Below are 523,050 nucleotides of genomic sequence, written 5' to 3'. Positions count from 1 at the left end.
ACTCCAGGGAGCACGGCCGTCCCCTCGTCTGCCAGAGGCATCGTCCTCGGGGGGACTGGAGGTGAACTCAGTCTTTTGTGGTGGCCTTCTGGCCTTGGAGTCCGGCAGGAACACGTCCCACACGCAGTCACACACCGTGGGGCTGGCTTCACGCTGCCCTCCGGGGGCAGTCCTGCCATGTTGGCCCTGGCCGTCCAGCCCTTGATCTGGACCTGCAGGCTCACAGGATCTGACACAATCAGGGACTTGATTTTTTGAGAAAAAAATCTTTGAGTTCTGACATTTTGACAGTGGGGGGCGGGGTCTCTTCTGCTTGTGAGGGACCCCTGAAGTGCTGTGCCACAGACACTGTCCCCCGGGATGCTCAGGGACGGCTTTGCCAGGGCAGCTGGCTCAGCAGTGGGAGGGCGTGTGGGAGTCTCAGGTGGGCCACATGTTCTGTGTGGATGGCCGCAGTGGTGGGGCAGGGCTGGCCGTTGGCACCCCCGCCGTGGCCCCAGGCAGTACAGTCTCCAGCCAGGGATGCCAAAGAATCGCAGCTCTGATTCAGGTCTTGATCGTCCATCATCCTTTCCTGTCTTGTGACCACACAGTGGCTTCATCTCAGTGTGTGAGTGGCGGCCCCAGCCTGGGTCCCCGGGGCGTCACACCTGCCAGAGGTCGCTGCGGCCGTGAGGCCGTCCCCTGCAGCCCCGCGGGAGCAGCTCCGGGCGCGGGTGCTGGAGAGCGGCTGCCGGTGGGCTGTGCACGGGTGTGGGCAGTGGTCTCCACTCCTGAGGCACGCACCAGAAACGCCAGCAGGAGAAGCAAAGTGAGGTCACTTTCTTGTCCCCAGGTCCAATCCCTCTGTATCAGCCCCAGAGTCCGCGTGGCCAGGGCAAAGGACCTGGGTTTGGGGTGCACCTGCATCTCCCCTGGTGCCCAGGCCCGCGGAGGTGGAGGCTCTGCTCGAGGCTGGCGGGCTGCTTGGCCGGTCCACGCTGGCGCTCTGGGGTTCCTGTGATGCCGGGAAGCGGTGGCCTCTGGCCTGCCAGGCGGGCGGGTCTCGGTGGCGTGGGCCCGGCCTGCTGGACGTGAGGTGTGGTGGTGAGGGGGCCCCTGGCCCCGCAGGCACCTGCTCCGCTGCTTGCTGTTGGAGGAGGGGCGCCGCGGGCGTGGTCCCCACAAGCTGGTGGCTGAGGCTCAGACGCCACGGGAGTGTGCTGCAGCAGGAGCTGTTGCCAGGGTGTGGCCCTCGTGTCCTCCGTGTGTGTCCTGTGTCTGCCACACGTCCCCTGCATGAGCTTCCTCCCTCTGAGGCCGGCCGAGCCGAGCATGAGACGCTGTCCCACAGACAGAGGGTCTGAGATGTTCTCAATAAAAACGAGCTGTTCCCGCAGACGGTGCGCTGGACTTTGTGCCTCTCCACCCTCCGGGCAGCAGGGCCGGCGCCCACCCCACTCAGGGCCACCAGCCCCAGGTGGTCTTGGTCTCGGCCTGGGCCTCCACTCCACATGCAAGGGGGCCCCTCCTGGACCCCGCAGGGAGGGCTGAAGACCTTGGGGTGGGGTGACGGCAGTGTGGCCAGTGGGCGGGGAGAGCCTTGGCCCTCGACAGGATGACCGTGGGATCCCAGGGGCCGCTCACTCCCGGGCCACGAGGAAGCAGAGGAGGCCCAGTGCCCAGCTGTGTCTCAGGAGGCAGTCTCCAGAGGACCTGGGTCATGACCTCAGTGGGAAATGGCTGCAAAGCCGCGTCATATAGAGCCCCTGGTCTCAACATGCACCCTGACCTCCCCTGGGGAGCCTCCAGGAGGACGGAGTCTGGTGGTGGTCTGGGGGGTGGCAGGGGTCTTCCGCTGGCTGCCATTTCCATGGCTAACGGGGAGGCGTGGAGGAGGGTGGCACCCAGTGGCTGCAGCCCACAGCCGCCCGCTGTGCAGATCGGGACTGATGTGTGGGGAGACCCCACGGGCACCCAGCTGTCCAGGGCAGGCTTGGGGGCCAGTGCCAGCCCTGGGCCCTCTAGCACGCCCTCTCCCGGGGTCAGCACTCCCTGGGGGTGCGGCCTCTGGGTCCCTTCTTCACCACTCAGTTCTCATATTTTCTGGGGATGAACTGAAAACTCACCACTGCGAACATGAGCCTGGTGCCCGGTGCTGCTGGACGGCCTCCTGGCACACACCCTTCCTCTCCGGGCACCAGGGCCACTCGGCTCTGACACTTGACAGAATTCATGAAGGAAGGGCTGGGCTCAGCCAAGGGGCTCAGGGCAGAGCCTCACCTTCCAGGCAGGAGGCCCCGGGTCCCATCCCCAGCGTCCCCAGGGGAGGCCCCGGGTCCCATCCCCAGCGTCCCCAGGGGAGGCCCCGGGTCCCACCCCCAGCTCTGCAGAGGAGAGAGAAGGGCCAAGCAAGAGAAGGAGAGAGCAGGTGTGTTGGCGCACACTGCAGTCCCAGCTCCTTGGGAGGCTGAGGCAGGAGGATGGGGAGTTGGAGGCCAGCCTCAGCAACTTAGTAAGGCCCTATCTCCAACAATAAAAAGGGCTGAGGGTGTGCCGCGGTGGTAGAGCGCCAGCACCCCCACATACACACAAAAGATGAGGGATTTTTAAAGATTTCTGACTTAGTGTCCAGCACCTGGGAGCAGTGAACACCTGGACAAGTCTTTGGTCACTGTCCTCACTGAGCACGTCACCTAAGCACTTGCCTGCTTCTTCCATCACGTCATCACAAAGCAAGAGAGACTCGTTTTGTGAAGTGGGCGGTTCGTCGGATCAGGGCCACGGGTTCAGAATTCTGACTTCATTGCCTCTGGATGTACCTTCCAAGACGTGTTCTGTGCTTCATTCCTCGGTGCCGTTCTTTCAGTGTCCCTGGAAGAGCACGCCAACACTTGGGTCTCCATTGAAAAGTAGGTCACACGTTTTCTGGCAGAAAATGTCTGATTTGGTTCATTAGTTTGACAAGAAGGATCAGGTCACAGGGAACACATTTGCCATAAATAGAATGAACTGAATCTGAAACTTCATGGTTCCCATGAAAGAGCATCTAACACAGTGAGGCCATGAAAGCATCTCGTCAAAAATGGCCAAACCGCTGGGCGCGGTGGCCAAACCGCTGGCTCGGCATGGGTGCCCGCAGCAGCCCGGGGGCTGAGGCAGGAGGGTCGCGAGGTTAGAGCCAGTCTCAGCCACAGCGAGGCGCTAAGCAACTCGGTGAGACCCTGTCTCTAATAAAACACAACACAGGCTGGGGGTGGCTCAGGGGTCGGGTGCCCCTGAGTTCCATCCTGGGTACCCCCCAAAAAATGGCCAAAAGCCAACTTAACGTTTCAGTGTTCCTGGGTCCCTGGACTGTGTCAGGGCTGCCCAGGTGAGAAGGCCCTCCACCTGGCAGCTGCTCCCCCTGGACGGCTGGGGAGGGGAGCCGGTCCTCCCACAGGCCACCTGGGCTCTGGCGCCTGCGTGCGAGGCCCTTGGGAAAGGCCTACAGCGCGTTAGGGCCACTTCATTTCTGAGCACTGAGGCTGGGGGCCGCTATTGGAGGTTCAGATGCCGTCCAGGGACATGCCCCCATGCACCTCCTCTGTGCACTTCCAGCCACACGGCCTCCAAAGGGGCTTGGGAACAGCCCGGCCTCTCGTGCACAAGGACCCCGAGGTGAGCTTCAGCACAGCAGCTTCCCTATGTGACAGTGACTGTCTGCAGTTACCCCTGCAGATCCGGAGCCGCTGGGGCACCTACGGATGGCTCCACCCAGGGGCCCCTCGGTCACTGCATGTCTAGACCTTGATACTGTAGAGAAGGAGGCCGGAGTGAGCGCAAGGCTCCCGGGGTAAACGCGTTTACACAGCCAGGGGCCCCAGAAGAGCCCAGGGTCAGAGAAGACCACTTCCGCAGGAGGCAGAAGGCAGAAGTGGAGGTGGAGAGGCCTGCGAATTCACTTGCTGGCTCTCAGGTGGCTCCCCACGCGGACTGCCTGCCACTCAGTGCTGAAGCTACGGATCCTCAGGTCCTAGGGGACCGGCAGCAGCAGAGGGCCCCGGGCGATGGAAATGGGGAAGGGGCACAGGGGTGGGTGCCAGAGACAGGGAGGGCATGCTGGGTGAGGAAAGGGTGAAGGGAGGCAGGGGAGGGGTGCAGGGGTGCTGGGCAGGAGGAGGGCGCAGACGAGGTTGAAGGGGCTCCCAGGTGGCCACTGGGAGAAACCAGAGGCTTTGTTTACACATCAGTATTTACATTTGACCAGAATCACATCTTCCCTTTAGGGAGAGTCGCATGATAGACCTGCAGGTGAGGGCACCGTTCCCAAAACTCAGAGGTCCTCGCCGAAGCCTGGTCTCCTCTGTGCACTCCCCTCTCTGCGCCTGGGCCTCCTGGTTCAGGGGGTGCTTTCCTCCGCATCCGTCTGCAGACAGAGGTCATCCCAAGCCAGAGCCCAGGGGCATGCTCAGCTGACCCCGGCTGTGCCCAGGGCCAGCAGGGCTGCTGCTGTCCGCCAGCTGCTGGGCCCTTCCTGGGGCTGGTGGGCCAGGGAGACCATGCTGCCGTGCCCTGCAGCCGTCCGCCTGTCCCCCGGCCCCAGACATGGAGAGTGCGTTTCCTCTGATGCTGGCCCAGCGTCCGTCACCTGGAGAACGAGACGGGGCTCAAGGGGAGCTGGGAGTTCATGAGCAACGTCAGAGGAGGGTGACCTCGAATGTCTGCTTTTGCCCAAAACTGCTGGCTCGGCATGGGTGCCCGCGCGTCCGGGAGCTGGGGACTCCGTCCAGGCTGCGTGCGCCATGGTTTACCGCACAGGGTCACTTATGCTGCGTCTCAGTCGGCACGCGACCCTGGGCAGGAACATTTCCAAAACCACGCCACTCGCGGGGTACTCAGGCACCGTGAGCAGGAAGGGGGTCCATCGCCTGCCAGACCCAGCACCAGCCCGCCAGCCCGTGTCCACTGCGGGCCTGCAGCATGCTCAGAGCTGTGCTCTCTGCCCCCCACCTCCTTCCGCCTGGGGCGCCATCCCAGGGCACCTACGTGGTGGTGGTGCAGAGCTGACCTCTGGTGCCTGGGGAGGGGGAGGCCCAGCCCCACGGCTGCAAGGACGCAGCTTGTGTTAGGGCTCAGTGCTGTGGCTGGGACGCTGGCCCTGGTGACACCCTTCCTACCAGGGAACACGTGCCTGGGGGCCGGGGACCTGCCGAAGGCCTTCCAGGTGGACCTGACTCCCTCCTGGGTGCTGGATGGTGAGGCGCAGCGTGAACGTATGTGCCAGAGTGACTCGGCACTGCGTCAGCTGGGGCGGGACCGCATCCCGGCCCTCGACCGCCCAGGAACCCCTGGACGGCCTCACAGCAGAGGCCCGTGGCCTCGGCCCCACCCCCAGCCCTCTGAGAGGCTGCAGGGCTCCAGGGCGCTGGGACAGTTTGGTGGGAGGGCGGGTCTGTCTAAAGGGACCCTTCCCTGGGTCCACCTCTCACCGGGAAGGACACAGTGGCAGGTCCTGTCAGGGGGTCAAGGGACACGGGCAGATTCTGCTCCCACGTGCCTCCGGGGCTCTGTTGCTCTTCAAGCCGGGTCACTGGGGTCTCGGGTCAAGGGTGGGGCTGGACGGCCAGGAAGCTCAGGGGGACTCTCCGTGCAGTCTGGAAGGGTGGCCGCGTCCCTGAGCAGGGAGAAGGTGAGCGCCGCCTGTCCCCAGGGACAGCTGTCAGGGGCTGCAGGGAGACCTCGGCACAGAGGAGGGCAGCCCACAGCGCCCAGTGTGGCACACGAGGCCTGCACAGACGCTCTTAGCAGCGTCCCGCATGGGTGCCCACAGCCAGAGCACCCAGATGGCCAGTCGGTGCTTCCAGGCCCCGGGGCAGCGCTGGGTGCTGGGGAGCAAGGCAGGAAGTGGGTCCAGCACTCAGGGCCGGTGGAAGCAGCCCCTGAGAAGCCCGTCACCGTCACCGCGGTGCTGCTGAGGGCCAGCTGTGGGGACGCCCGGCGGGAGGTGACGAGGAGCAGGAGGTGACGAGGAGCAGGAGGTGACGAGGAGCAGGAGGTGACGAGGAGCAGGAGGTGACGAGGAGCAGGAGGTGACGAGGAGCAGGAGTGGCAGCCATTGCTCCCCCAGTGCGGGCCCCGCCTGGAGCACCCGTGGGAGGGGGTGGGCGCTCTGGGGGCCACCTCTCAAGGAGCAGGCCGCACCTCCGCCCGGCCTGCAGAGGGCCACCTGCAGACGGAGTCCACTTCCTCTGTCACCGGGGAGGCGGCGAGGTAGTGTCAACGCTTCAGGCGCCCGTCACCGACCTCCTAACGGTGACGCAGTGCACGCCATGTCACGGTTGCGTTTGACTCCCACGTTATTGCCCTGTCTGGTCGATTCTGGGGACACGCGGAGGCAGGAGCGTCTTCCTTGGTTGTACACCAGGTGACAGTGACTCACTAGGCCGAGTGCCAGCCCACGTGGGGCTTTGCCTCTGTTGCTTTGTGACTTCCGTCCTCTGGCCGGCAGGCATGTGGCCCAGGACCCCAGAGAGCACAGAGCGCTGGGTCACCATCACGGTCACGTGGCCCTCACCCTTGCCGTCTTGGCGTGGGTCAGACACCACGCTCTGCCCTCCTACGTTCCCCAAGCTTGCCCACCCGTCGCTGGCAGCTGAGGCCGCGGTCCCCACAGCAGGCCTCCGCAGACCGCCCAGCGAGGCGCCGTTCTCCACCGCTGTGCCCAGTGGCCCCATGTGCAGCCAGGGAGCCATGACTGGGCCCGGTGCGTGCAGGAGCTGGCTTTATCTAAAGGTAAGCAGACGTGCGGCAGTGCACGGCCCGAGCGTGCCACCTGGACCGTGTTCTCACTGTGGTGACATGGAGGTGCCAGGCCCCTCACCTCAGATGGTCCCTAGGATCCTCACACCGTCCCAAACCCAGGACGTGCACAGCAGTGGACGCCGTGTTTTGAACCTCACACTTCCGTCCTCCGGGCCCGCACCCGCTGTGCCCGCCAGCTGGGCCTCGGGGGTGGGGAGCACTGGATGCGGGTCAGCTCGGGGTTCCAGCTCAGCCTGGCTCTGTCGGGTGCGCATAGGCACCAGGGTGTCCCTGGGCCTGGTCCGGGCTGTGCACAGGCTCAGCAGTCGAGGACGTGGCCCCTACGGGACTCTGGGAGGAGACAGGACGTGGGGACTCTGGCTCCGTGGCGGGCTGATCCGAGCCTGGGCTGGCACGTGCCGTGGAGGCTCATCTCGTCCCTGACCCCTGCCCTCCCCATCCCTGCTTCGTGCCTGCTCTGTATGAGCCGCATTCCTCCCGGGCCACCACGACGCCTCTGCCCGAGACCCCACCAACCAGGGCTGGGTCCTCTGAAGGCGGGAGCCAAATCACTCTTTCCCCCAGAGCTGTTTTCCTCAGGTATTTTGTCCCAGTGTCGAAATACTCACACAGCTCTACGGTTCCATGGTGCCCACGGGATACCAAGAGATGATTGCACTGTCAGCTGGGTGCAGTGTGCCCGCCTGTAGTCCACCACTCAGGAGGCTGAGGCAGGAGGATGGCGAGGTCAAAGCCAGCCTCAGCAACTAAGTAAGGCACTAAGCAACCCAGTGAGACCCTGTCTCCAAGCAGAATACAAAACAGGGTGGTGTGGCTCAGTGGTGGAGGGCCCTGGTACCCACTCCCCACAAAAAGAATTGATTGCATTGTCAAATCCTTGTAAATAATCTTTTTAAAAAACTATTTGAAAATTTCTCTTGCCCCTTGTGTTTCACAGTTTATTATTGCATATTTGTTACATATAATATTACATATTTAGACATAAATCTATTTACTTTTTTTTATCTTTCTTTGGATTTATTGAGGGTCTCCTAAATCTTTCAGGTTTCTTTCTGGGACTTTAAACTCTGAGAAAAATCTCCGTCATTGTCTCCTCCAGTGTCACTGTCACATGTTTGTCATTTCCTTCCAGAACTTGTGTCAGAGGAAGAAGAGGCAAGAACCACCCTGGACCCACCAAAGCCATGCGTGTCCTCTGCCGTCACCATCACGCCCAGGACAAGGCTGAGCGGCTGCTAAGGAGGCAAGCCAAGGTGACAGTGGGCCAGGAGAAGCCCCCGTGGTCTGCAAAGGTGCCCTGCAAAGCCAGAGCCCAGGCCTCAAGGCCCCGCGGAGAAGGGAGGGGACAGGAGCCCAGGGGCCGGCGCGGGAACACCCCTGCAGAGGACGGGACTCCAAGCAGACCAGGCCTGAGGCGGAAGGTGCCGGAGACGCCGGGGAGGCTGGGCTTCACTGTGGACTTGTGGTGACCGTGCAGAAGTCCACACAGCCACCAGAACTCTCGTTGTGTGGGAGAAGGAACAATGTCATCAGCGGAACGTCTCTGCAGCAGGAGCTGGGGTCAGCACGCCTCTCCCTGCTGGTCCTGAGCGCTTCTCTGGCTCCAGGAGAGGGGTCTCCGGATGATGGCACACACAGCCACCTGGGCACAAAGGCCTCCAGACACTCAGTTCACCTCTACGTCCCTCGCGCCCAGAGACTGTCGGGCCTGACTCCCAGCCATCTGCCCTTTCCAGGGGCCTCACTGAGACGGTGTCCCTCGAAGGAGCAGAAGTGCCTTCTCCAGACTGTGGATCTCCAGGCTCAGAACTCTGCCTTTTCAGAGTCAGCGTGTGAAAGGTGCACACGCTCAACGGGAACGGCGACCCTCGCCCCAATTCCCTGTTCAGAGCATCACGTGAAGACTTCCTGGGCCTTAGAGTGGCTTCTTGTCGTCCATCCACACGGGAGTGTGAAGTCCTGGTGGCTGTTAAGGATTGTGTGCCCACGTCCCCTCTGAATCACCAGATCGTCACACAGAGTGTCTTCAGTAAGGGGGACACAGTTTGGCTGCGGGGAATCTTGGGTAGACAGGCCACATCCTCCATCCCCAACCTCCACTCCTCGTCCTGGTGTGGATATGGTGTGGTTCTCATATGGTTCTGGTGTGGGTTCTGGTGTGGTTCTGGTGTGGGTTCTGGTGTGGTTCTGGTGTGGTTCTGGTGTGGGTTCTGGTGTGGGTTTTGGTGTGGTTTCTGGTGTGGTTTCTGGTGTGGGTTCTGGTGTGGGTTCTGATGTGGTTTGTGGTGTGGGTTCTGGTGTGGTTTCTGGTGTGGGTTCTGGTCTGTTTTCTGGTGTGGTTCTGGTGTGCTTCCTGGTGTGGGTTCTGGTGTGGGGTCTGGTGTGGTTCCTGCTGTAAGTTCTGGTGTGCTTCCTGGTGTGGGTTCTGGTGTGGGTTCTGGTGTGGTTCTGGTGTGTTTCCTGGTGTGGTTTCTGTGTGGTTCCTGCTCTGGGTTCTGGGGTGGGTTCTGGTCCGGGCTCTTTGAGTGTGTTTCCAGGCCCTGTCTCCGCCTGCGTCTCACCTGCTAACTGGAGCTTGTGGTGACGTAGTCTGCTGTTGTGATCTTCACCATCCGCAGCAGTTGGCTTTGTAAACATCGTGGTTGGAGTTCAAATACTTTGAGTCTTCAGATTTTCCCCAGAAAAAAAATCTGTGTCTGCTCCTAATTGTTAAATGTGGGGGAGGGAGAGTGCCACCGGTGCGTGGCTATCTTGGAATCTGGACCACGTGGACTTAGCTGATGGGAGGCACCGACCTCACCGAGCCCCGGGTCCTCAGGAAGGTCTTGTCCGCAGTGTCAGAGCTGAGGCAGGGCATCTCCTGGGCCTCTGCCCACTTCTGCAGCACTTTTCACTCACCCTTTGGCGTCCCTGCCACCCTGGGAAGATCCTGTGTCGCTCAAGTCCAGCAGGTCCTGCAGGAAGCTCAGGCTGAAGTCGGCCCTGGTCAGCTCGTCTCCTGGGCTTCCTGATTTTCCTGCTTGGTGCCTCGAGATGACTTCGTTTTCATGGATCATCTGTGATGTATTTTATTTTTCTTTAAATTCAACCATTCATTTTCCTCAGGAGGGTTGTTCAGTGCATTTCATCAGCCAAAAAATAAAAACCAGAAGTCCCTAGGCGGCTCTCCACCACTTCCTGTGTCCCTTTGGAGTGGACTTGGGGCAAAGTACACGGTGCCGGTGGCTGATCTGGGTGCATGTGCCTGGTGTGGGGAGGTGGGGTTCACTTTGCAGCGATGCCCTGTGAGTCTTTCTGAGCTGGCTACTCTTCAGTGGCCAGCTGGGCGGGCGTCTAGGACAGCTATGTGGGAAACAGCTCTGGGAAGTCTGCAGGAGGCAGTTGCGCCTGCCCTGCCCCTTCCTGGCCTCTGCTTCCTGCTGGCGGAGTCTGCCCCCAGGAGTCAGAGGCCGGCGATGTCCCCACAGCCCTTCAGCTCCACTGAAGCCAGAGCTGTCTCACTGAGGGGCAGAGGGACAGGAGAGGAAGTGCCTGTCCTCTTGGACTGCTCGAGGACAGGCAGGGCAGGAGGAATACCTGACTCACAGGGCAGTGGCCCTGTAGCCACCGTAGAGCTGAGGAGCCAGGAAGCAGGTGGGCTTTGTGCTGACACAGGAGCTAAGGTGGCCAGCATGCCCTGTTTCTGTGGCCACAGCAGCTGCACAGCGGTGTCAGGGTCACTGCCTGTCACTGACTTCTAGGTGACAGTAAGATCTCAGTTTCTAGAGGAGGGGGACCTGGTTATGTGCAGGCTCCCTGCCATGAAGGTTTCTCTCACATGTCACCTGGCCCTGGCCCTTGGTGTCCAGGGTGAAATCAGCTGGGTGTAGCTGGGGTGGGAGTGACGGGCCCCCGCTGGGTGTGCGTGAGCTCAGCTCAGGCAGCAAGGCCCCCAGCACCTGTGCCCCCTGGATTTCAGACCTCCCTGACCCCTGGTCAGTACCTAATTCCTTCCTGGGCCTCCTTGGAAGCTGTCCGATAGGAGAGGGTCCCAGACACCCCCACGCCTGCGTGTTGCTCTGGTGCTGCCTGTGAACATGACTCTGTTGAAGCTTGCAGACTCTTCCTCCCGGCTGGCACTGTCCCCATGCTGTGTGACGCTGACCACAGATTGCGGGTCCTCCACCACAGGGGCATGCTGCGCTCATGATGCCCTGGGCTCTGAGGAGCCCTGACCAAGTGTCTACCTGCCCTAGCACTGGGAGGCTCTTGTCCAGGTAGGGCAGTGAGATCACCAGCTGGGGCCACAGCCCACCCGCCTTAACACCTAACACCTGCAGTGGCCAGTGACTGGAGGGCAGCCAGCCACCGGGGCGAAGGGGACAGCAGACTGCGGGGCAACAGTGTGAGCTCAGGACATAACTGCAGCCAGCGGTGTCTCCTCTGGGAGTTAATGGTGGGAATCTGCTTAGTGCAGACCTGACCGTCCACAGAAACCCGGATGTGCAGTGCGGCTGCAGTCCTCTCAGCTAATGGCAGGGTGATGGGCTGCAGAGGCCACTGGCAGTGGCCCCAGCTGGCTGTCCCTGCCTTGGTGGATGGGCACGGTGCTGCCTGGCCAAGGTCTCTGCCTTCCTGATTTTAGGGCAGACAGGGCACTGTCTGTCCTTCTGCTGTGGGTGGACTGGCTGCTGGGAGCATGGAGCAGGTGCCCTGGGCCACATTTCTCTGCGGATGAGTCTCCTGGGGCCAGGTGCAGGGAAGGGCTCCGACCCGGGCTCAGCACTTGAGCATCTTGCAGACGGGTCACGACAGACCCCAGACAATGGACTGAAGGGAAAGCACTGAGCATCTTGAAAGAGGACCCGGGCACTCGAAGACAAGTCTCAGCTGGGTGGCCCTCCACAACCCACACGGCACAAGCTGGGGACTTTGGCACGTCCCGCGTCACTGTGAGTGGTACTGCAGGACGTCGTCTGCGCGTCCTAACCCTCCCCTTTCTCTCTGCTTCATGTCAAGCGCCTTCACGTGCCCGGAAACTGCCAAGCAAGGGCTGCTGGGCGCGGGTGGGCGCACGGGCGGGCGGGTGCGCGCGGCGGCCGATGCCCTGGCCCTGGCGTTTGCCAACAGGAGCTTGGCTGTAGGCAGCAGCAAGGAGACGCGAGGCCAGGGCCAGAAGGAAGGTGTGCAGGGCTGGGCCTGGCGCTGCCGGACGGCTCTGCGCTGCCCAGTGGGATCTGGGATACCCGTGCGGACGGTGTGCAGGCTGCCTCTCTCTGGTCCGGCCTGTGGCTGTGGACGGCACCTGGCTTCTGACCTGGCTGTGGCCCTTCCCTGGGCTCCTCCGGCGGCTGGCCCTCACTGTCCAGGCTCCTGAGCGTGGAGGCTCACCACCTCCGGGCGTGGCCTGTCCTCTGGGGAGCGCTGCCTTCTGTGTCCCTCGGCCCTCCCACGTTCCCTCTGTGCTGTGCCCCTGGGACACCCCAGGCCCAGCTTTGGCTGCCAGCTGTTAGGGCTCCGGTTTCCTCGTGTCCCTTGGTCGCTAATCCTCTGTCCTGCATCAGGTCTCTTCTGTGGTCATGTAGACCGTCTGAGGTCCACTTCGTGTCATGGGACCCTCGCCCCAGCCCTCACGGAGGCTGTGTGTTGCTGTCACTCACTGTGGCCTGGTGCTGGGCCTGAGGACTCAGTGGGGTCCCTGGTGGCGAGTCCTGGCCCCGTGTCCTGGGCTCCTCGGGAGCAGGCGACAGGCTGCAGGTGGACTGCTGCCCGCCACCCGTGGGCCGGGGCTTGGGCTTGTTCTGGGGAGGCCGTGTCACGGGCACTCATGACCTGAGGCCTGAGCCTTCCCCACGAGGACAGAGCAGCCTGGTTTGTCGTGAAAACACTTTTATTAGAAACGGAGGTTTAATCTGTCACAGGCCATTTCCTGCAGCCCCGGCCCCCTCAGCCGGCAGCTGTGTCGGGAGCAGCGTCGGGCTGGAAACAGCTGGTGCTCGGAACCAGCCCAAGGGTCCTTCCTGGCCATCCCACACGGGCCATCGTCCCCACGGCATCCCCTGCAGAGTCAGCGACCAGGTCACTGAATTCACACCGTGGCTCACTCTGTGCCTGGGCTCGGGTGCCATCACCCCAGACGGTCCCCCCAGCCCCTGTAGAGGGAGGGGGATGGGGACCCCACAGCCCCGCCCACCTGCAGCAGCAACCCCAGAACCTCCCCCTCTGTCCCCGGGTGGGCAGGGCCCTCCTTCCATCGCCCCTGACCTCCCACACCCTTCCACCCTCGGTCCTGCCCAGATTCTGCTCCACGTGAGCAAGTGCCTGGCACACCTCAGCCCCAGGTGCCCAGTGGGCAGGAAGTGGGTCCTCCCTGGACACAGCGGGGCCCTGCCCCAGGTACAGGTGTGTAGGTCAGGGGTGGTGCATGTGCCACAGAGGGGTGTCAGAGCTGCCTGGGGTCCCCCAAACCTGTGTGTGGCTGCCCTGGCCCTGGTCCCTCACAGGGCTGATGTGAGCTAAGGTAAAGTGGGGTCACTGGAGTGGCCCTCATCCAACTGACCATTGTCATAAGAGATCAGGGCACTGATGTAGAGACCACCCTTGAGGGCGCAGGAGAAGCCGCTGTGAGCCCGGGAGAGAGACCTCAGGAGGAACCAGGCCCGGGACACCTTGACTTGCACTCCAGCCTCCAGAGAATTGATACCCGTGTTGTTTGTCACAGTAGCTCGGAGCCAGCACTCAGAGCCGTTGTCCCCGGGGAAACCCCGATAGCTTGGTGCCCCCCGGGCCTGGTGTGGTCTGGGACTGAGCACACCTGGTCCCTGCTGCACCAGTTCCGGGTTATAGCAGGGCAGCAAGGACGTCCGTGCCAAACCCCTAGCAGGGGACCGGAGACCCAGCTGGTGAAGACGTGACGTCCAGGAGCTTAAGTGGCACCTCCCAAACCACAACTGGCCAGGAGACCATGGGCAGCACCTTCTGGGCCTGTGAATGTGCAGGGTGAGGTCAGGGATGACAAGAGGATGCTCTCTGTCACCTGTCACAGTGCCCCTTGGGGGCTCCTCTCTTACTGGATGCAGCTGGGGTCACCTTCTCACTCGGGAGGCCACCACAGGCCTTGGGAGCAGAGGGGTCACCTTCTCACTCGGGAGGCCACCACAGGCCTTGGGAGCAGAGGGGTCACCTTCTCACTCGGGAGGCCACCACAGGCCTTGGGAGCAGAGGGGTCACCTTCTCACTCGGGAGGCCACCACAGGCCTTGGGAGCAGAGGGGTCACCTTCTCACTCGGGAGGCCACCACAGGCCTTGGGAGCAGAGGACAAGGCCTGCTTGGGCCTTGGCCTTCCTCAGGTGTCGTGCACCCTTAGCCCAGGTCAGCCCAGGAAAGGGCCGGATGTGACCACTGGGCTGGGGCCCCCACAGGGCAGAGGTTGTAAGCCCAGACTCTGAAGGGGCAGGGAGGCGTGTCCAGGGGTCTCTCTGTCCTTGCACCTCTGGTTCTGTCCCACCCAAGGAGGGACGTGCTCAGTGCCCTGCACAGCCCTGCATGTTACAGGACAGCTGTGGCCTGTCCCTAAAGGCACCTGGACACTGAGCCATCTGAGGGAGCAGAAGGGCCCTTGTCAGCCTGTGGTCCTGCCAAAGCCAGGCCAGCGGTCAGGTCTGACAGAGTGAGGCCGCGCTGGTGCCCCTCTTCCTCTTCCTGGAGAGACGGTCCATCAAAGCCCCTGTTCTGCGGCAGGTTGGGGGCGGCAGCAGCCGTGGGCCATCCTCTATCCTCCTCTGCGATCCCGTGGGGGCTCCTCCACTGTCCACACACGCAGACCAGCAGCTGCTCTGCTGAGGGTCAGCTGCATGCCCCAGAGATATTCCAGTCATGCCAGGCACTCAGAGCGGCCTCTACATGAAGAACACGTGGAGCCTTTGACAGGACGGTGAAGGTGACACCAGTCTCCAGAGGCGCAGTGTGTCCCCACTGTCTTGGGGAGAGCCAGCTGGTGAGGAGGAACAGTCGGAGGCAGGTTTAGATGGACAGATGCTGGCCACGAAGCTTGCACAGACGATGGCCATGGGGAAGGTGGCCGGGTCTGTCCCTGTCGTGTTGACGTGGGCCAGGATGCACGCGTCTTGACCAGGCAGACCCCATTTCACCCCGAGACGCACGTAAGAAATGCTCCTCCTGAGAGAAGACCCGGCTGCTGACATCCTGACCCCTCGGCACACCTTGCGCAGCAAGCTTGGCTCTGGAAGTGTCCCAAGGGTCACTGACGCTGTGCTCTGTAGTCCAGTCCTTCCTGGGCACTGGACTGCCTGGTGGGCCACTCTGACCCCACCCTGCACCACCACCTCTGACTTCCTGGTGGCTGCGGGTTTGGGATATGAAGGTGCACCCTAACCCTGCACAGGGTCCGGGTGTGCAGCGGCGACTTGGTCACTGCCCCTTGATCCACTGTGGATCCACTTGTCCTGCTTCAAGACTGACCCAGTGATTTCTAATGTGCCACAGCTGGGTGACGAGTCCCCAAGGCTGAATAGTTCATAAGTCACACGAACCCAGAGCTGCAGCTCTCGAGGCTGAGGTCCGAGAGCGAGGCGATGGCAGGTCACTTTCTCACTGGCTGCTGGGTCCAGAGAGGGCTGCCTCTGCTCCCTCGCGTGCCCTCACCCCTCGCAGGGTTCTGGCCACCTTCTGAGGGCACCCCTGGCACTGTGGCGGACCAGGACCACCTGAGGCTTCTGGGGCACGGTCAGAGCATGGCAGATGGCCTGCATCAAGCCCTCTGCCCCAAGGGGCCAGCTCTGTGCGTAGAAAGGAGAGAGACAGAAGAAAAGAAACCTTTTATTCATTCGGTCCACTCAGCAGACCACGCCCGCACAGCAGGGCTACAGTGTCCGAGGCTTGAGCTGCCTGGGGACAGGGAGCCGCAGTGGCTGGCCACTCTTCATGCTCACCCTTAGCAAGAGGGCACACTGGGTGACTGTAGCCCAAGAGGAAGGAGCCATGCTCAAACCCGTGCGATGGTCCGCCTGCCAGGGCAGCTGCCACTGCTGCCCCCAGAATTGAGCTGGGAGCCGTGCCCGGGCAAGGGCCGGCCTGCACAGGGCACCCTGGCCCAGCCCACGTGGGTGCGGTCGTCTGCACAGGGGCTGGGCGGGGCTCTCGAAGGTCCTGCTGAGGGGCATCCAGGGCCACAGGTGCTGGGTGGGCGGCGCGGCCACGAAGGGGCCCGTGGCCTGCAGGTGAAGACCTCTGACCTCCCAGGCTCAGGCACTGCCCAGCTCCCTAGCTGCACTTTGCTCCAACACTGATGGCCGCTTCCCACCTGACTGCTGGCCAGGGAAGGAGCCACGCTGCCACAGCCTCCCCGACGTGGGAGATGCGCAGGCCCAGGCGACCCCACAGGCCCCACAGCCCAGGAGGCCGGCTCCGGCCCGCCTCTCCCACACCAGCTGCCGCAGCCCGGAACACCCCAGGCTCAACAGCCCAGCCGGGCATGACGGGCACTCTGGAGAGCAGGCTGGGCCCTGCCCCGAGCTCCCACCCGGTGCGGCCAGCAGCTCTCGGGTTGGGCCGGACCCTGAGTCACTGCAGCAGTTCGCATGGACCTCTCCGTCTTGAGTATAGGTGCCAGGTGGGGAGACTCTACTGCCATCTGGCTGCCTGGCACAACCCTGAGGCACAACCCAGCAAATAACTGACACTGACCCAACCAAAGCAGGAGCACCTGGACACGTGGGCACCCAACCCGATCAGGAGCACGGGACCCTGCACTTGGCCTTGCCTGGGAAGACCGCCACAGCGACAAACCTGCAAACCTGTCCTCCGGCTCCGGCCACACAGTCTCTCCTGCTGGACACCACGCACAGCCCACTGCAGGCTGCTGGTCAAGCTGATACTCTGACAGGCTCCCTGATGGGCACCACCCCTGCCTCTGCTCCTGGCCAGCCCCCTGCCTCAGCCTCGCCTCATCTCTGTGACCCATTTACACATCACTGTGGCGAGGACGTGTGGCCTGAGTGTCACAGAGCTCAGAAATGAAGACTGGAATGAAGAGCTTGAGTTTGCCTGGCTAATGACGACCAGGTGGCCCACGAGCAGTGAACGGCCACTGATGGAAGTGGCGCAGCCTGTGCCTTTATTGTTCCGTAACTTCTAACATGGTGGACAGGAAGATGTCCGGGTCCATGCTGCTGAGCAGCCCGCTCACCACAGATCCTGCCCGCTCCTCTGGACACCAGCTCTGCAGCAAGACGGCAGCACAGGTCCTGAGGAACACGCTGCGTGCTGACCCAGAGGGCCGCGGAAGCCCTTGCGGCCCACGGCGGGCGGAGGACGTGCAGGACGGAGCTCCTGGGTGCTCCCCGCGCCAGGTCTCCACGAGCAGACGGCGGGCGCTCAGTAGGCGATCTCCCAGTGGCTGGGCTGCTCACACGCCTTCTCCTGGTCTCCACAGAAGCGGTTGTAGGTCGTCTTGGGGTCCAACCCCAGGATTTCCCTTTCCTCGTGGATCCGGAAAGAGAACGTGGAGACCGAGGTGCCGATGAAAAACCTGAAAACGAACACAGGGTCCCGAGCCACAGGGTCAGCACTGGGCTGGCCATCAGTCCCACTGCCAGGCCCACCCTGGCCCCCCAGCCGGTCCCTCCACTGCTCCTCGCAGGTGCCTCTCCTGCACTGCAGATGCCCAAGGCCACCGCAGCCTTGGAGGACTCTCACCACGGCGCTGCGGCCACATAGGACTCCTGTTGAGGAGCAGTGGGATCCCGGGAGCCCAAGGCCCATGCGCACATACACTGCCTGGGCTGGAGGGGGACGGGCACGGGAGGCCCTGCACTCCTCAGCCTCCCGGGCAGGTGGGAGGCCCTGCACTCCTCGGCCTCCTGGGCTGCCTCTAGCTCCTGGGGAGATGGAAGGCCTCTACTCCTCTGCCTCCTGGGTTGGCCTCTAGCTCCCGGGGAGGTGGAAGGCCCTCCACTCCTTGGCCTCCTGGGCTGGCCTCCCTCTCTACTCAACAACCAATTCATCTGAGACGTTTCCAGAGCCAGTGCTACGTGCAGTGCCACACTGGGCTGGGGACCGTAGGCTTCTGAGTGAGTGTGACTTCAGGGACGGAGGTGGGTAGGTAGGGGAGGCTGTGTGGCCGAGAGTGGCCGCAGGCAGATGGGCGAGGACTTACACACAGGAGCCTGCAGTGGGGCTCCCAGAAACCAGCTGGCCGTGGGGCTCTCAGGAGAGCCCAGGCAGGGGGTGAAGCATGAGCTCGGGACTCCCCAGCGCCACTTCTGGGCTGGGACAGACACCTGCGGGCTCTCACCACCACTGCAGGCCACACCTGGGGAGCAGGCGCGGCCGTGACCTGGCCCGACTGAGAGCAGTCCTCTCTGTCCCTCACAGGCAAAGGGCTGAGACAGCACTGCTGGTGCCCCGGTGCCCAGGGACGTGGGAGCGCTGGCGGGGAGCTCACCCCGGTGGGTGGGAGCAGGCCGGCTGCCCACACAGGCCTGAGTGGGCACAGCACCCAGCACGCAGGGGCCATGTGGAGATCATGCCTGCACCGTCCCGGTCCAGCTGGCCCACGATGTCCCAGGTGGAGGTGCAGGAGGGCTACAGCGACCCACAGAGGCCTGGCTGCCTCCCCAAGGCCCCTCCAGAGCCATGAAGGGGCCACAAGCCTCCAACCCTGGGACCCTGCGCACGCCCCTAACACAGCACCCCTGGACGTGAGCCCCACCAGGGCACTGGCCTCCCAGGGCAGGCGTGGACAGGACCAGGGGCAAGGAAGGAAGGGAGAGCAGAGGCCCAGCTGGAGCAGGAACAAGGTAAGTGTGCCTCAGAGGACACTGCCCCTGGAGACCAAGGGTGCCCAGAACTGGACATTATAGGAGATTCCAAGATGGGTCATGGCCAGGGTGCAAGGGACCACCTGCTATGGTCACTAAGACCCCGAGACGCAGGCACCCAAGAGCACTGCTGTGCCCTGCGTGAGCTGGCGGGCAGGTACCTGGCGTGTGAGCAGATCCACTGGTCGATGATGGCGACGCCCCCGTCCTTGTACAGCTCCAGCTCCTCCCAGCTGGGCTCAAAGGTCACCATCTTGGGGAGCAGCTTTTTCAGCTCCTCGTACTCTGCAAACAGAGAGGCTGCTCGTGGGGCCCCGGTGCAGCAGGCACGTCCACTCAGGCACACCATGCGGGTGCCGGTGTGGCTCCGGCCATGGGGAAGGCGAAGGCAGCTCAGCTCTGCCCCTGGGCCACAGTCCCGTCTGCCCAGGGACGGGCCAGCACTCCGAGTGGCCTACCCGTCCTGATGGCGTCCGTGGCCACGAACACCGTATGCAGCCGGTGGGTCTTCATGAGGCTGCGGATCTTCCTCACGGCCCCCTCCAGGCTGGGCACGTCCTTCCGGTGCCCCCAGATGAAGTCCTTTCTTCTCAGGTGGACTGCGAGGTAGGGGCCCCCCAGTGAAGAGCCGGGCTCCACCTGGGGAGGAGGACGGGGAACTGAGGCGACAGGGGACGAGTGTGTCCACGCAGCCTCCCCTCCAGGCCCCAGGGACCTCAGACAGACCGCAGGGCGGCTGAAGACCAGGAGGCAATCACGCATCACAAACCCTTTTACTCAAGTGAAGTCACACTCTGGGAAAAAGGAGAAGCCCTCTAAGGTCTCCTTCCCAGTCACGACTGAGCGTCTCAGCGTCCCAGGACAGCGGCATGGGAGTCCTCTCCAGGCCCCCACACCGCGGGCCGGCCAGCACGCTGCTCGTGGGGATCACGCCACAGGAGAACCTGAGCTTCCAGGGGGAGCCGACAGAGCGTTCACACGTGGTGGTCCACGCGTGCGCTCACACACACAGTTAGATACATCCCTACGTGTGCAAGGCATTTCACGTTCACATAAAAAATCCAAAAGGACGACGCTAGACCAGAATGGGATTTTCCACAGCACTGGGAGAGGGAGGCCAGGCTCCCTGCACGTCCTCAGACGGTGTCCCAGCAGTGCTCGGGGTCTGGCCTGCCCTGCCGCCCGTCACCACGCATGGCAGGAGGAGGTCGCCCACAGGGGCTTCCTGTACTCCTAGAGCAGCCCCCTAGGTGCTGGCCTGCAGTGACGTCCCCTCCTGACTGCAGGACACCGTGCCAAGCAAGTTCCGACGTCTGCAGCACGGCAGGGATCGCGGTGCTTGGGCCTGCCCCTCTGTGGCCCGGCCTGACTCCGCAGCCCTGGAAGGGCGACCGACCCGGGATGACGCAGACGCACCTTCATCTTCGTCCAGTCCTCCTCAAACGGGATCCTGTCCGTGGCGTCGGTGGAGTTGAGGAACCTCCTTCTGAAGCTGTCGCCCACCACCCGCAGGTGTTTGGCGAACACCATGCTCCGGCGGGTCTGTGGGGACAGGTCGGAGCTGAGGGCACAGGCCCTGGGGACCACACACGGCTGCATGCCACCTCGCTGGGGCTAGGGAGAGGCGCCACAGCCTGTCCCGTGCCGCTCCCCTTGCTGACGCCCTGGCACCAGCTGCCCAGCCCCACATGCCCCTCGTCGGCCGAGCAGCCACGCTCTCCGCCTGCAGACTCTGGGACAGGCCCTGCAGGCAGCGCTGCGGCACCGCTGCCCCCCAGCCCGGAGAGGTGCACCAGGCCCTCCACTCCCTGGCCTCCAGCAGCACCCACCCGGAGCTCTGGAGCCCAGCTGGACCAGGAGTCTCTGTTCCACATGACCTGCCCTGCTGCTCCTGGCCCGGCTGCGGCTCAGGCCCACTGTGGGTCCTCAGAGGTCACCCAGGGATGCGCTCCCCACCTCCAGGCAGAATCAATTCCCGGGTTAGGGTCGCACTGGAGAAAACACCCCTCTGTGGAACCAGAGTGTGGCGCAGGCAGAGCTGGAGGCTAGACCACCAGCAAGTCGGGAGAAGAGGAGCCGGAGGACAGCCCTGCCCCAGCATGGAGAGGGGCTGGAGGGCGGAGCGCCCGTGAGAGCCAGGGCCACATGGCAGGGACAGAGGCTCCTGGCCCGGCTCCCAAGCCTGGCCCCGTGTCTCCAGACAGCTGGCCCCACACAGGGTCCAGCACTTCTGCCCTAGGGTGGGTGAGGATCCACTGCTGGTGCCCAGTGCAGCTTCCGGGAGCCTCGGGATTTCATCAGCAGTGGGCAGAAGAGCCGTCTGCAGGTCGCCTTGATGTTCAGAAACTGAACAAATGGACACAATGTGCAGACCTACAGGAGGCAAGGGCCCCGGGCACTACTCACATCCCAGTAGTCCTTCCCCCCGTAATGGTCATGAAGGAAGTTCTCCGCTCTGTCCAGCATCACGGACCTGTTGACAAGAGACGCCCAGCTGACAACCCGTCTGCACCGAGAGCTCAGGGTGCCAGGCCTTGCACCAGCAAACAGGGGGTGGTCTGCAGGGAGGTCTGCGGGGCTCCAGGGGAATCACGGCAGGGAAGGGCTGCCCAGCAGGACACGCGGCTCACCTCAGGGGAGCAAGGGACAGGCGGCTCAGCACCAGGGACTGCCAGCCTCATCACGCCAAAGCCCCAGGAACCCTCCCACCCACCAGAGCACCTCAGGCTGGCACAGGCCCAGGGTGCCCACAGAGACAGGCACCCTGGGAACCCAGGGGGGCACCACGGCACCCACGCAGGACCGGCCCGTCACCTGCAGCCTTTGCTCCTCCCACAGCCAGTCGGCTGAGAAAACTGCAGCTCTAAAGAAGAGCGCCAAAGACCGGGAACGGGAAGGTGCAGGGAGGCACAGGGGACCTCTTCTGCAGATGAAATCTGGTGAGCATTTACATCGGAGCTTTAGGGCACGGCCTTCCTGCACAGCAGGACAGGGCTCCTGCTTCTCAGTGCCAGAGCCGAGACCAAGACTGCACAGTGGCTGCAGGGTCCAGCCACGCAGTCTCAGTCCTGGGGTGGCTCAGCAGTGGCCCCAGCCACTGAGGTTCTGCGTACTGCATTTCCGCTCCCTGCTGCTTGTACGAAGACTTCTCTGTAACAACGTGCCCTGTCTGAGATAGCACTAACCTCAGGCCAACTAAAGGCCACCAACCCTCAGCACAGAGATGACCTGAAAGGCCATGGGGACCACCACACATCCTCACCAACCCAAGACATGGTGCGGGCACTGCCGCACGCTCACCAACGCCCAAGGTGCAGGAGGGGCCCACTGTGCCTTCACCGAAGGCTGAGACCTGCGGTTAAGGGAGGCCACAGCAAGCCCCGTGGCCCCCAGTGTGAGAAAGGAGCCTGCCACGCCACTGCCCACAGGGAGTGGCTGCACTGTGGCCGCCCAGCCCTGTCTCCAGGTCACTTCCTAAGGACCTGGCCGCAGACGGTACAGTGCAGGGACCCTGAGCAGCAGGCTTTCAGGACACACGCCTCCCTGCAGGTCCCTGCTCTGTGCGAGCAGAAGCTGACCCACTTTCCTTCTTTGCTGGACGCTAGGGCCCCACGTGTCCTGTGCCCGCAGCAGCAGCTGTCCACCTCCGTGCTGGACGGCCTTTCAGTCCCCAGCCCACCCTGCTCCCTTCACGCCAACTCCAGCTGCGGCAGGATGCGTTCTGGTTTGGGGACGCCGGGCACACCCTGGTCGGGGTCCACGTGGGTGCTCGTGGGAGGTGTGCTTGTCGGGTCACCGGGCCGCGCGTCCCTCTGCCCACGCGGCCGCGCTCCTGCTCTCCTCTCGGCTCTTGGGGACGTCACCTACACTGTGAGGCAGGCCCTGGGCTGGGCACACGGGTCGCCACTGCCCCTTCAGGGCCTGTCGCCTCCTCCACTTGGTCTTGGGGTGCCGACTGGGCGGGGCTTCCCACAGCCTGTTCCAGAGCCCTCCCACCCCGTCGGAGGCTCCCCGCCCTGAGGCTCCCTGTCCGAGGCTCTGCGGCCCACCTGGAGGGGGGACAACGGGTCCCTGTCCTTGCAAGGTGCCCTCCCCCTGCTCCTCAGCAACGGTGTGGCCTTCTGCTTGCAGCCCTCCTGGGGCAGCTCTGCTCCAACCCAAACGGGTCAGGAAAACTGTGGCAGGAGCACACGTCCAGGGCCCACGTATCCCAGGCCAAGCTCAGGCATGGCTGCTTCTGGAACCCAGAGGTTGTGACCAAAAGGCCCAGTCGGGACAACACCAAAGTGGACCTCAAGAACCAGAAATCCAGCAGCTCCCTCCAGCACCTAGGGTCCGTGCTTCTGTGGGGGACGGGCCTCGTGGGCAGGGAGAATGGGGCTCACTGTGGGCTCGACACCACCTCACGAGGACACAAGGGCCAGGACCACTGGTGACGGTGATGACCAGGGGACGCTGAGCCCTGCACACAGTCGTGGCTTCAGGGGCGTGCACGCAGCAGAACAGCAGGGGCACCTTGGAGCGCCAGGTCCTGGGCAGGAGCGGTCTGTGCACCCAGGCTCCTGAGAGATGCTTGCAACCTGTCTGGCACACAGGGACCTGCCAGGGCATGCGGGGACCCGCAGGACACCTTTGGAAGGGTTTGTGACTTCAGTTTCTCCAGTTCCCGCAGCTACCTGAGGTCTGCAGCTAATCCTGGGCACCCGCTCTCCGGCGTTTCCCTCCAGAGAGGATCACCCTCGCTGACTCACGATCCCGTCCTGGGGGGACCTCCCAGGCCCCTGCCACTCGGCGGTGGTGAGAGTGCTGCCCTCACCCTGCTCTGCCCACAGGGTCCCCCAGCCAAGGGTGCCCTTGAGAGTCACAGATCCACAGGGGACATAGTCACAGAACAAAGCCAGGGACAGGGCAGTATCTTCAAAACCTCTCTGGGTGCTTACAAGCCTTCTGTCAAGTCTAGCCGGCACGCTTTCCACCTGCCTGTGCCCTGGCCAGTCCCTCACTGTCCCCTCTTCACATCTACACCCTGGCTCCTCACGTCACCTGAGAGGAACTCTGGAGAGAAGCCAGGTGTGGTTCTCCGCCAACGCCGGCCAGTGACCACCAGGCCTGGGAATGGAGTGGCGAAGCCTGAGGTTCAGGCAGCGGCCTCCCGAGTAGGCGCTGCTGGCAAGGACGAGGCCGTGCTGCCCACCGCAGAGCCTGGCGCACCCACCCAAACCCGCTGCCCTCTGAGCCTCTTCCTAGGACACCTGTGGCCTCCTCCAGTCCCCTTGGTCCCACTCACTGTGGAAAGCGGCCCTGCGGCAAGGTGTGTGGACGCCAGCATTCAGCACAGGCGCGTGCTGGCTGGGGGCTGCAGGTGGAAAGTGCTGGCACTCACCGGGCTGAAGTGTTTTTCAGGAGCACAGGTGCTATGGTGGACGCTGATCCTTGAATGGACAGACAGGAGACGTTCAAACCCCTGGTTTCTTCGTAACCCCAAAACCATCCCCTGGAAAGAAACCCGCGGGGTAGCTGTTAGCTGGCTTTGCTTTCACACAGGTAACAGCACCCCCGCCCTCGGCCCGGGCTCTGGCACCCAGGAACTCACACCGCGAGAACTACGGGCTTCCCTTTGCTCGTGACTCTGGTCACCGAGAGTCAGAAGAGCAGGAGAGAAACCATGGCTCCAGGCTCTGGGGCCAGAGCAAGGCAACCATGCTCTGCCAAGAGCACCTCTCACGCTTCAGAACAAACGGCTCTGCCACGTCCCACGTGGAGGCTGCTGTGCGAAGGCTACTCCACAGGGAAGCCTTGGCTGGCGATTTACACCAGGGGCTGTGACCACCGCTCCTACACCACACTCCAATGCGTTTAAAAGGCAGGAAGCCAGGCACAGTGGCACACGTTGTCATCCCAGATACCAGGGAGGCTGAGGCAGAAGGATCACAAGCTTGAGGCCTGCCTCAGCAACTTAGTGAGACCCTGATTCAGTATTTTAAGAAGGGCTAGGGATGCAGCTCAGTGGCAACAAGACCCTGCTTCAGTCCCCAGAACTGAAAAGAGAGGCAGGGAAAAGGGAGGGTCCTTGGGAGGGGGTTTTGAGGACAGGCTTAGTGCCCCTCTGCACAGCCAGAGGCCTTTGCTGGCACAGCCCCAGACAGCCAGCAGGCGGCAGGTGCTGGGGAGGCCCCCGCAGGGTGGCGACTGGCGACAAGGCTACCTGTAGTACTCGTGCTTGTCCTGCGAGTACAGCAGGGGCTCCAGGCACGGCCGCTGGTCCACCTTCTCCTCCCAGGAGCCCTCCTTCCACCCTTCCGCATACCCTTGCAGGACATACACCTGGTCAATGAAGGGCCCACCGGACTCTGAAAAAAAACCGAGAGAACAGGGCAGTGCAGCGGCGGCACATCCAGCCCCTGGCTCAGATGGACGTGGATGAGGTCAAGGGCACATTGTCCCCAAAGACGACTGCGAGAGGCTCACACAGCAGACAGGGCAGAATCGGGCCCCTGGCTGGGGACGGGGCCTCACAGGGCTCCTGCCAGGGCCATCTTCTTCCTCTTGCTGCTCCTGTCATCGGGGCTCCCAGCCTCACTGCTCCCCACAGCCTCCCTCCCTCTCCTCTAGCACGGCCGAGCCTGCCCGCAGCTCCCTCCAGCACTGCCTGGCCCCCACGCTGGGCCCAGGGCTCTCCACCGTGACACCACTGCACTCCCTAGCTGCCCCGGTGAGCAGCCCGAGGGCCTATACCCCCTGCTGCCCCCCACACCATGCTGGGGCCACCTGCCACATCCCACATCCCAGGAAAGCTCTGGCCAAAGATGGAATGAACCACTTGGTTACGAGAAAACACACCACGCAGAATTCTGCCTTCCATGTCTGCTGGGATCAGGGGCTCGCAGCTGCGTGGCCAGTGCAGCTCCAGGGCTCCCCTCACCCTGGAGGGAGAACTGTGCCGGGCACTGGGCCTGCCCTGTCGCAAGCTTCACCCTCTCCAGGGAAGGCAGGCCTGGTCCAGCCAGCACGTCCGCCTGGGGAGGCCACGTGTGGCTGTCTTCCTGCAAGGCTCCTGGTCCCGTTCCAGCTGGAGGGATGCAGATTGAGTGGCAGAAGGGAGACACAGCTTTGCCACTTCCAGGTGCCACACACTAAAATGGCCAGAGCCCTGACTGTCCCTTTCCCAGCATCAGAAAACCACCAGCCTGACCTGATGGCCTGGAGGCAATGGCAGCTGGGTTTCTATGACCACAGCTCAGACCAGGGCGGGAAAGGGTGCACCTCACCAGTGTCTTATAAGGCCAGCCTGAATGAGGACAGCAGAAACACAGTGACTCACATGCCAGTGCTCCCAGGATCAACTCCAACAGCACACACTCCACAGCGAGGTGGTGAGAGCCCAGCACTAGGAGAATGGCCCTCAGCGCAGGGCAGACAGAGGCTGACCTGCATGAGGACTCCATCACGCCATACGCGCCACCCACTCCTCTCAGGGTCTCCGGAAAGCAGCAGCAAAGGGCCACTTTTAAATCTATGCTCTCCAACCAAAGTCACATTGCTAGACGTCTTAAATCATGTTCTAATAAACGCTTTAATCCTCAGAACATTAACACGGAAGGAGGAGCAGCATGAAGTTAAAGAGGCAGCTTTACTGAAGTCCTCAACAGTGCTGCAGTGAGACACCATGACCAGAGCCACACTCACAGCCGTCCTCTAGGAGGAAGAAGGCCTCTCTCCCAGGGTGCCCTGTCTGTTGGGTGACACCTGGGGCGGGATGCTCTCTCGTGCAAAGTGACTGTGCCAGCTGTTTAGAGGCTGCGACAGCCGTCCCCACAGTTCAAACCCATTTCCCCAGAGCAATGGTGCCGAGGGTGCCCATGCAGAGCAAGCACTGCAGCTGGGTGAGAGGACGCATGCAGCTGGGCCTGCAGGCCCAGCTAAATCACCACCTCACCTTCAATGAAGTGCTCATACTCAATGACCGGGATGTTTTTATTGAGACTTGGAAGATCAAAAAACTCAGACCAAGGAATCCGGTCCTGGAGGATATCAGGACTCTGCCAGTGATAGAGGCGGCCCCACGGGGGCAAGACGAGCACCCACTCCTCAGTCTTCAGCAGGGTCTTCAGCAGGGAGGCGATGCGGATGTAGACATCCCTGCGGAGGTTGAAGCCCTCCATGGGGTTGACGTCGTACAGAAGGTACCTGTGCGAAGAGCGGAACAGGGCTTCTGAGTGTAGGGCTGGTACGCACCTGCCCAGACGGCTGCCTCAGTCACTGCTCCACTGGGCAGGCTTCAGTTTGCAGAGACGGCTGTCCACCTGTTTCTGAGTGACAATCACCTCAGCCCACAAGCATGACCAGACGTCCTAGTGCCCTTTAACAGCTGGCCATGCCATGGAACCTCAGCCCTGGGCCTCAGGACGAGGGCTCGTCAGGGTTTCAACCTGGTCTAAAGGCCTCTGAGGACCCAAGGAGCAGGTGTCACGAGGGTTAGGGTTCCTCGCAGAAGGGAGAGCCGAAGTACTCACTAATTTACTTAACAGAGCACACTCCTTCCTGCTAACAAAATCAACGTCCTAAACAAAAAATGAGCAGGTTTTCAACACAAATAACTAGTGGACGCAGTGGCAAGGTTTTTCACGTTTCCGAGTTTATTCTGGGTCTGGCAACAGCTGGGTTCTCACGCCCGTTTCTGCCTTCGGCGAGCTGCGACACCACACGTCAGGTGGCTTCTGGAAGGGCTCCACGATGCGCCCTCGACACGAGGGGGTCAGGAAGGGGGCGTCCTGCACTGCCCACGGAGGTCTGGGCCAGTCCCCGGCACTGCGGGGCGCAGGCGGGGCGCAGGGCCGCGTCCGCCGGGCCCACGTGGCCGAGCCGGGCCGAGCGAGGCGAGCCCGCGGAGCGCTTACCGTCTGCGGGAGGCCGCCCGCGACAGGATGTCGGCCGCCGACTGGCCGGGCCAGAACTCCTCGCCCGAGGCCGAGACCGGCGGCCAGGACGCTGCCCCGAGCAGGAGGGAGACGACCGCCAGCGCCGCCATGGCTCCGGCGGCCACGCACTTCCGGCGGCCGCGCCCTGACCCGGAAGCGCGAGCCTATCCCTCCCCGTGGAGCGCGTCTCCCGTGGCGACGGCCGCACGGCGAGGCCCGCTCTGCGCATGCGTCGCTCCGTCTTGGGGCGGGGCCGGGGCCAGTCCTGCAGAGGCGCGGTCTGAGGACGGGCGTGGCGCGGGTGGGGAATGGGCGGGGCCTGCAGGCCAAGTCCTCCAGGGGACTGGGCGGGGCGGGCACCGAGGGGCGGAGCGTGGGCTGTACCGGGGCGGGGAGTGGGCGGGGCGGGCACCGAGAGGCGGGTCGAGGGATTTTCCCAGGGGCGGGGCCGGGACGGACCCCGGGAGTCAGGGCCTGTGCGAGTCAGGCACTCGGCCTGTCGGGTCGCAAGCTCAGCCTGCCTCAGCACTGCCCCCTCCGCCCCCGGCTTCCCCGCGCAGCAGTGGCGGGTCACGCAGCTCCGACCACGTCCTCCGCGCACCAGCGTGGACCTGCGAGACAAGGCCTACGGGCTGGCAGGGCGGACGGAGTCGCGGGGCAAGGCGTGGGGACTGCTCGCGCCTGCCGGATATAGCCCCGCCGCTGTGTTGTGGGCACCAACCCCCGGGGAACACTGGGAACTGGTGCGGGGCACGGGGTTGCGGCCTCGAGGATGAGCGATCCACTCCGTGCGCCATTCTCTGCGGTGTGCCCAGACTCCCGGGGCGCAGCCGTGCCAGCTCGCGGGGCCTGCCAGAGGGGCGGCGATCCCGTCCGGACTGAAGGGTCTCCGTACCTGTGCAGGTGTCGTTGCAACCGTCCTCCAACTGGAGGGACCCTGAGGGGCCCTGGGGCGGGGGGAGGTGGAGGACCGCCAAAGGGCAGCTGCTGTCCTGGAAACGTGTTAGCACCTCCTGTGAAGTGGAGTTGTCTCTGTTGCTTAAGCCGCTTTTACAAGTTCGGGAGGCTGTGGGACAGCTGGACTCAATGGTACAGCCCCTTGGGAAGTTGTTTGACAGTTTCTGTTCTCTTCCAGTTGAATCCATAGCTGGAGTCACCACAAGTATGGCAGCAGGTGAGTTCCTGCAAGAGAGTCCCCAAAGCACCCTGAGCCCTGCTGGCTGGGATTCTGATAAAAGGAGTCCTAAGCACCCAGGCTGTTTGTTTGGGGAACGTGCAGCGCGTCCTGGAGGCTGAGAACAGGAGGAGGTGTAGAGAATCAGATGTAACTGCGTTACTATTACTGTCCTTGATGGAGTCTGCCTGCAAACAGGATATTCTGTCAAGGTATAGATAGGTAACAGCGGACATGCTGGAAAACGAGGTGTCTGCTGTCCTTGGGAGGGCCTACTTGCAAACGAGAGGCTCCTTCAAGGTTTAGATAAGGTAACAGCGGACATGCTTGAAAACAAGGTGTCTGCTGTCCCTGGGAGGACTTTCCTGCAAACGGGATGTTCTGCCAAGTGGGCTAGGAGGGCGCTGAGAAAAATTTTATTATCTGTTCTTAACAAAGAGCAGAGCTCAACATACTCCGGGCCGGGAATAGATTAGCCATGAGAAGCGGATCACTTCTGATTAGAAAGTAAAACTTCTGTATGCTATGTTTAATTAGGTGAAAGACCTGATTTATTGATGTTGGAAGGCTGCCTTCTTTGTTCACAAGACTATAAAAAGATTGCTTGTACACAATAAAGGACCTTTTTTTCCTGCTGCTGCTTTGCTTGCTCTGCTTCTTCTTTCTTTTCCCATGCTCACCTGCAAGTGAATTACTGCAACAGGAGGGGTGCTCTTCCCATTGCATCTGTGGGGCTGAGGACTACAGGCTTGGTCCAAGCCTGCAGGAAAGCCTGCAGCTGGACAGCCCAGGGAGGTCCAAGCATCTGTGCTTCTGGGTCAGGATTTAAGAAGAAAATGGGGCTGGAGTTGGGGTCCAATAGTTTCTTATGTAGCTAAAAACATGGCTACTGTATGACCCAGCTGCTGCACCCTCTGTGTTTACCTAAGAGGTATGGAAACACTTATGCCTGTGAAGACTCCCCCTCAGGGAAAAATGGACACCAAGGAGCCTAGCTGGCTGTGGGGAGCCTCCCGCGCAGACCCTAGTGCTGAGCGCCACCTTCACTGTGGGCGGCTTGGACCGCCGCCAGGAAGCCTGGCCACTCTGCCATCTCCAGCTTGCCCCTGGGCACGCAGCTCCGCCAGCAGCCAGCTGAGGTGACCCCAGGCTGTGAGCCCTTGCCTGCCCAGGCCTCTCGCTCTGCAGAAAAGCAGGCTCCACACCTGCTCCACCCCAGGCCAGGCCTGGCCGCCTCACAGCCCACTGGCCTGGAGAGGGCCCCACAAGGAGTTCTAGGGCTCAGAACGCCCCCAAGGTCAGCAGGCCTCCCATCTGGGGACTCTGGGTTCTTTCCTCTCAAGGAAAACAAACCCCACGCTCCCCCCTGGACAGAGCACCTCCTTGATGAAGAAAACCTTGTACGCCTATGTGTTCCAGTGTGCCCCTCCCCTGTGTGCACAGAGCCCCCCAGGATGGGCTTCCCTGCAGGGTCCTCCCTGCCAGGAGCCCGAGGCGCTGAGTGTTCTGAGGACAACAGGTCCCACAGCAGTGAGGCCCCACCCCAAGGCTGCGGGATGCACTTCTGTGCCTGGCCCTGGTGCATGGTGCAGCCCAGGTGGCAGCTGAGCTGTCCTCACACGGCTCCATGAATCCCCACACCAGGAACCAGAGCAGGCCCCAGAGGCTGCTGTGTCCCTGCCTCTGGGACTGGGGGCCTGGGCCTCTGTCCCTGCCCCAGGCTCCACTTTGAAGGCCCGCCTCCACCTCACAGCGGTGCTCGGCCTTGAGGACAGGGCGGCCCACAGGGCTAGAGGCCATGGCCTCGCACCTCCTCTAAGAGGCTGGAGTCCACTCGGAAGTTGTGGGACTCTGTGCAGGTGGCCTGTCTGCTCAGCCCTGGCGGACTCTGCCCCCAGGCCTCCTGTGCCGCGGTGTCTTCCAGCCTTGCCGGGGCCCGCGAGCCCCCCTCTGGCACCCTCTGCCCACCGAGTTCCCCAGGCTTGCGGTCTCCTTCAGGCTCTGGGAGTGGACTGTTGATCTCCGATCTCGGGCCTGTCAGCGCTGCCCTGGGTGGTTCCTGAGGGTCCCAGAAGAGGAGCCCCTTCCTCACCCACGAGTCTCCAGTAGAGGCCAGGGTCTATAGCCACTGCTGCCATGCCGCCACAAGGGGGCACGCGAGCCCTTCTTGGGGAGCTCCCTGGGCTCCTAGGCCACGGGAAACCCGCCCACCAGAGCCGCAGAGGAACAGACTGGGGATGGCCAGGCTGCCTGGCCGTCTCTCTTGTCCCCGGGGAACCCCCAGAGCTGGCCTCAGGCCTCCAGGCTGCTCTGCTCCCACTCCCTGGTCCAGCCTCGCTGAGGTGAGAGAGGAAGTCCCCAGCCTGGACGGGGCATGTCACTGTCCTGGGGCCACACTGGCTCTGCCCGTGTTTTGATCCTCCTTGGCCCCGGGGCCTCTTCTGTTCCCTCACATCTCACAGGGCCAGGACTGGGCCACCGAGTCCCACCCCAGTGAGCAGAGCCCTGAGGTGGGGAGTCTGGGTGGCTCTGGGAGGATTCCCTGGAGGATGGGTTCCGGGCCGCGGGGCTGGTGTGTGTGCAGCAGACGGGAAGGCGCGAGAGCTGGGTCTCAGCACAGCTGGGGGCAGGCAGCCCCTCGAGTGCCCACTGGGGCACCAGTAGTGCTCTGGGGCGTGGGTGCACTGGACAGGAGGACCTTGGGTGGGGCCAGGCAGCGGAAGGAAAGGGGAGGGGCCAGGAGGCAGCCTGGAGCACAGGGCCTCCCGTGCGTGCCCTGCAGCTCAGGGATGACCATGGGGAGTCCACGGGTGGAGTGGTGGAGGGTGTGGACACCATGCAGAGCCAGGACCCTGAGCTGCAGCCTCCTGGGCACTGTGGGCAGTACATAGGGGCCTGCTTCCCCATTCCCCTCTGGTTGCAGGACCCACGAGCTAGGGTTCTGGATGTGGTGTGCAATCTGTCCTTTCCTGGCCACAACTCCAGGGTGCCAAAGCCTTGGGGACCACCGGCTGCCTGTGAGCTACCAGCAGGGCACAGATCACCCAGCCTCTGCAGCTAAGGAAGGACCCATGGGTTCAGGCCACCAAGTGATCAAGGCACAAAGGAGGTGCTAGGTTCCCTGGGGACACGCTGAAAGGGGGAGGGAACTGTCTGTGGGGACAGAAGCAGGCATGGCAGTGGGGTGGGCTGTGGGGTTAGGGCCAGAGGCTGGCAGCCCTTTCCCCACAAGCCTGGGGCTCCACATCCTGACCGCCCCTGGGGCTCGGGCACAGCTTGAGTGAGCCCCACATGGCCAGGCTGTGACTGCTGCTACCAGACCTAAGGCAGGGGCTACAGGACAGAGGCCAGCAGGGATGGCCAGACCAAGACCTGCCCCACCCCACCCCAAATGCACTGGCAGCTTGGAAGATTCCTCCCAGGGGCCCTGCTTTGCCTCTGGGGCCTGACCAGGTGGGGACAGTCCTGTTCTGCTCCCTGCCTGCAGCGGGGTCTTCAGTGTCTTCCTGCAGGAGGTGCCTCTCGGGCCCACCCTCCCGCTGGAGGCTGGGAGGCAGATTTTCCTGGGGGTCAGCAGAAGGCCAGGAAGGTGGCCGTTGGTTGGGGCTCCCTGCATCCGCCCCAGAGGTCTTTCTGGGATCCAGTCTGGCAAATGTCAAGGAGCTCGTAATTTCCTTGACTTGAACGGAGGCTTATTTATGTTTGGAGGACTGGTTTCAAGGACTTTGTTCTTGGTGACAGCGTCAGGGGAAATGCAGACCCGCCAGGTAAGGGTGGTGTGTCCACACGCCCCGACCCCTGGCGCTCTGCTGGAGGCAGGTCTCGCCAGGACTTAAAAGTCTGGGATGATTTGTGCCCCTCCCCACTGAGGTCACCTGGAGAACCAGAAACATCAGGGTGGGCTTTGGGGGATGCTTCAGACCAGCCCATTGGAACACGGATTGGGGAAGGCATGGTGTGTCCGGCTGTCCCAAGAGTCCCCAAGCTGGCACCAGGTGCTTTGGGGGGACTCTGTTCTGACAGTGGATTTTTCTCAAGCTGACTCATCCTCCTGTCCCCAAGATGAAGTCCGCTTGCTCCTGGTGCATGATTCCCCACGTGGACAGCCTGGTGGACCAGGGTGTGTGTGCCCGAGTCTTGCCGTTAGTTTCTCAAGGTGTCAACAAGCTGTAAAGAATGAGCTGGTTGCTTTTGTCTGTACTGTGTGTGGAAATGCCAGTAACCCTCCGTCACGGCTGGCCGCACCAGGTTCTTACCTGCAGACTCAGAGGCCTGGGCTGGCTCACGAGTCAAGGCTTCAGCCACCCTGGCACGTGGGAGGGCGCTGTTTCCATGTCCACTTGCCAGGGGAGGATGCTAAGTGAGAGTTCCGTCTGTCCAGGCGGAGAAGGAGCCAGGTCTCCAGAGGCAGGTCCTCTGTCTCCTGTTGCAGTGATTCCTAGAGTGACTCTGGGCTTAGGACAGCTCTCTGGGCCCGGTGCCTTTTTAAGGACAAACCCAGACAGTGTTAGTTTGCACCCGGCCATTGGACCAGCCAGATTTCCTATTTCTACTTGAGTCAACTTAGAACTTTGTGTTTTCTAAAAAAAAAAAAAAAATGGCCTCTTTAGTCTCATTTTCAAAATTGCGGTGGTTTTACTCATTTTCAAGCCTCCCCCTCCCCCTGGCCTTTAGATCTGGGGGGCATCTGCCCAGGTGTCCCCTGGGTGGGGCTGGTTTACAATCCACTGCTGCTCCCTGTGGCGGGGGTCCACCCAGAAGGCCCGGGAGGACATGGGTGGACTCAGGTCAGCTCCCACCCGCACAGCGGAGCCCAACACAGGACAGCTGTCAGCACCTGCTCTCCCCGTCCTCAGGACGGTCCGGGTCACCTTCATCCCAGAAGTGGCTCACCTGTGTCTGATGGCCCAGAGAAGGCCACTGAGCATTCTCCAGAGGACACAGCACTTCTGCAGTGACCCACGTGGAACTGTGCCCTTCCACTCTGCCGAGGAAGCTGGGTTGGAGTCAAGGCCACCAAACTCAAGACGAGGGCATCCAGTTAAGGAGGTGACAGCAATGTGCCGCAAAGCCAGGGTCCCGGAGATGTCGCGGTGTTCAGCAGCCAGGCGCGGTGCAGTTAGTGGGGACAGGCGTCTGTGAGACCGACACAGACTTGCAGAGCTCCCCAGAGGGGTGAGGCCTGGGCCAGGGAGGTGCGCTGGCCACGGCTGGCCACGGCCGCTGGAGAATCACAGGGCGCTCGTCATGGCGTCTCCCTGGGGACTCTGCATAGATGGCCGCATCTGGGCACACGGTTCCCAAGGGGCTCAGTCAAAGCCCCAAACAGGGACATAAAATGCTGGGCAGTTTCACATCAAAATGGAATTTATGTCACTAAAGGCAGACGTTGGGGTAGCCTGTGCTGAGCACTTGCTAGAGGCCCAGGCGGGCGGCACTCAGGGGGCACTGGGGGGCAGTCAGGGGGGAGTCAGGGGGCACTCAGAGGGGAAATCGGGGGGGAGTCAGAAGGGAAGTCCAGGGCACTCGGGGGCACTCGGAGGGCAGTCGAGGGCACTTGGGCAGTTGGGGGCACTCGGGGTAGTTAGAAGGGCAGTCAGGGAACACTTGGGGCAAAGGGGCAGTCAGGGGGCACTCAGGGAGCACTCAGGAGGGCAGGCAGGGGACACTCGGGGCACTCAGAGGCGCAGTCAGGGGGCACTCAGGGAGCACTTGGGGCAGTCGGGGGCACTCGGGCAGGCTGTTCCCTCACGGTGTGGGGCATTGTGCTGCAGCGTGGGAACCGCACTCCCGACTTGGGCTAGGAGAAGAAGGGTCTGTATTTCAGGGCAAACTGCCAGAGGGGGACAGATGACGTCTGGGGCCTTCCAGGCGCCTTGCTCTGCCTCTGTCTCTCTTTCTCTAGCTCCCCTTTCTCCGTCTCTCCTGTCTCTGTCTCTGCCTGTCTCTCCTTCTGCCTCTCTCTGTCTCTGTCTTCTGTCTCTGTCTCTCTCTGTCTCTGCCTGTCTCTCCATCTGTCTGTTTCTCCTTCTGTCTCTGCCTCTCTGTCTCTCCTTCTGTCTCTGTCTCTCCTCTGTCTCTGTCTCTCCTCTGTCTCTGTCTCTCCCTCTTTGTCTCTGGCTCTGACTCTCTGCCTGTCTCTCCCCTGTCTCTGTCTCTCCTCTGTCTCTGTCTCTCCCCTGTCTCTGTCTCTCCTCTGTCTCTGTCTCTCCCTCTTTGTCTCTGGCTCTGACTCTCAGCCTGTCTCTCCCCTGTCTCTGTCTCTCCCCTGTCTCTGTCTCTCCTCTGTCTCTGTCTCTTTCTCTCTGTGTCTTCCTCTTTGTCTCTGGCTCTGACTCTCCGCCTGTCTCTCCCCTGTCTCTGCCCGTCTCTGTCCCTCCTTTGTACTTGGGCAGATGCTGCCCAGGGCGCTGCCCCAGCAGGAGTGCCCGGCACGGTGCAGACCGGCCAGCCTGCGTGGCTGGAGGGCCTGAGCTGGTTGGCTGGACGGGACACCTGATTGGCAGGTGCACAGCGTGTGGAATAATCAGCACTTTGGGCCAAAGCTGGACTCCAGGCCCGTGCCCCACACCTGTGCCTGGGCGTCAGACACCCTCTGCCCACGAGGAGATGGGGAGGCGAGGTCTGGCCAGGCCCCTCGGAGACTCCCAGCATCACACCCAGAGAGCCCCGCGACTCGCCCAGGCTGCACGACAGTGGTTGGTCTGGGTGAGCTTTCCCACAGTGGCCGGTCCCTGTGGACGCACAGAGCGCCCGGGAATGGAATGTGTTCCGCTAACCCACGGTTCCACAAACCGCAGCTCTGTCCTGACCCTGGGAGCCAGGGCGTGAGGCGACAGAGGTGCGGGTAGCCTGAGCACCGGCACAGCCTGGGAATGGCCTCCACACGCAGCCAGAACTGACCTGCCTGCCCGCCCTGGCCCCAAACCCCCGTGGCCAGCCAGTGCCCTGCAGTCTGTTAGACAGGAGGGCAGCCTGGGGCTTGGCCCCCAGGACCCCCGCCTTGGGCCACATTCCCTGCCTCCTTCAGTGCCTACCGTCCCCCCACAGAGCAGGCAAAATGAAAAGGACCCCTCCTGCCACCCACCCTCCCTCCCACAGGGCCCTGCCTGCATCCTGGCCACCCCAGCCCACCCTGAGACTGCCCTGGGCGAGGTCAGCGTCCCCTGGGCCTCCAGTGTGGGTGAGCCTGTGACTTCACCCCCCCCCAGCCCACCCTGAGACTGCCCTGGGCGAGGTCAGCGTCCCCTGGGCCTCCAGTGTGGGTGAGCCTGTGACTTCACCCCCCCCCAGCCCACCCTGAGACTGCCCTGGGCGAGGTCAGCGTCCCCTGGGCCTCCAGTGTGGGTGACCTGTGACTTCACCCGCCCCCCCCCAGCCCACCCTGAGACTGCCCTGGGCGAGGTCAGCGTCCCCTGGGCCTCCAGTGTGGGTGACCTGTGACTTCACCCCCCCAGCCCACCCTGAGACTGCCCTGGCGAGGTCAGTGTCCCCTGGGCCTCCAGTGTGGGTGAGCCTGTGACTTCACCCCCCCCAGCCCACCCTGAGACTGCCCTGGGCGAGGTCAGCGTCCCCTGGGCCTCCAGTGTGGGTGAGCCTGTGACTTCACCCCCCCAGCCCACCCTGAGACTGCCCTGGGCGAGGTCAGCGTCCCCTGGGCCTCCAGTGTGGGTGACCTGTGACTTCACCCCCACCCTCTCCTCTGCTCTGTTTCCAGGGGAGGGTCCCGGGCAGGGTGAGTCCTCCCTGTCCCCTTCACCTGGGTCTCATCCCCTGCATCTTCCCTAAGGGCCCCATGTGGGGGTTCTGGTAGTCTGTCAAGGGGGACCTGTGGTCCTCTCCCTGGGGTCTCTGGTGCTGGGCCTGGAGGGCAGGGACCTGCGGGCCACCCCTTAGCAGCTCCGCTCCCCTGCCCCATGTCAGTCCTTGTAGCCGCACTGGTGGGGGCACCTCTCACCCAGAGGACACTGGACCACCCAGGTAAGAGCCATGCCTGCACCTCAGATTCTGCCCGTAGGCCCCTGGAGGTCCCCGCTGCCTGTCAGTCCACCTCAGGGTCCTGCCTCAGGGTCCTGGCAGCACGGCTGGCCTCTCCCCACCAGCCTGGTTCATGAGCTGGAGTGGACTGTTCCCAGGAAGTGTCAGCCCTGGCCGGGAGTCAGACCCATGGTCAGGGCACCTTGGTTCTGCCTGACGTGGACTTGGCCTCAGTTGTCCCTCATCAATGCCAAGAGGCTGGACTAGACCATGGAGTCTGTTAGCATCTGTGTCCTCCAGGACTGTGGACCAAAGGCAGAGTCCTGAGCTTGGCCCTGGCTGACAGGGGAGGGGTCCAGTACTGACCCTGGAGGGGCGGGGCCAACCTGAGCAGGACCTATTCTTGCTGTCTGTGGACACAGGCGCACGTGAAGCCAGAGTGGCCGAGTCCTCTGCCTGGCCGGAGGGTGCTGGGCAGAGGGGGTGCCTGAGCCCTGGGTCAGGCTCCCTCCCTCCCTGCAGCCCAGCTGACCCTGAGCAGAGTGCAGCACAGCCAGGACCTGCCAAGGAGCCAAGGGGCCCCAGGACTGTCCCTGGTATTGTGGGTCATAAGCACCACCCAAGCCCCCAGGGGATGTGAAGTCTCTCCGCCAGCCCACGCTGCTGGAGGGGTCACGAGGACGCAGCCTAGGGACCGGCCTCCCCGAGCCAGCCAGCTCGCGCACCCCCTGCGCCTCCCATTTTGGGCACAGGGGACCAGGGCTGGTCCTGGGCTGGTGTTTGCAGAGGGGGACGGTGGTGCTGGGCTGGGCGGTGGGTGGGGTGGGCACTGGGGCTGCAGCGTCACTGCCGTGAGCGCTGGTGCGCCCTGCCCCTGGCGGATGGAGGAGTGGTACCAGTTTCGGGCTTGGTCTTGCACAGCCGAGGAAAGCGGCAGGCGGTGCTTCTAGATGCTTCCATAGAAGAAGGCCGTGCCACGTGGCCCACCCACTCAGAGGAAGCGTCCAAGCCCTGGAGGGAACTGTCCCCCCACTTGCCAACCCCACCCTCACCATGATGTGGCTCTGGGGACTGCCCCAGACTCTGGCCTCGCACTCTGAGACTGGGCAGGCCCCTCTTAATCAGGTGGATGGAGCGAGACTGAGGTGTGCGGGCAGCGGGGAGCCGGTGGGCTTCTGCCATGGAGGCTCGGGAGGCCGATGGTTTCTCCTCTGTTCCCATGGCCTGCAGTGTTCCCAAGTGCACTCTCGCCCCAAGAGCTGGCCAGGGGACATGGCCAGGGCTGCCGTCCGCTGAGCCCTGGTGTGGCTCCCGCCCCTGGCAGCACAGGAGGGGCCAAGGGCAGCCTGCACAGCATCGACGGGCAGCAGGAGGGACGGCACTGCCCTGCCCCGGGGGGCATGGGGGCCATGGGGTGTGGAGCCATGGTTGGCAGGAACCCGCCCATGTCCCGCCATGCTGGACAGCACCACCGGCCTCTCAAGTCCTGTGCTTCTCCTGCCTGAGGTGGGAGGTCCCCGATGCCTCCTCGAGGGGTCTCGGGAGCCAGCAAACACCTAGGTAATCGTGCTCCCAGAAGTGGACGCCTGGGCCTCAGGGAAGTCCTCCCTGGGGGCCAGCCCTGGCCAGGTTCACAGCAGCACCTCCGCCTGGCCATTTCTGTGTCCCTGAGCTCCTGCAGAGCCCCTGCTGCCTGCCCAGGGAGAAGGGTGAGGGCCGCCTGGCCTGGCCTGGCCTCTGGGCCAGGAGGCTGCAGCCCTGGACGAGCATGTGGCCCTGCTGTGGCAGACCCTCCCCTCCTTCCCGCCCTCGGGATCACGGGCAGCGGCCCCATCATGGCGGTTCGGGAGAAGCTGCACCGTCTTCGTTGCCTGGGCCTCAGCTGGCAGGGCTGCGGGTGGGGCCCTCGGCACCGGCCCTGGCAAAGGCAGCGCTCGGCTGTTAGGCTCGATGAGACTGTGTCACGGCCAGCTCGCGGCTGCCATCCGGTGCTCTGTCCCAGGTTCACGTCACCGTCCCACCCCCAGCACCCCAGAGGGCAGCTGTCTGGAGACGGGTCTCTACGGAGGTCATTAGGTGGAATGGGGTCAGTAGGTGGGTCCTGTCTGGTTGTGCTTATGAGAGGGAGAGCAGGACGCAGCCACGAGGTCGGCCCCAGGAGACAGGGAGAAGATGGTGCCCTCCGACAGCCGAGGAGGCCCAGCAGGAAGGGGCCTGCACACCTGGACCTGGGCCTGCAGCCTCCAGAACGTCAGGGACTCGGTTCCTGTCACTGAAGCCACCTGGTCTGGGGAGCTTCCTGGGGATGCAGTGGATGCCACCCAGAGGGTCCGGCGAGCTTGGCTGCACGTAGCACTGAGGTTCCCTAGGACCGTCTGTCCTGGGGACGGTGGTTTCCCAGTGTCAGAACGCCCCAGTCGTCAACAAGGGGCTGGGCTCACTACTGACCTTGACCCTCCACCCTCCACCTTGACCCTGCTGTGCCCACGGTCAAGGGTGACGCCAAAGGCTCTGCAGATCAGGCCTCTGCAGCCAGCCACGCCCAAGCAAAGCCGCCTCTGGACAGACGCCTGCCTCATGGGGCCCAGGGCAGCTCTAGGTGCAGGGCTCGGACGCGGGAGCACAGCCTCTCCCAGGTTCGCACAGGCTAGCTCCTTTACCCTCCTCGCACCCCACGCTGCAGGTGGGGATGGAGGCACAGAGAGTGCCGTAGTGGGCCGGCGTCACACAGCACCTGAGCAGGAAAGCTGATCCAGAGCCCAGCTCTGTCGGTACCTGACCACAAGGTGCTCAGTGAGTATTTGGTGACGTGAAAGCCGTCAGGGGGCTCAGACCTCAGAGGTGTCTGAGGAATTGCTCACCTTGCGTGGGACGGGGTACGGCCTCTACCTGCAGGCGTCTGCACCGCCACCTCTGCCTTCCGGTGCAAGGCCAGATCCGGGTCCTGCTTCCTGAGGCTGGAGCCCCCAGGGCAGCGAGCCAGCCATGTCCCTCGTCCTTGTGGCCCTGCTGCCAGCAGCTCTGCAAGCTGCTGCCTGCCAGCCCTTCCCACCCTGAGCTGCCAGCTCATGCTCCACACCCCACCCGCCTTGGGGCCAGAGGTGCCACCCAGGGCAGGGTGCCCTTGAGCTGTGAAAAGACAGTTGGTGGCCCGGGGGAAGCTCGGCATGTGCCTGTCTGTTGGAAGACAGATGGGACGGAGGCCAGTGAGGACCGGGCGTACCAGGGGCCATCTTGAAAGCCCAGAGAGCATCCGTCACCAGACACCTAGCCTGCTGGTACTCACACCTTGCCCTTCAGCCTCTAGATCTCTGAGCAACGTGTTTCTGCTCCTCATGAGTTCCCTGCCTCAGGCATTTTGTTATAGCATCAGTGAATGGAGTCAGACAGAAGTGGCACCAAGGAGGCTGTTGCTACAACAAACACGTGTGCGCAGGCAGCTCTGGAGCCGAGGAGGGCGGAGGCGAAGGCGGCGGTGAGGGCAGGTCCAGCGAGGTCTTGGGTGGAAACGGAAGTACAGGAAGTGCAGGCGGTAGCCCCCCACCTAGAGTCCCTAGGATGCTTCAGGGAACCTCAGGACACAGGTAGAGACCTGCCCCGGGGTGGGCCATCACGGGGAGCCCCCCACTCAGGCAATGCACAGTGGCGCCATGGGGGACAGCCCAGGGCTGTGGAGCCACCCGTGGGCACTGCTGGGAGAGCTGACTCCGACCCAGGAGAGCCCTCGGCTGTGGGAGGGGCTGTCCGGAGCCCTGGGTCCTCTCTGTCCCTCACGTCAGGGCATCAGAGAGGCGATCCTCCTGTGACGCCTGGAGGGTGCTGGACACCCTGGGCGTGGGGCCAACTCGGCCTGAGGCCTGGCCGGGCGGGGCTCTGTGGGGACAGTGGGGCACCAGGTTGAGTTGGAGCAGTCTTGCGGCCCACCCGCCCGGCCCCGTCTGGTCCTCCTGCTTCACTCCCTCAGCTCTGGGCGTGGCCTCTGCGGGGCCACCCTGTGACCCACTTCTGCTCTTGTAGGAGCTCCGAGCCCTATCACAATCGCCCTATTTAGGAAGATGCTCCTGAAACACCCCAGTGACAGTGGCCTCCCTTGCAGCCCATGGGTTCTGGAGGCAGCTCTGGTGACGGAGGCTCCAGTGACAGTGGCTCCCTTGCAGCCCGGGCCCTGGGGGACATGGGAGAGCTCTTGTCCCCGGGGTCAGCCAGACAGCCAGTCCTTCAGCCTCGGGCTGCAGCCACAGCTGCCCAAGCACACAAAGGGCCCTTGTTCTCGCCCATCATGTGCCCCAGCCCACTCTCCGGCCTCTCTTGGACATGACTAGGTGCGGAACGACGTCCCCGAGGCCATTCATGAGGAGGAGGCCTCGGGACAGAGGGGCCTCCCCAGCCCCAGCTCACTGCCCAGTTCAGGGGAGGCCACCCTGACGTGCCCAAGATGGGTCCTCGAATCAGCAGGAGGACAAAAGAAGGACCGGCAGGAAGCACAAGTACACCCCCACGCACACGCACAGCGCACACCAGACCTACGTGTGACACGCGTGCAAACCCACTCCTGGAATGCAGGAGCACACGGGCCCAGGTGCACACAGACTCACACGCACAGAAGGCCACAGCCACGAGCCAGCACAGAGAGCAGGGTGCAGGGCCCGTCCCCAGGAGGAGGCCAGTGTCACTGGGCCGGTGCCCCCCGAGGGAGGACCTGTGCACACGCCACACCCTGTGGCCCCGCTCAGTGGAGCAGCTGCTGACGGGGAGGCAACCTCGGGCTCCGCCGCCTGCTGCCCCCGTGGCGCCACGGCCCACTGACCCCCCTCTGCAGCCCCGCGGTCGGTCGGCTCTGCCTGGCTCCCTGCCGTGTGGCCAGGGGAGGGGCTGAGGGGCTCAGCCGGAGGGAGGGCCCTGCCCTGGCTCCCAGGCTCCATGCTGTTGGTCCCACCCTGGACACCCCTCCGTGGATCAGGGACCGCCGTGGAGCTCTTCTCCAAAACCGCAATTACGCAGGCGAGAGCCGGGCCCTGCGTGTTTACAGGGCGCCGAGGCAACGGGAAGAGGCTCCTGTAAACACTGAGGGGATTGCAAAACCACGCTCCCGCGGTGCAGCATGTGCAGCGGGACCTGGGGGTCGGCAGGGCCTCCAGTGACCGGAGGTCGGGGCCAGCCTGCGGCAGCCCTGGGCACCTGGGCACCTGGGCACTGTCCTTCCTGAACCTCAGCTGGCCACTCCCCCACGTGGCTGGGAGGCTAAAGGGCATCTGAGCCCTAGTGGGCAGCGGTGCTGACCCGCCCATGCCCATGACCTCCGGCAGCCCACCCCATGTGGCTCACACAGGCCGCAGCAGCCCTCCCACGCACCTCTCTGCACAGGGCCTGCAGCTGTGGCCCCAGCGGGCCACCGAGGAGAGGGGTCCTTGGCCTCGGCCTGCAGTATCCCCCTATTGCATGTCCATCCCGGGAACCTGTCAGGGGACATTGCTTGGGAAAAGTCTTGGAAGATGTGACCACCTGAGGTTCCTGAGAATAAGAGGTCACTGATGACCTGGTGGGACCCAAATGTCACCATAACTGTCCTCGACGGAGAGAAGGGAGGAAGTAGGACACACAGAGATGCCACATGACTCAAAGGCAGAGATGGAGTGAGTGACGTCCCCCAGTGCAGGGACCTCGGAGCTGCCAGCCAGGACAGTCCTGAGTGCCTGCGGCTCAGACTCCGGGCCTCCAGCGTGGTGAGGGAACCGCTTGTCACCTCGAGCCACCAGTGCGCAGCACTTTGTCCCCACAGTTGGCCCCAGGACACTAATGTGGCCTCTAGCTCTGGAGTCCCGGGACAGCAGTCGCTCAGACTGCTCTGAAGCAAGGGTGACAGGAGGGACGTTCTGACGCTGGGACAGCACTGACTCCTGATCATGGCTGACGAGGAGCCAAGCTCCCGAGTGTCAGTGACATCTGTCCACCCTGGACTTGCACCTTCTCTATGCTGAGCCCCCCTGGGCAGCCAGTCCTGTGTCACTGGGCCGGTGCCCACCCGAGGGAGGACACAGCTGAGACACCCTGGGCAGCACCAAGACAGGCCACCACCTGTCCAGCTCGGTGCTTCCTCCGGACCCCAGGAGCCAGCTGAAGGTAAATTCAGGGTGGACAGCAGAGCCCCGCCCCCCTGAGTGCTGCACCTCGTGTCCAGTTGAGAGAAGGCCTGGAGTGGACGGAGACTTGACAGGGACACGGTGCCCCCGGGAGCCAACACTCCTCCTCCCCACCCCAGTCAGGATCGCTGGACACTGCCAGGGACAGCGCAGGGCCTGAGGGTGAGGAGGGGCCGCCCCCGTGTGGAGATCCTCCGGGAACACGTGTGCAGGCCCGCACACGCGTGTGGCTCTGCGCCAGCGCACACACTCAGCCCCTGCTCAGGGAGGGGGTAGGGCGGGCGACCCAGGCCCAGCATGGGCAGGGGGTGGTGGGACAGCGGCAGGTGGGGGACAGAAAGCAGGTGGGCCTCTGACTTGGTGCTGCCCACTGGGTGGAGCTGGCCAAGTGTCCTGGAGGTGGCGACTGAATCCTCGAGTCCTGTGAGGACCCCACGAGCTAGGGCCCCTTCCCAGGAGCCCCACTGACCCGACCCGTGGGCACTGACCTTTCCCGGAGCCAGCAGGAAGACCAAGACTAAACAATCCCGTCCACTTCTCGTTTCCCAAAAACCTCCTGCCAAAGTAAATAGACGCTTATCAGCTGAGTGGTCAGCTATGGAAACACCGGGCTCGGATATCAGCTGAGTGGTCAGCTATGGAAACACCGGGCTCGGAGGCGGAGGCTCACAGGGCCGGGGGCTGAAAAGCAAACGGAGACTCTGTGGGTGGCTGTGGAGCAGCCCTGGGAGCTGCCCCAGGGGTGGACGCAGAAAGGCCCAGGCGCTCCCCAGGCCCCAGACGCCCCGAGGCCCAGCGTCTCCCAGAACTCACGGAGGACCTCCGTACGCCTCCCGGCTGAAGCTCCTGTCTGACCACAGCATGTCTGAGCGCCGGGCTGGGCTGGTGGACCTGGGCTGAGAGCCCAGACTCTGGCCCTCGGTGTCCAGAGCCGATCAGAAGGCCCCTGCATGGCATGGAGGGGCAGCGCAGGTGCCAGGCGCAGGGGCTCTGCCATCCTGGCCCACCACAACTACAGACGAGGGGCCTCGCCCGGTGGCTGGGGACACCAGCCCTGCCTCCGTCCCCACGTGACACTCTGTGCCCCAGTGGGCTGTCGGCGCAGGCTAAGGGTAGCAGGTCTTGGATTTGAATCCTGAGGCGATGTGCCCCCGGGGGGCTCCAGATGATGGCGATGTCAGCCCACCCTGATGACATGAGTGCCACCAGCGGTCTCCGTCCAGCTGCGGAGGTGGTGGCACAGGCACCTCAGGGAGAGTGAACGGTGGCAGGAGGGCCAGGGGGCCAAGCGGGCCTCCCAGGAGGGACTCGTCGGAGGACCCGCGCTGTCTGACCTCGAGACCCCGGGCACCGTGGCAAGCCCACCTCTGGAGGAAGAGCAGGCAGAGGGTGGGGGAGCCGGCACAGGCCCTGCAAGGCCACTTTCGGGTGTCCACTTGGCTGAGCCCCAGATGCCCAGACAGCAGGTTGTCATGGTTTCTGAGCGTGTCTGTGTTTCTGGAAGAGATGGTTTTCCAGCTGGTGGACAGAGGCAAGGTCATTGTCCTCACCAATGATGGGGCATCGGCCAGTCCACTGGCGACCTGGGAAGAACAGTTACTCCCACAAGTGGCTCTGGACAACTGGACGCCCACACGGGAGGGAATGACTCTGGAGCCAGGTCCTCACCTCCGTGGGACCCAGGTGTGAAGTCGATGACACCGGCAGAAGCCTGCCGGGCTTTCAGGTGCAGCCCCGAGGACCTCGTCCTTGAAGGACAGTGCGTCAGCGGGGTCTGCATGAAGGACGGGGGCCAGAGAAGGAAGAGCAGCCCGGAGGGGAGAGGCCGGGGCAGAGACCCCCGAGAAGGGCCCCTGGCCTGGGACCCGCAGAGACCTCTCTAAACAGCCAAGAGGACAAACAGCCAGTTGAAAGGGGAGGCCTGAGAGCCGCTGGGCAGAGAGGCTGCGGCCGGCTACCACAAGCTGGACACTCCCCGCGCCCAGCGCCGCCAGCAGTCGCACCTGAGCAGCACAGAGACCACTGCCCACCTGTGAGGCTGCCCCAAATCCACAGGCCAACAGCGCCAGTGCCGGTGCCTTCGACCCTGGGGGAATTTAAGAAGGTACAGCCTCTGAAAGGTGGCTCCGTTCAAAACCACAGAACCAGCCCTCGCACTCAGTGTTGAGAGCTACCTCAGGCAGTGCCCACACACGGGGGTTCACAGAGCGCCATGTACAATTGCCAGCGCTTGGCAAATGTCCTTCAGTGGGCGAATGTGTTCATCAACTGTGGTACACCAGATAATGGAATATTACTCAACCCTGAAAAGAAACAAGCTACCCAACATGACGATGCGGGAGACTGGGTCGTGCGTGACTCAGGAAGACGTGAGTCTGAAATGCAGGATTTCCACTGGGTGGCCTTCTGGGAAAGACAGAGCTATGGAGCCTTAGCAGGTCAGTGGGGGCCGAGGGACACAGCTCGATTGGCAGAGGGCTGGCCTCGGATGCACAAGGCCCTGGGTTCAGTCCCTAGCACCATACATACACACAAAGGCCAGAGGTTTCCGGGGCAGGGGACAGGTGGAGCACACAGGTGTCTCCGCACAGTGAAACTCCTCTGCGTGACCAACACAGCCATTACAGTGACCCCCAGAACCTGCAACTCCCAGGGGCCCTCACTGATCTTAACAATGGACCCTCTGTTGAGGTGGTGGAGGTGGCCCCATGGGGGACGCAGGGGACCTCTGTACTGTTCATTTTTCTGTGAACCTAAAACTTCCCTAAAAATTAGTCTGTTTGAAAAGAATTGGAAAGAAAATGTCCCCTTAATAGACGTGTACGTGCATGAGCACCCCAGGGTAAGTAGAGCAGGGTAGATCCACAGATGGACGGCGGACGGAGAGGGCAGGGTCTCCATGGCTCAGGAGGGCCTCCAACCAAGGCCAGGCAGACTGGCCTCGCTTCCTTCACGGTGCCCTTCAAGGACGTTGGAAACCAAAGATCTAAGGAAACCAGAAGGGCCCGGAGCCCAGCCCTCCTGAGGAGGCACCGGCCGGGAGGGGACTGGCCGGAGTCAGCCTTCCACAGACAAAGACCGGAAATGGGGAGGGACGGAGGGAGCCTGCCTCAGGCCTGGAGGAAGCTGGCCAGGGGGCAGGATGGCCCTGCCGCCCAGTGGGAGGCAGCGTGTGGCCGGGACTCAGGGGCAGCGCTGGGCAGTACAAGCCAGCGGTCCCCAAAGAGTGCCTGGCCTGCATGTTCTGTTTGTCACCAGAACAGGGGTCTATAAATCTGCCCAGGGCTGGGGGTCTGCCCAGGGCTGGGGGTCTGCCCGGGGCTGGGGGTCTGCCCGGGGCTGGGGGTCTGCCTGGGGCTGAGGGTCTGCCTGGGGCTGAGTGTCTGCCCGGGGCTGGGGTCTGCCTGGGGTTGGGGGTCTTCCTGGGGCTGAGGGTCTGCCAGGGGCTGAGGGTCTGCCTGGGGCTGAGGGTCTTTCTGGGTCTGGGGGTCTGCCAGGGGCTGAGGGTCTGCCTGGGGCTGAGGGTCTGCCCGGGGCTGAGGGTCTGCCTGGGCTGGGGTCTGCCCGGGGCTGGGGGTCTTCCTGGGGCTGGGGTCTGCCCAGGGTTGGGGGTCTGCCTGGGGTTGGGGGTCTGCCAGGAGCTGAGGGTCTGCCTGGGGCTGAGGGTCTTTCTGGGTCTGGGGGTCTGCCTGGGGTTGGGGGTCTGCCCGGGGCTGAGGGTCTGCCCGGGGCTGGGGTCTGCCCGGGGCTGGGGGTCTTCCTGGGACTGAGGGTCTTCCTGGGGCTGAGTGTCTGCCAGGGGCTGAGGGTCTTTCTGGGTCTGGGGGTCTGCCTGGGGCTGAGGGTCTGCCTGGGGCTGAGTGTCTGCCCGGGGCTGGGGTCTGCCTGGGGCTGAGGGTCTGCCTGGGGCTGAGTGTCTGCCCGGGGCTGGGGTCTGCCTGGGGCTGGGGGTCTGCTGGGGCTGGGGTCTGCCAGGGGCTGAGAGTCTGCCAGGGGCTGGAGTCTGCCTGGGGCTGGGGTCTGCCTGGGGTTGGGGGTCTGCCAGGGGCTGAGGGTCTGCCCGGGGCTGAGGGTCTGCTGGGGCTGGGGTCTGCCCGGGGCTGGGGTTGGGTCAGGCTTTGCAGCCAGTCTCCGTGGCTGTCCAGCTTGTGCAGCGTCTGCTGTCCCTGGGCTCAGCCCAGTCGCAGTGGCCTACTGGCCTTGGGAAGCACTTCTTCCTGCGCCCTGGGCATGCTGAGCCAGTCTGCAGCCTGGCACCCAGGCCCTGTTCCAGAGCAGATGCCCGGCAGTCCTGACCAGGTGTGGGGTGGCCTGGCACACCATGCAGAAGGAACCCTCGGGAAGCTGACCAGGCCCTGGGACGGCTGCCGTGGAAAACCCTGGCGGTGTGTCCAAGGTCCCGTGGTGTGGCTGCTGGATGTCCCTGTGCCGTCCGCAGGGCCAGGTTCCCCGGATCCCGCAGAGGTCTGAGAGGGGTCCGAGACTCCACACCCTCCCAGCACCCGGGGTGCCTGGCTGTTCCAGGACCTGGCTCGGTGGCCCTTTGGTGCCTGGGCACCTGGTGCCGAGGCGAGCTTGCCCAGGAGGTGCCCAAGTGGGCAGTGGTAGTGGACAGCACAGGGTCTCGTGGGGCAGGACTTGGGCCTGCTGTCTGCCCTCCCCCATGTGGGCAGCTGAGGACCTGAGGAAAGGGCAGAAGGCATCTGTCCTCAGCCCAGCCTCGGCCCCTGCAGCCCAGGGCCTTCCTGGACCACGGAACTGCCTGTCGGCGGGCGGGCACCCCGGTGGCGCCTCCTCCCTGCCCACGGAACGCAGCAGCTCAGGTGCAGGACGAGGCCGGCCGAGCCCCCGTGGCTTCCCTGTCCCCACTCTCCACCCCACCTGCACCTGCTCCACAGGCCTCGTGCCCTGAATCTGGAGGGCCACCCACCCTTGGCCGTTCTCCTGGGCCGGGCGGCAAGACCGCACTGGGAGCTGGAGTCCTGGCCACTGTCCCCTATGGCTACTTGGACAGGCGGGGCCAGAAGTCCTGCAGCCCCCGGGAGCAGGAGGGCAGGGCTTCCTCGGACAGAGGGAGGTCTCAGTGGCTCCATTCTGAGACACCTGCCCTTCCTCAGGCAGGGGAGATAGAGGGACAGGAGTGTGCATAGCAGGCTGGCCGGCTGGGCTGAGGCCCTGGGAGCCTGCGCCCACACACAGGAGGTCAGCAGGAAGGAACGGGGCAGCATGGACTGACCAGCTCCCATCTGGCTGCCCTGCTGCCCTCCCTGGGACTTGGCGCCGGCCAGTCCGCCAAGCAGTGAGGCTAAGGCTATTCTTGGTGCCAGTTCTGTGGTCCGGGGGCTCCTTATAAGGCTCTGTCCAGCCTTGCTGTGCCCTCAGCACCCCAGGGTCCGGCTGCCCTCTGGCCGCTGCAGAGCATGGGGGCTGCGGGATCCCTGTCCTCGTAGCCCACCTCACCAGGCCACACTCCCTCTGGTCTCCCATGAGTGACCCTCCTCGGGGGCTCGTGGGGGTAGGGGACGGAGCTGGGCACCATGGAGCACACTGTCCAAGCTGAGCAGCCGCCCGCTGAGTCACGGCCAGAGGAGGCGTGATTAGAGCTTATTTTAGATGTCTTTACCCCCACACCTGGGCTGGGCCCAAGTGATACATGTGCTTTGGTAAGTCCCTCGATGGGGAAATGTCACATGTGAGCCCGCTGGACATTTCCTGAGATGACGGCGGGTGCTTCCTCCTGTGCCCGGCACCAGACGCACAGGACGTGCGTCCATCTGGTATTTCTGCTGTCCCTTCAAGGGGCACCGGGATCGTGAGCACCTGTGGCAGTCGGGACCAGGACCCTGGCTTTGGCTGTCGCCCCCCTCTGAGGCAGGGCAGCCTCCCATGGACCTCTGCCCGTTGCAGTCCCCAGAAGGGCCAGCGTGAGCTGGCCAGCAGCCATGAATGAGGGGCAGGCTCCTGGCCAGGCAGCCTGTGGGCCAGCCATGCCCTGAGGGCTCAGGGGTGGTGACTGGAAAGCAGGCTGAGCCCACGCCCAGGGTGTGACACGCCATGGTGCTGCCTGTCACCTCGGGCAGGCCTGTCCTCAGAAGGGGCGGGCAGGCCATCTCCTGCGCCCAGCAGGGGTGTGGGCAGGGCCTCGTGAGAGCGCCTCTGCTGCCTGAATTCTGCCCAGGTCTGAGCAGGGAGGTGCCCCCGGGAGTCCAGGAACGGAGCAGGCACCAGCCAGGCTGGCCAGTCCCCATCCCGGGGAGAAGCAGCTGTCCAGCTGAGCAGTGGTCCCCTGCCTCTGTGGTCCCTGGTGCCTGCCGCTGGCGTCACCCGAGGGGCATTGCAGGTTCAGGACCTGGGCCCGCTGCAGGGCTGGAGTGCGCGTGAAGACCTCCCCTGTCCACGGGGCTGGAGCGCAATCTCGTCCGTCTCTCAGGGCCCTCCCTCAGTCTGCTCAGGGTCCAGGCCATGGGCACCGGCCGCTGGGCTGTCACCGTGGTAGACAGGGCACAGAGCAGGCCCCTCTCCTCCTGCTGCCCGCACTCGTCCTCCCTGTGTGTGCCCCCTGCGCCCACGGCGTTTCGGGCTGCATGGAGGCTCCGCTGGATGGGGCAGCCTGCTCCTAGGCCGGGTCTCCTGAGGGCTCCCCAGGGCCAGCCAGGCCGGGCCCGCAGGAGGATGGTTGCACTGCTCTCTCCCTCAGCTGCCTCTCGCTCCTCTGGGCCGCCCAGGCCGCACTCCCCGGAGGCCACGGTCCTCTGGGGTCACGGGAGTCCCGGGCGCCCCTCACCTGCTTGCTGCTGGAGCGGACACTCTCTCGTTCTCGGCACATTCTTTCCCAGGACGTGGGCAGGTCTGTGCTGGAATGAGGTGGGTGAGGTGTGCTGGCCCGAGTTCCCCACCCATGGCCTCTCCAGGGAGATGTAGGCCCCGTCCACCCAGGGCCCCAACAGCTTGCCCTCGGCCTCCTGCAGCGCCTTACGGATTCATTTCTCAGCCAGTCCCGGCCACCGGCCAAACCCTGCCCGGCACACGGCAGAGCCAGGGGCCACTTCTCCCGGAAACCACCCCTGGGAGCAGCACTGTGGCTTCCAGGTGGACAGACACACTGAGGCGCCACCTGGCCGGAGATGCCCACGGTGCTGGCGACTCCTCTCTGCTCTGGCTCCCCCGGGTCACCACCCTGAGCTCCTCCTCTAACGGCTGCTCTCGGGACTCCTGCCTGGTCTCCCCTGGGCTGCACACCTGTCCCCGTGCACGCCCTCGGTCCACTCACCTGGGACATCCCTTCCGAGGGACAGAGGTGGGAGAGCGAGGCAGGTTGGCGTCTGCACAGGAGACGTGTCCCAGGTAGCAGTGTCTCATCTCTGTCGCTCCACTGCCCCCGCCTCACCTCCTAGGCCTGCGACAGCTGACCAGGCTCGGTGGGGGGCAGGCCCTGTACTTAGGGGTGTCAGCACCCCAGCACCCAAGTGACCATGACCCCTGGGCTCCCGCCCAGCCTCTACCGGCTGCAGGACGCCTCCTTTTGCCGCAGTCTGGCTGGGCACACAACCAGGAGGTCACGAGCCACGTGTAGGTTCAAACAGGAACCACTTTATTGCCCAAACCCAACGGGAACTCTCTAGCACTCCACGGAAACTCCGCGAGAACCAACGGGAACTCCGCGAGAACTCAAAAGTAGCGGGCACCCGAGGTAGCAGGAGCCGCCTTATTGCTGGACAGCAGAGGTTTATATACACAACTGAATACACAGCTGGTTTCAATCCAGCATCATCCAGTGACAGCGATCAGTCATTACCTTAATAATTATGCACAGCTTAACTTAACCATCGTCATCTTAGTGGCTCGCTGGCGTCACTTCTCAACCACTCCTTCTGGCAAAGTGCCAGGCGCCATCCTGACTTGGTTGTGGCTCTCAACATCCTTTCCCGTGGGTTGTGGTCCCCGTGGGCTGAGCTGCGGCCCTCATCTGCCCTCTGTAGGCTGGGCCACTGTCTCCCACGGCCCTCCTGGCCCTGACCTCCTCTGAGTCGCCCTGGCCACAGCTCTCCTGCTGTCCAGGTCTCTCTGGAGCCCGGCCTTCCTGAGGGGTACCTCTGCCCCCAGCCCCAGCCCCCCAGCCCCTGCCCCCCACCCCCACCCCAGCCCCAAACCCCTACCCCCAGCCCCCCAGCTCCCAGCCCCCTACCCCCAGCCCCCCAGCTCCCAGCCCCAGCCCCCTACCCCCAGCCCCCCAGCTCCCAGCCCCAGCCCCCTACCCCCAGCCCCCCAGCTCCCAGCCCCAGCCCCCTACCCCCCGCCACCAAACCCCAGCCCCCTGCCCCCACCCCCAGGCCCCTACCCCCAGCCCCCAGCCCCAGCCCCAGCCCCCTACCCCCAGCCCCAACCCCCTACCCCCAGCCACCAAACCCCAGCCCCCTGCCCCCACCCCCAGGCCCCTACCCCCAGCCCCCAGCCCCAGCACCCCACCCCCAGCACCCCAGCCCCAGCCCCCAGGCCCCCAGTCCCTGTCCCAGCCCCCAGCCCCAGCACCCCACCCCCAGCACCCCAGCCCCAGCCCCCAGGCCCCCCAGTCCCTGTCCCAGCCCCCAGCCCCAGCACCCCACCCCCAGCACCCCAGCCCCAGCCCCCAGGCCCCCAGTCCCCTAGTCCCTGCCCCCACCCCCAGCCCTAGCCTCCCACCCTCCACCCCCAGCCCCCACCCCCACCCCCACCCCGCCCCAAACCCCTACCCCCCGCCCCCCAGCTCCCAGCCCCAGCCCCCTACCCCCAGCCCCCCAGCTCCCAGCCCCAGCCCCCTACCCCCGCCACCAAACCCCAGCCCCCTGCCCCCACCCCCAGGCCCCTACCCCCAGCCCCCCAGCTCCCAGCCCCAGCCCCCTACCCCCGCCACCAAACCCCAGCCCCCTGCCCCCACCCCCAGGCCCCTACCCCCAGCCCCCAGCCCCAGCCCCCAGGCCCCCAGTCCCCAGCCCCCAGTCCCTGCCCCCACCCCCAGCCCTAGCCTCCCACCCTCCACCCCCAGCCCCTAGCCCCCAGCCCCAGCCCCCCAGTCCCCAGCCCCCGTCCTAGCCCCCAGCCCCCCACCCCAGCCCCTCAGCTCCAGCCTCCAGGCCCCAGCCCCCGCCCCCAGCCCTGGGCCTGTTCTGTCTTTGGGTCAGAGCTAAGACCAGGTGAGCTGAGATCACGGACAGGCCTGTGGCCACCGCTGCCTTGCTGGCTGTTTGAGTCGCTCTCTTGCGTCAGCCGCATCAGTGTTGCCCCGACCCTGGAGGCCGAGGTGGCCGTGACGGCAGAGAAGACGGCCTGCATTGAAAGGGGCTCTGTCCTCCGGGCCAGGCCCAGGATGTGCACACAAGGGCCTTTGTTGTGAGCCTGACCCCAGGAGGCCTGTCGCTCAGCCGGGGCCCCTAGGGCTGTCTGGCCTGTGCTCTCTGGGGGAAGCTGCAGGGGGGGACCCTGCCCACAGCCCGGCCCTGCCTCGCCCCCGCAGGCCTGCTGGCTCCACCGCCCAGCCCCAGCGGGGCCTGGGATCCCGGGAAGAGCTCCTGGCCACACTGAGAACCTCCTGCCGACACTCCCAGGCCTCTGCACCAGGGTGGGCGCTAGCTGCCCGGACTCTGCCTCCCCCAGGTGCGGGGGCCCTGGGCACTCACAGCACAGCATTCCACAGCGCTTAGGCCATGCCCCAGCGCTGCTGCCTCCTCAGGACGGGGGCAGAGGAGCAGGCGCCCCCCGGGGTCAGCGTCACCCAGAGGGCATCCCGAGGAGCCAGGGGCAGGCGGGCTCAGGAGACGGGGGGTCAGCTGAGCCCGGGAGGAAGCACGCAGCTCTGTCCCTGCAGGAGGCAGGACCCGCAGGCAGGTCAGCTCGGCAGGGACGGAGAGGACCACCAGCCACACAGGGGCCAGGGGAGGGACCCGAGCGTGGGCAGCAGGTGGAGACCAGAGGCAGGTGGGGGCAGCGGGGGTCTCAGGGAGCAGGGCCTGCCTGCTGGTGGTGGACAGGTGCTGGGGGCCAGCTCACAGGCGGGAAGGAGGAAGCTTGGGGGGAGGCAGAGCAGGTCTGATGGCCTGGGGCCCCCATGCAGGTCCGCTGCCGCAGGAGAGTCTGGGGAAGAGTCAGCTGGGGTGTGGCCGCTGGGCCTGGGGCTGGGGACAGAAATGAAAACCTGGCCAAAGGAGGGGTGAGGCTGGGGAGGCCGGGAGGTGCCCCTGCTGGCGCCTGCAGGAGGCCCAGCCTCATTCTCACCATCTGGGAAGTGCAGGGGTTGGAGCCCTGGCTGGCTGTGTGCAGAGGGAGGTGACACTGCTGTCCCCTGGGCCAGTGTCCTCCCTGATCCAGCCCTAGGTGACCCTCCCACCAGGCCTCATGTCTACACCTGCACTGCCGAGAGGCCTCGAGGCCGCTGCCTGCCCAGCCAGGCCCCCTGCGTGGTGGGCACTTGGCCAACACCGTCCCATGGCTGGTGGCCATTCAGATGGGGCAAGCAGCGCAGACGGCCTGTGTGTGGCGGGAGCCCAGGAGAGGGAGCCTGGGGGTGGACCCCAAGAAGCGGAAACCCAGAGAACCACATCTTGCCCAGAAACAAAGGCCCTCTGGCTCAGGGGCTCTGCAGCCACACGAGGGCCCGGGGGCGTCCGCTCCTGAAGGACACCCTGAGGGCAGGGCTGCTCCAACCTTTTCAGCTGTCCAAACACAGGGAGCGGGAAACACTTTCAGGTCCCGTGGCTGCAGCTCTCTGAATCACGGAATCCTCGGGAACTGTTTAAGTCTCCCCTGTCCCTAGATGGCAGCGAGTTCGGCTTGCTGTGACGGAGACCGAGAGAAGAGCTCCCTCCCTGAACACCTGGGGCTGGCTTTTGGAAACCTCGAATGTGGAGTGACTTAGACCTAGAGGAGGGTCGTAGGGACAGAGTCCCCGAGCCCGGCCTCCTGAGGCGGCCTCCTGTGGTCCCCGGGAGCCTCCCCCTAGCCAGACCACAGGCCACCAGACCCTGGCTTCCACACACGCCTTGCTGTCCCCGGGTCCTCACTAGGCGGCTGCCTGTCCCTTGATCAGGCAGTCCCTGCTCCCTCACCTGTGGGGAGCTCTGGGGGCTCCCATACCGCACCCCCCCTCAGCCGTCCCACTTCTCTCGAGGTGGGCTGCAGGACACGGCCACACGGCTTCTCTTCTGGAAAGAGCCAGAGGCTCTGTGGCCCCACCTGGTCAGGGCCACGGCCTGGCCTGGCCTCCTCTGCTCTGCTCAGTGGGTGCCGTCGCTAGGCCCAGCAGCTCTGCAGCGGATGGACCACCTGAAGCTCTGTCTCCTGAAGGAAGGAGTCGTGCAGTGGCCGGCCGGGAGCCCAGCGCTGGGCGGTCCCCAAGGCTCGGCCCCCACGGGCTTCTTCCTGGTTCTGCCGGTCGGGGCTTTTCCGGTTGTGATCATCGTCGGGGGCCTGGGTGCCGACTCTGCTTCCCCTTCTCTGCGTTCATGTCTGGACGACTTCAGCAGGGGCAGCACCAGTGTCCAGCTCCTCTGCCGCCATGACTGTCCACACAGCAGCTCCTGCGACGGGCAGTCTGGTTCCCTCCGAGCTCCTGAGGGAGGGTCATCGTGAACAGAGTCCTTGGCTCTCTTGCACTGGGCACGTCTGAGGACTTAACACCTGCACAGATTTGTGCCACCACCCGGGGATCCAGAACAGCCCATCACGTGAATGTCCCTGGATGTCCCCCCCTACGTCCTCTGGTCTGTCCTCACCACTGTAACTTTGTCTTTTCCAGAAGGTTCTATAATGGGCACCCAAGGTCTGATTTCTGTCTTCCTCACTCTGCTAAGTGCCTCTGAGGCCATCCAGGCTGCGTCCACGCTGTTTCCCTCTGCACTGCGGGAGCAGCCTGGTCCTGTTGGCCACCCAGGCGCTCTGGGACCCCAGGTGTCACTGTTAGGGACGCACCTGCTCTGAACTCTCTCTGCAGGTCTCTGGTCAGGAATCGTCATGTGGATGAGCCTGGATACAGCTCATCTCCCTGGATAAAGCCTGCTGTGCGTCTGCTGGCCCTGGGGGCCGCACCTTCCCACCCCCAGCAACACGGCAGCCACCCGGCTTTGGAGGAAAGCACTTCCCGGCCGCTGGGCTCCCCACGCAGGTTTTCTGGGCAGCCCTTGACGGACACCAGTCTGGCCTGAGCACACAGGGGCCAAGTGCCCACCTCGCTGCCACCGCTGGGGACCAGCTCAGGCCCTGGTTCACTTGTGCTCTGCCCACGGTGACTGGGTGAACAACGGCTGGAGAGGTGCCGATGTGGTCGCCCGCGGCCAGGCCTGAGCACCCTGCCCATCCCCCCCTCCTGCTGGGCTCACCTGTGGACACCAGCCAGGCCAGAGAGCCAGGCCCAGGTGGGCAGTCGGGCCCAGGCTTCCTCCTGCACTTTCCCCTTTTGGATCCAATGAAGCAGATGAAGGATCTCGCAGAGGTGGCTCATCGTCCCCGTCTGGTGGCCCTTCCCAGCCACAGTGGGAAAGGGCGGAGGGCGGACCAGGGCTTCTGGGCTAAGCTCGCAGGCTCAAGGGACAGAGGAGTTTCCCTCCAGGGCTGGGCAAGGGCCTGGGGGCCTGGCCACAGAAGAGGGGCGCTGCGGGGTGCGGGAGGAGAGAACAGGTGTGGTGCCCCCGGGAGCCGGGGGCAGGGGGCTCTGCCTACCCCGGGGCGGGGCTCTGCTCAGGCCCCGTCTGGGTGCCAAGCCCCGGGCTCTCCCCCCCACCCCTCTGCCCACAGGAGCCGGGCTGAACCGTGTTGAGAAGACGCGGTTCTTCTGGACTTAGGGACACCTCGGCCACACCCAGTTTTGGGAAATGTCGCGTCCAAACGTCGCCTATCTTGATGATCGAGACTTGGGGACTGTCCTCGATTTTGCCCCCAGCTAGGCACCTCACCCCAGCCTGAGCCTTGGGTCGTCTGTGGCAGGAGCGGCGTCTCCCGATTCCTTCTGGGGTCCCCTGGGTGCCAGTGGGCGCTCTGGCCCTGACCAGCGGCAGGGCTCCCTGGGAGCAGGAATGATGGCCGGGTGGTGGGAGGCCGGCAGAAGGAGGGCCAGGTGGGAGGGGCAGAGGGCCAGGCGGGGACAACCCCAGCCAGGGCAGTGACGAGCTCCTGGAGAGGGCTGGTCCCTGGGCGGCCGTGACGGGCGTGCGGGGGACGCCGGGCCGGGCAGTCCTTTCCCCTTCTCATCCTGCACGTTCCTGCGAAGGAGGGACAGTCTAGACTGTCTGGGCAGCCTTGGCCGTGTGCTCAGCCCAGCTGGAGTCTGTCCACTGCCCCCTGCACCAGCCAGTCCCACGTCGTGTCTTGGGCCAGGGAGGCCGCTCTGCAGGGACGCTGCCCGCCTGTCACCTGCCCATCTGTGGACTCCCAGCGCCCTGCAGATGGGAGAAGGAGGGAGCCCACAGATGGGGTGCTGGGAGCAGCTGTTGGTGTGCCTGGGCAGCGTCCACCAAGCCACTGCCCCCTGCAGCTCCCCGCCGCCCCCCACAACCAGAGCCTTTGCCTGTTGGACAGCAAGGTGCTGTCTCTGTGGAGGGCCAGGCCCACGAGGCCCCACTCCCGCCATTCACTCACCGTGCTGCAGGCCCCAGGGCTCAGGGACGGGAAACCCGCCGTCAACGGAGCTGGCCTCTTACCACCTGCCCTTGTGCTGGGCCAGGTCACGGGCTCCTCCTGGGCTTTGTCTCTGTTCTCAGTCCTTCCTGATGCCCTGTGCCAGGAACCCCCAGCTGCCCACAGGGTCTGTGGGGCCTCAGCCTCCCCTGGGGACAAGTTCTCTTTTGTCACACCCAGGGTGGCAGTGGTAAGCAGAGTTTGTGAGCCAGGACCCGGCTGAGTGGCCACCTCTCCTGCAGAGTCCTAGAAGGGCTTCCTCTGAGGTCAGGTGTCCTCCAAGGCAGGAGGAAACGGGGCCACATGAGCTCAGAGCTGAGGAGCTGCCCCTGCCCTGCTGGCCACAGTGGCCGTGGCGGAAGGCCAAGCATGTGGAAGGAGCCAGGGAAGGTCGGTGGGCCCTGGCATGGCGGGGGAGACCTGGGCAGTGGGCAGCTGGGGCCCAGCTGGGTGTGCGGCTGCAGGGAGGGAGCAGAGCCCCGACCGTCCCCTCCCTGTGCTCAGCCCAAGGGCGTGGGTGGACCACAGCTGGGGAGGGTGGGGTGGGTTATGGGGTAGAGGGCTGCAGGGCCCGGGAGGGCAGGAGGTGCCCTGAAGGGGTCACGGCCACAGCAGCCCATGGGCAGGGCTGGGAGATGCCGCAGTCTGGCTGGGCACAAATCACCAGCCACTGAAGCAGGAACAGACTTTATTTCTGAAAAAAATAAAGGAACAAACTTTATTTCCACCAGCACACTCCACACACGCTCCCCGGGAACTCTCCCAAACGCCACGCGGCTCCTCCAGGAACCACCAACCGGAAGTCCCTCCTCCGGCACTTCCCCAACCAACGCGAACTCTTCAGGAATCCCCGCGAGAGCTCAACCGGAACTCAACGGGAACTCCGCGAGAACTCAAAAGTCATCGTCTTAATGGCTCGCTGGCGTCACCTCTCAACCACTACTTCTGGCAAAAATGCCATGCGTCCTCCTGACTCGGCTGTGGCCCTCAACAGGAGAGACCCTCAGGAGGGCAGGGGCCTCAGCAGCCTTTCTGAGGCCATGTCACTGCTGGCCACCCCAGGCTTTCCAGGTGTCGGGGCTGGTCCCACTGGCCTCCAGCGCCTGAGCAGCCCGGGCTGGCGCACCCTCTGTGGGCCAGTGTTCCCCCAGACTCGCCCATGGAGACGGGCTGGTCCCCATTGTCCTAACCCAGGTGGCTTCTACCAGGGCCTGTGAGAAACATCAGACCCCAACACAGTACAGAGAGCAGGCCCACAGCCCCTCGGGGCATCCCTCTGCCCCATCCCAGAAGCGGCCAAGTGTCACCAGGGTCCTTGACTGAAACCCCCCACCCCCAAGCCCTGGCCTGGCCTCCAGATCACCAAGTGGCCGCAGGTTTCCAGCAGCCGTCAGGGTGCCGGACCAGAGGGCTGCACTCGGCCCCGCTGGGAGCCAGAGGGAGCAGGTCCCGGACACAGGGGCCCCCAGACAGAGCCGGGTAAGGAGACTGTGGCCAGGGTGTGGCAGCAAGAGGGAGACGAGGCCAGGAGGGCAGGCCAGGCCAGCCATGCAGGAGCACCCAGGCCTGAGGGCCTCTGGAGGGGTCACTGTGAGGACAGGGTCCCCTGGCCCCAGTGGAGGGGGTCCAGCTCTGCCTGACAACCTGGGGACTACTCCCTCCATTGCTGACCGCCAGCAGCTCCAGTGTCCAAACCCAGTGGGTCCAGTAGGCATGGCCGGCCTGGGAGCTGGCCGGGAGTGTGTGGTGGGGGTGTCCAGGGCCCGTGGGGCTCAGGTGGAGGACAGCAGCCTGCCGGGTGGGATTGCAGGGGTCCTGTCCAGCCCACCTGTGTCCCAGGACGCTGGAGGCAGGGCCGGGCTGCTCTCGCTGTCCTTTCCTGGTGCTCGGAGGTCCACCGTGTCCATGACGCTCGCTGGCCTCACCCTCCTGGGCTGGGAGCCACGTACCACCTCCGAGTCTTCTGCCCCACCCTGGAGTGGGAGCCCAGGGGTGCTCAGCTGAGGACCTCTCTGCAGTGGCCCCTGGTCGGCCTCGGGGTCTGGCACTGGTCGCCACAGCTGCCACCTGTGATGGGCGTGGTGCCCTGCTCGCCTGCCCGGAGGCAAGACACTCAGGAAGGAAAGGCAGCAATCCCAGGCCCTTCGGACTTCCAGAGAGGGGGCCTCCTGGAGTCTCCGGGTGCCCCCCGGGCAGAGGGGCCTGTCCTCTTCCCCAGGGGCTGCAGGACAGAGGCCCTGTGATGGCATCACCAGGGTGGGGGACCTCCGTGGGTCAGCCGCCAGGCCTGGGGGTGGGGACGTCCGTGGGTCAGCCGCCAGGCCTGGGGGTGGGAATGTGCATGGATCAGCCACCAGGCCTGGGGGTGGGGGCGGGGGATGAAGCCTCCCTCCAAGAGAAGCCCCTGCATTGGACCCACCAAGCCCAGTTAGGTCCGAGATGACAGCAGCCCCCCAGAGTGGAGCTGCCTGTGAGCTGTCCCCAGCCAGGGCACCTGCTGAGCTGCTCTTGGCTCCTGGCCAGAGGAATGGGCGGGGCCAGAAAGCTCCCTGTGAGTCTCTCCACCTGGGCAGCTGGTCAGGAGGCCACGGTTGGTAGCAGGCCGTCGGGTGGAGTGGGACTCCCGCAGCCCGGGGAGTCCCCCTGTGGGCCCTGCACACGGAGATGTTAGTCATGTGTCGGGCTGTGACCTCCCCAAAAGGATGTGCTGGACCCCGGTGCCCATGACTGTGGCCTCGCATGGAGGCAGGGGCTGAGCCCAGGCGCGTCAGGGAGAGGCCTGGGTGGGTCCTAATCTGTGTGATGGTGTCCAGACACAGGCAGTCTTGGTGGCTCATGACTTCAACCCCAGTGGCTCAGGAGGCTGAGGCAGGAGACCATGAGTTCAAGACCAGCCTCCACAACTTAGTGAGACCTTGTCTCAAAATAAAAAGTAAAAAGGGCTGGGGGTGTGCTAGAGCACCCTAGGGCTCAATACTTGTCCAAAGATTAAAATAACGATGGCAATGAACTCGGGTGCTCACTTGTTGCTGTTTTATTCTTGCCAAGTGCGGAGGCTGCTTGAGGAGGTCAGGAAATGTGAGGGTGAGCTTCGCATCAGTGTGGGGTGCTTACCTGTGAACTCCCCCCTGCTCGGCTCAGGGGCAAGGCCAAGCTGCACAACTCCTGCTTAGGAACAACAAAAGCACTTACAAATGCTTAGTCAGTAACTCAAATGGAGAATCACCCCAATGCCCAGTCTCTCCCCAGAAACATCACATGGAAATCTCCAAACTCGACCTTTAAGATGATTGACAGTACCCTTAGGACAAACAGCAGCCTCAGCAGAGAAGGGGCTGGGGTTTGGCGTTGTCTTTGGAGCAGTCTTAGATTTGCAGAGCAACTGGTGCAGCCAGTGCTGCTGTGTAGCTGCCCAGTGGCTCTGTTGCTGCTGTCCCTGCACCTGTTGTCCTGGGGCCTTGGCTGTGACAGCACAGACTTGTTTTGATTACCTGGAACCCCTGGTTTGCTGGGGTGCATTCTGTGTCCCACACTCTGTGGGCGTGGGCGAGTGTGTGAAGGTCTATGTCCACTACTTGGCTCCTCCTACCAGGTTAAAAATAAATGGGTCTGCCCAGCTGAGCGCGACAGTAACAGCTTTGTCATATTTTTCCTTCTGAAAAGATCGGCCTTGGAGGGAAAAGTCCCAAAGGCCAGCTACTGTTCTGCGTCTCGGGCAAGCGTCCACGGCCAGCGCCGTATCTTATCTATTTTGGGTTGTGTTGCCAAATTACAGACGAGTAGCCGGAGGCTGCCTTCCCCGGGGTGAAAGCTGATCCCCACGGGGTCCTCACTGGCTTCCTGGGGGAGCTCTGGTCTCCCTGGAGGGGCCCACAGGCAGACGGGAAGCCTGCCCTCCTCTCCTGCCCTCACCACTGGCCCTGCCTGGGCGTCTGCGCTGCCCCAGAGCCACGGCCTCTCGGCCGCCTCTTCCCGTACAGAGTGCTCGCGGTGAGGAAGGAATCCGGAGCTCAGAGACGGGCGCTCACCGAGAGTCGGCCTCAGACGCCTGCGGCCCCAGCTCCACCTGCCCTGGCCCCACCTGCCCTGGCCCCACCTGCCCTGGCCCCACCTGCCCTGGCCTCCCGACGTCCCTGGACAGAGGGAGGGGAGACAGGGAGAGCCAGGGGTGTCTTCCAGGGGAGGACGGTCGGTCTGGTTGGAGGGGGTCGCTTGCCCAGGTCTCCCTGGACGTTCAAGTCCAGCCCTCAAACCTGGACGCTTCATGTGGGTGTTCACAAGACCACAAACGTGCCCCTGTCCAGCTGGGAGCCTCCACGTTACTCCGACACTGTCTCTCCCTGAGGGCTTGGGGCTCTGCCATGTGCTGCACACCTTCCGCCAACAGAGACCTCTCTGCCCCTCAGCCTGGCGTCCACACGGGGGACACCCTGGCCCAGAGAGCAGCTTTCCTCTTGGTGGTCCAAGGCCCCTGGGGCCAGAGGCGGCCCTGCTGCTGAGGGCGGACGGTTGCTCTCTGAGCCCCTCAGGGAAGGACACCCGGGGAGGAGCTGGCATCTGGTCCAGCGCTCACGCCGGGACTCCACGGCTGGCTGCCCAGCTGGGGACAGAAGCCCAACGCCAGGTGCTACAGGTCAGCTGCTCCAGTCAGGTGTTAGGGCCAGCCGTGGGGCCCTGGGCCTGGCAACTGCCCAGGCGGGGCCTGGCTTGGCCACCCTGGCCCTGCCAACCCGCGTGGGGAGGGGGCATGGGCGGGCGGAAGTGCCCTGCACAGGAGGCCCTGGTGAGTAAGAGCTGGGGTCGTCCCAAGCCACCCACCCGCTCAGGGCTCCTAACCCGACCCTGTCTGGCGGCCGAGTCTGGCTCCGTGCGTACACCTGTGCCCGCTGTGGACCAGGGACCGCGTGTGTGTGCACGCGCCCCTCGGCCGCCCCTCGGACTCACCACCCCCGGGAGTCGGCCTTGTGCTCACCTCGTCCTCTGAGTTTTCCTGCCAGTCACACAGTCACACGTCCAGGGAAACTGGATCATCTGTGGCTGGACACCCAGCTGAAGTGGACGCGGAGCCGGCCTGGTGGTGCCCACCGGTGGTCCCAGCGACTCGGGAGCCTGAGGCAGGAGGGTCCCAACTTCAAGGCCAGCCCCAGCAATTCAGCAAGGCCCTGAGCATCAGTGAGACCCGTCTCTAGATAAAATGTACAAAGGCCTGGGTCTGGCTCAGGGGTTCAGCGCCCTGGGGTCAGCGTGCGTTGGTCTGACGTGGGCGGCCGTTCTCTTGGTTGGATCTCTCACGTCTGTCAATATGGACACAGCGGCCTCTTACCCTGAAGTAGAGGAGCTGCGCCCCCGTGGCCCTGTGAGGTTTAAAGTGGGCTTAGCCAGGACCAGGGCAGGAGACAGCCCTGTGACGCTCACCACGTTGGACTCAGCCACAAGAGAGCGGGAGCTTCTGCGAACACCACTCCCACGGGGTCGGAAGCCGCCAGATGCCTGTCGGGACTCTGACGAGGACAGAACACTAGAGGCACTCACTGGGGTAGACGAAAGAGGACGTCAATCAGCGAAGGGACACGGAGTGTCCACGTGTGAAGAGGTGAGTTACAAGACGGAACAGGGGTGTGGGTCTACTCGATCCCAGGGAGCTCTCTGCAGACACGCGTGAGTGTGTGGCCCGGGTGTGGCCAGGCGTCAGGACGTCTGCGTGGAGACGCGGAGACTCAGTGGCCATGCTGAGCCTGAAGACCAGGGCGAGGGGTCCCACCGGCCCGAGACCAGGAGTCAGTGCCTGGTGACAGCAGTGCAGACGGGCAGAGGGCCCAGGGACACACAGGACACCAGGTGCTTGGTTCAGAGAGTGGCCTCAGCACACGGGAGACGGAGGCTCTCCACATGGAGACCAGCACGTGAGCCGCACCCCCCCACAGTCAGGGCCCAGGAGGACGTGAGCCGTGGCCTGTCCAGACCACGGCGTGGGCCCCTGCGGTGCTGGCCCAGGACCCCGGGTGGACCTTGCCCTTGTATGGGGTCCATGTGGGCTGGGGCAGGTGCAGACCACCTGAGACGAGCTTCAGCAGCTGTGGGGAGGCAGGTGTCCCCTTGCTGAGGAGGGGCTGGAAGGGAAGGACAGGTGTGGACACTGGCAAGCCCCGCGTCAACCAAGAGAATGCGCCTGTCCACACAGAACTCCCCACGGCCACTCAGGGTCTGTGCGGACCCCCAAGGAAGAGACCCCAGGTGGAGTGGCTCTGGGTGTCTGTGGCTCCGGCAGGGTGGCAGGTGACAGGCACAGGATGGACCGAGGCCCTGGGTCCAGGCTGCCTCCAGGCCCCTCTTGCCCCCGCCCCCACAGGATGGGACAGATCCAAGCTCCCCGGGGTCCACTGCTGGCTCCGCTGTGACCAGCAACCTCTGAGCTGGCGCCACGCTCCAGGCTGAGCCGGCTGCTGGGGCAGAGATGACCCCCCTGTCCGTCTGGGAGTCCATGTGACTTCCCCTGCAGAAGCCGAGCTGCCAGGCCAGTCTCCGTCTGGCATGGCTCAGGGTCAGGCCAGTTGACCGGCCCTCTGCACCCACTCAGGCCTCGAAGCAAGGCAAGTCGGGAGACTGAGTTCCAGGAAGGGGACAACTGGCTTGTGGTGACAGGGCTGGGCAGGCACAGTCCAGCTTTGTCCCTGCAGCGGCCTCGCAGGCCTGGGGGCCAAACCTACCTCCTGGCAGAAGCCGAGTCCAGCTGGGTGACCTGGCCATGTGATGTACGGTCCAGCCACTGAAGAGCAGAGCACGAGGCAGGGCCTGAAGTCCCAGAGTGGGGTCAGGGGCCAGGTTTTGTGTCATGGCAATGGCCGTGCCATCCAAAATGGTGCCCGCTGAGCTTGGAACAGCAGGAACTTGACCCTGCCCCTGTGGAGCCGCACAGAAACGAGCCACACACGGCAACAAAGGTTGGTGACTGCATCAGCCTGCTGTCCTACAGTGGGACATGTACAGTTGCAAATAAGGGAGGACAGAGCAAAATGTGCACTGCTGGTGTCACAGGGACCAGGACTGCCCAGGTGTGAGGGACCAACATGGCCCAGGTGTGAGGGACCAGGATGGCCCAGGTGTGAGGGACAAGGATGGCCCAGGTGTGAGGGACCAGGGTGGCCCAGGTGTGAGGGACCAGGATGGCCCAGGTGTGAGGGACCAGGGTGGCCCAGGTGTGAGGGACCAGGATGGCCCAGGTGTGAGGGACCAACATGGCCCAGGTGTGAGGGACCAGGGTGGCCCAGGTGTGAGGGACCAACATGGCCCAGGTGTGAGGGACCAGGGTGGCCCAGGTGTGAGGGACCAGGGTGGCCCAGGTGTGAGGGACCAGGGTGGCCCAGGTGTGAGGGACCAACATGGCCCAGGTGTGAGGGACCAGGGTGGCCCAGGTGTGAGGGACCAGGGTGGCCCAGGTGTGAGGGACCAGGGTGGCCCAGGTGTGAGGGACCAGGGTGGCCCAGGTGTGAGGGACCAGGGTGGCCCAGGTCTGAGGAGACACAGCAGGAAATCAGGGACTGGCGGGGATTCTGAGATCTCCTTGGAGGTGGCAGCTGGGACTTCTGAGCTTTGCGTGTTTCTAACCAAGGACAGGACACCTGTGCCCCTGGACCCCAAGGGCAGCCTCCCAGCCCTTCCTCTCCGGGACCCAGGGCTCTTGGGGCAGGCGGCTGCCTCCCAGGGTGGGCAGGACAAAGAGTGCCCAGCGCACGGTGGTCCTCGAAGGCTCCTGGAGCGCCCTCTGCCTCCAGCAAGTCGCGCTGCCATCCTGCGGTAGGTCGAGCGGCTGGCTCTGAAGGCTCCCAGTGGCCGGGGGTCCAGTGGGCATCGGGCAGATAATGCCCACGACCAGTGGGAGAACATGGAACAAGGTCGGAAGAGCATTCAGAGTCCCTCGCAGGGGCTTAGGCCCGGCCGTGGCCGGGGGCCCTGCAGGGAAACAGAGTGGGCCTTCGCCTGGCTCCCTGCACCAGCCCTCGCCCGCCGGGGCTGGACAGCTCACAGGAGAGCTCTCCCTACAGGGCGTCCAGCGGGCTGACGCACACGGAAGACGGAGTAGGACACCACTCTCCCCAGAACAGGAGCCGCCAGCAGAGGTCCTGAACCTGTGGATCCAGCTGTCCTCAGAGGAGGGCGCCGGGTGCCGTGGGCCTCCCCAGAGGCTCTGCCTCTGACCAGCCCCAGGACCAGAGCCCTGGATTCAGGAAGCGCAGGGATGGAGGAACCTGTCCAGCCAGGCCAGGCGGGCCCATGGAGGCACTGGACGGCGAGATCCCCAGGATGCCCTGGAGACGAAGGGGGCGACCAAGACACGTTGCCCTCGAGGTCGGTGAGGGCAGTGAGTTTGGATCCTGATTCCGATACACACCTACAAACCCTGTCAGAGACGGGCGAGCAGCGGGTCCCGGCATCGCTCTGGGGGGTGCACCGCGACTGTTCACGGAGGGGGCTCGAATCTGGAGTCACCTGGAGCACAGATGCGCTGTGCAGGTCGGGGCCCTGTCCAGCCAACCCACCTGAGCCGAGAGCCTGGGAGTCAGGCTGTACCTACCCACGGAGGGAGGGAGCAGCCTCGGCCCCGTCAGGTGCTCAGAGACGCACCTGGGCCACAGCCGGCCCGCGGGTGGGGGAGACCCCACGTGCGCCACCCTGGGGGCATCTGGCAGTGGTGCCACAGTCCTGTGTTCCCCCGACTGGGACGCACTGAGGGCCATGGGGGCGGGTAGTCCATGGCCTTGGTGACGTGTGCGTGGGACTGTTTTCCTAACCAGAAGTTCAAGGGTCTTGCAAGGCTGTGCCCAGGAAGGGCAGAGAGTGAAGGACGCACAGGGAAACCATGGACATCACTGTGTCTGCCTGTGGTCAGCTGCGGCCCTGATGGTCCTCACCGTGGACGCACGGGGCCTGCTCGGAGACTCAGACCTGGGGTGGTGGCAGGGCCCCAGGGTTGTCACAGCCCCCTTCTGTGGGGCTGCAGAGTACCAGTGCCCAGCCCTACCCCAGTTCCCCTGGGCGCAGAATAGTTGTGCCCACAGCATGTGAAGCCCCAGGAAGCCACATTGTCAGCCTCCCAGGAAAGCTGCGACAAGGGCAGGGGTGGGGCAGTGGGGAAGGCCTATGTCCAGACCTCTTCTCTAACTCCTTCCCACTGTGCAGTCTTGGGTAAGTTACTTGACCTTGCTGGGCCTCCAAGTCCTCATCTATAAATGGGTGCTGTGGCCACCGCAGGGCCTCTGCGTAGACGTACATTTGAAGAGCAAATGGGAGCATTGTCAGCATGTGGCACCTGCCTGCTCCATGTGTCCATCTGTGGTCCCTGGAGTCAGCTCTGGCCTCAGGCCACAGGTCTCTGAGAACAGACCGCCTGGGCCCCAGCAAAGCAGTCAGGCCGCGGGGCCGTGCGCCCCCTGCCTCTGTGAAGTCCAGGAGCCCCTGGGCCCGAGGCTCAGTCCCAGCCTGGAGAAGAGCATTGTGAGCTGTGGGAGGGCCCGGTGCCCACGCTGAGAGGCCTCCCGCTGCTCGGCGCTCTGCAGGACTGCCTGGGACAGCCTTCCCTGCCCAGGAGAGCCTTCCTACTGCCCGGGACAGCCTTCCTACTGCCCGGGACAGCCTTCCCTGCCCGGGAGAGCCTTCCTACTGCCCGGGACAGCCTTCCCTGCCCAGGGGAGCCTTCCCCCAAGCCGCCTTACCTAACCCCAGGGGAGGCGTGGCGTGGGCCCGTGTGCATGAGCATGCGCGTGGTCAGGAGGGCCTGGGGCTGCCGGGCTCCTCTCTCTTCCTAATGAGCCTCCTGGGAACCTGCAGCCCTGGGGGGAGGGACGGCAGGGACAGGGCCTCACGGCCACGCGGTTCTCATGCTGCGGATCTCACAGCCCCGAGAAAGTGTCAGGGCCGCCATCTCTACTCCTGTCTCTCCACTCAGGGCAGCAGCCCCTGGGTTTGAAAATGGACTCATACCCACGCCACACAGGTGTGCACATGCACTCCCACACACCACACAGGTGTAACGTGCACACACCACAGGTACCCATGTGCACACGTACATGCACACAGACACCTGCTCACCCAATCACATGTGCTCATATCACACATGTGTGCACAAGAAGCCCACACATGGCACATGTATGCACATGTACACGCAGCACACACACCCATACCACATGTGTGTCCCCCACATGTTCATGTGACATACCACACATGGTGGCACGTACACTCACACATGTTACATATATGCACATGTGTGCACACCTCACATAGGCATACCACAAGTGTGCCCCCATGTTCATGTGACACTACACATGAATGTACATGCACTCACACAGTGCCACATACATGCACATGTGTGCAACCACGTGTGTCCCCCCACATGTGCACATATATGTTCACGTGACACACCACACATGTGGCCACACATAGGCTCCACATGTGTGCACACATGTGCACAGCACATGCACCCACAGCACATGCATGTCCCCACACACATGTGCACACACATCACACATGCAGCTGCATTTTAACACCCCACACACCGGGTCCATGTGCTCAGCTCATGCCTTGTGTGCACACATGCAAGGGCACATCTCTGCCTGGATTGGGGGACACTGGGCCCCACCAGGGCTGCCTGGGTCCAGCTCTCTGAGCAGGACTCTCCTCCCGGGTCGGCACGGAGGTCCTGCCTCTCTGCAGGACGAGGAGCTCTGACTGTTGGTGGGAGTCACTTCTGGGGGCTCCAGCCGTCATCAGCCCAGGCTCCAGCTGAGGCTGGGAGATGAGGCTGGGGACAGGTCACGCAGGAAGCATCTCTTTTGTGGTAAGCGTCTGGGGCAGAGGCCTTGAAGGGCTCTGGGTCCTCTGCACACGCTGGGCCTTGGTGGGCATGTGGCCGTCACCCAGGACTGTGTGTACAGCCTCAACCTGGGCCGCTCAGGGCCTAGCTGCCAGGGTCAGCCACACCTCCAGGCCTCCCCTTCCTGGGGTCAGGACTGGGCACCCTGGGCACACCGACTCACCTGGGACAGCTCAGTGGAGCAGTGCTGAGCACCTGCTGTATGCGGGTGAAGCTGATGGAGGTGCTGGGTCGGCTCCCCTTCCTCAGCCCTGTCCCGTCTCCAGGGACACCATCCCGGGGCAATCGGCCTGATCCTAACAAGCAGGCAGCTGTGCTGGGAAATACCACAGGCCTTCAGGCCGGGCTTTTCTCAGACTGGAGAGGACTGGGAGAGAGGGAGGCCCTCCGAGCCCACAGCAGGGCTGCCGTAAGGAGCGGGTGACCAGGAGATGAACTGGGGCCAGGAAGGGAGGCCCGCTCCTTCCAGGCCCCTGGAGCAGCTCTGGAATGTGGGACTCACAGACGCTCAGGGCCAGTGGGTCAAGGATCTAACGCTGGGCGGGGAGCTGGGTGGATAGCCAGCCCAGGGGTCTGTCCTCTGTCCCCGCTGCTGACCGAAGCCCCTCTCCAAAGTGGCTGCAGCCCCTGGGCTACAGTGGACAAGAATGTGCTCAGGTGCAGCAGGACCACATGCCAGGGGAGCTGGGGGTCCTGCAGAGCAAGACCCGGGGAGGCCAGAAAGGGCTCTGGACAGCTGGGGGGGCAGGGCGTGGGCAGCTGACGGGCCCCACGGCAGCACTGGGACAATGTGGGGGTCAGAGCTACATGCCACGGGCAAAGGTTCTGCTCCAAAAATTAGAAGGAGCTCAGCAACTTCCTTGAGCAGTGGTTGATTCCCCGGCCAGAGGCCTCAAGCTGTGCAGGAATCCGGCTCCTCTCCCGCGGGCCTCCTGAGAACCTTGGGCCCGAGCCCAGCCGAGGCCCAGGCCTGCCGCCTGCCCACCGGCCCCAGCCCAACCCAGCAAGCCTGGATGCTGCTGGTTCTGTGAGGGGCACCCTGCTTTCCTCCCTGGCTGGGGCCCCAGTGGGGAGCCCCTGCTTTGGGGGTGCATGTAACTGTGTGTGGCCCTGACGGGCTGCCTCAGCCTGCCCCTGCCCCACAGGTCCCTGGGCGCTCACAGCCCCCGCATTCTGGGGACGCAGGGCCCAGGCAGAGGGTGTGTGGCCCACCCTTCCTGCAGGGGCTGGAGGGCTGACCTGCCGCTCCCAAGACCACTTCCTTCCTCCTACACGGTGACCGGCTGAGCTTGGAAAGTCTGACCGGCTTGGCTGCAGCCGAGCTCTTTCCATACATTGGGAGGCTGCACGCCAGCACCTGGGGTCCACTTCCTGCTGGTGGCTGGCTGCCCACCCACGGTCAGCCCTGAGGCCAGCAGCCTGCACAGAACCGACCAAAGCCGGTGCTCCTTCCCTCCAGCTTGACCTGGGGCGGGGGGGGCGAGGCGGGAGAGCTGGTGGGTCCTGGAACCAAGACTCAGGCCTAAGCACAAGGCGCTCTGTGGAGGGTGCTGCAGGAAAGAAGGGCAGAACTCCATGCCCCGCGGAGGAGGCCTCGCGGAGAGGACAGCCTGCCACCCACTCGGCAGCAGAGGCTGGGCAGCTGTCCAGACCTGAGCCCTGCCCCTTCATTTGCTTCTGCTCCTTTCCCTGACCCGCGGCCGAGTCTGGGGGGCTCTGTACTGGGCTCGTCCTGCTGGTCCTCTCCCCAGCCTCCCCCGCCCCTCTCTTCAGGGCCCCCTGCCACCCTCGGCCCGTGGCCATCTCCACCCAAGCACACACAGCCCTTGTTCTCACCTGTCTGTGGACAGTTGGAGAGCCGCAGCGGCTGACCCTGGCTCGGGGACCTGCTGCCCATTCACTGTCCACAGCCAGGGCAGCCTGACCCTGCAGCCTAGAGAAAATCACCCTGGGAAGGCGACTGCTGGCCCCTGCACTGGGCCCCAACTCTCCCCGTCAGCAGAGACAGGGCTCACAGTCACGCAGCACACGCACACACACGTGTGTGCACAGACACGTGTGCAGTCCACCCTGCACATGTGTACGCCATTGAGGGTTGGATCGTGTCCCCCCAGTTCAGTCCAGCCTTGGCCCTGGCAGAGAGGTGATTGGTTTCAAATGAGGGCGTTGGGGTGGCCTAACCAACACATGGTGTCCAGTGGGAAGGGAGACGTGGCACAGTGTCCACGCGGGACAAGGCCACGTGAAGGCCGAAGCAGAGGTCAGGGTGGCGGCCACAGCTCGGCAGCAGTGCGCTGGCCCCGCTGGAGGCTGGGAGGCCTGGACGCGGTCCCCACAGGAGCCATCCCTCCCACACAGGTTCCGGGCCCTGGCCTGCAGAGCGGAGGCCAGCGAGGCCTGCGGTCGGAGCCCGGTGGGTGCTGTACGGGGGCAGCTCCAGCAAACAGACATGGGACTCACGTGAACGGGCCCTCCACACCCCCGCAGCTTCCTACCACATCCTGAGCCCCAGTTTTCTCCCCTGAAAAGTGGGAGCAGTGACAGCCCTTTCCACAGGCTGCTGACAGAGAGATGGGTGCTCTGCCCTGTGTCCAGACGGGGCTCAGTGTCCCACCCAGGTCCTGCAGGTCTGGAAAAGCCTCGGCTGTTCGGAAATTAAGCGCTGCACATCTAAGGAGCTCACGGGTCAGAGGAGAGACCTCAGAGGAACCGGAACACTTTAGTGATGACGATGAAAAGTCAGATGAGCCACCCGGGGGAGGGCGGGGGAGGGGCTCAGGGGACATAGGGGACATGGGAGGGACATGGGAAACTTCAGGTGGCTTGGTATCAGTTGTCTAAGGTTCCTGTGCAGAGTTGGGAAAGGCAAGCCAGCTAGACGCCAAGAGTAGAATAGAAGAAATGATAAAAATCGAAGCAAAGATGGAGAGACACAAGCAAGTGACCAACAGGGAAGGGGACAGTCAGCTGGCTTCAGTCCCAAGATGGGGGACACAAGGACGACGCGCTGCTGCGATCGGCCCCGGGAAGGGAGGCCACGTGGGCAATGGGGCAACAGCGAATTCACCAGCTTTATGTCAGGGCGCCCCGTGGCTCGAGTGACGGAGCCCCAGGAAAGCAGAGCGCGCCCAAGCTGAGGCCAGCGAGAGGTCAGACAGGCACGTCTCGGTCTTCAGCTGGAGGCCACGCCAGGACAGTTCCACTGGTGACTTTTAGAAAGTCCTTAGGGAGAAATCTTTCCAGCCTCACACAGACCATGCACAGAATAGAGAAGAGGGAGGGGTCCCACTGCAGGGGGACCGCACCCCAGCCTGACGCCATGTCTCAGAGCTGGGCCCACGGAGAGCCCCATTGAGCCGAGGTCACGGGAGGTCCTGACCCAACACAACTCAGTCCTGTAAGAAGACGTCACAGTCCATGGGGGGCCTGGAGAGGACACGGGGAGATGCTGCATGAGCCAAGGAGGGGGCTCGAAAGCTCCTGATCCCCTGGCCCAGACCTCCAGCCTCCAGGATGTGAGGCCCAAGATGCCTCCTGTCTAGGCCCTCCCACCTGGGCCTGTTACGATGGCCCCAGGACACCTTTGCCACATCCAGCTCATTTACAAGGCTGAGGGGACCCTGGCACCCACCTGACCAAGGCGTCACAAGGAAAGAAGACCAAGGACCAAATTCCTAGGTGGACGTCGACACAAGACAAAGTGCTGGTAGGTCCCACCCAGCAGCAATGAGGAGCGGACCACACACCTGCCCAGCACTGAGCCCACGGACCCCTCCAAGGTCAACCACGTGGCTCTCCACATTGGCACATCAGAGGGTCAAAACACGTGACTTCAATGAATGCAGGAAAAAACACTAACGAAAGAAAATTCAATACTCCCTATCATAGATAGAAACGAACCAGGCCAAGAACAAAGTGGAACTTCCTGAAGCTCACGTGGGCCACCGCCACACCCACAGCTGCAGTCGGACTGTGGGTGGAGTACCGAGTGCTCCCCCTGCTGGTGAGCGGGGCAAGGCTGTCTCTGTCTCCTGCACCTGGCGCTAGAGATGACGGCCAATGCAATAGAGCAAGACAAGTGGGCACGGGAGGGGTCTGAGAGCCTGCTGCTCCTGAGCGGCTGACTTCCACAGTAGAGCCCACCTCTCCACCTGGCCCTGGGCTGTGGGGGCAGCCGTGCCCTTCATGGAAGCGGGGCAGACTGCCAAGGGCCAGGGGCAGGAAGGTCAGGAGATGCTGTGATGGGGGATTTCTCACGTCCCTGGACACCCGGACCCGAGGAGCACCCCTGGGGCCACTGGTGCACACCATGTCCTGCGGTCACTGAGGGTCTGTAGGAGAACGTCATGAGGCCTGGAGGACACACAGACATGGTGACTCCCACTGACCCCCGCTTTGGTTCCAAAACCCCCCCTACAGAAAGGGAGAGAGTGTGGGATAAAGGAAATGGGACAAGAAGTAAGTGCTCAGCAGCTGGGATAAGAGTTTCCAGAAAGTTCCCTCTCTATTCTTGCATCTTTAATTTTCTTCTAAGTTTTGAATCATTTCAAAATAAATCACTGGAAAAAATGAGAAGAGTTAAGTTGGGAAATAAATAAATGTTCCTTCAAAAGGAAGTGACCATATGTTCACAATCAGAGCAAGTGGCTCCAAGCCCGAGTTCACGGGTGGCTCGCTGTCGGACGTGCTGAGGCTGCACATTCCCAGGCTGACCTCGCTCCCTGACTCGGAAGCATCTTCCAATCAGGAGGGGAACATTCCGGTCTGGCCTGGGTCTCCTCAGGAACCATGCTGGATGGGTGACCACGGGTGTCACCACAGGCCTGCCTCACTCAGTTCTCCCCTGAAAAACTTCAGGGTCACCGTCCACTGGACGAACACCAGGGACAAAAGGCAGTAACTCGGCGGTCGGGAAAAAGAGTTTCCAGAAAATTCCGTCTTTATTCTTTGATTTTCTTCTAAGTTTTAAATTATTTCAGAACAAAGCCTCAGAGAGCAGGAGAGCTGCGGGGTGAGCAGCTCACCTGGGGTGAGCACAAGGCGGCAGCAGGCAGCCTGGGCCAGGCCCCTGAGCCCTCCCACAGGTCAGAGCCCCAGGGAGGTGGCTCCCTGAGCTCAGCCTTCAAGCCCTCCTCCAGTGCAGCCCTCTTCTCCTGAGCCCCTAACAGGAGGGAACAGGTCTCAATCAAACCGCAGCCGTTCACGGTGTTCAGGGCAGGGGCTGTGCCGCGGCATTGGGGTACCTGGGGAGGGGCCGGCAGGCGCCCCGGGTCCTCACAGCATCTTCTGAGGGCAGGACTGAGCCCCGGGCCTTGCCCCTGTTATCCTCCCAAATGCCAAGGAAGTAGTACCGGGAGCACAGTGGCTGAGACGGGGGTGGGCCGGAGAGGCCAAGCACGGAGACGAGGCGGCAGAGTGATGGCCCTCGCATGGAGACCACCTCCAAGGTCTCCGACTGTGGTTGTGAATGAGGCGTCTCCCTCGACTCCTGTGTCACTGAGGAATGCTCAGAGGTGAGATGACTGAACCGTGAGCGCTGTGACCTGACCAGTTTATCCTCGCGGGAGTGGACTGACCAGGGGTAACTGTAGCAGGTGGGTGGCTGGAGGAGGGGTCTCTGGGGCTGCCTGGAAGGGACCCTCTTCCCTGTGGCTCCTTCCTCCCCCACTCTGCTTTCTGGCCACCATGTCCAGAGCAGTGCTCCTCTGCCACACCCTTCCACCATGTTGTCCTGCCTCCTCTTGGACCAAACCTCTGACACCGTGAGCCCAAATAAACTTTCCCTCCTGTGAGGGACCTTGGTCAGGCGTTTTGATCATGGTGATGCAAGGTGGACCGAAACAGAAGTTGGTACGGACAGGGGGGCTGTTGCTGCGACCACACTGACTGTGTGGTTCTGAAGCCCTTGGATCTGGCTTTTAGGAGAAGTTGTTTGGAGGTGCAGACTAGAGAAGTCTTAGAATGGGGTAAGCAGAACTTAATGGTGATGCTAGTGGAGCTCAGAAGACCAAACGCTGATAGGAATGCAGACAGTGAAGGCTGGGCTCATGAGGTTCAGAGGGGAAGGACTATTGGGAACTGGACCAGAGGCCAGTCATACAACATCCCGGCAAAGAAGTTGTCTATATTTTGCTCATTCATGTCCTGAGACTGTGGAGGATGAATTTAAAGATGATGGACTGATTAATCTGCCAGAGAGAATTTCAAGGCAGCACAGCATTCAGGCTATGGTGTGGGTTTTGCTGGTAGCTTTCAGTCAGGCTTACTATGAGAATCAGGAGAAAGCAGAGAAGGATTTTTGAAACTTTCAGTTTGGCCAGAAAATTGTGAGCAACAAGGGACCAAGGAAGGTGTGTTTATTAAAGAGACTATAGCCCCTAAAGAGATGCTAAGTACTTTGCACAGAGACAATAGGAAAGATTGCTGGGGGGCATCTCTGACATTGGCACGACCACCCCCAACACAGACACAAGGTGTAAAAGTGTCTTTGAGAAGAGACCCTAGCAGGACCTGGCTTGCACAGGCAGTGGGGTGGGGGTGGAGTGGGGGGTAGGAGGTGGTTTCACAGGAACTCAGAGGTCACCATAGCCAGGATCCCAGGGAGCCCAGCACTCAAGTGGGGCCCAGACTTTGGCCTCATCCATGGAGGTTCCACAGGAACGCAGAATGCGGGAGTCACGGGGTCACCGAGGCTCCGCTGAGATTTCACAGGAGGCCAGGCAAAGTGCAGCAGGGTCAGAGTCCCTGAGGGCGGCTCCAGAGAGAGTGACGTAGCTGTGAGGGTAAAGCTGAGACTGGAACCGAGACCCCAGGAATTAAGGGATGCAGTAATGCGGACTGCTAGGACAAGCTGCTGGCTGTGGAGGGACAGTCTGAAAAGGACCCAGTGTGCGGATGCGGGGAGGCAGGGGTGCCGAGCTCCCTGGAGACCACATCTCAGTGCATGTCCCATGCTGAAGGTGGACTTGTTTGCCTGGCGTGGGTCTGGTCGTTTCTGTCCCATCCCTTCTTTCTATGGCCTTATTGTCCTTTTTGGAAGGGGAATGGGTACTCTGTGCCCTCTGTTTGGTAAATTTGCTTTGAATTTTTACAGGGACTCACAGCCAGGAATCTTCCTTGAGTCTCAGATGAGCCTTGGGACTTGGACTTTTGGGCCATGTTGGAACTGTTCAGACCATGGACCTTTGGAGATGGACTCAATGCATTGTGCATCATGAGGTGGACATGCGCTTTGGGGACCGAGGGCAGGATGCTGTGGTCTGGGTGTGAGGTGTCTCCCAGGTGGTCCTGTGTAAACGTGGAAGCGTTAGGAGGTGAATGACTGCACTGTGAGAGCTGTGTCCCACTGGTCACTCCTGGCGTGATGGGGCTCACCTGGTGTGATTGTGGGGCAGGTGGGGCGTGGCCGGAGGAGGTGGGCCACAGGGAGCTGCCCTGGAAGGGAGCATTTCCTGTGGCCCCTTCCTCTCTCTCTGTCTCTCTGCTTCTGGGCCACCCTTCCTTGGGGTGCCCTGCTGCCATGCATTGAGGTCTGAGGCCAGCTCACCATGGACTGACCCTCCACGAGCCAGAATAAACCTCTCCTCCTCCAAGTTCTTCTGTTGAGTGTTTTGTTCACAGTGACCAGAATTCTGCCTGATACACTGTCTTAGGAGCTTAAATCGATCATAAATTTACATTATGATCTAAAATCTAGAGAACACAAATAATACAGGAAAATAATACAGGGAGAGGAAGGCACTAGGAACCACGTGGGGGGTGGCCCTGTGGGCAGCACGGGTGGTCGGACTCTGTGTGTGTTAGAGAGAGGGCACCCTGCATTCCTGTGCTGTCCATGGCTCTGGGGATGGGGGGACGGGGGCCGGCCAGGACAGCTCCCACCCTCGGGCCAGCTGTCCACCGTTTCTTATGCCAGGCAGGGCCTCCAGGGTCTGTGGGTTGATGAGTGAATAATCGATCCGAGTCACCTCATCTCATGGCCCCCACCCTCCACACACCTTGTCCCCATCCTTTGTCCCCCTCCTTGTTTCTCCTCCATCACCAGGGCCCCCACCTCAGTGCACAGTCCCAGGGTCGGGTCTGAGCGCTGGCCCCAAAGCTGGACCCAGGCTCTGCCCACCCCCGAGCTGCACGCTGGGTCGGGCTCTGGGTGGGAGCTGTCCCCGGAGCTCTCCTTTCTGCAGAGGCTCCAAGTTGTGTCTTAGATCCTGTTCCCCGTCAGAGCGGCGGTGAGAGACGGCAGAGGAAGAGGGCAGGCTCAAGTGCCCCTCCTGGGCCTGTGGCCACGGGCTCAGCCTGGCAGTCCACCCGTCCACGCCGCTCTCAGACAGCCGAGCCGCCCTGTACGTCTGCCCCTCTCGTGTCTGAGCTTCCCGCACCAGGACAGGGGCGTCCACTGTGAGAGCCGGCCACCGTGGGCTGTGTTGTCCCTGTGTCCATGCACAGCAGCCGGGGCCCCGGGCCCCCTGCTCTTCCCCCCCCTCATCACCAGCACCTTCCCTGTTGGCTGCTCCTGCACGGCACCTGGAGGACTGGCGAGGAGGGCTAGCTGCCCCTGCTGTGGGCACCACCAGAGCCCCACAGTGTGGCCAGGCCACCTCCCAGCCTCGTGTCCCACACTGCCCACCCAGCCCAGCCACCAGGGCCACGAGGGGACCCAGACCTCCCCCCAGGGTCGCCTCCACCAGGAGGGCTCTCTCCAGTGCCCTCCTCAGGCCTCTGCGGGACCACATGCCATGGCCACGGAGGAGGGCTGAGCGGGGCAGAGGCCGAGGGAGGAGTCCAGAGGCAGCCTGGCCCGAGGAGTCCACAGTGCATGCACGGCCTTCTCACACACACACACACACACACATACACACACACGCACATGCACACATGCACTCGCACACATACGCACACACACACATGAACACACATATGTGCGCACGCACACACGCAGACACAGGCTTACAGCGCACACAGCTCCACTCGTGTGCCCCTGTGAGCGTAGACGCTTGTGTCTCCAGGATGCCTGCACTCACAGCAGACTTACCCACAGGCTCTGTGCCCACATCTGTGTGCAGGCCCACGCACACACACACCTTCACCTGCACACACACGTGCCCCCTCCACAGTCTGGACTGTGTCTGGGCTGGGAGCCCTGGGGCAATGTCGCGGGCATGCGTGGGGTGGGGGCCTCGCCACACAGGAGGCACCTCGCTGGGCTGGCCTGGACATGGCCCCGAGGAGGATCAGCCCTGCAGAGGGGCAGGCGTCTGGGGTGGGCATGGTCCCACAGCACTGGGCTGGGGCGGGGAGCCAGGCTGGCCCTTGGTCTCCAAGGACATCTCCTCCCAGCCTCTCTTTCCTCTTGCAGACGGGCCTGCACTGTGTCCCCCCCACCGCTGGCCTGAGTCACCTCGAGGACTGCTGTGTTCCCAGGCCCCACTGACCCAGCTGCGAGCCTGGAGCTGCCGGCTGCCCCCACCTTCCTCCAGCCTTGGCTCCCCACGCCGGCCGCCTCCCCTCCCCCGGGCTCCCCTGCTGGTCCCCGAGCACCAGGACTGCCCCAGAGGACTGGGCTGTGGTCCCTTCCTTTCATTCAGGTGGCCTTTGCCCTCCGTGTGGGTGTCCCTCGGCGTCCGTGGACCCCTAAGCAGCCTCCACCCGCGGGAGCCCCCGGCCGTGGGAAGGTCCTTTACAGCACACAGTCCTCGAGGAGCCGGGCAGCCTCAGGTCTCCGTGCCTGGCACTGGTCTGGAAGGGGGTCAACTGAGCAGGTCCCTGTCCCCATAAGTCTCCCCTGGGCCAATCACACGGGCTCTGGAAGAGTTTCCCTGTGCAGCCGGGTCACTGGTAAGAGACCACTGCCCAGGGCAGGGGCAGCAGGCGCAGGACCCTGGTGGTTGTGTGGAGGTGAACCCCGTGCATCACGGGAGACGCCAGCTCCTGGAGTGCGGGTGGCGGGTGCAGAGGACATGTTCCCAGGTCCTCGGGCTCTGCACTAGAGGAATCCCACCTCCCAACAGGAGACTCCCAGAGCGGTGCCCCCAGCCCTCGGCGCGTGTCCACCAAGACGCTGAGCATGGACGCACACATGAGTCTGAAGGCAGCTCGTCCTCTCTCTGCAGCGGGTGCTTCGCCGGACGTCCACAGTGGCCAAGTTCCCCAGGAGTGTCCCCCCAGCCTGCCTGGGTCGACGCGTGGACACAGGCCTCATTTCCTCCTCCCCTGGGTTCTCTCTCCCCGACTTGGGGCTGCTGGTCTCTCCATGGGGTCCTTCAGGTGAGCTCCCTCTTGGGCCTGAGTGCTGGGCTCCTGTCCCTGTGGTCAGCCCAGCTGGCCTTCTCTCCTCTGCCTGTCCAGGGCCCCTGCAGCTAGACAGGAGCTCACCTTCCTTGTTGGGGGAGGACGGCCGTGTGTCCTCGCCCTCCCTCCCCCGGCCCCGGGTGCTCCGTGGACTTGGTCCCAGATCCTGTCTCTCTTCCATGTTTATCAGATCCCAGGCGGAAGCCCCGGCCGCCCTCTGGGTCCTGCGGAGGCCTCTCGAGCTCCACAGGGAACGGAGGGTTGGACATGGTCTCCCGCCTCAGCCAGGATTGCGCTCCACTCCAGGGGCCTCAGCTGACCAGGAGGGACAGCATCTTGGAAGACACTTGACGGCACTGTGTGCCCTCCCCTAGGACCCCGAGGCCCAAGCCTTCGGCCCACATGGACATACGATGTCCCCAGCCTTTTGCCCGGGTCCCAGGACATCTCCTCTCCCATGAGGCTGCTGAGAGCCACCATCCTGCCACTGGTTCTACGGAGGGAAGGGGACATGGCCATCAACGGGAGGGCACCTTGGTGGCTGTTTCCATCCCACGCTGGGGAGTCACTGTGAATCTTGGGGTTCGCCACAGCCAGTCTCTGGTCAGGCCACCCAGGCACCCCTGGATCCTGGAGGGAATCCTGACTCTGTGGGAGCCTCTTTGAGAACCTCGCCGGGGTCCACGTCCCCCACTGCCTCCTGCCGCAGCCCTCTCTGCCCGACTCCTCTTCGTGGGACACATCTGACGGACTGTCCCCAGACGTGTGGGCTGGTAGTGTTGTCTGCCGTCCCAGTGTTCAGAGGCGGTGCCAGGATCACGGCTCCACATGGAGGGAAGGAAGCCAGGGCTGGCGTCGCTGCTGGGGGCCCCCGCCAGCTGGACAGGAGTCCTTGGGGCTGCTCACCCCGCCAGGGTTCAAACAGCCCGGGTGAGTCACACTCCAGCCGCTTCCTTCAGGGTACATTTCCCAGCAGCCGGGAAGTTCCCGTCTGTCAGGACATGCGACGGAGAGCAACGCAGACCCGGGAGAAGCCGTGACTCAGCAGGCCCCGCCGCTGGCCGCAGGAGCAGGCTGGCCCAGGCCGGGCTCCACAGCTCTCCCAGAGTCCACTCAGCAGCGCCCGCCGAGCCCTGCCGTGTTGGGCACCATGTAGGGACACCCAGGGGGGCAGGGGCGTCCACTCCAGGAGCCCGCAGGGCAGGAGCCAGGGCAGGTCAGGAGGGGGCGAGGCCAGAGTGACGCGGAGGACCAGGACAGGACCCCCCCAGGTGCTGCCTCACACCTGCAGACAGGGCAGGGGGAGACAGGAGGACGGGATGGAAGAGGGGACAGTGGAGTGGAGGAGGAGGATGGTGTCAGGGAGGCCCTGGGCCCCTGGCTGTGGGCAGCTGGCGGCAGGTCGAGGCACGAGGCCATGCTGTGGCATGAATGGCGCTCTGTCGGTGGCAGTGTCCTGTTCCTCTGGGGCTGGCTACACCTGTCCCACCTGCTTGACACACCTTTAGCTCCAGGGGCGCCAGCAGGTATTCCCAGGAGACACACACCCTGGAGCAGGATTGCTGGCCTCGGTGTGGAGCTGCTGGACTTCAGGGACAGCAGGGACTTGTGCTGGAGAGCTGGGCAGATGCCACCTCCTCTGAGGGGCCTAGGCTGACACCACCAGGAGCAGTCAGGTGGCGTCCCGCCCCTGGTGTCCTTCCTAGAAGTCCAGGACCCTGCCATGGGCCCCAGTGAGGCCGTTCTGCAGAGGCCCTCGCCAGGCTGCTGGGGCCAAGTCTCGGACAACCAGGAAAGACCGAAAACGGGCCCCCACCCGGGACAAGGACGATTTGGCAGACAAGCACGGCGGGAAGGCTGAGGACTCGGACAGTGCGTCGTCCACAGCCTCGACCCCGGTTCACCTCAGCTCTGCTGGTCACAGCGGGACAGATGGCGCTGGAGTGAGTGTGCAACTCTTCTTACACAGGAAGTCTGAAGTCACCTCCAGATAAGCAGTTAAATAAATTAGTTAAGACCCCAAGTCTTTGCTGGAACTTAATATTTTTCAGCAAGTTGGGGGGTCCTGGGATTGAACCTGGGAGGACTGTGCCGCTGAGCCCCAGCCCCAGCCATTTTCACGTCTGATTTTGACACGGGGTCTTGCCAAGTTGCTTCGATCCTTGCTGAGTTGCTGAGGCTGGCTTTGAACCTGCGACCCTCCTGTCTCAGCCACCCGGTGGCCGGGATCACAGGTGTGGCCACAGCCCGTTCTCTCAGTGTTTGTGAAGATCTCCACCCAGAGTTTTGGTTTCCGTGGTTTCCCGGGGAGTTAGCTGTGATCGTCTTTCCTTTGATAGAAGCTACCACTTTTCCTGCTTTTAGGACTTTCTCTGTCTTATTCTCCGCAGCCTGTCTCTGGTGGGCACAGCGTCCCTCCTTCTGCCTTTGCCTTGGCCTGGTCAGGGCTGGCTCCCCCGGGAGCAGGCTGGCTGGTGCCTCAGGCCGAGGTTCATGCTCCCCCACCTCCCTCAGACTGGTGTGGGCATGGGCTGATGGGCATGGGCTGGTGGGCATGGCTGATGGGCATGGGCTGAAGGGCATGGCTGATGGGCATGGGCTGGTGGGCATGGCTGATGGGCATGGGCTGGTGGGCATGGGCTGGTGGGCATGGGCTGATGGGCATGGCTGACGGGCATGGGCTGATGGGCATGGCTGATGGGCATGGGCTGAAGGGCATGGGCTGAAGGGCATGGCTGATGGGCATGGCTGATGGGCATGGGCTGATGGGCATGGGCATGGCTGATGGGCATGGCTGATGGGCATGGGCTGATGGGCATGGCTGATGGGCATGGGCTGATGGGCATGGGCTGATGGGCATGGCTGATGGGCATGGGCTGAAGGGCATGGCTGATGGGCATGGCTGATGGGCATGGGCTGATGGGCATGGGCATGGCTGATGGGCATGGCTGATGGGCATGGGCTGATGGGCATGGCTGATGGGCATGGGCTGAAGGGCATGGCTGATGGGCATGGCTGATGGGCATGGGCATGGGCTGATGGGCATGGCTGATGGGCATGGGCTGAAGGGCATGGCTGATGGGCATGGCTGATGGGCATGGGCTGATGGGCATGGGCATGGCTGATGGGCATGGCTGATGGGCATGGGCTGATGGGCATGGCTGATGGGCATGGGCTGAAGGGCATGGCTGATGGGCATGGCTGATGGGCATGGGCATGGGCTGATGGGCATGGACTGATGGGCATGGCTGATGGGCATGGGCATGGGCTGATGGGCATGGCTGATGGGCATGGGCTGAAGGGCATGGCTGATGGGCATGGCTGATGGGCATGGGCTGATGGGCATGGCTGATGGGCATGGGCTGATGGGCATGGACTGATGGGCATGGCTGATGGGCATGGGCTGATGGGCATGGGCTGATGGGCATGGCTGATGGGCATGGGCTGATGGGCATGGCTGATGGGCATGGGCTGAAGGGCATGGCTGATGGGCATGGCTGATGGGCATGGGCTGATGGGCATGGCTGATGGGCATGGGCTGATGGGCATGGACTGATGGGCATGGCTGATGGGCATGGGCTGATGGGCATGGGCTGATGGGCATGGCTGATGGGCATGGGCTGATGGGCATGGGCTGGTGGGCATGGCTGATGGGCATGGGCTGATGGGCATGGCTGATGGGCATGGGCTGATGGGCATGGCTGATGGGCATGGGCTGATGGGCATGGGCTGGTGGGCATGGCTGATGGGCATGGGCTGAAGGGCATGGCTGATGGGCATGGCTGATGGGCATGGGCTGATGGGCATGGGCATGGCTGATGGGCATGGCTGATGGGCATGGTTGATGGGCATGGGCTGATGGGCATGGCTGATGGGCATGGGCTGATGGGCATGGACTGATGGGCATGGCTGATGGGCATGGGCTGGTGGGCATGGCTGATGGGCATGGGCTGAAGGGCATGGCTGATGGGCATGGGCTGATGGGCATGGGCTGATGGGCATGGACTGATGGGCATGGCTGATGGGCATGGGCTGGTGGGCATGGCTGATGGGCATGGGCTGAAGGGCATGGCTGATGGGCATGGGCTGATGGGCATGGCTGATGGGCATGGCTGATGGGCATGGGCTGATGGGCATGGGCATGGCTGAAGGGCATGGGCTGATGGGCATGGCTGATGGGCATGGGCTGGTGGGCATGGCTGATGGGCATGGGCTGAAGGGCATGGCTGATGGGCATGGGCTGATGGGCATGGCTGATGGGCATGGCTGATGGGCATGGGCTGATGGGCATGGGCATGGCTGAAGGGCATGGCTGGTGGGCATGGCAGAGCAGCAGAGAGCACACCTTGCCACATGGCCTTGCTCCAAACCTGGACACGTTTGGTGACACCCTTTCTGCAAAGAGTTTCACAGCAGGGCCAGCATGAGCACGGGGGACCTGTGTCCATGGCCAAGGCGGGGCCCAGCAAGCCATTGTTTCAGTCCCCTGGCCTGCTCCCTCCCAGTGAAGGCCTGCCTCCCCTGCAGGGCGTCGGGAGTGTGTATTGGGACCATCCTGTGATAGGACTTCTCTGCGCACTCCATTCCCCACGAGGCAAGTTGACCAAGCACCCCATTTTACAAAGAAACTAGCTCACTTGCTCACAGCACCCACCAGTTTGGAGCAGAGCTAGGGCTGCTGTCTGGGCCACCACCCCATTCTGCTAGTGTTCAGCAGCTGCACACTCCACCTGATGGACACTCCACCTGATGGACACTCTGAGGTCACACACCCCAGCTGGCCAACTGAGAAGTGTCATCCCACCTTCAAGCCCAAGGCGAGGCCCCGTCTCCCCCACCCATCATCCTTTCTCAGACACAGACTCTGACAGCTAGGGGCAGCCTCTGGGTCCTGCCTGGGGACTGGCTCTCCGCTGGCTGTGAGAACCTGTGCTGTGTTTCTCTGGGCCTTGGAGTCAGGGTTCGGGTCTGAGAAGGGATGGTTCCCCCAAACCCCTTCCTCCTATCGGCTGTCCCTGGTCTGACCTAGACTCACCCTGGAGGCAGGTCTGGATGACCCCCCCTCAGATGGGTGAACTCAGGGACGGATGGAGCCCCTTGAGGGTGGCCAGAACCTCAGGGGCTGAAGTCAGAGGTGCCACTGGGCCCCAGGAGGCTGGCCAGCACTGCCGTGCTGCACAGTCTGCGGCCTGGACTCCCCTGGGGGGAGTGTCCACCAGCCCATGTCAGGATCCTGCCCCTCCTGCAGGGGGCCCAGCCCCGGAGGAGGACCTAGCTCCTTGGTGTGCCCAACCCGATAGGCCCAGGTGGAAGGGGGGCCTACCTGGGCAGCTTGCAGGGATCTGAGCAGCCGGGAAGGAAGGCGGAAGGCGTTCCTGGATCAAGGGCGGGGCCCTCTCACCCTGAGCTAGGCCCAGAGTGTGCACGGGGGTGGGGCTGCCACGGATCAAGGAGCACTGCCCAGAGCAGAGGGACCCACAGCCACGCCAGGGGGCCGTCCTCCTTCCCCTCCCCTGCTCCCCACCACGCTGTGCCCACTGAAGTCCACGGCGCAGACCTCCAGCTCACAGCTGACCACTGGCCACGCTGGGAAGTGCGACAGCAATGGCACGCCCACAGGACATTCTCTCCCCACACTTCATCTCTCCCCAAATTACAAAAGGAAAGGAAAGGAAGGGAGGGAGGGAGGAAGGAAGGGAGGGAGGAAGGAAGGAAGGGAGGGAGGGAGGAAGGGAGGGAGGAAGGAAGGAAGGGAGGGAGGGAGGAAACCAGAGAAATCACTTTGGCATATTCCTGACCCAGCACCAGGCAGGGCCCCAGGTCCCAGCTCGGAACCCCCAGTGTCGGCAGCTCTGGCCACCAGCGGGGACCTTCTCCCTGAGCGGGTCCTTTGGCCCCATCCACCTCCCTGCTCTCTATGAAAGTGACTCAGAGTCCCTGCTGTTCTGGTCACTGGTACCAGCAGAGCTGCCTGGAAGTGCTGGCTCAGCATGGGAGGGGCCAGGGGCCACATGAGGCCCGAGGGCACCAGCTTGCAGATGGGGTCTGAAGTCCATGTCATCACTGCCGTTGCTTTCAAGGAAGTGTGTGGAGCTGGCATGTGCACGAGATGCCGTGCCCGCCCTGTGCCCTGAGCCCTGTGCCCTGGGCCTTGTACCTGAGCCCTGAGTCCTGTGCCCTGAGCCCTGTGCCCTGAGCCCTGAGCCCTGAGCCCTGTGCCCTGGGCCTTGTACCTGAGCCCTGAGCCCTGAGCCCTGTGCCCTGAGCCCTGAGCCCTAAGCCCCGCTCACTGAGCCCTGAGCTCTGAGCCCTGTTCCCTGAGCCCTGAGCCCGGAGCCCTAAGCCCTGCTCACTGAGCCCTAAGCCCCGCTCACTGAGCCCTGAGCCCTGAGCCCTGTGCCCTGAGCCCTGAGCCCGGAGCCCTAAGCCCTGCTCACTGAGCCCTAAGCCCCGCTCACTGAGCCCTGAGCTCTGAGCCCTGAGCCCTAAGCCCTAAGCCCTGCACCCTGAGCCCTGAGACCTGTGCCCTGGGCCTTGACCCCTGAGCCCTGAGCCCTGTGCCCTGGGCCTTGACCCTGAGCCCTGAGCCCTGAGCTCTGAGCCCTGAGGCCTGAGCCCTGAGCCCTGTGCCCTGAGCCCTGAGGCCTGAGCCCTAAGCCCTGACCCCTAAGCCCTGAGCTCTGAGCCCTGTTCCCTGAGCCCTGAGCCCTGAGCTCTGAGCCCTGAGACCTGTGCCCTGGGCCTTGACCCTGAGCCCTGAGCCCTAAGCCCCGAGCCCTATCCCAGATTCCTGACTTCCCTGGAGAATCCCACCCGGGGACTGGGCCTTGGAGGAAGAGAGGCAGGAGATTGCTTCCCCCTCGACACCAGAGCTGGGGTTTATGTCGTAGTCCTTGTGGGACGTTCGCTGGAGCTGGTATTTATTTGGAAAGGAAAGCAAACACTGAAACATTCTCTGTTACCAAATAAAAGCCGCATTCCAGGAAGGACAGGAGGTCTGGGTGGGCTGCAGCCCCAGCGCCTGGCTCCCTGCACAGAGGAGCTCAGCAGGCGGGGGAGGGCGAGCCATCTTCACACAGACGGCCCAGTGGGAACAGCGGGCAGGACCCCCGGGAGACGCACCAGCCCACAGCCCACAGGCCCTGGCCCTTCTGGGGAGAGGTTAGGTGTAGAGTGGCCGTTTTCCCCAGCACAGTGGACCAGGCTGTGGGACGGCAGGATTGCCATCTGAGACTCCCGCCGGCCACAAAGCTGGTGCCCTGGAGGGCTGACCCGGCTCCTCCCCCTCACCCCTCCTGCTTGCCTGCTGCCCCTTGGCAGGGCTGAGGCTGCCAGCCTTCCCTGTGACTTGCTGAGTGGAAGGCAAGCTCCGGCCCTGACCTCTTCCCTCACAGCGGCCTCCCCCGCTCCACGTGGCTCAGGGCGCTGGAGGCTGGCCAGTCTAGGGCAGCTCGCCCTGCCCCCGGCCCCTTCCTTGGAAGCTCCTCTGAGGCTCGGAGTCACCCGCTGAGTTTGAGTCTTCCTCTGGCCGCTCCCGGCCTCCTCCCCACCCTGCAGCCTGGGCTCACCTCTGCACCGTGTCTGGGTGCCCCTCTGGGAGCCTCGGTCCAGCCGCTGGCTGCTCCCCTACTGCCCCTCCCCAAACCAACAGACCCAGAGGGAGGCTCGCCTGCCCCAGCCTGGCCGCGGGCAGGGTCCGAGAGCCGCGTCACCCGTCCCCACAGGCACGGAACAGCCCCTCCCCCCACGTGCACCCTGGGGTGACTGTGGACCCAGGAGCAGCGTCCCCGTCCTCTTTCTCCATCCGCCCAGCCCCATCTGTCCATCACATCCCTCCGTCCAGCCCCTCCCCAGTCACCCTTCCTCTGCGTGGCTCTCATCTGTCCCTCTGCCCGCCGTCCCTCTTCCCCACCGAGTCCACACACCCACCATGTGCACAGCCCTGAGAGGGAAAGGGGGCACCAGGGGGTGGGCCCGGGGCATCCACCGCTGACCACCCCCAGCCCTAGTCTGCCTCTTGTTTAGAGACAGGCCCCCACTGAGCTGCTCAGCACCGCACTGTGCTGAGGCTGGCTTTGACCTCGCGGTCCTCCTGCCTCAGCCTCCGAGCCACTGGGATGGCAGGTGTGGCCCACCGCATCCGGCAGGAGGGAAACTTCTAGGTGTGGCGGGGGGGGGAGCAGAAAGGTCAGTAGTGGGTCGGAAGTCCCCATCTGAAAACAGAACTGAGGGTCTCTGACTCAGGAGCCGACAGGAGCCCGTCAGGGTGGAGACACCAGTAGGCCCAAGGCGCAGGCCGAGAGGAGAGCGTGCAGAGCCCTTCCTGCTGCGGGGTGGCCGGCCTGGAGTGGGGCCACTGGACACTGGACACTGACCAGCCACGTGGGTGTGTGCGCGGCTGGCCTCGTCTCCGCCCAGGCGGCTCAGGTGGTGCTGCTGTTTATCTGCCCACAGCTCCGGGCGGAGTCCTCCCTCTGAGAAGCGTTTTTTCAGTAAAGACACAAGAACTCAGTTCCCAGGCACAGAGCCTCCGAGGAGGACATGCCCCTGTTTTCTCAGGGAGCCCCGAAGCTGCCCGAGCAGCCCGCCCCCTGGACACAGGCAGGCCGACCAGCACCTCGCTCTCGGCACTCCTGGCCCCTCAGGGCCCACGTGGGCACCCTGGCCCCCTGTCCTGCCTCGAGCTCCCACGGAGCTGCTGCCTGTCCTCCAGCGCCGCTCCCCGCATGGCCGCACCAGGTAGCCAGGAGCCCAGGCCTGCACTTGGCCTCTGTAGACCATCTTCCAGGGCCTGCCAGCCCCAAAGGTGACCACCTCTGAGGCCACTCAGTGCCTGACGAGACCGTCAGAACAAGAGGAGCCAGAGACGGGGAGGGGTGGAGGCTGAGGGTGAGGATGTGCATGAGGAGAGATGGGGAGGAGGGCGCTGAGACGGACCAGAGACCCAGGGCCGTGTGGGGGAGGGTCTGCCTGCAGTGGGTGGGCAGGGAGTGAGGCTCTCCCTGTGCTGCTCTCGGCCAGCTTCCCTGGGAGGCCTCTGGGCCGTGGCAGGGGGCTGGCCCTGCCCCAGTCTCCACTTTGAGCCCAGTGATAGCCGAGGGCCAAAGGGACACCCCCAGAACACTGTGGGTGGGCTCCCTCCACACAGCTAGGAAGCAGGCTGCTGCCCGGGCCGCTCAGTCCTGCTGGGGGTTCAGGGGGCAGCAGGGGCTGATTCAGACGCTGATGAATGCCACTGTCTGCAGGACCCCGGGTCCCCATCGCCCCGGGATCATGTTCCCGCAGCCCCTGTGGCGCAGCCTGACGGGCAGTGCTCAGGTGAGAGGGGCAGGCCAGGCAGAAGTGGGCCCCAGCAGCCACATTCCAAGGGCCCCCGAGTCCCCACCCCACCTAGGCTGCAGCTATGTGAGGAATCCAGCAAGTGTGCAGCCCCCAGGCGTCGGGGTGGCTGCCATGGCAACGGGCACCGTGGGGTCAGGCACGTCCCTTTCAACATGAATTCCCCAGCAGGCACAAGAGGCTGGACCAGGGGGCCGCAGAAGGTCCAGCCAGGTGGGTGGCCCTCGCCTGCCAGGTGCTGTCCCCCCGGCTGGGCCTGGGGACACACACCTTTACAGAACTCGAGCCTGCACGCTCGGGCCTCTCGGGTGCTCTGTGGACGAAGGAGGTGGAAGGACATCAGCAGCAGGAGTGCCTCTGTGCCGGCGTCCTCCTTGCCGAGCGGAGCATCCCCGTTTGTCCCACGAGGTCCCACAGCTCTCGACTCTCACGTCCGACTTTGCCCTAACCCAGCCTGTGAGAGTCACCGTGACCCTGGGAGCTCCTGGCTATTTTAACATGAGCGGCCCTGGGGACAGCACAGATGACTCACGCTGTGACAGTGCTCGCTTGAGGTTTCTGTCCCCACGTCATTCTGGGATCCGGCATCCCTGGGTGGGTCTGCTTGGACTCCGTCCACTGGCTTGTGTTTCTAGGACGGAACCCTCTGGAGGACACAGGGGCCCGCCTGCCCCACGGGGCTGTGCCCGAGAGCCCCCAACATGGCCCACAGTGGTGTCCGGCTGGTCTCCTGGAGAAGCTGACCTGAGGCCTCTGTTTAATTAGAGCAGGTTCTTCAGTGCCGCGGCCAGCCCTGCCACGCCAGGGAGCCGCGGAGACACTCAGCTCAGTGCCGCCGAGCCCCACAGCCCTGTCTGTGGGAGGCTGCTTCCGCCCTGGGCGAACTTGCCACCCTGTGATGCCCTCTGCAGCGTCTCTGCAGCCTCCCTCTCCTGAGGGAGTCAGGTCTCAGCACCTTGGGGCCAGATTCACAGATTCACCTGCTGAGTGAGATTTCCTTTGTAACCCCAACTCCTGTGGCACAGTCAGGGACGCCCACAGATGTCCAGAGAGCAGAGAAGATGTGGACTCGGCTTCCTGACAGGCTCAGCAAGGACCGCCAGGCCGGTGCGGTGGTGCCCACCTGTGAGCCCAGCCACTCAGGAGGCTGAGGCAGGAGGATCGCAAGTTCAGGGCCAGCTCAGCAACCTAGCGAGATCCTAAGCGACTTAGTAAGACCCCGTCTCAAAATTTAAAGAATGAAAAGGGCTGGGGCTGTGGCTCAGTGGTCAGCACCCTGGGTTGTATATGTAACATGAGCACATGTGCGTGGGCGGCGTGGGTGTGTCAGTGTGGGCAAGTGTGTGACGGCGAGTGTGAGCGTGGTGTGCTCCCACCCTGACCCAGGCCCCGGGGGCTCGCAGCGACTGCTGTGTCCAGGCCCACGCTGCTTCCCTGTCTGGGCCTGAGGTTCTGCGAAGACCCTGCTCTGCTCACGTAAGGGGGACTGGGCTGAGAGGAGGTGAAGACCCCGCGGTGGACCCTGTGCCCGGGAGGTGCTCAGGCCCAGGTGCAGCCCTCGGGAGCCTCGAGCCCTCAGACTCTGAAGGCTCTGAGCCCATAAGGACTCGCGGGAGGCCCCGGCAACTTCCGAGCCTCACAGCCCAGGGTGGGGACAGGGACCAGGCCAGGGCAGGCCAGGGGCCCGCAGCCACCCTGCCCTCCTCCTCTGTGTCCTGCACAGGCCAGGGATCCAGGAAGGAGGCTGGGCAGCCTGGTCTGCATGGGAACACCCGGCTCTGAGAACAGCTCCGTGGCCCCCAGGGTGCTGCCCTTAGAAGGGCTGTCCCCCGCGGTCCTGTCCTGGGGCCCCCGCACCAGCGTCTGGGGTGGGAACGCAGGCTGGAGAGCAGCTGGGCCAGCCCCAAAGGCCTTGGCTGCTGAGGGCCTGCCGGCTGTCTCCGGCCCCGGGACTCTGAAGCTATTTTGGACATTGGGGTCCTTCCTAGGCAGCCCAACAGGACTGTCCCCGTGGGAAGAAGCCATGGGAGTGAAGGCCAGGGAGGCTGGGCCCCGGGGGCGGGAAGCTGTGACCACCACTGCCCGGCCTCTCGAGCTGCAGAGCCGCACGCGCCCTCCTCCCACAGGGTGGCACTGCCCAGCTGCCCCTTGGCCATGGGCTTCCTGTGGGAACCTCTCCAGTCAGCTGTGGGCTCCCTCAGTGCGGCCCACTTCCTGTTGGCCCGGGGATGCCACCGCGTCCCACCCCACCTCCCTTCCTGCTTGACTGCCTCACGTTCCAGAAAAGGTGCCGTGTTGGGGTGTCTCCAGGCTGTGGGAAGGCCACGTGACCTGCCGGCCACCCTCGCTTTCCCTGTGCGCAGCCCCGGGGCCTCGGTGGCCTGCCAGCTTCTGTGGCTGTCTGTGTGGACGGCCACGAGCTGCTCCGCCGTGTGGGTGTCTCGGGGCTTCCTCTGGGCTCTCCTGGCCTTTGTGGTTGTGAGCAGAGCTGCGTGGACCCCCCACACCCGCCATCACAGGACGAGAGCACCCCACGGCCCTGGGATCCAGGAGGCGTCCAGATCGCACCAAGTGCTCGCACCGGTCGGCTCTCCACCACGGCACCTGGGGACACGCGGCACGTGCCCGTCCACCGCCCGGGCTGCTCGTCACCGTCTGCTCCCGTCACCGTCCTGCTCCCGTGCTCCTGGTTCTGCGGTGGCCGCGGCCCTGGGTCCATGGTGGCGGCCCTCTGTGCTTGTGTGGCCAGACTTTTTCTGGTGTGTCCTGGGCTACACAGTGTCCCTAGGCCTCCTCAAAGCTGCCCTTTGAACCACAAACGCTCTTCCCGGCTGTGCCCAGTGACTTCCGGACCCTCTCCAGAGCCCTCCTCCTCTGGCCCAGCGCCACGAGGACAGAGTCTCCTGGGCTGCTGCCCTCCGGGGGTCTGCCCGCAGGGGGCGGCAGGAGAGGCAGAGGGGCTCAGAGTGCGGGCAGGGTGCGGCCCTGGTTCTCCCTGCCGCTGCGGCCCCCTGGAGTCTGTCGCCCTGGCGCCATCTCCGGCTCTCAGGAGCTGCCAGCACCCGTGTGCCACCCTCTTGGGCTCTTTAAAGTGCCCCGGCCTTTGTAAATACTCTCTTTTTCAAATTCTCCACAAAATATCCATGGGGAGTGTGTTTCTGGTTCTGCTGGCCCTAGTCTGACTGTGTGGCCGTGCTTGCGGAAGCTTTGCTAATCCCAGCATCTCCGAGAGCTGCTCACGCGTCTGCTTAGAATGTGTGGTCTGTCTTTCAAACGCAGGCCCCGGCCCACGACTCCGCCCACCACTGCCCTGCCCTGCCCTCCGTGGGCTCTACCCACGCACAGGTCTGTTTCTGGGCCCCCCAGTCTCGGCACCCATTTGTCCAGCTTCACCACCCTCACATCACCTCAGCCACCACGGTGTCCTGGTGACCCCCAGGTGGCAGGGAAGTCTGCCTTCCTGCCTCAGAGACACCGTGTGCTCTTTGCTCTCTGTGTGCTCTAGAACAGTTCCATCCAGTACCAACAAGCACCTGAAATAACTCGATGCCTTTTTTTTAACCACTGAGCCACATCCCCAGCCCTTTGTATTTTGAGACAGGGTCTCACTACGTTGCTTAGGGCCTCACTAAGTTGCTGAGGCTGGCTTTGAACTTGTGATCCTCCTGCCTCAGCCTCCTGAGTTGCTGGCATCACGGGCGTGTGCCACTGCACCCAGAACTGCGTTGGGATGTTGAGTGGAGGTGCGTTGGATCTGTGTCTGATTTGGGGGAATTTTCATCTTCAGAATATGCATCCCTATCCATGAATATGGTGTGCCTCTCCACGCCCGTCTTACCACACGCATCTCAGTGGAGCTTCACGGTTTTCATTACAGAGGGCTCACACACCTTTTTCTTAGACTTGTCATCAGATACTTGGGTTCTCTGATGTTGAAGTAAACATGTTTTCTCTTTATTTTTGTGGGATGTTTGTCCCTGATGTGCTGAAATTCAGTGGCTTTTGTTCATTCTTCTTCTATCTGGGGACTTGATTAAGTTTTCCTGTGGTTTATGATAGTGTATCTGTTAGTCTTTGGGGTTTTAATGTGAACGAGCGTAGCTCCTGAATGATGACCGCGTACAGCCTCCCTCTCCACTCCTGATGGAGCAGTGGACAGCTCTGTAGGTCCCAGGGCAGATGCCGCAGGTGGCAGGCAGGTTCATGTGAGAGCACACCACCAGGTGTCCCGGCCCTGGCGCCTCCAGGCGTCTCGTCCTCCTGCCGCCGCGAGCTGCCCCATCTCTAGATGCAGACAGAGTGCCCCTTCCGCAGAGCCCTGCCTCCCAGGGTCGCATCGTGCCTGTTTCCTGTTATGACTTTTAAAGTGCCCTGTGCTCCCTGGCATGTCCCACTCAGATGACAGACCCCGTGGCATCCAGCCGCTCTGATGCCATCGTGACACCTGTCCTGCTGCTGGGGATCCTGTGGGAACCTCTCCAGTCAGCTGTGCGCTCCCGGAGGTGGGGACTGGCTTCCTATCATTTCTCCTGACGGGCCAGCCGAGGTGCAGGGCAGCCGTGGGGCACCTGCCAAGGAGGAGCCGAGGGCAGACATGGCCTGTCGTGGTGCCTCCATCCTCGGGCTGCGTGGGGGAGAAGCATGAGGAAAGACAGCAGTGGGGGCTGCCGGCTCCTCTAGGCCCTCAGGCCTTCCTGCCCGACACCTGCCTCAGGGTGGCCACATACGCGCCTGTGACCTCCTCCACTTAACATCGACTTCAACATCATGTAATACTCCCTTAGCTGATGGGCCCAATCTGTCCAACTGTTGACAGGCTCAGGCTCCTGGTTCTGTGTGTGTGAGCCACCAACCCACCTGTCCTGTGCATCCCACGAGTCTTGTGAGCCTGTGCCTGATGGTGCATGAGGCTGAGGGGTGGGAGCATCTCAACATTTTCATGGCCTTCAATAGATACTGCTAAATTGGTTCTCCTTCCTCCCCAGAAAAACCCAGGAAGGACAGTGAGGTCTCTGGTGTGGGGACAGAGGCTGTGCAGGTGTAAAAGGGTGTTTGGATTTCTCACACGAGGCAGACAGAAAACACACCCGTGCACACACTGAGGCACACGGGCACAGGCACGCACAGGCACAGGCATGCACGGCACATGGACACACAGGCACATGCTGTGCACACAATGCCCACACACACATGCACACAGGTGTACACGTGCACACAAGACACGCACACAATTCTTTCGCAGGCATTTGCACATGATACTCTCTCACACACACACAGTTGCATGCACACAGCCCCCTCGACTGAGAGTCCAGAGGGCTGCTGCATTCCATCTCCCAGGGGACACAGTGAGGATGGTGGAGACCCCATGGGGACCACAGCCACCCGCTAAGCTCACAGTGGGTGTCCACCATGGAGGAACTCAGCTCGGGGATGGTGTCCACCGTGGAGAGGCTCAGCTCTAGGTGGGCGTCCACCGTGAGGGCTCCCAGCCTAGTGCCTGCAGGTCAGGAGGTGAGCTTGCAGCCGTCCCCTGGGGCGTGGTGTCTGTGTCCACCCAGGACCTGCAGTGCACTCTGCTCACTGCTGACTACATCCAGGCAGGCTCCTTTCCACCTCCAGTGTCCCCTCGGAAGCCGGGGGTGTCCTCCCGGTCCCCATTCCCACCAGCCACCCCAGGAGACACCTCCCGCCCCATGGTTTTGTGTAGGGGCAGGGCCTGACGGGGCTCTGTAGGAACACTGCACCTCTGCACAGGTGCTCCGCTCCTGGGGCAGGCAGGTAACTGGTGTCCTGCACTGGTCTTTCCCAGGACTCACATTGCCACCCATCAGCACAGGGTCTTGCCTCAACACTGGGCAACAGGGAAGGAGGACACAGGTCTCCACTCTCGGCCCAGGCCAACGGGGCCTTCTGAACGCCGCTGCCCAGCACCGACAGGCCAGGTGGGCCGCAGCAGCTCCCTGTCACCACAGAGTCCACAGCATGTGACAGGGCTGGCTGGCTGCCCGGGGGGCTCCCTTTCACCAGAGCCGACCGTAAGGGGCTTTGCCCTGGTCCGCGCTGCAGGCGGGGCTGGCTGCTGGCACAGCCGTGGGCTCAGCCCAGCAGAACGGCTGCAGACCCTGCAGCACAGCCACTTCCCAGGGCGACAAGTCGGCTGGCAGGAGTGCCCCCCAGGCATCCTGCAGGCCAGGCAAAGGGCAGCAGCCATCTTCCTTGCACGGGGCTGGGCGTTTGCCTTTTCCTCTTCCCTCAGCCACAGAAACCCCTAGAGGGAGGCTGAGGTGGGGGAGAGAAGGGCCAGGCAGAAAACAGGAAAAGGGGAAGCAGATGGGGGGGCAGGGCAGAGCCCAGAGGAAAGCAGGGACAATGGAGTGGGGGAGGCAGGAGAGGGGGCTGGGGCTGGGGCAGCCTGGGGCGCCGTGAGTGAGCTGAAGACAATGCAGCCTCCCCAGACCCAGGGCCCCAAGTCCTGGATCCGGCAGCCCTGCAGAGGCTTCCTGAACCCCCAGGTCTCTCCCGAGAGTCAGGGCCAGCAGCTGTCCCTGTCCCCAGGGCACCTCCATGGCTGAGGAGGAGCTGGGTCTGGATGGCCCCTCTTGCACCCAGAGCTTTCCTAGAGTTCAGTCTACAGGAGAAGTTTGCTGACCTCCGCGTCCCCAGGCTGCAGTTTAAAATCTCCTTCCCCTGTTGTAGGATGCCTGATGCCCGGAGAGCTCACAGTGCGTGTGTGTGGGCTGAAGATAGCCTGAAGGACCACCGCCGTCTTGGCTCAGAGTGCTCCTGAAGCCCACTCGGAGACAGCCTCCTGGCAGGAGGTGACCCCTGGAGACCCAGGAGGCTCATGGAGAAGTGGGGCCAAGAGAGTAGCCACAGAGGGGCACACTGGAGACCCAGCAGCAACCAGTCTGCCAAGCTTAATGCTGGGCACAGAGTCTAACCTCTGGTGGGCCACACAGGAGACCTCTAGTGGGCCAGGCTGGAGACCTCTGGTGGGCCATAATGAAGACCTCTGGTGGGCCAGGCTGGAGAGCTCTGGTGGACCACGCTGGAGGACTGTGGTGGGCCAGGCTGGAGACCTCTGGTGGACCACGCTGGAGGACTGTGGTGGGCCAGGCTGGAGGACTGTGGTGGGCCATAATGAAGACCTCTGGTGGATCAGGCTGGAGAGCTCTGGTGGGCCAGGCTGGAGGACTGTGGTGGGCCAGGCTGGAGACCTCTGGTGGGCCATGTGACTCAGAGTAAGCCCTGCTGTTGGGTGTTGAGCCAAGACCCACTGGCTTGCTCTGTGCTCCTCAGCAAAGAGCAAGGGAAGTTGGCGGTGCATTCGGGGCATTCATCTGGAGTGAGTCCTGAACAGCAGTGCCCTGGGGACCCGTGGGGCTGAAGACTCTGCTGCACCACCCACCTGGAGAAACGGAACTTTCCTGAGCACCTCTCTCCCCACTTCCGGTTGCAGTCCTCCACCTACATCCTACCTGCAGACGTACTCACATATTTGGTTCTGTTTTTTGCACGTTACAAAGGAGAAATCATACTCTGCATAGTCTCCTGCCTTTTCCCACAATTGTGTACACCTGGCTCCACTCACGTTGATGTATGTTTTATATATTTAAAAAGTTGAGATTAAGAGATTGAAGTGGAGACAGGGACGCACAGGCTGCAGTTGACTCTCCTGCACTCCCTGGGTTGCCGTGCATCCTGAGGCTCCCAGGCAGTGGCGGCCAGAGACAAGGTGAGTCAGCGGCTGTCTCCCATGACCTCAGGCAGCGTCTCCTTCCCGGTGCAGGCAGCCTCCAGGGGCCGACCCCACCACAATGCCCTCTGGAGCTGCACGGAGGCTTGAGGAGGCCAAAGCTGCAGGGAGAGTCTCAGCACTGCTGCTAGCCAGCCTGGTCTGAGGGTGCCTCCTGGGGACCTGTCTCTGCAGCAGACCCTTGACAAGAAGTGACAGTCCTGAACTCCCTGGGACTGCAGAAATAGACTCACATGGACCAGCTCTTGAGTGCACGTTGCTTCTGGGCTGTCCTCAGACACGAAGGCCTCCAGCCGGCTAAACGTGAACTCACAGTGAGCCAACGCCCACCCAGGAGCCCGTCCAGCACATGCAACTCAGGGATGCAATCCAGGCAATGCAGGGTGCACAGGGACACTGCGGAGCAGGGCCGAGGGTGCAGAGAAAGGCTGCATGTGCTGGGGACACGATGGGGTCCATGTCCAGGACAAGAGGGGATATGGTGGCAGGAGGGAGCCAGAGGAGGCTCCCCAGGTTAGAACAGGACGGTGACCTTGTGCAGTGAGGGGGAAAGGCAGCCCCCGTGAGCAAACAGGATTCGGAGCAGGACAAAGCCCACCCAGACAGGGGCAGGAAGCAAGTGGGAAGGAAGGAGGAGGTGGCCCTGAGAGCCGGGGGCCCAGCAGCTGTGGTCTACAGGTCATGGACCAGGCTATCAGAGGGACTGAGTTGGAATTGTCCCTTGAACTCCAGGGGGAGGCTGGACTGATTAGTGAGGAGTGAGTTTGGTGGCTCTGCACCACTCTAGCTCAGCTAGTGGGTGGTGGTGAGATTGGGATGTGCAAGGCTCAGGAGAAGCCTCATAGACAAAACACAGGGCTAGGAGCACGTGGGGAGAGAAGGGGGCTCCCTCTTGGAACTGGCCAGGAGCAGGGGCACTGAGAGGGCTGTGTGTGGGACCACACTGAGTGCAGAGTGGCACTCAGAGGGCCACGTGGCTGGCGTGGACTGAGCACGGAATCTCAGGTGTGGGCTGGAACTTCAGCCCCAGATGCTCCTCGCAGCTAGATGGCTCAGGGAACACTGCCTGTCCTCTCTGACTCCATCTCTGAAGAGGGGTCAGATGCCCATCTGGCTCTGCATGCTGTGAGGCTGAGGGCTAGAGGTCCCAGTGCACCCTCCCCCAGGGCTGGGAGAAAAAGACCATGACTAGATTGTGAAGCTTTTGCCAAGGCCACACTGGTACCTGGATGCCGGCCAGGCAGGTCAGCCTAGTCTCTCCGTCTGCTGGGCTGCCCCGAGGGTATTCCTAAAGTCGAAGGACATCCTGACTGGCTCTGTGCCCAAAGGCTGAGACCCAGGGTCAAGTGCAAGTGCCTTGTTGGGACTGAGATCCAGGGGGCAGAGACGGAGGGAGAGCTGTGGCATGGCACCAAGCTGGGTCTCCAACCACAGGGGAAGCTCGGCCATGACCTCGAGGCTCTGCCCCACCAAAGCAAGGAGGACCCTCGGGCTACTGGGACTCCCCACCCTCGGCAGTCTTCTTCCATCAAGCTGTCCGCACCTCTTGTGGGTCCTCTGCAGGGTGTCTTGGTTTTGTTCTATTGTGGGATGCATTTCCATGGTGTGATTGATTGTGGATGGTTTATGAGAAAACTATGGGTGTGAGTTTATCTTATCCCTCACCACTTTTTGTTTATTCTGATGCCTTTGCAGTGTTTGGTCACTTGCAAATACTCCCTTAGAATATCTGCACTTAATTTCTTTCCTTATCCTATCACATTGTCTAGCATCCCCAGAATTGTCAAATATTTATTCTTATCAGATGCTTATCATTTTATTTCTGATGGTTTTTAAATGAAATATGTAACCTTTCACAGTCGATTTTAGATAACTGTGAGAAGACTTTTATCAACTTAAGAAAGCATGCTTTGCCTCATAGCATGAGTTTTTTATCAGTCACTATTGAAATTTACCAGATACCTTGGATTTTACTTACCTAGTCACCGGCTTTTGCCTTTTGACCTGGAAAAGTGGTGACTTGTAGTAATAGCTGTCCTGATATTGTCCCAGCCTGCCATCCTGGATGAGTTGGAGGTTAGTAAATGCACAATGCATTCCACTTGATGGGATGCAGTTCCCCTGGGATGAGGGAGATCAGTCTGTGGTGTGTGCGTGTGTGCATGTGCTGTCTTTGTCCAGTGTAATTTGGAGGGTGTACCTGTCTTGTCTACCAAACTGGAAAATGTCCCAAACTTTCTATAATCAGAAGAACTGACGCTGTGTTGTTAACTATCAAGCAGTAAGAGCTTTGTCTGTGTGGACTTGGGGACCGTACCCTTCAGCTACGCTGCGGCACCCTCCTTTTCATACGGTGTTGACAGCACAGGGGACTTTTTTGCTCTGCTGTTAATGGACTTTGAGGCTGTCCAGGATAGTGCTGCCCTGAACTTTCTTTTGGGGAACATGCATAACCTCATCAATTGGATGCACTCCCCAGAGCGGGGTCCCTGGGTCGGGTAGCTGCAGGCTTCTCTCACTGGACGTGACCAATTTCCAAGTGGTTCTACCACACATGCCCGCAGCAGGGCCATGTGACATCTGGCTGCTCCGTGTCCTCCTGGGACTCGGTGTGGCCTGCTCGCTCTGTCCAGCTGGTCTTTGGTGGGGGGAAGGCTGATGTAACCGTTTCTCACTGCTGTGGACATGTGGGTTTGTTTGGGGTTCAACTTTCTAGCTCTGTGCCCTAGAAATCTGACAAAGGTAGAATGCTACCTAGGGACAGAGCTAATGACAAGAATGACCCCTGCGTAGCACGTGATTTCAGTGCCCCCAATTCAAAGTCTCTCATTTTGGTTTGGATGACTTTCTTCCTCCCGCCCATCGGGTCTGGCTACCACTTCTCGTGTGAGGTACCAAGGGGACCCAAGTTGGTGGCTTTTCCCCCAGATGCTTCCAGGGCACACAGAGACTGCAAGGGGAGACCCCTGATGGAGACCCTCCGAGCTTCTAGAGCTACACGTGACGCGGAGCTGCTGCGCCCAGTGGCTTCACCACCCTCCAGGGCCCTGTCCTTCCATCTGAGCTGCCACTGCAGGAGGTCAGAAGAGGCACTTTGCTGAGAATCAGCTGATCACATGCCCACGGGCGCACCTCTGGGCTCTGTGTCCTGCTGCGGTGATTGGTCCACGCGCCTCCCCCTTTTCCAGTGCTGCACCGTTTGGATCGCCGTGGTGAGTCATGAGATGCGAACGAGCAGTGGACGATTGAAGCCAGGCTGGGCAGCTTCTTCATGGCGCATCTCTGTCTCCTGTTGTTCTGGCTGCTCTTGGTCCTTCGCATTTGTACATGAACAGCCAAGCAGCTGGCTGATGGTTACCCAAGACCCTTGGATTTGACTCTGGCTTGTGTCGTATTTATAGTCCAGGTAAGCGGAAGCAACATCCCAACAGGACTGAGCCTTCTGGTCCAAACACAGGACATCACCCTTTGTCCAGAACGTCCTCACTCTCTGTGACGGTCTGTGGCGTAGGCCCAGAGACCTTGCCGGTATTTTATTACGCTTGCCTCTCTACGGTTTGTGCTTCTGCTAACTCTGTTCTTAGCAACCCGTAAGCCTCTGGTCACTGCTGTCCTGTCCCTGCTTCTGAGTCAACTCTTCTAGTCCCGCGTAAGAGAAGTGCAGTTTTCTCTGGCTCATTTCATTCACCCAAGTTGTCACAAAGGGCAGGACGTCAATTTCGTGACACTGGTGGCCTCCTGTGTGTGTATCCACACTGTGTCCCTCCTCTGTCCTGGACATGAGGTCTGCATATCTTGATCACTGTAAGTAATGTCACTATGAATATAGGGGTACAGAGGACCCTCGATTCACAGGTGTAATTTTCCTGTGGTCCATACCCAGAAGTAGGCGTCGGGATCACAGGAGGGGTCTACTTTATGTTGATGACACCTCCGCACTGTTCTCCATGGTGGCTGTGGGAGGCCATCGTCGCCCGTGGTCTGAGTCACCTCCCTGGCTGGGTGAGAGGCGCTTAGACACAGCAGTGTCAGAGCCTTCCCCACCCTTCTCCAGGTCCAGGGGTGTCCGTGCAGAGGCGTGCCTGGCCACTGCCCTGAAGACCCAGTTGTCGCCCCTGACCTTGGGGTGCTGCCCCCCTTAACCTTCATTGGATGGGTTTTCCCTGGAATTTTTTGTTCCCCAATAAAAGCCCACTCCCTGGAGTGCGCTCTCTCTCCATCTCTCTCGCTGGCCTCTTCTGTGACCTCACCAGGGCGTTAGGTGGCTGGAGGCGGGAGCTAGGAGGAGCGTCTGCAGCTGTGAGAAGGTGATGAGAGTCCGTCTCTTTGACTCAAACTCACTAGCAGTTTCTATGCACCGCACCTTCTTCCAGGAAGCCCGCGCGGGCCGCGTGGCAGAGATGGCTGTGCCAATCTCCATCCATCCTGGCCAGTGCTCACCTCTGGTCTTTTGGACAATGACCATTCTTGAGGAGAGGTGATGTCTCATTTCCTTTCTCTGAGGACTAGTGACACTGAGCATTTTGTCACCCAGCCGTGCCCTGTGCCTCTTCTGGACCCTTTGCTGTCCTTGGCAGGCGGCTTGTTTCATGACTACTGAGCGGCTGGCTTCCCTCCCTTCTGGCCGTCGGCCCGTTGTCCGGGGTGGTTCGCAGCACCCCTCCCAGCCCGCGGCCGTCTCGCGCTCCGCCCACCACCCTCACCGGGCAGGGCATTTTAGTTTGGTTTAAACCCTTTATCTACTTTTGCTTTTGTTGCATGATTTCAGGGTCATACATAAAAATCGTCACCCAGACCAACGTCAGGTGTCGATGCTGTGTTTTCTCCTAGTGCCTTTACAGTGTAAGGTCCTGCTGCTAAGGCGTCCATCCCCTTGGAGCTGGCCTGTGCACCTGGTGTGAGGGAAGGAGCCAGTTCTACTTGCTCATTGCTAGTGCACGGGAGCACAACCATGTCTCACCCTGCCCTCTGTCCTGCACGGTCTGCAGGTTAGCCGAGGGCCCCTGTAGGTCCCTGGGGTCTCTTCATGCAGTCGGCACGTGTGAGCAGGGGCACTTCTTCCTTCCCCACCTGCACACTGTTTCTTCTTGCCTAAGTGTACCTCTTGGCTGATGGTCGATGGCGCAGCACCTCCTGGTTTGTTCCCTATCTTAGGGAAAGCGCATCCGGCTTTTCAGCACCTGGTGTGACGCCAGTGGTAAGCTTCCCGTCCGTGCCTGCATCAGGTTGAGGAAGTCCCTTCCATTCGTAGCTGGCTGAAATTTTGAAATTGCTGAAAATTTAAATGTTTAATTCTGTCATATTCTCTTTCTGTATTTAGAAAATGTTCCTATGATTTTTCCCATTGTTCTATGAATGCAATAAACTACACTTTTCAATATTGCTAGACCAACCTTGCATTCCGAGGACAAAACTTACTGGACCATGGTGTACTGAACTTCAAACAGGCTACAGGTTTTATCTGCTGCATTTTGTGGAAGATTCCTGCACATGTGTTCATGAGGGACGCAGCCCGTAGCTCTCTTCTCCTGCAGGGTCTTTGGGTTAGGGAAGCACAGACTTCTGAAATGATCCACAAGTGTCCCTCCCTGTCTTTGTTTTGAAAGGTCCTCTGTAGATTTGTGATTATTTCTTCCATAACTGTGTTATGACATTCACCAGTGAAGATCCCCGGGTCCTAGTTTTCTTGGGAAGATCTTTAGTTCTGCATCCACTGTCTTTGGCAGATGCTGAGCTATCGGTGTTTTCAGTTCCTCCTGCGTCAGTGTGGATGAAATGTGTCTTTCAGGGAATTTGAACATTTACTCCACTATGTATCTTTTCAGTGCCTGCAGGATCTGTGTGATTGATGTCCACTACTGGCAATCGATCTTGTCACTTCTTTTCTTGATCAGTTTGGACAGAGTTTCTAAAAAAAAAAAAAAAGAAAGAAAGAAAGAAAAAGATCCCAAACCAGTTGGCGTTCAGTTTAAACGCCTTTTCCTATTGCCGTCTGCTCCTACTTCCTTGGTCTCTGTCCTGGTTGTCACTTGTCCTTGCTCCTACTCTGTTGGAGCTTAGTTTGCTCTTTTCTCCGAGTGCCCGAGCCTGGCAGCTGAGGCCACGTCTCTGGGCTCTTTGTCCTTCTCCAGCACAGACATTTAGGGCTGTGAATTTCCCATGAAGCACTGCTCAGCTTCTCCCCACAAATTTTGATGTTATATTTTATTTTCAATGAATTCGAAATAATTTTTAATTTCCCCTTGACATTTCTCTTTGACTTATGATTTACTGAGAAATGAGGGAGATTTTGAAGTTTCCTAATATTTTGGGATTTTCCAAATATCTGCTTTGGATTCTTGCTCCCTTCCGTGAAGCGCTGTGCGTGTGTGTTGCGTGGTGTGCGTACCTCGTGGCCAGAGTGTGGTCCCTCGTGGTGAGCAGGGAGGAGCCCTGGACAGGGCAGTGTGAGGCTGCTGCTGGGTGCGTGCTCGCTCTTCTGGGTGGGGCAGTCCGCTCACGCCAGCTGCAGGCTCCAGATGCATCTGGTGTCCCGACGGCAGGGGAGGGTGAGACGTCCCCAACACGCCAGGCTTCTCCTCTTCTCCTTGCGGCCAGTAGACTGCGTGGGGGGCTCAGAGTCCTGCTGGCGGCAGGTCTGCGATGGCTGTGGCTACCAGGTGGCGGCCCTCCTGTCCCTCTCTGGAGCCTGCCTGCCGGGATGGCGAGCTGCTCGGAAATCTCCGCGGGCTCTTGGAGGCCACGGGCTTTCTTCCTGGCACTTGCTGCTGCTTCTCGAGGCTGGCCAGGGCCTGGGCGGGCCAGGCCAGCGCTGCCACTCGGCACCGTGGGTTGGTTTGGGTGCTTGTTTGTTGGGAGTGGGGCAGGTCTCTCCAAGCTGCTGAGGCTGGCCTTGAACCTGCCATCCCCCGCCTCAGCCTCCCAGGGGACGGGATGACGGGGGCAGCCACACAGCGGGCTCATCCTGAGGCTTTAAGTCTATATGTGGCTTTCGATTTGAACTAGCTTTCTTGGGGACGTTATGTGATCCAGCCTCTTCACTGACGGGTGGACTGAACCTGTCATTCCCCACGTGCGTTCCGGGGTTCCCACAGGGTCTGTTCCCTCGTTGTGTCCGACTCCTCCTGATTAACTGGCCGTGCCCTCTCCCTCCACGGTCCATCCCCACCTCTTTGGCAGCGTTCTGAGGGCTGAGCCAGGTCTCAGGCAGGACGTCAGAGCCATCAGGGTCCACCTTGGAATAGCCCTGCTGCCTGGCCTTGGGCAGGACCGCTGACGGGGCTGTCCTGCCACTTGCTGACACCCCCACCCCTCGCCGCCCTCCGGGACCCCCGTGAGACGCTGTGCCGATTGTCCTCACCAACTGCACCCCCAGCGTGGGAGCTGGTGAGGTCTGGAGGCTGCGCTGACCCCGTGGCTGCCCCCTGCCAGGTGCCCTGAGCCCCGCGGCTCTTCCCCCTCTCGCGGTGCTTTCCCACAAGTGCCCCCTTGGTCCTCCGCACGGCCATCCTTTCCCCGCGGTGCGTGGTGCAGGTGAAGCTCGGGCAGCAGGCTGAGCCAGGTCAGCAGGAGATCCCAGGGTGAGGAGCTGCTTCCGCCCCTCGTCTAAGTAGACTTGGACATGCTGTCACGGAAAGATCTAGAACCCACACTGGGCTCCAAGAGCAAGCCGCGAGCCAGAGTCAGGAACAGCTGCAGGGCACATGTCTGCAGGCCGGACGGCAGTCGGTCCCTCTGCAGGAGGTGGGTCTGCTCGCGGCAGCCTTGGCACCTCCCACGAGGACACTGTCCTCAGGTGGCCCACACGGAGGCCGGGACGGACCAGCCTGACACTCTGCACACTGGCCATGCTGCAGCCACAGCCACCATGTCATCAGGCCCAGGGAGCGGGTGGACCGCAGGGGAGAGCGCAAAGCTGGGACCGCAGGCGTGTGGACTCCTGGTTCGGCTGGACGCCAGCGCTGCTCTGGGCAGCTGCCAGGAGAGCTGGTGAGAGGTGGGCCCGAGGGTAGAAGGGACAGCCGTCCACGGCCAGGAACTGAGTGTCGTCACCCAGCTTCCAACAAACCCAGATTCTGCAATGTGTGGGCAGCACGCGTGTGCCATGTGCCGTGGGCTGTATGTTGTGTGCCGTGGGCCGTATGTTGTGTGCCGTGGGCCGTATGTTGTGTGCCGTGGGTGTATGTTGTGGGCTGTATGTTGTATGTTGTGTGCCGTGGGTGTATGTTGTGTGCCGTGGGCCGTATGTTGTGTGCCGTGGGCCGTATGTTGTGTGCCGTGGGTGTATGTTGTGGGCTGTGGGCCGTATGTCGTGTGCCGTGTGTTGTATGTCGTGTGCCGTGGGCTGTGTGCTGGTGGCTGGGAGCACCGGGGCCTCCCTGTGCTGGGCAGTGGTCGGTGGTGCTGTGAGGCCCTGGGTCTGCGTGTGGGTGTGGGGAGGAAGCTGCGAGCTGCAGGGAAGGATGACCGTGGCCTCCGGCCGGCTCTGCACCGGCTCGGGGTGGACGCAGAGGCTGGGCTTTCCTGTTGTGGTGATGCACCTCGGCTTAGTCACCATGGCAGCCTGGAGAGACAAAGCTCCATGATGCCGGGTCGGGTGACGCCCTGAGGAACACGGACCCTCCCGGTCCGTGAGTCACTGCAAGGCGGTGCCCTGCGGCGGGGCAGGAAGTGCACCTCCAGCGCGGATGCACATGTGAAGGCCTCAGAGCAGGCACTGCAGGCAAAGGAGCACAGCGCCCCGCTCAGCCGAGACCCCCTGCCCAGCGGGCGTCCTCCCCTGGACCCCGATCACACGTGGCACGTGTGATCACACGGAGTCAATTAAGGTCTGTCCTTGGGGCCCAACATTTGCTCCCCATTTCCAAATCCGTCATGATGGATTCTGAGGACTGACTGGCTCCGGCTCTGCGCCCCATGCCCGGCTGCTCAGAGGCAAGGCCCAGCGGAGCCCTCCACGGCCAGGCCGCCAGGCAGGGCCGAGATCTGCAGGCTGCGGAGGCAGCTGCTCCTCCGGGGTCTTTGACGGGTGTTTACTGAGCACCTACTAGGCCCAGCCCCCGCTGGGATGCAGGTGCAAATTAGACATCTGCAGCATCAGGCCTTGCCCCAGGGAGGACCCAAGGGACCGCTCTACAGGGACTCTGCAGGGAGCGCGAAGGCAACAGGGACAGAGCAGACAGAGGGCCACGGGCACCTGCAGAACTAACCAGTGACAGAGCACGCGGCACGAGCTGAGAGCTGGGAGCTGAGCGCAGGGACAGGACCAGCCTCCCTGTGTCTGTGGGCCTCAGGAGCCAGAGCGGCACCCCACACGGTGCGGGGTGCACTGTGTGGTCAGGGCCTGCGAGCTCAGAGTGGGACCCGCCTCGCAGGGGACTTCCCAGCCGCCTCGGAGCCTCTGCGCCGCTCTGCCCAGTGGAACTCTTCCTCCTTCCTGCTGCGCAGTCTCCCCGCCGCCCAGTGGGGTTGGGGTCTGGAGAGGCCCAGGGCCTGGGTTGAAGGTGGGCCCCCAGCCCACAGTGGTGTCAGAGGTGCTGGGACCCTCAGAGGTGGGGCCTTGCGGGGGGATGCCCTAGAGGGGCACCGGGCCCCTGCCCTTCACCTCTGTCTGCTCCTGCCTGCCACAGGGGAGCAGGCCTGCGCTGCCGTGCGCCCCCACCACACGATGCAGGCACAACAGGCCCGGCTGTGGGCGGGAGCCCGGGAGTCAGTGGGCAAAATAAACCTCTCCTTCTTATGAGGTGACTTCCTCAAGTGGCACGTCCCAGCCACAGCCAGCTGACTAACAGAGTGGCCCGTGGCCCGACCCCACAGCTGGAGGGAGAGCACGGCCCCTCCACGTTTCTCACTGTGAAGAGTCACGATGGATTCCGTGGACTGACCCGAGGGCGGGAGGTGGAGGCTAAGAGAGTGAGTCAGAGATCTCAGCCCCTCCAGGGTCAGAGCTGGGGTGAGTCTAGACCAGCTCAGTGTAGACAGGTTTCCGTCCCTCCGAGACCCGGTCATTTCTGGGCTCCCGGGCCAGAGAAGGGGCCTGGCTGGCCGGCTGCAGCCGAGAGGCTTGGGCACCTGCCTGTCTCAGGCCTCAGTCCCTGTCTGGCTCGTCTGGGCCTGGACAGGGCCGTTCCATCTTCTCTCCTCTCCCCCCGCACAGACCCTCAGTCCCCAGGGAGACCCGCTGCTCAAGGAGCAGGACAGTCCCTGTGGACAGGCCTGGGCTGCTGGGAGCCCACTGTGCTTTGGGCACCCTGACTGCCCTCGTCCCCTGCACCCCAGGGCCTTGGCTCGAGTGGTCCTGGTCCTGAACGCTCCCTCTGCCCTGCCTGCCCCCCTTCCCAGGGCCCACAAGCCTCCGCTGCTCCCCACTGTCCAGACCCGGGCTCCTGGACCCTGTGGCCCTTGCCCTGGCCCTGGACCATGGGACTTCTTGTCGTGGGGAGAGTTCACTTCATCTGCTCCTCCCAGAGGGCACAGATGGTGAGCGGGGCCAGCACAGCTCCTGGTTCCCAGGAAGAGGTAGACAGACCCACAGCCAGTGTCCGCCGAGGGACACTTGGGTCTCGTCTTTTTGTGTGCATATCTGTATTCTCTGTTTGTTTCCCACAGTGATCCCATCTTATGTGTAGAAAGGAAAAAATGAAGTTGTAATAGAAAAAAGATGTGACTTCCACAGGAAACACGGGGACACCGAGTGAAGGGACATGCTCGTCCAGCCGCGGGCCGAGTAGGCCCAGGGCTTCACTGCAGAAAGCCGCGGGTTTGCGGTGGCCAGGAACACTTTCTGCACGCAGAGTGCCCGCCGAGAAGGACTCCATGGTGCCTGGCACCCCACCAGGCCACCTCCCCCTGCTGGCCCACAAGACCCCAAAGACGGGCCCTCCTCCGCCTAACAGGGGGAGGAGAGAGGGGACACCACAGTCCCGCACATGGCAGGGCCCAGAGCTGCCCTGGCCCTGTCCCCTGGCTGCCTCCTGGGCCTGCTTCCCGACCCCGCAGCGAGTCACAGGCGGGAGACTCACCTACTGGGCGGGGTGGGGTTGAGTCCCCGTCCAGCACGGGCTACTGAATCGGGGTCACTTGGGTCACTTGGGCTGGCACGAAGTAACCACATAGACACACACAGCAGTGCCTTTTTCTCGGGGGGTTCCGCCGGCTTCTCTGCCTCAGGTGAGAGCCCCAGGGGCAAGAGAAAGACACCAGAGGTGGGGGAGAGCTCGTTCTGACGCCCGGCTTACTGAGGGGAGACATCCGATGCTCCACCCCAGAAAGGGCAAGGGGTAGCGTGACAACAGGCAGGGGCGGGACTCAGCCCAGCGGTGGCGCCCACTCCCAGAGCTGCCCCTCTCCTGGCCGAGCAGAGGCAAGTCCACATGCCTCGCAGCGGGTGCTACGCAGTCCAGGGTGGCCCGACATGGGTGACACAGGGTAGGCCGGACAGCAGAGGAGGAAGACAGGAGCTGTCTGATGGACACATGGGCCTCGAGCCCCAGGCAGGCAGGCCATCCGGATCCAGGACGTGGCCACCACACGTGAACAGGCCCACACCACATAAACTCAGAAATGACAACACGGGGCATGTGCAGACACACACGCACGTGCACACAGACACAAGGGCTCGGAAACACACCACACGGACAGGAACACAGACTCACTGCCCAGGGCACCGCGGGGCCCACCCTCCATCCCCGTCTGAAGCCATTTTGGCAAGAGGGCACCTCATTTCTCTGTTCAACAGGCTGGTCACAGTCCTCAGAGCAGACCACAGGCCTTGGCACCTGGGTCAGGCCTGGAGGCAGTAGACCTGGGCATGTGGGCCAGGCGGATGGGCAGGCCTGGGCAGGCCCCAGGTCCAGGGCAGGATCCAGCCCCAGAGGCTGAAGTAGGTGATGTGAGTGGATCAGAATCCCCAGCAGCCTCTGGCCGCAGCTGGAGAGCCAGCAGGCAGAGGGGAGGTGCAGGAGGCAGAGCCAGGGCAGGTGGGAGGCCCCAGCAGGCAGGCCCAGGGAAGCAGGATGTGAGGCAGGGGGGTGCTGGGGGTCGGTGTGGAGGGGCATGAAGCAGGCAAAGATGGGGATCAATGTGGAGTGACTGGGGGAAAGCTGGGGGGTCAGGCTGGGGGAAGTGTGAAGTCAGGCAGATGCTGGGGGCTGGGTGGGGGATGGACAGGGAGGGGGAGGGGCAGGAGGCTACTGCCGGTTATGCCTCTTTGTGGTCTGGGAGATGAGTCCTGGTTGGGTAGGGACAGTGGGGATGGGCCAGGGTGGGACCCAGCATGTCTGGGAGAATGTCACTAAACCAGGGATAGCTGGGCTTGCTCCTGTTTTCTACTAACTGGGAGGGGTCCCTGTCCAGGGAGGTGATGGATGGAGGGTCCTGGTGTGTGGCAGGGCCAGGAGTGCCACAGAGCACAGCTGCTGGGGCAAGGCCCCGGCCTGGGTGGGCGGGTTCAGGAATGCAGAGCCCACAGTGGAGGGGGGGTTGAAGGCTCCCATGAGAAGCAGCTGACCTCCGGGAGGGGAAGGAGCTCTCCTGAGCCGGGAGGTCATGGAAGGCACAGCCTGCCTCTCACTGCCCCTCCTGGATCCCTGAGGAACCTCCCATCCCTCCAGGAATCAGGGACGGCCTGGAAGTGGGGGCAGGATCCTGAGAAGGTTGCTCATGGGGCTTGTAGGCCCATGTTGGGGTCTGCCACTGGCAGGGAGCCCCAGTAGGAGGCACGGGCCACATGATTGAGGCCTCTGGATGCACTTATGTCCTGGGCCCAGAGCTCATGGAGGCAGGGAGGTCCCGTGGCCTCCACCTCTCCACCTCTCCACCTCCGCTTAAGCAAGCTGGTGGGAGGTGCCCAGCTGCCTCCTCGGCCCACTGTCCTCTAGTGGTAGACGTCTTTGTTCAAATCTCTGACCTTCCCACTGCTCCACGGACTCAGGGCCTAAGGATATATCCCTGGGGAGGCCGCAGTGAACTCCTTCCGGAATGAAGGCTGGGCTTGATTCACTGGACGTTCTGGGACCTTGACCGGAATTTGAATCCCGACCCCGTGCACGCTTTGGCGGCGGCGGGAGGCCACTCCATGCGGAGGCTGGCCACGCACTTAGGAGTGCCAGAAGTCGGAAGAACTGCTGGTCCGTGTCCGCCCCCGCTTGTCTCAGCGGGTCACCAGGTTCCCGGTCCGCCCGCGTCCCTCACCACCCCAGCCCAGGCCGGGCCCAGTGCCCGTCGCTCCGCCCATCCCGCTGTCCCCGCCCCGGCCCGCCCCTGCCCGGCCCGGCCGCGGACGGGCAGGCGGGCGCACAGCGGCTCAGGGCTCAGCATCCGCGGCGTAGACGGGTCGGCTGCGGAGCATGGCGCCAAGGTGCGGCTGGGGGCGCGCGTGCGGGCTGGGGTCTCGCGGGCGGGCGGGGGGCGTGCGCAGCACCCTAACTTGTGGCTGTGGCACGCAGGTGGTCCTGGCTAGCGCCGCGGCGGCGCCTCCTGGATGAGTTCGCCCCCTTGGTCCTCCTGCTCGCGGTCCGCGCGGTCTCCACGGAGCCAGGTGAGACCCCCGGGGACGCAGTCCGCGCGCTCGTGCCTGCCGGCCTCGGGCGCCCTTTGTGCGGGTCTCCCGCCGGCCCCCGGCGGTCCTCTCACCCCAACCCTGCGCGCTCGCCCTGGGTCCCGGGAGGGCTGCTGCGCCTTGGCCCTGCCCACGCGCACAGGTGCCCGGCGGCGGCTGGAGCGCGGCGGGGCGGGCTGGGCGGTGTGTCCCAAGCCCCGCCGCCGGCCATTCATTCTTTGGCCGCTGGGGGATCGCACCTCCTCCGCGTGCCGCTGGACCCGGGGTGAGGGCTGGGCCCCCGGGCGTTGCGAGCTGTCGGCGCCCAAAGCCCCTTGTGTCGCGACCAAACTTGAGCGGCCCTTCGGGGAAGTTGGTGCGCCCAGCGGGCAGCGGGCAGGTGGCCGGCCAGCGAAGAATCAGGGCAGTGGCTGTGGTTGTGGTGTCTCCGGAGACCCCGCGGTACCCCCAACCAGCCCTCCGGGCCTGTGTCGCCCTCACGGCCGCGTCCCCTCCAGCGCCTGAGCGGCCGCAGCGGGTCATGCCTCCCGGTCCTCGGAGTGACCGTGGGCGGTCAGGTCTCTGAGGAAGACCGTGAAGTGCGTGGGGCAGGCTTTGAGTCTCGGACCTGTGGTGGCTAAACCGCAGGGTTTCTCGAGGGCCCAGCTCCAGGCGGCCCGGTCAGCCTTTGTGCGCCGCGCCAGCCTCCAGGCCTGTCCCCGCGCCCGCCACGGTGTCGGGTTGCGCGCGGTCCCCTTTGATGCTGCCTGCGCCGAGCTCGGCCGCCCCGGAACAATACTCTGAGGTCCGTTGTTCGCAGGCCCGCGCTCTCTCCTGCGCAGCCGGCAACCTGTGCGCCCGCCTGCCCTGGAAACTTCCTGGGCCACCTCCTGGGAGCGGTTCCCAGCCAGGGCCCGGGGTCTTCTGCCTGCGGGGGAGCGCAGCAAAGGCCCAGGAGGTGTCCCCGGTGGTGTTTTCTCATAGGCACAGATGAGGAGGGGTGTCCTGGATGAAGGAGGAAGGACCCAATCAGGTCGGTTAGCAGGAGGGCATCACCTGCCTGGCCCAGGCTGCCCCAGGCCTCTGGCCACAGATGGTGGGAAAGGAGGACAGCTGAGGAGGGACGGAAGTCATCTGGGAGGGAAGATGACGTGTTTCATTGTCTGCAGGGGGCTTGGTCACCGGGCTAACCCGAGGAATGGGCCTCTTTAGAAAGTTAGCTGGGCTGGGGCTCAGTGGCAGAGCAGCACCTGCCTGGCAAGTGTGAGGCCCTGGGTTTGATCCTAGCACCACATAAAAACAAATAAAGGCATTGAGTCCAACTAAAAAATACACTAAAAAAAAGTTAGCTCTCTGCTGGGGTTGCAGTTCAGTGGCAGAACCTTGTCTAGCATGTGTGGGGCTCTGGGCTCCATTCTCAGCCCCAGGTAGGAATAAACGAAATAAAGGTCTGTCGACAACTACATTTTTTTTTTAAGTTAGCTACTTTGTAAGCAGGCTGCTGGCACTTGTTGGTTGGAGACAGAGGATTCCTTACTTGTTTATGTCAACTGCAAAAAACCTTGCTCATGGCTCTGAGGTGGGGGTTCTGCTGGCTGGATGGGGCTGTCTATCATGGCTGCAGGGGCTGTCCCCTCTGCACTGTGGTCAGCCAACACTGGCTCAGCCCAGGGCGCATATACAGGTATTTGTGAGGCTGAGGACTCTTTTGTCATCCTGAGATGACAGAGGAAAGGGAAGGCCTTTATGGCCAGCCCCTGCCCCTTGGGAGGCCTCCGTACCAGTACCAAGGGGTGGCCATAAAGGCGAGGGGTTTCAGCCTGTGGCTGGAACAAACGGAATCATGGTGGTGTGGGTGAGCTTTGGCGAGATGGAATCTGGAGCCCTGAGGGCAGGACATGGACGTGAACTCATGACTTCCTAGGAAGGTCCTGGTTGAGCAGGTGGCCTGAGCCACAGCTTCCAGTCCTGAGGACCAGGAAGTCCCCTCCTAGCAGTCAGGAATGCCCTGGGGGTAAAGCAGGAAGTGCTCAGCAGGGGCCGTGCTGCCCCGCCCCTCCCCCAGCACCGCCCAGACCCCAATCCCAGCAGAACCCAGTCCCTGGACACAGTAGCAGCTGCCCTGGTGGAAAGAGGTGTTTTCTCACAGGCACAGATAAGGGCACAGATAAGGCAAGGCGGGTGTCCTCGGATGAAGGAGGGGAGCTGGGTGTTGTTGGAGGAAAGCTCATGTGGGTGCAGCCTGACTTAGCAGGGGTCGGCTTGTCTGGAGTGCACATTTTTTTCTGACCAGAACACAGGCGTTTTCCCCTCTGTGCTGCACTTGACCCCCAAAGGAAGCCCTCTGCTGTTTTATTGCGGGGCTGGTTCCTGCCATCCTCCTGCTTTTGACTGCCCTGTTGTGTATTTCCCCATCAGAAATCTGAGGCCCATGGCTGGTGCCTCTGCACTGGGGCTGCTTGTGGTGTTCCCCAGGCCCCTGGTGTGAGGCATGGGGCAGACTGGCCTGCATGTCTCCCCTTGGAGCCACATACTGCAGAGGCCCGGGGTCTTGGGAGAGGCTTGTGAAGAAGGCCGTGCTTGGTGGGCATGTGCAGAAATCCTGTGGTCATGCCAGGAGCCTGGTACTGCATGCCTCCTGTCCTCAAGCCTCTCATGCCCTAGGTGCCACCCTCACACTGCCCCAGCCCCATCTTTTCATTCCGCCACTGTTTGGTGGTTAGTACAGGCCAGGGCCCTGACCTTCTCCCCAGGCAGCCTGCAGGGGTTGGGCTTGCTGTCCAGGTCTGTGGTGTCCACCGTCCTGGGACGTGCAGGCCCCTGAGTGGAGTCAGACCTGAGCCGGCAGGAAAGGGCTCTGCTCCTGGGCTTGCCCACTGGGGAGTCTTCAGGATTGAGATGCAAGGACCTCGAAGACAGTTTTGAATTTCAGCAAAACTTGTTTTTCAGGGTGCTCCTGTTTTCCTTTAAAGGAAGGAGGAGGGGGAGAGGGACTCCTCCGCAGGGAAACCTAGAAGGAGTGTAACTGAGCTCACCCAGAGGGCAGGCACCCACGCTGGGCGGGCCGGGCAGGGAGAGCCCTGCTCACTCACCACCGCTCTGCTTTACCACCACACACACAGGAAGTCCATGCATGCCTGTGCTCATGCAGACACACATGCCCACACGTGCAAGTACACACACGTGCACAGATAACATTCCCCTATCTCAACGTGCACACAAACACAGGTACACATCCCGTGCAGGCCCGTGCCAAGCCCACAGACAGGACCTGCAGAGCACATGCCCACTCCCTGGATTCACGGCCACGTACGTCCACACACCTTTTCTCCATCGAGGGTGCCTCTTTCTGTCGCCAGCTGTGTCGTTGAAAATGTTGGTTTCTCTGGATCCCTGTGAGGGCCAGGGGACCTGTGTGGGATGTCCAACGTCTCCATCTCCTGCTGTGGACAACACCACTGCCCTCATGTCGGCCCCTGGCTACAGGGGGCAGACTAGGGTCTGGGCTGGGTGGGGAAGCTGCCACCCCTGGATGCAGGGAGAGGGTCCCCACGTGTCCTCTGCTCCCTGTTCAGAGGTGTAGGATGCCCAGCAGCATCTCCTGCCCAGGGCTGTTCCATCAGGCTCTTCATACTGCCCACACTGGGGACCACCTGAGCTCCCCAAGGTCTGGCACTGGGGTGCATGGGTGGGGACCCTTGTCTACTTCCCAGGGGGCCAAAGCCTAGTGTTCTGGGTCACCGTCAGGGAGCCCCTTCGTTTCCCCTGGGAACCTCCTGGGAGGGGTGAGTCGGCTGAGGGGCCTCTGTGCATGGGTGCTGCTGTCCACCGGAGCGAGCTCAGGTTCGGTGGGGAGACCCAGGCAGAGGCAGACAGAGCTGGCTGTCAGATGTGGCCACCAAGATACCTGTGCGGGCCAGTCGCAGCTGGAGGCTGAGTCTGGTGCTGTGTCAGAGTGGACAGAGGCTGCCCAGGGATGGCCTTGCAGAGGATGCATCTGGCTGAGCCACAGTGGTGGGTTACTACTGCTGCTGTGGGCAGCAGTCAGCAGAGCTGGACAACGCAGGGCCTGTCACATACGAGCCCCCAGCCTCAGTGCTGGCGTGTGTGGGTGCCTGTGTGTGTGAGTGGAATTCTGCAGAGCTGAACTCCACGTTCTGCATTGAACATTGAACTTGGCACATTTTGAAATGGAAGGGCCCAGGAAGATAATGGACCGGTTTGGGGCACTGGCCACCTACCCATGGCTCTGCAGCCCTGTCTGCTTGGTCAGACCACCTACCTGCTCTCTCTGAACCTTCTTTTTCCAACCCCGCCGGGGGCGGGGCGAGCTCCTTCTCCGTCCTGAGCAGCAGCTGGTCATTTGTGGAGCCCTTGCCTTATGCGCCTGGGTCCTCCGTGCACGTTGGCCATGTGGTGTATGCGGCATCTTCACACAGGTGCTGTGTCCCCTGGGGACGGGCAGTCCCAGGCAGGCACAGAGCACCGCCAGTTTTGTTCCCCAGCGCTGCCGGTGCTGGCAGGGGGGACGGCAGAGCCTGGTGGCTGGCCGAGGGGTGTGTCCTGGATTGGCGGGTCTGGGCCAACTCCGAATGGCTGTCAGAAAGAGCTTTTGATCACAGAGGCGCTGAGTCAGATTAGATTTGGAGGCTGCAGGCTAATGTCTGCGCCCTGTGCCTGCAGGAGGGCGGCTCCTCCCAGGGCCTCTGCGCAGGCAAGCTCCAGCACAGCTCCGCGGCTCCAGCCAGAGCCGCGATGGAGAACCTGTTCACAAGCCCGTACATCTTTCTGGAATTTCATGCCTGCGGTCGGGGTCACTCCGGGCTGATCCCCTGTGGTGCTCTGTAACCACGGGGGCTTTGTGAAGCGGCAGGAAGGGCAGGGGCCCTGGGCACAGGCTGCATGAAGACCAGGTAGCCCCAGCTCCGCAGGCAGTGCAGGAGGCGCTGGGTCCACTTGGCCTGGGGACTGGCCTGGGTCAGGGGGACCTCTGTAGGGTGTCCCTTGGAGAGGACGCTAAGCCAGACAGAGCAGAGCTCTGACAGGGCCTGCAGGGAGACTTGAGGAGGCTGCACCTCGCGGGAACCCCCTCGCCGGTCCCTTCCTCGACCTGGGTCTGCAGCACGGTGCTGTGTGCTGCTGCAGAGAGTGGGTTCAGGACCAGCCCCGGTCAGGCCCCCGTCGGGGTCCCCGCTCCAGGACAGAGCCTGCCAGCACAGGCCCTTCTTGGTGAGCAGGAGGGCACCTCCCCGCGGGGTGACTGGAGTTGGTGACAGAGCCGCCGGGAAGGCCCCTGAGCTGCAGGGAGCATCTCTTCTCCGGCGGGTCCGACTTGTCCTGCCCCTTCCCGTCCTGGCCGTGGAGAGCTAGGGCCCCATCAGCTGCTGGGAGGCCACGCTGGATGTGCCTCTGTTGACCTGAGTCCAGATGTGGCACGGCCCCAGGGAGCCTCTATCCCTTGTCCACTTAGACCACCAAGGACTTCGCCTTGGAAGGGACCAGGCTGTTCACAGCGCTGAGCCGCTCTGGCCCTGTGAAGCCGAGTTTGCCCTGGGCCCTTGGTGGGCAGGCTCCTGCGAGGGGAGGGAGTACTGTCCCAGGACCCTCTGTGGCCCACGGCAAAGTCCCAGCCCCCTGGTGGCCTGCCGCAGGGTGGGCCTGCCGGAGGAAGGGGTCAGCTGAGGTGGCCTTTCCTGAGGTCCCCTTCTCCTGGGTGAGCCAGACAAAACCAGAGGGATAGTGTCTTTGACCTCTTCCGGCCAGAGCTCGAGAGGCCAGCAGGGTGGAGACTGGCATTTAATGGGGAAGCCACCTGGCCAGGGCCTGGGAGATGATGGGTGTGAGCCCTGGGGGCAAGTTCGGGCACCTGGCCTTTTCCGCTGTGCAGTGTGGGCACCTTCTGTGAGGGGCCTGCTTGCCCCACAGTGGGAGGGTGGACAGCAGTGTGTCTGCTGACCAGGGTCTGAGTGCCCGGCCACGTGGAGCAGGGCGGCTGTTATCTCGGAGACCGGCAGAGTGCCCGGGTCTGGGTTCCATCCAGCTCCGTGTTCTCACGGTCCTTATCTCGGGTGCCCCCGGCCAGAGCTGGGCTGAGTGGTGGGGTGGGGCCATCAGGAGGGGGCTCCCTGCGGACGGGCGACTGGTTTCCACCGGCTCCCAGCCTGCGGCGGCTGTCACCCCAACCCTGGCTCATGTGACGGGTAGAGAAGTGCCCTCCCAGAGCCTCTCTGTAAGCCTCACCAGGGAGGTGAGCGTCCTGACACCTGGGCCGGCTCCATGTGTCCCCCGGGTGGCCCTTTTGGTCTGATGTCCTCTCCTGGTCAGGATACCTTTCCTGTTGCTTCATGACTGTGAATGGGGGCAGCTGGAGCGTCACAGTAGTGTTCGTGGTCAGCCTTTGGCTGGGACATGGCACTCCAGAGGCGTGGCGTTGTTCCTGTCCTGTGGCCCCTCACCCACCCCCCGAGAGGGACCCTGCGATGGCAAGCCGCTCGGGGCCGGCACCCAGGCAGGTGGACCCCGCATGGCCTGGCTCACTGCTTTGTAGTCGGTACCCACAGGCAGGGCACCCCTGGGTGCCGGAAGTCGGCCGTCCCCCTCCAGTCTGCCTTGTGGTGTGGCACGGGAGCTGGTTCTCACAGGAAGCAACTGGGAGTCACCAAATCGTCAGATATTGCCGTGTCGGGAAGCCTGGCCACCTACTTGGCTTCCCTAGGTGGCAGGGTGCCATCTGATGAGATGATGGACAGTCGTGTCATCTCTGGGTGTTGATCTGGCTCTACCCCAAGGGCCACGTGACCTTGGGCATGTTACTCACCCTCTCTGTGCCTTAGTCTCTAACCTGTGGATGGGGATGCAAGGGGGTTCCTCGTGTCCCTGAGCCGCTCCGTGGGGGCATGCAGGGTCAGCAGGCCGTCTCTCAGGAGGCATAGTCCCATATCAACTCCAGACATGAGTCCTGATAGCCCCGCCCGTCGGGGGCTCTGTGATTCCCTGCTGTGGTTCCATCCCAGCCGCCAGGCAGTGCCCCGGGAGGGTGGGCCTTGCCAGGGTCAGGACATGGTCAGGACCAGGACGCAGCTCCTATTCCTACAGGTCATGAGCTGTGCCTGAGGGTTCATGTTAGGAGAGGTGGCTGCCCAAGCTGCCCTGGGCTCTCAGCTATGAGGATGGCTTGGTGACATCGACTTCACACCCCTCTCAGAGGAACCCACGGCCACCTGCCTTCCTCTGCATGCTGGATTTTGTCACTAGCACGCTGTAATCTCAGAAAACAGTGGTGCACCCCTGTAATCCCAGCCGCTTGGGAGGCTGAGGCAGGAGGGTCTCAGGTTCACAGTTAGGTTCAGCAATGTAGCAAGGCCCTAAGCAACTTAGCAAGACCCTGTCTCAAATTAAAACATAGAGGATAAAGCTCCCTGGGTTCAATCTCTGGTACCAACAAAAAGCAAAAAAAACACTGGGCTGCCGCTGTCGCTGTCACTGTCACTGTCGGAGGCTCCTGAGAAGAGGAGCCTCCCCGTGGAGAGGCTGGGTCCACCGCTGCCACCTGGCTTCCTCTCTGTTCCCTGACCCCTCAGCCTCTGACCAGAAAGGAGAGCCATCCTTGACTCTGGTCCCCAGGCACTGGGGAGGGGAAGGCCCCTCTCTGTCCACAGGGATTCCCTGCACACACCCCGAGGGCGGCCCCTTGCGTCACCTCCTTCCTCTGCAGAAGACTTGAGGGCTTGTGAAGGGAAGTTCCCTGGGAAATTCCCCCAGGAGGGCAGGGTGGGGTGGGGAGGGGGGGAGGGTGAAGGGGGGAGGGTGGAGGAGGGGCGGAGGGGAAGGGGGGAGGGGGGAGGGGGGAGGAGGGGGGGAAGGGGGAGGGGGAGGAGGGGGGAGGAGGGGCGGAGGGGGGGCTCTGGACCAGGCAGGGGAGGGTCAGGCTGGCTCCCGTGCACCGCGGCTGGGAGCAGGAGAGGCTCTCTGACGACTTATCCTCTCTGCTCAGCAGCCCCTGCCCCTGGCCCACCCTACAGCTCTAGCCCCCGGCTGTCCCTCTGTCACCCCACAGCAGGGCACATGTGCTCCCACCCCAGCTTTGGCCTCTGACTTGTTGTGTGTCCTTTTGGAGTCATACCACTGGGGGGGACACATCTTGGCCAGGGCTGCTGGTCCCCTGGGGGCCATCAGGATCTTCCTGTCCTCTGGATGGACTGGTGTGCACCCTCCAAGGAAGGGACCCTGCCACAGCTGGCTGGGAAGGTGGCTGCTTGGGTGTCACTCGTAAATGTACCTTTGGGAGCGGTTGAGAATGCCAGGGAGGTCTGCTGTCCAGGAAGGGACGTCCCCCGGCCTCACGCCACGTCCTGTCATCACGGGGACCTCACACTGTGAACCTGCTGTCGGCTGCAGCCTGGCCTGCGGGCACAGCCCTCTCTTGGGGTGCATGAGTCCCGGGCCTCTCAGCTGGACGGCAGACCTGGCAGCGAGAGGGCCAAGGCCAGACTCCAGTGATCTGAGGCTCGGCTGAGGCTGGGACCCACATCTGTGCTCCTGCTGACCAGTGGTGTGTGTGCCAGGCCAAGTGACGGCCCCAGGTTGCCAGCACCCTGCTCTGAGAGCCATCACGGGTCTTGAGCTGGGGAGATGGCCCTGGATCAGTGGGCCTCATAATCCCAGGGTCCTTGCCAGGGACCGGGGTGGGATGCAGAGGTGCTGGGGTGCTGCGCTGCTGGCCTGGAGGCAGGAAGGCAGGGAGGAGGTGCGGGCCCAGCAATGCAGGCACCTCTGGAGGCTGGCGAGGCAGGAACTCTCCCCCTGGGCTCCCGGGAGGAGCGGCCCTGCCCACACCGTGGTCGCAGCCTTCTGACTTCAGGGCTCTAGGGGACAAACTCCGGTTTCGGTTTCAAGCCACTGACGCGTGAGCTTGCTACGGCAGCCCTGGAGACAAGCCAGCATGTCAGGGGCTCATGGTGCCTGCAAGGACAGGTGCCACCGTTGGGGGCCGTGGTGGGAACCTGTGCTGTGTCCCACTCCACCCCCCTGAGCAGGAGCCAGGAACCTCTGGTGAGGCCCTGGGGTCCTGGTGCCAGCTCCTCCTGCATATCTAGGGCCACCGAGGCGAGGGCTCCCCTGGAGAAGTTGATGGGTCCCTGCCCTGAGGACAGTCCCTGATTTTCAGTAGGACCTCTGCCGTCAGGTCCCCAGAATGATCTCCCAACAGACCCTGGCAGAGCAGTGAGGAGCTTGGACACCCAAGCTTGGGCTCAGGGACAGCCGACGGCCAACCGGGAGGAGTGGGCGGTGCCCTGCAGGCTGGCGGCCTCGGTGGCCGTGGCTGGGACTGTGGTTTTCCAGACCCTCCGGGGCTGCCTGGGACCTGCGGCCACACGGCCTCTGCAGAGCAGAGTGGGCTCATCCCAGGTCAGAGGCCGCTTGGTTCTGCTTCTGGACCCTGAGGCGGGGGGTACAAAAGTGGGTTCCAGAAAGTGCCAGCCCACCTCCACACAGCGTTCCCAGCCCTGGGTGCTGTCACCGCCACGGCCAGCGTCACCTGCTTGGAAAGATTTTCACGAAGTGAAGCTGCTGGCCCTGCGCCCGGCCGGCCCTGGTGGGGAGGAGTCAGTTCCGCCCTGGCCTCCCCTGTCTGGAGCCCACCGACTGCCCTTCAGCTATCCAGAATGCTCCGCCAGACCCACTGCCAGAGACACGGGCAGCTGGCAGTATGTGGGCGCAGACCCAGCTGCCTTGTGAAAGTGGCCAAACTGGCCACCCGGAGAGGCCGGCTCAGAAACGTGGATGAAGGCTCTGCCCTGTGCCTTCACGAATGCCTGGGGATGGGCCCTTCCTGAGAGCCCTGCGCCCACAGCCCCGCTCCTGGCTGGGCAGCAGGCCGGGAGCTCCTCCTGGTTCTGCCCTGGCCCTGTGCCGGGAGCAGGAAGGACAGAGCAGGGGAGATGTGTGGGGCTGTGCCTGGGACCTTTGGGGTGCGGTGTGTCTGCGCCCGTCTGTCTGCCCATGGAAGCAGACACCTGCCCGCCACAGCTCAGCGCGTCTGCGGAGCAGCCTGGTTGGCAGCAGAGGGCTGGCCTGCCAGTTAGCTCAGAAGGGACCAGCCAGCCCTGGCCTGGCTCCTGCAGGCCACTTCCTGGCCAGGGTACTGGACACTGTGCAGCTCCCCCTCCCAACTCTGCTGGGCCTCCCTGGGGCCAGCCAGCAGTTAATGGTTGAACTGTACAGCAGGGCCGGCCTCCCACCGCCCCCAGGCCAGTGCTCGCCCCTCAGCCCCCTCCTGCTGTGGCCTCAGTTGTCCCTGGCCAGCTGGCGTCCCTCCTGTGGTGGTGACACTGATGAGGCCCCTGGGCCAGGCTCTCCTGGGCCTTATCTCCTGGTGAGTGCTCAGTATCTGGGAGCATCTGATCTGACCTTCGCCCTCTGGCTCTGATCCCTGCTGCTCTTTAGTGACCAGTGATAAGGTTTTCTTCCCCTTTCTTTCTTCTTTTCCTGGCTGACCCCAATCAGATAATGTGCGTTTGGGGTTGTTCTTTGACAAGGCGGTTCCGGTCTGGCTGGCCTCCATCTGAGGCTGCAGGAGGCTGGCTGCCTCCCCACCCAGGGCGCCCTGCTCTGCTCCGTTCAGCCTGCCAGTCTTTGTGTCTGACCTGACACGAACATCTCCAGTGGGTGGTCACCGGGGCTCTGGCACTTTGTCCCTTTCCTGCTGCCCCCGGCCGCCTGGTCAGTGTTGGTGTCACTGGAGCATCTGCAGCGTGCTCTGCCACAGTGCCCGCTCGTCAGGCCTCGGGTCTCTCCTCTGCTCTCCCACTTCTGAACCTTCCAACACAGGACACCGGGGTGGAGCCTGTTGTGGGCCCACTGGGACGAGGGTGACCCGATTCCTCTCATGAAGGCAGTGGTCACAGTGACCCCAGCAGAGCTGGGCCACCTCTGTGAGACGTCACAGCAAGAGCAGGACGGGCCATGCAGAGGCCTCCTGCTCGCTGACCTCCTGGCCACCCACTCAGCGTCCTGTCCACCATGGCTCTTTCTGCAGTGCCCACCCCTCATCCCAGGCCTTTCCCCTGCAAGTCTTGCCGGGGCCTCTGTGTGGCTGGTCACTCCTGCCACCAAGCCAGCAGAGTCCTGCCTGAGAAGTGTCCACATGGGCCAGGAACTGAGGGGACAGGAGTCCCCGCCATGTGAACAGAACCCACGGCGTTGGCAGAGACGCGGGGGGCGTGGGAGGAGGGGTGCGGAGGAGGCCTCGGAGCCCTGGCTCTCACCCAGGTGGTCTGGGTGTCACTCCCCTGGAGGGCAGTTAGCAAGGGGTCCAGTGGCTTCTGCAGTCGTAGGGCCTGCCAAGGTGAAACTGGCCATTCGGGGACCTGGAGTCCCTGTCCTCCCTGGCTCTGGATGTGACCTTTGACCCAGATGCCAACAAATCAGGGGGCTGCATTGTCCCCCCGGGTCCTGCCGCCCTGAGGAGCGGTGACCCGTGGAAGCTAGCTGGGTGCTGCTGGGGTACGGGAGCCCCTCTCTCCGGGCAGCAGGTGCTGGGCAGAGGCCATCGGTCCTGGCTGGGGCCCCGGGCGTGTGGCTGCTCAGACTGGACTCTCTTCCCCAGGTGCGAGCCTCCCTTGTGGACTCAGCGGGTGTTCCAGGTCGAGGCCAGGAGCGCGCAGGTGCCGGGGGTGTGGGCCGCTCCTCGGAACCTGCGGCAGGTGCTCAGGAGTGGGTCTGACGACCTGGGAAAGCTCTGGGAGTTTTTAAAGTTTTATCTTTAAAAGTCGACATCCAGTGGGAATGCGAGCTGCCTTCGAAACCCTGGGCCACGCCTGGCTGCAGGGAGGAGGGACAGGCCTGCGTGCCAGCCGACGCACGTCGGGCCACCCCCACACTGTGGCCACTGCTCCTGGCCCAGGTGGTGTGACTCGGGAGCAGATTCATCCTTCCCTAGGTGCAGGATTCCAGAACCACTCCTGGAGAACACCGGGCAGGACACAGGTGGCCGGTCCCTGCCCCAGGCGCTGCCCCTTTGGGTTCTCTGTGCTCCCAGGGCACAGACGGGCACGGGCACCTCAGGACCCAGTTCTACTTTCCGTGGTGGCCCTGGGGACGGGCTCTACTCCTACTTGGGGCAGCAGGGGCTCTGCCTGGCTGGCCCTGGGCACCTGGGGTGTGTTGGTCGAGCATGACAGGGCACCTGTCCCAGGGCCGGCCTCAGGGCCTGGCAGGACTGTGGGCCGCTCAGAGTTCAGGGATGGCTCCCTGTGGGTGCTCAGGGCGGCTGGTGGCTCCCATCTTGGCCTCTGTCATTGCTGACTGAAGACGTGACTTCCCTGGGATAAGCCCCTTTGTGACAGCCCTGCAGTCCCCCCCTCGCCCCCCGGCGGGGACAGGTAGGTGGTGGACGGCCCTGGCTGAGGAGGGTCCCCACAAGGCCCGGAGCGACTTCCTCTGCTCTCCTGCTCTCAGCTCACGGTGCCTGTGACTTGGGTCCCAGCTGCACAGGGACCTGGGAAGGCCCCTGTCTAGATGCTGCCCGTGTCCCCCGCTGTATCCCAGAGACCGGGCAGGGCTGTGAGGGGGACGTGGCCCAGGCCTGGAGGCCAGGGCTCTCTGCACACGTCTCTCTCACCGGAAGATTCTGTTCTCAGCAAGGCCTGAGGGACTTTCCACGTGGACGCACTTGGCTGAGGGGCTGCGTCGGCCGAGGGGGTTGAGGTGAGGGGTGACCCGTAGTGCCAGGGCTGGGTTGGTGGAAGCCTGTGGGGGCAGCCACTTCCTCCCTCTCTCCACCTTGGGGCTCCTGCCTGCCCTGGCCCTGGGCTCTCGAGTGTCGTGTGGCCCTGACAAAATCTGCCCGGACACTGCCGTGGGCTCAGCAGGAGTCACTGTGCACCCGCTGCAAGCCCCTCCTGGCTGGGCACCCCGGGGTGTAAAGGTGGACCCGCCCAGGGTCAGAGCAGGACTGCAGGGAGCGGGCTAGGGTACCTGGCTGGGCAGGGGTCAGCAGCACAGGGGTCTCCTGGTGGCCACTCAGGCACAGGTTGGCATGGCTCCTTTGGCTGCCCTGCTCCCTGGCAGGAAAGTTCTTCCCATTGTCCCCCCACACAGCCGCCAGCTCTGGCATGCTGCTGTCCTTTCTGTGGAAGTTGGGGACCTCGGGTCACCCTGTGACACAGGGCTGAGCAGGGCGGGAGGGCGTGTCGTCGGAGGCAGAAGCTCTGCTCCCTTGTCTTTGCCCACTGCCTGGGCACCCGTGGGGCGTCCCCGCCCGCCTCCTGGGCACCCATGGGCAGGTTCCCCCCAGCACAGACCTGCCCCTCTGCATCTGGGCTCTGGTGAGCCCACTGTCGGCTCTCCGCTGCCCTCTCCTGGGCCAGCTCCCTCTGGAGCCTTCGTGAGGTGCCTGGTCAAGGGGAGATTCGGGCTTGATGGTGACGAGTGGCAGCTCACGCTGGCAAGCAGGCCCAGCTCCCTGTTTATGGTGATCGATGTTCTCTCCCTCCTCGGCCTCCCTCCTGCTGCAGGTGGTGTGGACCCCAGGAGGCCAGCGCAGGACACCCTGCAGCAGCCCACGCCTGCCCAGGCCCCACGCCCGCCCAGGCCAGGCCCCATACGGTGACCGGTGCCTGCCTGCGCCTGACCCCTGGGCTGTGCCCGGCTCCTCCCAGGCAGGCCCCCTCTTGCTCTGGCCTCGCTGGCCCCTGACCCCCAGCCTCTCTGTGCTTGTTGGGGCACCGCCATGGCGTGGGCTGGCGAGCTGGGATTCAGGAAGCTCTGGGTGGGGCGGGATGCAGGAAGGCTCCCGGGCACAGTGCTGACTGTGGAGAGGGCCGTGGGGTGGTAGGTGGCTGGGCTGGCTCTGCCCTCAGGACGGCGGTCTCCTCCATCAGGAGGCCCCCCCTCTGCTGGGTGGGGTGTGCGGGCCCTGTGCATCCTAAGCTGGCTGTTGTCACCTGGAGGCCTGTCTGCCCGGCTCTCGTGTCCCGTGGGTGCTGGCCCCTGTTGGTCTGCCAGCTGCAGTGCTGGGCGGGCGGGGCCCAGGAGTGGGGCTGGCACCGCACCTGGCAGGGAGCTCAGGTCTGACTCACCTGCAGGGGCCCAGGCAGGCTCCCTGCCCCCCGACAGCTGCCGGGCTGGGAGGACACCAGTCCCCTGGGTCGGAGCCAAGTCTGCCACCGCAGCAGTCGAGGCCCGTCCGCGCCACCTCCTGTCTGCCACCGCTGGTCCTGAGGTGCACCGTGGCAAGGTGGGGTCAGCCTGGGAGCAGAGGGCTCGAGGGCATGGTGGGCCTCGGACGTGCCACGCAGCGGGGCTGGAAGACAGCTGAGCAGACCGGGGAAGGTGTGGGAGTGTGCACAGGGCACTCCTGGGCCAGGGGACCTGGCCTTGCGAGGACACCGGGTGGCAGTTCCTGCAGGGCCACAGGCCATCTTCTGCAGTCAGGGAACAACTGGACTCTTGACCTCCTCGTTGAGGTCAAGTCCACCCAGCACAGAAGTCACCATTGAGAAGCAAACCATCTGGTGACCTTTGGCACAGTCACCCTGTGCTGTGGCCACCACCACCGGGTGGTTCCAGAGCCTTCTCCCCTCCCAGGAGGAAATGCCACCCCGCCCTGCAGTGGCCCCCGGCCCCAGGGCTCCGCTGTGTCCCTGGGGTGAAGGGACAGCCCTGTCTTTGCGTTGTCTACTCCACACCCCCTCATGGAACCCAAGAGCCCTGGGTGTCTGGCCTCCCAGGTGCAGCCGGAGGCCTCGGCCGTCCCGGCTGAGCATGCTCCTTGGAGTTCTCTGACCTTGAGCTCCTGGACGGGCCTGAGGGGTCGACGGGCGCCGGGGGTGTGACTGCCTCAGCCTTCGCCCTCGCACAGCCTGTCGGCAGCTCCTGAGTCGGGCCAGTCCCTGGCCAGGGGTTGCAGTGTCCAGGTGGAAGCCATCACGGCTCCTGCTGTGTCCCTGGAGTGAAGGGACAGTGCTGAGGTGCCCACCTGCTGTGTGCCCTGCCCCCACCTGGGGCTTCATCCCCCGCAGGCCCGGTCCTGTCTCCGTGGCGTGACAGGAGCTCTCTTGTCCCCTCCCTGACGGCTCATGAGGGGCTGGCACCTGCCTCTGCTTCATGCTCATGAGCCCTGCGCCTGGCAGCAGGTCAGGGACAGCCCACTCCCGGCAGAGTAGACGGCTGTCGGGGCCCACAGTGTGGACGGCTGTCGGGGCCCACAGTGTGGACGGCTGTCGGGGCCCACAGTGTGGACGGTTGGCAGGGGCCCACAGTGTGGACGGCTGCCGGGGCCCACAGTGTGGACGGCTGTCGGGGCCCACAGTGTGGACGGCTGTCGGGGCCCACAGTGTGGACGGTTGGCAGGCTCACTGGGCTGTAGCCAGTGTTTGGGCAGTGGTACACCGTGCCCCTGTCCCCCGAGAGCCACGGTTCAGCTCCTCATGAGGTACGTGATGGCCCCTGAGCTGCTCCGCTGCTGGCACCCCTTCCTGTCCCCCGCTCCTCTTCCTGGACCTGGACCCCACACCCACCCCAGCACCTGTCTCCTGGGCCCCACAGAAGGCCTTTGGTCACCTTGCTGGGCATCTGTGTGGGGCCCAAGCTTTGTGCCTCTGACGCGGGGTGTGGACTCGGGGTCTTGCACCCTGCGGCCCTCCCCGTGGACTGTCCGCGTGGGTCAGTGCTGGGGCTCTGGGCAGGTGGTGTCCCCAGCCCCCTCCCTGGTGCACCCTATGGGAGACCAGCCCTGACCGGCTCTGCTGCCTGAGGGGGGCCCTCCCACGCCCCAGGGGCCTCCCACCTGCCTGTCTGCTGGGAGACAGACTCCTGGGCTTCTGCCCTGGGTCTGCTCAGGCTGCAGAGGAGCGGCTGGGTGCAGGGGGTTCCTAGAAGGACCCGGGCAGGCTGGTGTCCCTGGGTCCCATTACGAAGGCAGATTGGGAACCTGAGTAGTTGTCCCTGGAAGCTCAAGAATGTGGAGGCGGCTTGCGGGGCCTGGGTCTCCTGGGTCCTGGTGCAGACCACCTGCAGGGGTTTTACGGGCTGGCTGACTTCCAGCCCCAGCGACAGCCCTGACGACAAGGTGACCTGCATGGGTCTGGCTGCCGCGGGGGCCAGGCCTGATCCACAGGGTGCACCCGGGGGCAGTGTGGTGGGACCGGGAGGCACGGGAGCAGCGGTGGTGAGTGCCTAGCCTCCCTTGCCGGGCCGGGCCATGGCAGCTCCCGTCGGTTGAGGTTAGAACACGTGAAGCCTGGGGAACGCGCCTGTGGCCTCATGTCAGCCCGGCCGCGCTGTCAGGGGGTGACATCTGGCTTCCAGGGGCTGGTGTGCACGCGGGGGCTGGCCAGGCGGGGAAGGCCACATTCCGCTCATAGCGGCTTATCTGGCTGTCAGGCAGCCCGGGAGGGGCCTGATGCCCAGCAGCCCTCTCCCATCCTCTGGACCCCTCGCCGGGTGCTGCTGGGCCAGGGGAGCAGGGGAGAGTGGCAGAGCCCTGGGAGGGACAGTGCAGGCACCGACCAGGCCAGTAGGAGGCCGAGGGCAGCACCCACCCCACGTGGCAGTGTAGGGGCCAGGCGGGGGCCAGGCCTGGATGCCCAGGGAGAGGGAGGGCTTGCTCTGGGGGGTTCCTGGAAGGACCCTGAACCGTGGCCTTCTCCAGGACCCCAGAGAACTGTCCCCGAGGCCCTGGACAGCAGCCCTCCGAGGTTCCCTCACCTGTGTGGAGACGCTTTGGTTGGACACGGGGAAGGGCACCCGCTAAGCCCTGAGTAGAGAGGGCCCTGCCCTGCACCCTTGGAGACCCTGATGACTGTTGTGGGCATCCGTGGGTCTGCTTGGGAGCAGCTGGTGTCCAGCTTGGAGGGAAGGAAGGTGCAGAGCAGAGCCCAGGCCTCCTCTGTGCTGAACAGGGTGCCCGGCTGAGAGCCCGGGGAGGGGCTGGCCTGGGGCCTCCCGGAGTGGGGGACGGTGCCCTCACACTGGCAGTGCTGGGGCTGGGCAGGCTGTGACCTTGGAGGAAGGTGAGGTCCTCGGTGTTTAGGGCACCTTCAGGGGCCCCCTCTGTCTTGGGGCCTGTGGGGCCTGGGAGTGCCGCGTCTCCTGAGGAGCTCCGAGGGTGACCATGTGGCAGGGTCAGGGTGGAGTGGCCGGGCTGGGAGGGCTGGGACCTCACCCGCGCTCATCTGTTGTGTGGGCGAGGTGGGTGGCAGCCAAGGGCAGGGGGTGACAGGAGGAGGCAGGTGACAGGAGGGGGTGTGCCTTATAGTCCACCCCCGCCCTCCCCACTCTGCCCCCTGAGCAGGCATCTCCCCTCCGCCATGGCCTCTGCCTCGATGCTCTGCCTCGCCTTGGGACCCTGGCTGAGCCTCTGATAAATCCCCTCCTCCTCCACGTGGTTCTTGTCGGGTCTCTGGTCATCAAGATGAAAAGCTAACACCGGACCCCGTGGTCCAGCTTGCCCCAGACCAAGGGGACACGGCCTGGGGGTGACTGAGTTGGCAGGTCAGCTGAGACTGGGGGCTCTGCAGGACTCTACCCTGCCTGAAGCCTGCTGGCCACTCCCCAGGACAGAATCCCACACCACAAATGCAGAAGCTGCCTGTCCACTGCCCCCTCCAGCCCTGTGGCCGTCTGCTCGACCTCCAGGTGATGCTGAGAAACGCTTGCTGCAGGGAGAGGCCCAGACGCACTGTGCTGACCGAGTGGGCTCCAGGTGGGCTCTGGGGAGTCTGTGGCTCCCACAGAGGCTGGTGCTCTTTGGAACTCGGGGTGATGGTGTACCGAGGAAAAGAGCCACAGCTTCCATTTCCAACGGTCGCAGGCTGCCTTTGATGTCGATTCCTGTGCCACATTGGAGCAGGCGAGGGGAACCTCTGGGCTGTTGGGAGGGCCGTGGGAAGTCTGGATGGTTCCGTCTTTGAGGTAAGAAGTTCTGAGGGCTTCGTGTTTGCAGGTAGCATTCTGAGCTCAAGGTGCTGGCCATTAACACCTCTGTGCGTGTGGATGGGTGAGTGCCCTGCTCCCCGGGCAGCCTGGGCTCTGCGGTTCTCTCCACCTGACGGCCAGCCTCCCTTTGACCTGAGGTGACTTCCCAGGCACCTGCGTCCCCACGGCCTGTTTCTCTCTCCTGCCGTTGGGTTCACAAAAGCACCGGCTGGAAAGGGGCTTGGGCATCCCGGGGAGCATGGAGCCCCTCCAGGGATGCCCGCAGGTGGTGGGTGAACTGCCCCTGGGCAGCAAGCTGCCTTCTGGGGCCTGGGCCGCGGTGCCCGCGTGCCGTGGGAGCAGGCACTTCCTGGCTCGTGTGGGGCCTGTGGCCTGGGAGCAATGCCTGCTGCAGTGTGCCCTCTGGGGGCGGGCCCTGTGCCGGCACTGGGGGGCTCCTGGCCTCTGCCTGTGGCTGGGACACAGGCGCGTGTCCTGTCTGACCCCAGGCGGGTGTGTCAGCGTCCCCTGGGACACTCCTCTCCTTACCCTCAGGACACCCTTGGGACGACGCTCAGTGGTCCTGACGGGGACCAGGCGAGGGCCCCCTCCTTTCTGGCTGGACGTCTAAGCAGGCTCTTTGGTGGCTCTCAGGCCACGTGGAGAAGCCCAGCACATTTTTCCTCCAGAGGAAGCAGTGGGTAGAATTTGTCCCTGGGACTTCTGCCCCACCTCTTTAAAGTGAGTGTTGACGCAGGTGTCCTGGAACAGCGTCCTGCTGGGCCCCCCCAGGCGGCCAACCCCGGGACCCAGCTGCAAAGGGATGCTCCGGCTTCCTGGCTGTGCTGGGTGGGGCTGATTTGGCTGCAGGATGACCCCAGGGCCTTTGAACCACCAGCTCTAGACAAGGCTGTTTGACAGGTTGCAGTTTAAGAGCCTGGTACGGAGAAACCCGGGGTCCCAGGAGGACAGTGAAGGAGTGCGCTTCTGGCCCCATGTGGCTTTCTGAGGAGGGTGCTCCACCCTGGGAATGTGCAGTGGGACTTGGTCCTGGAGCACCTGGGACTGAAGGGAAGCCCCAGCCCTGTCCCCATCATGGCAGCCTGGTCCCCGAGCCTCAAAGTACACAGAGGGCAGGTGCTCCGCAGGGAGCTCAGGGGCAGGGTGCTCCGCGGGGAGCTCGGGGGCAGGGGCAGATCCCGTGCTCCTGGGGACTGGGGGAGCAATGCACACCCCCTCTGTGCCCGGCCTGGGGACCTCCCTGCAGACCCACAGTGGAGGGTTTGGGGCCATGGTGGCTGGTTGGGCTGGATGTGGGGACAAGCACGGGGCCCAGGTTCTCCCTTCCATCAAGACCGTGGGAGGAGCAGCCGTCCTCGGTGCCCCTGGGCTGGGCCGCCCTGTCCTGGCAGAGGGGCCCAGTGTGCCCCACGCTTGTCTGTGGGGTGTGGGAGGTGGCCAGGCTTGGTGCACGGGGTGGGCAGGGCAGGCTGGCTGGGACCAGGAGGGACATCAGCTCAGTTGGTGGGAGCAGAAGAGTCTTGGGGGCACAACGTACGCAGCGGGGAGCTGGGAGGTGTCCCGGGGTGCAGCGGTCAGGTCTGCCTGTGAGCAGGGCATGGTAGGTGTCATGAGCACCTGTGGCTCCCACATCCACCCCTGGCACCCCCTCTGTGGGACATGCTCCAAGAGGTGCAGCCTCTTTTATTTTATTTTATTTTATTTTTGGTACCAAGGATTGGACCCAGGGGCACTTAACCGCCGAGCCGCATCCCCAGCCCTTTTTCATTTAGAGACAGGGTCTTGCTAAGTTGCTCAGGGCCTCAGTAAGTTGCCGAGGCAGGCTTTGGACTTGTGATCCTCCTGCCTCAGCCTCCCAAGCCGCTGCCAGCCTCCTTTATGTCAGAGGCCGTGGAGTGTTAATCGGGGTGACCGTCGAGGCCTTCCATCCCTAACCCTGGGGAGCCCTTCCCTTAAACCTGTGTGAAGCACCTGAGTGGCCATTCCTTGCTGTCAGGGCCTGTGTCCAGGGCAGGGTGCCACTGAGCCCTACCTGGTCTGGTGAGGGGTGCCCTGGGGCCTCCAGCTCTTTTTCTTGGGGAGGGAGGCTCCATAAGCCAGCCTGGTCTGGGGCCTTGTGACGCCATTGCCGCTGAGAAAGGGTGTTCACAGGGCTTCATCTAAACCCTACGGAGCACCCTCACCCTTCCTACCCCTCGGGTGGGCAGTGAGGGGAGACCTGGTTGAGAGGTGGGTCAGGACGACCCAGGCGCAGTCTCCCTGAGCGGCCGAGGGGGACCTGTGTGCCGGGCGGGGACTGGGAGGGGTGCCAAGCCGCAGGAACCGGCCTCATCCAGACGAGTGGAGGCCTCTGCGACTTCCTGAGACCTCGCCTCGTGGGACTCTGAAGCTGGGTGGGTGTCCACTTCCAACTTCTCTGGGGCAGGAAGCCTTTCAGTTCGGCAAAAAGGTGGCCTTTGTGGGCGCCCGCTGGCCGGGCTGGGCGGAGGCTGGCCGGCTGGCTGCGGGGGCTGCAGACAGGAAGGGGCCGGTGGAGGAGCAGGGCGGCTCGTGTCCAGCTCGACAGCTGGTGGGAGGGGTGGACCGTCCTTCACGGCGTCCCTGTCCATGGGTCCTGGAGGCAGGGTGTCCTGCGTGCCTCGGCCTCAGCAAGGCTCTGGCTCTGCTCTCAGGGCTGGTGGTGGGGAAGTCCTCCCCAGGAGAGGGAGTGGGCCCGGGCCCTCGGCGCTGCGGTCACCAGGGGTGTCTGCTGCTGCCCCGAACGCCTCTGGCCAGGCTGTGATGCTGACCGACTGCCGTGTGGGGAAAGTGGCCTTTCAGTTCTGTGGGCAGGGCGGCTGGTTACTAGATGGTGTTAGCAGATCTGTCTGCAGCTGGAAGAACCCGTGTGACATGACCTGCAAAGATGAATTCCAGATGGGCGGCCCGGGCTCCCGGTGGAGGGCTGGCCGGGTGGGACGCAGGTCTGTTCAGGGAGGCTCCGCGAAGTGGAAGGCCACTCCGTCCATCCTTGCTGGCAGCTCGCACGGCCGGCGTTCCCTTCATGTGCACAGGAGTGCTTGCCACAGCAGGAGCCGGGCCTGGGGTCCAGAGGTCACAAGGACACCATGACAACTCCTGGCTTCACTTAGGAGAGCGCCTAGGGCCTCTGGCGGGGGAGGACCTTCCAGTCGGGAAGAAGACAGCAGGGAGGAGGGTGCGTGGTGGACACGGAAACGAGAGGAGTCGGAGCTGAGAAGAAAGCCTTCGCAACCGTGTGGCCAGTGGAGGGGACGGCCTGGCCAGCAAAGGGTGCCTCCACAGGAGCTGGCAAAGATGCCCACGGGAAGCAGGGCAGGGATGCGCAGGGGTGTGGGCCGCCTGCTGCGGGTCCCACAGCCCAGCTGAGACGCCCACCTGGCCGGCAGGGGTGCAGGGCGCATGTGCCTCCCGCAGCCGTGGTCACAAGCGACCAGGAGTTCCAGCGCATCCCTCCCCTGGAAGTTGGGAACGGGCCTCACTGCTCAGCCAAGGTGGCAGGCCCAGGATTCCCTCCTGCTCCTCTGTGTCCCCAGGTGCCTGCTCGGTGGCTCTGGCCCCTCCTCGGCCTCCCTGGTGCCGTCTCAGAGCCCTGGGCCTGCCTGGCCTCTCCCACTGTGAGCACCTCCACCTTACCCCGCGACATGTGGCACCACGAAGTCACAGCTCCAAGACACCATGTGACACCTGGGGGCTCCGAACTTCCCCGGTACACAGAGGAAGGACAAAGGCCCTCTTCCCACCTGTGGGTGACTTGCTGGGGGGCTGCCCGGGTCTCACCCTGGGGGCCGGCGTTCGGGGGGCGGGCTCCCTCCTGCCTGCCAGCGCCTCCTGTGTGGCAGGAGGACATGTTGGTGCCTGTGTGGGCAGGTGGGAGGGCGGGAGGGTGCAGGTGCCAGGCTCGTGGGCCGTGGGCAGAGGCCACGGGACCGAGCCAGGCCCTTCTGCCTTACCGTGCGTGCGTCATTTCGGTAATAAAAGTCCACAGAAGAACAAGAGCAAACCTGGCTGAGCTCTGGGACCCCTGGGCCCAGTGCTGGGCCTTGGCGCCCCCTGGTGGCCGCGCTGGTCTGCCGTGTGGGGGTCGGCTTCTCCCGGAGCCTCAGCCGCGGTCAGCTCTTCTGGAGTGGGGCAGGCAGTTCGTCTGCCTTCGGGCCTCCACAGAGCCTGGTGTTTGAAAAGTGCTGCGAGAACACCGACCTGGTGGCCCGCCAGGGCTGGGACTGTGCCCGTGAGGCGGAGGACGGTCAGTGCGTTCAGCAAGAGGCCAAGGGAAGGAGCAGAGCGGGGCATTGAAGCCGCATCTTCCCGCTGCTGGCGACCTTGAACTGGGATGTCCCGGCCCAGAGGCTTGGTCCCCCCCAGGGGTCCTTGCACTCTGTGTGGCCAGCAGCTGAGGCCGGGTGCGCTGGCCAGGCTGGCTCCATTCATCTGGTGAGTGCCTCCCATCTACTCTCCAGCCCCCAGGACTCGGCTCAGGAAGGGCAAGGGTCAAGCCACAGCCCGCAAAAGTGACCAGTGACCCTCTCCAGCTGGCCTGTGCCTCTGGCTGGACTCGGTTGCCTTCTCCAAGGGCGAGCTGCCGGGGGCCGGTGGTTGGTGGAGGACTCAGAAGCAAGCCGCCCAAGCTCCCCAGGGCCCTGTGGGTCTGGCCGTGGGAGGGGTGGGCAGAGGTCTCCTCCTGGGGCAGTGGAGGCTGATCTCAGTCTCTCCCTTCTCCTGGAAATGTGGGGAGGGTGAGAAGTGACCTCAAAGAGCGTGCTGGACCCTAGCCTCCCTGGGCACAAGCCTGCAGGCAGGAAAAGCCAGAGGCTGGGACTTGGGACCCGTGGTCATCGTGTTTAGTTGACATGTCAGGGCTGCCAACGGCACCTGGACTGTTAGAGGACAGTGAGGACTGTCCCCAGGGGACTCGGCAGGGCCCGCCAGGGGCCTGGGGCCGGTGCCTGGGTGTCGGGGCTGGGAGGGGCGTGGGGGCTGCACGGCTTGGACATGGCGGGGCCTGCACACTTCCCCGTCCTCTGGAGGCCGGGGGCTCCCGTTGCCTTCCTGGGCCTTGCCTGGCTCTCGACCCCAGCCCGTCCGCAGAGGCCTGTGCCCGGGGTCGGGGTCCCGTCCTCTGTCTCTCATAAAGACGTTTGTTAGGTAGGACCCAGCTAGGTGATCCCGGAGGGCCTCCTCTCGAGGTCCCTAACTGACTCCATGTGCAGAGGCCCTTTGTCCTAACGGGGTCCCATCCTCTAGTCCCAGGCAGAGGGACGAGGACGTTCACCCGCTGCAGACCTCCACACGGTCTTCTCTCCCCCAGAGGAGTCTCAGACCCTGCAGAGGGACTGGCTGCAGCCCGGCCCCTCTGAACATGCCTCTGACCAAGGCTCCATGTCCCTGGGGCACACACGCTGGCCCGCGCTCACCTGCCTTTGACCTGCAGGCTGCCCACTGCAGAGAGCACAGTCTGGTGCGCAGCTGCCCAGCCAGGGCCGGGCTGCAGTGACTGTGGACGGGGGGGGAGCCCAGGACAGCGGACGCGCAGGCTGGGGTGCTCTGGGGCCCAGCCACACCCTCGGCCTGCTCCTGGTGCCCCTACAGAGCCCAGGAGGGAGGGGACAGGGATGTAGAGGAGCTTCCCCAGAGAAGACTGTGTCCACACAAACCCCTGGGCTCGGCCACAGCCTCACATGGGCAGGACCTGCCCAGGGGCCATCTGGCCACCTAGGGGCACAGCCCTGGGCTGGACGGGGCTGGCCACTGCCTTGACCACTCTGCTGGAGCCTTGTTTTGTCCCCTTATTGCACGTTCTGTCTGTGTGGGAGGCCATCTGTCCTCTGCGTTGTCACATAATGGTCTTGCCCTATGTGCGTTATGGCCCGTGCCCTGCAGCCTGGCCATTTGGCCACCTCCTTAGCGGCGGGTGGGGTCATCGTGTGTAGGTAGCACTGAGCCGACCTGCAGGTGAGCACTTCCAGCCCGTGGTGGGGCTGAGGATCCTGCTGTCAAAGAAGGGACCTGGGTGTCTCTCAGGATGGGTCACTTCCTGCCATACCTGGCCTTGGTGAGCTGGGAGTGTGGCTCCTGCTGGCTCACGGGGCCCCGTGCATGCCAAGGTCTGTAGCTTGGCTGACAGCGGCCATGGCACGTCGGTCGCCTGCTGGTCCTGGCTGTGTCCACCAGGGTGACCCATGGTGCTGGGTGACCTTTGCCGTGCCTGCTTCCCCCCCACTGTGAGGCTGGAGGCCCTGCGAGGTGAGGCTTGCTCTGTCCCGGAGATGGTTCTGGGAAGCACAGCGTGGCCGTGGCACCCCGAGGCTGCGGAGGTGGGCGACGTGCCCGACACGGGTCCTGGCAGCCGGGTGCTTCATCCTGGGGCCCCCTCCAGCCCTGAGCATGGCCGCGTGGGGCGGCCCTGCCCGTCTCTCACCCGTGGGAGCCTGCTGGCCGGAGCATGCCCTCCAGCCTTCCACAAAAAGGGTCTGGTTAATAAGTGACTGTTGAGCCCTCAAAACCAAGTGGGCTGTCTACCTGCTGCACAGCCGCCCCACCTTGCTGCCCGGCAGTCCTGGGGCCAGGCACCACGTGCTGCCAAGGTGGGCCCCGGCCCAGGCCCCCCACTGGCCTCCCAGTCTTGGGAGGTGGGGTCGGGGAGAGCCCTGTTTCCCATGGGCTGAGGGACAAAGCAGGAGGTGACCCTGTGCCATGCTGGTCACCTCCAAGGCACCCTGCCAGCCCCCAGGGAGGCCCCGTGAAAACACTGGTCAAATATTAATCCTCAGGGTCCATAAGAGATGCCGGCCCTGCGCCTGGCTGTGGAGAGGGGCCCTCGACTGCAGACGCAGAACCGTCGTCCTGGTGAACCGTCCACAGGCACGTCCCAGGCCGACACCAGCTTTGGTTAACCCCCGAGACCCCCGAGGAGGCTCTCCTCCCTGCCAGCCTGCTGGGGCTACATGCCCTCCCCTCTGGTGGCCTGGACCCTGCTGGCCAAACCAGCACCTGACCCTTCCACGAGGCAGGCCAGGTCACCACTGAGGATGTGCTGTCCCTCTGGGAACATGCTTCCCCAGGGCCACCATGTGAGAGGCCCCATCCCCATCCCCCAGCCCAGTCTGGGCAGTGGTCACCCTGGTCCTGTGTCCTTTCCTGCTAGCTCTTCCCACCTCCTGCAGCCGCCTCTCTGACCACTTTGCAGCAGGGTTCCCTAGTTGTGACTCACAGTTCCCTGTCCCCTGTGAACCTGAGGACCCAGAGCAGGTGGAGCACACAGTCGGAGCTCAGTACATGCTGCTGACCGTGAAGAACTACTACTGCCCAGGGCCAGCTCCAGCCCCTCTGGGCTTCGGCGCCACATCCCCCAGGGGGCAGGCTGCGTGCTCCCCCTGAGTGGGCTGCGGGAGGTACCCCACCAGCAGCCGGGATCGGGTGGTCCTCCAGGAGGGGCTGGGAGGGGACTGCAGGGCCCCTTGGGTGAGGTAGGCGGTGGTCTCCTGACCAGCACCCGTGGGTCTGGGCACAGCGCACAGCAGAGAGGCTGCAAGTCATTGTCCCCGTCTGAGCCACGGAGGAGGACAGTCCTCAGCCGGTGGGGGCCGCGCGTTAGCCTTATTGAGGTGAGTCACTGCACACGTCATCCAGGTGAACGGGTCAGGGCTTCCGTGTGCCCACCACCTCAGGCAACTCTAGAGGTTCCATCGCCTCAGCAATGAGCCGTGGCCTCACTGCTGCCCCCTCCCTGGCCACTGGCCTATCGTCTGCCCGTAGGTGGCCCTGGTCTGGCTGTTTCACGCAAGACTGATCTGAGGACATATGGCCCTTTGGTCTGGCTTCTACTTGGCATGAGGTTTGCAAGGTGTTCCCGGGTGTCCCACATGGCTGGTGGCTGAGCGGCGTCCATGACTTGGCAGGTGGTGGGCGTCTGGGGGGCTCCACTGTTGGGCCACGATGACCAGCACCATGGTGTACATGCACGTTGGATGCAGGTTTTCCCCTCTTGGGTTGTGCTTGAAGTGTTTTCCAAGATGAGTGGTCAGCTGAGGAATGGCCACGCTGCCCTCCAGCCCAGCAGAGCACAAGGCCCCTCCTGCAGCCCCCCTGCCTGTGTGCTGTGTTTTCCCCTCCTGATGGAGAATCTGAGCGTCTTCTCACGCCCTGGTGGGCAGTCTGAGTCTTCCTGGAGCAAGGACTGGGCCGGTTCTTCATCATTGGACTGATGACCTGTCCTTTATCGCTGTCCCTTGTGCACTGCAGACGGAACCTTTGCTGGACGCAAGCTCTGCACACACTTTTTCCCCTTCGAAGGGCTGTCGTCTCGCTTTCTCGCTGTGTCCTTTGAAGCGCGGGCTCTGCAGTCTAGGAGGCCAGTTGCCTTTTCTGTCTCTTCACTTGCTGCTCAGGCGTTTACTGCTGGATCTCGGAACCCTCTGCTGGTCCAGGCTCGTGCAGCTTCATCCCTGTGGTTTCCTTCTAGACGTTCTGAGAGTCTCATCTCCAGGTCTTGGGTCCATCTGAACTTGGCCTTCCTGTATGGTGTGAGGTAGGGATCTGACGTCATGCTCTTACAGGTGGCCACCGGCTGTCCCAGCAGCACTTGCTGAAGGGACCAGTCTTTCTCCTCTGGATGGGCTCGCCCAGTAGAACTACCTCCACGTGTGTGGGTTGATTTCCGAATCCTCAGTCTGCCCTGGGCCGCTTTCCTTTCCCGGTGCCGTGCTGCCTTGAGGCTGTGGTCTGTAATAGGCTTTGAAGTCAGGAGGTGTGGACCCTTCAGTGTTGTCCTAACCCAATTCTGTGAACTCTCCAGATGACCAGGGATCTGGAATCCCTGGAAGGACACGCTGGTCAAACTGACTCAATAAGAAATAGACCACCTCAATAGCTGTATGACAAGTGGGGAGAGAGTGAGCAGTCCAAGAGCTACCCTGAAGGAAAGCAGGCACACGGCTTCACAGCCTCTCCTGCCAACATCTAAAGACTCAGAATCAGTTCTTCACAAAGCAGCAGAGCGGAGAACCCTTCCCAAATCATTTTTTTGAGACTGGTATTATCCTGATACCAAGACCAAACAAAGGTATTGCACATAGACCAATTTGTTATGACTATGGACACAAAAATTCTTAACAAAATACTAGCAAACCAAATCCAGAAACATAAATAGGATCACGCACCATGACCACGCGGGACTCACTCAAGAAGGCCAGGTGGTTGTTTTAACATCCAGAAATGAGTGGAACCGTGTCAGGTAAATAGTGATGAGCCCATTCTCAGTAGATGCAGAACAGGTATTCGACCATGACCAACAACACCCTTTCATGGAAAAATTCTAAAAGCAAAAAACAAACAAACAAACTAGGGATAGAAGGAATCGTCTTTCACATGGTCAGGAACATCTGTGAACAATCACAGCTGACATCAGACTTAATGGGTAATGGCGGAACAGTCCCCGAAGGCTGGAACAAGGGACACATCTGTCACACCGTACTGAGGCTCTGCGGAGGCCAGGAGAGAGGACATCCACATGGCAAAGCCAGGGGAGACCGCTCCTGTCGGCAGACACCGGGTCTTGTGTATGTAAAGTCTGAAGGCATCCATTGAAGGAGAGTTCAGCAAGGTCGCAGGATACACTTCAGTTGTATTTCTACATACTTGCAATGAACAACCCCAAGCTGAAACTAAGAGATAATAAAACTCCAGGAATGAATTCAACAAAAAAGTACAAAACCTCTACTCTGAAAGCTACCAAGCAGTGTTGGAAGACATGGAGGGAGATCTGAACAGATGGACAAGCACCCAGGTCCACAGGTCACACTGGCAGACTCCCGAGTGTCTGGGTAAGTGCAGCCACATCGGAGAGGCCACGGCAGGCTGACGCTGGTCTTCGTACTGAATTGCACAGGACCTGGAACAGCTGAAACAGTTTTGAAAAAGACCAAAGGAGGTTCGGAGAAGAGCTCTCGGTCTGACAGCGTCTGCTGCTTGGGGTTGTGTGGACGCTTCCCAGAGTCCATGGCTGACTCAGGACCCAGGTCGGTCTTTTCACCTCATGTGAGTGGACGTTGGATTGCACAGTCGAATGGGGCAGCCAGGCACGCGTCCGTGTTCGGGCACGTCCAACCGCAGAGCACCTGTCCTGAGCACGGGGCGGTTGCCGGTACCGCATCCCTGCCGCACTTGCCAGACTGCGGCAGCTGCCTCGCCAGCCGCGGGGGCTCCCTGCCACGTGGGTTTGGAGGCTCGGCAGGAGTGACACCTCCGCGGAGTGCCTGGGGACAAGGATGGCTGTGTGAAGAGCATTTCTTCCACCCTCTGCTGAGTCCCCTGCCTCTCAGGTGGGGCCCGTGGAGCGTCTCAGGAGGACACGGGGAAGGAGCTGTGCTCTCCCAACAGACCTCTCACAACTGCAGAAGAGTTGACAGGACGGTGCACCCGGTGGAGCCCGTCCCCAGACGATGACATCCACCCTCTCCTCCAGGCACGGACTCTATCCTGCCATGTCCACGGCCACACACACGCATGTCCCTCTGTGAGCACAGGCACGTGCAGCACAGCCACACTCGGGCACCTGCTGTGTGCGTGTGCACACAGGCCCACACACACACACCCATGAGCAGTGCGCAGGTGAGAGCACAGGCACATGTGTGCATGTGAAATCCAGAGGGCTCTGCCTGGGGCCACGCGTGTGCTCGCACACCCACGTGCACCTGCACACTCTTTTTCTTGGTGGAGTGAATCTCACCGTCCTGCCCCTGTGCCCTTCACACATCTTAGGACAAGGACGTCCTGCAGACCCACAGTGTCTGGGGACACCTGCTGGGCCTGGCCTGTTTGGTGGGCAGGGGGCACTGCTCCAGGGCTGACTGGCCCCTGGCCGGCCCATGACGTGGGCAGTCTGTGGTTCCTGAGGGAGGGGCAGGAGAGAGGACCATGTCCTACAGGAAGGGTCTCTTTAGGACACAGCTGGCCCTGGCAGGTGTGCACAGCGGGGCACAGCCTGAGGGGACAGCCGATTGGAGGTGGCCGGGAGTCCTGGGGGGAGCCTGCCTAACTGCCTAGCCCAGCCTGAGGGCCCAGGGAGTAGGGAGCCCGTGGAGGCCCGCAGGGACGCAGGAGCTTGGAGCCTGGCAGACGCGCTGCTGGCAGCCGGCAGCGAGAGCCCTCTGAGCGGCCCCCGGCCAGCCTCCTCCCTCACCTGTGGGTGTTCTCCGTGTGTGTTTTAGTGAAAATAGAAGATGGCATTCCTCAGGAATCCCAACCCGGCGGCCAACAAGACAGAACAGACCCGGCTCAGGCAGGCGTCTTGCACCGCCGCGAGTGGGGCCTTCTGGAAGGAGCCGGGGGCTGGGAGAGACGGTGGGGCGGGGAGCACGCCAGTCCCTGTGCCCACGGCGCTCCGAGGGACCATCCCAGGGCTGAGCACCCTGCGGGCAGGCTGTTCCCAGCTCGTGTCCTTGTGACCACATTGCCTGACGGTGTCATCGTGGAGGAGGACTCGGGACGGTCAGCCGGCTGCGCTGCTCTGGCCTGAGGCGAGCGTCCTGGCAGGAGGGTGTGGCGGGAAAGCAGCCTGGCTCACCAGACAGGAAGGCAGGGGCAGGAGGCAGCCATGCAGTGTGACCCCAGGGGCCACCAGGAGTGCCCTGAGGTCACAGAGCCTCCCGTGGATGTCCCTGGTCAGGATGCAGTACTCAAGACCCCATCATCTCTTCTCTGGACTGTCCTGGTCCTCGTGGGCTTCTCCGGGACACCTCATGCCCACACAATGGCCCAGGGACGACTGAGGCGGGGTGCGGGGCCAGGCTGAGCCGCAGAGGTGCCCTGCAGGCCACGGGTAGGGGTCCTAGGAGGCGTGGTAGCAGGGCGGGTCTGGGGCCTCGGAGCCGCGTGGAAGTTTGCCACAGGGAGTGGCTTCCCTCTCCTCCCGGGCCCTGGAGAGGGGACTCCTGCCCCAGGGACCCCGGGTCCCCCACTGCAGAGCCGCGAGTGCCTGCGCGCCGTGTGGGGACTTGCCGTGCCCGGGAGGACCTTGGCAGGGGGCGTGGGTGTCTCACATCTTGGTACCTGCCATTATACTCAGGGGACACTCGGGCTTCTGTGGACAGAGTGACCTCACGTGTTGGGCTTCCCCGGAGGCCACCCACCCTGACGCTTCGTTGCTCCCTCGTCTGTCTTGGCTTTGGGGCGGCAGGCAGGGGTGAGCCCTGTGACAGTCCGAGGACACTGGAGGCCAAGGGAGGGCAGGTGTCGACTGGTGGCACCTCAGTAGTGCAGCAGGTCCTCGAAGGCCAGGTGATGCCCAGAATCAGGGGACTCTCATGACCACCCTGGCTGCACAGTGGACTCGGGAGGGGGCTGGGCAGAGCACGGCGCAGCAGCAGGACAGCAGCTGTGTTGGGCAGCGTCCTGCAGTGGGCGTGGGCGTGGGCCTCTCTGGCCTCAGCCCCCTTGAGAGAGGCTTCTTCCCAGGGTCCCTTGTCCTGCACCCAGATGGCCTGCAGCCGGGTTTCCGACAGGCAGCTCTAGTGCCCAGGGGATCGACGGGCAGCGGCCACTGTCACCATGCACTGTCGCCTACCCACAGAGTCCCGTGGTTCCCCGGGCAGCGGGGGGCAAGAGTCAGCCCAGGTCACACTGGAAGGCAGGCTGGAGGCCAAGGCCTTGCCCAAGTCATGGTGGCCACCTGGTACCGCCAGGAAGGGAGCCCTTCTGTCCACCTGCTTCCACGGAGCCAAAGAAGGGAACCCCACAGGCACCTGGGGTGGCTGCGTGGTGGGTGACCTGCGCTTCACGGCACTGCCCTGTGCAGGGGGGCTGCTCTCGCCCTGGGGTCCTGCTGGGGAGTCGCGATGGATGTTGCTGTGTTGAGTTCCAGTGACTCAGGGCCGGCAGCTTCCTGAGCTCAGTGCAAGGGAGACGCAAGGGCAGAGGACTGGGCCCCTGGGCCAGCCTGCCTCCCCTGCCCCACCCCTGCTGGGCCCCGGCTCCCTGCCCGCCCTCCATCTGGATGTGGGACCCATCTCCTCCTGCTGGGTCCAGTCCATGAGCAGCGAGCACCCGCTGGGCCTCCCAGGTGGCCTCCCCTGAGCCTCTGGGTTGGCCTCCTCGGACCCAAGCAGGCTCCTCACTCCCTGCAGGTCCCTTGAGCCCTCGCTGCCCTGCCTCCAACGGCAGCCAGCCCTGGCCACCATGATGCTCCTGGACAGGCAGGTGCCCACGTGAGCGTGTGAGCGAGGGTGCACATGTGTGCCCACGGACACTTCCTGGTGGCCACCAGTCCTGAGCCTGGAACTGGTGTTCTCACCCCAAGGCGGAGGTAGCTGCATTGCCAGAGCCCAGGTGGGCCTTGTGAGACCCACCCTAACACAGGAGGCCCCTGAACACATGCTGTGCCTCCAGGGCAGCTGGTGAGGTCAGGGCAGCAGGGTGGGTGGGGGTGGGGGGAGGGCGGGCACCCTGCCATGGGCCTCAGGGGTGCTGCATGCGTGTGGGGGCAGCTGCTGTCCTGGGTGCAGCCCCGAGGTTGGTTTCCCACGCCTGGCTCTGCCCAGGTGTTCAGTGCTGAGCACATGACGCAGGGCCCAGCTGTCAGCGGCCCCAGGAGAGCTGTCTGAGCACCAGAGGCATCTGGACGGAGGTGGGGCTGGACGGGGCACCCCTGACATGAGTCCAGGGCCCCTCAAGCTGGCCCGAGTCCCCTGTGCATACGTGCCAGGGAAGGGCCTCTGGGGTTTCTGTTCTGAGATTTCCCAGAGACAGTAGGAGGCGTAAAATCACATTAGCGCAGTGGGTTTTCAAGTGAAGAGACTTCTCTGGGCACTTCCTAGACACCCCCGAGCGTCATGGGGATTAATTTTGGGAACAAGGCCTTGCTGAGGCAGATGTTTGCATATGGTGCCCCTGCCTCGAGAGGGACAGAGCGGTCAGCTGTTTGAAACTGAGTTCTGATCTCAAACAAGCAGCCCTGCCCTTTGGACGCCATCGATTGATGACTACCCTGCAGCACGGCAGGGCCTGGGGAGGGTGGCGGTGACCTCTAGCACATGGTGACCTCTAGCAAGCACATGGCCTGCAAAGATAGGCAAGGGGGTCTCAGGCAGAGGGCACCACTGGTGGGCAGAGCACCAGGGGTGTAGCATGAGTGTGCACGGACCCGTGTGGTTACATGTGAGCATGTGGGTGGGCTGCCAGGGTGCCCTTGTGATCACATCTGAGCCTGTGTCTGAGTGTGTGAGCGTGTGTGCGTGACTACCCCATGAGTGTGTGTGTGAGCGTGTGTGCATGACTACCCCATGAGCGTGTGGGCGTGACTTCCTGTGAGCGTGTGTGTGAGCGTGTGGGCGTGACTGCCCTGTGAGCGTGTGTGCGCACACGTGTGTTCGCTGCCTGGTGCTGTCCTGGCTCTGCCTCCTCCTGGCCTCTGTGCCTCGGTCTCCTCATCTGCAGAAGGCCATGCAGCGCTCTGCAGGGTACCGGCCAGCTGCTGTGAACAGTGCCCAGCGCGGCGGGCCTGGCAGTGGCCTCTCCTCCTCCTGGGCTCGTCCTGGTGCATGCCTGCCACGTCCTGCTTGCTGGCCGTGGACAGCAGCCTGTCTGTCTTCTCTGGAATGCTCTGGTCTCATTCCCAGGCCTCTGACTGAACCCAGGCTTCAGCCCAGGAGCCCAGGCAGGCCACTCCTTGCCATGCTGCCCTCTGTCCTGACTTGGACTGGGGCTCGGGCACTGGGTCCCTCTCTCTCTGGGGGGTCACTCTCTGAGGGTGTGGCCCAGGCTCTGAGGACCCCGAGGAGACCTGAGCACCGGCCTGGCATGGTGACCAGCAGGGAAGTGACGGTTGAAGGGCGGGGTCGTCACATCTTGGGTACAGGGTCAGCCTGCTCCAGGAGGAAATGGGTGCACAGGTGTGGGCTCACCTGAGCCCCGAATCTGTACTGCCAGGGTCCCGGGAGCAGTCCCAGCACCCCAGGTCTGTGCCCTCGCCCCACTGCCCCGGGCTCCGTCTGGGGGGCCCACCTGCCCCAGGCCTCGGGGTGAGGCAGTGTGACCGTTGGGCCAGGGGCAGTCGTGCAGCGAGAGTGAGTAGGGAGGAGCAGCCTCTGCGCCAGCCAGTCCCTGGCTTCGTTCCTACAGAGGTTCCCATCGGTGACGCAGGACTTCACGGACGCGCCAGCACTTCCAACTGCTGGATCATCTCAGCTGGTCTTGGCTTCTCAGACTTATTATTTAAACCTCAAAGTGAGCAACTCTTGGTTTCCTTGCAAAAGCCCATGTTCCCACAGCCTGCCTGCTGGCCAGGGTGGGTGGGCTTCTGGGGAAGCACCTTTAGCACTTGGAGGGTCCCTATGCCGCGGTCCTCTGTGCTCAGAGCTGCTGATATCACAGACACGGGGCGAGGCACTGAGGGAGCTGGTCCCAGTGGGCTGTGCCCCTCCTCTCGAGGATCCATTCCCACCAGCACCCAGGGCCGTGGGGCCTGGCCTCCTGCCCTGCCTGGACCCGCCTGGAGTGGCTGCATATCACAGAGGAGGCTGGTCGGGTGGAAGAGCACCACACTGGCAGAATCTCAGCACCAGCCCCTGCTGCAAAACATCCACCCCAGCTGCTGCTTTCTGGCCACTCTGTGGTGTCCCTGAAGTACTGAGTCTTCCCTACCTGCGGTGGTGTCTACCCACCGCTGCAGCCTTGGGCTGACGTGGGCTCACCTGGGCAGACATGATCCTCATGGCTCATGGCTCACCTGGGCTGACGTGGGCTCACCTGGGCAGACATGATCCTCATGGCTCACCTGGGCTGACGTGGGCTGACGTGGGCTCATCTGGGCTGATGTGGGCTCACCTGGGCTGACATGATCCTCATGGCTCACCTGGGCTGACGTGGGCTCGCCTGGGCTGACATGATCCTCATGGCTCACCTGGGCTGACGTGGGCTCGCCTGGGCTGACATGATCCTCATGGCTCACCTGGGCTGACGTGGGCTCGCCTGGGCTGACATGATCCTCATGGCTCACCTGGGCTGACGTGGGCTCGCCTGGGCTGACATGATCCTCATGGCTCACCTGGGCTGACGTGGGCTCGCCTGGGCTGACGTGGGCTCACCTGGGCTGACATGATCCTCATGGCTCACCTGGGCTGACGTGGGCTCGCCTGGGCTGACGTGGGCTCACCTGGGCTGACATGATCCTCATGGCTCACCTGGGCTGACATGATCCTCATGGCTCACCTGGGCTGACGTGATCCTCATGGCTCACCTGGGCTGACGTGGGCTCACCTGGGCTGACATGATCCTCATGGCTCACCTGGGCTGACGTGGGCTCGCCTGGGCTGACATGATCCTCATGGCTCACCTGGGCTGACGTGGGCTCGCCTGGGCTGACGTGGGCTCACCTGGGCTGACATGATCCTCATGGCTCACCTGGGCTGACATGATCCTCATGGCTCACCTGGGCTGACGTGATCCTCATGGCTCACCTGGGCTGACGTGGGCTCACCTGGGCTGACATGATCCTCATGGCTCACCTGGGCTGACGTGGGCTCGCCTGGGCTGACATGATCCTCATGGCTCACCTGGGCTGACGTGGGCTCACCTGGGCTGACGTGGGCTCACCTGGGCTGACGTGATCCTCATGGCTCACCTGGGCTGACGTGGGCTCATCTGGGCTAATGTGGGCTCACCTGGGCTGACGTGGGCTCACCTGGGCTGACATGATCCTCATGGCTTACCTGGGCTCACCTGGGCTGACGTGATCCTCATGGCTCACCTGGGCTGACGTGGGCTCACCTGGGCTGACATGATCCTCATGGCTCACCTGGGCTGACGTGGGCTCGCCTGGGCTGACATGATCCTCATGGCTCACCTGGGCTGACGTGGGCTCACCTGGGCTGACGTGGGCTCACCTGGGCTGACACGATCCTCATGGCTTACCTGGGCTGACGTGGGCTCACCTGGGCTGACATGATCCTCATGGCTTACCTGGGCTCACCTGGGCTGACGTGATCCTCATGGCTCACCTGGGCTGACGTGGGCTCACCTGGGCTGACGTGGGCTCACCTGGGCTCACCTGGGCTCACTCGGGCACTTTTGGCCCACACCATGAGGTGGAGCCGGGCACAGAGGAGGGGCCTGCAGAATGGTGCTGACCAAACAGAGCTCAGCTCCTGACCCTCCTGGGCTGCCTCGTCCCTTGGGTCCCCAGTTTCCTCATTTTAAGGTGACAGCAGCCTAGCCTGCCTCAAGTCTGGCTTTACCAAAGGCCGTGCTGTCACGGGGGCCAGGTGTCGGGCTGGTCCACCCCTCCCCCCAGCCTCCTGCTGCTGCAGGGCTGGTGGCCCAGGCAGGTAGGCACTGGACATCAGCACAGAGGGTGGGTACTGGGTGGGCCATTCAGGTCTCCTCCATGGAGTGGGCAGGCAGGACTGGCCCTGCCACATGGGGAGAGTGACGGCGGACATGGGAGTGTGACCCAAGCATCACTGCCTGAGCCACAGAGCCTTCTGCGCCCCCGGAGGAGACGCAGCCAGCACGTGCAGCACCTCTAGGCCTCTGGGTGTCAGGAGATGCCACCTGAGGCTGGGGGAAGGAAGCCAGGGCAGGACTCCGTGTGGCCGCAGGCTGTGGGCCTGGAGAGCTCCCTTGCTGGACCAGTGGCAGTGCCCCAGGACTGGTCCCACCCAGAACGCCGTCCTGAGGGCTGCCCGGTGACCATATGGAGCTGAGATGGTGGGGGCCAGGGCCTCAGGGCCACCAGCTGAGGCAGCCCCTGGGCTGGCATGCAGGCTGTGGTCAGTACCTGCCCACCTGCCCATCTCAGGGGACTCAAGGGATTGAGGTATCCCACAGGCTACTGGGCAGTGCCGTGCCTGTGTGCCAGGGAGCCTGCTGACTGTCGATGGTCCCTTGGATCCCAACAAACCCCTAATGTCCCTTTGCCGTCACAGTGATCCCCACTGATGCTGCGTTAGCGTGGACACGCCTGCGGGACCTGGGTGCCCAGGAGAACCCTGGGGTTGGGGAGAAGGGGCTGCTTTCCCCTGGGTGGGGAGGGGACTTCCGATGCAGGGTTAAACATGAAGCAGGAAAGCAGTGTCCACCCAGGCCTGCAGGGAGGTGGAGGGGCCTGGGGTGGGTGGAGGTCCAGGCAATGGCCTCAGGGGCCACTCCCTCCCCGGCCTCCATGTTTCGCCCCTGGGAGGCAGCAATTGCAACAGAGAGGAATTGCAGCAAGTTGAACGGTTTTCAAGTTCCAAGTTTACCACAAGCAGCCGTGGCTGGGGGCCAGGACTTCTGGGTGTGCTTTGCTGCAGGGTGAGGGGGACTGCGGCTGCCTCAGTGTCCCCAGGGGCTGGGAGTCCTGGCCTGAGGCCCCCACGCCTACACACTCCCCAGGCAAAGACTCTAGAGCAAGTTGGGAATTCTGCTGGGCGTCTTCAGAATGTCCCTCTGTCCTGCTTCTGTGGGAAGGAAGGGGTTAAGGTGAATCCAAGGGCACAGGTCACCTTGACTCCCTGGTTTGGGCCTTTTTGTCCTGTGGGAGTGAAGTGTGGAAGAAGGGACTTCCCGAGGAGGCTGGAGAGGGTGGGGAGGCGGAAGGGCGGGCCGGCTGGCTCCTCCTCCCGGTGGCAGAAGACGCCCCTGCTCCTGCGGGCGCTCACAGCCCTGATGGCCCCGGACCCCAGCAGACGCCTTGGCCGGCTGCTGCTGCTGCTCACCTGCTGCCTTGTGCCCTCCTGGGCCAACCTGCTGACCCTGGACTGGCTGTGGTCCACCGACATCGCCGACTCCGAGGACACACTGGTCTCCCAGCCCCAGGGCAGCCTGCCCGTGCAGCCTGCAGCGGCCCCCGCCACACACGTGGCCCCCCAGGATGACCCCGCGGAGCAAAGGACGGCCCCTGCCAGCCCCAGGCCACCCTTGGAGAATCCGAAGGCCGCCCCAAGCAGGGCTCCTGGCGCTCCCATCAGTGCCGCCGCCCCAGCTGCAAGCCCGGACACGAGGGAGGAGAACGTCGCGGGAGTGGGAGCCAAGATCCTGAGCATAGCCCAGGGCATCCAGAGCATCGTCCAGCTGTGGAACGAGGCCACCCCTACCCAGAGCTCTGCTGGATCCACCTCGGCCCCCACGGACCCTCTGGCCCTCGCGGGGCCCTCCGGCCCGCCCGAGGAGAGCGGGACCACTCTCGGGCCTCACAGAGGAGCTCTGAGCTCTCTGGGCACCTGGACGGCCGAGTCTGGCACTCTGGCTGTGCCCACCCAGTCGCCTCCCTCCCTGGACAGGCTCCAGGCACCACTGAGGGGGCACTCGGTGCCACTGGAGTCCCCAGGTAGAGCTCCTCTCTCCTCCGTGCTGGGCAGGGACCCTCCCTGGGGAAGCCAGATGTCCCCAGGGAGGGTCCAGCATCTGAATGGGAAAGGACACTGGCCTGCAGCAGCTGGTCCCAGCCAGCCCCACGGACGCCCTGCGTTTGGCTCGCCTCTCGTGCTTCCCCTGGTGACGGGTCCTCCTGGTGCGCACAGTGCCCTCCCTGCTCTTTCCGCACACCCTGTGGCAGCTTTAACGGGGAACCGTGGTGCTTGGGTTTCCCACGTGGCTGATTCTGCGGGGCCTGGTCTCGCTAATAACTCTGCACTGCTCGGGGCTGGCCCTCCGACTCCCACTGGCCGCTGCCTGCCCCTGCCGCCCACCCTGCCCATCTGCGGCCACCTGGGCCTAGGGCGCTCCTGGCTGCCCAACCATCTCCACCATGAGAGCGGCGAGGAGGTGCAGGCCGCTGCGCGGGCGTGGGGGGGCCTCCTCCAAACACGCTGCCACCCCTTCCTCACCTGGTTCTTCTGCCTGCTGCTGGCCCCGCCCTGTGGCCAGGGCCCCCCGCCCGCCCTGCCGCCCTGCCGCCAGTTCTGTGAGGCTCTGCTGGAGTCACCTGGATGGGGGCCGGCTGCCGGTCGCCTGTGCCTTGCTCCCTGCCCAGGAGGACGGGCACTGTGTGTTCATTGGGCCAGCTGCAGGTAACTGGCCGGCTTCTGGACTCCCCACTCTCCTTGGAGCCTGGCGGGGGGTGCCCAACGTGGGCGCCCATTAGCAGCAGCTGGGGAGGGGGAGGCTGGGGCATGGTGCCCTGAGCAGAGGTCCTGGGTCTGGGCAGGGCCAGGGGGTGGATGTGACCACAGGGGCCCTGTTGCCGTGCGTTGGGGTGTCATCAGGGCCAGTGTCCCCCACATTTCAGTGTGTTCAGTTCTCACCGTGGTCTGAGGTGGCCCTGGGAGACAGGTGTGGAGCAGTGACGTGACTTGACCCAGGGAGCAGAACTCCTACCAGTTTGGGGGGTTCTGTCCTTGCTCCTGGGCATCAGGCTGCACGGTCCCAAGTTGACCCTGGGCGCTCAGCCAGCTCTGCTGAGTGGGCTGCAGGGATGGACTTGGCAGGTCTGGGCCACACCGGGGCCCACTGAGGCCCGGCCTGCTGTGCACACTGGGCGGTCACTCAGCGCAGCCTGTCTAGCTTCTGAACAAGCAGCCTGCCTGTCTTGGTGGCAGTGTCCCCACCCACAGAGGCCCGTCACTCACGGCCTGCCACTGTTGCTGGCTGAGCAGGGCAGAGGCGAGGGCAGAGGAAGGAACAGGCAGGCTCTCCGACCACCCCCGGCACAGGGCAGTCATGACAGGCCCCAGCCGCTGGCCCCTCCCAGTCCCAGCTCCTCAGCGGCAGTTGGTGCCCGGTGACCTTGGCCACTGTACAGAGCGTGGGTGTTCTGTTCTCTCCGTGGGGAAGCAGGCTTGACCCTCGTTCCTGGCCTTTGGAACGGGGCAGCCAGGCTGGACCTGAGCTGGGTGTCTGAGGTTGGGGTTTTGTGTGGATGCCCACTGCTGGCTCCATGGGGGGCGAGCTTGGGTACATCCCAGCATTCTCAGGGCCCAGTTTGCTCAGCAGAGGTCCCTGTGGACGCCAGGCAGGTCTGGGGTGCACCGAGGAGGGCCACAGGCCAGGCCGTGCCAGATGCCGATGATGGTCAGTGCCCAAGCCCAGGAGAGAAGCACACGAGGGGCAGGACTGCCGGGGACAGGCAGGCAGTGGAGGTGGCTCTGGGGGCCCCGTGGCTCCTGCCTGGTGGCTGTGAACGAGAGGGGTGGTGGATGTGGAGGGGTGGGGCGCAGGGCCTGCTCAGGGGGGCCTGGTGTGCAGAAGCCAGGGGCCTTATCTGCATTAGGGACCAAGCAGGGCCACTCCAGGGTCAGCCTAGATTTTATCAGAGGGCAGCTGGAGCCGCAGTAGTGGCCATGTCCCTTAGCCCCCCACGGGGAGCCAGCTCTGGCTGCGGCCCCCACAGGCCACAGCTGGCTGAGCTGCCTGGCTCTGAGCCCCTAGCTGTGCTGGTCAGGGTGGGCCCCAGGGAGGCGTCTGGCAGGAGGGCTTGGCCTTGTGGGAAGTTGCCCATCCAGGCCCGAAGAGACGGTGGGGGTGGGGTGGGCGCTGCCAAGGGCAGGGGAAGGGCCTGGCCCACCTGTTCCCATCTGTTTTGGATGTAGCCCGAAAGCCGTGGGCAAGCCCTGCTCCTGCCGGGTGTTAGTGAAGACCCCCTCTCCTCTGGCGGGGGTCAGTCCTTGCAGTGTGGCCGGGGCAGCTCAGGCCGTCCTCACAGCATCTCACTGCAGTAAGCTGCTAGGACATCTGCACGTACTGGCTGTGTCCCCAGACGGGTCCTGGGGGACCCTTCCAACCCCATAATTGGCCCACAGCGCCTCAGGCCAGAGGTGGGTGGCAGTGTCATTATTCCAGGAGCCCTTCGCAGGCCTGGCTGGGAGACAGGGCGGGGGCAGGGAGGGTCCTCCCTGTCCTGGTCACTCACCCCCTCCCCAGTCTCCTTTGCCCTGGAGTGTGCCCCCATGCCTGCTGGCCCCTGTTGGGCTGGACACTCATACTCCAGTGGGAGGCGGGTGCAGAAGCACAAGGCCATGGTGGGACAGGAAAGGATGGGTGGGGGACCCAGACAGGGACTCAGCCCTCCCCACGCTGGTGCCAGGTCCCTCGGTGGTGCTGAGGTCCTGGGGGGCATGCTGGGCTCTGGTCCTGGCATCAGGAAGTGACTGACTCGGAGCTGGCAGGTCTCGGCTGCATCTGAGGCCTGGGGGGGTTAGGGAAAGTGAGCCCCTGCAGTGGGGGGAGGCCCAGGCCTGCTGCCTCCTCCCCAGGGCCTACCTAGAGCCAGCAGGGCCTCCCTGCACACCTGGCTCTGCATACCACCCTCACCTGCACACCTGGCCCTGCACACTACCCTCACCTGCACACCTGGCCCTGCACATGACCCTCACACCTGCACACCACCTGAGGTCTCTGTACTCATGGGTCCAGCTGGGCTTTTAACCTGTCCCCATCTCTTCCTTAGCCCTCCCAAGAGATTTGAGGGGATGGACTGGTGCATGGTGTGTGGGGACAGGGCAGCACCTGGCTGGACTTGGGGAGGGGGAGGCACCCTGCAGGACCCCTGCACTGCTGGAGCTGGCAGTCAGTTCCCAACTGGGGACTCTTCAGGAGCTTGCTGTGTCTGGGGCCTGTCCCTCAGGCCCTGGGGAACGGAAGTGAGGCCCTGCTGGGTAGAGCCGGTTGCTGCTTTGGGACTCCTGCAGCTGCTGAGAGTGAACATGGGCCTGCCCTGCCTCCAAGAAGCCCCGGCTCCATGGAGGCCGCTGAGCGATGAGTGTGAGTGATGGGTCCAGGGCCATGGCGCTGGGCGCTGGGCCGTGCTCCACACCTCTCCTGCTGCCTCTAAACCCCGCTGGCCTGGGAGGGAAGCCGAGGCCGGGGTAGCCGCTGGGTCCTGTAAGCTGGTGTGCTCCCTGTTCGCCTGAGAGGGAGGGGCGCAGGGAGATGGGCTCCCTGCGTCTGCCTGGGGCTCTTGGCACTTTGGGGGCTCCTGCTGGACACGCTGGGCTGCAAGCATCTCCGGCTTCTCTCAGAAGTGCCCCATCCGTGGCACCTGTGGGACATGTGGAGGCAGGGGAGGGCCTTCGGGTCCCTGGGAGGCTCCTTGTGCTGGCCCAGGACAGCAGTCCCTGCCCCTCTGCCAGGAGCTCCCAGGCTTCTGGGCCATAGGGCGTCCACATCCAGGGCCTCTGGTTAGATGCAGATCTTAGTAAACATTGCTATGCTTTAGGACGCTTCAGTTAGCTCGAGGTTTCTGTTTAACTTGATTCAAGGAGGAGACAAGACCACCTCCTTGGGAAAATGCCCAAGTGCTTACCTCTTGCTCCTGGCAACCTACAAATATTTTTCGTATGATGCCGGCTGAGCCCTGCACGGATTCCCGCCCCTTCAAGATCACGAGCCTTGCACAGCTCATTCTGCCCGGTGTCCAGGCCCAGGCAGGACCCAGATGGTCCAGAGGGCCGGGAACCCGTGTGACTGCAGCACGGACCCCAGGTGTGCACACCTGGCGGCACGGCCACCCGCGCCAGCTGGCTGCGCGTGCACACTTCACTCCTCCCGCATCAGCAGGCACTTAGAGCAGAGCTCACCTGAGCGCAGTCCAGTGTGGCTGGCTTGGGCCACAGTGCTGGGCACTGGCCCCCAGAACACGTTCTCAGGCAGCTCTCGGCCCTTTGAGGGACGTCTCCCCTTCCTCCCCTCCCAGCCCCGGCACCACCTTCGCGCTGCACAGCCAGGCTGTGCTGGTTTCCACACGCGGGAGATCATGCAGCGTTTTCTTCCTGTGACCTTTTTCACTTGTCTGCGGTCCTCCAGGCTCACCCGGTGGCCACAGTGTGGCAGTCCCTCCTTCTTAAGGACAGCTCTGGGTCCAGCACCAGGTTCCCAGCTTCTGTCTGTCAGCCCTGGTTGGTTCTGTATCTGGCCATGAGCTGAGAGCAGCCGTCCCCTGTGCACACACCCGTCAGCTGGTGTGGGTGGTCGTGCTACAGGTGTGCACACCTCTGCAGGTGGTTCAGAGCCCTTCCCTCGGCAGTTCTCCCCTCGCTCAGGGCTGGCATTTTGTTCTTGGTGATGTTACTGCAGATGCATTGTGTCCTAGCCTCTGCAAGTCGCACCTCGTCCTCCTGGAGAGATGCCATCATTTTGTGTTCAACTATGACCTGCCACATGCTGAGCCCTGATAGCTCTCGAGACCTGTCACGAGACCTGAGGATGTCCTGTATGAAGGCCCTGTCATGGGCCAGCAGGGTATCCCTTCTTCCTTTCCCCTTGTATCGTTCCTCTGCTTCTTCTTGCCTTGAGTTAGGACCCTGCTGCTGGCATGGAAGTGGGAGGAGCAGGTGCTTGTCCTACCCCTGGCCTCGGGGTCCACGGCCTGCGCCCCTGAGTGAGGAGCCTGCTGCGGGTTTTCCACAGCGGCTCAGGTGGCACTGAGTGGCTTGTGTCCCCTCCTGGCTGGCCGTGGTGAATGTGGGTTCTCTGCACCGTGGATGCCCTGATCCGCCCTCCATCTGCAGATAGTCTAGCCTGCTGACCTAGCTCCGTCCTGGAGCTCCAGGGTGGACCTCGATGCTTACAGCAAGTGCCCCTGATGCGGTGCTGCCCACTGCAGTGTGCCAGAGCTTTCCCGCAGGCTGTCGGGATTGGGGTGTCTGTAGCTGGGCTTGGTGACAGGCAGATGCTGGCCTCAGATGGAGCTAGGAAGTGTCCTCGCTTCCTCAGTGCGTTTGGCAGAGCTTGGGAGGTGACTTAGCTTTTTCGCTGCTGCAACTAAAAGATCCGAACAGATCAACTGCAGGGAGGGGAGTTCATGTGGGTCCAGGGTTCCAGAGGTGTGAGCCATGGAAGGCCGGCCGCATTCCTCACGGCTCCAGGGGAGGCTGAACATCACGGTGGGGACTGTGCCCAGGGAAGCAGCTCCCACGATGATCAGGAAACAGACTCCACTGTCCAGATACAGATACAGACCCCAAAGCCGCACCCAGTGCCCCCTCCTCCAGCCACCACCCACTCACCCCCTACCAGGACTGAGACCCTTACCACCCCATTTCTCCTCTGAACCTTCTTGCTTGTCTTTTGCCTTTTGGGGACACCTCACATCCAAACTGTGACAGGAGGGACTGGTGCTGGCCCTTGGTAGGTGGCTGGCAGGGGTCTCCGTGAGGCCAGGCCCAGGGCTTTCCTGTGTTGGGGATGCTGGATTTCTCCGTTCCCTCTCCTGCTAGTTGAGATCTGCTCCGAGTCTTTCTTCGTGGTGTGGTCTTGGTCCTCTCGTGTTTCTAGGGTGGATCCATTTCCCTCGCTTTCCGTTTCCCATCGTTGGCTCGCAGTTGCTCTTGCTGCTTTCTCATATCTGCTCTTCTTATTCCTGTAGAATCAGTAACGTCCCCATTTTGCCTTTGACCTTCTGACTTGAGTCTTCTCTCTCTCTTTTCTGGGTTCATTTAGCTGAGGATTTGTCAATCTTGTTGATCTTTCCAAAGAGCCGACTTTGGTTCCATCGATTTTCTCTGCTGTTTTCCTCTTCTCTATTTCATCTGTTTATTTGACTTTCTGCTCTCTTCTCTGTTTAGTTTTCATGAGGTTTGGGCTTAACTTTTCTGGCTCTTTCTTTAGCACTTGAGTAGACTGGCCTCTGGCCTCTGGCCTCTGCTGGTGACCCCGGGCTGCTCTCAGGACTCCCTCTTCTCTGTCTTAAGGAGCTGGAGAGCAGCAGGGCTCTGGGGGGTCCGAGTCCGTGTGTCACCCAGGGGGCAGCTCTGGGGGGTCCGAGTCCGTGTGTCACCCAGGGGGCAGCTCTGGGGGGTCCGAGTCCGTGTGTCACCCAGGGGGGCAGCTCTGGGGGGTCCGAGTCCGTGTGTCACCCAGGGGGCAGCTCTGGGGGGTCCGAGTCCATGTGTCACCCAGGGGGGCAACTCTGGGGGGTCCGAGTCCGTGTCTCACCCAGGGGGGCAGCTCTGGGGGGTCCGAGTCCGTGTGTCACCCAGGGGGCAGCTCTGGGGGGTCCGAGTCCGTGTGTCACCCAGGGAGGCAGCTCTGGGGGGTCCGAGTCCGTGTCTCACCCAGGGGGCAGCTCTGGGGGGTCCGAGTCCGTGTCTCACCCAGGGGGCAGCTCTGGGCCTGTCCCTGCTGCTTCCCCTTCTCGGTCCCCACACGCGTGCTGGTCCTCCTCCACCGTCCTCCAGGGGTCCCCGTGGTCTGGTCCTCCGCTGACCAGCCCTGTCTGTGCGCAGTGTCTTGGCACTGCTCGTGGTGACTTCACCTGACCTCGCGGAGGACTCGGGAGGGACTGCGTCATGGATCTCGGCCTCTGTGCTCCTCAACGCCACACTTCCTGTTCTTCTGCGTCCTGGTGGACACCCCTGCTTGGCTCAGCATTCTCTCGGCGTCCCCACAGCTCCCTCCGTCCTCTGAGCCTCTTCAGAGTGAGGACTCGCGGCTGGTCTGTCTTGGGGCGGGTCTCGGGGACGTTTCCCTGGAGTGGCCTCTCTCCTGTCTCTGTGCGCCTTGGCCTGAGTTGTTCTAGCTGGACCTCAGCTCTGATGATGCCCCTCTGGACGCGGATCTCCCGGCCACCCCGCGGTTTCTGTTTATTCCTTGGCTTGCTCCTGAGGCTCTTCTGGCCCGGGGTCAGCCCGAGGCGAAAGCCGACGGTCTCCTGGGGTCTTGGCCGCGCTGAGCTGCCTGAGCGCGTTCTCCTCGTACCCTCGGTTCCTTTTCAGTCCTTGGTCTTCCATGTCAAGAGGAGAGTAACAGAAGAGGGAGGGTAACAAGGAGATGCAGCTCTGTGCCTCCTGAGGTCAGCAGGGGCACGGGTCCCCAGCGTCTGGGGAAGTGGCAGGCCTGCGTGGGCCAGGGACTCCAGCACAGCTCTCAGGCCCAGAGGCCCGTGCCTGCTGCCTCCAGTCAGCGCCCCCACAGTCCTCCGGGAAGCCACGTTTGAGTGTTTGCCATCAAGAAATCACGTGTGGAGGCGCCGGCACCATCGGGCTAGTGCTACGGCTGACCTGGGTGCCACCACGACTCACCTGGGAGGACAGGCTGCTGTGGGCACCACCACGGTCCCGAGCTGCGCCATGCGCCTTCCTGCGCGGAAACCCGGGCCGGGGGTCAGGACGCACACGTGTGTTGGGGTTCCTCCTATCTGCAGGCCTCAGACTTGGTCCCGCACCTCTCACTGCAACAGGGACGTCTTTGGGGACCATCATGCTGCCCACCGGTCTGTGTGGATGTCACAGGTGGCGGCCCATGTGGGCAGGGACGTGCCATTCTCACTTTGCAGGAATGGATCGGGCCTGCGTCCGGGGACGCCCGTCTCCAGGGAGACCCGTGTGCTCTGGTAGTTTCACCCCCAGGCGCGCGACTGCTGGAGGACAAGTCCCGGCAGCCGGCCCGCCGGGCTCGCTGGCATTGCTCCTGTCACCCAGCTAAGGAACATGGTGTGGCCTCTTTGGGTCCTGGGGCAGCCCTGCCCAGATGGAGCTGCCCTCAGGGAGCATCCTCATGTCCCTGGGCCTCTCCTCTTGTAGGCCATCAGAAGCACCAGCCGGGCAGTACCGGGCGTCGCTGAGGTTGCTGGGCGGGTGCAGCTCTGAGAATTACAGAGGAGTCGGCCTGGACTGCTGTCTCCACCCGGTGACAGGGACAGGCACGTCCCTCAGGTCGGTTTCGGCCCTCTGGTCACAGTGTGGGTCCTCGCTGCTGCTCAGGATGCCTGTTCCTGGAGTCTTTCTTTTGATGTGGCGATTGGGTTCCCTGCTCACCCGGCCTTCCCTCTGTCATTGCCACCGTGTGACAAAGTGCAGGTGCGGGTCTGTGAACCCTGCCGAGCTCAGGAAGTGCCCCTGCTCCTGAGGCTGTCATTTTCTGTTTTGACAGGCTCCTGAGGGCCTGTCGTTACCCACAGGATCTGTGATCACTTTGGCATCGGGGCACCATTGTGGGGTGCACGGTCGTGGCACCTGGCCGGTCAGACGTGCAATGTGTCGTCCCTGTCCCCCGGGACTCGGCTGGACTGTTGACTGAGCAGTGGGTGGTGGTTCTGTCACCGTCCCCTGGTGTTAGAAGTCAGGCAGCACAGAGCTGGGTTTCCCTGCTCCCCGCCTGCTCTGCTCCTGGACTCTCGCGGTCCCCGAGTACGCCGTCCCTGGGAGCGCTGCTGCCCCGCGCGCCTCTCCATGGCTGGCGACGTGAACTCGTCCCGTCCTCCCCTTTATGGCTTCTCGTGGCTCTGGCTCTTTTGCTGCCGGTTCTGGATTGGCCGTCACTTCTAGGTTCCAGGGGACTTGAAATGAGTGTCTTCAAGTTGAGGGTGCTGTGGGCCTCCTGAACCCTGAGCCTGGTGCTTCTGCCCCTGCTGGAGCTGGACCAGGAGGGCAGGGGGCCTCTGGGAGTCCTCAGGGTGGGCCCCTCCTCTGGGAGTCCCAGTGCAGCTTTCAAAAGCTGCAGCTCAGGTCTGGACCATTGTGGATTGGACGGTCCTGGGTGGGGAGGTCCTGGGTGGGACGGTCCTGGGTGGGATGGTCCTGGGTGGGGAGGTCCTGGGTGGGACGGTCCTGGGTGGGGAGGTCCTGGGTGGGAAGGTCCTGGGTGGGATGGTCCTGGGTGGGACGGTCCTGGGTGGGGAGGTCCTGGGTGGGGAGGTCCTGGGTGGGATGGTCCTGGGTGGGGAGGTCCTGGGTGGGACGGTCCTGGGTGGGGTGATCTAGGGCTGGGAAGGTCCTGGGTGGGGAGGTCCTGGGTGGGACGGTCCTGGGTGGGGTGATCTAGGGCTGGGTCGGCCCTGGGCTGGGTCGGCCCTGTGTGGAGGTGCTCGTTAGGTGTTGCTCGTGGGTTCTGGGCTGTGCAGCCATGCTCTGGTGACCCTGAGGCAGCAACACTGGAGACGCCACAGTCTGCCCTGGGCCCCTGCATCTCCTGATGGCCACTGGTGCATAGACTTCTCAGCAGGCCCCGAGGAGCTGGAAGGGGTAAGGGGTGGTCAGAGCTCCCTCTGGTTTGAGGGAAGAGTGCATTTCACAGCCGGTTGTTGAGGTCCACAGTAGCTGCTTTGATTTGCAGTTGGGTATCTCAGAGCTCCTGCCCCCGTGTGTGTTAGAAGTTGTCTGATCAATTCTGCACCCACCTGGTGGGGCTGGTGCCCAGACTCAGCACAGGAACAGAGGCCTGAGTTCCACACAGGCAGGAGAGGGACCTGGCTCTGCTGGTCGTGGGGAGGCTGGTGAGAGCAGGTCATGGCCGACTGCAGCCCTTCAGAGGTGGGTGCAGCTGCGTGGTCGGGGGCTGTGGAGTCTCAAGGTCACATCCCTAGGAAGCCAGGCAGGTGAGCTGGCTCTGGGGGCAGCTGGGGTACCTGGTGCCAGTGCATGGTGTGACGGGGTCTGCTCATTCTTGGGGCCTGTCCCCTGTAGGGATGAGGAGCACCCGAGCCTGCCTAGCGGGGTCTCACTAGCAGGAGACTTCCAGACCTCTGGTAGGGATGGACGCTGCTCTTGGTCAGGATCCTAGTTCGGGGAGGGAGTGAGGGCCTCGTCCCTAGAGATATTCAGGTGGCAACAGAACTCCTGGAAGGGGCTGGGTTCCCTTCTTCCAGGACCTCTGACTTGTGTGCTGGTTTGGGGGACATGGCTGGATGCATGTCCTGTCCCCAGTGACCCTGACCAGGCCCTGTCCTAGTCGTGAAGGTCATGTGATGGTCATGATTCTGGAAGGTGGCACTTCAGCCCAGGAGGTGGGCTGGCTGCAGTCCTGGCTGCCCCCGGGTGCCAAGCCCCTTCCCCCAGAGCCGGGCCCTGGCTGCCCATCCGTGGGGCCTGTGGGGATGAGGCGGACTGAGACTGTCCTGGGGTTTAGGGACTGTGTGAAGCACTGGGCATCCAGACCTCCGCTACTCGCCGTGGTCGACAGTCTTCCCCCAGGCCAGTCCCGAGTTCTGGATCTACCAGGAGGAGGCCACGCTAGAAGGCCCAGTCCTCCTAAGGGGCCGCCTCCTGCCTGGGAAGGCGTCCTCTGTGCTCAGGGGGCCCGGCCTGGGCATTTGGAGGGAGGCTGGCTTTGGTCCAAGTCAGCGGGCCAGCCTCAGTGTGGGCGGCAGGGCCTCCTCCGCTCGCAGGAGAATGGAGCCTGTGAACTTGCTGCCTGGCGTTCGAGGGGCCCCCCACGGGACCCTCAGGAATTTCGAGGAGAGGAAATGGGAGAACTCTGGACAGAGCCAATTGTGTGTCCCTGGGGTCCCTATGCTGCAGTGTGACCCTGCCCCTGCTGCTGCCTCTGGCACCTTGGCACACTGGGGGACACCCTGCTGCTGGAGCAGGCCTGGGGCGCCATCCCCAGCACTTTGCTGGTGGGTTCCTGACTCCTGACCTTAGACACAGGGCCCAGCACTGCTGGTCCAGGGGACTGTCCTAACGGCTGCAGGGCATCTCCCGGGGCCCAGGCTGGCCTGACAGACTTCACTCCCAGCCAGCAGACAGGGCTTAGCTGCAGGCCACAGGGGCAGCCGGGAAGCCCCGACTGGCAGGTCAGGCTGCCCACGTGGCCTGAGAGGTCCGTGAGCACAGGCTACGGTCCGTCTTCTGTGCTGGGTGTGTTCTTTCTGACACAGGCCCTCCGTGGGTCAGGGTGGACGTTATTCCCCTCTGCTCTTCCCTGGCCCCGCCTCAGCCTGGCCCCACGGCAGGGGCTAGCCCCCACAGCTCACTCAGGACTCCGCACACCAGTGACCCTTCCCCAAAGGCCTCTTGCCCATGAGCCTGTCTGCTGCCCAAGGTCCCTCCTCTGTGACTGTTGCCTTCTGGGGAGCAAACCATGCCCACACGTTGGCCAGGGTCAGGGTCTCTAGAGAAGAGACAAGGCCCCGGGCCCAGACCACAGCCCCGGTGTCCAGCCTCTGCCTGGCATGGTGGGTGTTCCGGTCCATGGAGGGTCAGGGTCTCCTGGAGTCCCTCCTGTTTCCAGCAGTGACCAATTCCCCTGGATATGAGGTGTGTCTGCTGCTCCCAGCTCCTGATACCCCAGCCCCTGGGACCTCAGCCTCGGGGAATCAGTGCAGGCCCAGGAGCCATCGTCGACAGGACGGCCCGTGACCTCCTACCCTGGCCTCACTGGGAAAGACAAGAGGAAGTAGGAACAGGTGTCTGTGGCTGCGTCCCCAGCCTGGGCTCCCGCGGCGAGGCTGCTCCCTGAGGGTCTCAGGTCAAATGGCAGAAGCTCTTGACTCCAGGCAGGGCCAAGTGGGCCTGAGCGTGGAGAGTGGATGAGCGAATCATGGGGCGCTGGGGACTCAGGGGACAGTGGGGCAGTCCCTGGGAGTCTGCCTGCCCCCGTGGGTGATGGCGGCACCCCAGTGAGAATGGCCACCCTGCCTGGGGCGCCCGCCCAGCGCCCCGCCAGCGTCGCCACTCCATGTCCAACTCCCAAGCCGGGGGCAGGATTCCTGTGCTGCGGCTTCCGCTCAGAAGCCAGTGAGCCGGAGAGCAGCAGCCCCGTCCACGCCCTGCGTCCCCAGGAGTCTCTTGCTCCCAGGCCGGTTCCCAGCGCAGCTCGCCAGGGAGCGGCTGGGTCTTGTCCCCGCTCCCTTCTTACCCAGGGAGAGGTCGGAGCCAGGGGTGTGGGTGGGGCTGTGTCCTAGCTCCTCACCCTGTCTGTGTCCCCCGCCCGTGGCCGCCATGCCCCCTGCAGACGTTGTTTTGGTCTGGATGAGCTAGGTGATGTCCAGGAGGTGCTGGGTGGCAGAGCCCAGAGGACAGGACGGGCAGACGTCGGGAGGCCCTCGGACCTCGTCCCCCTGTGCCTGCCCGGCCTGCGCGCCCAGCTCCCTGCCCCCTCATGTGCCCCCTCACCCCGTGTCCTCCTCTTTGCAGACAGTGTCCGTGAGGAGGTGGGGCTGCCGCAACTCCTTGGAGAGCCCTCGCCCCAGCAGATCACCCAGATCGAGGACCCCGACGTCGGGCTAGCCTATGTCTTTGGACCAGACACCAACAGCGGCCAGGTGGCCCGGTACCGCGTGCCCAGCCCCTTCTTCCCTGACTTCTCGCTGCTGTTCCACATCCGGCCGGCCTCGGAGGGCCCCGGGGTGCTGTTCGCCCTCACGGACGCGGCGCAGGCCGTGGTCCTGCTGGGCGTGAAGCTCTCGGGGGTGCATGATGGGCACCAGGACATCTCACTGCTCTACACCGAGCCGGGCGACAGCCAGACCCACACAGCGGCCAGCTTCCGCCTGCCTGCCTTTGTGGGCCAGTGGACACGCTTTGCGCTCAGCGTGGACGGCAGCTCTGTGGCTCTGTACGTGGACTGCGAGGAGTTCCAACGGCTGCCGTTTGCTCGGTCTCCACGGGGCCTGGAGCTGGAGCCTGGCGCTGGCCTCTTTGTGGGGCAGGCTGGGGGAGCCGACCCCGACAAGTTCCAGGTAGGCCCTTCCGTCCTGCCTGTGGGGGTGGACCAGCTGGGACAGGGCCGCAGGCCTCTTCTGTCTGGTGCTGCAGCCGGAGGAGCCAAGCCACCTCCCGCCCAGGGCCAGCCGGTCTCTGGGGCCGGCCATCAGGTCCCTGGTCCTCCTCTGGCCATTTGTTGCCTTAGAAGGGTCGCCTGGGCCTTTGAGTTTCTCTGAGACCCTGGGGTCCAGCCGGGGAGGGCCTCTGAGGACCATCTCACAGTGGGATGCCCACCCACCACAGTCAGGGGCCCCTTCTCAGGCGTGGGCTGGGACCTGCAGTGGGCTGAGTCCAGGCTTGGTCAGGTGGGTGCGTGGCCAAGTCCAGGCCCAGCCCCGAGCTGCAAAATGGAAGTTCAGTGGCCCTGGCTAAAGAGCCCTCAGGGGTTTGAGGCTGTGGTGGCCTCAGGCATCGCCCTCCAGGAGGGCACACTGTAGGGGTGGACGGTTCACCCGCGGTTGTGGGCTGGTCATTGTTTTAGCAGATGTGCAACAGCCCAGCGTGGGGTTAGCTGGAGTCCCTGTCTCCTGTGGGTGACCCCAGCGGGCACTAACCACACCCAAGTTCCAGTGCTCCAGACAAGCGTCCCTGTGTGTGCTAGTGAGGCCACGTCCCCAGGGACAGAAAGTCATTATGGACTGACAAGGGCCATTTGTCTGACGTTGCTCAGAGGCCTGGTGTCTCTGGCTTTGAAAGCTGACCTTTAGCCTTTGGCAGGAACTTCTAGCCCCCAGGGCTCAGGAGCCGCCCGGACTTTGACACCAGCTGGGCCTCTTTGTGTTTTCCTTTCGATGCTCACACTGATTGGGGAAGATCAGAGAGCAGTAGCTCTGGCCAGGACAGTATGTGGAACACCTGCCCAGGCACAGCTGGGTGGCTGGAGTGTCCCCTGAGTCTTGTGCATCTTTCACACCCTAACAGAAAAGATGCTCATGGGACCTGGGGCACAGGCCGTGGAGTGCACACCACGTCCCACGGTGCCCAGCGAGGCGGCCTCGTCTCTGGCCTTGCCAGCACTGTGTGAAGCAGGCGGCCAGCAGTACCTGAGTGTGTCCACTTCTTGGACTGGTGGTGGAGGCAAACTTTTATATTGTTTCCACCAATTTGTTGGCTATTTTTACTTCCTTTTTTTGGTGACTGACTGTTAATGTTCTTTTGTGGGGAGTAGGGAGGTCCAACCATTGATTGATTTGTACAACCTCGTCATGTGTGAAAGAAATTGGTCCTTGGTCTCGTGGCTGTAAATCTTATTTCCTAGTTTGCCATTAGCATCTTTGAGTTTTAAAAACCATTGGGATGTTTAAAGGATCTATTCTGGTCTGGGAAGACCCTGTGACTAGCAGAACCTTTGATGGTTGGAAGGTGGAGGTGGAGGGGTTCCGGGTCCTGCATCTGGCAGAGGGGGGCTCGCTTTGGTAGAAGACAGATTTGGTTTGGCACAAGGTACGTTCAGACTCTTGGGAAGGGGTCATCTGAGTCGTGCGATTGACAAGGTTTGGCAGAAACAAGCTCAGAGCTGTGGGGCCCAGGAGGCTGGGGTTCCTGGGAATCCCCTCTGGACGAGGATACGGCCCCTTCTGTCACCGGGGCCTCAGAGAGTCCAGCTGTGCTGCGAAGCTCCCTCCACACAGTGCAGGGCCTGGACAGGACAGCCAGGCAGGACGCCCAGCACGCAGGGTCCTCACTGAGCTGCATGTGGAGTCAGAGGGGTGCTGAGAAGGACTGCGGGACCACAGGAGAGGCAGCCAGAGAGGCCGGCTTTGCAAACCGAGCTGTGCCTGGTGGCCAGAGCCACCCAGCTGGGAAGCAGAGAGCAGAGGAGACCTGGCTGCCCTACTGCAGCTGAGACCCCCCAGCCACGGAGGCATGGGGGCACCAGGGAGCACCAGGGAGGCATGGGAGCACCAGGGAGCACCAGGGAGGCATGGGAGCACCAGGGAGGCATGGGAGCACCAGGGAGGCATGGGAGCACCAGGGAGCACCAGGGAGGCATGGGAGCACCAGGGAGCACCAGGGAGGCATGGGAGCACCAGGGAGCACCAGGGAGGCATGGGAGCACCAGGGAGCACCAGGGAGGCATGGGAGCACCAGGGAGGCATGGGAGCACCAGGGAGCACCAGGGAGGCATGGGAGCACCAGGGAGCACCAGGGAGGCATGGGAGCACCAGGGAGCACCAGGGAGGCATGGGAGCACCAGGGAGCACCAGGGAGGCATGGGAGCACCAGGGAGCACCAGGGAGGCATGGGAGCACCAGGGAGCACCAGGGAGGCATGGGAGCACCAGGGAGCACCAGGGAGGCATGGGAGCACCAGGGAGGCATGGGAGCACCAGGGAGCACCAGGGAGGCATGGGAGCACCAGGGAGCACCAGGGAGGCATGGGAGCACCAGGGAGGCATGGGAGCACCAGGGAGCACCAGGGAGCACCAGGGAGGCACGCACACACAGGGGGAGGGCTCCTTGGCCTCCACCCTTCTCTGCCAGGAGGCGGCATTTTCAGGCCAAGGGCTGGGGGCAAGATGCCACCCCAGAACACAGGGGAACCCCAGACAGGGCCATGGGCAGAGGGAGGGGAAACCACAGGCAGTCCACACCACGCCCGCGACTGAAGCTGCCGCCTGTGAGCAGCGTGGTGTGAGGACTTCTCTGGCCTGGTGATGAGTGGAACTCTCTGACCCTCAGTGTCCATGTCTCCAGATTCCACAACTCTCGTCCAAGTCCTTGGGTGTCCACGGGGCACTGCTGACTTCTTCCCCACTGACCGCCCAGAGGAGGGGGCGGGGCTGCGGGCCACACTCTGTGCTCTGGCGCCCCCTGCAGGCTCCCAGCAGCAGGCACAGCGGCCCTGCAGAAGGAGCCGCATCGTGGTGGGCTGGTCTGCGGGGGGCGCTCAGGGGCCAGGGCTGGGCACATGTGGCGGGGGAGCCCCGGCCCCCTCCATCCTGGACACCACCCCTGTTCCCCGGGCCAGTGCCACAGCCGAGAAGCACTTCTCTAATCCAACCCTCCCTTCCCTGGGAGGTTCTCAAACTTGGTGACAGGCCTGGCGTGGGCCCTGCTGCAGCAGGTCCCTGTGGGTGGAGACATCCTGGACCTTGCTCCAGGCCAGGTTGCTGGCCTGGAGCTGACCAGCAGGAAGTGCCCCTCCTCCCACGTTCCCCCTGAGGGGCCTGGCTCCTGGGTGGCGTGGGCTCCCATGTGTGGGCACCTGGGCAGGCGCCTGGCTCCATGCTCTTCACACCTCCCACGGGTGCACGTGATCACACAAGTGTGCGTACGCCACACATGTGCCCACGCCTCACAGGCACTGGCCAGCCCTCCGTGACAGTTGTGCTCCCAGAATCCCTGGCTGGATTGGCCACCCCTCACCTCTCCCATCACTGTCTAGTGCCTGTCCCTCCGTCCCTGTTGGGATGTGGAGTTCGGCCCTGGCCCCTCTCTGCTGCCCTTGCCCTGAGTAGGGGCCGCCTGCCCCTCAGATCGCCTGTTTACTGTCCAGCGTTATGGAAAGCGAGCTGACCCCTGCCCTAAGCCCTCTTAGTATGACAGTGGTCAAAATGTGCATCTCCGAGTCCATGAGCTGTGGTCTCTGCTCAGGTGACAAGTAGAAACATTAAGTGAAAGACACAGGAGATGCTGGAAGGAGCGTGTGGACACTTGCTGCCCAGTGGGGAGGTCCTCCCAGAGTGAGCTCCAAGACGGGGGTGCTGGCGCAGGCAGAGATGCTGGCGGCTGGGGCGTGGGTGCCTGGCGTGGAGGCCTGGCACCCGGCCACCTCTCGCCAGGTTTCTGACGTGGCGCTGCAGACCCTCTGCGCTGCGGCTCAAGACGCTGGAGCCCTGCTGTCCTGTCCTGTCCACCTGCCTAGCGCGTGTCCTTGGCCTGGGGCCTGTCTGGTCACCCCTGCAGTGTAGCCCCATCCTCGTCCTGGGGTCCTGGGTGGCGTTCCCCATTAGAGACCACACAGAGAGCCCTGCCTGGCGCCTGCCCAGGGAGCCCGAGGGTGCTGGTGAGGCTGCTCGGGTGGCGGTCACCAGGGTGAGGCTGGGTGGTGTTCAGTGGGAAAGGTGGCACTGTGCGGAAAGTCCACCTGGTCCTGCCCAGTGGCCCGAGGCAGGACACCTCTAGCACTTCCTGAAGTGTCACCGCATGCCTGACCCAAACCAGGACCAGGGCTGCTGGACCAGGGCTTTGTCCTCCAGGACGCTCATCCTGTGTGCTCGAGGGCAGTGTGGCTTAGCCCCTCCCTGCCCCCAGCCCAGGTGTCTGTGGTGGGTGGTGCCTGGGTGGCCTCCCCAGGCACTGGATAGGGATGAGAGTTCCCTCCTGGGTCTTCTTGCCACTCGGAACCTAGCCAAGAGAGGCAGCAGGATCCGGGCCTCTCGCACCGGCCGGCGGGTGACCTGAGCAGCCTGTGTGGCTGAGGAAGCCCTCCCGGGCCCCCCTCGCCCTCCTGAGGCGCTGGGGTTGGGCTCAGGCGCTCCAGGCTGGGCGTGGGGCCAGCAGGAGTCTGGGTCTCTGCACCCAGGTACCTGCCCCAGGAGCCACAGTGACCCCTCACCCTCTGTGTCTAGGGAATGATCGCAGAGCTGACGGTGCGTGGGGACCCCCAGGTGAGCCCCCTGCGCTGCCTGGACCAGGAGGACGATGACGAGGATGGGGTGAGTGACCACGGGACTGGGACAGGTCCCCATGGGTGGTGGGGCTGGGGGAGGTGGCCCTGCCCTGGGGTCCCAAGTGATGTGCTGGGGAAAGTCCCCCGAGATGTGCATTGGGTGCCAGGAGCCGGGGACAGCTTGTCCTTGCTGCTGGCCTTGAGCTTCCCACTGGTGACCACGGAACACAGAGCAGACCTCAGGATGCCGTGGGGAGCCCCAGCAGGTCACTGGCAGCCTGGAGGGTGCAGCTGGGCTGCGCCCAGACTCGCAGCACCTAAGGAACAACCCCATGTGTCCACTCCCCTGAGCCCGGCCGAGGCTGGCGGTAGGCAGACGTGTTACCACTTCACGGCCGCGTTTCCATGTGTGTGTGATGAAGCTACTGCTTTGTTCCCGGAGGGAAGTCCAGGATGTGGTCGGATCTTAGCCGGTGGCCAGGACAAACGGCTGCTCAGGCTGTGGGCACTCAACCCCAGCCTTGACACGGAGGTCACTGGTGGGCCCAGATGCTGGGTTAAGTTCACAACACCCTGGCAGAGAGAAGGGCCACCCCTTGGGCCTTCCTGGCCCAGCCAGGGGCGCCGTGGAGAGCAGAGGCCGTCCAGTGCAGGACTCTGTTCAGAGGCCAAGTCCACTCCGTGCTTGTCGGCCTGGGCAGGCAGTGGAGGAGGGCTGCTCCTGAGCACCTGCCTGCCCCTGGTTTCCTTCCCGGCAGCCACAGGATGGTGGCCAGGCGGCAGGAAAGCCGTGGGTCCTAGCCGTCCTCTGCAGGATGGTCCACTTGGTCAGATTAGACACGTCTGCCTGACCAACAGGCGGACACTCAAATGGCCTTACTGGGCTGGGGTGGGCTGTGGTCACACCTCCTTCTTCGCTTCCCCACCCTCTGCAGGCATCAGGAGACTCTGGAAGTGGCCTCGAGGAGGAGGACCAGCTTCGCAGGGAGGGAGCGGTGAGTAGCTGCACAGGTGGGACCTCCGCCTGGGCACAGGGCAGGCCTCTGGCCCTGCCCGGCCCAACCAGCAGTAGGGGGCATGCACACCTTGGCATGATTCCCCATGTGCTCATGCTAATGGGGCATGCCGAGGGCATGTCCACTGGCCTCCATGCTCCAGAGGTGCCCTCTGGCCCTGGTGAGGGGCCCTAGGCCCAGCCCTGGTCACGCCCTCTGGCCCTGGTGAGGGGCCCTAGGCCCGGCCCTGGTCACGCCCTCTGGCCCTGGTGAGGGGCCCTAGGCCCGGCCCTGGTCACGCCCTCTGGCCCTGGTGAGGGGCCCTAGGCCCGGCCCTGGTCACGCCCTCTGGCCCTGGTGAGGGGCCCTAGGCCCGGCCCTGGTCACGCCCTCTGGCCCTGGTGAGGGGGCCCTAGGCCCGGCCCTGGTCACGCCCTCTGGCCCTGGTGAGGGGGCCCTAGGCCCGGCCCTGGTCACGCCCTCTGGCCCTGGTGAGGGGCCCTAGGTCAGGCCCTGGTCACGCCCTCTGGCCCTGGTGAGGGGCCCTAGGTCAGGCCCTGGTCACGCCCTCTGGCCCTGGTGAGGGGCCCTAGGTCAGGCCCTGGTCACGCCCTCTGGCCCTGGTGAGGGGCCCTAGGTCAGGCCCTGGTCACGCCCTCTGGCCCTGGTGAGGGGCCCTAGGTCAGGCCCTGGTCACGCCCTCTGGCCCTGGTGAGGGGCCCTAGGTCAGGCCCTGGTCACGTCCTCTGGCCCTGGTGAGGGGCCCTAGGTCAGGCCCTGGTCACACCCTCTGGCCCTGGTGAGGGGCCCTAGGCCCGGCCCTGGTCACGCCCTCTGGCCCTGGTGAGGGGCCCTAGGCCCGGCCCTGGTCACGCCCTCTGGCCTGGGGTGCCCTTGGCCTCCTGTTGCCCATGAGCTTGTAGATGGCCTGGGGGACAGACAGGCTTTAAACTGCACATCCAGGAGAGGCCTCCCCGCAGGGGCCACAGGGGCTTCCTGAGGGGCCCAGCCGAGCAGAGGAGCCACATTGAGCCCTGTCCCAGGAGGTACAGAGCCTGGACCCCTGGTCTCCCCCCCCAGGCCTGGGCCTCTGTGGGGCCAGCAGTTGGCAGGGTCCCAGGAGGCCCCTGGTGTCCCCCCACAGGCCTGGGGCTCTGTGGGGCCAGCAGTTGGCTGGGTGCCCACTGTGTCCATGAGCCACGGCACCAATGCTGTCCCCAGGAGGCAGGCCACACAGCATGGCTGGGAGGCTGCTGGCCACGGCCAGTCTGTGTCCTCGACGTAGCACAGCCACCTGGGAACCAGGGAGGTGGTCTTCAGAGCAGGCTGCTTCACCCTGGTAGCACCGTGCTGGAGGCTGGGCCAGGCAGATAGTCCCGCTGTGACCCTGAGGAGGACATCTCCCCAGTGTGGCCACAGGTCCCCTGGAACACTGCTGTGTGGCACTGTCTGGCCCTCCCGGGTCCCCACGACCGAGGGGCCTCTGTCCCTGGTGCTCAGAACGCAGAGGCTTGGGGTTGGGGACCTGCCGGGGGCCGAAACCACCCCACATCCTGAGCCAAGGGCTCTGCAGAGGCCGGCCTCCTCCTGGACAGCGGGGCTCTCTAACCTGCGGACGCCCACACAGAGCCATTCCCAGCCCGCCATCGAGCCGTGGCTGCTGGGCACATGCACAGGACCCTCTTCCGCTCCCCTCCGTAGGTCGTGGCCCTGAGACCCAGCCTCCCCCAGCCTCCCCCCGTCACCTCTCCCCCCTTGGCCAGCGGCAGCAGCACAGAAGATTCTAGAAGTGAAGAGATCAGGGCAGGCACCACAGAGGCTCCGCCAGAAGGTAAGACTCTCCTGGGAGAGGTATTGAGCTCACACACGTGCACGCATGTGTGGGGTGTGTGTGTGTGGTGTGTGTGTGGCGGGTGTGGTGTGTCTGTGTCTGTGTGTGTGTGTGTGGTGTGTGATGTGTGGTGTGTGTGTGTGTGGTGTGTGGTGTGGTGTGTATGTGGTATATTTGTGTGTATGTGTGTGTGGTGTGTGTGTGTGTGTGGTGTGTATGTGGTATATTTGTGTGTATGTGTGTGTGGTGTGTGTGTGTGTGTGGTGTGTATGTGGTATATTTGTGTGTATGTGTATGGTGTGTGTGTGGTGTGTGTGTGGTGTGTGTGTGTCTGTGTGTGTGTGTGGTGTGTGTGAGTGTGGTGTGTATGTGGTATATTTGTGTGTGTGTGGTGTGTGTGTGTGGCATGTGAGGTGTGTAAGGTGTGTGTGTGGTGTGTATGTGGTGTGTGTGTGGTATGTTTGTGTGTGTGGCGTGTGAGGTGTGTGTGTGTGTGGTGTGTGTGTGTATGGTCCTGGTGAGGAGGCCCTAGGCCAGGCTCTGGTCACAGTGTGTGTTTGTGTGTGTGTGAAGTGTGTGAAGTGTGTGTGTGATGTGTGTGAAATGTGTGGTTTGTGTGTGGTGTGTGTGAAGTGTGTGTGTGGTGTGTGTATGAGTGTGTGGTTTGTATGTGGTGTGTGTGAAGTGTGTGTGGTGTATATATGAAGTGTGTGTGGTGTGTGTATATGTGTGTGTGAAGTGTGTGTGGTGTGTGTCTGTGTGTGTGTGTGGTGTGTGTGTCTGTGTGTGTGTGGTATGTGTGTGTGTGGCATGTGAGGTGTGTAAGGTGTGTGTGTGGTGTGTATGTGGTGTGTGTGTGGTATGTGTGTGTGTGTGTGTGTGTGTGTGTGTGTATGGTCCTGGTGAGGAGGCCCTAGGCCAGGCTCTGGTCACAGTGTGTGTTTGTGTGTGTGTGTGAAGTGTGTGTGGTTTGTGTGTGGTGTGTGTGAAGTGTGTGTGTGGTGTGTGTATGAGTGTGTGATTTGTATGTGGTGTATGTGGTGTGTGTGTGGTGTATATATGAAGTGTGTGTGGTGTGTATATGTGTGTGTGGAGTGTGTGTGGTGTGTGAAGTGTGTGTGTGTGTGTGTGTGTGGTGTGTGAAGTGTGTGTGTGTGTGTGTGTGTGGTGTGTGTGTGTATGGTCCTGGTGAGGAGGCCCTAGGCCAGGCTCTGGTCATAGAGTGTGTGTTTGTGTGTGTGTGAAGTGTGTGTGGTTTGTGTGTGGTATGTGTGTGGTGTGTGTGTGAGTGTGTGGTTTGTATGTGGTGTATGTGGTGTGTGTGTGTGGCGTATATGTGAAGTGTGTGTGGTGTGTGAAGTGTGTGTGAAGTGTGTGGTGTGTGTGACCTATGTATGTTGCGTTTGTGGGTGTGGTGCGTGTGGTAGGTGAGGACTGTCCCCCTGGCTGGGGACCCTCGAGTGGGGTCTTGGAGGGACAGGCACCTCCCTACCCCCTGCTCTGCACCTGGCAGGCCATGGACTGTCCCCCTGGCTGGGGACCCTCGAGTGGGGAGGGACAGGCAACCCTGCTGTGGCCCTGGCCTCCTGCTCTCCCTCACTTCCTGTGACTCCCCCGTGGACGCCCGCTGGCTGGACCTGCAGGGCAGGCCTGCAGCACCTCAACACAGCACAGTGACTATCTGGGACGTTCGCTGTCCAGGGCAGTTACGAGCCCACGGCTTCGGCGGCTTGGCACCCACGCCCGGTCCTCAGTCCTGTGGGTGCAAGCGGCTGGGCCTGGGGGCGGGACCCAAGCGCGGGCTCTTCACCCCATGTCCTCTTCAGGGAGGCTCTGGGAGGAACAGTTCCTGGGTGTGCAGGTCGCTGGCAGAGCGGGGCTCCGCCCGGCTGGGCCTGGGGTCCCCGATGCCCTGGGGGCGTGGCTTGGTCGGGGTCCCTTTGCGTTGTTGTTGGGTACAGTCCACATGCCCCAGCCGCACTCGCTTCGACATGCAATTTGATGGGTTCTGACCTATGTCTGCCCCGTGGAGCCACCCCACGGGGAACAGTGGACGCTGCAGCCCCAGGGCCCCTGCTGCCCCTTGTGGCCCCAGCCACCCGTCCCAGCAGCTCTCCAGGTAGTGACGACCTCGAGTCACTCAGGCGGGCATTGCCGTGTGGGGCTTCTTGGTGTCCTACTCAAGACTTGTCCACGCCGGAGTCATCAGCAGTCCCTGGCCCCTGTTCTCTTGCTGCATGGTTCTCCGTGGTGGAGGCCACCACCTGTCCATCTGTTCACCTCGCCACAATGTCAGGGCTGCCCCTGGTTTGGGGCTGTGACAGAGGAAGCCTCCTGAGGGTTCCAGGGAGCCCCACCCCTAGGCCTTCCTGGGCAGCAGGTGCAGGCCAGGTGCAGGGTTGGCCCAGTGGCTTGCACTGCCCTGGAAGGCCACTGGCCACTGGCAGCTGTGTGGCTAAAGAGCCTCGGATGCTGCCGCCACCACGCTCAGCCGAGGACAAGTGTCCGGGCACCGACTCAGACCCAGGGTGGGGGCCACGTGTACAGCCGAGGTGGTGAGATTCCCCCGAGGGACTCAGGACGTGGCAGCACCTAGGTCCCCAGGAAGCCTGGGGCTCGGCAGGAGCTGCTTCCCTGCTGACTGCGTGCCAGCGTGGCTGGGCAGAGGCTGCCCGGGAGCCATCTGCAAGCCTGGCCCAGATCCCGAAGCCGGGAGGGCCCGCCCGTGTGTGCCCCTGGCTGGTGGCAGCAGCTGCTCCGGCTGGGGAGGGCAGAGGAAGGGGCCAGCGCCGCTCTGCGTGGTTCCCGTTGTCCTGGGCCTTTTGTTTCTACGAACCTGGGAAGAGCAAGAGACGGATTGGCCAGGCTTCGGCCTAGGGGAAGCAGTTTGCTGACCACAACTGTACGCCGCAGGAGAGGAGATAGCACAAGGCGTGATCCTGGTTGGGTGTCCCCAGCACCACTGTCCCAGAGAACAGGCCACAAGGACACTGAGGGGCCAGCGGGAAACAGGGCTGTGTGGCAGGTCAGCCTTAGCTTTGCCGATCGTGGCCACTGGTCCACAGAGGACCTCTCGAGGTCCTCGCTTGGGGGGAGGCCACAGCATTCACAGAGCAGCGTCATGATCAGTGCCATAGACTCTCAGGTGGCTCTGAAAGAGAGGTGATGGAGAGGTCGTGGGAGAGGGAGGGAGAGATGGGGGAAGGAGATGGGGGCGACGAGGCCGTGGGTGACTGTGATGGCCGTGGTCTGGCTGAAGGCTGTGGGCCCTTCCTGTTGGTGTTTGGTAGATTAAGGGCTGGGAGGGAAGTAAGTGTGGTGGAGCTCTCGTGGGCAGGGTCTGTGGGTTGCTTAGAATGCTGCGTGGTTGTGTAAGGTTGGGGACTCTCCCCTGGGTGCTGCACCGTCCCCCAGGCCCAGGCTCTCCTTGGGAGCGTCCCTGGGGCAGCACAGCCCAGAGCAGGAGGGCAGAGCCTGGGGTTGGAGGCTGACCACAGTCTCTCTGCCTCTCTGCAGTTCAGACCCTCCCTGGCTCAGATTTGGATGGCACTAGCGATGAGAGTGCCCGGCGCCCTGGAAGCAGCCTGGAAAGGGTGAGGCCACTCCCATGACCCTGAGCCTGGGGACCCAGTGCCCTGGGCACCTCCAGTTCCACACACTGTAATTCTAACAGAGCCCCTCGAGGCCCATGCCTCGCCCCATGCCCTGTCCACCCTGTGCTCGAACACACAGCCTTTGTGTTCTGTGCACGTCCATCCCATATCCTCTCTGCTCGTCCACCCCATGTCCTCTGTGCACACCCATCCCATGTCCTCTGTGCACGTCCACCCCGTGTCCTCTGAATGCCCACCCTGTGTCCTCTCTGCACATCCACCCCGTGTCCTCTGTGCACGTCCAGCCCGTGTCCTCTGCATGCCCACCCCGTGTCCTCTGTGCACGTCCAGCCCGTGTCCTCTGCATGCCCACCCCGTGTCCTCTCTGCACGTCCACCCTGTGTCCTCTGCATGCCCACCCTGTGTCCTCTGCACATCCACATCTTGTCCTCTGTGCACGTCCACCCCATGTCCTCTGCATGCCCACCCCGTGTCCTCTCTGCACGTCCACCCCGTGTCCTCTGCATGCCCACCCTGTGTCCTCTGCACATCCACATCTTGTCCTCTGTGAACGTCCACCCCGTGTCCTCTGCATGCCCACCCCGTGTCCTCTCTGCACATCCACCCCGTGTCCTCTGTGAACGTCCACCCCGTGTCCTCTGCATGCCCACCCTGTGTCCTCTGTGCACGTCCACCCCGTGTCCTCTGCATGCCCACCCCGTGTCCTCTGCATGTCCACCCCATGTCCTCTGCACGCCCACCCTGTGTCCTCTCTGCACGTCCACCCTGTGTCCTCTCTGCACGTCCACCCTGTGTACTCTCTGCTCATCCACCTGGTATCCTCTGTGCACGTCCACCCTGTGTCCTCTCTGCATGCCCACCCCGTGTCCTCTGCATGCCCACCCCGTGTCCTCTGTGAACGTCCACCCCGTGTCCTCTCTGCACATCCACCCCGTGTCCTCTGTGCATGTCCACCCTGTGTCCTCTGCATGCCCACCCCGTGTCCTCTGTGCACGTCCACCCCGTGTCCTCTGAATGCCCACCCTGTGTCCTTTCTGCACATCCACCCCGTGTCCTCTGTGAACGTCCACCCTGTGTCCTCTGCATGCCCACCCCGTGTCCTCTCTGCACGTCCACCCCGTGTCCTCTGAATGCCCACCCTGTGTCCTCTGCACATCCACATCTTGTCCTCTCTGCACGTCCACCCCATGTCCTCTGAATGCCCACCCTGTGTCCTCTCTGCACGTCCACCCCGTGTCCTCTGAATGCCCACCCTGTGTCCTCTCTGCACGTCCACCCCGTGTCCTCTGCATGCCCACCCCGTGTCCTCTGCATGCCCACCCCGTGTCCTCTGTGAACGTCCACCCTGTGTCCTCTGCATGCCCACCCCGTGTCCTCTCTGCACGTCCACCCCGTGTCCTCTGCATGCCCACCCCGTGTCCTCTGCATGCCCACCCCGTGTCCTCTGTGAACGTCCAGCCCGTGTCCTCTGCATGCCCACCCCGTGTCCTCTGTGCACGTCCACCCCGTGTCCTCTGCATGCCCACCCCGTGTCCTCTGCACATCCACATCTTGTCCTCTCTGCATGTCCACCGTGTCCTCTGCACGCCCACCCTGTGTCCTCTGCACATCCACATCTTGTCCTCTCTGCACGTCCACCCCATGTCCTCTGCACGCCCACCCCGTGTCCTCTGAATGCCCACCCTGTGTCCTCTGCACATCCACATCTTGTCCTCTCTGCACGTCCACCCCATGTCCTCTGCACGCCCACCCTGTGTGCCCTTTCTAGGGTTCTGTGGCCGCAGCATGGAGAAGAACTGGGTCAGGTCACGTAGCCCGTCTTCTCCTGTCTTTGTCTCCAGGGAGGCCTGAAGGGACAAAAGGGTGAGCCGGGAGCTCAGGGCCTGCCTGGCCCCGTTGGTCCTCCAGGCCCTGCAGGCCCAGTGGTGCAGGGTTCCAGTGCACAGTCTGTCCCTGGGGCACAGGGACCCCCGGGACCTCCAGGGCCACCAGGGAAGGATGGTGCCCCAGGAAGGGATGGTGAGCCGGTGAGTACTGTCCACCTCGTGGTCTGGCTGGAGGTGGGGCTGGTGAGAGTGGACTCAGGCCAGAGCAGCAGCACCCTGGGACCCTGGGTGCCCAGAAGCAGCCATCTGCCTGGGACGGGAGGTGGAAGGGGGTCGGGGTGTGGGAGGTAGGACCTGGGGAGAGCAGCCCCCGAGACCTGAGCTCTGGTGCAGGCTGCCTCACTGTGGCAGAGGGTGGTTCTGGGGCTGGCTTCGCAGCGTGGTCTAAGCTGAGGTGCGCTTTTGTGTTCAGACTCCGGGAGGCGCTGCAGGGTGGCCCCTTGGTTAATGGTTTCTCTTGCACGTTCCAGGGAGACCCGGGGGAAGACGGAAAGCCCGTAAGTCTGCTTTTCTTTCTGAGCCAGATGTTATCACGGTGTCAGGCCTTTAGACCCAGCCGGGGCTATCGCAGAGAAACCGTCTCCAAAGTGCAACTTCACTTTGTGAAGAAAATTCCAGTCTAAGTGCTGGTGGATCCCACTTAGGTGCTGGGACGCTGGGCTGACTGCCAGGTGCCCGGAGGGAGGCGGGGCAGGCCTGGGAGTGGGGGCCTCCGGACCTGGAGTTCCTGCCTGGAGAGTGTTGAAAACAAGGAGGGCCACCTCCAAGGACAGAGGACGCAGGGCGGCAGGTGGAGGGGAACAGCTGGCCAACAGGCTATGCCGCCCAGGAGGCAGAGAGGGGGGCCCCGGCCAGCCCCAAGAAAGCAGGGGCAGGTCTTCCCGCTGGCCAGAGGAGCCACTGGGGACCACTGTGCCCCTGGAGGCAAAGCCACCCGGAGGCGAAGCCACGTGAGGCCCGAGAGGGTCTGGCTGGCATGGTCACAAGCAGTGTCCTAGCCTCGAGTTCACAGGGTGGACACGCATGAGCATCCACGTGTGTGTGGCCAAGCCTCCGCTGTTGGGCAAGGTGTGACTCCCTGGTAGGGATGCCACACGCAGTCTTGTGTGCTCAAAGGGGGTCCCTCGCAGTAGGTGTGTCACCTTCGAGTCCCCACTCTGGGGGCCCCTTGGTGACATGGTGCCATCCTGGTTCCTGGACTCCTCTGTCCCTTGCTCTGTCCTTTGCAAGGGCTCAGGTCCCTCTGTCCCTTGCTCTGGGAGAGGAGCATCCAGGACAGCAGGCTCAGGCTGACCCCAGCACCTTGTCTTCCAGGGTGACACTGGGCCACAGGGCTTCCCGGGGACTCCAGGAGATATGGGCCCCAAGGGCGAGAAGGTGAGTGTGCAGAGCCCCCCGTCCCAGCCTCTGGGCCATGAGCTCTGGTGTGACATGTCTGTCTGGTGTCCAGGGAGATCCTGGGATCGGGCCAAGAGGACCCCCAGGACCCCAAGGGCCTCCGGGGCCACCAGGACCCTCCCTCAGACATGACAAGCTGGTGAGTCCTCTTCCTCAAGCCTGAGAACGGCCTCCTGGTGTCTGGCCTAGGGGGACCACCTTCCTCTGGCTCACAGGGCTTGCAGGGCCACGGCCAGCTCTGAGTGGCCACGGGTGGCCCTGGACCCCTTTGTGTCTTTGGGGCCAGTACAGGGGTGTCCTGCATGTCTGCTGTGGGCAGTGGTCAGGGTACAGCTTGACAGGGCCAGCCTGGTGCTGGGCAGGGCAGGGCCTCTCTCCTAACGACAGGCCTCTCTGGCTGTCCCCTCAGACCTTCATCGACATGGAAGGCTCCGGCTTTGGTGGTGATCTGGAGAGCCTCAGGGTGAGTGGCAGCTGCCTGCTCTCCCCCTGGGCAGGCGCAACAGTTGTGGCCCCCATGAGGCCCAGCAGGGACCCTGGGGTGGGCCAGGCTGGTCAGGGATGAGGTCATCGCTGGGCCGGGCGGTGTGGGCCCTGATGGTCTGTCTCTGTGCAGGGCCCACGTGGCTTCCCCGGCCCCCCGGGCCCCCCGGGTGTCCCAGGCCTGCCTGGCGAGCCTGGCCGCTTTGGCATGAACAGCTCCCATGCTCCGGGACCTGCTGGCCTTCCTGGGGTTCCTGGGCGCGACGGATCCCCTGGGTTTCCAGGCCCCCCGGTGAGTCTGGCTGTCCGCCAGCGGGGCCCTGTCTGCTGGGAACGGGGTCAAGTGCCTACCTGGGGCCCTCCCCTTGCCACCTGGCCTCCCCAGTCCTGGCCCCCAGCCCATTCCTCCAGGTGGGCCATGTATCTGGGCCATTCCTGGGGTCAGAGAGCCTGTGTGGGCCACCCTGTAGTCCTGGGGGTGCTGATGGGTTGGTGGACCTCTCTGGACTGGGCAGGTCTACTGAGCTCACAGTGCCTCCCGGTGGGGACGGAGAGGGGGTGAGCCTCCCAGTGGGGACGGAGAGGGGGTGAGCCTCCCGGTGGGGACGGAGAGGGGGTGAGCCTCCCGGTGCGGACGGAGAGGGGGTGAGCCTCCAGTGGGGACGGAGAGGGGATGAGCCTCCAGTGGGGATGGAGAGGGGGTGAGCCTCTGGTGGGGACGGAGAAGCAAGAGCCTCATCAGGGCCCACTGGGGGCAGGTGGAGCCCCTGTGGCCTGCTGCCCGTCGGCACGGTACCCACAGAGTCATTGCTGCCAGCAGCGTGGCTCCTTGGCCACATAATTCAGTGGGCACGCAGGGCTTCTTCCACAGCACGCTTCTGCACCCGGGTGACCAGGAAAGCCAAGTGGGCCCCCTGCCAGCCGGCCTCTTGGAAGCACGTCCTGATATTCCCAACCACTGCGAGCTACCCGCCGTGCCCCACGGGATCCCTCGTCACTTCTTGTCCTCTTGAATGTGACTGGCAACTTGAAAAGGAGAGACAGGGGCTGGGTGTGTGGCGACACGGGCAACCCCAGACACCTGGAGGCTGTGCAGGAGGGCTGCAAGTTCCAGCCCAGCCTGGCGGCCTAGTGAGGCCCCGTCTGAAAGCAAATACGAAAAGGCTGGGTGCAGCTCCCAGGTCGCACCCCTGCCTAGCAGGTGCCGGGCCCTGGCCCTGGGAAAGGAGAGAGATGGGGACCAGCCCTGAAGGCAGCTGTCTTAGGGCCAAGTCAGGTGCCCTGTGAGCGGAGGGACTCGCCCCAGGTCCAGGGACATGCTGTGCCCTGGCCTCTGGGGAACCTGAGGTGCAGCTGACTGTGAGCCGGCCCCAGCTCTTCAGGGGGGGCACCCAGACCCTCACCGGCTCCTCTCTTGCAGGGCCCCCCCGGAGCTCCAGGAAAAGAGGGTCCACCAGGAAAGACGGGCCAGAAAGGCAGCCTTGTAAGTCACCTGCCACACGTCCTGTGGACTGACCCAGCACCACCGAGCAGCCAGGGGGTGGAGGGACCCTGCACGTTTGGGACAGGCTGGGGACGGGCCGCAGCCTGGGAGGTCTCTTGGGACGGCGAGGAGAGCTCAGGCTCTCTCGGCGATGCCAGGGGCACAGCTTTTAAGGCCGACTCTCCATCTGTGGAGGTTCGTTTTGCGTCTCCGTTGGGTGGGGTGGGAGCTCCTGGGGCTGGCCGGCCTCCCGTGGCCGCGGTGGGATTTCTGTGAAGGAGGCGTAGGTGGGAGGCCCCCTGGGGACAGGAGTGAGGAAGGCCCCCACGGAGCCCAGGAGCCTAGCAACGGGCTCCTCTGGGAGGGAGCTCTCCCTGCCAAGCCCCAGGCCCCACCCAGAGCGGGCCCACGGGCCCAGGAGGCAGCATGGCCGCCCTGGTCAGAGCTGGCCTGGGACATCTGCCTTCCCCTGGCTCCCTCACTGGCCTGGACCTCATGGTAATGCTGTCCTTCTCCCCGCAGGGTGACACAGGCGCCCCAGGACCCAAGGTACAAACGCTGGTGCCATTCTCCATGAAGTGCCCCCCGCGGGTGCAGGGGGCGCTGTGGTCAGGGAGTGTGCTCCTGCTGCTGACCACGACCCCAGCTCTGTCCATGCTGCCAGGAATCGGGCAGGGCCACGCCTCCCCTGGTGCCCCTTGCCCTCGAGTCCTGCTGTCCTGGTGAACACTCCAGGGGGCGGGGGGCTTCAGAGGGGCCACGAGCCGCAGGGTGGGGGCTGCCCAGGCCCAGCAGGACCCAGCGTCCCCACACGGCTTCCCAGGGGGGCACACTCCCAGCCCTGCCCGCACTCTGAAGGGCAGAAGGGGAGGCTGAGGCAGCCTCTGCTCCCCAGGCCTTCCCTGTCCCCCCTCTTGTGGTCCCAGCCTCCCTGGGACAGGCCTGAGGTCTGGGCCTGCCCTGCCGGACCCTCATCTGACTCAGCCAAGCAGCCTGCAGGGAGACCCTGGGCCACCTCCTCGTGAGCCTGCCCAGGGGAGAGGGGCAGGGACAGCACCCTGGGAAGGAGAGGTGCTGCCTGCCAGCTGGGCGGGGTCTCTCCCCCGCTGGCCACCCTCCACAAATGTCCAGGACAGTCCCCACCAAGGCACCCTCCACCCAGAAATGCCCAAGACGCCCAGGGCTCGCCTCCTCGGCTGGGCGTGGTGGGTGCCCACCCGGATCTAGGTGGAGGCAGATTAAAGCAGAGTGGAGGGGTGTGGAACCAGCCCTGGGTGGAGTGGGTGTGAGGGTGGAGCAGCGGGAGGGGCCGGGACGCGCAGGAGACTCTGGGACCAGGGTTGGCCGTGGCTGCAGCAGCCCAGGGCTGGGCTCAGCGCCAGGCACCTGCGGGGACAGTGGGCAGTGGGGAGGGGCTATGCAGAGTGGCCGGTTGCCACCCTAACAGGTGGTCACATTCCTGCCGGTTTCCGGCCAGCACTGGGCTCAGGGTCTCACAACACCGTGTGCCGCTGTCCCATGCCGAGAGATGTGCTGCTTGTCCTGGTTTTCCGAGGAGGACCCTGAGGCTCAGGGAGTGACGTGGCCGTGAGCGAGCGTGCTGTGCCCCGTGCATGTGCCGGGCTCTGGGGAGCAGGCCGCAGGCTCGACGTGCAGCTGCAGGTCTCGCTCGGCCCTTGGTGCTTGTGGTTGAGCGGCCTGGACCCTCATAAGGACTCGCGCTGCTCCAGCGTGTTCGCCTCTGCACTCTGCATCTCTGCAGGACACGTAGCCATCCTGGGGACACGGTGGCCTCTGGGGTTGCTCTGAGACCCAGAGGCAGAGGGTGGTGACACTGTTCTTTGCCCTGTGCAGGGAAGCAAGGGAGACCCTGGCCCTGTCGGTGCTCCCGGGGAGAGCGGCTTCGTAGGAGCCCCTGGTCCCGCTGGACCTCCAGGACCGCCGGGCCCCCCTGGGCCACCAGGACCAGGACTTGCTGCTGGATTTGTGAGTCCTAGCTCCTAGGAGGCCAGCCTGCCACCCCACCTTCCCCTCGGGCAGCTCCAGGCTGCCCCGCTGTCTCGGCCAGCATTTGCCACACAGCCTGGGCTCTGTCCCCGGTGGCCCCCGTGAGCCCTGAGGGGCTGAGGGCTGGCCGTGCCGGTGGCTCCCATGTACACTGAGCACAGGTGTTCATGCCCAGCGTCCAGTGATCACAGCTGTCCTCCTCAGGCCCCTGTCCCTCAGGTCCCCAAAACCCCTCAGGGGACAGCCGAGGCACAGCACATGTGCAGACCAGGCAGATGAGCCACACTGGAGGGACTGTACGGGCCCCACCCCACCAGGGTCCCTGTCACTGCAAAGCCCCCCAAGGACAGCTGTTTCCCAGGTGGCCTGGCCCTGGGAACCACCCACTCTGCTACGGCCCAGCTCTAGTCTCCCAGGCCCAAGGTGGGGTCCTCTCCTCTTTAAGAAGTGTCCCTCTTATGTCCACTCCAGGACGACATGGAGGGCTCCGGAGCACCTTTCTGGTCGACAGCCCGCGGCTCTGAGGGGCCACAGGTACTGCCCATGAGCTGGGGGCCCCTACGTGCCTGTAAAAGGCTCCCGTGGGCCAGGAGCGGCCACAGTCGGGGGGCTGTGTTCCCAGGCACTGTCTACCCTCGGCCCCGCCCCCTGGGGACACTGTTGAGTTGAAAGTCCCAGGGCTGGGACCTGTGTCCCTCCAGAGGGAAATGCAGTGGTGGTCAGGATGGACGAGCCAGGTGGACAGGCCTAGAGGACCAGTCTTTCCTGGGAAAGGAGACGTGGAGTTCTCTCTGTGGCTCTGGTTTGGGGACGTAAGGAACAAGGGCCTGAGCGTGATCTGACTTACACAGAGGGGTCCCGAACGGCATCTCCACCTGCTCTGCGCCACCTGTGACCCGGCAGGATCGGTCAGCCAGGAGGGTCTTGGGGAAGATGGGGCCCTAGTGTGGCGCCAACAGCCATGTCGTCTCTAGAGGTCACTGTCCCCCTGTTAGGAGGTCCTGCCCTGCTCTGGGCCACAAAAATGGCTCCAGAGCACCGTGGCGTCTGGCGGGACACGCCTGGGTCAGGGTCAGCTCACCACTTGCCCTGGGTGGGCGGCTCCACACCAAGTGTTTATGTGGCGGTTTCGTAAGACGTGAGTCTGCTTGGTTCCGGACGGGCAGGGTGGCTTGGGCACCTGGGGCCCCGGGCTGGCCCCGGCCTGCTGCCGTCTTGGGGCGCTGCTCCCCCACAGGCAGCGAGCTTCATCTGAGGTTGCCGCTGAAGTGCTGGTGTCAGGCTCATTTTCCCATGGGAGGGAGGGCTCCGGGCAGGGCGGGCTGCACTGATGCTGTCTGCTCTGCCCCACAGGGACCACCCGGCCCGCCAGGACTCAAGGTCAGTCCCCTGCTTCCGCGCTGCCGGTCACAGCTTTGGTGACTCGGTTTCCTGATCCCGGGAGGGAAACTTGCAAAGTGGAACCAAAGCCTGATGGGAAGACAGCGCAGGGGCGCGGCCCTCTCCCCAGGCCTGCAGGGCTTCCTGGCCCAGGCACCCCGAGGGCACGGGCAGGGGCCCCTGGAGGACCCAGGGACCCAGCCCCACCCCTCCCCAGGCCTGAGCTGGTTCCAGGCAGGGCCAGCGGGGGACCACACGGAAGTCCAGACCGGGGTCCTCGGCCCCCGGGCAGCGGCTCTTTCACCCGCCCCCGTCAAGCCTTCCCCAGCAGGAGCTCCAAGTCGGGGGTCCCCTCGGGGTCCGCTCCGGCCAGGCCCTCCTGTCCCACTGCCCCTTGGCTGGTGAAGCCTTGGGCCAGCTCAAAGGCTGAGCGTTCAGAAGGTCACTTATGCCTCTCTGGGGTCAGTGGGCTCTGCCTCCAGCCTCCGGAACCGTCCAGCCAGGTGCTGCGGGAGCAGGGGGCCACTCAGCTGCCCACTGTCCAGGGCCTCTGCTCTTTGCGGGCTGCACCTGGCACTCAGCCCCTCCTCCACGGCTTGCCCACCCACTCACTGAGTCACTTTGTCCATTTAGGGGGATCCTGGAGCCCGCGGGCCACCTGGGGCCAAGGTAAGCCCCTTACTCAGGGTCAGGAACTGGACCACGTGGGGGCGGCGGACAGGGACCCCGGGAGCCTGTCCTCCCCATACCGCAGTAGATGGGGCCATTGGGCTCCCCCCGTGACAGCCAGGCCTGTGTGGAGGACACGGGTGACAGCAGGGTCAGGTCCCGCACTGCCCCTCCTCCCTGGCCTGCCCCTTTTCCTTACACTTGAACCCTTCCTTTTTTCAGAGGCGGCCCCGCAGGGCACGCAGGCCCAGCCCCGCCCCGTGTTCCCTGGGTTTACCAGCGGAGGGCCCAGACCCCACCTGCGCCCCACGGCCATTCCTGGGAGCCACAACAGGCCTGTGGCCAGGCTTCCCTCCTCACCCCCCCACAGCCCCCAGTGGGTGACAGGCAGCATCACCCCGGGGTGGAGCCAGTGACCAGCAGGAACCCAAGGGTCCTCACGGTCACGGCCACTCTGGGCTTCCTCTTGGTGAGTCTCCGCAGCCCCAGGCCCGGTGGCTGACATGCTGGACCCTCTGTTCATTCCAGGGGGAAGTTGGAGCCGACGGAGCCCGCGGGTCCCCTGGCCTCCCTGGCAGAGAAGGCCCGGCAGGGCCCCCGGTGAGTGACCGTGGTGGCCCCGGGTGTGGAGGGATGAAGCCCCTGGAGGAACTACCCCGGAGGAGAGCTGGCCCACCAGCCACCTTGGGTCTCCTGGGGGCCTGGCCCTGCAGGTCCCCGTGCTCCAGGACCCAGTGTGCCTGCCTTGACCCCGGGGGCCTTGGTGGCTGTCCCTGCCCAGCCCCCGCCTGCCTGGGGACGAACCCCCTCACCAATCAGCGCCTCTGAGCGCCGCCACCTCCTCGTTTCTGCAGGGACCTAAAGGAGACAAAGGGAGCCCCGGAGAACGAGTGAGTGTCCGGGGGCAGCGTGGGGCTCAGGGCCCACAGCGGGTGGACAGTAGGGCTGGCTTCGGGGTGCTGCCCTGGGGGTCTGCACCCACGTGGCTCCAGATGGGACAAGACCCTCAATTTGGCAGGAGTGGCTCTCGGGGCTGGGGCGCAGCATGTCCACACCCACGATGCCCCTCAGACCCCGTGGACTCCGGGAACCACCTCCAAAGCCAGCTGGGCTCTGGGTCCTGGCCAGGGCCGCTGTGGTCACGGGCTGGACTTGTGGCTTTTTCTTCCAGGGTGACCCAGGAAAGGATGGAGTGGGGCAACCAGGCCTGCCTGGGCCCCCAGGACCCCCGGGGCCCGTGGTCTACGTGTCTGATCAGGACGTAAGGACGCTGTGTGGGAGGGGGGGCTGGGGGAGACAGACGTGTGGTCAGCAGCTCAGGTTCCTGATGTCCCTGGAAGGAGCTGCCCTATGCAGAATTAGAGCAGTGATGGGGGTGACCAGCAGGGCTCAGGTCACATTCCAGCACCGACAGCTGTGTGACCCTAGACACTTACTTAACCTCTCTGTGCACAGCGTCATTTTCAAAATGAGGAACACTGTAGTCCTGGGGCACAGGTTGGATTAAGTCTGAGAATGGTCAGAATTGCGCCTGGCCTGGGCCCATCTGAGTACCAGGAGTGGACAGAAGGGCAGATGGGACAAGCACAGCAGTCTGAGAGGAGGGAGGGACGGCTCAGGGCAGACCCGTAGGCCGGGGCTAGGGACCCTGGCCAGGGCAGTGCACGCAGGCACACCTGCCCAGTCACTGGAGAACCCTGTGGGTGGGGCCTGGAATGAGGGTGAGTATCCGGGAGGGGTCAGCGGGAGCCTGCAGCAGAGCTGGAGAGGCGGGCTGACCAAGAGGCTTGTGGCCTGGGAGCCCGTGGCCTGGGGCCGAGCAGTGGCGTCCACCACGTCCCTCTGCCCCGGATGTCCCTGGGAAGGGCCAGGCCAGGGACCCTCGGGATGGCTGCCTGGAAGGGTCCTGCTCCCCTCCCGGCGCAGAGCCCTGGGGCCGGGTCCACTCTGAACTTGTTCTCCCTGTTTCTCTGCCTTCTGCTGGCTGTGGACAGGGAGCAGTGACCAGTGCACCGGGGCCTGAGGTATGTGCTTTTGTCGCTGAGCAGCTGCTCGGTCAGTGGCGGGGTGTCCTGAGGGCGTGGCCGCCCTTGGCTGACGCTGTCCCTCTCTCTGCAGGGCAGGCCGGGCTTCGCAGGCTTTCCTGTAAGTGGCCCCCTCCCGAGCTGGCTGGGTCTGGGGGGTCTCCCGTAGGGCAGAGCAGAGGGGAGCTGCGCGGGCCTCGGAGGCCCAAGGGGTGGGCGGAGTCACTGGACTGGAGGACAGGAGCAGGACTGAGCACCTCTCTGCCCCTGGCCAGTCAGGACCTCGCGATGCTGGTGCCAGACCAGGAGCAGCCGCAGGGCAGGATGTGGGGGTCCTGGGAGCTTGGTGAACACTGGTTCCAGGGATGCTCATTTCCGCTTGGTCTTCCCTCCAGGGACCTGCTGGACCAAAGGGCGACCCGGGCTCCAGAGGCGAGCAGGGCTTCCCAGGACCCAAGGTAAGGGCTGGGGTGCCATCTGCCCAGCTGCTGCCGTCAGCCAGGGGCCAGCATGACTGGCACCCAAGCTTCAGCCAGAGCCAAGGTGTGCTTCTGGTGGACAGCCTTCCTTGACCCAGTGGACAGTCTCCATCTGCCCAAGTGGCCACTCTGGGGTAGACAGAGCCCTAGTACAATGGGGCTGTGTTGCCCCTAGTGACCTCTGAGCAAGCGTGTGGCCAGCTGCAGCTTGGGCTGTGTCCGTGTCCATCCCTGTTCCTGGGTGTTCTCTGCGAGGCCTGGGGACACCATGCCGCCCTGCCTGCCGGGAGCCCTGACCTGTGACTCTGCTGTTCCAGGGGGAGAAGGGAGAGCCTGGCGGTGTCTTGGGCCCTGACGGCAGAACCCTGGGCCCTGCCCAGAAAGGAGCCAAGGTGAGGGCAGCGCCCCCTGCAGGCCACCAAGGAGACATGGGGGGGCTGGTCCTCAGGGAGAGTGGTCCTGGCACACGGCCCCTCCTGCCGCCTGGCCCTCATGGCACTCCCAGGTCCACCTCTCAGCCATGTGGGGCGTGCCTTGCACTCCTGTGCCTGCTGGCCAGTGCTCGTTGTCCCTCTGACCCTGTTGGCTGGGCCTGCCTGCAGGGAGGTGGGGTCTCAGGGCCCAGCTCAGCTGCTGACTCCTCCACTGGCCTGAGCCAGGGCGGTCAGGACAGCGTTGAGGGGCCTGTGCCCTGGGCCCAGCCCAGCACAGCCCACAGCAGGCCCTGAAGAGCGGCTGACTGGCCACCTGTGCGGGGAGCCCAGAGCCCCTTGACTGTTGGGATGGACCAAGAATGTTGGATCCGCAGGCCCAGAAAGACTGTGTCCTTGGCTGTACCTCTGCGTAGGGCCTGAGATGACCTGGCCAGGCCTGGCACAGATAGGCCTCGAGCCTCAAGACCCAGGGCATGCCCTGCCTGTGCAGCTGCCCGGGTGCAGACGCTGTCCAGCAGCCCTGCTGGGTCTCCCGACCTCCCTGGTGTGGCTGGCAGCCCAGGTGCCACCCAGCTTGTAGCTGTGGCTCCGGAACCCCAGGCGGGGAGCACTGCACCACCTGACAGTGCCTCTGTTTTCTGTCCAGGGAGAGCCGGGCTTCCGAGGACCCCCGGTGAGTAGCACCCTCGTCCTGAGCCACTGTGCTGTGGTCGGAAATGACCTCGTCACCTTGCCTGGCTGCTGGGCACGTGGCCCCAGTGCCTAGATCTCAACCGCAACTTGAAACTCAAGGGGCTGTTGGGCGGGACACAGTGGGCGGCTCACAGTGGTGCCCAGCGTTCTGGCCCTTGGCTGGCCCTTCCCTTGGCCTCAGAGCCCCCCGCTCAGAGGTCCTGCAGCCTCAGTGCACATCCTCTCTGCAGGGTCCGTATGGGCGGCCTGGGTACAAGGGTGAGATCGGCCTTCCTGGACGACCGGTAAGCATCTGGGTGTCTGGCCGGGCCTCTGCCCCAGTGGGCAGCAGGCCCAGCCGGACAGGTGCAGAGAGCCCTGACCCACCGCAGGACTGGCTTGGGGAAGGGTGGGCAGCTGACCTCCTGGGCACAGCCCATATCCTGAAGTGGCCAAAGGATATCCTGGGCCTTGTCCAGGGAGAGCTCAGGCCAGAGGACACCTGGGTGTTAGAGGGTCATGGTCTGGTCCTGCTGGGCCAGCCACCTCCCACCCCACCCCCTGGGTGCTAGGGCAAGAAGAAGGGGGGGGGGGCAGCGCAGGGCAGGAAGGAGCTGCCCAGTGGGTGTGGGCGGCTGAGCTGTGGCCCAGCAGCCTGGCCGGCGGGGGTCTGCAGCTGTCCCCCACAGTGCCCAACAGCCCCCCACTGTGCTCTGGCCCAGGGTCGCCCTGGGGTGAATGGGCTGAAGGGAGAGAAGGGGGAACCTGCAGACGCCAGCCTCGGACTTGGAATGAGGGTGAGTGCCCTGTGATGGGTGGACAGGGGTGGCCAGGACAGCCAGGGACAAGGAGTGGCCTGGCCAGCTCTGGGGTCCCCAGTTCACCTGTCAGAAGCTTCTCAGAGCTGCTGGCAGGGTGACCACAGAGTGCTGTCTTCTGACACACGTACACAAAAACACACAGGCAGACACGCACATGTAATGCACACACATGCACACTCCCATGCCACCCATATGTGTATGTGTGCTCATACGTGCACACCCGTGTGCTCACACTCACGCTCCTGTGTGCGCTCAAACGCACCATTCACACATGCACATGCACTCACATGCACACTCACACACATGCACACACACATGCACACACGGGCCACTTGTGCACCTGCACGTGTGCAGCGTGTCAGAGTCGCACATGACCCACGCCCACCGGGAACAGCAAAGCCACGGGTTCTCTCAGGAGGCCCACGCATGGAGGTCTCCTGGGAGTCTGGCCACCCCCATTGTCTCCCCCGGCCTGTGTCTTGCCTCTTCCCTCCCTGGCCACGTCACACAGCTGCTCAGGAGCCACAGGGGTGGGCTGGCAGGTGGGCCATGGCAGGCCTGGGGCTGGCCCTGCACATGGTCCCCTCTCGGAGGGAGCAGGGCTCCCAAGTGGAGCCTCCCGTGCTGCAGGCTGAGCCCCCTCAGGTGAGGAGTGAGACCCCGGTTTGATTGACACACACACCTCCCAGTCACCCCATGACCAGAGCTCTCTGTCACTCCACAGGGCATGCCCGGCCCCCCAGGGCCTCCTGGGCCCCCAGGCCCTCCGGGGGTGCCCCTCTACGACAGCAACGTGAGTCTCCAGGGCCCCACGGCACTGAGTCCCTGCGCCTCCCACTCTCATGCGGAGGAGCCGCCACCTCCTCTCCCTGTCACTGGTTCCAGTCCTGTCCCCAGGGCCTCTGGGGTGGGCTGGGCTGGGGGCTGCATCTGGGGCTGTGGATGAGGAGGCGTGTCCCCCAGGAAGAGCGAAGGCCCAGTAGGGCGGTGACCCCCACAGGCAGTGCGACGCGGCCAGGGCTCCTGACTCCACGCACCTGCCCCAGGGCTCCCCTGATGTGGCCTGTCAGAGGGGCTTGGGGCTTCTGGGTTTGGGGACCCCAGGTGGCTGGTGGCCTTGGTTTCCAGAGCATTGTCCCTCAGAGACCACTTTACCCTGTTCTTTGCAGGCATTTGTGGAGTCTGGCCACCCTGGGCCTCGGGGACTGCAAGGTGAGAGTTCCAATGGGGCTGGGGGACAACAGCTTTCCACAGGGATGTGGAGGACATTGTGCTCCGGACTGCACGCTGCTGAGCACCCACTGGCTGACCAGACCTCCCCAGGTCTCTTCCCAATCCTCAGGGCCCTCCCAGCAGGGCTCCCAGGACCTGCCATGGTGGGGCTACCCTCGGGGGTCCACCCATGTGCTGTCCTTGGTGTGGGTATCAGCACAGCCTGCAGGGTGGGCCTGGAGAGGTGGTGTGGTCCCTAAGGCCTGCAGGGTGGTCCTGGAGAGGTGGTGTGGTCCCCATGGCCTGCAGGGTGGGCCTGGAGAGGTGGTGTGGTCCCCATGGCCTGCAGGGTGGGCCTGGAGAGGTGGTGTGGTCCCTAAGGCCTGCAGGGTGGGCCTGGAGAGGTGGTGTGGTCCCCATGGCCTGCAGGGTGGGCCTGGAGAGGTGGTGTGGTCCCCATGGCCTGCAGGGTGGTCCTGGGGAGGTGGTGTGGTCCCCAAGGCCTGCAGGGTGGTCCTGGAGAGCTGGTGTGGTCCCTAAGGCCTGCAGGGTGGGCCTGGAGAGGTGGTGTGGTCCCCATGGCCTGCAGGGTGGTCCTGGGGAGGTGGTGTGGTCCCCAAGGCCTGCAGGGTGGTCCTGGAGAGGTGGTGTGGTCCCTAAGGCCTGCAGGGTGGTCCTGGAGAGGTGGTGTGGTCCCCATGGCCTGCAGGGTGGTCCTGGAGAGGTGGTGTGGTCCCCATGGCCTGCAGGGTGGGCGTGGAGAGGTGGTGTGGTCCCCAAGGCCTGCAGGGTGGTCCTGGAGAGGTGGTGTGGTCCCTAAGGCCTGCAGGGTGGTCCTGGAGAGGTGGTGTGGTCCCCAAGGCCTGCAGGGTGGTCCTGGAGAGGTGGTGTGGTTCCCATGGCCTGCAGGGTGGGCCTGGAGAGGTGGTGTGGTCCCTAAGGCCTGCAGGGTGGTCCTGGAGAGGTGGTGTGGTCCCCATGGCCTGCAGGGTGGGCCTGGAGAGGTGGTGTGGTCCCCATGGCCTGCAGGGTGGGCGTGGAGAGGTGGTGTGGTCCCCCTGGCCTGCAGGGTGGTCCTGGAGAGGTGGTGTGGTCCCCATGGCCTGCAGGGTGGGCCTGGAGAGGTGGTGTGGTCCCCATGGCCTGCAGGGTGGGCGTGGAGAGGTGGTGTGGTCCCCATGGCCTGCAGGGTGGTCCTGGAGAGGTGGTGTGGTCCCTAAGGCCTGCAGGGTGGTCCTGGAGAGGTGGTGTGGTCCTCTATGGCCTGCAGGGTGGTCCTGGAGAGGTGGTGTGGTCCCCAAGGCCTGCAGGGTGGGCCTAGAGAGGTGGTGTGGTCCCCCATGGCCTGCAGGGTGGGCCTGGAGAGGTGGTGTGGTCCCCCATGACCTGCAGGGTGGGCCTGGAGAGGTGGTGTGGTCCCCATGGCCTGCAGGGTGGGCCTGGAGAGGTGGTGTGGTCCCCATGGCCTGCAGGGTGGGCCTGGAGAGGTGGTGTGGTCCCCATGGCCTGCAGGGTGGTCCTGGAGAGGTGGTGTGGTCCCCATGGCCTGCAGGGTGGGCCTGGAGAGCTGGTGTGGTCCCCCTGGCCTGCAGGGTGGGCCTGGAGAGCTGGTGTGGTCCCCCTGGCCTGCAGGGTGGTCCTGGGGAGGTGGTGTGGTCCTCCTGGCCTGCAGGGTGGGGCCTGTCACCTCTGCTCCCCACGAGCGCCTGTCTGACTGTCCCCATCCGTTGCCACCCCTTTCTGGTCTAGGACCTCTCTTTTTACACAGTGCCTAGAGGTCGGGGCCCACATGGGTAGAGGGGCCCTCAGGTTTCCTTGATGGCACTAGGTCTCTGTTCCCCCAGGGCTGCCAGGACCTTCTGGACCAAAGGGTGACAAAGGAGAAGTGGGACCACCTGGACCTCCAGGTGAGCGTTCTCTGTGGGCCCCAGGCCCAGGGTGTGTGGGCAGCCTCCTGGGGTGGGCCCTGGGCCCTCTGCAGGGCAGTCGCCGTCTGACCCTGCTCTAGTGGGAGGAAGCCCCTTCTCAGGCCATGGATCTGGGGACACCTGGTCAGCCACACAGCTAGGACCTGGGAGGGACAGGGTTCCAGCAAGAGTTCCCCACCATCCCACCACTGTGGAGCAGACAGCTGCCCACCTGCAGCCCAAGGCTAGATCCAAGATGCCCGCCCTCCCACAGTTGGTTCCAGAGAGTGTGCGTGGCCAGGGTAAGCACAGAGGCCCTTCTGTCCAGGGGCTGCACTGGGCCAGCTCTGAATGAGGTCATCCAGGTGGGTCCCTGCACTCCCTCTTCCCCGAGGGGAGTGAGGGTTCCCTGCTGGATCCCTGGCTGGCGCCTGCCCTGACCAACCAGGCAGGCTGGGTGGAGGGTACAGCAACTGCATGACTGCTGGGAGCCAGCCCATGGACGCCAGAGCAGGGGCCGGAGGGACTAGTCGGCCTGCCCCCCGCTGGGGCCACCTCTGAGCTGGGAAGCAGCCCATGCAGGTGGATGGTCCCCAAGGCCTGCCAGGAGCAACAGCGTCTCTCGGAGAAGGTGGTGGGAGCTTGGACCCTCCAGCGTCTGCACACCACACCTGGGGTCTGAGCAGGGACAGGCAGGCGAGGCAGGATGTGACTCTGACCACGTCCAACAGTGACCGAAGGACAAGGTGTAGCGCACAGGGGAGGTTGGTTCTGGGCACTGGTAACTGTGCTGAGGCAGCTGAGGCCACCGAGGAAAGAGCACGAACAGGAAGAGGCCCGCAGAGCGCCCAGCCGGTGCAGAGGATGGGGTCAGTCCAGGGTGCCTATCACTGGTCAGCCAGAGAAGCTACGGTGACGGCAGATGGCCCAGAGGCTCCCAAACCGGAGGCGAGATGTGGCGCCCTCTGCACCCGCACAGGATGGGCAGGACCACTGACTGAGTGAAGCCAAGTGGCCACGCCAGGGAGCTGCGTGGACCCAGCTGGCCAGGTCCAGCCACCTGCCCACATAGGCAACACGTAAGCCAAGTGAACGATGAGGCGTTGAGCCTGGAGAAGAAGCCAGACTGGTCCTCCCTGCCCCCCAGAGGACGTCACCACAGTCACAGGAGCCCTACTCCCAGGGCCACGCTCTGCTCTGCAGAAGGACCCCAGCCCGGCAGGAGCCACTGCTGGCAGCTGGCGGAGCCCAGGGCCCAGGAGGGGGATGGCGCTTCTCGCAGCAGGTCTGCCCACAGACGCCAGCAGGCCACCCAGCCACGGGGTGTAAGGGCGATTTAGGAAAAGCAACGACGAGTCTGAAGCAGTTAAAATTGAGATTTTGAAAAGAAACCGTTAGCAAGAATATTTAAAAACCAATTAATTAGGAGTGAATTTAATGAAACCTGCACCCATTTTCTGTAGTGGACACAGGACAAACGAAGGTGGAGGGGGGTGACCCCTCCACGAGAGGGTCATCCAGGGGTCTCCCACCCGTCTCTCCTCCCCTCTGCAGGGCAGTTCCCCGTGGACTTCCTCAGCCTGGAAGCTGAGATGAAGGTGTGTGACTGTGCTGGCCACATCGGGAGGGTGGGTCCCTGTCCCCGGCTTGTGCCGAGGCAGGTCCCCAAGTCCTCAGTGCTGAGTGTCAGTCTGAGACGAGGCTGGCTTCTGTGCTGCCCAGACAAGCCACCACCCGTGTTCACTCCCCTGAGGGGCATGGGCCCCAGAGGGCACCCTGGGCACCCTGGCACTCTGGAATGGGGGAGGCCTCCCCTGTGGCTCGTGGGGTCAGTGTCCCGCTGCCCTCCCCACCCAGCAGCAGGGCTCTCAGAGCAGCGTTTCCCTCTGCAGGGAGACAAGGGGGACCTGGGGGACACTGGACAGAAAGGAGAGAAGGGGGAGCCAGGGGCCAGCGGCGGATTCTTCAGCTCAAGTGTGCCTGGACCCCCAGGTCCCCCCGGCCCACCAGGCTACCCTGGGATTCCGGTAAGACTGGGCCCCAGGCTGGCTGAACTCTGCCCACCCAGGCCTGCTGACGCCCCCCCAGGCCTGCTGACGCCCACCCAGGCTGAGGCAGCGCCTGTGAGCTCAGGGCCCAAGCCACCCACGTCTTTGTCTGCGACCAGGGTGTGGCAGTCCCCTTGGGGACATAGTGCAGCTCCCAGGGTGGGCACAGGGGCTCAGACACCTTACAGTTATCTCATGGCTGCGTCCTGCCACTGCCCCGAGAATCCCAGGGAGCATGGGCCCGCTTCTGCCTGGATTGCCGAGGGGCCTTGGGGGGCAGGGAGGTGACTGTGGCTCAGAGGCCATTCCCGCTGTAGGGACCCCTGGCTGGCTATGCAGGGCATGACACAGCGTGTTTGGGTTTTTTCCCAGGGTCCAAAGGGAGAGAGCATCCAGGGCCAGCCGGGCCCACCCGGACCTCAGGGACCTCCTGGCATTGGCTATGAGGGGCGCCAGGGCCCTCCTGGGCCCCCAGGCCCCCCTGGCCCCCCGTCATTCCCTGGTCCTCACAGGCAGAGTAAGTCGGGGGAGGTGGGCCTGGGCAGGGTCCTGTCGGGCTCCCCCCAGAGCCACCTGCGTGGCTGCGTGGGGCCACCTTGGCTTCTTTCTTGTAGCTGTCAGTGTCCCTGGCCCCCCAGGCCCACCTGGCCCCCCAGGGCCCCCTGGAACCATGGGCACCTCTTCAGGGGTAAGCTTCCAGGCAGGTGGGGGTGGAGTCTGGGACGCTCGGGGAGGGGTGGCCTGCCCTGGGTGCAGAGGCCGTGGCAGAGGGACTGGTGTGGGCTAGGCCCCACATCGGTCACTCACCTAGGGCCTCCCATGGGTGGCCACAAAGAAGAGTCCTGGCTGCTCTGAGCCAGCTCCCCCAGGGAACCCCCAGAAGTCCACACAGCCCAAGCCACACCCAGGTTAGGCCCTGCTCCCCTCCCCGTCCCCCGGGGCCCCAGCAGTTGCCTCTGGGCAGCAGGAACCCATGCAGCTTGGGTCCCGCAGGTGAGGATCTGGGCCACCTACCAGACCATGCTGGACAGGGCACGAGAGCTGCCCGAGGGCTGGCTCGTCTTTGTGGCTGAGAGGGAGGAACTCTATGTACGGGTCCGAAACGGGTTCCGGAAAGTTCTGGTGAGTTCTCTGGGCAGCACTCTCCCTGTACACAGAGGGCCCGCCAGGCGTAACCTGGGGAGATGCGAGGCATGGGGCTTGAGGAAGGCGAGGAGCCCACGCCCACCCAGCAATGGCCGGGCCCTCAACAGCACCCACAGCAGGGCCAGGTGTCCCCAAGCAAGGCTCCTGCCACTTGTCACTTTTTAAAAACTCATCAAACTACTTTTGAGCATTTTGGGTAAAGGGAAACGACGTTATGTGTGTCACGTGTGCTAGTGCTGGGCACCCGGAGCTCACGTGGGCATCTGTGACGGCAAGCCCCACACCGTCTTGAGGCAAGGCATCAGTCAGGAGAGGCGTCGGGCCCTCGAGAGCCACACGCCCTGGCTCGGCCCTGCTGGACAGGGCTCGGCTTTGTGTCCACATGGTGTGCTCTGAACCCCGCTGTGGGGGAATCCTCGGACACATCTTGGCTGCCCAGCACCAGGGCCCAGCTCCTGTGACACATTGGGGATCACACACCCAGCCTGGGCCCAGAAGACGAGGCCCAGGAGGGGCCCAGCCGGCACTCCTGGGGCCGTGGGGGTGCGTCTTACCTGTGTAGCAAACGTGAGGACCGGGCAGCCAGCCTGTGCCCTCAGTAGCCCACCTCATCCCTGGGAGTCTCTGTCCACCTGAGCTGAACTTCTGGGTGTCCGGGTTTCCATTGCCTGTCCCCAGGCCTAGCCAGACCACGTGGTGCCCCCCCAGGGCCCCTGCTGGCCAGGGACAGGCTGAGGGCTTATCAGCAGACACGGACCGGGTGCCCACAAGTGCCTGGTTCTGGGAAGCACCCTGGGTGGCCTCTGCCCTGGTGGGAGGGCTCATTTGGGGGAGGGATGAGCAGAGGGGGTAGGCTGTGGCCGTGTCAGAGTGACCCTGCTGTTGCCTTGCAGCTGGAGGCCCGGATCCCTCTGCCATCCAGCACGGTAAGGGGATGCTCTCTCTGCACAACTCTGGGGGCTCAGCAGGGGACTCCGGGCCTGCACTGACATGTTTCTGGAATCACACTTGGTGCTTGGAATCCTGGAGCCGAATGTGTGCTATCAGGGTGTCCTTGCTGGGGAGAGGATGAAGACCCACAGGGACACTGCCGCTGGCTTCAGTTGTGTCTGCACCTCATTGCCCTCCTCAGCCTCGCAGTCCCTGGGACACCGTCCTCCTCTGTATCTTTCCTCACCTGCAGTGCTAGGCATGCCCCAGGGCGAATGGGTGTGGGCGGCTGAACAGAAGAATAGGTGGGTTGGTGGGCAGTACAGGTGGGTTGGTGGATGGATGGACATACAGATGGACAGACAGGTGAGCTGGTGATGGCTTGGTGGATGAATGGACAGGTGGATGGATGTATGGACAGGTGGGTTGGTGGGTGAGTGGATGGATGGATGGACATACAGATAGATGGACGGGGGGTTGGTGGATGGATGGGTGGACAGGAGGATTGGTAGATGGATGGACGGATAGATGGATGAATGGACATACAGATGGATGGACAGGTGGGTTGGTGGATGAATGGACAGGTGGATAGGTGGATAGATGGATGGACAGGTGGGTTGGTGGGTGGGTGGATGGACAGGTGGTTGGTGGATGCATGGGTGAATAGATGGATGGACATACAGATAGATGGACAGGTGGGTTGGTAGATGGATGGACAGGAGGATTGGTAGATGGATGGACGGATAGATGGATGAATGGATGGACAGACAGGTGGGTTGGTGGGTGGATGGATGGATATACAGATGAATGGACAGGTGGATAGGTAAATGGATGAATGGACAGGTAGCTAGGTGGATGGATGAGTGGGTAGGTGGATAGAGAAATGTACAGGTGGGTGGTGGATGGGTGGACCATTGGTACCTGGATGGTAGGCAGCTGGGTGGGTGGACAAGGGGTGGCTCAGGAACGAGGCCGTATGCTATGCAGTGCGTCAGGCTGAGCAGAGAGCAAGTCCAATGACTCAAGTATCCAGAGCTGGCTGGGCTCCCACCCCTCCTGCCCCTATACCCAGGGTCCCCCAGGGTCTGGGTGGAGCTCCCTGCCTGTCATCTTGAAGCCACACCCCCTCCAAGTGCACAAAAGGACATGCAGGGGGAGGAGGGTCCTGGTGTGTGGGAGCCCACTGCACAGACCTGCACCTGGACCTGCAGGACAATGAAGTGGCTGTCCGCCAGCCCCCAGTGGTGCAGCTGCACGAGGGCAACTCATATCCCCGGAGGGAGCACTCCTACTCCACCGTGCGCCCCTGGAGAGCAGACGACACCCTGGCCAGCCCCCAGCGCCTCCCCGATCCCCAGCCCTACCCCGGAGCTCCGCAGCACCACGGCTCCTATGTGCATCTCCGGCCAGCCCGCCCCACAGCCTCACCTGCCCACACCCATCAGGACTTCCAGCCGGTGGTGAGTGACCCCAAAGTGGGTACTTGTCCACCTGGCCCCTTAGTCCTCAGGGCAGTGTAAAGGGGGTTGGCAGCCACAGCTGCACTGCAGGTGGGCTTCTGACTAGGCAGTGCCACACATGGTGGCCACTGTCCAGCCTGAGGCTCGTCCTCTCATGGCCAAGTGGCTGTCAGTCCCCTTGAGGTCCTAGAGGCTCCAGGTGGCAGAGGAGCTCACACAGCCAGGTTGGCCCACTGCTCTGGACCTGTCAAGCAGAGCTCATGGGGAAGGACATCAGGGTCCATGTGGGGGTGTTTCCTGGGACCACAGCACCTGCCTCTGCAGCCCTGGCTGTCCTCTGGCACCCATCAGAAGGCACTTGGGGCTCGGCCTTCCGTGCCTGTCCATGTGGTACTGTAGGTGTGCAGGGGTTCAGTGCTGTCCCCAGGGCCTCTGAGGTCATCTGGGATGCAGTGTCAGCCTCTCCCTGCAGCTCCACCTGGTCGCGCTCAACAGCCCACTCTCGGGCGGCATGCGCGGCATCCGAGGGGCCGACTTCCAGTGCTTCCAGCAGGCCCGAGCTGTGGGGCTGGCTGGCACCTTCCGTGCCTTCTTGTCCTCGCGGCTGCAGGACCTCTACAGCATCGTGCGCCGTGCTGACCGTGGGACCATTCCCATCGTCAACCTCAAGGTGAGCGGAACATGTCCTGTGGGGCCCTGGGCTCGCGAGGGTGTCCCCAGATGGACCCAGGCCTGGGCTGGGGCTTGCTCTGAGGGTCCTTCCCCGGCAGAGGCTTCCTCCAAGGGGCCTGGAGGCTGACTCCCGGGCAGGCACGGTGGGTGCGGGAGGGCAACCCGATGTTTCCAGGAAGCCTTGGGCATGCTCACAAGTGACAGGTCCTCACACACCCGCCAGGTTGGGAAATGCCCTAATACATCTGTGCCACCCAGCCCAGCAGCCCTGCCACGGTACCCCTCACGTGGCTTCCTTCCATGGCTCTGGAGTCTCTCAGGACCACTGACGGTGGATGTGCAGACCCCAGGCCCAAGACTGGGGAGAGTGGCTGGGAGCAGGAGGCCGGCATGAGGAAGAGACCCCTCGGCCTTAGTCTAGGGTCCCAGCGTGTGGCTAAAGGGTGGTGAGGGTCTGCTGAGGCACCTGGATGGGGCTGGGCTCCCTGGTGCTTGACACTGGCTGGGCATGACCAGAGATTGAGGAAGCCCCTGCCAACTTCCCTCTACAGGATGAAGTACTGGCTCCCAGCTGGGAGGCCCTGTTTTCCGGCTCCGGGGGCCAGCTGAAGCCCGGGGCCCGCATCTTCTCTTTCGATGGCAGGGACGTCCTGAGGCACCCTGCCTGGTAGGTCCCCTGTGCACGGGATGGCAGCATGGGGAGAGCCCTAGAGGAGAGATGTGTACACCTGGCCCCCAACACAGAGCCCAGCCTCTGGCCTGCCCTACCCTGCCCCATGCATGATCACGAGACCCAGAGGAGCAGGAGAGATCCCTGCTTAAGTGCCCCCTGTCCACGGTGGACAGCTCCACACTCACCGTCCGTAACTTGGCCAGTCTGTGCCCCCAATGTGAACACCACAGGGAACTAATGATCCTGAGAATCACTGCCCAAGGCAAAGTCCCAGGTCAGCTGTGTGTGCTTGTATACTGATGGAAATGACCACTGTCCCCCAAATGGCTTCACGCCTAGCACCCCTCCACCTGCCGCTATAACAGCATGTTCCGCCAGTGCTCCTGCCTTTGAAAGGGTGGTTAGGGTGTCTTCTGGGCCAGTGTGTTCCTGGAGGTGCCCAGATCCTGGCCATCCGCTCTGAGAAGCACCCAGCCTGAGAGCCACGGGTGGGACTGTGGAACAGGACGCCCTGTAGGTGGAGGTGCTCCTAGCCAGGCAGCACCTGGCTCCCTTTGTCAGTGAGGGTTGCCGGGAGCCAGGTCCACCCAGCTGGTCAAGACTGGCCCTGAGGTTGCCTGGTCCAGACTCTGCCCCAACACCTACCCCTTCTGCAGCTGGTGGACCCAGGAAGTGGAGCTAAGGAAAGCATGGACCTCGCAGCCTCCCTCTGCCCAGGGCCAGCTAGCTGCTGGCCTTCACCTTTCCTCCCCCGGGGGCAGGGGTCTCTGCTTGCCGAGGGGTGGGTGTGGGTGTGACTGACAGCCAGGTGCATCTTGCAGGCCCCAGAAGAGTGTATGGCATGGCTCAGACCCCAGTGGGCGCAGGCTGACGGAGAGCTACTGTGAGGCGTGGCGGACAGAGGCTGCCGGAGCCATGGGCCAGGCATCCCCACTGCTGGCGGGCAGACTGCTGGAACAGGAAGCCACAAGCTGCCGCAACGCCTATGTGGTCCTCTGCATCGAGAACAGTTTCATGACCTCCTCCTCCTAATAGGGTCTCTGCTGGCTCGGACGTGCATGGAGCCCGGCTCTCAGGACAGGCACAGGGCAGGGAGCACCTAGCCAACCCCCAGGACCTGGCTGGGACATTTCTACACAGTCCACATTTCATGTAATCCTCCAGAAATAAAAGGAAGCCAAAGAGAGTAGTTTTCTGAAAGTTTACAACAGAAAGCCCGATGCCAAGGCTTCCTGCCACTCCCCTGATGGCCTATGCTGGCCAGTCTGTCAGGGCCCAAATCAGACCTCAGCTGGATTTCAGCAAGAGGCTGACGCAGGACTTCCAGCCCAGAGACCTGTGCTTACCCCACCTGCAGGCTCCTGAGCTCCCGGGCACTGGGAAGGGCCCCCTGCCACTCTCCTGCCTCCACCTGGTCTGCAGGGCACCTGGGCCCCCCCTCCCACTCAGGCTGTGCCAGAGGCAGACAGGCATGGGCTTGCTCAGGTGGTGAACAGGACCGCCAGGCACGGGGCAAGGGCCACCTCTCCTCGGCTTCCTGCACTCTACAGCAACCACAGTGCCCCCACTGGAGCAGAGTCCAAGCTCAGGGCCCACGGCCACCCCAGGTCGGGCCATGTTCCTAACACTGTGCAGGGCCAGGAGTGTGGCCGGACTTGGTGTGTCTGCGGCTTTCCCCAGAGCCGGCCGACGTGGGGTCCTTCAGGCCTCTCCCTGGCTGGCCTCCCAGGTGACCCAAGACCACAGCAGATCTGATTGGAACCTGACCCCAGCCAAGTCGGAGCAGGAGTTCTGTGGGGCTCACAAGTCAGGCTGCGGCTGTCCCAGTGCTCCGCTGTGCTCGGAAGTCCAGGAGTCTGGCAGTGTGCGCTCAGGGCCACGCTGGGCTGCCCACAGCCAGTGCCAACACACCCCTACCTCGGGGTCTGCTGTCTGAGGACTGGGAGAAAACTGGGGGGCTGGTTCTGCCCCTGTGTGTTTCGAAGCCATTTCAAATAGGCACCAAATAAAATGCCCTTCCACGGAGACCATGTTTGTGAGCAGTTTCCCCACGTGAGAAGAGCAGAGCCCTGCAGAGTGAGCCCTCTGTCCCTGGGTGTCCCCCTGCTGGCACACACAGCGTGCTTGGGTGTCAGAGCACGTGAAGAGGCATCTGGTGTGCAGATGTGCACAGACGCATGACACACACTGCGGGCACCCTCTTCTGGTGGGGCCCCCTGGCAGCCAGCAGTGCCCAGGCTGACCTCAAAACCATGCCTCAGGTCTGTGTGAACTCAAGTGCTGGGTCCTGGCAGGACCTGACCCCAGGGACAGTGTTTCTGTCCCTCCCCTGGCAGCCAGCAGGGCGCCCAGGAGCGGCAGAGAAACTCGAGTGCTCACAGCCTGTGTGGCCAAGTGCAGCGGCCAGCTACAGGCCAGGGCTCCTTTGTGGGTGCCCACGGAGCCTGCACTGCTGCAGTGGCCCAGCACAGGGCGACGGGGTGTCATGCTCTTGTCCCCTCCACAGCCTGGCCTATGGCACAGGGCTGCCCTTCCTGTGTGGATTTGCCTGGGCCCACCGCCCTGAACACTCTCAGCTCGGGCCTGGCCACCTTCACATGCCACCTCCTGGACCCTGCGTCCCCCAAGGTGCCCACTTAACCTGTTGGCCTTGGTGGGTCCCTGGCTGCCAGGGCCTGGGGTCAGCACCCTCACACTCAGGTTCCAGGTTTATTTGGGTAAGGTGTTCACAAAAGACCCTCCTGTCACAGAGGGACACGCAACCAGCTCGGACCCAGAGGCCACTGGCACCCAGACCTCCCCAGGAAGGCAGACCTCTCCAGAAGGTCCTACTGCTCCCAACAAGCCCAGTTGACATCAAGGTTGCACGTCCATAGTCCTCTCTGACTGTCCAAAGCGTATGACCAGCTCCAAGCCGCCCTGATCTCAGGTCACTCCGGGAACAGAGGAAAGAACTAAAGGCCCTGGGCTGAAGCCTTGGTGAAGGACTGGCTCTGAGGGCCCCAAGCCACCACTCCATCTGATGGGTTTTCTGTCACACCCCTGAGACCAGCTTCTCGCACACAACGGAGAAGCCAAACGGTTCCTCAGTTTACAGATATAAAAACAGCATCGTCCACAATGCAAGCACCTAGGATGTGGGGAAGTGTCACAGTAAATGAGAGCCCCAGGCCCGTGGCGCCAGCATGCCAGCCGCTGGGGACACAGCATCTGCCTCCAGCCTCCCCAGGGGGTGCAGGCAGGGAGGCCTGGTAGACCCCGGGGACCCCACCACGGGCCCCTCAGCAGGCAAGCCCAGCCCAGTCCACAGTCGCCCGAGGTGTGGGCCACATCCAGGCAGCTGCCCTGAGTGTCCCTGGCACACTCTGGCTACCACCAGAGTGGAGCAGGGCTGAGGGGTGGGGGTCCGAGGCCCCCAGTGCTAAGGCCCGAGGAGGCACCCCCCCACGCCAGGCACTGCAAGGGGGCACCCACACAAGGCCCGCCCTCCGCGAGGGGGAGTCTGACGGTGCTGGGGCTCGTCGGCCCGTCAGGCCGGGCTGTCAGGACAGAGTGTGGAACCTGCTGAGGGAGGTGAGGCCGTGTCAGGCCTTGGCCCCAGGCCCCAAGGTCCCAAGGCCGTCTTCTGCGCTGTCCTCCAGGGGCAGTGGTGGGGCTGAGGGCTGAAGGCCGCCCAGGCCCTGTTCCACACTCGGCAGCCGCACGGGCTTCTCCTCCGAGGGGCTCCTCAGCTCCTGTGCCAGGGGCAGGGGCTGGTGGCGGTCCCGCTGGCAGTGCCGCAGACCGTCCAGCCCGGCTCCCAAGAAGTAGATGACAGACAGCACCAGGAAGTACACACAGTAGATGAGGAACTAGAGCAGAGAGGGTGGGTGAGGGTGCCGGCCCCGCGCAGGCCTCGCGGCCTCGTCGGGGCGCCTGCTCCTGGCTCCCCAGCCCGCCAGGGCTGCTCCAGAACTCGCACTCGGGCTGGAGCGGGTCACAGGATGCCCACTGCCCACTGGTGAGTCTCCCCAGAGAGCCCCTGGCGTGCGTCCTGCCCACGCGTGGCCTCCCCAGGCTGCTCCCCAGGCTCTGGTGCCGGGGGCTGGGTTCCAGAGCTACCCCGAGACCCCGGAAAACACCGGCGACGCAGGCTTTCCCTCAGCAGAGCCCGGCCAGGCTGTCCAGGGCAGCAGGCCGCCTGCTGCCCCCTCTGCATGCCCCGGCTCCAGCTCAGAGGCAGGAGTTGCACGGCAACAACTGGGAAGAGCCAGGCCAGCTGCACAAGTATCTCCTCCCCCTCCCTGGGACACTAGGGAGGGACCAGACCGACCCAGGTGCTGGGGTCTAGAAGGCAGAGGGTTCTCAGCACCAGCAGGTGGGGCTCCAGCGCCCTCTAGGGCGGGCACTATTAAGAGAGTCGGTGAGAACTCGGCTCCCAAGAGGTCACCTCTCCCTGTCCCTGTCCCCAAACCCCAGGACTCCGCAGACCGTCAGAGCAAGTAGGTGGACGGGTGGGGAAGGAGCCCACCACCAGGCCTCCGCCACGTGACGGCAGGCCGCTGGGTTGGTCTCTGCCTCACGTATCTGGAACTGTGGAAGCAGCAACCCCGACATGGTGACTGACGGGGAAGAAGGCCCGAAGGACCAGGAGGGGCAGCCGGCAACGGGGAGACTCCCCAGGAGCCTCTGCTCCTGCCAGCCCACCTGCCCACACGAGGTTGAAGGAGGGCCCCAGAGCGAGTGTGACAACCCCAAAAGTCGGCAGTGGCCACACAGGGGTCTGGACTCACCCCAGCGGGTGGTGAGAAGGCTCCCATGCCCCTCTACACTGGGGGGCATCAGAGACCCCGAGGAGAGGACGCTGCCCCCAGGGCTTCAAGGGACTATGGGGAGCAGCGGCTCCCAGCCCAGGCGGTGGGGGGGGCCCGGTGTCACAGGGCCTGGCTGTGCCAGCTGCAAACCCCACTGCTTCTGCGGGAACTGCCATGGAGCCAGTCCCCACTCGCAGCACTCACAGCCACCAGGCCTCCCGCCCAGCGAGGGCCACTGCAGGCCAACCCAGACGGCGGTGCTGCAAGCTCTGCGACGGCCTTCCAAGCAGACACCGTGAACAGCCTCACGGGCAGCAAGACCCGCACTGGAGACCAACAGAGAAGCAGATGGCCTTGGCAGAGCAGCCGGAGAGCCACAGGACCAGGAGAGAAACCAGGACAGACTCAGACGACCAGCAGGCCTCTCGCAGACGGTGGCAGAAGCTGTCTAAACAGACAGGGGAAGACAGAAGGGAGGAGAGACAGCAGGCAGGACAGAGTGGACCACCGCAGGGCGCCGCGGGCCTCGGGCTCTGGACAAGCGCACCACGAGCAGGGAGGCCCAACACCAAGGCTTCCCCTGCCACAAGGTGACACCAGCAACCAACAAAGCCACCAAACACACCCCCAGAGATCAAGGCCCAAGTTCTACACACATCAGAAGTCTCAAAAAGGAAAGAGAAGCTGAAAGCAGGGAAAAGGGAGACTGAACGCTGGGATGCTGGACGTGATCTCTAATAGGTAAAGTACGACATTAAATATAAATGGCCCAAACACACCAAGCCCAGGGCAGAGACTGCACGGATGGATTCGAAACAGGACACAACTCCCCGCTGTCTGCGATAAATTCACTCAGGTAGCTTAGAGGGCAGGCCAGAAGTGAGGGGAGAGCCTACCTCCTGCCTGTGCATACTGGGAAGCAGGGGGGCTGGCCTGAGGACAGGCTGACTTCAGAGAGGCAGGGGCCACAGATGTAGCGATGGAAAGTGCAGTTGCAGGCCCTGCCACGTGCATATGCAGCACACTAGAGAGCCACAAGCACGGGAGAAATGGAAGGAGGGCCAAGCAGAGCCACAGTTATCCAGGAGAGTTCCACGGCCCTCTCACCAACAACAGAACAAGGTCCCCAAGGGCAGAGAAGAAGTCAACACATCAGCCGGGGGGAAGGCATGCAGGTCCACATTCTTCTCAGGCAACAGCAAAGCACACATCAACACAAAGTTCTGCTCAACAGATTCAGAAGCTCTCAAATCACAGAGTATGGGTTTTCTGACCACCAGAGAATAAGAAAAAAACTAACAACAGAAAGACGACTTTGGAAACTAAGGGACACACTGTGAAATGCTCATTAGTCAAAGAGGAGGTCTCCAAAACCTAAGAGAGAACAAGTCTAAAGCAACCAGAAAAGGAGAAGGGGACTCAGCAGGACTGCAGGGTGCACAGGGGACACACCTTCACAGATCTGCAGACCCTCAGGAAAGGAGAAGGGGACTCAGCAGGACTGCAGGGTGCACAGGGGACACACCTTCACAGATCTGCAGACCCTCAGGAAAGGAGAAAGGGACTCAGCAGGACTGCAGGGTGGACAGGGGACACACCTTCACAGATGTACAGACCCTCAGGAAAGGAGAAAGGGACTCAGCAGGACTGCAGGGTGCACAGGGGACACACCTTCACAGATCTGCAGACCCTCAGGAAAGGAGAAAGGGACTCAGCAGGACTGCAGGGTGGACAGGGGACACACCTTCACAGATGTACAGACCCTCAGGAAAGGAGAAGGGGACTCAGCAGGACTGCAGGGTGCACAGGGGACACACCTTCACAGGTCTACAGACCCTCAGGAAAGGAGAAGGGGACTCAGCAGGACTGCAGGGTGGACAGGGGACACACCTTCACAGGTCTACAGACCCTCAGGAAAGGAGAAAGGGACTCAGCAGGACTGCAGGGTGGACAGTGGACACACCTTCACAGGTCTACAGACCCTCAGGAAAGGAGAAGGGGACTCAGCAGGACTGCAGGGTGGACAGTGGACACACCTTCACAGATCTGCAGACCCTCAGGAAAGGAGAAAGGGACTCAGCAGGACTGCAGGGTGCACAGGGGACACACCTTCACAGGTCTACAGACCCTCAGGAAAGGAGAAAGGGACTCAGCAGGACTGCAGGGTGGACAGTGGACACACCTTCACAGATCTGCAGACCCTCAGGAAAGGAGAAAGGGACTCAGCAGGACTGCAGGGTGGACAGGGGACACACCTTCACAGATCTGCAGACCCTCAGGAAAGGAGAAAGGGACTCAGCAGGACTGCAGGGTGGACAGGGGACACACCTTCACAGATCTGCAGACCCTCAGGAAAGGAGAAAGGGACTCAGCAGGACTGCAGGGTGCACAGGGGACACACCTTCACAGATCTGCAGACCCTCAGGAAAGGAGAAGGGGACTCAGCAGGACTGCAGGGTGCACAGGGGACACACCTTCACAGATCTGCAGACCCTCAGGAAAGGAGAAAGGGACTCAGCAGGACTGCAGGGTGCACAGGGGACACACCTTCACAGATCTGCAGACCCTCAGGAAAGGAGAAGGGGACTCAGCAGGACTGCAGGGTGGACAGTGGACACACCTTCACAGATCTGCAGACCCTCAGGAAAGGAGAAAGGGACTCAGCAGGACTGCAGGGTGCACAGGGGACACACCTTCACAGATCTGCAGACCCTCAGGAAAGGAGAAGGGGACTCAGCAGGACTGCAGGGTGCACAGGGGACACACCTTCACAGGTCTGCAGACCCTCAGGAACGCGACTCACTTTTATGACTGAACTGAGTCCCTTCTCCCCAGATTCACAGCTGACAGCCAAGCCCCTGAAGCCTCACTGGGACCAAGGGCTTTGAGAGAGGTGACTCAGGTCAAATGAGGCCGTGAGGGCGGTCCTGGTCCTGTGTGACTGTGGCCCTGAGGTGACGACAGTGGATACCCACACAGATAAAAGGCCACATGAGGTCACAGTGAGAAGGCACCAGGCCAAGGGGAGAGGCCTCTGAGCACCAGCCCTGAGACAGCTGGACCTCCCACCTCCACAACTGAGAAGATGAATTTCTCCTCTTTAAGGCACCCAGACTGTGGTGTGACAACAGCCCCAATACAGCCACAGAGACACTGAATGTTAGATGTTGGCCTCACGCTGAGGCTCAGCAGTAGAGCACTGGCCTAGCACATGAGAGCACCATATTAAAATAAACAAAATAAAGGGACTGAATTCAAGTACAACTAAAAAAATAAATATTTAAAAAAACGTTAGATATAGTCATTTACCATTGTGCCCCCCAAAATGAAAAACTTAAAGTATACATTTAACATGTTCAGCACTTAATACTTGAATGTTATAAACTAAGATGGTTAAAGAAATCAAAGATTATTAAATAGATGGAGACGCATACCATATTCATGGACAGAAAGACAATGAATGTCAACTTTCCCCAAACTGATGTTTGCTTAGTGCAATTCCTAATAAAATCCCCAAAAAAATTTTTGTAAAGACAGTACTCTAAAACGTACACAGAAATACGAAGAGCTATAATAGTAGGAAAATTTCTTTAAAAAGACAAAATTGGAGAAATCAGTCTGACCAATTTCAAAACCTACAATTAAGCCCTGTAACCAAGACAGTGTGGTGTTGGTGGAAATTTAGCACACAGCTCAGGATGGAATAAAGATCTCAGGAAAGGACTTGTGCAAAGGCGTAAAAGCAGTTCACAGAGGAAGGTCAAGTCTCAACAAACCACACTGAGCAGAGGACCCACTCGGGCTACGGCATGAACCTTGGCCTAACTCACACTTAGGCACGATCTCACTCTCGGGACCGCAGGCTCAAGTACAACTATAAACCCATTCAAAGGACGTTGGGGAAGTTAGGGCTAAATAAGACGCCTTGAGACTCAGCCCACAGTATGAACTACAGAAGGAAAAACTGATGGGCCAGCCTCCCCTGGCCCAGCACCTCCCACCCAGGGAGGGAAAGAAGAGGCACTCTGAGGGGCCGTGCCCGCCCAGGCCACCACAGCGACTCGCTCATCCTCAGCAGGGCACAGGGGCTCTCTGGAGAAGTGAGCCGCAGCCCACCTTTCTTCGTCCTGGCAGGAGCGTGATCCACCCTCCGCACACCCCAGGCAGTGGGCCTGCGGGCACCAGGAGGCTCTCCCAAGACCCCACCATGGTTTCCCTCCCAAAAAGGACCATGTGAAATGGGGTTCACCTGGCAGCGCACTGGGAGGCCCAGGCCCCGCTTGTCAGACACGATGAGAGTGATGGTGGTCTTGAGAATGGTGGCGAGGAACGTGTTGACCCCGAAGACCAGGGCACAGAGCTCTTTGGACAAGGAGGATGCGATCTGAAAACTGGGCAGAAGAGCAGGTCAGACAGGCTGGAGAGGACGGGAAGCAAGAGCCAGGGCTGAAGTGGGACCTCGGGGAGGGTCCAGAGGAGCTCCAGATGCAGCGTGGTGGGAGGGAGGGAATGTGGCTCCCAGACACCACCCCACCCACATCGGCTACCAAAAGCCTGCCCCTGCCTGCCCACAGGCCCTGCCCCACAAAGCCCCGTCCCAGATGCCTGTTCCCAGTCTCCCCCACCTCTGCCCCTGGCCCTGTCCCAGACACAGGACCACCCAAGGCACACAGGGCTGCTCTCAGTCTCGCCCCTAGGTGCACAGTGAGGCTCAACAGGTACAGTCTATGGTACCCTCTAGCCCCGCCCACAGCCACCCGGACAGCTCCCAGGAGCACAGCACCCCCCAGCCCAACCTCCTTCAGGCACATGCCCACCCACCACCAGCCAGCCGCAAGGCAGACCCAGCTCGGAAGCAGAGTGCGGGCCCCTCACGGCCACAGAGAGCCACATCCTCGACCTAGTAGGACAGGCACCAAGAAGCACACGTGCAGGTGCAGGAAGATCCTACAGAACCTGGGACCACGTGCTCGGGAGGTCCTCCCGAGAACAGGGGGCAGGGGAACGTGCACAGTGGAGGTCTCTCTGGAAGACAGGCAGGGAATTAGGACAGGAGGCAGGGAAAGCAGGGGACGAGGGGCAGTGAAGTCCTCCAGGCCTCTGGTGCCCCCAAAGAAAGGGACATCTGAGTGCAGTTCTGATGGATTCCCCAGAACATGTTCCTTGAAAGAAAGAACTGGACAAAAGTGTTCTAGAATCCACTCAAATAAAAATGCCTAAGAACCTTTGAAAAAGAATGACCAAGAACTGATGATGGACAGGGGACGCTGGGGTCAGGAAGAGAACCCAAAGCACCTCGCAGAGGAGAACTGTGCACAGGAGCTGCAGCCCATGAGAGCAGGTGGGGTTGCAGGTCAGCTGGGGAGCTGCCCAAGCCAGGGTGAGCACCCCACCACAGTGGAACCTAGCAGAGGGCGTCAGAGATACAAAATGGGCTCAGGAGGCTGAGGCAGGAGGACCCCAAGTTCAAAGCCAACCTCGACAACTCAGCGAGGCTATAAGCAACCTGTCTCAAAAAATAAAAAAAAGGCTGGGGATGTGGGTCAGAGATGAAGCACCTCTGGGTCCAATTCCCGGTACCAAAAAATAAACAAATTAATGTTAAAAAATATACAAGTAAAAATAAAGTTAAGAAAGGCCTGCAGGTCAGAGGCTCGTGGCTGGGGTACCACGAGGACAAGCATGCAGACAGGCTGCGGGGTTCCTGCAACGTCTACCGGAACCCCCTCTCAGGCCCTCTCCTGGCCTTCCCCCTGCAGGCAGCCACCTGTGAGCCACCATCAGAATGTGGCAGGGAAAGTGCAGACAGGAAGCCAGCTCAGCACTGTGGCCACCAGCAGCAGGAACTGACCTCACAGTCACCGGGGTCTGGCTGTTCCAGGAGTGACCTGCACATGGCCCAGGGAAAAGCCTGGTGTGGCTCTGCAGCACCTGTGCCCTGTGGCGACGTCTGCTCCTCCCATGTGCTTCCCACACTGTCTGGGGCCCGCCTAGTGGGCCCCACACCCTTCGTGACTAGCCAAACATGCCTGATAGCCTGGGATGGCCACACCAGCCTAGTGCCCTTGTCAAAGTGGACAGGCAGCAGAGGTGAGTCCCACCTCAGAAACACTGTGGGCCTCCACAGGCTGGGGGCAGGGTCAAGAGGGCCTCCTAGGGAGAAGGCAGACTGGGACATGGGAGACATGAGGGGCAGGCGTGGGGACAGCGGCCACAGACCAGGGAGGTCTGCAACCCAGAGTGTGGTCAGGATGGGACAGAAAGGACCCTGGGTTTGAGCCCCACTTCCAGTACCCAAGAGAGCAAGCGTTCAAGGTGCAGAGGGCAGGGAAGTCCAGGTGCAGGCCACATCCCACAGGTGGGGCAAGACGGGCTCAGCGCTCCCAGGGCAGGGGCGTGTGTGCTGACCGTGTATGGGGGCCCACGGCCCTAGTGGGGAGGGAGGCAGGGCAGCCCTGGGAAGGGTGGGCAGGGGAGTGGGAGGCCAAGGGAGGCAGCACCTGCGTGGACAGTGTGAGCAAGAGCACGTGACTGCATGGTGTGTGGTAAGTGAGTGTGTTACACACATCTGGTGTACACACAGAAAGAGCCTGGCATGGAGAGTGGGCCCTCTCAGCTGGTGGTAGTGCCCAGGCAGCTTCAGAGAAGAGCCCAGAGGGTCTGGGCGAGGGGCAGTGCAGGGGTCCCGGGGGGCTGGCAGGTTGGGGCAGGGAGCCAGAGGGATGTGGTGGACCTCAGCTACCTGTGAACAAGGCCAGTCTTCCACAGGCCTGCCCTTGCTACCCATGTGCACACCTGCTGCTCCCTGCAGAACCTCCTGCTAGTCCCTCCCCTCAGCCCACTCACGTGGCGATGGGCACAAGGAACTGGTAGGCGCCGCGGAAGAGCACAAAAGCTGCGTAGCAGAGCCAGATGTCCTGGGTGCTGGTCATGAGAAAGACCAGCCCGGCCTGCACGGCCACGATGCTCGCAATGACCACCTTCGACCACAGAGCCCAGCGGATATTCACAAAGCCCGCGGCAAAGGATGTGATGGCACCTGGGGATAGGAGATGTCACGGTCACGCTAGGGCCGGGTAGAGCAAAGGGAGGCCAGGGAGGGGGCTGGGTACGGGCTGTGCAGCTTGCACTGGGGGGCAGGGAAGCAGGCCAATGGTGGGAGCTAGCTGGGCTGGAGGTGGGAGTGCTGGGGGCCAGGCCCAAGAAGGGGGGGCTCGGGCTGGTGTTGGGTGGGAGTGCTGGTCATGGCCCAGGTGAGGGCTTGGAGGACAGGGCTCCACATACCCAGGAGTGTGGAGGCAGCGTCTGCGGCGCCGTTGTAGACCTGCGTGCTGCTGGCGGTGGGGCACAGCTCGTTCCACAGGACGTGTACGTAGTAGACTATCAGGTAGTAGCCAGCAGAGTTGGAGACCCACCAAAGGGACCAGAGGCGCAGCTGTGGCCGCCGCGCACTGCCCACCAGCTCCCACAGCATGTGTGCCAAGAAGGAGTCCCTGCAGGCACCCAGAGCACGCCCCAGCTTCCCGCGCACAGGCTGGTCAGGGGCCGGGTGCATCTGGTCCAGCTCGCTGGGTGCGGCTCCACGTGCAGGCGCACTGCGGTTGAAGAAGAGGCTGCGCTTGGGACGCCTCAGGAAGAGGGCGAGAACCAGGCTAAAGGTGAGGAAGGCCAGGGAGATGTAGTTGAGCATGGAGAAGGACATCTGGCCCACGGTGACCAGCAGCTGGCCCAGCACGGAGCTGGTGAAGACGCCCAGCAGCACCGCGGTCCTCGAGTAGCTGGCCATGCGCTGGTAGCGGGCAGGGCGCACCAGGGAGAAGATGTAGGAGGAGTAGGCGATGCGGGCAGCCATGGTGATGCTGTAGCAGACCTCCATGAGCTGCATGTGCAGCACAGAGTGGCCCAGCAGCAGCAGCAGCCACACACTCACGTAGCTCAGGCCCTGCAGCACCAGCACGGGCTTGTAGCGCAGGTAGTCGGTGAGCAAGAAGACCGGGACCAGCACCACCAGGTAGGAGTAGGACAGCACCGGAATGACCTCGTTGGTCACCTGCGGACAGGGAGCAGCCGCTGTGAGGAACACTGACCACTCTGCTAAGTGCACAGGGGTGACTCAGCAGGGGCCCACACTGCCGCAGTCATCCCTGCTGACCACTTTCTGTGGCAATGGCTGCCTTGCCACCATGAGTCAAATGCCCACATGGCTCCCTGCGGAGTACCCTGTCCAGGCATGCCAGGGGGACCTGGGGACCGGAGAGCCTGTAGCCCAAGAAACTGCCGACCCCAGGCAATCAGGAGGAGGCAGCAGCCGGCCACAGGAAGTGGCCATTACCACTGAAAACGACCCACTACATCCCAGGTAGTGGTGATCTGGACTGACTTGTTTTTCCTGGACTCAGAATTTGGTTTCACCTTAAATACAACATGAAAAACAGCACTGTGGGCAGTAGGTGCCACCTGAGCCACCTCAGCCCTTCCAGAGGGCAGGGCAGGACAAAGGAGGTCAGCGGGTGGGTTACCAGGACCTGGGGGACGAGCCACCTCAGCCCTTCCAGAGGGCAGGGCAGGACAAAGGAGGTCAGCGGTGGGTTACCAGGACCTGGGTGGGCAGGGGGCTGTGGTGAGAGGGAAAAAGGAGGAAGTGGACAGGACGGGCGGCAAGGCAGCAGCTGGAGGCCCAGCCCACAGGCCAGAGCCCAGACTGCACCCAGCACCTACACAGGAAGGCCAGGCAGAGGGAGGGCCTGGAGCAGGTGGCCAAGGGCCTTCATCTCAATTAACGGAGGACATTTGCTCTCTGCCTCGAGAGCCTGAAGACAGACCACGGCCCCAGGCCAGGACCCAGGAGCCTGTGGCACACTGCAGGAGGCACGTCCAGCCAAGCAAGCTGGGAACGCCCCTAGGGTCCCAGAATGCTCCCTACACCCCAGACCTGAGGATTCTGACAGATTCTTACACCCAAAGCAGAAGCTCCTCCCCCACCGAGAAGCACTGGAGAAATGGTCTGTGGCTCAACTGTAGGCGAGACTCCAGCAGGACCGGCCCTGAATCCACACAGATGAATGTCCCCCGTCAGATGGGCAGGAGGCAGGTTCCAAAAGAGGTGTCATTAGACACCACTTACGTGAACTTGTGGATCCAGGCCCAGCAAGCACTGGCCTGCTCAGTCCCTGCAGCCAGAGGGGCTGAGACCAGAGGACTGGCCTATGGGGCCAGAGGGCAAAGCCTGAGACCACAGTCCCCGAGGACTCCAAGGCCTACTGGGACGGTGTGACCTCTGCAGTCTACTTTCTAATCAGTGTGGAATGTGAGAGGGCGGGAAGGCAGGACCAGTAAACATCTCTGTGACGGTTTTCCATCTTACTATAAAGGGTGCTTCACACACACGCTTGTTCCTATCCGTGATGACGGTGGACTGCAGCCCCGGGTGGAGAGCAGAGAAGCCTCTGGCCAAGCGGTGAGCGTGCGGGGTGAGGGCTGTCCTCCATGCTCCTGCTCTCTGACCACATTCTACACGGCACACCGTGCAAACTCAACGAGGAAATGACCCCAGCTCTGGGCCACGCAGGGCCCTGGGCTGCATGTCTGCACATAAGCCCATTACAGGGTTTCAATGGACCCTGTGTGCCCCTAGCCAAGTGAAACAAGTGAAAGGACATTCCTTTGATAACCTCTAGGCAGACACCTGCTGGCTCCTGGCTGGAGGCAGGTGCCCGCATGGCTGGACACGGGCTCCACCGGGATGGCAGATGAGGGGCCTGGCGGGGTGGGGGCAGCACCTTAGACCTGTGCTTCATCTCTTAGAACCCAAGACCCTTCTAACTGGCCTGAAGAATGTGTCAAAGCAGGGCCCCTCCCTCCGACAGTGCCTATTGTGGGGAGCATGGGGTCCAGGACCCGCCCAGAGCCCTCGGGCCCCTGTGTTGTGCTCACACAGCCACTCACCTTCTCCAGCCTCAGCTGCCCATGCATCAAGAGCCGCCTTGCTCCCCTGCCCACCTGTGAAACATGGCCCCTACAGCCCACACCCACGTGCCTGCTCCCGGGTGAAGTTCTTGTCGGGCCCCAGGAGGTAGGGTGTGATGAAGCTCTCCCCGGGCCGCATCTGGGCCATGAAGCCGTAGAAGCAGAGGTAGAACACCAGGCATCGCCATGAGTGGGGCTCACGGCCGGGTCCAGGCTCCTCGGATGCCTCCTTCTCCGCCACCTGGCCAGAGGGCACCATGCTGCCCAGGCCCACACTCAACCCTGGTGGGGGCTGGAGGTGACACACCTGGAAAGAAGAACAGAGTCAGGCAGGCTGGCAAGAGCCTGCGGCACCCCCTCCTCCCCAGAAGGCTCAGCCCAGGGCTCCTCCTCCCAGGCCCCACCACACGGCCTGGACAGCCAACCTGAGGACCACCTGGGCCCTCCCACCCAGGGCGATCAGGGCAGCATACCTCCCGAAGTCTCCCAGACAGAAGCTCCAGCCACAGGGGAGGGACTGCTGGAGGTTAATTAAACCAAGCAAACAAATGCACTTAGTTAACAGATTAATGACGTTTAAAATTCAGCGTCTGGGGGCACACTAGATTCATTTTCAGTGCCTGGCAATGTGTGTGGTCATGGCTACTGGGCTGGACATGGCTCCCCTACCCACAGGTCTCAGGGGACAGGTCTTAGGGACAGCTGGCTCTGGCGCTGGCCCTGGCAGTGACTACTGCACAAGTGTCCCACAAAAGCTGCTACTCAAGTGGCATCCAAGGTGGCCAGAGAGGAACAGCGCTGCTAGGACACCAGGCATGCACAGGGCCATCCCACAGGTGGTCAGCAGGGCTGGCTGGGGGCACAGGCCGGAACCCCTGGATGGTCCCCCACATAACCAGGGGGCTCTACTGTGGAATGCAGTGGGTAGGCGCTGCAGCAGGGGAGGAGGCTGTGGAGAAGCAGGTGCCCTCCAGGGGCCAAGGGCAGCCGTGGGCAAAACAAGGCAGAAGAAGGGACGGAGACAGACCCAAGGCCTAGACTTGCACTCAGGGGCCCCAGTGTCCTAGAGAAGCAGCTAGAAGCTGACATCCCAGACAACAGGCACCCAGGTCCAGCTGCAGGGGGCCCATCCAGCCTGCCGTTCCCAGAGGCTGGCCTTGCAGCACAGCCCGGGCACTTTGACGGGTACATGTGAGGACTCTGTGCTCAGCAGTGTCTTCACCTTCCAGATGCTGTCCAGGACAAAGGCTCTACCCATTGCTGGGGGTAGAACAGGCACTAACAGGGCAGGAGCCACCCCCAGGCCCAGGTCCCCAGCGCCCTGTGGCTTGTGCTGGCCCCCACACCTCCACGTGCCAGGCGCTGCAGGCTTCCCACATGGCTAAGGAGGCTCCGGCCGGCTGCCCCTGTGACCGCAGCTCCAGTCTGCTGGGGGACCTCCCTCCTGGAGGACGGCGTGGGGGATCCTGTGCAGAGGCGGCCCCGGAAGCACAGGGAGGCCCGCGGGACTCCGGCGGGTGGATGACTCTGCCCCTCCCACAGCCTGCCTGGGCAGGTACAGTGTCTGCAGTGGTCTCCAGAGGGTCTCAGCTCAGGGAGAGTCCCGAGGGGTGAAGAAAGCTCCAGAGATGTGGCGCCGGCTCTGAGGGCCCAATTCCTGGCACTGGGACCCTGGGACCTGGGACACCTCTTAGCTGAAGACACCTCTGACCCTCCTTTACGTGACAGAGGCCCAGGAAAGTGAGGTGACTTGCAGGGACCCACTCTGGGGCTCCCCTACCCCACGGCCCTTGTCAAGACCATCCGAGATTCTGCCCTCTCAGTCCCAATGTGCTCCTTTCTGTGCCGAGGGGGAAGGCAGATCAACCCCTAAAGAGGCAGGGGCCGGTGGCCTGTTTTGGGTGGCTGCCAGGGCGGGAGGGCAGGGGCCAAGCAGCTGCGAGGATTCCAGAGAGTTCTATGGGGGGGGGTGGGGGATGATGAGAACCAGCAGTGGCCCCGGAAGTTACAGGGCCTGGGACAGGACCCACATTCTCAAAGGGCCAGAGGAAAAACAAGCAGCCAGGCAGGGCTGACAGCAGGACACAACCACCCAGGAGAAGCCCCGCCCAGCCCCGGCTTCAGCTGGACAAACGCTGAGGTCCACTCTCTTGGCCCCACTCTTCCCAACCTCCCGGGGAGCTCTGGAAACAGCTGAGAAGGGGTGGGAGCCAGGCAGGCCCAGCCCTCAGGAGGCGGCTCCGTTCCTCACTGGGTGTCCACTGGGAATCGGGGTCACACTCCTTTTACTTCCCAAACCCTGGAGGGACGTGAGGCGTCCCCAAAGCTGATGTCAATGCAGAAGTATTGGGAGACGAGATGACTGGATGGTGAGCGCTGTGACCTCTTGATCCATCCTAGTCTGAAGGGACCTCCCAGGTGGTCACTGAAGGCAGGTGGGCAGGGCTGGAGGAGAGGGTCATTGGGGGCTGCCCTGGAAGGGTGCCTCTTCTGTGGCCCCTTCCCCACCCCTGCTTCCTGGCTGCCTGCCTGGCGCACGATGATGTCCTGCTTCACCTTGGGCCCACCACAGACCGACCTCTGAACTGTGAGCCCAAATAGACTTTTCCTCCTAAGTTGTTCCTGTCGGGTGTTTGGGTCAGTGTGACACAAAGCTGGCGTCTTGAGCTACGATGAGTGCTCACCAGGGGCCCGCCCCTCAGGTCCATCTAAACCCTGGTGCAGCCGAGGACACCCTGCAACATGTCCCACAGGGGAGCCAGAACAGGCCACCCACCACACCCAGAGAGCACAGGAGTCTCAGGACTGCTGTATCTGCTCCTGCCAGCTCTGCCCCTCCCTTCCAGTCCCCTCCCTGCCATCTGGGGACACTTCTGCAGCACAGTGGGGGGCTCTGAAATCTTGTAAGGAGAATCAGGAGGCTGACAGGGCCCTGCACCATCTTTGTTCTTGGAGTACATAACTGCTAAGGGGCCAGCATGTCCCCATAGGTGGGGCTTTGTGGCATGGGCACATTTCCAGGTTCCCATCTGCAGCCCAGCCCCTGGTTGGCATCACCCCTGCATGGCACTGCACTTCCACCTGCACTTCCACCACTGCTCAGCCGAGAAGCCCAGCCGAGCCAGGACCGACTTCCTGGTAGGGTGCACACAGGACGGCCAGGCAGGCTCTCAGGAAGGCAGGCTCCCTTCCTGCTCCCTGAGCCCTTTCGGGAGTCCTAGGATGCTCCCAGACTCCAGAGGACCTTCGCTTCCACAGAGGCAGCAAGAGCGAGGCATGCTAAGGAGAAGAGAAGCAGCTGCAACCCAGGTCCCACAGGAGCCACCTTCCTACTTTAGCCTCGTTCCTTGGAGTGTTCTCAACCTTCCCTCCTTCAACACAGGCTCTCCCCAGCTCTACAGCCCTGGACCACCCTCCCTGAGCCACAGCTCGTGCTGCAAGGGTACTGATGGAACACTAAGAGGGGGGCACACCCATGCACACCTCCAAAACCTTCCAGAATCGGTGCTGGGGCTGCCAACTCCAGCACCTACTGGGCCAGTGGACAGCATGACTAAGAGGCAGGCCGGGACAGAAAACTGGCCAGGGGAGGGGCTCAGCCCTGCCCCAGAAGCAAGGGCTGTCACACAGGAACAGGGGTCAAAAGTCCAGGTCCATACTTGAAATACACTTTTAACACTGGCCCCTGATGGACAGTGTTGAGCTCCACAAGTCCAAACACTTGTTTACCTGCACAGTCTTTCGCAACCCAGGGCAGGGCACCCTCAAGCCCTGTTAGTCAGCGGCCAGGACAAGAGGCCGGGACAGCCCTCCCCGGGCCAACCCCTGAGCAGGACTGAGGCAGGCCAAGGTCTCATTAATGAGGCTGGGCCCCAACAGCCCATTTTCCCTGCCAGTCCACTCCACTCCACCGGAGGCTATTCAACCTCTCACACAGTCAGCTAACAGGCCAACTAGGTCCCCTGGCCTCCACAGCAGAGCCCCAGACACCTCTTCCCCACACAGGCTTGGAGCCACCTGCCGGAGGAGAGCAGCGGAGCCCACGAGGCGGGCACAGTCTCAGAAACAGCACGGGCGCTTGTGGCAAGCAGGTGGCACGGCTGGGTTCAGAGACAATGCAAGAAGTCCTCCCTCCAGCAGAGTGACATCCTTCCCGAGCAGGACTGCCCTCTGACTGTGGCTGACATGCCACACAGACAAGCATGGTTTCTCAGCTGCCCAGCACAGACCACCAAACATCTGGACGACAGGCCTCTGAAGCACCCAGGCGGCTTTACTGGGCCAGAGGGTCCTGCATGCTGCTGGGTCCATCTGGGCTCCGGGGGGCAGGCAGAGGAGCAGGGAAGGACCACGCTCCTCAGCAGGGTGGAGCAGCAGGCACCGTGGAGGACTTTATCCTGTCTCCACGGTGCAGTGCTGAGAAACAGCTTCTTGTAGATACCTTCTGGACTCGTTTGGGTTCTGACTGGTATCCCGAGACCAGGACGACTGGATGGTCAGAAATTCCCTGAAGACACAGCATGTGCCTGGGCCACCCCCCAGCCTCCCCCAGGAGCCTCCCATGGAGACTGGGACAGGACCCTGGGAAGCGGTTTCCTGTTATAGACATGTTGGAGGACCTCTCAGGAGAGGCTCCCAGGCCCCTGTCCAACAGGGAGACACCTCCTATTCCCTGCCAGAGCATGCCAAGAGCCGCTCCAAGGGGAAGTTGTTTGAGCCCTATCTACAACCTCCAGGCGCGACTACAAAAGGCCTGGAGGCGCGCCAGGGAGCTTTACTGGGCCAGAGGATTGGGTGGCAGACTCCCGCCAGATGGAGCACGAGCACAGGTGCAGAGGCACGCGCATCAAGGCGGGTCCACGCGCATCAAGGCGGGTCCACGCGTTTCTCCTGGCCCGGGGAGAAGACGGAGAAGAGGAGTGGCGCTCCCAGCCCTCACCAGACAGACTGGCGCGAAGTTACCAGAGGGTTCAGACACCATGGGCGCCCCGCATGCACGCAGCCCATAGCACCTGGACCTTGGCGCCAAAACTCTGAGTCCCCACTCCACACCCTTCACGCCCCCGGCGACCCTTGACATCCCGCAGACCCCGGTCTGCAGCCCTCATCCAGGTTCTCCAGGTATTTCGCAGATCCTGGCCCGCTCCCGCGCTCACCCTGGCACCCCGCAGACCCAGGCCCGCCCCCGCACTCAACCAGGGACCTCTGGCACCCCACGCACCGCGGCCCGCACTCACCCCACGGACCCCAGCCCTTCCCCAGACCCAGCCCGCGCCCCCGGCAGCGCGCCCCGCAGGCGGGTACCTGGGCTGGGCAGCAGCGGCGCTCCGGGTCCCGCGCACGAGGACGCTCGGACTACAGTTCCTACAATGCCGCGCGCGAGCGCGGGACGGCGGGCGGGCGTGACCAGTGCAGCGCCGCGCAGCCGCAGGAGCGTCTCCTGGAGTAGGCAAGCGCCCACGCCCAGGGCACGCCCACAGACCGCCCACGCGCCCGCAGCTGTGCGCACGCGCTCTCCGGACGTCGCCACCCGTCAGCGTCGGGGTCACGCGGCTCCTCGTGCAGCCGCGCCCCCGCTGCGCGTCCCCAGCTGCCCTGGGTCTCCGCACCTCCTTCTCGGCCCGGCCGCCCCCCACCTCCTCCACGTCGGTCCCTCGCCCTCTCGGCCCGCCCCCGTGTCCCGGCGCTATCCCAGTCTCTGCCCCGCGTCCCCTGCCCCACCTCGCCCTTTCCGTGTACTCCCCCCCACCTCTTCCGCGCGACCCTCTGCCCTTCGCCCACCAGCCTCCGCGCCCCCACTTCCTGCCGCAGTCCCCGACCACCCGCCGGAGCCTGCTCCTGGAGCCCCTACCCGCCGGCGCCTGGCCTTGGTCGCTGCGACGTCTGGGACCTGCCTGGACAGACCCGAGCGTCGCTCCCCGCCCCCTCCCCTACCGCGGCCGCTGAGCCTTGGGGACCGAGGCCCCTCCCCGGGCCCGCCCCTGGACCTGGCCGTACCTTGAGGACCGAAGCCCTTCCGCGGGCCTGCTCCTGGCCTCTGTCTACACCCGGGAACAAAAGGTTCTTGCCCGCTTTCTTTCAGGCACCTTTAGAAACGTTCGCTCCCTGTCGGTCCGAAAGCCCAGTCCAGGGGCCAGAGCTCTGGCCAGCGGCGGACAGCGAGCTCAAGCTGCACGGCAGGTACCAGCCTGAGACGCGAGGCCCCAGGCACCGGTGCGGCCCAAGACCCCATTCCACCTTGAGGCTCATCTTGAACCAGCAAGGATTTGTTAACAGGGGCAGGGAGCTGAGACGGGAGGGTCCCTGGGCTGCCGCGGCTGGCTCTCATGAAGTTGGGGCTGCGAGATGCCCAGGCCGGGGGCACTGGCAGCCATCCCTTTCAGGGCCCTGGGTTTGGCTGAACGCCCAGTGCTTGTGCCCATCAGTGGGAAAGCAAGGCGGAAAGGCAGAGGGAGAGCCAGGAAGAATGACCAGGAAGTCTGGGGGATAGAACTGAGGGGATGCAGGGACCACCTGTGCTAACTCGGGGTCCCTGGTGTGGACACCCACAGGTTCCCCACCAGCACAGCTCTTCCCCAACTTGTGACTGTTGTACTCTTCTGGACTTGGACCTCAGTGGTACATGGCCACCAGTCACTGCCCAAAGAACTCCAGCCCTGAGTCCAGGTTATTGGGGGTGCCCAGGCTGTGTTCCACAGAGTGGGGCAGGGGGAAGCAGCTCCATGGCAGCTCAGGAATTGTAGGAGCCCCTCAAAATGCCCCTGCCCTTCCCTTTTTCATATGTGAGTGGTTTGGACCCACTCCTGGCCTGCTGGACCTGCTATTGCTGTCCCTTCGGGTGTGCAGAGTCCCGCAGGATTCTGTCCCGTCCATTCCATGCCTGGAAGCCTGCATGGGTCCTTGCACTCAATGGCTGTATGCTCAGCCAGCCTTGGTCCTGTCCATGGGTCCCTGTATGTGGAAAACAGCAGGAACAAATATCAATAACCGAAAACAGTTGCAGCTTGGAAGTGGGTTCTGAGATAGCTCACAGAACTTTAGGGAGAGCTGCATGTGCCCACCAGCACTCTGGCTGTGCCCAGTCCCCACTCCTGCAGGCAGACCGAGGGGCAGAACTCCAGAGGGTCCCTCCTTCCTGTGTGTGAGTGGCTCAAGACCTGGGGGACAGGGCGGCATGGTCCTCTGAGCAGGTCAGGGGCCACTACTAGAAGTGGACAGAGGCAGGCAGCCTGGCCAGTGCCCCCATGGGGCTTAGCAAGGAGCCTGCCCACAGGAGCCCTGATGGTGGCCACCCTACCCATAGGCAGGAAGGGTGGGCACCAGGGCAAGGGCAGCGTGCAGAGGCCACAGAGAGCGGCAGTCTCCCCCACCGTCTCCAGCTGTGTGTAGAACTGCGAGACTCCTGCGCACCTGCGCGGGGAGGGCTGTCTAAAGTCTCCTTCCCACAAGGACTGGGATCCCAGCTGCAGCAGGCCCTGTTGGGTGGGCTGGAGTGGAGGGGCCCACGGTGAGCAGCAGCACCTGAGGCCCGTGGTCACTGAGAGCGGTTGCTCTGAGGGAGGACAGGCCACTCCAGGCGTTGGCTGGAGGAGGGCTCTGCAGCAGCATCAGAGGTGTGCATCGCACGGTGCTGGGGGTCAGTGGACAGTCTGGTGGGAGCCACTGCAAGCTTTGAAAGGCGCAAGGTGCTGTGGCAAAGACAAGCTGCAGGGGGGTCTCCTGGATTTGACAGTCTGTCCACGTCAGGGGAGGGCAGCAAGGGCTGGTCCCTGGGAGCAGCCATAGGCTGGAGGGTAAAGCCCAGCTTCTGCAGGCCCACAGAGACTCCTTGCCTCCCAGAGGCGTTTAGGTGGCGTCTGCAGCCTAACCCAGCAATGCCCAGCTCCAGGCCAACCTGGGGGAACTGCTTGGTGGTATCCCCCGTCAAGTGTAGCTGCCCACTTTGTCCCACTGCCCAGGACCATCAAGAATACTCAGACCCGCCTGAATTGATTTGGGCAGATGAGGAACAGAGTTCCCCTGCAGTGCCCACTCCCACCAGGGAGCATGGCAGCTATGTTCAGTTAGTGCTCCCAAAGTCCAGAATGTTCCCAACCAACGTCCTGGCCACCTGAGTCTACCCCAACCCTCATCTGGCACAGGGAAGTCCCTGCAAATGTCTTTCCACAGTTTCAGGGCTCCCCCCAAGAGCCCGCTTCCAGCAGCAGCAGCCATGGGCACAGGACAACCCCGGCTTTGGAAACAGGTGTGTTCTGGTGGTAGAGCCCTGGTGCCCACAGTCTGGATCAGGGCCTTCCCTGAGCAAGAAACCCAGAGCCCAGACACGCACACATGCACAGGCATGCCACACATGTGGACATCAGGGCACAGCGTTGGGGGCGTTGCATGTTGTTGACTGCGCACTCTTCTCAGCCAGCGTCCCCACATGCTACACGTGGTCCCAGGAACAGGGCTGGCTCGCAGTGTTTCCTTGAACCCAGTACCGGCACGCAGAGCTGGGGCCTGGTTGAGGATTTCTGAGTCTCCCACTCTTCGTTTCTGAACAGCACTGTCCATCTGTTCTCAGTGGTAACTTCTGCTGGAAGCCACTGGACAGAGATGTGTCCCCAAGGAGAGCTCTAGACCTGAGAACAGTTGGGCAATGCCTCTGTGCACACGTTCCTTCTCAGCATCGAGCCGGTCTCTCTGCCTTCCCTGTCCTGGGCTTCTCTGCCTCTCCCACACCAGGGCCCTAGAGGTCAGACTGAGCTGGGCTCCAAGTGGACCAGGTCCAAGCAGAGCCATGCAGGCCTGTCGTGGTTGGAGGCTCTGGCCCCTTAGCATCCCCCATCCGCATGGGTATGGGTACCTTGAGAGGAGCAGGGAGTGCCCGTGTCAGGGAGGACCCAGTCCTCTCCTCCCACTCCCTGAAGCCTGCAGCAGCTGAGTGGAGGCAGAGGACCCAGTACCCTTCTTGCCCACCTACTGCTTTAGCAAGACCTCAGCACAGCCAGCAAGCACCCCCAACCTCATTCCTGAGCCTACTGTCCTCTCTGGAGCCTGTCTCTGCCCCTGGATTGAACCCTGACCCAGAGCAGAGCTCCTGCAGCAGCCTGAGAGTGCCCCCTGTGGGCACCAGCCCCTCTGAGCACCTCTGGGCTGGGTGCTCTGCCTGGCCAGCTGTAGCATGGCCTTCCTTGGGAGGGCTCCAGACACCAGCGCTCAAGTCAGCTTTTCACAAACCCCTGGGTGCTCGTGCATGTGGGAGAGAACAAGGGAGGCTAGTTCCCTTTTGGGACCACAGTGAAGCTGCTGGAGAATGACATGAAATCACAGTAGGAGATGTGCAAACAGAGCAGGCAGCACAAGGTGGGTTTGAGGCCACTGCTCTGGAAGCCCTCCGAGCACTTATCCACAGGCAGGAGGTCAGAATGAGCACCCCAGCCTTCTCCTGCATGCAGTGAGGGCTGGCCACACAGCACATCCCGGGCAGAGAGGACCTCCACTGAGCCCATGGTCACTGCTGGTGGACACTGGTGGCAGAGGAGCTGTTCAAGAAACCTGCAGGTGACATTCTCATTGTGAAGGAGCATGTGCTGTCAGTCTAGGTGGGAACAAGGCACAGAGAGCCAACACATGTGGCAAGAAGGAGAACTGGGTCCTAGGCAGAGACTGAAGGGGCAGAACTTGCTGCTCACAGGTGGTGTGACCGTCATGCCACGTGTGAGAAATCTACCAGAGACAGGAACGGGTCAGCTCAGCAAGGTCGCAGGAAACCAGGTTCACAAAGAGCACTGTGCCCCCAACACAGGAGCAGATGATGGGGAAGTCCATGACACCATTCACATCAAAAACGTAAACACCTGAGAATGTAGGAGTCGTGCCAGCCTTCTATACTGAGCTACAAAGCACGAGAGAACAAGCATCTAGACAAACCGGGAAGAGGTACTTGTTCACGGTTGCAAGGCTCGCTTAGGAGAGTATCTCCCACAAGGCATTCAAGGTAATCCAATCTGAATCCCAGGCTTCTTTTGTAGAAAGGAAAAGCTGATTCCAAACAGACAGGAAAATCGGAAGGACCCACCACAGCCACAGCTATTTTGAGTAAGAGGAGCCAATGTTGGGGTGGGGGTTCTCACAGAGAGAAGGGCAAGAACAGCTTCCAGAAAGAGACCTGCGTGTCCAGGAAGGTGCCCTGTGGCCCGGCTGGGCACTGCCTTTCAGAACTACTGGATGTACACAGACACATGGTCCTTAGCTGGGACAGGCGCAGCTCAGTGGCAGAGCACTGGCCTTGCATGCACAGGGCCCCAGGATCCCTCCCCATACCACAGACAAAAAGAACATTGACCCTTGTTTCATACCCATTCACAAACACCAATTTGAAATAGATTCTAGGCCTACATTAAAAGTAAAACTTGAATATATTAGTGTGGTAGCCATTAGCTATTTAAATCACAGCTGGTGGCTACATGCAGGGCAGCTCAGGTAGGTAAGCTTTCCATCAACACAGTCCTGCTGGGTAGTGACTACAGTAGTCTGCTTTTCATCTCTAAGAAAATGCCTGAGGTAGTCGGCTCGTAAGGAGGAAAGGTTTACTTCTGCTCAGTGTTGAAGGTCTTAATATTACTTGGCCCATTGATCTCTGAGCCTATGGCATACTTCATGGGGGAGCATGTGGTTTGTCACAATTGCTCACCTTGCTACAGGAAGCAGAAGACAGAAAGGGGCTGGGTCCCCCAGTCTCCTCCTAGTCCCCAGCCCATGACCTAGACCTCCCAGTAGGCCCCACCTTGCCCAGGCCTCACCACCTCCCTGGGCACGAGCCTTCGACACAGCCTCGGGGAACACCTAGCATCCCAACCAGGACCTCTCCGGACCTCGGCTGGAGGCACAATCCATGAGAGGAAGTGCTACCAGACTGGACCAGGAGCAGTGGGAGGAGGCCAGAAGGGGCAGGAGAGGCCGGCCACCTGGGAGAAAGGTCTACACTCCATGTCCACGTTCCTGACACGGGGCTGGTGTCGAGAGTAAGTGAATAACACTTGTGACCTGGGAATAAGAAGATAATCCAGTTTTTTAAAAAAGCAAAAGTTTTGAGAAGACCCGGAGGTGCACAAATGACCAATAAGCATGTGGAAATATGCCTGATATCAGTCACGCATCACCAAGATCGAGGGTCCATGGGGTGCCCACTGGATGCTCACCCTTAAAAATAGGCGCCAAGGGCTGGCGAGCACACGGAGCAGCCTGGGAGCCTAAGAAGCCCGTGTGGCCATCCCTCCCCACGCACCTGCTCAGGAGGGCGGAGGCACGTGCACGCGGTGCACCCCATGTAGCTGTGGTTGCTAGAAACCAGCAGGGCCCAGATGGGCTTAGGAGGTGAAGGACAAGCATGCCCGGTGCCTGTAAGTGCTAGGCAGGCCAGACCACGTGGGACAGGGGGCTCTGTCCTGACAGGAATGGGTCAGTGCCGGCCTGTGGCCAGAGGAGGGTCAGTGGAGCAGTCCTGCCTGACAAGCACAGTGGTCAGGAGGTATGTGTCTGTCCAAGCACATTTAACCTTGTGCTTCCATGCCTGTGAATTGCACCTCAATAAAATTAATTTTTTAAAAGCCTGTTGTGCTGTATGTGGGTGAAAGGCCTCAGGGGTGCTGAGAGCTCACAGCTCCCTCTTCTGGGAGTGGGTGGAAAGGCATGAGAGGAAGGCATTGGAGCCAGGGGTCCGAGAGAGTCTGGGAGGCCATGGGTGGCTGGACGTGAAGTGGACAGCAGGGCGCCAACACTCTGGCCCTTGGTTGCAGGTGGGACACAGAGCCCTGGAGGCTGGCTGTGGGTGCAGGCCCAGTGTGCTCCAGCCATAGAGTGCTCCACATGGAGACTCTAGCCGTCTGGTTGACCCCAGCTACAGACTTTCTACATCTCAGGGCCCAGCTCTCCTGGGGCCTTGGGTTGATGCACTCAGTTGTTCGAGGTCTCACCTAAATGGTCAGGGTGGGACAATGATCACCCCCACTACAGACTGTCCCATTCCCACCTCCCAGTCGCCTGATCTCAGCATTCCCAAGCCTGGTCTGCTGCTGCCGACCTGCCCCAGTGGCTCTCCTCTCGGCCTCTCCTGACCACCATGAGGGCCTCCAGCTCACCTCCCTGGTTGGCTCTGTCTGGGGCTTGGGAAAGGGTACCTCTGGGGAGCGTTCCATGCCCCAAGGCCACATGAACTCCCCAGTTCTGTCAGTCCATCCTCAAGTTCTCTTGGGCCCTGGCTGGACCCTCAAGTCTGCACATGCTAAATCCCACAAGAGTGAGGACATTTGCTGGTGCCCTTCTTCCCATGGACCCTGCTGTGTGGCCCTTCCTACACCACTCTGTCTGTACTACCGCAGTGCACAAGTGGACATGGAGAGCGGACGGCTTCTGCTTGGAGTCCTCGGGACCACGTGGTCTGGTTGGCTCTTGAGTGCACATGCCTTAAGTGATAGGTGGACAGAGCACGCATCCCAGTTCCTCTGCTAGGGCTCTTCACGGTTCACGGAGAGTGGGCTCCCCTCTAGGCCAGTGTCCTCCAGGTTGGAGTTCTGTGAGCCTGCCTTCAGGTTCCTTCAGCTGACCTTCCTGCGACCTTCTCCACATGATGACACGAGCCTCTCCACATGCTGACACAGGGGTGCCTGGAACAGGAAGGGCCACCCCCACCCGCTCCTTCTGCACCTTCCTCCCCCTCCTCCACCTTCCTCCTCCTCCCCTCCACCTTCCACCTCCTCCTCCCCTCCACCTTCCTCCTCCTCTCCACCTTCCCTCCTCCTCCCCTCCACCTTCCTCCTCCTCCTCCCCTCCACCTTCCTCCTCCTCCCCTCCACCTTCCTCCTCCTCCTCCCCTCCACCTTCCTCCTCCTCCCCTCCACCTTCCTCCTCCTCCTCCCCTCCACCTTCCTCCTCCTCCCCTCCACCTTCCTCCTCCTCCTCCCCTCCACCTTCCTCCTCCTCCCCTCCACCTTCCTCCTCCTCCTCTCCTCCACCTTCCTCCTCCTCCTCCCCTCCACCTTCCTCCTCCTCCTCCCCTCCACCTTCCTCCTCCTCCCCTCCACCTTCTCTCCTCCTCCTCTCCTCCACCTTCCTCCTCCTCCTCCCCTCCACCTTCCTCCTCCTCCTCTCCTCCACCTTCCTCCTCCTCCTCCCCTCCACCTTCCTCATCCTCCTCTCCACCTTCCTCCTCCTCCTCTCCACCTTCCTCCTCCTCCCCTCCACCTTCCTCCTCCTCCCCTCCACCTTCCTCCTCCTCCTCCCCTCCACCTTCCTCCTCCTCCTCCCCTCCACCTTCCTCCTCCTCCCCTCCACCTTCCTCCTCCTCCTCCCCTCCACCTTCCTCCTCCTCCCCTCCACCTTCTCTCCTCCTCCCTCCTTCCTTCCTTCCTTCCTTCCTTCCTTCCTTCCAGCTAGTAACTCTGAGGTTTCTACCACTGAGCCACACCCCCAGGCTTCTTCTCTGAGACAGAGTCTCAGGAAGCTTCTCAGGGCCTTTTACGTTGCTGAGGCTGCCTGTGATCTTGGGATCCTCCTGCCTGGGCCTCTGAGCTGCTGGGTTACAGGCGTGGGCCACTACACCTGGCAGGACTTTGCTTTTCTACCTGAGGTGGTTCACTCTTTGTGCTGACCCTGCATCCTGTCCAGTACCTGCCAGTTCCCCACAAGGCTGGTATGAAGGGGCACAGTGGTGGCCCCAAGAGGGGACCCTAGTAAGGGGTCACAGGAGATCAGAAATGCTGGCAATAGCTGCTTCTGCCCAGGAAAGCTTCCTCCTGACCACCACTGGCCTAGGGCTCGAATCCTCCCAGAGAAAGTGCAGGCCCGAGGCCCAGGCCCCCAGTGCTGGGCACCCACATCCCAGTCAGGGGACAGGACTGCTCCTGGCCACCAGGAGCCCGACAGCCACCCTGAGAGGGCTCTCCCAGGCAGGCAGATCTCACGGGTGATTCCTGCAGGCCCATCTCAGGGCACCAGCAGCCTAGCAGGGCTACCTGGAGGGCTGAGCCCCTGTCCTCTGGCTCAGAGTGGGTGTCTGATGCTCATTTCCTTCTAACGGGATTCCTTTCTCCTTATTATAGGGCTTGGGAGATACTGGTTCTCTTGCCATCATACTTGGCAAGATGTCACCAGAGGGCATGCGGATGTCACCATGGGGAAGGTGGGCCAGAGGGTCCTGGGGTCACCGTGCTGTTCCTCGGGATGCATGTGAATCTACAGTTATCCCAGTTGGGGAACTGAGTAGGACAACCATGCAGTAGGCCCACCGATGACGAGAAAGCTGCCCAGCTCTAGGGGCCAACTTCCGGGTAGTCACCGAGCGCGGCACTACGTCCAGTGCTGGGGTGTGCCCGGCGCTGCTGGGTCCTCCAGCCTCCCAGTGCTGACCACAGTGCTGGGCTCCTTGACCTCTCGCAGCCAACTCTTGTCCCCACAGCTCCGCAGCTGACAGGTAGGGCCCTGCCTGTGGTGGCCGTGACCCAGGCTCCAGGCTGCCTGGGTCCAGCTCCTTCCCTGAGCATGTGCCCATGGCCTACTGGCCCCTGGGTCCCTGGGAGACAGTCCCAGCAGGGCAGAGACTGTCCCCAGGTACAGGGCCCAGAAGAGAGCGTATGCGGGGAGCACGGAGCAGGTGCTGTCCCCATGGTGCGCCCAAGAGCCCATGGCACTCTCTAGGCTGACCTGGGCTGTCTACTGCTGAACTAGCAGAAACCGGGAGGAGCAGAGCCCGTGAACTACCCCGTGCAGACAGGTGAGCAACTGTGCCACAGGGGGGCGCTGTGGTCCCACGGGTGACAGCAGGTGATCTGGGCATCCTGCAGGGTCAGGGCTGCCTAGAGGACCGCCCCTGCCTGGAGGTTCAGCTGCCTGGAGGCCCGTGCAGCAGCCCCGGGTTGTAGAGACCCCCACTCCTTCCCCAGGGTCGCAGGGCCACCCTGAGTGTCCTGGGAGAAGGGACAGTGAGCCAGCACCGTCCAATCACAGGCAGGAGGTGCGTTGCCCAGAATGGGAAGGCTGACCCCATGCAAGCCAGGCCTCGGCCTCCCTGACCCGGCTTGGAGGCCCGCTGAGCCCAGGGTTCACACTGACTCAATAGGGTCTGCAGGCAAGAGGAGATGCCTCCACCCACCACGTCCTTCCTCTGCCTGACCAGATGTGCATTCCTGCTTCACGTCCAGTTTCACCCAAACCTGAGTTTCCTCCTGGCACTGGAGGGACAGACTCCTCAAATTCAGAGTTTGTGGGTCTAGGGCATCCTTGGCCTGGTTTGTCCCCAAGACTCGGCTCTGAGGGTAAGAAGACACCTCCACTGACCACAAGGCCAGTGACCAGGACTCGGGTCTGGCCGCTGTCCCTGGATGCGGCCCCTGGCTAGAGGGACGGGGGCCTTCCCTGGGACAACCAACACATCCTCCCCTGTGAGTTCTGTGGGTCTTCTCTCCTTGCGGCTGCCCCGTCGTGGTCTGAGGGGACAAGATGCTGCCCATTTAAGATCTGCCTGAGTGCCACCAAGTTCCTCCTGCCAGCCACAAGGGTCCCCAGGACTGTCCCGAGCAGTGACATCAGGATGGCTGCTTATTGATCCCTGTGCCTGTGCTAAATGACCCTTTGGCAGAGCTACCCCACCCTGACGCAGGCCTGTCCCCCGGCTTTGCTGATCTGCGTTTCTTAACTGTGGTAGAGTCCACACGGCACAGCCTGTGTCGCGCTGGGGCACAGGCAGGGGCAGCAGGTCTGAGCAGGTGCAGGCCAGCTGCCCAGCAGACACCAGGGGTCTGCGGCCCGTGCATTTTAAGCTGCAGTGGTGTGGGCTAGGCCCTGCCCCCTGCTGGACAGCCTTCCCCACTGCCCATCTCCAGAACCCCACGCCTCCCCAGCCGGCCCCCCGCCCCGACTCCCCCCAGTGGCCCTGGCAGCTGCCTCCCACTTCGTGTCCCCCCGCAGGTGAGCGGGTGGGAGCCTCCTGGTAGCGTCCTCAGCTCCTCCCGCCACGCACCAAGCGGGTGTCAGGGTGTCCTTGCCTTGAGGTGGAGCATGGTCTGAGGGCCACACTGTCCTTCCTCAGCCCTGAACTTGGGGGCCTTTGCCCCTGGCTGCTGCCAACAAGGCTGCCAGGCTCTCGATGGACCACCACTGCTGGCCAGCCCTGCTCTGCGTGTTCAGCCCCTGCAGCACTGCTCCTGTCCCCAAGCCTTCGTGGGGTGCTCCGGGGCCAGCACTGCCCGCTCGCTGCCCTCCCCATCACAGGCCAGGCCTTCCTAGCTCCAGAACAGGGTGTCCTTCATCAGACAGACTAAGTGGCGTGGCATGTGCTCTGCTGCTGAGCTTTTCTTCTGATGTCTTTTCTGAATTTGTTGTTGACTGGACCCTCATAGGGGTCATGGCCACTAGGGGATACGCAGCTCCTGGCACCTGGTCCTTGGCTCAGCCACTTCTTTGGACTAAGAGTAGCAGTGGACGAGGATGCCACCCCACTGAGGAAGCCTGTGGGCAGTGCAGGCAGGAGAGCCACAGGGCGGGGCCTGCGAGGGGCACAGGCAGGGGCAGCAGGTCTGAGCAGGTGCAGGCCAGCTGCCCAGCTGACACCAGGGGTCTGCGGCCCGTGACTCCTATCAGAGCAGGCTCTGCTCATGACAGAGCCTGAGGCAGAACCCCACAGTGGGGTCACAGGCCTCGAGGCTGGAGCTGACTGGCTGTGATCACCAGGAGGACACTGTCCACAGAGGGTCAGCATTTGGAGACGCCCACTGATGCCCATGATGCACGTTGTGAAAGCAGCTCCCCGGGGTGGCACCACACAGTGGTCTCCTGCCGCCGCTCCGGGAGGCTCAGAGCTAACGAGCTGGACAGTGCAGAGCCACCCAGGACTCGACTCTGCAGCTGGAGGTCCTGCCCCTGCTCCCCCTAGCCACCAGTCACTGTGTCCTCGGAGCCCCCAGGGCCAGGCCCGGCTGGGGAGGGGGAAACCCAGGCAGAGGCCAGGGTCCAGGCCGCTTTGCCCCAGCCGCTGCTGGCCCTGGGGTTTTGGGGTGGCACAGCCCACCCTGAGTGACCTCCACACTGCCCATCAGTCCTGGCTTCTGGTTGTTTTGGGGGCTGGATGGAAGGGGCCTCTGTGACACTCTGCCCTCCTGTGGGCAGGAGTCCCAGGCCCCAGGGCAGCCTCCAAATCTCAGAGCTCGAGGTCAAAGCCAAGATGCATGCAAAAGCTGGAGGTGGGGACCCAAACTGAAACAGGCAGCCACTCCGTGTCCCTCTGGTCCTAGGAACACTCCCGAGGGGAGAGAAGGGAGGGGTGGACATCCAGGTGTCGGGCGAGGGCAACTCTGGGATCTGGGCCACCACCTGGGCAGTGGCCCTCCTGGCCTGGCCTGTGGGGCAGCGTCCTCCATGAGCAGGTCCCAAATCCATGGCTGGTCGGTGCTCCAGGGGGAGGTGCCGCCCGGGACCCTGGCCTGCAGGCCACCAGATGCAGGGAAGAGGTGGGTGGTGTGGGTGCAGTGGCCGCCTGCCCGTCCGCTCCACCCCGAATGTCCCACAGGGCTGTGTCCTTGGTGCTTTCAATCTTTAAAGAGAAGCCTGAAGTTGGAGATTCTCATGTTGAAAACTCTAATTTTTAACTAATTAAAAATTTTAAAATTAGTTCAAACTAATTAAAATTGATTAAATTTGCACTAATTAAAAGTAATTGAATTCCTTTCAAAACACTGTGCACACGTAACCAATGGGCACCCTGGTCTGCTGGCAACGTGCTGGGGAGACGCTGGGCACAGCCACCATGGGAGTGGAGGAGGGCTGAGAAGGGCCGGCCACCTTGGCGCAGTAGGAGGAGGACCAGGTGGCCATGGGCAGCCACATGACCCTCTTTCCTCTCCTGACAGGAGGATCTTGACCCAAGCAGCCCAGCCCCAGCCCAGCCTGGTCCACCACTGCACAGGGTCCACTGGGCTGCCCTGGCCCTCCGGGGTGGGCGGTGGGCACGGTCCTCCAGAGCACCAGCCCCTTGTACGTGGTGCTGGCCTCAAGTGGCTGCCTTGGGTGAAGAAAGAGAGTGACGGTGGAAGGACTTGGGCAGAGGGCCGTGGCGGGGCCCTGGCCGTGGGCAGTGCAGGGTTTCCCTCAGCCCACCATATCTTGCCTTGTGCTGCCACGTGTCCCCGGCTCTGACCACGCTGCTCCTGCCACTCGTCCCAGTGGCTTCTCATCCACTCTGGTGAGCCAGGTCTCTGCCCCTCAGGGTGCCCACCTGGCTCTGTCCAGGGCAGCATGCGGGCGGGCAGAGGGGCCACGCCCAGTGAGCCAGGGTGGCTCTTCTTCACCTGCAGCCAACACATTGTGCTGGGGGATGAGGTGCTGGGCTTGACCCACGCATGAAGTGGCCATTGTAGTGGGTCCTAGACCAGTTCAGCCTCACTGACCATCCCCCTCCACCCCCAGTCCCTCTGACCAGGACTTGGCAGGAGGAGGTAGCAGCTGTCTGTGTGGACAAGGCCCACAGCTCCGCCTGCCCGGTCCCAGCACAGGGTATCCTGGTCTGGCCACTGACTCCTGTGGGGATACTGGGCCCTGCCAGGCCAGGGCACACTGAGGGATGTGAGGGGGGTTGTCCTGGGCATCCCACACTGGACCAGTCCTTGGCTGCAGTCTTGGGTCAGTGTCCATATGGGAAGAGGGGTACTGCCTTCTTCCTGAGACCCAGACAGGAAGACTTGGGGCCCCACTGGCTTGAAGGTGACACTAGGCAGCTGACTCCTGACCCTGGGTGACTGGTTGGTCCCTGGGGCTGGAGGGGAGCCAGCTGACCCCCTGTCTAGGTTGGTCCCCATCAAGCCTCAGCAGGAGCAGATTATGGGGCTCTGGACCCACCCTCAAGGATGGAGCTTTTGAGTCTTGGGACCTCCGTCTGAGGGTCCCAGTCTGCCCACAAGGTCAGGAGCCACCTGGGCTTGGAGGTGAAGGTCCCCTGAGGCCTGGCAGGTCAGGCTGTGGCCACACAGGAAGGCTGGCCTGTAGGGCTTTGTGGACCACAGGAGAGAAACGGACGGCTGAGAGTGGCAGCCTGCGGCTCCACATGCCCATGTTCTGGGCTCCACATGCCCATGTTCCATGTGCCCGTGCTCCCGCGTGCCCGTGCTCCCGCGTGCCCGTGCTCCATGTTTCTGTACTTCTGCGTGCCCGTGCTCCATGTTCCAGTGCTCCCCGTGCCCGTGCTTCCCGTGCCTGCATGTTCGTCCATCTGACTGAGCTCATTAAGAGTTGGCTGCTCCAAAAGAGGACTGGAGAGTTGAATTGAAATCTGCAGCAGTGGGCTGGGGCTGGGGCTCAGCGGCAGAGCGCTCGCCCAGCACATGCCAGGCCCTGGGTTCGAACCTCAGCACCACATAAAAATAAATAAATAAATAAAGGCATAAAAAAATTATATATTAAAAAAATCACCAGCAGGCAGCGTCTGAAGACCCAACCTGCAAGGGCTTCTTGAGATCGGCCCTGCCGGTTGTTTTCACATCTGATTTCCAGGATAGGCAGTAGGCTTCATCTGCCTAATCTAGATGTCAAAACCCACAGAAGTTCATGCAGTTAAGAATCCTCCCGCCCTCCCTCTCCCCGACAGGCAGCAGGTTCCAGTCTGCAGCTCCCAGTCCCACGGAGCCAAGTCACGGCCTGGTGCGTGGTGCGTGCTGGGCAGAGACTCTCCTCTCTGCGCAGGCGCGGGCAGCACTCACTGCCGTGAACCTTGTTCTCACTTCTCGAATCTTGGAGATGGTTCCAAATCATCAACACTCAAAAAGCTTCCGTGTTCTTTTTTTTAACAGTAGCAAAGAACTAGTCACCTTGAATATTCGTCATTCGACTGACACGCCAGGATATTTATGAGGTGAATTGCTAGACACGGGTTTGCCTTCAGAGTGGCCCAGGTACCATGCAGAGATCTATCCTAACATAGCATCCGGCTCTGGTGGCCATGAGGGGCAGGCCGTCCTTGCCAACTGCAGGCCCAAGGACCCCTGTCCCAGAGCTGTGCAGGACACGCAGGAGAACTTGCCCACAGCACAGGGCCCCACAGGCGGTGGACGCTCTGTGTCACTGCTGGGGCAGGGACAGGCAGTGAACTCGTGCACAGCGCGGGACGCGGGCACAGCCTCCTGCCTCAGCAGCCTGTGGCCCAGGTAGGCTCAGCCCCTTGCTGAGTCAGAGAGGCCTGTGTCTGTCGCGGTGACCTCAGGACATGGAGTTGGCAGGGGCTCTTCCCAGGGTTTCACACACTAGTCCCAGCGTGGAGCACCTGGCAGAGTCCCCAGCTGGCTCAGTGGATGTGGCTACAGAGTGGGTTTGGTCCAGTGTGAGGCTGGGCCTGGGCGGCACAAGAGAAGGCTTCCAGCAATGGGCACAGAGTCCAGCAGTGTCCCCAGGGCTGCGTAGGAGCTCTCACACACCCTCAGCAGCCTTAAAGGAAACCCAGTAACTCGCTGCGTGGCCCAGCCCAGGCTTGCTATCCCACAGAAGATCTGCCTGTGCTCTCGGCAGGGAGGGAGTCCAGGCAGAGCCCCTGGTCTTCCCCATGGCCGGGGAAACAGCGGAGCCTGAGGGGCAAAGGGGCTGAGATCACAGGACAGAGTTCAGAAAGCAGGAGAATCCAGAAGTCTGCAGCGTGGACTGCAGTATCGGGCAGGCACCAGGCAGGGTGCTGGGAGGGAAGCCCAGGAAGCTGCTGAAGAGCCACTGGCCACGGAGGGGACGTCCACACTTACACTGCCAGGTGCCAGGCCACCCCGCCCAGCAGAGAGGACAGTTCTCAGCATCAGGAGGGTTCTACCTCAGTCCAGGAGAAAAACCAGCACCAGGCTGACGAACTCTGGTGTTGCCCGACGTGTGCAAACCAGCCTCGAGAGAAGCAGACCGCTCCCCCGAGGCTCAGTGCTCCCAGAGCAATGCTGAGAGGCAACGGGTCCACCATGTGACAAGGACAGGCCACTGGCTGCCAAACTGCAGGAGTGAAGAAACAAAGCCAGAAAATAGGACCCCAAGTGAGGGGCAGTCAATGGGAACAGAGCCAGAGGGGCCACCAAAGTGGACAGCAGACATGGACACTCTGGCAGTGTGAAAGCTGTGCTTTGGGGGCTGGGCGAGGGGCTCGGTGGTGGAGCACTTGCCTGGCATGCGTGAGGCCCTGGGTCTGATCCTCAGCCCCTCATGTAAAAATAGATAAATAAAAGATCCACTGACACCAAAAACCGTTTCAGAAGGGCTGGGGGTGTAGCTCAGTTGGTAGAGGGCTTGCCTCCAATGCAGAATCCCCAGCACCACCACCCCCAAAAGCTACGCTTTTATGTTCAGGAAGGTGGAGAAGGAGCAGAGGGAGCCACTGCGGAGAGATAGACAGGGCCTGAAGACAGCCTGGCCCGGGGACCACAGGCCAGGCCTCCCAGCTCAGAGCCCTCACAAGTGAGCGCTAAGAGGCCAGCAGGGCAGGTAGAGCAGGCACCCTCACAGCACCCCGAGGCCAGCCCCCTGCAAGGCAGACACAAAACACGCCCAGCCTCCCCGAGGGACTCCGCAGACCCCAGGAGGGAGCTCACGCTGGGCACACCCCAAGTTGCCCCAAAGTAGCGGCAAAGCAAGACCTTGACAACCAGAGGAAGGAAAGCGCCACAGAGGCGCAGAGCAAGGGCAGCTGGATTTCACTGGACGCCTTGCTAGGGGGAGGTAGAGGGGGCCTCTGAGGTGCCCAAGGACAGCCTCCCACCTGGGCCTTTCAGACGACGCAGCAGGAAGTCCTGCAGGCAGGAGTGGGGAGCACAAAGGAATGGAAACCACAGGGTGGGGAGCCGGGCACACCCGAGGTCCGAGGTCCTCAGAAAGCTTAGAAGCAGGTGCAGCTCCGTGTGCGTGGTGCTGCGACGGGCCACAGGGCTTGAAGGCCGGGGGCGGGGGGGTCCTGCTGTTGCGGCAAAGCACCTGTGAAGCAAGGCCCATGAATGTATCCACAAACCGGAGAAAGAGAGCCACGCTAATAAGCCAACGGAGGAGACCAGAGGGACAGAAGGCAGAGGGAAGGAAGAGTACCAGAGGGACAGACAGCCTGCAGCCAGCAAGCTGACCGAGTAGCACCCAGGCACCCCCACAGCCTCAGGGCCGGCAAGGGCTCCAACACCCAGCCAGGGTCCTGGGACTGAACAGGAAGCAAAGAGGCCCAGAGATTAAAGGATCACAGGGACAGTGTGACCGCACCGTCCAAGTCGGCTGGGTGGCCATAGGTAGCAGAGCGAGAAACAAGGGTGACTCAGGGAGACGCTGGACCTAGGCACGCACCTCACAGCAAACTTGGGCAGGTGTGGAGCAGACTCCACCAGGAGCAGGCGAGGCAGTGGGTCGCCCGTGCTCTCTGACTCGCTCCAGCGACTGGCAGGGTGCATCGCCAGGTGTCTTCTCAGGAGACTGTGAACCAGCACCCAGAGCAGCCCTCAGAGAAATACCGCGACAACGGGACAACGTTCTCCCCAGCACAGACGGCTCCCCAGCAGGCCACATTCTGGGCACAGAATCATTGTTACTCAGCTTAAAGTATTTGATTCGTCCGAAGCTGTAATTAACAACACAAAGATGTTTGAAAAATATCCAAATATTTAGAAACAAAAATCCAGATATCTAAATAACCCACAAGTCAAGGAAGGGGTCAGAGAGCCTTTAGAGTTAGATAAAGATCAAAAAGGAGCGTTTCAAAATCTGAGAGTTTCCTTGCTTTCTCTGGTTTTAAATGAGCTACTTACATTATTCCAGGTATAGACTGTTTTCCTCTCTTTGCAAATCACTTGTTGTTTAAAAACTTTACACAGTTATTCTGGGGTTTGGAAGCACATCGGCAACTAACACACTCCCCATTCCATCAGCAATGCCTGCCTTGTGGACAGTGCCCTGCCTCCTGGCCCTGTCCTGACCCCTCTCCATCCCTGGGCAGCTAGGGGCCTGGCAGAGCCCCAGTGCCTCTCTCCCATTGTAGTACCATTGCTTCCAATCACCCAATCTGTTACTTTTGCTACTTTTAAAGAACAGTTATATTTTAGATCGATTAATAATAACAGGGATTTTGTCTTATTTTCCTACTTCTCAAACACCTAGTCCCTTGTATGGACTCAAGTCTCTGCCCCAGAAGCCTTCCTCTGGTGCTCCCTGTGGGGCACGTCTCCTGGCGATGGATTCTGTCTGGTTTTGTCCGTCCTTCACGGTGTGGGCCTCCAGTGGGCGGTTTCCCCTGTGTTGTGAGCATACCATTGCTCTCTCTGCTTGGTCCAAAGCAGAGGCAGAAATTCTCAAGCACATGTCAGCAAATTGGGTCCAGCATTCAAGGAGGAGAACGTATCATGACCCCGTGGTTTTATCAGTTGAAAATCAATTAATGTAGCTCAGTGTCCGCCTGGCACAGATCCCGAGGGCCGGGCGTGTCTAGAGATGTGCGCAGGGTGAACCCATCTGCACATTCCCCTCGGCGTCAGCTGAGGGTCGGAGGCACTGCAGCAGCAATGCTCACAGCCAAGGCTCAGGGCTTGGCTTCTAACACCAGTTTCCAGAGGCAGTTTCCTCATGGAAGTGGCTGGTTCTGAACGGGGGCAGACACCGTAGGAAGAGGAAGCCGGAGCAGCCATGGTGCTGCCCGAGAGTAAAGAGGTCTCCAAGAAACAGGCATATAGAAAGGCCACCCTGGCCAGCAGGTCAGAGCGTCACAGGAGCAGGCTGCAGGAGCTGCGCGGTGTTGGATTAAAGCCCAGGTGTACAGTGAACACCCAGTGTCCATGCCGACAGAACAGGATTCCACAATACACAAAGGAATCATGGGGGGAAAGAGGTCTGAACAGAGACTTCCAAATATTCATGTGGATGGTGTCCTCAGGAGGCGGAGTGTGAGCCCACCTGAGCATGAGCATGTGGAGACCTCCTCCCAAGGAGAGGACGATGGAAAAAGAGAAACAGACCCTGTGAGAAACCCCCGAGCCCCTCCCCCAGGTGTCCAGTTCAGCAGTGAGAAACCAGGTGGACACCATGCCCTTGGTGGATGAGCTCAACTCTGTGGTCTTCCTTCAAAGTTCATAAACCCAGTCCAACCACAAGAAAACACTGGACGCCAGCAGCTCCCAGGGGAGCCGCAGTCTACAAAATGCCTGACCAGCCTTCCTCAAAACCTTCCACGTCATCGAAAACAAGGGAAGTGTGGGAAAGTGGCACCGCCTCTAAGAAGAGCCTACCTAGACATTATGGTCACCTGCAATGAGGTTGCTGGTAGGATCCTGGAACAGAAAAGGACACCGGGGAACACTGAGGAGTGTAAAGGACAGACATAGCTACAGCAGTGTCTCAGCACTGGCCCTCAACCATGACAAGCGTGCACACCTGGTGTGGAGAGTGAGGGGACTTTCTACTCCATCACAAAATCAGCAAAGGTCTCACCTGTGGCAAACAGGCACAGATGTCCTTATCAGCAGGCGAGACACATGGGCCCCGGGAGTAGCACTTAACCTAGCCACCCCTAGGGAAAGCCCGAACCTACTGAGTGTTGGGAGGAGGCCACGCCTGCTTCCCCGGGCACCACGGGAGCAGAGCAGGGGTAGCCGCTCCCTGTGGGACCCCAGCGTGGCCAGAGCTCATGAGCTGCACCTGCGCCCACCTTGTGGTCCTGCTGATTCTCTCCGAGGTGTTCGCCCAGGGACAAGAGCATTCGTTCCTGGTGGGACCATTGTAATTGCCAACACTAGAATTAACCCAAAGGCCCACTGGGGTGGGTGGACAAACGGTGCCGCATGGTGGAACAGGGTGCGGCAAGGAGAGGGGCCGGTGTCAAGGTCGTCATTCCCCGTGACAAGTGACGGCCAGTCCAGAGTGCACACTCTGGAGTCTGTCGTGCGAAGCTCTAGGAAACACAAGGCCACCAACAGCGACCAGAAGCAGATCAGCCGTGGCCTGGACGTGGGTAGGGCAGCTGCCAAGCTATTCCCAGAGGCAGGAAGGAATCTCTGAGCCTCGGTTCTCTGGCAGTCTGCGGGTAGCCCTGGGGTCTGACTGCGTGCTTGGGGCTCCCAGCAGACCAGGCATCCAAGACGTGGAGGTCTCCTGACTCGTGGGAGGAGTCTGAGGCCGTGGGGGCCGCAGTGCTGTGGTCCCACTCACCCCAGAAGTGTGTCCAAGTGCTTCTGGACTTTCCAATGGTGGCTGTGACCTGGGCACCCCAGGTCTGCGAACAGCAGCCGTCCACCCTGGCACCCAGGGACAGACCCTCTGCCCCTGGACGTGCTGCAGTCCACGCCATCTCCTTGCGCAGCGAACGGCCTGGGGGAGCAGAATGCTGGGACAGCCATGCCTCTCGTGCGCCCCGTGCCCGTGAGACAGCGCTGCGCTGCTGGCCGGCCCTTCCCGTCTGGCGGCGTGGGAACACGCCCGACCAAGCTTCCTGGCCCTGGGCCATCCCAGTGGGGGTGACCAGATCTGGTCCCCAGCTCGCAGGTGAAATTTCCAGACATCTTTTTCCTTCGTCACGTCTTTAATTTTTCAAATGGGCCTCTCTCTTGCCCGGCTGCCAGGTCAAGGCTGCTGCGGAGACGAGCAGGATCGGCCGCCTCCCCAGGGAGCCGTGTCCATCTGGAGGGCACACCAGACCCTCTCTCCATCCGCTGTGGGTCTCCAGACACCCCTCCAGGGGAGCCAGGCCGGGCCTGGGAGGCCTAATCGGATCGCAGCTCTGGGTTTCGGGCTCATCAGATTGGCAGCCTCCCAGACTGCGCCTCTGAAGACGCACCTCCCTCCTCACCCCTCCTCACGCCCGCACAGGGCGCAGCTGGCGGCTCACAGGGGTGCTCTCTGCCCCAGGTCTGTCTGATGGGGTTCCCTGACCGTGGCCCACGACCTTGAGAACACACTTCACTCTCTCTGGGCCTCAGCTCCCCGCCTCCCGCAGTCTCTGGGCTTTCTTCTTGGACTCTTTGGACTCCAGTTCTGTGCTTTTGTACAATGAAACCAAAACAAGACACGTCTCTCTGCAACGCAGGGTGACAGGGGACGCGCCTTGCTGGGCTCTGAGCTCTGCTTCCAGGAGAGTCAGTTGAGCCTCCCTCCCTCCCCCTGGCCAGCACACACTGTGCAGCACCCTCAGAGGTCCAGGGCGGCCGCTGGGCAGCTCCAGGGCTGTGGTGACTGCAGCGGGGGCTCAGCTGGCCTCGGGGGTGAGGGAGGAGCTCCTGGATGACAAGGACCCTGGGGACCTGCATTCTCATCTGGGGAGGGGATTGCAAGGAGTCTGCGCTGGTTGGGCTAAACACCTCCCCCGTGGCTCAGAACCTACCCTAATTTTGCCTGGGTGTCCACTTCCCTCCCCCACAGCCCCCACGGGGCACCCACCCCTCCCCAGCTAGTCTGAAGCAGTCAGCCCAGTGTGCTGCCTCCACCACCGTCTGTATGTGGAAGTCTGGGCAGACAGTCTCACTCCCTCTGGGATGGCCTGGACTGTGGATGTGAAGGCTGGAGTTACTGCTGCTACCGTGATACCAGAGGGAAGTGCCCTGAGGGTAGGACACATGTGGAGTGCTGCATGGCAGAGTTGTGCAGAATTATGACTGGGACCTGGGTCAGACGGCACCTGAAGCCTGCCTTCCCTGGACTTTGCAGTGTTAAGAGTCAGTGTTCATCAAGAGATGGTGTTTAAAGTTTGAGCTGGGATCTTTGGGACACGGAGTGCCCCTTTGACCCCAGTGCTAGCAGCACCCCTGGGTCTCTGAGTTCTTTCTGGGGGCTCACACGTGTAACAGGGTACAGATCTAGTGCCTGCTAGGTCTAGCCTGCTCTGTGCTGGACACTGGTCGAGGCCTTCATGGCCGAGTGGAGCTCCTTCCCAGCCACACCTGGTGACACTCTGCAGAGGAGGGGCTGAGCCTGGAGAGGGAGCCCAGGCGCCCACCCACATCTCCAGTGCGGGGGGAGGCCAACCTGGAGCTCCAGGCTCAGAGCCGGGGCCACCCTTCTCCCCACGGTGCAGGTGTGTGGGGCCCGGGAGCTCGGCTCCTTTGCTGAGCTGCTTCTCCGTCCCCCTCGTCAGGCTCACGAAGGATGCCCCCAGGACCCCTGTCCCCAGCACACGTCCTGTTTCTTGCTTTGCCTCTTTAGAGCAGAAGCACAAACAGTGACATCTGCACCAACAGCCGCCCCGGCCCCGGGGCCCGGGGAAAACAGTGCCGTGAGGGCTACAGTCATCGTCCCCACTTAGCTTGTTTTGCACTTCCCCTGAGTGTCCAGTGCTTGCTTGTAGGGACCCGGCCTCCCCTGACCGTTTCCATCACCTCTGTCTTTCCTTGGGTCTGGGCCATGCTGCGGCCTGTCCTCCGGTTTCTAGATCTGACCCCTGACAGTATCTAGTCTGCGATTCTGCCTCCTGACGACCTGGGCTTCTGCATCTCGCTTCTCTGGAACCCTCCCAGGCTCCACACGCTCTTGACCTTGGCCTCTTCCTCACGATGTCCTGCTGCGTTCTCACCTTGCAGCTCAGCCCCTCTCTCTGCGTGGGGCTGTCTCCCAGTGGTCAGGCTGAGGCCTTTTGCTGGCTGGGCCTTCCCAGTCCTGCCCATCCCCAGGTGTGAACACCAGCACTTGCTGGGCACCCCTGTGGCTCCCTGGCCAAGCCTCTCCCCTGTGCTGGGCAAGTCTCTGCTTCCTTCAGCAGCTACGTGGCCAGGGCAGACCCAGGAAGCTCCTGGCTCCTGGCTTCCATGGTGACCACTGCTCTACACTGGGCCCGACTTCTCTGCCCACTGTGGCAGGGAGATACCCCAACTTCCTCTCAGGGCCATGGGCACCCCAAGCTCCCCCAGCATCACAGGACACCCAGGGAGTCCCGGTGGCACAGCACGTGGCCATGGTTGGTTTTCTCTGTGGTCCACAATGCTGTGTCGAGGGCTGACTTTCAGTGGGTGACAGTGGGGGACTGCAGGTCCTTGCACTTGTCTAGAAGCACACTGAAGTTGGCCGTCCTGTGGGAATACAGCACCCAGGCCCCTTCCCGGCCTTGCCTCCTGGCCCCGTGCCCGGTGCTGTGCTCCCTGGCCTCAGGGAGGGCCCTCTGTCTGCCCTGTGAGCCCGGCAGCACCCTGCAGGCGTGGCTCGGCTTGGCACCTCGGGAGGCAGAGACTGCTGTGGTCCTGCCTGTGCCAGTGTGCTATGTGGGGCGGGCTGGGGGTCCGCCCTGCCCTGTGTCTGGGGTAGGGCTTGCAGCCCCAGTTTGACGGGTGGGTGTGAATGCTGCTGACCACCCCCACCAAGACGGAAGGGCAGCAGGACTTGCAGAAAGGTGCTGAAGGGCTTTATGTGACCAAGGCTAGGCCCTTGACCTACGTCTCGTCCTCCTCCTTGGGAACGCCCTTGGGAGGTGAGGGCACAACCCAGGCTGGGGAGGTCCCCGGGCAGGGAAAGATGCGACTTCCAGGCCTGGCCGCCAGGCAGCGCACACCTGGCCACTTCCGTTGTCCCTGCTGTGGCATGTGCTGGCTTCCAGGCCCGCATCACGGGATGCTGTGTGGGGGGCTCGGGTCACCGCCCGGCTCCTCTGTGTCGACTTTCAGGGCTGATTTGTATTTTAGGCACAGAAGCGCCGTCTCTCCCAGCCCGCACACTGTGCTGTGTTGCCGGGTCCTGTTCCATTAGCTAATGACGCCTTTCATCGTCCTTCATCTGTCAGAAACAGAAGTTGGCTGGAGTCTCCAAGCTTCACGGGCACCATGTCTCCTTTGTCCATGTTTCTGTCTTAACAACAGAGGTCTTTCCTGGTCCCTCCCTGCCCTCCCTGCCTGGCAAGGGGAGACTTCAGCCTGACTCCAGGGTGAAGGAGGAACGTGAGGCCCGGGGTCACTGGCCTGGGGCAAACAACCTCACCCTCCTACAGGGCCACCCTGCTCTTTCTGCCAGACCGCGGCTTGCAGTTCTGGGGAGCTGTTCCCCCAGCTCTTGGCTCGCACTTGCTCCCCTCCACACGCCGAGGCCACAGGCAATCTGCGCCCACACCTCTCCCTGCCAGGATGACGTTCTTCCCAAGTGACGGGGAGGCAAACAGCAGCAGACAAGGGCTCTGCGCCCCTGCAGTCCAAGTAGGGGACAGAGGGCCCCTGAAGGAATCTTTCAGAAGGCAGAGGTGACGGGGCAGGCTCCCGTGACATCAGCACTAGCCTGTGTCACCCGTGGTCACGGAATGTGATACCCCAGCAGGATGGAGGGCCCCTGCCCTGTCTTGCTGGCTTTGGGCCCTGTGACCTCTGAGCCATGTGGCACTGCCGCGAGTGAGCAGAACCCTGCCCTAGACTCTCCTCAGGCCCCCCACCAGGTCCCCAAGTCACCTGACGGCTGGGGGACAGGCATCCAGCCCCTTGAGCTCTGTTCACACTCCTGGACCATAAGGCTGCCTGGCTTGCCTGAGCCACCCACGGGTCTGGGTAGTAATTTACACCTTTTTGCAGAAAATAAGGGGCAGCTGTGGCCTGACCCCCAGGGATGTCACGTGGTTGGAGAGTTTTTCCTGAGCTCAGTTCAGTGAGAACTTGAGACACTAATTGGAGAAACAAACTTTCAGCACCTGCTGGGCACCATGGACCCTGGGAATTAAGGGATGAGCGTCCTGCCCCGCTGGGGAGACACACTGGACAGGCACCATGACATGGCAGGGCAGTCCCAGGGAGCTCCTGGTCAGGTCACCCTGCCTTCATGGGTAACTCCTTCCACAAAAAATATTGAAAATCCTGTTTTCCAACTGTTGATAAAAAGACCTATGTGTTAATAGTATGCGTGAAACATTTTCTTCTAAGAGCTCTTTTTCTTAAGAGGTTAACAGTAACTGGAGGGTGCTGGGGGGCTTGGTGCTCCCCAGGAGGCAGTGGTACTCCTGCAGCAACGGAGGACTCAGCGTGAGGAGCAACCTGGGGGCGGCTGGGCCGGCGGGTGGGGGGCGAGTCTCACCTAGGCATGCAGGTGTGAGTGTCTGGGGTCAGGGGAGGCAGGTGACGGTGTGTGTAACTGAGGTGGGAGTCGGCCCAGCGCAGGGACGGGGTTCTTTTGCTCAGTTCAGAAGAGAAATCTGCCAAGGCAGAGTGGGGCCCGATGGAGTTGCCAGCTGTCACTGTTACCAGCTCATCCTGGGTTCTGTTGCCCACTCTCAGGAATCGCCAAGAGGCCGGCCACACCATCCCAGCAGGCTCTACGGGGGCTTGTGCCCAAGCGCAAGGGGCCAGTGCAGGGTAGGCTCCCAGAGGTGCTCAGCGCTCGCGGGCCCCTGCAGACTCGGGATTCCTGCTCACGCCTAGTCGGTTGTTTGCGGCAGCGGGGTTGGCACTGGACATGTGGCCTGCACATGAATGCTGGGTCCACCGTGTTGGGCCCACACTGCCACTCCAGGAGGGTCTCCTGTCAGTCAAGTGGAGGCCCACAGTGCCCGCAGGGGGATGCCGGCTGGCCTGGGGGAGGGGTCAGCAGCTGCTGGAGCCAGGGGTGGAGACGATTCTGCCAGGGCCCCTTGGGATGGTGGAAGCCGCAGGCCCTCCCTGAGCTCAGATCCTGAGCCTGACTCGCTGCCCCATGAGATGCCATCCCTCCTCCTCTGCCTGAAGACCAGTTTCTATGTGTGGGGGTCAGGTGCGCAGTGAAGCCTCCTGGGAACAGGCTGGTTTGTCTTATCACTTGAAAGGCCTGTGGTTGGACCTGAGGTGTCCGCCTCTTTCTACAGCAAGTTGTCACTTTGATGGGATTCCCCCTGTACTGGCTTAAATACTGGCTGGACCTTTACATGTGGCCTGCATCTGCCCCGACTCATCCTGGAAAGCCCGTTCTTGAAGGTGTCCTGCGGACTTCCTGCTCCGTCTCCCCACTAGACACACCCAGACCTTACCCGACCCACAGTCCACCCGGTGCTGGGGAAGGGAGGGGTCATGCCAGTGCACAGAGCCCTTGGTGGGCGCCCACCTCTGACAGCGGTCTGTCTCTGGTCACTCTGTGGCCCTCGAGGGCCCTGTGCCTTCCCCCCACTAGAGGACAAGGGAGTGCACAGGTGAGCCGCGAGTGTGCAAGTCATGAGGCCCCCCACCCCCGGTGGTGGGCGTGGCTCCAGGGAGGGGTTTGGCCCGGGGAGAGGGTAGTGGGCGTGGTTCCAGGGGTGTGGCCTGGGAGGCTGGTGGGCGTGGCTCCAGAGAGGGTTGGAGCCCTGGGAGAAGGCCCTGATGGCCAGGGTGGTGCCTCTTCCTGGCGGCCACTCAGTCCCCAGCCCCTTGCAGTGGGTGCCACTCACTGTGAGAGCAGCAGGGAGCGGGCGGCCAGGCCCAGGACCGCAGCCACGGAGCTTGGGGAAAGCGGCCGGGCTTCTTCCCCAGCGAGGTCGGTCATGTTTGGGTACACATGTCGATTCTTGTAGTAAACAGACTGATGTCCGACTGCTGTGTTGATTTCCATAGAAAACAGACTTAGCATGATTGTTCCTGTCACCCACTTGATGTGACACAGTGATTGGGAACCAGCTGGATTCCTTTTGCAAGGAAAGTTAATTAATCTGACTTTTTCAAGCTGATTTTTCTTTTTCCTCCTTCCCTTGTTTTAAAACTAGTTATTATGTGTACATGATGAACTGTAAGCGTGATAAAGGGAGTAACAGCTTGTGTCTCTGTACAAGCTTGGACATGAAAAACCAGTGTGGGCAGGGGTTGTGCTCAGGGGTAGAGCACTTGCCTAGCACGTGTGAGGCACTGGGATGGACCCTCGGACCACCTAAAGATAGATAAAGGTATTGTGTCCATCTACAACTAAAAAATAAATTTAAAAGTGTGTGTGTGTGTGTGCATGTGTGAGGAGCACAGGTATAAAACACAGTGAGCACACTCCACAGTCCTGCTCTGCCCCTGACCTCTACAGTCAATGCCATATTGAAGAGACCTTCCCAAACAGCAGGAGGGACAGGTCGCCCCAGGAATGCAGGCCAAGCCCCACCAGCCAGCTGCCTTGCTTATGGCCTTGAGCACTTCATCCCCTCAGCCCTGGGGCTGCCCTCACAGCCAGGAGGTTGGGTTCTGAGAGTTGAGGACAAAGCCCATGTCCCCACTCCCCTGGGGGTCCTCCAGGGAAGCCGGGGTTTCTGCCTGGTGTCTGCTCCTGGCCCCGCAGTCACTCTGCTCCTGCTGTCCTCCTCCCAGATGTCCACGTCACTCGTGTCCAGCATTCCTGCTCTGAGCACAGTGGGATTGTGGGCACCGCTGCAGGGGTGCTCTGTTCCTGCTGGACCCAAACCCCGAAGCACAGAGGTGCCACTGGCAGGGGGCTTGGCAGTTGGCCAGCCAGTGTGACCCAATTGGAGGCGTGGGTCAGGGCGCGAGGGAGCCGTGCCAGGCACTGGCTGCCTGCTGCTCCCACCAGGACTTCCTCCTCGAGGCCTCGGTTTCCTGTCCTTGCTGGTACTTGGCTGCGTGTTCCCTCGGTTACTACGCAGCCAGCACTGCAGGGCTGGTGTGTGAGGGGCTGCCTCTCCCTCAGACTGCGCCTTGGTTTTCTGCATCTTGAAAGTGGGCTCAGCCTTGTGCCCTTGGGCAGGAGGCCTGCTTGCTGGCCCCGGGCCCCTCCCTGGCTCCTCTCCTAGCCTGCGCTCTGCCTGTGTGCAGCCCGGCTCTGGCTGAGAGTCTGGCAGGGCCGTGGTGAGACCTGCCTCTCCCACACGGGCTTGCCGTGTGCCTTACATCCACCGGCTGCAGTCGGCGCTCCTGTTTGCCCTGTTCCCTCCGCTCCCCTCTCCTCTGGGGCTCTTTCCGTTGGATTCATTTTTATTCCATGCCGATCTTCTCTGAGCTTACCAGTTGTAAACTACTTTCTACTCTCTCAGCAGTCGCCCTTGGGATCAGAGCATGGTTTGGGCTGGTTAAAGTCTAGTACAGGTGACGCCTCTTGTCTCTGCCCGACCTCCAGGCCTGAGAGCTCCCTCTGCCTTCTGTCCCTGCCCTTGCCGGAGTGTGCTGTGGGCTCAGTTCCTGCAGTCATCACGACCGCTTCCTGCCTGCCTGTGTCCTCAGACCACCCGGCTTCCTGGCCTCCCTTCCTCCCCACCCCGAGCCTCCCCCTGGGATCTCACACGTGGCCCCAAGGCCAGAAGCACACCTTCCTTCTTAGGAGCAGACCCTGGCTGACGACACCCGCTGTCCCTGGCAGCCTCTTCCCCCCTTTCTTGGGTGGACTTTCATCCCGGAGCCCAGTGCCTTTGATGGAGGGTGTTCTTTAGGAGGGTCTCAGAGGCCATTGGAACCGCTGATAGTGTCTTCACAGAGTAGAGGACTCTTCCCCACCTGGGGAGGGAGGTGCTCGGCCAGGAGTGGACTCTGGGGGAGTGGGATTAGGCCTGCTCCCACCCAGGTTCTTGCTACAGCAGGACCTCACGGCCCTCCTCCTGGTCCTCTAGCTTCGGGATGCTGAGACCCAGGTCCAGGCTCCGATGCTCGGCTCCCAACACCTGCCTTCAGAGCTGTGGCTCTGCCCTGATGTGGGTTCCTTGTTCTTGTCTTCCCTCTTCTTTCAGACCTTGGTCCTAAAATTTCTGACTGCTTTAGAAATTCTCTGTTGCTTTCAAACAGACACTTTAAATGTTTTTTTTCCCAAGCCAGTCATGATGATGCACATTTGTAATCCCAGGGACCTGGGAAGTAGGCAGGAGGATCACGAGTTCCAGTTCAGCCTGGGCAACTTAGTGAGACCCTGTCTCAAAATAAAAATAAAAAAGGACTGGGGATGTAGCTTAGTGGTAGAGCAACCCAGGTTCAGTCTCCAATATACAAAACAATTTTTCCCCAGGTTTTCTAACTTTTGATGGGCGAGTTGGTCAGCCTCTATTGGAACAGTCACGTCTACGGAACCTTGAATTTCTTACTGATTCATTAAATTTCAGTCAGTCCCTGCAATATGTGTATGAGTGTGTCTTTGTGTTCACGTGTGCATGTATGCACATGTATATATGTGTGTTTGCGTGTGTGTGTGTGTGTGCACATGTGAGGTCCTCACACCTCCCCCTTAACACTGCTGCTTTTTGCTCCTGCCCCTCTGGCTGAGCCACCAGGCAACGTCAGACCCTGGACAAAGCTGTCTCCAGCTCGTCAGACCTTCAGACCCTGGACAAAGCTCCAGGCCTCTGAGCAGAGACAGATGGTGTATGGGTGGGCTGAGCAGTGGCCACTCAGGTGGGAGTGGTGGGTAAAAGGTCCAGCTGGCTCCCAGAGCCAGACGTAGTCATGAAGCTAGTGAGTTCCAATTCGGGGGGTCCGTGACAAGTCTGGAGGGGCAAGCTGCAGCCCTGGAGAGGAGCACGCCTGCCCTTTTCCCGACCTGGCAGGAACCAAGCGTACACAGGTCCGAAGCGAGCTCTCCAGGGGGTCCCCTGAAGCTTCCTTCTACGCCACACAAGCATTTGTTCAGGAAATACTTTAAAAACAAAGCTGCCTAATGAGCTGACTTCTGCTTGACAGGACACATCATTCCAACTCCAGTGGAAGCTACTTTGTCCTGCTTTTTGAAAGAGGTGGCCAGACGGCAGACAAGGACAAGCTGTGCATTTCCATTCTAGTTCTGAGAGTGCTTAGTGGCCTCTGGGGAGGAGGACCCATGAAATATTCAGAACAGAAGTGAATAAAACATATAGGTTCTAGACACAGGCCAGGAAGAGGCTGGGTCCCGCGAAGCCTCTGAGATGGGGAATCTTCTGGAAGAGGCGGCCGCTGCTCCCGGGTCCTCCTGGGACATCTGTGAAGGAACAAGGCACCCAGTACAGCAGCTTGGCTGATGGGACGAGCTGGGGACAGCTGGCTGCAGGCCACGCTGCGCATAGGTCCTCACACACTGCTCCACACCACCCACCCTGAGGTGCAGTGGGCCTGGGGACCCTCCTCCAGAGTCCCACCTCTGGGCTCCCTCTGTCACTCATCAACCCAGAGGGCGGCACATGGCGCTCCAGAGGACCACCTAACACAGCTGAGGAGAGAAGCGGAGGATCTTCTGAACTCTAACGGAAAGAATTCTTTAACTTTTCATCAAAGTTGTGGGAACAGTCCTCCCTGCAGAATTGTCCTTTTGTATCTTCAAAGCAGACCTCAAGATGGGCTTGCTGAGAGTTTTCAAGATGCAGAAAACTCCGTGGAGTGAAACCAAGGCAGCTTCTCGGCAAGGTGGGTAGCAAAAAGAAAAGGGCGGGACTTTACCGGACTTTAAAACTGGACATTCAAAGCAGGTTGGGGACTCACGAGGTTGGATATAATAAAATAAGGAAGGAATGGCCAGCGGCCAGCTACTGCCACAGCGGGGCCAGAAGCACAGGCCAGAGCAGTCTCTTGGTGAGCACAGGGGAGGGACACTGGAATTAAAGGAACCAGGCAGGTCTCGGTCCAGAGGTGTAGGGATCAAGGACGTTGTCTGGCAAGTCTGAAGGACTTGCTGCCCGATATCCAATGGGGGGGAAGAAGCCGCCATCTCTCCGGGTGGAGTGAGGAGGACAATAGAAAGAACCATTTTGCAGCTCCTGTTCGGGGTGGCAGCTGAGGCGGCCGGTTCCTGGCAAGCCTGAACTTGCCCTGAAATTCAGGCCAGTCATCACCCACTGCAATACACAGAGTGTGCTTAAGTGACAGGGAAAGTCAAACAGAAAGAGGTCGACACAGGGACAACTGGCTCTACCCTTCCCCCTCCAACCCGACTGCTTGCAGGACCGGCTGGGAGAGACCATCTGGCAGGGAACTCAGAGTGTCAGGGGCAGGGGAGGTTGTTTAGAGACTGAACCTGAGACCAGGAAACGTGGGGTCCCAAGGTGGCATAGGGGACTAAGAATTGAGACCCCGCACATGGGTGGAACAATTCCTGGACCATGGAGGTGCACTGATTTAAAATCTCCAGACCAAGTGGCATTCAGCAAAGAGCCTGGAGCCCACCCAGCCTAACCCTGCCTCCCGAGTCCCACCTCCGGGCTCCCTCTGTCACTCAGCAATCCAGAGGGTGGCGCATCGCGCTCCAGGGGACCGCCTAACACTGCTGAGGAGAGAACTGAGGATCTTCTGAACTCTAGTGGAAAGAATTCTTTAACTTTTCATCAAGATCTTTTTTAAAATTCTTTTTCATTGTTTAATTGTGACCTTAATGGTACATGAACATTTATACATATTCATATTTAATTTTTTCTCATTTCTAGCATTTTTGAAGCCAGTTAGTTTTCATGGATTATTTTTTTTTATGAACTAGGATGTTTGATTAGTATGTTTTGGTTTTGTTTTTTATTCTTTTATTTATATTTTTAATTTAAAAAAATTTTTACTATATATATATATATAATTTTTTTCTCTTACCTGTTTCCCTTGATTCTATCTTTTCTTCTGCTAACAGCCAATCTCTATTTTTCTCTTTCACTCTTTCTTGATATTTTTACTTCTTTTTCTCTCCTCTTCCCTCATAATCATCACATCCTATATCACTTCTGTTCTCTCTCTGTCCACTGTTGAAAATTATAAAACTACATACATGTATGATTGCACTACCAGTGTGACTCTATACCATTTTCAGCCAGATGAAGGAGAAGTTGTGCTCTATTTGTTTACAATGTGTCAAAATGCATTCTACTGTCATGTATAACTAATTAAACAAATTATAAATAGATAAATAAATAAATAAAAATTAAAAAAAAAGAAAATTATAAAACCTTTTGCAAACTTGCTGTTTCTATTATAGGCTATAATTGATCATACCATTTCTGTTTATTGTGATAATTAACATTGTATGTCATAGTAGAAAGTATTTGGTTTAACGCTGTAAGTTGTTTGCATTGGTTGTTGTTATTATTTTTCTCCCCATAAACAGTGAGGTATTGGAAACCTTCAGGGACTCCAAAAGTTCACAGGATAGTAACTTGACTGCCTCAGATCCATACTGTTAAACAACATGAAAAAGCAAGGGAACTAATTGCTCCAGACAAACCCAGATACTCCAATAACAGAATCCATTGACCCCACAGGGGAAGAAATGTCAGAGAAGGAGTTTAGAATATTCTTAGTTAAACTGATCTTCAAAGTCAAGGATGGTATAAGGAATGAAATCAGAGAAAAAATACAGGAAGTGAAATATCACTTCAATAAAGAGAGAGACTCTGGAAAATAAAAGCAGAAATCCTCAAAATGAAGGAATCAACAAACCAAATTAAAAATTCAATTGAAAGCATCACCAACAGACTACAACAGACTAGACCACTTGGACTTCAGAACCTCAGGCAATGAAGACAAAATATATAATCTTGAAAACAGAGTTGACCAGAGAGAGGAGTTTTTAAGAAACCATGACCAGAACTTCCAAGAACTATGGGGTAACATGAAAAGACTTATTGGGAGAGATGAAGGTGCAGAGACACAAACCAAAGGAATGCACAATCTTTTCAATGAAACGATATCAGAAACTTCCCAAAATCTAAAGAATGAAATGGAAAATCAAATACAAGAGGCTTACGGGACCCCAAATATACAAAATTGCAACAGACCCACACCAAGTCACATTATAATGAAAATGCCTAACACATAGAATAAAGACAGAATTCTAAAGGCTGTGAGAGAAAAATATCAGATTACATATAGGGGGAAACCAACTCAGATCTAATGATTTCTCAGCCCAGACCCTTAAAGCTAGGAGGTCTGGGAATAACAAATACCAAGTTCTGAAAGAAAATAAATGCTAACCAGGAATCTTATATCTAGAAAAATTAAGCTTCAGATTTGAAGATGAAATTTAAACCTTCCATAATAAACAAAAGTTAAAAGAACTCACAACTGGAAAGCCTGCACTTCAGAACATTCTCAACAAAATATTCCATGAAGATGAAATGGAACAAAAAAGTGAAACCAGCAGAAGGAGGCACTACAGTGAAGGATGGTCAAGCACAGGAGAAACTAGTTCAAATTAAAAACTAGAAATGAACCCAAATGACCAGGAACGCAAATCACCTCTCAATAATAACCTCGAACACCAATGGACTGAACTCGTCAATCAAAAGCCTCAGACTGGCAGATTAGACTGAAAAACAAGACCCAACAACAGGCTGTCTCCAAGAGAGTCACCTCCTAGACAAAGACATCCCCAGACTGGAGGTGAAAGGATGGGAGAAAACGTGTCACTCACATGGACTGTGTCAACAAGCAGGGGTTTCTATCCTACCAGATAAAGTGGACTTCAAGCCAAAGTTAATTAGGAGGGACAGAAGGACATTTCATACTGCTTAAGGGATTCATACATCAACAACATAGCAACTGTAAATATTTATGCCCCAAACAATGGAGTATCTAAATGCATTAAATAAAGCCTTCTCAATTTCAAGAATCAAATAGCCACACGATAATTCTGGGTGACTTTAACATGACTCTGTCACCACTGGATAGATCCTCCAAACGAAAGCTAAATAAAGAAGCTATAAAAGTAAAAAATACAGTTGATAATTTAGACTTATCAGACATATATAAAATACTTCATCCATCAATGACTGAGTACACATTTTTCTCAGCAGCACACAGATCCTTCTTTAATATAGACCATGTTATGTAACATATGTTGACATACAATTGTAATATTACCTTATATATTCTTACCATCTGTGGGGTCATTTTGAGAGCTCCCTTTCCATTGATATTAAATTTTCTGTTCTTGCTTTTTTCTTGATTAGACTTGTTTTTTAAATAAAATTTTAGCTGTATTATTTCTTCTCTATTTCATATATTCCTGCTCTTATTTTTCCTTCCTACTATATAATTTGAAAACAATTTGATTGTTATTGTAGCTTCTTTCTGATACAAATGCTTCAAGTTATAAATATTCATCTGATTACGGTTTCATTCCAGACATCCTGATATTTTGAGCTTTTATTATCACTTAGTTCAAAGCACTTTTTATTTACTTTCCTTGCACTTTTTGACCTCTGAGTTACTTAGAAGTGTGCCATTTAATTTTGAAATAGTTGACATGGGGTGGGGTTCTATATATCTTAAGGTGACTGATTTCTAATGTAATAAATCAACCAGGAAAGAGTCTGCATGATTTCAAATTTTAAAAAAGTAACAGAAATGCTTTTTATATTGATTGTATTGGTTACACACATGTCAAAACTGAAAAATTACATACTTCAAATACGTGCATTTTATTGTACTTCAATTTTTACCTCAATAAAGCTATGGGGGGAAAAGCAAAAAAAAACACACCAAAACACAGTGCTTGCCATCAGAACCCCGTGACCTGCTGTTACAGGAGGTGAGCTCATTCTGGGGGATAAACAAACTCCATGTTTTGTTGCTTACTGGGCCTCTTCTGGCAGGTGCCAGGGAAGACACTCCCTCATAGTCCTAGGACCTCAGCTGTCCCCTGTCCCTGAGCCCCGAGTTCCCTCTGAGCTTGCCACAGCCATGGCTGTGTCCTTGTCACCATGGACACCTTGAGCAGGGCTGCATGGCAGTTACAGGGCCAGGCCAGACTTGTCCCTCAGTCACCCAACCAGAGGTCCAGCTCTTGTGGCCAGCTTCTATGCAACTACATATGTGACTGTCTTGGAAAAGGATCTACAATCCTGACCAGGTCATCCCCAGGGAGGGAGTATCTGGGTCAGCACCCTCAGGAATCTCAAAACTTTCCCCATGAGCCAGGGATGTTGTCGGTGTTGCCACCAGTGTTTAAAAGAAAGAAAAGAAATGGCCTGGCTTTGGGCTTCGGTTTCCCCTGAGACGTCAGTGATGGAGCAGGGTCATGCTGCTAAGGCCTCTCGGTACAAAGCATCAGGATTTCGTAGTTTTGTGAGTGCTTCCTTCTGCGGACATGGCAGAGGGTGACATGTCCCCGAGGGGGTCCCAAGCATCACTTGAATCACTCATACTGTGGTCCCACCATTCCAGTCCTGGTAATTAGCCAAAACAACTTAAATCATATATCCTCCAAAGAGTTGTGCAAGCATGTTCTCAGCAACTTCACTCATGATACCCCAGAACCAAAAGTGACCCAAAGCCTGTCAGCAGGTGGGGGAGAGACATCTCCTGGCAACGAGACAGAAGGATGAGGGGTGTGGGCCATGTATCTCAAGACAGGTACTGTCCACTCAAAGAGCCAGATGAAGAAGAATACATAGTCTGACTTACTGTTTATAGTGTGATTCCAGGTGCATGAATCCGGAAGCTGCAGGCCAGTCCTCAAGGACGGGGCACACCTGTATCTATCTGTGGGACAGGAGGGCAGGACGGTGGGATCACAAGGGCAGGAGGAAACTCCTGGGGTGGCTGATGTGTTCCTCATCTGAACCACGGAGATGGCTTGGGGCACATGTGTGTCCAAAATGAACAAACTGCAACTTTAATCAGGCGTGGCTTACCATGTGTCAGCCATACCTCAATACAGCTGAAGAGAAGAAACACGGTAACAACCCACACCACTCAGTGAGAGTAAGGTGATCTGCATGTAAAACGCCAGGTCAGAAATCACAGACCTGCGGCTGGGGTTGTGGCTCAAGGTAGAGTGCTTGCCGAGCAAGAGGCCCTGGGTCCGATCCCCAGCATCACATAAAAATAAATACATAAATTGTGTCCAACTACAACTAAAAAATAAATATTAAAAAAAGTCACAGACGTTAGCAGCATGACCCTGCTCCATCACTGACGTCTCAGGGGAAACGGAAGCCCTCAGCACACTTAACACCTGCTCCACTGGGGTGCAGGGTGCTGCTCCAGTGGGCTCTTCCCCTGGCCCCGGCCTCAGCTCCCTCAGCTACTCCACCTGTCAGCCTGGGTCTCGCAGAGGTCTGAGCCTGGGTGACGGCTCCTGCAACCAGAGCTCCGGCTGCCCCTTACCAGGCCAGCAAGCCGCTCCTGACGTCCAGCTCCTTCCAGGTGTCGCAGCGGGAGGGGCCCTGCGTGTGCACTGTGCTGGGCTGTCCTCTCCTGGGTCCAGCCTTTGAGATTCGGGGCATGGGCTGTCGCCTGCCTGCTCCTCCCCTGCGGGGCTGCACCTCCTGTGGATGCCCCGATGCGCATGGTAGGTGTTGCTCCTCTTTCCGGCTGTGGTGAACCAGGCGCTATGGACACCTCGTCCAGGCTTTTTCATGGGGGTGCGGACATCGGACATTGGAGGTTTTCCCAGTGGCTGTCCTGCGTCCGCCCACCCGCCATGCACCTGGGGCTGCGGATCTCCCCTTCCAGCCACCCCCGGGCCTGCCAGGACTTCCCCTTCCACGGGCTGTCCGGATGTCCTGCCCTGTAACTGTCTAAATTTAATTTTGTTTTGTGGTGCTGGGAATCAACCCAGTCCCGGCGATGCTAGGCAACCGCCCTGCAGTCCTGGTGCAGGTCACTCAGGTCTGTGCCAGCGGGGGCGAGGGGGGCTGGGCTTTCTCCTGGTCCTCACAGTTGGCTCCTGTTCTGGACAGGAGTTTGCCCTACAAATGTATTGCGATGTTTTCATCAGAGCTGAGCTGACTATTTAATTTTCTTAATAGTGTCTTTTGATGAACAGAGCTTTTAGTTTCAATGAAGTCTAAAATGTTGATTTTTTAATTTTACCTTGATTGTAATTTTCACCCTAAGAACTCTCCACCAATGCCAGGGTCAGGGGACACTCTCCTGAGCCTTCCTCCAGGAGCCCTACAGTGTGTGTCCCTCCTCCCAAGCCCTTTTAGGTCTATGATCCTCCCCGGTGACTTTCGAGTGGGTCCTGCAAGGTGTCACGGGGGGTTGCAGTGCCCTGGCTTGGGCTGTCTTCACCCTGCCCATGTGGCCCTTCCAGGGTGGGGTCCCGCGGTGGCTGTAGGTTTTCCACAGAGAACTTTATCAGCTGAGGAAGCTTCTGTTTCTGGCTGGCAGAGAGTCTTATTGTCAGCAGAGGGAACTTCTGCTGGTTGATGGTGGAGGGGGCAAGGCCTTGCCTCTGGGCGGCTCGTTTTGGCCGTGGCACAGCAGCCGTCTGATAGTGCCTGAGCACTATCCTCTGGTTTGGATGCGGGACCCCGTGCCACGTTGGTGAGGCACACGGCTGTGCTGTGGGGACCCGCTGTGTGCCTGGTGGGAACGTGTGCTGCTCTTTCCTGAGGGAGCTCCCAGGAGACTGCAGAGACCCTTCCTCCAGGAGCCCGAGGCCCTGCACTGCCCCCGCGGGAAGGTGTTCATGACTCCATTTCTCTGATCCCACAGGACCTCTCAGCGCTGTTGACTCTGGTACAGAGAGTTCCTCGTGGAGTCTGTCATTTTGGATTGGGACTAAGTTCTCACGTGACCCCTGTCCCATCTGTCCAGTCTCTGAAGGATGTGCAGGGAGTCCACACCAGCAGTCCTGTCAGCAGCAGTGATTTGTGGTTTCTTTTCTCTTTTTTCCTCTATCAATTTCATTGGTCCTCTCAAGGAGTCAAGTTTGGGTTTGGTGGACTCCACTGCTGGCCGGTCCCGTCACTGACCATCCTTCTGTTGCCTCTTCCCTGTGGTTGGCTTGTCCACGTATTGGGAGTCCCAGGTGGCCCCACTCACCTGTCCCCCTATGGTCCTCACTGCCTCTCCACTCTGAAGTGACCTCCAGCTCAAAGGCTCTGGGAACATCCTGGGGAGAAAAGGGGGCTCGGGCTGGACTCCCCACACATCCCCTGGCAGCAGGAGGGACGGGCTCCTGCCTGTCACACAGCCACACCCTGATGCACCCTCTGAGAGAAGCCAGCGCTGCCCTCGCAGGGACCAGGTGGCACTGTGGCTCTTCCCAGTTGTCAGCTGCTGGCACTTCCACAAGAGCGTCAGACTTGACGCAAGCCTGGAGTGACTCATGCCGTGTCCCTTGGGACTGCCTCCTGAAGCCTCCAGGTGAAAGAGGCACAGTTCAGGTGTCCTCAAAGCACAGGAAGCCCTGGCTCTCCTGGAAGTGCCGAGGAGGAGCCGAGAGAGGTGCCTTGTCCTGGCGCATGGGTCAGACCCCGTCAGGTGTCTGGTGCCGGTGAGACCGCCCTCCATGGGTGCCAGGGGAGTGGGGGACCAGGGCCTGTTCTCTGGGGCTTGGGGAGCCAGGCAGGTCTACCGTGGAAGCTCAGAGCTCCTACAGTGGCATTGCACACACAGACTGGCAGGCCAGTGTGCCAGAGGACCCCATGTCCATGTGCACACACCAGCTGGCTGAGGTGCAGGACCACGGAGGACACCTGGGAGTGGGGCTTCCCCTCCGGCTTAGGAGGAGGCACTGCAGCCACCTGCCGTCCTGGCTGCATGCCATCCTTGAGAGGGGCAGGCACCTTCAGGCAGCAGAGGACCATGCCAGAAGAGGCCAGCAACTGGAGGGGGGAGGGGAGAGGCACTGAGTGGAGGTCAACTCAGTGTAGTGAGTCCCAGGAGGGAGGAAGGCATCGAGAGAGAGAGGAGCAGCTAGATTGAGGGGCTCCCAGGCGGTTCCCCACCGCATGGCTGGCCTCCTAGCAGCTTCCCATGCATTCACACACGCCATTTGGTCCTCACAGTGACCTCGGCTGAGTGTCCAGAATAAGAGGAAAACTGAGGCTTAGAGAGTCAGGGAGCCCAGGGGAGGCTCAGGGTCACTTCACCCTGGCAAGCTGGAACCCTGCCTGGGGAGAGGACTAGGGCCTGAGAAAGGCAGGGAGTCAGAGGACAGCGACCATTTCCCACTCGCAGCCGTTTAAGCCCATGTGGCGTGGCTGGTGATGTCCCTGCTGGCTGGGCGCAGCCAAGCTGGGCGGGCCACTCAGCTGGGCTGTGGCGCGTGGGCCTGAGCGGCGGCTGTTCTTCACCTTCTCACAAGCAGGTCACTTGGAGGGATGCAGAGTTTTCAGGACACAGGAAATGAATATCTTGGCTTTGTAAAATCACTCTTGGGGAAAAGTATGTGCTGGACGGCTTAAAGAGAAAAATAAGCTTAAGTCAGATACGTGGCTTCCAGTGACAGGCGGCGAGGAGCTCCGCTTCCACGTCTGAGGGCTGAGGCTTTAATCCGAAGCCCTCCCCGGCTGAGACAAACTCCCAGGAAGGATCAGTCACTTCATCCCATCAAAATCATCCGCAGATTTCTTCCCTTGAACATTTTAATGCCAAGTTTTGTCCCAAGATGTGTGTCATTTGTTATCTCAGTGGCACACAGGGTGGCAGGATTTCCAGGGTTAATGTGGCTGATGACCAAGGCCCTGGGGGGGGGGGCCTTCCCGGAAGGGGGTTGGGCGTCACAAGACTTGTGCTGCTGAGCACTAATCCCAGGCTTACGCCCGCCCCAGTTTGCACAGATTAAAATCCTGCTCTAACGTGCTCCCAGGCGTGCGGCCTAGGCAGTGCTGGGGTGTCTGCATTGCTGTCTCTTTGCTTCTGCTTGTGTTTTAAATGAAACAAAGTAATATGCCGCCTGCCTGGTGACCAGGCCCGGCCATGGCTCTTGGCCAGTGACCAGTGACCTGAAGTGAGTGGGGGTCCAGGAGCCTGTGTGGCGGGGACCCTGTGCTACCCACACTTGCATCCCCAGTGCTGGGTGCAGGGAGTTGGTGGACTCGTCCGGGCTGCTTCCCTGACTGGCCTCCCGGCTCTTGGTGAGCTGCAGCGGAGGCGTCCCTGCCGGTTCCCTGTGGCAGCCAGTCTTTGCTTACGAGCATCGTGGCCTCACACAGCTGCTCCTCTGAGGCTGGGCCTGGGTCAGGCGCCAACCCTTGGTGGCTAAAGCAACAGCAGTTGCCTACCTTCTTGCCCCTCTGGGGTTCCAGGGTGGACTGGGCTCTCACTCTTGACTACTGGTCCCCAACTAAGCAGGTCAGTTGCTGTGGCTGGAACAGCTGCCAGGAGCGTACTGTACCTCCGTGTGCCTCTCCAGCACAGAGGCTCAGGCCAGTGGACCTTTGTTGTGGTGGCCAGGCTTCCAGGGGCTCCTAAGAATGGCAGAGTGGCGAACACCACGCTCTTTTTCCAGCCCAGCCTCAGAGGTCAGGGGCACCACACTACCACCCTCTGAGTAGAGGTATTCTCAGAAGTCCACTTTGGCTGAGGGGAGCAGGTACAGGTCTGCGGTCTTCCTGGGTGAGCACTGAGCTCTGGAAGACATGTGGGCAGGGAACACTGTGGCCACTTGACATGTCCACCCTTGCCTCCTCACTCCTGTGATGGGGAGCCAGTCTGCAGGGCAGTGGGACTCTGTCAGGCTCACGCAGCTCCCTGGCAAGGACAGTGTCCTGCAGACAGCAGCCACTGCACTGGGCACTGGTGGTTTGGTCTCTTCACCCGATCCTCCTGCCAGCCTCGAGAGGGGACTGTTACCTCTCTGTTCTCAGCGGAGGATCCAAGGCAGGGTCTGGTGTCATGTGCTGGTCACCCGAAACTCCTGGCTAACTCCACTTTGTTCTGTGCAGGCTCAGTTTTTCTCTTAGTAGTTTGAGTGCTTTTTAATGCTTAAAAATTTTGTAGGGGATGGAGTCGTAGCTCAGTGGTAGAGCACTTGCCTAGCATGTCCAAGGCCCCATGACAATTCCCAGAACAGAGAGAGACAGAGAGGGAGAGAGACAGAGAATGAGAATTAAAATTCTTTAACCTTATGGTCGTCTTGAAACATTTTTGATCAGCCGGCCCATTGTCAACAAGCACCTGAGAAAATTTCCTCAAATGTATGTAATTTCACTTGGTTGAAAACATTAACTATAAAACATACATAAAAATGAAAACGGATGAGATGAAATAAACAACTTCAGGATGTTTCATCTGTGATTTAGAAACATTGTGCACGCATTTTAACACTATTACTAATTTAAAATTAGTAATCATAGTACTGCTGAGGGAGGTTGGTGTGAATGAATATGCGCTATTGTCTTAAACACCTCGTTTTAGTACATTGTGAAACTGCGATTTCAAGGGTCTCGTCTAAAATGCTTGTTTCAATAGCTGGCTGTCAAAGCTAAAAAGAACACCTCGGAAAAATATGCAAATTCAAGTTTAAAAAGTGCATGTTGGCTGCATTTCCAAAATCACGGTATTCTTTGCTCAGTCCATCCATCAATTATGCAAAGGCTTTTGGTGGAATTCGGCTGGTAAATTTCCATCTTCCCTGTTGCCAGTCACTATTTCCAGCAAACTAATTAGAAAAAGCTACTTTAATATATTTTAAGCAAATGGGTTCAAAACTCACTGAAACCTTTTATTTAGGAGACTTTTTTATTTTAACAGATTGTTTCTTTGTGGTGAAGTGAGCAAACACGAGAGTGGTCACAGGTGACAGGTTTAACAGGTTTGGCGACAAGGTGACATGATATTAGGAACGGTTCCAAACTCCTGTTGCCTGGGCATCTCTCACCCCTGGTTTCTAGTGAGGGCAGTTGCATTCTTGCTGGGGGCTACAGCTCATTCCCACCTGAAGAGACAAGTGCTTAAGCTCTCTGCTCCTCAGGAGGGTGCTGGTGGCATTCACACCCAGGCTGAGGGAGCCTCGCGGTGTGGTGTGCTGCACATTCTGCCTTCTGATGTGCCCTCAGAGCTGCAGGGAAGGGAGGGGGGACCATAGTGTCTTCCCACTACCCCTGGGCCTGTTCTCAGGCGTGGGGCTGTGTGTGTGTGTGTGCACGTGCGCGCGTGCCTGCATACTAAGGCCACTTGTCTACTTTTCGAGAAAGGCTAATTAAAGTGCAACAAGAAGTCTATAAACCTTGTCATCTGGCACATACCTGGAGTGTCCACCCTGCGCCTGACACCCTCTAGCTCTGCTCTGCTGCTACCTGACGGACAAGAAGTCTGTGGGACCAAAGTGACATCCCCACTTGGATCCCACACTTTTGCCTTGTAGACCCCAGTCTGGGTCCCCATGCCCTGAATTTGCTGTTCCAGGGAGGGACAGTGCTAGGGATGAGGGGAAGGGGCGGGGCTGGGTTACCCCTGAGGATAGATAGTTCATGGCCCTGAGAGGGGGTGGGGCACAAGGCCAAGCTCTCCACAGCAAGGAAGTCCTGCTTGTCTCCACTCTGTGGGTGGATGAGTAGCCTGGTGCAGGGGTCAGTGTGGTCTATACCTTCCCTTGGGGACTCTTGCGGGTTGGGGTTAAGGAGCAACTGCAAAGAGAAGCCCCAGAGTTTATCTTGCAGCCAAGAAGGCAGCCGAGCCCCTGGTTCTATCTCCAGATTTGCTGTGGCAGCCGGCGTCTGGCTCTGCTGTGTCCAGGTTTGTTTAGAGTTAGCTCACTTCTGGGTTGTTTTTTTTTTGGTACCAGGGAATGAACTCAGGGGCTCTTGAGCACTGAGCCACATCCCAGCCCTATTCTGTATTTTATTTAGAGACAGGGTCTCACCGAGTTGCTTAGTGCCTCGCAGTTGCTGAGGCTGGCTCTGAACTTACAATCCTCCTGCCTCGGACTCCCGAGCCGTGGGGATGACAGGCGTCACTTCTGCTTTTTAACTCACACCTTCCTTCTGGCCTTGGCCCCCTCTCCTGGGTGTGACTTCCAGCGGTCACTTCAGAGCTAGTCTGAGGCACTTCTCAGCTTCCCCACTGAATGACAGTTTCGCTGGGTGTAATTCAACCTTCCTGGGCATGAATCCTTGGGTGACTTTTATTTTCTTTCTGCGTAGTACAGACCCTGCTTCCCCCCCAGCAGGCATCTAGATGCTGCTGCTGCACCTCATCAGTCTCACGGCCCTTCCCTTTAGCGTCGACGCTCTCTGCTCACCTTTCCAGTTTCTCTTCTTTGGGATCCTGGGTTTTCCTCTTGCTTAAGTCTCACAGTCGCCCAGGCTCTCTCAGTTGGTCACTTTCTGTGAGGGGCTGGACTGTGTCCCTCGGCCTCGTCCTCAGTTCATGTGTTGAAGTCCTCGGTCTAGGAGTTAGCTTGCTGTGTGTCTTTTGGAGATAGGGCCCTGCAAAGCCTGATCAATGTAGAATGAGGCCGTTGGGGGTGGGCGCTCATCCAACACGGCTAGTGTCCTTATTGGAAGAGGAGACGAGGAGAGGACACAGACAGGCACAGAGGACGCACCTGTGAGGTTCAGGGAGAAGACACTGTCTGCAAGCCAATGAGAAAGGTCTGGGAGGAGCCACCCCGAGTCCTCTTGATCTCAGACTTCAGGCTCCACGATGAAGGAAACCATTTCTGTTGTGTGAGCCCCCAGTCTGGGTGCTTTGTTATGTGGACCCTAGAAATCTTCCAGTCTGAAGATGCGCAGTTACTTTGCCCCTTGAACATTGCCTCTTTCTAGTCTCTCGACTATGCTTTGAGTATGTGTCCCCCCAAATTCGTGGACCTGAGATAGTATTGAGAGGGGGGCCTCTAGGAGGTGAGCAAATTGGATGATCAGGTGGGTGACATACATTAGTGTTCCTCTGACAGGGCCCACGGGAGCCAGCCGACCCTGTTTCTTCCTCCTCCTGCCATGTGAGAAAGTGGAGAGCAATGCTCACTGGATATGGAAACTTCTGGTGCCTTGATCTTGGACTTCCAGTTTCTGGGACTCTGAGAAATAAATTCACGATGTTTGTAATCACCCAATCTCAGGAATTTTGTTATAGCAGCAGGAATGGGCTGATACCGGCTGTGTTGAATCATCTCATTCTGTGTTTCCTCTCCTGCGGGCCTGTACCCTCTTCTCCCTCTTTCTGGGCTCTTTGCTGGACATGTTTTCATCCTTGCGCTGGTTTCCTACTTCTCTTTTCCATGTGACTCACCTGCTTTCAGCCTTTCTCTTGAGTCTTTTCTTTTTCTTTTTTGGGGTTAGACTTTTCACTTCTGGAGTTTCTAAACTGTCTACCTCTGTAAGCATCCTGGGCCCCTGTGCTGGCCTTTAGTTTGTCCTTGTTCCTCTTCTTCCCCTCGTCCCCAGTTCTCAGGTGCACAACCCCGTGGCGGCGGCTGCCTGGTGGTCTCTCTGCCTCCCCTTCCCTTGCCTAGCTTGAGTGCTCCCCACAGGAAGTGGGAACTCTCTTCTTCCCAGGCACCAGGGACATGGATCCCATTAGACGGGTTTTCATGTCCCTTTCTTAGCTGAGACCCACACTCCAGCAATGAGGAGAAACGCAGGCCTCACACCACACCTCTCACACCCTCGGGCTTCTTTCTCTGGTCAGATGGGAAACGCACTTGCTGATTGCTCGGAGCAGAGGGTAGGGCTTCTCCACCTTCTCATAACAAGATGGCCCTCCAGGCTCTGGGGGCCGCAGCCCCACAGCATTCTACCTGGCCCTGCCTGTCCCCCCAGGGCCTCTTTCTGCTCTGTTCTCCCTGAGGCTGCCCCAGGTGTCTGCTCCCATGACAGCTCTGGCTTTGACCTCTCACTTACTTTGGCACTGTACCATTCTTTTTCTTTGAAACAAAGCTATTTAGAAAGCGTCCTGTTGTTTGTTTTATGTGCTTGGTCCAGTGTCTGTGGGGAACAGTCCCTCGGCAAGGCCTGTCCTGGGGAGTGCCAACCCAGGGAGGGGCTTGAGGCCGGAAGGGCAGAGCTGTGAGGATGAGGAGCCAGTGCCTGCTCAAGGCTGACCACTCAGCGTCCAGCTGCCCTCAGAGACCGTGTAGCACCTAAGCTCTGAGCAGTCGCGGCAGGCACAGGCAGGGATTGGTCGGCTCAGTCCCTGGCCAAGGTGTACCAGTTCTGCAGATGGCATGTGTGTGGTGACAGATGTGTCCTGGTGCCTCGTACCCTTCACAAAAGGAAGCACAAAGAAGGCTGTGGAGGCCCCTCATGTGAACCTGGGGCCAGGCACTCTTGTGTCGTCTTGCATGTGACGTCAGGTCCTGGAGACAGAGATGTGCTTTGGCTGCAGGGGCAAACGCAGCAGACAGTCTGAAGTGACTCATTCCCAGAGTCCCTTACAGTGCACCTTTGTGTGTTTGGGTAGTCAGCTTTGTAGCCTTGTAACAAAATGCCTGAGATAATCCATTTAAAAGGAGGAAAGGTTAATCGTGGCTCATGGTTTGGAGGTTTCAGTCCATGGTGAAATGGCTACTATGTGTGAAATGTGCATGTATGTGGTGTGTGTATAAGTGTGTGCATGCATGTGTGCCTATGGCATACGCGTATGTGTTTGCACATGGTGTGTGCATGTGTGTATGTATGTGCATGTGGTGTGTGCAGGTGTGCTGGTGGAGTGTGTGGCATGTGTACATATCGTGGGTGTGTATGTATGTGTGTACACGTGTGCATGAGTGTGCATGTGTATGTGTGTGTCCATGTGCTTGTGTTGTGTGTGTGGTGTGTGTGCACATGAGTGCATGTGGTGTGTGCATTGTACGATGTGTGGTGAGTGTGTGTGCATGTGTTGAGGTACAGCCTGTTCCCTTACTTAAAGTGCTCTGCAGGTGCAACACCAGGTCTCTCCTCTCTTCATCACCTGCCCCTCCACATCCTCCAATGAGGAATGTGCAGGTGATATGGAGCATCTGGCCCCCATGTTCCCGGTGGCGATTTGTTGGGCACTCCCGTTTATCATGGTCTTGATGTAGGAGCACCTTCATTCATCACTGGAGATATCCTTTAGCTGTATAATTCTGCGTCCGTCCAGTGGCCCCAGTCCCTCTCGTGTCTGCTGTGCTCTGGACGGCCAGCTGTCACTTAGCCTGTGTGTGCTGCTCTGTTGCAGAGGGCACAGCAGCCAGAGAAGGAGAGGCAACGCCATCATCTCGTGGTGTGGCGCTCTGTGTTTGCAGAGTCAGCCAGTGTTCAGTAAAAGCCATTACCCCACCCTGAGCAATTTCCAGTGTTCACACCAGCAGGGCAACTGTCTCAGGCTCCTGCTGGGGCCCGTGAGAGTCCACAAGGGATGGGCAGTTGGGCCCAGGAGGGCAGAGGGGTAGGAGGTGCTGATGGCACAGGCTGGCCATGGGTGGTGAGGGGTGTGGTCAGGGTCAGTATGCGGTGGCGTGCTGGGAGCTGCCCTGTGTCCCAGGCTCTCTGGGCACCAAGACCCAGGAATGAAGAAGCAGACACTTGTGCATCCCTCCACCTGTCCCTTCAGGAGCTGAGCAGGGATCTGCAGCAGGGGGAGAGAAGAGGCCACAGGACTGGGGCTTAGGAGACCTGGTGCCATCCAGGCTGTCCTCAGCAGGGTGCAAGAGGGAGGGACTCCATGAGGGTCAGGAGATACAGCTGTCTCCACCTCAGTGCGGGGGAAGCCCCTGCCTTTGCCATGTGCCTGCTGCACAGATCCTGTCCTAGAGGCAGGCTAGTGAGGACTGCTGATCCCATCTCAGGAGGCAGGCAGGGCAGGCACTGGAGACCTGGTGATCTCTTTGCAGCCTAGTCTTGCTCAGGGCTTTGCAAGTGCAAAGGCTCCCAGTGGCCCCACAGGTGCCATAAAGGCACTGACTGACTGGGCTCAGGACTGCAGCTGTGGGATGGGAACTGGGAGAGGGTGCTCGGCAGCACTTTCCCTGAGTGAAGCAGCTCCCAGAGTATGATCTCTGCAAGAAGGTCTCCTTAATTTGCATTTAAGGGGTGTGCTTCCCAAGGCTTGCATTCTTGAACTTTCACCTTGAAACACTCAGCAGAAATCTCTGGTTGCAAGGAGGCTAAATGTGCATGCCTGCATTTTCCAGTCTAGCAGTCGCTGTGACCATGTGGGCGGGACACTAAGAAAGCTGGTATCCTAAGTGAAGAAAGGCTTGGGAGGGCTGGGCCACACCTCCACTGCCAGCATCTTTCCTCATAGGACTTGACTTCTCAGCTGAGCAGTACTGTGTGTTTAAATTCATCTCTGCAAAAATTAGAGATCATTACGTCAACCATGATTTAAGGTGACCCTAAAAAGACAAAATGCAGCAAATGATTGTAAAAGTCAGTTTTAAAATGTTAAGTGTATGTAGGCAAATCAAGGGCGTTCAGAACACCTGCCCTCATCGGCAGGGGCCCTTCTCGGGATGCAAAGCCTTCACACTTCCCTTCTACGCTTTTCCCAGACCCCAGCCAGTGAGGCTTGGAGGGAGGTGGTGGTCCCCCGGAGGCTCACTGCCAAAACAAAGAGTGGTTCTACTTTTGTCTTCTTGGTGCCTGTAGAGGCCTGCAGAGAAGGGGAGGGTTGGGGCCTCCACTGCATGGAGTCTCCCAAAGCGAAAAGTGTGTCAGCTGAGGGGCTCTGCCTCCTTCCCTTGCCATCTCTCTCTTTTCTCTCCATCTCTCTTTCCAACTCTGTCTCTGAGGGCAGAGACTTGAGCTCCAGAGTCGGGGAGTCTGAGTTTCAGGGGTGTTACTTCAAGGCAGGGCTGGTCATTCTCACTTTTTGGTGTTGAGGTAAGATAGAAGAAATAAGAAATAGAAAGGATACATAAACAAGGAAATAAGATTCTAATTCAAAAGCTCCTCATACTTTTCAAGCCTGTTACTCTCCAAGCCGGACCCTTTCCCAGGCCTGTTACTTCAAAATTCCTTGGAAATCTGTAAATCTACCTGTGCAGTGTTGATTATCCTCCCCCGCAACAAATAAAGACAGATCCAATAATTTAGGGGACTTTCCAGCACTATCTAGTGATTAGATAATGAAGACCACAGTATCCTAAGGACCGAGATTGACCAGATCAACATGAACTGATCACCAGACTTAACAAACCGGCACCATTCCTACATGCCTTCCCAAACACACCCTCAGGTTTCCTTTTGAAGAAGAGCTGAGAACCCCCAAAGCCATCTCTCACTCTCAAGATGGCCTACATTCTCCCTTGAATGGGATCTGCTTCCCTAATAACCTCTGTCTGTGGCTCTGACTGGCCTGGCCTGAAATTCTTGTCCATCACCCAAGCCAAGGATTTCACTGGTCCTGGGAGAAGTTTTCCCATCTCTGCAGGAACTTCTTGGACCCTTCTCTGGGGGCATCCCTTCTCCCTACACGGTGTGAAGGCTGAAGGCAAGCTGGCATCCAGCCCCAGTCTACTGGAGATGGTGGGGACAACTGTAGGGACCTGGCCCCTCCTGGAAGGCCATAAGCTAGTGCCTGTGGGCCTCTTTCTCACCCAGGATGATTCCTTCTTCAGGGTTCAAAACCATCTGCTCCACAAGGGCCTGAATCCACATTGCCAACACTGGGATGCCTTTGACGTCTGCAGGACCAATATCACTACCAGCCCCTCACATCTCAGAGCCCTCTGGGGAGCTCTCCGTGCCCGTGTCCATTCTGCTTCCAGCACGGGGAAGGTGACACGGGTCTGGCTGAGTCTGGAGGGATGCGAACACACTGAAGAACTTCTGTAGAACGTGGTTCTGGTCTGGGAGGCAGAAGTTTAGGCCGGGCAGCTGGAGGGCACAGGCTACGCCCCAGCCCCAGAGGGGAGAGCGTGGAAAAACTGTCTCCTCACGGGAGTCCCCGTGGACGCCCCCCATGCATGCCGGCCACCTAGGCGTTCCAGTGGGGCCGTCTGTGGGCGGCGCGGGTCTCTGCTTTGCGGTCTCTCTGTGGGCGTCTCTCAGTTCCCGTAGGTCAGGGACCCAGCAGGCCACGCAGCACACAGCTGCTGACCCGCCTCTTCCAAGGGGCGGCCACGAGAGGGGCCCACAAATTGCCTCATCCCTCGGAAGTACGATTGACTTCAGGGACAACCAGATAAATTAGGTCAGGCCCACTTGTTACACACACACACGCGCGCGCACACACACGCGCACACGTATGTAATTTATTTTTTAGTTGTAGTTGTCAATACCTTTATTCTATTTATTTATTTTTATGCGGCGCTGAGGATCAACCCAGGGCCTGGCATGTGCTAGGCGATGCTGTACCGCTGAGCCGCCACCCCAGCCCCCATTTGTTATCTTTGATATCAAAAAAGAAGAAAGTGACGTCCAGAGCGCGGGTTTGTGTTTTCGCAGTTCCCGGCCCCGGCACCTGGTACCGGCGTTAGCTTCCTGCCTTGCGGTTTCCGCACCCTCCTCGCACTCCTCTCCCAGAGCAGACTGCCCCGCGCACCCTGGGCGCTGGCCGGCGCTTCTGGGGCGGGTCCTCGCCGAGGGACTTAGGCGGTGCTGGGTGAGGAAGACCAGCGGTAACGTTCCGCTTCGCTTTCCACCAGGCAGAACTGCGGGTCAGGGGCGGCCCCGCGAGTTCCTACCGCAGAAAGGCTCAGCACCGAGGCGGAGTCCTCCTGCAGGTCAGCGGAGGTCAGCGGAGGCCACACCTTCCACTCCACACTCAAATCTGAGAGCTGATGTCGCCTGGAAGGGCTGAGCTCTGCGAGGCTGCAGGGCGGGGCAGGCCTCCCTGTCTCCGAGGACTTCGACATTAATTACCACCGTGACTGCTTTCTGTGTCTCACTATTTTCCTGGCACTTTTAGCCATCTAACATGGAGCTAAAGAAGGCTCCCGCCCGCATCCCTCCAGATGTCCCAACTCTGTGGTGGCAGGGATAAGCGTGACAATCAGGAAGGCCCAGCTAGAGCTTGGAGACTTCCTAGGGCTTGGTCTGACATCACTCCCAGCAGTGATAATTATAAGGCTCCTTTCCTCCCCTCTCCACGCCCCTAACAAGACAACATGGAGCATTTATAAATAGGAGCTCCAGGGGGCACTTCTGGGAAGGCCGGCAGGGGTGGACAGCGCACTCTCAGGGATAATGCGAGGCAGGAAGCACAGGGAGGGCTGGGCAGAGGTGATGCACAGACTGTGCATTGCCAGTGCTTTGCGAGGTGATGTGGGATGTCAGCTGCCAGCCTGGGTGGGGGCTGCCCTGCTGCAGGTTCAGAGTGTGGAGACAGGGTGAAGCAGATGGGATTGTCTTGTGTGTCAAGGGCGGGGCCGTGAGATGATCTGCATTTTTTCTTCCCAGGGTTGGCAGGAACTGGAAATAATTGAAAGTTGTTAGGGTCCAACTCGCTGCCCTGAAAACACTATCATTACTCTTCTAATGACTAACTGTGCCTTCCAGGAGGCAATGCAGGCAGCTGAGAAGCCTGGCTCCTGGAAGGTGGGTGTGGGAGGCTGGCAGCCTGTAATCTTCGGGCATAAGAGTACTCTGCCCAGAGTCCCACCCCAGCTCCAGCCTCCAGAGGAACACCCCCAGGGTCCCTCTAGCCCTTCTGCATGCAGAGTCCTGGGGAGGCTGACAGCAGGGACATGGGATCAGGTGCTGTGAACCCTTGCGACCTTGGCTCGAATGAGGTTGGGAGTGGGGGTCCCTGGCCCCAAGTCCTGTAGGAGGGGTCTACCTCAGACCTCTCTTGTTCATTTATCCCAAGGTCCTGGTTCTCAGCATCCTTTCCCAGCATTCCTGGTGATCCTCCACCAGGCCTCCCTCTCCTCCTTTGTCCTCCTCCCTACCATTGGAAGGGTTTTCCTAAAGCACAGGATTGGAAATCTACCCACATGTACATCCGGGTTCTCCAGGCAGGAGCCTCAGGGACACCTTCTTTTCAACCCCTACTCAGGTCCTTTCTTTTTTTAAAGTTTGTCTTTGAATTACTCTGGTGACATTTAAAGATAAAGGAGAATGTACTTTTCTTACCCATCCCACCCAGTAACTGCGGCCTGTATCTCATGTGGAATACAGAACTTTGTCCCTGCCAGTGGATTCCACAGACACCTGTCCTTGAGCCCTACCTGTTTCTTGATGTGCCCATGGGCTCAGGAACCATAATGAGGTTCAGGTCTATGAGGCTCTTCATGTATTTGAAAGAAGAGAACTTTAAAGTGCTGTGACAGGCAGGAGTGGCAGGCAAGCTTCAAAGGCCCTCTTACCCCTCAGGGGAGGCAGGGAGTGCAGCAGGGGGTCCTAGGCCTTTAAGGCACAGTATTGTCCTCACTGGGTGGTCTGAAGTGTCTGAGGTCTCTGGGCTGGATGATAGTTTTGTTTGTTCAGTTTGAATCCCACCTCCTCCTGCCTCTGCCCACCTGTTCACTGCTCACAAAGGCCTAGAGGTAACAGAGAGGCCACCCATCTTCCCACAGAGATGGCTGGGAAATGCTCCTGCCCCATCTCTCAGTCAACTTTGCCAATGGGCACTGTTAAAGCTACCGTGGAGGAAAAAGTCTGGCACCCAGGCCTCGTCCCACAAGGCCTGTGGCCTGGGCTTTTGGGGACTTGGGTACTAAGTCCCCAACCTCCTGGAGACTTCTAGTGTCTGTCTGGCCCTTCTCCTTGCCAAAGACCTCAGGAAGGCAGTAAGGCGGGACCCTTGGCTCCAGGGAATGAGGATGCAGCAAGAAGCAGGTCTCTGAACCACACCCGAACCTCTGCCCAAGGCAAGAGTGTCTGCTTTTTCCCTTTGGTGATGCCCTGGAAGCAATAAGCATGTGCTAATAATAGGCCAGGATCACAATGAGACGAAAATGACCATAATAGAAACAAAACAAAGAAAAACGCAGCCAAGGAAGAGTGGACAAAGACTCCTGAAATAAAAAGTACTAAAACATTCCGTTCCCTGAAGACGGCCAAGGCAGCCAACTCTTCGGACAGCTTCAGCCACCTATGGACAGGTATGCTGGCCCAGGCATCTGCGAGCAGCACGCTAAAGTTCAGCCCTGAGTCTGGGCCGAGCAGGGGTGTAGAGGTCGCGTGCGCAGGAAAGGATACCCGGGGAGGGGGCTAGGGTCCCGGACCCGATCGCAGGGTACCCAAGGCCGCGCATCCAACTGACCGCCGCAGGACCCTGGCCCACGGAGCTCAGAGGCTGCAGCCTGAGCCAGCAGCGCGCCTGAAACCCGCGGGGATTTGGAGGTGAGGCCGCGGGGACTACCCTGGGAACCCGCACCGAGCGGCCTCTTGGTATCCACTCGTCGCCCTCTAGACCACGTGTGGCCCCGCCCCCAATCCCAGGCCCGTGCGTGGGGGGGGGGTACCCAGGTTGCATCTCCTGCCGCACCCCACCTAGGCCGCCTACGTCTGGCAGAGGTCGGCCACCGGCCGCGCCCTTGTCGCCCCGCCCAGGCCCCTCCCCGTATGGTCCCACCCCTTCCCTTTAGGGATTCGCTCCGCCTCTGTCTTGGGCCCCGCCCCAGAATGGCTCCGCCCCCGACCGCCATTGGGTTGGATTTCCCTTATTCCCCGGGCCCCGCCCCCGCCCCGGACGCTAGTTGGCTTCGTGTTGGAGAGGTTCCCGGGCGCGGATTGGCCGCCCTGCTCGCCGTCCCGCCGTCCGATTGGCCCGCGTTGCCCGCTTTCGCGAGCCCTGCCTCTGGAAGGGGGAGGGGCCAGGGGCAGCGCGCGACTCGGGATTGGTCGGCGGCGAGGGGAGGGCGGGCCCGAGCCGCGCGCAACGCTCAGGCTGGAGCGCGAGGAGCCGCTGCCGCCGCCTCAGCCCTGAGGAGCCTTCACCCTCGGCGCCTGGGTGGCCGCTCGGTCTCCACAGGCTCCGCGCCAAGCGAGGTCCTCTGCTTCAGCCCTGCCCGGCCGCCGCGTCCGCCCCGCCCGATCTCCGCCGCTGGCCCGTGGCTTCGCCGCCCGCCGCGGGACAGGTGAGTGAGTGGCCGGGGCCGGGGCCGGGGCCGGGGCACAGCGCACCCCGCGTCCCGGGAGGACGAGCCCCGCCAGCGGCCGAGGACCCTGAGGCCCGCGGCCCGCAAACTTCCCCCGGGCCGGGGCGGGCAGGGCCCCTGGCGCCCGTTGAGGGTCCCAGGCTGAGCAGGGTCCCGGGGCATGGGCCCGGGCCAAGGGGCGGTCCCAGGTGGTGGGCGAGGGTCTGTGGCGGGCGGGAGCCCGGGCCCGAACTGGGGCTCCGCGTGGCGGGCGGAATCCGGTGGAGCCGGGTCCCGGGCGCGGGACCTGGGTGGGGACCCCGGGCCCGGACGGGGTCCTGGACGGAGGTCCACGACGGGGCGGGTCCTGCACTGGGCTCCCGGGCCGACGCGGTCCTGCGCGGAGGTCCGGGCGCGGGGCTGGAGTCCTGCGGATCGCGGGTCCCGAGCCCGTGCAGGTGCTGCCGGGATCCGGGCCGGGCGTGTCCTGGGCGGCCGCCGGCGGGGCGGGGGTCCTGAGCGCGTCTGGGCCCGGGCCGGGCAGGGGTCCTGCGGTGACCGGCTCTGGCTGGCGCCCAGTGTCGGGGAGCGAGCGGACGGAGCTGCAGCGCGCCCCGGAGGACCTGGGCTGCTGCCTCCTGTCCTTTCCCTGAATTGGGAAGTTGTCAGCGGTCAGGCTCCTCGCTCGCGGATCACTGACCAGGGCTGGGTCGTCGCCCTGGACTTGGGAGGCCTTAGTTTCAAAACCGCACAAATGTTTTTTGAAGAGATTTCAGGAAAAACCCCGGACGGGTGGGTGGATGCAGGGCGTGGGGTGCAGTCTCCCGAGCCATCAACAGCTGCCTTTCTACTTTCCCTGACCCCCTCCTTTCTTTCCTCTCTTTCTGGTGACCCTGCGAAGGAAGAGGTAGGTTCCTCTGATGCTGATGCAGGTTCCTCTTTTTGGGTCACTGTACTTTCTTTTCTGGCAGAGAGGACCTTTTTCTTATTGTCCCTACAAGTGTTTACTGAAAGTGTTTTCTTTTTCTTTTTTGCTTAGTATTTTCCGATTTTTTTTCCCTACATTGTCAGTATGTTTCTTCTTTAGGAGATTGGAAAAGTTGACCAAAGCTGGGACCTTCCCTCATGATCATGGACTTGAAGGTCTACTTCAGTCTGTATGTGAGCCAATAGCGCTGTTGGTTAATGAGGATTTATAGTGTGTAGTGCCCCAGAAGGAACTGTGGATGCAGAGCCTTGCAGAACAGCCCTTTGAATCTAGGTAGATGACATACAGTCCCTCCATTCCAAGCCAATCCTCTGTTTTAAGCCTTCACTATGCCTCTGAAACTGAACTTGCCTCCTGAAGCAAACCGTTGCCCTTCCTCTTCTTTGGACTTACTCATAAAAGGTGTGCAGGCGTGATTCCTTTTTGAGAACTAATTGCCAACCTTCTCATCTGCAAGAACAATTAATCAACTAAGAAATCTCAGAGAAATGTAGATTCTAGAAGTGTTTGCAAAATTGTGCACTCTGGGGGATCATTGTTCATGAGAGGGGCTGGAGAAGCTTGGGACAGTGTCTTCAGACATGAGATCCGTCACCAGGCAGGGGGTTTCCAGACACAAGTGCAGTCATGGACTACTGAGTGTTCCACTTTGAGTAGTGTCCTTTTCACTTGTGTGTAGACTCGGTTGTTATACAGTGTAAATTCAGTACTCATGTTTTGGAATATATAAAACTTTATAAACTTAGTCAATTTATGCTCAATTTTAAAGATTTGAAAGAGTTTTGATGGCAAATGGGGTCTTTATAACTGAAAGATTGGAAGTCCATCCTCAGCTTTCAGTGCCAGTGGCAAAGACTCTCACAGGCCCTGTATGAGCCCACTGTCCATGGTGCTGAATCGGTGTCTTCTATTTCTTCCTCTCACACCTTCCTTTCCAGTGTGAAATTGATTTTTAGAGTATGTTTTAAAATTAATTTCAGATTTCACATTTTAAAAGAAAAGTTGAACAGGAAAGTTCTGCTGAACCTGAATGGGAGAATGCCTTTAAAACGCTCAAACCATATCATTCTCTCTTTCTCTATTTAAAAAAAAAAAAAAAAAAGCTGATAATTATGCTGACTCAGCATTCTCTTTCTTTTGCTTAGTCTTTCTTCTCTCCAGGGGGAGTTTTCTTGCTTAAGTATGAACATCAAGTAACAAGCCATTGAAATTAAATGAGACTGTTTTCTTAATAACCACCTTCTAACAAAAAGAACCCTTTATTGCAGTATGCATGTATATTTGTGTGCATGGGGCAATTTGTCTCCCTAAAAAGCACCATTTGTTCCACCCTCACATCTCCAGCCTTTTCAGGAGAGGGCTGAATATGTGGTGGTTTATTGGTGGTTGCCAGATATTTCTGCTGTTAGAGCAGTGTCAGTTCTTTTATATAATTTTGAGGAATGTAAATAATTTCTGATAAATACTTTATTACTCATGGGGTTAATTTTATCAGTTAGTTTAGAATGGCCCCACAGGTTAGCAATAGAAATGGTGTTGCTTGTGTTACAGAGATTCTTCCACATGATAGTGGATTTCATATTAAGTCAAGCAGTGGGTGATTGAAGTGTTATTGGTATGATTATCTGAACTAATTCATATTAAGCCAAGCAGTAGGTGATTGAAGAGTTATTGGTATGATTATCTGAACTAATTCCTTGGCCCTACTTGCTGTACACTTAGTCCAGTTTATTTGTAACATCTTTTTTATTGAGGAAACTCAGCAAAATGTCACTTAGGATTCAGGAACACTCTGAGTGTCTCCTTTGCTAGTTGCTGTGACATGGGAACCTCAGGGAATGAGGCCTGTTCTTGTCATTGAAGGGCTCACCAGTTGGACTGAGAGGGGCTTGAAAACAGATGGTTTCAGGGGCACAAAGTGCTGCAGTTGGGATATACAGAAAGTCCAGTGAGAGTGTTGGGGCTTTGAGTGATTAGACTGGGGATCTCCTTCAGAGAGGAGGCAACCTGAGCCCTAGAGGATGAATTATAATTGTGTACAGATATATAAAAATTGATTAGATAAACATGAGAAGATTGTTGTACTTGGGGAACAGAGTGTGTGGTGGTACAGATGCTGGAGGTGTGAGTGGAGGTGTGAAGGAGTTGGAACCCTGTAGGGAAGAGGGGGGAAAGTGGAGCAAGGATTGTCTGTAGGTAGAGTGATGGTGTTCTAAGGCTGTCCACATCCTAATCCTCAGAAAATGTGATGTGTCAGTTACTTGGCAAGGGAAGTTAAGATAGTAGATGGAATCAGATTGCTCACCAGATGATATTAAATAGGGAAATGATCTTGGGATCCTCGATTGTCTGGATGGGCTCACTAATCACAAGGGTCATTAAATGTGGAAGAGGGAAGCAGAAGTGTCACTGTCAGAGTGATATGAAGGGAGGATTTTAGTTGTCTTTGCTGGCTTTGAGGATGGAAGGGGATCATGAGACAAGGAATGTGTATAGCATCTGGAAAAGGCAAGAAGATGGATTCTCTCCTAGAGTCTCCAGAACTGCAAGATGAATATGTGTTGTGCTAAGTCACTAAGTTTGTGGAAATGAGTTCCAGCAGCAGTAGGAAACTGGTACACACTGGAATTCTGCTCTGTGCAGTCCTGGCTGGAAAGTTTGAGGAGGAAATAACACAATCAAATTGACTTTAGATGATCAAAATAACTCAGCTGCTGTTTGAGGGTGTTTGCCACAGTTGGCAAAATATGGTTCTGAGCCCCAGTTTTACCTCCTGGGCAAGATTGACATATGATGCTGTCGTTTCTGACCTGAGCTCCACCTCAGTTTCCTGCCAGTGGTCTGCCCAGCCTTGCCCTTGCTGATTTTCATGTCCGTTTGGCTCACATTTCCTCTCTGCTGGCTACTGGGGGAGAGACCAGGTACATACAGCTAGGACCATGGGGGTCACAACCCCATTGCTGTTGTTGCCTCTCATTCACACTAATCCTTTGTATCTTTTAAGTGTTTTAATTGTTGTCAATTGGGTAGGTATGAAATATCTCACTGTTTTAATTTGCATTTCCTTGATTACTGGTGAGTTTCAGGATTTTTCATCCTTTTTTTTTTGGTCATTTGGGTTTCCTCTCATTTACTTTGTAATCTCATCTTGTTTGTTCATCTATTGTCTCATTTTTCTTTTTTGTAGCTTTTTAGAAGTTCTTTATATATTCTGAATTCTATTTGTGTCCTATTCTTTATCCTTTAAAAAATTCTCTTTTGATGAACAGATGTTAATTTTAATGTAGTTAAATTTGTCAATCTTTTCCTTATGATTTGTGGTTATTGAGTCTTATTTGAGAAATCTTGTATTACTTCAAGGTTGCAAGATATCCTTTTCCTTAAAAAAAATTTAAATATTTTCTTTTATATTATGCCTGGAACTTATTTTTGTATGGGGTATGAGCTAGAGACCCAGTTGTAGAATTTTTCCAAATTTTCTCCAATTGCTTTTATTGAATACCATCCTTTCCCAGTGATCTTCAATACTGCCTTTGAAATGTACCAAATTTTACAAATGGTACGAATCAGTTTCCTGATTCTCTATGTACACAATGATAATTTCTTTCTTCCTAGTCCTTAAGCTGTTATGTATGTTTTATCTTATTTACTTTACTTGCACCACTAAACAAAGTAGCGTAGAAATTGGGTAAGAATATCATTGTATTGTTTTTCACTTGAAAGGCAATCCTGTTAAATCCTTAATTGTGAACTTTGCTTTTGTGTTCTGGTAGATTCCTTTTATTAGGTTATGGATGGTTTCATCTACTAGTAGTTTGATAGAAGCTTTTTTTAAAATTCTAGATGGACATAATACCTTTATTTTACTTTTATGTGGTGCTGAGGATCAAACCCAGTGCCTCATGCATGTTAGGCAAGCACTCTACCATTGAGCCACAGAAATTAAAAAAAAAAAAATCATAAATTTTTATCCAATGTTTTTCTATATTTATTTATATAATTTAATGTTTTTCTTCTTTAAACTGTGGCTGAGATGAAGTATTTTAATCTTTTAATTTTATGCTACCATTGATTTCCTGGGGTAAACTGTACTTTGTCAAGATATGCTACACTAAACGGTTCTGTTGGATTTCATATGCTAGTATTTTACTTGGAGTTGGTGCACAGGCTCTTGAGGGTGCTGGCCAATGCTGGCCTATTCCCACAGTGACTCATTCAGCTTTGGTGTCAAGAGGGTGCTTTATCCTTTCTGATAGATTTTAAAGGGAGGATATTTAGTCCTCTGAAAATCTGGAAAATTGCTTCTTAATGGTCTTAGTCTGGACTCTTTAGAAAATGGAGACTTTTACATTTGTATGTAATTGTTTTGGAAGGGCTACTGGTCTATCTGCTCACATTTCACTGGCCAGAAGGACTCATTCTGGCACACTTGGTTTTAAATGGGGTGGAGTCTTCCATGTACCAAAGTATAGGAAACTGAACACAGGTCACTCTTGATAATATTCCCCATATTGGGCAGGCTAATTGATGTCCGTGCTACAGAGTGGGCCCAAGCCTGTCCTACTGCCTTCCACGTCTTGTCCATAGATTTTTCAAGTGTGTTGATCATCAAGGGGCCATTAGAATGTGAAGCTAGGTAGCCTAGGTAGCTTGTGTTTGTTGTGAGCAAATGGTCTGGTTAGTCTGCTTTGCATTACTATGATGAGATACCTCACGTAAGTCACTAAAGAGTAAAGAGAGGTTTATTTTGGCTCATTGTTGTGGAGATTTAAGTCCAAGATTAGGTGAACCCCTGAGTTTAGGCCTCTTATATATAAAGTCCTGTCATGCTAGGATATTTGATTTACAGACTCTCTTTGTGGTTTGAGGAAGTAAGGGGCCATGTTGTGGAAGCACATATGGCTAGAAACGGGTATCTTCTGGGAGTTGAGGGTGGACTCCAAGGACTGACAGTAGGAAGCAGGGGACAATCAGCCTATGGTGCAAGGACACAAATTCTGTCAGTCACCATGGCAAACTCTACCAGTCAAGCCTTCATGTGAGCACACAGCTTGGCTCGTACCCTGAGTGCAGCCTGTGGGACCCCAGGCAGGGGACCTGCAAGCTGCTCAGCTTCCTGACTCAGAGACTGTGAGATAACAACTGTGTCCTGTTTAGGGAGCTGCACTAGTGATAACTTGCTATGCAGCAATGCACAGCTAATGTGTGGATCTCTGTGACCTCCCAGTGCTCTCACTAGAAGTGGATTTGGGTTGGTGAACAGTGTTCAGATCTATGAAGTAATCAGTTTGTCATGTATTTTATCCTTTAAAACATTTTTAGAAGTAATACAAATGTTTTCAGTAGAAAAATTGGAGCAAACAGAAAAGTAAAAAAGAAGATGAACATCATTCAAAATCTTACCATACAAAGATATCCAGTGTTTTTCCTACATATATGCATGATATGCATATCCTAAAGTTGGGATTCATTCCATGATGTATTTTATAAATGAATATTTTCGTTTGAGCTCAGGAGATAACTTTGTGGTAGAGCATGTGCTTAGTACGCCCAAGGCCCTGTATTCAGTCTCAGCATCAAAAACAAACAAGTAAATAAATAAAAAATAAAGCATAAAAATATCCAGACCAGACTTTTAGTAGCTTGTGGTGCTTCCTTCTGTCATCTTTCATTCTTCTGACATGCTATCCTGAATGGCTGCATACTATTCCATGGGTGTCCAAGTTCATTGAGCCACTTCAATATAGCTGAACATTTTTATTGCTCTAAGATATGCACCATCATAAATAATGCTTTGGTAAATATTCTATATAAAAATCAGCATGTTTCCTGCTGATCTTCTGGAGGATAAATTTCTGAAGACATAACTATTAGGCCAACGCTTGCAAATGTTTTTAAGCCTCTTGGTACTTAGCCTATCCAGCTTCCAACATTTCTAAAAAATAATGTAAAAGTTGGATGTCTATTTCTATAACACGCCAGGTTGGGATGGGACAAAACTATTGATTTTTGAGCATTTAGGTTCCTATTTTCTTAACCCTGTTTTCAAAGTGCTTTTAAATTATTCATTAAAGTGCAATATGGATTCTATTTATAGACATGTTTGCGTGTGAGACTGCTCTCTTAATATTTGGGAAAAGGCTTATGAATTGCTGTTATCACATCCCTATCTTTGTAAATCTTTATCCATTCCTCTCCACCCTTTCTTTGTTCTTAGTCAACGAAATAGAGATACTGAGACACAGAGGCCTCGTGGCCTTGTGTTACTCAGACAAAATGGCTGTTCTGATCCAGCCTTGTTCTTATCTTCTTGCCATTTATTAGCTAGCTGACATCATAAAGATGAAAGGTCAAATATTAATTATTAAGTCAAAAATATTTCTGTAATCCTAAAGTAATGGTTGTTTATTTGGAATATTTCTAAAATAAAGACTAGCATCCTAAGCAAAATAAAAATCTGGACAGTCAAAAAGAAAATCTGTCACCCGCTGATGACCAGTGTATAAACATAACTTGGTCATGCTGCCTGTTCCTGTACTGTCTGGCTGGTCTTGATGACTGATGTGTTGGAATGTTTGCATGTAAGCCTATCAGAGAAACTGGTGATGATTTTCCTTTCTTGTGGCTGTCCTCTTTATAATCTGAGATGAATATTCAGTTTATTAATTTGCAGCTTTTTTGTTTTTCTAGTATGTGTACTTAAAGGTGATGTATTTCCTTATAGATAACACTTGAATCACATTATACAGAGATTGATTTGATACATTTCATTATTGTTTAATATATTTTCTAATTTCCATTATGATTTTTCCTTTGATTTGTAGGTAATTTAGAATAGTTTAAAATTTCCAAACATTTGAATATTAACATTGTGTTTTCCAGCAAAATTACATTGCCCAAAGATCTTTCCATGATTTTAATTCTTTGAAATTTGCTGATAAGCTTTTTGTAGATATTTCTGTGAGCTGCTTGAAAAGAATTGGGTTGAAAGTATTATATATTCTATTTAGCTAAGTTGATAAGTGTATTACTCAGATCTGTTTTCTTATTGGTTGAAGTTTAGTTCTTTTTTTTTTTTTTTTAAAGATAGAGTGAGGGAGGGAGGGAGAGAGAGAGAGAATTTTTTTTTTAATATTTATTTTTTAGTTTTCGGCGGACACAACATCTTTGTTTGTATGTGGTGCTGAGGATCGAACCCGGGCCGCACGCATGCTAGGCGAGCGTGCTACCGCTTGAGCCACATCCCCAGCCCCTGAAGTTTAGTTCTTGTATGTTAGTAAGATAATTATACAATTTCATTATGATTTTGGATTTGTCTTATTTCTCCTTGTAGTTCTGTCAATTTTTATTTGTATATTTTGAGGCCGTGTTATTAGGGGCATGCAATTTAAAATTGTTGTGTCTTCCTGATGAATTGAGTAATCAGCATGAATGTTCTCTCTTTTTTTTTTTAAATATTTATTGTTTAGTTTTCGGCAGACACAACATCTTTGTTTGTATGTGGTGCTGAGGATCGAACCCGGGCCGCACGCATGCTAGGCGAGCGCGCTACCGCTTGAGCCACATCTTTTATCCTTAGTAACGCATGTTTGTCTTTATGGTGGATATGTCTGATGTTCATAAAGCCAGACCAGACTTTTCAAGCTCATATTTTCAAAATATCTTTCTTTTCCATCACTTTACTTTTAACGTTACTATAGTGTTATACTTTGGATGTCTCTTTTGCGAGAAAGGAGTATATTAGATGTTTTCTTCTAATCTGACAATTTTATCTTTTTGTTAGAACATTCAATTCATTTACATTGAATGTAATTACTGATACATTTCAGTTGAAATCCACAATCCCTATTATGTATTTTTCTTACATTTTCTGTTTATTGTTCTCCTTTCTTGCATTATTTTAAATTGATGTTATGTTAAAAACAATCATCCCATTTTCCGCCCTCTCCAGGGATTGGAGGTCAGACTCTATTTTTCTTGTTCATAGTGGTCACCGTGAGTTAGATGATATGCTGGTAGCTTCTTCAGGCACACAGTGGCACCCTCCCTTCCTCTGGAGCACTTGGGCTTCTCTCACCCTCCAGGCACAGATGTGCTTGTTGCTGTGCATGTAATTTCCTATGTTCTTTTAAGTTCGGCAAAACGATATTAACAGTCTTATTATGTTTATAGTATTGGTTTTAACTGCATATATGAACAATAATGTTAACAGCAAATGTTCATTTAGATTTGTTCACATTTTTATCCTTTCATTGCTCTCAGACATTTCTGACTTTTATCCTGGGATCGTTTCTCTTCTGCCCAAAGAGCCTTCTTTAGAGATTTCTGTACAGCTGGTCAACAGTATTTTTTCTCCTAAACATATTTCTATTTCAACTTAAAAAACTTAAATGTAATTAGCATACCATAAAATTCACCCTTTTAAAGTATACAACTCAGTAGATTTAGTATATGCATATGGTTGTGCAACCATCACCGCTACCTAATTTCAGAACATTCTCATCATCTTAAAGAGAAATGGCATGCATTTATGGTAACCCCGTACCTCCTTTCCCCAGTCCTCTGCAGTCCTTGGTCTACTTTTTATCTCTAAGGATTTGTCCATTATGGACATTTCATATGGAGTCATATAACATGTGACCTTTTGTCTCTGGCTTCTTGTACTTGGCAGAATATGGTCAAGCTTTGTCCATGTTCTAGTATGTATCAGTAAGTATTTCATTCCTTTTTGTGGCTGAATGATATACCATTATATGGACATGTGACATTTATTTGTTCAGCAGGTGTCATTTGGGTTGTTCCCTTTTCTGGCCATCATGAAACATGTGCCTATGTGCTATAAACAATCATGTACTAGTTTTTGTAGGAATCTATGTTTTTAGTTCTTGGTTTATACCTAGTAGTAGAATTGATGGTCATATGGTAACTTTTGTTAAACTTTCTGATTAATTGCCAAAGAGTTTTATAAAGATGCCATCCCATTCCTACCAGCAAAGTGTGGGAAGCCAGTTTCTCCACATCCTCTCCAACACATCTTATTTTCCAGTGTCTTTGATGATAGTCATCCCAGTGGGTGGGAAGCGGTATCTCACTGTGGTGCTGGCCAGCATTTTCCTAATGATGAATGTTGAGCATTCGTGTGCCTATTGGCCATTTGTATACCTTCTTTAGAGAAATGGCTATTTAGATTCTTTGTCTATTTTAAAATTTGATTGTCTTCTTTTTCTTGAGTTGTAGGAGTTCATTATATTTTCCATCTACTGGTTCTTTATCAGATACATTGTTTGCAAATATTTCCCCTCCTATCCTAAGCAGTCTTTTTACTTTCTTGATAGTGTCCTTTGATGCAGAAATGGTTTTCATTTTGATGAAATCCAGTTTATTTTTTATTTTGTTGCTTGTGATTTAAGTGTTACATTTAAAACAGCTTTGTTGGGATGGGGCTATAGCTGGTAGAGTGGTAGAGTGCTTTCCTAGCATGTGTGAGGCCATGGATTCCATCCAGCACCACAAGAAAATGAAAAAGCAATCAGGAAGACCACATTGGTTAATCCCAGGTCATGATGATTTACACCTACATTTTAGTCTGAGAGTTTTATATTTTTAGCTCTTAAATTTAGATTTTTAATGTGTTTTGAGTTTTTTTTTTTTTTTTTTGAGAGAGGGTCTTACGATGTTGCCCAGGCTGTGGCTAACCCCTCCTCCTACTCCTCCCTCAGCCTCTCCAGTGGCTGGCTAGTTCTTATATATGGTGTGAGGTGCCGAATTTCTGTTCTTGCTACTAAAAGGCTCAGGGGTCACTCCAGTTGAACTGGGCTAACTGGGCTGTGCAAAATAACCACACAAGAGACACAAATACCTTTTTTATTGGGGTCGCTTTGGTGGCTTCTCTGACGTAAGGGTCTGCAGGAAGAGAGAGAGAGCACACGCTGACCCCTTTTTTTGAGGAGAAGCTATTCAAATGAGGCAAGGGGTCAGGTTTCAGGGGCCTGAGTCTAACTTCATGATGTCCACTGTCAGCAGGTTGACTGACTTCTGGGTAGGCCACAACTGAGGGCACAGTAAGAGAAGGGGACACATACAAGGCACTTCAATGGAAGATTCTATCCTAAATAGGGCAAGGGGTTATATTACAAAAGAACAGGTGAGCATAGCTCCACCCATGGGGCTGTAAGAAAGACAAGCCTGGGCAGGAAGACACAAGTCCCTCGAATCCTAGAAGAACAGGGCAGTCTAGCAGCATGGGTGCCTGACTGCCATATCGCCCAGCAGGGGAGTTGACTCTGTCACTTGGAAGGTTGGTCTCCCACAGTGAGGGAGGAGGATGTTTACTTCATTGTTTTGCATGTTGGCTATCCAGTTCCCAGGTATTATTTGTTGACAAGACTATTTCCCCATTGAATGGTCTTAGCACCTGTGTCAAACATTAATTGATCATGGACTGGGATTGTGGTTCAGGGGTACAGCACTTCTTTAATCCATGGCCTAGCATGTGTGAGTCACTGGGTTTGATTCTCAGCATGACATAAAAAAATAAATAAAATAATGATATTGTGTCCTTCTACAGCTAAAAATATAAAAAAAATAATTGATCATAAAATATGAGTTGATTTCCAGACCTTCAATTCTATTTCATTGACCTACAGGTCTATCTTTATGATAGCTTCACACAATCTTGATTATTGTAGCTTGGGAAGCATGAGTCCTTCAACTTTGTTCTTAAGACTGTTTGGGCAGTTCCTGTCCCTTGCATTACCATATGATTTTTAGTATTAATTTGTCAATTTCTGCCAAAAAAAAAGGGCAGCTATAATTTTGATAGGGATTGCATTTGAATCTGAAGATCAGTTTGGAGAGTGCTATGGTTTGGATGTGTGTGTGGTTTTTTTTTTTTTTTTTTGGTACCAGGGATTGAACACAGGAGTACTTAACCACTTAGCCACATCTCCAGTTCTTTTTTTAAATTTTTTAAATTTTGAGACAGGGTCTTGCTGAGTTGCTTAGGGCCTCACTAAATTGCTGAGGTTGGCTTTGTACTTTTGACCCTCTTGCCTCATCCTCCTGAGTCTCTGGGATTACAGGTGTGCACCACCATTCCCAGCTTGGATGTGTTTTGTCTCCCAAAGGAAATTTGGCCCCCAGTGTAATGGTGTTGAGAGGTGGTTCAACCTTTAAGAGGAAGGGCCTACTAGGTGGTGATTAGATCTTTAAGAGGGATTTACACTCTTTTTCCTGGTGTGCTTTCTTAGTCTTGAAGATATCTCTGCAAGAGCAGATTGTTATAAGATAATCTGGCATCGCTCTGAATCTCTCCTGCTTCCTTGTTTACTCTTGTGTCCCTTCTGCATGTGACAACTTCTTTTTCTGCTTCTCTGCCACATTGTGGCACAGCTAGGGAGACCCCAGGACATTGGCTGTATATTGTTTGGACCTTCTGGCCATCAGAATCATGAGCCAAACAAACCTCTTTATTTTAGAAGCTACCCAGCTTGAGGTGTTTTGTTACAGCAACACAGAATGGACTAGAACATAGCATATTGTCATCTTAACAATGTTAAGTTTCCCAGTCCATGTGCAAGGGACTTATTAGCTATAATATTTTTTTTTTAATGGATTCTTGATGATTTCTATCTTTTAATTATGGTTTCCTTTAGTTCTTTAAACATATTTAATGCTGCTGTGAACATGAATATACAACTATGTGAGTTTCTGCTTTTACTTCACTTGTATGCATACCCCAAAAATGTGATTGCTAGATCATATGCTAATTCTGTTTTATTTTTTGAGGATCCACCATATCTTTTCCTTAGCAGTTGCACCATTTTTTTATTCTCATCAGCAATATACAAAAGTTCCAGTTTCTCCACATCCTTGTCTTGCTACTTTCTGGGACTTTTTTTTTTTTTCTTTTTCTTTTTTATAATAACCACAACTGTGGGCACGAAGTGTATCTCATTGAGATTTTGGTTTGCATTTTTGTAGAGATTAGTAATATTGAGCATCTTTTCATCTGCTAATTAGCTATTAGCATGTCTTCTGAGAGAAATGTTTATTCATCTTTTGCCCATTTTTAATTGGGTTGTCTGAATTTTTGTTGTTGCAAGTGTGGTTCTTTTGATAGTCTATGGGGTGATTCCAACTTTTTGTGTCATTGTGGCTGTTTTGTTTTCTGTGATTTCCACTGTGTTTTTCCTCATGGTGTCTAATTTCTTCATGTGTGCTAGACATTGTATTTACAGAATCATTTTCAGGGATAATTTGAGACTTAGAATGATTATTTTTAGAATGGTTTTCCAATGTTCTTTAGTGTTAAAGGAGCCACATTAAGCTACTAAGCCTGAGGCCATCTAAAGGAACAGAACAAACTGCTGCGTCTTGGAGGGCTGGCTCGCTTCTCAACTTTAAGGTTCAGCCTTTTGGCTTCTCAGTATCTGACTCACAGTAGTGTGGTAGGGTGGGAGGGAGCCCTGAAAACTCACTAGTGTGGACAGCTGAGCCCTCTTTTGAGCTGAGGAATCTCCATGGGTCTTTGCTACTCAGACATTTATGGGCTTATATCTTTCTCCCAGGGCACAAGGGGTGGCTTTTCCACTTGATGAGGCTCATATTTCTGGACTGTCTCTATACGCTTTTCTGTCTCTCTCACATTGGTCAGTTTTGGCCTAAGTTTGTCTCTGTGATGCTCAGCTGAGCAGAGTGGGTACTAGTCTCCCAGAGGGCTGGCGTTCCCATTTCTTCTCTCTGTGACTGGAGGTTGGGCACGTGCATGGTCTGCTTTGAGGGGCTGGGGTAATAGTTTTGCCAAATGCTTTGCAGCATGAAGTAGGTCTCATCACCACCCGCCTGACAATGGTTTTTATTTTGGCAACACTCCTCTTCAAAGAGTCCATTTCTGTATTAATTCATCTCTGAATTAATGATAGAGAATTTAAAAGAGGAAAATTTATGATCTAACTTCTTTCTTTGGGAATTATTTGACCCATTTTCTACTTCTTTCTGATTCTTCACTGCTTGGGAGTGAAGCAGTGTACTTGTGCAGTTCTGGGCAGGCCTGGTTGTCTGTCCTTTCTCGTTTCACCTGCATTCACATCAGGAAATCAAGCCATTTCTGATCTTTTATAGGCAAGGAAAACAAGATACTTCACTTCTTTTGGAATAGGGCAGAATGTAAATTGGTGAAGACAGTGGTTTGACTCCAGACCGTAGTGATGTGGGAGGTTTGCAGAGGCTCCTCTTGCTCTGGGTCTGTTTCTGCTGAGGAAAGGCAGACACAAGTGCCTCTCTTGGGGCTGTTCTGGAAGTGAAAGGAGATGACTGACATGCAAACATGTTCAATGGTGAGGCTTTTTGGGTAGAGAAGACATTATTATTTCATTCTGAAGTACTTTTAGGGGATAAATAATTTACTCAGCCCACTAAGTTTATCCTTTGAGGCCAAGTGCTCATGCTCTCCCATGTCGAGCCAGTTCAGGAACAGGGTGGAGGAGGGAAGCAGTCCTGAGAGTGCGCACCCTGAGTGTTACTGAGCTGGGTGCTGTGAGTCAGCTGTGCATTACCACAGATGAAATGTATGTAGCAATTAACTTATAAAGGAAAGAATTTATTCTGACTGATGGTTCTGAAGGTTCCAGTCCAATATTGGGTTGCCCCATGACTTTATGCTTGTGATCAGGGTACCTTGTGTTAGGAGTAAGCAGTGGAGCAAACTGCTAACAATTTGATCTAGGAAGCAGAGAGGGACTGAGGGACCTGGGATCCACAGTTCCCTGTGAGGGTACACCACCAGTGACCTAGGGACCTTCTGCTAGACCTCACCTCCTAAAGTTCCTTTACCTCCCAATAGTGTCACGATGGAGATTGCTCCTTCAACACATGGACTTTTGGGGGATATACCTGTATTCAAAACATAGCAAGTAATGTTCCAGAAATTTATTCCTAGTTATCTTTAAGCAAGTCAGAAACCGTCCATAGTGACGAAACTTCTAGAGCGCATAGCTTACAGTATCTGCGGCGTGACAGCTAGCAGTGTCCATAGTACTTGGTGTCCCTGACAGTTTGAAATTTTGTGGAATTTTGAACATGTGAGATTTTATAATAGAACTATTGCATTGATCAGCATTTTGTTACTATAGATACCTGACACAGCCTGCTTGTGGAGAAAAGGAGAGTCATTCAGCTCACAGTTCTGGAAGTTCAAGCCCAAATGGACTAGTGCAGATTCTGTGGCAGGGGCCATCCCTGGCTGTATCTTCTAATGGTGCAGATAAGAATGACAGGAGTGTGTGTGTGAGCAAGCAGGTCATGTCTCAACCAAGAGGCCAGAGAAGACAGGAGAGGCAGGCCTGCTCCTTTTATAACAGCCCCCCCTTTCTTTTCTTTTAAATATATATATTTTTTATTTGTTGATGGACCTTTTATTTTATTCACTTATTTTCCTATGAACTGCTGAGAATTGAACCCAGTGCCTCACACAAGTGAGGCAAGTGCACTGCCATGGAGCCACAACCCCAGCCCCTATAAGAGCCCTTTTGAGAGATCTCAAGGGCCACATGTGACTACTTCACACTCCCAAAGATCCAAGGGCCTCCTACTGGGCCCCACCTTTTCAAGGTCCCACCACCTTGTAGTATTGCCTTCCTGAGGAATTAGCTACCAGCACATGAATCTTTGGAGGGTACAAGCTACATCTGACTGTGGCAACCTTATTTCTTACTGACGTCTTCCATACCTGTTTGATTAAACTTGCACTGAATTGTTTTGATTTGATGAATTACCTCAAAATTTTGACATGATGAATTATCTCAAAATTAAACAGACAGTAATCAAGTGAGTTACTTTGCTTACTGATAAATGGGTCACCTTGAGATAGCCACATTTTCTTTATCCATTTATCTGTGGAAGTTTACCTAGGTTGGTGCCATAGTTTATCTATTGTGAATTGAGCTGCTATAAACACTGATGTGGCTGTTTTACTATAGCATGCTGATTTTAAGTCCCTTGGGTATAAGACAAGGAGTGGGATAGCTGGTTCAAATGGTGTCAACCCTCGATTCCTACAATGGGCTGTGACCCATGGTTGGCTCTTTCCCTACCTCCTGTAGATGGGTGCAGCCCCCACATAGCATCTCCGCTTCCCCTGGCACATTTGAGTGTTCACGGGGCTTCTTGTTTTGGACATGCTTCACATGGCACTCATCATCCCTGATTCTCTTGCCCTGGGTGTCATTGCATTGTCTAGGTACAACTTCTCCTGGGCTTATAGGGATGCCCTGGAGTCTATGGGATGTCCCTGTTGTTCTGCTGTCTTTGGCAAGGCCCACAAAACTTTCATCTGGAGAACAGCTTGTCTGCTCCGCATTCTCATTGCAGGGACAGATCTTCTTCAGGTATGCATGCCCCTACAGACACGTATGTGCTGTCAAGGAAGCCCACAGGAGAGGACCTAGTCCTCTTACGTGCAGTGCCCGTTAGGTAAGGATAAGATTGGAATATCAGACTGGAAGGGAGCTTGCAAGTCACTACTGAAAAGAGGATCAAATGCAACCCAGAGAGGGCAGCAAATAGGATGAGTGGTCAGGTGGCTCTGGTTTGTGAATGCTCATTAAGGATGGCTCAGGGATGGGCACAGTTTAAGTATAGGTGAAGGCAGAACTTGGACTCTCCCTCTTCTTACCCCTGTCATACACACCAGTCAGTAGGACTCTTTAATATATGGATTCTCAGAACTCCCTGGAACCATGTATGGTAGCTTGCACCTGAAATCCCAGCAACTTGGGAGGGTGAGGCAGGAGGATCACAAGTTCAAAGCCAGCCTCAGCAACTTAAGGCCTTAAGTGGTTCAGTGAGTTCAATCCTGGTACTCAAACAAACACTTCCTGAAAACCTTCTAGGGTGCTTGTAAGGTCAGACTGTGTTTATAATGGCATTGTGGCATTATATTACTTTTTCCTTATTGAAAAGTGGTGACAGGAACTTTAGCAGAAACCAAGATGTCAGTACCCCATGCTCTATTGACAGTCACGATGCTCTTCATTGCTACCCACACACATTCAAAAAGCCAGCACCATTTAAGACTGTTCCAATGAAGCAGTAAGAATTGATTTTATTGAAATTTGACCCTTGAACTATTTGGATGGTTTGGCACTGTTTTGTCCCCCAGGGCTTTATGTGTTGGAGGCTTGGTCCTCAGTTTGGCCATGTAGAGGTGGTGGGATATCTAAGAGGCAGAGCCTAGTGGGCGGTCCTCATATCATGTGAGTATTCATAGGTAGTAGTTCCTGTGGAGCTCTGTGTTTGTTCTTGTGAGGGGGAGGTGTTGTAGAAGCCTGAGCCTGATCTTTGGTCTGCCTTCCTGCTTCCTGCCTGCTGATACGATTGCACCCTTCCATGTGGCTCCCACCATCCTGATGCCATTGCTGTTAGGCTGTTACCATTGGGGGACCAATGGGTTGTCCAGTCTTGGCCTTTTAGCCTCCAAAACTGTGAGCCAAACAAATCTGTTTTCTTTGCAGAGTTACCCAGCTCTAGGCATTTTGTTGTAGTAATGAAAAGTGGACTCAAAAAGCACCTCTTTTTAATATTGTTAGAATATTACGGAGTTGGAATTTGCATAATGTACTTCTGCCAGTGGAACACAGCAGTTGTTTCAAGGGAGAGTGCTTGTGTCTTTGTTGGGTTGGAAACTAAACTAGCTCCTCTTTCCCATGGAATGCCATTTTTACTTTGAGGAATAACTGACAAACTGGCTGCTCAGCCATGTGTTTTTGGCAGTGTCTGGAAATTGAACTATGTGAACCTCTTACTTCAAAGGAAATAACTGCCTGTGTTTGTTGCAAATGATAAAATTTGAGTTTTCAGGCCAAAGTTGGAATTTTGGAAAACTTGTTTCTGCTGTGGTGAGCTTGATGGCTTCCCAGTACTTATAGACATCTAGGATGAGGTTAGTGATTCTTTAATAAGTGTGAGTTTTAGACATTTATGTTGACATGTGTTAACATCAGAAGATCTGAGTCACTTGGTGGACCTGTTTTCCAAACTGACTGATGTTTTTTGTTGCAAAAGCTATGCATGGGTAAAATATTGGTTCAAAATGAAAGATTATTAGATAATGGTCTCCAGTAGAGTTGTCATAGTTTATTGATAGGGTTTCAGATTCCAGGTGTTTTTTGGTGGTACTGGGGATTGAACTCAAGGCCTCATGTATGCTAGGCAAACATTCCACCAATGAGCTATATATTCCCAGCCCTGCAGATGATCTGTAAGAGATGACTATTTGCCAGGTTTCTGTGTTTCAATCAAGGGAGCCCACCATAATCTGATATGCTATTCAGATCCTCTCCCATGTCCCCTGTTGTGTCTGTGTAAGATTGGGCCTTTCTCTAGGTCTGGTGCAGTCTGGCAGGTTGGAGCCCTTGGATGAGAACTTACAAGTCGTCACCTGGTGTCTGGAAGCAGAGCTCATGGAGAGGTTGTGACTGCTATGTAAGCCACTCTCTGTGAGGCATGCCAGGACTCAGGCCTGAGTCTGGGTGCTAGGTGAGCTGTGTGCCGTTTGCTCCTGCTGAGAGTTGCTGCAGTGTTCTTAGTAGAAAAACAGTTGAGTGCTGGTGGGAATCTGGGGAGTAGGGAATTCTGAGCAATTATACTTTTCTTGGCTTCCAGATCATCACTAAAAAATTTCCTTATGCCATAAGATTAACTTTCTGATTTATTCTCTAGAATTTGTTAAAGTGAGTGAGTCTTTCTAAAAGACAGGATTTTGTAACTTAGGGTGTCACGGACCACAGGACATTAGCAATCTAAGGACCCTGAGAAGTCATTTGTTTTTGATCTCCCACCTCAGAGCAGTGCGCCTACAGAGCTTCCCTTGCCATGGATATGACTCCCACCAGCTGGAGTGAACAGTTGCTGGCATAAGTGGGCCCTGTCCCTCAGCTTCTTGGTGGTAGGAAGGAGGTCAGAAAGCTTGGTTGAGGACAAGAGCCCCAGCTATGGCAATCTATGTACAACTTTGGACTCTTGCTTGCTGTGAAGGTTGTGTCAGTCACCAGTAGGAAGAGCATGTCATCCAGTGAAGGGATAATGCAAGAACATACGTTCTCAGTGCCAGAGCTGTGTGTCGATGAGGTCTCTCCTGGGCTCAGCAGAGGGAGGCACATTGAACTATGACTGTCTTCTGAATTCTATCACTTCTTGTTTAAAAGTCTGCCATAGGAGCCTAAGCCTCTGTGCAGGATCTTCAGAGAGAAAAAGTAACAATAGTGCAGAAAGTGATATGGAACTGTGAACCTTGGGTGTTGTTGGAGCTCTGGGCTGCTCCCTGAGGGGACTCACTTCTGATGCCCTCAGAAGTGTCACTTGGGTGTCTGTGCTTGTTTTATTTAATTCCTCTCTGACATCTTTCATTTCTTTGGTATATGAAGACTTTCCTTCTACATAAAGTGTGGGGCTGTGGCAGGTGATGTTAATGAGCTTGCTGGTCTTTAAATAGTACAGCTCCTATAAACAGAATTACCTGCTTTATAGCCTGATTTTGAGGATCCTGGATGGCTGGTTTGCATTAGAAAGGCAGTAAGATGCTCCACCCCTACTGTGAGAAGACTGGCTGGGAATGCACACCCCACACCAGAGACGCTTCCTTTGGGGTGGACCAGATCATCCATCAGGATGCATTAAACTCCGGTAGCATTGAAATGAAGAATGGCCATGCCAGCATCTTCTCCTTGATTATCGGAAACTTAGTCATTTGTTCTCTGAGTCAGCTTAATGGCATATAATGTTCACATCACATTCTTTTGGGGCTGGGCCAAAAAGCCAGTATGCTTGCCAGCACTTCAGCAATGAGCTAATCAGCCCTTGGCTCCCGTATTCCTGGCCCAGAGCTCCTCTGGAATTAGTGCTATCACTGCATCAGACCAGAGTCCTTACGAAGATTGCTCTTTCTTTTCCTCTGGGTCACATGCTGGTCCTTGCTTTCACCAGATGATACCAGACCCCTTCTGTCCCAGAAAACCTTCCTAGGCTGAGCTCTGAGATGTGATGCTAGGAAGTCAACGCAACGTATTATTGAAAAGCCTGTCCTGGTGGCTTGTGAGGTGGGCAGTGGCCCCCACCCTCAAAGAGCATGTCATCCAGTGAAGGGATAATGCAGGAACACATATATCCTCAGTGCCAGACAGTGTCAAGTACGCAAGCCCCCAAAGAGCAACAGACAGATGTGGTGTTCCCAAGAAGCAGGTACTTTGCAGGAATGGAGGCTGCCTTGGAGAGGGTGGGACTTATGGTTTGATGTTGGAAGGTCTGTGGAAGGGGCTGACACATAATATGACCTGAAGAACAGCTATTATTATTTTATTGTGTAGATTTTTGTCTTCTAATTCGTAAAAGCAAAAAAAGTTGTCTTCCACAACTCTACTGGATTGAATCATGAGGCCCAGGCAAGACAACAGAACAGAAGCTTGGGGAGCAGGTGTGAGGGTGGTGGCTGGGCCAGGTGAGTACTCAGAGTCTGGTGTGTGATGACCAAGGTGCCCAAGCCTGCAGGGTATCCACCTTGGAACTGAGAACAGAGGAGAAGCCTTTTGGAATTTGGAAGTAGCAGGACATGTCTGATTTAAAGATGAGCCATGGCCATATATTCTGGTCTGTGTTAATAATAATATAACTAAGGAGGAAAGAATCCTTTTTTGAAAGTGTGATAAAGGGAAAAAATTAAAAAATTACAGTATACTTTCCACAAGTTTGTGCTAGAGCATGAGTTTAAAAAGATGTTTATGGGCTGGGGTTGTGGCTCAGTAGTGAGCCACACACACATGAAGCACTGGGTTCAATTCTGAGCACCACATAAAAATAAATAAATAAAATAAAGGTACTGTGTCCATCTTAAAAAAAAAAAAGATGTTAGCTGGGTGTTGTGGTACATGCCTGTAATCCCAGTTGTTTGGGAGGCTGAGGCAGGAGGATCACAAATTCAAGGTTAGTGTCAGCAACTTATTGAGGCCCTAAGCAACTTAGTGAAATCCTGTCTCAAAAAAAAAAAAGGACTGGGGATGTGATTCAGTGGTTAAGTGCATCTGGGTTCAACCCCTAGACCCTCCAAAAAAGATGTTTTGAGGATTTTATAAATACTATGTCATACTCCACTGTGCGTATATATCATGATTTGCTTGTTTGTTCAGTGGTTCTACTGCTGAAGGGAATTTGGAATATTTCCAACTTGGGCTATTAAGAATAATGCTTCTATGAGCATTCTTACAGATTTCTTTTGGCCAACAGATATGCACATTCCTCTTGCATATGTATCTAGAGTTGGAATGGGTGTCCTAGGGCTGCTGTGTGTTTATTTTTAGTAAGTAATTGCCTGACAGTGTTTTGAGGTGGTTGAACCAAGTTTTAGGCAATCAGACATGAAGGTGGATTTGGCTGCCTCCTCTTGCTGGCGCTGGCTGTTTTCTGTCTTTTCCATACCTGTCTTTCTGCAGGTTGTGTGGAGGGTCTCACTGTGTTGTAATCTGGACTTTCCTCATCACTTACAGTTTGAGTCCTTCTTAATAAGTTACCAGTCATTTCAGTCTGTCTTGTGAAGTGCCTACTTAGCTTCTTGTTAATTTTCTGTTGGTTGTCTTTTTTAACTTGACTCATTTATTTATTTTTAGAATTCAACTCCTTCCTTCCTTCCTCCCTTCCTCCCTCCCTCCCTCCCTCCCTTCCTTCCTTCCTTCCTTCCTTCCGCCTCACCTATGCTAAGCAACTGCTTTACCATTGAGCCACAGCCCCAGCCCGCAAATCTTATTTGTAATGAAACCCAATTCGTCAGTCTTTTATATGCAGTCCTTATTATTTCAGGTTGAAGGAAGGTGTTCTGACTCCAGGGCCATGGAGGGGCTCCTCCACGTTTCCATCCAGGAGCTTTTCTGTATTCCTTGAGCTTCTGGTCCTGTCCACTTGTGTTGGTATGAGGCAAAAGTCTAGATTTGTGATTTCTGTGTGCACATCTAGTTAATCTAGTCCCATTTGTTGATAGGACCATTCTTTTTTTGCTGAATTATAGGTGTTGCCTTTGCTAAAAATCAAATGATCTTAGATGTCAGGGTTTAGTCAGAAGACAATAATTAATTATACCACTAGTTTGAAAAGGGACAATTTAATAGGAAAGATTTTTAACTAGTAAAAGGAATTAATAATTAAGAGGGACAAGGGATGAAGGCCTCTGTAAAGAATGCAGGAAAAGCAAATGTAGGAGCTGCTCAAGGAGAAATGATACAAGTTCAGGCACAAGTCCAACAAGTCTGATTTTAGGCATTGCTGGAGAGGACAGGTTGGGATCCTCGGAGAAAGCCACTGAAATGCTAGCTGGGCTCCTTGGGTAACTGTGTGGCTCCAGGGGAAGCCAGCTACTGGGGGGCTGGCTGATAAGCTACAGAGGAAGGAAAAAGCCCTAGAACCTGTGGGAGAAGCTCTTCTGCTTGCAGTGTGCCTCCATGCCCTCTGTTAACAAGCCCATCATGTGCAGGCTGGCCAAGGAGAAAGGTTCTCCAGGCTCAGCAGCAGCATCACTGAACAGGCCAAGAAGGGGTTGGGGTTGGGGCTGAGAGGCAAAAGTGGGTGACTGGGGTACCTAGTGGGGAGTGTCTGTTTTCTGACAAAGGTGTTTTTCTATCACCTTCTTCATCTTGTGTCAGTGCTACTGTACTAATTGCTGTGTTATAGTATAGTGTCCCCCTCTTTTTTCATGGGAATATATTCCAGGACCCCAGTGGATGTCTGAAATCACAGATAGTATGAAACCCTATGTATGTTATATATATTTTTCCTATCCATGCATACTTATGAAAAAGTCTAATTTATAAATTAGGCACAGTAAAAGGTTAATAACAGTAATTTACTGTATATCTTAGCAACCTCAGCATATGATTTTTTTTCTTTCCTCATTAAGTCAAGAACTTCTAGCATATTTGAATTACAGGATCACTACTCTTGTACTCTGGAGCCATTAGTAAATAAAACAAGGGTTGCTTGTATTCCAGCACTGTGATACCATAGCAGTCCATGTGATAACTGAGGTGGCCACTATGTAACCTATGGTGGGTAGCATATACAGCATGGATACACTAGACAGAGGGGTGATTCATGACCTGGGCAAGCTGGGACACAATGGTGTGAGATTTCATCATGCTGTGCAGAAGAGCATGCAATTTCATTGTGAATTGTTTACTTTTGAATTGTTTATAAAGTGTAGCGACTCGGTTATTTCTGGAATTTTCCATATTTTCAGACAATGGTTGATGATGGGTAACTGAAAATGTGGAAAGCCCATTTGCAGATTGGGGGCTTGCTGTAAATCCTAATGACTGGTGGTAGAGGTTTCCCTGTGTTTTTCACTGAGATTTTTCACATTATCGTAAGTCCTTTGCCTGTCTTTACATATTGTAAAATAAGTATGCCAATATCACACATACACAAACCTGCTGGAATTTTGATAGGGACTTTCTGGTTTCATAGAATTGATATTTTTACAAGATTAAGTCTTCCAAGTTCCAGAATATGGTTTATTTCTCCATTGAAATCTTTAATTTTTCCAAATGATGTTTTGTTGTTATTGGCATAGAGACTTTGCATAGGTTTTGTTAGGTGTATTTTTGGGATTTCTTTGATGCTGTTGTTGCAGCCATGTAGAAATATGTCAGCGAGTGCTGCTCATTGACCTTTTATTCAATGACCTTGCTAAAATCTACTTGTAGAATTCAGCATAGCATCTACTACAGTTGTGGCTTTATCTGTTCCTCTTTTTACTTCTGTTTTTTGCTTTTTATTTGTTTTTCTGCTGTGCAGGGTATTGAATTCAGGCCCTGGTGCACGCGAGGCAGTTCTCTACTGCTGAGCTATGCCCCAGACCTGTTTTTAGCCTTTTATACTTGAAAGAGACAATAGGAAGCATATACTAATTCTGGCACTATGTATTCCCATACTGACACTTTCATAATTATGAGGTGTTCTTCTCTGGTGAAGTTTCGCCTTAAGGTCAGTTTCATCTGAAGTAATGAAGCTATTCCAGTTTGCTCTGATTCATGTTTAAGTGATGGAGCTTTTTAAATTCTATTTTCAACCTAGCTGCATCCTTACTTTCAAAATACGTTTCTTTCAACAGAATATAGTAATTTTTATTCAGTGTGGCAACCTGTATATTTTCATTGGAGTGTTTAATCTGCTTACTTTTATGAAATGTGGTGCTTGATTCTGCCACCTTGCCATTCATTTCCCTTTTGTTCCATTCATGCTTCTGCTACTTTATTTTCTTTCCTTGCCTTTATTTGGATAATGAGGTATTTTCCCCACTGTTTTAATCACTTAGCTTTTATTGGCTCATTAAATATATAGACAAGCATTCTACCACTGAGCCCCAGCTCCAGCCCTATTGGCTCATTCTTGTGTTACTTTTTAGTTACTTTTTAGTTGTATCTGAGAGACTTCAGTTACGTGCCACTTTCTGCACTTTGGGTAAGACTCAGTGTGGCCTGGCTCCATTCGTCCCCTTTGCACTCTGGTCATACATTTTTACTTCTGTATATGTAAAGAGATTTAGCACAACATCATTTCTGTTCTATGTCGAGAGTCTATTGGTGCATTTGCCTTTTCTAGTGTTCTTAGGTCTTTCCTGTGGTTCTTTGTTCCATTTGAGAGCATTTTTTTTCAGCCTGAAGACTTTCTGAAAGTATTCTCACAGTGCAGGTCTATCAACAGCACAGTCTCTCAAATTTTGTCTAAAATTTAGGTTGCCTTCATTTGTGAAGAAATGTTTTGACTGAGTACTGAGTATAGCATTCCAGGTTGACAGGTGTTTTCTTCCAGCATATTGAACAAGTCAGTATTTTCAGAGCCTTCTGGCCTTCACAGTGCCTATTGAAGAGTTAGCCTTTGATTTTGTTTTAAAATATAGTTTTAGTTGTAGATAGAAACAATACCTTTATTTAGTTTATTTAGTTTTTTATATGGTGCTGGAGATTGAACCCAGTGCCTCACATGTGCCAGGCAAGCCCTCTACCATTGAACCACAACCCCAGAATTAGCCTTCGATTGTACTGTTACTCTTCTAATAAACACACTGTTTTCTCTACTCAGTTTTAAGGTTTTTCTGTCTTCATGTGTGCACACATGCATGTGTGTATGCTGTATGTCTGTCCGAAGTGGGACACACAGAGGCTTTGGTCAGGTCTGGAAACTCATCAACCACCATTCATTTAAATATTGCTCTTGCCCACTCCTGTCCTGACTATCCTGGCTACACATGTTGACTGTGCTCCATGAATCTCTAATGCCGTGTACTCTCAATTATGTGGTCTTCATACTTAACATTTTTTTTCTCTCTGAACTTCAGTTTGGGTATTTCAGTTGGACCTGTTTGAGTTTCTCTAATTGCATCTTTAGTTCTGAACGCTTTATGTTAAAGAAATAAAAAAAGTCCATAATGCAGTTATATTTTTTCAGTTCTAGAACTTTTTCTAGGTCTATTTCTAGTTTACCAGTGGGTGTTGGTGTTGTTAAATGTTTTCTGCACTCATTCATTTATTCATTGATTGTTTCCCTGCTTTATTCTGGTAATGTGGTAAGTCACATAGAATGATGATGAGTGTTAAGCCAAACTTGGATGCTTGAGGCAAACCTCATTTTGTTGGGAGGCTTTATCCTTTTAAATATTTCTGGATCTGATATGATGATGTTTTATGGACTTCAGTGTCAACCTCCAAGAGGAATACTGACCAACCCATAGCTTATTTTCTTGTAATACCTTTATTAGTCTTTGGTATCAGGATAATATCAGCCTGATAAAATCAGTTCAGGGGTGTCCCTTCTCTTTTTTTATTTTTTTCATTCTAATTTGTTATCTATGACAGCAGAATTCATTGCAAATTATATTACACATATAGAGCACAATTTTTCATATTTCTGGTTGTATTCAGTATATATTCACAGCAATCGTGTCTTCATACATGAACTTAGGATAATGTCTGTCTCATTCCACTGGCTTTCCTACCCCATGCTCCTTTCCTTCCCCTCCCACTCTGCCCTATCCAGAGTTCGTCTAATCCTCCCATGCTCCCCCTCCCAACTCCACTATGAATCAGCCTCCTTATGTCAGAGAAAACATTCAACATTTGTTTTTTTGGGATTGGCTAAATTCACTTAGCACTATATTCTCCAACTCTGTTGGGGTTTTTAGCTTCCTCTATCCACTCTGACCCACAGAGAGGCTTAGGAGAGCATGCCCCAACCTGGACGGATCAAGAAAGGTCAGGGTTGGCTGGCCGCCCACCCAGCCCTCCCCACCGGAGAACAATCAGATGCGCCAAGGAGACCAGTCAAAGCAGGATCTCATTTATTGAGGAAACACACACAACTTATATAAGGAGTAAAAGCCAATCATTTTAAAACACGGAAAAGTGGGAACCAATCAACATAAAGGTCAAATCAGCAGGAGGAATTCACATGTATACCCACACCATAGTTTCTAATAAAGAGCACGAGCTGTGCACGAGCACAGAAGAGAAGTAAGCCAATCAGGAGGTTTCAAAACAACTTCAGTGTCCTCCTACTGGCATTTAGCCAGGCGCCTTCTTAGTTTTTGGCCCCACACAACTCCATCCACTAACCTACAAATGCCATGATTTTATCCTCTTTTATTGCTGAGTAATATTCCATTTTTTTAACCACATTTTTGTTTTTTTTAATCTAGGTTGGTTCCACAGTTTAGCTATTGTGAATTGTGCTGCAATAAACATTGATGTGGCTGTATCCCTGTAGTATGATGTTTTTAAGTCCTTTGGGTATAGACTGAGGAGTGGGATAGCTGGGGCAAAAGGTGGTTCCATTCCCAGTTTTCCAAGGAATCTCTATACTGCTTTCCATATTGGCTGCACCATTTTGCAGTCCCACCAGCAATGTATGAGTGTGTCTTTCCCCCCACATCCTCACCAACACTTATTGTTGTTTGTATTCTTAACAGCTGCCATTTTGACTGGAGTGATTTTGGTTTGCATTTCTCTAATTGCTAGAGATGTTGAACATTTTTCATATATTTGTTGATTGATCGTATATCACCTTCTGAGAAGTGTCTGTTCAGTTCCTTGGCCCATTTATTGATTGGATTATTTATTTCTTGGTGTTTAACTTTTTGAGTTCTTTATATATCCTAGACATTAGTGCTCTGATGTACAAGTGGTAAAAATTTGCTTCCAAGCTGTAGGCTCTCTATTCACTTCACTGATTGTATCTTTTGCTGATAAGCTTTTTAGTTTGAATCCATCCCATTTATTAATTCTTGATTTTAATTCTTGCGCTATAGGAGTCTTATTAAGAAAGTAGGGGCCTAATCTGATATGATGGAGATTTGGGTCTACCTTTTCTTCTGTTAGATGCAGGGTTTCTGGTTTAATTCCTAGGTTCTTGATCCACTTTGAGTTGAATTTTGTGCATGGTGAGAGATAGGGGTTTAATTTCATTTTTTTGCATATGGATTTCCAGTTTTCACAGCACCATTTGTTGAAGAGGCTATCTTTTCTCCAATGTATGTTTTTGGGGCCTTTGTCTAATATAAAATAACTGTAATTTTATGGGTTAGTCTCTGTGTCCTCTTTCTGTACTACTGGTCTACCAGTCTATTTTGGTGCCAATACTATGTGTTTTTTTTTGTTGTTGTTGTTACTGTTGCTCTGTAGTATAGTTTAAAGTCTGGTACAGTGATGCCACCTGCTTCACTCTTCTTGCTAAGGAATGCTTAGCTATTTGGGTCTCTTATTTTTCCAGATGAATTTCATAACTGCTTTTTCTATTTCTATGAGGAGTGTCATTGGGATTTTGATTGGAATTGCATTAAATCTGTATAATGCTTTTGGTAGTGTGGTCATTTTGACAATATTAATTCTGCCTATCCAGGAACAAGGGAGATCTTTCCATCTTCTAAGGTTTTCTTTAGCATTCTGTAGTTTTCATTGTAGAAGTCTTTCACCTCTTTTGTTAGGTTGATTCCCAAGTATTTTATTTTATTTTTTTTTGAGGCTATTGTGAATGGGATAGTTTTGCTCGTTTCCCTTTCAGAGAATTTGTCACAAGAATTAATAAATGGGATGGATTCAAACTAAAAATCAGAAATGCCTTTGATTTGTGGGTGTTGATTTTGTATCCTGCTACTTTGCTAAATTCATTTACTAGTTCTAGAAGTTTTTTGGTGGAATTTTTTGGGTCTTCTAGGTATAGAATCATATTGTTGGCAAATAGTGCTATCTTAAGTTCTTTTCCTATCTGTATCCTTTTAATTTCTTCCATCTGTCTAATTGCTCTTGCCAGTGTTTCAAGAACTATGTTAAATAGAAGTGGTGAAAGAGGGCATCCCTGTCTTGTTCCAGTTTTTAGAGGGAATGCTTTCAATTTTTTTCCATTTAGAATGATGCTGGCTTGGGGCTTAGCATAGATAGCTTTTACAGGGTTGAGATATGTTCCTGTTATCCCTAGTTTTTGTAGTGTTTTGAACATGAAGGGGGCACTGTATTTTGTTGAATGCCTTTTCTGCATCTATTGAGATGATCATATGGTTCTTATCTTTAAGTTTATTAATGTGATGAATTATATTTATTGATTTCTGTATGTTGAACCAACCTTGCATCCCTGGGATGAACTCTTTGATATGTTTTCGTATTCAATTTGCCAGAATTTTATTGAGAATTTTTGCATCTATGTCCATTAGAGTTTTTGGTCTGAAGTTTTCTTTCTTTGATGTGTCTTTGCCTGGTTTTGGAATCAGGGTGATCTTGGCCTCATAGAATGAGTTTAGAAATGCTCCGTCTTTTTCTATTTCCTGAAATAAATTGATGAGTATTGATACTAGTTCTTCTTCAAAGGTCTTATAGAACTCAGCTGTGTCCATCCAGTCCTGGGCTTTTCTTGGTTGGCAGGCTTCTGATGGTGTCTTCTATTTCATCGCTTGAAATTGATCTGTTTAAGTTGTGTATATTGTCCTGATTCAATTCGGGCAGATCATATAACCCTAGAAATTTGTCAGTGCCTTTGGTATTTTCTATTTTATTGGAGTACAAGTTTTCAAAATAATTTCTAATTATCTTCTGTATTTCTCTAGTGTCTGTAGTGATATTTCCTTTTTCATCACATATGTTAGTAATTTGAGTTTTCTCTCTCCTTCTCTTCCATATTGGCTGCACCATTTTGCAGTCCCACCAGCAATGTATGAGTGTGCCTTTTCCCCCACATCCTCACCAACACTTACATATTGTTGTTTGTATTCTTAATCTGGCATTCTGACTGGAGTGAAATGAAATCTTAAAGTACTTTGGTTTGCATTTCTCTAATCGCTAGAGATGTTAGCATGGATAAGGGCTTGTCAATTTTTTATATTTTTCAAAGAACCAACTTTTTGTTTTGTCAAATTTTTCAGTTGTTTGTTTCAATTTTATTGATTTCAGCTGTGATTTTAATTATTTCCTGTCTTCTACTACTTTTGGTGTTGACTTGTTCTTCTTTTCTAGGGCTTTGAGATGTAATGTTAAATTTATTTGTTGACCTTTTCTTCTTTTAAGGAAGGAACTCCATGCAATGAACTCCCCTTTTCCTTTCCACAGCCTTCACAGTGTCCCAGAGATTTCGATCCATTGTATCTGTGTTCTCATTCACCTCTAAGAATCTTTTAATCTCCTCCTTGATGTCTTTTGAAACCCATTCAGTAGCATATTATTTAGTCTCCAGGTATTGGAGTAGCTTTATTTTTTATTTTTTCATTGATTTCTCATTTCATTCCATTATGATACAACAAAATGTATTTCTACTTTATTATATTTGCTAAGAGTTGCTTTGTGGCATAATATATAGTCAATTTTAGAGAAGGATCCATGTGCTGCTGAGAAGACAGTATATTCGTTCATTGAAGGATGAAATATTCTATGTATGTCAGTTAAGTCTAAGTTATTGATTGTATTATTGAGTTCTGTAGTTTCTTTGTTCAGTTTTTGTTTGGATGATCTATCCAGTGGTGAAAGAGGTATGTTAAAGTCACCCAGAATTATTGTGTTGTGGTCTATTTGACTCTTGAACCTGAGAAGAATTTGTTTGATGAATGTAGACACTCCATTGTTTGGGGCATATAAATTTATTATTGTTATATTTTGTTGATAAATGATTCCCTTAAGCAGTATAAAATATCCTTCTTTATCCCTTTTGATTAACTTTGGCTTGAAGTCTACTTTATTTGATATGAGGATGGAAAAAAATCTCTGCTTGCTTCCACATTCCATGTGAGTGATATGATTTTCCCCAACCTTTCACCTCAGTTTGTGGATGTCTTTTCTTATGAGTCTCTTGGAGGCAACATATTGTTGGGTCCTTTTTTTTTTTTTTTTTTAATCCAGTCTTCCATTCTATGTGTTTTGATTGGTGTGAGTTTAGGCCATTAACTTTTAGGATTATTATTGAGACATGCTTTGTATTCCCAGCCATTTTTTTTTTGGTATTTAATTTGACTTAGTTTCTCCTTTGATTCATTTCTCCTTTCGTGTAATACCTTCTTTGCTGATTTTCATTGTTGTTTTTCAGTTCCTCTTCATGGAATCTTTTGCCGAGGATGTTCTGTAGTTCAGGCTTTCGAGTTGTAAATTCTTTTAACTTTTGTTTATCATGGAAGGCTTTTATTTCATCATAAAGATAAAAAGAAATCTAAAGCTTAATTTTGTTGTATATAAGATTCTTGGTTGGCATCCATTTTCTTTCAGAGCTTGATATATGTTGTTCCAGGATCTTTTAGCTTTCAGGGTCTGGGTTGAAAAATCTGCACATAATCTAATTGGTTTTCCCCTATATGTAATCTGATTCCTTTCTCTCGTTGCTTTTAATATTTTCTCCTTATTCTGTATGTTGGGCATTTTCATTATATGTGCCTTGGTGTGGATCTGTAGTGATTTTTGTACATTTGGCATCCTGTAAACCTCCTGAATTTGTTTTTCCAATCCATTCTTCATGTTTGGAAAATTTTCTGCTCCTTTTGGTTTGGAACTCTATGCCTTCCTCTATCCTGATAACTCTTAAGTTTGATCTTTTCATGCTATCCCATATTTCTTGAATGTTCTGCTCTTGGTTTCTTACCATTTTCACTGTGTGGTCTATGTTCTTTTCAAGATGATATATTTTATCTTCATTTTCTGTCATCCTGTGTTCCAAGTGGTCTAATCTGTTGGTGATGCATTTGATTGAACTTTAATTTGGCTTATTGTTTCTTTCATTTCAAGGATTTCTTTTTTTTTTTTTTAGAACCTTTATCTCCCTATGAAGTAATCTTTTGCTTCCTAAATTTGTTTGTGTAGCTTATTGTCAAAATGATCTTTTGCTGCCTGTATTTGCTCTCTTATATCATTCTTTAATTCACAGAACATTTTAATTATGTACATCCTGAATCCCTTTTCTGTAATTTCTTCTGCTGTGCTGGCCATGGATTCTAATAATGTGGTATCTTGATTTGTTTGGGGCACTTTCTTCCTTTGTCTTTTTATATTACGTGTGTGTCTTCCCTTCTAGCGCTGTGCATCCAAGGCATTACCTTTTTTACCCTATAGGCTTATAGTGCCCCTGTAGGGATCCAATACCTCTCCTTTGAGGTGATGGACAAAGTTAACAGATCCCAATATAAATAATATGCACCCTAAAAACAAATGTTTGTTATTAAGATGTTTACAGTTTGGTCACAATGTACAGAAATGGTGAATTCAATTATTATCTACAATATATTCAGTAGGTTTGTAAAAGGGTTTACAGTTTCTGATGGTGGACAAAGAACGAGGGGTGAGGAGTAGGATGATATGCTGAGGAGGTAGGAGGTGAGAATATAGAGTTGTTATATCTTAGGAAATGTGAAAGAGAAATCTAAAGAAAATTAGTAGCAGAAGGGAGAGGAAATAATTTTGAGTAGACAAGTAAGTGGGAAGACAGAGTACATAAAACAAACACACACATATATATTAAGAAAAATAAAAAATGTTAAAACAGTAGAAATTGGTGAGAAAAAAAAAGGAAAAAAAAGAATATACAACACAACTGTAATATACTATGCAGATGTCCCAGTCCTCAAAAATCCTAATTCATGCAAAGAACTTGGTTTCACATATGTTGGGGAGGGGAGGGCAGGAGAATAGAGGGAGAGGGAAAAAAAAATCTTGAAGGAAGAAACAGGAATTGTTTTGGTTGGAGATCAGTATCTTTCCTGCTTCCCTTCTCATCCAATATGTGGAGTTGTCTGTTGTTAGCTGGTATCTCTGCCCTCAGGATGGTGAAGGTAACCAGGGTGTCACTATGCTGGGCTAGTGGCTGCTGGGGAGAGTGGGGAGTTAGAAACTGGGTACCTGGCCAGCCGGAGTTCCGAACTGGGATTAACCCCACTGAAGATGGTGATGAAGGTGGCTCAAGATGGAGGCTTCTGCTTTCAGCGGTAGGGTGTCGGGTCTGGTGGGGGGAGCTGAGTGATGGTGTTGGACCATGAGTTCAGAGACGAGCTCTGTGGCATGCAGTGTGTGGCTGTCGACTGACTTTCAGAGCCTGCTTGAAGTTCTCGGGTGCACGCAGGCTATTGCGCGTAAGGGGCTATCTCCACTGTTGCAGGGTCCCAAGATGTTGGCAACCGGGGAGCCCACGTTGGTAGGTGGCGGTCCACATGAGGGTGGCGGCTGGGAGTTCCTATGCTTGGGAAGCTGCCAGGTATCCTGCATAGGAGCGGTGTCCGTGACTTCTGCTCGGGTGGGTGGCCGAAAGTTCTTTGTGGGTGCTGCTGCCGCCCGATGGTCTTGCTCAGATACCCGGTAGTCCTGCGTGGGTGAATAGTTGGGAGGCCTACTCTGTTGCTGAGGCCTGGAGTCCTGGATGGACACAGTGCTTTCTGTGTGGGGGCAGTAATATAGCTCACAGAGAAGCAGTATTCTCACTACTTGGATCCCAGTTCACGGAGAGACAGAATGCTGCCTCCCTCTGGCCTGCCAACTTGGATCCTCTGCCCGCTCTCTTCTGTTTACTGTAACAGTTTGTGTAGCGTCTGTGTTATTTATTTCTTTAGTGTTTGGCAGAGTTCACCAATATGGGCTTTTGCGCTTAGAGCTTTAGACTAGGAATTTGACTTATGTAATAGATACGGTCTGCTTGGGTTATCTGTATATTTGAATGAGCTAGGGTAGTTTCTGTGTTTGAAGAAATCGAGCCAGTTTTAAGTTGCTGAGCATGCTGATGCTGTTCAGGGTATCTGCTCATTGCCTTTTGTTATCTGTGGGGTCTGTAGAGATGATTCCTCTTTGGTTCTTGATAATGATATTTGTTATACCTTCTTTAAAAAAATCTTGATCCTTCTAGTTATGAGTTTATAGATTTTGTTGATTTTTTTTCAAAGAACTAGCTTTTAGTTTGATTAATTTTTTGTTTTAAATTGTGTTGACTTCTGTTTTTTCTTCTTTCTTTCTTTTTTTCCTTTCTTTCAGTACTAGAAATGGGGCTCTACCACTGAGCTACACCCCCAGGTCTTTCAATTTATATATTTTTTGAGACACGGGTCTCACTAAGTTACTTAGGACAGCCTTGAACTTGTGATCCTCATGCTTCACCTCCTGAGTTGCTGGGATTACAGGTGTAGCCACTAGATTTGGTTATTCTTTTCTTTTCCTTTAATTTTTGTTGGGTTTACTTTGCTGTTCCTTTTCTAGCTTTTTGAGGTGAACCTAAGAACGTTATTTAGAAAGTCCTAGTTTGCTGCTGATCTTGAGAGTGACCTGGGTGTTTGAGACCCATGCAGGTTGTCTCCTTAATTCTTGTTCATCCAGTTAAAGATTTTGAGATGACCCCTTTAATCTCCTGCCATACATAGATGTATTCAAATTCTGGCAAAGGAATTAATTGAGGGGGAAGACAAACTTGTGTACTTGTTGTAGGTCCCTGTCCTTTAGGAGATGTGGCAGAAGTGCCACCCTGCCTTGCTGCCTCCTGCACAGTTCCAGAACCATGGGGTGAACAGACCTGGAGCTGGGACTCCTTCTGTGTCTCGTCTGTTGCAGTGGAATGGTCCCAGGGGTGCACACAAGCCCTGCTGCTTTTGCTTTCCTCTGTAGAATCTTTCAACTTGCACCCACTCTTATTCTTAGGCGATGTTCAGAATTGAGTGGCTTATTTTCAGTTTTTCTAGCAGGCTCTTACTGTGTGGAATTGTAGTTCTTATAGCTTCATTGCTATGATGATTACAGAAATACAGTTTTTGGAATTTACCATTTTAAAGAAGTCTGCTTGCTCCATTGGTGGGTTGGCCTCCTCTGAATCACTGCATTCTGATTGAAGGCAGGACTCTCTGCCCCATCTGTATACTCTATCAGCACACCTATTTGGAGTGTGCAGATTAATGACTGCATCACAGCCAAGGCTGGAAGACTTACCCGAGGCTCTGATGCCCTTTCCATCCATGCCTCATCTCACTTTCTCTTCTAGGAAATCATGACATTCTTCTGTCATGCAAATAGAATCTTGCAGTGTCTCTTGCTCCCTTCTTTCAGCATTTATGTTTTTAAGATCAGTCCATTTTGTGTGGGTGTGTTCTGTTCCTCTTTATCACTGAGGAGTCTTCCATTGTAGGGTGTGTTTGTTTACTTGCCTGTCAGTGGACTTGGATCATTTCTAGCTTTTGGCTGTTGTAATACAGCCGCTATGCACGTCATGCCCTGACTTTGTGTGGGAATGTGTGTATTTTCCTTGAGTGAGGATCTGGCAATGGAATGGCTGGGTGGTGTGGTAAGTTCTATGGTAAGTGACTTTATAACAATATGCCCAGCTGTTTCCAAACTTGTTGAATGGCTTCTACTTGTACTGGCCCTGTACCACAGGCACAATTTACTGGCACTTTCTTATTATGATTTTAGTGTTTATTTTCCTTAAGACTAATGATGGTGAGCATCTTTTTCACATGCTTATTAACTATGTCTATGTCTTGTGTGATGTGTCTGCTGAAATGTTTTGCTATGTTTTATTGGGCTGCTGTTTCCTTATTATTGAGTTATAAAAGATCTTCATATTTTCTGAATATAAGTCTGTTTTCAGATATATTTGAAAAGTATTTTTTCATTCTATCATTTACCTTTTCATTTTGTAAATGGTATCTTTCAGAGAACAAAATTTTAAAATTTTGATGAAATATGAATTATAACTTTCCCCCTTTTTTGGTGTATTGCTTTTCTTTTTTTCTAAGAAATTCTGGTCTACCTCAAGGTCAGAAAGTTTTTCCTCTAAAAGTTCCATGGATTTATCTTTCATATGTGTGTTAATTTTTGAATATGGTGTTAGGTAGGGATCAAGGTTTTCCTTTTTTTTTTTTTTTAATAGAATGCCAGTTCTTCTGACATAGTTTGTTGGAAATACTTTCTTTTTCCATAAAAATGCCTCAACACCTTGGTTGAAAGGTCAGTCATACAAGCTTGGGTCTGTTTTAGACCCCCCCCCCCCTTTTTTTTCTGTACATATGTTCCTTATTCTAGTAGGACACTGCACTGATTACTGGATATTTGAAACAAGGTAAACTAACTCCTCCAACTATGTTCTTTTTCTGAATAGTTGTGGTTATTATAAGTCTTTTATGTATAAAAATAAAAAAATTTAGAGTCAGTCAACTTCTGCCAGAAAGCCTACTAGGGTTTTGATTGACATAATTTTTAATCTATGGATAAATTCAAGGAGAATCAACATCTTACCAATATTGAGTCTTCCCATCAAAGTACATCATAATTTCTCCATTTAGTAACTCTTTAATTTCATTCACTGCTCTTTAATTTTTTTTTAGTTATAGATGGACATAGTATCTTTTTTCTTTAATTTATTAGTTATTCGTGGTCCTTTATTCATTTATTTGTTTATTTGTGGTGCTGAGAGTTGAACACAGTGCCTCACACATGCTAGGCAAGCACGCTACCACTGAGCCACAACCCCAACCCTGGACAAAGTATCTTTATTTTATTTTTATGTGGTGCTGAGGATCGAACCCAGTGTCTCATACATGCTAGGTGAGCGCTCTACCACTGAGACACAATCCCAGCCCTATCTTTCACTGCTCTTTGAACTTTTCAGTATGCAGAATTCTAACATATTTTGTTAAATTTGTTCCTTAGACTTTTTTAATGCTATTATAAGGGTTGCTTAAAAATATTTCATATCTAATCATTGGCAGATAATACAGAAATAGTTTGTTTTATATATTGAAGTTTTACTCTAAGATTAGCTAAAGTTAATTATTAGATTTAATAAACTTTTCTGCAGAATCTTGTCATTTGTGAATAAATGTAGTTTTACTTATTTCTAGCCACTATGAATTTCTTTGAAGTGTTTTCCCACCTTAACGTCTGGGACCTCTAGTACAAAGTCAAATAGCAGTGGTGAGATTGGATTTTCTCGATTTGTTCATTCATTTGCTCTGAAGTTTTGTGTTAACTGTAGGGTTTTCATAGATGCCTTTGTTAGCTCAAGGAATTTCCTTTATTCTTGTCTCCTGAATTTTGAATTTATTCTTTACCAGAAATGTGTGTTGAATGATACCTTTTTTTGCATTATTGAGATAGTCATGGGAATTTTCCCTTTATTCCATTAGTGTCTTGAATTGTGCTTATCAACATTCAGAGCTGTAAAATTCTAAGTTGAGTGTTAAACCAACCTTGCATTCCTAGGATAAGCCCCACTTGGTCCTGACAGATTATGTCTATGTCTGTGTAGTATATATTTTCCAGCTTGATTTGCCTGTACTTTTAAAAGGACTTTTATGTCTGTGGTCCTGAGGGAGATTAGTAGTTCTGTTTTTTTTTCCCAAGCAATGCTGGGTTTTGTACAGGATAAAGTGGCCTCGTCAAGTGAGTAGGGCAGTGCTCCCTTCTCTATCTTCTGAAGGAATTTGTATTAGTTTTATATATTTTTTTTTTCTTAAATTTTTGATAGAATTCATCTAGGAATTTCCTTGTAGGGAGTTTTTTCTTCATGGGAGGATTTATTTTACATTAAGAATGTAGCTTCTTAAAGCTTTTTAGAATTTTGTATCCCTGGTCAGTTATACTAATGTGTGTTTTGTAAGATATTGATTTTTTTCTAAGTTGTAAGTTCAGTGATATAAATTTTCTCTTTATTTGACATTATCCTATTCATTGTTGTAAGATCTTTTTCATTACTAACATATGTAACTGGTGTTTGTCTCTTTTATTGATCAGTCTAACCAGATACTTATCAGTTTTATTGACTTTTCCCATTACATAGATTTGCTTTCATTTTCATTTTCTTTCTCTTTCTTTCACTGTTTTATTTACTTTGTTCTTAACTTTATTATTTTCTTCCTTCCTACTTGTCTTGGATATACTTTGTTGTTCTTTTTTCTAGCCTTTTAAGGCAGAAGTTAAAGATCATTTATTTTGTATCTTTTTCTGAAGTCAGCATTCAGAGCTATAAAATTCTAAAGACTGCTATCTCAAATATTTTAGCAACTTTCTATTTTGAAATAATTTACAAAGTCACATAATTGCAGAGATAATATGAAGAGTCCTGTGTGCTCTCCACCTGGCTTCCTCATGTTTTGGCATCTTATACAACTCTAATGCAATATAGTAATCAGGGCATAGATGTTGACACATTGTTACCTGGATCATGAACATTGTTTCCTGGTGCATTGTGTGTGTGTGTGTGTGTGTGTGTGTGTGTCTGTTTCTATGCAGTTTTATTCCATGTACAAAACTATTACACCACCACAAAATAGCTCCTTGGTGTTACCTCTTGGTATTCCTGCTGCTTTGCCTTCCAAGACTTGTCCCTGACTCTTGGGGACCACTAGTCTTCTCCATCCCTGTAGTTCTTCACGTATAAATGGACTCACATAATCATTCAACCTTTGGGCAATAGCTTCTTTTCCCTAAGCAGAGCGCACTTGGGCTTCCTGTAGATTGTTCCTTGCATCAGTAGGTTATTTCATTTTGTTCCTGAGTAGTATTTCATTATATGGATGTCCCAGTATTTGCTTAACCATTACTTGTTGAAGGGTATTGGAATTAGTTCCAGTATTGCCACATAGAATAAAACTACTATGAACATTCATGCACAGGATTTTCTGTGAACATACATTACATTATTTGGAATAAATGCCCAGGAACACAATTTGTGGTTTGTGAGGTTGTGCAAGTTTAGTTTAGTTTTTTTTTTTAATGAAATTATAAAAAGTTTTATAAAACTATAAATATTATAGGTAATATCTTGCTATTATCAAATATAGGAAAAGCATTACTTTTAACATAAACTACTAAACTATATTCTGGATTAGTGATATCATTTTACATATTAGTGATATCATTTTACATATTTTTGCTATCTTATATATTAATTTTCAGACAATTTATTTTCCAAAATTTCTTATGATTTCTTCTTTGTCCATTGATGTCTTCAATTTTTTAAATTTCTAAATGTTTAAGGTTTTTAATAGGTGTTGTTTTCTCATTTAATTTTATGGTAGTGAGAAAGCATTTTGTATTATTTTATACTTTTTCATATTTTTTTTTGAATTTAGTTTATATTTTTTAGTTGTTGACTGGCATGTTCTAAGTTTTCAATTAGGACAAATTGGTTGATGGTGTTCAAGTCTTTATTCTCTTACTGATTTCATGTCTACCTGCTTTATCTAGTGCATAGAGAAAAATATTTTCTTATTTCTACTATTAATTCTCTCGGGTTTTATTATGTGTTTTTATTTTTTTGTTGTTTTGCAGTGTTGGGGATTGAATCCAGGGCCTTGCTCCTGTTAGGCAAACACTGTGGCATGTATTTCAGCAATAAAAAGAGAATAAAATCATGGCATTTGCAGGTAAATGGATGGAGTTGGAGAAATATAATGCTAAGTGAAGTTAGCTAATCCCTAAGAACTAAATGCTGAATGTTTTCCCTGATATAAGGAAGGTGATTCATAGTGGGGTTGGGAGGGGGATCATGGGAGGATTAGATGAACTCTAGATAGGGTAAAGGGGTGGGAGGGAAGGGAGGGGATATGGGGGTAAAAAAGATGGTGGAATGAGATGGATATCATTACCCTAAGTACATGTATGAAGACTCGAGTGGTGTGAATATACTTTTGTATACAACCAGAGATATGAAAAATTGTTCTATATATGTGTAATATAAATTGTAATGCATTCTGCTGTCATATATAACAAATTAGAATAAAAAATAAAGAATTAAAAAAAAATAAAATCTATTGTTGTGTACCTACACATGTAGGATTGTTATGTCTTCTTGACAAGTTCACATTTTTATCATTATCTAGTGTCCTTTCTCTCTGTTTAGTGTTTGAATGACATATTTCTTCTGTCCTTTTACTTTTAATCTTTTTGTATTTAGTGTGGGTTTTACTATAGATAACATACTATTGGTCCATCTTTTTTTTTTTTTTTGACATAGTTGGACACAATACCCTCCTCAGCATATTCAGGGTGCTTTTCCTCCTGTAAAACTGGCATTGAACTATTGAGCAGCAGTTCCCATCTTTTGTTCCCCACAGAATAGAAGTTCTCCTTGAAGACCACACTTATATTTTCTGTCCTGTGTGCTCGACTAATCCCTGTTGCTCACATGTGGGAGGCACTGGGTTCAATCCTCAGCACCACATAAAAATAAACTAATAAAGATATTGGGTCCATCTACAACATATATATATATATGTACATATGTAAAGAATGTATATCATTTGGCCTTTGATTTTAATGTTAGGATATGGTTTGTGATCTTTAAATTAAAAAAAAAAAACTCAGATGGTGAGAGTTGGAGGGGTATATATTATATAGTTGGTGAGGATTAACTTTGCTGACCCAGTGGTCAACACCCAGTCCTTGTCTTACTTCACCTGTCATCAGCAGTGTCTGGATCCAGAGCACTGCCTTCTCCTCCTTAACACACTGTCTTTATGGGGCTCCCAGGATGTATCTCCAGTCTGGCTTTTCTTGTAGCCCTTTGATTGCTACTGTTTTGATTTTGCCCTCCTGATTCCTATCCATACCCAGTCCTCACTAGGAAGCCCAGGGCTAGATTCTTGGTATTCTTTTCTTTCTGTGTCATTCCCCTATGATTTCACCTGGTTTCCTGGCTTTAAATACACCCATGTGCTGATGTATCTCAAATATATCCTTGCAGACTGGACCAAACCCTCCTTCCGTCTAGGCTCATACCTGTCTGCGTAATCTCATTACGAGGCAGTCACCATTCTTTCCCTCTGGCCGCTTCTTTCTCAGTTTTCTCTAGATCTGCTGATGCAGTTCCATTCTTCCACTTGTCAGTCTAAAACCCTAGGGATAATTTTTTGCCTTTTTCTTTCTCTTACATCCCATGTCTAATAAGCATCAAATTCTGCTTGAACATTGCATTCAGTACACTCAGGACCTGGCTACTTCTTACTGCCACTGCTGCCATCACCTGGTCCTGGCTGCCATCCTCTCTCACTTGGATAGCTATGAAGCCTCTGACCATATCTCCTTGCTTTAGGTTTTACCAGTTACAGGAGATGAGTCCCACAGTAGTAAGAGTGGTCTTCCTAAAAATTAGGTTGATTTTCACTTCCAGGAAGCTGGAGTAGATACACTTTTTCCTATTATTCCTATTAAGTACAACTGAAGAACCTGAATGTTCTGTTTAAAATGAGCATAGATTCCAAGAGATGGGAAGAAGAAGGTAGTCCAGCTAGGAACCTTGGGACCCATGGATGCCATGGTAGAGAATTCTTTGGATTTTTTCCCTTTTATATATTTCAGATTTGGCATAAGAAGCTGGCCACCCATAAATACCAATCAGCACAGGAAAAAAAAAAATGAAATGAAAAAGCATATTCTTTCTTTAGCCAGGAAACCAGGAAAGGGTCTTTCTAGCCCTGTCAGAAAACTTTTACATGATAACTGTTCTACTCTAGAAAAACAGCATGGAAATTTTAACTATTATTTCTTTAAGCATTTTTTTTTTCTCTCTGCTTTTTTCCCTCCTCTTCTGGAGCTGTAATGACAGGGTGAGTAGCTCTTTTTCTGTAGTCCCCAGTCTGAGCCATTGTTCATTTGTCTTCAGTCATTTTATTTTTGTTGTTCAGATTGGATAATTTCTGTTGTTCTGCCTTTCATTTTACTGATTTTTTCTTTGGATAATTTCTGTTGTTCTGCCTTTCATTTTACTGATTTTTTCTTTGGACCTCTCCATCGTGTTTTGTAATTTTGTTTTCCAGAGAACAAAGGAGGAGTGAAAACTTCTTAATTAATTTTATGAAGTTAATAATACCCTGATAGTAAAGCCAGAAGAAGACATTACAAAAAATTTAAAAAATTAAAATACAGACCCATATCCTCCAGGAAGATAGATGCAAAAATCTTTGGCAAAGCATTAGCAATCAGCAATATATACAATATATACAAATAATATATATATATATATATATATATATATATATATATATATATATATATATATATATAGAGAGAGAGAGAGAGAGAGAGAGAGAGAGAGAGACAGAGACACAGACACAGACACACACACACACACACACACACAAAGAATCATGCACCATGATCAAATGGGTGTATTCCAGAATTGCAAGCTGGTTCAGTATTTGAAAATCAATTAAAGTAACACTCCATATTAATAGACTGAAGAAGAAAAATCAAGAGATCGGATCACTGATGCAGTGGAGACCTATCCATGATGAAAGCCCTCAGGAAATAAGCAATAGGGGATGCTGTCCATTGTCTGAATGTCTCCCAAGTTCATGGTTGAAAATCCCCATCATGGTTTCAAGAGGTAGGGCCTTTAGGAAATGATTGGGTCATCAAGGCTCTGTCCTCTGAATGGATTAGTACCTTTTAAAATGGTTGAATTAGCTAGCGTAGGATCTTTTACTCTTGGGTCTTCTGCCATATGAGGACAGTGTTCGCCCCTTCTGTCAGGTGGGGATGTGATAAGAAGGCTTTTACCAGTTCCTGAATGTTGGTGCCTTGATAGTGGACTTCCAACCTCCAGACTGTGAAAAATAATTTTCTACTGTACAGATTACCCATATTGTTTATTTTGTTATTATAATAAAAAAGTTACCCAACTTGATAAAAACTACAACTAACATTTAATAATGAAAGGCTGATTTCCCCCTAAGATCAGGGACAAGACAAGATTGTTCACTCACATTCCACATAGTGCTGGAAATTGTAGCCTGTATAATAAGGGGAAAAAAATGTTAAAAGATTTATGGATCAGAAAGGTTGAAATAAAATTGTTCTTATTTGCAGATAATTAAATTATCTATGTGGAAAATTCTAAGGAATCTACAGAACCCTCCTAGAATCAGTGAGTTCAACAAGATTGCACAATAAAAGATAGACACATAGAAATCAGTGTACTCTTGTGTACTATCAATAAACACATGAACCCACAAAATTTAAAATATAATAGAACACCTGAAAAATAAACACACTCTTAGTTATAAATATAATAAAACGTGTGTAGGACTTTTATACTGAAAACTACAGAAAGATGATGAAAGAAATAAAAATAAATCAAAAAATAAATGGAGACACATACCATGTCCATGGACTGGAAAATCCAACTTGGTAAAAATGTCAGTTCTCCCCAAATTATTATAGAGGTAGTGCAATTTCTATTACAATTTAATAGTAACTCTTGTTAATATGGACAGGCTACTTCTAAAATAAATAAGAAAAAGCAAAGTAACTGGAATAGCTGAAACAATTTTGAAAAGGAAGATTAAAGTGGGAGGAATTAGTCTACCCAACTACAAGACCTGTTTCATAGCCATGTAGTCAAGATCATGTGATACTCTTTGAAGACTGGACACAGAGGTCATTGGAACAGAATAGGAATTTCAGTAGAGAACTACAGAAATGTACTCAAATACTTTTTGAGAAATTAGGCTCTGGAATGGTTTTTGAGGATTGCAAAAGCAAGTTGGGGCTGGGATTGTGGCTCAGTGGTAGAGTGCTTGTCTTGCGTATGTAGGGCACTGGGTTCAGTCCTTAGCACCATATAAATAAACAAAATAAATAAGAGAAAGGGATTGTGTCCATGTACAGCTGAAAAAAAGAGAAAAGGTCAGGGGGATGGGATGACCTTTCTAACAAATGGTGCTAATGCAGTTCCCCACAGGCAGAAAACATGAGCCGCCATCTGAGTCTCACACCACATACAAAAATTAACTCAAAGTTGATGGCAGACCCGGATCTAAAATGCAAAATTATATAACTTAGGGCAGAAATGGAAGAAATCTTTGTGCTTGAGGGCTGTACCTGATATGAAACATCATCCATAAAAGGAAATTGATAAATTGGACTTTATTAAAATTAAAACCTGTTTCTGTGCAAAGAGCTCTGTTAAAAGGATGAAAAGAGAAGCCACAAACTAGGAGAAATATTTGAAAATCATATACCTTAGAAAAGACTGGTATTGCAATATATGAAGAACTCTCAAAAATCAACAGCAGAGTGAGAAGCTACATAAAAGACATGAAGAGACATTTTACCCAAGAGAATATACAGATGGCAGGTAGCATGTGAAAAGATGTTCAATATTATTAGCTAGTCAGAAAATGCAAGTTAAAATCATGATGAGCCATCACCACACACTATTAGAATGAGACCTAAAATGGTGATAATAGTAAGCAATGGTGAGGACGTGGAGGAACTGATCGTCTTATGCACTGCTGGGTAGGAGATATGCTGTAGCCTCTTTGGGAAACAGCTTAGCAGGTGCTCATGAAGCATTGAGCGACTGTCATACAGCCCAGCAACATCAACTTCTGCACATTGATCCCAGAGAGATGAAAACCAGGTTCATAAAAACCTATAAAATGTTTGCAGTAGATTCATCGAAATAGCCAGAAACTGGGAACAATCCAGATGTTCTTCTCTGGATAAATGGGACAACGCACTGAGTACACTCTGCAGTGAGGACTGAACTCAGGGTAGAGTACCTGGGTGACTCTCCAGGTACATGAGCTGAGTGAAGAAGCCAATCCCATAGGACTGCATGCTGTATTATCTCATGCCTATCCCATTGTTGAAATGGAAGGTTACAGATGTGGAGAGCATATCAGTGGTTGCCAGGCTGAGGGCAGGGTGTTGGGAGGGATGTGGTGGTCATGGCTCTATAAGAGAAAAGGGGATCCTTGTGATGGAAATGTTCTCTTTCTCAACTGTGCCAGTGTTACCATCTTGGCTAGGACGTTTCACAATAATGATGCAAGAAGTAAGCATTGTGGTTAAGGGTACACAAGTATCTCTGTGTTGTATCTACAACTGCAGATCAATCTACAATTATTTCAGAATCAAAAGTTTGGTTATAAAATGTAAGTCACTATCATGCCATCCCTCTTTGCAAAACTGTGTGTCCCTTTTAGTGTAGTGTCGGGAATGTGCTCTCCTGCCACCTGTCCCTGCTGGTTTTGTTAACCCCTTAAACACCAACACACAGCCACAAATTAACTGTTTCAATTACCTTTTTACTTTGGTTTCCATGGGGCTCAGTTCTTGAATTCAAATTTATGGAACACTAGTTCCCCAGTGCCAGGGCTGTTCTAGGTGCTTGGATGATCTCAGTGAACAGAACAGAAATCCTGCCCCCAGTGAACATTATAGAATGTGATGAAGAAGTCCCTTTCTACATGTTGTCACAGAAGCATTGCAAAGCTGGGGAGGAGGGTGGCTCACCTTCTCACAGGGGTGCACAGGGCTGCTCTCCTTGAGAAGGTGCCAACTGAGGAAAGGCCTGGTGCAGGTGAGCGACCTGGGCAGGTGGATACTTGGGGAGGGGATGGCAGGAGCAATGCTCCTCACAGGAAGGAGAGAATGGAGTGGCTGGAGTTGGGAGGGGGATGGCTGGGAATGGAGAGCAGTCCTACAGGACCTTGAAGGCCAGTGGAAGAATCTGACTTTTCCTCTGCAGGAGATAGAGAGCCATGTGGGCTGTGAGAAGAGCAGTGCCATGAATGGATTTAGGCTCTTACAGGATGGCCCTGTTGTTCCAGGGAACAGGGGCAGGAGAAGGAGCCTGTTAGGCAGTCACTCTCCAGGAGAGCAGCAGTAGAGGTGTGAGGAGGGTGGGCTCAAGATGTGGCTTGAAGCAGAGCTCTGTCCAGAGTGACTTTTGGCCCAATAACCTGGAAAGGCAGCCTGGATGTTTTCCTACATAGGGAAGCCCTTGGGGCTAGACTGGAAGATGGGGAGGCTGAGGGTACAGTTGCTGATTACTTTGGAGGCTGTGGCACTGTTGGTCAGTTTTGGGAGAGAATACTGGACATGGGGTAATTTGGGACTGAATGGCATTTAGATGGATGGATGGGGAATACAGAGAGATTTGAGGATCCAGGACTGAAGGTGAGCCCTCTGATGTTAAGAGATCAAAGGGAAGACTGGGAGGGACAGCTGAGCAGCTGGAGGAAAGCCGGAGCACTGGCTGCAGCTGAGTAGGTGGTGGTGAGGTTGTGTTCGATGGTGGAGGCGGCTCCAGGGGACAGTGGCAGCAGCCATGGGCAGTGTGCAGTTGCTGGTGGCTAGGAGAAGGGCAGGCTTGGTCCAAGGTACAGCAGAGCCAGACTGGAGCCAGGGCAGCTGATGACAGCAGTGATAGTTGACATAGCTCACATTTTTCTTACAGAAAAGCATAGGAAATGTGGTGGCAGTTGGTGGGGAAAATGGGACCTAGTGGGAATTTTTAAAATGCAAGACACACCAGCTTATGTTTGCTGTGGTCAGTGAGTTGGCTGCAGACGAGAGGCTGCCTGGGCCCCTCCTATGCCCGACCACTACCCTCCCTCTGACACAGGCGCCCCGAGGGGCTCCTGGGGAGTGTCATGTGCCGCCAAGGAGGTAATGGGATATGGGAAGGAGGCAGACATGGAGACATAAAACACTGTCTAAGTGAAGGGCAATCGTATTTGAAGTAATTTGAAGATTGACAGGAAATTCATAAAGGGAATATAGAGTTCCATTTACAACGGCAAGAGATTGCCTTGTCCATAGCTTCCTGACCTCTGGAGGAACAGCAGTTGCTGCTGGCAGAGTTCCAAAACAGGAAAATGTAAAATGGAATTGAATAATCTCTCCTAAATCAATTTTGTGAGCCAGACGACCTGCAGAGTGGTGTGATATGGTGCAGGTGTAGGACGCAGCACTGCTGGCTGCTCGCACATCATGGCACGGATTCTGAAGATAGCCCAGGGCCCACTTCCCTTCAGCTCTTGGACCTTGGTCTCTGTAGCTAACCTCCCTGGTCTTCGGGATGCAGTCTCTTTTTCTGGCTTGAGACTGTTGATCTGAGTTTGTTGTGAGGGTCACTTTGCTGGCTGCCAGGTGCTCTGTCAATCTAGCAGTGAGGCCACTACTGGTCCCTCCTTCTTGGGCCTGGGGCATGGCTGTGAGTCCCAGGCTGCTTCCTCGGAGTGTGGCTTGTCCCACATGTTATTTCCTGTGACCAGGCAGGCTCTGTGGCAGGCCGTGGAGATAGCTGCTGGGGCCAGGCATTGGGTGCTGCTGCTCCTACCTGTCTTGGAACACTTTAAACTCAAGTTTCCACCTTACAGGCAGGGGCCTCTATGTGAGGACACAGCAGGACCCAGATTGGACACTTAGGCATTGTGGGTTAGTGTCAACCCGGGTGGGGCACAGTCTGGTCCTTCACCAACTGTGTGGCTTCACAGATGCCCTTCATGAGCCTCACTGGACTAGACCATCCCTTGTGGACATGGACATAGGTGCCTCTAGATGCTCCACACGGGGCTTGGCACTGAGTGGGTGCATTTTTTCTCGATATTCTTAGGGTGACTGATCCTGCTTCCACCTGGCTTCACCTTTCAGAGCATTTCAGGCCCTTTGGGCTGGGAGTTGTCAGGTGAAGTGCTCACCAAGGTGAGTCCCTGCTTAGCACGTCTATGTACGTATGGCTGCCAGGAGCCAGGGATTTGTAGATGTTTTTATGGTGGGCCATGTGTTCTCTTGATGTTGTTTTCCCTGTGAACTTTGTAAATCATAAAAGCCATTTTTAATTCACAGGCTGTACAAAACTAGCCTGTGTGCCTTGCTTTATTGCCCCTCCCTTTCCCTTGCCATAAGCCTGGGAGGCAAAAAAAAAAAAAAAAATGTTGGCTTGGCTGCAGGGCAGATTGACCTGGAGAGGACCCTTGCTGCCCGACAGAGTCCATGCTCAGGTGCCCATGCCCATGTGGTGCTGTGGGAGTGGCCGGTGCCATGCCTTTGAGTAAGTCTTTTCTCGTGGACCAGTGCTTCTCTTCTCAGACTGCACATTAGTGTTATGTCAAGACACCCAGCACCGTCTGCACAACAGTGGTGCCCAGGTCCCCCTAGAAGAAAAGTCTGAATCTCTAGGGCCCCATCTCCACCTCTTTTTTCAGAGCTCCTTGGGTAGTCCCAGAGCTTGACCCTTCTGGCCAAGGCTTGAGCCACTAGGAGCAGTTTGCTGGCTCTCTGCCATAACCCAGGCAGGCTGGGTCACAGTGTCTCTGGCATGCCCACTGCGCTGTGGTGCAGCTTTCCTTTTCCTCTTTCCCTCCCCTCTTCTTTCCTCACCCCCTCTCTACGTATCCCTCTGTTTCTCTCTTTCCCTCTTTCTGCTCCCTAGCCCATATCCTGACATGCAGTCGGGTGAGCGAGGTTCTGTCTTGTCGGCAAGTGCTGGTCCAGTTAGCAGGAATACCGAATGGCATGGGGAGGCCACTTAGCAGGCAGGCCAAGCTCCAGCCAGGCTGAGGGCAGTGTTGATGTGGAGCGTCCATGTGTCCCTCCGTGGAGGTGAGCTACTGCATCTTTTGGATGGATTCCTGTTTCTTCAGTTCTGTATGTCCCAGTTCCAAGGGGATGTACATCTGAGAACTACTGTTTTGTTTAAAAAAAAAAAAAAAAAAAATCCATCTTTACCTCTGCAACTTTGATCAAACAGTTTAAGACAGTGCCTAGAGGGATGTAAGTAAGAGATGACAGGAGTCTCATGACTGCGAAGCCCTTGGCATGCTTGTTTTGTTCTTTTCTTCAGCTTTTGTCCTGGGCCCTGAGGCCCCACCCTGCTCTTACTCCATGTCAGCTGAATGTCATGCATGCTGCTAAAATGAGACCCTCCCACCTGAAATACTCCCTGATAGAAGCCTTGGAATTGCATGCTTGTTTGTTTTCATGTGTCTAGACCAGAGCTTCTCAAACTCTAATATGCTCACAATTCTCCTGGATTTTTAAAATCCAGATTTTGATCCAATAAGTGTTAGGGGTGAGAGTCTTCATTTCCCATGATCTCCTCTGTCCACATGCTGAGAAGCTTTGGGCCAGTGCACATGATCCTCCACTGAGGCGCATTCAGAGTGACTATAGACGGTACCTGCCAAGTACAGGTTGTGTTATTAGCAGCTAAGTGAGGGAATTGAGGGAGCTGAGTCCAGCTTAGAGAGCGCCGAGAGAGCCCACTCACCTGCTCATCAGCTCCCTCCTGGGGCTTGTGCCTACAGCCTGGTGGAGGCTAGCATTTGCTGGGCTGTGTAATGGAGCATGTTCAGGACCAGGGTGCTGTGTGTGCTGGGGGTGCATCACAGTGGCGCACCTCACCAAGGGCATGGGTGTTGCTCTCTCTGGCTGCCTGAAGGTATCTGCAGAGGTGGGGTCTTGTGGGGGAGGCTGTGTAGGAGGGGCAACAGAGGGAGTCTGCAGTAGAGTTAAATGACTCTAAAAATCCTGGCCAGTTCTAAGATTCAGTACTCCAAAGACATGTTTGAGATCCCGTGTTGATCAAGAAGCCAGGGAGGACAACATCGCTGTTTTGCTGACTGAGGTTTGGGAACCATAAAACGTCTGGAAACTGACCATTTTGGATCTTCCCACTGTTCAGGAAACAAAGTGAAAGGACCACTTGTAAAATAGCTCTCTACATAAGTAAGTCTAACAAAGGTGGAAGAATAAAGTCAATGTCTCATTTAAATAGAGCAAGAAAAGCTACAACTGTAGCTCAGGGAGGGGAGTTTGGTGCAGAGTTGATCCCTTCAAGGTTCTGAAGCACTTCGGGAATTACTGTCCAAGAGCTAATGCATATTGATGGGCGTGACTCATGGGGCTCCGTGAAGCTTTTAGGACCTGGCTCAGGTTCAAGGCACAGACTCAAGATGCCTCCTGGTTTTTCTCCTGTAGAATTCTGTGTTTCCCCTGGGAGCCTCTGCACTAGTCACAAAAACATCCATTGTCCAGAGAGCTCTGCACATGGCTGGGTGGGCCCTCATTGCAGTCGGTGTGTGCACATGCCTGGCTGTGTGTGCAGAGGCAAAGGGACCTGGAGGAAAAGCCAACCCCAGCTCCAGCTAGGGAGACATGATTTCTAAGGTTGGCCCCTTTGCTTGCTACCTATGAAACTTTTGGACAAACGATTTAGCCTTTTGGGATTGCGGTTTCTAAATCTCTAAAGAGAAATCAGTAGTCCCTATCAGGTGGGATTGGTGTGAGGAAAGCAGCAGTGTATGGGAATTGCCACTTACAGCAGGCCCTCAGCCAGAGGGGCTGCTATTAGGTCATGACTAGCAAGTGCAACAAAAATTTCTTGTAACTAGAAGTGATAGCCTGCTTTCTAGAATATTTAGTGTCCCAAGATGAATATTCAAAGTCAGAGTTAATGAATATTTTTGTGGCAAAGCTAACACTTTGTTTTTAATCTGTTATGACCCAAAATCCCATAAATGTGTCAGGAGGGAAACATTTCATCCTAAATATACTATAGGTAGCAGGATGCTGGCACAGTCCTGAGTACTGCCTGTGGCTTGGACCTTCTATGTTCTCCTAAATATGCATTTTCCCTGACTTCAATAATATCAATATCAGAAGGTGGTGATGATTTTTCAGAATTTGACAGTACTGTGAGACAGCTCTTTTCCCACCAGGAACAGACTAATGGTAACCTAAGTCTTTTTCTTTAATGCTTTTTTAAAAAAATAAATGTTTCATTTCAGAACTGTTTTAGATTTAAGATTTAAGATTCTGAAGATTGCTTAGACAATTGCTGTATGCCCCATACCATTTAACATCTTACATTAGTAAGCTACATTTGTCATGGTTAAGGGCCAGTGCTGAGACACTGCTGTAGCTAATGTCTATCCTTTACACTCCTCAGTGTTCCCCGATGTCCTTTTCTGTTCCAGGATCCTACCAGCAACCTCATTGCAGGTGACCATAATGTCTAGGTAGGCTCTTCTTAGAGGCGGTGCCACTTTCCCACACTTCCCTTGTTTTCGATGACCTGGAAGGTTTTGAGGAAGGCTGGTCAGGCATTTTGTAGACTGCGGCTCCCCTGGGAGCTGCTGGCGTCCAGTGTTTTCTTGTGGTTGGACTGGGTTTATGAACTTTGAAGGAAGACCGCAGAGTTGAGCTCATCCACCAAGGGCATGGTGTCCACCTGGTTTCTCACTGCTGAACTGGACACCTGGGGGAGGGGCTCGGGGGTTTCTCACAGGGTCTGTTTCTTTCTGCTGTTCCCCCCCCTGCAGACTCCACTGCACTCCACTGCACTCCACTCCACTCCAGAACTCCCTTGGAGGGAGTCACTGTGTGCAGTGCACACTTAAGGAACAGAGGGTTGTGCTTTACCTCAATGAGGGTGGAATATCTCTGGGAACAATTTGGATCATCATTGGAGATTTGTCTCTATTCTCCCATCTATTTATGTATCAATATGAACTCATGCATATTTATTTTATACCTTGGTTTATATAGTTCTATGCTAATTTTTTTTCTCAACTTCTTCCAGCTTTGACCCTCTGGGAGCTCTTCCAGTTGGCTCCAGTGTCTCTTTGCCTGGCTTCCATCATTGTGTGTGTGCTGCTTTGCTAAGCACTTCTTTACTAGGCACTGTATGGTGGTCTAGGCTTACTTTATGAATTTCCTGTCCCCATCCTAGGATTAGCTGTTTCTCCAAGGATTCCTGGTTCCTTTGATCAGCAGATAGTACAAGAAACAATCTGTTTGGTTGCAGAATATATATGTAGCTACTGGGTTTTGTTGCTTTAGGTCCTTCTAACTGACAAAGCAAAGGGCTACTTGAATGTACTAACCTGTACATTGTACGTATCTAAATACTTACCTGTAGACATCTGTGTCTAGGTTAAGCTAAATATCATTTCATACTGACATTTCTAGTTCATTGCCACATGGATCACTCTAGCCTCTCTGTTCTTGTGTGTAACCCCCACTCCCAAAACAAGACAGTTGGTTTCCATCATCCACCATCCTTTTCCTTAATTCTTTGATGGTTGGGTTCTGGTGGACACACACAGTGGAGTTGGGATTGTCAAGTCATTCTCCCTGGAGACAGCTTCACCAACTGAAGTGTGGTGCTTGTGTGGGCTTTCTGCTACCTTGCCACTCCACTCCAGAGCTCCCTATTTCCCACCCTTGAGTGAGACATTTCATATGTCTTTAGTGCAGTTAGGCTGTGTCATCACATTCCACATACTGTCTTGGGATTCTTCCATTCTCCTAAATGATTTTTGTAAAAATTGTGTACATTAAGGTTTATATTTTATGCTGTAAAATTCTATGGATTTTGATAACTGCTTTATGTCTTATAGCTGGAACCACAGTATTACCAATATAGAGTACTTTTACCACCAGAAAATCCCCCATGCTCTACTCATTCACCCTGCCCTGAGCCCTGATGATCACAGATCTGTTACCATCACTATTATTTTACCTTTTCCAGAATGACCAATGACAATGAATGTGCCAGCTTGCCTATCTATTCACCTATTGAAAAGTATTTTGGTTGCTTCTAGCTTTTGGCAGTAGCTTTTGGCAGTCTGAAGAAAGCTGCTATAATCATTTGTGTGCAGGCCTTTGTGTGAATGTAAGTTTTCAACCTGTGTGGGTGAGACCAGGGAGTGCAGCTGAAGGTGGTCTGGTGAGAGCACAGTTAGATGACAGAGAACCAGCAAGCTGCCTTGCCAAGTGCCTTGCTGTTCTGCATCCCTATGTGTGATGAAGGAGTGTTCCTGCATCCTTGCCAGCACTTGTTAGATTCAGTTTTTTGGATTTAGCAGTTGTAACAGGTATGAGGTTGTGTTTCCTTGCTCTAGTGTATACTTCACTAACTTTGCCAGGTTTTTATATATATATTTAGTTGTCAATGGACTTTATTTTGTTTATTTATATGCAGTGCTAAGAATTGAAATCAGTGCCTCACACATGCTAGGCAAGCGCTCTACCACTGAACCACAATCCCAGCCCTGCCAGGTTTTTATTTGAGCTATTTTTGAAAACTGACCCTCTTCTGTCTTTTTGTTACTGTATGACTTATCCACATATCTCCCACTGACAATGGAAATGTTGGTTTGTGGTCAGCATCTTGTTAGCTTGAGCTGTTTTTGAGGTCTACATTCTTCTACCCATTATGATTACACATTTCTTTGGAGGCTGCTTCTTTTGTATAATTTATAGTAGGCTCTTGCTGCCCTTGCAGTGAACCATACAGGTCCTCAGCTGCTAGGACCACATGGGAATTTTGGGATGAGTGTATTATCAAGACTTTAGGAAATTACTTCCACTAGGAATATAGTTTTAGATTTCGGCATGCCACCATAGCTCAGAATCTGCCCTTGGCCTCCTTTGATCATTCTGAGAAACACTCTACCAGCCAGCCCCATGGCCTCACCTTCCAGGTCTCTGTCCTCCAACTTGATGATCACTTCTCCTTTTGGTTTGGACAGAGTGGGCTGAGTCTCTGACCTCGCTCTTGCTTCCCCTCTGCCAGGCCTGCGTGTCTGCAGATTCCATGCCCAGTCTGCCCACATGGCTTGCCCAAACAGGCTTGTCCTCTACTCAGTTCTCCTGCTCTCCCCAGGAGGTGGCAGTATTGGTTCTTGCACCAGTGATCACCTTCTGAGGGCAGAGGGAAGGCCCTACCCTACCTGGCACTAAGGTCATTGGCACACCTGTCCCTTCTTTCTTTATACACACCATGAGTGCACCCTGAAGATGTGCCTACATCTCCATCTCTGACCCTGCTGGCAGCCTGTTAGAGGGCTTCACCTGCATGGCCCCGAGTTGGAAGTGTACCTCAGGCAGAAGGACTCTGAGCCCTCTCCTTTTGGGCCATTCACACAGGTCCCTGGGATGAGAGTCTGCCTAATTCCCACCATGCTGCTGAGGGTGACAGGGAAGATGTATAGCCATGTGACATGTGGCCAGTCCACTCCACACAGGTTCTCTGTGTGCATAGGCTTAAGCTACCCTTGTGTCATAGGTAGACCCCTGTGCTGTGAATCCTGTTCTTGCCTGCTTCTGTGGAAGTCTCATGAGGAGATCCAGATCTAAAGGGCACTCACCATGAGTGGAGCTGGCAGGACTGGAAGTGGCTGTGGGTGAGTTGGTGTGTGGTGGGACCTTGCTGTAGACGCCTGTAGCCTTTGTAAAACTGTCCATTTAGGCCACACTAACTTTACAGCAAAAGATTTTTTTTTTCCATTTGATATTAAGCTTTTTTTTTTTTTTTTCCTGTTGTGACTTTTTTACTTTATAAACTTTAATTTTTAAAACTTTTTAATACTTTTGTAATAACACTTTAAACAGAAGCATATTGTGTTTATTGCAAAAAGTATTTTATATTCTTTATATTCTTATTCTGTAAATGTTTTTCTATTTCTAAATTAAATTTTAAGAAAAAATTTTAAGTATTTGTTAAAAACTAAGAGAAGCAATCATGTTAGTGTAGGCCTGTGCAGGGTCACAATCATCAGTGTCACAGTCTTCTACCTCCACTTCTTGTCCTGCTGGAAGGTCTTCAGGGCAGTGGCATGTGTGGAGCCATCATCCTCTGTGATAACAGGGCCTTCTGGAATCCGGGAGCTGGCTGAGGTGGCCGTATAGCAAGCTGTGCTTTTTCCAAGCAGAAAGAATGCACTCTAAGACAGTGACTGAAGTGTAGCGTGGTAAACAATAAACAGGATTGTCATTGCCAGAGTGAACTGTGTGCTTTAGATAGTGGTGAGCTCTGTACTGGGATGCAGTGGGCAGCAGCGGGTTTGTTTAGACCAGCACCACCATGTGAGCATGGCATTATGCTGTGGCATCGCCACGGCTGTCACACTGCCAACCAGGGATGGTTTAGCTCAATTATCATCTGTTGTTGTTTGTCTTGCTGTGTTTCCCAGGCTGGTCTCCAACTCTCAGGCTCAAGCCTTCTGTGCCTCAGTCTCCTGAGCAGCTGTGACTACAGGGGTATGCCACCATGCTCAGCGCAGCTGCAATACAGTTTGATGGGGCTTCCTGATTATGTGTGGTCTGTCCTTGACCAAGACACCATAGGTGGTATACGACTAGCTAATAGCCAAACCTCAGAGTACATAGAGAATTTATCTATGTGTAATAACTAAAGTTTAGAATGTAGAAGAAAAATGGCTGACTTACAATTGAATTAGTAATCAAAAAACTTAACTCATTGCAATCAAGTGAGGTATTTTGATGTTCCTTTTTTAGTAATCAATAAGTCAAGTGCACACACAAAAATAAAAGTATTCATGATTTTAGTGGTAAATACATCGAGCTTTATGTCTTCACCATATAAAAATGTGGCCAACTATAGTGCACATATTCTCTTGAGGCACAAAAAACGGTCCCCAAATCTGTCCATGTATTTGGTCACAAAGTAAGTTGCACATTCTCTCAGACCATGTTCTTTGATCAAAGTAGTTAAGTCAGAACTCAATAATAAAAGCTACTGAGAAAGAAGACTTTTATATAAGACATTTTAAAACACTGAAAAGCATTCTATTTAAGGAGGAAGTTCCAATGGAAATATCTAAAATTGAACAACTCTAACAATATAAATAAAAGCCTTGTAGTTGATCCATCATTTAAGTGTCTAAGAACTTAGCAAAAAGTAGAAGAAGGTTAAGAACGGAAGTCAACAAAATGGAAAAAAGCATTTTTATCTTTTATTCCTTTAATATGACATATCACATTGATTGACTTTTGAAAGTTAAACCAACGTTTTTTTTTTTTTTGTAAATTCTATTTGGTAATGGTGATGGTGATTCTTTTTTATCATGTATTTATGGATTTGGTATTTTGTTGTGAAGTTGTGCATCTGTTCACGAGAGATATTCGTCTGTAATTGTCCTCTGAGATCTCTTCTGGTTTTGATGTCTGGGAACCATGGGCCTCATGAAGTGAGGTGGGATTTATCCTTTCCTCCTTTGCATTTTGGGACAGTTAGTGAGGGATTGATGTCAATTCTTCTTTAAGCATTTGGCATAATTCACCAGTGAAGCGACCTGATCCTGGACCTGGTTTCTTATGGAAAGTTTTTTGATTACTAATTCAATCTCTTGGGGTTTATTCAGCTTTCTATTTTTTCTTGAGTCAGTGTTTATAATCTGTACGTATTTCTAGGAATTTGTTCACTTCATCTAGTTTATCTAATTTGTTGATGTAAATTGCCCATAGTGTCTCCTTGTAATACTTCCTCTGTAAATTTGAAAGTAACATCTGCTTTCATTCCTAGTTGAGTCTTCTCTTTCTCTTTTTTTAGTCTGGAAAAAGGTTTCTCAGTGTTGCTCTTTTCAAGGAGCCAGCTTTTGGTCTTGTTTTTCTACTGTTTATTTTTGCTTGAGCATTTGCTATTTCCTTTAATCTGCTTGATATGGGATTGGTTTTCTCTGTTTTTTCTTGTTCCTTAAGGTAGGAATTTGGCTTACTGATCCTCCTTCTCTTTCAAATGCAGGTGCTCAGAGCTGTGGAGGAAGCCCCTGCTCTGCCTTCCCTGCTGTGGCTGCTGCTCCTGACTGCAGAGCTCTCCTGGAACTGGGGAAGGGGATGGGAGCAGGGTAAGTGACAGTGCCACAAAGCTTGCCATTTTTGCCAAGATTCAGTTTGTTTGTTTGTCTTTTTTTCCTTGAACAGATGACCCTTGGATTGCTGCAACCTCTTGATTAATTTTCAGAGTTCTTAAAAGTTAATTATGACCATTTTTTTCCAGTGTTCTCTTTGATTTTATGGAGGGGAGAGCTGTTGGTGGTCATTACCCTGCCATTCCCAATGATGTCGGTTACCTACTATGTTTTATACATAATTTTTTTTAACTGAGTGTGGTTGCTACAGGATATTTTATGGAGATTGATTAACTGCTTTTAAATGTCACAAGGAAAAAATTTGTATAAAAGTAGCTATCAAATTTTAGAAAAGAACAGTAGTGCAGGGCTGCTGATTGTGATGTCAAAACATTCTAGAAAGCTGAGGAAGGGAGAACAATGTGGGGCTAATGAGAGGCAAGTAGTCTGGAGCCTGGCTCCTGGAAGTTCTGTCTTGTGTCAAACACACAGGTGGAATGCAGGGAGTGAGTATGTGCCTTTGTGTCTCAGCCATGGCCAGATAGGCAAGCCTGTGGTGCCCTAGCACGTAGCTGTGTGACTAAGGCTGTGGAGAGGGTCGGCTCCACATGGGCATGGGCAAATGGGGACTACCGAGGGGAGGGTGCAAGCCAGGCCATCGCTGGGAGAGCTGACAATGAGGAATGGGCAGGGGCATGGGTAGAGAGAAGTCACTCTAGAAGCAGAAGAGGGAAACGTTTTTAGTGTAACTACAGTCTCGATAATACATCTGGAGCTGAGCAATCACCAGACCCCAGAACCTCCACAGGCAGAGTCACCACACACTGCGTCCCGAGGTTGGCAAGAGAAAGTGCATTGTGCAACAACCATGTAACTATGGACCTGGCATCTCCAGATGGACATGAAAAGGCAGCCAGCAGTGGGAAACAGCAAGTGTTTGTATAGGAAGAACATTGCTTCTGTTTGTACTTTATTCTGGGATCAATATGTTAAATACACATACTAATCAGTTTTTTTTTAATATTTATTTTTTAGTTTTCGGTAGACACAACATCTTTATTTTTTTAAATTTTTATGTGGTGCTGAGGATCAAACACAGCACCCCATGCATGCCAGGCAAGCATGCTACCGCTTGAGCCACATCCCCAGCCCCACTAATCAGTTTTTAAAAACCAGTTTTAGTAGTGTTAGCGACTTATTCTTATTAGTGACTTATTAAACACATACGCAGTAAAAACGTGCAAAAATGCAGTGTTCACAGAATTTATTACTGCATCTAGACCTCTGAAAGATATCTGCACAACAGTTTTAGTTCCCCATCACCTCTTTGGTTCCCTTTGTAGGGTTGCAGTGGTTATACCGATGCCTCTCTTGCCTTGCCTCTGTAGGTAACTGAAACAGGTTAGCAGTAGCATCTCAGACCAATAGGAAGCAGGCTGCACATGTCAGACCAGTGAGTTGATGAGATCGGAGACTTGGTTGCACATTCTGAGATGATTTGGACTTTGAGTTCAGCTTGAGCTCCTGTTTTAGACTTGGAACTAGAATGATCATTTATTCTTTTGAGTGCAGAGATGGCTGCAGTGTGGCTGGAGACCCATCTGGGCTGCCTCCAGATGTTTTGTTTTATGGTCAGACACCATGTTTCAGGCCCTGTGATTTTTTTTTCCTCCCTCAAGTTATGGAAGCAGTTATTTGGCAAATCACCCCACCCCTGCAAAGAGAAGGATGAGAGTCTAAACTCTTGGCTCCAGAGTGTCCATGAGTATTCGTGGAGTCTAACTTTGGTGAGAGAACTAGAGACAAATCTTTATACACTGAGATCACAGTGAGTTCTACCCTGGTCCAATTTTATTCTATTATACTTTGGTCCATCTAAAAATTATTCTAATATAAAAATGCCAGAATTTTTTCTCTTCAGTGTACCTAAATTTGTTGAAATTTTGACTAGAAATTAATGATGCCTCTTTCTTTCTGCACACCTCTTGTCTCTCACTGATTCCACCCAGTTATATCACTGTCAGGTGCTGAGCAGGCATTTCACTAACCAACATGGAAGGGTGCTGAGCCTCTGTTCACAGATGAGGACAGTGCACGTGTGTCATCATAGACTGTCTTACTGGCTTGGGTCTTTAAAGGTTTACAGTGTAGGATTGTGGTCACAAATCAGAGACCAAGGGTGCCATCTCATGTGTCTGAGAGGTTGACTGTCAGAGGCATTTGGAGGACTGTTTGTCCATGTGTATCAAAAATTTCAAAAATATTTATCGACTTTGGCTGAAAATTCTAATGAATTTGCATTCAGAAGACAGTCAGATAAGTGTTATATTTACACATGGAAAATGTTTATTATAGCATTACTTAAATAATTCACAATTGGAAACAGTCCAAATGCCCAACAATAGAGGACTTAATGATAACTATACTCTACAGCACAATAGAACATTAGGCATCAACTTGTGTCGTAGAAAAGATTCATGACATGAAAAAGCTGGCAGTATATGTGAAAATAGTATGGCATGAAATGCAGGTGAGTGAGTGTGTGCCTGGTTTGTGGCACATTACATGTGCATTTAAGGGCTTTGGGAAGTTCAGCCTTAGCATTTGTCTCTGAGAGCTGGAATTGCTGCTGATCTCTGTTGCACAAATTTCTGAATTTTCTAAATTTTCCTCAATGAATACATACCACTTACATATTCATAGGAAAATGAATATATGCTGTTATTACTCGATGTGAATATTAATCTGATCTTTGAGCTGCGGAAGCATTTTCTAAGCATAAAAGTAATCCAGGTAATCTTGAATACTAGATGTTTGATTTTCATAGATTTCTTTGGATGTCAATACACAATGTTAAAAGGCTAAAAAAACTCATGATAAATTTCTCCAGATGTTACAGATATAGATATACTACTTTGTTCTGAAAGAACATATAATTGATGTCATTTGTTTTAAAAATAGGTAGATGTGCTTAGGAGAAAATACTGCTGTTTGTGTAAAATGCTTGGAGGTGCTTTTAGACATGTTTCTTGCACTTTTCTATACTTTTCATGCTTTCCACACAGAGGGCAGGTGTGTGTTCTGCAGCTGGCCATTGTGTTGGATAGTAGGGCCAGGGCTACCTCTGCAGGGAACCTGCCATCCTGGGAGGTTCTGAGGCTGAGCTGTGCAGGACAGATTCTTTGTCACTGATCAATTACCATCTGGAAAGTCCAGCAGATGTATTTAGGCAACTTCAGTACTTCCTGTTTCTGGTCCTGGTGATGAGAGTTGACCCACTCAGAGAACTAGGACAGTATCAATAATGCAGTTTAAATTTAAACTTAGTAGGTCCATGTACTGAAATTAGAGTAAAAACCCTTTTATATATTATTGCAAGTTGATCATGAATAAAGTCCATAAATATAATTTAGAAAGACTGAAACATGTGTCTGTGCTCGCACTCACCTGAAATATGTGGGTGGAAGCGAGCAGGTATGTGAGAAGACACTGAACCCACGTGCAGAGGAACTCAGTGTCCCCAGTGTCTGCATGGAGGAAAGAATATGTGGGTGACCAGACCCTGGAAAGGTTGGGTATGCATGGTCTGCGTCCTCCAGCCTTGTCACTTGCATCACAGCCAAGCAGTGGCCTCAGGATGCTGCTTTTTGAGGTGGAGTAAGAGCTCAGCCCTGACTGAGTCCTTCTTTCTGTGAGACTGTCTCCAAGAGGGCTCATTACTTAGAAATGATGATTACCTGGTGATTCTGTGGAGGGAATTGGGATGGGTCATCCTTGCTTGTCCTTACCCCATGGAGGCCTCTTTCCCCTTGTTTCCCTACCTTCTGCTTCTTGTTGGCACTGTAGGACTCTGTCTACTTTCCTGCAGGGGGCAAGCTGATGAGATACTTTGTCCCCTAGACCTGGAGAAATTCAACCAAGCTACCCTAAAGTCAGATCCTTGCTGTGGTCTGCTTAGTATTTGGATAAAAATAGTAGTATTTGCTCTTCTTCCTCCAGTGAGATCTGTCAAAGTCTAAGCCCTTGCAACACATTTAGCAAAAATGGGACCTATGAGCAGATTTCTAGGAGTCACATTACCAGGTGTGCCCAGCTTAAAACCACCAACATAATAGTGTCATTGTGAGACTGAGAATGACAGGGGGCATCAGATGTATGGGTGTAGGGGGTGGTATGGTGAAGGAGGTAAGAGCCAGGGAAAACCAGCTTTGGGATGGAGGCCTCAGTGGATCTAGAAGGAGCCCTCCTCCCATAGCTGGAGCAGTGCTGCTGGCTCTGTTTCAGGCTGGTGGAATGCAGAGGCTGTGTCTGTCAGAACCATTCCTCCAGAAGTAAGGAGCATGTCTACACTAGGTGCATGCTCTGGTTGGACGCTGCAGTATTCTATGAAACTCTGTGTACCTAAAAGTAGGAAAATTACAGATAAGAGCTCAAGGCATCCAGCGTGATCGGAGGCATAGCAGGAGACTTATCACTCTTATCACTTGTCTATTGATCTCTGATGAACATGTTCTGTTGTGGATGTGTGGTTTCATGTACAATGCTGGGGAGTATCTGTCTGCAAACCCGTGCCAATGCAGGAGCCTGGGCTATGGGTTCCTGTGGGCCCAGGACCCATCAGCAGTAGCTCTGCTGAGTGCCTACCCATGCAAAGCACCTGAATCCTGAGCAGATGATGTCTGATCAGAGGTTCTTGTGAATTGCAAGCATTTCATGTTAGGTACAATGCCTTCCCCTTCAAAAGGTCTGTTTCATCATGTGATTTTAAAAAGTGGCAGTTTTTGCTTCACATATTTGGCAGGGGCTTGCCCCCTTCTATCCTGGATGGTGCTCTTGCCCTGGGCCCTAACTGTTCTGGAGCATTAGTGGAGTCTAACCCCCTGTTCACATCGCTCAGGTGGCCTTCTCTCCTATCCAAGGGTTACAAATATTTGATACAATCTGGTCTGTCTGTCCCTGTCTAATGGACATTTTTGTCCTTCTCTTGTAGGTCATCCGTGTTTAGATTTCTTTGTGTTAAGAATCTGAAGGAAGACATCTTCACATGACCTGTGTGCTTTATTGCTGTAGATAGTTCTAGATGGTCTGGACAATATTTATTTGTCTTTCTCTGTGGGACCATCACTTTTGTGTGCTTATTTGCCATCCATATATTTTCTTTGGTGATGTGTCTGATCACATATTTTGCCTACTTTTAAAATTGTGTTGTCTGGTTTTTGTCTGTAATAATTTCTATTTATCATTCTTGATGTTGTTAATTTGTATCTTTTTCCCTTTTTTCCCTGGTTATTCTGGATCAATGTTGATCAATATTATTGATCTTAATCAAAGACCAACTTTTAATTTCATTAATTTTCTGTATTTTTCTACTCTTTTTTCTTTCTGCTTACTTTGTCCTTTAGTCTTAGGTAGCATAGGTAATTGATTTGAGACCTCTTTCTGTTTTTTCTATATATATATATATATATATATATATATATATATATATATATATATATATATATATATATAAAATTTTGTGCTGTAAATTTCCCTTTTGCTGCATCCCACAAAATATTGTGTTTTCATGCTTATTTGGGTTAAAGTTCTTTTGAATGTTTGTCACAATTTCTTCTTTGACCTGTATTATTTAAATGTATGCTCTTTATTTTCCAAGTATTTGGAGGACTTTTCAGATGTTAGTGGTTTTTAATTTAATTGATTTCTAATTTAATTTGATTGTGTTCAGGAAACATTATTTTTCTTATTTCATTCTTTTAAAGTTTTATTGAAACATTTTAAAAAATACTTATTTTTTTAGTTTTTTTAGGTGGACACAATATCTTTTATTTTTATTTTTATGTGGTGCTGAGAATGGAACCCAGTGCCTCATATATGCTAGGCGAGCATGCTACCACTTGAGTCACAACCCTAGCCCTATTGAAACATTTTTAATGGCTCAGAGTATGGTCTTCAGAAATATTCCATGACCATTTGAAAAGAATGTGCATTCTATTGTTTTTGTGTGCGAAGTGTTCTGTAAATGTCAATTGGAGGATAATGTTGCTTCTGTATCCCTTACTGATATTATGGGTAGTTTTTAAAAAAATAAATCATTGAGAGAAAAATGAGGAAAGCCCCCACTATAATTGTGAATTTGTCATTTCTTTTGGTCCTATCAGTTTTTGCTTCATATATTGTAAGCTCTTTATTATATAAAAAAGCATTTAGGAGTATTACTTTCTTTTGATAAATTGACCCCTTTATTATATAATGTCCTTATTTACTTCTGGTAATATACTTTTTCTCTAAAACCTACTTTTTGATGTTTTTATAAGTGATTCTGATTTTCTTATGATTAATGTTAGCTTGGTATATAATTTCCCATCCCTTTTCTTTTAAACTGAATGTTTATATTTAAAGGGGTTTCTTATAGATTGCATTTACTGTGGTTCTGCTTTTTTACTGAGTTGTAAAATCTCTTGTGTTTTAATTGGACTGTTTAGACCATTCATATTTAATATGAATTTTTATATAGTTGAGTATAAATTTCTCATTTGACTATTAGTTTTATATTTTTTCCCATTTTTATTAGGTCCTTATTCCTTTTTTTTGCTTTATTTTGGATTGAGTACTTTTTGTGATCAGTATCCTCACCTTTACCAGCTTATTAGCTATATCTCTTTGTTTTTTGGGATCACTTTGGGACTCATCGCATATATCCGTAGCCTGTCACAGTCCACGTATAGTAAAGACCTACAACAGTATTTCTGTCACTTTTCCATGCCTTTATGTTACTTTTCATTTATATTTTTTCATTTTATTGTCATGCCATTTTACTTCTATATTGTTATAAGTCCCATAGTACATTGCTATTATTTTTGCTTTAAATGGCACATTACCTTTGAAAACACTGTTAAAAATTAAGGGAAAGGGGCTGGGGTTGTGGCTCAGCAGTAGAGTCTTTGCCTAGCACATGCAACATTGGGTTCGATCCTCAGCATCACATAAAAATAAATAAATAAAATAAAGGTATTGTGTCCAACTATAACTAAAAAAACATTTTAAAAAATTAAGGGAAAAGATTTGTGTGCTCATGTGGTTTCTGTTTCTAGTGCTTTCCTTTTCTTTTTGTCAATCTAGATTTCTTCTTGGTATTTTCCTTGGACTTCTTCGGGTTTTTCTGTAGTTTGGCCATGTGGGACTGTGAGTGACTTCCATGTTCATTGGGAGAAGCCCTCATTTTATGCTTGTGTTTGAAAGTCATGTTTGCTGTGTCTGGTGTTCTCTTCTGGTGGTGGCCAGTTGTCCCTCCTTGCTCTAACTGCATCCCCAGCAGTCCTCTGCCCACCACATGGTGCTTGTGCCTTTGTACTTGTTTCCTCTATTTTAAAAATAAATTTTATTGTGCATGCTGAAGGCACACACGTGATATTATGGACATGTACAGCCAGGAGGTTACCTCATGGAGATCACATACCACTCTTCCTTCTCTGGTTGTCTTGTGACAAGAGCAGTTAATGAGTAGACTAATGATTTTGTTTTTTTATGGCTGATTTTTAATTTTCTCTCTCTCTCTTTTTTTTTTTTTGCCATGCCTTAATTTCCTTCATGTTGTCTTATGGTTGTTGACCTTCTCGATCTATGTGTTGTCCATAATCTTTACCAGTTTTTGAAACTTGGTCATGTATATTTTTCAGTCTGTGCTGTCTGATCTGCTGTCCCTTGGCTCTTTACTATGGTGAGTCTCTATTGCGGTGGGGAGGTGTGTCAGTCTGCTGTTTTGCTTCGTTTTGGGTCATTTCTGTCGACACAGATTGTCCATCCACATGGACTCCTCTCTTCTTTTGTGGTGTCTGATGTGAAGCTAGTCCCATGCAGTATAAGTTTCATCTCAGATGTCCTTTTCATCTCTAGACATTTCATTTGGATCTTTCTCAAATGCATTTCTTTTTTTAAAAAAAATATTTATTTTTTTAGTTGTAGTTGGACACAATACCTTTGTTTTATTTATTTATTTTTATGTGGTGCTGAGGATCGAACCCAGGGCCTTGCACATGCTAGGTGAGCGCTCTACCACTGAGCCACAACCCCAGCCCTCAAATGCTTTTCTTGTCTCTCCTTGTTGTTAAGTTGTTAACCAGAGCCTGACTTAGTGGTGCTGACATGACCCAATCACAGAGGTCACACTCCTTCAGGTAATGCCACTGTCCCCATGCTACCCAGGATCTTCAGTCCAGGTGGGGAGTGCGCACTCCTCCTGGACCCTGAGCACCACGCTGTTTGAGTTTCTCCTTTTCTGGTTCCTCCCCTGGCTTCAGGGGATTCACTCACTCACAGGTACAATCAGAGTCCAGGTGAGAGCCCAGGGTATCTGCCTTGGTTCTTGGGAGAGTTTCTTCAAGCAGCTCTTCTCTTTCTGGTTCTCTGCCCTCTGATTTGAGTGCTTTTGCCACCCTGCATTCTTGACACCTGTCTCCCTGTTGGGGCTCCTCTGCCTCTGCCTGTGCTGTAGAAACTCCCCAGGATGCAGGCCGGGGCAACCACAGGATATACTCTATTTGCTTCCCTTTTCTCAGGGTCATCGTCCTATGCTGCCTGTGGTTCCACATCTGAAAACCCCTGGTTCCTGTATTTGGTTAACCATCTAGAGTGGGAGTCAGTGCAGCCAATCTGCCTCTGTCCTTGCTGGAAGTGGACATTCTGTTCCTGCAGTCTTTAGGCATCACTGGACATCTGACTGTGGGCAATCATCCCTGCATGTGGTTTACCTGCTTGTTTGCCCTGTGTGGGGTGGATGCTTCATTCTGTCCTGTAGGTGAAATGCTCTGCAGAGTAGGGCCGAGACCCTGTGGGCATCTTGGGGTGTCCCATCAGGCCTAACCTTTTCTTTCCCAGGCTACTCCCCATGAGTTTAGAGGAATTTGAGGATCCATTCTGCCCCAGATTTCAGGCAGGTATAGGACTATGGGTCAGTTTGGGATAGCTGAGACACTAAGATTTTATCAATCTAAGTTCAGACCCAATTTAAATCTAATCATGTGTTAGGGAATTCTTTCCCAGGGAACCTACCTTTGACCTTCAAATAGCTGGCTTATGAATATATTATTTTAATAAATTACTTTAGGTTGATAAAATTTTATCAACTAGATATAAATTTTATCAATTTATATCTAGGTTGACTTTTGTCTTTGGATTTGTTTCTGCCTATGATTTCCAATTTTAATTATGTTTTCTTAGGCTATGGGACTATCAATGGAGGGAGAGCTTCACACGTCCCTATAAATAGTGCTTCTCACCGTGCTGTCGTAGAGATCACGCCTTTAGGCTGAACAATGCTTTTTATATCAGCTGATTTTTGAAGTCTTGCTTGTCCTTGTGCCTGGTTTCACATCAGAGCATGGGAGGGACCTGTGGCAGGCTGGGGGCAATGGCAGTGTGAGCTGCACATGCTTTCCTCCCCTGATCCTCCTTTCTATTAACCTTTCTTCTCCAATGCTCAGCTGATATGGTCCAGGAGGGGCTTGAGGGCTGGTTGTGAATGGCTTCGAGTGGACGTGGCTTCATGCCTGTGTGGCAGCAGTGCCACTGGCCCAGCAGTGACGAGTAGTGCAGTGTGTGCCTCTAGCCACATGGCAGGTGGGTGGCGTCTCAGATGCTCAATGGGGCCCTGGCTCTAGATTTGCAAAACTACCTTTAGATATTTCTTTCAGGTTTATCATTAAGAGGGTTTTCTTTTTCTAAGGCTTATAGATACTGTTTTCAAAGTTTTCAGCAGAATACTTGTTTGTAAGCAGTCTTGTGTGGAAAGCAAGGTAACCGTAGTAGCTGCTAATGTTTATGAGATCCCTGATTTGCGCCAGCTCTCTTGACTTGACTGTTTCACAAGTAGTCACATGCTTAGATCTTAAAGTGTCCCTCGAGGCGAGTATCACTCTCTACCCACTTTCCTGAGGCTTGGAGAGTGAAGTAACTCACTCAAGGCACCTTGGTTGCAAGTGGCAAGGGAGGAGAGAGAACTGCCCTCTCATGTGACTTCGCAGTGATGGCTGCTGAGGACCTCCCAGTGACAGCCTCTCCTGTGGGCTTGGGGGCAGCCCATTGCTGCCTTGCTGTCCTGGACTTAGCAGACCTCCATCAGAAGGCACGTCAGGCACAGCCCAGTGACCTTCCAGAGCTGTCTGCTGCGGCAGGACCACCACTCACTCAGAAAAGACAGTCCTCCAGGTGAGATGGTGGTGAGGGTCAGGATCTATGAGGTAGTACTGGCATCCTGACTTTTCCACAGAGGAAAGTTCTTATTAGCAAAGTGCTGAAACAGCAATTGCTGGAAGTGGACATTCATTTAGTAGATGTGCAAGGGGTGCCTGGCATGTGCTGGGCACTCCTCAAGAATCCTGACATCCTTGTGGAGGGATACAAAACATGGATGCCTTCAGCAAATACCTCCCGTAGCATGTCAGGCGGTGAGGACTGCTATGGAAGAAACAAAGAAGTGGGGGCAGGTCCTGGTGCCACGTGGGCATGGCAGTCAGGATGGGTCATGGGAGGGTGGGCATCTGAGCAGGTCCTTGCAGAAGGTGCAGGAGTGAGTCCACGGGTGCTTGTGGATTAATGGTTCCAGGACAAGGGGAGCTAGAATAGAGGCTGTGGAAGACCTGCTTGGTGTGTTCATGGAGCCACCAGGAGCCTGTGTGGCCAGAGCAGTGTGTGGAGGGGAGAAGCAGGAGCAAGGTTAGGGTGGCAGTTGGGGTGTGTCAGGGTCTTATAGCCATGATGAGGCATGTGGTCAATTGTTGTAGAGCTGGGCTGAGGATAGAGCATGGCAGTATGACTGAGTGGGGAGCTATCTCGTCTTCTCACTCACTGTGCTAGGTTGCTTCTGTTTTGTTTTTGTTTTTTCATCCTAGAGCTGTTATGATACCTGCTTCTTAGAGGATATCCAAATCCTTATTGCCTTGGGACCAGCTTTATAATTGTGCAACTCTGGATCTAATTTTATAATTGTGCAACTCTGGATCTAATTTTCACAGAAATCTCAAGGGAAGGGCCTCTGGAACTCAGACATACAAACCATGCTGTTTATGTGCTATGCCTCTTTTCCCTCAGACTTTGGTGTTGTCTAAATTCTTCCTCCTGGCAGAAGGGGGACTTGAGTTCTGATCTGGCCTCCAGTTTTGGAAATAAACCAGTGTGCTGAGCTGGGGCCCAGCTGTTGGTGCTGCACAGCTCAGCAGGTTCCAAGCTAGTGATGGCCCAGAGCAGCCAGATTGAGAAGCAGAGATGTGCAGTGTGGTTTGAACCATCAAGGCTATATGCAAGTAGGTTCCAAAGGGCTGCAGCAGGCAGATTCTCTGAGAATTCCCGAGGCCTTAGTTAAGTAAAGGGCGGGAGCTTTTTATAGGGCACTTGTGGCCTCTTGTGTAGGTGGAGAGGGAGCTGTTAGGAGCACTGAGGTGCTTGGAATGGAATGGCTCTGTTTCCATGGACGATGCTGATTGGGTCCTGCAGTTGTTCCCCCTGGGACTCCTGGGTGGTGCCAGGAAGCAGAACAGAGCTCATCTGCAGTGGGTGCTTCCCAGGAGACATGGTGGCTTACCTTTCCCCACTTCTTTAGAGCAAGGTGAGTGCAGTCCTCCACAGAGAAGCACAGGTGGCCTTTCCTGGTTCATGAGTGCAGTTTCACTCCCTGCAGCTGGTTAATGATGCAGCCACTCTTGTCCCCATCTTCCCTACACTAAGATCTGGGAACTAAGAAATAATGATAACAAACTTTGATGAAAGTTTTTATTTACTTCAAGGACTTTTATTCTTTGCAATAATGCATTGGTTATTTGCTGTTTACATTTTTGTTTTATTACTCTAAGAACTTTAGAACTGGAACATTTGGAAAATATGAATAAGAACTTTAACACTTGTCTCTAATGAGTACAGACAGGAGGTTTGAGCAGAGGAACTGACTGAGCTAGCCCCAAGCGAATGTTGCTCCAACAAGGGCCTCAGAGTGATTGTCCCTGCCCTTTCCAGTCCTTGGTAGTGTTGTGACCTGCCCCATCTTTGCAAACCTGTGGTTACTCCACACACACTCTTTGCTTTGCTATGTGTGTCAAGGGCCCACTTGGCAGAGGAACACGGTGTTTCTGGGGAGACCTGTGAAGGTGTGTGTGACGTGATGGTGCACATGTGTGTGGCACATGTGAGTGTGTGTTTAGTGTGTTGTGTGTATGCGTTAGGGCATTATGTTGCCTCCTCAGGTCTTGGAAATGGTATTACCATGTACCTCTGAGAATGGGAGAGGCAATAAGGGTGGGCCCCTTTCTCCCTGGGACCCAGGAGTCTTGAGCACTGCAGGGGACTGTCCCAGACTGAAAGCACGGCTGTGTTCCAGATTTTGAAAACCTGGGGATGGATGGAAGAGGGAGGAAAGGGCTGCAGGTGAAATGAGGAGCACCACGGGAGCTGGCTCACAGGAGTGGCCCAAGAGGAGGTCAGAGGGAGTTCCTGGTGTGTGAGGGTCAGAGGGCAGTTGACCTCAGCTGAGATGGGAGAGAAATTACTAAGTGTGGGAATACCACACAAGCCCACAGTGTGAGTGCAAGCTCTGTGTACAGGAAGGGCCTGGCTGTGGGTGGGAGGAGCAGTCACAGAGCCATCCTTGAGAGGGTAAGGAGGCGTGGATGGGTACAGGAAGTCACCTCTCATCTGTCATAGCAGGAAGTAAACCGTCGGACATAAATAACATTGTAAAGTCAAAGATAGCAATACAGATGTGGTAACAAGGAATCTAGAGCAAGGTTGATACCACAGGAGAATGAAAAGTGGTCTATGACACAGAAACAAGGTGGCAGTAAGGGGAAACACTATCTTTCATGGTAAACTTTGTAGAATTATTTAATTTTTAAAAGGGTACACATTTATAATTTTATGAAAAATGAAAATATTGTTTTCATTTCAAATATTTTTTTTAGAAAAATAATTAATAAAGTTGGGCCCTTCAGGTTCCTTCCCCTTGCTTCTGTTCCTGCCAGGGCAGAACTCAGCCGCAGTTGCCATCTGCTCCTCCCCAGCAAGTCCTCGTCCTAACCCTGTACCCACGCCTGCAGAATCCCAGGAGCACACTTCTCTGCAGCCAGGCCTGCCCCCGCTTTGTGCAGGATGCTCTTCCCAGAGCTCTCACTCCACACTCTGGGCTTCCCCACTGTTGGTGGGCATCCCTCCCCATGTCCCATGCCTGCTCTGCCACGAGCTCCACTTGTTAGGGCAGCTCTTGCCCAGTGCTCAGGCTTTTGAGGATCTCTTGCCAGGCCGAGTGCCTCAGGGATGAAAACTGTTACAATTGTTTGTATCATGCTTTTCTGCTGCTTAGCAGTCTGCAGAACGTTCCACTTGGCCAGGCAGATTTCTTTGGAAGGTGGCATAGTCCCCTAGCCTTGGGTGTAAGCAGGCATAGTTTTATTGGATTCTTCTCCTTTTGTTTACTTCTCTCTGTGGAAGTGAGGTGCATGTGTGCTCGGGAACTTGCCTCCGCTTCAGCCATGGTCCTGCATGTGGTCTTCTTGGAGCAAGGGGGAGAGACAGCTGAAGGAAGCACAGTGTATAATAACCACATTGGTCTAGGGTGGCTAGTTCAGCTCCCCTAGAAACATGGGGCATTGTGCCATCTGCACCTGGAAGTGGAGCAATGGACGGCACCCCGTGCAGGTGCAGCTCCCCAGCACCAGAGCACTCTTGCCTGACCGTTGGCACTCTCGCCTTGCTGAGACATCTGCTTTTACCTGAGTGGCCGGTACTTTCGCCAAGTGCATCATTTGCCTTGTCATCTGCTCTGAGTCATGGGCAGTTCCAACAGCACTTTCCTTTGTGGTGCCATTTTGTATTGAGTTTACTTGTAGAGAACCCTTGCCCACCCTGAAGTGTGGGCAGTTCCTTTCTTTTGTTTCTGTTTTTCTTTAGCTCCTGGGATTACTTGGGTGTGTTGTTGTATGACAGTGTAAGTCACTCATAGCTGTGGAAACACTGCTCTTAAAGCACTTCATTTCTCGGTGATGGTGCTGCTGCTGCTGTCCTGCCTGTGTGTCACACTCCCTCACTATTCCGTCCTTGGTCCTGCTGCTACCCCACTTTAATTGTTTTGACTTTATGGCATATTACCAATGCAAATGTTCTGATAAAGAACCCCACTATTTTAAGAAAACATTTTACCTCTTTGGCTCCTTGCTTTCTAGATGAACTTTAGAATGATTTTCAAGTTAAAAAAAGTTTATAGTGCTAAAATGTAGTTCCAAATGATCAAATCTGTGATTTAAATCATGAACAGCTGACACTTTGGTGGTATTCAGTTCTGATTCAGGAAGCTCTCCTGTCTTCGAGTATTCTGTTAGCCTGTCTTGCTGTAGGTTTTTACTTTAGAACTGTTTCCCAATATATTTGTGTCATTTGATTATCATAATTGGAATTTCCCTATTGCACTTAACCAGACACCTACTAGTGGGTAGGAAAACTCTGTTTTTTATGTAATTGTGTGTGATTGTGCGTTGAATGTTTTTGGCCACGAGACAGTTTTTGGTTGACCATAGACTTATTCCTGACTTGATCCATATGCTTTCACTGAAAAGTGTGCTTGCTGTAGCTGCCTGCTAAACATTCTTCACTAAGTTGTACAGTTTCCTCCTATTGTTGTTATTATTTTAAATTGAAAATGAAAATTTCATTAGTTAGTTGCAGCTGTTAAGATGGTCATATGGTTTTCTCCTTTCATCTCTTAAAGTCATGAGGTCCACTGATGAAATTATGGAGTAAGTGATATTAGGTCTTTTTGATGCTTTTTAATAGTCTTCCAATTGCAGTGCACTCCAAATGTTTTGCTGGGACTAGAATAAGGGTTGGGGCTATAGTTAAGGTCAGTGCCAGGGCTGGGATTAGGGTCATGTTAGAACTAGTGTGAAGTTCAGGGTTAGGGTTGGGATTCTAGCTAGTGTGATGTTGCTCTGTAAGTTTCTTTTCTAATTTTTTTTGGTATGGTTTTGGAATCATGTAAGTGATAGTTTGCTTCTATAACATGATTCAAGAAACTTTATTTTTCTCTTTTACTTAAACAACAAATTTTCCTTTTCTTAGAAAACAAGCATTGTTGGTCTCCTGTTTGATAGCATTCTGCTATTCTCATTTCTTAAATGTTGATTCTGGTGTTTTCACTCATTTTCTAGTTAAGGCATTTTGGCTCTTCATTTCCTCCCAAGACACTTCAAACTTTATCTCATTGGCTTTGTTGTGTACTAACCAGCTATTGTTATTCTTTAATCCAAAATTATGCATCCTCTGGGTGGTTTTCTCCCCTGTGGAGGACGTTTCTTTTGTTGTGAGTTGCTCCTTTTGCAGCATTGCAGCCAAGAAGGTGGCTTGTGTGGGCCCTATGGGAGCATGCGTGTGGAACTTTGGGATTGTGCTGCTTCTGCAGGGAGTGTGGTCAGGGAGCCGTCCACACACCTTCTGGAGCAGTAGGTGCCACACAAGCCCACCAAGTGACCCTCCCGGTAGATGGAACAGTGACATGAAAAGAGGGGGAGTCTGGAGGGTTTTTATTTAACCCCCTAAATAATGTCTGTTTAAAAAAATGTTATTGATGAATTATAATTGTACCTAATAGTGGGATTCATTGTGACATATTCATACACACACGTAACATAATTTGGTCAGTCTCATTACCCACTACCTCCCTTTTTCTCTCCCTCCCTCTCTCCCTCCCTCCCTCCCCCAGTCGTCGTCTTCTGCTCTACTGGTCTCCCTTGTATTTTCATGAGATCTTTTCCCCCTGTTTTTCCCCTTTTTCCTCCCTAGATTCTACATAGGAGAGAAAACACATGACCTTTAACTTTCTGAGTTTGGTTTATTTCGCTTTACATAATGCTCCCAAGTTCCATTTATTTTTCCTGCAACTGACATAATTCTGTTCTTCTTTATGGATGAATAAAACTCCATTGTGACTATATACCACATTTTCTTTATCCACTCATCTTTTAATAAAGCACCTAGGCTGGTTCCATAACTTGCCTTGTGAATTTTGCTGCTTTAAACAAGGTTGTGCCTGTATCACTGTAGTGGGATACTTTAATTCTTTAGGATAAGTATCAAGGAGTGGTACAGCTGGATCATAGGGTGGTTCCATGCCTAGTCTTTTGAGAAACCTCCGTACTAATTTCATTAGTGGTGTACTATTACAAGCAGTAATACAACTGCCTGTTGTACACCAATAAGCAGTGTGAAAGTGTTTCTTTTCCCTTATATCCTTGTCAGTATTTATTACTTGTGTTCTTGATGATTGCCATTCTAACAGGAGAGAGAGAAAATTTCAGTGTGATTTTGATTTGCGTTTCCCTGATTGCTAAATATGTTGGACATTTTTTCTCGTATTTGTTGGCTATTTGCATTTCTTTTGAGAGTCTGGAATCGGTAGGGAGCAGGTTCACTTCTCTGATAGACCCAAGTACCAGGGGGCTTTTGGAACCTGGCTCTGAGCTGCAGGGAGGCTGGGGGTGGCGTGGAGCTCATGGGGAGTACAGAAGAGAAGGTTAAGCTGCTGAAGCAGAGAGCTCCTCAAACCTGCTGCTTTAAGAAGGTCAGGTTTGTTTCTGTGGTATAACTGTTCCAGGGATGGGGCTGCTGGCTCTAAAAGAGCTCCCTGCCCTGGCTCTGGGTGGCCCGCCATTCTTAGCCTGTAGTTTCTATCTGGCTCTGTTATCATAGCCTCAGAGCCAAGAGAAACACAGGTGTTGATTGTGGGAAGGAGGAGGGTGTGCGGAAGGGATCTGGAGTCAAAGCGGTGCTGACTTGTATCACTATCTAGGACCAGCTGCATACCAGTCATGTGATCTAGACCAGCTGTGTACTGTGTGTGCCATGGTGACCCTCTGCAAGGGTGGTCAGGCTACTCTGGGCTGCCCAGAGCTCGTCATAACCCTGTTGTTGTGGAGCAGGGCAGCAGGGGCCTAGGGAAGCCTCTGTGCCTGCCACAGGCTAGTGAGGAGTGCAGCGAGGAGGAGGGGCTGAAGGGAGGCCTGGGGCAGGAGGGCCAGCAAGAAGACCTTGCAGTGTTAGGAAGGCAGTGTCATATGTTTCCTCTTGCACTTGAAAGCAAGAGAGAAGAAAGGAAAAAGGGGTCCCCTGAAGACAGAAGGGAGACCATTAGGCTATAGCAGGGGACAAGGGGAAGGGACCAGGAGAGGGTAGTGAAGGTACCAGGCAGCGAGATTGATCAAATCATGTGCATGTACAGATGTGCCACAATGAAACCCACTGTTCTGTGTAATTAATATGCGCCAATTAAAATTAAAAAGAAAAAGGGCCAGGTGTGGTGTCAATATGGCATCCCTGACACCCGAGGCAGTAGACAGACACGTTCCGGAATGCTACTTGCCCCTACAGAGGGGAACATTGGGCCATGTGATGGGGTGCTGGGCCTACATGCCTCCAGGAATCTTGCCCTCAGTGTCTCAGCATTCTTGGATGCCACTGTGTGACACAGTGGGTGCTACTCACCTGCCAGCCAAGATACCAGGGCCTGCAGGGATGGGGATGGACACTGCTTCCTTGTAGAAACCTGGCCCTCAGCCCCAGGACGTTCAGTGGATACCAGGAGGTTTTTGGTTTGCTGAAGAGGAACATTTTAACATCTTTCAAAAAAACCAAGACAAAGCACAGATGGACACAGAGGCTTTGGGTCTGTCAGCATGGGCTCAGCCCTGCCCTCCAGGTCCTTGAAGCCTCAGGAGTTCCTCAGTCTCACCCAGGCTCTGAGGAAGCTAGCTGCTGGCGGCACAGACCCGCAGGCCATGGTCCTTCCTTCCCTTCCTCCCCTTGGTCTCCTCCTTCTGGCTGAGTGGCTCTTCTTCTCCATTGCTCCTTGCCATTTCCCTTTTGCAGGGATTCTGGAGTGTTGTCCTCAGAGGCTCAAATCAGGTTGCAGCCTGATATGAGGGGCTGATCGTTTTTCACAATGACTCATCCGTTCCTCCTCAGCCTTGCTGCCAGGCTATCTGCTGGCTCTGCATGTGGAGACAGTGACAGATCTGGAGAATCGTCCTGGTCCCATGGTGGCTGGGGATGGCATGTGAGGTAGAGAACAGGTCACCTCTAGGACACACTGGGACAAACAGGAGTCGGCCTTTCATCCTCTTTTGTTTTATGAATGTAAAGCAGCACTTTTCTCTCTCCTTGCAAGGGGCAGGTTAGGGACGTCCATTTGTGGTGGGCTGTGCTTCACCCTCTGCCCCAGCCTAGGGCAGCTAATGTCTTCTGGCCTCAGAAAGGTCACTCTAGTCGTGGTCCAAGATGCTTCTGCTCCCTGGTTAAACATGTCTCATTTTATTCACAGTGTTTTCTTGCCCTGTGCCTCCAGTGTGACACATTATGAGCTTACTCTGTCCTGTTTGTGCTCTCACTTGACCACCACTGACTGGGTGATGGTTGTGTCTCAGGGGCTGCCTCATCTTTGACTATGAAGGGCAGCCAGTGCCACTTCAGAAGAAGGGAGCTGGAATGAGACTCTCAAGGTAGGTGTGCCTTATGTCCAGTTCCAAGATGCAAGACTGTCACCTACAGCTCTTCTCGCTGGTACTGAGCAAATATGTTTGGTTTTACCTCCCCCTGTCTCCCAGCTTCTGTTTTACCAGCCAGTGAAGAGAGCCCTCGACCTATCCCCTCCCTACCCCAGCCCCAGGACCTTCTCTGCAGAGACTGTGCTGCCTCTCCACCCCTCCATCCCATGGTTCCCCCAGGGAATGCTTTTCCTCTTCTCTAGTTGAGAGGGGAGGAAATACAAAGTGTGGAGGACTGAAGCTGTCTGTTGGGTTGGCATTAGCATGGTTGGGGGGCACAACTGACTTTGAGGTCAAGAGGAAGCTGGATCAAACTTGCTGAAGGCTGATGAAGGGTCGGGAGCTGGGTGGCCGTTTAAAATGTCCATGTCTGAAACCTGGGAATCTGAAAGATTTTTTTTCTCCCCGAACCCAGGAATCATTTGAATAGGTCTATAACCTAAAAAGGAGTTAGTAGAACAAAACTTTGAAAATTAGGGGCCCAGAGCATATGGATGTTGCATAGACAGGGCCAGTGGATGGTAAGGAGGGTGGTGGCAGCGTGTCAGAAACTGCTGCTTCTGGAGGAGGACGGGGCTGCTCCCTTCACAGCCACACAGGCCAGGTGCAGGCCAATCTGCCCTCTGCACACCAGCTGTGCCAGCTACCCGTGCTGCTCCATTCCTTGCTTTTCCTCCCAGTTCAGACCCAGCCTTGTTGTCTGTTAATCTGGGGTGTCTCCACAGCCTTCCGGTCACTTCTATGACATTGACGTTTTGAACAGTGCAGTCTCTTAAAAAACAGAAGTCTTTCCCTTTGGGTTTGTCCGCTGCTTCCTCATGATTTGTTCCAGTTTCACATTCTTGGCTGAACACTGCCTGTGTGGATTGCGCCCTCCTCGGGGCTTCACAGGGGACACAGAATGTCCTCTCCTGGGGATGTGAAGTTGCTTCCCCAGTCAAGAATTCTTTCTTTCTCTGTGGTTTCCACCTTTGCCCTGTGAGTAATGTGGGAAGACCACTAGCCCCACCGTGCCCTGCTCCTCATCCAAGCCCTGGGTTAGTATCTGAATGGTCTTGGCCTAGATGAGACTTTTATCATGATGGTTGCACGGGTGGCTTGTCCTGCTCCAGTGCTCTGTCCTCTCAAGTCTTGGCCAGCTTTGTGAGCAGGAGCCCTCCCTTTTTGCCCCTCTGTTTTTCTGTTTAGTATCAGTTTTGTTTAATGGATTCCTGTCCCAATATATCATTCAACATGATCCTCTGATTTTGGAGCTCAACTGTCCAGATATGGTCAGTGGGATTCCCTCCAGGATGGCTCCAGGTCCTGGTGGGAGGTCTGCTTCCTCTCTCCCTCCCTCCCTCCTTTTCAAGCCTTCCTCCCTTTGGCCCCCTTCTCATTTTTTTGAACACTCCCTTATTTTTCTGCATAGTGTTTCAAGCTCATCTGAACCTACCCCAGCCCTAAAATAAGCCATTTTTTTTTTTTTAAGGTCCCTGGTTCTTCATAATGAGGAAATGTTATCAAAGATGGAGGTCTGGGTTCTAGGTGTGTTTTCTTCTATCACATATCTTTGCTTCCCCTCAGTGGTCAGAGCTGGGAAATGCTACAGTAGGCACATGTGAATGTACACATTTTAGCATTGAGCGTGTAAATGTATGTGTGTGTGTGTGTGTGTGTGAAATTGATCCTGCAGTGTCCTTTTTCTTCCTACCATCTCCACTCTTCAGGTGGCAGTGATGTTCTAAGGGTGTCTCACCAGCTCCTGAGGCCCTTTGCGTCTCTTCCCTGCTCTGTTCAGTGACGACATTTGGTAGTTTGCCCATGGCCAGAAGGAACCTGGCCAACACTGCAGACAGGGCTCCTTCTCTGCTCCAAGGGCTCTTTTTAAAACATTACATGTTTACCAGCATACCAGTGTAGGCAAGCTCGTTTTAAAAATTTGTTAATTATCCTCCTGTATTACTTTTTATAAAAATAAGCAAACATGTATGTGTTGAACTTTCTCACATTAAATCTATATAACATTTTGCTACATATGCTCTGTCTTTTTTTTTTTTTTTACTCTTTTATTGTAAACTATACATAGCAGGAGTTGTTGTAGTGTAGAATGGAGTGGCATTAATTACACTCACAGTGCCACGTGGCCACTCACCTCTGCACTTCTGACACTGTACACTGGTGGCCACCCCGTGCTGCTCATCATGGTCATCCTCATCCTTTTTCTCCCTGCTGTCTGGTGCTGCTTCAATGCTTTCTCGTTGTGACACAGGGTGTTGCAAGCAGCTTGCAGTGTTTTGCAGTTATGGACAGGGATGTGCTGAATGACCTTGTGCATTTGTGTTTTCATGTTAGGTCACGGGGTTGAATATGTGTGTAGTTTTGCCAGATACTTCTTCTAAACCCCCTTCCCAGGGTGGATGCTGTGTCTCACCTCCCTCAGCAGTATCCACCAGCAGTCTCCAGTGGCCTTTTCCACTGTGGCTCTCCTGTAGAGTCTGTGCTTAATTCTGGAGTTTTTGCCAAAGTGGCTGGTGAGCCTGGAAACTGAGAGTAGTTTTATTTGCATTTGTCTTCCTATGAGTGAAGTGGAACATCTTATTATGTTTAAGAACACGTTTTAGCATGTCTTTTGAAAATTTTTCTGTGGAGTCTTTTTTGTTTTTTCCCTCAGTTTAGACCAGTTTTATTCATTGATTTATAGGTATATTAGGGATATTATTTCTTTTTTTGCTGTGATGTATGTTATAAATATTTTCTTCCATTTATTATTTGTCTGTCATATTTTATCATGGCATATTTTGCTATGACAAAGATTTTTAAATTTTTAATTCGAATTTATCTACTCCTTTTTTATTGCATCTGGATTTTAGTTCATAATTAGAAAGCCTTTTCCTATGTCCAAATTAAAGAGGAAGTTACTGTTAGTCTAGTACTTGTATAGTTTATTTTTTTGCTTTATTTGTTTATAGTTTTCGACATTTTTTTTTCCTGTGGCGTGTTTTATCTTTTCTATTTCATTGACTCTGTTTTTATTTTCCTTACCTTTGCTTTTTGGGTTCATTTTGCTATTCTTTTTCAAATTTATATTGAATGTTTGCTCATTGATATTCAGCTTTTTAACATGTAACTTGGCATCTAGATTATGTAGTTTCTACTTAGGTACAGCTGTTTCAGTGCATTGATTTAGATAGATAATACTTTTAAAAAAATTTTTATTATTGGTTGTTCAAAACATTACATAGTTCTTGACATATCATATTTCACACATTTGATTCAAGTGGGTTATGAACTCCCATTTTTACCCTGTATACAGATTGCAGAATCACATCGGTTACACATCCACTGTTTTACATATTGCCATACCTAGTGTATGTTGTATTCTGCTGCCTTTCCTATCCTCTACTATCCCCTCCCCTCCCCTCCCATCTTCTCTCTCTACCCCATCTACTATAATTCATTTCTCCCCCTTGTTTTTTTTCCCCCTTTCCCCTCACTTCCTCTTGTATGTAATTTTGTATAACAATGAGGGTCTCCTTCCATTTCCATGCAGTTATAGATAGTACTTTTATCATCCTTAAATTTTAAGTGTTTTGTTTGTACTATGATTTATTTTTAGCATATGAGTTACTTAACCGTCTTTCTTAATTCTAAATATACGGGGTTTAACATATTATAAAATATATTTATATACACAATATTTGACATATTTTAGTTTTTAAGTGCACTGTTTTAGACAGGTATGTTCCGGATGGTACACCTGGGTCAAGTCTCACGAATGTTCTGTTTGGAAGGGGTACCCTTTGTAGTTTTGGAACATAAGCCTTCTGTGTACAGTCTCTTGGTGAAGCTTGGTACATCCTATCTCTTTCTTGTCCTGATGGATAGTTCCTCTAGCGGGTATATCAATCATTGTGAGAGTTGTGCTCGAACCTAAGAATTTGATTGTAGATTTCTATAGCTCTGCTGTGTATGTAATGTTAAAACTATTTGTAGGTATATTAGGTTTAGAATTGTTGTAGTAGCATACTGACAAACTGAACCTTTTTATCTTTATGTAGTCTACCTCTAGTAATGCTTTTTGATTTAAAGTAAGTTCTGACATAGTTGCACAGTCAGAACTTTCAGAATCTATGTATCTAAATACTTTATGTGTATCTTTAAAATGTTGTCTAATGGAATTTTGTCTCATCCTCCCTGAAAAATATTTGTCATTTAGAGACTGAACATTTAGTTTACTTTCATTTTAATCATAATTTGGACTCCACCCTACAGTCTTATTTTGAGCTATTTAGTTCAGCTTTCTCATGGTATTTTTTCCTCTTCCTATCTTTTGATTGACTCATCATTTCTTTACTCATTAAGTTTTCTCCTTTACTGTATAATTTTGATTTCTCTTATTTTTGTGTTTTTCTTGCATGTGTACTTCATTTATCAGTGTGAAGTTAATCAGTGTCTTTATCCATTTCCCAAAGAATGTGAGCGTCCTGCAGTACTCAGTCTCTGTCCCTTCGTGCTTTAGTGCGGTCTCACGGTCTGCTGGGCTTCTGGGTCCTGCACCCTCTTGGCTTCGTGCCCTTGTACCTGTGTGTGCCTATCACTTGTACCCCCTAGGCTCCTTGCTCTTCTTTCCACCTTGGTCTGGGTGCTGCTGTTTCTGAAGTGCACCATGGTTAGGTGCTATTAGGAAACTCTTTTTACCTGAAACCTTCTTCATTTTCCTTTTATTGTATATTTTCATGTTCAAAACAAAGTCATTCTGAAACTCTTCTACCTATGATTACTTTCTAAAATTAAGACAAATTTTAATGGAGAAAAATTGGCACGTGGCATACTCTTCTTTAGAAAAGCTGTGCTACTAAGCTCAGGGATTATGATGTGTCTTTGTTAAAGGTATGTACAGTACCATCTTAGTGAGCATGGCTATCAACAGGCAATTCAAATACCCAGGAAGGTGTCCTATCAGCCAAGGCCCAGTACACTTGCAGGGGTTGTGGACCAGCCTAGGGGAGGAGTCAGCAGCTGCTGGAGCCTGCCATGGTTGGAGACAATTCTGCCAGGGTCCCTGGGATGGACGGAAACCTCCATGGGGTCCAGGGCCTTCTGCTCTGTCTTGAAAACCAGCAGTTTTCCAGGATTGATGAAAGCCACTGATCTAATTTTAGAAACCAGACATATACCAGTTAGGTCAAATAGAAAGAAATGTGTTTCTTGACATCGTGGTAAAGCTCTGGGACACAAAAGACAAGCCAAAGCCTTAGCAGAGAGGAAAGACATTGCCTTCAGGAAACTGCATTCAAGCGGGAGGGACTCTGCTGTGGAGTCGGGAGGTGGGAGAGAGGAAGGAGGTCGTGCACCAACACTCTGTCCTTGATGGGCCTGTCTTTTAGGAATGAGGGGAACAAACAGTTTTCTACAGACATAGAGAAAGCAAGTTGTCCCATAAGGAAGATCTGAAATTAGGAAGGGATTGTAAGTAGAGCTGTATGTCGGTGAGTCACAACATGGACTAAGTGTCATAGTCACAGGGTGAGTGTCTGTGCCAAGAACAAATGGCAGAACGTCTCTGAATGCCCATAGGTCAGTCAATGGGAAGAGAACTGAGTCACTGGAGTTTTAAGGTCCTGGAGTTGTTTGGATGTTGTACAAAAATATTGCACTTTGATACATTAGGGATTCACGGTCAATATTAGGGTTAAAAAGTAGAAGAGGGAAAAATCTAAAAGAAAGGAAAAAAGGATACCTAAAAATTATAGGAAGATACATAGGAAACAACATAAAATGGTGAATAAATCCAGATATATTGGACATTTCTTTTAATTTCAAGGACTAGATGCCTTAATAAGTTCCAGGAGAGACGATCACTCAGAACTCTGTCATTTTTGCAGTCAGTGCAGCCAGGCTGAACTTGTGTTTTCTCTTCCTAGGTCTCCTCAGTTCAGTCAGGACTTTGCTCAGGGTCCTTTCCTCCGGAGGCTTCTCTTACCAGCTTGTTGGGGGTCTTGCCTTTGTATTTGTTCTCTTTCTTTCCATCATGTCCATTCTCTCTGGAACCCAAGGCCTTTTCTGTTTCTTTCCTGTCTCTTTTCCTTCTTGTGCCTTCTGGAGAGTTCTTTGGTTTCGTCTTCTAATCTTCCAACTCACTACCAAACTGCTCCATTCTTTCCATAGGTTCCACATGCTAGGTCTTCCCTTTGACAGTGTTTTCCCTCCCCAGGTGTCCATGTGCTCCTCTGGTGTGGCCTTTCAGGCCCAGACCTGGGACAGGTAACTTAGTCTTGTCGTTTGCTTTCTGTTTTCTCCAGTGCCCACTCCTACTTGGTTTGGGGTTGCTCAGCACACTTCTTTTCCTCAGACTTTGTCTCTTCAGTAGCTGGTGAGGTTTGCATTTTGAGAGTGCTTCTTATCCTCCTGTTGCCTGTCTCTGGGGCCAAGGTGCAAAGTTGCAGCTGATGTGGTCTGCTGTGCTGGTCTGTCCAGTGGGATGTGCTCTGTCCTTTGCCTCAAGGTGCGCATTGCCTGTCCCCCTCCTCCCTGTGAGCTTTAACCTGGTGCAGACCCACTGCCCAGTCAGGCAAGGTACTGGAGGCCCAGGTAAGTAACCCCACACAGTCCCCCTGGCTCTTCCCGACTGCATTTCTCTGTGCCCACCTGCAGGTTTTGTCTGGTCTCTCTCTGTTTGACTTTTCCATGGAACCTGATCTTATTCCTGATACAGGCTTGTACTTTGTATTTTCTTTTCAATTGTCTGTGTAGATTTCACTCCATCTGCTTCCTTTCTAGACAGTCACAAATCACTTGATGATCAGGACACATTCAGAGAAATGAGTCATTAGGTGATTTTGTTGTGCAAACCTCATACAGTGCATTTACATAAACATGCCTGGTGTAGGTCAGTCACCTGAAGTGGTCTCTTGCTGTTGTCAGGAGACCCAGAAACTCAAGGTGCAATAGGCTGGTGCTGGCATAAGACAGTTTGCTGTTTGTGGAAGACTTCTTCTTCTTCTTTTTTTTTTTTTAAATAAGTGGAGGGAGTATGTTCTAAAATAATGATAAAAAGCTTAGAATAGTAAATATGTAAGCTAGTACAATTGTTTATTATCATCATGTGCTGTATTTTTATCTGACTAGATGATAGGGATTTGTCAACTCCATTGTAATCTTCTGGGCCCACCATGGTGTATACAGTCAGTTGGTAACTGAAATGTTACTGTGTGGTGCTTAACTGTATTTATTTTCTATTGTTCTTTAACAAATTAACCCCAAACTGAGTAATTTACTATGACAAATTTAAAATGGCACAGGTTGACAGGGCCTGGGCCATCTGAAGATGTGGCTGTGGTTGGAGGGTCTATATCTGAGCTGGCTTCCTTTCATGCTTTAGGCTGGAGGTCTCAGTCCCTCGCTCTGTGCCTGCTCCTCTGGGTTACTGAGTGTCTTCATGGCATGATGGCTCCCTTCCCCTGAAGTGGGTGGTTCCAGAGCACACTAGGATCTCAGTGTCCCCTTGTGGAAAGGGCCACAAGGTCCATCTCCACATTTGCCTTGTGGATAGGACCAGCTACAAACCTTCAAAGGGCCACATGAACCTTGGCTTTTCTGTTGCATAAGTTTTTTGGTTATTTTCATTGACTTTTCCTTTATGATTGGCTTTTTTTCTAGGTGATGTAAAAACACAGCATGTGTCTAACTTCTTTAGCACTTGTGTGCTCATTCTTGACATGACCCACACTTGGAAATTCCCACACCAGGTGGCCCTTGGCCCACAGGGCTGTAGCCACTCTCTAGGGTGCCCTCTGACTTCCTGTGTATGAGCAGCATCCATCCATTATGTAGGGCAGGCCTGCTGTGCTGGGCTTTTGCACTTCCTCTACCTGGTGCTCTGACTGTCCCTTTTTGTGGTCTGCGTGATACGTAGGAGGGTATTTGTGTGCAGCATTTGCCTGGTGCTCTGTGCTCTGACCACAGCCCAGGCACTGGGAGCACAGGGTCTGGCGGGAGAGCAGGCCTTTCAGCCACCCTGCTGCAAGTGCTGCAGTGCTGTGGCACGTGTGGGAGCACCTTGCTAGCTGGGCCGTCTGTGGGTGGGTTCGTCATTCTTCCCTATCACCTCCCTCTTTCTTTCTCTAAACTCTCCCTGCGTAGAGGATATTGGAAAGACAAATGGCAGAATGAGAATTAAACATGAAGAATTTGTTCTTTGAATGCTTGAGAGAGGGGCAGGACGGGGCATTCCCAACTGAGGTGTTGTGGTCAAAGGCGAGGGGAGCCAACAAGGGGCACTCTCCACCTAGCACCTCTGCTGGGCACAGTGGGCTTGGCTGTGACCCTGTTGAGTGTCTCTGCCATGTGTGGACTGCCAGGCAGCCAGCACTGCACACACAGGGTAGATCTGCCCAGCACAGCTGCCTCTTCCTTCGGCTTCTTCAGGACCCTACCTTCTCCCTTGCTGTCCTGGGCATCAGAAGGGTCTGTCTGATCACTGTTTTACCTTGGTCTGGTCCTGTCTTGCTCAGGATCTGTTACTAATAGTTTGACTTGATTTTGTCTACATTAAACAGTTAATTTAGTTTCTAATATATAATGCATTTAATGCAAGATGACTTTTTTTATTGAAATACCTGAAGAAAAAATTAGCTTTATTGTTGCGAGTGTGAAACTCTGGCTCTTAAGTGCCCTCTTTTCCCTGTTGAGATCATTGCTTTTTGATGAATTTTGAAGTTGTGCCAACTCATAAAAAGCTGGCTGTCTCCTCAGCACCTACCATGTGAGGGTGCTGGCTGCTCTGACACTATCTTCTTTCAGTTGACCTTGCTGCCCTGCAAGTAGCCCTCAGAAACCCAGCTGGGGGAGGCAGGATGCCTGCAGAGGGCCTGCAGAGGGCCTTATGATGCCATCTTCTGGGAGGGGCTGGCTGATGTGGTAGGAGTGCTTGGGGGCCCAGAGCCAGCCAACTCATGGGTGTTTTCATGCATTTAATTTAAACAAAAGCATAGAATGTAAAAAAAAAAAAAAAAAAAAAAAAAAAGGCTTAAAAATGTTAGTTTTCTTTTTGCCACATTCTGGCAAAGAGAAGGGGTGGTATCATTGTTCTGTGTTTGCTAAGTGATAATTACAAGTGTGGAGACAGATGTGGTTTCTTGGGAGCCAGCGGGGCTGTGCCAGAAATGCTTTTTGCTCCTTGAGGGAGGAGGCATGGGGAGCTCAGCCCATTGCCTGGGACAGAAGCCCCCAAGGACTTGGAGCAAGGCTGGAAGGGTCAGTGGTCCAGCCCCAGAGTGGGCTGTGGGGCCAGAACCATAGAATGGACACGCACTGAGTCCACACATAGGGGATGGGTGTGTGTGCAGACACACAGTCCTGGGTCAGAAGCGGTGGAGATTAGCTTGCATGATGATGTGGCCTAGCTATGGATTGAAGATGATGCCCTGTAGGGGAAGATAGTCCAGGTGGGTGAAGAGATGTTAGCCGAAGCCTTGTGTGTCCTGGGGTGACTTCAGGTGGCTAGGATGGCCCTAGTGAGAAGAAGACTCAGAAAAACCCACCCAGGATCATCACTTGCTCCCCCAGGTTGGGGTGAGCCTTTGGAAGTTTGGGAAGGTGAGGAATCCAAACTTATGTTTTATAGACTAAAGTGAAGTTGATGGAAAAAGCAACTTTAAAGTAGGAGGATAGCACAAATACCTAGAGAAGTATTCAGATCAAACCGTGTCAGCCACGCCCTGGAAGACAGTGAGTGTGCCTTCCGGTAGGTGGGCCTGTCCACCCTGCAGTGTTCCAGGGCTGGTATTAGGGCTCCTAGGGCCCTTGCCTACTGGGCTCAGGGAGGGTTTATGATACAGCTCCTTGGGTGTCTGCTGTCCCAGGGCTGCCAAAAGGCTGTCTCTTGGTCTCTTTCCTGGTCAGGTCTCTGGGGACTCACCATTCCTGTCCCAGCTTTGCCTTGGGTGGTGTGACTTCCATGGGGACTAGGCCTCCATCGAAGAAATGGGATATTGCTAAGTAGAGAAAACAAAAGAAATGAGTAATTCCCCCAAAGGTTGTGATCCTCTTCCTGTTACTGGATGTAAGGGCTCAGGCTGTGCTTGTCTGAGGACTTTGTGTTCAGGTGGGTGTTCTCATAAAATGTCTGGGAACCTCTGAGGAAGAGTTGTGGTGATGCTGGGGTGAAGAAGGTGGTTGTAGGTCATTGTGCATTTTGGGTCAGAAGTCTTGTGCCTCCTTTAAAATGTTGACCCCACATTCTCGTCCCCGTGGCTGACCTGGGAATCCACATTGCAGCACCATCTCTAGCTTCAGGCCTGACAACAGCAGCAGTGGTGAGCTGTCCTGTGAGACACCTGCCGAGGGGTCTGCAGACTGTGCATTTGTTAACGAAGACTTTGAGTTATTCCTAGGACTCTTAATAAAACTGATTTTCTCCTCACTACCTAGTGCCATGCACTGAATTTTGCTCCCCAAATTCCTGTGTTGGACCTCAAGTCCCACTGTGACCTCACTTGGAGGCATGGCCTCATTAAAGTTGAGTGGGGCCAGGGGTGGGGCCCTGCTCCAACAGGACTGTGGCTTTGTTTCTAAGAAGAGGATGAGATAACAAGTGCTCTCTCTCTCTACCATTGAGGACCCAGCAAAGAGGAGCCATCTGCAAACCAGGAGTCAGACCTCACCAGAGCCCAGCTGTGCTGGCTCCCTGATCCCAGCCTCCAGTCTCCAGAGCGTCAGAAATGAACGTCTGTTGTTTAAGTTGTCCAGTCGAGCATTTTGTTATGGCAGCTGGGAGATGGAACACCCTCATGAATGTTGTGGCAAGTCTTTGGGAGAGCAGCCTGCACTTGCCTGGGGTGCAGGCCCCTGCAGAGATACAGAGATGTTGTCCAGTCACTTATGGACCGTTGACAAGCTGGATGGAAGGCCAGTTTCTTTAACATGAAGGTATGTGGTTGTCAGCATTCTGCCCAAGAATGTCCTCTTGCCCACTCTGGGCCCTATGGTTAGTTAACTCATGAATTATTTAGAGCTGGTTCTTTTTTCACTTGTTAAACCAAATGGGAAGGCCAACTCACACTTAACACAAGAGCAAAGGCAAGAAGAGCATAATTACTGCATCAGGAGCTAATTAGGAAAACGCATGTACTTAAATACCTCTCTCTCTCTCTCTCTCTCATGCTTTTGATCCTAATAGCAGCTGTGTGAGGTAGTACTTTTACCCCTCCTTTATATTGAGGCATAATTCCCATAACGTAAAATTCACCATTTTCAAGTGAATACTCCTGTGGCATTGAGTACATTCACAGTGTTGTGCAGCTTTCACATCTGTCTGATTCCAAAACATTCCATTCTCCAAGGCAAACCCCATCCCTGTGAAGCAGGGGCGCCCCTTCATCCCTCCACCTGGCACTTGGAAGTCATCCATGTACTTTCTGTCTCTGCAGCTTTGCCTGTTCTGGACACTTCATACAAATGGAGTCACACCACGTGTGGTCTTTGTGAGTGACTTCTTTCCCTGAGCATGTTTTCAGGGTCATCCCCATTGTGGCATGTCTTAGAATTCCATTGTGCTATTCCGTCGTAGAAATGCACCACATTTTAAAACCATTTTTCTGTTGATGAACATTTTTTCCCCCCTACCTTTGGCTGTTTGGAATAGTGCTGCTGTGAAATTTCTTATATGAGTTTTTGTTTGGGCAATTACCATATGAAATTCCTGGGTCATATGGTAATTCCGTTTAACTTACTGAAGAACTGCCAAATTATTCTCCACAGCAAGTACACCATGTTATCTTACCAAGGTGAAGATTTCTTACTCTTGATTTAGTGAGTGAGGGTCTGGGGTATGGGGAGACAGAGGGACTTGCTGTGGATGGGAGTCATTTGGTGACAGAGGCAGCTCTGTGTGGTCAGTTGGTAGGCCTGGCAGGCCCCTACCCCTGCCCTGGTGTGCACATCAGTACCAGGTACCTATAGGCTGGTGCTATGAGGACATTAATAGGTGGCTCTGAGAATAGGGCCATTTGTAGGAACAGGCAGAGGGAAGGATGGTTTGAAGGAGTGAGCAGTGCCAACTGGGGCTCAGTTTTGGGTTCTGCATCTTTTTTTTTTTATGAGCTTCATTTTTATTATTTATTAGTTAATGTATTTTAATTAGGTATATATGACAGCAGAATGCATTTTGATTCATTGTACACAATTGTAGCACAACTTTTTATTTCTCTGGTTGTACCTGATGTAACATCACACCATATGTGCAGTCATACATGTACCTAGGATAATGATGTCCAACTCATTCCACCATCTTTTCTGCCCCCCATACCCTATCCCCCCATACCCTATCTTCCCTCCCTTTTGCCCAATCAGTTTCTCCATTTTTCCCATACCCCCCCTGCTCCCCATTATGGATCAGCATCCACTTATCAGAGAGAACATTTGGCCTTTGGTTTTTTGGGATTGGGTTACTTACTTTGCTTAGCATGATATTCTCCAACTCCATCCATTTACCTGCAAATGCTATAACTTTTTCTCTTTTAATGCTGAGTAATAGTCCATTGTGTATATATACCACAGTTTATTTATACATTCATCCATGGACGGGCATCTAGGTTGTTTCTACAGTTAACTATTGTGAATTGAGCTGCTGTGAACATTGATGTGGCTGCATTACTATAGTATGCTGATTTTAAGTTCTTTGGGTATAGACCTAGGAGTGGGATAATTGGGTCAAATGGTGGTTCCATTCCAAGTCTCCATACTGCTTTCCAGATTGGTTACAGCAATTTGCAGTCCCACCAGCAATGTATGGGTGTGCCTTTGCCCTCACATTCTCGCCAACACTTATTGTTGTGTGTATTCTTGATGACTGTCATTCTGATTGGCGTGAGATGAAATCTTAGAGTAGTTTTGATTTGCATTTCTCTAATTACTAGATATGTTGAACATTTTTTCATATATTTGTTCATTAAATGTATATCTTCTTCTGAGAAGTGTCTGTTCAGCTCCTTAGCCCATTTATTGATTAGTTTGTTTGTTTTTTTGGTGCTAAGTTTTTTGAGTTCTTTATGTATCCTGGAGATTAGTGCTCTGTCTGACATGTGTGTGTCAAAAATTTGCTCTCGGGGCTGGGGATGTGGCTCAAGCGGTAGCGCGCTCGCCTGGCGTGCGTGTGGCCCGGGTTCGATCCTCAGCACCACATACAAACAAAGATGTTGTGTCCGCCAAAAGCTAAAATGAATATTTAAAAAATTAAAAAAAAAAATTTGCTCTCAAAATGTAGGTTCTCTCTTCACCTCATTGTTTCTTTTCCTGAGAAGATCTTTGATACAGGTACCTGTGATTTTAGGATTGGAACTGTGACCCTGGTTGGCCAACAGCCACAGCATCTATGTCCTTCCTGCCAGGATGTGCCATCTTCTGTCTTGTGCTGCTCTCACCCTCCACCTCACATTGATAGTCACAGAGGATTTGCCTTCCCACTCTTTGTTTGGGGGTGATCCCCCCTCATGCCACCCTCTGTGTGCATAGCTCTTGTGGCACCTGGCAGAGGCTAGCTTGTAGTCAGTAATGTGTGACCAGCCGTTGCCAATGCCCTGTGTGGCGATGGCAAATCACACTCATGTTGTGAGCAAAACACTTGCCTGAGATGAAGGTCCTGCCCTGTAGCCTCCCGCTCTGGAATATCTTGCTGCCCATGACAGTGCCTGTGCTCATAGTAAGCTGCCATGGCACTTCAGTTACCTCAGCTCTTGCTGCTGCGCACCAGACTGCAGGATGCCATCCTGGTTCTTGCGGGTGGCAGAGCAGAGATGGCAGAGGGGACTTAACTCAGATGTTCGTTGTCACATTCTTGGATGATGATGGTGGTTTCCTGGCAATTCAGCTCAGTGTGAAGCAGCAGCACCACTTGTACAAGCCGAGAATGTTGCAGACTGCTCCCAGCTCTCCTCTTTGCTGTAACCACTAGGGAGAGGCTGGTGGTTCTACTCCCACCCACTGGCATGTCAGCCCTGCTGCTTGTTCAGCAGTTGGCCTGCAGGTAGAGGAGCTGGAGGGAGGCTGTGCTGCCTTCCTTGTGGGCTCTGTGTGATGTTGGCATAGCCTCCCACTCATAGCCTGTGATAATGTGGGCAATCTCTGTCCCTCCTTGATTTGTTTCCTCATTCACTGAGAGTTGGTGGAGCTTGCTAAGTTCTAGGGCCCCAGGAAGTGCCGTTAGGCTAGTTCTCCCACAGTGCTCTCCTGTGTTTATTCTGGGACTGGAGTTGAGAGTACATTGTCTTTTCAGTGGACGAGTTGTCAAGTCCTGTTCCTCGGTAAAAGCTGGCCCTCTCACCTGTACCTGGAGTTCAGATGAATGTGTGTGCTGGCCACCAGAACTAGGTGTTTCTGTGGGGTCTGCCTCTAGCCTGTGGTGGGACCTTGGGTACACTGCTCCTTGTGCCTGCAGCTGGGCACCTGGTCTGTGAAGTGAAAGGGACAGTTATGTGATTTTATCATGTGGGTGCCTTCTTGTGATGCTTTGTTCAGTTTAGAGCTTAGGACCCTTGTCTTGGCAGGTAACAGAGGAGGGAACCTGTGTTTGGATGCTTGGGCACCTTCTCTCATTCTAGGTGGGAGTCCTGGCTACCTGCTCTGCCCCACTCATTGTGTAAGGCTCTTGGGTCCTCTGGTCCTATCTTTCTTCTTTGCTGGTTCATCTCTGGCCAGCAGTGTCTGGACACAGCTTCCGTGCAATATGTGGTGAAGTTCAAGGAGAGCCAGTGGGCCACTCAGGGAACGGGTGACGCCATTGCACTATTACAGGACTGCTTGGCATATAGGTGGCACACGTGTGGCTTTGTGTACCTCAGGGAAAGCGTATCACAACGCGAGAGCTTTGAAACCCAACCCAGTGAAAGCAGTGTCTCTCTTGTAGAACATGTTTTGTTCCGAGTCTATAGGAAGCACACAAAGAGCTTTCCCAGATCGTGGCACCTCCTGTAGGGAGCCTGCAAGGCCCTAAGGTGGCCTCGGGGCCCTGGCCACTCACTCAGAAGGGTCTCTGAGCTCAAAGTGGGTGCCTGTATACTGTGCACTGGGTGACATGCCATAAGCCAAAGCCATGCCGATGGGCTCCTGCCCTACAACCATCAGATCAAATAAGCAAGCAAAGATCAGGAAGATGGAAAGCAAGCGACAAAACCAAGCTGCCGATTTGGACAACTGCTTCCTCTCATGGCTGGGCGTTTCCTGCAGCTCTTCTAGGACTTCGAAAACTGGATTAAATCTCATTATAACTTTGTTTCTTGGTGTTCATACTCCTTCTCTTTGGACTGCCAATTTGAGGTTTTTAGCCTGTTTTGTTGAGGTTTTGTTTTCTGGTCTCTGAAAGCACCTCACAGGCTGTTGTCCAGAATGGACTCACTTCCTTTGTACACACTTCTCAGCATGTGCTCTCCTGCCTCCTGCTGATGTTTTGTGCTTTTCTTTATGTGGCAGGGTGACTTCATGGCTTTCTGTGTTTATGTCTGTTTCTCCCTGAAAGAAAAGTCAGTCCTCATCTAGCCTTTATCTCAACACGTGCGGACATTCTCAGCTAGGGCCTCATTTTTTTTTTTTTTTTTTTGCCTGGATCTTCTTTCACATTTTTGTGACTTTAAGCTGGATGGCTGTTCAGTTGAGCCAGTCCCCATATCAGACCAGGGACAGCAACCAGACAGGGGTATTGAGAGGAGACTGAGTAACTCTGGTTTTGATTTTCACCTTGTTTGGTGGGGACCAGTGACCTCTGCCATGGTGCCCCCATCTCCTTTGCCATGTGTCACAGTACATGCCTCTTGGGGAGCCCTGGAGAGGGCCTCAGGGCTCTGCCACCCATGTCTCACATTAGAGCTTATAGAGCCTAAGTGGTTTGATTTCTTTGCTTAATTTAGCAAAAATGTAGGTAGATGGAGAGTAAAATGCATGTGCTCAATTCAGTAGCTTCCTTGTGCTGGGATGCTGTCAGTTACAGCCTTAATGGAGGGACTGCCCTTGTACATGCTCAGCCATGGCTCTCCATGCCGTTGTCACATTGTTGGCTACCTTACAGTCCAGCTGCTCTTGTTGCCCTGATCAAGATTTGAATTTGTAACATTGAGCTTTTCTGTTGTTTGTGTCTAGTAGATTATGTATCTTGAGGTCAAGACAATGGTAACTAACATTCCACACAGGATTTCATGTTCATTAATTCACTAAAATTTTATGGGAAGCACATGATGGGTATTCACTGAAGACTTAGAGGTTTTTGTTAATTTAATATTAATTAGCAGTTTAGTGTGGTGGGTAGTTTAGAAGAAAGTGTAAGCTTAGAGCACTTTCAGAGCATCCTGTTGTCCCAGATAAGGGGCCAATGTCATGAGGAGTTTGGCTGTAATAACAGCCATTATTAGTGGAGAGTCTACCAGCTGTCTCCAGGCTCAGAGGAGAGTGGGAAGAACTGGGAGAGGCCAACTCCCAGTAGGTCCTTGAAACATCCCTGTCCAGCTGTCAACAGTCAGCATGTGACTCAGACAGAAAAGGCTGGGTGGCCAGAACAAAGTGGGTAGGACTGACCATAGGGCCAGCTGGGCTGCCTCACAAGCATTTCTCTGGGACTACATACAGCATAACTTGAAGCTGTGGTAGAGAGTCAGGACCCAGAGTAGGCTCAGGATGAGGAAGCACTGTGGGAATTTTAGCAGCTGACCTTGAGAAGTGGGAGGCCTGAACTTTGTCAGTGGAGAAATGTGGGGGCCATGCAGAGTAATAGGGGATAGTCAGTGGGTTGAACCAGGGACTTTCAAGGTCCTCCATTCAATCCTTTCCCCCTCCAAACATCGAATTGTATACTTTGTTTATTTTTTATGTGGTGCTGAGAATCAAACCCAATGCCTCACATGTTCTAGGCAAGAGCTCTACCACTGAGCCAAAACCCCAGCCCCTCTCCTATTTAATTCTTAGGCCATATAATTATAAAATGTATTTGTAGATAGTAAATTCAGTTGAAATCACTATGTTCATAAGTGAATTTAAATTTAGTTCTATATTTGAGGAAAAAACTAGGACAGTAGTTAAGTGCAAAAGAGTTTAATAAGTTTAATGTATCAAATAAGTATTCTTGGTAAACAACAGAAGACTAAAATTAATAGAATTAATTGCCATAGGAGTTCATCCCTTTTCCTTCCCTTCCTTTTTGTTTTAAGGCTTTGTAGTAGGCTTGACTCATTTAGGCTAAGGAGTAAGATTAGCCTCCTAAGATTAGCATGCGTTTTTAAATATTAGCAGGGTAAAAACAGGTACAAACTTTAGATATTGGAACAACCTCGTCTCTCTCCAGGCCAGTGACTTGATTTTCATATTCTCTGAAAGCCCAACTTTGACAGAAGAGATCATATAGCCACATCATATTTTTCTCACTTCCCTTTGGAATAGTTGCTTTGTCCAGCCCTAAAAGCTAGGATGTGATTCATCCTTACCCTGCTTTCCCAGGACAGCAGTTGGGAAGATCCTTCTGATGCCCTTTCATCTGTTGACACTGCATCACCCAGGGGTACCTTAGCTCCCTTGGTTAGCCTCTTGTCTGGGGCCAGCTGTGTCAGAACTAAAGCACTGGAGTGGATGGTCTATAAGATGGGGTTTAATCAGGGTAATGTTTTAGGTGCATGTGGAAAATTTACTGTGATAGAACATATTCTGGGTCGTAAAAAAAATTTAAAGATTTTTATGTTTACCAAGTATGTTCTCTGAAAATGACAGATTAAATTAATTTAAATTAAATGAAATGACAGGAATTAGTAACAGAAAGGTGTCTGAAAAATACCCAAGTCCTTGCAAAATAAGTGACATACTTCCAAATAATCTATGGCTGAAGCAGCAACAAAGAAGAAATGAAAACTATTTTAAAATGGATTAAGATGAAACCATAGCTTTCAAAATATTCAAGTTTCAGCTAAAGCAGTGCTGAAGGAAAATGTATAGCATTGAACATCTATATTAATAAAGAAGAACTGTCTCAAATAGATGATCTCATCCTCCACTCTAAGGAATGAGAGAAAGACACCAAACTAAAGTAAACAGAGTCAGAGACAGTCACCCCAACAGAAACAAATGAGATAACTGAGTTAAAAACTTCATTTGTTTTATAGTCTTGCAACACAAAATGCTTCTTGGACCTCGTATGTGGGGATTTCCTCACATACCAAGCAAGCATACCTCCAGGAGTGAACCACAGCTGAGTGATCTCTTATGCATATTCTGACACTGTTTATGTAGATGTAGTGTCATATCCCCTGGGTTGAGAGCTCAGTCCCATAACACTGAACACCTCATTTCAGATGCCACTTTCAAGCCCCAAACTGGGACCTGTGCTTCTGATTGGCTCCTTGGCTTAAATCAACTTGCTGGAATGGTTCACAAGTCCATGAAATGCGTACATTCCCTGCTTATTAAAAAGGATATTACAAAAGATACAGATGATGAGACATACCAGGGCAAGGCATGTGAGAAAGGAGTGAGCTCCCATACCCTCTCTGGGCATGACCTCCAGAAACCGCTCATGTTTGGGAATCCACAAGCTCCTGGAACCCAATCTTTGGGGGTTTTTATGGAAACTTCCATCATGAGGTGTGACTGATTTAATCATGGACCATTGAGGATCAGCTTGACCTTCTGCTCCTCTCCCCTGTCCTTAGAGGTTGGTTGGGCCAACTACCAGTGCCGCAGTCTGGCTGGGCACAAAATAACCGAGCCGCCACACAGCCTTGTAGGTTCAAAACAGGAACTCCTTTATTCGACGCCACGCATGCGGCCTTCTCTCCGGACACACCACACACCAACCGGAAATCCCTCCTATGGAAATCCCTCTTCAGGCACTTCCCCAACCAATGGGAACTCTCCGGGGAATCCCCAGGAGAACTCCAAAGTAGCAGGCCTAGCAGGCCTAGCAGGCCAAGGCGGACAGCAGGGGTCTAATATACAATTGAATACTCAGCTTAACATAACCATTATCATCTCAATGGCTTGCTGGCATCACCTCTCAACCACTCGGTTCTGGCTCTCAGCACACTAGCCAACTCATTAATGTACAAAGACATCTGAGGATCTTAGGAGTGTATGCCAAGAAACTATGATGATGATCACATGTAGCTCTCACAATATCACAGGATCAACTAGAAAACTCCACAGAGGTGAAGGCGAAAGGTGGTTCTTTGAGATCAGGAAGACTGATAAACCTCTAGACATAGGAAACCAGCAGAGGAGGTCAGCTGTGCAAGATGACAGAGGCGCCACCACTTGGGTCTACAGGTGCTGGAAGAGTGCACTGGATCAGCCTTGTACCAGCACATTCCATGGCTCAGAAAAAATGTGCATGCATTCACAAGGAAAACTCCAAAGCCCACTTAATTAGAGAGAAATTATCCTAATAGTCCTGATCATGTTAAAATTTGTACTTGTATTAAAATCCTCTTTCCCTCACCTAGAGGGACAAAAATCTCCAGGCCCAAATGGCTTTACCAGTGAATTTTATGAAACAGTTAAGGAAGAAACATTTTAAAAAGGAATAATGCCAATTCTCCTTGAACTCTGTCAGAAAGTTGAAAAGGAGGTAGCATTTTCTAAATCATTCTATGAGGCCAGAAATGCCGTAAATAACAAAAACCAGGCAAAGATTTTGGAAGACCAGAAAACTGTAAACAGATATTTGTCATGAACATACTTCTAACAAGATTTTAGCAAATAGAAATTTGAAACCTAGAAAAAATAATTGGAGTTTAATCCCAGGAATGCAAAGAATCATTTATGTTTAAAATTAATCAGTATAATTCACTATTAACATACTGAAAATGAAAAACAGTATCATCTTAGTATATGCAATAAGAGCATTTGACACAGTGCAATATCCATTCCAGACAAAGATTTCCAGGAAACTAGTGATAGAAGGAGACTTCCTGAGGTGGCAAACAGCAGGCATCATGTAAAATGGGGAGACTGAGTCCTTCCCTTAAGACTGGGTGAAGGCCAGGTAGCCTCTTACCTCTTCTATTCAGTATTTTACTGGAGTTGTTAGCAAGTTCTGTAAGATAGCGAAGAATAAGAGGCTCTCAAAATTAGAAAGGAAGAAGTAAAACTGCCTTTATCCTTATCAGCTAACATGTTTGCCTCTGTAGAACATCCTACATCCAGAACAAAACTCCTGAAGCCAAGAATGAGTTTAGCAAGGCTAGAGGATACAAGATCAACGTACAAAAATCAGTTGCACATCTCTGTCCTAGCAACAAATAGTTAAAAATTGAAAAATGTTTTCGAGGGCATTAGAAACGGAAATACTTAGGAGTTGGCGGGACAAAAGATGTACAGTACTTGAACACTGAAAACTTTGAAATCATTGTTGAGAGGAATTATGGAAGTCACAAATAAGTTGAAATATAGACAATGTTCATGGTTTGGAAAACAATACTCTCAAGGTGTTAATTGTCCCCAAACTGATCTGCAGAACCCATGGAGCCCCAAACCGAATCTCAGAAGGCTTTCACAAAACTTTGGCATTAGTTCCACTTGATTTTATGACTTACTGTAAGCCACAGTGGTTGGAACAGTGTTGCATTGATTTTAAGTCAGACAGCAAGATCAGTGGGTCAGAGTATGGAGTCCAGAAATTGACCTTCACACATATGGTCAGTGACTTTTCAACAATAGTACCAAGGCAGCTTAGTAGATAAAAGCACAGTTTTTTCTTCCCCAACAAATGATGGTGGAACAACTGTATATCCCATTTTTTTTTTTTTAAAGAAACACTCTCATTTATAACCCTCATCACATATAAAAATTAACTTACAGTTGATCAGAAATCTCAATCTAAAACTCAGAACTGTACTATTTCTAGGAAAACACTATGAGACATTCTTTATGACCTTCTGATCTTGCATTCAGCAAGGTTTTCTTAGTTACAACCTTAAAAGCATTATCCATAAAATATGCAAATGTATACATTGGATTTCTTCACTTCCAGAAATGCTGCTCTTCAGTGGCAGGTATAGGGTTTTTTCTGATCAGGTCCCAACTTTCTCTCATGACTGGGGAGCAGCATGAACTCCAGCCCCAGGGCAGGTGGAGGTGAGTGTTTGCCATGTGCTTTCACAGCATCCTTCTCTGCCTGTGTACAGCCCTGCCTGAGTGTAGGACCTGTGACAGAGAGCTTGTTTCTACCTGCAGATGCCCTTGTGGCTCTTGTCTGACCCCTACCTAGTGTATGTACTGAGACAGTCACTCTCTGGGGGACCCTGATTAGGTGGGGAGTGAGGGTAGGATGTGTGGTCTAGGGAGACAAAGGAGGCAAAGAAACCAAACAGGTGAAAAGCAGAACTGGCATGCCTGGCAGGCCATGGGAAGGTGGAAGCTGTCCAGGACATGTGTGTTCAACCAACAGGTAGGGGACAAAAGAGATAGAGGGAGAGTAGGGACTCTTGGGCCAAAGCCTTTTGGGGGTACCAGGTGCTACCTAGGCAGGCTTCCCTCAGGGAGTTCTAATTGATGGATTTAGAGCAAGCAGGTACAAGTTCTGTGGGGTCACTCTATGGATGAGTGGTCACTGTGGGGTCACTGTGGCATATCTGGGCAATGTGTTCCACATGTAGTGTGGGGTCAGTGGGGCCAGTTAGGTAGTTTGTATGCAGCCACCCCAAAGGAGGATGGTCACAAGGAGGCAGTTATGTAAGGCCAGGCCCTGAGTGACCACCTTGAGGAACCTGGGGGAGGTAGATGAGTAGAAACTGTGTCCATGGTGACCCAGTTCTGCTTCTGGAATGAGAGATCCAACCTATATCCGGAATGTAGGATATAATTTTATGGATGCTGAGGGAGGCCCCATAAAATTATAAGAATTCACTACACACTGTTAAGGAATGGAAAAGCAAGCCACAGACTGAGAAAACACTGGTACATTACAGAACTAATGTATCTGAAATATGTAAGAACTCTTAAAATTCAGTACTGAGAAATCATAACTAAAAATGGCTAAATGTTTGACCATCCATTTCACAAAAGAAGATATGTGGCTGGCATAGAAGTCCATATGTGCTCACTGTCATTATTCACTGGGAAATGCAAATAAAACTATAGTAAGACACCTCTGCTTTGTCTAACCATGGTGAGTTTGGGCAGGGATGGCACCTCTTACGTCCTTCTGGGGAGGTAAAATGGTGCCACTGCCTTGGAAATATTTTGGCAGTCAGCTCAGGAGCTTATTAAATATGTATGCATGAGCATTGTACTACTAGGTGTTCACCAAGGTCAGTGAGAGCAAATGTCATACAAAGCTTTGAACAGGAATGTTTCCAGCAATTTGTTTTTAAAAGCTAAAATACTGATAACATATCAAATGTCCATCCTTCTGTGAATGGGCATACAAATTGTGGTATGTCTAAATAATGAAATACTGAATGAACTAGTGATTCACAGAGTAACAATGAGAATCACAAAATAATTATGCTGAGTATGAGTAGCCAGATCAAATCCCATTCATTCTATTTATGAGCTTTTAGAGTAGGCAAATTCTGTAGTGTCAGAAGGTAGATTGGTGGTTTTGCGGAGCCAGGATTTGGTGCCAAGACGGGAGGGGACAAAGCTGCAGATGCCCCAGGGAACACTTGAGATGGGCCTGTGTACCCACTATATGGTGGTTTCATGGGTGTACCCAACTATGGTGGTTTCATAGGTGTTTACATGTTAAAACAGCAGTTTGTAAGTTTAAAACGTGTATTTACTGTATGTCAGTTTTATCTCAAAACTATTCTATTTTATCTTGTTTTGTTTTTCAAAAAGAAAGCAGAACTCCCTTTGGAGCAAGGCTGTATTGTGCAGAGCCTCAACCACTTCCAGCCAGAGTGAGACATTCTGAAGCTAAAAACAGGAGCTAACAGAAAACTGATAAAACAGAGAAGAAATAGACCCAGATATTTTATATGATTGCACTGTCAGATAAGACCTTAGAATATCAAGATTAATAAACTAAAAAAGGAGAAAGTGATGCAGAAACATTTGAAAAGATGAAGAATTTCAAGTGGAATCATAATCTATAAAAAGAATCAAATTGGACATTCTAGAACTGAGAAAAGTAGGTTCTGGAATTAATGATTCACCAGGTATGTCTAACAGAAGACTGGACAAAGCTGAACACAGGCCCATGAACCAGGAGGCAGGTCAACATCGTGAATCTAGATGGAAGCACAAGAGGAACGAGGATGGAAAGCATGTCAGGGTGCTTGAGTGCCCTGGTGAGTCCCAGGGGCTGACATGGTGGGTCCTAGAGGAGGTGGGGGAGTCAGACAAACATTTGAAGGGATGAAGGCCATGCATCTTCCAGAGTATCAATAGTCATCTGTACCCAGATTCATGAAGCAGCCTTCTCTGCACAGAACAAAGAAGCACACAAACAAGCAAAACAGATCTCTCACATTTGAACATAAAATGGTTTGACTCTTGGAAGCTAAAGTCAAAGAGAACATCTTTTAAAAGCAGCCAGCTTTTAGAATGGCCCATTGCTGTCTCAAGAGCCACAGTCTGCCTGGCACCGTCTGTGCACATACACACTTCCCAGGGGATGCGTCTGCAAGTGGAATTGCTGTGTCATTTGTTATGCGCATCTTTAACTTTGTTGGCTGATAACATTTTTTTTTCTTTCATAGTTGGAGCTCCAAGCAGCAAAATATAGACTTCCCTTTCATTATGCCTGTATCTGTAACCATTTTCCTCCACAATTTGGCTTCAAAAGCAATGCCAAGCCAGGTACGGTGGCATGTGCCTGTAATCCTAGCGACTCAGGAGGCTGCAGCAGGAGGATTGCAAGTTCCACGCCAGCCTAGGCAACTTTTAGTGAGGCCCCGTCTCAAATAAGAAATAAAAAGGGTTGGAGATGCAGCTCACTGGTAAAGTAGCCCTGGTTTAACTCTGAGTATTAGGGGAGGGGGAAAGGTATACCAAATTTTGGACAGCAATATCTTTCCCCACTCAAGATAGTGATGTTAATAAAATATATTAAATATGTTAAATATGTAAACTATATGGGGTCATATTGCAGCACCATGGCTTCAGAAATGGGGACACTCACACATTTCTTATGTAGCCATTTCCACCTGTATGGAGCAATGTGCCTATGTACTCTATTTGGACAGCACCAGACAGATGTGCTGGGGCGTGTGCCTCTTGTGAGGGAGGCTGAAGGGTACCAGCTCCTGCAGTGTGTTGTTACAAGTTTGCTTCTGTTTCAGACTATTCTCATTCTTGGCCATTGCTTTGCTCTGATGAGGTCTTGCTGAGCTGAAACTGTACATGCACTAGAGTATAAAACAACTACAACCTTCAAAAAGTTTTATGAAAATAGTGCAGAAATGAGAATGTGAGCACCATGACCAATGAAAGCATCCTGACTCCCTTGCACATTTTCCCCAGTCAGTGCCCCTGACATGCCCTTGCTCTTCCTTTGGCTGGTAATATCATCCTTCTATGCATCACATTTTGTGTGCAAACTTGCTTATTTGCTTTTGAATAATTACTTTATCAACTTATGTTCATTGCTCAACTGATTTATTTTTCTCCCTTTGAAAATCATTCATCTGTGGTTGAGATCAAACATGTCCTAATCTTTCCGTTAAAATTAGTGGGAACATTTTTTTCCCCTCATGGTAGAAGGATTCTCAGGACTAATCCTAGTCCAGGCAACAGAAGGATGAGATGAGTTCCTGTTGCGGCTCTTCCTCATGGAGACAGGAGGTATTGCCAGACTGTTACATTTGAGGCAGTGTGGTGGGTGTGTTTCTGTTTTTGGTTTTACTTGTGGATCTGATCATTTTTCTTTTTGGTATTGGGGATTGAACCCAGGGGCATTTAGCCACTGAGCCACATCCCTAGCCCTTTTTTATATTTTACTTAGAGACGGGTCTGTTGCTTAGGGCCTTGCTAAGTTGCTGAGGCTGGCTTTGAACTCGCTATCCTTCTGGCTCAGTCTTCCGAGCCACTGGGATTACAGGAGTGCACCACTGCACTTGACACTCGTAGATTTGATTACCAATGGGCCTGAGTACCTTTTCATGTGCTTTTTGGCCATTTTGGTCTCTTCTGTGAAGAGGTTTTCTTCAATTTCTGTGTATGTTTACAGACATAAAAATAAGTGGAGAAAAGGGTACAAAATCCATCCAGAAAGAAAACAATTTCCTCAATAATACATTTCAGAGACTTGAGAACTCTGGGAAAGGGATTTTCATGGACTCTATTGAAAGAATGCCATAAAAATGGAACCTGACCCCAAAATAGAAACAGAGGAGAGGAAGGCCACGGAAGATGGGCAGTGACTCCAAACAGTGTGCAGAGCCAAGGGTAGAGGACAGGATTCCAACACTGCAAAGCCTCATGCGGCAGCAGCATCGTGGTAGGGGCCAAGCAGGCTGGGGTCAGAGGAGCGACAAATAACAGCCTCGTGCTCCACCAGCCAATTAGTCAGTGTGTAGGGGTTTAGGAACATCGTGTGTGGAGTGCTAATGAAGAACCAAAAGTGCTGAATAGCCTACCCACACAGAGTTGTGGCAGGGCGTCAACACCCCTTGTGGACAGAGGCTGGAGCAGGGCTTCTACATGTAACATGAGATCCATGAGCATCATAGACTCAGACTCACTCAAATGTGTATAGTTGTTAGCAATTAAAATGATAAAGGGACACTTTTCACCTGTCGATTAACCAAAGTTTAAGATGTTTGGGATTGACTCCCGTAAGATGCCATGGGAAATAGCACTCAGCAGCTCTGGGGGTGTGACTTGCCGAGACCTGTATGAGAAGATTCGGGTAACACCTCACAAGTTAAAAATGCACTTCTTGTATTTCAAATGCACTTCAAGTATTTCACTTCTTGTGCCAAGGTAGCTCCGAATGTTGCTGATTCAAAAGCTGCATTGATTGTAAAGGATGATGCACCAGCACTTCGCTCCTGTATGTGTAGAAAATTTCTGGGTGGACCCACCATGGAAGGTGACCATGACCTGACTTTGCAATAGTAGGAAAATCTATATACATTATCTTTTTACATTTTACCCTTCATGTTTAAATATCTGTAATTTTGAAAGTTTATTAAAATCACCTAAGACTGAGAAGAGTTTTAACAGGTATTAATGCTAGTGAAAGAATTGTTAAAAAAGAATTCACACATGTTGCTGCATTCATTCTGCCTCATAGGATGCTAACATTATTTAAGGACAGAAGCCTGAAGCCTGAAGTGAAGTAATTCACCTCAGCTCAGGAGTAGAGCAGAGCAGATACTGTCCTGGCACCAGAACTGCTCCTATAGGGAGGATCACAGAATACAGTCATTAAGACGCTGTGAATAGCCACATGTCCCAAGTTAAACCTTGCCCTCTGATCACATTGTTAGAAGCCATCTCCTGCATCCCTCCGCAGCACCCCTGCTCCCATGAGACATGCACCTGCTGGGTGGGAAGGGCTTGTGCTGGTTTTCTGAGAGCTGCTGCTTCATACTGAGAGTCATTGGTTATGCAGCACTCCTCTCTGAACCTGATTCTCTCCCATAAAAATCAGGCAATAGTGCCTACTCCTTAAGCTGGTAAATATTAGGTGTCATATAATAAGCATGAAAGTCCTTGGAAATAATAAAGTGCTTTAATTGTTAGTTTCCCCTCCTTTTAAAGATTTTATCTGTTTACATAATCCTGTGTCTTGTCTCTGGAACACCATCCAACAGTTGTGATTTGGAGAATAACTAGATCTGGTTTCTCCTGAGTTTCTGGAAGCATTTCCTGCAGCCTAGATTCTACTGAGAAATTCCCAGAGAATAAGATACTCCCTGTCAGTTGGTTGCTGGTGGGCACTGGCTGTGCCAGGTGGGGTTAGTGGCTGTCCTTAGGGTGGGGCCTTACTCTTGAGTCACTTTACTCCACTAACAGATACTGGGCTTTGGCTAGGGTCTGCAGCTTGCTGGGGCTCTGTGGCTCTTGCCAGATGTGTTGCTGAACTTGAAAGATACACTTCTGCTGTAGCTGAGGTGCAGACTGTTCTGACAGTGCAGGTCAGAAGCCTGGCACACAGCAGACTCCAAGAAACAGCTCAGGTGGTGCTTACTGCAAGCAAAGGGGTGGGGCAAAGGCCAGGCAAGGTGACATCGGGAAAGGGCATACATACATACCAGGGTACCTTGTGCCTGTATAACAGTGTCTGGCAATTGCCGATGGGTACAATACCAAATTTCAAGTAACAAGGTTTTGTGTGAATAGAATTGAAAGGGGTCAAGTGGGATGTGGTCTTTGTGTCTTAGTGTTGGCTTTGCCAGGCTCATTGGGTAATGTGATGCTTTTCCCTTGCTTTTTGGTAGATGGACAGTGTCTCACCCTCGGGGAGCAGGTGGGCTGGCAGGACAGGCGTCCCCAGGCCGGGAGAAGGAGGCGCTCCCAGGTACTCTCAACTACCCCTGCTGGTGACCTGCCTGCCCAGCCCTTTCCTGTTCCAGATAATTGCCACTTGTGACCCTGCCTGCTTTGACTTGCTTTGCCAACCTGTGCCCACCTGTGCCTGCCTGTGCCTGACCTCGGCCCAGATTTGTACCCTTCCTTTTCCTACCTAACTCGGGGCCTCTCCTCACTTCTGATTGCTGCCTTTTCTTGTCTACTTCTTTTGAGGTTCTTAATCCTGAATCGCACCTGATTCCTATTAACCTCCCTTGCCATGCCATGTTGCAAGGGTTCCTCAAGGAGGCGATTGATGTAAGGGGACTCAGATGCTGCTTGCTTCTCATCTGCTCATTTCCAATAATGGGGATTTGTAGTAAAATGAGAAAAAAGTTTTATTCCTTAAGTAACACGATCTGAAGTCTTGGTGACTGTCACTTCTTATCCACACAGGATGTCAAGAGCTCTTTATTTGCCTCTGAAGTTCTCAGGTTAAGAATGTAGTGGGGGCAGTGAGATGCTTGAGAGAACTGAAATGAGGCTGGAAGAATTGAATTCATACCCAGGGTCAGCATGTTCACTCAGCCAGCAGTAAGCAGGCAGTGCCCTGTGCCAGGCTCTTCTGGGTTTGGGTCAGAGCCATCAGCAAGGATGTCCATTTCCATAGTCAGCCACCCAGAGTGGACTTCACTCCTGAGAAAACCAGACAGTGACAGGCTCAGCAGATCCAGGAAGAGGGGCACCAAGAAGGGATCAGAAGTTGTGGGTGCCTGTGTGTGAGGGCACGCATGTGTGCAAGTGTGTGCACATGTGGATGGGTGTGAGTGTGCACGAATGTGGCACATGTATATATGTGAGTGAATGTGTAACCCCACGTATGTGGATACACATATGAGTACATGTGTGCATTTCATGTGTATGTATGTGCATATACATGTGAGCTTGTATATGTGTGTGCATGTATGAATGAGTCTCTGTGAGTGTGCCTGTGTTGATGTGCACGTGCATGCATGTGCTTATGTCAGCTTGTGTATATGTTTGTGCATGTGCATGAGTGTATATGCACACATGTGAAGGTGCACAGCTGAGTGTTTCCATCCCTGCCCATAGGCCTGGTAAGGGGAGAGGCAGGACTCAGCTGTAGGAGTCCCGACAGTCACAGGCGGTCTCCACCAGTTTTGGATTGGGGAGGACAGAAGCAAAGACAGGGTACACATAAGAGAGAAGGACAGCAGGCACTGGGGCAGCTGCTCTAGAGAGTTTTACTACAAAGGAAAAGATTAAGAGGGGAGAAGGAAGCCAAAAGATGTGGGAGAAGCAGCAGCTTGTCTCTGCTGGTGCTGTGCACAGGTGGGATGAGCGGGCAGTGCACTGAGGCCAGTGTGCAGGTGCATGGTGGTGGGGTCCACCTGGGAAGTCCTTCCTTGAGGGCTCCATTGGTCATCAGGGTGGGAATGGGGAGGACTGAAGACAGAGGAATCAACATGAAATCTGTTTGCTTGCCTGTTGTGACATATACTGAAAGGCAGTTTCACTTGGTCCAGGATAAAGTTTCTTGCAGGATAATTTGGAAGATTGGGGGTGTGACCAGACCAGGGAGGTGGGTTGTGACTGCAGGTGTGTTGTGGCCTGTATGTGGCTGTGGCACGTGCTCAGTTGCTTGTGTTTTCTCCTGGTTATGTGCAAGCTCTGTGGTCTAGGCAGAAAGTGACAATTTAACAGGGTTGTGACTTTAGGATGGCAAGGACTAGGAGTCAGTTGGGGCAACGAGAGCCCAACATGGATGGAAAGAGGAGGCAAAGGGGAGCTGGTGGTGTATTCTGGGCAGAGGGACAGAGAGAATTGAGGAAGATCAGGGGACAACAGGAGGCAGATAGCTACACCTAGCTTCTTTTCCAATTGGTGGCTATTGTGAGTTAATCACATCAAAATAGAAACAACCAAGAAAATTTTTAAAAATACAACAGCCTTTTAAAGTTAAAGAACGTTACTTGGTTTCCATGGTGACTGCCAATCATGTAATGGCACAGCCAAGTGTTATGTAGTGGCACGGGGTAATTACAGACAACTGAGAAATTGCAGGGTAAGTCTTAAATAAATATAGAGCAACTACATGGTTAGGTTCTGATCCTGAAAGCGATGTGCAATTCATTTCCGGGCCTGAGCTGCATGCAGGAGCTGGGCTGTATGCCCAGTCACCAGTCTGGGTCAGTGCCAACTCCTAGATCATAGCCTTTCCCTTGCTCCAGTCACATAGGGGTGAGTCCTATTCCTCTTTTGTGCCTAGACCTCAGGCAAGCTGCCCTCAACCCCACCAAACCTCTGTGGCACCTTCTCAGGGCTAGCCAGATAAGGGTGCATCTGGTGCAGTTTCTGTGTGATGCTCAAGAAACTCAAAATATGATGTCAAGGTTAGTGCTGTCAGTCAGGACTTTGGGGAGAGGGTTTCTAGCCTAAAAGGTGACACACATTGGTCTTCTGATAAATGTAATAGGATAGAAACTGAGGATAGTAATTTTCTGTCACTGAGCCAGAATTCCTGGAAAAGACAAAATTAAATCAGCAGAAATGTGTGACATGCTTCGAGTCAGGGACAACTGCCGTCAGAAGACCAGATGAGTTGATTAATTATTAAGAAACAGAAACATAATGTTTGTGGAATCAAAACAGCACAGGAGACATGGAGAGGCCTATTGCATGTGAGAATGAGGATCAGTACCATGATGGGAACCTCAACTGACAAATCTAGATGAAAACCCCAACGTCTCACATAGTCACCAAAGATTTGAATAGCATCCCTAACAAACTCTGCTGTCAGTAGAGGATATTCCTCCCTCCCTCCCTCCCTCCTTTTCTTTCTCTTTTCCTTCCTTAGTTTTCCTTAGCATACCAGGACCATTCATAAGTGTATTTGCCATGTATTTTATTTTTTAAATCTTAATTTACAACAGCAGAAATCATAATGTGCAGTAAGATGGAAAATAACCACAAAATCATAGCCCCAAATAAGCCAGACTTCATTATATACTTAGAAATTTTGGGATGCTCTTAAATAAAGCATAAACTGTTTAAAAAATAATGAAAATAAGAGAACATAACACGTCAAAATATGAAGGCTGATGCCAAAGCAATTCTCAGAAGAAAATTTTGAAAAACCAAAACATGTAAAATAAAATAAATGAACTAGCCATATGACTCCAACTGTTAGAGAGAGAATCACAAAATAATTCAAGTCAAAGTAGAAAAATGAATGAAAGTAAAAGTAGAGATGAGTATAGTAGAACATAAATTTGTTGCTTGGTGTAATAAACTCTGAACAAAGGTTGGATTGGTTAGCTTTGTGTCCTTATAAGACAACTGTACCTGACACAGGCTACTTACGAGGTAAAGGAAGTTTGTTTTGACCATGGTTCTGGAAAGATTAGATGTCCCATGGGTTTGGGCCTTGGTACATCAGAGCAGCAGTGCACATCAGAGCAAGTGCCCACATCTTCAGCCAGAAAGCAAGGAGACAAGAGGACTGGCTGGTCAGACAATCCACTTTGAGGGCACAGCCCAGGGACCCAAGGATCTCCCACCAGGCCCAACCTCCTAAAGGAGTTCACAGCTCCTCACTACACTGCCACCCCTGGGCCAAAGCTTCTCCATATGGACCTTTGGGGAACACCATCTGAATCATAGCAAGGGTCAAAAATACTTAAGCCATTAGCCACTGGTGTCAGGGGTGAGGGAGGCAAAACTTTAACACTTGGGAAGCCAGAAGTGGGCACCACTGCAGACAGGAGCTGTTACAACTTTAAGAGACTGCTGTTGCCACTTCTGAGTGAAATGAACAAATTTCCTTAAAAAATGCAATCTACAAAACTACCTCCATATAAAAAAGGAAGTCTAATCAGACTTGTCACCATGTTTAGAGGTCTTCACTCACACTCCAGTGGCCATCTCCTTAGCAGCCACAGTCCAGCACCTCCTGGAGAAAATTTAAAGGTCTGTACACCATTTTAGAGTACAGAAGAAAGCAAAAAGCCCCAGAATCATTTTATAAGTTCAGTAACATTGTGATATAAAAGGTATGCAAATGATCTTTTAGAAAATCTTTAGGTTAATTATACCATCTGAAGATAGACGTGCAGCCACAGGTGGATGTGGGCAGATTGTAGCTATCAGTGAGTTTAGTTCTGCTGTGGGTGGGTTTTTTTTTTTTTTTTTGTGTGTGTGTGTGTTTCGTTTTTCAGGGTATACTGGGAATTGAATCCAGGAGCACTTTACCACTGAGCCATGTCCCAGGCATTTTTATTTTGACACAGGGTCTTGCTAAGTTGTTTAGGCCCCTGCTAAGTTGCCGAGGCTGACTTTGAACTTGCTATCCTCCTGCCTCAGCCCCCCAAGTTGCTGGGATTATAGATGTTTACCACCAAGCCTGGTTCCTCTTTATTTGTTCTTTTTTTAATTTAAGAAGAGCTTTGTTGAATAATGGTTTGGAGGTCCAGCTGTGTCTCAGCTTGGTGCATTGTTCATGCACATAAGCTCTTCTTAGCTTATCTTCTGTATGTATCACTTTTCTTGAATTCTCCTTCCTTGTTTTTTTATTTTTAAGTTTTCTTTTTTTGTCTAATTTCATCTTTGTTTTTGAAACATTTTCTTTTATTCCCAATTTTTTCTTGAGTTCTATGCCATCAATTTTTAGTTTTTCTAATTCTGATTTATATTTTTTCATCTCTTGGATCATTATCTTAATGTCTTTTAAATAATTTTAAAAATATTAGGCTATAGTTTTTGTATTTATTGTTAGCTCATCTTTATGGTGTGCTTCTTGTCCATGGAGATGCAATTTGCTTCTCATTTTCTTGTTTTTAAAAGACACCTTGTATGGGATCTGACTTTCCCTGAAATTTGCTTTTCTAAGTGCTCAAAATGGAGTGTTTTCAGTCCCACAGCTCCAGCATGCCCTCTTCTGTGACTTCCAGGAAGGGTTAGTGAGTTCAGAATGCATCTGGAGGCAGAGCTGGGGAGTGGGTGGTCAGGAAGCAGGAGTGGTTTCAGTTCTGAAAAATTCTGGTCCTGGTAACTCTGTTTGGTAGGATGTTGTCCTTTTGAGGACACCCTGCAGAGCTTGGGGCAAAGGAGTGTGAAGGTTGCTTGTCGCACTCAAATGGTCGAGACCTGTGGGGAGAGTGAGTGAGTGTGTGGATGGGCACACACCAGCATGCAGGCAGGCACAAGGGCGGTTACTGGAGAAACTGCCTGAGGAGGCATAGACACTCTTGATGATGTCTGCAGATCTGAGATTACATCCACCAACAAGTTATCAAATAAGTGCATGAAATGGATTCTTCAGTGGAGAACATGAGGGCCCCTCCTCGGGTCAGCTCCTACAAGATGGGGGCAAGAAGTGGTGCTGTCACTGCTCCTGGTGACTGATCCAAGGTGGCCAAAGCCCAAGGGTTCAGGTGCATGATCCTCAGGGGTGACCTGAAACCTGAGGGTGCTGGGAACCAGGTTGCTTTGTTTGAGTTTCTCAAGAGCTTTTCTCGAAGTGGAGTTTTAATTACAACTAAATGTCTCAGAGTATACAATCAAGAGTACAATGAGCAGAGTCAGCAGCCGGTCTGGTTTCTGAGTCCAGGAGGCCCGAGACCCAGGTGGGGGCAGTGTGCATCTTAGCCAGGGTGACAGTAATCTCCTTCCGCCCAGGTTAGTGGTGGCATATGTGGCGTGCCTGGTAGAGGGACAGGGTGTGGTGGGGGGACGTTGTTCATTTTCCTATTGCGGTGCCTCATGCTGTCACCTGTTATTTCCTCCTCTGTTACATCTAGCCCAGCTGTGGTTCCTATGGTTCTCTGTGGGACCATGAGTGTCTGCACCTGGTCGAAGGGTGGGTGCTGTGTAGGGATTCTGAAGTGGGGCATGAGCAGTGGCATCAGGGAGCCCTCCCTGAAGCTCATGCTGAGGTGCTACATGGCTGCTTCCATTTTGTGGTTTCTGTGTGGCACTCTGACCCATACCAGAGGTTCCTGGCAAATCCACACACAAATCAGGGCTGTCCTGGGTGTGATGCGGAACAGGACACAGGCAAGGCTTGGGGCCTGATGAACCTCTTTCTAAGTGTTGACCTTGGAGCGGGTGAAATAGAGATGGTAGCACCTTTTACTGACAGACTGGGACAGAGGAAGAGGCCCGTGAAGTCTGAGGATGAACTACATGGCCCTTTGTGCGCACTGAGCTCAGGGCCCAGGCCTGGCTGGCACTGACTCAGGCATGTCCTGATAGGCATGCTTGTTCATGACTTCTGACATACTCTGCCTCACCAACTGTACCAGTCTTGGCTGCCTCCCTTCCTCAACTCTGCTGCCTGTTGATGTCCCCTGCCAGCCCTTTGAGCTATGTCCTTGGGCTGAGAAGAGAACCCTGTGCTACCTTGTGCGCACTGGGGTCCTTGCTGAGCCTTGGTGAGGTGGCCTTCCTACCTAGGCTGAGCACCTCACCCTGCCTGGATCAAAGCCCAAGGAGGGAGGGCCATCTTCCTCTGACCCTTATTTGTTCAGGCTTTGTTGCTGATGACTGGCTTTCCTTCCACTCCCAGCTAAGCTGGGGGGTAGGACACTTCATGTGGAGGTCGCCACCTCCTGCTCCAGACCTGCAGTCCACTCTGCTATGGACCTTTTCTTTGCACACACCCCTTGGTGTGACCATGGATCACTCTGCTGGGCCATTCTCCCACTCTGGCTGGGGTGCTGGCTATCCTTTCTCCCTCCTTGGCCTCCCTCACTTGTCGTACCCCTCGTAGCATCCCCTGCCCAGCTCTTAACTGCAGTTGCTTGCTGCTGGGTGGGTTGACATGTTGTGATAGCTAGCCTCGCGAGGCCCTGGGTGCTGTCCCCTAAGTAATGGCTTGCTTTAGCCACATGCAGTACTAGAGTCCTGTCTCTCTGAATCTGGCCTGGCCTGCCTACCACCTACAGGACATCTGGTGTCCTGGGCCGGCTGCTCCCTTGTTGTGGGCCCTGTCAGTGTAAAAGGTGCTGCACACGAGCAGAAGGAAGCAGCGAGGGGGCAATAGGGATAGGGTTACAGCTACAGATTTCATGTTCTCCATCCTCAGTGCATTTGCTCGCTGGGCATGACTTTCACAGGAAGGGCATGTCCCAGCACACCCACAGCTTCTGGCAATGTGCTGGTCATTATGTGTTCACTCGTCCAGCTTCAGCTTCCCACCTGCATTATGTGACTGATCCAGTGGATAGCCCCAAGTACACTCTGCTGTGTGCTTCTTGCACATTTTCTGCTGTGGGACTGTTTTCTTTGGAAGGGGCCTGAATGGTGTGCACTATTCAGGGTCCGTTGCTGCATTTGTTAGCTATTGCTTTTATGAATTTTTTGCCTTATACCTGCAAGAATCAGCTGATCCATCCAGCTTGAAACAGGCATACAACGTATGAGGGTCCCAGCCTGTGTGCTCTTCTCTGTGATGTACTGAAGTTCAAAATAGTCACACTATGCAAATGATTGTGTGCAATTCTTATGGCTGCCCTCCTCCAGTGTGTCTTGACATCATTCACGAGTTGGTCACTTGTCCTGTGAATGGACTGTCCCTGTGTGAGTTCTCTGGGGCCTTGCATGGTTCTGCAGCTGGATGCCACTCCCATCCAGTCATGCAGGGGGACAGCTGGGGCTCAGCAGGTCACACAGCTGGAATGCTGGGGCCTGGTAAGCTGAGCACTCCAGCTCCTGTGTCCTCACAGCCCCTCTTGGCTGTCCTCTGAGTCCAAGTGTCTTGTCTTCCATGGTAAGCTGGATCTTTCAAACCCAGTCCTTGTGGCTTAACCTCCCTTCTCCTGCCTCTTGTTGGTTTATTCTTCATTAAGAATAATATTCAGGGGACTGGGGTTGTGGCTTAGTGGTAGAGCGCTTGCCTAGCATGTGTGAGGCACTGGGTTCAATTCTCAGCACTGCATATAAATAAATAAATAAATAAATAAAGGTCCATTAACAACTAAAAAATAGTTTTAAAAAAGAATAATATTCATCGAGGGCCTACATTGTCCCCTGGATATCCATGGACACTTGGGCAGCATGAATGACAAGGCTGGATGGTCCAGAGGGCTGAGCAGAGAGGGCTTTCCTCAGGTGGTCTCTGAGGGTGGGTGTTAACAGGCTGGGGAGGGCACATGAACTCTGGAAGCATGTAAGCTGGACAAGCAATGGAGGGGAGAGTGTAGCTGGGCAGAGACTGCACTTTGTCCTGGGGATGAGACACCCTGGGTGTTGTAAGCAGGACAAGGATCAGTTTGCAGCTTTTGGAGGTGCCCTCTGGCTTCAGTGGGAGGAGAGACCCCAAGGAAGATGGAGCAGGATGGACATCAGGACCTGGACCCCAACAGGGCATGAGGGGTGCAGTGAGAACACATTAAGGAAAGGTGTGGAGGTGGAAGGCAGGGCTGCTCAGGAAAGCAGCTAGACCAGGAAAGGCTTCACCACGTCCTCTACTGAGGACTGCCTGGTTCGCTCCATTTTTAAGTAACGTGCAACTGTTTCCTCTTGAATCCTATGAATTCTTTATAACTACATTTCTTATTCTCAACAAAGAGTAAAATGTCCAATCTACATTGGGCAGTCATAATTTGAAAACAAATACATTGATTGTGTTGTGAACTCTTTAACTTGTCAAGAAATTCACTGAGAGTCCCTTTCAGGGCCACTGGGAGCAGCTGTTCAGAGTGTCCCCCCACCTCACCATGGCCACCCTGCTGCTCAGGAGCCTCCTCTTCTCACCCTCAGCCTAGGGAGGCACGCAGCTATCTGAGTGCAGGGCCCGCGTTCACCTGGGGGTAGTGACTGTGCAAGTATGTTTATGCATTTTTCACTTATGCCACTGGCTCAGGTTTGCAAATTAACGGTGGATTTTGTTAATCTTTTGACCTCCAGAAAAACCACAGTTGTTTTATCATTTGTTATGGTTTCGATATGAGGTGTCTCCCACAAGCTCATGTGTGAGACAATACAAGAAGGTTTGGGGTGAAATGATTAGATTATGGGAGCTGTAACCTAATTGGTGCATTAGTCTACAATGGGGATTAGTTAGTTGGTAACTGTAGGCAACTGTACGGTGTGGTTGGAAGAGGTAGGTCACTGGGGAAGTGTCTTTGGGGGTATATATTTTGTCTTTGGTGAGACACAAGAAGTCTCTCTGTGTCTCTGTCTCTTTCTCTCTTTCCTGGTATGATGTCCTGAGCTGCTTTCCTCTGCCATGCCCTTCCTCCATGATGTTCTTCTTCATCTCTGGCCCACAGCAAGGAAGCTGGGCATCTATGGATTGAGACCTCTGAAACTGTGAGCACCAAATAAACTTTTCGTCCCCTAAAATTGTTCTGTCAGGTCTTTTGGTCACAACAATGAGAAAGCGGATTGAAACATTCCTTTCCCACTGGGACATGAGGGTGACTCTTTTGCTTAGATTCCTGCCATCAGCTAGTTTTGTCTTCCAAGTGCAGAGAGCTAGACTCTGATCATCTTACAGTTCCCAAGAAGTTACCCTTGAACATAACAGACGCCAGCATGTCTGTGGCAAAGGTCTGGCTGGAAGGATCAGGCATGTTGTGAAGGCTCATCCCTGCACCTGTTTGCCTGTCAGAAGGTGACATCTCTCCTTTCTGCTGCACCTGTGTATGTAGGAGTAGCACTGAGGAAGCCTGAGAGGTGGAGAGTGGATGGCTGGGACAGCAGTGTGTGGGGAGGTCCAGGCTCTCCAGCAGGGGTCTGAGGGTCTCACAGCATGAGGAGACATCGTGAAATTCTCTATCACTCTTATCCTCAGGTGGGAGAATCTGAGGGGAGAGCAGTCCACACTGATGCCATGTTGCTAGAGGTATTTCTTCTTTAACCCCCAGGATCATTCAGCTTGAGGCAGACCTTAACCCTGGCCAAGGAGCAAGTGCCCCCCATCTGAGGACCAGCAGCAGTCAGCATTGACTCCCTGTGGCAGAGGCAACTCCCAGTGGCTGGCCTGTGCAGACCAGGGACTCTTCACAGGATACTTGTGTGTGGAATAGGCTGCCTCTCCATTTCTGTAGCCATGTGCATTTATGGACTCAGGTGGACGGAGAGTGCAGAGCTGATGCAGGCAGCCATTCTTTACTCACAGATGGGAATTGGAGCTGAGTCCCGAGACATGTTTCCCCCGAGTACACTGCACACGTCTTCCTTCTGCATGCCACCAGTGAGCAGGGAGTCCTGGCATTGTTCAGAACAGCCTTCCGAAATAGAGCACTGAATGTGTTCCTCATGCTCTTTTCTATCTCTTTCTCTCATCTCCTATTTTTACTTTAGAATTATATGGGGAAAATAAAGCTTAAATTCCTCTCATTTGTATGGCACTTTGCAAATTACAGAGTACTTTTCACAGCCCTGAAAGGTGGGTATTTCATGGTCCCTATTTAGAATGAGGAGCTGGAGCTGAGAGGAGTTGAGTCACAGGATTAGCCAAGGGCAATCCAGTGGAGGATCCTTTCAGAGCAGGCCTCTGAGGGGCTGGGGTCCCAGGCTGAAGGGTCACCAGGCCTCAGGCAGTGTCCCTGTAGGGTCAGAGAGCAGCTGCATCTGAATCCCACTCCCGTCTCCCTTCACCCAGAGCTGAGACGCGGGCCCTTCTCTCTGAGGACCTGCTTCTCAAACGCCCTGCATGCTCCAGAACTCCAAGAAGACCTAGCTGGTGCTTCTTTGTAAATTTTGTATTTGTGTGCACTGCACATTTTTCTTTTGGGAAAATCAACTTTTTTACAAAGTTGATTCCTAGGAGTGCTTTCCTTTTACAATTTTTTGCTTTTGATCTCCTGCATATAGATGTCTTCATCCTTCCATGGTTCTATAAATATTGAGCATTTTTGGTTATAGTTCTTGTTTTGTTTTGCATTTTCTTCCCTCTCCAGAACTAATTTTGATGGCTATGGGTCAAGGTTCAGGCAGGAAAATAGTTCCCACTGCAGACATTTCTAACAGAGTACTGAGTCCAGGGATTGATTGGGCAGGTGACAGCGGGTGGAGGGGCAGAGGGGATGAGGAAGGGAACTGGGGAGTGTGGGTTTCTCTCTGGGATCAGAGAAGCAGTGGCTCTGGACTGGAGCCTGCTAGCCTGAGCCAGCTGTTGGTTGCAGGGCACTCAGCTTGGCTCTGAATTCTGGATGAGGGGCTGCTAGACTCTGAAAAGAAGCTGCCTTCTCTTGCTACTGCCACTCGTGCAGCCACTTAGTGCCAGCAAGTGTCGCAGCTGCACCCTGTGCAACCTAGAGGAGGCAGTTCCCCTGTCCTCCTGCCTGGGTCTCCCTCCAGTATCTCCTACTTGAGAAGCTAACACAAAGTCAGCAGATAAGCTGCAGTAGGCAGAATCCTATGGAAGGGAGGTGGGAGTAGTGGGGCAGGGCAGGGGCAAGATTCCTGCCCCTGGTGCACACAGGTTTGCATAATTTCACCCTTTTTTGAATGGGGAACTTATTGACATGGTGGGAAATCATCACTGCTGTGGTTAGGTCATATTAAATGGCAAAGGCGTTTTGTAAATGTTATTAAGTCTTCCAATCAGTTGACCTTAAGTTAATCAAAGGTGAGATTGTCTATGTGGGTCTGACCTAAATACATGGATGTTTAGATACAGTCTAGAATTCCAAGACATTGGAAACCAGAGGTGGGAAGTATGAAGGCACTGGACATAAGGGGATTCTCCGCTACGGGCTCGGGGACAGGCTCATGTGGCGAGGAGTTGGGCATGACAGTCATCCTCGGGTGTAGGGGCTAAAGGCAGCAAAATGTGTGCGGGCCTGGAAGAAGGCCCATGTCCCCCTGGGATCGTAGGCCTGGGACAGGACCCTGCCTCCAGCTGGGACTTCAGCTAGCCTTTTGAAATTCATGGAGAACCCTGGGCTATACATCCATGAGTTGATGCAGGGTGCTGTTTTCAGCTTCTGGATGGGTGGTCATTCAATAGGCAGCCACATGAAATATCGCAGGGTGAACGTTGTAGCATAGTTTGTAGACCCATGGCCACAGTAGGACAGAAGTGCAGAGATGTGCCCCTATGTGTGGAGAACCATGTTTGCTTTTATTTCTAAAGGGTTGGCCTGTTGTCTCAAAAAGTTCCTCTACTGATTTGAAATGCACATTTTCCACAGTAATTTACATGTGCTCACTCCTTTGGAGTATTCTCTAACATTCTCTCTTTGGCATTTATCCATTTTTAGAAAAGCCATCTTTAAGACCCATCTCACTGTTTTTTTCTCCAAAACTTTTGTTGATTTCATGCCTTTGTTTCCTGATGAACATGAGATATTAGCTTTCTATTGCTACAACAAGTGTGTGAGATAAGCAGACTTTTAAGGAGAAAAGCTCACTTTGGTCCTGGTGTCAGAGTTTTCAGCCGTGGTTAGTTGGCTCTGTGCTTCAGGGGTGGCAGTAAAGCAGCACATTGTGTGTGGGAGCATGTGGCAGAGGAAGCTGCTCACCCCGTGATCGCCAGGAGGCAAAGGCAAACAGGAAGGGCCAGGATCCCCTTCAAGGGGACACTCAGTGACCTAGCTTCTTTCCATTAGGGCTACTGGCTAGAGGTTCCATCACCTCCCAGTAACACCACAGGCTGGGAACCAAGCCTTCAGCACATGGGCCTTGGGGGATACTTGTCCAAACCATAGAATAAAAGTTGTGTCTCTTTTTGAAAAAAAAAAATATATTTTTAAAATAGTTACATTTGATTGGTAATAGAAGACCAGTCAAAATCCAACTGTTCTTTTAAATAATAGTTTTCAATGTTTAGTAGTATTCATGTTGAATGTGAAGGTCTTCCAGTTCAGGTCCATTGATCAGAACATGGCTTCCCTGTGGATATGGGGTAAGGGATCACCAGGAGCTCCCTGCAGGTTCTGCTAGCCCAGCCTGGGCTGGCTCTTTTCCTGGGTCCCCCTGGGGCCTCTTTTCCTGGCACCATAATGTGGGGCACAGAGCCCATCCTCAGGCAGATTCTCCTCCTTCAGCAATCTCCTTAGCCTCAGGGTCCAGGCAGGATTGAGAACCCCAGGATGGTCTCTAGGAAGAGCAAGAGGTGTCAGCCACTGTGGCACCAAGGCAGGCACAGGCATGCAGCGCCCTCCCTAGAGCAGGTGCCACAGAATGAGGCTGGAAGTTGGCCTGGCAGAGGGAACAGGATCACCATGGCCCTTGCTGCCGCAATTTTTGGTCTCCTCTGAAGGCTAGGTTTGATGGCTAGCAGTTGGCAGCACTGCTTCCTGTGGGCTGTGTCCAGGGAGCGAAGCTCTGAGCAAGCTTCCCTCCCAGGCTAACATTCAGCTTCCAGAAGCAGCTATGATCTGTGTTGGCAAGAACACCCTGTGGGTTTACGGTATTCCCAGGGGAAATAGGACAAAGACCACAGACCTCATTTCCACTCGGAAACTGTACTATGTAAAATCAGACCCTACTTAGACAGTACTGCTACCAGCTGAGAGCAAGTCTAGGTGGCATGGTGGCTGATGGAAGAGCCGCCACATCTGCCTGAGGTGCATCTCGGAACTCTGAGATGGAGTTTTTCATGGCCAGTTTGCCAATGGCAGCCTGCCCCAGGGACCCTGCCTGGATTTGGCACCAACCTGCCAGCACAGGAAATAGAAACAAAAGCCAGGTAACAGGCATGTAGATGTGGCTAGCCAGAGAAATGTGTCAGTCTTAATTTCCTTGGTGTCTGTCCTCAGTAGGAGGAAATATGGAGTGCAGAAAAACAGTTATCAAAAAACTGCTTTTCTTTTCAAAGGGGAGTCTGTTTCAAACCCCCCTATTTAGTCTTAATCTCAAGGTAAATGGAGCTCCAGTGGTCCGACTGGCAGTCTGCTGTTGGATGGGTGTGCAGATACCAGAAGTAAGTTGAAGGAGGCAAGTATTCAGTAGCTCTACCTGGGAGAAGGGCTTTAGTAGTGGTTTGCATAAGAACTAGGGTTTGTCAAGTGACTTCATGTGATTAACCCCATCTCTCTTCCCCCTTCACTTAATGATTTTTCTCTGAAGACATCCCTGATTATTTGCCAAGCATTTTGTCCCACAGCATGGAAGTCATATCCCATTCCTTGAACTGACTGGCCCATATTAGAGGAGAAGTAACAATTTCTGAGTCAGAGTCAGAATGAGATAGGAATTTGGGGACACAGAAAAATAAAAATACACTGAATATTAAAAGAGAAGTGCCCATGAACTGTTGGAATGCAGGAAATGACCATACATCCTTGACTTGCAAAAGTAAGGACCACGCACAAGCGCTAAAATATTGGTACGAATTTGCACAACTCTGCCCTGACTCTACCTGTAGCTCCTGTTTCTCTACCACTATCAACACCAGACCAACAGTCGTGCCTCTCACTCTTAAGAGGGTCGCATTCTAAATAAATCTGTCACTGGTGCATGCTGAAAGTCTTTCCTGGTCACGACACATATGCGAGGGACCCCACTTGCTCAGAGTTGAGGTTTAGTTCTTAGGCCATAAAAATACAAAACATTAATAAGAGCAAAGCAATCTAGTCTGCATTATGGATTTGAAGAAATAAGCATAATCTCATTTTTATCTGATCAAAGAAAATTAACTTACTTCTAAAAATAATTTTGTCAGATTTGCATTAAAGAGAGCCTATTAGGTAGAGTCCTTATATAAATTAAGGTTAATCATCATCTGGGTAGAAAGTTCAACACCATATTCTATAACATCTTTAGAATTTAGGTACATTTTATAGAATCAAAAATTCTGAGTACAGTATACAAGAATTAATGTCATTTTATTAATATTATGTTAATTATATCAATATTATATATTCATGTCATTCAATTAATATATATTCATCAGTTATCAGGAAGTTACATTTAATTATAATTATTATATTAATGTTAATTTAATATAAATGTTAATTCATGTTCATTATCAAATTTTTCTAATTTCTCAATATTTTTTGATCTGTGGGGTATTTAGAAACATGTCTATTTTCAAATATTTTGGGAATTTGTGATAGATTTTTGTGACTGATTTTTAATTCTTCTGTAGCCACAGGCAGAACTCTGTGGACTTTCCAGATATGGGATCTTCTGATGGACCAGGAGGTGATCTCAGGGTGTGTCTCAAGAGCAACTACAGCTTGGGCATGATGATCTGTGGCTGGTGGTGAGATGGTGGTAGATCCACTCTATCCCTCTCTCTTTGTTAACACCTGGTCTACAGTTCCATCAGTCATCAGTAGAAGTTTAGAATCTACAGTTGCAACTTTGACTTTGTTGATTTCTGCCTTTATTTTGCCAGTTTTTGCTTCATGTATCTGGAGCTGTGTTCTTAGCAGCATGCACACACAGGATACTTATTCTTCCTTGATACCTTGACCATTTTTCATTGGGAAACATCTCCCTTTGTCTCTGCTCACACTCTTCTTTCTGTCAGCTTTGTCTGGTGTTAATCAGTCATTCCTGCTTTTTAATGTGTGTCTTTGTATTTATAAAGTGTTTAAGACTAACATGTACTTGGGTCTGCTTTAATTATCCAGTCTGACAGTGCATTTTTTAATCGGGAGTGTTAAATCGGTTTACACCTGTTGTGATTATTGATATGTGAATTCAGCTCTTCTGCCTTGTTATGTGTTTTCTATTGTCCCATCTGTTCTTTTATATATTTGCCTTATCCTGCCTTAATTTTCACTAATCAGTCATTTCTTAATATTCCATTTTATTTCGTATATATGTCTTATCTTTATTGTTCTTCTAAATATGGAAATAAACATCCTATCACAATTACCTTGGGTTGATATACCTTTTCACATTTGCTTTGAGGACCTTACAACAATATACCTTTGTTTAAGCTTCTTTTCTTATTGGTTTTGTTGCCACGTAATTTATTTCTGCATATGTTGTAATATCATTTTGCTTTCCAAAGTCAGCTTTCTTTTAAAGAAATTAAGAATAAAGTGTTCTTCTTTATTTACTATTTTGTTTTTCCACTCTTCATTCCTTCTCATAGATGTTAGCTTCCAGGTGGCATAATTTTCTTTAGTCTGAAATTCTTCCATTAATGTTTCATGTACAGTTGTTCCAGTTGCAGATTTTCCCAGTTTTCATTGATTTAATAATTTTAGAATGCCTTTGTTTTGCCTCCATTGTTAATTCTTTATGGATGCATAGGACTAATTTTGATGAATAATGGAGCATATCCTCATTCATTTCTTAAGTTTCTTACCACTCTAGTATCCACATTAACAAATCTTACGTCCATGTGAAGCATCACAGCACGTGAGATAGGTAATGTTCACCACAGCAGGGGGTGGACCAGCAGCACAGGCCTGGCAAGCTGGAAATGCCACCCAGTCCTTTCTCTCTGTATGATTGACTGGACACAGGCATGTAGGCCTGGAGGCAAAAGACAGAGCCATGCAGAGTTTCCACAGTGATGATCATTAGCTTCTCCTGCAAATGAAAGGAGCCCCTGGGACCCAGTCCAGTCTCACAGAAAAGGGTGGGTAGCTCCTGGAAGGACAGCAATCTCTACTGTTGTGCTGCCCAGGTGGGCAGTGGACACTCTAGCACAGAAGGCAGTCTGGTGGCTTCCAGTGTTTACAATGGCATTTCAGTGAGACACCTGTTCCATTGCACGTTCCAGTCCCATAACACCCTTAGGTCTTCACCCTGACTGAAAAGTCCAGGACCATTTCTTTTTCCCAAGAGGGAATGTCTTTAAAATAATCTAGGAGAAATCATAATACTTAAGCAGGTTTCGGAAACTCTACATACAACCAGAACTCCAATTCTGCTTTAGGATACGGGCCATGTGTCTTTTCATGGCAAGGTTAAAATGCATGGGTAAAAAGATTAAAGGGACGCCATTCCTTTCTTGGGCATTCACTTCTAGACTGTCTCAGTACTGCGCAGGGAAAACCAGCACTGTGTATTCATAGCACCAGTAAAATTAGGAGGGGAAGATAGGTAGAAACTCCACACATGACACCGTGCACACGAATATAAGAACAAGAAGCACAAGAGAGCTTCACCCATGATTCTGGGTCCCTATTTAAATAATAGCTCTGTGTGGGAAACAATATAAATAGAATTTGGAGCATCAAAGTCATTTAGTTCATCTTTAATTTTCCTGCTGAAGATAAACTGAGAATAGATAGTTAAAATGGACCAAAGAGCCTCTGTTATCCTGTTGTTTCTAGAAGAAAAGCTGTTACCAGATGGGGGTGAAAGGCTTGGTCTGGACTGTCCACCAGCTGAGGGAAGTCTGCCTGTGGCACACTCTTGGGAGGAGGGCCCGGGACTGGCCATTTTCCTGGTTCTGTCTCTTTCCACCCTTCTACTTCTGTGCTGTCCTTCAGGGCCTCTAAAAGGCTTGTGGCAGAAGCCTGAAGACTGTGAAATCCAGCAGTCAGGGAGACAAGCAGCCGACCTTGTTCACCCTGGTTCTCCAAAGAATGGAGTCGTGTTCCAGGTTTTCTATACTGAAGTGATAATCAGTTTGACACCTAATATGCTCTTGAAGCTGTGCTCCTTCCACAGGATACACCTGTGCACCTGCACTGTTGTGGCAGAGGTGACCATGCTGGGGCTAAGTTCTGTGGAGAGGCTGATCTGTCCTTCCACCATGTTCTCACAACTGTACAAGTAATGAAGTTCACCTGAGGTTCCGTCTGCCTCAGCCTCGGCCTCAGTTTCTAAAGGAATCTTGGATATTACCCCATCTTCACACTGGACACTTCCCATGATCATCTCTTCTGTCTCACTTCCAACTTCATGTGTCATTTCTCCTGTTTTTATGGGCTGCTTCGTCTGCTTCAGGTCGACCTCATGAGCTGTTCTGGGATCCAGGTCTCTCTTGACTGTCTGGTCTGACATCAGCTAAGTGGAGCGGTCCCCACTTGTGCATATTAGCTTGAAGAAAACCAAATAAAATCATACAATGACAATGCACAAGTCTCACTCTCTTTGTTGATTACTTGAATGAGCCTCATCCTCACTTCATTTCCCAGTTTTCTTTGTTTTCACTGTTACTCCTACTTTCAACCTTCTCTCCCTTTTCTTTGCTAAATTTTGGTTTCTTATTTCCATGGCTGGTGATACTCTGAGACTGCAGAAAGATTTTTCCAGTGTTTGCTGATTCTTCTGATGTTGGCTGATCTGCCATATTGCTGAAATCACTGGCCTTCCTTGTTGGGTTTCCTTGTCTCCAGTTCTGCTTTTATAATTTTGGGGGAGCTGAACTCGCTGGCCTGGCCCCAGCAGCTGACTGTGGAGAGGATTCATTCCTTACTCTTTTTTATTCCTCTTTGTGAAATGCATCTTTTTTTATTGTTTAATTCCCCCCCCCCCTCCCTCCCTCTCTCTCTCTGCTTCAGCATTTTGCCTAGGATGTGGCCATATATGGACTTTCTCAGATGCCTTTAGATCATTTTTTTGACACTTTGTCCAGAGTTGATGGAGTTGATAGTTGTTGTCTGTAATCTGTGGCATGGTAGGTGGACAGAGCTGGGAGATCATGATTGGAAGGGCCTCAGGGCCATGACCAGGATTGTGGGTGAGTACAGCCTGTGGGTTGAGGATGTACATGTCTGTTTGGGCACATAGCATGCATGGTGTGGCATCCTTGAGCTTTCTATGTCTGTCTGTCCTTACCGATGGGGGACAGAACGAAGGAGCTTAGGAGGGTTTATGTGCATCTGAACCAGGGAGGTCCCCAGCTTCCAAAAGCTTGCTCACTTTCCATTGTTCCCTGCCTCAGGCCAGGGTGGGGAGAGCCCAGCCCTCTTTCCCAGGGCCCCTGAACCCCAGGGCTGGGAGCTGGGCCAGTAGTCTGGATTGGACTAAGGCATGCATCTGCAGCTGTCCTGACCTCTAGAGCCTCCAGGTCAGGTGTTCTCCTTTGCCCCTGTTTCTCTTTCTCTCTTCCTTTCTTCCTTCCTTCCTCCCTCCCTCCCTTCCTCCCTTTCCTCCCCTCCCCTCCTTCCTTCCTTCCTTCCTTCCTTCCTTCCTTCCTTCCTTCCTTCCTTGATAGACCCCTTGACACCCAAGGCATGTGCTGCAGGAATGCCCCTGTCTACCACTGCAGTGTAGGCTGCAGGAGACACTGGGCCCATCTGAGTGCCAGGAGTGAGGGTGGGGCCTGGTTCGGACAGAAGCCCGGCCTGAATGAAGTTCATGTTCTGTGAAGACACAGATCACTGCAGGGACATCTTCACCAACACCCCACACCCTGGTGGTACCTGGAGGTTATAGTCAGAGACCAAGACAGCATGGCTTCTCCCATGCCTGACCTACACCCCCAGTGAGCACCCTGGCATCGTGCCAGAGGTTTAGTGGGAAAGTGTTTTCTCCTGTGGGTAGAAGCAGTGCTCCGTTCGAGCCTTGCTCAGGCCCAGGCTCCCTGGGTGGAGAACTTACTTGTGTCTGTCCTACAGTCTGAGTAGAAGTGTGTGGTGTGAGTGCTTGTGTCTGTCTCCACCCTGTGACTGGAATCAGATTGACTCCCCTCCATGGAAGTGCCAAGTGTGGGTGCTGAGTGACAGTTGAGGCTCTCCTGGCCCTTCAAGCTAGGCAGGGGCTGGCTGTGATGCTCCTGTGGGAACTGATCACCAGCCCCTCCTCACACTGGCATAGCCAGTATTCTTGTTCTTTTTAATGAAACATAAAATGTCTTGATTATGCAGATTGAAGTGTGTTTTATTCTAACAGGCTTTGAGAAAGGACAAGCCTTGAATTCACGTCACCAGCGTACTCTGAACAGGGGAGGGAGCAGCAAGTGCCCCAGCTGTGTATGTGTGTTAAGAGGTCTGTGTGTCCTTAGTTACTGCGCGTGAAGAGTTATTTTTAAAGTGAAGACGGATTTGAGCAGGAGTCTTGCGGGTGTGGGACTTGATCTGCAAGGCTGTGAGCAAGTGGTTTCGTGGCCAGGGAGGGACCTGAAGATCTCACCTTTGGTCACGGTGCTAGTGGTGCGACAGCCCCTCTGCTGTCAGTGGGGACTTCTCTTGGGTTTTTCTGTTTGGGGAGTTTATTTCTTGCTCCTAGGGCTCTGTGAGACTGAGGAGAAATCAGGGGATTGTCCTCTGAGGCACATGGAGGTCGGTCCAGGGTGTCTTGGTGGGTGCTCCCAACTTTCATGCCTGCCTAGACTTGGGCCCCCAACACATCTTTGTGCTCAAGGTCCAGCTCCTCACATTCCAGCTCTACAAAATGCCCATCTTGGCCTGTAAACCTGATCTGTAACCTTCTGGATCTGTAAAACTTCCTGTTATGTGCCCTATGTTCAGAGGCTGAGGAACATGGGAGGTGACAAACAGCTAGACCTTCCCTGTGGGTGGTCCCAGGATACCCACTTTGCCTACAATTCTTGCCAGAATCTGTGGGGAAATCATTTTTACAAAAGCATTTTCATTAAAGCAGTTTATTTAAACATTGCTTCTGAGAGTAAATTGAGGGTCAGTGTAGGAGGGGGACTCATAGGTGGGGGCTCCTTCTGAAGTCCTTCAACATGGAGTTTTGCTCATTCTCCTGTTAAAATAAGTTTGAAATCCGTAAGTAAGGACTTGTGCCAAATGAGAAGGAAAGTACAGTTGAAGCCAAGGACAAGAGATGGCTCAGGAGAGTGCTGGCGGGCTGGGCTCTGCACACTGGTGTGGTCAGTCCTGCCTAGCTGGTTGACACCTCCGATGCTGGCCTGTGCTCTGGAGCCTGACCATTTAGGTTGTGGTGCCATCACCAGCACCTTTTACAACATTCCATTTTGTACAGATACCATATTGCCTCATGTGGCCGAGGGTAACCATGTACACCTGCCCCTTCCTCATACCCCTGCTGGCAGACACCAGGCCTCTGCAGAATGACTCTGAGGGTGGTATTTAATTAGCTATGAAGGTAGGTTATTGTTGCTATGCTTTTACGTGAAGTCTGCAGTTCTACCAAGAAATAGAGCGTGCTAGATGATGTGCTAGATCAGATGTGGGAAATCAGATACCCAGGTTCGTCACAGAAGGTGATAGCTGGGGAGAGACATCTGTTAGGAGGAACCTAAGAATGACTGGTGCACAGTGACTCGGGCTTAGCCTGGCTCCGGCACTGAAGACACAGACATGCAGGTGTTACCTGGAGCCCAAACGGAAATGCTCAGTAGGTCTCACGTGTTCTGCTCCCTGAAGCACAGTGCTTGCCTCTCTACTCAGGCCAGGCTGTGGAGTTCTCCTCTTCCATTCCACCCCAGGCACAGTTCTTAGCTGGCCAGCTCTGCTGGGTTACCTGTGCTTCTACTGCCTTGCCCTCTAGCCACACAGCTTCACAGGTCCTAGGTCCTCCCCCTTGGGCCTGTGCACACTGGCACCTCTGGCTGGACTGCTTTCCCAAGTTCCCGAGGTTGGTTCCTTCCCTGACCCCAGACATACCATGAGTGCTGTCCTTGACTCTGGCACAGCTCAACCTTACTGTTGGTCACATCCATTGAAGGGTGTACTCCTTGAAGAGGGGACCTCTGGGTTTTTGTCCATTGTCCTCTGTCAGGCACATGCTGCAGCACCAGACATGCACATTGCTCTGTGATATGCTGAATGAATAGCCCAACTCCATCCTAGCCCCTGAAGTGCCAGGGTCTCCAGGGATATCTTCAGCCTTAGTCCCCCCGTAAGTGAGAGGAGCTTCAGAAGCACCTCAAGAGCCAGGTTAGTAAGCTGGAGTCTGAGGAGTGTGGAGATGACACCCAAATCTCCCTGTCCCTGTCCCCTGACTGCAGGAAACAGACTACCTATTACATGGTGACTATGTGCCTCTTGTGGAGGTGCCTGCAGGTGGCATTAGCAAGAGACACAAAGACCTCCCATCTGTTCAGTGCATGCCTCACACTTTAGTCCTCTCCCTCTCTGACCTTGCTCTTGCCAGGTCCAGGGCCACCAGCCCAGCCGCTCGCTCCTGCCTACAGTTTGTCGTAGCTTCCCTGAGGCCCCATCTTTGCAGTGGTCTTCCTGCTGTGAGATCTTCCTCTCCCCACAGACCCTAGGGCATCTGTGTGTGCAGGGGGAGTGGATACGCAGTTGTGTCTGTGTCTGGACAGCATAAAGTCTGGCCTCTCCTAGAGCCAGCCTGGAGTTTCCTTCTGTCTCCTGAGCTGGCTTGGCCCATGGCCCTGCTGGTGCCCAGTGCTGAGCCTGCTGTTCTTCTGCCTCACTGAATGTGGGGTGGGTCGGCAGTGTGGAGCTGTGCAGAATTCTGCCTTCACTTTCTATTCAGAAGCCCAGTGGGGGCTGCTTTTACGGGTGCTGAGTTCTGTCACAGGAGGCAGCTGAGCAGAACCTCAGCTCTCTGCACAGTGTTGTTTCCATTGGGATTTGCCAGGACTCCTCACAGCTGGCTTCCTGTCTGCTGGGCCATGTGCCCACAGGGGAGGACCTACAGCCTAGATGGAGGCAGAGGGCCCTGCAGCTAGCCTCCTGGTCACCAGGGCAGATGTGGGGGCTGCAGAGTCAGGGGGCTCACCATATCGTGTGCCTTTCTCCAAGCATTAGGAGGCACCAGATGCAAAACACATCCTTTACTTAGACGAGCTGTCTTGTGGTGGCCCAGACCACATGACCTCACACAGTGTATTGACTGCAGCCTCAGAACCCCTATGAGTTACCTCCCACCTCTGCCCCATGCACCTCTGGAGTATCCAGTTGATTTGCTAGTTCCTGATCACTGTGTCAAATCAGAAAGATGCCAACAACAAACTGGCCCAGCACCATGTTACATCAGAAACATGTATGGAGAGGCTTCTGATTTCTGGCCCAGCAGGCCCAGGAAGAGAGTTCAGGAGTTGCCTCCCTGACCTAACAACAAGTGCAGAGCCGAACAAGCTGACAAAGCAGCCGATCTTTTTGGATGTGCGGAGAAGTGAAAGCACAGGGCAAACCACTGCCCCCAAGTTGGAGCAGACAGGCAGAGTTGGGGTAACAGAGCAGAAGCTTCCACTAGCCTCTGTCCAGGGCCCAGTACCTGAACAGGGAGTGCCACAGCATTCACAGAGAGAAAACCTGTAGGGCACCCAGTCTTCTGAAGGCCCCCACACTTGGATTTTACCTCCTGGAGGTCTACCAGTTTCTCACAGTGAATATTGGAGAAAATCCGATGCCTCTGGCAGACAGAAGTAAAGAACCATTTTGAAATATGTCAGATATTCTGTTCTTAATAAGGCCTATCTGCACAAGAAACTGTTTAACCAGAACCTAGCCTGCTGGGATTTTTTTTAGGGCCTGACTGACCTGGGAAAGGGAAATACTGTAGCCCTCAACAGCCAGCCCGTTCCACCAGGGCAGGGGGAATACTCAAGTCTAGCCCTCAACAGCCATCTTGTTCCACCTGGGCACGAGGTGAGGGGTGTTGAGAAGCACTGGTGAAGCTGCCAGTCCAGGGTACAGGCTCACTGAAAGATGAGACCTCATCCTAGGCCTGCAGAGTGCTCACCTCCCCCACACCTGACCATGACTTTACTAAAGAGCCGTTTTCAGCCGATCCTTTTACCCAGTACCTCACATCTGGTCATCAAGAAAAAATTACAAGACACACTAAAAGGCAAAAATGCAATCTAAAGAGAGAGCAAGCTTCAGAGCCAGATTCAGATATGGCAGGGAGGTTGGAATTATCCTAACCGGAATTCAAAAATGATCAATGTGTAAGAGCTCTCAAGAAGTAGTCGACAGCATCTAAGAACAGGTGGATGGGCTGGGAGTTAGCTCAGTGCTAGAGTGCCTGTGCGGCAGGCAGGAGGCCCTGGGTTAGATTCCCAGCATGGGAGGGAAGAAGGAGGAAGCGGGAGGAAGAAAGGAAGGAGGAAGGGAGGGCAATGTAAGCAGAGATGTGAGAAATCAACGTTACTTTTACAGAAATGAAGAATGCCTTTGATGGACTTATTAGCAGACTGGATAAGGCTGAAAGAGAGTCCCTGAGCTTGAGAATAATAGCCTAGATCAGTAGTAGTTGTCATTTCCAAAACTGAACTGGAAAGAAGGAGCCGGTGGGGGGGGGGGGGGATTGGAAAATAAATAGAATAGAATTTGAAATAATTATGGGACAACTACAAAAGGTGTAATCCATGTATAATAGGAATATCAAAAGGGGAAGAGAGAGAAAAAGGAACAGAAGAAATGTTTGAAACAGCAATGATTGAGAATTGCCCCCAAGTTCAGACACCAAACCACAGATCTAGAAAGCTCAGAGAATGCCAAATAGGATAAGCAATGAAACAAAATAAAACCGACAACTACAGGAAATCCACACCTATGCATGTCCTGTTCAAACTACCCTACGTCAAAGAAAGAAAAAGTCTACCTCAGCTGCAGAGGAAGAAAGGTAAGATTTGTATCTGACTTCCTTAGAAAGCAGGCAAGCGAGGAGAAAGGGGGTGAAATAGTGAAGGTATTGGGAGATACAAACCACCAACCTAGAATTCTATACATGGAGAAATTACTCTGCCTAAGGGAAGGAGAAGTAAAGACTTTCTAGACAGACAAAGATTGAGGGAGTTTGTTGCCAGATGACCTACTGTGTTAGTCAGATTTTTGTCATTGTAACCAAAAGATGAGACAAGAACAACTTAGAGGAAGAAAACTTTATTGGCTCATGGTTTCAGACGTTCAGTCCGTGGTCAGCCAGCTCCATTACTCTGGGCCCAAGTGAGGGTCACCATGGTGTAAGGGTGTGACAGAGGAGCACTGCTCCAGGCACGGCAGCTGGGAGGCAGAGAGACAGGCAGAGGGAACATGGGGAAGGTTCACCCCTCCAGGGCAGCCCGCAGTGACCCACCTTCTTCAGCCACGTCCCGCCTTCCTAGTCACTACCTAGTCATTCCATTCAAACCAGATGGACTGATTAGGTTACAGTCTCCTAATGCACTCATTTCACTGCTAACATTCCTGCATTACCACAGGAACATCCAGACAGTAACACCTGCCTTGTAAAAAATGTGGCAAGAAATTCTTTAGAGAGAAAGAAAATTATAAAGTTCACAAAGTCATTTCTCCATAAAGGAAGGACATCAAGAAAGAATAAGTGAAGGTGAGATAAAAACTTTGATTTTTTCCTATTATTAATTGATCTAACATAATATTCGTTCAATATAATAATAGCAACAAAGCATTCGATTGTGTAGGTTCATGAATGCTTAGATGTTAGTAAAACGAATGATAACAATGACTAAGGAGAGAAGAGAGGAATTGGAATCGTTTTGTTATGATAAGATGCTTCATCACCTATGAAGCAGCTTAGTGTTATTTAGAAGAGTTAGTTTAGAAGAGTCTAAATGAACCAGTTAAAAGACAGCTTGCCAGTGGATCAAAAACCAAGGCCCAACTACATGCTCATTCTATGTTGTAAATATAAATGCATATGTAGATTAAGAGTAAATGCATGAAGAAAGATCTACCTACCATACTAACACTAATCAAATGTAAGAGGAATAACTATTTTAATTTCAGACACTGCAAACTTTTGAGCAAGGAAACCTATTAGGAATAAATAAGAGCTTTATATAATGAATAGAGGGGTCATTCCTCAAGAAGATGTAGCATTTTTCACATGTATGTATCTAACAAGAGCATGTCAAAATCATGAAACAGAACTGAGAGAACTGCAAGGGGAAGTAGAAGAATCTACTGTTACTGCTGGGTACTTCAACAACACTCATATTCAGAAATGGACAGATCCAGCAGGCAGAAATCAGTAAGGACATATGCAACTCAACAACACTGCTGATTTGTTAGATTATAATGGACAGCTGTGGACCCCTTCAGCCAACAACACAGAACAACGTTTCGTATCAAGCTCCCATGGAACACTCACCAGAACAGACTACCGTCTGGGCATAAAGTGCACCATAACAGATTTAAAAGATAGAAATAATACAGTGTTTGCTCTTAGACCCCAGTGGAGTTAAATTAGACGTCAATAGCAGAAAGATAGTTGGAAGATGCCAAAACACTTAGAGACTAAACAGCACACTTCTAACATGTGGATAAAAGAAGAAATTGCAAGTGAAATTTTAAAAAATATTTTGAACTAAATGAAAACAACTTATCAAAACGTGTGGGATGGAATGAAAATAAAACTTAGAGGAAAATTTATTTATTTAATATTTATTTTTTAGGTTTAGATGGACACAACACAATGCCTTTATTTTTATGTGGTGCTGAGAATTGAACCCGGGGTCCCGGCCGTGCTAGGGGAGCACTCTACCACTTAGCCACAGTCCCAGTCCCTTAGAGGAAAATTTATATCAGTGAACGTATAAACTAGAAAAGAATAAAGATCTTAAATCAATAATCTAAGCTTCTGCCACAGAAAACTAGAAAAAGAAGAGTAAAATAAATCCAAAGTATGCAGAAGGAAAGAAATAATATCATGGCATTTGCAGGTAAATGGATGGAGTTAGAGAAGATAATGCTAAGCAAAGTTAGCCAATCCCCAAAAAAACAAATGCCGAATGTTTTCTCTGATATAAGGAGGCTGATTCATAGTGGGATAGAGAGAGGGAGCATGGGAGGAATAGACAAACTATAGATAGGGCAGAGGGGTGGGTGGCAGGGGAAGGAGGGGGCATGGGGTAATTAATGATGGTGGAATATGAGGATCATTATTATCCAAAGTACAGGTATGAAGACACGTATTGGTGTGAATATACTGTGTATACAACCAGAGATATGAAAAATTGTGCTCTATACATGTAATAAGTAATACATTCTGCTGTCATATGTAAATAATAATAATAAAAAGATATAATAATGATTATAGCAGAAATCAGTGAAGTAGACAATATGAATTCAGTAGAGAAAATTGAAACTCAAAGCTGCTTCTTTGAAAAGAGAAATAAATTAGATTCTAGCCAGGCAGAGGAAGAGAAAGGAAGAGAGAGAAGAAGAAAAGAAAGAGGGGGGAAGAGGAGGAGAGAGGAGAAAACAGGGAAGAGAGAAAAGAGAAGACAAATTATGAATATTACAATTGGAAGAGGGGTTATCACTTTGGATCATATGGACATTGAAAGGATAATAAATAGGTCTATGTCCATAAATTTGATAACCCAGATAAAAGGGACTTGTTCCTTCAAAAGAAAATTTGCTAAAACTCAAGCAAGAAGAAATAGGTTATCCAAATAGACCTTTATCTATTAAATACTCTTCCTACCGAGAAATCATTAGGCTTAGATAAGTTCACTAGTGAATTCTACCAAAATCTTAAGAAATAAATTATAGCAGTTTTCTACAATCTCTTTCAGAAGATAGAAACAGAGTGAATACTTCCTATGAGGCAGGCATTACTCAAACACCAACAGTGGACGAAGACATTATAAGAAAACCAAAGATCAGTGTCTCTTATTAACATAGATGCAAAAATCCTTAACCAAATAGCAAATAGAATCCAACAGTGTGTATAAATAGTTCACACCACAACCAGGTAGACTTTATACAGGTATGCAAGTCAGGTTTAACATTAGAAAAATCAATTAATGTGATCTGTAACACCAACAGATTGAAGAAGAAAAACCATATGATCATATACATAGATGCAGTAAAGGCATTTGACAAAATCCAATACCCAATAATGAGTAACCAAAAAATCACCTCTCAGTGAACTAGGAATAAAGGGAAAATTCCTCAACTTGATAAAGAACATCTACAAACAAAACAAAACAGCTAGCAGCATACTGAATAGTCAGAAGCTAGAAGCTTTCCTGCTAAGGTCCAGGATCTCAGCAAGGACAGCTGTTCCCACTACTCCTTTTTAACATCACACTGGAACTCCTAGCTAATGCAATAAGAAAAGGAAATAAAAATTATACTGACTAGCAAGGAAAAAATAAAACTTTATCCATAGGTGCCGTGATTGTCTATGCAGAAAATCAGAAAGAATACTGTGTTAGTCACTTTTCTTTTGCCTGGTACAAAGTACCTGAGAAAATCAACATATAAGAAGAAAATATTTATTTTGGCTCAAAATTTCAGAGGGATTAGTCCTTTTTTGCTTGACTTGTTGCTCTGGGCCTGTGGAGCACAGTACATCATGGCAGGGAATGTGTGGTGGAGCAAAGCTGCTCACCTCACAGTGGCCAGGAAGAAAAGAGAGAAAGAGAAGAAGGAGGAGGAGGAGAAGAAAAAGGGGCTGGGTCCCAATATTTCCCCCAAAGGCACACCCTAATGATTAACTTCCTTCCTGTAGGTCCCACCTCCTAAAGGATCCTCTACTTCCCAATAGAGCCACAAGCCTTTAGCATATGGGCATTAGGAGGACATTGAAGATACAACTATAACAAGTAGAGGGGGAAATTCATGAAACTAGTAAGTCATTATAGCAAGGCTGCAGGATACAAGGTTAACTGTACAAGTCATTCACTTTCTCGCCTACTAACAATGATCAAGTAGAATGTGAAACTTAAAAACACCATATAGTTACATTAGCACCCCCCATGAAATATTTAGGAGTAAGTCTGAAAAATGTGTACGAGATCTATATAAGGAAAACTACAAAATTCTGATGGGTAAAATCAAAGGGGGACTAAATAATTGGAAAGATATTCCCTGCTCTTGGGTAGGGAGACTCAGTGTTGTCAGGATGTCAGTTCTTCCCAAGATGTATAGATTCAACACAATCCAAACAGAAACTCCAAGTTATGTTTTGTAAATCAACAAAGTGATTCCAGTATTGATCTGAAAAGGCAATAGGTTGAGAATAGTCAACATAGTACTGAAGGAGAACAAAGGCAGAGGACTGACACCGTCTAAGCCAAGATTTACTGTAAAACCACAGCAGTCAAGCAGTTGGTATTGGCAAAGCATGGACAGGCAACCAACAGAACTGAAAGCCAGGCACACATGCGTGGAAGTATAGCCAGCTGACCACTGCCCAAGAGCAGCGGCAGTGCAGTGGGCACAGACCCAAGGCTAAGTCAGAACCCCAGAAAACTCCTAGAAGACCATACAAGAGAACAAGGAAAACGAGAAGCCCTTGCCTTTGGTGCTGAGATAGGGCAATAAAAGCTCCATCTAGGGAATACATAATATAAAGCAACCCAATTAAAAGTGGCCAATGACCTTAGCAGACCCCTTGCCAGGAAAGATGCACATATGGCCAACAAGCATATGAAAAGATTTCCCAGGAGGCTGATGGCACTGTTACGTGCATGTGTGAATACGGCATAATTGTACAAGTACAATGCACCAATCAATTAAAAAGATTTCCCACATTCTATGTCATTAGGGAAATGCAAATTAAAACCCCAGGGTGCCCCTGTACTCCTATGAGAATGGCCAGAATACAGAACACTGACAGTGCCGATCGATGCTCGTGACAATGTAGAGCGATGGGAATTCATTTTCTGTTGGTGGGAAGGCAAAATGGTACCACCACTTGCGAAGACAGTTTGGCAGGGTTTTTTTTTTTTTTTTTTCTTGATTTTATTATTTATTTATCCATTTATCTATTTATTTTGCCCAAACCAAGCATGTCTTACCTTGAGATAAGAATAGGTTGTGCTCCTTGGTATTTGTGCTCCTTGGTATTGACCCAAGGGAGTTGAAAACTTAGGTGCACACAAGAACTTGCACCTGGATGTTCACAGCAGCTTCCTTCCTGGTTGTACAAACTTGGAAGCAACCGGGACGTGCTTCAGTAGGTGGAAGAAGAACCTGCAGTGCTTCCAAACAAGGGACTATTACCTTGCTGAAAAGAAGTGAGCTGTCCCACCAACCTTGCTGAAAAGAAGTGAGCTGTCCCACCAAGCTTGGAGGAGCCATAAAACCTATCAGTAAGTGAAAGCAGCCAGTCTGAAAGGGCTCCAGACTGCCCATGCCAGGCAGAACTGTGTGTACATGGTGGCCTCTGGATGACTCTGGGTGTCCCTACCCTCTAGTGAGGAATGTTGAGGAGGGGGAGGCAGTGGTGAGGAAGGGGACATATGGGAAGTCAACCTTAAACTGCCTTTGAAAAACAAAGTCTTATTAAACAAACAAACAAAAGCCGAGTTCCTGAAGACTGTCTTGTGAATAGCTTCAGGAGACAGCAGTGCGTTGCTCTTCTCCAGTGAAGAAGCAAACTGATTGGACCCTCTTTATTGCTGGGACTGAGAAGGACAGTTCACCAGGAGAACTGCCCATCTGAGGCAGTATAGACACCACATCGCTTGGCCGAGACCAGAGGAGTTTACCATTGCACACCATGGTCCCCAGTTCATGGTGGAAGTGGAAAGGGGTTGTCATGGGCCAAACCACCTAGCAACCCTGACTTCCTTAATGGTAGGCTGTCTCATTTTCCCCAGGCGCTGTCTTGGCTGAGGGTGGGGCGGTTCTCAGGGATTGCAATTGACCTTTCTCACTTTCTTGTGCTGAGACCAGGAAACCAAAGTGTTTGTTCTGGCAACTTCTGAAGTGCCTCCATCTCAAGTTTATATCCAGGCACTGGGTAAAAATGTCAGCCTGATGGTGTGCAAACATATGTGTGCACTGTGAGACAGACAGGGCCATTTTAATTGGGGGTTTGTGACAGTGTTTGGGTGCCCTGGAAAAGGCAGAGCTCAGGCCCAGTACCCAGCAGTCTCTAAGGCCTGGGTGTTCCCTGCCCTATTCCCCAGCAACTCTTGTCCTGAAGAATGCTGCTGCACATGGTAAGGTTGTTTCAGGACCCTGTAGGACCCCGCAGGACCCAGCCCTTCAGTTGTGGGCTCTTATCAGTGGATGGCTGAGACCCTGAATCTGGACAAGGATCAATCCCGTGGAGGGATTGGTGCTGGCCTCTGGGGTATCCATGGTGCCCCATGGTGTTTTAGGGGCACCCTGCTCCAGGCAGGACCTGCATGTGCTTTCTGGGGCAGAGAAAGGAAATTGGTTTTGTGGCCTCACAGTCTTTGTAGTGTCACTCACCTCTTGGGAGCTGGAAAACAGCTGTGGGTTGTAAGTAAATGAGTGGCCGTGCCTGGGTTTCCAGTGAAACTTGAATTACAGAAGCAAGCAGTGGGTGGGCTTGGTCTCAAACCCCTGGGTTAGATACAAAACCCAGAAGCACGCTTCCTCTTTGAGAAATGGTCGGATTTTTCTGAGTACTGTGATCATGGGAGTGGAGCTCTGTTGCCACCTAGTGACAATAATTTTACACATTCAAGTCTCATCCTTTTCAAGGTTTGGAAGTTGGGGGAAGGGAGCAACACACAGAATGGAAGTGCTCTTTTCTGAACTTGCCAGCACTGCCTAGATGCATAGCCGGCCCTATTGCAGGTTGGGGCTGCAGTCAGAGGGAGCCTCCCAGCACACAGGGTGCTGACGTTGGCCATGCCCTGCATCCTGTGGGCCCCATCTAGAGAGATCCTCCTTGTCCTCGGCCAGCAGCTCCGGTTTGAGAGCTGACAGATAACCTCAAGCAGCAACCTTTCTGCAGACAAGCATCATGAGCTTCCTGTGCCGCTCCCACCCCTGGCTCCTCTCCTCGCTGCCTTGCAGGGCCAGTGGCCGAGTTGCAGCTTCCTCCTTCAGGCAGCACCTTGGGGTCCTCCAAGTTCCACAAGTGGCTATTGTGAATTGCACTGCAATCGGGCACATTCAGGGGGCACTGAGAATGAGGTAGAGAGGTGACCCCAGGAGGGTCTGCTCCCTGGTTAGTCTGTCCACCCAGAATTCCTGTCCCCTGATCTCCCACCACTCTCCTGCCTCCCTTCCCAAGAACTAACCCCAAAGTCCTATGCTTAAGGAAGTCCATTCCACATGCAAAATCTGGAAGAAAAGTTTGTCTAGAATAGAGCTTTGTTCCCTCTTACTTGGAAATTGTTTCATGGCGCCCTTCAATGTTTGTCTCTCTCACACAGTCATTCTCACAAATTGTCTTTGAGACCAGCTGCTCTTTTTCAACCCTTTCTAGACGCAGGAAAATCAGAGAAGGGTCCGGCCTATGCACACATTCTTCTCACGCTGAAGCCACCGGTCCCTCCCAGCATCATGTGGCCAACCCTGAGCTCTGCCTCTGTGCACCTTCCCTTGCTCTGCGCTCCAAGTCTTATCTGAGGCCTTCTCCAATTCTGTTCATTTTTTAAAAAGTGTCCTGGCTAAAGCTGGACACATTCCCCCAAGGAGCTGTTAATCAATCACAGCAAGAACTGTCCTCTTCTTTAAATGACTTAAAATAATTTCTTTTAAATGGTCCCTTAAAATTTGTATGCTGACTAAGCAGATGACAGATTTTACAGGGAGAAAAAAGTACCAACCTAAAGAAGCCTATAAAAAATCATGGAGATAATATGGTATTTAGCATGTTTCCACCGGCATATGGTCCTGCCCACAGGACAGAGCAAGGACTACAAGGGTAGGGACCCCACATGTGGGACAGAGCAAGGACTGAGAAGCATGGGGACCCCACTTGCAGGACAGGTGAGGACAGAGAGGCCCTGTACCCTGCCCTCAAGATGGAGGGTAGGGAGTGGCCTTTGAGGGGAAGCCCATGCTCTTGAACCTCTGTGCCACTCGGCTTCTACACTGCAGAGGGCTCTGTCCTAGAGAGCTGGTCAGATATTGAGACATCTTTTCAGATACCTCGGAGCACTAGCAAGAGCACCAGGGTCTCTGTGGGCTTTGGGCAGGAAGGGGACCCTGGGAAGGAAGCAGGCCAGAGCTGGCATGGCCCTGTGTGCCTGCCCCACTTTGCAGCCATGAACTTCTACTTTGGCAGGTTTCTGGTGAGGGAAACGGGGTGTGTGGCTTAGGGTCAGTCTAGATGGGAGTTAGGGGGTCCCCCATAAAGATGTATGGAAGTAAAGGCCTTCCCTGTGACAGCTCTTGCCACTTGCTGACATTGTGGCCAGGGCTCACGGGCTTGGTATGTTCATGTGTGTTCATAGCACACATAGCATAATTTGGTCAATTTCATTCTGCAGTTCCTCCCTTTTCGTGTCGCTCCTCTGTCCCCCTCAACCCCTTTCCTCTCTTCTTGAGCTCCCTCCCTTTCCCCCCCTTATTTGTTCTAGCTTCTGCATATGAGAGAAAACATTTGACCTTTGACTTTCCGAATTGGCTTATTTCACTTGGCATAATATTCAGATACCTTGGAGCATTTACCAGTTACACCATAATTTTATTCTTCCTTATGGCTAAGTAAAACTCCATTTTGGTGTAAAAGACATCCCATGTTCATGGACTGTAAGAATTAATGTCTTTTACTTGTGTTTTATGGTTCAGTGTACAGATCTTTCACTTCCTTGTTAAATTTATTGCTGAGTATTTTATTATTTTTGTAGCCTTTGTAAATAGGGTTGTTGTATCAATTTCTTTTTCAGAAAGCTTGTTATTAGGGTAGAGAAACACGACTGATTTTTGGAGAGTTTAAGCCTCTATTCTCACTGGCCTATGTTGAAGCACCCCAGTTGCTCCCATGACTGAGCATGTCCTGTGTTTCCATTGGAGCCAAACTCTGAAGAGGCCCTCTCCCACTGCTGTATCAGTAGGTCCACGTGTGGGGCTGCCAGGCCCCACTTGCCTAGCAGTAACGAGGAACCCCTCTGCCTGTGTTCTGCCGAGGCCAAATGACAACCCAGACTTTTACCCAACAGCAGCAATGGAGCACCACACCTCTATCCATCCTGCTTCCCTGCTGGAATGGGTGTGGGCTGAAAAAACATGGAATCTAAATAAAATCAGAGTCTTATAATATCAGAATGTCCAGGTTTCAGTTGAAAGTCATGTAACATTATGAACCAGGAAAGCCTCAACTGGATGCCAAAGGAAATCAACAGACACCCACACAAGATGACACCTAAATTAAAACTATCTCATGTCCTTTAAAGAAGCTATAGCAAAAGTGTATCAATAAGCAATTACAAACACACTGGAAACAAATGAGAAAATTATAAGTCTCAATAAAGTATTAGAAAGTGTAGGGAGGCTTTGTAATGTTTTGAACAACTAATAAAAAAAAAAAAAAAAAGAAAGAAAGTGTAGGGAGGAACCAAATCAAAATTTTAGGACTGAAGAATATAAAAATTTACATATAAAACTCAAATTGTATACTTTAAGTGTGTGTAGTTTTATGTACATCATCAACCTCAATTAGACTATCAAAAAACAAAACTCAGAGGGGTCTCAGAGAAGTCCAGTGGTATAGGAGGCCTAAAGAAAGACCCAGAACATTTAGAAAGAAAGAAAAAGGGAAGATTACCAAATCCATGCCAACTCCCCTCAAAAGAAAGGAGACTTGGAACCAATCTGGGTAGGCTGAGAATTCACACTGCTCATGTCTCAGGTGCCCAGTGGCACTCCAGCCCCATGACTGACAAGGGCATGATGTATTCCCCACTTGCTGTGTGAACTATGTTCTTGTCCATGTTGTCTTCAGCCTCTTCCCAAGCTGATGCTGCAACCTGTTTCTGGGACACTGGCATTGCTGCACAGGGGACCGAGACCCTGGGCAATTCTCCACAGTCTGGACCCAGTTTCTCCCAGGAGAGATGCCACGCTCTTCTCAAAAATAACCACATGAGCCTGATATTTCAGAGAAAACAGCAGAGGGTTGCCAGTAACAACCTTTAAACTTTCAAAGCAAAAATTAGAATTTTGGAGCATTTCCATTTGCTTCTGTTCACGACCGTGGGAGCAGCCTCTGAGATGCCCACCTAGCCTGGTGGTGCCTCCATAGACAGCCCAGGTGCACCACGCCTCTGCTTCTAACCTGGAAGCCCTGATATCTGCAGCCCAGGACACCCACCCCTTGTTGGTTACACAGCACATGTCCAAGCAGGGAAGATAGTTCCCCTCACATTCTGCAGATGGGAAGATGGAGATCCAGCTCGGCTCTGCAGTGTTCCACAGGTGGGACCATCTACTACAGTCTTGCTAGTCTGTGGTAATGGGTGACAACTTCAGCTCCCACCTGCCTGCCATGGAGTGGCCCTCCTCTCCTGCTGTTGTCCCTAGCCATGCCCCGCCAGTTCAGCATCACCTCCATACTCCAAGAGGTGGCTTCTCTTGGTGAGTGGGAGACTGCAGCCCCAGGCACTGTCCTGTGTTCTGGGGGATGAGAGGCAGTCTTTCCCTGACCCTTTCTAAGGCGTGTGTACATGTGGAACCTTGACTCACATTCCAAGGTTCTCTTCCCTGGTTCAGAACAGTCCTGGGCCAGGGCAGTGGTGATGTCACAGCATCTGTGCAGATGTTCACCAAGGGGACCAATTACTTCCAGACCCTGCAGGTTTAAGCCCTACAAGGTTCTGTGTCTGCACAGAGCCTGCCTTTCCTGCGGAGCCCAGGTCCTCTCTGAGCCATGAGCCTCCCCACAGCTGAGCACCCCTCCATGGAAAGCTCTTGATGAAGCCCTCTGTAATGCCACCAAGTAGCTTGTCACTGTACATAAAGATGAGACCCCAGCATGACCAATAGCAAGTTCATTTAGAGAACAGTCAATGAGAGGGACAGGTTAGGCTTGCAGAGGGTGAGGACACTGAAGCCTGGACTGGTGGCACACAGGGATCACAGACCCCAGACATGTCTGTGAGTGTCATGCGTGTGTATGAGTGTGTGCACGCATGTGTGTGTGTGCACACGTGTTCTCAGTGCAGCCTGGGAGAGGGTCCTTGAGGTCTGAGCAGCCCCTCTGTTAGAAGCAGCAAGACTGCAGCCCAGGACACCCACCCCTTGTTGGTTACACAGCACATCTTAAATGCAAGAATATGACTGGCGGTGGTGGGGAGTGTGGTGTGATGACAACAAGCTGAACCGGTGCTGGACAGGCTTCTCTGTGAGGCTCCCTGCAGGAGAGGAACTAGAAAGAAGCAGTCGCCACTGCTGCTGGCCCTGTTGTATATAAAAAGCAGCTCTGTGCCTCTGCCCTTCTCTTCTGGGCCCTGGCAGTGCCCAGCACAGCAGCAGACTATCCATACACCCTGCCCTGACAGGGCAGCTCCTCCCCCCACCCCTTCTAGAGCAGCCCCAGCTCTCTTAGCAAATGTCTCTGGGTTCATTCTGCCCTCCCCACTGTCTTTTCCCTTTCTCTTGGCCTCATGAAAAGGCCTCCTGACTTGCCTCCCTGTGTCTGGGCTACCCTGAGGGCCTGACCACATGCCACCGTGGTGTCCAGCCATACTCTGAGGCTGGGTCACAGCAGAACCTCCATGGGGTCCCACGGCAGCCTACTATCTAACAGTCCCCCTCACTGACGCTGAGGCCCAGGAGCTAGGAGCTACATCAGCCTGACCCCTCTACCACTGGCTTGGCCATCACGTTAAGTGTCCCGGGCCTCATCCTGTGTGTCCCCACCTCAGGCCTCTAGAATCAGCTTGTTGACCTAAAAGGACTGTTCTTGTCCCAATTGGGGAGAAGTGATAAGAGCCCACAACCTAGCACCAGGGTTGCTTATCACAATTGATTTGCCACTTCTTTTTCATAACTTTAGTACCTAGAACTAAGGAATTTTTGTATATTTAAAAGAAGGGAAAATCATGAAATTTCATATTTAAGATTGCGTGATTTTTATTTAAAATACTTTAATGCTTGTTTCTCTGTTCTCTCATCATTACTATGATTATTTATTTACTTTTTCCTAAATCTGATAGTTTAAAAAATAATACCCATATTATTGTTATCAATAAATAACTAAATTAAGATTAACCTGTTTCCTTGCACCTCTTTCTATCCCTGTAAGGTACCCCAAGGGTGTCCGTGGGACTCCTACGCTTGAGCCCGAGTCTCACAAGCCTTCTCTCTGTGAGGTGCAGCACTGACTCGGCGTGTATTTAGTTCTCAGGGTTTCCCCCTAGCTTTTAGGGACATAGAACAATTCTTGTTTTCAATTATGTGAACACTGACTGCATGATCATAGTCAAAACTCACTCATGGTCCATTAAGAGGAGCCTGCTTGTGACCTTCCCACCACTCAACTCTGCCGCTCCTTGTTAAGTAACTTACATTTAAAATCTTCCCTTTATTTCCCTTTGAAGAGATAAACAGATATGGATATATTGAGTTCCTCAACTTAGTAAGCTTTTCTCTCTCGCTCTCGTTGTTGTTCATTTTTCTCTTTATCTTTAGCAAAATCCGTAACCTTTTACTTGACTCAACACTATTTTCTGTTTAAATGATTCACATGACCTTCTCTGTCCCTGACGTAACTGTGTCAGCTTCCTAATGCAAGCAGCACTAGGACAAGCCCACGCTCCTCCTCCTCCTCCCCAGGCTTCTCTTTTCATGCCTGTCAGTCTGCTCCACAGCTGTGGACTGACAGCACACTTGTCTTCGTTTCCGTTTCCTCTCCTACCTCTTCTCCCATCTCATTGGTTGTATTAGTTTTATTTTTAGTGTACTTAATGTTGGCCTATGATTCTATGGTCCTTAGCGCCGTCATTTAGCCCTGTTTTATAGATATACCTGGCCCTTGTCGCTATGGTTTATGCGAAGCTCTTCCATTATCTCTTGGGTCACCAAAACCATTTTACACCAGGTTCTTCAGAAAGGGCTCATGAGAAAAAGATTCCCTGTGTTCCTACGGGTTCATACCTTTACCTGTGGACTTCACAATTTACAGTTGATTTGATTCACATTTTTTCTCTCCAGTATTGGAGGTGGAGCCTTTGGGAGGTGACAAGGTCATGTGGATGGAGCCCCTAGGAAGGGATTAGTGCCTGATAAAGGGACCCTGGCGCTCCCTCACTTTCCCACCAAGAAACAGCTGTCCTGGTTGGAGACAGCCAGAAGACAGGTCTGCAGCCTGGAAGAGGCTTCACCAGAACCCAGCCAGCCTGGCCCCCAGGCCTCAGACTTTCAGGCTCCAGGACTGTGGGGAATAAATTTCTGGATTTCACAAATCATATCTGTGGGACTTTGTTACAGCAACCTGAACTAAGACAAGTGCTCCTTTGAAGTTCAGAGAATTTCCTTCTCTTCCTGCTCTTAGCCTTTGCCATGAATCAGTTCTGAATTTGGTCCGATTTTATTCATCAATTAGAATGCTCATACATGTTTATGCTTCAGCTTCTTGGCATGTGGATTATTGTGATTGATATGGCATCAGCCTTGCGTGCCTGAATGAGTGGGCACATCTGTCTTTTGCACGTCACTGAACTCATTTTGTTGAAATTTAAAAATTCATTTGCAAATGTATTCATGAGAGATTGGTCTGTAGTTTTCTTTTTCTGTGCTTATGTATCTCTGGTCTTGGTATCAGGGCAATGAATGTGGTAGCCTTTTAAAATGAGTTGGCAGATGAACCCCTGTGTTGTGCTTTCTGTGAAACTTGGTGTTTGTTATTCAAATGTTTGGTTGAACTCTCCAGTGAAGCCTCTGGGGACTGGAGGTTTCTAATTCTAAGCTTTTTATTACAGATCCAACTTCCCTAAGTGCTTCAGAGATCCAGCGATGTCTTTGGCAGGTCTGTGGGGTCCGGGTGTGCTGCTGGCACTCACGTCCCCTGTGTGTGTGCTGAGGCTTTCTCAAGAATGTGCTACAAGGGTGCTCATTGAGGCATGGGGACGTGCACTTTAGCACCTGTCAAAAGCTCTAACACCCCTGTCATCTCAGTGCTGGCCTTAGTTCATTTTCTTTTCATATATTCACATTGAGATGATCCTAGTTTTTATTAAGTTGTGACTGTTGTCTGTATCCTAGAAATTTCGGTATGTCATGTGAGATTCTGTTCTATCTAAATCTGTTTTAGACAGCCTTTGCCAAGACCTGGGGGAGGGACACCTTGTTACAAGTAAGCTGGAGTGGAGATCCAGGACCCCTCCTTCCCCACAGACACCAGGTGGGGAGGGAGCCTGTGTCTGTGTAGAGAGGGGCAGGCTCCCACTGCCCTCTTCTGTCGGGGTGTGTGACCTTTGTATGGTGTGGGGAAGGGTTTATCAAAGGAATTTATGACTTACTAGCTTCCCCTTTCTTGGTCCTTGACTTAGAGCAGCCTTTTTTTTGGGGGGGGAAGGGAGGGGGGACTTCTATTATTTATTAATTATATTCTGTGCCATTTGGCATTTTTAGGTTGTGAGCTTTTCTGGTGACCCATCTGCAGCATGCAGGAGGAAAACAGCAAAACCAAGAGCAGTAAACCCATTACTGGATTATCCCTGAGGTCCAAGGGCCCCAGCCAGCCCACTGCTGGTCTCCCCATTTTAGGACTTCCTTTTTCTGCACAGTGTCCAGAGTTGTGGCCAGCAGAATGGGGAGGTCAGGCAGTGTTGTCTTTCAGTTTGTTTCGTCCTCTTCCTCTTGGTGACCTCTGTCCTTGTGCTGCCTGGTTGCTTTCCTTGGCCAAACTCATCAGAGGGCTGTGTGCTACCTAGACTTCACTTTAACTTGTTCTGTCCCTCATCCCAATTGCAGAACACCTGTGAAAACTTAAACAGAGTGTTATATGTACTCATATAACAATTATATGTATTAGTAGAATTATATATGTTCTGATTTTTCAACCTGTTTTAATACCCTGTGTCAATTTGTTTGAAATATTTGGAAAACTGAATAAACATGGGACTTTTTTTTTCTTTCTTTCTTTCTTCTTTTTTTTTTTGGTGGTGCTAGCAATTGAACCCAGAGTCTTATGCATGTGAGGCAAGCACTCTACCAACTGGGCTGTGTCCCCAACCCTAAACGTGGGACTTTAATAACCAACTCCTGTACTTACCGATCTTCTCCATTGATATTTTTTTTCCTTTGCTTTTCTGTTACTTTTCTACTTTCTGTTGACACTGAACTCCCTGTTGGATTTTTTTTACTGTCATTTAATATTCTGCTACTATTTATTCCTAATACAGACATTTAAAGCTATAAACTTTCCTGTAAAGTTGTATTGTAAGGTTGTATTTGCCTATTACTTATTTTCCATTTTATTTATTTGTTTGTTTGTTTGTTTGTTTATTTATTTATTTTTTGGTACTAGGGATTGAACCCAGAGGCACTCAACCACTGAGCTACATTCCCAGCCCTTTTTATTTTTTATTTAGAGACAGGGTTTCACTAAGTTTCTTAGGGCCTTACTAAGTTGTTGAGGCTGGCTTTAAACTTGTGATCCTCCTGCCTCAGCCTCCCAAGACACTGGGATTACAGGCATGCACCACTGTACCTGGCCCTACTGCTGATTTGGGCATGCAATAATTGTGTTGTGGAGATCTGTTTTCCAACTTCATTACTTTCTTCCATCCATTTCCTATTTAGAAACACTGTTAAAATATATATCCCCAAAATTATGAAGTTGTCTTTTCTAGAGATACTTAATTTAATTTCCTAGTAGGCAGAAAGCATAGTCTGTTGATCCATGTCTTCAAAATTTGTTGAAACTGGATTGTGAGCTAAAGAATTGTCCATTTTTAGTTTGTTTCTGGGAGTTTAAGGAGATTGTGTAGCTTTTGATTGTAGGGAACAGACTGTGTGACACACATTACCATGTTTGGTGTTGTTCTTATATTCTATATTGCCATTACCTTGGGGGCTACACCTCTGTGGACTGCAGTTGAGAGACGTGTGTAAACATCTCCCGTCGGATGGATGAAGGCTGGTTTGTCTCATCACACACAGTCGCAGTCTCCTGACTGCACTGTGGCCACTGTCCCTTCATTCTCCTGCATGCCCCTAGTTGTGTGCCTCCTCACCACACATGCACAATCAGTGCTCGTCATCCCAGAGCTCCCCTCTGACCTCTTGTCCTTCCCTTTGCACCTCAGCCTGTACCTGCACCAGCACCAGAAAGCACATATCTACATACCATAATACAGCATGGCTCTTCTGAAACCCTCTTTTTTAAAAAGTTTTTTAAGAAGTTGTCAGTGAACCTTTTATTTATTTATATGTGGTGCTGAGAATTGAACCAAGTGCCTTACTCATGCCAGGCAAGCGCTCTGCCACTGAGCCCCAGCCCCAGCCCTTCTGAAACCCTCTTGCAGCTGTGCTTCTTACGGATTGCACTGCCCCCATTCTGAGGCTTGCACAAACACATATCCAGTTTGGCTTCTTATCTCCGTCTAGATGCAGCTCCACTGCTCCCTAGGGTCACCCTCCTGCCATATGCCCTCAGTACCCAGGTGCACCCTCGCCAGGGCCTGTGAGCCAGTAGTTGAGTTGTGTTTATCTCCCTCCCTTGGCTTTTCTGGTCTTACTTCCTGGGGTTTCTGTCTCAAATTGCAGCCCACCTACAGTCACCTCAGTGTGCACATGACCATGCTATTTCAGTTGGGCTGGCCTGTCCCTCTGAAATGGAGGGATACTGCTGCATGTAGTAAAGGCTTAGCCCTCTCAAGTGCCCCCACTTCAGGGAAGCCTTGTGCTTGATTATGTTGACCATTGACACTTTGTCAGAGCCCTGAGAGCATCCCAGACCTAAGGACTCTCTATAATTTGGATGGTTGGGCTGGGGGTGCCCTGCCTGCCAAACCCCTTCATGTGGCCCCATGTGTGCCCAACTTGGAATGAAGGGACCCCCGGGTACATTCTCTGCCACTCCCTCCATCAGTATTGCAGGGTACCCACCAGGAGAGCCTTCAGCTTGGCTGGAGAGCTCCATGTGGCAAGAATAAGGAGATGGTGATTAATCTGGACTCCTCTGCACCTTTGTCTGCTCTGTCCACTTGCACAGTTTGGCTTCTTACCTCCGTCTAGATTTGTTCCTCTGCATTTGTAGAAAATTAGTCCCAGGACCCATAGATACCAAATCCACACGTGCCTGTGTCACTTGAGCAACACAGCTCAGCATTTGCATAGAATCTGCTTACAGCCTCGCATACACTTTACGTGTCTCAGGGTTACTTATGGCACAAGTGCAGCATAAACACCATGTGGATAGTTAGTTGTTACACAGTATTGCTTAGAGGAAGAAAGGCTGTCTGTGCCCAGTATAAAGATAGTGTCTCTTCTGAATATTTTTCACCTATGGTCATGAGCTGTGGGTTCAGGACTGGCAGGCACAGAGTCCTGGCTAAATACCACCTTCTGTGGGCCCGAGCCCCTGCTGCTATTCCTTAACCTTTCTCCCTGCTGCCAGCTTGGAGGTACTGCTGTCTCCCACCTCTTCCCCATGCCATGGTCCGTGAGCTTCCCTGCTCCCCTTTCTTTCCTGTTTATCCACCTCTGCTTCCCATATTGTATTTGCTTTTAAGAACAGCTCTCCCCAAAATCTTTCTATTATCACCCCAGTTTTTATTTCAGCCTTTGATCCACAAAGGATTTTTCTTATTTCTGCCAAACTTGTTTCTTGTTTCAGGTGTTTCTTGGTTTGCAGAAGCTTGTCTTTTAGCAGACTTCTCACAAAGCCCATGACAACGGCATTGGCATTGCTTATGATTTTGAATATCTAAAGCTCTGGCTTTGAAGGCCTGTCTGACTGAGAGGAGGCCCTGCGGCCATGCTGTCTTCAGGGATTTGTGAAGGCATGGCCCCTCTGGCCTGTGGAGTCGGAGTCCTTGCCTAAGCCGAGTGCGCTGCTCCTCTGCCTGCACTCCGTGCTAGAGAACCCTCTCTCTGTCTCACTGGTCTCCGTGCCTGTCTGGAGGCCACCACCATGGGCCACTTTGCACAGGTGTGGGATAAACCTTCTCACTGTGAGTCTTTTTCCCCTAAAACTTTGGTAAGAGTTGATTTAAGTGTTGGCTCTCCTTCACGGCTTTCACTTCTTGCCTGGTGCTCTGTACTGACCACTTCTCTTTGATGGCTGCTACCTGCTCTGCCTCATTTTCTCTGGATGGCTTCCAGTGCTCCCTGTACAGTCAATTGAACGGTTCCCCTTTGGGCCCTATAACAGTCTTTATTTACAGGCCTTGTCCGTTTCTTCAGTTCTGCTTAGATTTTGTTTAGCAGCTCCCACTTTTGTCTGCCTTAGCGCTCCATTTGCATTTTACAGTGTTGTAGGTCTTTGCTCTAGTGATCTCACATCTGCTTCTGCCTCCGTCCTGGAATGCTGATTGGCATTCCCCACCTTGCCGTGGGGTTCTGTCATTGCTGATGGGGTTCACTTTGAGGCAATCCTGTGCCACAAAGGATTTTCTGTGCCTATTTTCTCTCTTTTAAAAGCACACAGTTTCCTGCACCAGCTGTAGCAGGGAAGGGTGGGTTGAGGGATGAGGCTTGGGCTTACTTGTTCTTTTCTTTCTTTCTTAATACTTAGTTTTTAGTTGTAGTTGGACACAATACCTTTATTTTGTTTGTTTATTTTTATGTGGTGCTGAGAATGGAACCCAGGGCTTTGTACATGCTAGGCAAGTGCTCTGCTGCTGAACAACAACCCCATCCCTTACTGGCTCTTTTCTAGGAGCATCCTTTTTCTGCTGGTCAGCAAATGCAGTATTTATATTGTTTTAAAACTGTATTTTTGGAGCTGGGATTGAATCAGTGTGCCTTCTGATGCCTCAGTGTTCCTTTATTTTTGTGGGAAGCTCAAGTCCGTTCTTCCTGAACCCTTCTCTTTTCTACCCCAGCTCCTATTTCTCTTCCTGCTCTGAAGCACTTGTCCCAAGACCGTCATCTCAGTGTCACACCCTTCTGTGCCCTTCCTGTGGATTTCCTGCAGTCGGTGTGTTGACCCCTGAGGTCAACTGCTCCATTTTTGTACTTCTGGGTGGAACCTCACTTCTTGGGGTGTGGATCAGTGTGCTCTGCTGCTGTGACCTGGCAGGGCTTGCTCCTTTCCACTGTGGTTTTGCCATTGGCAGAGCACACAGGGATCTGGCCATTTAACTCTGGGGTCTTCCAGATACAGAATTGGTGTGTCCTTTCTCTTACCTCATATTTTATTGACAAGTGGATTCTCAGTTCTTCTGGTGAGAAAACCATCCTGGCTACAGAACTCTGAGGCCATTGGACAAGGGACGGAAGGCCCCCTGTGCAGCCTGTTGCTACACTCACCCCAGCTTTTGACACTTCTTCATCTCTAAAACGTTCATTGTCGTGAGTTCGGGGCCTGAGTGTGCCACCTGAGAGAAGGGGCCTCCAGGCCCTCCGCTAGTGACAGAGAGGGCCAAGGACTGCAAGTCCTGAGGCTCCCCAGCCAGGCTCCCTTGGTGCTCCTGCTCATGCAGACCAGTGGTGGTCCCCGGGCCTCTCCTCGTGGGCTCGGGTCCCAGCTTCCTTTGTCGTCCCACCTGCTCACTGCTGGTTCACCCTCTCCCGGCTGCCAGTCTGTTGGCCACCCGGTTGTTCTCCTCTCCCAGCTGCTGAGCTCCTGAGGTGTGTGCCTCTTTGTCAGGATCGTTTCCCTGTTCTCTGTAGGGAGGAGACGCACGCCTGTGAAATCTGAGACTTTTAACAGGAGGTGTCTTGCATTGTTTTCTCTTTTTTCCTTAACTTTTGAGTATTACCTTGTGTGTGTTTTTTAGATTTTTAATTGAGATGTAGTTCATGTGCCATAAGTCCACTCTCTTAAAGTGTGCATCAGTGGCTTTGGTATGTCCCACACGCGGAGCTCAGGGCCCAGCTCTACAGCTGTGGTCTCCACCCTCTAGCCAGTGGCACTCCCAGCCCTCTGCTGCACCAGTGTGGCAGCCTTCCCTGGTGAGGGAGGAGGGAGAGGGGTTTCCTTCAGCCTCATCCCTCATGGGATCTTCTTGCATTGGGGTTTTTTTGTTTGTTTTCTGCACTTGAAAGCTCCTGCTGTGGTGGGATGTGACATACTAGGGAAACCACTTCAGGGAGAACCATTGATGGCTGCCATGTGGCTCACAAGAAAGGCCCTGTCGTTCAGCATGGGCTCTGATTACCACTGATCACAGTTCCAGGTGCTGGACACTGTAGTCAGTGTGCCTTTAGGATGCCCACGGCAGTGGTCTGTGGGGACCATAAGTATGCACCTGTGGAGCAGATGACCAAATGCAGCAAGGAGGATGGTGTTCTGAAGTGAGTGCTTGTGGCTGGGAATCCAGTTTCCAGTGTTGGCAGCAAACCTGAATTTTAAAAGCACAAAAGTCAAAGTATAAACTGAGTTGACAATGAGACGCTGTGGAGAAGCACTAGGTTGTGCCGAGGGTGACTCCCGAGGGCAGAGTTGCAGGCTGGGGTTGGAGAGATTGAAGGGAATTATCTCACTGGCTGTGAAAGTGGGACGCAGCGATGTACTTAAATTAATTTTCATTGAATAACTGTCATTTCAAAGTTAGGGTGTACACAGATAAAACCCCTAACATAAGTAGAACATTTATATGATCTGTCAAAATATTTCTCCTGGGTCACCCACTGTGAGGTGGACGCCACCCAGTACAGCACTGCTACTTGGGCTACACCAGGCAGCATTCTTGGGGCCAGCTCTGCTGACACACGTCTCCTCACACAGGTCTCGGACTCGAATGCTTCAGAGATGGGCACTGTTCTGTCAAATGCAAGAAATGATTACCAAAGCCTGTCCTAAGGACAGGACCAGGCACTGGAGCTCACGTGCTCCTGTTTGTCTTTCAGGTAGGCGGGCACTGACAAGCCAGCCCTCTGCAGATTCCCCGTTCTGGAGATGATGCTCTGAGCCCAGTGCACCTGGCATTCACATCTATGGACCTGCTCTGAACCGTAGAGCCTGCCTATGGGGGAAGGTGAGTTGCTGTGAAGTCCCCTCTGTGTGCTTGCTTGTTCATCAGGGACGTGGGCCACGGAGCCAAGTTCACCCCTGAGGAATGCAGCTGCTGGAAGTGGCACAGTCCCGCATCCTTCCCTGCTTTGGTTCTTGATGGGCCCTGAGGTTCTGCTGTGTAGGACTTTGGGGGAAGGGTCCCTCGTTCCAGCATCCATGGGCTGGTTGTGGTTGCACACCCTCACGTCCCAGTCTGCCCATGGCCACTTACCCAGAGTTGCCCTGGGAAGCTGGAGAACTAGGAGGGAAGCCCTGAATGTTGAGCAGAAGACTGTTCTGGGTGCTGAGGCCCCTGGGGGGTGTCTGAGATTGGGTCCTTAGAGCCCAGGGCAGGGCAGCATTAGGAGGGGTACTTTTATGCCACCTGATGCCACCCTGTGGCTGTGGTCCCTGTGGCTTTCCCAAGCCTGGTGTAGGAAAGGGCAGAAATCAATGAAATGGGGGACGCAGAAAGAAAGAAAATGGCAGAGCTAAAAGCTGGTGTTCTCTTAAGGAGTAGTTAGCCCTCTGATAAGAGCGTTCAAGAAAATGGAGGGGTGATACTGATAAGAATCAAAGGCACAAAAATAAGGAATGACAACTGAGAAGAAGGCTTGCAGTACTGTAATGGCCACACGTCAGCACAACTGAACACTTGAAAGAACGGATGACTTCCCAGGAAAGTTACAGTGCCAAAATAGACTTGAGAAGAAAGAGAGAACTTGAGTGGGCCAGTACACATTTAAATTATTATCAAAGACTTGCCTTTCACAAAAGGCCTCACTCGTGTGTGTCACAGATAGTTGTACCCAGCTTTAAGGACCTCTAAGGCTTCTAACTCACATAGGCCATCCCAGAAAGCAGAGAAGGAGAGCCCCAGCACTCAGACCAATACAAACCGATCTCAACTCCAATATCATGTAATGTTTACAAAGAAAGAGCAAGCCCAGGTTATTGGAACTATGCCTAAAAATCCAATATGAGATATGAATGTGTCAAAATCAAAGTACATTTAAAACAAATAAAGAAGATATTGTGATTTAATAGGGTCCACCATAAGATTTCAAACAATCTTTGTGCTATTCACTAGTTAAGTGGACTGGTAAAGAATAATACCAGGCTTAACTCAACTAATGCAGCACAGGTGATGAAGTCCATGCCGTCAATGGCAAGAGCTCCTAACAAACCAGGAGAGTAGAGCTCCAGCCTTGGCCCAGGAACCCATCACACCACAAATGCTGTCTTGGTGGAGAATGTTAGATGCCTTCACCCAAGGTCAGCAACAAGGCCAGGGTGAGCTCTGCCACCACAGTGAGCCTTCCTCATGTGCAGGGACCATCACAGGAATACGGAGGGTAGATGTAACACTGGCATTCTTTGCAAACAAGTGTGATGATCTGTTCTAGAAAAGTCAAGAAAATCAAAACCTACTAGGACAAACAGACTAGTTTAGCAGAACCCATGAGGTGTCCGGAAGTTAACCCAAGTGAGGGTGCACAGAACACTGCGGCAAAAGCTAAATGCTCTAAGAAGGACTTGGAGGACAAGAGTGCAGTGAGATGTTCACAGCCTGTCTTGGGAGAGTTGATAACATAAATGTGTTGGTTTTCCTTACTCAATTCACAAACACATTGGGACCGCAATCAAAATTCCAGGTGGATTTTGAAGAACTCAGTAAACCTTTAGAAGTTTACTTCTGAACATGAAAATCCAGAGGTTTCTGGAGATTTGAGATGAGTTTTATCAGCATTAGAGAAGACTGAAGCCAGAAGGCCCAAAGGTCTAGAGTCAAGGTTACCAAACAGTGTGCTGTCTGCATCGAATCAGATGGAGACCTAAGTGCAAAAGGTGAAAACCATGGAATTGATTTTAAAAAAGCTTAAATGCATTTATTACCTGGGATGTAAAAAGGAATTTATAAATAACACAAAAAAAGCAAAAATGATAGCAAAAGTTTGGTAAGTTGAGTTATACCAAATTAAAGATTTCAAAAAAGCAACAACTCAGGAGGCAGTCTCAGCAGGTTCAAGGACAACCTCAGCAACTTGGCAAGTTCCTGTGCCAATCATAAATAAATAAATAAGGCTGGGGATGTGACTCAATGGCAAAGCACTAAGTTTGATCCCCAGTACCACCAAAGAAAAAGAAAAGATTTTAAAGAAGGATTCCATGGGGGAAAATAATGAGAAAAAGGAGAAGATATTTGGGGAGTCTGAAACTAAGAAGGCGTCAATATCTTGAGCACACATGGAAGTCTAAATAAGCCCCCATTCTGGGGATGGGGACAGAATAGTCCCACAGGTGCCCATGTCCTGATCCTTGCATAGCAGGGATAGCATGCAGAGGGCTTGGGCTGTGAGCCAGGTTGACCTTTATGTGAGATGATCCTGCTTAGGTCCTTCACATGTGGAAGAGTGGGCAGAAGGTCAGAGTCACATCTAAAGGTGTCAAGTTGCTGGCTTTGAAGGTGGAAAAGGGGTGGCCTCTAGGTGCTGCAGGCTCTCCTAGGGCCTTCAGGAGGAACACAGTCCTGCAGACCCTGGAGTCTAGCCCAGCGAGGTCTATGTCAGACATCTGACTTCTAGAACTGTGAGAGCATCCATTTGTATTGTGTTAAGCCATTAAATTTGTGCTTTATAACATCAGCAACAGGAAACTAACATGCACTATAGCTTCTGAAGAAAAATAGGAATGTACCTGAAAGATAATCTACAGAAGAGAAAATGAGACATGAAAACTAGAAGGACTTTACGCCACTTGGTGCAGCTTAGATCTGCAAAAACCGGAGGCTCCCAGACGACCCACCAGAGGGCGCACAGGCAGGGCTGGAGAGTCACCAAGATCGTGGCCTGTGGGTCAGGCATCTCTGAGGGGTGAGATCCCCACACACAGCACAGCACACGCCGGTTGGGTCCTGTGGGTGTGGGTGCAGCAGGGATCTCAGTGTTCCTTCCTGGAAGAGAGTAGACATAAAACATGGTGGAAGCAGGCCACAGAGCAGCTGGGCACCATGTACTGGGTGTGCAGTGGGGAGCAGGTGTGGGCCTCGCAGCCCCGGGCAGAGTGAACCTCCAGAAGCACTGGCAAGGTCAAGCCCTTGTTTTTATCAGCAAAGGCATGAATAGATAGCCAAGAACATGTAACACAAGCCGCATCCAACCCTGGAGGGGGGTTCCTGAGGCGGTGCTCTGCACGCCTGACTCAAGAATGGGACTGTGACAAGTAGCCTAAGGGCAGCCTTGCCTGGAGCTGCCATGCTGAGGGGCTGCGTGTTCAGCACAGTCAGCACAGCACATCAGCCCCGTCCGTGGAAGGGGAGAAGAAGGAGTCTCAAGAAAGGAACAATGAACGAAAAGCAAAGGAAATGGTTTTATTTCCTCAAGTTGAAGCACTGAAGGGGCTCAAGCCGGCCTGCTTCACAGCTCGGTGAATCGAGCCCCAGAGAGGCCAGGTAGTGGGCTCAGTGTGGGGGCTAGACCATGGATTGAAAGCTCAGACCAGCACTTCCTACCCTGCCTGTGCAGGTGTCCATGCCACTATCCTTTGTTAAAATGTATTTTCATTTTAATTACAGTAAAATGTATGTGACTTAGAATTTTGTGTCTTAACCACTTCTCTGTGCACAGTCCAGGGCATTAGGAACTTTCACTGTTGGTTGCCACCTCCAGAACTCTTCATCACGCACAACTGGAACTCTCACCATGAATGACTCCCTGCTCCCCTGCCCTAGTCCCTGCCACCCACCTTTCTTCTTTCTGTCTCTCATTTGATCTCATGTAAGTGGGATTGTTCATTAATTTTCTTTTTTTTTTTTAAGAGAGAGTGAGAGAGAGAGAGAGGGAAAGAGAGAGAGAGAATTTTTTAATATTTATTTTTTAGTTTTCGGCGGACACAACATCTTTGTTCGTATGTGGTGCTGAAGATCGAACCCTGGCCGCACACACGCCAGGCGAGCGCGCTACCGCTTGAGCCACATCCCCAGCCCCGTTCATTAATTTTCTTCCTGTGACTGGCTTATTTCACTTTGCACGATGCCGTCAAGGTTTATCCGTCCTGCAGCATGTGTCTAGGTCTCACTCTGTTTCTCCACTCACCCATCCACAGACACTCAGGCTCCCCCCACCTCTCAGCTGGTGTGAGTAATGCTGCTGTGAACATAGATGTACAATATGTCTTCAAGACCTTGCTCTCAACTCTTGTGGTATATATCCAGAAGTATCATTGCTGGGTCATATGGTAATTCTATTTTTAATTTTTTGAAGAGTCACTGAACAATTTTGCCTTCCTGTCAACAGTTCACCAACTTCTTTTTTCTTTTTTTTTAAAATCATAGCTACCCTAATGGGCATGGGTTGGTATTACATTGTGGTTTTGATTCACATTTCCCTCATGATTGGTAACTATTTTATGTGACTAAAATGAAATACCTAAGTTTGGGTACTTTATTTTTTAAAGATTCTTATTTAGAACACAGCCCTGAAAGCTCACGGGCATGGCACCACACCTGCTCCGTCGTGGTAAGGCCTCATGGTGGATGGCATCATGCTGGCGGAGCGTGTACAACAGGGAGGGACCTTGTGGAGAGGCAAGAAACCAGAAACTGACCAGGACTGGCTGGGGTTCCATAGGAACCGGTTCCTAATCCCTCCTGAGGGCATACCCCCAGTGACCTCAGGACTCCCGCAGACCCCACCTGTTAAGGCCCACCACCTGTTAGCAGCGTCACACTGAGAACCAAGCCCCAGCGTGTGAGCCCTTGGGAGCAGACCTCATCCATCCACAGCCGTGATGTGATCACCTTTTCATGGCTTGCTGGCCATTGGTACATCTTTTTTGGAGAAATGTGTGTGCAAATCCTATGCCCATTTTTCAGTTGAGTTGCTTGGATTTTGTTGTGTTGTAAGAGTTCTTTATATACTCTATATTAACCCCTTTCCAATTGTATGGTTCAAAAGATATTTCTCCCAGTCCATGTTGCCCTCTCACTCTGTTAATCATGTCTCTTGCTGTACAGAAATTTTAAATTTTGCTTATAGTTTATTTTCACTTTTTGCTTATGCTTTTGATGTCCTCACCAAGAAATTATTATGAAATCTAATATCATGAAGGTTTTGTACTATTTTCTTCTAAGAGCTTTGTGGTCCCAGCTCTTATGTTTCAGTCTGATTTGGGGTTTATATTGGTATGTGGCTTTTGTTTGCATGTAGATACCTGATTTTTCCAGCCCCATTTGTTGAAAAGACTGTCCTCTCCCCATCAAATGTTCTTGGCACTCCTGTCCAAAGTATTTGGCCACACATGTAAAGGTAGGTTTCTGGGCTTTTTATTTTATTCCATTCATTTGTCTGTCTGTATGCAAGCGCCACACTATTGTGGTGATCATAGCTTTGTGATAGATTTTGAAGTCAGGAACTGTGAGTCCTCCAGTTTTGTTCTTTTCAAGATTGTTTTGGCTATTTTTGTATCCCTTGCGACTCCATAGGAAGTTAAGGCATGCAGAAATGCTGCTGCTGCTCTTCTGACAGGCATTCAGTCTGTAGGTTGCTTGGATAGAACTGGCATCTTAACAGCACTGTCTTTCAGTTCGTGAACACAGATATCTTTCAGGCGTGTGTGTGTGTGTGTGTGTGTGTGTGTGTGTGTGTGTTTTCCTTCTGTCAGTTTTCAGGGTCTAAGTCATTCACCTCTTTGGTTAAGCCTGTACTAAAGAACTTTATTCTTTTGATGCTCTAGTAAGAATCGCTTATCTAATTTCATTTGGATTGTTCATTGTGAGACAAGTCCTTTCTGATGAGGTGAACAGTAGAAAGGACATTTGGACTCTGTGCTGGCTAGTGGGGTGGAGAAAGCTCTCTTCCTTGCAGGCAGCCCTGACACAGGGCTCTGGGCAGCAGATGACAGCTGGCAGGTTGGGGAGGTGAGCAGGACAGTGGTTAGCCGCTCTCCTCCTTCAGCATCTGCTGCCCTGGCTTCATGGTAGCCCAGTCCTGCAGGTTGGCCCACACCTGACAGGGAGCTTCTAGAGAAGGTGTAGGAAGGGCCCAAGGAGCCGTATGCTTAGAGAAGATGGGAGCAGGCCCAGAGTTTTGCTCTTTTCTCTGTTCTACACCCAACTCCAGGCCACCCCATGGTGGCAGCAGTGGAGCGACAGGGCCATGGAGTCAGGGTGGCAGCCATGGTCCCTCCCAAGAGGTGGGATGAGTCTCTGTTGGTTTTTTCCTCCCTCTGCCTTTCCTTTGCCTGATCCTAGACGTGGGCACATATGGGGAGTAAAAGGTGAGCAGAATAGAGAAACCTAGAGCATTCTGACTCCAAGAGGGAGAAAAAGAGTCTGGGGGCTGAGAAGAGCAGGGGCAGGGAAGAGTGACCTGCTCAAGCGAGCCCAAGAGAAGTCACAGTGGTCTCCTGGGCTCATCCCAGCTTTACTTACATAAATCTGACGCTCAACAGCCTATCAGAGACCGAGAACCATGATGAGGGGTGGAGCAGCCCAGGGCCTCACTTTTTTGTAGACCCTAACCCGGGGCTGTGCGGAGTGTGGATGCCACCGGGTCCTTGCCTGGACGCCATGCAGAGTGGTGCACACACAGGAGATCCAAGTAGGACTGGAAGGGCTCTGATACAGCTGACCCCATACAGTTAGAGCTGACATATAAATGCTTTCCCTGGGCTTCAAGGGAAGTCAGAGCCTCTGACTTATCCAGCAGACTCAGATCTTGCAGTGAGGCTCGTGCACTGCTCAGGTCAGGGGCCACATACCTGCTCACCCTCTGCATGGTGGCAAGTGCTGGGTAGGCACTGGGTGCAGCTGCAGAAGTAATGGGTGGAATCCAGGGGAACAGAAAGCCCACAGCAGAGGAGGAAGGGCCACCACTGAACCAACATGTCAATGACCAAGAAGCCATGGCGCACCATCCACTCTGGGGTCCACATTTGGAGCAGATCCTGGGGGGGAGGCGGATAATGCTGCCCTGGGCTCTTGCTGTCTACTTTTATGGGGGTATTGCATAGAGAGACTCCCTGAGGGAGTCAGCTTGAGAGACAGTGCCTAAGGGCTCACAGCACTCCCCACAGCACTGCTCTGGTTACCCCGTCCCCAAGACACCCTCCTCTGCTCCTCAGCCCTGCCCTCACCCTCACGACGGCCTTGCCAGCCCTTCCCCAGGGACCCTCACAGACCTCTCCCTCATGCCCTCAGTATCGCCCCTGGTGACCCAGCAGATGTGCCCAGAAAGTCTCCCAAGGTTGGTAGGCGTGTTGGGACCAGCAGAGCATTGCAGTGGAACTCTGTGTGCTGTGGCACACTGTGGGTGTACTCAAGGAGGCTGAGCAAGGGGAAGTTTCTATTGGAAAAAAAGGGGACAAATTTACCTAAGATCTTGCATAGGAGACTGTTGGTCTTGAAGACCCAAGGCAGGAGTTGGCATCGGTTCTTTGGTGGGGGTGCTGCTGCTGAGTTCTGTCCAGAGCATCCTATCCAAGTTGTCACAGTCTTAGAAAACCTTAAAGATAAACTGTTTCAGAAATCTGTGCACACGTAGCATGCAAAGAATGGGGCATGTGTCGAAGGAGAAGGGGTTTTAGGAAGTCCTTTAGTAGTGATCTCAGGCAGAAGGCAGGAGTCTTCCACCTTCATAACCTTCCAGCTCCAAGGTAAGGCGAGACAGGAATGGTTCCATCTTAGGGTCAGCAGTTCTCCCCTTCTAAAGTGCCTTTCTTGGTGAGGTTTTCCCCTAAGGAGCATGTGCAAGATCCAAACTAGCCCCTTTGCCCATGCCAGTCACCCTCTGTTCATCTCTTAGCATGCATTGCGGTCCAAGAGAAGGCAGGTACCAGGCAGACAAGAAGTGCCTGGTGCTGTACCACAGTGCCTGGGCCTGGGGCAGTGCCTGGCATCAGCAGGTGCTTAGCAGGTGGCAGAGAGCGGAGCAAGCCTTGCTGGACCAGGTAGAACTGGCCAGCAGAGCCCAGGCCATGGGGGCCAGGCAGGAGAGGACTGGTGGAGGTGAGTGAGGCATGCTATGTGGGGTGCCCAGCATGACTGTGCATCAGGAGAGTGCAAGTGCATCCCAGCTACTGGGTCTGGGTCCTGATCAGTGACCTCGCTCTTCCCAACAAGAAGGGATATTTGCTCCCTGCCTCTGCTCAGAGGACGCTGGTCCCGACAGGCAGCATCTCACACACTGGGGAAACCCCGCAGATAGCAGCCATCAGGTGACTGCTGAGCTCCCAATGAGCCTGGTCCCTGTGTCATCACTACATATTGCCCAGAGCACCCCTCTGGGCCTCCCTGGGCTCTGTGCAAGATCCTGTGGCCTTTCCAGGGGGAAGTGGGTCTGCCACGCGACCAGCGCACGAGCAGCGCACGAGCCTCATAAAAGAAAGCTCGATGCATAAAAATTGTTAGTGAGTTTTAGAATTAAAGAGACAGACTCTCATTTACCTTTATTTCCCAGCTCCGAGGTGGCTTCTCCTAGCTCCCGCCTCCAGCCACCTAATGCGGTGGCGAGGTTTACAGAAGAGGCTAGCGAGAGAGAGAGAGAGAGAGAGAGAGAGAGGGAGACAGCGCGCACGCCAGGGAGTGAGCTTTTATTGGGGAACAAAAAATTCCAGGGAAAATCCCATCCAGTGAAGGTTAAAGGGGGCAGCATCCCAAGGTCAGGGCCAATGATTGGGTCTTCGGGTCAGTGGCCAGGCACGCCTCTGCACGGACAAGCCCTCATACCTGGGACAGGGTGGGGAAGGCTCTGACACCGCTGTGTCTAAGCGCCTCTCACCCAGCCAGGGAGGTAACTCAAATCATGAGCGAGGATGGCCTCCCACAAGTGGGCACTCAGGGGTACGCACTTGGAGACCTGCAGACAGGAATGCAGGAATGGCTATACTCCACCTTGCTCCTTGGACACAGGGTCCCAGACTCCAGGCCATTGGGCAAGGGCTGATGACTAGGGCCTCTCACCAGAGAGGCCTGGTAGCCACCAGCTGGTCCATAGCCAGAGGCTTCTCTAAGGTGGTGGAGGGGTGGCCCCTTTCCTTAGCACATGAATGCCTGAAAAAGGAGCTGCTCCCACAGAGTACAGAGAAGGAGCCCTGGCAGTCACTAACCCAGTGTAGTCTATGTACTGGATGGGGTTATAGAGGCTGGGGGGGGGCCAGGAATGCCCACCCCAGCCTCTTGTGACACATGACCCCAAAAAAGACATAGGAGTCATTTGTATGGGGGCCAGAAAGAGCTCTCTCTCCATGGAGGCCCAGTCTGACCTGCTGGCTGCTGGTGCAGAGGCAAAGGCGGCTGCAACCCACGGCCAGAGCAAGTGTCACCCACTTCCAGCTCAGTGGCAGGCCTGCCCAAGCCTTCTCATTGCCACTGCGTCCACCACAGCAGTCTGTCATAGGTCCTGTGTATTCCAGTGGTTTCAGAGAAAAAAGCTCATCAAACACTTCCTAAATTTGAAATTTAAAACATTTCTGATTTGCACAGTGACACCGTTAGGTTCTTGATTTCATTATAAACTGTTCCATTCACTCTGTGCTTTCAATAAGCTGCACATTGGCAAGGGCGGAGTAGGCTAATATGAGAATTATGCAACCTGATTTGTAAAACATAGTTAGAGCATAATTATGCAACTAAATATGAGTTTCACCTGCAGTTCATGGTTGCTCTTCACGTGGCGCCTTATCTCTGACCTTCTAAAATAGGTCCAAAGTAAAAAGGACCAGGCTGCTGGCAGAGTGGCTGGCTGCAGGCCTGGGCAGGAAGCTGGGGTGAGCCAGGAGCACCTGTGATAAGGAGACAAGAGGGGGAAACAAAGAAAATGAAAATCCAACAAGGAAGGGCATGTCGTAGAGAGCAGGAGCCAACCCGAAGAGTGTGCAGTGGTGAACAGAATAGGTAACAGGATTGGCGGACAGCCCGCAACGTATAGCAAATACTGATGACGGATAAATGGGGGAGAAGGGACACCCCCTGAAGAACTTCACACAGCTGTTCTTCCTGCAGGAGCAGAGCACAGCCTTCCACTGAGTATAAAGCCAGTGACACTCATCCAAGGGACAGAAAGGGAACCGGCTCAACCAGGGAGTGGAAAGGTGTGGCATGGCCAGAGGTGGGCCAGCACCCCAGTGGTGGCAATGTGGTGCAGTGACACAGATCCCTGCCCTGGGACTCTGCCCTCAGCCTGTCTCTGCCCTCCAAGTGACTCCTGGAACTGTGGTGCCCCTGTGGCATCACCCTCCTGGCCAGGAGATACCAACAGAAGACTTGCCATGCAGCTTCCACGCCAAAATGCAGGCAGTGGCCCCTCAGGACAGGGCGAGCACCAGCTGCTCCTCTCTCTCACCTGTTTGTCCTTCCAGCAGCTTGAACTCAGTGGCAGCTCCTCCTGCACATGACAGGTGATGCCTCAGCTTCCCTCCTCCCTCAGGCCCACTCCTTCTTGGCCTTATTGTGGGTGCTATGCCTGGGTTCCTCCTCTAGCCTGGGAGCCTGGGCTCAGTGCACAACTCACTTCCTGTCCTCCTCCTCAAGGACCTGGCCGCCTCTCTACTCCTACTTGATGTGCTTCCTTCCTTCTTCCCACTGCATGCATCAAGCTGGACTTTCCCTGCCCTAGACTGCACATCTACTGCAGCCACCATCCATCTCTTCTTGCATCAGTGACCAGGTCCTCAGTGCCTGTACTTACTGTCACCTCTGGCTTATCTCCCACCAGACTGCTTTATCAAAGTCACCCCAGACCTATCCACACCAGACCCAAGGTCGTATCCAGTCCTCCCCCAGGTGTCTGGTGGGATGAACACTATCTTCAGTGGTCTGGGTCCAACTCCATTCCCTGAGATTTGTGACTGTGAGCTGTGAGTGACACTGTGCCATTGCTGTCTCCACCCACCACAGGAGCATCAGAGCCTCTACTGTGTGGTGAACTCAGCCAGCAGGGCCAGATGGGGCAAGGCCATCCTGATTCCCACTCCTGTTCCTCCTCCCTCCTGTTAACCAGTGCTGGATCCATGCTTCCAGGACATATCTGCAAGGACAGAGTCTGCCCAGCTGGACTGCAGTGGAGATGTACTGGCCAAGCAGCCTGACTGTGCACCAGAAACTTCAGACTTTGCATCTTTTGACATAGAAATTATATTTCTACATAGTTCTAGGAAGACAAGGGAAGTCAGAAAGAGACATATGCAAAGATGCTGTCTTAACCATTCCTGCTGCTATAATAAATACCCCAAACTGGGTGACTTTTCAGTAGCGTGAACCCGTTCCTTACCGTTCTGGAGGCTGGGAGTCAGAGCAGGATGTCAGCAGACTGTGCATCTGGTGAGGCCCCTCACTGCTTCCAAGATGGCCCCTGGAGTGCTGTGTCCTCTGTAGGATGCTGTCGGATGAGGCGATCACTGCTTTCACGATGGCATTCTCTGGAGGGGTAACGCTGCATGGGAGGGCAAAAAGAGTCACATTGGTCCCATGAGCCCCTTCATATGGCATTAATCTATACATAAGGGTGGAGCCCTCATGCCCTTACCACCTCCTAAAGGCCCACGTCCTCATACTGTCACAGTGGGTTAGTTTCCAACATGTGACCTCTGGGTGGAAACCTTGAAGATAATTATCAAAATAGTGCTTAATATAACAATTCAGCCACCCAGCATAGTCAGTCATTGTAGGCTAGTCACATTTTTAAGCATTATAGTATATAAAATAGAATCCATAAAAGTCTCATGCACAAAATGTAATGCTATGGGATATTCAATCACTATTACATAGACCAGAATGCATTGATACAGAGGAATATTGAGTATGTAATGCTAAGTGTGAAAAAGCAGAGCAAACACAGGCAGTTTGGTTCTATTCTTGCTGAAGAGATTTACTAACTCCACCTGGACAACAATCTGAAGAGGGAGACTTCCTGACACCACAGATGGATGATCTTTCTGGGAACAACTAGCTAGGGGTGTGCTTTTCTATCGTGAATATCCCCTATCTGGTTATTTTAGTTTAGTAATGAACCATGGGGATGACTTGGCTGGGTAAGGCCTGTAGGACTGCACCTCCTCTGTGCCTTGGTGGGCACAGGAAAGCCATGGGACCTCCCTGGTGCAGCCTGCACCTTCTGCACAGCCCACAGCCCCTCTGGACATTCCCTCCAAGCGTCTGCATGTGTTTGATGGTTATGTCGTCTGGTCTTTGTGTAAGACAGGGGTAAAGGTAGCATGTCACACCAGGCAGAGTGGGAGGCTGACTCTTAACCTGGTGGCAGAGGTGCCTAGGCAGAGTGGGAGGCTGACTCACCAGGTGGCAGAAGTACACAGTTTGGTGGGTGAACCAATTTATGTGCCCCTTTCTCTCGTGCCAAGTGACTCAGCCCTGGGGTCTTGGTCAGTCCATGCATCCCACCTGTGCAGATCACAGCCCACATCAGGACTGCTCTCAAGAACACAGCATACTCATCCATTTCTGGGCTTATGTGTGGGCTTGCTTCTCAGGGAAGATTACAGTGAATTACAAATGGCAGGATATCCAGTCTGTGCTGTTTCAGGCCCTCGTCCTGGTGAAGAATAACCTCCTGATGCAGTTCCGTGAGAACCTGCAAGTGTGTCGCCAGCCAAGCCCAGGACCAGCCCGGGGCCAATGGGTAGGCTCTGCCTCCTGCCCAAGCCGTCCACAGGCAGACGGTCAGCAGCAGCGATGACAGCTCGAGCCTGAAGAGCTGCGTCTGGATTAATGTGGGCCGAGGTCCCCCCATTCCAGGGGCTTAGCTGCTGCAGCCTATGTCCTACAGGCACTCTGCCTTGTTCAGCTGCCCTGTTGGGGGAAGGAACCATTGGAATGACAGCCCACGAGTACTGGGTGCCCCTCCAAGGGCACAAGGGGAGCGGGGCGAAAAGTAGGTCACATGTGCCTGGGCCATGTCACGCGGTCCCCACCCCAGGCCAATGGGATGGGTGGCTTCCTTCAGTCGAGAACAAAACAGCTCTCTAATTTTTCTCCTTTAGCGTTTCATCTTCTCTAAACAGGGAGAGTGGCCATCTGTCTGGTACCCACATCCAACGCGATCCTCCCGACCTCACGGGGCTGCTTTGTTCTGAGGTAAGGGGATTTTGTGGGCCTGGGGAAGCAGTCAGCGGAGCAGGACAGGTGGCCGAGGCTGGCTGTGAGGACAGCAGACCCAAGGAAAGCAGACCCAGGCGGCATGGCAGGGCAAGTAGAGTTCTCACACGTGTGGGTTGTCGGGACGAAGTGCTCAGAGGAGCTACCATGACTGCACAGAGCTCTTCTTGGGTGGACAGGCGGAAATTGGACTGTATGTGCAAGTGGTTTCAGATGCTTAGAGGACAGTGCTCTGCTCTAATAACATGGCTCCTTTTGAACAGTCAACGTTGTTCTGATGCTCTGCACTGGTAAAGCAACATTATTTGTAGGACAATGAACATAGTCTTAAGGTTGTTTGTCAGAGATAGTGAATATGGATGGGGATGTAAACCCCACCCTGAGCATGCTGGTCACTATCAGGAACCAGGGTCCAGCACCATCCAGCTGGGGACATTGCCCTCTTAAGTAAACAGTTGAGCTGTCTGTTCCTGTGGGCAGGAGCTCCATGAAACCCAAGTATCAGTGAGGCTAATGCACACCGATTTCTACCAAATGGAGGATGTGCAGTTTTGGAGCTCGATATCAATATTGAGAAGTAGCTAGTTCTTTTGGTTCTGGGAGGGCGTCAAACATGACTTTCTTGCATGATAAAGCTATGCAGACTGCGTAATAGTGTTTAAATGTTGGTAAAGCTAATGCGAGTTTTGCAGCTTATAAATAACAAAACGTCCGATCTTGCCTGAATGAATCGAGTGTTCCATTAGCTGGGGACCCTTCGGATGCACACATCTTGTCAGTGAGGTGTGCAGGAGGTGGTGTTCGTGGTCTCTGTATGGCGACCATTGGTGCCCCATCCAGACAGACTAAATGCTAGTGTTTGCATTTGCTGGAAAATGTTTCAGAGTCCTAATGGGGTTTGATCTTAATCTGTTGTATCAGTGAACAATTTTCTGCCTTTGAGAGATACAATATTTTAAATTTATGTTTTAACTGTTTGTATGGCCAGGATCATAAAAACAAATGCCCACACTTTAGGGTATCAGCTGTCCTACATTTTAGTTTATGGAACAGCAGTTGTACCCGTGGTGACACAAGAAGCTTTCCTCTTAGAGCGAGGTCATGGAAACGTCCTGCACTTAGTAATACCATTTCCTGTCAACTACAACCTGAGGGTGAGTCCCTAGTTACATTCCAAAGGGCTCTTTCCTTAACCAGGTTCCAGTCTTTTTTTTTGGTACTAGGAATTTAACCCAGGGGCACTTAACCACTGAGCCACATCCCCATTTTTGTATTTTATTAGAGACAGGGTCTTTCTGAGTTGCTTTGGACCTTGCTTAAGTTGCTGAGGCTGGGTTTGAACTCGCAATCCTCCTGTCTCAGCCTCCCTAGCCGCTGGGATTACAGGTGTGCGCCACGGCACCCGGCCAGGTTCCAGCTCATGGAAAATGTTCTGTTTCACTAAAGCAGGATAGAAGAATTCAATGATTTTCGTGTTGATGGTTTTTAAATCTTCCTTTTGTGCCTGGGGAAAGCCGAACCAACTTTGTGCAGCTTTTAGCATTGTCTCCCTCTCTCTGCTACTCTCTGTGTCCCAGAAGCTAGTCTTCCTGTGGCTCTTAGTCATGGCGTGCTGTAGCAGGACAGAGGTGTACTCTTGTGATGATCATGAGGGTTCACATCAAATTATAAAGTTATTACCCACCTGTCCCATTTGCCTTCAGGGGAAACACAAGTGCTGCTGCCTCAAGGGCAGGCCTGACCGTCCTTACTTACTGCCCCTCAGCCTCCAGTGAAAGGATGACAAATACAACCATGCAGAGGCACTGGGGCACCTTGCAGATTAGATTATGCTACCCAGACCAAAGGACGCCCCTAGAGCCTGTCTCTGTGCTCCTGCCTGCCCATCCCCAGGCTTCTCACCTGTGGGCAATGTGTCCTTAGGCACTGTGGACTGACTGCCTGTTCACATCGCGCTCATTGTGCTGGCTTTGATTCATTTGGGAGCTGAAGGGTCACAGGTGGAGTTGGCCTGACCAAGTCTTGGGCAGGTTCCCTCTGACCCTGCACCCCACATTCCATGTGTGGGAGGTGTGCACTATCTGGGCCCTGCTGGGTGGGGCCAGGAGCCTGGATAAAGCATTCTGCCACCAACCAAGGAGCCTGAGAAAGACCTGGGGTCAGGAACACCCCTACAACTGGAGCCTTCTAGCCAGGGACACTCAGAGAACCAACAGGCCTGGATGCTGTGACTTGGGGCCAGCAAGGCCATCCATGGCAAAACTAGTGGGCTTGGCAGGACCCTCTGGGGCTCCAACCCAGCTCGAAGTGATCAGACCCCATTCTTTACATCTCAGCTACACACTCTTAAAGAAAACACGTGTCTGGCTAGGAACCACCCCCACCCCAAGGACACTCTGGAGGTACAGCCACAGCTCCCTCCTGCATAGTGATGTGATTCAGAAGCTCTGGGCTGGCCCGCACTCTGGAGCTGAACAGCCTTCCAGGAGGTCCTCTGTGAGTTTGAGAACCACTGTACAACCATGCAGGAGTGAAAGTTTAAGTACAGGTCACGTGGGGCTCCTGGTACAACTGGAGTGGTGGCCGAAAGGGGCAGTCCTGGGTCAGGAGAACAGCCTGTGGTGTCCAGTGACCACATGTCCAAGGTGAGCAGTCCCCTGTGGGGACTCCTGGCTGAATCATGTGGTTCATTACCTGTGGCGGGCCTTCCTGTAAGAAAGGAGACAGGCTGCTCCCCACACATGTCCACTGAGAGCCCTGTGGGAGACCAGGAATGAGGAACCTAGAGGAGAGTGACCTCTCTTGCTAGAGTTCAAGGTGAGCAGGACCCCAAGGCAAGTGCCAGGGGAGAGAAGATGCACTGGTCCACAACCTCTAGTCCTAGGACTAGGACATCCACTGGGAAGTGTCCAGGGGTGGGCAGGTATGGCCAGGAGAGGTGAAAGGGCTACAATGGCCACTGTCACAGCCCCAGACAGGAACCAGGGCCAGAGGGTCTCAGGGGAGGAGAGGACCTGACTGGGGTGGTAGCCCGACAGGGGCAGAGGTGAGTCCTGGAGAGCCTGGGAGTGTGAGGGCCAGCCCTGACGCAGCCTTCCTGCCTGTCACACAGATACACAGACCCATGAGCTCTCTGAACACATTCAACATCACCTGCCTGTACGCACCCTCTTCCCTGCCAGCACCCTCTCCCCCCGGCTCAGCAGCCCTTCCTTCCCCTCGTCTCTGCCCTGATCAGACCCTATGTATGCGTCCCCACACTGAGGTACATGTGGGGAATACGGGCATTAAAAACCATCAGAAGAGTGCAGGGATGTGGGGGGAGCCATGCACCCCGAACTATCAGGAAGAATGGTTAACCTGGTAGGCGCGGGGTGGAGGACAGATGGCAGCAGGGGCGGGACTGGGTTTGCTTTGCTTTAATCTTTGTGTGTGTGTGTGTGTGTGTGTGTGTGTGAGATTTGTTTTTGTTTTTGTTTTTGTTTTTTCACTGAATCAGAGATTGAACCCAGGGCCCCTGTGTGCTAGACAAGTACTCTACCAGTGAGCTACATCCCCAGTCCTTGCTTTGCTTTAATCAAACCAGCATTTAAATCACTAGAAATGGATAAACTATTCAATAAGTGATGTTGAGTCAATTTAAAAAAACACTAAATTTAGAATTTGATCTCACACCAAATACAGATGTATTTGAGATGGGGTAATGAGCTAAAAGGCACAGAAATCCACGTTGATTTTGAAAAAATGATCTTTTTCTTACAGGGCATCCTAGGCCATGCCACACAAAAAGGCACAAGAGTGCCAGGTCCATTAGTGCAGAAATAGCAACCAAACACAAATAAAAAGGCAGCTGTTAAGAAACAGAGACTCCGAGCGGCTGACAGATGTCCAAGGGGCCAGTGGCCAGGGAATGGCAACTAGGAGAAGTGTGCATGGCTGTGAGGAGTAGAGGTTGGGAGCACTCGGGCTGCCTGTGTGCCCTGCTGACCTGGAGGGCAAGGACCGTGCAGCTCTGCATGGAAGACTTTTGGCCAGGTCTACGTATACCTGACCTGCAGTTCTCACTGCAGATCTTAGCAAACTTTCATGTGTGCAGAGAGCTGCATGTAGGGTTGTGAGAGGAGCGGAGCCCTGCCTTCAGTCAGGGTGCCTGAGGCTGTCAGGTCTGCACTCCGGCCTCCCTGGAGGAAATCATGATGAGGGCATCGACGGGAACAGGAGGTGTGCCGTGTTTAAGCCACAGAATGTCACTGGGCAGTAAGAAAGAGGATGTGTGGTGATGATGGGCCCAGCCCTAGCAGCAGCAGGTGGGTCTCAGACATGCTTTTAGTCAAAGAGTGGGCTCAGAGTGCAAGCCCACAAGGGAACAGGAGGACGCTGCCGAGCTGCAGCAACTGCCTGGAGTTGGCCAGAGCTGCCTCACTCTGGGTGTGGAAGGTTCCAGGTCATGAATGAGTAAGTCACATGCTCAGGGCCACAAGACACTCGGGCTGCACCCTTCAAATTATACTCCTCACAGCCTCCAGGCGATGCTGCCCTTCAAAGCCAAGTTACAGAGCACACATGATGTGGCACTTATGCAAAGTAGGGCTAGGAAGAGGCCCAGCACCCGCTGCAGCATGCAAGCGTGTGGCTCCAGGGAGCTTTGTCCCCTCCGCAGCCTGTGTGTTCCCAGAGCACTTGGGCCCTGCCTGCCCTGGCCAGGCTCCGCCACGCTCAAGTCCCAGTCAGGACAGCTCGGTTGGCATTCATATCGCCTTTCGTTTTGTTCTTTTTATTGGTCTCAGAGAGGATGCTGCTGCTGTGACAGTCACACTGTCTGGGTGACCTAAGAAAGTGAGCTGATTGTGATTGATGTGGACCGGAGCCAGGAGCAGTTGCCTAGGGGCCATGACAAGGAGTCCACACCCAGATTCAGCCATGGTCCCCGGTGGCCCCCCAGGGGCCTCAGGACTGGGCTTACAGAACAATTGTTCTCATTCCCAGTGTGCAGCCCTCGGTACCAGAGACCTTGGCCAGAAACAGGAGGCAGCAGGGGTGAGCCAGAGGAAAGGCCAGGACTTCTGCCTCGGCTGCACAACAAAGAAGCCTGCAGGACCTCCTTCAGGTCTGCCCAGTGACATCCTTGTTGACAAACCTCAGGCACCCCACTTCTTTCCAGCAGAATGCAGGGGGCCAGCCTCAAGAATCAACACTCCCAACCAGAGGGCCTTCTAAATGATTTTTACCCATGCGGTATTTATGAAGGCGCTCATAAATATGTGTTTGCATTTTGGCAAGGAATACAGGGCTTGTCTCTCACATACATGTCTGTGGCTTTCTCAAATACATACATTGAAATAAAAAACCAAATCCATTAAAATAAATTAAATGAGGCAGGCAGCTGCGAGGTTTACAGGATTAACAGGCCATCAGCGGCTGAACTCCCAGCGCCTCACTGTGATGCTGTTGCCTTGGGGATTAAGCTAATCCTAGAGTCAGCTGGGAGCAGGATAGCACAGATTCAGTAGCTGCAGTGTGGGGGCCTGGCTTCTGCCACCCTCCAGTCTTCCTTGCTGAGGCTGCCTACCTGGACATACCACCAGGCCCCTTGGGAGCAGGTGAAGCCCTCAGTCCAGCACAGTGCAAGGGGATGCCGTCATCCCTGCTCCCCACACCATCCCGCCTGCCCCTGCCCTCTTCAGTTGCAGTGTCAACCCCTATGGGCCAGGCCTCCAAGGACACTCTGTGTGTGTGAAGGTCCTCGGTGGCAGGAGGCCCAGGGAGACCCCTGGGCGCCCTCTACACCTGCCCCCAGGCGGCCTCCTGTTTGTGTTATTGTGACCCAGGTCTTCCCGAATCTCTGGCACCCTCAGCAGGCTCTTCAGTGCTGCCCGCCATCCCCCACTCCAGATTCTGCAGAAACACTTCCAGAGCAGCAGTCCAGGGTCAGCTGCCTGCAGCCAGTCTCAGCTTTGCAAGCCAGTCTCTCTGTAGCTTTAGTCCACCCAAACGTTCATGTTTTTCTTTTTTGAAAGTTTCTCATGTAAGTTTTCTTGATTCATTTTTGTCTTGATTTATTTTTGGCTCTTTTAAATTTTGTTTAATTTTTAACTACTTAAAATCACTTGTTTTCCTTGGATGACTCTCATTTTGTTTTCTTTAAAATATTATTATCGGGCTGGGGATGTGGCTCAAGCTGTAGCGTGCTCGCCTGGTATGCGCGCGGCCCGGGTTCGATCCTCAGCGCCACATACAAAGATGTTGTGTCCGCCAAAAACTTAAAAAAAAAAAAAAAAAAGTTAAAAAAAATTCTCTCTCACTCTCTCTTAAATAAATAAATAAATAAAATATTATTATCATTTATTATTTTATTTCTCTTTTTATCTTTTTTCTTAATTCTTTCTTTCATTTGGGAAGATTTTTAATGTTTTATTGCTTCAGCTTTTATCTTTTTAAAAAATTGTATTGTATTTTCGTACATTGCCATTTGTAGTGTTGTAATGAAGTATTACTAGTATTAAGATATTAAGACACTAAAAGAAATCACCAGGTGTGGTGGCACACGCCTGTAAATCCCAGCAGCTTAGGAGGCTGAAGCAGGAGGATTGCAAGTTCAAAGCCAGCCTCAGCAAAAGCAAGGTGTTAAGTAACTCAGTGAGACCCTGTCTCTAAATAAAATACAAAATAGGACTGGGGATGTGGCTCAGTGGTTGAGTGCCCCTGAGTTCAATCCCTAGTACCCACCCCCAAAAAAGAAATGACCTCTCAATCTAATTTCAGCTTATTTTTCTATTGAATTTGAGCATGAGCTATGATTCTGCCTGTGTTGACAAATGAATCTTGTATAGTCGTTAATCTGTGGGTCTTCCAGCCCCACGCACACCCTCCCAGAGAAGCTGTGTTCCTCTCCCATCTTACTATGACCCTCAAGGAGACCCAGGTGCCCTCAACACCTGCTGTCCACGTCACCTGCAGCCTTGGGAGGCACAAACACAGCAGGGCTAACCTAGCCTTAGCCAGCCTGCCCTGCTGCCAACATGTCTACATCCTGCTGCCCTCTGCCTATAGCCGTCATGTGACTGTGGGCAAGTCACTCACTTGCTGCCTGTGCCCTCCCTCCCCATCTGCCATGCAGTCAGCAGTCTGTTGGCAGTGTCCTTAGGTCTCCATCCTGTTCTGAAGGCCAAGCTGACCAGGAGCCTCTCTAGGACAGAGAAGTCGGCCCTCTTGACAAGCATCACTGGCACCTGAGGCACTTCTCGCCAAGAAAGGGGAGCATCAGCTCCCAGGAGAGCGACCCTGTAAACGATCAGGCTGGGGAGGCCTGCAAGGCTCACCCTAGTCCTTGTGCCTCCTACACAGAGAGCCCGCCCCTGAGAAGATCCTCTTCTCAGTGTTCCTGAGGGCAGGGACCCCTACAGTTGGCCGCTAAGCAGGACTGCTCCTCCTCAGTTCTTTCTGGCCCTGATGGGGCACAGGCAGGCACAGGGTCTCCAGCCACTGAAGGAGACAGGGTCTCCTGCCATGGACTGGATCCTTCCCAGGACAGTTTCCAGGTCTTGGGGGTGGCATGTCCCAGGTCAGGCTTCCTCTTCATCCCTGGATTTAGCAGAGGAGATGATTCTCCTGCCCTGTGTTCTTCCAGAGGCTGCTATTTAAACTTTTCTTCACTCCAGGAAGGACAGCGGCACCTCCTGCCAAAGGGGCATTTCCTGATGAGATGGGAGGGGCTGTTGCCTTGGAGCCGAGCCCCCACACCCTGGGACACCACGCTGTTAAGTGAACAAACACAGGCCACAGGGTTATGAGAGCATTCCTTCTTGCCCTTGCTCACCAGGTTGCTTCTGACCTGTTCATGGATGATGGCGAGGCCGCTCCTCAGGGTGCAGGTTCTCTGGCCCAGTGCAGTGTCCATGCAGGCCAGTGTGGACCTGTGTACAGCCCTCTACTTCATCACTGGGCGGATTTTGTTTCCTTCAAAATCTCCTGCCCTACTGACTAACCTTGGCCTTCTTTTCATGTTAATAGGACAGTACCCTCTCCTTTGTGTGTTTATCTATAATTCCCCAATTCTCATGTCTATCACTTTGTTTTGACAAGAGCAATAATTTGAAACTCTGTGCCTACCCCACCCAGCCCAGAAAAAGTGGTACCAGAGTCACAGGCTTGGAAAGAAGCACATGGTACTTGGCTTTTGTGTTTGGGTGAATTATCTGTACCTGACTCCAGTGCTTCCTTCTGCTCTGATTGGGCTTGTCCATCATGATGCTCTGAACTGTATCAAGTACCTTTCTGACTTCCATGAGGGAACTGCATTTGCAGAGTGGGCAGCCAGTGCTGGTGCCCTCTTCCCTCTGGGAGGCTGTGGTACTTCCCTGAGTGCTCTGCAGTTGCCCTGCTCCCATGACTGTGGTGAGACCTGTGCCCAGCACACAGCGACAGTGCGTTGGAACTGGCTGTCCCTCAGGCTTGTGTGCTTGGCTCCTGCTCTTCTTCAGTTTACAGATGTGTGAGCAGAATTCCTGACCCTACATTACCCATCCACCCCAAGTACAGACTCCACAGGTCCTGTGTACTATTGGTCTTCATGTATGTTGCTGGTTCTACGTGTTCACATTTGACTGAGTTTATTAGTAGAATTTCTAATTAGAAGCTGGAATGCTGGGTCTAGGTGATGTCAGCGGTCCCCTTCATCATACCAAATGTCTTTCCCAAGTTAACCAGTTTGCTCTGCTGTTCTCCAGCGCTTGCTGCCAAGTTTTTTGTTGTGTTATATTGTATTCCAGCCTTTCTGGTAGGAATATGGTGGCACCACCGTGACCTTACTCTGCTTCTTCCTCTTGACTTTTGATGCCCATCTGCCAGAGGATGGGTTCCGGACCCCTCTATGGAAACCACAGTGCATGGATGCTCAAGTCCTTTATATAAAATGGCGTAGTATTTGCACATTACCTGTGCACTTCCTATAAATCATCTCCAGATGACTTATAAATCCTAATATAATATATGTGCTACGTAAGTAGTTAATTCTGATTGTCTAGGGAAGAATGAGAGGGGAAAGAGCTTGTGCATGTTCAGTACAATGCAATTTTTTTTTTTTTTTTTTTTTTTTTTTACAAATTATTTCAATCCATGGTTGGTTGAATCCAAAACCCATAGGTTCTTTTGGTCATATGGATGGCCTCTTCTGGACCATGCCTGTTCAAGGCTCATGCCTCTTCTTCCTGAGCAGCATGGGAATGCTCCCTGGACAGAAGCCTTCAGCAGTCCGATGAGCTGCAGGCGTCTCCCACTCTGTGGGCTGCTTTTCTCTCCTGACAGGGTCTGTGGGGCACACAGAAAGTTGTAGCTCTGATTGGTTCGTCATTTCTGTCTTCTCCTTAACAATTAGTGCTTTCTTGTGTCTAAGGAAATCTACCCTTTTCCCAGCTAGATTTATTACATCTATGCTGCTTCCAAAGGCTGCGCTCTGTCTGTGACCCCGTTTGGATACAGGCCACCTGGAATGAATCTGAGGGGGAAATTGGGGAGGAAGCATTCGGGCTCTGTTGTCCACTTGCCCTTCTGGTTAGTTGAGTGCTGGCTTCTGCCCAGTGGAACTGCTGGGGGAATTGACTGGTCCCGCCCACTCCCCCCTGGCTGGTTACTGTAGCTTTCTGTGCGGATCAGTGGCAAGACTCTGTCATCTCACTTTGTTCTTTTCCTCAGGCTATTCTCAGCATGATGACTTTTTCACGTACATTTTAAAATAAGCTTATCTGTGGAATTGGGTCTGTAGATAAGTTTGGAAGCAGTACATCCCAAGTTTCTGAGCATGAGTCTAGGAACAATATTTGTCTTCTAATTCTCAGGTTTTCTTTAATTGCTCTCATGTTTTCAGTTTTCTTTTTTTGGTACTGGGAATTGAACTCAGGGGTGCTTGACCACTGAGCAACATCTCCATCCCTTTTTTATAATTTATTTAGAGACAGGGTCTCACTGGGTTTCAAGTGCCTCATTAAGTTGCTGAGACTGGCTTTGAACTTGTAATCCTCCTACCTCAGCCTCCCAAGTTACTAGAATTATAGCCATGCACCTCCATGCCCGGCTCCAAGTTTTCAGTTTCCTACTGAGAGGTTTTACACATCTTTTGTTACATTTATCCCAATTCTGAATCTTTTATGTTCTTGTAAATGGTATCTGTTTTAAATTTTATTTTCTAAACCTTACTTTTATGGAAATGTGTAAGATGATCACCCTGTTGAAATCTTCCCTTTTGACTGTTGTCTGAGGATCATTTTGGATTCATAAGGCTACCAGGTCCTCTGCATTGTCGATTTTCCTTGCTGGTTTCTCACTGTATCCAAAGTAGGAGGAGTGTCCACTGCACTCTCTAGTGAGGCCCTGTGGGGCACAGAAATTTAGGGAGTGCAGACTCCCATTGGCATGTTTGGGTCCCCAAATGAGAGGTTATGGGAAACCTGCAGGTGCACTTGGGGAGCACTCAGCACAGCCCAGGTCAAAGCGGGAAGCTATGCCAGGATGTAGGAAGAGCAGGCTCATCCCAGCCTCTCCTTTACTCTCAGGGACCCTGAGGCTTGGGGAAATTGTTGTTTGATTCCTTGGGCGTGAGGCTCTGATGTGTCACTTCTGGACCTTTGGCCTCCATGGTCCATGTGTTTGAGCAGGTAGGGAGCATGGCTGATCTTCAGTTGTGTGCATTGTCAGCTCTTCTGTAGTCTGATTTCCTCACCAAACTGCGAGCCACTTCAGAGGATGGCCGTGCCCATCCATGCTACATGCACAGTGCCTGGTAGGAACTGTGAAAAGATGAGTGAGCCAGAATGTTCCCATGAACCCTTTGTAATGGGCCAGTGGAAGGCCCTGCTTGATAACCTCCCATGGCATCCAGAGGTTCCTGTGAGATGAACCACATTCAGAGAAGGTGCTGCGTGTGGGCACAGGGCACAGACAGCAGGCATAGCTCCCATTGCCACAACCTGGTGGAGACACAGATAGCTCTGAGTCAAGCTGGTGTCAGAGCCAGGTCTCAGTTCAGCCCTTAGAGAGATGCTCTGTCTCCACATGGAAGATGTTATGAATCTTGAAATGGCTGCTTTGAAAATGAGAGCGTTTGTATGAGGCACACACTGACATGGGATATGCTGGACCCCTTAGCACTTTTCCCCAAAGGCAGGGCACAGAAATATCAGCACCAGTAGGGGGAAGCCTGGTATGTTGCCATAACAAGAACAACTCTGCAGGTTGCAGACTAAGCCCTATGCATGGTCTCAGGAGCAGGAGGAAAGGGGTCAGTTTGCTGGTCCCTGCTCCTGTCACCTTTTCTCTGTCTTGACACTTGAGTGACAAAGGAGCAGGCTGTTTCAAACGCTCTCTAAAGTCAGGGTTGTGTAAGCCCCGAACATCTTTCTAATGCTAACTGTTACTGGCAAGAGCACTAAACTGCAGAAATCTCCCCTCCCCTGGATGGCCTCAAGGACACAGTGTGCACTGTGAGTCTCTCAAGGAGAATGCAACTGCTAATCAGCTCTGTCGGTTTCTGCTGCCGTGGCCTCATGCAGCCTGATGCGGGCACTGAGCTGTTAAACATGATAAATCAAGTCAGTGCTCACCCTCTCCCTGCCCCAGTGCCCCTTCTAGACAGCTGAGGCCTGTGGTGCAGCCCTGGACATGGCTCAGCTAATGGGGGTAGGCCAGAGCCGCCAGCCTTGACGGGCACTCACTGCTGCCACATGGACACCGACAGTGCTGCTAGAGGCACTCAGCCCCCCTCAGGAGAGGATCTTGTGTTGGAGGGACTCAAAGAAGTTGCTGCCACTGCACATACAGCAAGAGTGCTTGCTGCTATAAAATATAGACCCCTGTGAGCCATTTCTACTTTAGCACCCATCAGCTTATCTCCCCCAGAAGAGAGCCTTCTGTGCTATCACACTCTGGGCATGCCCAGCGCAGCATGTTTCTTTGGATGGAGCCATGTGTCTGGCTGTCACTTTTGACCAGGATGGAATGCAGAGCTTGTCTGTCTGGTGGTCAGAAGCCTAGGCCTGTCATCAGCCAGGTTCAGGCCGTAGCACCTCACTGCTCACAAGTGAACAGGGACAGAAGAGCCCTACTGGATTGGGACAGCACGTGTGTGGTGTGTGGCAGCAGCTGTTCTGGTTATGGCAGAGTGTGCTTGCTGGTATCTGTTGGTTGGAATGATCTTTTAAAAACTCATTGGCAGGGCTGTGGCTTTGGCTCAGATGTAGAGCACTTGCCTAGCACATGTGAGGCACTGGGTTCGATCCTCAGCACCACATAAAGTAAAAATAAAGACATTGTGTCCACCTGTAACTAAAAAATAAATATTAAAAAACATAAGTGGCAAAAAAAAAATTTTTTTTGAAATTTCACCACAATGGTGCAGGTTATGGGCAGCTGTTACAATTTAACCCAAATTAAAATTAACAAGTGTTTGGTTTGGGTCAAAATGGCGGACACACCACCTTGCCACTCCTGCTGAGTGCTACTGGGCCTTTAGGACAGAATGTGCAGAGGAGCTGCTGGAGGACTCAAGTCAGATGGCATCAGCCCACCTGGAGCTGGGCTGCAAGTCAGAGCCTGGACTGAGACAGCACAGAAGTGCCCTTTGGGTCTGAACCAGGAGCCTCTGGGCAGTGCTGCATTTCGGGAGCCTCTGGAGATTGAATGGGGAATAGTTTGCTTTAGTTAAGTTTTTCCATCCCTGCTTCCTAGGATCCAGCCTGGAGACCCTTCTGGGACACTGAGGGCAGTGGCCACCAGCAGATGTAAAAGCAGAGGGAGGGGGGCCTTCCTCTCTAATAGAGGGGTGCTCTTCCAGGGAAGAAGGATGCTCCCATTGCCTCTTTCTGTCTCTGTCCTCTCACTGCCTAGCCCTGGATGCAGATGCTATGGCAAGACAGATGAGGTACTGGCTTTTGGCCAGAAAGACAAGATCCAAGGAGACCATGGGAGATCTGGGGGGACCTTACAGAGGAGGGCTTGAGGGAGGGACCCCGCAACATCGTGAGTACTCACAGGCAGGCCTTGACCTCTGCATCGAGGATCTGACCATAGAGAGTACAGCAAGGCCACTGTCATGAGGGCCAGGGGATGATGACTCACTCCCAAGCCCAGTGAACACTGGCAACACACATGGACAGAGTTGAGGATCACTGCTAAAGCTCTCAGAGCCAGAAACTGGAACCACAGCCCCCAGGAGGCTGTGGGACTGACTTAACTGGTACCAGTGCTGGGCAAAATAAAAATATCTTCCTGCATAAAATTTAAGTAATGGCTAGAGTCTTATGACAATGTTCAGTGTCCAGGGGACAGCCTAATGTCCATACGGGACATGAAGGACCAAGAGTTTCAACCTTGTGAAAGGAAAGATGACCAATGGACTTTAGCCCACCGTGGCCCTCTGTGTTGGAGTGACCAGAGTCTTGAAAGCAGTTTCTGTGACTATGTTTCAGAAGGCATGAAATGAATGGAAGACAGGATGTCTCAGTAGGAAATACCAGGTGCGAAAAGAACAAAACAGAGCTTTTAGAACTGAAAAATCTAATAGCCAAAATAGAGACTATGTCGTGGGAACTCAGTAACAGACCGGGGTCCCGGGCCAGATGGCGCAGAGGCAGATGGGCTCCATGACCCAAGCTGATGCAGGAAGCAGGGAAATCCAACAGGGCCTCAAAGACCTGGCCTGACCCCAGCGGGCATGGCTGCTATGCACATGTGGACACTCACCAAGGTGGACCACACTCTGCAGAGAAGAAAAAGTAGCCAAACAAATTTAAATAATTGAAATCATACAAAGTGTAGTTTAATTAAACTACAAATCAATAACCAAAGATAATTGGAAATTCTCCAAATATTTAAAAATCAAAATACACCCCTTTGAATGCTCTGGTCAAAGAGATATCGAAAGAAATTAGAACAATGAAAAAAATATCAAAATTTATAGGATACAAGTAAATCAGGGCTTTAGCATTAAATGTTACATCAGCTAAGAGGAAAGGTCACAACCCCTTCCACCTGAAGGAAAATCAGGCAGAAGGGAAGAAATGATAGAAGAGGACCAGAAACAAGTGGGATCAGACACAGAAGCAAGCCTAGGGAGCCTGCATGCTGCATGTCTGTGCCTCCTCCATTGTGACCCTCAGAGCCTAAGTGAAGGTATGAACAGGTGGACTGAGGGAAGTGGACATACGGTCTGTAGGGGTTGGTTCAGGACCCTCATGGGTACCAGAATCCTCAGAGCTGTGTCCTGATGTATTTGCACGTAACTTACATGTATCTCTATACGTTAGTGATCTCTGGATTACTGACAGTCCCTAATGTAATGTTAATGCTGACTGAACAATTGTTAAGCTGTTGGTTAGAGAATGTCGAGGAAAGAGTGTGCATGTGATCAGAACTGATGCAACCGTTGCGGGCCCAGCCACACAGCTCATGAAGGGCAAGTAAAGGAAATAACGCTCAGATATGCGCTAGAGAGACCAGATTGGCAAGGTGGTGGGCCCAGCAGGGCATGCTGGTGCTCAGCATGTGGCAAATTCAGGTATTGCTTTTGAGAACTTCTGAAATTTGGGGGGATATTTTCAGTCTGCAGTTGACTGAATCTGAGGATGCACAAGTATTGAGCATAGAGATCACTCCCTTCTGATTTTGGAATGTTTGTGAGGCCATGGAAATTGAGTTGGCCTCAGTACTCCTGGTATAAGTTTTTCTAATCCTTCAATATGGACCAGGAGTGGTGCAGGGAACTGGGGTTCAGTAGTGAGTGCTGTGGTTCAGAGGTGGTGTGAGTGTGTCTTCCAGAGGTCTGTGTGCTGGAAGCCTATCTGCAGTGGGTGGTACTGAAGGGGGCTCCTTACAGGTGGGGCCTGGGGCAAGGCAATGAGGTCACAGGGCTCCACTCCTGGAAGGGATTGTTGTAGTTATTTTAAGAGTTCTTGCAACCGCAGGTTTTAAAGTGACACCACCCATGCTCTTGGCTCCTTCTGCACACAGCCAGGGGGGACTCTTTGGAACCTCTAGCCACAGAATCATGATCCAGATAACCCTCTTTATAAAGTGTCAGCTCAGGTATTTTGTTATAGCAACGAACCCAGAGAATGGAGACCACCATGGCCTTTGCAGCACAGTGTCAGGGCACACAAGTTAACCTCAATAGGACCAGGGCTGTGGAAGGGACAGGCCAGATGAGATGGGGCACAGGGAGTGGCCTCCCACAGAAGTTCCTGAGACATGGGCAGAAGAACTCAGCCTGTTTCTAGAAAGGATCTGAGTGAGGGGAGAGAGGGTGGGAAGGACAGACACCAGGAGAGAGTGGCAGATGAGGCCTTGGGGACAGGGACTTTGCCCTGGATTGAGTTGCACTGCAGTGGAAGGGTACCCCAGGGCTCCGGCGAGGAGGTGGCATGGTGTGACTTCAGGTGCTGTGAGTGCATGGGATGTCAGGCAGCACACACCTCTGCCGCATGTTCCAGAGCAAGCATCTTTTCTGCAAAAACGATGTTTCTGCTTTTCTTCATCATGAGTGGGTGCTGGATGTGCTGCTTTCCTGCCTGCGCTGATGTGCTAATTTGCACTGATTCACTTTTAAGACGTGCACCAGCGCTGCCGTGTGAGAATGGCCCTCGTGCATCATTCTCTCAGGTCACTAAACTCCACGTCTTAATGTTGGTGTGTGTGTGTATGAAGTGATGGAATAGCACTGACTAGAGTATCTATCACCTCACACACCTCCCATTTTTTGGGTGGTGAAAACATTTAATATCCACTCTTAGCAATTTTCAGCAGTGTGATACACTTTTATTCACTGTCAGACTGTGCCGTACCATGAACCTTCAGCACTTACTCCTTTTGTCCATCTGAGACCTTGTACCCTTGACTAACTTCTCTTAAGTTCTCCACGCCCCACCCCTCATCTCACAACCACCCTCTTCTCTGTTCCTATGGGTTCAGCTTTTTCAGATCCTACATGTAAGTGAGGTTGCGCTGTGTGCATCTTTCTATGTCAGGCTATCTCACTAAATACCATGCCCCAGGAGCATCCTGTTTTCCATAGGGCCGGCTCTCCTATCTAAGGCTGACTAGCATTTATTTGTATATCCACCGCACTTGCTTGGTCCATGAATCACTGAAAGACAGTTATGTTGACTTAATGTCTGCTGGGAACAGCACTGAAGTAGACATAGGAGAGCAGATGTCTCTGCAGCTCATGGCCTCCAATTCCCTTGGATGCACACCCAGAAGTGAGTTGTTGGGTGATATTTTGTGAGGAAACTTCATCCTGTTTTATGATGCCTGTACTAATTTACTTTCATACCAAAAGTGAACAAGAGTCCCGTTTTATCCTCGCCCCTGCCACACTTATTATCTTTTAGATAATAGCTGTTTTAACAGGTGTGACTCGACATCTCATTGTGGTTTAAATTTGCCCCTCCCAGATGATTAGTGATGTTTTTTTCCTACACCCCCCTGTTGGGAATTTGTATGTCTTCCATTATGAAATATCTCCTCAAATTCTTTGCACATTTTTATTCCAATTGGATCATTCATTTTCTTGCTATTGAGTTGTTCATGTTCTTTACCTGTTTCGGGTATTAGACCTTTATCAGGGATTCGGTTTGCAGGTCTTTCCTCCCCTCTGCAGAGTGTCTCCCCATTCTCCTGAGTATGTCCTTTGCTGTGCACATTTTATTTTGATCTAATCACTTCTATTTTCACTTGTGTTGCTGGGCTTTTGGGGTCATATCTAAAGCAGTCATTGCTCAGCTCAAAGTCATAAAGCTTTTTTCCCTGTATTCTCTTCTAATATTTTTATAGTTTCAGGTCTTAGATTTAAGTCTAATCCCATTTTGATTTTTTAAATTTATGTATATATGTATATATATGGTATAAGATAAACCTCCAGTTTTCTTTTCCTGCATTTGGGTGGACAGTTTCCCAGCCCCCTTGCTGAAGGGATGGTGCTGGCCCGTGGCATGTTCTTGGTGGCACAATGAGTTTCTCATAGACAGCATGGGACAGGGCCATGTTTTTAGTCCACTTTGTTTTTAATGAGACCATTTATATTGGGAGTAGCTACTGAGATGTTAAGACTTAAGTCTGCTGTTTCATTTTTTTGTTTTGTTTTGTTTTCTCTTTGTTTGTTTGTTTTTTTTTTTTTTTTTGCTCCTCTTGTTTTTAGGTTTTGTTCGCCAGGCTTCCTGTGGCTTACTGTCTTTTTGATACGTTTTGATAGTATTTTTAGGTGTGCTCCAGTAGTCTTTTGGGTTTGTGCTTGCGTTTGTGTGTTTTTAATCATTGCTGCAGTATCTCTGTGTCTGTATCTATATCCTTCTATCTATAGGACTTATCAGTTAGACTGCTACTATCTTACGATCTTACTAGTTTGTGGGAAGAATAGAAACCAAACCCCACTCTAAAATTATTCGTCCTATCCTGTTTATAATTATTTCAGGTATTTCCTAACCATACTGTTCATATCAGACAGGAAAGTAGTTTCAAAAGGTCGTTTTGAAGACTCAGCAGGAAAGCAGAGGCCTTTTGCATTTCCCGTTTTTGCCTACTGTGTTCCTTCTTCCCTCTCTACATTGCACCTCCCTCTGCCAGCCAAGCTCCTGGATGTGAGGGGCAGCCCCTGAGAGCTCTCTGTGGGGTCTCTGTGCCCCTGCAGCTACTGGAAAGGGGCCTTTGACTCCTGTTGTCCCCACTTGCTGCTGCCACTCTGTCTTGTCTTTGATTTTTAGACATTTAACCATGATGTATATTTGTGTGGATTTCTTTGGTTTATTTTGTTTGGGGTTTTCTCATCTTCTTAAATATATGGTCTCCTTTCTTCCCTTCGGCCTTTGCATTTCTTGGTGGCACTGTCATCGTGCTTGCCATCACCGCTCTCCTTGTTAGTGGCTGTCTCCAACCAGTGTGGCACTTCAGGACTGTTGTGTGCACTGACAGGGCAGTTCCTGGGCCGTGAGAGATGAGGGTCTCAGGACTGAGCTGTGGAAAGATGGGCTTCCAGCTTCTAAGGTAAGGGGGCGGCAGAGGCAGAGAGGCCCCATGATGGAGGTCTCTGGGGAGAAGGGTGGAGGGATGATGGAGACCTTTACCCTCAGAATCTATGGCTGTTGAGTCGGGAGATATGGACTCGGCTTGACTCTGAGAGAACAGGAAGCCAGTGGGGTCAGTGTTGCTTGGTAGAGCCCCTGAGAGTTGTCGATGAAGGGCAGAGTGGTGAACGGGGAAGGTGGTTGGGCTGAGCAGGTGGGGGCTGTGCGGAGACAGACAGGTGGGTGGATGGCCTGGAAAGGGTTCAGTTCGGTGCCTTGCCCATATCGCATGCAGTACCTACTGGAAATCCATGCAGCTGGCCCAGGGCCCTGCCCTGGGAATCTGGAGTCCAGGTGTGTGCCAGGCCAAGGCACATCTGTAGGCAGTATCTGCATGGAGTGGCACTGAAGCCACAGACTGGACAGGCTTGCTGGGTGTGGGTGGGGGGCTTGGGGGGCACAGACTCTGCCGGGTCCTCCTCTACCTCCTGTTAAGTGAATTAAAACATGTTCAGTCCAGGCATGGTCTGTGATCCCAGAGGCCCAGGAAGCTGAAGTAGGAGGATCGCCAAGTTCAAAGCTAGCCTTAGCAATTTAGTGAGACCCATTTTCAAAATAAAAACTAAATAAATTAAAAGGGCTAGAGATGTGGATCAGTGGGTCAGCACCCCTGGGTTGAGTCCTCAATCTCCCTACCACTACCAAAAAACACATTCAATCCCAGGCACTGACGAGAGCAGAAGAAGAAGCTTCTAGAAGGCCTGTAGGGGAGGGGTTCCAGGAGGAGCTGCCCATCCATTGTGATTCCAGGTGACCAAGCAGGGCAGTGGGCCCTTGCTTCCTGTTGAGTCCTTTTGGAACCCTTTTGTCCATTATTTTCTGATAGCCCATGACGCTCTGGGCGGATGGGTCAGTGTGCGCTGGGTGGGAGCAAGGCCTGGGACACCCTTGGGTCCCGTGAATAAACAGATACAGCAGCAGACGGGCTAGGGCTTGTTCACCACGTGCCTCAGAGAGATCTATGGCTCCCAGAGCTTCAGTAGGAGCAGAGTGTTCCCCAGGATCAAGTCCTGAGTCCCAGGAGACCTCATCTATCCATGGGACAACTCCCCATTCCTACAGTACACAGAACCTCTGTGCTGGCTCCCTCCTGCCTGCAGATGAGGAAAGGCGCTGGCCCGTGTGACAGATCCCTGCTGACAGCCTGGAGCCGGAAGCACCCCGGGCAGGCGCTGACCTACTTTCTCCTCCCTGGGCTGGAAACATTTATGTAACAGACGCCGCAGGGCCCTGCTGTCCCTGTGGTGGAAGGAGATGCCTTTAATTAAAAAGGAAGCACTAAGCCCTGAATTGGCCACAGCACGAGGGGTTCTTTGGACCTGGTGAATCAGCCTCAGCAGAAATGCAGATCTGAGAGAAGGGTTTTGCCAGGCTTGTCCGGGGGTCTCTGTGGATATTCGCACTTGTGCATTTGAGCAAGATATTCCTGTCTCCCTCAAGACCCTTCCTCCTGAGTGCCCTGCCTGGGCCTGGGCTCTGCTGGGACTGTGCACTCACCCTGGCCAATGGAGCTCTCCCCCGTGCCTCCCACCGGGCAACCAGCAGTCACACGAGGCTGTGTGCTCAGCACTTAGGTAACTAGTGAATTTTAGTCTTAATGTAGAGGGCAGCTTGTGACCCAGTGGACAGCGAGCACAGAGAGCACTAATGTGGAAGAATGGTTTTTAAAACCTCTTTGCTATGTAAAACCCGCATTCAATGCTATGTAAGCATAACCGGCGGTTGCTCTTTGCAGACCTCCCTTATACACCCAACGAGCTGTGTCTGTGCTTAATTTTTCTGTTTTCCTTCTAGCGTATTTTTTAGCAGAAATATTTTGATGAGGAAAAAATTTTGCCCCAACTCCTAAGCCCCAATCTCTCCTGTGTGTGCCTGTCTCAGTCCCCAGCTCCATCACATGGGGCTGGGTAGGTGGGCTTCATGGGGTTTTGTCCCTGAAGGATTGCCATGAGACATTCCTGCAGGTAATGCTTTCCTTTGGTGAAGACCTAGGTGTGCCGCTCTCTGTGAGGAGCTCCCAGTGCGAGCTGCAGCCTCGCCCTTCACCTTCCCAGCAACTGCCCCTCTCTTGGTACACACCTGGGCAGGTATGCAGGGAGCCTGGAGGCCTGTCACCTCTGTCCATGGTACCCCAAATGCCCCATTCTGGGCTCCATGGACCCTGGCCCAAATCCCCCCAGCACTGCATGCACCCCACAAACCAGCAGCCCCTACATCAAATAAGCCACTCTTTGCTATCAGCACCTGTCACTGCTGCCACCTACCTGACTATTCTCCAGGTCCTGTGGAGGCGCTCCATACCCATGTTCCATCCTGTGCCCTGCCCTGTTTCCTCTCCCCTCTGGTGACCCCCACAGCCCCACACTGTGCCCCATGCAAACCACTTCCGATGCCACATTCCTGCACCTCGCAGGCTGCTGGAGCGCGTGTGCATGCCCTTGCAGAGAGCTACTTAACCCTGCACTGCCTCAGGACTCTTCAGCTGCAGAATCAGAGTCCGGTCCCCTGAGGTGCCTCCACCCCACTCCTCCCACATCTGGCAGTTCCAGAATATCTCCTGGGCATGTGCATCTCTCACCCTCTAGCTTCTAGAATCTTTGCAGGACCCCGCTCCCTCCTCCTCGCTGCTCCACCAAACCCTTGCTTCTTTAATCCTCTCTGAGGCATGGCTGGGTAGCTCTGTCTTGTGCTGGGTGACCCCTAGAAGGGAATGGCACAGTGGCCTGTGGGGACCAGTGTTGGCCAGTAGCTCACTGGAAGGGCCTGGAAGCAGGTCACCACACCAGCACAAAGCCATCATGTCCCTTTCCCATGAGGCCTTCCATCTTGCCACCAGTGATCCATCTTTGCTTGTAAAGAGTGAAATGAAGCCTTAATTTAGCCTGGCAGGCTAACTAGGAGTGATTGCCACAGAAAGCATATGATCAGTGCAGACCTGATCAGAGAGAGCATCTGCCGATGGCTTTGGTCAGGAGATGCCAGTGGTTTGGCATCTCTAGTGACTGGAGACTGGGTCCACATTTGAGAATGAGTTTCAAGGACTGTGGGCCTGAGACCACAGGGACATTGGCAAACGTGCCCTTCTGGCTGCTTGAGGTGATGTGGTGGCCATCAGGGAGCTGCTCCCAGATGTGATGGGAAATGGTCAGAACTGAAACTACATGGTGAGCCATGCTGGCCAAGCTGAGAGCACAGGGCAGGCCGTCTCCAGGACACTCCTGGGTGGTCTCTGTACTCTGTGGCTTTGAGAGAGCTGCTCCCATGACCTTCTTCACAGAGACTTCAGTGACCTGCCCAGGTAATGTGGTTAGTCAGGTGGGGCCAGAACTAGCCCCATGGGCTTTCCCAGAGGCTCATGTCCAAGATGCCAGGCAACCTATGCCCCCAGGTGAAGCCTGATCAGCCAGTGAGGGCAGTATGTTCACTCCCACTCAGGAGGCTGGAGCCCCAGAAGGCCAGAAGGTTGTTCCTGAGCTGAGGAGATCTGCCCAGTGGTCAGCGTCTTGCCTTCTCTTTCCAGGTGACGCCATCTGGACCCCATCCATCCTTCTTCACAGCACCCTCAGTACCTTAAGCCATCACCCCCATCCACATTTTGGGAGAAAGATGGAGTCCAAGGTCTCTGAAGGTGGCCTGAATGTGACCCTAACAATTCGCCTGCTGATGCATGGAAAGGTACAGAGACTTTGTTGCTGTCAGAGAAAGGGGACATCCCACTGCCGGGGTCTTTGCTCTGTATAATATTTTTTTTTAAGTCTAAGCAATCTCAGACTTACAAAGCCTTACAAATACAGTCCATTACACTTTCCTGGAACCCTTCTAGACTACCTGGCAGCCTAATGCCCTGTCCCAGAGTACCCCAGGGCAAATTTCTTCTGAATGGCCCTCAGAGCCAGGGCATCCATGCAGATGTGCCCCGCCTGGGCCCTGCAGGCCAAGCAGTGTGTGTGGCACAGCCTTTGATGGCAAGGGGTCCAGGCAGCACTGGAGCACAGCCTGTCACCTCTTTCCAGTCTCCTTCCACCTTTGACTTTTACTGGTACAAGTTTCTGTCCAGCGTTTTTGTGACGTGGCCCTCACTTTGGCTTTGGTGGATGTTTCTCTGCCATTGACAGGAATTCACGGCAGCCTTCCTGTCAGTGGGCCCAGATGTCACCACATCCCATTCCTGGTGGTGTTCACATGAGCCCCTGGGTGGGAGGCTCCTGCCCCGCTCCCTGTGTGCAGCACCCCTTCTCCATGGTTAGAAAGTCCCTGCTGGGAAGTCTCTACAGCTGCAGGCCTTCCACACACTCATTCATTCCATGGTCCACTTGGACTCGGGCCCTCTGCCTTATCCAATGGGCCACTTTTCCCTGTAACTGTTATGATCACTGTGGTGCTTGTAGGGTTCCTGGTCCTTGCCATTCCTACAGCACTGTCTCCCTTCATGGCTCATCTTTTCCTTTCCTGGTCCCCATTCTCGAGTCAGCCATGTCTCTAGAAATGGACTCCTTTGAGTGCACAAGAATATTTTGGAGGCTAGGATTGGGCCCTAGGAACACTCCTTGATCCTGGCCACTGAGGGACTTACACAGAGCCAGGGAACAGACACAGTTCCAACATCCTCGCTCTGAATTCTCTGTCCATGTTGTCCACTCCTCCAATTCCATCCCAGCAGCACAGGGCTCATGGTGGTGCCTGTTCCCCCAGGGCCTGTTCCCAAGAAAGCCAGCTCCTCTTGTCTGCACAGTGTCTCCCAGAATGGCAGGCAGCACAAGGCTGGGCTCTGGAGCTGGTGGGGCTGGCACAGCCAGCTTTGCAGAGGGCACATCCCTCTAGGCAAGCGTGGGCACTCTCAGACCTCCATTTCTGTGGTGGAGAGTGACTTCCTGGCCTCCTCCTGATGTGACTATCTGCAGGCCAGCTACTCAGTCCCCTCCAGCTGCCACCATACCCTCTTGTAGGAGGTGAAGTGGGCCTGTGACAGGAGGGTACTCCCATGCCCCTGCTCCCCTCCCTGCTCCTTCGTCCTGCATGCACGCCCTCCCCATAGCTTAGGAGCAGTGTGTAGGTTGGTGAGGAAAGGGAGTCAGGGTTTGAAAGAAGTCATTCTCCATGGCTGGAAGCCATGCTGGCCCTGTCTCAAGTGACATGCCCCAGGGACCTCTCTGGGGCTGTCCTATGTGCAGAGAGATACTGGTACCAGCCCCGCAACAACATGTGCCCCACCACCAGTTGCTGCAGCGTGTGCCAGTACGTGTGTTGGTATTGTGTCTTTTAAACAGCAGTGTGGCACTGCCCTCCGGGGAGTCACAGTCAGGATTTCCTTGAGGCGGCAAGTGTAGAAGTGCCCTCCTGAATCCCTGGTGGAGGGCAGCTGGCTGCATCCTCCTCCTGGAGAGTCAGTCAAGCTTAGAGCAGCCCTGGTCTCAGACAGACGGACCTCTCTACAGACAGCCCAGCTGGGCACTGCCTGCCCCCGCCATGTAGTCCAAATTCTCCCCTCTTGGGTTGAGAGTATGGCCCAGTGGTAAAGGCTTGGTTCCATCCCCCGCACCACGTAAATAAACGAATAAGTAAATACCAATCCCTCTTGTCAGGAGGGTGGGTGGGTTCTGCAGCATCTGCCCCAGTATTGTCCTCTTCTGCTCTGTGACATCATCTTTCTGTGATTTTCTTTTTTCTACAGGAAGTCGGAAGCATCATTGGGAAGGTAATTGGTGAATGAACTCTGCATCTTTCAGGGTCTCTGTAAGGACACGGTGAGGACAGTGGCAGCCCCTGGTGAGGGCTGGCTCCAGCAGCCGCACAGCCCCAGCAGGCATTCCGCTCTGCGCTGGGGAAGCGGAGATATCCGGGAGCACTGCCACTCAGCCCGTTGGCACCCCTTCCTGCCTCAGGCTGCTCCAACGTGAGGCTGGTCCCTGGTGACAGCACAGGGGGAGGCATTCTTCCTTGGCCCTGGCAAGGCCCAGATGGGGACTTTGGCAGCCCCACCCACCACCCGCTGCCTTGGTGGCCAACCCATCTTCTGAGTATGTGACTCCAGGTCATTTTTGCTTGCATTCTCCAGAAGGTGGTGAATCTTCCTTGTGTTTCCATCTTTAAAAAGCAAGAGTCCCACAGGGAAAGGGCTGTGTGGAAGCTTGTTGCTCGTGAAGGAGAAGAGCTGCCGGGCACTGCCTTCCCTGACCATCTCTGGGTCCCCACGTCCCTTTTCTCCACTGCCACTGTTCTACAGGGGAGCCTCCAGTTGACCATGTCCAGCTTTCTCACATGTTCTTCTGGGAGAGGGCCTCTCAGGGAGTCACCACTCATGGAAGATGGTGCGGCCCTGCTGGCACCACAGTCTCAGTGCCACTGAGTGAGCACACATACTTTCCCACCCCTCAGCTTCCTCACCTGAGATGATGGCAAGGTCGTCAGGGACGGGCTGGCCCAGTGCAGGGCAGGATGGAGGCTGGCCCTGCTGTGCTGCAGGTGCCTCCCTCAGGACCCCACACAGCAGAGGCAGCTGCCAGAGCCAGGGACACACCAGGGCCACGTGCCCCACACAAAGCTGCCAGTGACACTTTTCCTTGTTGTCTAAATCTCCATTCCAGAAAGGGGAGACTGTGAAGAAGATGCGTGAAGAGGTGAGTGTGACTTGTCCTGACAGCATCCTGTACCCCAGTTGGGATGCGGGAGGGTCTGGGCTTCACCTGTCCTGGGGGGCCTGCTCATCCCACCCATGTGCACTGGGATGGAAAGCCTGGCCTGGGGTGAGGAGGGCCACTCTTCCCTCTGACACATGGCATTCAAGAAGGTTAGATGAGTGGGGCACAGGCATCCTTAGGGATGGCTTAGATTCCTTTTGTTAACTAAAGTTTCCCGCTAACGGAGACTAGTGGAAAGAGCCCCACTGCTCAGGGCCAGACACTGGGCCATCTGTGGCCTGGAGAGCCCAGGTTGGTACTGCCCAGGTGGCTTTCAGCTACTGCAGCATTTGCTCTGCCCTTGCCCTAGAGTGGTGCCAGGATCAACATCTCAGAGGGAAACTGCCCGGAGAGGATTGTGACCATCACAGGCCCAACGGACGCCATCTTCAAGGCCTTTGCCATGATTGCGTACAAGTTTGAGGAGGTGAGGTGCACCTGTTTGAGCCCTCTGCCAGGCAGGGAAGGGCAGGCTGAGCCAGCTCCTAGGGCACAGGGGCCTGGACAAGGGCATGGCCCAGACCACCTAGCACATCCTCCTCTTACCTCCTCTGCCTCCCAGCTACTCTTCCCAACTCCTGTCCACCTGGTGAGGGGCCAGCATCCCTCCTTTCTCCCGAAGCCAGCCACTCGTAGCACCTGTACTTTGGAGAAGCCCACCTCACTCATGGTTGCTCAGACCCTGCCCCTATACGTCCAGCCTGACCTCAAAACACACCACACTGACTTCCAGGGCTGCTGCTCACCCCCAGGCTGGGCCACATGGCCCTGCACCAAGCCCCACTGTCACCACCCTTGTCCTGCTACCCCACCACCACAGCCAGCCTCCCAGGAGAGTCAGTGTGGCTGGGCTCCAATATGGACAGACAGAGCTGGAGACATGGGGTGTGTGCTTGTCTGCTAGTGGAAGTGCACGTGTGTGTGTGGCACTGTGAGCTTTTGACGGTGAGTTAGAGCTTAGTGTCTGTGTGTTTCCTCTTAGTGTCTTGATCCAGAGACGGGGATTGAGCCAGGAAATTAAACTTCTCTGTCAAAAATGAGGATGGCCAAGTAATGAGGCAGACTTTGTGAAAATAAACAGGGAGCCCTCTGAGAACAGGCAGCAGTGTCCATGAAAGTGGCTATGGCAAGGGATTGGCCACCGTTTCTTGTCACAGGCAGGGCAGGAAAATGTTGCATTGTAGACTGAGTGTGGGTCCCAGGTGTGCAGCTGGTGGCAGCTGGGGCCTGTGAACTGGAGGTGACTCCCAACCATCAGAATCCCATGTGAGTTACTTAGGGGTCATATCTGCCTGCTCTGGCTGGTCCTGGGTGGGAGGTGGGAAGCTGTGGTCACCAGCCAGGTCCTGACCATTGTGGGCCAAAATGCTCACAATGTGCTCGAGCTGTGCTCGAGCTCCCTGGGCAGGCTGCTGCAGAGGTACAGGCCAATACCCTCTTGCCACTTGTGGCCTAGCTGTCCCCAGTGTGCAGAGCCAGTGTCTTAGTCTCCCCTTCTGGTCACTCTCGCCTGGGGTCCAGATTTGTTCATGCTCACCTGTGCTGGGAGAGTCATGACCTTTGGCCACTATGCCATCTCAGCTGTCCGTGATGAGAGTGGTTGCACTGACACACATGGGACTCTGGATAGAAACAGCCATGACCACTGTGACATAAAAAAAAGTGGTGTGTCCCTGAAAGGTGCACTGGGTCCATGTGCCCCAGGGCCCAGGCTGCGAGGCTTGGCGAGCCAGTGGTGTTTTCCCTCCAGTGATGCGTGGCTTGTGCCCTTGATCCTCACCCAGCAAGTGTTAGCCATGCTGCAGATGCCACCATGACCAGCCAATAAGAAGGGTGCCAGCAGGTGGTCGGTCTGCCCTACCCCTAAGCACTTCTGCCAGGGTCAGTGGTGGGTCCGGCAGTCTTCTCATTGTGTGGTTCCCACAGGGAAGCACTGCTTTGGCTGTGCACTGAGCAGTAAGTCAGTTATTCCTCCAGAAGAGCTCCTGAGTGATGAAGGTGGCCTTGTGTTGGGACACAAATCTGAATCAGAATTCCCAGCCACAGCAATTTGTAGGATCAAGGTCTCCATGCAGAGAGGTCTCATAACCCTCTTTCCATGAGGTACATGAGCTACCAGTCAGTCTAAGACTAACAGGCCCTGAGATTTCCTGGTTTCAAAGGCAGCAGTGCTGGCAGAGTCACCTGGAGGCCAGGAAAGAATCGTTGCTCAGGACAGAGCTGAACCAAGGCTCTGTTGGCTGGTCACACACGGTCTGCAGACGTCTCTTCCATTGCTCTGTGAAGGTTGTTGAAGTCAAATTTAGACTAACCAATAGATTTTCTCACTGATCAATAGACATTTGTATTCCTAGAAGGTAGGTGAAACTAGCAAAGTCACAACTAGCTGACTTATGTAGGGTCCCTTGCCCGTGTTTGTGCAAGTGGAAAAACCGTCAGCTACAATACTCCAGTATCTCAATCGACAACACTAGAATTACCAGGCAACAGTTACCATTATTGTTATCCTGGGGCTCTGGCAACCAGTGGCACAGAGGGTGGACGGTAAGATTGAAGACCGTGGTGGGATGTGGCATGATCTAAGGTTGACACTGAAAGCAGTATGTTGGCCTAACAGATACCATATAGTGAAAAGAAAAGAGACGGGAGCCATCATCAAGGGTACCAGCCAGGGGCCTGCTGGAACAGGAGGAGTGTGTGTTGCTCAGCTTCCCGTCCCTGTGACAAGGACCTGAGCTGTCAACTTATAAAGAGAAAAGGCTTATTTTAAAGGGTCAACGATTGGGCAGAACCATTGCTTTCAGGCTTCTGGTAGGACATGGGCAGCATGTGGCCAAACAGTTCACCTAATGGCTGGGACACAAAAAGGAGAAGAGAAGGAGAATGAGGTCCAACAGTTTCCTCAAAAGCACCTCCCCAGTAACTTCAAACCTCCCAATAGGCCCTACCTCTTAAAGATTCCACTGCCTTCCCGCAACATTAAGCTGGGAATCAGGCCTTTAACACAGGGATGTTGGGTGACCTTTGCATTCCAGATGCAAACCATGGGAATTCACACCTGACCCTCAAAGGCTCATGTTCATCTCACAATTCAAAGTGCACCGAGTCTATCTCCAAGTGTCCCCCAATCCTTAACTGTTCCTTAACTGGCACAGGGTGAAAATTCCCATTCTGAAATGAAGGAATAGGGGAATGATAAGGAAGTATTGGGCCAAAGCAAGACCAAAGCTTAGCAGGGCAAACATTAAGTCCTATAGCTCTAGGTCTGGCATCCTAGGCATAGTCTGGTGGGATGTGGGCCCCAAGGAGCTGGGCAAGCCTGCCCCTGGCTTTCCTGGTTGCCGCCCACATAGCCTCTCTCCTGGGCTGGCTCTGCTTCCTGCCTGCAGTTCCCTCAGCAGTGTGTTTCATGCTCCTGGTACCTCTAACGTCCTGGGGCTTCCTTCCAGCTTGGGCTTCACTCTCACAGTTCCACACAACACCCTGATGCTTGTAGGGACTCCAACCCTGCCACACAGGCCTGTCCTCCCAGGCTTTCCTTTGAAATCTTGGTGGCAGCCTCCATAACACCGTAATTCCTGTATTCTGCATGCCTGCAAAACCAGCAACAGGGATGATGCGAGGTCTGCTGCCAGCCTGAGCTGTGCCTGGCCTGAGGGCCTGGCTAGCTTAGGTAGTCCTAGATGGGAAGGGTTCTCTTTTCAAAAGGCTCTGCCTTGGAAAGTCTTTGAAACAAATTTGCACTTATACAACTCTGAACCTTTGATGACTAGGCCTTGCCCATTCTGAGATGCCCTCCAGGCATCCTTCATATTGTCCTAGTGTAAAGCACTTGACTTTTTAAAAATTGTGTTAATCTCTTTAGCAACTGCATCCTCCTTGGCTAAACCTTTGCACAGTCTTCTTTTCTGGATGAACTGGAAGTTTTCCAAAACGTTTTGCTCTGTTTTTGCTCCTACTTACTATAAATTTGACCAAAAGCAGCCAATAATTCCCTTATTGCTGCCTGAATGCTGTTTTGCCTTGAAATTACCAGTATCAGATAAACTAGTCTGTCACCATTAAACTCAGTCTCATACAAAGTCTCAGGGCGTGAACAAAATATAGACAAGTTCTTGTCTAGGATGTAACACAGGTTGGCCATTAGTCCAATTCCCAGTAGAGCTGTCATTTCCATCTGAAGACTCATCAACCCAATCTTCTCAATCTGCGTTCCTATCAGCATTCCGGTCAGATCCCCAACCAGAATCAGCCATTAAACTCCCCTTAAAGCATTCTAGTCCTTCTTCAGTCTGATTATTCAAACTTCACTAAACTCTTTCCCTAAACCAATCCCCAAAGATTGTCCACTTCATCAGTTATCATCATAACAACAGCCCCACTTCTCATAACCCATTTTTCTGCTAGTAAGCCTTCCATTACCGTAACAACTACTTGAGAGAAATCAACTTACAAAGAGAAATGGCTTATTTTAGCTCAGAGTTTTGGACGTTTCAGTCTACGATATGCAGAATTTTTGCTTTTAAGCCCCTGGTGGGTTAGGGGAGGTGGGCAGCATATCATGGCAGAAGCAAGTGGCGTAACAAAACCAAAGGCACACCCACGGTGACTTTATACTCCCAGTAGGCCCCACCTCTTACAGGCTGAGGACCAAGATTTAACACATGCCCCCTTGGGAGACCTTCCAGATACACATTATAGCAAATGATTATAAGCAAATAAAAACCAAAACAGAAATGAGAAGGTGTCCTGGAATGACATCTTAAATGGAGACTGTCCACTGTCAACAACTTTCTATAAAGGGCTTGGTCTATTTCTGAAGGGTAGCTGTTTCTAGAGGCACTCTGACAAACCAGTATGAGTCCTCCCTGGCATGATACTCTGAAAGGTCCCTAAGAACCCATTGTGAGTCCCCTTTGGTGTGTCTTTCTAGAGGGTCCCTACACTGTGAGGCCCTCTTTGGAGTGATGGTTTAGGGTTTAGAGAGTCTGTGAGGACCTAGTATGAGTCCCCCCTGGTGTGAATTTCTAGGGGGTCCACGAGACCCCAGTGTGAGACCCCCTTGGAGTTTTTTCTGGAAGACCCCTGTGGAGCCACTTATGCTGATAGGCCTCTGAGTGACTTCCTAGGGTCTGTGGACTGCTGAGTCATGGTCTTGGGTGAAGTTGTGGAGCTCCAGAACCCACAACCTGGAGTCTCTGCTGCGTTTGTTTCCAGCAATGCCGTAGAAGTCCCCTCCCAGTACGGTTCCAGAGCAGCTGCTCTCTGGTCTTTTGTTAGGAGATAAGCCCTCCTGATGGAAGATCATGAAGAGGGTGTTTGGGAAGCAGCCTTGCCCTGCTGGTGATGGGTGGGAGTATGGGTCCCTTACCATACATTGCCATTTCTGCCTGCAGCAGGACAGAGCCTAACATCAGGGTGGAATCCCTGAAGGCCTGGACCCTCCAGTCACCAGTCAATAGTGGCAGAACCCAAGGGAGTGGACTACATGGCCTAAGGAAGCAGAGACTGTGGAAGTTTTTGTTTAATTTGCTTGTTTTCTTGTTGTTGTTTTGTTTTGGTACTGGGATTGAACCCAGGGCCTTGAGCGCGTGCTAAGCACATGCTGTACCACTGAGCTACATCCCAGTCCTCAAAGTGTTGGTCATTTGAATTGTCACTGGTCTTTCCAGCTTCCCAGAAGATTTGGATAGTATGACAGTGTAAGTTTTCATAATGGTTCCCATTAAGTGGGTGTCCTGAATCATTTATCGTGTCACGTAAAAATGGGCAAACACCAGGTTGGAAACACAAAACCAAGCAGTTTATCACAAGCTGTAGTTTTTCAGAAAGGAATGTTCCACACATCCTGAAATAGACAGTGCCATAACTGAGACACCTCACTCAGCCCAGGGAGGGAGGAAGCTGGTGAGCCACCCCAAGAGCTCAAGGCCCACAGCCGTGCCTCATTTTCACAGTTCCTCCAGGACTATGTTGTTGACAGGTGACACGTGGCCACAAATGCCCTCACTGTCTCACAGTTTCCTGCCAATGTGGGTTTCACATAGTGACCAATGTATCTGCTCCTACATGAGTAGTTTCAACAGGCAACTCCGCTAACATCTGTGTTTGTCATTAGGCACCACCAGCCAGCAACAGTACTGGAGTTCACCTTGGGAAGGGGTCATGCACCTCCTGTCCTTCCTTCCTCTTCAGTATTAGGGACTTATGCTGGTAGCTCACAGCAGCATCTCTGAATGCGCACAAGCACATCCTTGAGGGGTTTAGCTAGAGGTACAGCCTTAGTCCAAGAGGTGTGTCTGGTGTGATGATCTGCAGAGCGTTTCCCTCAGCTTCTGTGTTCTCCCTGTGTGCAGTCATGGCTCTGGGAAGCAAAGCTGTGTCTCAGCACCCTTTCCTCCTAATGTGTCGATGGGGCTCCAGCAGAGGCGAGAGCCCCAAGGTCATGCTCCTCTGAAAGCGTGCCTTCTCTCTGGTGGTTGACAGGTGCTCATGAGTACAAGTCCTGCATCTGGCTGACCTTGCTGGGTGGAGCCCTGTGTTCTAAAGGAGATGAGGCTGGTGATGTTCTTAATCTGCCCTGGCTGCCTCCATAACCAGGTCCCACAGCTGGGTGGCTTAAACAATAGGCATTGTTTTCTGTTTTGGAGGCTGAAAGCCCAAGATCAAAGTATCATGGTGCTTGGTTTGTTCCTAGGCCCCTTCCCTCAGATTGCATATGGCCACCTTCTCATGGTCCTATTCTCTGTGGGCACATCCTTGCTGTCTCCCTCTTGTTATCAGGACCCAAGCCTTACTGGACTAGAGTTCACTCTTAGGACCTCATTAGAGACTCCCTCTCTAAAGGGTCACAGTGGGGTTTAGGGCTTCCTTGTGGGTCCACATCACCCGACTTAATGACCTCCAGCTTCAATTCTGAGGAAATTGGTCAAGTTGCCAACAGGGTCTGCCAAGGCCAAGAGGCAGAAAACAGAACCCTCCCAGGTTTCCTGTCTTCTACACAAGGTAGGAGATCATCTCATATGACATCAGAACCAAACCACAAAGGAATTGTGGGTTTTGCTCTTGAGGACCTGGAAGAGGTGGTGGTGCTTCAGTGCCCCTGGGCCGGCAGTCCAAGCACCTGAGCCCAGTGAAGGTGCCCAGATGTGGCTGTCCTGCTCTGCAGACGCACTGGTGAGGGCAGGGCTGAGGCCCACACAAGGAAGCAAGTGACTGTAGGAGCATCTAGGGAGGGTGGTACTCTACCTGGACTCAGGCTCCAGGGAGACCGCTACCTAGACCTCCACACACCCAGCTCCAGGGTCAGGGGAGGGCAGGAAGGAAACTGGTGCTCTTCCCTGATCTGTACCAAGGGGGCTTTCTTTCTAGGATAGGATCCTCCTTCCCCAGTGATGCCTCTGCTCAGTGTCCACATGTGCTTGTCCGCAGCTGGTGGCAGTGAGGGGGCCGCCTGCCTGTGTGAGCTGCAGGGCCACAAGTTCATTTTGGTCCTGCCTTATTTTGTTCTAGAACCCTCTTAAATATTCTGCCAGGTGTTGTGTTTCAGCTACAGGATCACAACACACACACACACACACACACACACACACACTCCCTGTCCTAATTTCTGTTTTCAAATTAGGTTTGACTCTGTTGAGCAGATGGGATGGAGAGGGACTCCCAGGCCCGCACTCCTCAGCCTGACTGCTGTCAGAGCTTGCCTTCCAGTCTTCCCAGAACCCAGGGGTCTCTTCTTTCCCTGTGGGCACAGTTGTTCCAATCATTTCCATTGGAAGTGTTTGGATATGGCTTTTAGGAGACTTTGCCCTGCTACCTTTTCTGACCGTTGGGTTTATTTGTGGGGAGAAGGTCAAGTTGATATTACCTAAGGTAACCCTGAGTCCTGTACCCAGAGAGTTCCAAATTCTTCTGTTAGTTGCTGATCTTGTCTGGGTTTGGAGAAATCCTTCATCATAGCTCTTAATTCAGCTCTGGTTCAGGTTTAAATTGCCTATGTCACCAGTTTGGTTGGGGGATTCTACAAGTACTCAGCATCAGGGGTCCTAGGAGCATTGTTGGGAAAAGGCAGAGGTGGAGTTGGGGGGGGCGGGGGAATGTGTTGAAAAGATGGGAATCGGGGCAGGAGGTGCTAGAGGGCTAGGAAGGAGGACCTACTGGATAGCATCTGAGGTCTGTCAAATTATTTATTTGCTTTAGCCAAAGAATCTTTCAGTGAAACGATTTTTAAATCAGAATTTCATTAGGAAACCTATTCACACTGATACAAAAAATGCTGCTCCACTGGGCATGAGAAACCTTGTCCACTTTTTTTTTATAAGGCGATATCCATATATAGGGTTTAACCCAGGGCACTCCACCACTGAGCTACAGCCCAGCCCATTTTTATTTATTTATTTATTCATTTTTTTTTTCAGTTGTAAATGGGCACAGTGCTTTTATTTTATTTATTTATTTTTATGCAGTGCTGAGGATTGAACCCAGTGCCTCACAGGTGCTAGGAAAGTGCTCTATCACTGAGCTACAGCCCCAGCCCCCCATTTTTATTTTTATTTTGAGACAAGGTCTCACCAATTTGATTAGGGTCTCGATAAGTTGCCACGACCAGCTATAACATTCCTCTTGAATGGACCGTTATACTCAAGTCTAGTGTCCCCAGAGTGCTCACCAAAGGCCCGAGTCATGCTTGGTGGAGAGACACCACAAATGGGCAGGTGTGGAACCAGGGCTTCAGTGGGTGAAGTGGCTTCAGGGTTCAGGAAGAGGAGGCTTAGATCGTGGAAGCTGGCAGCAAGTAGGACTGCAGCCCACATACCTTCAGCCACCCCAACCCCATCAGTGGAACCGAGGGACAGTCCCTCCACATCAAATAAGCTCTTAGCACAGACAGTCGAGAGGAGGAGAGCTCCATCTGAGAACCAGGTGTGTCCATGTGGATGTTAGTCCAGGATGACCAGCTTGTGTTTGGCCCTGAGGCTCCTCGTCATGACCAGCAACACACCGAAGCCAGCAGGGGGATGGAAGGGCGTGACTCAACCCACCAGGGAGGTAAACAGATGGAACCAGCTGCCAGACCAGGCCCCGGGCTGGGAATGCACAACCCAGGAGCTCCGTGCCTGAGAATGGGTCCGGACCCAGAGCCAACTCCGCCATGCTCACCTGGCAGGAACAGCAGGCACAGGGCCTCTGGAGAACCACACCTGGGTGGGAGCGGGGTCCATGTGGAGATGAGCAAGGCTACCTGGATGGAGCAGCAGAGGCCACATGTGCAGGGCTAGCTATGGCAAGAGGGCTGGCCACCCTTACTTGTGCGGGAGGTCAACTTGTGCTGAGCAAGGGCAGCCTTCGATCCGAGTGTCCTGGGAGGGCCGCTGCTGGGAGCAGAGGCTGGGTCACAGAAGCAGAGCCTCCTAGTGATGGATTGGAGCAAGTGCATATTTTCGGGTGGTCCTGAGTGGGAAGCAGGGCAAACATGAGGGAAGCTGCAGTCCTTGGCCAAGCACTGCAAAGGCTCTGACTTGACTTCCTGTGCTGGGGACCACAGAGGTTGTGGACCCAGCTCCCTGGGCACCTACAGCCTGGCCCAGGCATTTGTCTTTGACTCTCTTGTCTGGCTTCTCCCCCTGCCCCAGCTGCTTCCTCTATAAGCAGACTCTCCGGTGCCGGAGTGACTTGCCCACGTGTCACAGGGTTTTCACACGCACAGAGCTGTGCAACTTCCTGGTGACTTCCTTGTCCAGCCTGCAGGCAGAGAGCCCCCTGGAAGCTCCCTTTCCACTGGCCCTGGCAGGTCTGCTTTAAAGGGACACCTCTCTCCTTGTCCTCATGCACCTCCTGACATGTCACTTTAGAACGATCTAATGTGCTACTTTTCATGACTTAATATTGTTTTCAAAAAGAAGAGAGGCATGAGTTGGTGGGGAGTAAATTGTTACACAAATCATAACTTGGAAAGTGGTGGAGCCCTGTGAGGGACCGTTCCTGAGACAGCTGGGCACGTGGAGAGCGAGCGCACGTGGGGAGCCCCTCTGGATGTGCTGCACACTGTGGTGGGGCCTGGGTCTCCATAGGTCCTTGCTTCTTCACAACCCAGACACTGGAGGTATCGCCTGCCCCATCAGTGGCCAGCCTGAACCAGAAGCTGGATGTCTCCTTTGTGTCAAAACCACAAGCTGAACATAATGGCTACCCAGGCAGGCCGGCTCCAAACCCATCATCATACCTCTGCTGCCCTTCGCCTTCTGACTCATCTCTCACCTCAGTGCGGGGCACCAGACAGCCACTTTCCACCCTACACCTCCAACCCTTGGCAGTCACGCTTGTCATACCCACCCCAGATGGTCTCTGCTCTGCAGTGCTCCCACCTCACACGTCTATCTGTGCAAGCCTGGTACCCCCAGGCCTTCAGACTTCTTTTCTTTTCTTTTTTTTTTTTGGTACCGGGGATTGAACTCAGGAGCCCTCAACCTCTGAGCCACATCCCCAGTCCTATTTCGTATTTTATTTAGAGACAGGGTCTCACTGAATTGCTTAGCACCTCGTTTTTGCTAAGGCTGGCTTTGAACTCGCGATTCTCCTGCCTCAGCCTCCCAAGCCACTGAGATTACAGGTGTGTGCCACCAAACCCGGCCACAGTTGTCCTTTTGATCTGTGTGCCCTGCCTGAGGTCTTCTGCAGCTTGGAGACCACCCATCCTGTCCTCTGTGTCCCTTCCCCATGGGGGAGGGATTCATGGGCCCTGCAAGGTGCATGGGGCTGGTGCAGGGCACAGATGCTGTGCACACTCCTCTCAGTATCCCAACCATGCAGCTGTACTCACTGATGTGGTGCCAACATGCATCTTTTCCTCCCTAGGACATCATCAACTCCATGAGCAACAGCCCTGCTACCAGCAAGCCCCCAGTGACGCTGAGGCTGGTGGTCCCAGCCAGCCAGTGCGGGTCCCTAATTGGCAAAGGCGGCTCCAAGATCAAGGAGATAAGGGAGGTACCAAGATCTTCCCCACCATCTCTCTGCACGTCCCCTATGCAGCCTGCCATCACTGGCACTAGCTGTTGCAGGTTCTGATAGCCTGACGCTTACATGCAACAGGGACAGTCAGTCCAATGAACTAATGAAAAGTGGAGTGTGGGGGACCCACACAGTGCACCTCGTGTAGGGAGCAGCCCTGCTGGCGGTTAGGGAGGGTCTCCAGTCCTTCCAGTCCTGTGGCTCTGGGCTGTGCTCAGGCCTGAGGGCTTTGGGTCCCCGCTCTGAGCAGTGCTGATGGAGCCACAGGAGGCGTGGGTACTCACACACACCTGACTCCAGGAAAGCTGGCCTCCCCTGACATGGGAGGCACCACCCACTTGACACGCCCCCAGGAGGTCCCCAAGCGACCTGGACTCTGGAGGAGATGGGGTTCTGGGTGAGGAGAGAGCAGTCCATCTCCTGCAAACTCCATGCCCTCCCAGGGGCATGGCCTCCTGTGCAGTGTGCCTGCCCCTATGGGACAGCTCCTGCCTGAGGGCCATGTGCTCCCAGAGGAGACTGCAGAGGCTGGGTGTCCAGGCAGGGGTGGAGGGAGGGGACATAGGAGGCAACACTGTGGTCCTGTGCAGCATGGCCAGCCAGGCCGTGTGTCAAGTGAAGGGCTGTCCATTGTGTAGACTACCCTGAGTATCCCCAAGATTCTGGAGATACCACGTATCCTGTGCACAATACCACCCTCCTTTTCTACTGTCCACTTCCAATGTCCCTTTTCTCCAGTCCACAGGTGCCCAAGTCCAGGTGGCCGGGGACATGCTGCCCAACTCCACGGAGCGGGCAGTGACCATTTCAGGGACGCCAGATGCCATTATACAGTGCGTCAAGCAGATCTGTGTGGTCATGCTGGAGGTACAGTCACGTCACCAGCCCACCCTCTCTGCGCTCAGCGCTGGGTTCACTCTGCGCTTGGCTGCCCTGCGTCCTGGCAGAGCCCAGGCACCTCCTTGATGCTGAGAATGCACACGGTTGGTTGGGGCATGACATGAGGATCTGGAAGTCCCTAGACCCAGCTTCCCAGGCTGCAGTTCCCTGGGGAGGGCAGCTGGGGTCTGCCCTTGCCCCCCAACACCCCCTCTGCCTGGAGCATCAGTGCCACCTTTGTCAGCTCAGAGACAGCACAGGAAGAAGCATACTTCTCTCACTTTGGAGCTGGACAGCTTTGTCCTGGTGAGAGGGTTTGAGGCCAGAGAGAGCCCGCCCTGGAGGGGCTGACCTTGTGGAGGCCAATGTGGTGGAGGTGAGGGGGGAGGGAGGGTTGCAGTGCCCATCTCAGCAGGATGGGGCCGGAAGCTTCCGTGTTCCCCAGGTCTGCAGATGGCACCAAGAACTGCCTCTGAGGCCAACAGGGCAGACTCAGGACGAACACACAAAGTGCCCAGCGTGGAGATAGAGATGAGGGCACAGAAGGATAAAACAAAGCAGAGGAGTCGCAGCAGACAAGGAGGAAAGAACCCAAGAATCAAATTCCAGTCAAAGCCAAAATGAAGCCAAATTCACGGCACTGTCAGTAGCTGTTTGTCTTTACTAAAGCGACTGCAGCAAGCCCACCCCAGAAGAAAGGTCCTCCTGCCTCACGGGCGGCTGGCTTCCCCTCTGTCCCCCTCCTGTGGCCAGGCTGTGCGTCCACATCACACCTGGCTGGGGCTGGGGTCCCCCAGCAGCCATAGCCTTGCTAGACGCCCACCAGCTCTGTCCCTTTTCATATTTGGCTCTGCGCTCAGACTCCGTGTTTCTTTTTTTGCTTGTTTTTCAGCACTGGAGATTAAACCCAGGGGTGTGCTTCCACTGAGCTACATCCCCAGTCTTTTTGTTTTGAGATAGGGTCTCATTGATTTGCCCAGGCTGGCCTCAAACTTGATATCCTCCTGCCTCTGGAGCAGTTGGAATTACAGGCATGCACCACCATACCCAGCCTCAAACCCCATGTTTAATTCTAAAATTTCGCATGATTTTATTTTCATGAGGTATGATATTTTGAGAAGTCTAAAACATTTTTCAAAATATTCTTGTTGTGAATTTCCCCCACACACTGGTCAGGGTTACAGAGTGTTGCTGGTCTGAGTAACTGGAAACCCGAGGCTCACCAAACAGGCCTGCAGGTGGCACCCTCGGAGTGGCAGCAAATGACCCTGCCTCCTACGTCCCTGGTCAGGGATGGTGCCCAGCTCTTAGGACAAAGTGTATGGTCTTGTCAAATTCCTCCAGCTGATGGCCTGCCGCTGGTGGTGGGAAGACACTGGCCCCCTCAGAGGCAGGTAGGGCCATGGGCTGTGGTATGTCGGTGCCCCAGGCTGAGTGTGAGAACCATCTTGACTCCTCCTGATGGTGTGACATGGGAGACAGGGAAGCTGCAGGTACAAACAGAAGATGGATGTTGGCCTGACAAGACACACCTATTCTTCACATCCTGTGGCTGGCAGAGGGTTGGGAGCCGTTCTTCCCAGGGGAGGAGGGTGCATCACCCACAGAAGCAGTGTAGCTGGAAATAAAAGCAAAGGATGGCTTGAGGCCCTCCTTGTCAATCAGAGGACTTTGGGGCTTGCGCATGGGGCATGCCTTGCACTCCTAAAATTGCAAAAGAAAGGGCTGTCCCATGACAGATGAGCCTGCGTGGGGCCTGCAGATAACACAGGTGTCACAACTGTGGGCCACCTGCACTTCTGTGCCCATCAAGGAAAGGTCTGTGTGCTTGGCCCCTCCTGAGGAACATCGGCTGCTAGAGAGTCTCTCCTCTGTGGTGAGAAGGGCATTGGGAGTCACAGTCATGCAGTACTGCAAAACAGGGCAGGGGAGAGGAGCTCTGGGCTGGGGCCCTGGCCTTCCTTGTTGGGGCTGAGAGGCTGAGGAGGTCGGCCAGGGGCAGGGCAGCAGTGGTACAGTACAGAGGTCAACTGTGGCCCTCCAGCATGATTCTTCCACAACCAACCCTGAGTCTGACTACGAAGCCTTGGCCTGAAGTGAGCCCTGGTCTGCATGGAGGCACTTGGAGGCATTTGGTCAGTACCTCACGAACACAGAAGATGGGCCTCCCTATTGCTGGCATCACCCAGACCCAGCCTGGGCCTGCTCACGCCCACTCTGCACCATCCCCACCACAACACTGTCACCCAGCAAGGCCTGTGCTACCATGGACACTGCGCCCACCCTGAGGGGTGGGTCCCCCATCGTGTGCTCAAAGGTCACACCCAATAGGCCTGGGGTGCCGCTGGCCCTTGAGTGGTCTGTGGCCCCAAAACACCCACAGGCAGGCTATTCCCAGCCTCCCTGTGCTGCAACAGCCTGTAGCCCTCAGTGCCTCCTGGCCCATCCCTCGGACCTGCTCCCAGGGCACAGGGAGTGGGGCCAGGTAGTGGCTGACCACTCCTGACCAGGTGAAGAGGGCTGGGGAAGGTTATGGTGCTTAAGAATGTCCTTCACCTAAGATAAGAATCCTACATTTTGGACACAGAATAACCAAGGAAAACTATAGCAAACCTCATCCTGATTGTGGAATACTTCATTTGGCATCTATGTAATAAAATGGTGTTTTTCTAATGGCAACACTGGATGTTTATGAGTTTCCTGGGACCATCTCTACTGACTGTTGTCATGGACCAGGAAAGCCCTGGGGGCATTGGACAGCAGTTCCCACAGCGCTGTGTGCGAGGCTCAGCTTTTGCCAAAGAACTCAAGCGTTTCTGTCAGAGAATGCCAAGCTGTCCACCTGTGAAGTCACAGCCAGGCCCAGCTCATGGATGCCATGCACATTCTGGTCCTCGAGGGCCACGCCAGGAGGAAGGGTGGCGGCAGGATGAGCGAGCACTGCAGAGCCCACCTCAGCCAGCAGCCCTCAGCAGGGTCCCACGAGCAGGTGGCTGCCCTGCTGGCCTCCCATAACCGACACGCCACACTACACAGCGCTGCCACGTCCTGCTGGACTGGGCGGCAGGGTCGTGTTGGGGTGGGGGCCTTGGTGGGAAGGAGCCTGTCTGGAGGAAGTGGCCGTGAGGATGGGGGGCACCGCCCTGCCCTTGGTGTTCTGCGAGGATGCTCGGCTCCTCATGGTGCCCCCTGGAATGGGCTGCTCCCTCCAGCACCGCCACAGCCTCTGAGCCCTTGCCTGGGCCAAGTCTGGAGCTTGGGGTCTATGCAGAGGGGCGGGCTCGGGAAGGCAGCCCCCACGGCCGGCTGCCAGGCTTCTCTAACGCTCTCTCTCCCTCTCCTGTCCCTTTTCCTAGTCCCCACCGAAAGGTGCCACCATTCCCTACCGCCCAAAGCCCGCCTCCACCCCTGTCATTTTTGCAGGTGGTCAGGTAAGAGCCGACCCGCTCGCGGCCTCCACTGCCAACCTCAGCCTTTTACTGCAGCACCCGCCGCTGCCCGTTAGTGCACTCAGGTTTTCTCGCCTTCTCACGTGCACGTCTCCCACCCACCGGACAGATGCAGAGCTCTCCTGGCCCACACCAGTTGGCGGGTGGGAGCAAGGGAGACAGGTCTCCCGAGTGTGGCCCCTGACCTAGACAGGAGGGACCCTCACATCAGGGCACACAGGTCTCTGCCCAGGCCACACCTGCCAAACCTAGTTCTTGGATGTGACTGAGCTGCTTGGGTAGAGACAAGGGCACCTGGGCAACTTAAGGCTCGTATTGGAGGCAACTGGGGCTGTGAGAACTAGGGTCCCCAGACCCCACAGCGCACTCCAAGTAGGAGCTGTGCAAACACGAGAGGAGGGAGGAGCAGCTGCAGGCCAGGCAGCCCTGGTCCTGCTGGCCCTGCTGGCCCTGACACCCCCGCCCTGCCACCTGCCCTAGCAGGTGTCCACAAGTCACAGAGCACCTGCGTTGACAGCCCAGATCTTGCACATTTTAGCCCCCCACCCCTGTTTTCCTGGAGAAGAGACCTGGAAGGATGGGGTAGAGAGGAACTGTGTGCTCTGGCTGGGCCAGACCCCTGGAGAAGAGGCAGGAGAAGGGCCATGCCCCGGCTTCCTCCTTTGTGGCCACCTCAGGCCATACTGCCCATCCACACAGATGATTTGCACACGTCCAGCTGGGGTTGACCTGGAAGAGCTCTGTGTCCAGCCGGCCGCGATGTCTGTCTTTGTTCAGGGGAGAGTTGAGAGAGAGATGTCCCCACAGGTGGTCCAGCCGGTGCCGAGTAGGCATGGGAGTTTATCATCTAAAAAGAAGGAGGACAAGGAAAATGTTTCCTCATGTCTTTCTCATGGTGTAGAGAAATCTTATCAGATCCTGCGACTGGCCCATGGTAGAGGAAGGGACAGGGAGCCTGCATTTCCATTCCTTTGGCCAGATACATGGTGCATCCTCAGGCTTGCCCCCACCCCACCTGTCTCATGCCTCTGGTCTGCCCCTCTGTCGGCAGGGCGCCCTCTTGGGCACACCGTCCTCACGTAGCCCCAGCATGTGGCCCATGCCCTACTTCAGATCAGAAAGCCAGGCCCTGCATGGTGAAGGGCTGCAGGCTGCCCTGGTGGAGCACACGCCATGCAGCACCTCCTCACCCCAGCTCCACCGCACACTCCCACGAGTTCATGGAGGTTGGCCTCGGCAGACCCTGGGGACTCCCCCAGTGTTGAAGCAAACCCTTGATGGCATCTGCGGTGAAATGTGGGGTTCGTTCACTCCAGGGGAGGTGACTTTATCCAGACACGTCTGCAGAGCCAGATGACATGAGCTCTGGTGGTAAAGCCACCACAGGGGGACCCCATCTGCCTGTGAAACAGGCAGATGCACCACCCCTCCAGTCATTGCCATGTGCCCTCCAGGTCACGGTGCCATGGCATTTGTAGGGCCCACCACTGTGCCCTTGGAACAGTGTGGTAGCCAGCGATGGCCTTGGTTGTGACATGTGGATAGTCACACAGGAGTCACTTCTGAGTGCAGGTCACCCAGGAAAGGATCCAAAATGCAAACTGAGAAGTGAGGTACAGCAGAACTCAGAAGTATCTGCTTAGGCCACGACCCAAGCTCTCCAGGACTCAAGCCCCCACATGCCCAAGAGTAGCATGCATGACCGACACAGAGGAGGGAGCCTGGCACTCGTCCCCTTGAGCAGGGGAGTGACGATGCCACAGGTAAGGGTGCTCAGCAGCACTGTCCACACAGCTGTCACTGCAGGCATCACCTGGGCACCCTCAGGCAGAGCCTACAGGGAACAGGCAGGTGTGAGACGGCCCACAATGAGCAGGGACCTAAGCAGCACTCACTCACAACTCAGCTCAGACCTGTGGGCCCAGAGAGAACAAACCCCTGTGTCCCAGGGGCCTGGCCCATGGGTACTGCAGAGGTCCCTATAGTAGCTAACACATAGGAGCACGTCCCTGGCAGCAACTTTGCAGAACCTGAGGCTGGGTCTCCAGGCCCTGCTCCTTTCCTAGAACATCGCTGTATCTGATAAGATTCCTCTACTCCCCCCCTCAGCACAGTGGGGCTGTCCCAGCCAGCACCTTGCTCCACTGGGCCTGACTGTGTTTCAGAGCTGGACTGCGGCTGGGTCCCTGTTGGGTGGTAGATTGACCTTGAACTCCTGGGATGGGTTGTTGATGAAAACTCTGGACAGATTAGAAACCTGTGGGAGGGCCTGGGGTCCAGAGAAGTGACCTGTGGTCTCCCCTGAGGTCTCCCTCTCAGACATCGGCGACCCTGAGTGTAGACACAAGTGGACAACACATGTCCTATTGGGATGGGGGCCCCACATATCCAGGTGCCAGAAACCACATCCTCACCCTGTGCTTCCACCAGGCCTGGTGGCCCCCCAGCAAAGCCAGGTCCACCTTCTGTGCGCTTGCTCTCCCTGGACTCCGTGGCTCCTACATGATCTGGCCAGGAGCTGCTGGATCACAGGAGGCATCTGGGCTGAAGGGACCACGGGGCTCTGCCATCACTGGGCATCAGGGTGAGGTGGGCAGGCCTCAGAGTGGATGGTGGCCGAGCTGGCTCAGTCACAGAGCTCAGGCAAGGAGATCGTGAAAACGAGTCCCAGGGTCCCATAGACACTCGGAGGGAAGCCCCCCTCTCGGGATGCAACTGTAGATTTGATGGGAAGAACCAACTGGGCCGAATTAGATCTCCTACATCTGGCTTTTGCAGGTTTGGGTCATCTTTTAAAGCTTTCTTTTTCTGTTTGAATGTTTTGGGGGCAAATATTTCCCCAACTATCTACTCTGAGGGTTGATTAATATTAATGGACCTCTCACTTGGGTCAAGTAAATCACCCTCAGGGCTTTCTTTTAGGAAAAGGGGTGAGCTCGGCCGTCCCCTGCCTCCTGCTGGTGTGGCCGCTCAGTGGGCTGCCGCTCAGGGAGGGGTGCAGCTCTCCGGCCTGCCCTGGCCTCCTCCTCTGGTGGTGGCTCAGGCCTCCTTCCCTGAGAAGAGTGGCCCTTGTCCTGAGCAAACAGGAGCAGGTAGAGGAGCACACTGAGGGAGAGGCTGTCACCAGAGGGTTCTTGTTGTGCAGGGGAGGGTTGCCAGGGTGTGGCAGGCCGAGGTCTGCCAGGATATGAGCTGAAGGTCTCTCTCTCTTTCTCCAGGCCTACACGATCCAGGGACAGTACGCCATCCCCCACCCAGATGTGAGTCTTCACTTTGTCTACCTTCCACCCTTCTATTCTTTCTGTCGTGTGCCCACCTGCATGCCGCTGTTAGTTGCTACTAATATTAATATTACATAATAATATTAACCAGTTTTCTCAGTGCTCCTGACCCGTGTTGTATCCATATGACCTCGAATAACCTTTTGACCTCTTGGCACTCATTCCGCTTGTGCTGAGGACTTGGCCTGATGGCAGATTGTTTCCACTGACTGCTACAGTCCAGGGCTCCCTCCCACACACGCACACTGGGATGGCTGCGGTGGCCCCCACCCTGCAGGAGCCACCTGCCCTGATGGCAGGGTGCCAGCTCACCTTCTGCAGCAGGTGTGGGCGCAGTGTTCTAGGTGCACCTAAGGAGTTAGGCGATGTTTTCAAGATGGGTCTTCTAAGGTACCTTGGAAACGGCACCTGAGTGCCTGGTGGAGCAAAACAGTCCCCTCCAGAGCCCAGGCTGAAGCTTAGAGTGCACCATGCACAGACCCCAGTGTCAAAAGCCGGCAAGCCCTCGTTTCCTCCTGGAGTTAGAAAGATGCCACACGGTAGCTCTGGGGCTCCTATCTGAGCCGTTCAAGCTGAGCCTGTCATGCTGCTCCTCGACCAGGGTCTGCTCAGGTACCGCCTGGTCACAGGACAGTCTAAATGTACAATTGGTATTTGTACCAGCAGTTCTCTGTGCAGAGATCTGGGTGCAGAGGGGACCACAGTGGCACTAGAGCAGTGGGGCTACAGCCTTTAGGGGCCCAGAGAAAAAGGGCCACAGCTATGAGCAGAGGGTGTTCTTGAGAAGGCTTTAGAGATATCAGTCAGTGGGGTCTGTGCTAGAAAACAGAAATGAGGGGGAGTGGGGAAAACAGGAGAGCAGCCAGGTAGGATCCTCTGTGTGTGCAAGTTAATTCTGAGGCTACAGCAGTCTGTGTGATCTCCACTCAGCCCCAGAGCTAGGCAGCCATCAGGCAGGGCTGGGCCCACTGAGCCTGTGGTGCCCATCAGTCTTCTCCAGATCCTTGCATTTGAGTTGAGCAGGAAGCAGAAGCTCATCTGGATAAGAGCTGAAGGCAGGACAGGGGAGATTTTTTTTTTTTTTAAATTAACTACCACTAAAGAATTTGAAATAGAGGCAATTCACTATCATTGCAGGAAAATTTCTATTGGGTGAAAGATGAATACTACTGGGTTTTATTTTTCCTTTAAATGAAGCACACACAAGTCAATGATGGAGAAACAAGGATAAGAGGGGTCCTTCCCACCTGCAGTCACACTCAGGCATGTATATTGGCTCTTGGTTTTAGACGTGACTGATACTGCTATGACTGGTCAACTGTGGACACATCTGCCTGTGGCCACCCTGGAGGCTGAGGCCGTGGGCCACCTTGCGCCCACTGCCACATCCCTTCTTCCCTCGGCCTGCACTTAGCTGTCAGTGCCACATAAGCAGAGCATGTGCACTCCTATGCCCAGAGAGGCTGCCTCACTGTGGCCCATGGTCACTGTAGAGCACTTGAAGTGAAGGGGGCAGGTGGGGCCAGGGCTTGGCTTCCAGGATGGCCAGTTTTCCTGAAATGCATGTGTGCAGACGCAGATGCCAAAGTCTGGCTGTCAAACCTAGAGCCACAGACAGCAGAGTCTGGCACCCTGGTGGAGGCAGCTGGCTGAAGAGGTTGAGTGTTGTCTGTTTTTACACCAGATGGTAGTTTCAGAGTCAGACCTCCTGACCTGCAGGGACCATTTGGCAAGCTGGTGGGTTTCCTTCAGGCAAGAGCCCAAAGCTCGCACTGATGTTTTAGAGAAGGTGCGGACACTTGCCTTGATGGAAAGGTATTTCTGGACTGAGATTTGCAGAGGCTGCGGCTTAGGCGTGTGTGTGGGAGTGAGATTTCGATTGGCTTGGTTGGCTGATCTGTTTTGAGTGGTGGTTTTGCTCTTCCCCACGTGGCTTTCCTCAGTACCTCTCCAGTAGGTAGTTTACAAATTGTTTCAGATTAGTGTAAGCTAATGAATAACTATTATGCAATCGCCTCTTCGGTGTGGTGAGATTTGAAGTACTTGGTGCTGTGGTTTGAATGTGTCCTTCCAGAGTTCATATGTGGAGACCTAATTGTGACAGTGATGGCCTCAGAAGGTGCCTCTGCAGGGAGAGAGACGTGCAAGGCCTGAGCCTCATGAGTGGAATTAGTGCTCTTAAAAGAGGCCTCAGGTGTGGATGTGGTGGTGCGTGCCTGCGATCCCAGTGACTGGGAAGCCAAGCCAGGAGGATCCCAAGTCTCAGGCCAGCCTCATCAACTTAGGGAGGTTCTGTCTCAATATAAATTTAAAAGGGTTAGGGATTGTAGCTCTGTGGTAAAGCACCACTGGGCTCAATCCTCAGTAACACACACACACACACACACACACGAAACAAGGGAAGGAGGATTTGCCTCAGGGATTTGCCTCCCCTCTGTCCCTTTCACGTGAGAACATGGCACTCAGGGCACCACCTTGGAAGTAGACAGGGGCCCTCACCAAACTCAGAGCCCATGGCATTTGATCCTAGGCCTCCAGGCCCGTTAACTGAGCAGTAAGTTATGCTGCCTGCAGATTATCCAGTCTAAGGTCTTTGGTTGGAGCAGCCCGAATGGACTAGGCCTTGGTCATTTGTCCTGAGATGGCTTTCTGTGGAAGTCATTCTGTTCTCTGTAGCAGTGTCGTGTGACTTGCAAGCAGAGTGGGGTATTCCCAAGTGCCTTTCTTGCAGGCACATGAAATAAAGTCTTGGGCAACCACTTGGATAACCCACAGAAAGCAAAGGCAAGACGATTGCTTAGTGACACAGGTGATGGTGGCTCGCTCCAGACGTGCATTTACCTGAGCTTCGTGCTTGCTTGTAGGAATTTTAAGGCTTCAGTTTCTTAGAAGGAAAATATGACTACAGGACACGCTAACTGACTTATTTCACAGTGTGACTGAATACAAAGTGCATGCCCACCACAGTGACTGGCACTTGGGTCCTGCAGTCTCTTTCGGCAGCTTGACTTCCTGTCTGGATGTGCATGTCCAGTTCAGACGTGTGGACCTGATAAAGGTCTGCTCCTTGCCACTGAGTGCTTTGTCTAGACCCAGAACATTCGCATGTCCTGTGCTGGTTTCAGACAATGCTTTTAGGTGCTTTTAAGTGGACCCTTATTTAATAATCCTGAATACTGGCCCACCCCACAGCTTCCTGCTGCCCTCCACACACCCCCTGCGTTGTTCACCCAAACCCCCTGGCCGCTCCTGGAGCTCTGGAGGTTCAGGCATCATGAAGAGGCACAGAATGCTCCTGAGCAGGGGAGGACTTGGTTCAACACCCCCAAGTTCCCCAGGATGGCGATCAGCAGCCTTGGGAAAACTGTCCATGCACCATGGTGTCCTGCCAGGATCAGGTCAGGTGTGGTCCAGATTCACGGAAGGGAAACAGCACCAGTATTGGGGCATGGAACAGGAAAGAGGGCACGCAGAGCCTGGACAGACATGGAGACCGGGTGGGCTGCAAGGCTTGCTTCCTCCTGTTTCTGTCATTTTGCTTACAGTGGTGCAGTTAACCCCAGGAAAGGCTTGCTTTCCTCTTGGAGAAACCGCACACATGCTCGACTTACAATAGGGGTGTGTCCCGATAAGCCCTCATAAGTAGAAATTGCACCTAAAGCACAACTGCCGAGTCTCCTGGTTTAGCCACAGCACAGCCCAGGGTCAGCTCTGTACCGTCATGATGGCAGACTTGAACTCTTGCTGCCCAGCATCCCCGTGGAGTGTGGAGCACAAATCACCAGCTAGAAGAAGGCCCAAGCTCCAGGCAGTTTCTACTGAGGGCATATTGTTTAGACCACCACAAGGCCAGATCGTGGGAAGTCAGGGGCCCTCAGTGAACTTAGAAGCACCCTCGGGGTTTCCAGACCACTCCCTGGCTTGGCATCCCCATCAATTGAAGGATGAAGAAAGCAGCAAAGTTGAAACCATAGCCTGTGAGCAATGACAGAGGCTTTGCCATCTGTCCTCTCCAGAGCCTGCACAGCCAGGAGGTCCACCCCAGGACTGTCGGCCTCATACCTGAAAGAAGCTCTGAGAGATTCCCCTGGCAGAGAGGAGGGGCAGTGCCATAGAGGGTGTTGAGCACTCTGCAGTGGTCAGCACCAGGACTGATAAGGAATTTGCTCTTTATCTGGAATAGAGTGGGGAGAATGTGGAGGTGTGTATCAGAGTAAAAGAAAAACGTGGGCTGGTGTGCAGCCAGACCATGCACTGGAAGTGCCTTCATCCCAGCGTCTTTCACAGTGCCTCTGAGGTGGGGAACACTTACTGTGGACCTGTGGAGAACAGGAAGTCTGTGTACTGCAGAGCTCGGGGCAGAGAGCTGTGGAGAGCCTCCCCTCCCATTTGTTCATCTTCTCCCTCCAGAACCCTGTAGAGAGGTGGGTGAGAGGACCCTCTCGTTGATGGTAAGAAAAGAGGAAAGAGCCAACACCCCATCCCATGGACACACAGCTGATGGCCACACCCCGGGCCCTGAGCCTGTGTTCTTGCCAAGATGCTGGATCAGGAGTGCTACGGAAGCTTCCCCGGCTCCACCCGCTGCCAGAGGGTGGCTGCAGTCCTGCCTCACAGAACTGGAAGCCCAGATTAGCCTCCAGTGCTGGCTGGAGCTGTCTTCCTACCGCCCTTCTCTCTCCCCCAGGTCAGGCACACAGAGCAGCACCTCTATGCTGTGCCCTTGAGTGCAAGGCTCTAGGTCAGTCCCTCCACCTGCCCTCAGGAACAGACACTGGCTTCCCAAGCCCATCGCATGACTTGTGCGCATGGGAGTCTAGAAACACTGGTGAAGAAAGGTGACAGGGAAGAGCATGCCCGTGAGTGGAGGCCAGGAGCTACTAGAGTGGAGAGGACAAGTACGAGGTATGGCCTGAGGATTCTCCCAAGTTAGTAGAAGAAGCCAATCCTCACATTCAGGGACTCCAACAAATCCAAACAGGATAAACAAAAAGAAATCCATCTTACATCTATGTAATACCAAGGCCCAAGGTCAAGTCTTAGAAGTAATCATACAGAGGAAGAATGTTATAGAGGAAGAGCAGTGAGAAATCTGGTTGACTCTTTTAAAAATCTTGCCTTATTAAAAGTTAAAGAGGACAAAAAGATCTAACTAAAGGAGAGACATACCATACTCATGGATTAGAACACTAAGAATCGCAAAGATATCAGTTCTTTCCAAGTCGCTGTACAAATGCAATATAATTCCAGCCAAGATCCAAAAAAATTTTTTTTCATGCCATTTTAAAATTCATATGGAAGGTGGGGGTGTAGCTCAGTGGTAGAGTGCTTGTGTAGCATGTGCGCAGCCCTGAGTTTGGTCCCCAGCAACACACACACACACACACACACACACACACACACACACACATGGAAGAGCACTGGTCAGGAATAACAGCAGAAGGGAGATCAGCAGAGTGGAGCGCATGGCTGGGGAGGGAGGGAGGGAGGGAGGGAGGGAGGGAGGTGCTGGGGAGTGCTGTAAGTACGAGCAGGAGTGGCACTGTGAGTCCAGCTCTGTGTACAGTGACAATGCATCAGTAAAAGAAAAGAAGAATAAGCTTCCACAGAAGAGAGGGAGAAAAAAAAGAATGATCAGCATATCCATGAGAAGGACAGGGAGACTTGCCTTTGCAAGTAGGTCGCGGCAACCCAGATTGCACTTCATGTGCCAGGAGGGACAGCCAGTGACCAGGCACCCAGCATCTGAGCCTCAGGTGAGGAGACCTATTGCATGCAACCACTCAGTGCAGACCCCAGGAGAAAAGGGATCACTCAGAAATGATGCCCGAGAGCTGGCCATCCCAGGAAGAGTGGACATTCATAACCAACAAAACCATCCTCGTACACCAAGAAGGTCAACGTGAGAGCGAGCTGAGACATGTTAGAAGGGAGTTCAGGAGAATTCCCTTCCTTTCTCATCAGGGAAAGATTTCTTAAAGAAAATACCAGCATAGACCAGAATGGGGGACTGGTGGGTCAACTGCACTGCAGATGTGGAGTCCTGCTTCTCTAAAGACACCATGAGCAGAGAGGACAGACCTCTGTGGCCCGACAACCAAGGCAGGTTGACATCCGAGTCAGCAGCGACAACCCAGGAAGGAGAATGGGCAGAAGACATGGCATCCTGGACAGCTAGTGCTGGGCAGATGAAAACACTGTGTGTGTCTCCACTGGCCTGAATGGGAGCACAGGGGCCTGCGCCGTGCAGCGTGGGCCAGCACTCATGGCCCCAGTGCTGGTCTGCTTTTCTGTTCCGGTGCCGTAAAGTGAAGGGAGAGTGGGGCCTGGCTGTAATGCGGTGGGTGCCTCCCTGCCTCTCCCCTCCTCCTACCAGCTGCCCCACTCCTTTCTTTATCCCTCCCTCCTGGTGATCTGGAAGCACTGGAGCCACAAGTGTGGTTCTTTTAAATGTTAGAATTATCTTGAAAGCTCCCTCAGCACTTAGTCCTGTTCTCTCCTTTAAAAAAAAAAAGTGGAAATTGAGTCCCAAGAGGAGAGGGCTGATAAGCAGGGCCAAGCCAAGATAAGAAAGATGCCAGCTGCCTTCCCCGGCAACCCACCATCCACTTACTCACTCAGCACTGCCCGCCAGCACTGCCCCACTCTGGCCTCAATCTATCTTTGGGGGGGGCGGGTTATTTGCTAATGTGGCAATTTTCTCTTAAAAAACAGAAAGTATATGGAGCTAGGAGGGTTGGGGTGATAGAATTGAGCTACTGAATGTCAGTCTGGAGGCCAGTGGAGCCAGCCTTGAGAAGCACTTGTTTTACCTGTAACGTGACCATCCTGGCAGATGGCTTTACCTGTGTGCCCAGCAGGTGAGGCTGCAGAGTAGGTGGGCAGCTGGGATGGGCAAGCCACAGCTGAGGCATGGCAGCACTCCAAAGCTTCCCTTCACTCACAGACCCCTTTACAGATTAGAGAACTGAGGCCTATAGAGACCGGAAGTTCCCGTGTCCACATGGACCAGCTGAGGCCAGCTCCCTTGCCCCCAGCCAGTGTGCCTCACAGTCCTGGTGATATCCAACCACATGGTCTCCAGAGATGCAGGGCAGATGGAAGGGTGCTATTCCTCTGGGGAGCAAGGCAGCCTGGCAGATGCACTTAAGAGCACAGGAATAGCAGCTGTGAGCAGAGTACAACTGTCGGGATGCCCCAGGCCTGTGGGTGCTCACACAGGTCCCCACCCAACACCTACCCCTGAGGCTCACTGCAACCCCGGTCCTGCTGCAGGGCTGCAGCCCCAGGGGTGTCCTGGGAGCACATTCCTCACTAGGATGCCCGAGAGCTCTGCTCCCTCCTGCCCTCTGTGGTGGAACATGGTCTCCCCTGTTCCTTGGCCTTGGCCATCTTGCCTGGACTTCGACTGAGGTCCTGGTGATGTTGTCTCCTGTCCATGCTCTTCTAGCCTTTACCAGGCAACTCCACTCGGGAAGTTTAACCACCCATCAAGGTCAAGTCACGGGACACATGTGGGCCAGGGGGAACCAGGCAGCGCTGTACCTGGGGCGGGCAGCTGGTACTGTGACATGCCAGGCTGCAGGTATACCATTAGCTTTCTCGCCCTTGCTGTAGCCTTGTCAAACCCCCCTTCAAGGGACACAGAACCGTAGCTGACCCCAAGTCACCATGTCCCTTGACCTGAGCTGCTCCTAGGACGAGCTAGGACTCCCCCTTGCAGACCCAGCCCAAGTGCCAAGGCTCAGGGAACAGCCAGGAAGCTAGGAGAAGGCTGCTTTCAAGATATGCCCAGTGTAAACATGGCCACCTTTCCTGGGGAGGGAGGAACTAGACATCTGACAGGCAAGTGTCCCTCCAGAGCCAGTGCAGGGAACACACTGCACTCTCCAATTTCACTACAGTCAGCAGTCTGGGGGCACGCCCACCTAAGTTCCATCTCCAAGGTGTGATCTCTGAGGCCACAGGCCTGTTCTCATGTCAGAATCCCACACAGTAGATGCAGGGAGAGGCCAGGCTGGCCAGCCAGCACCCCAGGAACCCCATTCCCACAGGCCCACCCCAGCCCCTACCTGGCTCAGGGTGAGGAAGGGCCAGCCAGGGAGAGCGCCCTGACCCTTTGCAGGGCGGGGAGCTGGGTGCAGGGGAGGCCTGGATGGCTGCCACTGTCCTGCATGGTCCTGTGTGGAGGAACTGGATTCCACTGTGGGAAGGTGCCACTGCCTCACTTGGCACACCCCCAGCCTCCGCCTATTAGGTGGGGTGGTCTCTGTGGCAGCTGGGACATTGCCCAGAAAGCTCGTCGCCCTGGAAGAGCCCAGGCCTGAGGAAGGCCAGCGCCCTCTGCCCTGGGGCCCGACGCCTCGAGAAGGTGGGAGAATTCCAGGCCATCTAACTCTGCTCCCCAAGTGTGGACTCGTTGAGCACATTCTACGTGCGTCGTGTTTAAGAAGTGAGGCTCGGGTAAGGAAAGCCCGTCTGCTGGGGGCTGAGGAAGAACCTGTAGAAGCAGTGGGCACGGGCACAGGCTGATTCACACAAGAGCCTGCAGCCCGGGGCTCCCTTGGGGTCTCACCCATGCCCTGTAACCCCACGTAAGTCAGGAGTCCCTCGAGAGGACTGCAGGGAGGGTGCATGGCCCTCACAAGGCTCCCAGGCCGCTGTCTAAAGTGAGGCTGCAGGGCAGGGCCGAGGATGTGCCTCTGGAGCCCAGAGGTGTGAGACCCTTAGAAGCCCAGTGTTCCTGCTCCATGGCCCTCATATCCCCCTTGCACCCCTTGACCCAAGGACCCTGCCAGCCTCCCCCACACACACAATGAGGCCTGGTGAGAGGGAGGCAGGGCTGGTTCAGGCCCCACGGCTACTGACAGCCAGGCCCACCGGTTCCACCCAGGCCAAGTCCTTGAGTCCTGCTGCGTCTGCCATGTGTCCGCATGGCCCCCCTCTCTCTCTCTGTGCAAAGTTCTGTTACTGCCATTTTGATTTGGTGTACTTGTGCTCGATGACAATAACCTTCTTAGCTCTCGTGTCCCTCCTGCCCCAGCAGCTGACCAAGCTCCACCAGTTGGCCATGCAGCAAACCCCCTTTCCTCCCCTCGGACAGACCAACCCCGCTTTCCCCGGTACGTACCCAGCTGCCCTTTCTGACCTCCTTCTCTTCCACCTGGGGACTTTCTCTGAACTGCCCTTATGCCGAGCAGCGAGCAGCGCAGGCGCAGGCGCAGTGGAGGCTAAGGCCCAGGCTGCAGTCATGCAGTGGGCTTGCACGCAGCGGGGCCAGGGCCAGCTCAGCGTGTCTGGCTGGGGGCTAGTTTGCCTCATGTTGACCTTGGGTGTCCTTGCCTGTGCAGAGACATCTGCCCCTCCGTGGATCCATGCTTGGCCAGCAGTGCTCTGTGCTGCCCACGGGCCGTCCTGTGGCCCTTCCTGTGGAGGCATCCAGGAGGCCAGCCCTGGGGCATTTCCTCTCCAGGAGCAGGTTCTACAACCACAGCGTGGCTGCACTTCTCAGGGTGGCCCAGCCCTGGATGGCACCAGCCCTGCCAGGGAAAGCAGTGATGTGAGCCAGCCCGGCCCAGGCTGTGGTGAGGCAGTCAGAGCAGCCGGCCGTGGCCTAGCCCGACATCTGGCTGCCGGGCATCCTCCCACAGAGGCAGAGCAGCTCCAGTGGCTGTGGCCGGTGACAATCTATCACCGTGTGTGTTAGCCGTGCCAGTGCCAGTCATATTTTGAGCTTCCCTAGTTGAAGGGACCTTGCTTATCTCCTTGAGGGCAAAACATTAAACCTGTCTCTTCTTTGCTCTCCAGGAGAAAAGCTGCCTTTACACTCCTCCGAAGAAGCTCAAAATCTGATGGGCCAGTCGTCAGGTAAAGCAGACCACACTGGTGGGGCTGTAGGCCACGGGGGGCCCAGCCCCTGCAGCAGGCTGTTCTGCAGGAGGAGGGCGGGACCCCACTCACACCTGGGGACAGGGTTTGTGTGCCTGGCATGCACACCTGCCAGAAGTTGGCAGCATTAGTGGCTTGGGACTAAAGACAGGCGCTGCCCAGAAGCCCCACAAAGGTCAAGCAAGGTGGCTGTCACCACGCTGTTGGCTGGCTGGTGGGTCTGGGCGTGCGCAGAGCTGACAGTGTGCACCGCGAGGGGAGGGCCTCTGCTGTCATGGTCCTCGTGGTGAGGCAGCTGTGCTGGGAGGGAGCTCCTGACCTTGCCTTTTACAAAGTGTTCCTCAGGGCTCTGAGAAGACCTGAGGAAGGTGAGCACGGCCTGTCTGTGCCTCCTTCTGATGTGCATCACAAGTTTGCCCTTGGGACACTGCAGCAGGGAGTGCAGAGATCTGTAGATTCTGTGACAGGGCACGAGACCCACGTTGTCTGGGTGTGAAGCCTTTGGAGGAGCCATGCTGGGGCTAAACCAGCTAGCAGGTTTCCTGGGTCCCTGTGATGGAAATGCTGTGTACCCTTCACCCCGTGTGAACTGCCCGAGCACATGGCCAGCATTGTCTGGCTTCCTGGCTGCCTCCCCTCACCAAGGCCGGAGCCCTGCAGCACCCAGGGCAGCATCTGAAGAGGGGTAGGAGAGGAGGGACATTGGCCTGAGCTCTGAGGGCTGGCTGGGCTGTCTCCTGTGCTGGGAATTGCTGCTTCCGCGTCAGACAGATGAGCGCGTGCTCTGAACAGAGTCTTGAACTATCCGCTCAGTTGGTATATGCTCTTAAGAAGAGTTCTGCCACTTTCCTCCCTCAGTCAAAACATGCCAAGTCCTTAAGTGTGGCCCCTGTTCCTGGCTCATCCTGAGCAGTCAGGACTCAGGACTAAGGGAATCTTTCAAGTGACATTTTAGATGTCACCATTTATGGACTGTGTACAGATAGTTAAAAAAACAAAACAAGTAATTATTGTATTGAAAAGATATGTTATGAAAAGAAGATAAAGACCAGAAATTCCAAGTTTAGATGTGCAAAAGAAAAAGAGCAAAATTTGGGATGAATTGAATTGAACCGCTCACTTCCATTGGGACCCCACTGTGCTGGGCACTTCCCTCAGGGCCTCTCCCCTTGGGAGACTGGAGCAGGCACCTGCCAGGGCGGGGGCCCAGGTCCTTGAGGGTCACTGTGGGGAAGGTGGAGCTCGCCGAGGTTGTTTTGGGGAGACCCCCAGGGCTATGCAGAAATGGGACTGAGGCAAGGGCAGAGGCAGGACCAGAGGGCGAGAGAGGCCACCTGGCAGGTCTGGGTGGTTGGAAGGAGCAAGAGCAGGGCTCAGCCATAGCCTTGCAGGTTGAAGTCACCTCTTGTTGAGGAGATGGGTCACCAAGTGCAGAGACCTCTTGCACTCAAGGAGCAGCCACGTGGCATCCATCATCTCAGGGGCTCCTTGTGCCCTATTTCCAAGGCCAGAGAGGGCGTTTAGGCTCTGAGGAGCTGTCTCTCAGTGGTGTGCAGGCTGCGCCCTGAGAAAACAAAGCCTGGGCTACGTGGTGGATAGACCTCTGTCCTCACTCTCCACTGCAGGAGGGAAGGCTTTACAGAAGTGCAGTCTGCGCTGGGTCTAGAGTCCATCTTGGCTCGGTTCTCCTTGCTCCCATCGCAAAGAACCATGTTGCGACCTGGGCTGTCCCAGCTGACGAGGACTGGGCTCTGATCAGAGTTGGGTCAGAAACATAATAAACAGCAAATGCTCTGTGGCCGCTGGTCACTGCAGCAGGACTGCCTGGGGTCAGGGGTCAAGCAGAGCAGGCTCTGAGCCAGAGAGGTCTCCAGGAGCTGAGGAAGAAGGGGTGCTCAGGGTCAGCATGGCCTGTGCCCTGGACACACGTGGATGCCTGAAACATGGTGATGCCCTGCTTAGCCCGGGGCTCGTTGCGGTCTGCACAGGGAGTGGGGGAGCACATGAGCACATTTGGAGTGAAGTCCAGGTGTGCCCAGAACCAAAGGGGGATAGCATTGTGCTTGGGTCTCATTTTCCTTTTGAGAGAAGTTGGGGCTCAGGAACTGAGGTTGCTATGTGGGCCTCATGGGGTCTGAGCCCCTGGGCTTGCTGATTCTTGCCCTCAGCTAACCTTTCAGCCCTGCCCTGTTCAGCCCAGGGGAGTGTAGCCAGGCCTGGGGGTGTGACCTGGAGCAACCTTCCCACCAGCCTAACCGTGTCCCCTTGGTGTGCCCAGGTCTGGACGCCAGTCCCCCGGCCAGCACTCACGAGCTCACCATTCCCAATGATGTGAGTATGCCCCTGCACCCTCCTGTCCTTGCGCGGGAAGGCCAATGCGGGCACAGTCACCCTCCACCCAGTGGCACCCTGGTGGCCCTGCTCCCATTCTTTGACCTCTCTGTCCTCCTCCCTTCCATTTAAGCTGGTTTAATGCCAGTTGTAGTATATAAGTTTAGATGCCTAAGATGTCCCACAAGAAGGGGTCTTGGAGCCTTCAGGTGGATGAGAGCCTGGATGCCAGAGTGGGCTGGCATACACCTGCCCCGTGGTTGTGGCCTAGTCCAGGTCAGACCCTGCAGAACCAGCGGCCCACAAGCTCTCTATGGAGCTCAGGATTCTCTGTGCTGTGGCCTTCGAGCCAGCATGCCTAGCACACTCAGTCCTCCCCAGGCTCAGCAGGGTTCTGGTGAAGAGCGGTGCCATTCTCTGACGCCAAGGATCATTCTACTCTAGATCTGGGCTTGTGAGAACTTCCACTGCTCTGGAAAGGCAGGAACCTGAGGCCGGAAGCAGGCAGGCAGGAGGACAAGAGGCCCAGGAAAGCCAGCCGGCCAGTGGAGGGACCATGAGGCCTGTGGCCGCCATCATGGGCATCCCCTGGACTGTAGGCCAGGCTTCTGTGCAGCCAGGGCATCTCTCCAGGGCTCTGCTGTCCTCCAGCTGCTTGGTGGGAGAGGCCCCGGCCTATGTAGAGATACCTGGGGTCCTCACTCGGGCACTCAGCCCAGGCCACAGCTCAGGACCATCTCCAGGGCAGCACCGCTACCCTGTGTTCTTGGAGGAGATCTCGGCTTTGTTTGCCCCCTGCCCCTGGTTCCCCTGGCTTCCCTGAGCAGGTGGTTCCAGCACCTGCCATGTCCTTTCACCTGAGTGATGGAAGCAGTGCAGGTCCTACCAGGAAGGGCCTCCCCTCAGCCTCTTACCTGCACACCGCTCCCTGCACCAGGGAAGTGCTCCTGTCGAGCATTCATTCCAAAGCTCAAGTGGGGCCTCTCGCAAAGCTGATTTGTCTGTTGTCTCCTGTGGCCACCGTAGCACCATGGTCCTGCCTGTCCATCTTCCCCCGGGGTCTCTGTGGGGAGGGAAGCCTGCCCCTCAGAAGGGTGGCAGCTCCCTCACCCATGCCTACTTGGAAGCACGGCCTGTCATCCTGCTCCCAGGAACAGGGGAGGGCCTCCCACTCACCCCAGACCTCAGGGGACATTCTGGGCTGCAGCCACTGCCACCTTCATGGAGGTGAGGAGGGAAATCAAGTGCTGGTTCTGACACTTGCCATCACCACGTCCCGGCCAGGCTCCTGGTCACACCTGGTCATGCCTCATCTACAGGCTGCCTCAGCCCATCTGCAGAAGGGCACTCAGTGATGGACTTCTGTGCTTGTAGGTCTACAGCAGAGACCCAGGCCAGGCCAGGGAGCCCCACACCCTGGTTCACTCCCAAGGTCACTGTGGGCCTCCCTCATGGCCCAGTCCAGAGCTTGCTCCTGTCCGTGTGGCCTCTCGTGCCTGCCTCCTGTGCTCTGTCCTGAGCCCAAGCACCCACCTGCCCAGGCTGAGGCTCCCTTCTGGGTCCTGAGTCACCAGGGCCTTTTGCTGTATAAAGCAAGTCAAGCTGTCCCATGGAGGGCTTCCTGAGGAGAGGCCAGGCAGGAGGTATGGCCACAGCTCAGTGTGGCCTGTGGAGTTCTGTGGCAGCTGGTTAAAACAGCCACGTTTTTTAGAACATTTTGCTTTCCTTTGCACTTGTAATGGGGGGTGTGAAGGTGAGAGGGGAGTGGCCTCAGGGCTGCATGTTGATGGCCCAGCAGGTCCAGGAGAGCCAAGTGGGAGGGCCCTTGGGTCGCAGGTGCCCTGAAGTATCTGGCCTAGGGCAGGGCTGGCAAGGGGCTCTGTGGCTTCTCACATTCTGCTGTGGCTCAAGGGCAGTGTCGCCCAGTGAGCGTTTCTGCTGAGGGTAAGCATGCTCTCATGGTGGGGACCCCCAGCACTGGACACAGGGCACCTGGAGGAGGGAGAGGGCTCGAGGCCTCGAGATCCAAGCCCGGGGAGAGAGCCACCCTCAACACTCCCAGGCATGTGCAGAGGGGAGAACGGGGGCCTACTACCAGGCCAGGAGGAGAGCACGGTGGTCAGCACTGTGAGGATGGCAGAAGTGCCCAGGTGGGGAGAGCCCAGGAAGGAGAGCAGGCTGCAGAGTGTCTAGGACAGACCCGAGAGGAGAGGAGGCCATGGGGGCTGGGGCCTCAGCAGTGGTCACACCACCGGGTGGTCTGTACTCTCCCTCATGTTCCTGCCCAGTTTCAAGGTCCAGCATGCCAGGCCCTGGTCCAAGATGAGCCCTCAAGATCTGGCACACAGCCAGACAGGTTCGTGGGCCATGTGCAGGTTGGGAAGATACGTCCCTGGCCTCAGGGCCCAGGCACACTCAGAACAACCACACAGGCGAGAACAGGGAGGGGTGGGAGTGCCCAGAGATACAGGCGGGAGACTGGGTTCTGTGGAGTGGAGGTTTCACCCCACGTTCCCCAAGAAGGATCTTTGCAGTCTAGTGAGACCCGGTGGGACTGCTGCTCATCACACAGCTTTGTATGATGGGACTTCTGTGCTTGTGGGTCTATAGCTCCCCACCCCCCACCTCCTGCCCCGCCCCAGCCTTCACCCAGCATCTCATGGCAGTAGGAGAAGTGTTCGTGACCCCATCTCCATGCCCTGGCTCCTGGGCCAGTGCCCACAGGAGGTGCAGCCATTAGCGTGGGCTCCTGTGGGCTGCTTGCTGTGGCCTGGGGCTCTCTGCCTCTGTATTCTGACCTTCCTTTTCCCATGCGCACTCCAGAGCCCTCTGCAGTATCTGTGGATGTGGCGTTCTGCTCCAATCCAATGGCAAAAGGCAAGGGATGCCACCTAGCTCCTCTGCCAAGTCCTCTCGGTGGTCTGCTTTGATCCCCCCATGCAGCAGGTTGGGCCAGGAGGGGCTCTGGCTACTGCCAGAGAGAAGGCCATGGCCCCAAGGCTCCTGCCCCCATGCCGGGGTGGCCCACTCTTTTCCCGGAGCTGCTTAAGAAGTGGTCCCTCTCCCGGTGACCACATGGTCATAGCTACTGCACTCCATCTTTAAATGGAGGCCACAGTGGCAGGGAAAGGGATGCCCAACGAGCTCTCGGGGTCCCGACAGAATCCACCAGAGGGCAGGTCTCTGGTGGAGATGAACCTCCTGCATTCCCTCGGCCAGCCTGTGTGACACCTGTCTCTTGGCCGGAGTCTTCCTTTCCCACGCTGGCGTGGAGTCCCCGGCTCTGCCTCCGCCCTGCCGGCCTCCGTCACTCCTGTCCAGGCCAGAGGAAATCAGCATGAAGTGGCAAGGCCTTGAGACAGTCATCTCTTGATCTGATGGAGCCCCAGCGGGGGGGGCGGGTACTGAGCAGAGGCCGTGTGGTACCAACAGGCGAGTCCAGGCTGCTCTATGGAGGGCCAGGGGTCATGCCCAGGAGCGTTGAGTTCCCTGGCTCCTGAAGAGGCCCTGCAGGGGACCCTCAGGATGTCCTCTAAGGAGTCTCTCCATCCTTCCTTCTAGCTAATAGGCTGCATCATTGGACGCCAAGGGACCAAAATCAATGAAATTCGACAGATGTCTGGCGCTCAGATCAAAATCGCTAATGCCACTGAAGGGTCATCGGAGCGTCAAATCACCATCACGGGAACCCCGGCCAACATCAGCCTTGCCCAGTATCTCATCAATGCCAGGTAAGGGACTCCACGGCCACAGGACCCTACAGGGGCTCCTAGCCCTGGCCTGCAGCCCACCTCTCGGCGGGAGCCCCAGCCACACTCTCCTTCCTAGCTGGACATGGGGACAGAGTGTACTGGGCAGTCTCCTCATTGACACGGGCCACCCCTCTTCTGGTCGGTCATAGTGAGGAGGCAGGAAACTGGAAGAGTGGCCATGCAGGGTGGTAGTGAGGCAGCACGTCCAGGGAGGTCCTAGACCTGGGCCACTGGCCTTTGTCAACCAGACTGGTCCAGAAACATGGGAGCCTGGACACTTTGCCGTGTGGTCTTTACAGACCCCTGGAGGAGGGAGAAGACCAGGGCTGAGCTGGCCTCTCCTTCTGTGTCCCGAGCTGAGCAAGGCAGTGGCACTTCCCCTGCATCAGCTGGCAGGAGGCTGATGGAGCCATCTAGTGGCGGCAGCCCCACGTGGGCTGTCGGACTTCCTGCCCTGGTGCCTCCCCGAGGGGTTCCAGTGAGGTGGGAAGGGGTTGACCAGGAGAGACGAGGACCCCCCCAGCCTGACTTCACCCTCCCATCTCCCCTCCCCTGCAGCTCCCCCAGGGCCACGACCAGGCTCCAGTGGAGTCTACCCCTTTCCACTGCTGGGCCACACTGCTGGGCGGGCAGGGACCAGGCAGGTGTGGAGTTGGCCAATCAGGAGATGGGGTGCAGGGAGGCTTCCAGCACCTGCCCCCCACATTCTACTACAGCAGCCCAGCTGGAGCCCTTCTGGGTGCCGGAGGATGCTGACCCAGGTCACAGTCATTCTTATGAGAACTATGAAGTCCCTTCTTAGGTCAGGGGAGTGAGGTTTAGAAGGTCAGGATCGCCCACTAGGGGCAGGCCCAGGGGCTATGGCTGCTGACCAGATCCCCCAGTGTGACCCAGTGATGGGCAGGGAGGGAAGTCCCTGTGGATGCTCCAGTCGGCCTGCCTCCTGTGTGCTGTGCCTTGTCCATAAGTGTGCTGCTAGGACCACAGGCCAGGCCACAAGGGTGCCCTGCACCCTGCCTACCTCGCCCCCACCCACCTCACAGGAGTGCCATGACACACCCCTATGCCTTTGTCTGTTCCAGGCTGACGTCCGAGGTCACCGGGATGGGTGCGCTCTAACCCTACCCAGGCCACTCTGTGCACCTGACCGCTGGAGCCCACGGCCTCACCGGCTGGCGCACTCTGTACAAACCGCCTGCCCTTCCTCGCAGATACAAGTAGTTTTCTTACGTACCGACGGTCCATGCAGTAGACACCAGCCCCGAGCCGTCTGCACTCCAGGCTCGGCCGCCCGCCCCCTTTGGTAGTTGGAGCCTGTCTCCATGCATTGGCATGCACTGCTAAGTATTGTAACGCTTCGGGGAACTCCCATCCGTGACATTGTAGAGAATTGTCCCTCAGTGTCCGTGTGACTGTCCAAGATTTGGTTTGACGCTTTGACACACTTCCTGTGACCTGCTGTCCCTGTGCTCAAGGTCCCTGCGCTCTCTCCCCTGTGCCCAGTTTCCCCTCAGAGCCACGCTGCCTTGGCTCACATTCCCACCCAGGCCATGTGCTGGAATCTGGGCCGCCTTTCCTGCAGCCTGTGGGGACGCCCGGGAGAGGGGGGGCTTGGGGGACGACCAAGGAATGGGGCCAAGTGGCAGAGGGTGCGGGGCCCAGCTCCACAGGGATGTCCCCTGGGGGAGGCACTTGTGGGCCCCAGGCGTCTTCCGGGGTGACTGGAGAGTGCAGCCTCTCCAGAAAGCCCCTGTGCACTGTTGGAGTTTAATAAACGTTGTGCGCCTCCCCCATCGACTCCGTCTCGTCTCTGCCCCCAGTGCCCATCCTCACTGGGCCAGCCTGCTGGGCGGAGCACCTGGGTTCTCTCACCGCGAGCTCAGGCTCATCGCCCCGTCACAGCCTGCTCTCGCCCTTCTGCCGCTGAATTTGCACATGACTCAGATGACAAGGGTGAAAACCCCACCCTCCACTGGCACCAAAGGTTGGCCCCACCTGGTGGCCCAGCTGCTGTCAAGTATGGAGTGCATCCACACCCCAGCTCAGGGCACCGTGTCCTGCCAACAAGCAGGTCCTTTCACCTGGCTTCTCCACCTGCATGTCCCCTCAGTGCTGAGGCCCTGCACCCTCTCAGAGGACCCAGACCCAAGGCCGGGGGAGCCCAGGAGAGCCGAGACAGGATGGCACCTTACCTCTGCCTTGCACTCCCGTCCCAGCACTGCAAGCTCCGAGCCCGGGTTCCTGGACCCTCCAGAAGGCAAGTGAGGCCTGGCAGAGGCAGATGGACCCAGGCAGGGAGGGGTTCCACACCCTCTCACCCCAGAGGTGCCTCCTGGGGAGTCGTGGTCCCTGCAGGTGAACAGCTAGCCTGGAACCTGTCGAGCTTCCTGGGCTGCAGACCACATGTGCCTCTGGCCCGGGCTCCTGGCCAGCTGCAACGCCCCTCTCAGGGGGAACCTGCTTCTCGTCTGCCTGGTGACTTTTCCAGGTTTCCTCCAGGATGGTCCCGGCCAGAGGCACATGTGGTCTGTGCAAAGTGGCACAGAAACCAGCCCAGCATGCCTGGCCACTCAGCATGCCCGCAGGCTAGGGCAGAGGCTCTCTCCCTGGGACCTGCAGGGCTGGGGAGGCCACAGGGAAATGGAAGGCACTGGCCTTCCCCAGCATCCATTAGCTGGGCAGCAGATGGCAGCTATGTCCTACCATGAGTAGGACAGAGAATGATAGTGTCAACAAGATAAAACCCAGCACGAGGGATCAAAGGTGCAGTGTTGGATGGGGCACAGGAAGGACCCCCAGAAGTCGTGAACAGGTTGGGGTAGAGGAGCATCCCGGATGAGGCAAGCCAGGGCGTGCTTGACCCTTGGCCCTTGGCTGTGTGCCTGGAAACAGTCTCCCCCTGACCAGCCAGCCCTGCTTCCCCCTAACTTCAGATGACTTCACCTCCATGCAAGAAAGGGGACAGGTGAGACTCCTCCTTCCTGAAGGGAGGGAGGACGGTCCAGGGCCCGTGCCACAGCCTACAGCTCAGCCCAGCTCGTGGGAGTGGGGGATGCTTGGTCAGGAGCTGGGATGGGCACACTGTTCACCCCAGCTTACGGATGGCTCCCCTGCCATCGACAGGACAGCTCCCTCGGCAGCTGTGTGAGGTGGGCACATGTCATTCCATGCCAAGAGGTGAGGCAGAGGTCTGTTGGGCTGGTCACGGATCTGTCACCAAGGGAAGAGGTGAGAACAGCCTCACCTGCTGACTTGGGAAGTCTGTTTTCCTTTTAATTGATCTTGGGATTCAAAATCATTAATACAGTTGCTTATCGTGTCCTTGTAGGTTTTTAATCTTTCCGTCTATAATTGTTTCTCTATTTTCAGTCCCTCTTTTTTTTTTTTTAACAAACTAAAGAGAATAATTATTGCATTCATAGGAATGGAACGAAAGCAACAGCATTATATTTTTACAACATGAGACATTTATGTAGAAGAAGTTTCATTTTTCAAAAATGTTACCCTGTTTCTTCCCTTTCCATCTTCCTCGAGCATGAACAGCAGCCACTGACCCTCACAGACAAACTGCTCCATGGGGTTGGACAGTATTCACCTGAGTGTCGTCTGTACTACTTCACAGGAGACTCAGCCATTCAGTTAGAAGGACGCACAGCATTAGAGAAACAGTGTCATGTGGACTTGAGGTACTGTTTATTGGCACAAAGCCCTTTATTCATATTATTAAAACAGCAATAATAGAAATAAAAACTACTGTAATGAAAATAGAACTCAGGAACAAGGTCATTAAATGTAACTAAATACATTCTAACATAAACACCATGTAGTTCCTCTAAGTATCAGGTAAATCATAACCTATCTGAAATTCTAGTTTCAGAGAAAAAGGGCAGAGATAACTACAAAGAAGGTGTTTCGTGTTATCAGGTCCATTTTATTTATTAATAGCTTTATTTTATTTATTTATCTTTATGTGGTGCTGAGGATCGAACCCAGGGCCTTGCACATGCCAGACGAGCGCTCCACCGCTGAGCCACAGCCCCAGCCCCTGTCAGGTCCATTTTAAACAGCTGAGATCCTCTGGGGACTCTGCACTGGTCTTTCTTTTCGCATAGCTCCTGTTGTCCCTGGGTTGTGACAGTTTCTGTCTGCACACTGCAGTCGACCTTGCCATTATTTGCATCCTTGGACTCTTGAACAACTTTTCTAGGCCACAAGGTTCACAAAAGGGGAAACCCTAGGGCACGTGTACGGCTCCTGGATTTTTGCAGATCCTGAGCAGAACTGGACGAAGACAGTACAAGGAAGGCCCACGGTTGTCCCAGGCTCGAGCCCCTCAACGAGAGGCCAGGCAGGGTGGACTGGGGCAGGCACCAGGTGTCCGGCAGAGTGGGGATTTCATCTTCCTTTTCTTGTTTGACATTGTCAGAATCGATAGCTCTTATTAACCTTCTTGAAGAATCTCCTTTGGCTTCTGCTGGGGGTGGGTGCTTGTTCTGCTTTGCTGTGGTGTCGATTTTCCCAGGACCTAGGTCCTGTCTCCTTGTTGGCTGTACTGACCGTGCTGCGCTCTTCCTCCTCCAGAGGCTGCTGTGTGGAGCTCTTCACTCCTGACCCCATTCTTGGGGATTGGTTCAGCACTGTGTGTTCTGGGTGCTGCTCTGGGCATGTCCCCTGACCTGTGTCGGTCGGTTCCAGCTGGTTCTCATTCCCTCCCGATTTCTCCTGAGATTTCTCCTGACTCGGGTTCTGAGTGCTTACTGAAGGCCACACCTCTGACCTCCTGCTCATTTCCATGTACCCTGCTCATGGTAGGCACTCACACCCTCTCTGGCACTGACCCTCTTGTGACCAGTGCTGTGGTGTCTGTGGCTGTCCCGTGTCTTCTGGAACAGATGTGCATTCTGCTCACTTGATGTGAAGTCCTGTATCTCGCAGCCTCTTGGTCACCGCATGGCCTGGTCTTGACCATCTTCACTTACTCTCTTCTGGTTTGGTCCATGTGGGAGGCAGAGCATCCCAAGGACATTGTATGTGATCCCTGGATGAATGCCATAACTCCATCATGTTGCATGCTGGGTATCAAGTTTGCAAACTAGTTAAGGTTTCTGCTCTTCTGACCTAGAAGTGAGGGGATAATCCTGGATGATCCAACTGGGCCCAATTTAATCACCAGGTTCTTAAATGGGGAGGAGGGAGGCCCAGGAGGTGCCAGGGGCACCAACAACCCCCAGGTGAGTGCGGGCTGTCTGAGGTGGCTAGGAGGGTGAGGAAAGGGAACCGGCAGTGAGGGCTGCAGCCCCAGGGCAGGCAGCGGGCTTTCTGCTCAGCTTGCTTAGACTTGGGGCAGGGCTCCGTGTTGCTGTGCCGGGGCCAGCTTGGGGTGTGCTAAGGGTGGGGTGCACTGAGCCGGGTGGGGCGTCTCTCTGCTCTGGTGCCTGCAGATGCCAGGCGTCTCTGCCTTGCAGACACTGGGTTTTTACCTAGATGCTTCTGGGTATGTGCCTAGTGTCTGATGTCTCCATTCTTTTATTTTCAACTTTTTTATTCTTTAGCTTATGACAGACTGATCGTTATGAGATCCTGCCTTCTGTCAAGGTTTTCTGTGTTCTAAGTGGAAGGTGCCACAATTGTAATGTTAGACTTTATTTATGCTACTTTATTTCCCGTTTCCCATTTTTATACTCCATTTCTATTTTCATTGAGGTGACAGACTTCTCTTCCACTTGGCTACACATTAACTGTGGTATTTTAAACATAATTGTAAGGTCAGGCTGCGGTGGCAACCAAAAGGAGGCAGATTTTAAAAAGACCGCTGAACAAGCCTTTATTGGGATGTCACTCCCAAGCACAACTCGATCAGAGCGGCAGAGCAGCCGGGAAGAGGGTCAGAGGAGAAACCGCGTGGGGGCTCCACCAGACAGGAATTTTATGGGGCTTATGGCAGGAAGGGAAGGGCTTGGGACAGGAAAGGGGGTTTTTAGAGTCCGTTGTCCCAGTGGAGTTGGTCGGGGGAACTGGCTGAGATCCAGGATTGGCCAGGAGGCTCTGCTGATGGACAGGCGGTTCCATGGGTGCCTGATTGATGTTTCTTTCCTGTGCGCGGGCTGCTTGGCGCTCTGTTCCTAAGTCACCACCATCGACCTGACAGTAATCCCTGTTTATTCCTATGGGTTTTTATACTCCCATGCCCCTCTTCTGTCCCCGAAACAACACAGGAGTAATTAATGTCTTCAATTTTGGTTTGTGTCATTATGAACATACTCTTCTCGCCTGCGTTTTAACCTAGCCATCTTCTCCAAGGTGCTGGACCACGCTGGTGCCTGCTCACAGGGGCGCGTCCCCAGGGAGGCCTCCCATGCCCTCAGCCCCAGGGCCCGCACCTTCAGCAGGGCATTTCTGTCACCTCACTAGATGGCTTCAGCCCGACGTGAGGCGGGACACCCTGGCAGAAGAGTGTCACGGAGGAGAGCCGCTGGGAACCTCCGCCCAGGAAGCAGAGGGCCCACTCTCCTCTGTGACAGGATAAGGCAGGAGTGATGTGCTTTCTGGGAAGGGAAGTGCCAGAGAGGTCTGGGTCCCAAAACCACAGGCCGTGGGTGAGCAAGTCCCCGCATGGACACGGTCCCCCTCGGAGACAGTCGACCCGATTCACAGATCACAGCCGCCCTTCGGATCTGTAAGAGAGTGAGATGGGATTGGGTGACCCCGACAGGATCTCCTCTTTCTTTTGATTCCAGATGGGATCAGATTCTTTGAAAATCCACCTCTCTCCTATCTGCTCAAAAACTGGGAGCGTTTGGACCCCAGTTAAAAAGAAGACCTTTGATCTTTGCACTGAGGCCTGGCCCCAGTACCGTTAGGAGACGGAGGACAGTGGCCCCCTGGGGGACCCTAAATCACAATACTATTCAGCAAGGAGAGTAAATGGAGTGAAGCTCTTAGTCCACTTGTTCCTTTACCTGAGACATCGTCCTGAGCTAGAGGACTGCACGCCTGACCCTCAGACCCTCGTCTGCTGCCCTGAGCCAGACACCAAACCCCAGAACAGGAAAACCTGGACAGAGGAAAGGGGACCTTATACCAGCTGCTCAGGAGGTCCCCTGGCCCATCGGAAGGAGAGGTGATGGGTCCTAAGACCACTGTCTTCTGAAAGGCTTCCCCTTCACGTCCCAACTTAAAAGGACGGGAGCCCAGGCCCCCTCCTCCAGGGACACTCCACCTGTGATCCCAGAGGTGCTGGGAAATGGGCTGCTCAGGGCTGCTTCCTCTCAGGGCGATGCTGGGGCAGGGGGTGTGGACCTGAGATGGTACATGTCCCCCTTTCACTGGCTGAATTAAGGGACATAAAGAAAGACCTAGGGAACTGAACCAGAGCTGCCTTCCACCTTCCAGCGGTTAGCATCAGTCTCTATGACTGTGCAGGGAGGTGTCCTGTTGCTCTTGAGTCACACTTGACCTTCCTTGAAAAGCACAAGGTCTTAGAGACGACTACGCTGCAGCAGGAGGGCAGCAACCTGGCTGGCAAGAGTGGGAGCCCGGAGTCCCCTCCCTGTACCACACTGGGACGCTGACAGAGACAGAGACAATGGGCCAGACGTCACTGTATACACCAGGTGTCAGGAGGACCAAGGACCAGACGGACGTCACTGTGTACACCAGGTGTCAGGAGGACCAAGGACCAGACGGACGTCACTGTATACAGCAGGTGTCAGGAGGACCAAGGACCAGACGGACGTCACTGTGTACACTAGGTGTCAGGAGGACCGAGGATGGGGGCCAGACGTCACTGTATACACTGGGTCTCAAGAGGGTCTAGGATGGGGACGGACGTCAATATATACACCGGGTGTCAGGAGGGCTGAGGATGGGGATGGACATCACTGTATACACTGGTGTCAGGAGGACCAAGGACCAGACGGACGTCACTGTGTACACTGGGTGTCCAGAGGGTGAGGACCGGGTGAATTGGAACAACTGGACATTGTAGAATTGGATCCCTGAATGTGCTGAGAGGTGAGACCCCTCTGTGAGTGCCTTAAGGAAGCGCAGGGACATTCATGGGCAGTACAGTGGGAGGGCCAGGACTGCAACCTGTGGGAATTCACCTCAAGGGTCCTTCCTCCTGTCCTTGCCCCAAACAGTAACCCTCAGAACCTGAAGGTGGGAAGGGACTGGCACCTATCCTATGGAGTTTGAAACAACAGGGACTTTGCTAGAATGCTATAGCCCTTATAGTACTCCTATACTGGGGTCTTGAAGGGCCCCCTAGGTGGAGATCAGTGCCAGACCCTCATAGTCAACGAACAGTGGTGCCTTCATACCAGTCTTTCCAGATCCCTACTCTCCTTACCCGGATTCCAAGGGAGCTGCCTGTTTATGTCCTAGATTTAAAGGATGCCCCTCTTTGGCATCCCTTGACATCCCAAAAGCCCACCTCTAATTGTCTTTGAGGACCCTACCCATCAGGAGGACAAGTGACCTGGACAGTCCTTCCCCAGGGATTTAGGGACAGCCCCTATCTGTTGGACAAGCACTGGTGCAAGGCCTCCTGGACTGTCCTACTGGACACAGTGTTCCTTCAGTGTGTAGATGACCTTTTGGGTGGACCTTCAGAGGAAAGAGTCTCTGAGCGCTCTCTTCCCAATTCCTGGCCCTGGGTTATAGAGTGTCCCCAGAGGCGCTCAGCTGTGCCCACCCAGGTCTGACTTGGACATGATACCGGAGGGGAAACTCGACGCTTGGCCCAGAGAGACTCCCACCTGCACTCCCGCACCCCCTTCCTCGGACAGTAAACAGCTCAGGGGCAGGACGACTGGACCTTGTAGAATTGGGTCCCTGGATGTGCTGAGAGGGAGGCCCCTCTGTGAGAGCCTTAAGGAAGCGCAGGGGCATGCACGGGCAGTCCTTAGTTGGACTCCAGAGGCAGGAAGACAGCACTTACCCAGGCCCCTGCTCTGGGCTGGCCGCCCAGTCCACTTTTCTGTGTGGCAGAAAGGGACGGAGTGGCACTGGGAATGTCACTCAATCACTGGGGGCCCCTCCCAGCCAGCGAGATACCTCAGTAAGGAGTTGGACGAGGTGGCCAGGGTGGCCTGGGTGTCCCGGAGCCGTGCTGCCGTGGACTCTTGGTGCCCGAGGCACGTACACTCACCCTGGGGAGGCCCCTCCTGTACTGCCCTCCCAGGGCATTGAGCATCCTGAGCTCTAAGGGCAGCTCTGGCTACAGACAGTGGTACTCTCCAGCAGCAGGCCCTGCTGCAAGGACCTGGAATGACCTGAGAGGCTTGTCATGACCTCGGTGCCGCCGCGTTCTTACCTGAGGTAGAGGAAGGCCCTCCACTCCCGTGAGGAGTTCTAGTGGACACTTGCGCTGCCAGGCCAGAGGGACCTGATCATCCTGTGGATAGCCCTATCCACCCTATCCACCCCTGGGAGTTCTTCAGTGATCAACGGGACTCGGAGATCTGGGTACGCAGCAGGGACAGACTTTGAGATGCATCAGGGCCACTTCCTGCTAATGCCAGGGCACAGGTGCCATGGTTGTCCCCCCGACCCCCTGGCCCCCTAGCCCGAGAGCCTTCTAAAGACAAGAGGGTCGAAGTGCACCGGCAGGTAAACATGCCTCTCTGGCACCTGTGCTCACGCCGCTGCCTGGGGAGCGGGGCTTGCTCACCACCGCACACTCCTGTTGGCACGCCGAGCAGCTCCTTCACCTCCTAGGCCACCTCCTGCCCTCTCGGGTGGCAGGTGTCCATGCTCCTGGGCATCAGACGTCGCAGCCAAGGCAGCTGTTTACCGGGTCCCACAGCCGCCCCGCTCCTGCCCTCTGAACGCCCCCAGCACTGAGGAGGCCCGACAGGCTGCGCCTCAAGGGCCCCACCTGGGTCGTAGAGGAGGGGGTCTCCCCTCAGGCACCCTGCTACTTCCCAGCGACCTGCGGAGGGGTCTGAGGTCTCCCCATCACCCCTACCACTGGGAAGAGACAGCACTCTTACCAACCCAGAAAGTGTCTTCAGGAAAAGGGGCAAGGACACACAGTCCAGCAGATGGTCCTCAGCTGTGAGGGCTGCCTCCTGGCCTCTCCCTGGGCCTCGCTGCCCTCGTGCTGCTTCTTCTTTTTGGTCCTTACCTCATCAGTTTGCTCACTCACACTGTTCCCTCTTGAATAGGGACGATAAAACTCCAGACGGTGTCACAAGTGGAGCTCCACAGGCCCTCCCCCCAGACCTCTAGCCGGACCCCTCGACAGACCCACTGATGTCTACCTTCAGTACTGGCCTGGGATCAGCTGCTTCCCACTTGCCCTCGACCTTCTGCAGAAGGACATCCTGGTCACTCGGAAGACGCCCTTCGTCAGCCGGCAGTAGCTGGAGGGGTAGTTGTCTTCCTCTGAGGAGTGGATGGGGCCGTGGCGCGAGGGCCCCGCAGCCTGGGCAAGGTGGTGAGCCAGGAGGTCGGGGCAGGGCAGGACAAAGGGGCTCGGAGAGGGTCTCCTGGTGACGGCAACCTCCTGCCTGATGAAAGTGCTCGGGACGCAAGCGGGGACCCAATCAGACAGACACTTCTGCACCCGTGCTCCTAAGTGGGAGAGCCAACAGAAAACTAGGCCAGACGTGTGGACACAGGAGGCACCAGCCACTCACAGGAGCGTGCCTCGGGAGGAGCCCAGGAAAGAACGTCTGGAGGCCACAAAGGAGCAGCCTGGGCCGTGGCTCAGCAGCCGAGCTCGCCTCGCAGTGGGGGCACTGGGTTCCATCCTCAGCACCCCATAAAAATAACACGAAGCATGTGTCCAAATACAACTTAGAACATCAAAGAAAGAACAGGCCCAACCCCACCTGGCTGCCGGCACAGGGCACCTTCTCCTCAGAGAAGCCTCTGTCTCTTGCAGTGAACCTGCTGCTGCCACTCGGTGCTCCTTTCTTCCGTCCCTGCTGAGTGGAGACGAGGAACCAGCACCCACAGATGTCACGCCCTCAGGCACACCCCGGGCCCTAACTGCCTCTGCTGAGGGCCTCTCCCGTTCACCACCTGCCCGCAGGACCTGGCTGGCCACACAGCCTTGGGCACACGGGCCTCTGGGGGACGTTTACCTGTACTGTGTGTGTGCACATGTGGGACGCTTGGTGACATGGGGACGTGTGTCGCTGACTGGATAGTTGTGTCCAGCCAGCACTGACACACATTGGTCAGGAAGCAGCAGGCCCCTGTCTTTGGAAACCCACAGATGTTTGCACTCAGACGGGCCCCACGGCGGTGCGTGAATGGTACCCAGGGCTCCTTCCTGAGCAGACACCTGCAGCTGTGACCCCGTGGTCCCGGCTGCGGGCTGCCCAAGGGGCATCGCTGCCAGATACTCCATGGGGGCCGGGCCTCTCCAAAGCAGGGTGAGCCAGCTGCAGGGGGGGGCCACTGACCCCTCACAGATTGTGCTGGAGACACCTGCCATCACAACTGGGCGGGGCAGACAGAGGCACAAGAATGGGGCACGGCAGAGCCGACAGAGCCACGGGAGAGCCACGGCGGGAAGCAAGCCATGCTGTGAAGTGCCGGGTGAGGGACGGGCCTCTGAAATGAAGGCTTTTCCAACGAGCCACGTCAGAGGGCGGATGGGGAGGCAGACCTGCTAGATGGTGAGCTACTGCAGGGTGGAGAGCAGAGGGAATCCGACCGTCCGCGGGACTTCAACAGCTGTCCACGCGTCACACCTGAGGAGGCACCAACACTCCAGGGGCCAGCCTCCCACACCCTGTTCTCGCCTGGCAAGGGTGTCCTGGCCTCCCCACCGTGCCTCCCCTGCTGGCCTCCCCTGCCGGCCAGCTCTGGGTGCCCGGCAGCCTTGGGGGCCTCTGGTTGTCTGATTCCACATGTGTAAATGGTGATGGCAGGAGCAGCCCTGGGGCCACCGTCATAAGGACCATGTGCTGTGCAGATGGCATCTGCTGCCCACCAGCCCCTTCTCCCTTTCTCTCCAGAGCCACCTGCCTGCTGGAAGCTGCGCTCCGCCCTGCCCTTCCCCAGGACCTATGGCCATCCATCCGAGCGGGGGACCTGTGCTGGGTTCACAAAATCTGACGACTCCAGTAACTCAAGACGACGGCAAAGAAAGCAGCAGACACAGGAATACCTTTCCAATGTTCCAGGCTCTGCGACCGGAAGGGTCCGAGGAAAGAGAGAGCCACCCGAATTCTTCCGTCTCACATAGGGAACGCACAGGGGAGGCTCCATGGAACATTCTATCCCCAAAAGGGCAAAGGGGGGATTACAAGGGACATGGGAGTGTAGCTCAACGCCCACAGGTGACGTCTACACCTGGAGCCACGCCTTGCTCTCCACGCTGGGACAACACCCAAGTCACTAGGAAATGGAGCGGTTGGCCAGAGCCCCTGACTCAGGAAGTCCCTGGTCAGGACAGCCCTTGGTCAGGACAGCCCCTGGTCAGGACAGCCCTTGGTCAGGACAGCCCCTGGTCAGGACTGAGCCCCTGCAACAGGACAGCCCCTGATCAGGACAGCCCCTGGTCAGGATTGCCCTGTGTCAGGACTGAGCCCCTGTGTCAGGACAGCCCCTGGTCAGGACTGGGCCCTTGCGTCAGGACTGAGCCCCTGGTCAGGACAGCCCCTGGTCAGGACAGCCCCTGCATCAGGACAGCTCTTGTGTCAGGACTGAGCCTCTGTTTCAGGACAACCCGTGGTCAGGACTGAGCCTGGTAAGGACTGAGCCCCTAGTCAGGACAGCCCCTGGTCAGGACAGCCCCTGGTCAGGACTGAGCCCCTGGTCAGGACAGCCCCTGGTCAGTAGTGAGCCCCTGATCAGGACTGAGCCCCTGGTCAGTAGTGAGCCCTTGGTCAGGACTGCCCCTGCGTCAGGACGTGAAGGCGTGTTACCCAGGGCTGCTCCCGACAATGACCCGTGTCTCTGTGTGAGCCCTGCCCTCCAGGGACTCAAGGCCAGCAGGGACCAGAGGGATTGGTCTGGCTCACCTGGAGCCCGACCCGAGGCCATGGGCGTCACTGGCCTTCTCAACACCCTGATCCTCACCTGCAGAGGAGGACGAGTGAGTTGCCCCCTTGGGTCCTCGCAGGGGTGGAGTGGCCATGCTTGCCCTGCCAGGCCTGCCAGGGCACATGCTGGCCACATCGGCCCCCCAGGGCCTGGGACACACTGCTCACAGAGCCCACTCTCCCTAGTGAGCCTGCTTCCCAGGGCCCACAGACAGGTTCCCTGCTGTCTGACTGCCGCCTGGCTCAGAGGAAATGGGCGCAGAACACGGCCAGGGTCCAGTGCAGTGGTGACGGGGGCTCTGGCCGAGGCGCCAGGGCTGGCTTTCTCTGCACAGCGGGTTGCAGGCTTGTGTGGTGGGGGTGCGAGCCTGGCGGCAGCTGAGCCAGATGACCCAAACAGAGGCTGTCACCTGCTCTCTGCATCCCTGGGCTGAGCCTGCTGACCTCTGCCTGGTAGCCTTGCCGGTAACAGAGGCCAGCCGGTGGGGGCCCCCACCCCGAGTGCTGCAGCCCAGCGTCGGAGCCAGGCCTGAGGGGGTGGACCCAGGCCCGCAGGCAGGCAGCAGGAGGCAGGGAGGCAGGGCTGCCCCTGTCTGGGTCCTGTCCATGCAGCACAGTTGCCAGGTGGGCAGCAGAGGGCGCCTCCCGCCCACGATTGCCCAGCAACACCACTTGGCCAGCTTCCTCCACCCAGGGCAGGGGAGAGGGTGGGAGGAGGGGCTGGGGAGCGGAGCCGACCACCTTGGAGGCAAACGGCGGCGAGTGGGGACCAATAGGCGCCTGCCCTGCCCCTCCCGCTCGGAGCCTATGGCCTCGTGGCCCCTGTGGCTCCCTGCTCTGGACAGTGGCCCCAGTCTGCAGGTCCCCAAGGCAGGGGCTGTGTCTTGCTGGTGGCTGTGTCCAGGGCCTGGGGTCCCCAGCCTGCCTGTGACCTTCCTACTGCCATTGTCAAGGTCACGACAGCCACACTGTGCCCACGGGAGTCCAGCCTGTTGCAGGGCCAGCCTCGGGCCTCAGGCCCCACCTCTGAGCTGAGCTGGGACCCTGCTCTTGAAGTCCGGGCTGGGACCCTGACAGGGAACTGGCCGGCTGCCCCTGATCTGGGTTCTCCTCAGAGGCCGCCCTGCCCACAGCATACTGCAGCTGTCCTGAACTGCATCAGAGAGGGGCATGGGCACCTGACCCCTCCTGGGGGCTGCACCCCATGACGGTGAGGCCACAACCTGGGGAGAGGGACTGAGCAGACTGGGACCTACAAGCCCAAGTCCTCTGCCACCCAGCGGGGGCTCCCAGGCCCTGGCACCTGGGGGGGCCTCCTCCAGGGCTCCCACTGGACTAGGTGGGGACCCCAGCAGGGCCAGACCCTGGCTCCCAGGAGGGAGTGGAGCGGAGCAGGCCCCTTGGCACGGAACGGCCCGGTTCTCACCACACACTCCGGGTCTGGAGGGGGGCCCGGGCGTTCCTGAGAACCACAGACCTGCCCCCAGCACGTCCCCTGGGGGTGGAAACCAGATGTGGGGCAGCAGGCTGGGGTGGGTCTTCCTGTCAGCTCCCTGTGTCCACCAAGAAAATTTCTATCCTGAGGGGGTGGACCTCAGCCCCCAGGGGACTGCTACCATGATCCCACCACCAGCTTTCAGCAGCCGGGTTTCTCTTCCCAATTTTGGGGAGCCCCAGCTTCCAGGATCTCATGTCACTGGCCAGAGGTCACATGGCTAGTGGGTGACAGAGCTGGGACCAACGCAGACTGCCCCTGCCTCCTGGTGTCCTCCCCCAAGGTACGGCAGGCAGGGCTCACGGCTTCTCTGAGCCACAGTGTGGTCAGAAGGCCGAGTGGCCCCGTGTTCCTGTGTGGAAATCCTGTCTGTCCAAGGCGTTGGCCACAGTTCTAGCACTGGGGCCACCTGTGCTTGTCCCCTGCAGGGGTGGGGGCACCCCTTCTCCCCAGTGCTCAGCAGGTGAGGGAGCTCTGGCCTCTGGAGCCCTGGCCTCATCTTCCTGTGACCTGGGCCCTTGGATCCAGCTGATGCGGGTGGCCCTGGGTGGGGTGTGGCCAGGGCCGTCCTCTAGCCCAGCACCACAGGGGCAGGAACAGGTCTGTCCAGGCAAGGACCAGCGTGGGGGTGAGGGAAACCCTGATCCAAGGCACAGCGGGGGGAGGGCCTGCCACCCCCGCCCCCAGCACACCCCATCTTGCTGGGATGGGGACTGGCTGGCTGGCTGGCGGCTGCAGCCCCTACACGAAGGGCGGGCAAGCGGGCGTGAAGCCCAGTGGGGCAGGGCGCACCCCACCCGTGGGTCCCAACAGAGCCCAGTCCAAGGGGAGGCAGGAGCCCCGCACCAGACCAGGGTCCCGAGCATGCCCCAGGCAGCTCTCTCCCATGCAGCTTCCCTTGAGCCCCCTGGGTGCAGGACAGGAAGTGGCTCCGGTTCCAGGAATGCTTGGCGCCCTGGCCAGGCTGTGGGAGCCCTGAGCTCTGGGGCCAGGCGGCCAGCTGTGCGTGCTTCCTGGGAAGCCCCTCCTCTGGGGCCCCAGTTCTGCCGAAGTCTGTGCTTGGCTCTGAGAGGGAGCAGGCTTCTCCCCCAGGCTCCGACGCGGAAGAACGTCCTGCCAGATGTTTTCTTTCCACAGAACGAGGCCAGCGTGAGGTAATGGAGAAGATTAACCCGTCCAGCTCCAGTCCAGCTCGGGGTCCAGCCCCGCTGGCCCGTGGTGCCAGGCAGGGTCCCTGCGGAGACTTGGGAAGGGAAGGTGTCCTGCTGGGTCAGTGTCTCCAAGGGTCCCTGCACGTCTTTGGGGTGCTCTGGTCAGCTACAGCCAGTCTCAGGGCAGCGGCCTCAGTGGAGGGCCCTGCACTGGGCACATGGCCAGCCCCTCCCCAGCACACAGGCTTTCCTGGAGGGCCTCTGGGTCAAGAGATCTCTGAGTCAGGCTTCTTGCCTACCCAAGAACCCCTGGACACAACCCCAGTCCTGTCCTCCACAGGACACCTGGCCTGCCCACTCAGCCCACTCTGGGCTCCCTGCCAGGACTCTGGGGACTTTGGTGAGCAGGATATGTGCCCAGCTCTGTGGCCCCACGCTGAGGCTTCTACCCAGGTACCCACATCAGCCAGCAGAGTGGCCATGGCCACCCCCTGCTGACTGTCTGTTGCCCTGGCCGGCCACGTGAACCCCAAGCTCCCCAACTCTGCGGAGAAGACAAGATTGAAGGGGTCTCCAGGCCCGGGCAGTGAGACAGGGCCAGGGTGGGGTGGTCAGCCTGGTTGAGGAGCCCCTTCCTGCGCCCCTGAGGGTCCTGCCCCGTGGGCCTCGCCACGTCCTGCAGCACATGCTCCTGGCTTAGATGTGAGCTCCTGCCTCTACCTGGAATCCCTGGCCACCTGGGGGGTGGGCGCTGCGTGTCCACCGAGCCTTCAGGGCTGCACTGCCGGGTCAGGGCACAGGTGGGGGCTCCATGACCAACTTCCACTAGGAACCAGTGGGGGTGGGACAGGCCATCTTCTAGGGGTCTCCCTGCCTTCCTCAGGGAAGAGGAAAGCACTGGTGTGCGCTGGCTCAGGTTTCCAACTGACCAAAGCCCCAGCACGTCTGCCCTGGGGCACATGGCCTGCTACCAGCCCCAGATAGCCTCAGCCTGGAGCCCTGTGGCCAGCAGGGGACTCCACCAGGCGCCCCAGGCTCAGCCTACTGCTGCCTGGGGGTGGCCCTCCACTGGCATCAGGCCCAGCCCCACCCTGGGGCCATCTCTCTGAAATAGTTGTGTGCACAACCAGGGCCCCCGCGTCTGGTTCTCACCAGAAAACAGGAGCCTCAGCTTTAGGGAACAGAACAGAAATAAGTTAGGCCAGGCAGAGGCGGAGAAGCACGCCAGCCCGACTCATCGCCTGCCTCCGAGCTGGCGGGAGGGGGCGTGCCAAGGGCTCTGCACTGACGTCGTGCCTGCATGTGGGAGCACTTACAGAGGCCGCGGCACAGGCCCAGGGAACGGTGGGCCCCTCTGTCCCCTGATACCCAGAGACCCTTCCAGGACAGACCAGCATGCCACCCTGTGCGCTCTGGGGAGCTCCTGAGGTGGGCATGGGCCAGGGCGGGCATGCTGTGCACAGCAGCCGTGGCCCAGGACTGTCGCCCAGGCCTGGACTCAGTGAGCACCCCTGCTGTTGAGCCTTCAGGCTGTGCCCAGACTCTTCACTGGGAGCTGCTGCGAAGGAGCCGTGTTGGCCGTGACTGACCAGTCAGCAGGATGGCCCTCACAGTGAGCACGCGTGTCCATTGGGCTCTGCGGGTTGGCCTCTTGTCCCGACAGGGGGAGGTGTCCTGCACCCGCGCCAACAAGGGCGCCAGCAACCCTGAGCTGCTGGTTCTGACGTGGACGGCGGCTTGTGCTCCTTCCCTGGCTGGCCACCCGCGGCCCTGTGATGCTGCCTCTCCTAGGAGCCCCCGCGACTGAGGTGGCTCCCTGTCAACTGGCACCCGGAGGCACCTGGGGGCTCCTGAAGGAAGGTGGTGCACCAGTGCCGACCAGTGCTGAGGCCGCTTGTGGCCAGTGCTGCCCAGCAGCAGGATAGGCCCCTCATGCTGCTCTGCCCTGGTGACTCACTGGGCAGCTGGCCACCACTGCTGGGAGACAGGAGCCACCTGTCCCCGGTGCCCTCGAACGTGGCCCAAGCTGGCGGACAGACTGCAGGGCCCCTCATGGAGGAGCCGCCCAGGGGACGGCTTCCTGGACGGGAGGAGAACCGCAGTCCGCGCCAGGGTGGGGGAGGCAGGAGGCCTGGGCAGCGTCCCCCGCGGGCCCGTGGGGGTGCTCCGCAGTGAGGCCGCCATGGAAACCGTGTGTAGCCATGGAAAACAGCGTCTTCCCTGATGAATCATCTCCTAAGTTGGGAGGAAAATTCACTGAACAGTGGAGGCCGGGAAAGGAAATAAAGCTCGTCCTGAGCCCCGGACGCCGGGGGCTGAGTGTCCCCACCCAGGCGGCTTCCTGGTACCACACCCACTGCATGGGGCTCCTGGGCACCCCGACTACCCGTCCTTGGGCTCACGCCCAACCCCACCACAGGCTCCGCTCTCACTCCCCGAGTCATGTGGCGCGTCCAGAGCAGGTCCTAATCCTCCAGCTCCCGCGGGGAGGTGGCGCTGGCAGCCCGGGTGTCCAGGGTGCTGCTGACCATCAGCACCCAGCACATGGCAGGAGGCTCGGCGTGCAGGGCGCGGGCAGCCCGGGGGTGTGCAGCTGTGGCCCGGGTTGTGGCAAGGACCCTTGCTGTCCTTGTGGACAGGCACTGTGAGGCCTCAGGACATAGAGGAAATCTGGGCTGGGCACAGGGCCACTGCCTGAGCCTGGAGATTCCGGGGGTCCTCTCTCTTTGCAAGGTCCATGAGGCCTGGTGGGGGTTCCTGCTGCCCAAGGGGCAACACCCACCAGGGCACCCTGGCTGGAGACCAGAGCTGGGGCTATGGGCGGGACCCCTCTCCTGCCCTGGTGTCCTCTCGTCCTGCCCTGCTTACCCCCACTGCCCCTTCAGAAAGTCCCTTGGTCATGGCCCTGTCCACCCTGCAGGGTGCCCTGCATAGTGGCTGCCCTGAGGCAGGGACCCTCCACCTGGCCCACTCAGAGCTTCACTTCTCAGAGCACGGGGGTGGGGGGGGTGGGGGGGCGTTTTTCCTTTGTAAAACGTGTTTTTAGGCGACACACCCAGAGCCCTGGCCACACCCCAGGGCCTGACTCGGCTCCAGCGTGCGTCTCCGCACACTGGCTCTCCACACCTGTAGGCCCCTCTTCTCCCCCCTGGGAGAAAGGCTTCACGGAGCAGGAGGCCAGCCTGGGCACCGAGGCCGTGGGCGTTCCAGGGAGGCCCAGCTCCGCTCGCCCGGGAGCCTCCCTGCAGCTCCCTTCCACCCACTGAGGGGTCTGCACAGGGCGGGTTCCTTCCTCTCTCCTGTGCCCACTGCGGGAGCCCACAGGGCCCAGAGAGCTGGGAGGAAAGAGCCCAGGCACCCCCTACTGGTACTGTGGCCTCCGCAGGGGCCCATGGACCTGGGTCTGGGGGTCCTCAGAGGCCAAGGGCAGGGGCTCCAGACACGGATCCCCAAGACAGCCCAGGCTGGCCTCCTCCAGGGCCCGGCCCTCTCTCCTAGAGCCTCCCCTGACCAGGCAGTCCTGCCAGTGCACCTGCCCATCTCCCTGTGCCACCCAGGACGCAGGCCCAGCCAGGTGGTGCTGGGGGTGAGAGGCAGAGAAGGATAAAGACCCCTGCCCCAGGCTGGCTCAGGACCTCAGGCCAGGACCTGCCTGGGGCCCAAGTCCCTGTCAGCAGAAGGGGAGGGTGGGCTTGCTACCCCCTCTGCCCTTGGACACAGGCACACTCCAGCCCCTTCCCCTGGTGCTCTGTTGGCCATTCTGAGGCAGTACCTCCCTGCACCAAGGCCAGGCTGCCCAGGACAGCAAGGCAGCAGGACTGGGCACTGGCCTCTCAAACCTGGCCTGGCTCTGGTTTGGGAGGCAGACACTGCAGCAGAGACCAGCGGGCAGCCCAGGTGGGCCTGGTGGGCTTGGAGGGAGGGAGACGGAGGCAGAGGGACAGAGGGAGACAGACAGAGGGACAGGACAGGAGGGTGGGAGCAGGGGCAGAATGCTGGGGGACGGCACTTGGGAACTGGTCTTCCACAGCTGCCTGTGCTCCCTTGGCAGGGCATGTGTGGCTGCGGCCGTCACCGGGGCAACTCCAAGGGAGCGAGTGGACACCGAGCAGTGGCCCCGCTCTGGGCGCTACGGGGCCTGTCTGCTGCACGGACGTGGAAACAGCCTCTCAAGGGGCCCTGGCGCAGCTGTAAGGTGGGAGGCGCCCCTTGGGCCTGCCCTCCCCAGAGGCCTCCCTGGGGTGACTGTGGGCAGCCTGGGTGAGGCAGGGGTGGGCATGTGCACTGAGGGGTGCTGGCCTCAGGATCCCTGGTGCCACCAGGTCCTCTGGCTGCCAGGCTCCCGCTGCAGGCCTGTGCCAGGGCTGTGTTCTGCAGCAGACGTGGACAGGTCCCTGGGGCAGGCAGACTCAGGATGGGACCAGGAGGCCCCTTGTCCCCCCACGGAAGGTGACAGGCTCCACCTGCCCCTCCTTTCAGACTGGGCCAGCCTAGCTGCCCGGCTCCCAGGACCGGTCGCCGCTGCACAGGGTGGTCCAGCCTCAGTGGACAGCAGGTGTCCAGAGCCCTGGGGGGGACTCCACTGTCCTGGGGTCTACATGCGGTGGCCCCCGTTCCTTCCCCAAACCCTGGGCACAAGAGCTGCAGCTGCTCGATGCCCAGCCTGGGAGCTCTGGGTGCCCTAAGGGTGAAGGGACGGAGGCTGCTGCTCAGCACTCTGCGGGCAGCTCCAAGGCCTGCGGCCATGTTCAGAAGCCAGGTTGGGTCAGGTGGGGGGCCAGGGACTCGAGGTAGCACTCTGGGGGAGGGTGGGCCGAGGAGAGGGCGGCTGGGGGTCCTGGGAGTGAGCTTGGGTTTTAAAGGGTCTCCTCTACAGCCCTTTAGCGGTCGCTGTGTTGAAACTCCCGTCCTGTTTCGTGGGTCTTTGCGTTATAAAGCGTTGGGCTGAGCACGGCCGGCATCACGAGGTCCAGCATTCTGGAATCTTCTCTGGGCTCACGCCCTGCCTCTGAGCATCCTCGTGGCCAAGCCCAAGTGCCCTCTGCACACACATGTGCTCAACTAAACAGTGGGCCACCCAGGAGACATAACGGTGGCTGGGCAGACCCTGGCCCCCGCCCGCGCCCTCGGGTTCTTCGGGGCTTCTGTTTTGTTCTACTTTACGAGGAGCACAATCCACGGAAAGCGGCAGCGAGGCCACACTGGGGGCACATGAATTCCATGGCGTCCAAGGCCTGGGGGAGAGGGGCTGCTGCCTTCCCGAGGTCTGCGGGGCGGGCGGGCGGCAGGAGCGTGACTCAGCCGGCCGCCCCGCCCCCGCCCCTCCCTCCGCCCGCCGCCCGCCCTTCTGGTCCTGCCGAGCAGCGAGCAGCGCTGAGGAAGACAGCCCTCCTCTGCAGTCCACCCAGGCCCACCCTGACGCCGGCCCTCGCTCAGCGGTGCCCCAGGCCGGCCGAGACATGAGGCTGGCCCATGCCCTGCTGCCCCTGCTTCTGCAGGCCTGGTGGGTGGCCGCCCAGGACATCCCCGAGACCGCGAGGGCCATTGCCTTCCAAGGTTAGTGTCCTGCTGCGAGGCTGGCTCCAGCTTGCTGCATCGGGAGGGACAGGAGGGACACGGGGTCCAGACCGTCTGCCCGACCTTGGCAGGAGAGCCAAGAGCCACAGAGTAGAGTGTCGGGGGCCGGAGGGTCCCAGCCTGCTCCCTGTTCCAGGAAGCTAGGTGTCCGACGACGTCCCCACCAGGCCCTGGGCTCCAGTCACAGCCCATTCTCAGGAGGGCACGCAGCCGGGACACTCCAGAGGGACCCACTCCCAGGGAGCCCATGGCCCTCACTCCTGGTCAGCGTTCTATTCCCGTAAGGGCTGTCTTGGGCCCACTGCTGTTGACCCCTTTGACCACCCACCTGGCAGCCGGCCTACAGTCAGGGAGACCTGTGGACATAACCTTTGCTGAGGTCATGCCCTGTGGCTTCAGATTCAACCTGAAAAGTTAGCGGGAAGCAGTCCTGAGCAGCCCAGGCCCAGGCCCAGGCAGGAGGCCTGTGTCTCCTCCTCACCCGCCCCTGCTGGCCGGGCCTCTTCCCTGTGGCTGGGAGCTGTGGCCCACGGCCCTGCTGGTGGGGGATGGGGGCGGCAGGAGCCACTGGCCTGGAGGAGTGGGCACTGGCCCAGCTCACAGACCCTTCCTGGCCCAGACTGCCCTGTGGACCTGTTCTTTGTGCTGGACACCTCTGAGAGTGTGGCCCTGCGGCTGAAGCCCTATGGGGCCCTGGTGGACAAGGTGAAGTCCTTCACCAAGCGCTTCATCGACAACCTGAGAGACAGGTATGGGCACACCAATGGCTGTCCTGGTGTTGGGGGCTCAGGGGACGCAGGCAGAGCCTGACCCCAACCTCCGTCTGAGAGGCTGCTGAGCCCCTCCCAGGGTCCTGGTCCAGAAGCTGGCAAGAGCCTGGGGGTGACATAGTGCTGGCCTTGGGCAGCCCTGGCCAACAGAGGGCTGAGGGGACCAGGTAAGATGTGGGGTTCTCAAGCCCCAAACCCAGGAGGAACTGAAGTTCCCCGGAGGAAACCCAGTGGGTTCAGGGACCTGGCCCTGAGCGTGAGCTGCCTGCTGCCTGGATGCCCCTTAACCAGCGGGGCCCACCCCCTGCTTGGCCCATGTGAGCCAGCAGACCCCCTGCCCAGGGCCTGGACAGGAGTTCCCTCGAGTCCCTAGTTCCTGCCACCCATCTGCATAGTTTCTGGGGTCCCCCGCAGGGCTCTGGGTATGGGGAGGGCACCCCCACCCACTGCTGTCCTGCCCCATCTGTGGATCTACTGGGGAGCTGGGGACACAAGTGGACAGGGCGGCTGTGTGCCCCAAGAGCCAGGACCTGCCCCCTCCTGTGACAGGGACCCCTGGTGGGGGTCACATGGGCTCCTCCAGTGCAGGCCTCAGCCCTGGCCCCACCCATCCCTGCTGACCAGCTGACCAGGCGGAGGAAGGAGGGGTGGTGTGCACTGTCCTTGGGGGGCAGCTCCGCAGTAGCCGGGTGACTCAGTGGCCCCCTTGGGTGTCCTTGATCCCTCTGCTCAGGCTCTCCTGCCTCAGTTTCCCCACCTGTGAGACTGAGAGCCCCAGGCCGTGCTCTCTGGTGCAGGGAGGAGGCCTCTCATCCACATGGGGACTCCAGTGTGCCATTTGGAACTGACCTGCCCTGCCCACACGCCCACTGTGAACCTCCCAGGGCAGGGCTGTGGCCCTGAGAGGATGCCGTGTGGTCCGCAGGTACTACCGGTGTGACCGCAACCTGGTGTGGAACGCGGGCGCCCTGCACTACAGCGATGAGGTGGAGATCATCCGCGGGCTCACACGCATGCCCAGCGGGCGGGATGAGCTCAAGGCCAGCGTGGACGCTGTCAAGTACTTCGGCAAGGGCACCTACACTGACTGTGCCATCAAGAAGGGGCTGGAGGAGCTGCTCATCGGGTGAGTGGTCCTGGCGTTCGAAGCTGAGGCTTTTAGAAAGATGTGGCCCCAGCAGAACTTCTCCATCTCAGTCTGACAGAGGCAGCAGCCCTCCCCGGGCCTCTGCTCTGTGGGTCCTGGCCCTGCAGTTCCAGTTCTGAGCTGGGGAGCTCTAAGGGGCCTCCCACTGCCCGCCCTCCAGGGGCTCCCACCTGAAGGAGAACAAGTACCTGATTGTGGTGACCGATGGGCACCCACTGGAGGGCTACAAGGAGCCGTGCGGGGGCCTGGAGGACGCCGTGAATGAGGCCAAACACCTGGGCATCAAGGTCTTCTCCGTGGCCATTACACCCGATCACCTGGTGAGCGGCCCGTCTCTCCTGTGCCCTGAACACGTGGGCGGGCGCCACCTGCACACAGACCCTGCACAGCCCACCATGCTTGGCACCTGCCAGGACCCTGGTGCGGCCATGGGGTGGGGACCCTCCAGCACGTGGCACCCGCCGTTGACAGGATCCACCGGGAGGCTGAGGCGCTGAGCACCCTGCACGGGCCTGCGACCCCCGGCCTCACGCGTGCCCACCGCTGCCCGCAGGAGCCGCGATTGAGCATCATCGCCACTGACCACACGTACCGGCGCAACTTCACCGCGGCGGACTGGGGACAGACCCGCGGCGCGGAGGAGGCCATCAGTCAGACCATCGACACCATCGTGGACATGATAGTGAGCGCCCGCCCGCCTGCCCGCCGCGCGCGGCCAGTGCCCCGGGCCGAGGGTAACCTGCTTCCCCCTTTCCTTTCAGAAAAGCAACGTGGAGCAAGTGGTAAGAGCCCCGCCCCAGCCCGCAGCCCCGCCCCAGCCCGCAGCCCCGCCCCGCGCCTCCCTCGGCCTCTGCGGGGCCTGTGCGCAGGCCCTGCTCCTGCGCCGCCCGCCACCCTCTGAGCCTTCTGACCGCTCTGTCCGCGCCTTTCCCGCAGTGCTGCTCCTTCGAGTGCCAGGTGAGTGTGGCTCCGCCCCGCCCCGCCCCCTGCCCGCCCCCTGACCTCCCAGCTGACGCCCCCCTGTCTTGCAGCCCGCCAGAGGACCACCCGGGCCCCGGGGCGACCCTGGGTATGAGGTGAGTGCCGCACCTGCCCTGCTCCTGTCGGGCACCGCACCCTGCGTCCCTCTCCCGCGCCCGGCCGGGCTGGTGGGTCCAGGGAGGAGTGTGGACTGGGGGGGGGGGGCGTGAGACTGAGGGTCGCAGCTCAGGTGACCCTGAGCTCAGTCAGTGGCCAGCGTTCACACCCTGGGAGACGTCTGCCCGCCAGGGTTTCTGGGGCCCTCGAGCCGCCTGGCCATAGCCCCTGAGCCGAGCACCAGCCCTGTGGGCGTCTTGCTGGACCACCTGCTTGCCTGGTGGACAGGCCTGAGCCTCAGGGAAGGGGCCTTGAGGCTGGGTGGTCACGGGGACTGGACAGGGTCTCTGCGGACTTTCCCAGCTCCTAACCCGCTGTGCCTGTCCTGCAGGGAGAACGAGGCAAGCCAGGCCTCCCAGGAGAGAAGGGAGAAGCCGGAGACCCTGTGAGTGCCAGGGGTGGGAATGGGAAGCCTGAGGTTGGGGAATGGACTGAAGAAACTTCCAGAAGGAGGGTGGCTGCTGAGCACCAGCGGCGTGGACCATCAGGCCTGAGAGGGAGGGAGGAGTCAGGCCAGTTGGTGGGGCCTGGTGCTCCCTGCAGGGCTGTCTGACCTCTCCTCTCTTCCAGGGAAGACCCGGGGACCTCGGGCCAGTCGGGTACCAGGGGATGAAGGTGCGTGCCCCTCCTCCAGAGTGGCCCTCGGGTCTGGGTGGGTCAGGTGCCCTGCCCTGAGCCCCCGCAGGCCATGACCCCCGCCCTCCCTGCTTCCTCTACAGGGAGAGAAAGGGAGCCGTGGGGAGAAGGTGAGTGTGACCTCAGGACTGTCTTTATGGAGCAGCATGTACCCCTCCTGGACCATGGGCATTGCTGGGGACGCCCGCCCCAGCCCCTCGCCACCCCGCGCACCTGGGAGGAGGAGGCTGATTCCAGGACTGGGCCCTGGGCTCTGTGGCCTTCTGGCCCTGGGCCAGCAAGGGCTGGGGACCAGCGCCCACCACTCTCACCCCACCCAGGCTGTGCTCCTCTGTTGGTTCCCTGTCTCCCTCCTCTCCTTGGACCCCCACCCCACCCCCCGGCAGTGGCGGGCACTCCCTTGGGCTCAGGGGTGGCTTTGCATTGGCAGGGGCCTCCTGCCAGGCTCCCTGCACCACCGCGTCTGCTGGGCGGGACTGAAGTGGGGGCCAGCCAGGCAGGGCCCCACCTCTCACTCTCCCTTCCTGTCTCCGCAGGGCTCCAGGGGACCCAAGGGCTACAAGGTGAGTGGGCGGGTGCTGTGGTGGGGCCCGTCCTGGGGCCTGGCCTTTCCCTCACCCTCCTGTTGTCTCCCAGGGTGAGAAAGGCAAGCGAGGCATTGACGGAGTGGACGGAATGAAGGTAAGCTCAGGACGGCAGGGCTGGGTGGGAGGAGGGGGCACAGCCAGTTGTCCACCCCTCCCCATGAGCAGGGGCGGTCTCAAGGGTGGACACTCCCAGAGGACTTGGTGATGTGAAGCCACGAGGTGTGACCTGTGGATATTTCCTGTCAAGAACCAGGTCCCAGGGGACCCTAAGCTGCCCAGTTAAGCTCAGAGGGTCGTAGGGGAGGCTCTCCTGGAGGCCCTGGTTGGGCCGGAGCCAGGGTGGTGACAGCTGACCACCTCCCTCCCCTTTTCCTCCTTCAGGGGGAGACGGGGTACCCAGGCCTTCCAGGATGCAAGGGCTCGCCAGGGTTTGATGTAAGTCTCTCTCCCCGTCCTCCTGCCCTCCTGCCCTGCTCTGCGAGTCTGCTGACACTGTGCCGCGGGTGGTGCGCATGGGATTCCCATGGGCCTCCGCTGGCCCTGACCTGTCTCATGCTGACTTCTCACAGGGCGCTCAAGGCCCCCCCGGCCCCAAGGGAGATGCCGGCGCCTTTGGCCTGAAGGGAGAGAAGGTGAGTGACCGTGGCCCGTGAGGTCGTCTGGGAGCGCTCTCTGCCCCACGCACAGGCGCCAGCCTCCCTGGTCCTGGTCGGGGGCAGGCAGGGTGATGACAGGGATATGGGAAACAGTCTTGTCCCTCCAGCCGCCCCTTCATAGACCCACAGGTCAGCTTCCCGCCCCGCCATCCTCCCTTTATGGTGAAAGTCCAGGACCCTGGTAGCCCAGCAGGGAGCCCAGTGGAGGGCCTCAGGCTCTGTTGAAGCCCCCCGTCCTGTTGTGGGGTTTCTCTGGGGTTTATCAGTGAAGCCAGAAGACTGGGAGGTTTAAGGGGGTGACTTTGCCCCAGATGTTAGGACAAATGGTTTGGGGTCTCGTCCTTGAGTTTGCACACGACCCTCTAGGCCTGGGCTGCAGGGTGTGGACCTGGCACAGGTCTTCCCCTTCCCGGTCAGGTCAGGTGTTGGGGCTGGACCCTGAGTGGCAAGACTCATGGTCCAGGAGGTTTTCCTGCAATCGTGGAGCCCAAGAGTCCAGGGAGGTTGGGGCTCATGTGTCTTGGTCAGCACAAACTGAGCTTTGGGTGAGGAGGGTGGGCAGGGGGCCACTCCTCCCAGGACGGCCTGGTGTGACCCCCCACACACGGGCTGCACCCCAACATCGAGCGTTTGTGACCCCTCTGACCTTCCCCAGGGTGCACCTGGAGAGGACGGGGAGGCTGGGAGACCCGGAAACTCAGGGCCACCGGGAGACGAGGTGAGAACCGCATGAGCTGGGGTGTGGTGGACACGGGGCTCTCGGCCAAGGACCTGGACAGATGGTTGTACCCTTGTCCTCCCTAGGGTGAGCCTGGAGAGCCTGGCCCCCCTGGGGAGAAAGGAGAGGCTGGTGACGAGGTGAGCCCCCGGCCCATCCCCACCCAGGGCTGTGCTGACCTCTGTCCCTCCCGCACCCAAGCTGACCTCTCTGTCCCTCCCGCACCAGGGGAACACAGGACCGGACGGCCCCCCTGGAGAGAGGGTGAGTCAACAGGGCTTTGCCATCCTCCCCACCGGCAGAGGCCATGCCCCCTGGGCAGGTCCACAGCACCTGTGGGGGCTGGAGGGTCTCAGCTGGGCGTCCAGAAGCCTTGGCAAGGACAGAGAAGCTGCTGCCGTGGTTTCGTCCTGTGGACCGTGTCTGGGCCTCGGGTCCCTCGAGCTCTCTGGAGGCGGGTGGGAGCAGAGGAGCAGGGCCCAGCCTCTGGGATGATGTGGCTGGAGACCACCAGCAGCCTCCAGCCCACCTGCCCAGTGAGATCCTGCCCAGAGCTTTCCCCTCCTCCATGCAGGGTGGCCCTGGAGAACGAGGACCTCGGGGGACCCCAGGCATGCGGGGGCCAAGAGGAGACCCAGTAAGTCACTGTCCTGAGGCTGGGCCATGGGCATCAGGACCCCGGGACATACCACACAGACCTGCTGTCCAGAGTGGCCCTTCTGCTTCCAGCACAAGCCAGGCAGCCTGCGCGTGGTCACCCCAGGGCCCAGAGTCCTCCGTGGAGGCAGCTGAGGGTCCTGGGGAGGCAAGGAGAGCAGAGTCACTGTGGAGGGTGACAGGAACCAGTCCCCTCCTGGTCAGAGTGGCAGGATGGACGGGTTGGTCTCCAGGACCTGTTGGTCCCTGTCCATGCCCTCCCGACAGGGCTGCCACGGGTGCTCAGCCACGGTGCTCAGCCACGGGTGCTCAGCCACGGTGCTCAGCCATGGTGCTCAGCCACGGTGCTCAGCCACGGGTGCTCAGCCACGGTGCTCAGCCACGGGTGCTCAGCCACGGGTGCTCAGCCACGGTGCTCAGCCACGGTGCTCAGCCACAGTGCTCAGCCATCTTTACCAGACATTCCCTCCAGCGCCCCACCTGGCGGCCAGAGAGTCTCGACCACCAGCGGCTCAGCCGGCTGGGCCCTCACCCCATCCTGGCTTCTTGGGGGGGCTTTCTTTGTTGGAATTTCAGGAGTGAGACATTGGATCAAAATCCCAGCGGTCGGCGCTGAGGGTGGTTTAGCGGGAAGTCTGGGCCCCACCAGCTGTGTGCCTCCATGGCCGGCACGTCCAGGAGGCAGTGTGGGGCTCTCTGTCCTGTGACGGCGGGCAGCGGCTGTACCCAGGGTGGGCCCCTGTGCGTCTTGCTGGAGAGCAGAGGGGACAGCCTAGGGGTCAGGCACAGCACCAGGCCTCAGAGGCAGTGCCCATCTGCCCTTGCAGACACAATGCCCTCGTCTTGTCCAGCACAGGACACCCAGATCCCTCTCACAGTGGCCACTCAGGCTGCAGATTCTCCTGAACAGAGCCCAGCAGGGCCAGGGGCCACTCCCAGGCTGGGCCTCAGAGCCCTGGGAGAGGGGAGTGGAGGGCAGTCTCTGGGGGCTCAGGACAAGCTGCTGGCCTCCTCTCTGGCCTCCTGAGGAAATGGGAGGACACCCCAGGGCATGCACTTGGGCCTCTTTCCTGGCAGAGGTATGAGGGGCCAGGAGGGGAGTGTTGAGAAGGACAATAGAGTCCCAGTGCCCACTGTGGGCCCAGGCTGCCTGGCTCTGCTGCCTGCTCCGAGTCCTTTAGACCCCTGAAGCCCTTGCCTGATGACCACCTTGCCTCTGGCCACAGGGCAGCCATCCACCACTGGGGGCAGCCACGGGGCCCAACTGCCACCCTCATGGGCTTAATTCTTTCCAGGGTGAAGCTGGACCCCAAGGAGACCAAGGGAGAGAAGGCCCCGTGGGCATCCCTGGAGACCCGGTAGGGACCCCGCCCGCCAGCTCCACATGCCCCAGGCACCAGTGTGCTGGTACCTCCGCCACCGGGGGTGGGTCCCACTGGGCACCTCTACTGCCACGAGTGCCCGCAGAGCACGTTCCTCCCCATCAGCTGCAGGGGCAGCGTGGCCACCTGGACCAGCTGGGTGCTGATGGTGATGGAGGGACCCAGCTCCTGTGGCCTGTAACAGAGGCCCCCGGGCGCTGACCCCCTCACTGTGGGGAGAGGGTGCTCAGGGGAGCGGAGGGGGCACAGGGACCTGGCAGCAGCAGGGACAACCATTTTCTCCCACCCTGAGGACTGGTCACTGTGGCTTGGCAGCAGGTGCTGCTGGGGGTAGCCACTCTCCCTGGGACACCTGGAGGCCTCCAGGTCACCCTGACAGCAAGCATCTGGGCTGCTGGCAGTTTGCTTGGTGGACAGAGGAGCTTGCAGCCCGCTGGGGCCCCCAGTCCATGGTGAAAGAGGTGATGTGAGCAGGGCAGCTGCTCCAATGCTGGCCACTCCAGCAAGAGCAGGCCCAGGCTGGGGAGGCGTGAGGGCCGCTGGCCCAAGTGGCGCTTGCGTCTCCAAGCGGGGAGGCTCCGTGCTGCCGTGGCCCCGGAGGAGGAAGTTCTGGGAAACGGTGCTTCTTCAGGTCCAAGGAGAGCAGCCAGGAACCCAGAGCACGCGGGAAGCACCACCCCTCTCTCGGGGCCTTGCCGGCCTCCCCTGCCCGCGCCCCACCCACCCATGGAGGCCTTGTCCCTGCTCCACCAGGAGCAGGCTGCCAACAGGACTGGTGGGGCCTTTGGGTGCCCCAGAGGTGCCCACCAATGAGTCACCTGCTCCCTGAAAACTGCGAGTATCGAGTTTCTCGTGGGGACAGTGGCACCCACCAGAACAGGCCTCCTGCTCCCCACTGGCTGGGCCCAGGGCCTCCTCTGCACCCTCTCACCTGTCCCCTCCCACATGCCAAGGCCGGATCTCGTCCACTGTGAGCCCAAACTGAAGGTCTGCTGGCCCTCCACAAGGCCGGGTGCAGCCTGCTGACAGTGCCATGCTGACACCATGCAGGGGCAGCAGCTGGCCAGGCCCAGCTGTGTGCATGGTCAGGGTGGGGACCAAGTCAAGGCCAGTGGCTCCTGCTACCAGCAGAGGTCCAGAGACCCACGGCTCAGGGAAAGGCCATGCAGGAGCCAGTGTGGCACCAGCACAAGGCTGGCCCAACAGGGCCTCCTTGGGGGACACCTGATGTGGCCAGCACAGAGGGCAGACCCATGACCAGCCCGGTGGGCTCCTGTGCTTCCTCTGGCCTGGCTGCAGTGTCAGGTGCTCAGGGCACTGAGACTCACCCTGGGGGCTGCGGCAGGAGCAGGCTCCAGAGCCGGGGTCCAGGGTGGGCTCAGGGTGGCAAGGCCTTGGGCAGCTCTGGAGACCCTGCCCCAGGCCAGCGCTGGGGCTTCAGGGATGCATGGGAACCTGGGCAGGGCGGGTCCTGCATTTCAGGCAGAGACCCAAGCTGTCCCTACCCTTGTGTTTGGGGGTCTAGAGATCAAGGGGCTGGAAACTTGAGAGGGCAGGGCCATCCGAGGTGGTGGGTGTAGGACCCTTCCAGCCAGAACTGCCTCTGTGGCCATCCAGAGCCTGAGAGTCACCCTCTGCCCTGGCCTGCAGAGGCCCCAGAGGAGGGCCGCCCGGGGGGCTGAACAGAGACAGGGGGAGCCTTGGCGGGCAGCCTGACCTGACCACATCCCAGTATCAGCACCAAAATCCCCACCTGTGGAGGCGCCCAAGGGTCTGGGTGTCTCCCCTCAGGGTGGGACCTGGATCCTCCATGTGCTGATGGTGCCTCGCGGTCACATGAGGAAGGCCAGGGAGGGGCTGGGCCTGGGCAGCGAGCGTGGGGTCCCATGGTGTCTCCATCTCTCAGGGTGAGGCTGGCCCCATTGGACCTAAAGGATACCGAGGTGACGAGGGTCCCCCAGGGTCTGAGGTGAGTACCTGCCCACCCAGAGGAGCCAGCCCCAAGTGTCCACCCAACGCCAGTCCCTCAAGCTTAGGACAGCCTGGCCAGGGGGACTTTGCTCCTGTTGTGCCCCGACCCTGGTTCCCTCGGGGGTGCTCTGCTCTGGACCTGCATTGTGTGACCTGGCTGTCACCCTCCCTCTCCTTAGGGTCTCAGAGGAGCCCCAGGACCCGCTGGCCCCCCTGGAGACCCGGGGCTGATGGGCCAAAGGGTGAGTGTCAAGAGCACAGCCGTGTGGGCTGCTGTCCAGGCGTCCAGAAGCCCTGGAGGCCCCAGCCCTGGCCTGAGTTATCTCTGGGGAAGGGCTTGACCCTGGGGGTTTGTGACCGACAGGAGGCGTCCAAATTGGCTCCCAGTGTGAGGACCTCAGCCAGTCCTGGGGGGGGACGGGCCTCCTGGGGAGGGAGCCCCCGCAGGCTGGCAGGAGGGCGCTGGGGACCCGCCGTGCTCCCTGCCGGCCACAGAGACAGTGCAGGTGCTCTGCCCCCAGGGTGAAGACGGCCCCCCTGGAAACGGCACCGAGGGCTTCCCTGGCTTCCCCGTAAGTGCCCAGGCCACCCCAAAGCCCCCGGCTGCCTCTGCGCCTGGCCCTGGCCCTCCGGCTGGCTGGGGAATTCGGGAGCAGGGCCTCTGCTGGGCCTGGACCCCGTCCCCCTGCGATGGCCTGGGTGGCCTCCCTCCTGTGTGCGAACCCGTGTGACTGTCTCCCATCGTCTCCACAGGGCTATCCAGGCAGCAGGGGCCCCCCTGGGCTGAACGTGAGTACCCCCACCGGGTCCAGGGCTGTGTGACGCAGGCAGCCTGACAAACGTGCGCCCCCCACGCACGCATCCCCACGGGGCACGTGTGTGCTTGCACACACACGCCTGGTGGCCCCAGGGACATCCAGCCGTGCCCACACCCTCCCGTCCCCCACCAAGATGCTGCTAACCTGAGTGTTGTCCCCTGCAGGGCACCAAAGGCTACCCCGGCCTCAAGGGGGACGAGGGTGAAGCTGGGGACCCTGGCGAGGATGTAAGTGGGGTGAGCCCTCAGGGGTCTGGGTGGGCCATGGGCCATGCGCCTGGGGATGCACCTGGCCTCGACTGACCACCCCCTTCCCTCCAGAACAATGACATGGCACCTCGTGGCGTCAAAGGGGCAAAGGGGCACCGAGGCCCCGAGGGCCCGCAGGTGGGTGACGCGCAGGGGACTGCTGAGAGAAGGGGCAGGGAGCCCGGCGGGGTCTGGGGAGTAAGTGGGAGGCCTGGGAAGCTCTGTGAACCTGTGGCTCGTTGGGGAGGGATGGTCACCAGGATCAGGGCACTATCCCAGGGCAGCACAGCCATGTCCAGGAGGGCGTGGGCACCCTGAGGCGGGGACCAGGTGAATCTGGACCTGCAGGAAGCATTCCCTGCCAGGCAAACCCTGTGGGCGGCTGGACCACAGCAGGAGGAGGTGGAGCTGAGAAGGCCTGACCAGGCAGCTTGCGGGGCCAGCAGTGGGCAGTGGTTCCCCGCAGGACTCGTGGACGCCCTGGCAGGCACCTCCCCGTCAAAGCCCTCTTCTATCTGCCCCCACAGGGACCTCCAGGAAGCACAGGACCACCCGGGCCAGACGTAAGTGGGGACTCCGCGGCTGTCCTCTGAGCCTGACCACTGCACACCAGGGGCTGTCGTAGGGTCATGATCACTGTGCAGATGGGCCGTGGGAGCTGGCCCCATATGACGCCACAGGGGGTGCTCGGTGGCCATGAGGGAAGTGTGACCAGGGGATTTGTGATGGTCTGGGGGACATGTGGTGGTCATGTGTTGGTGACCATGTCCAGTGCCATGTCAAAGCCTGCCCAGAGCAGGCACCTGGGACATGAGAACCCTTGTCCAGAACCAGGGGACTATCCCAGGGCAGCAGAGCCATATCCAGGATGGCGTGGGCACCCTGAGGTCTGGGGTGACCAGGATGCCCCAGCCCAGAGCTGCCCACCGTCCCCTCTCCCCCAGGAATGTGAGATTTTGGACATCATCATGAAAATGTGCTGTGAGTACCTTGGAACGACCGTGCTAATGAGAACATGTTCCCGCCAGCCCAGTGCCCGCCGCTGCACTCCAGAGGGGTCTCTGACCCAGGGAGGGGCAGGGTGGGCAGGCGGGTGGGGCCCTGGGCAGCAGTGGGCAGTCCTGCCTCCTGTAACCTCGCCTCTTCTTCCAGCCTGCTGCGGTGAGTGCCACTTCGCCCCCCACTAGGGTAACTCAAGGGCTTCTGCTGGCGATGGAACAAGCCCCATCTGCAGCCACGGAGCCGTGACCACACCTGCCCACCCATCCCCTCCCGAGGGCCACCGCAGCCTGCACCCTTGTGGGTGCTGCGGTCCCCCCCACTCTTTCCCAGCAGCTCCAGATACCCTGGGCAGCCTGGGGCAGGAACCCACCCCCTGTCCTGCCCTTTCTCCCCATGGGATCTGGGATCCAGTGGGGGACAGGGGCAGGGAGCAGCCTGGCGAGCGAGGCCCCTGCTGAGGAGCCGCAGGAAGGGCCAGCAGGACCTCAGTGTTGGGAGAGGTCCTGGCTGACCCCCACCCGCCCCCAGAGTGCAAGTGTGGCCCCATCGACATCCTCTTCGTGCTGGACAGCTCCGAGAGCATCGGCCTGCAGAACTTTGAGATCGCGAAGGACTTCATCATCAAGGTCATTGACCGGCTGAGCAGGGACGAGCTGGTCAAGGTGAGGCCCGCAGCCCCTGCTGAGGCACCCCGAGGGCTGGACGGTCCTGATCTCGCTGCGCAGGAAGCGCACCCAGCGTCCCACCAGCCAGGGCCGCCAGCCCCATCGGGTGCTGCGCTCCATGCTCTTGGGGCCTGGCCTGAGCTCGGGGGCTCCCAGAGCCCCACCCTCAAGGGTGATGGTGGGAGGGCTGCATGCTGGGCCTGCATGGGCCCTGTGAGCCGGGCTGGCCCCCGGAGGGACAGTGCCAGGCATGGGGGCGGGCTCCCAGCTGCCGCCTGGTCCTCCCGCAGTTTGAGCCCGGGCAGTCGCACGCTGGCGTCGTGCAGTACAGCCACAACCAGATGCAGGAGCATGTGGACCTGCGCAGCCCCAACATCCGCAATGCCCAGGAGTTCAAGGAGTGAGTGGGGCCAGGCCTCCCAGCCCCCGGCCCAGTCCCCCCAGCCCCCTGGCCCAGTCCCCCCCGACCCGGCCTGGCCCGGCCTGACCCAGCCTGGCCCTCTTCTCCGGCAGAGCCGTCAAGAAGCTGCAGTGGATGGCGGGTGGCACCTTTACAGGCGAGGCCCTGCAGTACACCCGGGACCGGCTGCTGCCGCCCACCCAGAATGACCGCATTGCCCTGGTCATCACTGATGGACGCTCGGACACCCAGAGGGATACCACTCCACTCAGCGTGCTCTGTGGCCCCGACATCCAGGTGGGCAGGCACCCCGCCACAGCGCCACTTGGGAGTGTGCTGCCACCTGGGCTCCTCCCTGGGGGGGAGAGCCACTGAGCCGTGCCCGCCCTGTTCCGTCCTCAGGTGGTCTCTGTGGGCATCAAGGACGTGTTTGGCTTTGTTGCGAGCTCTGACCAGCTCAACGTCATTTCCTGCCAAGGGCTGTCGTCCCCGGGCCGGCCGGGCATCTCCCTGGAGAAGGAGAACTATGCAGAGCTGCTGGATGATGCCTTCCTGAAGAACATCACGGCCCAGATATGCATAGGTGGGAGAGGCTGGCTCAGACCCCGCCGTGCAGGAGGCAGTAGGGCAGGGGCTCATGGAGGCCGCGCTCAGCAGACAGACTGCCTGTGCCAGACTGGGCCTTCCTGCACAGGCACCTGGCCAGCAGCCCGGCAGGGAGCCCTGCCTGCAGGCCCTGCTGCCCCTTTGAGCTGCAGTGTCCCCATGCTCAGGAGGAGTGAGGCTCTGCTCCCGCCCTCTGTGGGGGAGTGAGGGCCAGGAAGGGAGCCTGGGGACCCTCTGCCACTCCCGAGTCAGGGACCCGCCCTCCTGGAGGAACCCAGCCTGGGTGGGTATGGGTCGTGGGGTCGGAGGTCCATGTGTGTGGGGTCTTCTCTTTGCAGACAAGAAGTGTCCAGACTACACCTGCCCAGGTCAGTAGCAGGGCTGGTGTGGGGGAGGGCAGGGTGCCTAGAGGCTCAGCACCCTGTGGCCCGCCCGCGTAGCTTTCGGGGCCTCGTGTTCACGGCTGCCTTCCCCCGCCCCACAGTCACCTTCTCCGCCCCGGCCGACATCACCATCCTGCTGGACGGCTCGGCCAGCGTGGGCCGCCACAACTTCGACACCACCAGGCACTTCGCCAAGCGCCTGGCAGAGCGCTTCCTGTCCGCCAGCCGGGCGGACCCCTCGCAGGACGTGCGGGTGGCGGTGGTACAGTACAGCGGCCCTGGCCAGCAGAGGCCTGGGCGGGGCGCACTGCAGTTTCTGCAGAACTACACCGTGCTGGCCAGCGTGGTGGACAGCATGGATTTCTTCAATGATGCCACCGACGTCAACGATGCCCTGAGCTATGTCACACGCTTCTACCGGGAGGCCTCCTCAGGAGCCGCCAAGAAGAAGGTGCTGCTGTTCTCGGACGGCAACTCGCAGGGGGCCACGGCGGCGGCCATCGAGAAGGCCGTGCAAGAGGCCCAGCGGGCGGGCATTGAGGTCTTTGTGGTGGTGGTGGGTCACCAGGTGAATGAGCCCCACATCCGCGTGCTGGTCACTGGCAAGACAGCCGAGTACGACGTGGCCTTCGGAGAGCGCCACCTGTTTCGCGTGCCCAGCTACCAGGCCCTGCTGCGTGGTGTCTTCTACCAGACAGTGTCTAGGAAGGTGGCGCAGGGCTAGGGCACGGGCACGGCAGGCCTCTCCGCATGCCCCGCAGAGCCAGCAGGAAGAGCCGGACCGAGTTATCCTGGCCACCACAGGGAGACGTCCAAGGGAGAGGGGGCTCTGCCATCACCGGGCCCCCAAGCTTTGCTGGGCCTCCACAGCTTGCCCCGGGCTGGCGCCTGGTCACCCCCTCCCTCGGCCTCGCAGGCCTCCCTTCCCCTCCTGGCTGTGTCCGTCCCGCTCGCCTCCTTCCTCCCCAGATGACCGCTGGTGTCCTCTAAGTCCCGCAGAAGGTCTTCTTCCGCCCGCACCCACACTCGGTCCTGGGTGGCCCTGCTCCTCGCCCCGGGGGGGTGTTGCACTGTGACTTCCTTCTGGAAACTGAGCTCCAGATTTTCCAGCACCACCCCCAAGGGGTCGCCTCCCACTAACCAGGTGCCCCAGTGACCCTTGCAGACCTCGGCCCTGGCCCTTGGGCCGTGAAGCTCAGGACAGCAAAGCACTGAGCTGTTCTGAGGACAGAGGTGCTGCCTGCCAGGGCCCCACGGAGCAGAGCCTGGTCGAGCTGAGGAGTGCCCCAAGGACAGCCCAGGCCCTCCTCAGTCATGCCGCACCGGTGGCCTGTCCCCCCTCAGCTGGCCTGTCCTTTTCCTGTTTCCCTTGGCCCTGCCCAAGGCCATGATCTCTGCTAATAAAGGTCTCCACTCCTCTCTGGCTCTTCCCTGCTGGACTGTACTTCGAAGGCCTCTAGGCTGGGAGGTGCTGCCCTCGGTGGGACAACACCGTAACACTGCCCGTGGCGCCTAGGGAGATGTGACAGTGCTCTCAGCCCATTTTCAGGCAGAGGTGGGGGAGGCCCAGCATCCAGGCTCAGGGTCGGGGACCAGGTCTCCACAGGTGGGTGCAACCACATTCTACAGATCCAACCCCAGAGTGGTCAGCTTCTGCCCTGCTCTCTGGAAGGAATCGGAGTCTGGGGCCTGGGAAAGAGACAGGGAGGTCCCCCAGGAGGTCCCCAGGATGAAACACGGTGATCTCCAGGAGGCCTCTGCCCTGGGCCACTGCACAAGAAGGGAGGCCATGCAGAGGCAGGCCTGGCCCCGGGTCCAAGGAAGACAGCTGCAGGAATTATAGTCCCAGGGTCCCTTTGCTTAGGCTCCCTCCAGGGCCTTGGGGCAGGAGAGGAGGCAGGGACAGTGGGTCAAGGGGCAGGAGGCAGGGAGCCCCTAGCCCGAGGGCCTCACTGCATGGCCAGGACTTTCCTACAGGGGGGAATAAGCCCTGGGGTTAGATTTCAGGGACAGAGAGAGCATACAGTCAGGGCAGCCAGAGGAGCTGCTTCAGGCCCATGGCCCGCCCCACCCCAACCCCTTCCTCAGTTCCCCTAACCATAAACTGGGCTGATAACACAATAGCATCCACTGAGAGGCCCATGAGTGTCCCAAGGACACTCACCAGGCAGACAGCCTGGGACAAGGCTCTCGGCCATCTGGACATGCCCACTGTGGCCAACAGCCCCAGGTAGGAGCTAAAAAGGAGACCAGAGGCTACTGTGAGTGGCCACTTTAGGGACGGAAGTTCTGGCCCTGAAGGAGGGCAGGGCTCCAGACTCTCTTCTCAGTGCTCTCTGAAGAGACCCCCTGCCCTGCTGTCCAGGCCCCTTCTGGTCACCCACAGATCTATTTGATGCACCCCCATGGCATCTTTGTCTCAGGATCCCCCACTCCTGAATGCCCAAGCAGCCACCAGGAACCCCAGACACGAGGGATTGTAGGGCCACCAGGGCCAGATGACCACACAGACCCCACTGGGCACCCAGGGGAAGGGCCTGTCCTCCATGGGCCTCACACTTCTCATGGCAGCTGACTCTATCCTCAAAGGGATCGGGGCCCTCAAGGGTCCCACACACAGCAGGAGATGTCATGGCATGCCTTTAAC

General features: G+C 55.5%; 5 protein-coding genes across 17 annotated transcripts; 3 read left to right on the top strand and 2 right to left on the bottom strand.

Moving 5' to 3' along the window:
* Positions 1–15,588: 15,588 nt before the first annotated feature.
* Positions 15,589–27,662, bottom strand: Pofut2 (protein O-fucosyltransferase 2). The gene is made up of 9 exons (XM_027922230.2): positions 27,501–27,662; positions 26,540–26,790; positions 24,809–24,953; positions 23,987–24,097; positions 21,010–21,076; positions 20,020–20,145; positions 19,062–19,242; positions 18,765–18,888; positions 15,589–17,312 (listed from the first exon to the last, which is right to left on the bottom strand). The coding sequence occupies exons 1-9, from the start codon at positions 27,629–27,631 to the stop codon at positions 17,159–17,161; spliced, it is 1,290 nt and encodes a 429-aa protein (XP_027778031.1). The 5' UTR covers positions 27,632–27,662; the 3' UTR covers positions 15,589–17,158.
* Positions 27,663–144,767: 117,105 nt separating this feature from the next.
* Col18a1 (collagen type XVIII alpha 1 chain) lies at positions 144,768–195,392 on the top strand. The gene is given in 42 exon segments (XM_071614966.1): positions 144,768–146,080; positions 146,082–146,179; positions 157,958–158,502; positions 163,101–163,187; positions 164,077–164,136; positions 165,838–165,967; positions 169,484–169,560; positions 171,423–171,608; positions 171,938–171,964; positions 172,782–172,844; positions 172,918–173,004; positions 173,275–173,328; positions 173,482–173,640; positions 174,769–174,831; positions 175,354–175,380; positions 176,686–176,817; positions 177,310–177,372; positions 178,192–178,218; positions 178,852–178,887; positions 179,416–179,487; positions 179,742–179,777; positions 180,059–180,148; positions 180,882–180,911; positions 181,006–181,032; positions 181,307–181,369; positions 181,708–181,782; positions 182,471–182,497; positions 182,748–182,801; positions 183,219–183,293; positions 184,042–184,110; positions 184,487–184,529; positions 186,374–186,436; positions 187,991–188,034; positions 188,329–188,463; positions 188,857–189,001; positions 189,099–189,172; positions 189,478–189,606; positions 190,524–190,556; positions 191,772–192,020; positions 192,493–192,690; positions 193,244–193,359; positions 194,187–195,392. Coding segments are annotated over 42 exon segments (5,223 nt in total). The 5' UTR covers positions 144,768–144,836; the 3' UTR covers positions 194,398–195,392.
* Positions 195,393–196,061: 669 nt separating this feature from the next.
* Slc19a1 (solute carrier family 19 member 1) lies at positions 196,062–214,044 on the bottom strand. 4 transcript variants are annotated; one of them, XM_027922239.2, is made up of 7 exons: positions 213,429–213,450; positions 208,598–208,644; positions 208,195–208,431; positions 205,443–206,208; positions 205,005–205,197; positions 202,408–202,549; positions 196,062–197,216 (listed from the first exon to the last, which is right to left on the bottom strand). In XM_027922239.2, the coding sequence occupies exons 3-7, from the start codon at positions 208,381–208,383 to the stop codon at positions 196,950–196,952; spliced, it is 1,557 nt and encodes a 518-aa protein (XP_027778040.2). In that variant the 5' UTR covers positions 208,384–208,431; positions 208,598–208,644; positions 213,429–213,450; the 3' UTR covers positions 196,062–196,949. The 4 variants fall into 4 exon arrangements, with proteins under 4 accessions (XP_027778040.2, XP_071471068.1, XP_027778039.2 ...); XM_071614967.1 differs by lacking the exons at positions 208,598–208,644; positions 213,429–213,450 and adding an exon at positions 213,976–214,044; XM_027922238.2 differs by lacking the exon at positions 208,598–208,644 and having other exon boundaries at positions 213,429–213,513.
* Positions 214,045–265,323: 51,279 nt separating this feature from the next.
* On the top strand, positions 265,324–487,182 carry Pcbp3 (poly(rC) binding protein 3). Of its 10 annotated transcripts, none has more exons than XM_027922252.2 (17): positions 265,327–265,505; positions 321,298–321,400; positions 412,770–412,897; positions 425,929–426,001; positions 447,647–447,801; positions 449,798–449,821; positions 450,711–450,743; positions 451,114–451,230; positions 461,658–461,789; positions 462,552–462,680; positions 466,049–466,123; positions 469,360–469,401; positions 478,466–478,544; positions 479,230–479,289; positions 481,589–481,641; positions 485,203–485,372; positions 486,476–487,182. In XM_027922252.2, exons 5-17 carry the CDS (start codon positions 447,733–447,735, stop codon positions 486,510–486,512), a joined length of 1,020 nt encoding a protein of 339 aa, XP_027778053.1. In that variant the 5' UTR covers positions 265,327–265,505; positions 321,298–321,400; positions 412,770–412,897; positions 425,929–426,001; positions 447,647–447,732; the 3' UTR covers positions 486,513–487,182. The 10 variants fall into 10 exon arrangements, with proteins under 10 accessions (XP_027778057.1, XP_027778053.1, XP_027778052.1 ...); XM_027922251.2 differs by having other exon boundaries at positions 425,908–426,001; XM_027922248.2 differs by lacking the exon at positions 425,929–426,001 and adding an exon at positions 418,122–418,220 and having other exon boundaries at positions 478,469–478,544.
* A 19,191-nt stretch (positions 487,183–506,373) lies between these two features.
* Positions 506,374–521,822, top strand: Col6a1 (collagen type VI alpha 1 chain). Its single transcript, XM_027922264.3, has 35 exons — positions 506,374–506,599; positions 507,240–507,369; positions 508,316–508,516; positions 508,698–508,857; positions 509,091–509,219; positions 509,299–509,319; positions 509,474–509,494; positions 509,569–509,613; positions 510,006–510,059; positions 510,245–510,289; positions 510,394–510,420; positions 510,847–510,873; positions 510,947–510,991; positions 511,279–511,332; positions 511,467–511,529; positions 512,209–512,271; positions 512,358–512,411; positions 512,500–512,535; positions 512,846–512,908; positions 514,224–514,286; positions 516,217–516,279; positions 516,461–516,523; positions 516,803–516,853; positions 517,035–517,070; positions 517,264–517,326; positions 517,420–517,485; positions 517,875–517,910; positions 518,292–518,328; positions 518,500–518,508; positions 518,878–519,011; positions 519,305–519,414; positions 519,528–519,711; positions 519,817–519,997; positions 520,359–520,388; positions 520,505–521,822. Exons 1-35 carry the CDS (start codon positions 506,503–506,505, stop codon positions 521,125–521,127), a joined length of 3,084 nt encoding a protein of 1,027 aa, XP_027778065.2. The 5' UTR covers positions 506,374–506,502; the 3' UTR covers positions 521,128–521,822.
* Positions 521,823–523,050: the final 1,228 nt, after the last annotated feature.

This window comes from Marmota flaviventris, chromosome 8 (genome assembly GCF_047511675.1).
Source record: "Marmota flaviventris isolate mMarFla1 chromosome 8, mMarFla1.hap1, whole genome shotgun sequence".
Lineage (NCBI taxonomy): Eukaryota > Metazoa > Chordata > Mammalia > Rodentia > Sciuridae > Marmota > Marmota flaviventris.
This window is presented reverse-complemented; position numbering and strand designations above follow the sequence as displayed.

Bases quoted from the DNA above. Each gene is read 5' to 3' on its own strand.
- Pofut2 (XM_027922230.2), bottom strand. From the start codon at position 27,631: ATGGCGGCGCTGGCGGTCGTCTCCCTCCTGCTCGGGGCAGCGTCCTGG. The intron at 21,077-23,986 runs GTGAGTGCCAGC...TCTTGTCAACAG, and splicing joins CTGAAAAACACTTCAGCCCG to GTCCGTGATGCTGGACAGAG. The intron at 18,889-19,061 runs GTAGGCCACTCG...CTCTGTTTGCAG, and splicing joins CACGGACGCCATCAGGACGG to AGTACGAGGAGCTGAAAAAG.
- Slc19a1 (XM_071614967.1), bottom strand. From the start codon at position 208,383: ATGGTGCCCTCTGGCCAGGTGGCGGAGAAGGAGGCATCCGAGGAGCCT. The intron at 205,198-205,442 runs GTATGTGGAGCC...TCCTATCCCCAG, and splicing joins CGCTGCCTCCACACTCCTGG to GTGCCATCACATCCTTTGCC. The intron at 197,217-202,407 runs GTGAACCCCATT...TCTCTGCTCTAG, and splicing joins GCCTCCCAGTGCGCTGCCAG to TTCCTCATCTACTGTGTGTA.
- Pcbp3 (XM_027922247.2), top strand. From the start codon at position 418,175: ATGTTCTTGGCACTCCTGTCCAAAGTATTTGGCCACACATGTAAAG. The intron at 450,744-451,113 runs GTGAGTGTGACT...CCCTTGCCCTAG, and splicing joins TGAAGAAGATGCGTGAAGAG to AGTGGTGCCAGGATCAACAT. The intron at 479,290-481,588 runs GTAAAGCAGACC...TGGTGTGCCCAG, and splicing joins TCTGATGGGCCAGTCGTCAG to GTCTGGACGCCAGTCCCCCG.
- Col6a1 (XM_027922264.3), top strand. From the start codon at position 506,503: ATGAGGCTGGCCCATGCCCTGCTGCCCCTGCTTCTGCAGGCCTGGTGG. The intron at 512,272-512,357 runs GTGAGAACCGCA...TGTCCTCCCTAG, and splicing joins CAGGGCCACCGGGAGACGAG to GGTGAGCCTGGAGAGCCTGG. The intron at 517,486-517,874 runs GTGGGTGACGCG...CTGCCCCCACAG, and splicing joins GAGGCCCCGAGGGCCCGCAG to GGACCTCCAGGAAGCACAGG.